The sequence below is a fragment of the Marmota monax genome, unplaced genomic scaffold (genome assembly GCF_021218885.2).
Source record: "Marmota monax isolate L192 unplaced genomic scaffold, Marmota_monax_Labrador192_F-V1.1 WCK01_AAM20220418_F8-fsc00018, whole genome shotgun sequence".
Lineage (NCBI taxonomy): Eukaryota > Metazoa > Chordata > Mammalia > Rodentia > Sciuridae > Marmota > Marmota monax.
The window spans coordinates 9,547,184-10,123,899 of record NW_026692201.1 but is presented as its reverse complement, the minus strand read 5'-3'; the positions used below and the strand labels follow the sequence as shown (position 1 = coordinate 10,123,899).

General features: G+C 37.0%; 3 protein-coding genes and 2 pseudogenes across 14 annotated transcripts; 3 read left to right on the top strand and 2 right to left on the bottom strand.

The window, feature by feature from the left end:
* Positions 1-135,710: 135,710 nt before the first annotated feature.
* On the bottom strand, positions 135,711-170,190 carry LOC124081765 (V-type proton ATPase subunit S1-like protein). 2 transcript variants are annotated; one of them, XM_046428123.2, is made up of 9 exons: positions 170,041-170,190; positions 158,855-158,907; positions 158,712-158,771; positions 152,334-152,374; positions 152,019-152,080; positions 151,089-151,321; positions 145,293-145,343; positions 142,739-142,979; positions 135,712-136,392 (listed from the first exon to the last, which is right to left on the bottom strand). In XM_046428123.2, exons 2-9 carry the CDS (start codon positions 158,905-158,907, stop codon positions 136,090-136,092), a joined length of 1,044 nt encoding a protein of 347 aa, XP_046284079.1. In that variant the 5' UTR covers positions 170,041-170,190; the 3' UTR covers positions 135,712-136,089. The 2 variants fall into 2 exon arrangements, with proteins under 2 accessions (XP_046284087.1, XP_046284079.1); XM_046428131.2 differs by lacking the exons at positions 158,712-158,771; positions 158,855-158,907; positions 170,041-170,190 and adding an exon at positions 158,223-158,615 and having other exon boundaries at positions 135,711-136,392.
* Positions 168,062-170,241, top strand: LOC124080623 (ragulator complex protein LAMTOR5-like; annotated as a pseudogene).
* Positions 170,242-170,358: 117 nt separating this feature from the next.
* On the top strand, positions 170,359-172,409 carry Rps23 (ribosomal protein S23). Its single transcript, XM_046428136.2, has 4 exons — positions 170,359-170,515; positions 170,939-171,098; positions 171,959-172,079; positions 172,217-172,409. Exons 1-4 carry the CDS (start codon positions 170,512-170,514, stop codon positions 172,361-172,363), a joined length of 432 nt encoding a protein of 143 aa, XP_046284092.1. The 5' UTR covers positions 170,359-170,511; the 3' UTR covers positions 172,364-172,409.
* A 21,193-nt stretch (positions 172,410-193,602) lies between these two features.
* Positions 193,603-484,534, bottom strand: Atg10 (autophagy related 10). Of its 11 annotated transcripts, none has more exons than XM_058574415.1 (9): positions 484,286-484,534; positions 468,174-468,293; positions 409,208-409,341; positions 400,644-400,751; positions 309,382-309,520; positions 291,578-291,675; positions 195,236-195,333; positions 194,465-194,580; positions 193,603-194,137 (listed from the first exon to the last, which is right to left on the bottom strand). In XM_058574415.1, the coding sequence occupies exons 2-8, from the start codon at positions 468,187-468,189 to the stop codon at positions 194,469-194,471; spliced, it is 705 nt and encodes a 234-aa protein (XP_058430398.1). In that variant the 5' UTR covers positions 468,190-468,293; positions 484,286-484,534; the 3' UTR covers positions 193,603-194,137; positions 194,465-194,468. The 11 variants fall into 11 exon arrangements, with proteins under 11 accessions (XP_058430398.1, XP_046283991.1, XP_046284001.1 ...); XM_046428035.2 differs by lacking the exon at positions 484,286-484,534 and adding an exon at positions 483,262-483,488; XM_046428045.2 differs by lacking the exon at positions 484,286-484,534 and adding an exon at positions 483,262-483,488 and having other exon boundaries at positions 193,603-194,116.
* On the top strand, positions 451,933-452,148 carry LOC124080539 (small ribosomal subunit protein eS27-like; annotated as a pseudogene).
* Positions 484,535-576,716: the final 92,182 nt, after the last annotated feature.

The following is a 576,716-nucleotide window of genomic DNA, read 5'->3' as shown; positions in this document are numbered from 1 at the left end:
AATCTCCATACTGCTTTCCAAATTGGCTGCACCAATTTGCAGTCCCACCAGCAATGTACAAGTGTACCCTTTTCCCCACATCCTCGCCAGCACTTGTTGTTGTTTGACTTCATAATGGCTGCCAATCTAACTGGAGTGAGATGGTATCTTAGGGTGGTTTTGATTTGCATTTCTCTGACTGCTAGAGATGGTGAGCATTTTTTCATGTACTTGTTGATTGATTGTATGTCCTCCTCTGAGAAGTGTCTGTTCAGGTCCTTGGCCCATTTGTTGATTGGGTTGTTTGTTCTCTTATTGTCTAATTTTTTGAGTTCTTTGTATACTCTGGATATTAGGGCTCTATCTGAAGTGTGAGGAGTAAAGATTTGTTCCCAGGATGTAGGCTCTCTATTTACCTCTCTTATTGTTTCTTTTGCTGAGAAAAAACTTTTTAGTTTGAGTAAGTCCCATTTGTTGATTCTAGTTATTAACTTTTGTGCTATGGGTGTCCTATTGAGGAATTTGGAGCCCGACCCCACAGTATGTAGATCGTAGCCAACTTTTTCTTCTATCAGACGGCGTGTCTCTGATTTGATATCAAGCTCCTTGATCCATTTTGAATTCACTTTTGTGCATGGCGAGAGAAAGGGATTCAGTTTCATTTTGTTGCATATGGATTTCCAGTTTTCCCAGCACCATTTGTTGAAGATGCTATCCTTCCTCCATTGCATGCTTTTAGCCCCTTTATCAAATATAAGGTAGTTGTAGTTTTGTGGATTGATTTCTGTGTCCTCTATTCTGTACCATTGGTCCACCCGCCTGTTTTGGTACCAGTACCATGCTGTTTTTGTTACTATTGCTCTGTAGTATAGTTTGAAGTCTGGTATCGCTATACCGCCTGATTCACCCTTCCTGCTTAGCATTGTTTTTGCTATTCTGGGTCTTTTGTTTTTCCATATGAATTTCATGATTGCTTTCTCTATTTCTACAAGAAATGCCGTTGGGATTTTGATTGGCATTGCATTAAACCTGTAGAGAACTTTTGGTAATATCGCCATTTTGATGATGTTAGTTCTGCCTATCCATGAACAGGGTATATTTTTCCATCTTCTAAGATCTTCTTCTATTTCTCTCTTTAGGGTTCTGTAGTTTTCATTGTATAAGTCTTTCACCTCTTTTGTTAGGTTGATTCCCAAGTATTTTATTTTTTTTGAAGATATTGTGAATGGAGTGGTTGTCCTCATTTCCATTTCAGAGGATTTGTCGCTGATATACAGGAATGCCTTTGATTTATGCGTGTTGATTTTATATCCTGCCACTTTGCTGAATTCATTTATTAGCTCTAATAGTTTCTTTGTAGACCCTTTTGGGTCTGCTAGGTATAGAATCATGTCATCTGCAAATAGTGATAATTTAAGTTCTTCTTTTCCTATTTTGATGCCTTTAATTTCTTTCGTCTGTCTAATTGCTCTGGCCAGTGTTTCAAGAACTATGTTGAACAGAAGTGGAGAGAGAGGGCATCCCTGTCTTGTTCCAGATTTTAGAGGGAATGCCTTCAATTTTTCTCCATTCAGAATGATGCTAGCCTGAGGCTTAGCATAGATTGCTTTTACAATATTGAGGTATGTTCCTGTTATCCCTAGTTTTTCTAGAGTTTTGAACATAAAGGGATGCTGTACTTTGTCAAATGCTTTTTCCGCATCTATCGAGATGATCATATGATTCTTATTTTTAAGTCTATTGATGTGGTGAATAACATTTATTGATTTCCGTATATTGAACCAGCCTTGCATCCCAGGGATGAATCCTACTTGATCATGGTGCACAATTTTTTTGATAAGTTTTTGTATCCGAGTGGCCAGAATTTTATTGAGGATTTTTGCATCTAGGTTCATTAGAGATATTGGTCTGTAGTTTTCTTTCTTTGAAGTGTCTTTGTCTGGTTTAGGTATCAGGGTGATGTTGGCCTCGTAGAATGAATTTGGAAGTTCTCCCTCTTTTTCTATTTCCCGAAGTAGCTTGAAAAGTATTGGTATTAGTTCCTCTTTAAAGGTTTTGTAAAACTCTGCTGTATACCCATCTGGTCCTGGGCTTTTCTTAGTTGGTAGTCTTTTGATGGTTTCTTCTATTTCCTCAATTGATATTGGTCTGTTTAGGTTGTCTATATCCTCCTGACTCAATCTGGGCAGATCATATGACTTAAGAAATTTATCTATGCCTTCACTATCTTCTAATTTATTGGAGTATAAGGATTCAAAATAATTTTTGATTATCTTCTGTATTTCTGAAGTGTCTGTTGTGATATTGCCTCTTTCATCCCGTATGTTAGTAATTTGAGTTCTCTCTCTTCTTCTCTTCGCTAGCATGGCTAAGGGTCTGTCGATTTTGTTTATTTTTTCAAAGAACCAACTTTTAGTTTTGTCAATTTTTTCAATTGTTTCTTTTGTTTCGATTTCATTAATTTCAGCTCTGATTTTAATTATTTCTTGCCTTCTACTTCTTTTGCTGTTGTTTTGCTCTTCTTTTTCTAGGATTTTGAGATGAAGTATGAGATCATTTATTTGTTGGTTTTTTCTTTTTTTAAGGAATGAACTCCAAGCAATGAATTTTCCTCTTAGAACTGCTTTCAATGTGTCCCATAGATTCCGATATGTTGTGTCTGTGTTTTCATTAATCTCTAAGAATTTTTTAATTTCTTCCTTGATGTCTTCTATAACCCATTGATCATTCAGTAACCTATTGTTCATTCTCCAAGTGATGTATTCTTTTCCCTTCCTTCTTTTATCGTTGATTTTCAGTTCCATTCCATTATGATCAGATAGGATGCATGGTATTATCTCTACTCCTTTATATTGTCTAAGAGTTTCCCTGTGACATAATATATGATCTATTTTTGAGAAGGATCCATGTGCTGCTGAGAAAAAAGTGTAACTGCTTGATGTTGGGTGGTATACTCTATATATGTCAATTAAGTCTAGGTTATTAATTGTGTTATTGAGTTCTATAGTTTCCTTATTCAACTTTTGTTTGGAAGATCTGTCCAGTGGTGATAGAGGTGTGTTGAAGTCTCCCATGATTATTGTATGGTGGTCTATTAGACTCTTGAACTTGAGAAGAGTTTGTTTGATGAACATAGCTGCACCATTGTTTGGGGCATATATATTTATGATTGTTATGTCTTGTTGGTGTATGGTTCCCTTGAGCAGTATGTAGTATCCCTCTTTATCCCTTTTGATTAACTTTGGCTTGAAATCTATTTTATTTGATATGAGTATGGATACTCCTGCTTGTTTCCGAAGTCCATATGAGTGATATGATTTTTCCCAACCTTTCACCTTCAGCCTATGTATGTCTTTTCCTATCAAATGCGTCTCCTGTAGGCAGCATATTGTTGGGTCTTGTTTTGTGACCCATTCTACTAGCCTGTGTCTCTTGATTGGTGAGTTTAAGCCATTAACATTTAGGGTTATTATTGAGATATGGGTTGTTCTTCCAGCCATATTTGTTTATTTATGTTACTAAACATGGTTTGTTTTCCTCTTTGATTATTTTCCCCCCTTTAGTGTCCTACCTCCCACTGTTGGTTTTCATTGTTATTTTCCATTTCCTCTTCCTGTAATGTTTTGCCAAGGATGTTTTGAAGAGATGGTTTTCTAGCTGCAAATTCTTTTAACTTTTGTTTATCGTGGAAGGTTTTAATTTCATCTTCCATCCTGAAGCTTAATTTCGCTGGAAACACAATTCTTGGTTGGAACCCATTTTCTTTCAGTGTTTGAAATATGTTATTCCAGGATCTTCTAGCTTTCAGAGTCTGTGTTGAAAGATCAGCTGTTATCCTGATTGGCTTACCCCTAAATGTGATCTGCTTACTTTCTCTTGTAGCTTTTAAAATTCTCTCCTTATTCTGTATGTTGGGCATCTTCATTATAATGTGTCTAGGTGTGGGTCTCTTATGATTTTGCACATTCGGCGTCCTGTAGGCTTCTAGGATTTGGGGTTCTGTCTCATTCTTCAAGTCTGGGAAGTTTTCTCGTATTATTTCATTGAATAGATTGCTCAATCCTTTGGTTTGAAACTCTGTCCCTTCCTGTATCCCAATGACTCTTAAATTTGGTCTCTTGATGTTATCCCATATTTCTTGGATGTTCTGCTCATGGTTTCTTAACAGTCTTGCTGAGCTGTCTATGTTCTTTTCAAGTTGAAATACTTTATCTTCATTGTCTGATGTTCTGTCTTCTAAGTGTTCTACTCTGCTGGTAGTATTCTCAATTGAGTTTTTAAGCTGGCTTATTGCTTCCTGCATTTCTAGGATTTCTGTTTGTTTGTTTTTTATAACCTCTATTTCCCTGTGTAGTTTATCTTTTGCTTCTTGGATTTGTTTATGTAATTCATTGTTGAAGTGATCTTTCATTGTCTGATTTTGCTGTCTGATGTCTTCCTTGAGACTCCAGATCATCTGAAGCATGTATATCCTGAATTCTTTATCTGACATTCCATCTGCTGCAGCTATTACCTCTTCTAATGTTGAGTTGACCTGCATTGCTTGTGGTCCTTTCTTTCCTTGTCTCTTCATACTGTTTGCGTTCCTTTCTACTTAGTGAAACTGTTGTGTTATTGAATTTTCCCCCTATATATTTATATTGGTCTTGTATAGTTGCAAAGTCTCCCTCGCAGGCGCGGGCGGCGGCTCTGTCCCACTGCGGGCCGCTAGGCTTGTTCTGTGGGTGGTCACAGTTCTGTCTACTTTGCAGGTGCAGGCAGCGGCACTGCCCCTCTGCAGGCCTCTGGGGCTGTACTGCCAGTGGGTCGCAGGTCCACCTACCTTGCAGGTGCGGGGGGGGAGGGGGGGCGGCTCTACCCTTCCTCAGGCCACTGGGCCTGTTCTGTCTCTCGGTTGCAGGTCTGGCCTGTTCTGATGGTGGTCACAGTTCCACCTACCTGGCAGGCGCGGGGGGTGGGGGGCGGCTCTGCCCCCCAGCAGGCCCCTGGGCCTGCTCTGTGCGTGGTCACAGTTCCCTCTACCTTGCCGGTGCAGGGGGAGGGGGCGGCTCTGCCTCCCAGCAGGCCGCTGCTCCTCTTCTGCCAGTGGGTCGCAGGCCCGCCTACCTTGCAGGAGTGATTGGAAGCTCTGTCCCGCCGCGGGCCACTGGGCCTTTTCTGTCGGTGGTCACCTGGCAGGGGCGGGGGGTGGGGGGTGGCTCTGCCCCTCAGCAGGCCGCTGGGCCTGCTCTGTGCGTGGTCACAGTTCCCTCTACCTTGCCGGTGCAGGGGGAGGTGGCGGATCTGCCTCTCAGCAGGCTGCTGCTCCTCTTCTGCAGGTGGGTCGCAGGCCTGCCTACCTTGCAGGAGTGATTGGAAGCTCTGTCCCACCGCGGGCCACTGGGCCTTTTCTGTCGGTGGTCACCTGGCAGGGGCGTGGGGTGGGGGGTGGCTCTGCCCCTCAGCAGGCCGCTGGGCCTGCTCTGTCCGTGGTCACAGTTCCCCTACCTGGCAGGCGCGAGGGGTGGGGGGCGGCTCTGCCCCTCAGCAGGCCGCTGGGCCTGCTCTGTGCGTGGTCACAGTTCCCTCTACCTTGCCGGTGCAGGGGGAGGGGGCGGCTCTGCCTCTCAGCAGGTCGCTGCTCCTCTTCTGCCAGTGGGTCGCAGGCCCGCCTACCTTGCAGGAGTGATTGGAAGCTCTGTCCTGCCGCGGGACACTCGGCCTTTTCTGTCGGTGGTCACCTGGCAGGGGCGGGGGATGGGGGGTGGCTCTGCCCCTCAGCAGGCCGCTGGGCCTGCTCTGTGCGTGGTCACAGTTCCCTCTACTTTGCCGGCGCAGGGGGAGGGGGCGACTCTGCCTCTCAGCAGGTCGCTGCTCCTCCTCTGCCGGTGGGTCGCAGGCCCGCCTACCTTGCAGGAGTGATTGGAAGCTCTGTCCCGCCGCGGGCCACTGGGCCTTTTCTGTCCGTGGTCACAGTTCCCCTACCTGGCAGGCGCGGGGGGTGGGGGGCGGCTCTGCCCCTCAGCAGGCCGCTGGGCCTGCTCTGTGCGTGGTCACAGTTCCCTCTACTTTGCCGGCGCAGGGGGAGGGGGCGGCTCTGCCTCTCAGCAGGTCGCTGCTCCTCCTCTGCCGGTGGGTCGCAGGCCCGCCCACCTTGTAGGAGTGATTGGAAGCTCTGTCCCACCGCGGGCCACTGGGCCTTTTCTGTCGGTGGTCACCTGGCAGGGGCGTGGGGTGGGGGGTGGCTCTGCCCCTCAGCAGGCCGCTGGGCCTGCTCTGTTCGTGGTCACAGTTCCCTCTACCTTGCCGGTGCAGGGGGAGGGGGCGGCTCTGCCTCTCAGCAGGTCGCTGCTCCTCTTCTGCAGGTGGGTCGCAGGCCCGCCTACCTTGCAGGAGTGATTGGAAGCTCTGCAAGATTTTATACTGTTTTTAAAAAATGAATTAAATACAGGAAAAAAAATTGTAAACATGTAGGTAAACTTAAATCCCTATGTAAAATAACAATAACAATAATAACTAATATGGTAACTGTGATGGTTAATTTTACATGTCAGTTTGGCACTTTCATGAAACTCAGATATTTGGTGGAACTTCACAGATATTTCCATGAATGTACTTTTTGGACAGAATTAACATTTGAATTAAGGAAATTTCCCTCTGTGGTGGTTAATCTGAATTGTCATCTTGATTGGATTAAGAGGTGCTAAAGATTAAGAGGCTTCTGGTTGTGTGAATGAGGTTATTTCTAAAAATGAGTGCCAATGGGACAACAAACTGAAGCGGCACCCACCCTAATGGGCAGCACAGTCAAATAGGTTGGAGGCCTGAATGCAACAAAACTTGGAAGAATAAGGAAACAGCAGCAGATGCAATCTTGCAATCTCGATTCTTCTTGAATGGGTTCCTGATTGCTCCTGTGATCACCTGAGGACATCAAACTCTAGCTTCTTCACTCTTCCAAAGTATAACTCTGCCCAGGGACTCTTCAGGGAATTTCTAGGCCTTGGATCCTGAACAGGGACCACCTCATTGATCCCTCTCGTTCTAAGGCTTCAGCTTATTGGACTGCATAGCTACTGGTTCCTCCAGTTCTCCTCCAGCCGGAAGACAGCCATTGTGGGACTATCCAGCTTCTGGTTGTGTATGCCAATCTAATAAATCCCCTTTTTATAATCATACCCATAGATATATCCTAATGGTTCTGTTCCTCTAGAGAACTCTGGATTAATATACCCTTCATAATTGAGTGGGACTCATTCCATCACTTTGTGTTAGCTTTGTGTGAGTATAGTAGAATATCTGAGAGATAATTATAAGGAGGAAATTTTGTTTGGGCTCATGGTTTCAGAGGTGACAGTTCATGGTTATTGAAGCCCCATTGCTTTTGGGCCAGTGGCAGGGAAGCACATGATGGCAGGAGAGAGCTGGCAGAGGAAGCTGCTCATCTCATAGTGACTGGGAAGGGAAAGAGAGGGAAAGAGGAGGCACTGCCATCCCAACATCCCCTTCAAAGATGTGCCCCTTGGTCACTAGGTGGCACCTCCTAAAGATTTCGGCACCTCCCAAGAGCACCAGGGGTTGGGAGCAAAGCCTTTAACAGATGGACCTTGGGGGACTTTTAAGATCCAAACTATAGCACACTTGAAGCCTTTAGAAAAATATGTATGTCCCCCACAGCAGAAGGAATCTGCCAGCAGACTGCCTTCAAACTCAAACTGCAGCTCTTCCCTGGGCCTGCAGGCCTACTCTACAAGTGGTAGACTTCCAGTGCCCAAAGTTGCATTTGCCAATTCTTTAAAAATGTCAGTCTCAACTTTCTTCCCCCATCATACACACACGCACACATCCTATTGTTTCTGTTTCTTTGGAGAACTCTGACTAGGACAGTAATAGAAAAAATTACACTAAAATTCCAGCCAAACATGGTTTACAATAAGGAGGGGCCTAAATGGCCAAGGATGCAGCATGTGTGAGGTGTGTAAATACCTTGAGCATCTTTAGATTTTATCATGAGGAAGCATGTTAGACTTTGTTTTTACTTTCCAGATATTTGTTTTTATGTTTCATATTTCCTTATCCTTTGAAATGCAGAAATTTGAGGTTTCATGTTTATTATTATTGAGGTCATGAAGATCATAAATCTTCAGAAGTACTTGGTCTCCCATGTTTTCACAGACAGCATTGGGGGATAATTTACTTCTAAAAAATAAATTTTATTCGATCCTCAGCACCAACCACATAAAAATAAATTTTTAAAAAATTAAATTTCAGGCTTTCGACTCTGACACCCCACCAAGGTACATTTACATTGATGTGAAATTTTCTTACCACATCTTCAAACACATATTTTGTTAGCTTTTTGTCACTTGATGAAGACTGTAATCTTGTTAATACCTCTAAACATTTCATATTTTAGCATAACCTAATACTATACTATAATCCTTTCAAAATTTTTTGCTATGGACCAAGTATTGTATCATTATGAATACAAAGATGAACAAAATAGACAGTACTTGCTTTCACAAAGTTCTGGTCTAGGAGAATGCAGAGTTTTGGTTTTAGAGATTCAGTCCACGGTGGGTATAGACTCCACAACTCTGGGCCTGAGGCGAGGTAGAACACCATGGCTGCTCAGATCATGACTGCCAGGAAGCAGACAGAACACGTTAGAGGTTGTAAGGTAGCTATTAAAAAGAATAGGACCAGAACATACAACTTCTAAATTAAAAGAGACAATCAAGAAAATACATGGGATGACAAAAAGGAACAAAACACAGGAAATGTAAGGAAAAAAGAAAAAACAAAACAAAAAAATGATAGAAATAAAAAATAAATAAATAAATAAAAATATCAGTAATGGAGTAAGTATGTACATGATAAAGGATTGATAGAGTGGATTAAAACAGGATATATTTGAAGCATAAGAACCAAGAAAGGTTGGAATTAAAAGGATGAAGAAAGATATATTGGGCAAATATATATCAAAACTGAGGTAGCTATAGTAGTAGTAAGATAAATGGAATTTAAGGTGAAAATATTGTTAAGAATAAGAATGATCAATGCATTACAAAGAAAGTAAAGGTATACCAAGAAGATTTAACATTTCTAAACTTCAAACACATTGACATAGGCTTAAACCATGCAAAGACCCACACAGAGGTCATACATAGGTTTAGCACATTCTAGCACTGAGATTCTTCTGAGAGAAAAATTAGTATGCAACAGGAAGACTGACTACAGACAGCTGTACAACCAAAGAGGTTCAATGGGAGCCACATGGCAGGGCCAGCATTGGCTAGCTCTGTGGAGAAGCAACCTTTCATTTTTATTAGAGTTTTGAGGCAGGACTTAGAACCCTATAACACAAAGTTCTTATCTTCCAGGTGTCTTGCTTTCTCCAAGGCAGTAATTTAGACACAAAGACAGATCTCACATTCCTTCATCAAGAGTCTCAAGATAGTTCCATGCTAAGCATACCTAAGTCATTAACAGAATGTGGCCTCCACCCAGGAAGACTCTGCACCAGTACTTCAACATGAAGTATATAGTAACGATTTGGGAAGTCCACATACATTATCAAAGAATCTTCTCCATTTCTTCCTTCAGTTAAGGTTACACAACCTGACTTCAGAAGTGGCTAAAAGCCTGTGCCTGGCCATATGATGTTTGTGCGGTCATACTCTAATTGCAACAAATAAGCTATAGGAAACTTGAACTTTAAACACTACAGGCCTCAGTTTCCATATTATCAAAAGAGAAATAAAAAGCTGGACATGGTAGTGCACACCTATAATCCCAGCAACTCAAAAGGCTGAGGCAGAAGCATTTCAAATTCAAAGTCAGTCTGGGCAACTTAGCAAGACCCTATTTTAAAATAAAAAGGGCTGGGATATTTTTCAGTGGTAGAGTGCCTCTAAGTTTACTCCAGTATCACAAAAAAAGTGAAATGATATGTTTAGTATAAAATAGAACTATATTTGTCACAGAACAACCATAGAGAGTTATTTATACAAAGAATGATTATGATGATGCTGAAGATAATACTGATCATAGACTGACTAATCTCAGCCTCAATAACATATCCCTTTCCAGCTACAGGTCTGAGTGCAATTCTTTAGTCCTTCACTAGTGGGAAATCAAGCCTTCTGTCTATAGTGTCCTTCTACACCTCCCAAGCTGAGTGCTTTAGATCAAGTCAGATCCTCCTGGTACTCTCATGACCTGTTTTCCATTGAGGCCTCTACCACTGACTGATGACAAAAAGATCACATTATAATCCATGAAAAAGCACTGTGCTTTGCTGCATAATGGCTTCTGCTTCTGTGTTACCCTTTTGCTAACAGCAGTACCTGAAACTCTACTGCCTCCACCACCACATTTAGGCCATCCAGAAGGAAGGAGAAAATTCTCTTCTCCTTTTCTCTTTTTCAGGAAGAACTAGAGAGAAGCAGCTATCTTTAGGTCATGCTCTTGGCTCTGGCCAATTTTCTCTGTTTCTGTCTCTTGCCTGAAGTCACAACTGCGTGGTCATCAACTCTCACTCTGATTCACAGCCTGCCATGAAGGAGACATGATCGACCCAGAAAATGGGCAGATGTTCTGCAGAGACTCTCTGAGATCTAAAGGCCTTGCCACTCCCATTTCTTACTCCAATGAGAGTCTTCCAGTAAAGGTGGAGGGAATCATTTTCTCCCTAAAAATCTCAGTGCCTAGTCTCCCTGACACCTGCTGCTGAGAGACCAAGTCTCCCCCAAGTCTGCATAGCCTCCACCTTGAATGCCCCCTGAAGAGGCTTGCAGAACAGGGAAGTAAAGGGGAAGGACAAGGACTAACTCTTCCTCAAAGAGCAAAGAACTAATAAATTTCTTGTACAGAATGGCATTCAAATGGATTGAAAAGGAACATTCATGGTATAAGGAGAATGAAAAGTCTGTCTTGCATATCCATGTCCCTTTTGGGGTTGCAATCAGCCTGTGAATTTTCAGCTCCTGGTTTCTTCCTTTTTTTTCCATCATTTTTGGTTTGTTTGGTGCTTTGTTTTGTTTTGTTTTGCTTTCAACATCTATTATTTAAGGTATTTACATGGTTGACTAGGAAGCAAATCATAACAGAAACAAAATGAACCACAGGCAATTGATTGGCCTCCTGTAAACACAACTCATTCTGGCTGCACCTTTTGAAGGCACAGAAGCCAATTCAGTCTCAATCCCTCTGTTATTTTTTATTCCCATCTTCAGCAATATATGAGAGTAAGAGAATCTGATTTTATTTCTCCTGCTTGAAATGACATAAATTTATTCAATATCCATCTATCTTTGGGAAGTGCCTACTTCTGTTTGTATATTTCTGATTTCTCTTACTTGAATATGGCCCACAAATATATTAACAAGGTCACTGTTTATTAACAGATATTTTGATGCCCTGCAATGAAAACGTCTTTCCTGAAATGCTGGCACTTCTCATATTTTAACATGTAGAAAAAGAGTGGTTTGATTATTTTGCCCCATCGTCTGCAGCTCCCCTCTGTAGGACAGTGAGGCTAAACTGACGGAAAGATGGGCAGTCAAATGTCTTGTAGAAATTTACCTCCTGAATCAGAAATCAAGGTCAACCGTTTGCAACAATTTGAAACTGAACTTCACAGTTTAAAACCCAAGGCAGCAAAGTCAAGTGAAAAGGAAACAGCAGGAGCAGCTGTCCCAAGAACTGGAGATATCAACAGAGGGGCCTCTGAGGAGCCACAGCAGAAAAGGCAAGGATTGAGGAAACAAGGAGAGCCTGCCCAGTGCTCCACGTAGTGCCTTCCCAGGACACCATAGAAATCCAAAGCTAAGTGTCCTCCCACGAAGGCATGACTCTTTGCCACCTAGAAGCAATCTGAGAAGTGGGAAGTCCAAACATTTTAAACTGTTTCTCTATTTTGTGTCCAGCCAGACACAAGTAAGTTCCAGAAGTCTGTGGTCAGTTTCTCTGGAAGAAGCTCCTCATCTCGGGTAATAGATACCAAACACCACCCCTTCAAAGTGTACCTAGGTTGTTCTCTCAGAACTTACCTAAGTTGCACAAGCAGCTGAGACAGGCAGTCAGAAGGTGCCAACATACCCAAGGAGCAGCACAGGGGTCTGCAGGTAGAAAGGTCTTCTAGGAACACCTATCCTTTCTCCTCTGCCCAATGTGGATGGGAAAATGCTCATGTCAAGCCTCATGAATCTAATGTCCAATAAATCTGAGATTTATGAGGACAATTATAACCCAAAACTTTTAATTAAAAAAAAAATAAACCAGAATATCAGTTTGAGGATAGCAAGGCAACAAATTCATCACATTTGTGTTACATGTCCTTCTCAAATACAATATCTCATTTCACATTTGCAATTCTTCTGAGGTGTAATTATTATGCATACTTGAGGCATGAGAGCCCCAGCTAGACTAAAATCACAAGATCAAAGAGTAAATGGCAGAGCTGGGGTTGTGGCTCAGCAGTAGCGCCCTTGCCTAGAATGTGTGAAGCACTAGGTTTGATCCTCAGCACTACATAAAAATGAATAAAATAAAGGTATTGTGTCCATCTACAGCTTAAAAAAATATATAAGTACATGGCAAAGCTCAAATTAGAATCCTAGGTTTTAAGCTCCTGGCTCATTATTTTTCCACTTGACCCCAGCTTCTTCAAGTAGGAAGCTGTTACATTTACTTTCAAAGTTCCTGATACATTTTATCACATTTTATTTTCACACTCATCTGTGAGATATGCAATGGATTAATGTGCTTATTTTTATAGATGAGTAATTTATATAGAGACAGATCAAGGGATTTGCCCAAACTCTTTCAACTAATTAATGGCCATAGTCCAGGCCTCCTGAAATCCCAATCCAATGTTCTCTGGGCATTATGACAACAGCCATCAAACTATGTCCCTCTAACAGGGATAGGCAATAAATTTAGGCCATGTCTAGAGCAAAGCCATCCAGAAGGATCACGATACATCTTTGGCATCAGCACACTGGACTGGGAATGATGGTGTTGAGATAGTTCCAGACACATTTTTTATTTCTAATGGTTTTTGTGCTTCAGATTAAGTTTATTTCCCTTACAACTCCCTTGCTGGAAACTGCCATCCTCTAGGCCTGGCCCGTGGGTCCTATTTCACACCTTGCATCCTCTAGCTTATAGATTCTCCAAAGCACTTGAGTTACAGTAGTAGGAAGAAGGGGCCTTGATAGTCTACTTCCTCAGTCTGAGAACAGTAAGGAATGATTAGAAAAGTGCACATTAGGCCCTGATTTACACATTTCGTATAGCTAAAACATCAACCACAAATATAAAGAGTGGTAAAAATTTCATTATTTCTCTTTGGAAAACCTCTCCAGTGACATATTTAGAATAAGCCCCTTCATGATTAAGAAAAAGAAAGTGCCTCATTGGCTTCAGGGAAGTTCAATCCCCTGAAAAGGAAACCAATCAAGAGAGCAAGCAACCAATTTCTCCAAATCTTAAGCAACTCAGGCAATCCAACTCTGGGTAGACAGGTGCAGGCTGGAAAAGGAGCCTACTCACTGGGAACTGGCTCATAAATCATTGCACTTTTCTCTCCAGCCTGAGTTACTTCCCTTTCAACAGAACACCTATCTCACCCCAGGCCAGATATAAAGTGCCCCAAGTCCTGTAGTAAGCATGAGTGTTCTAAGCACCAGAGACTTTGTTCTTGGAAAGGAAAAGCATTTCCTTCTCATTGGGCCTTTATTGAGTGTGTGGTGTGTGTGTGTGTGTGTGTGTACACACAAAAAAAGTCTAATAAAATATACATATATATGAGTCTATATTTGTATGTGTGCATGTAGATATGTATACATATGTGTGTGTATATAGTATGTATACTTATATACACACACATATTTTTTCCCTGATGAATGATATCCTACCTATTAACTAAAGCTGGACAAAGCTGGGTGCTGGAGGATGACAGAATAATATAAAAGAGATTTCAGAGAGGAGAGGAGAGTTTAGAGTAGGCACAGAAAACTAGCTTTTATTTTAAGACCTTCATGGAGCCCAAGAACAAGCCAAGCTTGTTCAGGGTTGGAAGCCACATTCACTTCACATAACAACAAATATTTCAAATTGCAGCCATGCAGAAATAGATAGATAAATAGGAATGAAAGAAGACTTGTGGACTTCTAATTCAAGGTTTTTGTTTTGTTTTGTTTCCTCTTTGAAGGATTTTTGTTTCGTTCATTCTTTGTGTTTTAGATTTTGGAGGCAGTCATTTTTTTCATGACTTTACCTTAATCATAAACTTATAAAAATCCATCATCTTTAACCCTGTGTCCATTGTGCCCCATGGTGCAGAGCCCTGATTGACAGAAGATAGAGCGAGGTAGGCCATACACACAGAAATAGGTAGGGAGCAGCAAATGTCATTTTGTGATTGTGGCCACAAAGTCTGACAATAGCCACCTTATGTCATCCATGGAGAAAGAGCTCTGAAATGGATCTAAGACTCAACTGAGTCCTCAATCTATCACAGTTAAGGAGAGCGAGAAGCTGAAGTCTTCATTGGAGAGGAAAATCAGGCCTTGAAAAAATGCTCTCCTCTCATACACTGTGCATTGCCTCCCTTTTAAAATCTCTTCCCTTTCCTTCTTTCTGTGCAGATGGAACAAGCAGAAGGGCTCGCTCTGGTCTTCTCCCACAGAGGAGAGCCCCTCACCCTGGGAAGACCTAAGACAGTCAGGAGAGGACTCCAAGTCAAGAGGTAAATGTAACCTTTTGATCTTTCGCCAGCCTGTGACTAGGAAATGAGGTTGCACTTGTTTCTTATTCCCAAATCACTATGACATAAGTTCCCATTCTCCCAATTCCTGGAATCCAGTCCTAGGTCTGCTTAATGGTTTCCAGGAATGCTCATTAATTTCCTCCCTAGCAAAAGTTCCCCGTTTCTCCACTGGAGCCTCCTCGTCATCTTGACATGCTGCTGCCTTTCTTACCACACCTGACATTATAAACTCCTCTGTGAACTCAGCTGTCTTCACAGGAACTAACGGCCAGTTGTCCATTCCCTCCAGGGAGTAGTGCTGTCCCTTTTGTTAGTCCTTCTGAAACATGAACCGGTCTCCCCAGTCCCCAGAAGTCACCAGCTAACCACTCTAATAGCCTCATTTTAACTTAATCTTTAAAGATCCTATCTGCAGTTGCTTCCACTTGATTCCTCAAACTTCCTACGCTAGGTCTGGGAGACCTGAGGATTTGAGTCTTTGAAATTCTTGTCCTTCAATGACATTGGAGATATCATAGATCTAATTTGAGCATGTGGGCTCAAAGCTTATCACAAGACAGGTCTGGGTCCTTCCATCTCCCCTTCACTAGGTGCACTAGAGTAGCATAGCACTGTGGCTGGTCATAGCTTTTGTCAACAGCTTCTGCTCACAGGCGAGTGATTCACTTTAGCCCCTGACCTTAGGCAGTGAGCCTGGCTCTGCTCCATCTGGACAAATTACAAAGGGCATTTTATTTCCAGTTACCCTCTCTAATGTCAGATTCACGGCCATATTCTTTGCCTACTACCTGAAACCCAGCAGACACATGGCTTTAGCCACTTGAAAATGTTATCTTGACTATGTATCTTCAGTTTGCTCTTGCTCTATTTATGTATCATTTTATGTGTTTGCAGCATATAGGGAGTGGTATTTTAGTTTCAGTAGGCATGCCACAAAAACCTATCACAGACTTGGCAGAAGAAATCTGTTTTCTGAAAATTCTGGAAGCTAGAAGTCCAGGATCAAGATGTCAACAGGAGTGGTTTCTTCTCAGCCCTCTTTCTTGGCTTGTAGATGGGCATCTTCTCGCTTTGTCTTTCACATGGTCTTCCCGCTACACTGTCAGTGTCTTCTAAGGATGAGGAACCACTCTAATAGCTTCATTTTAACTTAATCTTTAAAGATCCTATCTTCAGTCACGGTCCCCATTTCAGTCATGCTCTGAGGTACTAGAGGCTAGGACTTAAACATTGAATTTTACAGGGACACAGTTCAGCCTATAGCAAGGGTTTGGGGGAAGGATTAGATTGTGAAATAAGAATACTTTCTCTACCACCCTTCCTAGAAGGAGGTGTTAGACTATCTTCCAGCTCTGGAATCCTCTCAGTGAGACAGCATCCCTCTGTCGCTAGCCCAGCTACCCTCTAGTAGCAGCCACACATGTCCTTAGAGATGCACAGTTACTTGGGTGATACCAGCATAGTGCCTTGTGAGAAAAGCATAGCTGACAGTCTCCCTGCTTGTTCAGGATTCATTGCAACCTTTGACCTTGAGGGGCTACAGGGTTTGGACTGAGATGGCTACAGACACTGTGCTCACCCGACACTCAGAACCAAGCACCTTGACTGGGTGCTGCCACTACCAACATGCCATGGAATGAGACCTACTGTGATAGCTCCTGGGTCTCAGTCTTGTTGCTTTTTAAAAAAACATATTCTAAAGTGACTCGGAATCTGATCTCTGCATCTTTGAATCTAAGCTGGGGCTTCTATTTCTAAGTAATCTGTAAATATTCTGGAGCAAGCATTTCTTGTGGTAGACTGACCTTGTCTGAAGTATTCTGCCTGAGTAATAGGAATAGCATTTACATTAGCAACTACTGTTTTCATTTCTGCATGACATGAGGATGTCAGAGTTGCACAGCAGATCAGCACTTGAGATATTAATCTGGTTGTCCTTGTGCACGTCCCTCATCTTCTTTTCTTCCACAGACTCTCAGAAGACTGTATTCCTCCTCCCCAAACACACAAAAAAATAAAAATTGAAATATAAAAAAAATCAAAGAAACTGCTGACCTACATGCAAAGTGAAGCCAATCTTCCTGTCCCAGAAATTAGATAAAACTGGAGAAGGGTGGAGGTGAGACAGAGTGCTGACATGAAAGAGAGACAAGCAGACAGGAGGGGAGAGGCCTCCTGAAAGTCAAGAGGGAAGGGAGAGACTCCAAAGCAGGAAACCAAATAGAGTAGAAGCTGTCCTCCCATGAACCCCCTCACAACTCAGGGTCTGTGAACCAGCCACTGTTCAGGGGTCTGTGACACATGTATGACCCCTGAAGATAACAGGAAAGGCCTTTTATAGTGAAAAACACCTGTATAGGGATGGGGAGTGAGGGAAAAATTTCACCCCAACAGAAAGGAAAAGAATAGAATCAATTGATAGTTCTCAATAGGCGGGGTGGTATTTAAATCACCACCACCTCACACTTGGATTCCTCATGAGAAACTATTGGATTCGTCTTCAATACAAAGGCAATGCATTCCCAGTTCTATATCTTATTTTACTCCACTCACAGTTTAACAGTTTAGCCGTTACTGTTTCCTCAGAGCTGGAACAAGACCTAAGACACCTAAGACAGAGACAAAAGCCTATTACTGACATCACAACAAGCAGCATGATTGTTAATTCTTCTATATCCCAAAGCACATGGGGGTGACACTGAAGGCAGTGAGTTGTACTGTAGAAAGGAGTATTGTTAGGGGCTAAACTATCCCCTCCCAAATTCATATGCTGAAGTCCTAATAACCCCCAGTACCTCAGAATTTGATTGTATTTGGAGAGAGGGTATTTGAAAGGTGTGAAGTTGAAATGAGAACAATAGGGTGAGCACTGATCCATTTTGACTGATGTCCTTATAAGAAGAGGACATTTGGACACAGACAGGTATGAAGGAAGACTAGGTAAAGACACAGGAAGAAGATGGCCATCTACAAGCCAAGGAGGAGGCCTCAGAAGAAACCAGTCCTGCTGACATCTAGCTCTTGGACTTCTAGTCTCTAGGTCTTTTCTGGTTTTTATGCTTTTGGGTGCCTTTTGTGTCAGCGCTAACAAACTAATACCAACACCAAACTTGGGGAATCTATTCCCTTTCCAGCAGCCTGTTCTTTCTCCAAAAAGGTAGCATTACCACACCTCTGAAGGTTGGTCTCTGCAAACACAATGAAAAAAAAAAAATGACCCAGAGAGAGTATAATCAGAGCTTTCTCCTCTTGGCATATCCAGTTAAGTAGGAGTGTAGAGGCCCATAAAGGGCTGGCTCTCCTACAAGGTACTCAGCCTGTGCATCCCATCTGAGAAAACTCCAACAATAAATTGTTGAGATGAAAGATTCAATCAGACAAATTCTTCATCAGCCTGTGGAAATTCATGGTGAAATTTAAATTTCTCAATTTGAAAGGAGGGGCCCAGGCGAATAGTGGTATGCCTTCAGGCACCAACAGCCTTGGTCCAGGAGCAAAGTGGTCAGGAGACACTCTTGGCAATACCATAATTCAGTATGTGTCTCTGTCTGACAAACCATCAAAAAATAAGCAGGCTGTGACCATGCATGTCCTGGAGCTTGAGTCTTAGCGCATGAGTCAAGGCCACCTCTTGCTGCCTCCTGCACTTCCCTGGGACCAGTTCTAAGTCACCCATTGTCCTTCAACCCTCTATCCTGTGAGGTTCTGAGGCAGGGCAGAAAGTGTTAGAGACAGGCACATGCACCCTGTATGTTGAGTGATGGAACAAGGCCCAAGGTACCTGTGAGAGTTCTTTGAGGATCCACCTTTACCCCACGAAGATCCCATGCATTCCAGAGTGGCATTAAATGGCAAATAGTAAACACCATGAGAGGACCAGAGAGGGATCACAGAAGAAAGGGCAGTTTTTCTTTCTGGAAAAAAAAGGGGGGGGTTCACATTTTCATTTTGTGTGGCCTCACAAATGATGTTGATACCCTGCCTGTATGTTTCATGTGTCAGGGTGTACAATTTTGAGCATAGAAGTGATGCAGTAGCCACTGCTTTTTTCCTTCAAAAATAAAATTTGCTGGCCTGACACATTGGAATAGGGCAGCCAGGGCCACAGATGCTCCACCTTCCCCTAGATGCTCCACCTTCCCCTGGGTCATCAAATAGTTTGTCTGGTTTCTGGGTGAGCTATGTGTTTAGCTCCACAGAGAGGGGCATCAGCTTTTCACATGTCATACACACACATACCCTGTTGGGAGACAGCAAGGTTTATGTGTGTTCTAGTATGTACTTAAAGCTTATTCTTGCCATCTCTGCTTTACATTCACCCTGTATTCTAGACTGTCTACTGGCTAGATTTCATGCTCCAGCTTCAAATACAAAGAATACGTCCTAACCACTTCTGCAATTGTGTCAAGTTTAATGCCTGGGACAACAAATTTCATATTTTATATCTCCTCATTGGTTCTACCTCTCTAATTGAACTGTGACTAATACTTATGACCAATTTTTTGAGTGACTAAAGGATTATTACTTGGTTGAGGAAATAGGGCTATGTATATAAAAATAAAACAGAAATTTACATGATGTGGTGAAATAATGTATTTGCACAATCCTTTGCAGTTTTCTTGCTTTGCCTTATTTGGTAATCACCACAAATCCCATGAGGTAGATTGGAACAGCTATAAGAATTTTCATTTTGCAGATGGAAGTAAGATGTCTCAGCCAAGGTCACATAATTAGAAAGTGGCAGAGTTGGAACTGTTCTTCTAGTATCTTTCCCAGTGTACACCCACTGACCTAGAGAGCTCCCAAATATGAAATGGTAGGATAGAATATGAATCTCAACTCTGTAGTGAAACAAAAGGCATTTTAACCAGTAGAAAATGTCTCTGCTTCTCAGTTATGTAGTTATATTTTTGCTGCCTGAATGTTAAGTCTGCAGACCATGAATTATTCAGCTAATATCCATCTCGACTTCATATACCCTCACTCTAAAACACAAAGAGCTGTAAACTCTTGCTTAGCACTCAACAGTCACAATATCATAAAATGAAAAGACACCCCAAATACTGCAGTGTCTCCACGACTCAGGTTTCTTACAGGTATATTTTCATGCCCATCAACACAAGTTTTATAGGTAACAGACATGTAAGCAGTTTTCATCATTACAATTCATTTTTCTGGTACATGGAAGTGAGGCTTAGCAGTTGTTTCACAGTTGTGAAAAAAATCAGCTAAATTCCACAATAGATTATAAAAGTAAGTGAGTCTTTGCTCTTCTATTTCTACTAACCACAGGAATGAGAAATAAAACACTCTATTAAATCCTTTGAGCTATATCCATATAAAGTCATGAGTACACTAGCACTGTGAAAAATTCAGAGAAAACACAAACTTGCATCATTTGTCAACAATGGTAAAATCAGCCCAAATAAGGCTTTAGGTTATTGTAGTCTTTCGTTATAGGAGAAAGCAACAGTTAAAATCAAAAAGGAAATGATCAAAGTTCCTTCCAATGAATTCTTGCTCCTCTAAACAGGTCTTTTGAACACATAAATCACAACTGTGTTCTCTAGGACCATCAGAGAGCATGTCCTATGGAGAACCAAGCTCACAGTTTCTTGCCTCCTGTGATCCATGCATTTATGCCAAATGCTCCCAAGATTCTTGGAGACAGAAGTCACCCAGGGCACTCAGAAACCAACTGGTCTGCTCCTCTTGATTACCCTTGTTCACGCTCACACGCCTGCCTCCTTAAAGATAAGGCTAACTTCATTCTTAAGCACAGCATGCTCAGAGAAGCCCTCATTTATTGATCAGAACAAACATTTGTGGAGAGTTTATTTTACCATAGACATTGTGCTTGGCCTGGGGACACAATGATGAAAAGGACAGATGTGTCTTCTCCCATGGAGTTTGTGGTCTAGGGTAGAAAAGAGATGCTAACCACCAATTGATAACAAACATGTCATTGCCAAATGAGGTAGGCACTGGGAAGGATAGGATTATGCTGCTAGGAGACATATGACAGAGGAGCCTAGCCTCATACAGGAGGCCCAGAGAAAGCATCCTTCAGAAAGTACCATGTTTTCATATCCCAAAAGGGTGCGATGGGCTCAGTACACACAGGAGGGAACACAGGTCTGCATGCAGCATCCCAGGGATCCCTGATCCTAGCCAAACAGGTTAACCAGTGGGTTCTGGTGAAAGAGAATAGGCCTGGGCGCAGCAGGCTGAGGGCCTGAAAGAGAAGTGGGGAAGGAAGGTAAAAATGGTAAAAGAAAAGAAGTTGAAAGGGTAAGTTTCATCTATAGCAGTGTTGTACCTCAGGAAAGTCCTTCTCATAAATAAATTATGGAGGAAGGGGTATTAAACTCTGTCCTCTGTTAAGGAACAACCAAGCTCCCCAGGGTCCTAAACAACATTGCAGTGTTCTTCTTTCCTGAAGCCCAGGCACCCTTTGGCAGCCTCCTGTTCCACAGCCTGCCCTTCTCGCCTCATTGCCTTCACACCTGTCAAATCTCCCCTAACCAGGTATCAGGAGGAACAATGTCATCATCTGATTTAAGTAATGAACTCTGAGGTGCAAATGGCTAATAGATATGCTCCCCAGAAATTGTGTACTCCTCAAAGAGCCTACCAATTCTGAAGGACTCCCTAAAGAAAGGCCACATTTCTCAGCCAAAGCTAATGTGTCTGAAGAACTGGGTCGAGCAAATTTTTCTTGACCTTTGGAAAACTGAGCTCCCTTGATTTCACATTAATAAACTGGAGACTTCAGGAAACAAAGGTCAGCAGGGAGAGAGAGAAGGATCAAAAGCCAGTCCCCAGGAGTATTCCCCTGACTCTTCCTTCAGTGATGGAGTCCAGATGGAGAAGCTGCAGCTCTCTATGAAGAGTTGGAAGCTCTCTGCTGAAGACAAGCAACTCAGGACTGCTAAAAAGGAACAGGAAATGTCCCACTGCTTCTCAGGGCACATACTCCAATCTTGAAAGCTCTTCCCTGTTCTGGGATTAAGTCTACACAGAGTATATTTTTTAAAAAATGTGTGCATGTACAGATTTATTCCTGAGCTGCTAAATCTTTAGAAAATCAGTGATTTGAAAGCATTTAATCTAATAACTATCATGTGCAATTCTAAGTAAAAATCTTATTTGAAGATCCAAAAATTCCACAAGGTAGACATTATTTTTATACTGCATTTAAGAGGGGAAATTGAGGCAGAAAAAAATGTTCAGTAAATTTTCAAAAAAAATGTTTCTTGCCTAACAGTTAAAAAATATATCTGATAAATTTTACATGATTACCTATTTTGTAGAAAATCAGGGAGAATTCAAGTGATATATACTAATCCAAGTTTGTGTGTTTTTTTAAAACCACCAATGAAGTTAAGAGATGGGAATTAAAAACACACACACACACACACACTAAAGTGGTTCTGAGGATATAATTGATCTAAATGTTCTGAGCCTTTGAATCATACATGGGCTGCCATTTAACTCATTGCCAGCGTTAAGGTAGGAGAGGTCTATGTCACAGTGATGGAATCATGCTCCATTAGCCTAGGCTGCATAAGTACAACAAAGTACCAGAGACAAGGTGGTTTAAACATCCACAACTTATTTTCTCACAGCCCTGGAGGCTGGAAGTCCAAGATCAGACAAAGCACGGATAATTTCTACTGAAGGTTTCTCTCCTTAGCTTACAGATAGCTATGTTCTTCCTGTGATTTATGTAGTTTTCTGTCTGTACATGAACATACCTGTGTGAAGACGTTCTCTTATAAGACACCAGTTATTGAATTAGAATCCACCCTAATGATTTCATTTTAATTCAGTTACCCCTTTTAAACCCCTATCTTCAGATATAATCATATTCTGATTATGGGGGAAAAGATTTCAAAATGCAAATTTGGGAAAACACAGTTTACCCCGTAACAGAGGCAACAGCCCATGAATTAAGAAAAAGTTATTCATCTGAACAGGTACATACCAAAGAAACTAGGAATGCAATCTGAGTTGGAAAGGTGCTACTGAAAATGACCTGTCCCTGAAAGAAATGATCCGGATGGTGGAAGAGAATTCTCAGAATGGTCTCCCAACTTCACTAGTCTTCATATAGGAAAAATGCTTTCTGGCTACAGCTAGAATGTACTTAGGAGTATAAGTTTTGGCTAAAATTCATGCTTTCTTTTCCTAATAGCATCCTTAGATCATTATTTGATCCTCATGAGTTAGGTTGAGAGTTCAAACAGGAACATAAATAAGGCATATTTGATGTTGGAAATTAATGAGCCCAATTCTATCTCTTTAACTTTTAAAGGATATTACTTGATTATATGGACAAAGCCAGTTCTAGTGATAGCTCATGAATTGTTAATACAGTTGTCTTCAAAAAGAAATACAGCATGCTTTGTTTAACAAAGGTAAAATAGGGATTAATTCTGAGAGACAGAAATCTGTGTTGTTTTATTTGCTTTTTACATTGACTATAGTCACTTTAACTTTCAATACTCTTTTCCTTTCTTTACAAATATTTGCCAGTTTACATTATGTAATTTTTTTTACTTTTATAATTAAGAAAACTTTTAAAACTTACTGTGTATTTATAAAAATTTCTTTTATGGAAATAAAACAGTTTTTAGTTTTTGTTTTCTTAATTGGTCCAGTAATTTTTACTCCACCTAAACAGGATAAAATGAAGTTGTGGGGAGTGAATCACGTATTCTCATTACAACATCAGAGGGGTATCTAGAAGGGAATACTCTGGGTCATAAAAAAAATGTGAATTTCTTTGTTCAAATGTCCTTCTTCTTGACAATTCTAAAGATACTTGTTGAAAAGAGGAAGCTACCCAATAAACACTATAACAGCATGAGACAGGCACCAAAACCCTGGGGCCATCTCACCAAGGAAATTGAACCAATAAAAATGAACACATGCTTTGAGCAGTCACTTCACAGAAGAAAATATAAAAATGGCCAATAAGTACAAAAAATATATTTAACTGTTTTAGTCAGCTTTTCATCTCTATGACCAAAAGACCTAACAAGAACAAGTTAGAGGAGGAAAAGTTTATTTTGGCTCATTTCATGGGTTCAGTCCATGGTTGGCCAAATCCATTGCTCTAGGCCCAAGAGTAGGCAGAATATCATGGCAGAAGTGTGTGCAGAGGAAAGTAGCTCAGACAACATGACAGCCAAAAAGCAGAGAGAGAGTTCTGCTCACCAGGGACAAAATATAGACCCCAAAGGCACACCCCCAGTGACCTACTTTCTCCAGCCACACCCTTCCTCCCTACAGTTACCACCCAGAAAAGCTTATCAGTAAATTCATCCACTGATTATGTTACAGTTTAATAATCTAATAACTTCACCTCTAAATAGTCTTGAATTGTGCCCCACATGAGTATTGGGGGATACTTCATATCTTAAGTCATAACATTAATTAATCATTAATAATCAAGTCAATGCAAACAAAAAACACAATAGTTTATCAATTCCCACCCATGAACAGCTAAAATTGAAAAAGATTGCAACCCCTAATTTCAAAGAATGTACTTGAACTCTCAGATATAGGTCATATGAAATGTGTACAATTTTCACTTTGGAAAACTAGCAATTTTTTATTAAACCAAATATATACCTACATTGTGATTCTAATCCAATCCTAGATATTCACCTGGAAAAAAACTCATCCATAAAAGAATTGTATAATACTGATTGTAGCAGCTTTATTTCAAAAGTGTCAAACTGAAAGCAATTCAAATATCAAACAATAGAATAGAAAAATAAACTGATATTTTTGGACAATGTGATAGATACTACACAGAATAATAAAGAATGAGCTACAGATACACAAGACAATTTGGATGTACCTTAAAAACAGTGTACTGATCAAAAGAAGCCAAACATATAATAGTGCATCCTAGTTGATTTCATCTATATGAAGCTCAAAAATCAGCAAAGCTTGGGCTGGGGTAGTGGCTCAGTGGTAGAGTGCTGGATTGGCACACATGAGGACTGGGTTCAATCCTCAGCACAACATAAAAATAAATAAAGTAAATGTACTGTGTCCATCTACAAGTAAGTGTATATATACTTACTTGTATGTGTATGTATGTGTATATATGTATGTGTGTGTGTATATATATATATATATATAATCAAAACTAAATTACAGAGCAAGAAATGAAAATACTGGTGCCCAGAAGGACAGAAGGGTAAGTTAGACTGAAAGAGACCAAGATACTTTCTGGGGTAGTGAGTATATAATGATTTTCATGGAATGTAAGTTTTACTTCCATAAAAATATTACAAGTGGTTGTTAGACAAAGCTTTGTAGTTCCATGATTCCACATTCACCCCATTTCATAGTTTTCATCTGGGACTTATTTGCATGACTTGCCCACTGGCTGCTCACATGGATCCTGAGTGGGAATTCAGCCCTTCCAGGTAGGCCAAGTGCACCAGTGAGCCTTTCTTGTTTGTCAGGCCTTACAGCCATGGCAGACTCAAGATTATAGTCTACCATTCCCCCTTCAAGAGCCATTTGTTCCAAGTGCTCTTAACAAGAAGTAACATGGTAAAGTGGAAAGAACACAGGCCATGGAGCCACACAGACTAGAGTTTAGGTTTTATGTCAACCATTTACCAGCTTTGAGCAGGTTATTTAATATCTCTGAGCATCTGTTTCTTTGTTTGTAGAACTGATTATTGTTAGGATGAGAGATCAGATTAACAGCATAACTAGATCAAGGCCTTGAACAAAGTAGGCCCTCAATAATGTATAGCTACCATTGACCAATCAGCTCCCTGAGAGTAGAGGACTATGACTGTTTAGCACATAGGTTATGTTCAACAAACTATTCATATAAGGGAATAGCCTGAAAATTTTCTGTTTTCCTTTCATTCTTGTGAGAAAACACCAAGGGACATAATCAAGACAAAGCAAGATGGTTAAGAAACAGCAATTATTTTTGCCAATATATTGTTTTATCTCAGGATATGTCCAATCTTTTATCTGAAACCCTTGAAGTCAGTTGTATTTCTGAACTCAAAATTATATCTGATTTTGGAAATGTGAGATGGCATATATGCCATAGATAGATAGATAGATAGATAGATAGATAGCCTTCCTAGCAGATTTGGGCAGTGTCCCATATCAAACACATTAACATTTCCATAACAAAACATAAATATCCACACAAAGTGGAATAAATAAGGACAAAAATATTCTTATCAGTACAGGTCAGTTTCAATTGTCAATTGATGATTTTTTAAATAACAAAAGCACCATCATTTCATTTCAAAGCTGTTGGGATTACAGAACTGTTGTAGACCCTGTTATAGCTAACTTTAGTGTAGCATCTGTAGTGCTCCAGGCATTCTGACCTAAGCACTTCATTTATTAACCCATTTTTCTTAAAAACAACCCCTTATTATTATTTCAATTTTACAGGTAAAGAAACTGAGGCATGGATAGGATAAGTAATTTGCCTAAGGTTACACACTTAGCCCCAGAGTCTGTTCCATAATACTCTTCCACAGTGCCTCAATCTCCCCTTCTGTCAACATCTGCAATGGTGGGCTTTGAGAAAGCATCCATCCACCCACCCACCCACCAAATTAAAAATTACTAAAGAAAAATATTGCTGGCCTTTTTGTATCCTGTCTGATGTTTCTTCTACTTTGAAAACTCCAGAGCTTGTTGAAAATCAGGGACTTTAAAGATCTGCTCTCTTTAACAGACCCAAATAAGATAGTCTCATTTGCTTGAGAAAATCAGATTAAATCATGAACAAGAAACCTAGGCAGGGTAGTGGGGGCATTTAGAAGGCCATACTCAGAAAAGGTTGAGCCACTGATATAAGTTGTCAAAGAAACGCCAGAAGCCCACAGAGCAGAATAACACTCTTTCAGCAACCAACAGGTCATTAAAAAATACATTCAAATTTATGGGTAACCCAGCCACCTTATCAAAGGAAAACAATATAAAAAGCTCACAGCTCCAAGGGGGAAAGAGTAAAAGCTACTCCACAGAAAAGAGGAAAGCACGTGCATCAATCATGTCACGGGGCCCAGTGTTAATAACTCCTAAACAGCGAAGGTGAAAGAACATTTGTTCACTAAAAGGTCACTTGCCCAATTCAAGGGGGAAGGTTTGGGAGCACATGTTGGAAAGTCTGCCTCAGTGAGTGTTACATGACCCTTGGGCCCAGTTTGCCTATGAAACAAGGCTGGTGGTGGTGAGCAATTAGTCTGGCAGCTAATCAGTGTCATTGTGCTGAAACCTTTCAGGAAACCATCCCAGCATAAAGGAACGATGCCTCATGTCCAGGTCTGCTTCTCACAGAAAACACAGAGCACTGAGGAAGGAGCTTTGGGAATATGTACTTCCCTTCAGCCAGCCAGAGTTTACCAAGAGTCTATAAGGTACTTAACCTTACAATATGCATTTGGAGGCATTGGTTCAAAGAAATCCAGTTTCCTCCCCCAAAAAATAGTTTAAAATCTAATTGGGAAAATAAGAAAACATAATTACATCAGAGATGAAAAATATATACAAATGTAAGAAAGAGCTAGCAAAATGTTTTGACTTGCAATTCTCTGTTTCTCTTTTTCTGTTTATGCACAACTCAAGTTACAATCTTCATTCCAACCTCACTGAACTCTCAGAAAATAAGTGAACCTACTCAGGTCAAATATTTCCAAATGGTAATGCTTCTCAGAAACAATTTCTGTTCTTCTCACACTGCCTTTTCACAGAATTAAAAGACAATCTTATATGAGGGACAGAGCAAAGAGAAACCCAGGTCTTGCTCAACAAGTATTTACAGAATTAAATAGAAATTCTTCCCTATTCTACCTAACCTAAAGGACTTTGCCCATAATTCTGACTGTGAATGAATCACTAACCACCAGTGACTCGTGCTTATGTATTTTAGAGAGGCAATCTACTCAACACAACCTACATTCATTCCTCTGGGAAAGCTTTTGATTGCACTATCATAATTTTCTAAGTAAGCCTTTTACATTCATGAAATGATAATTTGCTACTGCTTAAGTTAACGTGCTTTTAGTATTGGCCAGCCCCTAAATATAATGTTACCCCAAGATTCTTTTGTCTCTGACATGTTTTGAGGTGGAAAGTGGAAAGGAAAGGGGACATGAAAAAAAAAAAAAAAAGCACCTGGCTAAGAAATTAAACTTGACTTGAGTGGGCTGGGGATGTAGCTCAGTGGCAGAGTACTTGCCTAGCACATGCAAAGCCTCAAATTCCACTCCCAATATTACATACATACACACACCAAAAAAAAAAGGGGGGAGGAGGTAAGAAGAAGGTGCCAGGGCAACTTTCAACATAACAGTCCAGGCTGACAGGGGTGAAGGATCTTTTATCTTACTCTGAGAAAACCCTACATCCTTCACTGTTTTAGGAGCAAAGTCAATTATGTATGAATAAATTGACACAGAACATGAGGCCATAAATTTCACCTTCGTCAAAATGTGGTAGAATACTTATTAAAGAAAAATAGAGTATTTTTTGTATTTTCATAAACTATAACCATATTCTTATCACACCTAACAATTATATGACCCAGATAAGAGCTGAAGTCAGTCAAATCTTTAAGGGGTGAGTAAAAAGGGCCCAAGACTACATCTTGTGTCTAGATTAAAAAAAAAAATCTAATTCCTCTCTGTTTTAGTCACCTTTTTTTTCTGTTGTGACTAAAAGACCCAACCAGAACAACTTTGGAAGAGGAAAAGTTTATTTGGGGCTCACAGTTTCAGATGTCTCAATCCACAGACAGCAGGCTCCATTCCTCGGATCTCAGGGTGAGGCAGAACAGTGTGGTGGAGGGAAGCAGTTCACATGATGATCAGAGAACAGAGAGAGAGAGACTCTACTCTCCAGATACAAAATATATTCCCCAAAGCCATTCTCCCAGTGAACCACTTCCTCCAGCCACACCCCACTGCCTCCATTCACCACTCAGTTAATCCCATCAGGGATCAATTCACTGACTAGGTTAGGGCTATAAGCCAATAATTCTCCTCTAAACCTTCTTGCATTGTCACACACCTGAGCTTTTGGGGAATACCATGTCTCAACCATAATACTCTCACCTTCCTGCTCACCCATTCTACAGTCCTCTTCCCTGGGTCCTCTACTTCTCGAAGTCAGTTTCCACTATATTATAATTTGACAAATTTTATGGGTAGCCTATTATATGCCTGTTGGATGATGGAGATGTTATGTGAACAAAACAGACATTGCTGCTTCCTCTGGAAGTCTAGAGCCTGATGAAGAAGATAGATGTTATTCAGGGAAGCTCACACCCTCTGGAATTCACTACAACCGGATAAAAGTAATTGCAGAGGCTCAAAATTCATCCTTCAAGAAAAGGAAAGTTATAGGGAAGTATTTTTCCACTGAAAGAAGTTATGCCATTCACCAGAGTGTTAAAGTGGTTTCTGACAAACAAATAGCAATGGGCCACATCAAAGACAGGATGCCCCGGCAACAATAGCATTAACCAAATCATTATCAATATAAGCAATATTGGAGTAAACTACTTAAAATATGGATAACCATGTATTAGAAGAGCTACTAAATTTTGGCCCTGGTAAAGGTAATGCAAAACCTTTTGAAAATGAAAGAGATCACTCATTTCTAACCAATGCATACTCTTTTAAACAGTGTACCAGCAAGTGTAGTTAACCAGCATCACTCTCTAACTTGTTTCACTCCATGGACCACAGAGATAATGCTGCACCCAGGAGTAAGCTGGCAATGCTGCAAATGAAGGCAATAGCCTGAGAGTTCTGGCTACCCAGGACCCATTGCGATGGCTTAGGGATGGGTACCAACTCCCAGATGTAGTTCATATGCTTCCCAAGATGCCCATGTTGTCTATTTCATTTCCTTTAGCATAGACAAAAAGTCTTGGAGAAGTAGCTGTTTTCCTCATTCCACAGCATTGACAAGCTGTCTCCTTGTGTTAAAATTTTCCGGTAATTCCACTGGCATCTCCACAATGGAGGCCAAACATCCTGAATTACAGAATCGCCCCTGCTATGACCTCTGGTTTAGGTCCTTTCCTCCCCACAAAGAGTTTTTCCAGCTTATCACTATGCTTTTATTTTAATTTTAGTTCCAAGCAGACTGGTTTAAGAGAAGATCATACAATGCAGCTAAGTAGGAAGCTGCTACAAAGAAATTCACCTGAATAGTCAATGAATGGATTCAAAATGACCTGGCATACTTCTCATCCCTTAATCTGCTAGTGTGGTCTTTACAAAACTTGTGGGGGGAAAAGAAGTCAAGAGTAAAAAAGAAATGGACTTTTTTATATAAGGGCGGAGACTAAATATGAAATGTAGGAGTAGAAAATGAAACTATTTTAAAGTAATGAAGACAGCAATGACTATGTTCATTAGAAGAGACTACAAACCGTTCCAATGTCATGACCATCTCAGCCATCCACTAGTATTCTGTCAGTTCCTCCAAAATATCTGCCTTCCTCCCTCTCATTTTAGGGCTATTAAATAAAAATTACTAGAGGTCATTGTTTTGGTCTATGCTCCTGGGGGTCCAGCTAGACCAAAATTTTAAAAATCAAAATGTAGTCACTTGTGCTAAAGTTCCAGGTCAGCAGCTGAACCCTAAGTTGTTCTGACCTCCCAAGTCATCAGGAGAGGGAGATAACAGCAAACTTTCCTAAACAGGCCCATGTCAATCAGCCTGTTTTAATGAAGTTCCCTCTGCTTTAATTCCTACATGCTTTTACCCTTACAAAAAGTAGTCTGAAGTAATCTCATATTGACCAACCAGTTCTTTTTCTATTGTTCTGTCTCCTACTTTACAAGAAAAATAACTTCAAATAACCAATCCAATTTTTCTTCTTTGTCCTGCTTTCCCCAGCTCTTCTCATCTATATAGGCAATCTCTTTGGTTCAGCTCATTGGAACACTTATTCTATTTTATGGAATGAAGTCTTGTCCAATTCTAAGGTTATAAAAAAAGTCAATTAAGTCTTTAAATTGTTGTAATCCTGTCCGTTGGCACAGGCTATTCACTCTGTATGGAACATTCTCCCTCCTTTTTCACTCCACCTATGATTCTCTTCTGCAGTGACTTCAAACCCCAGAAACACTCAGCAATGTTTAGAGACCTTTGACAATTGTCCCAGCTAGAGGGTGTTGCTACAGGCATCTAGTTGAGAGATCAGAGATGATGCATAACATCTGTATTGCACAGAAGAACCCCCACCACAAGACTATTATTTATAGCACCAGGGACTAAACACAAGGGCATTCTAACACTGAATTATATCTATAGCCCTTTTTATTTTTATTTTGAGACAGGGTTGCAGAGGCTGACCTCAAATCTGAAATCCTCTTGCCTCAGCCTCCCAAGTTGCTGGGCTTATAGGCATGCACCAGTACACCCAGCTAAAACTATCCAGTTCAAAAGTCAATAGTGTGGTGGCTGAGACACCCTCACATCTCTTCTCCTACCACGTGCCTTACATGGCAATTACTCCAAGCAGCCTTGCCTGACTCTTGTGAGGTAGGTCCCCATCATAACCTGGGCTTCTCCTTAGAGTATCACAAATACAATGAAAACCCTCAGTTTGTTGTTATATCTATGTTGACTGCTACAAAGGGGGCCGGCCCCATGAGGACTAGAATCATACCTTTCTTGCTCCACACCATATAGTCCATGCTTAACCCACAATCTAACATTTGTTGAATTAAGAAAAAAAAAGAGTTTAAGAATCCCCATAAGAGAGCAACCTTCAAAACAGTTGAGAAGCCACATTTTGGACCAGTCTCAATACTTACACTCAGACCTCATTTTTCATTAAAAATGATCCTCCCACGATGACTTCACTAGATTGCCTTCCAAATGCCTTTGACTGTTTTAAAGATCAAATGCCTCCTCATCAAAGAACAAAGAGTTGCCACTTAAGGACTTTCAAGAGAATGGGAGGCAGGCCTGTAAATAATAGATTAAGTGATGAGAAATATGAACTCCTAAGAAGATCATTTTCAAAGGGACAATACTTATTTGTACATACAAGTTTTAAGATACTTATTTAGAGAGACATAATACCATACTCTGTATTCATCCTAAGGAAACACACAAAGATAGGATGCCAGACAATTTTGTAAATAAAAAGAACAGGTAGAAGAAGACCACGAAATAAAGGAGTTATTTCTAATATTTAACAAGTGTCCTGAAAAGCTCACAAACCCTGGAAATCAGGTAGAGCTGACTCGAAACCCTCCCTGGCCCTTCCCCTACTAAGTGTGTCACCTGAGGCAATTTTCTTAAATTATCTCAGCATCCATTTAATAAACTAAAATGGAAATGAGAAACTCCAGCCTCTTGCAATCACAGATGATTAGTGTAGCGATACATTTAAAGTACTAGCCCAGCACCTACTTCATCCCTCAGAAGTCTCTATAAAAAAGTCTGTTGGCCATGAAAGAATTAGAATATCATTCTGGTCCCAAGAATGATGTAACCTGAGAAGGCAAACTAGAATATTCTTCTATTCATTCAGGGAATGTTTACTAAGCACCAGGCTCTGTGCTTGGGTTACAACAGTGAGCATGGGTGAGAATCTTACCACAATGGAAGTTCTCCAAAAATTTTTTGCTCACTGATGCCTATTGTGTGTCTGAGAGTACAATAGTAGGTCCAAGAAATAAATTATTTTGGACTCACAACACTGTTTTCTTGAATGAAAAAATTGGTATTAATCACATCCATATACTTAACATTAATATCAATTTGCATTCTATAATTGCAAGAAACTGAGGCCCAATCTCAGCAATTGAATAAATAGTATTTCATTACCAAAATGATGTGTTTCTCAGAGAACCAAAGGTCTAAAGAAGCAGTTTAAGAAAGGGTTGGGACTAGAGCTACCCCTGAGCCCTCCCATTTCGTCAGAGTTGCCCTGCAAGTGGATCTGCACCTGCTCTTTTGTGTTCGCTTAGTCTCTGTCCTTGCATCAACCCCCTCCACCTCCACAAGGGCACCAAAGCTCCAAAATAGTCTAACTTAGGGACCCTACCCACCCCTCAAGTGAGGAATACCAATGACAATCCCTTCAAGACCACCCAGGGTATTTCCAAAGGGTGTTGTAATCAAAAGAAAAAGAATGGAGAATGGTGAACAAAATACAACAAACTTCAATAATAATACTAGAAACCAACTTACCACAGTTTAGTACTACAGTAGCCACCTTAAGCTACCACAATCTTTCAAGGTAAAAATGTATTACTACTCTCATTTTAAAGATTAATATATTGAGCTCAGATATGTTAAATAATATACCCTGTATCACATAGCTAGAAAACAGAAAAATTGTCTGATACTTAAACTATTCTTAATCGGCCTGCCATTTGGCTTCTTGTATTAACTTTGAGTAGCAAACAAGCAAATTCTTAATATTCCAAATTCAATATTAAAAAGAAAACCCTAGGGCTGGGTTTTCTACTCTGTAGGTCAGTGGTAGAGCACTTGCCTTGCATGTGTGAGGCACTGGTTTTGATCCTCAGCACCACATAAAAATAAACAAATAAAATAAAAACATTCTGTTCATCCACAACTACAAAAAAGAAAAAAAAAGCCTAAAATATCCTGTACCATGATAAGTTCATTTGGTGTTGCCCACGGCATACGACAATCTAGTTACAGAATAGCAGGCAGCAGCAACCACAGAGCTAATAAATGAAACATAGAAAGCCAGAATAATGTTTTTCAAAAAGGGAAGGATGGTAACTCATGGACTACAAATGCTTTCTTCATCTCTCTGTAGCTTAAAACCTGTTAACCTTGGCAGTGAACAAATGACTTACTGCAAATTGGATTCCAACCACCATCCCAAGTAGGTTTTCAATCAAATGTCTGTGGATTAGTCAAGTGCAGTGAAAAACTGAGAATACACAAATATCATCTATCATCATGTTTTATCTTTAAAATAAATTCTCTGTTGCTGAATTGATAAGTGAGAAGCTGAGATTTCCTCTATCTACCTGCAGAATTTGGAACAAACTAATAAATATTTCTAACTATGTTGTACATTTCAAAATTTTAAATAATCTCGTACATAACGTCAATAGTGCTAACAAATAAGTCTATGTGTAGAACTACAGAGGCAGCTACCACTTCCCCAGTGCCAATCCATCAAGAAGATTGCCACCCACTCGTCCTGTCAGCCAGGCACAAACCTGAGTCTGGATACCTGCTGGGTGTGGCAAAGAGCACTGACACAGTCAGACTGCCTCAGAGTGAATCTCAGTTCACCACCATGTGACTTGACACCTCTGTGCCTGAGTCTATAAATAGTTGTCTCCAAGAGAATCCTTGAGAACTAAAGAGACAATACTGTAAGTTGCTTGGAACCATACCATATCAGGGTGGTTCCCTAGGAGCAGCGCCTGAAGTGGGGATGCCTGGGAATGTGATTATTTGAGGGTGTAAGAATGGAGAAGGGGAAGCCAACTAAGTGAGGCAAGGATGCCATCTCAGCTGGAGACTACCTTCAGCCTGATCCCACTGTAGGTTTTAAGCTACAGAGAGATGAAGAAAGCATTTGTTCACCTAGAGCATGAGCTTACTACAAGATGGTCTCGTCTTCAGGCAGGGGCTGGACTTATGTATTCTGGTTAGAGATTTAGGGGAGGGAAAGGACAAAATTTTTAGAGAAAAGAGGGTAACTCTGAAATTAAATCCTCATAACAAGAGAGGGGATTTGATCAGCACACCAAGAGCACCTGCTATACCTGCTTATGTGGCATAAGTGTTTGATAAATGTGGGTCCTTTATTTTACCCTCAATGTGGCCAATATTTACTAAGCCTTTGCCTGGCTGTGAAGATATAAAAATGAATAATGCATCATTTCTTCCTTGAAAGTATTCCCAGTGCAGCTGGGAAGATAAATGTGCATTGGACTAATGATGTAATGGGAAATAGGAGAGATTGTCTTTGGTACCCTCTTCTCACATCACCCTATCTTGGAACTCCTCTTCATCCAGTCCAGGACCCAGGATCTTTTCTTTGCTGATCATCAATCCCTGGCAACAATCAACAACCAGGATTGCATTTCAGAATTCTTGTTTTTTCTTCTAATACCTGGCATAGATAGATGTGTGATAATGGCCATAAGTCAATCGATAAATCAAGCTCATGTTTCTCCATCTATAGTAGTGAGACATGAAATCAATAGAGTGGATTCTAACAACCTATATTTTTGAAAACAGAATAGAACAGAACTCAGAAGAAAATATCAGAGTGCGTCACAGTTGTAAGTAAGGCTAAAGGTAGGGATGAATATGATCTGTGTATACATATATTTACATATGTATATGTGTGTGTGTGTGTGTGTGTGTGTATATATATATATATATATATATATATATATATATGCTTATATGTATTTATATATTTTTTCCTGGTTTCAGAGTAAATGCCTTTCTTAAAATGAATTACCATCAAAAAAGCTTGAGAAACACTGAACCAAACTAAACCTAATTATGTTGACATTTTTTTTTTTTTTTGAAGGGAGAACAGGTACTGAGGATTAAACCCAAGGGCCTTCACCACTGAGCCACATCCACCATTTCGAGACATGGTCTTGCTAAGTTGATTAGAGCTTGCTAAATTACTGAGACTGGGCTTTGAACTTGCAATCTCCTATCTCAGCCTCCAGAGCTGCTGGGATTACAGGTGTGCACCACAGTGCCTGGCTGCTATTGACTTTTAGCACAAGATTCCACTCAGGTAGCATGTCTTAAATGGGTCACAACATAATTACAAAATGTAAGTATGAAGTCTGAGGCAGCCAGTTCACATATATTTACAAAACAAAACGGTAAATCTTCTGGTTATTTGATTCATTCAACATCCCTTATATTAATACATCTCCTTGCCAATGAGAATTTTAAGAGTCTTACAAAGTTCAGTGTGAGAGAATAATGAATAAAAAACAGTCAGTGGGGCCATTTAGTTTATAATTTGACAAAGTCAGAAACACAAGGAGATCATTTTAGTCCAGTATGATAAATGCTGTAATAGCACACAGGTGCTCAGGTAGAATGTGAAACACCGATATAAAAAAAAGTCATGTTTTCTGGTTGGCATGATAGACACCTGTACCTTTCCTCAGGAACCTTACAGTCTTATTTGGGAAGCAAAATGTATGCAAAAAGAGTAAGGAAGGATTAAGTTTTGGGTTTTCGTTGTTTGTTTCAAGCTCCGGGAAGACAAATGAGAAGTACAAAACCAGACTATCTTGATTCAGGAAGACAAGACTAGGCCATGGATTTCTGAAGAAGGGCCAGAGAAATGCAAATCAAGGCCACCTCCCGGTGTTTCCCTGGCACATAATAGGCATTTCATAACTATTGAATGAATGAAGACATTCAAACACAGAATCTGATCATTAATGAGTGAGTTATTCTCTAACAATTCCTAGTAATAGCAAGAGTGATAGTTCACAAGGTCCTACCTTATTTTTTTAAAAAGTCTAATCTCTCTAAGACAAATAAACACAAAGCCAGTAAAGCTGTCCCAACCCTGAAAACCAATCACCTGAGGTCAGCATTGCATGGTGACATCAAGACCCAAAGAAAGACAGGGAAGAAAATAATTTGAGGTGGTTTGGAGGATAACAATGCTAAGACATTGTAGGAAAATCTAAATTTGGGCAATTTTTTACTTAGCACTATGTTTATTTTTAATCAGCTTTATTGAGATATTACTTACATAATCAAAATCTACTTATTTATTTATTTATTTTGGAGAAAAGGGGAAAGAAAGGTTTATTGCTTTGCTAGCAAAGGACAAATATAGGGGATTCCTGTCCCAGAGGCTGTGATTCTCCAAAATCTACTAACTTTAACTGTATAATCTGAGGAGTTTTGACAAGTGCATGTAGCACCATAACCATCAACACAGTTAACATACAGGACATGTTTGTCACAGCAGAAAGTTCCACATGCCCCTTTTACTTAGCAGTATGTTCTAAAGCAAGGTCTGAGTTTGATAAATTTAGCCACTCATGTTAAAACCAAGTACACAAAGACAAACTCTTACCTATAGTCATCACCAATTAATCCCTCAATAAAAGTATCAAGAAATATTATGGAAAAAAAACAAAAAAAATGATAATACTAAAAGTATCAACTAGACAAACTGCTGTTTGGAGGGAAAGTAATCTTAACATTTAACTTATATAAGTCCTACTTTCATTTATATCCATTTGATCCAAGTGCCTATGCACCTGTATTATCTTAAAACACAATGGATATCTGCAGGGAGTGGGGACAAGCCTTTTGTTACCCAAAGTAAAATCTTGAACCAGTACTAACTAGAAAGACCAAAGAAGTTAATGACCTGAACATTCTCAAAGCATGTAAAGAGTTGCTTAAAACCTGCACTTTAATTTCTTCTGTGTTCTAAATAAAAGGTTAATGTGGATGTCTATTTCATACAGAGGAGAAACGTTGCCCAGCCAAGTGGTCATGAGGATGACTGTATAAGTTTCAGACAGATGTTTTAAAATAAAGAAGAAAGAAAGAAGCCAGATGGGAGTATTAAAGGCAGGAACCAAATTAAGCCCAAGATTACCCAGGAAGATAAAAAGATGACTAGGGGAGTATCAGCCAGTACTGACCAGTCAGAGCATAGTCATCCAGCCTCAAGCAGACAGACGTAGCTCAGACTTGGCTTAAACCCAAAACAAGCAGAATACCTACATCCAGAGAGGCCAGGGGATGAACTGCATGCTAAGGAACTGAATTGTCACGTTACAATAGCGTCTACAGTTCATTCAGAGGAAGGATGGTTAATAATACTAGGGAATCTCATATTGTTGGACAGATGAACTCCAAATACTTTTGCGTGGGAATAAGAAGCAAGCCAGCAATGAAGAAAATTCAATTTAGACACACACACACACATACACACCCCAGAAATTTGATAGAAATTTGTTTTCAATCAAACTTCAAAGGAAGCAAAATATGTAAAGAAAACACAAATTCAAATTTTCACCCTGAAAAAAAAAAAAACCTAGGTCAAAGTATTTTCAGAAGGTTTTACTTCATAGATTCAAAAGTGTTAAGTCTCACTAGAAATTTTCCTGCCTGCATGAACCTTTCTCATAATGATCCTTGTCCTGGACCTTGGATGTTCAGTGTGAATCAGCCACCCCAAGCTGCCCAGCTATGAACTTGAACTAGAAAGTGGTCACAGCTTGTTTTTCCTGGGGCTAGGACCTAAGAACAAGTATTAATTTACCTAATTGACTCATCTGTTGTATACAGGGCATAAAAACATCACAAAATGCCACAAGTCTTGCCCAACACTCATGCATCTGACTTTGACCAAGACCTAATGTATTCCCCAGTGTGAACTAGGAAGGAGTAGGCTAAGAAGGGTTCCTCCAGTCCCTGTCAGCTTGCAGCATACCCATCCCCTCACAGAGTCCTGAGGAGCCAGCCCTCAGGGTCTCTTACTTTGGTTTTGACTCAAGTTAAACCTGAAAGAGTTAGGGTCAACATCTTTCTGAATATCAGTGGAAGAGGAAAAAAAAGAAGGGAGAAGAGATGGTAGTAAGAAGCTATAGCTTACTGAGTGGATTGCTTTCACTAAGACCAGTTAGATGATGCTTTACAAAAAAAAAAAAAAATAGTCTCCAGAACAATTAAAAGATCACCTTAGGGCTAGGAGTTGTGGCTCAATGGTAGAGCACTTGTCTAGCATGTGTGAGGCACTGGGTTTGAGTCTCAGCACCACATACAAATAAATAAATAAAGGTCCATCAATAACTAAGAAAAAATATTAGGGGGTGGGGGGAAGATCGCCTGGCTGAATGTTTCTTGAAACATCTGAAGATCTTTTTAAGCCAGGCACAGCAGCACATGCCTGTATTCACATGCCTATACTCTGGAGGCTGAGGCAGGGGCATCACAAGCTTGAGGCCAGCATGGGCAACTTTGTGAGACCCTGCCTCAAAATAAAAAATGACTGGGAACGTAGCTCAGTAGGGTAGAGTGACTCTGGGTTCAATCCAAAGTATTGAAAAAATGATATTAAAACATATATTCTGATTCAGTAGCTCTAGGACCAAGATTCTACATTATGACAAGCTCCCAGGTGATGGCAACATTGCCCCTCCATAGGCTACATTCAAAAAATGTAGAAAAACTCAGACTTAAGGCCCACCTCTGACCATCTGAAGTGATGGGAATCAACACTTTGGGGCAGCTCATCAGATGACTCTTACACAGACTAAAATTTGAAAAGCACATAAGTCACACTCCCTGCCTGCTCACTGCATCAGGGCAGAGGAAAAGTTTGAGAGTCAGAAAACTGAGTTAGAGCTCAGATAAGAGTTCAATGTCAAGGGAAAGCCATTTGGAGGCAGCTGGCCGCTTGAGGAAGTATTCCAACTATGGTCATTCTTAAGGGTGCTGCAGCTCCCAGATTAAAAACTTAAGAGCTTTTTTTAATGATTATTAAAGTAATAGGTGTTCTTATAAAAAAGTTAGAAAATACAGAAAAAGATAAAGAAGATATAAATTGGAATTTGGCATGTTATAGCTCCAAATAGTTTTGCTTCCTTCCTCGAGACACCAAATAAGATAAAGTCCCCCCTCCACCCATATCACCAGGCCAAAATATTTCTCCCCAGCAGCAGGGCAAAAGTCAGTAGTAGTTAGGAGAGGCAAAGAACCTTAGCTAACTCATGGTGTTCCTGAACCACCTTCCAAACTTCTGTCTGTGGAATATACCTCCCCTCGCTGTCTATGCTATTCTGATTTTAGTTAATGAATAGTGCTGGAGTTAACTAGCTAATGTAGACTCGGGTATTACTAGTGTGATTTATATGCTTTTCAAATTTACTGTCATAAAATTTATTGTCATAATTTATTGTCATCTACTACAATTTTGGCCTGCTGTTTCATCAGTCCCCAACTAGTAAATAGGCAGAATTCAGTCTCATAAATGCATCTATTTTTCTTACAACAAACTGTTCAAACCTATACCATTGAATATTTCTGGTATTTACTGTTACTGTTCACAGTGCCAAGAAACATGCTGGTTTACCATGACTTCTCCTCATTCCCATGTCACCATGCTGCAGGCCAACCCCAAGGACAGCACTTGTAACCCCGAACAGATTCTCTTTTATCATGTGGCCATTATTGTTTAAATTCCTGCCACATTTTTGTTTGCTTTATATCTGAAACACAACTTTTTTGTGCTTTTTGAATTTGGTTTAGTTTGGAGAGCAGAAGAGAGGAGGTGTTTAATTATCTTGCTTTCCCTCTGCAAATAGAAAAAATATATGTTTCTACCATGTTCAAAAAATTACTCTCAACCATGTACAAAAACCTACTCTTTCCCAGAGACACTGCTACAGTCAGCGCTAGGCTCTCCCACTCCCAAGTGCAAACATCCTGGGATCTCGGACACTGCACATCTGGCTTAGGCACCATGAATTCTTTCTTAGTTCCCCTGCCACTTGTTTTTGCTGTCACTGAGAGATGTCTTGAAAATAGGTAGGTAATGTTGAGTACTTGCATGTCTGAAAGTGTCTCTTTTCTCCTCTAACACTGAATTGATAGATTGGTTCTGGAAATTTTATATCAAAATAACTTTTCCTCAGAACTTGGAAGGCAATCACTTTGCTATTTTCTAACACCCATTCTATCTGTTGAAATGTCTAATGACAGTTGGGACTAGCCTTGCTTTTCAAGGAAAATTTTCTTAGTGAAAATTTCATAGGATCACATCTGTAACTCAGGTGCCCTATAATTTCATTGAGAACATATCTCTGCATGTGACCATCCTTTATGTCACTCCACAGCTCTCCTAAGCTTCAGCTCTGGGGAATTTTCTTCTATTATTTTTCTAATTTCTTCCCTTTTCTCTGCTTTTCATTTCTAAGATTCCTATGAATTCGATGTTGGCCTTTTCAGATTATTCATATATCTTGCCTTTCATATTTTTGTGACTTAGCTTTTACTTGATGTTTTTGAAGTTTTACTTCTTTAGTAATCATTTTTAACATACAAAAATATGTTTTCATTTTCCATATTATTTTTGCATGGGATCCTGCTTTAGTTTTATGGACGTGATATTTTCTCAAATGTAAATTTCAATACAAATAGAATATTTAAAGTTTTCTTCTGGTACCAAATTAGTAAAAAAAATATATACAATAGGGCTGGGGTTGTAGCTCAGTGATAGAGCGCTTGACTAGCCTTTATGAGGCACTAGGTTCGATTTTCAGCATCACATATAAATAAATAAAAATAAAGTTCTATCAACAAATAAAATATATATGTATAAACAAGAATATATACACACATATAATAAACATATTATACATACACATATATAGTATACATTATATCTATGTATATGTAGTGTGTATATATATATATCATATATATAGTATGTATGTATCTATATACACATATATACTGTTTAAATATACACATAAAACATACATATGTTTATATTGACTTTTTTTCTTATTACCACTTTTTTCTCTAGTGTTTCATATCTTGAATACCCATTTGTATATTCTATGGGTCTTAAAGGGGTTTCCTCTTCACTATTTTTAGGTAGACCCCTTTCCTGGGTGGAAAGACTGACCACAAATGATGTGATCATTGACAGGATTATGGAATGGAAGGATTGTAAATGCTGAATGTGTATTCTGACTGCCAGAACAAGGATAGTGGATCTATAGAAGCTTTGGTTTTCCCCAGACAGATTAAGTTCTTCAGAGAATTGCTTGTCAAACTCCTTCACATTGTGAAATATATCACAAATGATACTTTTATTGGAGCACTCTGAATGTTCCCAGCTAGAGAAAATCTACCATTGGCTCCAGGCACCCCAGGTCCTTCTGGCTTCCTAGCTGCTCCTCACATGGAGGCAGTGAAAGGTGCACCTGTCATGCTGCATAGTCTAACCTCCAGCCCGTGACATCAGTTTCCTGCACTCCTCATCTGCCAACTTCAGCCTGGATCTTCTTTTGTCCCATTTCCCATGTGCTACCTCCTCCATTCTGTCTCCCTTTCTACAATTCTCTATCTATCTTCCAGAATTTGTTAAACTTTCATCTGATTATGACCTCTGCCTCCCTTTCTCCTGGTTGTTTTTAATTTTTAGCCTACTCTCTTACTGTTGTTTTAATGAAATTAGAGACAGAAGGCAAGTCAATAAACATGCATGGTCTGTCATCTTGAAATCTGGAACCTGAATGAACTATTTTCTAGGCAAATGGGGTAACTCTTCCATTCTACTTTCTCCATATTTTATTTAATTTTAAGACAAACATTGTCTTTTAGTTAAAGATTAAAATCATGAAACTATCCTTAATTCCTCTTTAACCTTGGTTCCCATATGTACTTGGGCAAGGAATCCTATCTATTATACCGTGCAAAGGTTTTGAAATCTATTTCCTGTTTAATATTCCCATTGCCCATGTGGAAAGTGTAGGCTGATGAGAAGCTAATTAAGAACTTAGTTCTGTTTCTCATAGACCCAGCAGTAATAATATTGTGACAGCTCCCAAAATTCTTCTTGCCCAGAACTTTCTCCATTCTAATTCATCCTACTGACTAAACTTCTTCTCTATTAATCCCCCAAAGTATAATCCTAATCATTAATTGCCAGAACATAAATCCCTGAAGGTGCTTAAGAGAACTTCAGGGAAATTCTCTTAGATTGGCACCAAAATCCTTCCATTTTCAGGCCTTGGTCTATACCTTTAGCCTTACCTCTTTCCCCTCCTCCTTAAACACTTTGGGTTCTGGCCAAGCTAAACTATTTTCTAGTCCTTTAATTTGTTCTAAAATTTCCTACCCCTGTGTCCTTGGTTTTCCTATTTTAAAAGCATGTTACTCTTATGGAGAGAAAATGTCAAGTTTTCCCCCATCTTTCAAGGACCAACATAAATGCCTATTTATTTTGGAAATGCTCTTTGATCCTCTCAGCTGGAATTAATTTCCCTTTTCCCTGTTTTATCTTAATACTTGATTTGCACTTCTCTTATAACTCCTGCCATTTTCTGACCTTTTTAATAGTAATTTTATACACCTATTTTCTTCAGTATAAACTCCTTGAAAGCAGATATCATGAAATTTTTATTTCCTTATAACACTTAACACAATGCCTCTTAGAATTAGCTAATAATCAATAAATGTATTTTGAGTGGAGGTATGTAAGCCATCTGATGAGAGATTATCATTGTAATTTTCAATAACTTTTCATTGTTCAAATTTTTTACCGTAACATTCAAAGTTCTCTACTCTGTGGCCCCAAATTACCTTCCTATTCTTCCCTATAGTAATCTTAATTCATGCCAAAATATTCCACTAAAAGACTGCCAAAGTGGTTACCATATTGAGTTCACCCCCTTGACCTGATCATATTTATGATTTTCATGGTTTCAAAATGATTCTCTATAAAACCCTTGAATAAATTGTAGCTGTTCAACCTACTATGTTGTTTTCACCTGCTAATCTCCTTTGGCAATGTTTTCATCAACTACAAATTTTCTTGTTTCTTAAACTTTATTATTAAATTCCTTCCATGGATGAATTAGGTTTTCTTTTAATTGCCACAGTATTTGTAAATTGCAAGCCTTAGGAAATATTTAATTTAATGAAAAGGTTATCATTCATTCAGATTAATCAGTGGTAATATGATTGCAATATATCCAAGGTGGTTTTTTTTTTTTGAGGGGATTTGGCTAAGTTGTCCAAGCTGGCCTCACACTAATGATCCCTCCTAAGTAGCTGGGATTACAGAAATGAACCACTAATCCTAGTTTATTCAACAATATTAATTACATAATTTTAAAATATGCTTTAGTATTTTCAACTATAACATATTAGCATAAACCATATTCATGAAGAGTAATGCATAAATATATATGCTAATTGATCATCTATTTAAAATTAAGACTTTTAAATAGGTTAAATTATAAATCATCATTCTATATTACATATGTACTTTGCATAAATGACAAAATTTATTGATTTCAAATTACCAGATCCTGATGTAACTAAAGCTTGTTGTAAAATAAAGAAAAGAAAAGAATTTCTTCTATGTTCAATACATTTCTATAGATATTTGGGAGGGGATGATTTTAAAACTAGTCTGAACTCATTTTGACAGATTTTGTACAGAAAAATAAAACTTAACTGCAAAATCAAGATATATTGCTGGATACTTTCATTATACTCAAGAATATTGTCAACAAGCTACTTATTCATTTTCCAGAATTTACTTCCCTCTTACAAAGGTATTCTTACCTTGCTTTAATAATCTTTCCTTCACAACCTATTATCACATTCATTTTCTGCCCATTATAGTCAATAGATTGCTCTGGGTTTACTCTGTTTTATAGTGAGCTTTGATTCTGCCCCTGTTTAATCCAAAGCCCATTATCTTTATACTCAATCCACTTCTTTAAATAGTGGCTTCATAATGTACTGAGAAACATAATCCATGATAACATTTTTAAGTAGCTTAGCTATAGCAAGAAAATAAATTCACATGATCATTGAAGTTAAACTGTTATAAAACATGATGGTATAACATACTAACTGGGTGTTACATTAAACAGAAAGCATGGTTAAGACCTCTAGGTTGGTAGTAGAGCACTTGCCTTTCACGTGCAAGGTCTAGGTTTGATGCCCAGCACTGGGGGGGGGGGGGGGGGGGGGACAACAACAACAACAACTCTAGTTTGGAATTATCAGAAAAATTTGTCTATTAGGTGGACATAATAAAATTTGACCTCTAGTTATATAGTAATAAGCTAAAGAGGTACATGAATAGGAAAAAAATCTATGACTAACCCTAGACAGAATTAGATTCTGGTCTGCCACTAACTAACAGAATTAGATTCTGGTCTGCCACTAATAGAGTGATCTTAAACAAATCACATCACCTCTCTAAACCTTAGTTTTTTTATAAAACAGCAATCTATCAAACAGAGGTGCTGATTCTTACCTCATAAGATTATTGGAAGAACAGAAAGGGTATGTAAAGCCCTCAGCATATGTGTAACAAAGTGAACACTTGATAAATTGCTCCTTCAAGGACAGGGAAATCTGGATGGAGAATACACCAAAGTCCATGCATGTCCATGTCAAGTACTGCCCCAGCAAGACTGAGGGAACCCATGGTCCTCTGGGCTGAAGAAGCCACTACCTCTCAACTAGAATCCCCCATCCTCTCTTCTTCCTGTTCCATTCCCAATCAAGAGAGCTTCCTTCAGCAAATGACAAACCCAGAATCTAATCTACAGGGTCAGATAATGTAGTCAAATTTTTCCTTTGGAAAAAAAAATCATAAAATAAAGAAGGAAAAATACAACTCTGTTGTTGACCCAGACAGTGTTTTCAGGCAAAGAACTGATTTACAGCTGGACAACTTCCAGAAAGAAATTTTTCCACCAAAAAAGCAATGACACCATGGATTTTTTTTTAAATGAGAAAAAGTTGTGACCTGGAATTCCAAAAAGACAAATCTTCTGCCTAACATTTCTATAAACCTAATGGCTCATTTTACAGTCAGATCTGGTGTTTTGATCACTCTGTGAAGGAGAACATAAAGGGTGCAGCTTTGCCTGAGATAATGACTTCCCAGATGTAACCAATATTCTCAAGCCCTTCCCTGCCCCAGTCCCTGCAATGCAAACAGATGGCTTGTCCCACTGCCCTGGGGTGGGAAGTACAATCTACACAGGGAAAGTTACTACACTGGATCCTCACGTCCACCACAGGAGCATTTCATCACAGTACACTGAAGTCATATTATTGCAGGCTGTGAAGAAACAAGCCAAAAATGATCCCAAACATGATGACTGATAAATGGAGAAGATAGTAAAAAAAAAAAAGTACCCAATGGGCAGACAAGTTCAATTAGACAATACCCATTAGGTTGAAAGTCTCCAGCTGGAGAAGTTCAGAGGTTAAGAGCCTTCTATTTATTGAGCACTAGCTGTGTGGGAGCAAAGGGAGTGTCCCCATGAAGGGAATGGTGCACAGTTTGGCAGACATCAGGAACTCTGAGGAAGATAAGAAAGAGGGGGGGGGGGGAGGATAGAGTTCAGGGGAGAAAAGATTTGGTCTGAGGGTGACCACATACTCCAAGACTGACAGAAAGCCTGGGCGAGCCAGGGGATGAGAATGAGAATGGGACCTGGCCCAGAAACCCCAAATGAAGCCAAAGTGAGGCAAAGTCTACAGCACAAAGCCTCATACAAAAAGAACAAGGTGACGAGCAGAGCGGCCACTGACCATGGAAAGACTCTGAAAGATAGATATGGTCAGAGAGGCAGATAACTTTTATAAGAGCATTCCAGAATGAGCTGAAGAGAAAGGCCATTCAACCAAGAGGGGACATATCTGTTTATTTTCATGGGCAATTATAGGCTTAAAAGGCAATCTTGGAGATTTTTAGCTTTAAATAGATAAATAGTATACTATTTTCTAGTCAACCACCAAATATAACTTGGTATCTGGAATACAATTCAATATGTAATTCCCAGAATAAATTATATCGAGCTAGCTATGTATTTCCTGCCTTGTGAAAGGTTGTGTGTTTTCCTCTCCCCAAAGTGCATCGAAAGTTTCAGTAACTCATAGCCTCCCGCTTCTTGCCAGGCTGCCAGGTGTCAAATGACTCCTCCAGGAGTCCCCAACATAGATCTTGGAGCCCCCACACTTGGAACTACTCGTTCTGCTTTCAGGGCAAGTGCTGCTTCCCACAGACAGGCTTCTTACAAGTCTAGCTCTTGTCCTGAGATGGTGCATGGCTAGTTTTCTTAGCACCTAATGGAAACTAAACATCCCCAAAGGCAGACACAAGAGGGTAGGAATCTAAACTGCACTCTTGACACACTTGACAGGAGCAAACACAACCGAGCTCCCCATTCACAGCCTCATTTGGTTTCATGCTATTGTAGACCTCAATTCTATTTGAAGAAAACATATTAATAAAAAAAAACTTCCTACTTCAAAAACCAACAAATTACTTTGATGCTACTTCAAACTGTTTGTAGTTCTCCCACAGTTTTGCTTTGATCCCTGATATTAAAAAAAAAAAACCAATATATCAGAGTCAATACCTTGTTTGTGTTTATCATCGTTATCTTTATGAGATGGCATTAACCCTTGCCCTTTCAGATAACAGAATCAGTTGTTCTCAGATCAAACAGACTAAGAACATCTGAGACCTGGGGAGTTTGTCCCTGTGATGTTGGTATTCAGTAGCCTATCCAGCTTTACAAAACTAACCCTCCACCCCCAACCCCGGCATTCAGAAATAATTTTATTTGCTCTTATTCATCAGCAAAAGGAAAGTAGCAAACCCCAGAGCCAATGGCTATTCATCCTGCCCCATGATAACCCTGACCTTAGTAAAGCCCACATCTGTCTTGTGTTTGAGGTGGCCGGCAGCCAACTGGGGATCAGAAAACAACAATTTCCCTGGTCAGATGTAAACCTTGCCCAGCATGTTGACTTTATAAACCACCCTGCAAGCTCAGTAAATTTAATTGGTAGATAGGGTTGTCTTTCCTTGGCTCATTTCCCACTGATTAATATTACCAGCATGAATACCCATATGATCAGACATACACTAACAAGGCTCTGTCTAGACAGAGAAGGCAGAAAAGATTTTTTTTCTCTTTTTTTTTTCAGAATTAGGTATTAATGTGCTATTCATGAATGGAGCAAATGTTTACGTAGATTCATACTGGGAAAAGAAACACTGCCCTCAAATATTTCTAGGGGAAACACTTTAGGCAGGATTAGTTAGGCACAGGAGCTACCATGTTGGTTCATTCTCTGTGAACTTCAAAGTTGTAGAGCCAACAAGAGGGAGGGCACTGCAGTGTGTAAGAAATGCAAGTAGTGAGATTATAAATCAGCACTTTAGATGGTCGATTCCAGCTAGCTTTGCTTTAACCAGCGTACGACCTCAATTTATGGTGGGAAGAAGCCATGAAGATGATTAACAGAGCTGAAAATGAAACTGACCATCCCTATGATGTGCTATGAAAAATTAGAAAAGGTCCTCTTAAAAATTACTTTGAATAAGTGAGGTATACACAGTAGTTGTATCTGTTATCCAAAAATCTAAGATTCTTGTTGTTCTCTAAAGATAATTTTATAAAAAGCACCCTCCCCCAAAAAAATCTTTAAATGCTAAGATGTGAATAAAACTGGCAAACTTTCCCCACAACTACTCAACTCACTCCTCTTATCATTTTAAAATGTTGCTTATACTGACTAAATAAATTATGAACTAAATATGCTAGGGAAGACTAAAGTCATAAGGTTGGGGGCAAGTAACACCACCACCACCATCCATCACCACTATTGTGAATCCATCCCTTATCGCAAGTGATCCAGCCAAGTCATACTTAGAACATTTCCAAAACTCTCCTAAGCAATAGCAGATAATATAGAAGTATTTTAAAATATGGTTCCTGTGCTCAAGGAGCTTATAATCAGATTATCCACACTAGTTTCATTCTTCAGATTATAGCTCTAGGAAACTGATAGCATGCAGATATTTTCATATTTTTCAGTTTGACAAATTTCATCAGTTGAATGGAAAATATTAGCATTTCCCTGGTGAAGAGAGCCATTTCTGCCCTTTAAACATGAGGGGGTATCAGGGTTGCCAATCATATCATCTATTTCCTCCAGGCCACAAAGGGAGAATGTGACCCAAATTGGGTCAATCAAAGTCTTGCCCTTGAATGTTTTTGCTATAGAAATTCTCAGGTGGGAGGAATTTGTGCTTGTGGTAGCTTGTGGAAGGAAAAAGCTGAGCAAATAGAGACAGCATACTAAAAGAAGCAGAGAGGAGAGAGACAGCCTAGTACTGCAGGCTCTTGTTCCAGGCCTCTGAGGTTAACCGCACCCCTGCCCTTCCCACAGTGTGGTTATATTTGCAAAAACTCCCAACCTTGACAAGCTAGGGAGAATCAGGATTTTCTCACTTACTACCAAAACATGTACTCGGTTGTTCTTTACCTCCAGAGTACCTGACAAGAGAAGTGGTCTTAGATTTCAGCAAGAATTACATAATGGATATGACTATTATACTATATATAAATTTTGCATCATTGAATTTGCTACAAAATATGTACATGAATTCTAACCTTGATTTTCAAATTATCTCAAATGACTGCCTTGAATAAATTTACACCAAAAACAGGGCCTAGACAGGAGGAGTTGTTCTCTGACTGTTTGTTCTACAGATTCTGAATCTATTGAAATGGTCCAGAGACCAGCTACCTGCCTCAGCAGAGCAACATCCTACTGCCGCCTTCTGATGCAAAGTGCCTTTCTGGGCTGTCATCCTGCTACTTTTGCACCTTGGCATACACAAAATTAGCACACTGCTCACACACCTGGATGTGATCATTTACAAATAGGTTCTAGTGTCACCCACACGTTCTTCCACTTGTTACCAAAGCCTCAGTTGGGCCCCCTTCTCCCTCCTGTCCATCTGGCAGCCACATCAGCTGCACCTCCAGCCCTTCTTTCTTCAGTTCCTCCCAACTCAGAGAGGCCCTGGTGTCCCCAAGAGGACCACATTTTGAGAACGTTTAGACAGGAGGACTTTCTAAGAGTCCTCTCAACTCTATTACTCTGCATGAAAGTTCTCACTTTTCTTCTGCTACATGTTCTGTTTCATTTTTGGCAACTAAAGGGGCAGATTTGGGAAGTTCTCTCCTCTTCCTATCCTACAGTTACATTAGCAGGGGGAAAAAAAGGCAGTACCTGAACTTCAACCAAGAACATTGTTTTTTCAGCTGCTTTTCTTTAACCTTGGGATTCCTGAATTGAAATGGGAGGAGGGAAAATAATTAGGTATGATGCTTGAGAAATTGATTCCTAATAGTTTGTGAGGTTTAGGGTATTCGTCATTTCACCAACAATTCAAGTGTTTCTTCATGGTTTGTTCCACAAAGAAAAGGGCTCTTGGGAAGAAAATCTGTTTGAAATTATTTGACTCAAAGACTGACACTGTAAAATTGGAAAGAAAGAGGTCAAATAACCTTATAGCAAAAGGATCAGTGGATTTCCAGAGAACTGTGTGCTCCAGCATCCACATAGAGGTTTTTAGATGGCCACAGACATTGAAGAGACAAAGAAAATTTTTTTAAAAAAAGAATTTTCCTTCCAGTAGAACAGATCCAAGTTCCACCCACACCATTTTTTTTTCTTTTGTTGCTTGACCCTCAGCTGCTAACACAGCATCTAAATTACTGCAGACACAGTGGAGTTTGGAATCACCATTAATATTTATGCAGCTTGCCACCCAGGCTATGACCCACCCCACTGTTTCAGAATGATAAATTCATCTGTCTCCACTGAGGACTCAGAAGTCCTCTTATTTCTCTGGGGAATAGGCATCATTTCTGTTATACACATGATGTGATTATCATGTCTGGTTTATTGGTCTGCCTCTCTTCTGAGGTTATTTCATGGTAAAAATGTGTTCAATAAAACTGTGGAATGGTTAGGATAGTATCACTTCTCCAAAAAAAGTCTTACTTCCTTGGAAGCTGTTAATATCACTGCAATGCAAGTAGGCAGAGAGCCAAAAGAGAATCACAGGTAACCGATCTGCAAATGTGCCATGAAGCATGGGCCCCTTTAAGTGAGGCATGCGTTCAGTGGCAGCTAGAAGCAGAAACGCATTTCCTCTCAGTAGCTCTCCTTCTAACAAGGAGTGTGCTTTGTTTTTCATCAGAAAAACATATGAGTTGACAGCATTTGTTGTTTTGATCATTTTGTTTAAAAATAAACAATTTGGAATCCACCTTGGTTTTAAGAACCCAAGTCTGCAAGGAAGTTAGGCCACATGACTTCCAAGCTGTCCTTCAGATCTGAAATTCAAAACAGCATTCAGTAAAGTGATAAACCTCTGTGTGGTTTAGAAAAGTGCAGCAAGAATTCAGAAAAGGGAAGCAAACAAGTGTAGAGTTGTCTACTTTTGTCCATCAGGACACACTTACAAAAAAAAAAAAGTATCTGCTATTGATTTGAAATTCAAGTTCATCTGGATGTCCTGTATTTTTATTTACTAATGCTGGCAGTTCAATCTAGATAGAAAAACTGAAGTCATAAGAGTACTAAAAATCAAAAGGGAGCAAAGTTGTGGCAAGTTTTGCAAAGTGTAGCCTAATGTGGAAGCCACTGGTGTTTTGGTGTCTCCTTGGGGGAATGTGTCTGGGGACCATGTCTAGGTTGCGTGTTTAATTCCCTTGAAGATAGGTGTGGGAAGGAGGACATTTCTGATCCAATCATCTCAAGCAAATGTGACACATGTCACTTCTGGAGTAGAGCACGTGCTGGTATTATATGTTCCTGTACTTTCTTCCTTTGGCATGACCACAAACCACATTTCAGAGCAAGGAACCACTATAGCCAGGATCCTCTGTGAAGACATTGGGGAAAAAAGAGAGAAGAAAGGGGTTTGGAGATTTAAGAAATGGTATCTAGACTGAAGAACATCGATGTAACAGCAAATAAATAAAGAATACACAAGGGTGAGGCTCAGGCATCAGGAATTGTCAAAAGTTTCTCTGGTGACTCTAAAGTATTGTACAACTAGGGCTGAGAACATCTCTGTTGCTCTGACATGGATGAGAGTAGAATTAGAGTAAATAGGATACGAATAAGGCCCCCCAAAGCTTGTGCAATTTCCACAATTCAGAAGCCCCAAATAAAGCTTCCAGATCATCTCAACAAAGATAGAAAATATTCTTGTTAAGATTTTTTATGCAACCTAAAGAAAAAAAATCTTACCTGTCATGGAATAGCCAGATAATCAACTGTAACTGTCTCTTTTGTTTAGGATTTTAAAAAATCAACAACAACCCATTTTCTTTCAAAGAAAAAAGACTTAAAATCCCACATAAAGTGCACCACTTAATGATACAGATGTTAGTCTATCATGTTCACATGTCCATTCATTATCCATGGCACCAAGAAAAGCATTTCTAATTATATAAGTAGCTAGTTTGTTGGGTATTTACTCTAAGCAAAGCGTTTTGCTAAGTAATTTGCAATTATAACCTCACTTAGTCCTCTCAACAACCCCGTCAAATAGTTACAGTTATTATCCACATTTTGTAGAGGAGGAAACTGAGACTTACGGAGAAGCAAGACTACCAAAATATGCAATATCAAAGGAATAGATTTAGAGAAGAACCCAGGTTTCTCTGAAACCAAAACCCACTATTTTGTAACTGCTACATTAGACTGACTCACTAAAATTTCTTTCCACTCCATCATTTTAGTAAAGAATTTTAACAGAATAAAGAATCTGTTTTAATTAGAAGCAGAAGATGTTTGATGGAGAAAACAAATTTACTTATCTAGAAAGACACTGTAAAATTAGAAAGAAAGAGGTCAAATAACCTCTATTTCTTCATGGGAAATAAACATTATCTCCAAAGCATCACCATTCTTACAAAAAAGAATTTGCAGAGAAGGAGAAAGATTTTTCTCTCCATGTATCCCCCATGGTGACAACATGGCCACTTAAATTAGTTCACAATTAGCCCAAATGTAAGTTAGCTGTTGAACATGCTTGGGGTGACAGAAGTCAATTTTTAGGTAATGTTCACAAGTTCTAGAGTGCAAAGGTAAATCCAAACTGGAAAATGTATAATATTTTGACTGGGCAATGTTTGGATTTAAATAAAATTGATGAACTCTTGATTCAAGCTGGCTGGTGTTTGGGGGAAAATTGCCTAATTGCTCTGATATCAAAAGAGTACTTGATAAAATAGAACTTATATATCCAACATGCCTATAGACTCCTTGTCTAATAAATGCAAATAAATAAAGCTTGTGAAATATTAGAATGTTGCCAATAGTCTTGCTTTGCAGAACTCAGAGACAACTGAAGAGATGCATCAGTAAAGATCACATACCCTTTTCCAAGGAGCAAATAGGCACAATAGTGTACTTTCTCATAGTCCATTAAGCCTAGGGGTGAATGAGAATATTCACAAACAAATTAACAATAGTAGTAATTCACATCAAACATACATATACCAATATATGTATGACCCATAAAATTCAGGAGACCTAAGTGTCCAAAACTTAGAATAACAGTGTATTCAAAAAATAAATAAATAAATAAAATCCAAGTACCAAAAGCAATTTTAAAAGTAACTCAAATAATTTTCTTGCATTTTGGAAAACCTCATTTGCAATCTGCAATGATAAATTCAAATCTTATTTCTTGCCTCTCCCATTTCTCTAGAGTCCAGAATTTCTCCCAGGAACCAAAAATTTCTAAATTTTTCAAAACTCTCTATTGAAACACAGTCATGAATAGTACATTGTATTACTGACAGACTTTGTCCTTTCTGACCATTACTTCGTGGGAAGAATATACTTCTCCATCTCATCAGTATTGGCTTTGGCCATGTGACTTGCTTTGACTGATGCAATGAGAGCAAATACAGCATATCCCACATGCCACAACCAAGCAGGCACTTTAATGTGCTTTTACAGGTTCACTTGGTCTCTTGTGCTCACTTCTGCCTGTCTTCTGCCATAGGAAAGAGCCCTAAGTAGTCCTCAGACACACATGGGCTTGACCTGAAACCTGGACCAATGTCCTAGAGCTGACCACAAACCTGTGCGTGGGAAGTTAATGTTTGGTTCTATAAGACACTGAGACTTGGGGGTTTTTGTCACACAATACATTGCAACACAAGCTAACATACAGTGTGACTTCTCTCCTTTCCTTCTGTTTCTCCTCTCCCTTAACCCCAGCAAGCAAGAACCCTGAATCCTGACCAGGGGCATAGAAAAAGAAAATGAAAGAGGTAATACAAAATTAATCCAATTGGGAAAAGAAAAGGTATTGACAGATGATGGTAGGAAAACCCATGTCATGCTACATCAAATAAAGCAAACTCTAAGACTGAAATGTAAAACTAACATGGGCTCCAGTGAGATCTGAGGTCAGCAGGGAGAGAGAAGCAGCACATGTAAGGTCCAACTGAAGGGCTATAATCATCCCAAATAAAAGTATAAACCACTACTTGCTTGCAAAGACATGTCATTGAGGCACATATCTATAATCTCAACAACTCAGAAGGCTGAGGCAGGAGGATCACAAGTTCAAAGCCAACCTCAGTAATGAACAAGCCTAAGCAACTTAGTGAGACCCTGCCACAAAACAAAAAAAAAGGGGGGGGGGCGGTGCTGGGGATGTGGCTCAGTGGTTCAGTACCCCTGGGTTCAATCCCTAGTACAAAAGAAAGAAAGAGTTCGCCGCTGCACCTTCGGGCAGAGCCTGCTCTGGGGTCATTCTGCACCCCCCTGCCAGGGGACCCGTGCTCCGGAGGAGGGGGACGGAGAGCCGCGGCGGCAGCCGCTTGGGCCCCAGGGGCCGGGCACCGGGCTGAAGAGCTGCGGAGGCCAGGGCGGCTCTGCTACGGTCGCACACAAGCGCAGCGCCCGTGAGCGCGGCCCAGAGACGGAGGCGACGGCGGCAGGGTTTCATTCCTAGAAATCTGGACTGGAAACAGAAGCAGCAGTTTGTATAATCCCAAGAACTTGCTTATGCCAGGAAGCTGTAAGGGCAACATGAATATTACTGAGGAGATCTAACATGGTGGCAGGCGCAGAGAGATCAAGTCTCTGACATCTTCAACTGCGCGGGCATAGGGAGCCGTAAACTGTCTAAATGCTGTTTGCTCAGGATCACTAGGCAATGCTGAGCTGACGTGGATCTGGGGTGTACAGGCTGGGCCCCTCAGAGCACACACACAGAGCCTGAATCGGAGGCAATTAAGCTCCGGTTCGCCTGCTTCATGTGACTCAGCACTAACAATCCCATGGAAATAATTGGTCGGCCCTTAGGAACTTACAGAGGTAAAAGCCAACCGAGCCTTCATAGGCAGTGGCCACAGGACTGAAACAGGGATTGGGAGAGACAGTCAGGACCCACCCGTTGCATTGGTCACCCGGCAAAGGGAACGAACGGTCACCATTTGCATGGGAAACCACCATGGCAGAGAAATGGCGTCACGGGCGGAGGAGATAACTGCATTGAAACCAGCGCGACAGGTGTGTAATCCCCTAGTCATTTCTCTCCACACAGCAGGGAAACCTTAAGGGCCACTCCCAGCTCTCCTGTGAACGCAATAACCAGACCGAGGGAATCAGGAGTGGCGCGGGACTCGTGGCGCGGAACTCCCGGCTACCGCTCCCACCAGTGCTGACAACTGAGGGCTCTTGCACCAGCTACTGGGGGCGTGGCTACAGGATGGCAAGCAAATTCGCTGGGGGATCTCAGCCCCAAGCTCTACAAACTTAGGGTCTGAGGGAGGCAAACAGGGAGAGTGAGCCCAGGTGTTCATGAAAACAGGGCTCCCAGGAGCAGCAGACCTGGCGTGTAGCCAGTATTGTGGTGAGCGTCACAGGTGAGCGGGGCCTGGCTTGAGGAAACACAAGACAAGGCCCTAGACACTCAGGATTGGAGACCAGCCCAGTCTAGGAGAAAGAGCTGCTGCACAGTGAATGGTTCCCACCTACTGAGAGGAGAAGCTTGGCCCAGTGGGCACAGCTCCACCTACTGGAAGAGAAGTTAATAGAACTCTAGGACTGCATTTATTATTATTATTATTATTATTATTATCATCATTTTTTTTCTTTTTCTTTTTTTTTCTTTTTTTCCTTCTTTTTCTTGCATTTTCAATTTTTATTTGTTGATGTTCTTTTACTTTTTTTCAATGTTTCTATTTTTTTTAATTTTTTTATTTTATTATTATTTTTTTTAAATTTTAATTTTCATTTTTTTATTATCATTATTATTTTTGTTAAATTTTTTTCTCGTCTTTTCTTTCTTTCTTTATTATCTAATCTTTGTTATTTTTGTTCCTTTTGTCTTTTCATTTCTTTTCAATTTTCTTATTCCCCCTTCCTTGAATTCTACCTGCCTACTCTCACTCTCTTTAGTGACTTCTTCCCTTCCCTTCTAATATCTTCCCTCCCAAGCATCAAATAAATCTATAAGAGTAAACAGAAACTCAGCAGTCAAACAGAACAAGAAGTAACATGAGCAGCATAAAAAAGCAAGGAAGAAAAGGAGTACAAACAATGAAGGACAGCCTAAATATTCAGGAGGACCTAGAGTCAGCAGAAAAATGGTCATATAAAGAACTCAAGGAACACCTTAGACAAATGGAATGGAACCTTAAAGACGATACGAGACAGCAAATCCAAACAGTGAAAGAACACTTTGAAAATGAATTACATAGACAGATAAAAGAAGAAGTTAAGCATCTTTATCAGGAAATTGAGATTATAAAAAAAAACCAAACAATAATTCTAGAAATGAAGGAAACGATAAACCAAATTAAAAACTCAATTGAGAGTATCACCAACAGAGTGGAGCAAGTAGAAGCCAGAACATCAGATAATGAAGACAAAATTATCATCTTGAAAAGAGCCTAGCCAACTCAGAAAGGCTGGTTAAAAACCACGAGAAAAACATCCAAGAGATATGGGATAACATAAAAAAACCAAACCTACGAGTCATCGGGATAGAAGAAGGTACAGAGATTCAAACCAAGGGAATGAGTAGCCTGCTGAATGAAATAATTACAGAAAACTTTCCAGAAATTAAAAGAGGAAACGGATATACAAATTGTAGATGCATATAGGACACCGAGCACACAAAATCACAGTAGACCAACGCCAAGACACATTGTTATGAAGATATCCAATATACAGAACAAAGAGAAAATATTAAAAGCTACAAGAGAAAGGAGGCAGATTACATTCAGGGGTAAACCAATAAGGTTAACAACGGATTTTTGATCACAGACGCTGAAAGCGAGAAGATCCTGGAACAACGTATTTCAAACACTGAAAGACAATGGATGCCAACCAAGAATTCTGTATCCAGCAAAATTAAGCTTCAGGTATGACAACGAAATAAAAATCTTTCATGATAAACAAAAGCTAAAAGAATTTGCAGCCAGAAAACCAGCATTGCAAAGCATCTTGAGCAAAACACTACACGAGGAAGAAATGAAAAACAATAACCAAAACCATCAGTGGGAAGTGCCTCTATAAAGACAGAGGGCAGGGGGAAAGCTAACCATGGAGAAACAAACTAAATTAAAAAAAAAAAAAAGAAGAAGATAAATAATCAAACATGGCTGGAAGTACAAGCCATATATCAATAGTAACTCTAAATGTTAATGGCTTAAACTCTCCAATAAAGCGACATAGGCTGGTAACATGGATTAAAAAAACAAATCCAACAATATGCTGCCTCCAGGAGACACATCTGATTGGAAATGACATACACAGGCTGAAGGTGAAAGGTTGGGAAAAAATATACCACGCACACAGTCCTCGTAAGCAAGCAGGGGTGGCCATCCTCATATCGAATAAAATTGACTTCAAGACTAAATTAATCAAAAGGGATAAGGAAGGACATTATATACTGTTAAAAGGAACCATTCACCAACAAGACATAACAATTATCAATATTTATGCACCAAATAATGGTGCTGCGACGTTCATAAAACAAATTCTCCTCAAGTTCAAGAATCAAATAGACCACAACACAATAATTATGGGTGACTTCAAGACACCTCTCTCACAATTGGACAGATCCTCCAAACAAAAGCTGAATAAAGAAACTATAGAACTCAATATCACAATCAACAACCTAGACTTAACTGACATATATAGAATATATCAACCATCATCAAGTGGATATACTTTTTTCTCAGCAAAACATGGATCCTTCTCAAAAATAGACCATATATTATGCCATAGGGCAACCCTCAGTAAATATACAGGGGTGGAGATAATCCCATGCATTTTATCTGATCATAATGGAATGAAACTGGAAATCAATGATAAAAGAAGGAAGGAAAAATCCTACATCACATGGAAAATGAACAATATGTTACTGAATGACCAATGGGTTACAGAAGACATAAAGGAGGAAATCAAAAAATGCTTAGAGTTAAATGAAAATACAGACACAACATATCGGAATCTATGGGACACAATGAAAGCAGTTTTAAGAGGGAAATTCATCGCTTGGAGGTCATTCCTCAAAAAAAGGAAAAACCAACAAATAAATGAGCTCACACTTCATCTCAAAGCCCTAGAAAAGGAAGAGCAAAACAACAGCAAATGTAGCAGAAGGCAAGAAATAATTAAAATCAGAGCGGAAATCAATGAAATTGAAACAAAAGAAACTATTGAAAAAATTAACAAAACTAATAGTTGGTTCTTTGAAAAAATAAATAAGATCGACAGACCCTTAGCCATGCTAACGAAGAGAAGAAGAGAGAGAACTCAAATTACTAACATACGGGATGAAAAAGGCAATATCACAACAGACGCTACAGAAATACAGAAGACAATTAGAAATTATTTTGAAAACCTATATTCCAATAAAATAGAAGATAGTGAAGACATCGATAAATTCCTTAAGTCATATGATTTGCCCAGACTGAGTCAGGAGGATACTCACAACTTAAACAGACCAATAACAATAGATGAAATAGAAGAAGCAATCAAAAGACTTCCAACCAAGAAAAGCCCAGGACCGGATGGGTATACAGCGGAGTTTTACAAAACCTTTAAGGAAGAATTAATACCAATACTTTTCAAGTTATTTCAGGAAATAGAAAAAGAAGGAGCTCTGCCAAATTCATTCTATGAGGCCAACATCACCCTGATTCCGAAACCAGACAAAGACACCTCAAAGAAAGAAAACTACAGACCAATATCTCTGATGAACCTAGATGCAAAAATCCTCAATAAAATTATAGCGAATCGGATACAAAGGCACATCAAAAAAATTGTGCACCATGATCAAGTAGGATTCATCCCTGGGATGCAAGGATGGTTCAATATACGGAAATCAATAAATGTTATTCACCACATCAATAGACTTAAAAATAAGAACCATATGATCATCTCAATAGACGCAGAAAAAGCATTCGACAAAGTACAGCATCCCTTTATGTTCAAAACATTAGAAAAAATAGGGATAACAGGAACTTACCTCGACATTGTAAAAGCTATCTATGCTAAGCCTGAGGCTAGCATCATCCTCAATGGAGAAAAATTGAAGGCATTCCCCCTAAAATCTGGAACAAGACAGGGATGCCCTCTATCACCACTTCTATTCAATATAGTTCTCGAAACACTGGCCAGAGCAATTAGACAGACGAAAGAAATTAAAGGCATAAAAATAGGAAAGGAAGAACTTAAATTATCACTATTTGCAGATGACATGATTCTATACCTAGAAGACCCAAAAGGGTCTACAAAAAAACTACTAGAACTAATAAATGAATTCAGCAAAGTGGCAGGATATAAAATCAACACGCATAAATCAAAGGCATTTCTGTATATCAGCAACAAAACCTCTGAAACGGAAATGAGGAAAAACACTCCATTCACAATATCCTCAAAAAAATAAAATACTTGGGAATCAACCTAACAAAAGAGGTGAAAGATTTATACAATGAAAACTACAAAACCCTAAAGAGAGAGATAGAAGAAGATCTTAGAAGGTGGAAAAATGTACCCTGTTCATGGATAGGCAGAACTAACATCATCAAAATGGCGATATTACCAAAAGTTCTCTATAGGTTTAATGCAATGCCAATCAAAATCCCAATGGCATTTCTTGTAGAAATGGATAAAGCAATCATGAAATTCATATGGAAAAATAAAAGACCCAGAATAGCAAAAGCAATTCTAAGCAGGAAGTGCGAATCAGGCGGTATAGCGATACCAGACTTAAAATTATATTACAGAGCAATAGTAACAAAAATAGCATGGTACTGGTACCAAAACAGGAGGGTGGACCAATGGTACAGAATAGAGGACACAGAGACTAATCCACAAAGCTACAACTATCTTATATTTGATAAAGGAGCTAAAAGCATGCAATGGAGGGAGATAGCATCTTCAACAAATGGTGCTGGGAAAACTGGAAATCCATATGCAACAAAATGAAACTGAATCCCCTCCTCTCGCCATGCACAAAAGTTAACTCAAAATGGATCAAGGACCTAGATATCAAATCAGAGACTCTGCGTCTGATAGAAGAAAAAGTTGGCGCCGATCTACATATTGTAGGGTCGGGCTCCAAATTCCTTAATAGGACACCCATAGCACAAAAGTTGATAACAAGAATCAACAAATGGGACTTACTTAAACTGAAAAGTTTTCTCTCAGCAAAAGAAACAATAAGAGAGGTAAATAGGGAGCCTACATCATGGGAACAAATTTTTACTCCTCACACTTCAGATAGAGCCCTAATATCCAGAGTATACAAAGAACTCAAAAAATTAAACAATAAGAAAACAAATAACCCAATCAACAAATGGGCCAAAGACCTGAACAGACACTTCTCAGAGGAGGACATACAATCAATCAACAAGTACATGAAAAAATGCTCACCATCTCTAGCAGTCAGAGAAATGCAAATCAAAACCACCCTAAGATACCATCTCACTCCAGTAAGATTGGCAGCCATTATGAAGTCAAACAACAACAAGTGCTGGAGAGGATGTGGGGAAAAGGGTACTCTTGTACATTGCTGGTGGGACTGCAAACTGGTGAGGCCAATCTGGAAAGCAGTATGGAGATTCCTGGGAAAGCTGGGAATGGAACCACCATTTGACCCAGCTATTGCCCTTCTTGGACTATTCCCTGAAGACCTTAAAAGAGCGTACTACAGGGATACTGCTACATCGATGTTCATAGCAGCACAATTCACAATTGCTAGACTGTGGAACCAACCCAGATGCCCTTCAATAGATGAATGGATAAAAAAAATGTGGCATTTATACACAATGGAGTATTACGCAGCACTAAAAAATGACAAAATCATAGAATTTGCAGGGAAATGGATGGCAGTAGAGCAGATCATGCTTAGTGAAGCTAGCCAATCCCTAAAAAACAAATACCAAATGTCTTCTTTGATATAATGAGAGCAACTAAGAACAGAGCAGGGAGGAAGAGCAGGAAGAAAAGATTAACATTAAACAGATACATGAGGTGGGATGGAAAGGGAGAGAAAGGGAAATTGCATGGTAATGGAGGGAGACCCTCATTGTTATACAAAATTACATATAAGAGGTTGTGAGGGGAATGGGAAAATAAACAAGGAGAGAAATGATTTACAGTGGATGGGGTAGAGAGAGAAGATGGGAGGGGAGGGAGGGGGCATAGTAGAGGATAGTAAAGGTAGCAGAATACAACAGTTACTAATAGGGCATTATGTAAAAATGTGGATGTGTAACCGATGTGATTCTGCAATCTGTATTTGGGGTAAAATTGGGAGTTCATAACCCACTTGAATCTATTGTATGAAATATGATATGTCAAGAGCTTTATAAGGTTTTGAACAACCAATAAAAAAAGTAAATTTAAAAAAAATTAAATGCTTAATATATGAATACAAAAAGAAAGAAAGAAAGAAAGAAGGAAGGAAGGAAGGAAGGAAGGAAGGAGAGAGAGAGAAAAGGAGAGGAGAAAAAGAGGACAAGGAGGAAAAGGAGAAGCAGACATAAGAAATGACACTGGTGGAAACTATTGCTCATACCTACTTGTTTGACTCTACCTTATATTGACCTGTGATTCTGTGGCCATAGCCATGGCTTTAAACACTAAATATCAATATTATCTCTTCTATGAAAATAAATGCAAAATTTAGAGCTTACTCTTTGTTCATTAAGCCAACACGTCTGTCACACCAATTAACTTTGTATTCCATCCTACTATGTGACAGACCAACACTGGTATTAACACAGGCTTTGTTCTATGAGCAGTCCCACCCTTGACATGTACCTGATGATGGTAATATGTCCCTAATTGGAATACCAGTTGGGACATTCTTAGAAATTACCAGAAGCTGGGAGCCTCCAGACAGATATAGGATGATCAAGCTTCATGATCAAAATAGCCAACAGAAGGCCAACAGCTTCACCTGTGATCAGGTGGCCTGACCACTCAGTCAAGAAGAGTTCTGATAATAGACTATTAAACCTGAATTTTTCCCAGCTTCCTGAAGGTCAGGGTCAATATGGATGCAGGCTTAGGAAGGCTTTGCTGTCCCAAAAGGGCATAAAATCCTGAGATCCTCCTTTTTGCTACTGTTTACCATGCTAATGCCACTGAAGAACTAGCACAGTATGTATGAATAAATAAATAAATAAACAAACAAACAAATAAATAAATAAATAAATAAAACAAAACAATGTGGTATTTTTCAAGCATCATGTCTCCTTGCTGCTGTTTAAAGGATCCCTGTGTAAATGCTTTTTCTTCGTTTTTCCTTGGACCTTTCTTCTTCTAACAAATTAATATAGTAAGTCATTTTTCACCTATTTACCAATATTGGCAAACCCATTGCAAAAAGCTGATGAGGCAATTGTAAGGTATGAAGGATGAACTCTAACACCTCTGCCCTGCCTGCATGACTAAGATTTATAACTGTAAACCTGCAAATGTCTGGCTTATGTATGTAAATGTGGGGCCAATTAGTGATTCACCTGCAACTGCTAATTAAAAGGCCTGGGGTGATGAATTGCCACCAAGCAGGCAGATAGGGGCCTGACTGTCCAGAACCATCTATTCCTACACAAAGGACAACCCAAGGAGAGAATATCTGAAGATTAGCTCCCTAAAGAACCATCAGAATTTTATATCTACTAATTTGGAAGAAAAAAAATAAGTCGTGTGGGAAAATGTAATTATAATGCAGCTAGAAAATAAAAACAGGCAAAGTAAACCAAGCATCGTTGCATCATTAAAGGAGAAAATAACCCTTCTGGGTAATTTTCCCATGGAATTCAGAAGAAAAAAAATAGAATTGGAAAAAGGTTTGGAAGAAACCACATGTGATTCTTTCCCCTCCAATTACAACAAATTTCCACAGTTTTCAACTCAGCAGAATGCCTGAACCAAAGCTTGGCAAATAGTGGAGAATAAAGTTGTTAATAAAATAAAAAATCCAAGTTCAAGCCTTCCAGACAGAGCTAGGTTAAAAAGATTCTCGTGTTACTTAAACTAAGTTTTGAGATATTTATTTAATTTCTGACTTTCAGGTTCAGCTAAAATAATCTAATTAAAATTTATATTAAAAAAAAAAATCTGCTTTCACAGCCCACAAGTCTCAGACTCTAGACTCCTCAGTTCTCTCCTGTACCAAGTGCTTTAGGATCTCTCTCTTTGTCAGCCTCTTTGGCTCGGCCTGAGAAACATAAATCAAACCATGGCTGTGGCCACAGTGCTTTATGATCTACTGTCCCTCAAACCCACACCTCTTCATGATTTTCATTCTTCAACCAAAAGGACAACCATGGCCCCTACCAGTGGAACAAGAGCCAGGCCTGTGGCCACCAGACCTCTCCTTCAAGGGCTACTAAATGCAGGGTCTTGCTCAGTTAGGAGTGTTTTTCCCAGGCAGCCCCAGAATGTTTGGGGAATGCAAGGGCTCATTCGGAATGGCTTTCTGCACATGACATCCCCGAGGACCTAATGAGGTGTCACATAAAAAAATACTCCTTGATTAAGTGACCTCAGAGGGAAAACAGCAGGTGGGCAATGTCAGTATGCAACTGGCAGGAAAACCTAATAGATGCTCATTAGGTTTACCTCATCAGTAAATATCGCTGCCGTGGAGAAAACAGAAATTAATAAATAATTTTAGCCAAGGTATGTTGAAACACTGGACATTTAGCTTGCACAGCAAAACCATCCAGAATCTTCTATTTGCTCCTCTCTATTTGTAGTGCCTTTTCTTAGACTTGTACACTGTCAGTCTTACCCTCATTAAAATATTTGTACTTACGATTTTAAAAAATCACATCTTCCTAGAAGGAATGTATTAAATGTCGGCTAAGTGCCCACTACGTGCCCCATGTTTCTTGTTATATTATCCCCGTGAACCTTTACACCAACCAGGAGAGGCTGTGTCTTGCCCTAAGTCATTAAGCTGTTAAACAGTAGAGCAGCCATTCCAGCTCCAAGTGGGGCTCTTTCTATTCCAATTGCAGCTGCCAACCACTATTTGGAGACCCCCTTCTCCTACACCCAGACTTTGTCTTCTACTATGTGCTCCTTATTTTACTTTACATATGGACTGTCCATGCTATCAACCATCCCTACCATCATCTGAAGAAATCAAGCATGATAAAAGTTAGGCAAGCTCAGTCAGAATGGTAGCCATCAAGATTACAAATAATAATAAATCCTGGCAAGGATATGGGAAAAAGGAACATTTCTACGTTCTTTTTTTTTTAATTGTTGATGGACATTTTATTTATTTATATGCAGTGCTAAGAATCAAACTCAGTGCCCCATGCATATAAATCAACCATGATAAAAGTTAGGCAAATTCAGGTTTCCTGGAGATCCCCAATGCCCCCTGAGCTGTCCTGTCCAGCACTTTTCAACATGTGCCCTAGGCTTGGGCTCCCTGAAAACAGAGACCTTGGTTTATTTCCTTTGTATCTTCATCATCAATGATTGTTGACTGGATGCATGAATTAATTCTAGATCCCTTCATAATTCCCAGAACACATATTCACCTCTTCTACCTACTTACCTTACAGTTCTCCCTGCTTGAAACCCTTGATCCTGGTCCCACTATCCTTATGGTTTATTCCCTCCACATTTCAAGGACAAACTCAAGTCCTTTCTCTGCCATGGAACATTCACTAAGCCCTTCACCTGGCCTGGATTTTTCTCATCCTATCCTCTTGTAGGAACTGTCGTCTATATACCCCATTTAGGATATGTGTATACACCATTTTGCTTTATTCTTGTTAGTCTTGTGATCAGATCATTGGGTATATGTGCTAATTCTTATATTAAAACAGCAATTTTCATCTAACTAGAGCTTTGTATCTCACAAAGTACTTTTTCACAGTTATCTCCTTGGATCCTCTCAGCAATCCCCTACCATAGGTATTGGACACACCTGCTGTGGTCCCACTTCGGCCTCTTCCTGGCTTTTCAAGGCTCAGAGTCAGTGCTTTTCCTTTGCCATGCTGCTGCTCTGTCATCTGGGAATTAGCGCCAACGCACATGTTGTCACAAAGGAATCGGTACATGTATGGATTTAGTAGCAATTCACACTTTCTCTTTAACCATGTGCCTTTTGAAATTTGTGTTTCACCATTTTCCTAATATCCATTTTTGTCTTTCATTTAATCTTAATCCTCTATTTCCCTTTTATCCTGTCATGACAAATTAAGTGCATAATTAGGGGTCTCTGTTGTTCCTTATACTTGATTTTAGGTCATACTCCCTACCCAGGTAAAATTTTAGGAACACTAATGTTATTTGTTATTTAAGTTACCTAAGACTATCCTAGCTCCACTTGAGTAAAGAAAAGGTACTGATGCTTAGTCCTCCAAAAAGATAAACTAGTATAAATCAGATTAATTGAAGTTCATTCTCAGATAAATGTGTTTTCTAATTTTTGAGAGAGCATGAGTCACAAAAATTCTCAAAGGAGTTTCTCATAAAATTTTGGAAGACCTGTTGTCTATTAGCCCCTACTCAGAATCGGTGCTTAACAATGATTCAGAGCTTAAGTAGCCCACCACTTGGGTTTACTAAATACCCACTGACATCTTCATTCTGTCAGAGAACTTCATTGTTGGGATGATAGCTTCACATTTCAAAATCCTTTTGTCCCTAATCAGGTGTATTCTCTTACAAAAATGTCTGGTCTAATTACACTCTTTACAGAATTTTCTGATATGTTTATTCAGCCAGGAGTTACCATGAAAACTCCTTAGTTTGGGGGACAGGTAAGTGGCATCCTAAGAAAACAAAAATTATATAAGAATTAAGTTTCGGGACACACCTATAATCCCACTTGGGAGGTTGAGTTAGAAAGATTGCAGGTTCAAAGCCAGCCCTGGCAACTCAGTGAGCCCCTGTCTCAAAACTAAAAATCAAAAGGGCCAGAGGATGTAGCTCAGTGGTAAAGCATCCCTGGGTTCATTCACCAGTATCAACAACAACAACAATAACAATAATAATAATAATGTTTTTAAAAATGAAATCCTGAAACTATTCTGAATAATACTATATAGTGGTTACATATCATTATACATTTTCAAACCCCATGGGTTGTACAATATCAATGAAAACTGTGAACACTGGGTGAAAATGATGTGTCGATGTAGGTTCATCAGTTGTGGTAAAAGTACCACTTTGCTGAGAGATGTGGATAGGGAGGAAGGCTATGTATGTGCAGGGGCAAGCACCATATGGGAAATCTCTGTACTGTGCCCACAATTTTCCGATGAACGTAAGCTGTTCAAAAAAAAATGCCTTTGAAAAACTAAAGTCTATTTTGAAAGATGAAATCCATCTTCTTCTAACATACACACAAATGCACATGTCCATAAAAAAATTATTACATTTTTTGTTTGATAAGATGTCAGAAATACTGACACACCTTCCCTGCAAATTGTATCTACTCTGACTTCGTGATGTTTCAATGAAAATGAAATGAGGAAGAGTAGGTTCCAGTAAATAATGCAAGAAACTCAGTGAAGGAATTAAGTCTGATTTCCAATAACTGTGGTAAAACCTCAACAGAAATTCAGCCAGCTATGGTCAATTTTAAACTTCACAAATACATCCTTAAGATTTACTAGCTAGAAGAGATGAGTTGTAAGAATTGAGACTTGCACAGCCTTTTCCAATCTTCAGTCATAACCAACCCTTCAGAAAGAATGCTTTCTTTTATTTTCTACCTTTGATCCATATGGGCCCAGACTTACAATCTGTCAACAACCTATTCCATGCAACTGGCAAGTGAAAACCCTCTGTCGATAAATAGCTCACACACTTGTCCGCAGCATCAGAACAGCTTCTTTCTCAGGTTTTCCTTGTGCACAAAAGACAGGGCTTTATCTTGAGCCATGCCAATAAAATAGCTGAAGCTTATTTATTAGAAAAAAATCTAGACAGCAATCTAGATGGAGCTGTTTCTCTGCTGTTGTAGCTATTCTTCCCTTAGCGCTGGTTTTCAGAAGTTCCCAGTGGTCTAACTTTTCAAGTCATTTGTCTACTTTTGACTAAACTTGCCAGGAGGGTCTAAGGATAAGCATGCAGTGGTGAACCCAGTTTCCTCTACTCATTCATACAGAATTATTACCTCTTCAAGCACACTCTTCACTTTTAGATTGTCAAGCTCTTTCAGGTGCATTATCTTTGGAACTACAACCAGTCAGAGGGAAAGAGGGATAGCCAGAAAGCCAAAAAGGAAACTTGCTATTCTTAGAAAAAGATTAGAGGCCATCTCTTGCCCCAAGTCACTAGACCGTAAAGTGAAAAAAAAAAAGACAAAGAAAAATGCATATGGGCCATAATTCATCACTGTAAGTGCAGTAAACCTATCACAAGGAGGTCTCAGCTTGTTTTTCTTTTCCAATGACATTTCTTTGTCCATTAGAGTCAAGATTTTCATATTATTATGGTCGTGATGAGTATTTCTTAGGATGGAATACCATTTATAATTTGTTCTCAGAAATTGTCTTCATATAGTTTTCTTTTTTATATCACAGCCAAAAGAGAAAACCCAGGAGAAAAGCAGTGTTAAGAGTTTGGATCCAAAGTGACCCAAAGGTCCAGGTGTTAAAGGTTTGGCTTCAAGCATGGCCACTGGAAGGTCATAGAACGTTTAAGAGGTGGGACCCAGTGAGAGTTCTTCAGGTCCTGGAGTAATGCCCTTGAAGGACATAGTGGGACCCAGTCCCTGCATCTTCCTTTCTTCCTTTCTGGCCATGAGGCAAACAGTTTTGCTCCACAATATGTTCCCCACCATTGTTATCCAGCTCCTCCACCAAAGGCCTAAAAGTCGGGTCTGTCTAATCATGGACTGGAACTTTTAAAAACATGAGCCAAAATAAACTTTTTCTCTTTATAAGTTGAATGTCTTGGGTTATTTGTTATAGTAATGAAAAGTTGACTACCACAAAGAGTATTTGGAGAGCAGAGAAGTATTGAGCTCCTTTTACGGGTATACTGTAATTCCTCTTTTCTTTCCATCACCAGTTCTTAATTTTAGGAATTATTGGCAATACAGGTCCCATGTAACAATGCATTTCGTGTATCTTTTAATAATTCCTACTAGATCCCAATAAGTAAGGAAAGATGGTCCGTTCACTGCTGTGCCTACTCAGTCAAAAGCCTTTGTCCATGCTAGAGGTGTTTCCCCACACTGACTTTTTCCTAGATCACATTCAACCTCTTATTAACTAAGTTTTAAAAAATATCCTACTATCCCCCAGGGGAAATGTGTAGGGGTATAAGTAAAATAAGATGGACCAGAAGTTAATAATTATTGAATCTGAGTGATGAATATGTAAATATTTTGTAGATACGTGAAATTTTCCATAACAAATGTTTGCGCCTCAAAGACAGTGAAGTAGCACAGGTAAACTGATTGATTCACTTGAATGAGGCCCTAGGTTCCATCCCCAGCACTGAAAAAAAGAAAATTCATCTCCCATCATCTAAGTCAAGTGCTATGTTTTAAATGATAAATTCTAAAAAAAAAAAAAAAAAAATATCTTCCAAAAAAGTATGACAAGTATTCTGAATTCTGTTCCAGAGCAATAGAGAGGATCCCTTCCTGCAGGTAGTTCAGTTTATAGCTTTTTCTTCACCTCTCCTAGAGGGTTCTCTTATGCTTCCAAAGCATAATCTATAATTTTGACTTGAGTATTGTGAATTATTATTTCTATGCATCTCAACACTGTGCACATTTTGAAAGAGGCAAGGAATGTTCAACCCTACAGCAATGGCCCCCCAATTGACAAATCAGCTGGGGAGATCATTTGCAAGCAAGCCTTCTGTAACTCCTACATAGCACATGCAGTTGGTGCCCTGCTCAGGTCCCCTTCACTGGCCAGGACACCATCCCCAGCAACTGAGAGGGTTGGGCAGAGGTGGGCTGGCAAAAGTTTAACAATCAGCTTTCTGTGGGGGTGTAAAAGCCCAGGTCTGTGTAGCTTTTGTTGATTTTCATGCTGCAAATGCTTCCGTCATGGCCAGGGTGAGGTCATAAATGGGGAGTTGGGAAGGAATGTGCACAGTCTGCTCTTAAGAGCTATTATGAGCCAACTCCAGCACACCACTGGCTACATAAAGCTCACAACTGTTCCTTTCTCTGGGGAGTTTCCTTCTTAACTCAAGAGTGTCACATCTCGGGCTTCACCCAGGGTTAGCCTGCAGATAATGACTAACTGATATGAAGGTACAGAATTCTGGGTTGTCTCAAGTTGGGTCAACTCTGTGGTATGATTTATTCATCAGAGGTCACCTATGAATCAAGTCACTTTCCCTTAGACTACATCATTGCTCCACTCTTTCACTTTCCTATTCTGCCTCCCTCAATTATTATCAGGTTTTTCTCCCTAAAGGGTACACTCTCAACGATTGCATGTGGCTGAATGCTTGCCTCAGGCTCTGCTCGTAGAGGATCCATCCTAAGATGCATATGAAACATATCCCCAGGGTTAAGCTCTCCCAAGCATTCCAGTGCATCCCCAATAAAATATTTCTAATCCCAGGAGAGTTAAGTTTTAAATACCCAACTACAAATCCCACATCTCTGAAGTCTTGTACTTCACAAAAAAAAAATGTATACAATTTTAAACCATGTTCCATAGAATCTCTGTTAAACATAAATAATATCATCCTTTTCTCCAGAATTCTTGCGACAGTCAATGATCCAAGGTGCTGGACTGCTTTGATCCCATGGCCAGTCCAACTCTGAAGTTACCCATGTCCCAGTCTGGGAAGCCTGAGCAAAGAGTGTGTGCTGGGAAGAGTGATCCTCCCCTTGAGCCCTGGGTGTTCAGCTGCCAGCTCTACACTGCACAGTGTGGTTTGTGGACTCTTTAGAGGCTGTTTTCCTCAGCACCTCAAGCTTGTGTAGCAGATCGACTCCAAACACAGTGCCAGTGTATTCCAGTGTCTCCTTTAGTCTAATCAAGAAGGAAAAGAAGAAGGGAGGAAGGAAGGGAGGAGAAAAGAAGGAATTCAGTCACTGATAATTAGACCTCAAAGTGATCTTCAAGTATTCTTTATAATCATCATTTTGCAGATGAGAAAAAAAAAATGAGATTTGAGGTTTCTTGTTGAAGATCAAAAGCAGTTAATGCTGAAACCCAAATCCCCATCTCCAGATTCCCAGACCGGAGGTCTCTCTGCTTGCCCTGTTGCCTTCCCAGCTTTTAAGGGCAGCATTGTTATCAGTATATATAGGAGCAGAAATAGTTGAAGTCTGCAGTCACGCAGCAAAATGTCTCTGGTGATACCCCAGGGTCGGGTGGTGCTTTATACAGCAGGGCAGCCTTCAGACTCCAAGTGTTCCCAAGGGTGTGCTAGAAACCATAGCTTCATACAAAAGGAGGCCAAGCTGAACAGTTTTTTTTATACTTCCCAGCTGTGGTCCCTGGATAATAGATAGTCCAAGAATGCCCTCTGGTGACTTCCTCCTGTGTGTTCAAGCACTTGGAAGACAGGAGGAGGTGACTGTGGGAAAAGGAGAAAGAGAAGCTGAACTCCTGGAGATGGTTTGCTCTCCCCCGCAATATGGGACGTGTTCTGTCTCATGTTGTTCTGTCAGCAAACTGTGGCAGGATCCAACCAGGAAATTGAATAAAGCATAGTACATATTCACAACCCTGTTGTATTTTCCTTTTATTCTCCAACAACAGCTATAATTATTTTTAATTTCACAATTACTTCAATACCTATTCAACTCATATTATATTAATAAAAGACATACAAACAATAACAAATTGGAAGGCATAAAAAAATCTCTAACAAAATTTTAATTAGGTGTAGTCTTCTCTGGTTTTCTGCATAATACGGTCACCATTTCCCAAGAAAGTGAGCAAAAGCACACCCTTAGGTCCTTGGAATGGTTATTCTGAAGGCCATCTTTTATATTTTATTATTGTCTTCTGAAGGCCTTTTTATTTTTGGTGGCATGTATTCGAGAGGAAAAGAAGACTAACATCTGTGTGCCAAGTTACGCCCTAAAGGAGTTGAAAGGAGCATCGCATAGAAGCAAGGGGAGGGACGGAGTTGAAGGCTTTTTGGAGCTACAACCAAAGTACATTTGTCTTTTTTAATTCTTATATTGAACAGAAACATAAAATGTAGGATTTGGAAAGGAGAGCACATGTCAGCCCTGCTCACATCAGGACTAGTAACAGCAGCAGCCGTCATGTATGGTGTAAACCAGGTGCCAACGAATGTAAGCATTTCATATGGACTATTTAGTTTAAATCCTCTGAGCAACCTGAGAGAAAGGAGATATTGTTTTTTGCATTTTTTTTACTTTTTATTGGTGCATTACAATTAAACATAACAGCAGGATTCATTCTTACAGACTCATACAGTCACACGATGTAATAGTATAATTTGATGGGTTTCACTTATTTTTTGCAGTATGTAGATGACAAACCTGAGGCACAGAGACACTAAATGGATTGTCTGGGGTCTCATAGCTTCAGGTTAAGCCAGAACTCAGCATCAACATGTTCAACTCCCAAGCTCCCAGGTCTGTGTAGCTTTTAGCCATCCTGATAAATGGTGTCCACTACATTTCTAAATGGCCTTCCTATTCCTCTCTCCTTAAATTCATCCAACAGTGAGGACATCATTCTATTACCTAAGAGCTTCTATGTTTAAAGAACTCCTGTTACCCTGTGTTATGTACCCTTTGGCCCTAATCTTGTCTACTGGAGTGATGCAGAAATTTAATCCTTGTTCTACTTGACAATCCTTTAAATATCTGAAACCAGATATTAGGTCACTGGCCCCCTTTCCCAGCCTTCTTTTCTCTAAGCCAAACAGTTCTGAGGTCCTTCAACTGTTCCCTGTTTCCAGCAGTTTCACTGCCCAGGTTTACTCCAGCTCATGATATCACCTCCCCACAGCATCAGAATGCAATCTGTGGTACTGAACAACACCCTAAATATAACCTGACCATAGCAGAGCATAGCGGGACTACTGATTCCTTATTACTAAAGCCCTTTGTCCTGGGTCAGCAGCACACACCTATAATCCTAGTGACTTAGGAGGCTGAGGCAAGAAGATCACAAGTTCCAGGCCAGCCTCAGCAATTTAGCAAGGAACAGAGCAACTTAGCACGACCCTGTCTCAAAATAACAAGAAAAGGACTGGGGATGTAGCTCAGTGGTAAAGCAGCCCTGAGTTCCATCCCTAGTACAAACAAAAGCAAAAACAAAAACAAACAAACAAAATAAAATTGCTTCTAATTTAAAAGCAATGGAAGAAGACATTAATCTTTACAGCAGCTACATAATGTTGATCATTCATATAGAGCTCACATCCAACAACAACAACAAAAAAAAACTGTCTTCCTCAGCCAGAAAATAAGACCTTCCCCAGCCCACTAATGCACACTAAAGGCTTTAAGCAAAATAAAGAATTCGTGTATTTCAAACTTCATATTCTTTATTTGTTCTGATTTCCCAATTGTGCCTCTCTAGTGAAATCATCCAAATCTCAGGTTAAAATATCAAGATGTAAAAAGTTGGGGTTCACAAACAGCCGGCAGCCTCCCTCCAAGAGGCACCAGTTAGAATCTGGTGCATATCACTTTGCATATCAGTGTCCAGCTGTCCATGAGTCTTCCTAGTTTAGCTATTACCCAGTTCATATATCTTCATCTCTCCCATAAGGACGTCATAAGAGACTATCAAATGTCTTCCTGAAATCCAGACACATTTTGTCTGTGGCATTTCCCTTCCCTACTAGCCTCCCCACTCTATCAAAAAAGGAAATGAAGTTAGTCAGGCATATCTTGCTTTTAAGGAAATCCACGTTTAGTGAATCCATGTTTATATGTACCAACAGGCTCAATGGAAAGTTTATTTCTGAAAATAAAAAATTTCTGCAAAATCTAATTTCAAATATACTACATAAATGACATTATAGCTATGGTTTTTTTACTTTAAAAAAGCACTTGAGGGGCTGAGGTCCTGGCTTAGTTGGTAGAGTGTTTGCCTTGTACATGTGAGGCACTGGGTTCGATCCTCAGCACCACATTAAAAATAATTAATTAATTAATTAATTAATTAATTATAGGTATTGTGTTGTCTGTCTACAACTAAAAAAAATTTTAAAAGCCACTTGAAAAAAATTATATTTTAGGACCATCAATACCATCATAAAGCTCAGTCAGCATCTATGATGGAGAAAACATCACTTAAATACTAATTTTGAGAATATAATTAAACCTCAACTATAACTGCATCAATTTGGATTGAAAATTTTTCCGCACTGTATTTTAGCCAGAGTGATAAATGTCATTAAAACAATTTGATATCTGCATCAAGTTCTGTATTCGGTGTATTTTAAGTTCCACTTTCTAGAATTTTTAGAGTTGCCATTTTGGACAATAGAAATTGAGATGGCATTGAAAGATTCCTATATCACAGACAAGGATTCAATATGTAAGCATACCTTAAATAACAAAGACAGAAGGGGGAATGGGGACAGGAAAGATGGTGGATTGAGATGGACATCATTACCCTAGGGACACATATGCTGCACATATTGTGCTACACTACATTGTGTACAACCAGAGAAATGAAAAGTTGTGCTGCAATTGTGTACAATGAATCAAAATGCATTCTGCTGTCATATATACCTAGTTAAAATAAATTAATTAATTTTAAAAAATAAGAGCATACGTTAGAATGTTCTGAGAGTTTTATAGATAAATTTATAAAATCCTCATAATAACCCTTTGTGATAGTTATTCTTATTTACATTTTTAAACTTTTTCCCCCTGCAGTACTAGGAATTGAACCCAGGGCCTCACACAGGCTAGGCAACTGCTCTACCACTGAGCTACATCCCTACCTCCAACCACACACACTTTTTATTCTAAATTGCACAGACTACAGAATAAGATAAATGAATCAAGTGTTGTTAAGGGTCCCACATGACTAGGTTTTGTTTAACATTCTTTCATTCTGGAGTTTTAGTTCACAGATTTCATTTCAACTCCTGACCATTATGATAATCTCAGTATCTACTATTCTGATAGCCCTGGGTAAGTACCAAAAAAACCTTCACAGAGTTCAATTTAAGTTTTTTGTTTCTGAGGTATTTCAAAGTTGCTCCACATAAAGGTGATAATAACAATTCCAGCATTATCTCAAAATACTTCTAAGTACTGTTAGCTTGTCCTCTCACAAAATATTTAGACTATATTTCTACAAGTTGAATTTAGAATACTCAGCCTAAAGAATTTTATTATTACTTTAAAATTATACGAGTTACCAGACATAAACTCAAATAGAATATTCTAATGTAGTTAGATTTTGTGCAAATTTGAAATAGTGTGATATAAAAAAATTAATAAAATGCCTTCATGCTCAAAATTTGAAGTAATGCAAATCCCTCAAATTTAAGTTCCTTTTAAGGAACACATAAGTTCAAAACTGGTGGACCAAATTAATTGTAAAACTGAGTTTAGTCTATTGCCTGAATTATGCAAGTTTTGAATCATGCAGGGCCACATCCTTTTCATAAATGTTACCAGCCTCTACATGTCACTAAAGGATAAGCACCACTTTACAACCAGATGGCTGAAGTCTCAGAGGCCAAACAGGCCATGGATGGAACTGCAGAGAGAAATGCTGGGACGCACATTGGGAAGAAAAAAATTAAACTGAGGGGACCCATTATTGAACTGCATCCACTCCTCCAAATGTCACTGGTGATGGCCCAGAAACAGCAGGCTCTTGGAAGCTCAGAGAACTTGTAACCGACCTACCCTACCCAAGTCCTTAGACCTGATGCAGCCAGGGGCTCTTGGACTTCATCTGCAGGGGAAACCACAGCACTTTCAGAAGCCACATCTTTTAAGAGTAAGAGATGCTAACAGATGAACAAATGACCAAATGACAAAGTGAGCTAAGCCTGTGCCCTGGAAGCAATTGCTGGAGGAGTCCAGCTCCACACAGACAGGAAAAGGAACATTCACAGAGAGAGAACAGGAGGACAACCTTTCCCTTCCTCCACTGCATGCTCAGGGATTTTGTCCCTGGTGTTTAAGAAAGCCAGCAAGCACAGAATTAGAACCAAAGAAAAGAAGGAACTTGGGGCAAAAACTGAGGGTGACAATGAAAGCAAAGGGGCTGGAAATCCCTTACAAACTCCTATGAATCTGAACCCGAAGTTGCTTCTCTTGGGTTTCAAGCCTTCCAGTGGCTTTTCTCATAGGGAAAAACTAAAACCAATCACTTTTCATGCCTGTATCAACCTTGTAAGACACACTAAATTCTTGCTGTAATGCCTAACTGTCAGCCTCTTTCACTCATCTGGAGTGATTTTTCCAATTAAGCAGGACAGGCGTTTCACTCAAGCCCCTGATTCTAACTCAGAGGCCAGGTCCTGAAGAATGAGACTTCAGGCAGTGGCTGACACTTCTTTTGTCATAGGAGCGTCTCTAGACAAACAATATTGACTAAAAATTTGTCAGGACTTTCTATGGCCATCAGTCATTCTTGCTTTCGTGCCTTCTGTGCACACCTGTGTTTCCTCTCACTCCCATCCTTAACACAAAACAAAATTTTAAAAATTAACATCCTCAAAGTTAGAGTCAGTTTAAGTCAGGATGGAATTTGAATATTGATTTGTTGTGATGCATGTACCCTTATTAGGAAAATTTAAAGCCATAAAATCAAATACTAAATCAGAGAAATGAACACTGGGGTTTCATAAGAAGGTCTTAGAGTGTGGTTTTGTTGGGGTTCTGCTTTTTGTTTTTTCACTCTTACCAAGATCTCAGAAAATGCATGCAAATAATCCACAGGTCCCAACACTCAATGCCTTCAGTGACCAAATTTATAAATCATAAAACTCCTAGGTATTATAAGAAAATATGGGCCATGGAAAACTCTTTTCAAATATTGTGGTAGCCAAACAAAGTGCATATGAGGTCCGAATTCATGACATGGGCTACCAGTTTGCAATCCATGGACTAACACACTTGGGGACACACAAACATACACACACGTGTTATAATTCCTCTTTTTTCTTCTATGGGCGATGTAAAAATTTTCAGATAAAGTCAGATTGAAGAAAGCAGAAAAAAGAAACACAGACCCTCAGTTTACATGCAGTTTATACAGGCAGGATTTAGAGGCTCCAGATTCCTCTAAAAGAACAGGACCTCCTTCACCCTTATTCCTTGGCAATACATCAGGATTCCTACAGTAGCAAATGCCTTTGACTCTGCCTCCTTTTCAACTCTGTGAGCCCTGAAGCAATCCCAGCATTCAGAACTGCCACCCTATCTAATCCTTAAGCAACCAGGGCCACCACCATAGCAAGTTCTACAGCACACCAGAGGTGTCTTCTGACCAAAATGGCTAATGCTGGCCCCATAGCTTCCACTACTGGTATTTCTTGTTTGACTCTCCAATGAGATGAAATTGGGATTTTTCAATAAAAGTTTAAAAATCTCTTCTCTCCCCAAGGTCTTTTCCACTGACATAGATTAACAGGAATGGGACACAGATGTCCCTATCCTTCCTTTCTCCTGCACCTCTGACACTTTGGGGAAGATGTATAAGCAATCACAATGCTGTGTTTGCAAGTTTGGTTTATAATAAAAGCTAAAGTCAAAATGAGTAAATATAAAGCAGACATTTCAAAGTCCATCTAATTGCCACAGAAACTGATTTATCTTCCCCCCCTTCCCAATTTATAAAACTACTGGCTGCAAACTGATGTTGATTCAAAGCAGGGGACAGGGATGAGGAATGAGTCTCAGGATCTGGCCCTCCTATGGTGGAGGAGGGGCTGTCTGAATCACTATGAAAAAGGATCTGGTCTGAAGCCAGTGGGAGAATCATCTAGGAGACAATAAGCTAGTGTGTGTGATTGGGGAGAGAGTTAGGTGACCTACTAAAAGTCACAGGCCTGATTTTTTGAATTTATGACCATGTCTAGAAAATTTGCTTAGTACTCCTGTGCTCTGTTCTTCCAACCCTCAAAGCTCCATGGGACTCGATCTCTAACCCACCTCTATTTTAAGTATGGGCAATGGAACCCAAACCTGTGCAATATCAACATAAACAGGAAGGAAAGTTTTCTTTTAGAAAATGAAGACCCCAAACCTTTGGCCTGGGTCTCACCCATAGCCTACTAAATTGGAAATTCGTATTGTGGGAATTTTTACGAAGTTATCTAGATGAACCTAAATGATCAGCCAGATTTAGAAATCACTGTCCAGAGCAGAAAGAACAAGCCCATGGTACAAGAACCACTTCTACCTCTTTGTCCATGGCTGACACTAACAAGCAATACCAGCTCTCTATCCCACTGTACCCAGCCCAAGCTCAGACTCCTCCTCTGGGAAGCCCCCAGCAGTCGATGAGAGCTGGCTTATGAAGTGACCCTCAGTTCCATCCCTGAGTGAAAGCCGAGCAGCCCACCAACATTTTGTGTTTAGCTACACCCGTAGCCCAGCATCTAGAATAGATCGCTGTCTAATCCTTCTAGATTTCCAAAATCTTTTCCAATACTCAATCTTTTCTGAGCCTCCCAGTGGGAGGTAGGAAAGGGTGAGGTAGGAAAGGCAGGTATTCTCATCCTCATTTTACAGGTTAATAAACTGAAGGTCACAGAATTTCTTGACCTTCCCCAGGACCAAAGAGATGGCAAAGGTAAAGATAAAATATCGATCCTGATCTCCTGTTACCAGACCAGCACTCTTCCTTCCTGCAGAGCTGAGTACGGAATATTGAGGGCAAACTATCCCTGAGTGCAGCAAAGAGACTGACTGAGCCAACACTGCAGAGAAGGAGAGGTATTCTAGAGGGTGAGTAAGGTGGCCAAGGTCTCAAAGCCTTAAAACCGGAGAGCCAGCCATAACCAGGTCTGTCTGACTGGAGTCCTGTGTTCTTCCTGTTCTTCCAGATCAGTCCTGACGTGGAAAGGGCCCTTCCTTTCCTTGCCCCAACTTCCCTCACTTCCCCATCCTCCTGGCCTCCTCCTACAGAGGGTCAAGACCTTCTGTGACCTTCAGTTTCCTGACCTGTAAAATGAGGATGAGAATACCTGCCTTTTCCACCTCACTCATTTCTGGGAGGCTCAGAATAGACTGGGTATTGGGAAAGACTTTGGAAATCTAGAAGAATTAAACAGTGATCTATTCTAGATGCTGGGCTACGGGTGTAGCTAAACACAAAATGTTGGTGGCTGCTCTCTTTCCCTTCTTCCCAATGGTGTCATCCTCTCAGCCTCGCTCACCTCTCCGCAGCCTACCCCCCCCCCTTTCTGCCCCTGTAACTTCCTCCCAAATGCAGAAGGAAACCGCCCTGCTTACTCAGAGCAGCCTCAGCCAACTGACTTCAGATAAGACAAGCTCCTTGGCAGGGAGATGTGAATATAAAATTGCAAACAGCTTTTGAAGTTGCAGATCCATAATCTTCTAAGCCAAAGAAGAGGGGTTTGCCTCTTCTCCCCCTGGTCTAAATCAACACTCCAAAGATCTGAAAAGAGTCCAGCCAGGCTTCGGATGTGATCTCAACAAGCCTGCCTGCCACACACATGCATTTCCAGCCTGTCGCCCGAGCAAAACCCCCATGCGGCTTGTCACCACCTGATACAGGGGATGTGTTTCTACTGAAATCAAAGCAAAGGGGTGTGTTTTGCTGCCCTTTCATGTGCTCAACTATATTCTGACTGACCTGTGCCCTTAGCTTTTTAAGCAACTAAGCACTTTCAAGTTTAGAAGGTGGGGTGCTGAGGGTTTCTGAACACAGGAGCTGGCCTCTGCTGCTTAATAGTGGGCAAACTCAGCCAACTCACATAACCCTCTCATCTCAATTTTCCGTCTGCAAAATGGGACTCTTAACAAGTACTTTATTTCATACTTTAATACTTGCATACCTCACACTTTCATTAGTACTCCCATTATGTTTGTTGTAAGTATTAACACAGACCATCCATGTGGAGAATTTACTATAAGGCTGATGCAAAGTAAGCAATAAATATTAATCATCATTGTTCATTGTAAAATTGAAAACACAAAATTTAAGCTATATATTACATAACTTTTGGATTTTAGATGGCATCTCAGCAGGTCCTCTTAATATATTAGGGTTATAGTAAGTAGGTTTAGATGGATGGTCATGCACACAACTGCAATTTTTATGTTTCAGTATTTTTTCTGCATAGAAATTAATGATTAACAAGAATTAATAAACATCCTTTTAGAATTAAATCATCTTAAAACAGTGCTGATATTATACACAATTTTGTTAGTCTCTATGGTATTCATTTCTCTATTTCCTAATTTTCTACAAAAAAGCATGCATTATTTTATAGCTAGAAAAAATAAAACAAAATTATATACATAATAAAATTAAGCACAAGATGTCTTGTAGTGTGTAAACACAGATATCTAAAGGAAATGGTAATCAAAGTATAAATAACGGAGATTACATCATGGCTTCCCCTATTGGCACAACTAGACATTTCTTTTGGAACGTTTTTGAGAACTCGTTCTCCAAATCTAAATAGAAACGGGCCCCAGATATTGCTTAGATATTATTGGCAGTAGTTTCAGCCCAGAGAAAAGAAAAACAAAGCCTATTTTTTTTTTTTTTTTTTTTTTTTTTTGCAGTTGGAGGCCACCACCTGAGCTTGTTCCATTCCTGTAGTGAAAAGCCTCAGCCTCACAGGCCTGTTTAGGGATGACTTGCCAAGTGCACAAAGATAGGCATGCACACACACACACACACACATATGCTGACATATACCCCAAACACTGAGTTTCATTTCCATGGCTTCGTTTCTTGGGAGCACTAACAGATATTAGCAGACCCCATTTCACTTTTTCCTTGATGCTGTCTGGGAATTTCAGTCCTCTCTCCCAACTTAAATAGTGAGAAATGTCCCCAAATAGATTTTTTTTCCGACTGATAATATATTAGTTCTTGTAAGTTGAGAAAATGCTAGTGTCCTATGAGCATACAGAACAAAGTTTAAAAACCGATGTTAAAAATCCCACTTTGAAGTACTCATATATGAAAGATCAGGCGCCGTAGAGAATCTAATCTGTTCTTAGGATCTATTAGCAAGAGGAACCAGCTGGGTCATTTGGCACAGAACAAAAGCCCAGGGGACCTCAAAAGTTGGCTGTTATTTGGTAGTAAATTCAGGCCTCTCAGAGGTTGAGAGAGGTCTTAGCCAATTATATATTTGGAAATTTCTAATATATTAAAAATTGAATAGATGCCAAAATTCTGCTACTAAGAATATGGTATTTTATGTTTACATTTAGCAAATGAATGCTTTTGACCCAAGTATAATTTCAAAACCATATGCATACCTTCTTTTGGAGATAGCTCAAACTTAAAGGCCCTTCATCAATGAGAAGCCCAAGGCAAATTGGCCCTCTATTCCCACCCCACCATGAGCCTGAATAACTGATCAGAGGACAGTGTGAGAACAGTATTGCTTCCCATGCTGATCTGAACTCAATGCCATCCACCCTTGGTCCAGTTCCATCAGAGGGGTAGGATACCAAAGGCCAAAATGAAAAGCATCAAACCCAGGGCTATGAAGGCCATATGCAGACTTGAACCACTCTTTCCAAAGCAGACATGCAGATGATGTCAAAAACTCCTGTCCTGAAACAGCGTTCTTAGCTCTTGGGATATTAAGCAGCCAGTGGCCTCATTTTCTTCCTTTCTACTTTTTTCACACATAAAAGATCGGATCTAAGACCCTCAAATCCAAAGGCACTGAAGAGGGGAAATAGATTCTTGAAAATGATAATGAGTACTCTTAACACCTGTGTTTCTAAAGCCCTTTAGAGTGGGAAAAATAAGATAATGATGTAAATTTATATCAGCAGATTCCATATATATTCCATGCTATAGGCCTTATGGGTCATCCATGTGATGACTGGCCCATACCAGGTCTCCTGAAGCACAGGAGTAGAAAGACAAAAGGAAAGGTCTCTGAAATGAATAGAGACAGACAGAATGATGCAAGGGCCTTCCATGAGTGATCTCATGGCAAACCCAACATCCCTTCCTCTCTGTTCAGATAATATGACTATGTTAACTTAGCAATCGTTAATCTCAGGCTCCTACATCCTCCATAATCTGGCCTCATAATACCTGGCATATGGTGCATGTTGTAAATATTAACTGGCCTAAACTGATGCTTTTAAAATAAGTTAGACAACTTGGGAGCCCGAGGCAGGAGAATCACAAGTTCTAGGCCAGCCTGGGAAAGTTAACAAGTTCCTATCTCACAGTGAAAAATAAAAAGAAATGTAGTTTAGTGGCAAAATGTCCCTGGATTCAATCCCCAGTATTGAAAAAAGAAAAGAAGAAGGCAGTGGCAGCTGCAGCCTTCATGGGCCATTATGAGGTTCTGAGGGACATCAGACAGGGCAGCTTAGCCAATGTAACACTGGCCAACACATCCTGATGGGGACAGAGGTGGCCGTACAGAGAAAGGTGCAGCGGGACTTGTCCTCCCATCATGTCCAAGGTGGATATAATGAAGGCTGTGGAGCACCCCCTATGGTCCAGTTGTTTCAGATCATGGAAACCCCTGGAAATGTCCACATTGTGATGGAGCATGCAGGTCAGGGACAATAGATGCCTCACATCCAGGAGGCCATGGGCCTTTAGGAGGAGGAGGCCAAAGAGAGTGTTCAGGTAGATCTCGAGCTCCCATACTACTGCCACAAGGAGGGCAGGGCACACCAGGACCTGAAGGCTGAGAACATCCTGGTGGATGCTGGAGGTAGGGTCAAGGTTTGTAACTCAAGCCTGGCTTGCAGGTTCAGTGCTGGACAGAAGCTCCACACGATCTATGACACCCTGTGTACTGGGCCCTGGAGCTCTACCAGTAGCAAGAATGCAAAGGACCCATAGTGGCTTCTGGAGCCTAGTGTCCTGTACCTCATGGTCATAGGGTGCTTCCCATTTTATGGGTCCACCTTTATGCAGGTGAAAATGCAGGTCCTATAGGCAAGGTATGTCATCCACTCCCACCTGTTGACCAAGGTGCAAAGCCTCATCTCAAAATTGCTGACCATGCAGACCACGAAGAGGCCCACGGTAGACCAAATAATGGGGCTGAGCCAGGGTGAGGAACACTCACCAAGGCCTCCAACTAAACCACTTCCCAAGCACCCAGACTCCTCAATATTGATGGTCATGTTTGACCTGGGTTACAGCCTGCTTGAAATCTGGTATTGATGACAACCTGACAATTTGATGAGACCACGATGACCTATCTCATGCTCCAGCACCAGAAAACCCAAGGGTGGCTGAATGGTCCACCTGAATCCTGTGCAGCAGGAGTGAGGTCATGCCCATCCCTCTCCGTCCCTTCCAGCTTCACTCTGAGCCCAAGGAGGAGTGCTGGTGAGCTTCCCCTTTGCTCCTTCCCCCTCTTGCTCTGTAAGCAGCAGTTGCCTGAGGAGCACAGGCAGTCAGGGCAGAGAGGAAGCAGATGACCCAGCCTGCTGGCCATTCCCTTCTGTGGCCTGCTGGCCAGCACCCCCACTCCCAGCCTTTTGGCCTTTCTGCTTAGCTGGTGGCCAAGCAGCAGTGGGCAGGAGGCAGAGAGCAAGCCTTTCCAGGCTGTGTTATCAGAACAAAGCTCTGTCTCCACCAAGCAAGGCTATGGTGGGACAAGTGGCTGTACCTGTGACACCAGGGGCAAAGGGAGAGTGACAATAGGATTACACTGTCTCACATGGATATGTTGTGCATGCCAACTGAAAGACAAGCCCTGGACACCAAATCAAAGTGGCTCCAATGCAAGGAGGGCAGATACCACCCAGACTAACAGACAAGTGACTCCACCCAATGAAGGCAAGCACGCCAAACCTTCAGGAACAAAGTGGCTCACACAAAAGCACACAGCTGAGATGCCAGCAAAGCCAAGTAAGTGGGGTGGTGTGGCCTTTTATTTCACATGTGCTTTTATTGATGTCATTTTCAAAGGATAAATCATTACCATATACATTGTGGGATGCAGTGGTGTTTAGGTAAATCTATGTGCCATGGGTGATTATCTCTTGGTAATTCATGTATCTGTGTCCTCAGACAGACCACACAGGGTCTTGCTTATGTGAAACAGCTGATGGATGGAGATGTGTGACTTGCTGGCCTCCTTCTTACAGATTCCAGTCAGGAGGACACCTGAAGCCACCTGGACACCAGTGGGCTCCTCCACTCCACCTGAAAGAGACAGCAGAGACTTTCCTAGGACACCTGCCTCTGCCCTGCTTTTGTCTGTTCTTGCTCCCACATTTCTGGGATAAGATGCATCTCAATAAATTCTTAATACATTTCTGTTTCTCACAAATCTTATAACAAATTTGGTGCTCCATTGATGATCAGATATTTCATTCTTATGCATCTTCCTTGCAGTGTTGGAAGAGTGGGTAGTAATGTCACAGTGGGAATGTGCGAGAGAGGAGTGACTTCAGAGACCTGCTGGGGTCCCCCAACAGCAACACATGGCTCAAAGTATTCCAATGGGACAAGACTCTAAGCTGCCTTGGGGGGACAAACAGGCAGACCTTTTGTGTGAACTGACACTGACAGTCCACAGTTGCTATCTTCAGAAGGGAACCATTGACAGGAAGAGCCATCAGCCCATGCTCATCCTGCAGAGACATCCAGAATTACATAAGAAAGCCCTGTGAAGAGTCCATGATGGGACTCAGGGTAGTGAAGGTGCCACTCCATTGTTTGACTATATCACACAAGGAGTTCAGTCTTGCAATGGTGACACTTTGATCTCTCTAGAGCAGTGGCACAAGACTGTCCCTATAAAAGTCCTGACTCCGGGATGGGTCCTTCAGCTACCTGAGTTTCCATGGAGTGCTGAGCAGTGAGCCAGACATTTTGGGAATCCAGGGAGGATGTATGGAGGGAGCAGCCTGGAAGAATGGAGGGGCGGCTGGGAGGAGCTATTTTCCAGGGTAAGTTCCAGGTTCCCAGGTTCCAGTGTTTCCATCTTAGGCAGTGAAAGAGTGGCTTGGGAAACCATCATGGGGCTTCCTCATGGTTCCTGAGGAGCCCAAGGAATGTCTAGGAGGGCTAAGGAATGGCAGATCTTGCCTGGCTGCCCCTTCTGTCCCTCACTATTCCAAATTCAGTTGCAGAGGAGGGGTTCTGTCTTTGTTCTCAGGGGTGGGGAATCTTCTGGAGTTCCCAGCCAGAATCCAGGGCATCGACTTGAATTGCAGAGATGGTTAAAGGTGCACAGTGGGCTCTGGATTGGAGACAAACCATTCCCAGAGGAGGAAGTCCCCAGAGCCACCCCTGAGAGAGGAAACCTGCTGCAGACTACACTAGGAAGAGCAGGGGCCAGGGAGAGGAAGGAGTAGATAGCAAGGGGGCTAGAAAGATGGAAGGAAGGAAGGGAGGAGTGAGGAGAGGAGAAGGGATAGGAGGCAGCAGGGAGAGGAGGGGCAAGAGGTGGGGAGGGTGAAGGAGCTGGAGGAGGAGGAAGGGAGAATGGAAGGGGTCCAGGAGTAGAGGGGAGGAAGAGAGTACAGTGGGTATGATGGGGAGAGAAGGAGGGTAGAGAAAGGAAGTAGGGGAGAGGCAGGATGGCATAGGGTAAAGAAGGAAAGGCTGGGGTACAGGCGAGGATTGGAGGAGGGCTGGGAGAAGACAGGCTGATGTGCCAGAAGCAATGGCTGAAAACTAGCCCCTGCGGGACTTCCAGAGGGAGTGCCTGTCTCAGGAAAGTGAAAGAAGGAATGGAGAACACATTCTGCATTTGAGACTTAAAGAACTGGGGGACAGGCCTGCTGCTCACTGAGCAGGAGAGACTGGGAGAAGGCAGATGGGAGAGCAAAACCTTGAAGAGCCCTTTGGTCCTTTGTTTGGGGGCACCCAGACTCCTTCTGCTGGGTGACTTTTAATGCAGTATGAGATTTGTTGTGTAGTACACCTCTTTCCTGTACTGTTTCCTACCAGTGTTCATTGCAGGCATTTAAGAGAGGGCATTTAAGTTGCTTTCCTTTGGGGTCCATGGTGAGTAATGCTGCAATGAACATTTGGTATATACGTGTCTGTCAGCATCTCTGATCATATCCTTTTGAACATCCCAGAGGCAGAATTACTGCATAAAAGCTATGTATACTTCACATGGCTTTAATATCTGAGACAAAATGATGCTCCTGAAAAGTGGTACTGTCATATATTTCCCCAAGCAGGGTGAGGAGTGCTGGTCTCACAGTATCTGCATCACCTAGACTTTCGTACTTGGTCTGAGTCTTTGCCAGGTAGATATGCAGGAGGTGCTTTTGAATTCCACCATCAGATGCAATGCCCCTGGGGCTCACGTGGTGAGGAATAGATGAGTTCCTCTTCTTCCCATGGGTTTCTATGTGGTCATTGGATCACGGATGCATTTTCCCCTACACCTTGGGGGTAAATATAGGTGTGGAGGCCACTGAGTGTGTACTTGTGTGGACTCTTCCATACTATTCTTGGATTCATACATATGGCGCCACTGTTCTGGAACATTATTTCAGAATATATTTTAAGACTGTAAAATTTATATAGTCTGTTCCCCACCTCTCCTGCACTCATTTTGAATCTTATTCTTGTTCTTCCAGGTCTCTGACCTTTCACCTCCTGCCTGAAAACCTCAGTCAGTGTTAGGGATGAATTTCCACCAGCCATTTGCCTGCACATTGAATGAACAGCACCCTATGGCCTATGAATTTCAGCTGGTCCCAGAATGAGGAACTGCCTAATATGATTGATCTGTGGACAGACTCTCATGCAGTGTGGACTCTGGCAGGGAGTGGCTGGGAATGGGAGGGAACATTAGGGCTGAGATGTGGGCAGCCTTTGGTCTCCCAGTAACATCGTCCTTTTCTCTATTGGGGGACTGGGTTAGTCAGCCTTCTCTCACTGTGACTATGACCCTTGATAACCAATTTATAGGGAGTATAGGTTTATTTTGGCTCATGGTTTCAGAGGTTTCAGTCCATGGTGGTTGGCCCTGTCGTTTGGGGCCTGTGGTGGTACAGTCACTGTGGCAGGAAGGAGCACATTTGGAGTAAGCTATTTGACTCATGGTGGCTGGGAAACAAAAAAGAGATCAAAAGGGAGCAGGGTCCCACATCCCCTTCAGAGCCCTGCCTCCCACAATCTCTCTTCCTTCCATAGGCCCTGTCTCCCAAATGTTCCGCCTGCCAATAGCAGCACAGACTAAGGACACCTTAACCACATAGGCCTTTGGGGACATGTCAGATCCAAACTATAGCAAGCACCCACCACCTGACTTGTAGCTGGGCACATGACTGTCCAAGACGGGAGTCCCTCCCACCTCGAGGAAGTCAAAACTGAGCTTTCCCAATTTGGGGTATTCTCTCTGTTTCTAAGTCCTTCTATCAAGGAATAGAGCCCCTTCTCACTTGGGTTTTCCTTCCAAGTCCTCCAGGGGCAGGGTGTACAAATTGCTCCATCCCACTTGTGTGTATGGCAGGGCAGGAGGCATCTGCCTTCTGATTGCAGATCACAACCACCCCTCACCCATGCTCTTCTGTGATAGGGGTGGGCTCTGCACCCCAAAGCAGGTTGAGGGGAGTATGCCCCATGAGTTCACACATCAAGGACAGCAGAATGTGGTCATGGGACAGATTTTGTGTCCCTCAAAGCCTGATATATTCTCCCTGGCCCTTTCCAGGAAAAGTGTGGGACACTGACCAAGAAGTTAATGATCGTAACATTAGCAATAGCTTGCCCTATGCAGACTGCCTGTGTCTTTTCAGCCACCTTTAGGGCTTTCCTGGTTCTACTTCATTTATTCTAATTAGTTTCCCCCGATATTCAGAAGGGGACCTCAATACTCCAATTAAGAGATGAGAAAACAGAGGCTCATTTGCTTTTGGTAATTTGCCACATGGTTGAGTCAGGTTTGATCCCCAGTGCTCTGACTTCAAAGGCCACTCTGAGTACTACTGCCTGGGTTCTGGGCCCTGTGGCCCCTCCACTTTCACACTTGGGGTCCCTTAATACAGCCAAAGCTTCAGGAACCACCAGCCCAGAGATGGATAGACTGACAGACACATCGAGTTTGCCCTGGCATGTCCTGCTTGACATGTCCCTTGCCCTTGGCTACAGCTGTCCCTGCACCTGCCATTGGAACTGGCTGAGATTCTGTAACTAAACCATTCCTGGTCTCTTATCCCCATGGGCCATTCCCCCAGAGCCTGACTGTTCTCTGGTCTCAGAAATGCAGTGAAAGAGCCGTGGTCACCAGGGGCAGACACTTTGGAACCAAGAAAAGATTTTCTGGTGGGTTCTTCTAGTAAGGTTGGCATTGGCATTTATGCCCATGAGGAGATCTCAGCATGCAAAGCTAAAACCTTGGTCCCAGAGAGAAATGAAAGCTGAGCAGCGGAGGGCTGGCAGGGAAAGGGGGGTGGGAGGTATGAGAACTATTGGGAAGTGAACGTGTCATTTAAAAAAGCAAGTCAGTTCTGAAATGATTACAATTGGCCTTTAAGGCCAGAGTTAGCCAAACCTGACCCTGGGTATCCCTCAATCCCAGTAGGCAACTGGCTGGGTCTAGGGGAGGGGGGAAGCATGGCTAGTGGCTGCTGTTCCCTAGCCATGTGGCCAGACCTTGAATGTGAGAGCCTGGTCCACGGCACCCCTGCTCATTGTTCACACTGTAGCATGAGATCCTGCTGGAGGTTAGGGTGGTAAGCTAGTTCCACTGGGTTGGAGGGCTCAAAGTCATGATGAGAGAGCTTGACCCTTCTGTGTGGGTGAGTACACTCTGGAAAGAGCCCCTCTTCCTCGACTCAGGTGGTTGAGCCCCCCTCTGTTAGCACACATCCTGCCTGTGATGTTCAGGGGTGGCCCTCTGATGTCACAAAGGGCACCACTAGGTTTTCTGCTGCTAGGCATGGGCCAAAGAGGTGCTGTGATGCATGGAGAGCCCTGCAGAGTGGAAGCCAGAGCTCTGGAGTCTGTGAGGAGCCACAGCCCTGCCCTGCCCCACTGGTCAAGTGTCCTCCCTCAGGCCAGGCCCTGCCTCACTGGGGTGTGGTCCAGCACCCTAGGCAGAGTAGGCTCACACCATGGGCCCTCAGCATCCTGGCAACCTCACCTGTCTCTTCCTATTCTTGGGTTCATGGCAGATAGATGGGGAGAGAGGGGCCCTGCCACCCCACACCCTCCCCCCCACCTCCCTTCCCACCTTTTGCCTCAGTTTCTCCTACACAAACTGGAGCACAGTCACCTTCAGCCCTCCTCCCTCAGCTGGGGCCACCCTGTGAGAAGCATAGGTGATGGGCTGTGTCAGCCATCCAGGTGTGAGGTTTGATGATAGGGCTCAGTCCAGGGGGACAGAGTGACACAGGCAGGAAGGAAGCAGGGATAGGAAAAAGTAACAACAGTGAAATTAATCTGGCATAATTTTCCCATGTACATATATGAAAACAACACAGAGAATCCACCATCAGGTACATCCATAAGAATGGAATCCTAAGAGGTATCCTCCATGCTTGTATAATTATATCAAAATGAGTTCTGCTGTCATGCATGACTAAAAAGAATCAACAAATTTAAAGAAAATAAAAAAGAAAACAAGCCCACTAGCACATTTCAGGAAACTCCTTAGCAGAAGAAATGGCCACTGAGAATACTGGACCCAGGAAGACAGTGGGTTTCCAACATACCTCTTTGCTCATAAGGCAGAGTGTTTTCTCTCTCCTGTGGTAGATTCCTACTTCCAAATCTCAGCTGCTAGCCTAATTGGAAACAAGTCTTCAAAAAAATGTTGCTGAAAGATGGCCATATTGTCCTTGAAAAGTTACAGAAGTAAAGAATTACGCACTTTTAAGATTCCTTTCAATGGGGAATTTTCTGTGTTGCAGCAGTACAAATATCCAAATGTTCTAGGATATTACTGTGAAAACTTCCCAGTCCCAGTGATCACTGGTCTTCCTTGGAATACAAGGGCTGTCACTCCTGCAGCAGCTACACCAGCAGACCATGTTGCTTTTCACAAGTTCTACCCTGCAGCCCTGTGCTTGGTGCCTTTTGAAACAGCTAGGAGCTATTTAAAAATGTATCAGAGGCATCAAGGTGAGTGACTAAACAAAACCATAAATAACAGATGGTGTCTTTCAAGCAAACTGAGAAAAACAACTCTACTTTCCTAGATGTGTTTTCCCCCCTTGGTCCCAAAGCACTTTTCACTTCCCTATTCATTGCATATTTGGTAACTACCTTTGCACATCTGTGTCCTGCCCTGTTCTCAAGCATCTTTATATTCATAGAGCCTTCGGGGTAAGTGGAAATTAATAGACTCTCAATAAATATTTGATGGAAGGCTAAATGTAGGGAAAAAATATTCTACACCAGAGTGCATCATGAAATACCATCCAACATTCTTGAGACAAAAAATGAAAGATCATCAAAGCAAAAACTAGCTAATCACCCAAATATTAAGAGAGGACTCCATTGTTCTGCAGATTTCATCAATGATTCATTACAAATAATTACATGAGTATTTGAAATAATGGAATGTTGAAGTTTACACTTGTCATCACTGGCACCAACAAAAATGTTGGTCATGCCTAAAATAGCTACAGTTCATGTGACTAGGAGGAGAGTCACACAAAAGACTCCAGAGGTGATAGTGTCAATGTCCCAGGAAAGTCTGGAAGTCATCGTCTGGAACTGAAGGGCTTCAGGAAGCTGAGGGCAGCTTGTTCTCTTGACCCCCAAGTTGGGTCACACACCCACAGCACTTACTGAGTGACAGGAAGTTGGAAGAGGACCCAGGTCAGACCTCCATAGTGGAGTGAAGTGCATGACACTTGTCTTCACCTCCCCTTTTAACGCCCTCCTCCTTGTCATCCCACTACCCTGATCTGTCCTTAGAAATCACAACAGAGAGGTCCCAACAAAATAACTCATAACGGGGTATAAATAAATTTAAAAGGATTGTGTAAATTTGTCTCCCATGAACATTTGCTTTTTTCAGTAACAGCAGTGCTGTTACTCCATAAAATAGTGAAATTTCTACCATCAATATAGACAAGAACACATTTCAAAAATGATGGTCACTGTTCACTTGACATGAATAAGTAAATACATTTTTTAATCATTGGAAATTTAAAATTCAGTAGCTATATACATTTTTTAATCATTGTAAATTTAAGATCTCCTGTAACTATGTAACTATTTATGTTGGAAGAATGAACACTTCTATCTCCTGTGAGTGGTAGAGATACCAAGAGGTTATCAGGTTCTGACATTGATCAGTGGTTCTCTAGAGACCTCTAGTGGTCACTTTAGGAACTCATTTTGTCAAAAGCAGAATGGAAGGGGAGGTGAAGGATGGATGGCTGTTGGAGCAAAATGAAGACCCACAATCTGGTGATCTCCATTAAAGAGACATCAAGAACTTGCAATATAGAAATTTTGAGTCATTTGCTTCTCCTTCTACTTTTTCTCTATTCTTTCCTTTCTTTGTCTATGTTACAATTTCATTCCTTCTAAATGCTTTTGATGGCATTTGTACACACTGGGCTCTTCTTATCCATTTTCATTGCTTTGCCTGGGTGGGTTGTCCAGGCAAACCATCTTACCCTTCAAATGACCTGTATTCTCTCATGAATTCCGTGGGCGTTTATACCTTGTTTCACCTTGACATTCACTTGGTCTTTTGTTAACTCTAACTTAATGCCTTACTTGTTCTCTCAGACAAATGTAAGAACATGCTATTGATGTCTTTAATTTCCACACTTATCCTCCAAGAAAAGTATTTCTTCAGGGGAATTGAAGTGGACTGCAGAGACTATTTTAGAGATGAATTTTAGTTACTTTTTTTCAGTTAATTCCAAAGTCTAAGAAACAGAAAAAAGAGAGAGAAAGTGGGGGGAACAGAAAGAGCCTAGTTCATTCATATATATAAATATGTGTATGTGTGTGTGTGTGTGTGTGTGTGTGTGTAGTCAAAAAAGATAAAGAATGTCAAACTTTACAGAAAATTCAGAGATGATCTTTCTCAAAAACCAAAATTATTCCCATGGATTTGTACTAGAAATAGTGTGTGTCTATTTTAATATGAATCCTTATTATATATACTTTTCACTTGGTAATTTTTATTTTCCTCTCCCAAGTTTTCTTATACACCTGCTAAAATTATATATGAATATATCTCATATATATACACATAATATATTAAGATTTACACTCACCAATATATATACTAGAAGGGCATTCCTCTAAAATTATATTGCAATTTGTCCTGGCTTTGAACAAATTGTAGTCTCAGTAGTAAAAGGACATGGAGTGACACTGACCTGATCATTACATATTGTGTACATGTATTGAAATGTCATTTTGTATCCCTTAATTATGTGCAATTACTATTCATCAATTAATGATAATGATATTTCTAAAAGAAAAGAAAGAGGTGGAACACACCAGCAGGAATGGTTTGTGGCTGTAAGCACATCTTCTATGTTCTGAGCCTCTACTTTGTCTTAAAGTTCTATTCCAAAATCATGACTGGGGGTCTCTCTAATTCATTTTTTTAAAGTCCCACTACAGATGAAGCCCTTTCTTTATTCTTCTGAATGGTATGAATTTCAGATTGAAGGTCAGTCAGGCCAGAGGTAGAAGTAGCAGACAAAGAAGGACCTACCAACCTAAACTGGGCCCACATTTGGGTAGGTTCTACTCATTCATAAAAGCATAAGATTTCCCATAAGCCCTAGTAAATGAATGATTGGTCTATAACACAGAAAGATACATAGTCATAAATAACCCATCAGTGAGGTAGTTTATGGCATAAGAGATCTTGTAAATTAAAAGGGATAAAGCAAAAGGGAAAGAAGCAGGAAATCTTTCTTTTCGATTACTTCCTTATTTCAACCCAACTTAGAAAAGGCAGAGACTGCTGAACAACATTTGACAATATTTCTGTCTCATTAGAAAAGTCCAATACCAAGATCTTGAGGCAAAAGCAAGCTAGTTTCTCTGACACAAATATTCACTTTATAACAGGATGAGATTCATTATAAAAACCAAACATTTGTCAATCCCTAAAATATTTATAAAATGCCTGATATATGAAGGCAGTCACACTAAATTCGCCAAAATTTTGGTTTTATGGTCCTTTTATTTTCTAAAATAAGAAGAGTGTGCTGGTGTGTGTAAAATATTTTTAAAATAATGCTATCTGGAGATCTGGTACCCTAAGTCCTGTTCAGGAAGAAACTATCTTTCTTTTGAATAGTTTGTTGTGGTAGAAGGAAATACTCTGAAGGCATGAGGCTCATCAAGAACAAAAGCAGTATAGAGGACAGCTAATCTGTTCTGCTGGTGCTCCTCAGGACAAAATGAGAGGCCTCCAAAGTGAGAGAAAGGGGAGAAATGCAGAGCCTGATGGATGACATAATGTGAGAATGGGAATCAGGTAAATCCAAGTAGTCAGAGAAGAATCACTTTGTTGAGCTGACTTTTAAGACTAAGAAGGGGCAAAATTAAGAACTGGTATAAAAAAAAAAAAAGAACCCAGCCAAGCATGGGTACATGCCTGTGATCCCAGCAGCTTGGGAGGCTGAGACATCAGTTCAAAGCCTCAGCAATTTAGTGAGGCCCTATGCAACTTAGCAAGACCATGTCTCAAAATAAAAAAATAAAAAGGGCTGAGGATGTGACTCAGTGAGTAAATGCCCCTTAGTTCAATCCCTGGAAAAGGAAACACACACAAGAACCCAATAACTAGAAATGTTGGTCTGCATTGAATACGCCTCTAAATTCCCTCCAGCACTGTGCTCAGTCTGGTGAACAGCGCCCCCTGGAGTCTCCTTCGAGCAGCCTTCAGGGCCTTTCAGAGAGATCATTGTTTCTGACTGCCCCAGAGCCCTTCTAAGCCCTGCCAACCCAACCCATGACAATTGCTCAAGTCTCTGTACATGCATAAAAGAAATAAGTAATTTGGTAAATTAGTAAACTGGGTAAATCCAGCAAATTGGTCATTCAATTGTCAGAATGGTTTTGGGAAAATTTGACCAATTGTAGGAAAACGGAATCGTTTCCAGGTTTTGGCAAGTCTGCCCACTATTCCATTCAATTCAGTGCTTTATGTTCACTTCCTCCATTCTTCTACTTTCCTAAGCACATGCCAAAGTATGTGAAATTCAAGAACCTTCCCTCGTTCTTTTTTTTTTTTTTTTTTTTTTTTATTTCTCGGAGGACATAACATCTTTCTTTGTATGTGGTGCTGAGGATCGAACCCGGGCAGCACACATGCCAGGCAAGCGCGCTACTGCTTGAGCCACATCCCCAGCCCCCTCATTCTCGAATTAAGGGTTTAGGCTCAGATCTGGAGAAATCATCTCTGACAAAAGCTCATATCTACAGATAACCTTTAAAAAAAAGTTAAGAGAAAATGATTACCTAAGGTTACATATAAGAAGAAATATCCATAGATGAGAGAGGCTTCAATCCACCCAAGATGCTGTCAGAGTAGGGCATCTACCAGTGGTCAGAATTTATGAAACTTTGAGCTACGGTAGTGCTCAGACCTTTTTCCAGTGAAGGGATCCTCTGCCCTTCAGAGTGACCACCCTCTAAATCTGCCACTGGATGGGAAGCCACCTTGCTCCTTTGGATGATGCTCTTCCTGCATAATCCAGGGCTTTTCTCTGAAATCGATTCTGGACCTGCCAGTTTACAAGGTTGGACTGTCCAGGGCAGAGCCAGGTCTTGCCAGGAAAAATAGGGCAGAAGAAATGTTGGTAGTGCAGGAGAAATAGTGAGCAGCATCTGCTCTTCTTACCTCATTTAGTCCCCTTATAATCATCTTCATCCTTCTAGAGGGAAGAAAGGATAAAGCTGAAAAATAGTTGAAGAGAGGTTTTATCAGACTGAGTAGAAAAACTCTATCTGGGAGCATGAAAATCACACAAAACTCACAGAAAGCACATAACACCCCCTTTAGCAGCTCCTGGACATGGACCAGCCAACACTCTGCACCTTGAGAGCCAGAGGCACATCTGTATAACTTCACACTATGAGAATTCCATGCAGGGGAAGAGGGAGTGGGTAGATAGGCCTGTCCCCACCACTTCATCCACAAATCCCAAGGTCCTACCCTAGCACTAGGCAAGGAGAGGGCTCTCAGACTATCTGTCCAAGTGGGAGGCAAATGTACCCAACATCAAACCTGAAATTTTCCTACCAGGGCCATCTGAGCATGGGAACCATTCTCTTAAGGCTGGTTTTTCTTACAGAGTGGGGATTTATGAACTCTTTTCTCAAGATGAAAAAGGGATATTATCCTGAGGACACATAGCCTTCTTCCGCCCTCTAATCAGATTTGGGGAGGATGTAGATTTGTACAACAGAACAAATATGGGACTTAAAGCAAAGTCCAGAAGACTGGGTTGCATGGCTAGCTCTCTCCAGCAATCCTTGGAGAGAGACAACCTATTATTAATAATACTCCTTAATTTGCTTGGGAGTGGGGCCAGCACAGGGACTGCAGTATCATATGCTGTACATGAAGCTGTGATAGATCCCAGAGGCATCATCTGCAGCTGCATGTGCACTTCTCAGAAACCACCAAATTCAATACCCCAAACAGCCAACGTTGAATCTTCTGGGAGAGGCCAATTCAGCCTGTGGTTATTCATGTTTGACACATTGCTCTAAATTTGAGATGTCTGACATTCCTGACACTGAGCGGGTTGGGGTCAACCTGGCAGGGGTCAGTAGAAAAAGACCTACAGTCCTATGGGAAGCCAGCAAAAGCCTTCCAGAAACAGCTTGCTCCACTGTCTCCCCAGACCTCAGCTCATTCCACTTCCTGGGCTTAGATGAGAACAAGTCAAGGAAACAGAAATGGTTCATATTTCATCTTCCAGCCGCTGGGCTACAAAAGCCCTCAGTCCTGCAGCTTCCTCTTGGAGTTCACAGAGCACAGAAGCTCCCAGATGAGCATGAATTGCCACTCTGTCATCCCTGGCTAGCCTCTGGTGTGGTGTGCAGTGAGAGTTCACACTATCACCCTTGTTGCAAAGGCAGCCCCGGAACAGAGTGCTTCTGTCCTGATGGCACATGTAATTTCAAATCAAAGCCACAAAAGCTGAAAGTAACCTCTTTCCTGGGAAATAAGAATGTGAGTTTGAGAGGGAATTTGGCTCCCCACTGGAGCCTTGTTTCCTTGTCCTGGAAGAGACTTAAATGTCTCCAGACGATGAAGCCAAGGTCTTATTCCCTCTCTGGCCATGAAGCTTCACACATTCTCATTGTTCCTCTAAGGATCTCCAGGTTCCTGTTCTCCAAGCACACCTAGGAGTCATACTTCAAGCTTACCCAGGAAACGAGAGTGACTGTGGCATACTGATTTCCAGAAGTTCCTCATCACTCAGCTGGGTAACCCCTTACAAGGCCAGAAACACCACCAAAACCACAGATAGGGCTTACAGAGAGCGTGCATGTCACCCAGCTCTTCCCTGCCACCCAGCTCTTCCCTGCCCCACGAGCAGACAAATAGCATGAAGGGAAGGAGAGAGGGGAATAAAAATGGAGGAGACCCTTCTATAATCACCCTTCTCTTGGCCCAGGAATGAGGAGCTGTGCTCCTTCAACTGGAAGGTCAGTTCCTAAAATTCCAATAAATCAGTAAGTCAATCAACCCATCTTTGCTGATCACCTCTGAAGACACTGTCTGAGTTAAACCCATGAAGAAAACATAAGCACAGGGTGTGGTCTCCAAAGAGAAGGCATCTTCCAGGAACTCTCACAGTGAGACAGGATGGCACAGGGGAGGGCATTGACCCCAAAGCCAGTCTGCCCAGGTTTAAATCCAGACTCCACCACTCAGTCACTGGAAGTTGGGGCAAGTTGTTTATCACCATTTTCTCATTTGCAAAACAAAGACAGCAATATAAATTATGAGAATTAAATGAGCCAGTGTACATAAAGTGCTAACATGTCAATGTCAGCTAGAAAAAAGCAACAAAAACATAAATATAGAGCCAAAAAATTAATGACAGACATGAATCTTAGTCCACAAAGCTAGGTGGGTAAGAAGGATCATTTTTTCCATTTTCTTTAAATCAACTTATGCCCAACTCAAGCAACCAAGAAATGCAATCATTATCTCATCTGGGGCTCCCTGTCTCCAGGGGATGAGTCTTACACAGCTGTAGGTCATTATGAAGGCCTTCTGCACCAACCACTTGCCATCGCTCTGGTTTCTGCTAAGATGCTGATGTCACAGCCCTTATGATCCCTCAGAGCTAACAGCACTGTCCCCTCTTTACCTACCTTGGGGGTCAGGAAACTTTGGAAAGGCTAGAGACCCTGTGAAAGGGCCCAGACCACCTTGACACACTAGGCACCCCTCTCTGAGGTTCTTCTGCTGGCCAAGGGCCCTGCTCATCCTCATCAACTTCTATCCTCCCCTTGCCATTTGGGAGTCTCTCCTTTCTCTTCTGGCTTGTCCACAAAACTACTTCTGACAGCCCACCCCTTTCTTTCCATCCTATCCAGAACACCTCACATAGTCAGTGGACTAAAAGGTGAGAAGATTTCATTCTAAGAACCCTATTTTCCTCCCAGAAGCAAAGATTCAAAGGGCCCGCCAGCCACTCGCTTAAATGGGTAACATGCAGAAAGTACAACACAAATTAATAACCCAAGGTAAAGTTCTGATGCAATAACACATCAGGATAAAAATGTTAAATTGTGCCAGGCTGATACAGGATCACCAGGAACCAGGACTTTTAAAATATTATGTTCTATTTATCTCACCTCCTACAACCTTGGAGTAATGTAGTATCATTCATCACTTAACAGATGTGGGAGGGTCAGGGAGGGTCAAGTCCCACCTCAGAGTTGGGGAGACCTCCCAAAAAGAAATAGCTCCTGAACTGAGCTCCAGCATAGGAAGAGAAATTAACCTGGAGAAGAAGACCAAGAATACATCAGAGCCAGAAGCTAGAACTTAGGGCCAATGAATGCAGGTAATAGACCTGAGAGGCAGAGGGAGATACAAAGACAGATAGGGATTTCTGCAACCCAAAGTACCTGACAAGGGGTTACCAAAGTCAGGGACAGGCCACCAAAAGGCAGCATAATATGTGCCTTGCAGCTAGACCATTCACTCTGGATCTGACTTCAGATACAAGGGAATGAGTGTCCGGGTTCTATGGAAGGAGTATGCAAAGTCTCAGGGCAAAGAGGCAAATTTAAAGATAAGTAATTTAAAACACTGCATTTGTAATGGGTACCATCCCCTCATCGATCCCAATGTACACATCTGTAGCAACTTTAGAATTATTTTTGTTGTTGTTGTTGTTTTTAGTTATACATGACAGTATAGCATGTTTTGACATATTTATACAAACATGGAGTATATCTTATTCTATTTAGGATACCAGTCTTGTGCTTGTACATGACGTAATAATATGCTATTGTATAGATCCACCTCATTTTTTAAAATTTTTGTTTCTTCTTTTTAGATATTAATGACAGTAGAGTGTATTTTGACATACATGCATGGAGTATAACTTCCTGTTCTTGTGGTTGTAAATAATGTGTAGTTTCATGGTCACATATTCATATATGAAATGGGACAGTTATGTCCGATTAATTCTACTATCTTTCCTATTCCCATCTCTCCTCCCTTCCCTTCATTTCTCTTCGTCTAATCCAAAGATTATCTTCTTCCCTCCCTTCACCCTTATTGTATGTTAGCATTCACATACCAGAGAGAACATTTGGCCTTTGGTTTTTTGGGGATTGGCTTATTTCAGTTAGCATGATAGCCTCCAGTTCCATCCATTTACCAGAAAATGCCATAATTTCATTCTTCTTTATGGCTGAATAATATTTCATTGTGTGTATATACCACATTTTCTTTATCCATTCATCTTTTGAAGGGCTCCTAGGTTGGTTCCATAGTTTTATTCTGAATTGAGGTGCTATAAACATTGATGTGGCTGTGTCACTATAGTATGCTGATTTTAACTCCTTTAGATATATGCCTAGAAGTATAATAGGTCAAATGGTGGTTCCATTCCTAGTTTTTGAGGAATCTCCATAATTGCTTTACAAAGTGGTTGCACCAATTTGCAGTGCCACCATCAATGTCTGAGTGTACCTTTTCCCCACATCCTCGCCAACATTTATTGTTACTTGTATCTTGACAATTTCCACCCTGAATGGAGTGAGATGAAATCTCAGTGTGGTTTTAACTTGAGCTTCTCTAATTGATAGAGATGTTGAACATTTATATATATATATATATATATATATATATATATGTGTGTGTGTGTGTGTTGAACATTTGTATTTCTTTTTCTGTGAAGTACCTGTTCAGTTCCTTTGCCCATTTATTGATTGGGTTATTTGCTTTGTGGTATTAAGTTTTCTGAGTTCTTTGTATATCCTAGAGATTAATGCTCTATCTGAGGTGCAGATGGCAAAGATTTTTGCCCATTCTGTAGGATCTCTCTTCACATTCTTGATTGTTTCCTTTACTGTGAAGAATCTTTGAAGTTTGATACCATCACATTTCTTGATTCTTGATTTTTCTTCTGTGCTGTAGGAGTCCTGTTGAGGATGTTGGTTCATAGGCCAACATGATGCAGAGTTGGGCCTACATTTTCTTCTAATATGTGCAAAGTCTCTGGTATAATGCCTACATCCCTGATCCACTTTGAGTTGAGTTTTGTGCAGGATGAAAGACAGAGATTTAATTTTATTTCTTTACAAATAAATAAATAAAGAGAATAAAATTATGTTCTTTGCTGGTAAATGTATGGAACTGGAGACTATCATGCTAACTGAAATAAGCCAGTCACAAAAAAAAAAAAAAAAAAAAACAGCCAAATGTTTTCTCTGACATGTGGATGCTAACATACAATAAGGGTGGGGGAAGGAAAAATAGAAGTTCATTGGATTAGACAAAGGGGAATGAAGGGAAGGGGGTTGAATTAGGAAAGACAGTAAAATGAATTGGACATAACTTTCCTATGTTAATATATGAATGCAATAGTTTGTTTTTATTTGAGGATTCCTGGTTTTTAATTTTTTTCATAAGAACTCAATAACACACACACACACACACACACACACACCTACAACAAAAGTTTTAAGAATATTACTCTCACTATATAAAAATCATCTGTTTCTAACCCATCCTGTAATAATCTATCCCATTTTACTTTCTTTAAAACTTTGTTCATAAATTATTCATTTTATAACCTCATGTTGGGTCTTTACCCACAGTAGAAAGTTGATGTGGAGTCCTTGGAGGAATATCAACAAGGAAGTGCCCTAGTTTAATTGGTGATTCCAATGAACTGTTCTTTGGGCTATGTGGAATTTTTCTTTGAAGAGGATAAAAGGAAGGAGGCAGATCATGCAGGAGGGTCTTTTGGTTCTTGAGTGATATGCAGTGAGGGCCTGCACTGTAACAGCAGTAAAGAGAAAGTGATGGTCGTGAGTATTTAGGAATTAGATTAAATAGGATTTGATACTGAATTTGATGGGGATCTGAAAGAGTGGGTAAAGTCAGGGGTGGGTTCCAAGTTTCCATGTCAGCCCTGCCTATACCACTAACTGAAAAGAGAGGCATGCAGGTCTAGACAGGCACCTTGAGTCACCTAGGATCACCTTGAATTTGAGGTTTTTTAAGGATGTCCCTATGGAGATATTCAGAGGCATTGGTTTGTTTAATAAAGTCAGAAGCTCTAGGGAAAAATCAGAAATGTAATAAATATTTTGTAATCATCAGTTTTTGAATAGCAATTAAATTTCAGAATGGTTGTAATCCCCTAAGGAGACTTCTATAGTCCTCAGAGCATAGGAGAATGTTTTATCTTATCTTTGTGTATGTGATTATACACATATTACATTTTACATACAGAATTAATTAATTTGTGCAATATTGTACCCACTGACATAGCACACACACATAGACATATGCATGTATGCTTAAAAAAATAGCAAGATAACCCCAGACTTCATAGTGGAACTGAGAGTGGCTAGATACGAGATTGTCACTGACCCTTTAAACCAGTGCACACCTGCGCTTTGCTCTGCGTCTGTAGCTCCCCAAGGCAGGAGACACCTCTGTCAACTTATTGCTGGCACTGATCACATCCATACATCAATGTACTTTAAGGTCAAGACTTAACATATGTTTGATAAAGGGGACAAGTTTTTATAATACAAAAATGCTCAAATTATGAATAAATAATGTGGATTACTTGAAAATGTGGTCATGCTTTTGGCAAGATATGACAGAAATTAGTTCTGTATCTACATGTAATATACAGTGACAGAATAAAGAAATCTTTTACTATGAGAAAATAAATTACTGTATTCCTAACAAATGCAAGAGTCATGCTTGAAAGAGTTAGAGGAATAGTTCCCCTGCTGTGATAAAAGTGCATTTCCTTATACAAATATATGATTTCACCAAGGTGTCACATTATATAATTTTTAGAACTATCAAAATGACTGATTTTAAAATATTTCATCTTAACATTTTAAAAATATCTATGTTCACTACAGAGCAAATAATAAACTGGCTATGTTAAGAAATTATTTGAAAGCATCTCTTTCATTTTTCATTTAAAACAAGCACTCTAAAAACAGTAGATGTTTGAGACTTTGTATGTCATTTGATAGTGTTAAAAGAATAATGCAAAACCTTCTAAACTATAATCAGAATTACTTTTAGCTTCATCTTTTTAGTCCTTTATGGATGTATAGAAGGAGCCTAATCATATCTTTATTGATGAAAACATAGAGAATATCAGTTCTTAATAGTGTGTTATAGAGACTATAATATATCCTAGAGTATTTCTGCATAATTGAAGCAATTTATTCACGTATTAATCTTAACCTGGATTTCCAAAGGTCAGTAAGTTAGCATTTAAAAGACTTTACTCAGGAATTCTAACAGAGATGGCTTCTGCAAGCAGCTTTAAATACAGTAATCCCCCTTATCCATGGTTTCATATTCTGAATTTTACACATAATCAACCTTGTCCATAAATATTAAATGGAAAATTTCAGAAATAAACCATTCATAAATTATAATTGAACTGTCTCTGCAGTGTGATGAAATCCTTCCCCATTTTTCTCCATCCTGCCCAAGACATCTCTTTTGCCAGTGTATCCACTCTGTATATGCTGTCCTCCCATTCATCCCTAAATAGTCATTGTACTTGAGATATTGCAGCTGTTGATCTAATAAATCTCATGGTATCACAAGTACAATAAGATATTTTGAGAGAGAGAGACTGCACTCACATAACTTGTACTACATGTATTCTTATAATTGTTGTATTTCATTAATATTGCTATTAGTCTCTTACTATGCCTACTTTATAAACTTTATTGAGAAACCTATATGCATAGGGTTCAGTACTACTATGTTTTAGGGCATCCACTAGGAATCTTGGGAGATTTGCCTTACATATAAGAGAGGACTAGTATATTGTTTTCCAAATTTATACCAGAAGATGTAATTAGTATAAAGAATTCTAGATGAATTTTCACTGGTAAAATAAGTGATGTTCTAGGTATGTGATCAGATGAAACCTGTCTGGAGTCGTTTTCAACCTTTGTATGAAGAAAGTACAAACATTTGTAACCCTTACCTTCAGGGTGAGACCCTAAGTCTGATCCAATTTTCCACCACGCAATGGAGGACTTCATAGCCTATTCAAACTAGAAGGCTTTAAATTTTCCTTCCAAGAATTCTGTTTTATCTGCTTTGAAATAAGCTTTGACAAAGTATTTGTCAAAATACCTAAAAGAATAGAGAGCTCATGAAGTTTTCAAAAATAGATTGCCTGACTGCTTGCTAGTAAGTAAAGATTTTATAGCAAATTCTACCTAAGACTTGCTTTCTCTGATACCCAACACTTGGTGACTGCATTGTGAGAAGGAGACATCCAGTTCCCACTCACTTCTATCAAATGGAGGTTGCCAGTAATTACCAAATGAAGTTAATCATATTGACTTGTATGGGCTCTCAATACTAAGACAGAAACCAGCAAGGATACCCAAAATTAGTCTGGCTGTCTCTTTCCCAAATAATTGTAAGCCTTATCCTTCCAAAGTTAGAGTAGCCTTAGAAGAAGTGACTTGTAAAGTGAAAGGTGTAGAACATCTGAACTGGTATAACCTTTGTGTTGCAGAGGAGAGAATATCAACCCATAAAGAAAACACTATAAACTCACAGGAAGCAAGCTATGATTCCACCTACCACCTCAATAGAAGCCTGTGCCAATCAATAGAGAAGGGTAGCCTCATCCTGTCCTATGTGACCAACTTTAACTCTCCTGGAGTGATTAGAGGGAAGGTAAAAGAATTCCATTCAAAAGCATTGCCCCATCGGCTGCCATTACTTGGTGTACATTCTGATGTGGATTCATAGTTTATACAAGAAAACCTATTAGAATAAGTACAGGAAGACAAGGATGTTTGTTGAGATTCAATCGATAGGTAAAATTTTATGGTCAGGGGCCCAGCCTTTTGGAGTAACTTGACTATTTCATGTAAAAAGATACCATATTTATTCAGTAAACATTACCTGAGCACCAAGTGTATGCCAGGCATTATGCTAGGCATGGGAGACATAAAAAGGCAAGAGATGTATTCCCTACATCTCATTGTCACCAGATGAGAAAGGAAGCACACTCTCAGTAACAACTTCACAGGACTTAATTTATCTCCATTTTCTTGATGTCAGGAAGGTCCCAGCATTGTGGCTAAGCAGCAATAACTAAGGGAAGAAGTTCAAGAAAAGTACCAAAAAGAAATAAATTAGAAAGTGAAATAGTGAAAGAGGATCCTTCTAGAGGCAGCCTTTACCACATGGCCACAATGTCCTAGGACCTGAAGTTATTAGTAAGGTGACAGGCCAAGAGTTGTCAGTGCCAGTGAAAGCAAATCTCAAGCAGAACTCCACTGTATAATCTGATGTTTACTATCAAGCGCTTGTGCAATCTACTTGTACTAACAGACTGCTGTACTGTTGCAATCCATTGCCGAGGCCTGGTTCAGGGCAGATCTGTTCTTGGAAAAAAGAGAAATGTAATGCTCCTTCTCTGAGATTCATGCTCTTTAACAAATTTTCCCTAATCCTTTCCATGAGGACAGGCTTCTTCCTTTCCTTTACAATGGACCAGATGAATGCAGAATCTTCTGGTGTTTCACCACACAAAGTCTTCAGAGAAGCAAAGGTGGATGAAAGAGAACTATATCCTGTCCCTCCCACCAAGTTGGAAAACAGGCCCAGATCGGAGCCAGATGTGGAAATCATGCTGAATCGTGGTTTGCAATTCCAGAGCTCTGCTGCTGGGAGGCACTTAGATACATGAGCAGGTAAATGTGTACTTGCCAAGTAATCTTTCCCAGGAGATGGATGCAAGTTTTAGACTCAAGAAGGAAAACTGAATTTTCTGGTGCTAAGGATGAGGATTGCCCTTGGCAAAGTACTGAGAACTGCTTGGAAAAAGTCGAAAGACTTGTCCCACATTAAAAACCCAGAACAATGCTTTAATGATTTAAGTGTAAATGAATCTTTGACACATATGGATTAAATTTCCCTTACAGGATACAAGCTAAAACACTGAAGAAAAATGTTCCTGACAAGTCACATGTTCAAACAACCAAATAAATATAAACTGTGATAGATCGTCAGTGAGGTCCAATTGTGTACCGTCCCACCAGACAAGTTCATCTAAGTCCTAATGCCATGGTTGGCCATCAGAGGACCTCAGATTACATGAGAGGGAACAGAAGCTTTGGCCACTGGGGGGACTTCCCTTTGTTCTTGCTCCTACACTCCTCCAGTACTAGAATCTAGGACTGTGACTACAATGCCAAATGCAATGGATGTAATCAACTAAGACCTCAACATCTATCAAATTGGAGACACAAATTGGTTCAGATAAATATAGTAAAATATTAGATCATCTGTCCGTCTTCAGAGCCTGCAAGCAACTCACAGGCGTTGCACTTTAGTTGGAGAGGCTGAGTTCTGGGTTTGTGCACCTTCTTAAATGTGTCGATGATCAGTGAAGACGAGCTGTGGTTGAAGCCGGTCTCTGCGTGTGACAGATACTATTGCTGTGTCTGGCACAAATGCTGCACTCCCAAAGTACACACAAAGCAATGGTGACACCCAACAGTTAGTCATGCCAGAGGAAGCTGGACAGACTTCAGTGAAAGTGCAGCCATGTTTGTCTGCCACAGTTAAGTTTACTGATCTTTCTGCTCACCTTGGGAATCTGCAGGATGCCACCCAGCTCTACATCTGCTGAGAAAGGATTGGCAACATCATCTTCTAACTTGAGATTTTCTTCAAGGATTTCATATTCAGAGGCTTCACAGCTTCCTCAGCTCCTGGGACAGTGCTGACAACAGCCAAGGGGAACTGTGTCTACAAGGTCATGTTGAGGCATGCAGGCCCAACTGGCCTGAAGAAGGTTGACTGTGCTCTTAGGGAGCCAGTGGCAGGCATACCCAGATTTTCACACACCATACACAAAATGCCCAAATAATTTTTCTCCTGACACAAACAAGAATGGGAAGAGCTAATGGAACTTGAGCAAACTTGAAGAAAATACATTTTTAACATAGTTTTAACATATTGGTAACATTATAAGAGCCTTTGTCTATTTGAAATAATCAAGCAGTAAGGATCTAATAGGGTAAAAGATAATATTAAATAATTAAATAAAATTAAACAACCATAAGACTTTAATTCAGGGAGTCCTTTCATGATCACCTTGGTGAGAGAAAACTCAGCATTTGAAAACCAATCAGCCTAGGGTCAGTCTGGGACAAAATATGAGACTATCTTATTGGAAAAAAAATACCAATATACACTAAGGGCTTCCATATAAGTTTAAAATCCACGATTTTGGACAGGTAGACTGGTAGTAGAGAAAGTACTTGGCATGCAGATGGCCCTAAGTTTGATCACCAGCACCACAAAAAAAAATCCATAACTTTAGATATCATAATCCATGCCTACCATAAACATTTGTTGGAGAAGTGTCATGAAATTACTTTGGGGCAAAATTACTAACTGGTATGTTTCTATGAATCCATGGTAGACAAGATAGTCATAACATTTAAAAGTAAGGCCCTAAACTTTCTTTTAGAAAATAGCAATAAGGCTGACACATTCCAAACCTTAATGAGTGAGTAAATCTATTACTCTAAATCTAAATCTGGGCAAGGGTGTGAAATGCTTTTTATAGACTCTTGAGGACTAAGAACAGCTGCAGAATTGTCCAACTGTTATTCTTTGGATTTAACATCCATGACACTTCTCCAACAACATATGAAAGCTTTAAAAATGCAAAAAGAAAAAAAGTCAGCAGTCATTGCATATTAAATGGGCTTTGTTGTCTCATCTTTGAATTCAGTCTGATTTTCATTTCTGCAACTTCCAGAAAAAGTCATTGCAATTATTACTAATCTCCAACAGCCTACTCTAAGAATTTCTATGGTAGTTTGTGTGCACAAAAGAAGGGAAGAGGCAGGAAGAGAAGGAAGAAGGCAGGAGAGAGGAAATATTAGTTCCAAACAGGTTTGGAACGTTTGAGGAAGTTAAGATACTAGACTAGATACAGTATTTTTACCATTGGACCTGTACTCAAAAATCAGAAGATAAAAAATATAGGGGAAGGCCAAGTAAAGATGATTTATTTTAGGATGAATGATTTATTTTAGGATGCAATTGTTCTTGTGGAATGAACTGGAAGGGAGTTTTTGATGAAAGAAAGGGTGGGGACATCCCAGCTAACTAATTTTGTCTTTTTTTAAAGAAAAATTATAGTTTCCGCACTGAATTTCAAACAAATTTTAAACCACCCATACTATTTCAAAACTATTTGATTTCATATCTCATCTTTTGGTGAGTCTAATCAGCTCCACAAAAGAAGCAACAAATGACCAATTGAACACATAAACTTCAAGAGCTTGGAAATCTTAAGTGAGGAGCTCAGCTTCTTCCCAGGAAGCTCAGCTGTGGGCTCTGGATGGACCAAGAAACCTTCTGGACTGACATAAGCTTCAAGCAAGAACCAGACGTTGGAGAGAGTCAGATGACTATTGGGCTCAGATTTTACCGGAAACAGCAATTTTCCCTAGAATGGGTTACTAAATCTTTGTAAAAACACATGGAAAGATTTCTTTCTGGGCATTAACTTAAATCTCTTTTTTTTTTAATTCTTATTTTTAGATACCAAGTCCTGTGGTTGGCATGACAGAAGTGTTTCTGGAAAGGGACCATGTTGCCGATGATTTTTAATGGATGCCAAAGAAGGAAAACGCTCTAATTTGGAAGGAATAATTCAGGCCAGAGCAGAAAGCACCAGGCAGTCTAAATGTAAACCATTTATGTTAAACAAATACAGCCATGACAAAACAATAGAATTGGTGCCTCTGAAAAAGAATATTGTGATAATCTCAGAGTACAGAGAATCACATAAGAAAAGCTATTAAAATGTTGTTGTTTTTTTTAAGTACTGGAGAAAATTCGAATATTTGCTTCAAATATTGTGTTGTAGGTTGAGACCCATTTCTAGCCCTGAAGATATTTTTTCCTTGTTAAACTAAAACAGAATCATGAGAAAAAGCAACTGGGGGGACCAAGCCTTGGACATTCAAGCATGTGGGAAGAAATGGTGTGTAGAGGGGCTGGGGCTATAGCTCAGTGGTAAAGTGCTTGCCTCGAAATTGTGATGCACTGGGTTTCATCCTCAGCACCACATAAAAATAAATAAAGATATTGTATGTTCATCTACAACTAAATAAATATTTGAAAAAAGAAATGGTGTGTAGAAATGGGAATACCATGAAAGGAAGTCCAAAGACTGGGGTGTAGTTCTAGATCTACCATTTACTAACTCTGAACAATGAGTAGGTACCCATCTGAGCCTCTATTTCTCATTAATAAAAATGGGATGATAATTCCTACTGTCCCAAGGTCCTTAGCAAGTGTGATGCCTATGGCAAGGTGACAGTAAATTTAGGGACTAATAATAAGCCCTTATAAATTAAACCTATTAAGAAGAAAATGTCTTTCTGGCTTAAAGAAGAATGACAGCTTCAGCTTTTCAACAAATGTTAGTAGAACAAGTGGGAAAATTATCAAAGATAGTTACTAGCATTTAAGAAGCATAAGATATTGAAAGCGAATTTTAATTCCATTGTTGGGCACAGTCCATGAAAGTCTTTTTGGTGCCAAGGCACTTGCAGGTAAGTGGTTCAGCATCCAGACATGACCAGGGGCACTTTTTATCTAATCCAGCATCATGTGATGCTGTCTTACAGATGGTAGGAGTAGAGACTCTCTTAACCTGGACCATCCTCCTCAGTCTCATGCGGGCAAAGCTCTCAAAGAGTTCTGCTTATCTGACTCCAACAGGGTGTTGAGTTTCTTGTGTCAGAGTTCTAGAAATAAGACACTATTCTTAGCTTAGTTTACTTGTGAAATACTCAGCAGTGACTGTTAGCTATTCTAGGAATGAGGCTGATTTGGGATGGGATCAGCTTGGCGCCTGCAATAGAATGTTTGCTCTTGTGAGCAAGAGAACACGGGATTGTATCTTCAGTCTGAATGTTTTAAACCACCTTGTGGTTAAAAAGAAGTCCTTCAGCTCTTAGTATAATTCACCCCTGGTTTGAGTTTACTACCAAAAGGACAGGGGTACTTCCAGTCACCATGAACCTAACCACTGTGTTCCTTGGTTGAATTCATTATATTTTCCATTGATAAAAGAAAAAAACCTTAGATGCAAGAGTCTTTGGACACCTTCTTGTAACATACTCTATACATCTCCTTCCACAACTCACCATAATTACTGAACCAATATTGGCATCAGTACTTGGCTTACCCATGTCTTAGGAGTTTCATGCAGATAAAACCAATCAAAACACCAGAGAGAGACTTAAAAAAGTGGGGGACTGGGGAGTGGGGACTGGAGTTGTGGCTCAGTGGTAGATTGCTTGCCTCACATGTGTGAAGCATTGGGTTCGATTCTCAGCACTACCATATATAAATGAATAAAATAAAGGTCCATCAACAACTAAAAAAAAAAAAAAAGAGTGCAGCAGACATCTGAGGGCAGGATAATACACCGGCAAATTTTGCCTAGTTGAAAAGTTTATATGAGGTGGGGTCTGGATATGAAAAACAGTATCACAGACCATTTCTAGGCTTTCATATGTTCACAATTCACATCCAACTTTTTATATTCCCTCTGTTCAAGAAGACTCTACTAAAAGATTCCTTCATAAATGCATTCCAACCATTGGATCCTTTAATCTAGATGACTATAGGAGTTAATACATACAAGTACTTAGAAAAATCCCTGATACTTTATAATCTCTGTATAATTGTTTTTGTGGATGAAACATTTAAGAATTTGGTACATCCATTTTTGATAACCAATGCTTTAATTAATCAATCAATTAATTAGTTGTGGTGCTGGGGCTCAAACCCAGAGCCTCATACATGCTAGGCAAGCACTCTAACACTGAGCTACATCTCCATCCCTATTGTATTTTTTAAATTAGTTGAAATAATTTTATATGCTCCTTGGACTATTAAAACTCCCTACAATTCAGAGTTCTGGGAAGATACTGGTCATGTAATAAAATACTGCTTACTAACTGATTCATGCCAGCTACTTACTGAACACCTGTAGATTATTCAAAAAGAACTAAATATTTTAAAATTCATTGTTTGGTACCTAAGCTGTATATGAACAGGTAGTCAAAAACAGTTTGACTACCTCCACACATGCTCATTGTGTACCCTGAATGTTACTTGGAAGAGCTCAATCCTGTACCTAACATCACAGACACTTTGTAGCATCGTGGCATCAATGGTTAGAATGGCAGTCTTGATGTGCTCCGTCATATCCTCAGATCTAAAAGGGTAAGGATGTCAGAATACAAGGTTCTTAGCAAGAGAGAAAGTCACATGATATGCAACATTGAGGTGAGAGGGCCACTTCTTCTAGATAAGGCCAAGGCTTTATACTCACAGCCAACACTGAATTCACTGAGCCCTGGGAATGTTACATATTATAAAGTAAAAAGTATCCCTTGTCTTTAAAAAATTTTTCTCCAAGTATTAAATGTTATTTCTCTTTACCCTTCTCAGAATATTTATCTTACTTAATATATCTGGGTTTGTATCTCAGTGGTAGAGTGCTTACCTAGCATGTGTGAGTCACTGGATTTGATCTTCAGCACCACATAAAAAATAAATAAATAAAATAAAGGTATTGTGTCCATCTGCAACTAAAAATATATTTTTAAAACATATAAGCCTCGTATATACATTTATATATGTACATACACATTACAAATTAAGACAGTGGAATGAATCTGACATACCTTTGTACATATATGAATACACCACAGTGAATCTCACTATTGGGTACATCCACAAGACTAGGTTCCTAATTAGAATAACATGTATTCCATGCTTGTATAATTACATCAAAATGGACACTACTTTCATGCATAACTGAAAAGAACCAATGAAGTTTTTTTTTTAAAGATACATGAAGGTAGATAGTGGCCTGTGAGTTCCTTTTGCTCAGTTATTCTATTTGTTCCTTTTGAACATTTTCTCACTTTCCCCACTTGAATTGCTCACTTTTGGAAATTCTCTGTTCATTTACTTTACTTGAAAACCAGGATTCAAAACAGAAGAGTCGTTTTCCCAGTACATACAATTTGCTCTTCTGTTTTATGTCCTGTCCATCAGGAAATAAAAGCCTGTGTGCCTTCTTCCTGAGATGAACTGCACTTTCCAAACCACCCCCAGGCTTCAGACTTCATGGTGCACTTGTGCTCACTGGTGTTGGAAGGCCCTCCTGACATTGTATACCTTTGCCCTAGTTTCAGTTGCACATTATTGACCCCTTTTGGCAAAATATTTTCAAAAGTGTTCATTAAGCCTGAGCTTCATGACCTCTTTAATGCCTGGGAGATCTCTCCCCAGTTTATAGACCTATATAATCACAGCCCTTGATTCTCACAGTCTGCTTCTGCCCAGGCATACAAAATATCCCACAGTCCAGCAGATCTATAATTATCCTTATAGGTCAAATTTCATCAGACCCTAAAAAGAATGTTGCATTAGAATCTATTAAAAAAAATCTACCATTATTCCTTTTGGTTCTCTGACAAAGCTATTGTACCAAGAGTGGGTGGTCAACCCCTGCGGGTGAATTGTTTCTTTAAAGGCACAACTGTGGACACAATGGACTTTCATCCACTCCACTAGGTGCGTGCCCAAGAAATTCCAGAAAAAAACCAAAGGGCAAGTGCATGAATTCCCTTCAGAAAAGGTCCCCTTTACTTACTGGCCTCGAAGCATTTCTTTTATGCCTTATTTATTCAGTCAAGGGTCCAACAGAGACACTTTTTTAGTCAAGGGAAGAAATACAAAAATCTAAAAAAAAAAAAAAAAAGACCCAGAGTTATATTTCTGATGTTAGTTTTTATTTCTTTCCTAGGCTGGTATTGATTTTCCTCCAATAACTGAAAGCTAAGGAGAGTGAGGTTTTGCTTTTCCTTAATCTGAATGTAACCATCACCCTTCATGGTGCCCTTCACACATAGAGCTCCCTCACCCTCCAACAAAGATCAGCCCCTTTTCCATAGATGGCTGCATCTTCTTTCTCAAACAGCATCACATGTCCTCTCTCTCATGCTCTGCTCTCCAGGTTCAAGAACAGAAGACAGAAACAGGGAGAAGGGATCATTTTCATCACCAGGACTACAAATCCTGACACATCAATTAGGGGTTCACAGATCTGTGGAAATTCAGAACTCTAAAGGTAACTGGAGATGATATGCTCTATAAATGTAAGTTACCATCCTACCTGGCTCTGCATGAGGCCTGGATGCAAACTTTCTCACCAATAAGTCTTTGTACCTGCCAGAGTATCTGGCACATAGTAGGCACCCAACATCTCTTTGTTGAATAAGTGAACAAATAAATGAGTGGACAAATGAATGAATGAGATATAACTTATTCCAAAGTTTGATTTTTAAGAATGACAAATGCAATGATATTCCTCATAGAAATAGAAAAAGTAGTCATGAAATTCATCTGGAAAAATAAGAGACCCAGAATAGCTAAAGCAATTCTTAGCAAGAAGAGTGAAGCAGGTAGCATCACTATACCAGACCTTAAACTATACTACAGATCAATAGTAACAAAAACAGCATGCTATTGGCACAAAAACAGACTGGTAGACCAATGGTACAGAACAGAGGACACAGAGACTAATCCATAAAATTACAATTATCTTATATTAGACAAAGGTGCCAAAAACATGCATTGGAGAAAAGATAGCCTCTTCAACAAATAGTGCTGGGAAAATTGGAAATCCATATGCAACAAAATTAAATTAAACCCCTATTTCTCACCATGCACAAAACTCAACTCAAAATGGATCAAGGACTTAGGAATAAAACCAGAGACTCTGTGTCTAATAGAAGAAAAAGTAGGCCCCAATCTCCATCAAGTGGGATTAGGCCCCAACTCCTTAATAAGACTCTTTTAGCACAAGAATTAAAATCAAGATTCACTAAATGGGATGGACTCAAACTAAAAAGTTTCTTCTCAGCAAAAGAAACAATCTGTGAAGTGAATAGAGAGCCTACACCTTGGGAGCAATCTTTATCCTCCACACATCAGATAGAGCACTAATCTCTAGGGTATATAAAAAACAAATAACCCAATCAATAAATGGGCCAAGGACCTGAACAGACACTTCTCAGAAAATGATATACAATCAATCAACAAATATATGAAAAGATGTTCATCATCATTAGCAACTGGAGAAATTCAAATCAAAAACCACTCTAAGATTTCATCTCACTTCAGTCAGAATGGCAGCTATTATGCATACATACAACAATAAGTGTTGGTGAGGATGTGGGGGGAAATATGGTGCAGTAGTGTACACTCATACACTGCTGGTGGGACTGCAAATTGGTGCAGGCAATATGGAAAACAGTATGAAGATTTCTTGGAAAATTGGGAATGAAACCACCATTTGACCCAGCGATCTATCCCTCTCCTCGCTCTATACCCAAAGGACTTAAAAACAGTATACTACAGGGACACAGCCACATCAATGTTTATAGCAACACAATTCACAATAGTTAAAACTGTGGAACCAACTTAGATGTCCTTCAATAGATGACTGGATAAAAAAATGTGGCATATATACACAATGGAATATTAATTAGCAATAAAAGAGAATAAAATCATGGCATTTGCAGGTAAATGGATGGTGTTTGAGAAGATAATGCTAAGTGAAGTCAGACAATCCCAAAAAACCAAATGCCAAATGTTTTCCTTTATATAAGGAGGCTGATTCATAGTGGGGTAGGGAGAGGGAGCATGGAAGGAATAGATGAACTCTAGACAGGGCAGAGGGGTAGGAGGGAAAGGGAGGGGACATGGGGTTAGTAATGATGGTGGAATGTGATGGACATTATTATCCAAAGTACATGTATAAAGACACGAATTTGTGTGAGTATACTTTGTATACAACCAGAGATATGAAACACTGTGCTCTAAATGTGTAATAAGAATTGTAATGCATTCTGCTGTCATATATAAATAAAAAAGAATAAATAAAACCTAAACTATCAAAAGAAAAAAAAGAATTACAAATGTAGCATTAATAATAAATATTTCATACTTGCTTTCTGTTTTATAGCACTTATATTCCTAAATAATGTAAAACTAGCTTTAGAGTATTTTAATTAACACAGAATTGTATATATTTATGGAATACAAAGTGATACTGCAACACATGTACACAATCTGCCATGATCAGATGATGGCAATTGGTATATTCAGCATTTTACTTTTTTCTTTGTTTTGGGAACAGTCACATCTTCCCTACCAGCTCATTTGAAATACTCAATTGATTGTTGTTGGCCTAGTGTTATCCTCATGTGCTACAGAACATTAGAGTCATTCCTCCTATCCAGTTGTGCCCACCACCCATCCTTTTTCCAGGTTGGGAAGCTGCTCTTCTACTCTCAGCTTCTATGAGAGCAAATCTGTAGCTTCCACAGATGAGTGAAAGCATGACGACTTTCCCAGTGTCTCACATTCTGTTGTCAACTTTTTATGCTCCTAAGGTCCAAAAAATGCTGAGGCTGGAAAATCAGCTCTAGCAAGTAGTTACTAAATATAGTAATATTACAAATAGGTCTAATCTGTATGCGCTTGTAGACACAAACCCTGAAGTGTATTAAAATTAATAAAACATATTACATAATTTAATATATACTAAATTTTAACATACATGAATATTAATAACATTCTATAATATGCACACTGTTGTTTTAATATATGCACTATAATTTTTATTATGCTACTCAGACATTTGATAATCTCTGATTACATAATCAATATTACTTTGTCATTAAGAAGAGAATGTCAAGCTTATGTTAAAATGCTGATTAGTCAATACTTGCATATTGATCATTTGTTTAAGGTAATTAAAACAGTAAGATGGCCTATAGGGAAGATATAAATTATGAGAAATACAGTGAAATGTATATCTCTCTTTCAAATTTTCAGGTTTGGGTTCTATATTTACTAGAGAGAAAAGTAGAAAATCTCAGTGCTTATTCAGGTATTTCAAAAGAGGGAAAGATCATCTGCCTATTCCACTAGATATTTCATACAAAACTAAGAACTGTTATGTTACATATGACCTGGAAATACACTGTTCTCTACTAAAATATAGTGTCACATGTAGTGATTAATCTCTTGTTAATCACTAAGAAACCTTAGTTTAGTATTATTCGCTAGCAACTATGTTTTAGATTATTATAAAATGGAATACATTTTATCGTATTATTAATTTAAAATAAAAGAGCATATAAAATAATCATATTGACCTAGAAACACAGAGAAAATAGCATTGTTAATTCATCCAAATATTAAATATTAAACATATCTCTTTGACTCTAAATATACATCAAACTGACTAGATATAAAAATGTTTATTCTGCTCCTTGCTGTCATTGGACTTTGAGAAATCTAATGTCTGCGTCCTAGGAGGTAAGGCTCATCTTGTCCTAATCCGAATCAAATACCAGCTGGTGGAAAGCGATGAATCCTTAGTTTTCTCTGAGTGAGGCAGAAACAGATTGTGTGTGTTAATCTATCTACTTAAATTGAAAATATTTTGAAGATTTAAAAAAGAACCTTGAATTCCCTGCCCCCCCCCAAAAAAAAAAAAAAACAGATACACCTTTGGGGGAATGGCTTATAGGAAAAGCTTGGGCGTTTACATTTTCCTTACTGATTACTGTAACCAATCATGTATAGATTACATAATTATGAGCAAAACTTGTTAGTAGGATAGAGCTGGAAATAAATTTTATTTTTGGACAAGTTTTCTATCAGAGATATCAAGAAACAACTGATGCCTCATGAAAAACTTCAGACAGTACCCTCTTTGACAATCAGTTATGTGTTTTCTTTGGTTTGATTTTCTCTGGTATTCCATGATATACAGAATTTGCTTGAAGATACCTGTCACTGATCTGCTTGGCTACTCTGCATGGAAATCAGAGCTCCCTATTAGGTAATGAGTCTGGTTTTCCACAACAAATGAGGATGACACCTAGAGACCTAAGGATAGTTCTCCAAGGGCTGCAAGCATCCTGAACAGATGAACCACAGAAAAGGAAAATGTTCTCTATTTTGAAAGGCAAGCAGAAAACCAGGAGGAAAGAGAAGCCCTTGTTCTATGGTTGTAGATGTTGGTCTAAGAACATGTTCTGCCTTATGAAGAGTTTATTATGGAGAACACAATCTATTTTCTCTCAAAGGGCATCTCACAAGACCTACCCAGAAAGGCCTCAAAGAAGCTGTGAGTGTGAGGAAACAGTGCAGGAGTCTAACTCGTTTTCAATTTCAACATTCAAACAAAAGAAATGTGGCTGTTTGGGAAAACTCTTGACTACAAAGGAATCATCTGGGACTAATTATCATATTCAGCCTTGTTTAAAACCATCATTTCATTTTGTTGTTTGAGTTTCTCTAACTAGTTAATTAAGGTTTTCCCCATCCCTACCATAATCTCATATATATTATGAAATATATATACTTTCATATATGCGTATATATACATTTGGATACGTGTGTGTGTGTGTGTGTGTGTATCACCAAAGACTTTGCATAACTGTGTCAGGATTACCTCTACGAGTGGCAGAGAGTTACAGTATTCCCCAGAATTATTTTGAACTGGAAGTCATCTTCTAAGTCATGTTCAACAGATAACAGCAATCATTCCAGAACAAATTAGTAGCTTACATCATTGGAGCATCACATATGGACACCACAAATACAGTACACTCTGGTCCTCTTAAGCATGCGAGCTGTTTGCATTCAGGAAACCTGACAAATTCAAGGTGAGGCTCTGTCCATCTGGTCTATTGAAAATCCCTAAGAAGCCATGACATGAGGCCATAAAGAGCTTGTACATCATCTCCTCCTCCCAAAGGGTCAGAGACTGAACTATATGAAATGCATTTTTTCTCTTGCAGGCTTCAGTTAGATGTAGATACTCTGAGGTGGTATTCCCTTAGCTGTATTTCTCTTTCAGCTTCATTTCAAATCTTCCCTTTTGGAGAGAATAGCTTTAAAGAGGCCTCAAAATTCTCTGAAATATTTCTACTATTTATGTCAGTTACTAACTAAAAACCGAGTTTGGAAAGGAGGTATTGTGAGTTTGGGTTGATGATTATATCTTAAATCACAAGGAAAGACAAGAAGCCATACTAAAAGAATAGCAAGACTCTTAAGCTCTTTTACTACAGAGTGGTTTTCTTTCCTTACAAATAGTTGTAGTTGACATGTCAAAAAAAATCTAATGACCATGAGATTTTTGAATAAGTCTTCTGATGCTATCCTTCTTTCCTACTGGCCATTTCCCTACTTCAGAGACTGGCTGAGCTAGGCAAAGGAGAGAAAAGAACAACTTAACTACTTGTGAATTCTCTGGCAAAAAGTTTAGTGAAGGACAAGTTTCAACTTAATTTCTAAAATAAATTTTTAAAATATTATTGGTACAAACTCAGTCTGTTCCCCATTACCACAGATACCAGGAATTAACTGTAATTTTGCTTCCATTTGATTCCCCGTAGGGACAAAACCACACTTTTAATGCCAACACATGCACATTCTAACATTACAGTAAACGTTTTTCTGACGCATTTACAGATTCACAAAAGAGAGAGATAAACTGAAACATTTGGCAACGGTTTCATTACTTCACTGAAAATCAGTAATATTTCAGAAAGTGCTACAATGTAGAAATTACTAAATCCATTCTTTAAAGACCCTCAGGTTAGAACCTGAATTACGAGAAAAAGAAAGAAATGCAAATTGTTTATTATTTTCACATGTACAGTAAATTCAAAAAATTGTACTTCTTTCGAGAACCATATGGGACAGACTTTCTTTTCATCAGGAGTGGTTTTGCTTGTTGTGCCAAGAGCTAAAAAGATGTTTTTAATAACCAAAGCCAGTTTGTTATACAATCTGTCTGGATCTAGCTTGTAAGAAAGATGAGGGTCCCTTGAGTAGGAAATAGAGGGTGCTAGAGGGGTTGTCTGAGATGATAGAAAAGTTGTGCAAAAAACAGAAAGATGATGATCAAAGATGAATCCAAAGGGAATCATCTTCAACTCATGGTTGATAGGACCCATGAGCATCATTCATTGAAGAACCACAGGAAGTTAGTGGGGGTCCTTTTGTCAATGTGACCATATTCCTTTTTTGGAGTGGGGGGGCTTGGAATTGAACTCAGGGATACTCGACCACTGAGCCACATCCCCAATCCTATTTTGTATTTTATTTAGAGACAGGGTCTCACTGAGTTGCTTAGTGCGAGTTGCTTAGTGCCTCACTTTTGTTGAGGCTGGTTTAGAACTCTCCATCCTCCTCTGAGCCTTCAGAGCCGCTGGGATTATAGACCTCTACCATCACGCTCAGCATGACCATGTTCTTTAAGGGAGGGAAAGTCCAAATGAATTGGGTGCTGCAGACATTAAATGCCTAAGCTTGATACAAGTGAGAAATTCACCGAACAACTACCTCAGAGGACCTGAGAGAGCATGGCAGCTCTTTGAACACGACTTCAAATTAAGGGAAGATCAGGACACTGCCTCAGAGGCTAGGAAAAAAAAAAAATTCTGAGGAAAGAGAATGATCCTGAATGGATCACTCACACGTGTTTCACTAGAACAGTGTTTTTCTTTTTTTAAAGGTACATCAAAAACTGGTGCCATACCATGATAAAGTTTTCATGGTCCATGATGAAATGAGAAAATTAAGGAACGTATAGTGCATTTTTTCATGAAGTTAAACAAATTCATTTTAAGGGTCAGTCCTTTATTGTAAGATTATATCCTTCCTATTTTTCAAGTTAAAATATGTTTTAATATATTAGGTTGGACCACAGGAAATTGCCAATATTTAACTATTTTTGACCTACAAAAACAGCAATTTCCTTGAGTTCAACTTAACATTAAATGATGATGATTGGATATGGGAGCTTCTAATAATGGCCCTGTGTGGCAAAATAAAGAGCTGGTAACCATATGTGAGTGCCTAAACTGCTTTTGAAACTTTTTTAGTTCCTAAAATTTAGAAGAGTAACCCTATAACTATAGATTGCTACCAGAGGGCATCTAACCAGCAGCCTTCTAGATTTTGTCCACTGTAAAATAACACAAAATTAAAAAAAAAAAAAAACAGAAAAAGGAAGACAGCTCCAGATGCTAAAGATAATGTCATGGACACTGAGAGCCAGCTCTGTAAGAAAGGAAGGCTGGAATTTCTGAGTCTGGGCTCTAGGAGCAACACAAAGGCATATGAAGCAAGCACTGGGCTTCAGCCTATCAGCTCAAGAGGAAAGGAATTCGTTCATTTTCTTGCAATGGAAAGGCATAGAAGTTAATTCTCCACTAAACAGATATAAAGCTGATACACAGCCATATCATTAGACAGTAGGTAAAAATCTATGGTGACTTGACAGAAAGCTGGTCCCAGAAACTCAGATGGTTGATCCTGTCAGCAGGAGCCATTAAAAAGAGCGGGTTATACAAAAGTACATACAAGAGGAAGTGAGGGGAAAGGGAAAAATAATACAAGGGGGAAAAATGAATGACAGTAGAGGGGGTAGAGAGAGAAGAGGGGAGGGGAGGGGAGGGGAGGGGGGATAGTAGAGGATAGGAAAGGCAGCAGAACACAACAGACACTAGTATGGCAATATGTAAATCAATGGATGTGTAACTGATGTGATTCTGCAATCTGTATATGGGGTAAAAATGGGAGTTCATAACCCACTTGAATCAAAGTGTGAAATATGATATGTCAAGAACTATGTAATGTTTTGAACAACCAACAATAAAAATTTAAAAAAAAAAAAAGAGCAACCCAAATCCTGATGTCTCAGTAGGCTGAGACAGGAGGATCCCAAATTCAGGGATAGCCTCAGCAATTTAACAAAATCTTCAGTAACTTAGTGAAACCCTGTCTCAAAATAAAGATACCATCTCACTCCAGTAAGATTGGCAGCCATTATGAAGTCAAACAACAACAAGTGCTGGCGAGGATGTGGGGAAAAGGGTACACTTGTACATTGCTGGTGGGACTGCAAATTGGTGCAGCCAATTTGGAAAGCAGTATGGAGATTTCTTGGAAAGCTGGGAATGGAGCCACCATTTGACCCAGCTATTCCCCTTCTCGGTCTATTCCCTAAAGACCTAAAAAGAGCATGCTACAGGGACACCGCTACATTGATGTTCATAGCAGCACAATTCACAATAGCAAGACTGTGGAACCAACCTAGATGCCCTTCAATAGACGAATGGATAAAAAAAAAAGTGGCATTTATACACAATGGAGTATTACTCTGCATTAAAAAATGACAAAATCATAGAATTTGCAGGGAAATGGATGGCATTAGAGCAGATTATGCTAAGTGAAGCTAGCCAATCCCTAAAAAACAAATGCCAAATGTCTTCTTTGATATAAGGAGAGTAACTAAGAACAGAGTAGGGACGAAGAGCAGGAGAAGAAGATTAACATTAAACAGGGATGAGAGGTGGGAGGGAAAGGGAGAGAGAAGGGAAATTGCATGAAATGGAAGAAGACCCTCAGGGTTATACAAAAGTACATACAAGAGAAAGTGAGGGGAAAGGGAAAAATAATACAAGGGGGAAAAATGAATGACAGTAGAGGGGGTAGAGAGAGAAGAGGGGAGGGGAGGGGAGGGGAGGGGGGATAGTAGAGGATAGGAAAGGCAGCAGAACACAACAGACACTAGTATGGCAATATGTAAATCAATGGATGTGTAACTGATGTGATTCTGCAATCTGTATATGGGGTAAAAATGGGAGTTCATAACCCACTTGAATCAAAGTGTGAAATATGATATATCAAGAAATTTGTAATGTTTTGAACAACCAACAATAAAAAATTTTAAAAAAAAGAAAAAAAAATAACAACTAAAAAAAAAAATAGAAAGGGCTGGAGATGTAGCCTGGTGGTAAAGTTCCCCTGGATTCACTCCCTGGTGCCAAATAATTATCATCATCATCATCATCATCCAAGCTCTGGTTCTTATATAAGAGGCCTATTCAACACCAAGAAAACGTGTGTGTGTGTGTGTGTGTGTGTGTTGAGGATCAGACCCAGAGTCTTTTACGTGCTAAGCACACATTCTACCACCCCACAACCGCCAACCCTAAGAAGATACTTTTACTGAACTTACTAATCGTTGCTCAAGCACACTTAACAGGACTAGAGTGGACCAACTGGTTTCTCTCTGTTGGGAATTCAGACTTGTACAAAGTGAGCTATAATATAAGGTCATGCAGAGACTGAAGTTGCCATTGAAATGAGCAAGAAGAAACTATGTCTAAGAAGAAAACTAAAGGGGGAAAAATGAAGCAAACATGCAGAAATGATGAAATCATACACCAAAGAAAGAGATGGGAAGACAACAAGGCAGAGAAAGTAGTTGCCTTGATTTCAGACTGTTACTTCAGTTCCAAATCTAGTCACTTAAGAATGCTTAGCTGGGTTTTGGGATCCAACCCTTTGAGATCTATGAGATAGACAAAGTCTAATTTTCCCTTACTTTTATGAGATGTGGTGTTTGGGGATGGGGGTGTGTCTAAATCTTCTAAGCAAAAGATTCTGGTTGAGTTTTAAGTGATCCATTTAGCAGAAGAAATGGGATTACAACCAGATCTAGCTAATGGTAGTAGCAATCTGACTCTATGTTCCTTCTTTTATGTCTTTTCTCTTCCATATGGTTCACCTTCTGTTCTTCCTTTCCTTTTATGTGGCAGAGGCAATAATTCAGACATGTACCTAACTCCTAATTTGGATATGCCTCTAGCCTTGATAGCAAATGAATGAACTTTTGTTTCGTAACAAACTATTCCAAAACATACCAGTTTGTTATATTTATTTTTTAAATATTTTTATTAGTTATAGATGGACATAATACCTTTATTTATTTTTATGTGGTGCTGAGGATCCAACTCAGTGCCTCACACATGCTAGGCAAGCACTCTAGCAACAATCCCAGCCCCAAAAGATACCAGTTTAAAACAAAAACATTTATTTACCTCACAATTCTGCAGGTGGGAATTTAGACTGACCTCAACTTGGCAGTTCTTCAGGTCTCAGATAGTCAGCTATGTGGTCAGTTACTAGGTTGGTTGGGTACTAAATAGTTTCAGCTCAGAAGGTCTTTCTCTTCTCCAATAGGTCTTTCAGCCATGAGGAAGCTGTCCTTTCATAGTTGTTCACTTGGCAACTGAGCAGTTTCCAGGAAAACAAGTGGATGCTTAGGTTTAGAATTAGTCCGGCATTACTTCTGTTGTGTTGTGATGGCCAAAGCACAGCATAAGACCATCCCAGAATCAAATGTTGAGGATATACTCCACCTCTTGAGGGGAAAAACTACACAGTTAATTCACAACATATGTGGATAGAAGCAGGGAAATAATTGTGGCCATTTTGCAAATGGCTTTCTGAATCTGGCTTACTTCACTTAACGTGATGTTCTCCAGTTCCATCCATTTTCCTAAATGACATAATTTCATTCTTCTTTATGGTGGATAAAACTCCATTGTGAATATATGCAACATTTTCTTCATAAAGTCATCTGTTGACAGACACCTAGACTGGTTCCATGACTTTGCTATTGTAAATTGTCCTGCTGTAAACATGGGTAGGCATGTATCTCTTTAGTATGCTGGCCTTAATTCTTTTGGGTAAATAAAAAGGAATGGTATAGTTTGAATGGTGGGTCCATTCCTACTCTTTTAAGGAAACTCCACTCTGATTTTCATAGTAACTGTACTAATTTACATTCTCAACAACAGTGTATAAGAGTATATTTTTCCCTATATTCTTGCCAACATTTACTGTTATTTATATTTTTGATGATTGCAGTTCTGGAGTGAGACAAAAATCTCAGTGTAGTTTTGAATTGCACTTACCCAACGGCTGGAGATGTTGAAAATTTATCAATAAAATTGTTGTTCTTTTGTCCTTCTTCTTTTGAGAAGAGTTTGTTTCTTTTATTTGCCCATATATTGAATGGTATTTTAGTCAGTTTTTTGCCACTTTGACTAAATAACCTGACAAAAACTATTAGAGAGAAAAAGTTTATTTGAGGACTCATGATTTCAGAGGTCTCAATCCATAAAAGGGAAGCTCCTTTCCTCAGAGTTTGAGGTGAGGCAGAGCATCATTGTGGATGAGTGCGGTGGAGGAAAGTAGCTCACACCATGATCAGGAAGCAGAGAGACTCCACTTGCCACAAAATATATACTACAAACACATGCACCCAGTGCCCACCTCCTCCAGCCGCATCCTACCTGTCTTCAGTTACCACTCTGTTAATCCCCATCAGGGTATTAATTCACTGATTGGGTTAAGGCTCTTATAACCCAATCATTTTACCTGTGAATGTCCTTGCATTATTTCACATCTGAGCTTTTTGATGACACCTAATATCTAGACCATAACAAATGGATTGTTTGGGATTTTATGTTGTTGAGATTTTTGTTTTTTATATTTTCTAGATATGAATTTACTGTCAGAAGAGTAGCTGGAAAAGAATTTCTCCAATTCTCAGTTCTTTCTTTACAATCTTGTTTCTTTTGCTGGGCAAAAGTTTTTTAATTTGAGTCCATCCCATTATTGATTCTTGGTATTATTTCCTGAGCTTTAGGGGTTCTATTGAGGAAGTTGCTGCCTTTGCCTATATGTTGGAGTGTTTTACTTATGTTTTCTTTCATCAGTTACAAAGTTTCTGATCTTTTGCCAAGATCTTTGATTTATTTTTATTTGAATTTTGATCAGTATAAGAGATGGGGATGTAATTTAAATCTTTTACATACAGATATTCAGTTTTCCACTATTTGTTAAATTGGCTGTCATTTCTACAGCTTAAGTTTTGGACACCTTTGTAGAGAATCAGATAACTGTTGCTATTTGAGTTTATCTCTGAGTCTTCTACTCTTTTCCATTAGTCTACATGTCTATTTTTATCCCAATACCAAACTGTTTTCGTTATTATGACTCTGTAGTATGGTTTGAAGTCAGGAATCAGATGCCTCCAGCTTTACTCTTTTTGCTCAGAATTGCTTTGCATATTCTTCATATAAATTTTAGTATTGTTTTTTTCTGGTTCTGAAAATAAAAGCATTGGTATTTTGATGGAAATTGCATTGAATCTGTAGATTGTTTTTGGTAGAATAGCCATTTAAGATTTTTAATTCTGCCTACCCATAAACATGAGAGGCCTTTCCATCTTCTGGTGTCTTTTGGTATTTCTTTCTTCAGCATTCTGTAATTTTTCCTTATAGAGCTCTTTTTTTTACTTTTTTAGTTAGATTTATTCCTAAGTATTGCGTTTTATTTTATTTTTAAGCTATTATGAATGAAATATTTTTTCCTGATTTCTTTCTTAGCAGTTTCATTATTGGTGTATAGAAAAAGCTGTTTGTTTTATATGTTAATTTTATATCTTGGTCTTTGCTGAATTTGTTATCAGTGGCATTTTTAGGATCCTCTAAGCATAAGATCATATCATCTACAAATCTGACAATTTGACTTCTTCATATTTGTATACTCTTTATTTCCTTCTTTTGCCTAATTGCTCTGTCTGAAGATTTAAGAACTATGTTGTAGAGTAATGGTGAAAGTAGACATTCTTATGTTATTCTTGATTTTAGGAAAAATGCTTTTAGTTCTTTCTCATTCATTGTGATGTTGGCTTTGGGTTTGTCATACACATACTTTAAGATGCTAAAGTAAGTTCCTTTTGTCCCTAGTTTCTTCAGGATTTTTATCATGAGTGGATGTTGATCTTTGTTGAGGGTTTTTGCTGCATTCTCGAAATGATTGTTGATTTTATCATTGATTCCTTTTATATGATGCATTACATTTATTTATTCACATATGTTGAACCATCCTTGCATCCCTAGAATAAAACCAACCTAATAATGATGTACAATCTTCTTAAGATGTTATTGAATTTGATTTACTAAACTTTTATTAAGGATTTTTGCATCTATTTTCAACAAGGACATTGGTCTGTAGTTTTCTCTCCTTGAAGTATCCTTATCTGGTTTTGGTATCAGGGTTATGCTGACTTCATAGAATGAGTTTAGAAGTATTTCCTCCCTTTCTTTTTCCTGGAATAATTTGAGGAGCATTGACATTAATTCTTTAAAAATCTGGTAGAATTCAGCTGTGAAACCATCTGGTCCTAGGCTTGTCTCTGTTGAAAAGCTTTTTATTACTGCTTCAATCTCAGCATATTATTTGTCTGTTTAGGTTTTCTATATACTCCTGGTTCAATTTTGGTAGGACATATGTGTTTAGCAATATATAAATTTCTTCTAGATTTTTCAATTTATTGGAGTATAAGTTTTCAAAGTATTCCCTAATGATTTTCTGTGTTTCAGTGATGTCTGTTGTAATATCCCTAATTATATTGATTTAAGTCTTCTCTCTCTTTCATTTGAATAGTTTGGCTGAGGATTTATCAATCTTGTTAATCTTCTCAAAGAATCACTCTTTCACTTATCTTTTTTATTGTTCTTTTGGTCTCTATTTCATTAATTTCAGCTCTAATCTTTATTAGTTTTTACATTCTAATGGTTTTTAATGATTTGTTCTTCTTTTTCTAAGACCTTGAGAATTTTCACTTAGTCATTTATTTGGGATCTCTCTGATTTTTTTATGTAGATACTCATAGCTATAAGTACTATTCTTTGAAATTCCTTTACTATGCCCCAGAAATTTTGGTATGTTCTATTTCTATTCTCATTTGATCCTAAGAACTTTTAAATTTCTTCTCTGGTTTCTTCAATGTCCATCTCATCATTCAAAAATGTTAATACATCAATATTAACAATCTACATATGTATGGATAATTTCCATAGTTTTTCTTGCTGTTGATTTCTAATTTCATAGAATTACTTTTTGAAGACTCAGTTCTAGTGCCAGCACCTTTCAAGTCTGGAGCAATATTAACCAGGATGTAGCACATACTCTAAATGAACAACAAATATATGGTCTTGTTTCTCTTTAACCAGGATTCAAGAACACAAGAATTAAGGAATAGAAATGGACCAAAGCTTTTCATTAATCCCCGAAGATTCACTAACAAAGTTTTTGCTTCCCATGCCTGTAACTCTACACTCAAATGGTTTGAATTTCTTAGTTCCAAAGGGATAAATGCTTCCACCAACAAACAAAAAAGTGATTCCATTCAACTGAAGTTGAGACTACCATGTAGCCATTTTAGGATACTGATGCCCATAAGACAATAGGCAAAGAAAGGGGTTCTACTCGGTATTTCCCAGCTGGGGGTGATTTTGTCCCCTGATGACATTTGCAATTTGTACAGACATTTTTGGTCACATTTTGGGGAAGGGAGCATACTACATATTATGAATCTTGTAAATTAAAAGTCAAGATTACTGCTAAGTATTCTATGATACATAAGACAGCCCCTATCCACATGAAAATTTATCTAGATCAAAATGTCAATAGTGCAAGAATTAAGAAACTCTGGATTTTCCTAATAGTCCTGGTGATTATTTCTCACTGTCTAGGGGAAAATGGATTGCTACTACCCAATGGGGATACTAAGGAACCACAGGGCACCTCTTAGAACTCCCATGTTCTATAATTGAAGTCAATGGGAAACAACAACCACTCAGATAAGGTATTGGTTGATGACCTAGACATTTCAGGAATAAATGTTTGAGTTGTCCCCATTTGACTGGAAATTCCAAATAGTTGTGGAAGTTAATTATAAATACCAGGTAGATCAGATGTCTAGTTGTGGAAATTAGGATTTTAGTGGTTATACTCCTTCTTTATTTTTATATGAATATATTTGTATACATATATATGTACATGCTTCTTTCCTCATCCCATTCACTTACCATTTACCCTGAGATAATAAGATATATTGTTGATCTATATCTCAGGATTGAAGTTATAAAACATCAAAGGGAGAGATTGGAAACCTAAGAGAAGACTAAACATGACCAGAGACACAAAAGTGAATTAGTAACGTTTGGGGGAAAGGATTAATATATTTGAATGTACACAGCGTAACTATAATCATGTTAGGTAGAGGTATTACTTTGTTAATGTCATTTTAAACATAAGTATAGTGAGTTGTATATAAATACTGAGTTCACAGTGGGGATGCTGTGGTGGTTTCATAATGCATCAATATAGTGAGGCTCAACTATGTCTATTAGCTTTTAATTACTACAATGAAATACCTGAAATATTCCTTTATAAAGAAAAGATGCTATTTTTGGCTCACAGTTCTGGAAGTGTAGGATCAAGAGACCAGATTTGGTGATAGCCTTCTTGCTGGCAGAGTCCCAAGGCAGCCTCCAGGACATCACATGGCAAGAGACAAGGAATGTGTGTTGCATGCATGTGTATATATGTCTCCCTCTGCTTATAAAGCAGGATTCACTAATGAGGGCTCCATGCTATCAATCTTATTTAATCCTAATCACTTCCAAAAGGCCCACCTCTAAACACTTAGTGAGATTAAGTCTCTACCCTCTTAAAATCTCACAATGGAGATTAAATTTAACACATGACATTTTATGTGACACTCAAGCTATATACAAACCATAGTCCCTCTTTTCTCCAGAATTCTCACCCCTGTATATTTCTGGTTAAGGTGGACCATATTTGAGGGACATATTTGCATGAGATTTAGAAGATGGAAATGAAGTAGCAGCATTATTGGTTCTTAAACATCAAAAGGTAGAGGTAGATGTTTTCACAGTCCTATACATTACCATTTACTTGTTGGCCCACTGTGTTGGCATGGGGCAGTATCCAGGCCTGCAGCTGCTTTGCCTTTCTCTGGGTCCTCTTTTACTGTATCCAATTCCTGGATATGCCAAGTATGTGTTTAGTCCTATGACAGATGCACCACTTTCTCAATGTTGGAAGCAGTAAGAACTGACACAATTCATCATTGTGGCTCCACCTCCTCTTCATGGATTCCAGCTTGTTCTGGCCCTCCCTGCTTTATATTCATCTTCCCTTCCTAGACGCCTGCCCTGAAGACTTCATACCATCAGGCATGGCAACAACAGGCTCAGAGGATGTTTAACCAGCTTCCACAATTGAGCATAATGTCAAATCTACAGAAAATATTATACATATACATATATAAATGTATATACATATATACACACTTATATAGGTTCTTCCTATGATCCTAGAATGGCCTCAGTATTGTGTACTCCTGATTGTACATTTTTGTAAACATTGAAAAAATAAGGTTTTTTAAACACTACAAATTTTTATTAGTTTTAAAAATTATGTGTGATTTGTTTTCTTTGTTAATAATCACCCTCAAGCCTAGTTTCTATTTGTAATTTCACATTTCTTTTCTTAAAGAGGGTCTTCTAATAGTATATGATTCCCCAAAATTTGCATCTGTCTTTATAGAGTTCTGCACTTGAAATCAGTTCAGAATTGATTACCATGAAAAAATCCAACTACCTTTTTCAGCTGGAGGATTAAATAGATGTAAACGACAAGTGAGTAGAGATCAGCAAGTCCCAAATTCTGACCACAAAGCATTTAAACATGAAATGGATTTGGACAATTCAGTCTCCCTTATAGTTTGCATCAAGGAAATAGCAATGTAAGAAGCAGAGTGTACAGAAAAATCTGGCTCAGGCTTAGAATATGCACATTCTCAACAAAAGGAGAGAAAGAACTGATGGTCTAGGAACTGAAGAAAGGAGCTGAAGGCTGACTAAGGTCAGATGTTTATCAAAATCTCCACAAATATATTTTCCTAGACCCTAGACAAAAAGCAAAAAAAAAAAAAATTAAACAGGCTGATATTCTTAAATCTATTCACTGAAACAGGAACAGGAATGTGCCTTGTTTGAAGAGAAGAATCTGCTACTATGGAACAGCTATTTAAGCCAAATGCCCCACATGAATATGACAATAAACCTTTATGATTATAAATGAGTTTTTCTCAGAATGTTGTCACTGCTAGATAAAGCTGAACATTTTGGAAAACACTTTATCACTGCAATATCACTGTAACAGTTGATGTGACACTTTATAATGGATGGAAATTTAGCTCCTTAACCAAAAATTTTGTAAATAACAAAGTATTTGGTAAATAAAAAAATATTTTCTTTGTCTTTCTAAGCTTTTATTTATTTATTTTGTAGTTTTAGATGGACAGTATGCCTTTATTTTATTCATTTTTATATGGTGCTAAGGATTGAACCCAATGCCTAACATGTGCTAGACAAGCACTCTGCCACTGAGCTACAGCCCCAGCCCTGTCTTTCTAAGCTTTTACATGATAACTTTTACATTGAAAAACTAATATGCACAATTCATAACCTAAACTTACAGACTTTTAAAGCATCTTAGAGGGATAGATAAATGAAGAGTTGTTTTTAAATCTGGCTATAGTGCAGCTGAGTGACTTTTAAAAAAGAATTCTTATAAGGAATAAAGGCTTTTTTCTATAAGAACAATACTCTATTGAGCATTTGGGTTATTAAAGATGAGATTCTTAGGTTCTAACTTCCATAGGGGAGTTCTGATATATAATCAAATTGCTCCAAATACTAAAGGAGGATATGGGGGGAAAGGTTCACTCATACATTGCTGGTGGGACTGCAAATTGGCACAACCAATCTGGAAAGCAGTATGGAGATTCCTTAGAAAACTTGGAATGGAACCACCATTTGACCCAACTATCCCACTCCTTGGTTTACACCCAAAGATTTAAAATCAACATACTATAGTAATGCAGCCACATCAATGTTTACAGCAGCTCAATTCACAAAACTTAAACTGTGGAACCAACCTAGATGTTCTTCAATAGAGGAATGGATAAAGAAACTTGGATATGTACACATGGAATATTACTCAGCATTAAAACAGAATAAAATTATGACATTTGCAAGTAAATGAGTGGAGTTGGAGAATATCATGCTAAGCGAAGTAAACCAGTCCCAAAAAACCAAAGGCCAAATGTTTTCTCTGATAAGCAGATGCTGATCCATAATGAGGGAAGGGGGGCTTAGGAATAACTTTGGGCAAAGGGGAGGGAGAAGATGGGAGGGAATACAGGGGCAAGAATGATGGTGAAATGAGATGGACATCATTACCCTACGTACATGTATGACTGCACATATGGTGTGACACTACATCCTGTACAACTAGAGAAACGAAAAGTTGTGCTGCAATTATGTACAATGAATCAAAAATGCATTCTGCTGTCATATATACATAATTAGAATAAATTAATTATTTAAAACAATTTTTAAAAAGAATTGGAAGCATCTCATTGTGGGCTGAAAAACCAAACAAAACCAAAAAAAAAAAAAGTTCCTGAGAATAAAAGGATATATATAGGATTGAGAGGAAGTAAAAGGGAGGTCCCTAAGATGGTGAAATTTGGGGGTCAAAAGAGAAACATGGCATGTGACAGGAAATAAGCATTGAACATTCATGAACAGAAAATTTGGAATTATGTCTTTCCTTATGCTATACTATTCTATTATTCACCAACATTCTGTAAAAGTCTGTGATGCTCATGCCAACAGCAGGCAGCAGCTCCAAGAACTGAGAATAATGGGAGAAGGTGAAGGCACCAGAATGGTGACTATAACCAGTAAAGGCATAAAATCAAAATTAGAAAACAACAAGAATGCAGGTCACTGCCACTCGTGACATAATCCACCTGCCTCTTCATTTTCAGCGGTGTTGTGAGCAGACTTATTTCTTTTCTAAAGGAACTCAAATTATTTTGTTAGGGGAGTAAAACACAGGTTAATTCCAAAAGGCCAAAGGATTCAGGAACAGTGAATTTGGCCAGTTTGAGAGTTACATGTGTTACAAAATAGCAACTGCTATACCAATTAAATCTGACCACTTGCATTTGCCTTATTTTTCTTAATAAAAATATCAGAAGATCCAAACCACATTTTAAATTCTGTTTATTTGGAGTTAGAGGTTTTGCTCTAGTACCATTTGGTCCTTATAAAGTGTTGATGACCTCAAGAGCTAAAAAGCATCATGCAGCAAACATTGCAAGTTCTGTCATACAGACCGACATCTCAAATATAGTTGGTTGTCTCTAAGAATCACATGAGAAAGCTGGATCAATTGATTTTATTAATTATTTTTCCAACCTGTGCATAGTGAGGACTTGGAAGGCAAAATGGGAATAAAGACAGAAGGGACAGCTGTTTGATATTCTTCCCAGGAGGCAGTGTCCCCTCTGTGTGTCTCCTCTTAGTAAAGGCAAGTATTTCTTTCCTCCCCACTGCCACCCGAAGAATTGAATCTTGTGATACTAAGGTTTCTTTGAGGACCTAGTTCCACCATTTTCTCTCCTCTCTGATATCTATGTTTTTAATCTTTCCCTTTACCTTAGTTCCTTCCTGCTAGTCCAGGGGATTCCCAACCAACCACAGAGGCAATTAACTTGGAGGGGCTCCATCCATGTAGCTTGTGAAAAATGATTTTTTTTTTTATGCTGCACATCTAAGCTGGAGAATATTCAAGAGCTGCCTATAATCCCACTGCCACATTCTAACACACTCTTTTGAGTGAGAAAGCCCCAGTTTGCTAGCTGGTAATTATCTATAGCCTGAACCCTATCTCAGCTACCCATGGACCTTTATTCAACAGGTATTTAAAAGGAAGAGTGGGCTATAGAACCCTGAAGATTGGGCTAATAATGTGCAGGTATTTCCACGGTAGAGTATTATACATAGGAACATCATTCTTTATAATATTGTAGCAGGAAAGACAAAAACCAAGTAAACAAACCCTCAGAAACATAGCCTTACCCTACAATATGCTCAGCTTTCTTCTATCTTATTAAAATCTTATTAAAATGGTTGCCTTCAATCCCATCTGAAAAACTGTACAACTGCTAGATATAAAACCAACAAAACAACAAATAAAATTTAATTTGTCCAAACCTCTGCAAAGGCCCAAGTCTCAATAAGAAACAGATGGTACCCTCAAATTATGATAATTTAAGGAGGGCTTAATTTTAAAAGTACCATTTTCAGAGGCCCTAGTAAGGTATAAGATAGCCACAAAGAACAGTGTAATGAACTCGGGCTAGTAGCAATGAAGTTGTCACCAGCCCTGCACCCAAGAGAAAAGGATGTTACTAAAAGCAGGAGGCTGTCTTGAGAGATACATGTAATCAAGGTGTTCTAACTGGGAGAAAGCCAGGGGAATAATAAATAACAAACACCCTGAACTATTTCCACCCCAGTCCTCCAATGGAGTATGATGTTCATCAATGACTTCCTATTGACCAAACCTAAGAAATAAACAATTTGTAGTTCTTTTCTAGCTTGATTTCTCTCGACCATTTAACATGGTTGACTATTCCCTTCATCTTAGAAATCTTTTATTTTTCCTTTGGTTTCTGGGACACTATTCTTTCTTGGTTTGCCTTCTTCCTCTTTGATTGCTTCCACTCTAACTCCTTTGCAGGTTTGTCCATAAATGCAGTGTTCCCCAGGGGTCTATTATCAACCCATCTTTTTCTTCTGAGGTGATCTCATTTCTTTCTCCATCACCACTAGTCACCTTGTTTTCAATTTTTCCCATATGGCCATTACTACATGTCTTAATTTGGGTTTCCTGAGCCGATCCTAAGACAGGGATTTAAATGTAAGAAGTTTGTTTTGGAGGTGATGTCAGGAAATGCCACTATAGGAGTAGGAAAGTGAAACAGGGAAGAGGGGAACCAATAAAGTGAACATTCTCAAGCAAGATTTCACAAGGGATAAAAGAGCTTATTCCTGTTGGGGAACTCCAGGAAATAGTCTAGAGTTATCTCATTCAAGGGACAAAATGAACTGGAGCATCTATACAAAATTCCTCAGTTGTTGGTTGAGGATCACTCTTAGGGTACATTGATATATTAGTGATTCCAGTCTGTCATCAACACAGACAGAGCAGCCCATGAGGACAGATTGTGGCAATGAAAATGATAGGGGCCAAAAGAACATGGGTGGGACACAGACAGCATCTGCTTTGTTCTAAATCTCTATTTCTGGTACAGATACTCTGTTTTACCCTAGATCTATACATCCAACTGCCTAGATAAACTGCCTATTGGAACCTTCCCCTATCACCCTTATCTTTTTAATCCCTGATCACAAAACTGACATCACCATCCTTGCAGTGCTCAAATAAGACACCTACCTCTCCCACACGTCCCACCTGGGCAAAGGAAAGGGTTTCCCTCTGGAGGGATGGGCTGACTAAGAAACAAAAGCTAAGAAAATAGTACTACAAAATAACCACAGAGCTGGTTTTCAGAGCTGGGGCAGTGACCGGACAACCTGACCAGACTGGTGCAGCTTCTAACAAAGAAGCCAGAGCCTGGATTATTTATATCAGAACAGATCAAAAGGATTGGATAGAAATTTCTCCTCAAAAACAGGATAGAGGTGGGGACAGGTAGGCTACTCGATTCTTAACAGGTCATGCCCATCTTCCCGTGTTGTGCAGAACCTTTTGGCAGAGCTGAGTGGGAGTTCACAATGTACTGGGCCATCTCAAAACCAGCAGGGTTGCTGGTAGGAGTTCCCGAATACCAGATCTTCCCTTCAATAGCTTCAATGCTGATCTGGACCATGCACATTTCACAGTGGCTTCCCGCACCTACCAGTCATTTCTGACTTATTAATTGACTGCCAATCTCTTAAAATTCTTCTAATTCCTACCTCCCATGACACTGTCCTACTTCAGGTCTTATTCTTATTTTGCCCTAAACCATTGTAATAATCTCCTAATTGGTATTTCCGTCTCTATTCTATTCACACTATATACCATGTAATCATCTTGTGTTAAGTCTTCCAAAATCCTCACAAGGGCCTCTCCATTACCTAAATTCAATATTTTAAATCTTTATTTGAACATAATATCTGATCCCCCTCTTAATCTCCAAGTTCTCCTTCTTCACTCCTCTAAATCCCATGTGCCTTCCTACAGACATGTGTTCACAATTCTGCACACATGTTAGAGTCTTATTTTTGCAAATGTGTTTTCTTCTGCTATGTTTGTCCTTCTCCACCTTACCTACCTAGCTACTCCTACTCATGTCAAATATCACTTTCTTTGCCATGTTTTTCCATACCTTTCAGAAAGAGAAATACCGCTGAGGCTATGCTTCTGATGCACTAATAATTACATAGCAATGGTGACATATTTGGTGGGTTAATAGAAAAGGTATCTGTAATAATAGCATAACTTCTTAACCTGAAAGTAAAGAACATATCAGAAGCAATGCTAAAAGACAGATATCTGATGAGGAATAAACATATAGTTATTTATAATCATGCTCAACATTAGACATAAAAACAAAAGCCTTTCTTAAGAGGTTCTTCATTCAAGGAGACTGAGTAATCAAAAACTTAGTTCTGAGAATCTACCACAATGGCTTAAGTAAGACTTTTTATACCAGATTTAGATGATGATGATGCTGATGATGATACAGATAAGAGTGTTTCAGTAAACTATTTATCCAAATATATCATAGATCAATTTACCATTAACAAATACAATCTAATCTGATTAACACTCTTACCCTTTATCTCTTTTAGGTTACTTTGATGCTTTTTGATTTCTGCCACTCTAGGATCTCAGCACCCCTATTGAGACCAAGAATTCCATTTCAAGAATGGCATCTCCTACCTTCATCCATAACCTTCAGAGAACAGCCACTAGAACACTTTTCAAAAAAATCTGGTGCTATAATCCCAAAGCATCTCTTTGTACTAGAACAAAGGGCATTCCTCTGGGACTTCAAGAAGAAAGCTGTTATAGGAGAGAAAGCAGTTTACACATGATAAATCCATTCCTACATCCCAATTCTCTAAGTTATTAAATTTCTTTTCTTCCTTCATGTAATTCCAAGGCATTTCTGATCTCTATACTTTGCTTAGGATATGATACTACTGAGTCTAGATTTTAATCAATAAACTGTTAGAAGCACTCCCAACTGCTCAAGCCAGCTCATTTAATCCTTAATCTCTGTTAAGAGAATCCATATCAAACAATTCAGTTCATTCTAAAATTATAAACTTCTCTCCTTGAGTTTGTACCACCTGAATTCATTCCAACATATATTCTCCCAAATCTTTTGTTACATAAGTTGGTAAAACTATTTTTGCAATTCTCTTCTCCGTGATTTGACTCTGCACTTGGCTCCCTTGGATATGCTAGAATGTGACTCCAATTACCTAAATGAAAAAAGGAAAATTGGCACCCCTTGTCTAAATAAGTATCTCTGGTGAGGCTATCACAGGATCTTTGAGCAAGGCAGGAACGGCTTCATCTCACAGGAGTTGTTTCTGCTAATAAGAAAAACTGAGTATGGAGTTTGAGAATTCAATATTGTTAAAGTTGTCTAAACCTTTCCAAAGTTACCATTCCTGTTCTCAACGTTTCTTTATTGTCATCAATATTCTCATTTTCAAAAAAGAGATCTTGTATGGGTGTGAATTCCACATACAAAAGCATTTTGCAGGATCAGACCCAAGTTCAATTTTTAACATGTCAGCCCTTTGACAAAAGGTAAGGAATCCCTTTAGATCAGTCATGGACACTTGCCAGATCTTTGACCATGCCTGAAATGTGAACTTAAAATTTTGAATTATCGTTTCTTTCCATAAACCATCCATTACAGAAAGAGCTAGCCTAGGCTGCAGGGTATCACCCATAATTAGGGTGACTATATATCCCAGTTTTCCTGATTCCACCCACATCTACTATCTTGGAATTTTTAATGATGTTCCCTTTCACTTTCTTTTTTTTTTTTTTTTAATTTTTTATTGTGGGTTGTTCAAAATCCCTTTCACTTTCAAAAGTATCCTAGTTTGAACAATAAATTGTATTTACTTTTTTGGGACTATAGCTGATCAAACAGCCATTTAAATCAGCAGTTGACACTTAAAGCAACAGCAATGGGAATCTCAATTTCATTACTTAATGCCTTGGGCTGTCAGTTTACCATTCTCTTATGCTAACAGAGTTTCCACTGGTTTTAGCCAAATAGAATAATAATCAATCCTAGAGTCTCATTTTCTTGGGATTCTGTTCCCTGTAATCATCTTAGTACTAACAACTTAAATAAATCAGGATTCTTAGTTACAGACTGCAGAATCTACTCCAGATATCTAAACTGAAAGGAACTATGATCTTACAAAATTTTAAGGCAGTTTGAACCAAACCTACATTCACAGCCAATAATAATGCAGCTAAAATAAATGCTAAACATGAGACTGTTCTATTAGCAACTTCACTGTCATCATTACCCATGCTTGCTGCCTAAGGTGGGACTAGATCTATCACACAGAAGATTCCATTTCTCTGTCGATAACCCCCACCTGAGATTGTTCTCATCTGCATTCTAAGTTCTATGCAGGGCTATCTTCTTCTAGCTAAGGTATAGAATCCTAGATAGGAAAATACAACGTAATTTTACATTTATGAGCCCTTTGATACAGAAGGCATATTAGAGAGGCTTTGGTGAATTAGAGAGTGAGTCAATTTTCGGAGTCAGCCCAGAACTCAAAAGGATTAGGAGATTCATATGGAAGAAACCAGTGGTAAGAATATCAGTGGTGGCCCCAGAATTTCTACTAAGGAAGAGTTTAGAGGACACTATCTACTTGGAAGGGGAATTAGAGGACCTATCTTGAATCTGTATTTGTACAGCAAGCACATTGTCTTATTTAGCTGTGCTGCTTGTTTCAAGGGTACTCAGGAGAGTTTGTAGAGGTCTAAATCAGACAAATGAGATAAACTTTTGCACCATGACCAGATGGAAAGATAAGATATACCAAAACTATGACCCCTATGACACAAACTGGGCTATCTGCTTTTGAATAGCAAAGTTAGTGGCAAAAAGGTCCTAAGATATGTTATTCTACTACATTGACCACAGTTTCTCCTAAATAGTCCTATGAAAGAGAGAAAAAGGCTATTTATAAAAAAAAATTGGGACATAATTTCTGAAAATAAATTAAGATACAAAATATCTTAAATTCTGAACTTCCAGATTAATTGGGTTTATTATTTCTATTCTTACCACATCTAAATTGGCACAAGCAAGGAGGACCCAGGGAACAAGTGTGTTCCTTTGTCTATGTTGCATTATGCTCATCATCCACACACACATACCCATTTTCCAAACCTGAAACATCCCTTCACTTTCACGGTAGGTTTGGGGCAACCATTGTATTTATCTCTGTGGGATGTGTGGGATACTTTTTCATTGTCCAAAGTTTATCTAACTAATCAGTGGATGTTTCAAAACCAAAAATTGTGTATTTTCTTTTTTGTATTTTTTTTAATCAAGCCATTCACAAGTGAAACAACACAGAAGAGAAACCACATCTTTAAGAGCCATTGTGGACATGGTGAGAAAGAGAGAGGAGAGAGGCCCATGCTTGTTAAACATAAATCTTGCAGATCTGTTGGCTCCTCAGTTCATAACATTCAACTCCCTGGCTCCTGAGCAGTTCCTTCTCCTCTGCCAGGTCTCGAGTTTTCAACGGTGGGAAATGAGTAGGAGAGGTGATAAATTCATAGTGCCGGTCCAGATAGCGCAAGTAGATGAGCATATGCAGGGCATAGGCCAGCACCAGCAGCAGGATCAGGGACATGGCCAGGCCAATCAAAACAGCTGGAGAGAAGGAAGAGGTGCAGTCCCGGGCCTTGGCAAACTGCTGCCCTTCAGTGGTAAAGCCTTGGATCTGTCAGGAGATAAAAAAGAACCGAAGTGGCCTTTGCCTTATCTTCCAGGGTCAACTTTCCACTTGGGCTCATGGTTCTGGAACTCTAATTAGGCAGATTTAACACACTATCACCATATTTGTTGCATAATGTAATCACATTATCTGACAAATATGATTGTGCTTACGAAGACAATGAAATTTGATTTTTACTTTAGGACTGATCCAGAAACTCTGGGATATATGGCTATCATATTTAAAGGGCTTGTGAAATTTAAACCTCTGAAATAAAACCTCTTTTAATCTGATTTTTAAGAATATTCTAGGGACTGGGTTTGCAGCTCAGTGGTAGAGCACTTGGCTAGCATGTATGAGGCACTGGGTTTGATTCTCAGCACCGCATACAAATAAATGAATAAAATAAAGGTCCGTTGACATCTACAAATCATTTAAACACAGAATATTCTAGTTCATGAAATCAATTTCCATGCATGTATGAGTTTGTCAGGATAAACCCAACAACTACTATGTATAACTATAAGAACTAATAAAAAAAACGAAAAAAAAATGGGGAAAATAGGGGGAAAAAAGAATATTACATTTCATGGAAAACCACAACTGCTATGGTGTCTCTGAAATTCAAAACATGTTAAACTGTATGGGCGTAATTTTTCCAAAGATTTCAAGTCTGCCTTTGATTTGACTGACAGGAAGTAGACAAGAAGAGTCTTTCAAGAGAAGACATCATGACTCTTGATGAGGTAAAATAAAAATACACTTGTGGGGCTTATGGTATACCCAGTGCTGCCTTAACTTGTTTAATACTCACAAGAGTCTATGAGCAAGTTACTAGTTTACTAGTACTTTATGATGAGGAAACAGGAAAATCAAGTAACTTGCTCAGAGTTCCACAATGGTAAGTGTTGTAAAGGTATACTTCAACTCCAGGCAGTCTGGTTTTAGACTCAGATTCAGTTACGACTCAGTTGCTGCTGGTGTGCTCTGTCTCTTCTTCCTGTTGTCACTACCTCTCCCTCTTTTGTCAATTGTACAGTAGTCCTCTCTTATTATCCACAAGGCATATGTTCAAGATCCCCAGTGGATGCCTAAAACCACAGATCATACTAAACCCTATATAGTTGGCCCTGCATTTCCATAGATTCTGCATTTGTGGATTCAACTAGTGCAGATAAAAAATATTTCTTTAAATTGGATGTTCATTTTTGTTCTTTTTACTTTTCCCTAAATAATACAGTATAATGACTATTTGCATAGGATTTATATTGCATTAGGTATTGTAAGTAATCTACAGGTGTTTTAAAGTGTGTAGGAGGAGATTATACACAAATACCATGCCATTTTTATATAAGGGACTTGAGAGTCCGTGAATTTTGGTATCAGGCCAGGACTATGGAATTAATCCCCATAGATAATAAGCAGATATATATATCATAGATATATATATATATATATATATATATCTATGATATATATATCATAGATATATATATATATCTATGATAAAGTTTAACAAATAAATTAGGAATAGTAAGATATTAGCAATAATAGCTAATAAAAGAACAACAATAATAATACACTGTAATAAAAGTTGTTTAAAACTTATAAATTACATATTTCTGGAATTTTCCATTTAATATTTTCAGACTGTAGCTAATTATAGGTAATTAAACCACAGAAAATGAAACCCTGGACAACTTACAGACTGTACCATACAGACTTGTTGCCATTTTTTGGAAGAACTGAATACTAGTTCCTCCTTGCATCCTGTCCAGAGAATAGGGGGGAAAAAGCATTTTCATATGAGTAAATAAAGTAGTTTAATTACTTGGAACTAGGAAAGGTTCAAATTGATTACAGCCCTGCTATTTAAATACTGCTGTCAAAATGAAAGAAACAAAACTAAGGACCAACTTCTTTAAAAAAAAGAGCAATAACTGGAAAGCAGCCTGTTTGGCTGCATTATAGAGTCTAACCCTACACAACATCACCTCATTCAGTCACTTGTTTTTTAAAAGGTACATCAAAAAATTGAATGATCTATGAGTGTTTCACAAAGAATTCATTTTTTATGGGCATTTTAAATGGGCATTTTAGTATTTTCTCATGCCAAAATTATTATAGCCATTCATCATGCCAGAGTCTTTAGGGACCTTGTTCACCAATTGTCTGTATTCTAGACTGAACCCCAAATTGATTCTGAAGAAGGTTCCTGGCCTGGCTTCAGGCATCCCCTGCCCACACCTCTGATGCATAGTGGCCTTATTCTCAGAACAGTGCCTGAAGAGTGGAGTTCCTCAATGACAAAAGATGACCTCAACTGACTCTGCAACTCCAGCCAAAGGAAATGCTCTCAGGCTGACTGCCACTTAATTCTTAATGGGATTTGGTCGAGGACAGCAAGTATGGGAATGTCTGAAGTATGTGGTTCATCCATTTCCTGGACTAGACATTAAAAATGTTGTATGGAACCCAAAGGTGAGCTTTGTTTGACCCTGAGTTCTGAATCTCCTGAAAATTTCCAGTAAGTCCAAATATCTAGTGTCTGTTGAAAAGTCAGAAGATCCAGCAACCCTGGTCCTGTATTTACTTTAAAGCACACATCAGCTAAAGTTGAATTTTAAAATGTTCCTTGTGAATCTGGCTACACAGACACACCCAGTTCACCTCATTCATTTACCCACTGAGTCTTTGATGTCTGCTGCACCATTCTATACAGTCACCCTCATATTCAGGGGGCCCATGTGGGGATCGAAATATTCTGGAACTGTGGATCAAAAATATTCTGGTGGGGGCCTGGGGTTGTAGCTCAGTGGCTCAAGTAAAGCACTTGCATAGTACATGTGAGGCACTAGGTTTGATTCTTAGCACCACAAAAAAAAATTAATAAAATAAAGTTAAAAAAATACTCTGGGAAAAACAGTTGTACTGAACATGTACAGACTTTTTTCTTGTCATTACAGTCCACACAATACAGTTATTTATGTAGCATTTTATTGCATTGGGTATTATAAATATTTTAGAGATAACTGAGAGCATATATAAGGTGGTATATAAGTTATATGCAAATACTAGAAAATTTTAAATAAGGGACTTGAGCATGCATGGAATTTTGTACCTATGGTGGGGGGTGGCAGCTCCAGAATCAATCCCCTGTGGATACTGAGGGACAACCACACTTTATTCTTAGAATAGACTAGACCAGAATGTCTGCACTTATGGAAAGCAGCCTTTTATTAACATAACTCAGATACCACCACCACAGCATCTTTTCCCTGGCTTGAGCTTGCATTTAAGCTACAGGTGTTTTTACAAGGTGCTGTGTAAGGATATTGTTGAGGACATCCACATTGCACAACATTGGGGAAGATGTACTTCTCACAGGCAAATTTTCAGTAGTCACAGGGACTCAGTAGTTATGTAAAAGAATACTTATTCCTTATACTGGCTGCTCCAAAGTTTTTAAGTTAAATTACTATGCCACATCCAGCCAGTGCAGATAGATGGTCCTGAGGTTTTATGAACCAACTTCCCCAGAGGCTTCTAACTAACCTTCCTTTTTATTCCCCACACCATTTTTTTTCTATTTTGCCTTTTAACTATAAAACATAAATAACATAAAATTCCTGGGGCTGGATATAGTTCAGCAGCATACCATTTGCCTTGCATTCACAAAGCCCTGAGTTCAATCCCCTGGTCCCCTCCACAAAAAAAAAAAAAAAAAAAAAATCCTATTTTTTGGTGTTCAGTTAGTGGCACTGAGTGCATTCATATTGCTGAGTACCACCACTGTCTCCAGAGCTCTTTTCATCTTACAACACTAATTAAACACTTATTAAACACTATTCTCTGTTCTCCTTCTGTCAGCCCCCAGCAACCATTATTCTACTTCCTGTCTCTCAATTTGACCACCCAAGCCAGGCATGATGGCACATGCCTGTAATCCCAGTGACTCAGGAAGCTGAGGCAGGAGGATCATGAGTTCAAAGCCAGTCTCAGCAAAAGCAAGGTACTAAGCAACCGAGTAAGACTCTGTCTCTAAATAAAAATGCAAAATAGGGCTGGGGATATGGCTCAGTGGTCAAGTGCCCCTGAGTTCAATCCCTGGTACAAAAAAAAAAAATTGACCACCCAAGGTACCTCATATGACTGGAATTATATAATATTTGTCCTCTTGTATCTGATTTATTTCATTTAGCATAATAACTTCAAGGTTCACCCATCTATATCTATAGCATGTATCCAAATTTCCTTCCTTTTTAAGGGTGAATTTTCATTGTATATTGTACATGCTAGATTTTGTTTACCCACTTATCCATTGGTAGATATCTTTTGGCTTTTTTGACTAATGCTGCTATGAATATAGGTGCACAGTTATCTATTCAATTCCCCACTTTCCATTCTTTGTGATATATACCCAGAAGTAGAATTACTGGATCACTTGGTAACTCTATGCTTAATTTTTTGAGAAACTGCCATATTGTTTTCCATAGCATTAACACCATTTTACATTCTCATTATCAATGCACAAGGATTCCCATTTCTCCACCTCTTTGCCAATACTCCTTACGTGTGTGTGTGTGTGTGTATGTATGTGTGTGTGGTTGTTGTTGTTAAAGAAAAATCATCTAAGGTATGGAATGGAGTAGGATAGAATATTTCCTCTCCCTGTGGCCTATCCTAATTTGTGTGATGTGGTTTGCCTATATGTACATTTTTTGTAATATTTCTGTAAGTCACCTTAAGCTATTTCTGAAACAAGGCAGATGTATAAGTCAATTCCTCTGTTCTTATTAATTCATATTATATACAATTTATTTCTTGTTTTGTTTTGTACTGGGAATTGAACTCCGGGGCACTTAGCCACTGAGCCACATTCCCAGCCCTTTTTAAAAATATATTTTATTTAGAGACAGGACCTTGCTAAGTTGCTAAAGCTGGTTTTGAACTTGCAATCCTCCTGCCTCAGTCTTCTGAGCTGCTGGGATTACAGGCGTGAGCCACTGTGCCTGGATTTCTTCCTTGTTTTTATTATTACCTCCTCAGATTCCTGCACATTTTAAAGAGCAAGACAGAAATATTTATAACATATATAAACATTTCAAACATATATGTGTCATGTCTGTATGTATGTGCATATACACACACACACACACCCCACCCCACCCCACACACATATATATATGAAACATCCCTGGACCAGTCTAGAATTTGAATTCTGCCTCTACTATTTACTAACTATATCACTGAAAAAAGTATCAGATCTTTAGTCACTTCATTTGAAAAACAGGGATAATAACCACTATCCTACAGCATTGAGATATATTTTGACAATAAATTATGTAGAATAACTACAACAGTGCAACACAAGAGAAAACTCACAAGTAGCATTGTTAATCTATGTCTGACATGGTCCTGGGTGTTTCACACACATTAAGCCATGTATTCTTTCCATTCATAAAGATAGGCCAGAAATTGAGAGAGGTTAAATACCTTATCCAGGTGGCTGAGTAGTATGTTAAATCAAGTCTATCTAACTCCAGAATGCAAGCTCCTTCCCTTCCCCAGCTGCCTCTCATCACACTACACCCTCCACCCAGCCTGGAAGGGTGATGGGGGCCATATACATACATATAAATATCCACATATCCATATGGAAAAGATTGGAAAGTGCCCTTAAAGGGGACATGCAAAGCCCTGCCTGCTATTTCAGCAAGTTGGAAGAACAAGCTAAGCTCTTTTTGCAGGTAAACAAGAGAGAGGAACTTGGCAGAATGTCTGTTAGCCTTAGATGATTCTGATGGTGAAAAGAGACTTCTCACACTCCCCTGCCTTTCCCCAAACACTTCCAAGATCTTTGGGATATTTTTGACTCCCTGTTGGGGATTCCATTCCTACACTAACTGCCAAGGTTGTCACTCACACTACAATGTACTTCTTATCAGCCCTGATAGAATCACTGCTACACTCCCTGAAGGAAATAAAATAATTATCCAACAAAGCCTCTCCCCAGAAGGGCCTCGCAGTCCTGGAAGTATCAGTCACTGGGCTTCACACCACAGCTCCACAGGGGTTTAGATTGCTGGCATTCCTCACTGATAATTATTAGTGACTAGATAAACCTGAAATAAAAGCAAGTCCTGGGTAGAGACTTGGAGGCCACAGGGAGAGGAAATATTCTATCCTACTCCATTCCATACCTTAGAAGATTTTTCTTTAATTATCTTAATTATTTTAAAGGTATGAACTTCTCTCTTCTTCTTAAATATCTTTTGTTTCAGGTGTTTTCAATATTGCATTTCTTCGACACCAAAAACACAGGTATCCTGAGCACGTTTTAGTTTATTACCTGAAAATCAATGAAGGTGACTTCCCACAAGCTTGACATGTCATCTGTGTCACTGGGCAACAAGAGAGCATCATGCTGCTGCAGGCTGCTGACACGTTGGCAGTGGTAGGAATAACTTGATGGAGCATAGATGCCAGTTACATTAAAAGTTGCTTGAACTGAATTGTTGAAAATAATCTCAACTCTGTGCAAAGTAAACCAACTCTGGCTGGACAATTTGTTGTAAGTGGTAAGGAAGAATCTGAAAATGATTATACATCAGTATTACCCATTGTACTTCCACATTTACCAAAGCAGGACACAGTATATGAACGGTACAACAGTGCCCTCTTTTGTTAGGTGGCGGAGCTGACCTGGGGAGTGGCTTCACCTTAGTTTCAAACAAGTTTCCTCTAAGTAGGTGAGAAAGAAAACAACTGACAGACGAGCCAAAAGTGAACAATACAAATCTCTACAAAAGAATACAAAGCTTTTCTTTCTCAGAATCAGTGCTCGAGTATGTGTACATTATGGCAAGAAATTTGAGAAAAAAAGTGTAAGTGGACATCAACATGGAATTAAATTGTGACTTAAAAGAACAGTAATAGCTCTCTTACTGCATGTTAATCATGCTTCTGTGTTATTTATGTGTATTTTATTTAATCTTTACTATAACACTATGAGATAGTACCATTATCCTCATTTGACAAATGTGGAGTCTATGACCGAGAGGGGTAAAATAAACTTGTGCAAGATCAGACAGCATGTCTTGGAGTTGGGCTTCAAATCCTATCTCAGACCAGCCCTTTACTTTTAATCTTTCTGAAATGGAATATTCTCCAGCTATGAAAAATTTATATTGTTCATATGTCATGATCATTTGTTTTTATTTTTTAAAAAAAAAATGGGTGACTGCATAGAAAAAAAAGAAGTCTGGAAGGATAGGGATCAAAACATTAGTAGTGATTAAAAATGGTATTGGATTATTAGTTATAATTTTCTTTCATTACATAGCTGAATGTTTTCTGGCTCTTCTATTTTCCGTGGCTTTTCTTTCTTATTTAGTTTGTGGGCTTCTTCAGAAGCACAGCATGAAATAAGTTGTGAATATATTAAAAGTATCTGGGAAAATCAGTCATCAAAATATGTAAGGTGGAAGAAAGAGAAATTAAAGAGGAATGAAAGGCTACCAAAATGAGTGCACTATTAAGGAAGTTTCCACTGTGGACAAGAAGGGCTTAATGCCCAGGGGGAAGCTGGAAGCCAGGATAAAAACATGCCTCTACATGATCTCAGCCAATGGAGAGAAAGATGGGTATTCATATACTTCTTAGACTTGGGATGGGAGAGAGTGGGCTGCTTTGGCCAGAGAGAGTGGTAGTTGAAAGTTGAGCAGGTGAAGTTTAATGCTGTAAAGTAGAAAGGCCCTATAGACAGGGTATTGACAGCATATGCTAATACCTTTATCGTAAGTAATAATAAAGCTATTTTCCACTTGGAAAAATTGCTATTACAGACCAAAAATATCCCCCCACTTCTATATCAGGTAGATATAGTGTTGGTCACCTTACGGGATTCTATTTCCTTACAAAGTTTCTCTGAAAGGTGATGGCATATATTTTCTAAATTATGATCACTGAAGCACCAGTGTCCCATGATATGTTGGTAAATGCTCTGTGGAAGAAAGCTTTCCAAAGTTATGATTAGGAAACAGTAGGTTAATCAAAGTTACAAGTAAAACGGTCTTCCTTAAAAGCATGTCTTCTCGGAAGTCTGACTTTCCAAGAAGAAGGCATGGTATGTAGTAATTCTCAAGCAGGTTTAACTACAAAATCCTTTTTCTGTAGAATCACAAATATTTTCACAAAATGGAAGCATTTTACAGGACACAGCTTTGGAAAAAATACTCTAGCACATCCTACTGATTTTCAAGTAATGTTGAAGACACATCTGCTTCTCTCCACTAAAACATTCCTACTATAGGAAGAGAAGCTCTACACTTTTATAAGATGAAAATGTAATGCCTTCAATTTCTCCCCACCCTCCAGAAGCAGTTTCTAACTGGCTTGGATAAACTACTGTTGGTAGATGCATCCTTCTATACATAAATATAGAAATATGTAGGCCTTTGTTGGTTGTCTACTGGAGAATTCAGAGACTTGTTCATTGCAGATAAAGAAGTGTGCATCATTATAAGGAACTACACAGATTAACTTCAAATCAGAGCCTCAGACTTGGAAAGAGACAGAGGGAGGGAGGGAGAGAAAGAAAGAAAGAATTAGTTTAATGAAAACGACATCATATTCCAGCATTTCAGGTTCATGAATTCTTAAGTTCCTCTCTGATGAGTGGAGCATAGGTGTTTCAATAGGAACTGAAGAAAACACTCTTACAGGATCCCATCACATATAGCCATTGACTTTTCAGTGTAGTTAGCTAGCTGTGGCATTTGAAGTATCACAGTGTTTGAAGTATCACATAAAAAGACTTTGAAATCCACATACAGAATGAATAAGTTTATAGAGCTAATCTGAGGTCCTGAAATTATAATATTCCAAAGTGGTAACCTACCTACCTCATATAAAAGCTTTGTAGATTTTCAGCATCACCAAACTTCAGAGACAACCTTAAAAAAGAGATGCAACACAGATCATCAAAACACGATGACCCTTATTTCACACTATACTCAAAAATTACCTCAGAATGGATCTAGACACAAATGTAATACTTAAAACTACAAAATGTATAAAAGAAATATATAAAAGCATTTATACAATCTTAGGAATAGATGGTTTTTTGAAAATATACACAAACGAGACATAAAAGAAAAAATAATTTAGACTTAATTAAAATGAAAAATTGGGGGGCTGCAGATATAATTCCATGCCACAGTGTTTGCCTAGCATGTGTGAGGGCCTGTGTTCAATTCCTAGCACTATTTAAATAAACAAATAAATAAGAAAAACCTTTGATCTTCAAATGACATTATTAAGAAAACAAAATAGGCAAGACAGGAGAAAATAATCCCAACATATTCACACAAGGGACTTTATCCAGAATATAATAAATTCAACAACTCAATAAGAAGATAGCACCACTTAAAAACGGTCAGAAGACTTGAACAGGTACTATATAAACAAAGATACACAATTAGTCAATGAGTATATGAAAAGATGCTCTTAGCATCATTCAACATTTGGAAAATATAAAACAAAAATCACAATAGAATACCAAAGTATAACAAACAGAATGACTAAAAGTTTTTTTTAAATGGATTCAAGTTTTTAAGACCTATATTTGTTCATATTTTCCTGAAAGTAAACATGAAATTTCCTGGAGAAGAGACAGATTATTACTTATTCATGGGAATAAAAATATTGGTTCCCCTTTTAACCCAATTTTTCCCTCTAGGCCACATGATGAGAACCAAATATCATTTTTTATATATTGATATTTATAGTAGAAGTAAAGAAGACCAAAATTATGAACCTGGGTGTTTACCTAAAAAAGAGAGAGACTTTCTGAGAGAGGAGGAGAAACATCTGTTCCCTTGGTATCAATAAATGCTCTTTGGGCAAAGAAGGGGGAATATCCTAATACATGCCCTACAATCTAAGTGGAAGAATTCAAATTAGGGAGCAAATAGTTCAACATAAAGGAGACAAATGACTGCAGGCCTAATATCCACGGTACATAAATAAATGCCTCCAACAGGTAGATAAGACATGCTTCTTGGGGTTTCCAACTCCTGAAATGACTCTATGATTCTAGTTTCATAAGACTTTAACATGTAAACACATTACTCTGAAGAGGTAAATCTCTTACTAATTTCAAGTCTTATTTTTTAACCAAGGTTCCAGTTAAATTCTTTCAGTAATATAAAAATGCAGAGACATGAATATTTTTCTCTATATCTTACACTGACCATACAAAGTATTGATCAGGATGTAAAACAACTGGAACTCTCATACAACACTGGTGGAAAGGTAAAAAGGGCAATCACTTTAAAAAAACAGTTTGGCAATTTCTGAAAAAGTTAAACACTCATATCATTTAGCCTATCTATTCTCAAATGTAATGACACCTAAAAGAAATGAAAATACATGTTGCCACAAATTCTTGTACATGTATATTCATAGAAACCTTATTTGGCAAGCTATGTAAAAACTGTGGGGTGGGGACAAATTCCCATCAGGTGAATGGATAAATAAGTTGCAATGCATCTATACAGTGGAATGCTACTCAGCAATGGAAAGGAACCATTGATACAAGCAACAACATAAGATTATCCAAATCATTATGCTAAGTGAAATCAAACTGGCTAAAAAGTAGATATATATGACTATATCTATATAAAATTCTAGAAAATGCAAGCAAATCTTTAATGATAGAGGGCAAAACAATGATTTGTAGGAAGGTGGGAGTGGCTAGAGAGATGGATGGATTACAAAGAGGAACAAGGAAACTTTGGGTCCTTATGAAAGCATTTGTTATCTTGATTGTGGTGGTAGTTTTATGGGTGCACACATAGGTGGAAACTGACCATATGGCACACTTTAAATATGTGTAGTTTATTGTCTGTCATTTATATCTCAAAAAGGTTGAAAACGTAAGAATGGTTAAAAAAATAATTATACTAGAAAATGTAAGAAATTTAAATATACAAAGGATATTGCTACTATGTCATTAAAATATCTACAAGTTATAATACCTCAAAGTACACTGTAAAACAAAAAATCAAAAGCAGGTTATCTATAAAATATGCAATTGCAAACTTGAAAACTATCACCCATATACAATCTCAGTAATTCAGTCTCTCTAATCAAAAAATATAAATATCAGTGATCAGACTGAAGTTCATCTTAATCCTATTTATGGGGAAAGGTAGAGTTATTAACAAAATAAACCATATATGTAAATTGATAATATTTTCCATTTTCTGACATCATAAACTCAGAAACCTTAGATATACTCCTTTACAAACTCTTTATAAGCTTATTTATTTGGTAAAGCAAATATTCAACCGCCTCTTTCCCTGTATTTTATAGTTGACAACAAATTACTGAAAATACTTTGAAAAAAATGCATTTCTTTAATAGTATTTCATAAATCTAATTATTTATTCCAATAGAAATTTTCCTAGTTCTTCCATGGGACCAGAATGACTGGGTTCCCATTAACTGGCTCTATAATGATGCACTAAACCTCAGAGAAAAGCCATTGTCAACCCACCTAATCTCTGTCCCTGCCTCCTAATGAAGCAGCCTATTAGCCTCCAAGCTTCCTTCCCTCCAAGAGTTCTTCTCCAGCAGTCCTGGTTTCAGCAGAATCTGGTTAACAATGTTCTGCTTTGAGTAAAGAACATGAGGTCTGTTTTCACAAAGCAAATTCAGCATTCATTAAGTGCTAGGTACTGTGGCATCAAAACCAAAAGGGATTTACAACCTAAAGCAAGAGTTGGGAAAAGGATCTTTTTTTACTTTTTCAAGTGCCCTACTCTTACACATTTAAAACCGATTCTAAATTCATCAGACTATAACTGTCTAAATTCAAAATATACACAGATGCTGGGATTATGTTCTATTTACAGGGCTTTCACTATTTATAAAGACTTCCGTAGCAAATCTGTCTGCCAAATTTGCTTCTCCCTGAACATTTTGTTTCCAAGAGCTAGAACATGGTCATTTTTTTTTTTAATCCATGCTTTTGACCTTACATGGTTATGTCTTTGCTTGGGTTTATTCTCTCAGCAACTCCCATTCCTGTTCTTTCATATAAAATTTCCTCACCAGCACACAAAGGCCTCTCATTCATTTAAGCAATTCACAGAAATCAACCACATTGTCTCAGTGGCTGGTTTTTGATTGTCTCACTCACTGGGAAACTTGCCACACCCTCAGGTGAACACACTCACCTGAGGACTACCCCCAAAATTAATTTAAGCTTTCAAGTCCTCTCTACCAGGTAATTAGACACCAATTCACTCTTTTGAAGTTGAGAATACTACTCATGTGAATAACATTTGACAAGTTCTCAAAATTCTTATGAATACATCTTATTTGACTTTCATAACCCTGTAAGATAGGGCCAAGGGGAAGGAATTAAAATGTCATTAAACACTTCCTCTCCCGGTTCTGTTAAATACAAATTGTGAGTCTGCAATAAATTTTGAAACTCATTTGAACCTTGATTTCCTCAACCGGAACAGGGATGGTGACCTGTGACTTAGAGGGATATTATGAGGAATAAGAGATAATGGGCTTGTTATGGCCTCTATACAGTGCCTGACCCATGTACATGTAAGACTTCTTGGTCACAATGAGTAGATATCATCATATCCATCTATTAGGTAGGAGTTTGGGGACATCAAAATGGCAGTGGAAGGGTGTAAGAAAGATGCCAATGGAGAACAATACAGGGAGATAAGTCATGTCTCTGTTTTTGATAAATAACATTACCATGACAACTCCCACCACTGAGGATTTATCACCATAATAATTCCTGCCACAGGTTTGGTATATTAAAATGACCAATGGGGATAAATTGGGTAGTATTCTAATTAGGTTTTCTAAAGTAACCAATGGGAGAAAATTGGACAATATTCTAATCAGCTATCATAAGGTAAACAATGGGAGCAAGTGGGGTGAAGTCTTTAATCTGGTTTGTATAGGAAAGAGAACTCCTCAGAGCTCAGCGTATAAGACACTAATTTCCAGACACCAGGGCCTTGTGTTTCTCTTTCTTGCTTGACCCACTCCATTCTACATTACAGAATGATACCCTCACTTTCAACTTTGCTTTTAATAAATCTGTACTTGGCCTGTTATTTGTGTGTGTTTTACTCATTTCTTTGTTCAGGACATCAAGGACTTAAACTCAACTGGACACCCTGATGATAACACATCTGATACATGATGACCCTACAGGTCCTATTTGTAAAATCACAAAGTTCACTGGGAGAACTGGGTCTAGAAGTCAAATTTTTATTTTTTTCCATCTGTAGGCTCCTAGTGGTTACTAAGGTCCCCAAAGCCCAGTGAAAAGCTGTGGTGTTCTGATTTTCCCTACAAAAACCTTATAGTCATAATAAATGCAATTTAGGTGGGCCAGTCAACCAAGTTATCTCCAGGCAATCAGCCTCTCTCTGTGCAACTGACCACAAATAAAGAGCCCTGTAGGGAATAAATTAGAGCCTGAGGAAAAAGGGTCTGAGCTCTCAGCAGTGTTGGCATCTCTTTCATAGTCATGCTATAACAGGATAAACAGATATGGGATGATTTTGAATGTTTACACTTTCAATTCCCTAAATTTTTGTTAAGTTGGTCATTCTCAATCGCAAAATACTAATACTTATAATGTGACTTTTAAGTGTACATTAATATAATCCATTTTTATCCATCATCAAGAATTTTTAGATGAGGAATAAAAAGGTATTTTCAGCCAAACTATATAAAGTGTAAAAAGAACACACACACACACACACACACACACAAAAAAAAAAAATATATATATATATATATATATATGTCATGTTTTATACAAAGCATCCTATCCATCTGAACCAGACCAGAACACATGCAAAGAATCTTCCAAAAACATCCATTTTACCAGCAAATATTGAAAAAAAGAGGTTTATAGAACACAAGTATAACGTATCAAATTCCCTCCCCCTGGACCAAAGCAAGTAATAGCAAAATTTCTTGTTTTGATGACTGAAAAGCAGAGAAAGACATTGGAAATTGATTTGTTCTTCAAGAGGGACATCTATTTAATCAGCTTATCTCAAATCAAAACTAATTGTTCTCATCAGGTTGAAATGTCCTAAAGAGTTCTCTGAAATTTGGCCACTCAAAGGTACCCTTGCACATTTGCAAACAAACAGTGTTCCATAACTTCAGAATCCCCCCTGCAGTCAGACATTTGTCCTAGCTAAAGTGAATCTTCTCTGTTTAATCCACATATATAACTTGGCTTTGACATGTAATTTCTTCCATGGTGAGACAAAAGTAGTTTAATACCTAACATTTAGACTTAGACTAAGCCTGAAGTCCTTTTCTATTCTTTCCTTTTTCTTCAGAATGGGTTTGGAAACCCTCATTTTAAAAACCCTCGTTTTCCATAAAGTTCTTATCACAATTGTTTAAAAGGTCCACAAGGAAATTGCCAGGAAAAAATTTTAAATATATAAAGTTAATTTCTGACTTGTTCTTTCATTTATATATTAAACACTTGCTCCCTTCCTCAAAGAATGTCAGGGTCATGTTCAAAGGAGTCCCCCTTTTTTTCTGAAATGACAAAAAAAAAAAGGATTTTTATAGTTAACAGACTACAATACCCCTCAAGGATGCCTCAAGCAAATAGATCCACTTACGTGGCACTTTCCTCACTGCAGTTTGAGTTGCCAGTATCCACTACTGCCTTTTGATCAAATGTTTCATCTGTAAGGTCCAGCCAGGTCAGATTCTTAAATTTAATTGTTATTCTTTTGGCCCAGAAGAGAATGCAGGAAATTCCATCAACGGAGACATTAACAGGGTTATGATGGCTGAAGGCATTCCCATGTTCTTTTTCTAAATGTCCCTCTTGGCTCAGATTTTTAAAAGCCTAATTAACCAAATAAAATAAAATTTAAAAATAAACATGTCCATGATACAAAAGTCTTCCTAGAAGTAAAAAGGCTAATTAATATCTTATAATGATAGACATATGTCAAACATTTATTAAAATCCATAAAATGTACAACACAAAGAGTGAACCAATTACTCCAATGCAAGTACAGATAAAAGAAAAATTAATTAAGAAGGAGCAACGAGGCAAGCTCAAGGATAATCAAAGACAAACTTCTAGAAGGGAGATCAGTAGAGTACAGCAAGTGGATTAGCGGGTAAGAAGAGGGGAGGGAAAGGAAAGATACTGGGGAAGGAGACTGAGCAAATTATGTGCATGCACAAATATGACATGAATTCCACTATTATGTACAATTATAATGTACCAATAAAAAAGAAAGCACAAACCAACAAAAAATAAAAATGATATAAAAGGATAAAATGCTACTGTAATGATCCTGTCTGGAAAGCAATAAAAATAAAACTGAATATTGTAATAAAAATATAAGACAGCAAGTAAAATTAAGTATTTCAGGTTTTTCTAATTTATAAGAACACTATAATATACTCCCCTACTCAAAGTTCAAGCAAAACTATGTTAAATATTAACAGAATTATTATTTATATTTTTACTATGCCGCTGTTTTAATTATTTAAAAGACAGATTACAATCTAATTCTCGGATAGACCCATACCTTCATGATTGGTATTGTTGTGAAATTCTGGATTGGTTTCATATCTCCATTATTCTGTTGACCTGTCAAATAAAGATGTGAGTACCAAGGCTAAAGAATATCAATGTATGAATGTCATTGAATGACAATAATATGCTAAGCACTGTGAAATATATCAGACTTGAGTCTCCTTTGCCTCATACTAGTTTAAGAAATTTTTCACATGGGGAATCTAGGTACAAACAAACACCACTACTGATCAGGGAAGTCTGTAACAGAAAAAGCTGTTCTTTAACACCCTCCATCAAGGAATCACAGGGGCAATACAAGTCTTACCTTTCTTTATAACCACTTCTTTATTTGAAGATGTTTGAGAACTGAAATTGGAAAAAAAATTAAAATGCTAAGCAAGTACCTACAATTCAGTTTACATGAAGTTTTCAGAAGTATATTTAAGTTATTATATCCCAGAGCCGAGGAGCAGAACCTCAGCCTGTCAGAACTGTTCATTTTTTAATGGTGAATTTCTGATATCAAAAGTAATATATGTTCTTCAAACAAATATGTAGACAATTCAGAAAAAAATTTAAAAATCAACCTTGATCCTTATTCATTGAATATTGTACAGAGCCTTTCATATGTGAAGCAGAGGTTGAACCAACAAAAAATAATAACAAAATAATAAAGCATAATAAAATATTTTATAGGGAAATGTTATACTACATTGAATTGCTAATATATTAAAGCCAAATATGCATTTCTTTTTAAAATCTATTTCTTCATCAGATTTTTATAACTTTATTTTATTTATTTTTTTTAATGTGGTGCATCACACATGTTAGGCAAGCGCTCTATCACTGAGCCACAACCCCAGCCCCAAAATATGCAATTCTTTTAAAAAAATTTTTTAAAAATCAGTTACCAAAATGGTATTTTAAAAAATGATGAGAATATAAATGATATATATGTATATGTGTATATATATATATACATAAATATATACACACATACACTTCCAGTCTCTCTATACACACATAACAGACATACATATACCATATACATATTTACTTTTCATAAAACTTTAAAATAGATTTTTGTGAACATACTATTTTGGAGACTGCAATTTCTTAACATAAAATATATCACAAATAGTTACCCATGTTATATATTTTTCTGATACAATTTTGAATTCAATGTGATATTACATCATGAAATCATTATCATAATATCTTTAACCTCATTCCCATTCTTTTTTTTTTTTTTTTTTGGTACCAGAAATTGAACCCAAGGGCATTTAACCACTGAGTCACATCCCCAACCATTTTAATTTTTTATTTTGTAATAGGGTCTCATTAAGTTGCTGAGGCTGAGGCTGCCTTTGAACTTGTGATCCTCCTGCCTCAGCCTCCTGAGTCACTGCCAAATTCCTATTCTTTTTCTTTTTTTATAGTTGTAGATGGACAGAATGCCTTTATTTTATTTATTTTTATGTAGTGCTAAGGATCGAACCCAGTTCCTCAAACATGCTAGGAAAGCACACTGCCACTGAGCTACAGCCCCAGCCCCAACCCCAAATTCCTATTCTTAATTATTTAAGTTGTGCTATGAATTGAGGGTCCCCCAAAATTTCATGCTGATTAAATACTTGGTACCACAATGTCAGTATTATGAGGTGTCAGTGTTGGGAGGTCAGGTATAATGGGAGATCTTTATGTTATTGAGGGTATGTAGTAGTTTTTATATGAACCCTTAACAGTTCTTGAGAGAAAGGTGTTACAAAAGGAGCACGCCTGGCCCCTCCTGCTCTCTCTGGTTCCTGGCTCAAGATGTGATCCCTTGTTCCTGACACATGTTCCATCATTACCATTCACCATCCACCAGGGAGCCCTCACCAAAACTGAGTCAATACAGGGACCATGCTTCTAAACTTCTAAAATTGTGAGATAAAAAACCTCTTTTATTTTTCATTAGTAGCCTATGTCAGGTATTCCATTACAGTAATTAAAAGCTAATTCATATAAGTTGTTTCCAATTTGGGGGTAGTGTAAAAACACTGCTTTGTTATTATGGATTATTTGTTCATATCCATGTGAAGCTCTTTAAGATAAATTCCTGAAGTGAAGTCATTAAGTTATAAGCATACATACATGTTTCATCATGAAATGTTTTATAAACAAAAATATTTTTAAAACCACCCTATCTGCCTGTTCCTATCATCTAGCTTTAGTAATTATCAAGTCATAACCCATTTCTCCCCTGTGGTATTATTTTGAAGAAAATATCAGAAATTATATCATTTTGATATCTATCTCTAAAAGATAAGGACTTCAAAAATAATAATAAGATTACATCTATAAATATTGATAATTTTTTAACATTAAATATTTTCAGTGTTTAAATCTCCAAGTGGGTCATAAATGTTCTAAAGATTTTAAGTTTATTTATTGTACATTTGAAGTTTTTCATAAGTTTTACCTATAGTATATGAGAATGCAGATCAAACTCTATGCTTAACATATCACTATCATGTAACCTGAACATTTTAATTATTAAAGAATATATAGTATTTGTCATGATATGTATGCAAAAAATAATTATAGCCAAAGAGTACTAAAGCCATATCAAAGTAAAGTGTTTAGAATTAATCATATGGCATCAATTACAAATTAAATGTACAATTCTCTTTGCAATATGATATTTATTATCTAAAGGAATTTCTGAAGATGACAAATTGGGGACAATGATGTCTACTAGATGCCTTAAATAAATTCATGAATGCATGCAATTATTCACTGATTTTATTCACTCATTTTGTGGAGCTATAATTTATGTACAGTTAACTATATATAATGTATACAAATCTATAAAGTGATGTCACATACTCATGACATCACTGCTACAATAAAGATACAGAATATTTATATCACTCATAAAAATATCCCCAAACATTTCTGCATTCAAGAGATGTTCCCTCCACCCTTAGCCTTAGGAAAGTATAGACAGGCTTTCTGTCCCTTTAGATTAGTTTGCATTTTCTAGAATTTTATATTAATAGAATCATATAACATATATTCTTTAGTGTTTGGCTTTTTTCAGTCTTAACATAATGACTGTTAAATCAGTGTATATTGTTGCATATATCGAGCATTCACTCCATTTTATTGCTAAGAAATATTTTATTGTTGATATACCACATTTTATTTGTCTTTGCATATATTGATGGGCATCTAGCATATTTCTAATTTGGGACTACTTCAAATAAAGATTTAAGAACTCTCTCATTATAATATTTTGTGTGGAAAATGTTATTATTTATAGTAGGATTCTTGTTAGAGGAGTTAGCATGAATCAGTCCTCTGAGCCCATTCTAGGAGCACTAAGAAATTTAATTTCCTGAGTTAAACTCCAAATTCTATAATGAAAATTAAAATGTCACTAGATATATAAGAAAAACTAATATCCAGTCACTACTTCTTGGAGAGCTTCGAGCTTTCTAATAATATAATATTATAATATATTAATCTTATAATAATATAAAACTATATTATAATAATATAACCACACAAATAGATTTTTAAATGTTCCTTAATTTGAATTTTATTGAAAAATTATATTTCATGATGCCAGATTATATACTCAATTTTTAAATATCTTAGTGAACAAAAACAGAAAATTGTGATATGTTTTACCTAGGTAAGATAAAAATTGATCAGATCAATTGGAAATATCTAGTTAGTAAGGAGGTTAGTAAATGTTTATTGAATAAAAGTATAGAGTGAATGAATAAGCTACAATATCATTGGTAGTACTGGCTTGATACTCTGCACTGTTAATTAAATTTTTCCATGTGTTCACTAATGAAAGATTTCTGGTAGACAACACAAGCTCACTGTTGTTTCAATGTTTCTGGTCTGAACATCCAATAATAATGGATATAATAATGCTGTTAGACTTTCTAAAACAAGCTGTAATCCAGATAGGCTTTACACACCCCTCTAAGTCTGAATTAATGAGGTTTTACTGGAAACCATTATCTCAAGCCAAACAAAATACATGTACATTTTCCTATTACTATATAATCTCTGAACCACAGCAGAAACTATTTAAACCCTTTTCCAGTAAAAAGGATCTCTACAGCATTAGAAAGGTAATCAAGCATCTTAGATTTGTAGCAGTGAGTGCAATATGCCTTCATGCAGGTGAATGTGACAATGAGGCAGCTCTACTGTGTTCCTTCTGAGAACAAAAGTCAGACTCTCACCATGACTTACAGGCTCGAAGTCCTCAACCTGCCAACTGTACTTACCTCAGTTTACCTCTTCTCTTTTCTCTCTGCTCCAGCTATACTACCTTTCTTCAGGCCCCATGTTTCTTTCTTTCCTCATAAAAGCCTTAAAACATGCTGTTCTCTATCTGCAATGTTCTGCATCATCCTGTTATTTTCTACCTATTCTCCCAATCACAACTCAAATATCTGTTCCTCAGGAAAATGGTTTCTAACTTCTCACACTATTTCAGATATCATTTTATGTGCTCAGAGCTTCCCATATTTTTTCCTCACAACACATTTCCATGTTTATTAATAATTATATTTATCACTTGATTAATGAGCATCTCTTCACTAGTCTTAGTCTATGAGGGCAGGGACTTTGCCTATTTTGGTCTTCACTAAAGACCCAGAGACTAGTATAGTGCCTAGCTAATGAAAAGTACAAAGTATTTTTAAAATGTGTTACATGCAGGAACAACCAAACAAATTAATAAGCTCTGAAATCAAGGTGGAAAATACAAGATCACAGAGTTTCCTTTTGATTCCAGAATAAACCCAGCATGAGGAAGGAATGTGAAAAGTAAGAATGGTGACATGCATTCTCTCTAAGCTTAAGGAAAGCTGTATCAAGCTCATCCTTCCTAAAGACTTTTAAATCTTGAATAGTATTTTGAGTTGAAAGATATTTTTTATTTCAGATCCATGATTTGAAAGAAAATTCATGAAACAGCAATCAAGAGATATCTGAGCTTTATAATGAATTAAAATCCCATATTAGACTTGAATGAAAATTGATTTATACAATTTTTAATATCTAAAGCTTCTGCAGCTAAGATTATTTAAATCTGTTAACCTTGCCTTAAAAACAGAATAGGATTTTTATAATTCTTTTTTTTTAGTTATAGATGGACATAATGCCTTTATTTATTTATTTATTTTAATGTGGTGCTGAGGATCAAACCTAGTGTTTCATACGTGCTAGGCAAGCACTGAGCTACAACCCAGCCCGGGTTTTTATAATTCTTTTCCACTGTAATACACAGATCAGTCATTTCTGTATAAACTTGGTGATGAAACATTATTAAACTAACCACCTAAGGAAAATAAGTCATTCACTATTTAAAAGCAAACCTGAAGGAAGATACCAATTAATTCGGGAAAAAAAAGGGGTAAAAACAATTTAAGATGCCTATCCTTACAGCTTTTATCTGCTGCTGACTTAAGAATTCTTTAAGACAAGTTTTTCTAGACCACTCTGCTTGCTGGTATGCTTTGTGTTCACACTAAATTCTCTGGTGCTTTTGTTGAAACAGCACATAATGAAAAATTGGGAGACCTAACATAAATTAACTGCTATTCAGATTCCAAATATTCTTTTATTATAGATAAACTTCTATGTGCTCCCTCATACAATATGGAAAGAAACCAAAGTGACAACAAGAGGAGAAATAGAAATTGTGCTAGTTAATTAGAAATACTGTGTATCATACACAATTACCATCTCAGACCAGTTAAGATTATTTAATACCTTTTCTTTAAGGGACATGTTATATATTTCTGAGATTTTATATTTTTTCTTACTTCCCACAGAATAACAGGAGAAATTATGAAATTAACATTTACTTATAAGTATAAAAGAAACCTGAACACTGATTTAAGGAAACATTTTCTGATAGACATATACTTGCACATGTATTACAATGCTTCTTGAGTATTATGAATAAATAATCCTTGCCTCTTATAATAAAGATTATTTTTAATCTTAATTATAAACTCCAGTTTGATAATTTTAGTAGCTAGCTCTTCATTTTGAACCATTTAGTAGCTAGTTTATCAATTTTGAACCATAAACAAATATAGATATTTGACATTTAAAGAAATAACAGTACCATCTCATGTCAGACTTGCATTGAAGTTCACAAATGCATTTCATTAAAAGATGTATAAATGCTCACCTTACATTCTTCCTGGTAAATATCTGGTCCAAAGTTAGTGAAAATCCCATACATAGAAAAAGAAGTGAAAAACTAAACAAGATTTTTCTTCCCATCAAGGAATGAATCAGTTTCTTCAAACCAAGCACATCTGTTAATTCATAATGCAAACAGAGCAGAAGCAGTACTTTTCATGCTTTGTAACTGATAGCATATTCAACCAATAAAAGGACAGCTTTCCCCAGGATGTATTATGTGGGGGAAGGCAGAGGGAGGGACCTAATAATGCTTACTTCAGAGTACAGAATGAAACCAATATTTAGATTTTTAACTACTCATCTCATTGAATGATTATTAGGAAGGAATTTTTTAAGAGAAAATCTATGTCAGATAAGATCTTTTCAGAAAGTTGCATTGTTTTGATACTGTCACATAAAATCTATAAAGTATATATTTTTACATGCATCTTTCAGGTGACTAAATCAGTTTTAAAAAATCTCTGGAACTTACCTATATTTACGTATATGTTCTAGTTCAAGGTTTCCTGTTGAATTCCTACCTCTCCACCTGCTGAGAGGCATTGAAGGGAGTGTTGAAGAGCACTGGCTTTGGAGTCAGACACCAGCCAACTGCACACCCAGCTGGGGACTTACCAGTTGTCTAAAACCAGGCAAGTGGTTTTCCCTCCAAATCCTTGTTTCTTCATCTGTGGAATGGGTACAAGAATACTTAAAGAATTGTTGTGAACCTTAAATAGAATCAATCAATCCTAGATGAAAGCCTCTTCTTCAGTGCTTAGCTAAATAAAGAACACCCATTGTTACTGACTGATGTTTACTTGCACCAGACCGGCTTAAGAAGCTTTCAAAAATAGGACCCAATAGGACTCAATCTTTATCGGTTATTTTACATTTTAGAAAACTACAATTAAAATGCCACAATAAAGAAAGTCTTCCAAATAGAAGTGGCAGCAATTTTATCACCTAGTGACCTTTATCTCATTAATGATAAAGTACTGGTAGCTGAAAGGGACACTTATTTCCCCTGAGACTTTTTTCATTAGTGCATTTTAATTATATAAAATAAAGGTTTTAATTGTGGCATACTTCTACATCCAAATACCATACCTTGATCATAGCCACCTCCCTGTTACTACTCTCCCTTGCTCTTCTCTCTCCTGTTCCCCCTGATCCCCTTCCTCTTCTGCTACTTTTGGTTGTCTTTTTTCCAAATATATCGTATATGAAAGAAAGTCAACTTGTCTTTGGTTGACTTATTTTGCTTAATATTACGATTTCCAGTTCCACCCATGTTCCTGCAAATGATGTGACTTCATTCTTCTTTGTGGTTGAATAATACTCCATTATGTGTATATATTTTCTTGTTGTGGTACTTGGGTATTGAACACAGGGACACTCTACCACTGAACTACATCCCCAATACCACCCCTCCACTCTTTTTTTTTGAGACAGTTTCTCACTATGTTGCCCGGGCTGGTTTCCAACTTGCACTTCTACAGCCTCAGCCTACCAAGCTGCTGGGATTATTGGTATGCACCATGTTAATATGTTAACCTATTTTCTTTATCCATTCCTCCTCTGATGGGCACCTAGACTAGCTAATTCATAATTTACCTGTTACGAATTATGCCATGATAATTCATATGAAGGCAAGCAGGTGATAGTGGAAATGCAGGTATATTTATAATATGCTGACTTTAGTTACTTTGGGTATATATCCAGGAATTGTACAGCTGAATCATATGATAGTTCTATTTTTAGTTTTTTGAGGAACCTCCAAGTTGGTTTCCATAGTGGCTACACTAAATCATAGTCCCACCAACAGTACATAAGGATTCCTTTTCCTTCACACCGTCTCCAACATTTATTATTACTATTTATTATTTTGTATTCTTAGTGACAGTCATTCTGATAAGGGCTTTTTTGTAAATCAATTTCAGAGAGGTGATGGATTATAGGAAGGTTGGGATTTGCTCAAGAAGATTTTTGTTCCCCCTCCTCGATATCTTCTCCTCATGGACAACAGGGACCCCATCAGAAAATGAAGAGAAAAAAACCACAGTGACTGAGGAATGTAGAGGAATGCAGGAATAAGGGGGAAAGTTCCTAATAAAAATTATAAAACTGAAAAGCTGGTCTTAAAATGTGGTCTTTCCATGTCCTTTTTATTCTTACTTTCCCTCATACATCCTTTTCTTCCCTTTGTCCTCTCATCTCCCAACTTCTACTTTCCACCTATCCTTTTATCTATGATCCTTTCCTAAATCTGAGGAATTTCAAGTATTAAACCAAGGCCTGGACAGGAGAAATTTAGTCTTAGCTATCGTTGGCAGATAAACTGCAGAATGCAGTTAAATTTGAATTTCAGGAAAACACATAATTTTAATATCAGTAGTCTGCTACCAGAATTGCACGTTCTGCTGCTTGCCACCCAACTGCAAAACTCAGGAGACAGAGGCTGATGGAAGAAAATAGGTTTACTAAAAGCCAAGGAAGATAGAGGAGACCTTTTCTGCTTCAAATCTCCATCTCTGGAGGGTTCAGGGGTGCAAACAGCTTTTGTAAGAGGAAAGGGTGGAAAGGGTATACAGACAGACAAAAGGCAGGAAATATACATATGCAGATTTAGCTAGACAGTATTAGTCAGAGAATGTATTATAGTTCTAGTTTTTCAACCCTTGCTGGCACCTGCCCAGACTTTGAGGCCAGTTCTTGGGTTTCCATTCTTAGCATGAGGAAGCTCAGTTGAGAAAAAAAATATATCAGGAAATTGGGGCGATTGAGGCTTTTAATCCTACAGGGGCTCTCTTACATGTCTCATGCAATATTTGAGACATACTATATTTAAATCGTATTGTTTATCTGAAAAGTAAATTTAACTGGATGTCTTATCTGGCACTACCAGTCTTAGGAAACTCCTACTCAAACTGTAATGTACATACATATCTCATGGGTTTTATTGGAATACACATTCTGATGCAGTAAGTCTGGGTAGGGTGTGGGATTCTAAGTTTCTGATGAGCTGCATGCTGTTGATGCTGGCCTGAGAACTGCCTTTTAAGTAACAAAAATCTATAACCACACAATATATGGAATTTAAAACTTTCTGGGAGCCACATTGAAAGTAAAAATATACCTGAAATTAACTTAGTACTATTTTTATTTGACCTATCTAAAATATTACCATTTTAAACCTTCTCAATTTTAAGAGTTGTTAATGATATTTTACATTACTTTTCTTCCCCAGGTCTTAATCTGGTACATAATTTAAACTTATAACAGTCCTCATTTTGGACTAGCCCAATTTCAAATGTTGAGTGGCTAGCCACATGTGTGGCTCATGGTACTGGTTTAAACAGTGTAAATACAGAACATTTCCAGCTGCTAGAGCAGTACCTTGCCTCACTGGGTATTGCAGGTGGTACCTGCTCTTCAAATCCCTGGTAAGGAGGAGGCGAGAAGCCAAGGCCATCCAGCGTGTGATAATGGTGGCTCCACCACAGCTGAAAAACCATTGTGTTAATCTCTTAGAGGTTATCATGTAAGAATTTTTCATTAAAATATGCTTGGGTAATGTTTTCAAATACATACACATAAATTTTTAAATTTCAAATCGAGTATCATATGTTTTGATGACCCTAAAATTTTAGTGTAGCATTCTTTTTGTTGCTGAAAAATTCTCCCATTTGGTTCAGCATATTCAAAGCAGAATAATTAATAGATAGCAGGTTTCACACATGTATTTTAGAACAGAAATCACACTTAAGATGTGATTGTCTGAAAATAGTTCATCTTGTGACTTTGGAGGAGAAAGGCAGTGACAAAAAAAAATGCTAAGTGAATATCTTAAAGACTGAAAAACACTAGGGCATAAACTGCCCTAGATTGCTGAGGAATTTGCAGGGAACTGTGAAGAGTTTGAGACCTTAAGCATTTGTAAGTTAATAGTTATGGATACTGGCAGAAGACATAGGCCTCCTGGGTCAGAGACAAAGGACTTTATTAATCACCACATAGGGAGCTGCATGAGCATCAGTATGTGTGTCAGCTCTCCTTGCCCAAGTAGGCCCTGGTGGATGCCTTTATAGACAGTGAGATTCATTTCAGGAGAGAAAACAGTGCTCAAAGAACCCCAGTCTTTGATAACATTTAGCAAGACTGACTACTTGCCCTTTGCTCTGGGGGAAATCACTATTTCTGTTTTCCAAGGTTATATATAAATGGATCTATTTGCTACAGAAGGAGGCACCATTTTTACCTTTCAAGGCTATTTGTTATATCAACAAAAGATATCCAGAACAAAGAACAGCAAGTGGCTCATTCACAACATATGCAGAAAATGTAGAGGCATAAGGAAAACTTTTCCTCAATAGTCTCCATGAAAGAAAAGGAAATTGTATATTCATGCTGCCTTCTTCTCAACTAAAAAGAACTCAGGTTTGCTTCATTTTCTGATTTACCATATATTACTAAATTAACGTTCCCTGAAAATTTGAATAAATATCAAAAATTTATCTTTCCATAATTCACAGAAAAAAATTAACCTAATTTAAGAAACTAATACATACTTTAAGAAGCATCTATTAAGAGCACAGTCTCTATCCAATGTTCTCAACCAAAAACTATAATTTTTGAAAACTGCCAAATGTTTAAATCATTGATAATAATCTTTGCACAGTGACTCAAAATCCAAATCTACCTGCATGACATGGCCCCCTGTGACCTCTCTCACTCCTTTGATGCTAGGATCTCCTCCTGACCAGCATTCCAGGCACACCTACTTGCACTCTGCTTCTCAGTACCTTCAACACAAGTTTTCTTTGCACCTCAGCGACTGTGCACATGCCGTTTCCTCTGTGGGAATCACCTCACTCCTATTTCTCCCTGTATTCGCTTCACTTTCAGCATAATTTCCATCAAAATCATATATCAAAATTTGCACTTAGACATTTAATTTTTTGTTTACTTATTTATATTGTTTCCTTATCAGAAGGCTTACTCCATGCAGGCAGGGACTGTGTCTAATTGAGTAATATACATCTAGAGCTCATGTTGGTACTCAATAAAATTCACAGGATAAATGAATGAACCTATACAAATGCCACATACTTAATTCCCACTTCATGCTATATGGCTGTGACTCCCAGGGCCTGAATTTTTAGTTTTTTAATCATAACTGAAAGATCAATTACTATAAGGATCTCAACAACAATAAAACATATTTCTCGTCCAAAAGAAGCTCTCAGTCCAGTAATGTAGAGAAATGTAAACATATAATTACTGTGATAACACCTTTGGGATGTTTACCAATGAAGTTCCTTGAGGTCAGTCCCATCTCATTCCAGGCAATGAATGATTAAATAAAGGGGACAAAGAGGCAAGTAGACAAGAGACTCTGATTGTGTTTGCGATATTTGCACTGCAAAAGAGCCTTTATTGGAAGAATTTGCAAAATGATATATTTAATGTGGTGACAGAGGGAAGTAGGAAGGGAAGCTCCAAGATCAGGAGTAGCCTCAGAGACCTGGTCCCTAGAAAGGAAAAGGCTTCCACTACCCTAAAAAATGTTCTCACACAAAACCAGCAAGGTCTCTAACTCAACTGAGATAGAAACTAGAGTTTAAATTCACTGAAATCTGGGGTCTAGGGCTGTAGCTCAGCAGCAGAGCACCTGCATGGCGTGAGTGAGGCACTAGGATCTATCCCCAGCACGGCACAGAAATAAATAAAATAAAGGCATCTGTCCATTTATAACTAAAAAAAAAATCACTGAAATAAAACTCAGTTTGGAAATATATGTTATGTGATGCTACCCTGTATTTCAGGCCTTCTTTTTTATTATTATTTTTTTCCTCCAGTACTAGAGATCAAAATCCAGCATGACAGGCAAGCACTCTACCACTGAGCTACTTCTCAGCCATGAGGCCTCCATTTCTAACAAGAGCATAATGGTTTCCTTGGACATAAATTAACTGGCACGTTTTATTTCAAGGAGAACATTGTACACAACTATGTGATAAAAAGTTCAAGATGGTATTTTCTAAATGATTAACAATTAAAATTGGAATTTTAACTTAAAAGTCATCCAAGGAAATTTTAAAATTCATGTGCACATGAGCACATTCTATCACAGTATGTAAAATGACCATGTGTTTGAACTGGCTACAGATTCATTCCTTGTAGCTACCTCAGAATTAGTAATGGCTGCTAGAACCACCATGATCAAGAAGCAATTGTTTTAAATCAGTAGAAAAATTACTATTTCGTTTTGTGTAACCTTATAATCCCAGAACCCCCTACTTCCAATTTTCTTCTTTATTTCCTTCCTTTTCCTCTTGTTCTTTTTTCTTTCAAGAGAAAAAAAAAATCTTGTCTTACATAAAGTCCTTTAAATAACATAATCTTAATGATATAAAATGCCCAAATTCATGAATATTTACTGGTAGTTTTATATGCATATATCATAATAATTTAAATATTTTTAAATATTCTAGAAATAATCATGGTAAATCTTTATCTTACTGTGGCATGCAACAGCTGAAACAGTCACCTCCCCATCACCAAAGAACATCAGGACATCACTGAACTCAGCACAGATTTGGTTCATCTACTCAATTTTAAATATCTCCAAGGAAAGAGATGCTAAAATTTAACTTTCCGTTGCAGTTAGGAAAATTATCTTTCTTTTCTTATAATTCAAAGGTCCCTACTGAAATAGAAGCCTATTTTCCTTTGTTTGGTTCTCCATCAAGCTAGGGAACACCTGGAGAATAACGTCTAAAATGCATATTAAAATTATAGCTCTCTTCCAGGAATTTCACAAAGGGCATAAAAGAACAGTTTTGTCAATTATCCCTAGATCCTACCCAGAGGTTTAATTATAATAACAGGATTTTTAAATATCAGGCCTGAATATTATTAAGATTATATGGCAACACACATTTATTTCTTTAGTTCCACCTTGGAGTAGATCTGAGAAGAAATAATCACTGTATCAAACAGTGACTCGATTGACAGAATAAGAAATCCCATTCATTTTGAATAAAGAAAAAATGTGTTTAATAATTTAATCAGGTAAAATGAAGCACTCAACATTCATCACTAGTAGTTATACAGAGCATGTAATCATAGGTCTTACTCTCACTGCTTCTTTATTCTCACTTAAAGCTGTTATTTTAACTTGTCAAATCTCCATAGCAACTGCTGCCTCAATTTTTATAGCTAAAGCAGGAGGAATCATTTCTAACCATACTAAATGATCCAATATATTGTCAGCATTGTTAAAATCTTTGGCTCTTCTTCCCAAAAAAGCAGACTTCTCCCCAGTATAACATAAAGAATCAGCATCACCTTTGACCTAAATCTCACCATCAGATTTATGAAAGTCATTCTTTCTTCTTAGTTGGAGGAGAGGGTGTTTCTGTGAAATGAAATAAAAACACCCCTCTATCTCCCCTGAGTGCTACTCAACTGAGAAATAAGACCAGGGTAACAAACATAAGCTGAAATACTCCCTACACTACTATGAAAGGCCAGAATATCTGAAAAACTTAGTGGGTAGAAACAAAATGAACTGTAATTGAGCTTCCACCCTAAGAAGGCAGACATGGAAGCCTATGGAGGAACTCCAGTGAAGAAACCGGAAAGAAGTGTGCTCTGTGGGCAACCTGGATCCCAAAAAGGAAAAAGCTGAACATGTCCAGACTATTATTCCTAAATTTACCTCAGATACCGCCCCTCCTCACCTGGCATGGAATAAGTGACAGACAGAAACCAGGAGTTTCACTAACTGAACTCCTTCTGCTTGGAAAAAAAAAAATTACCATAAAAGAGGGTAAATTGTTCTTTCTGCTCCCACTCCCAAACACTGCAAGAGTTACCAAAGAGGATTCATTTGTAACAGAGCATCTCTTCCTTTCCATACAACTTTAGTCATCCAAAGATATCAGATTGCAATTTACAATAAAAATATCTTTATCTTAACAACTATAAACCCCTCATTTTCCTGGTATTTAATTTAATTTCCTGGTATTTCATTGGCGGAAAAACAGTCTTCCATCTATTTTGTGTCCCATTTACTTATTTTTCTAAACCTAAAAATCAAAAGTCTGCCTTATACTAATGTGAAAATCAACAAATGTATTCTGGTTAAATAAGCTAACTTTTTAAAATATTTTTTTTAGTTATAGTTGGACACAATACCTTTATTTTATTTATTTTTATGTGGTGCTGAGGATGGAACCCAGGGCCTCCCATGTGCTAGGTGGGCACTCTACCGCTGAGCCACAACCTCAGTCCACATAAGCTAACTTTTTAAAGTCTCAGTTTCCTCTTTATAAAGTGGGGCAATCTACCACATAGAGATTATTTTGAGGATTTAAAGAAAGTCTGCATGTGTGACACTTAGTAATCCCATGCCTATCATCAAAACAGCACTTAGTGCATATTAGAGATGGTGATGGTGGTGATGATTATGATGATGATGGCAGTGATTTTGCTTTTCTTCATGATATAACTCTAAAATATATTCTGAACCTATGGCATGTCTTCATCTCCAATGCTACCTAAAATCTCTCAACTGTACTATTAGGACAGCCCTTTTTGAATAACCTGAAGGTTATTCAATAAGGAGGTTATTGCCTCCTACAGGTGTTCTTCCACAGCAGGCACAGTAATCGTTTTTAAAATGTAGATTAGATCTTGTCACCCTCTCACTTGAAGCCTTCTAATGGCCTCTCAAACTCAGAATCAAATTCAAACCCTTATCCTGGCCTACAGGTTGGACATGAATTGGCCCTGCCTACCTCTTTAGCTTCACATTCCTCTACTTTCCTACCAATGTCTAAAGAGTTTACTATTCTTTAGCCATTGAGGCCTTCTTTCTTCCCCCATAACTCTTCAAGCTGACTCTTGTCTAATGGCTCTTTTTGAGAAATTTAAAGCCCATAATCAAAAGATAATCCCTCCTACTTTCACTTCTCAATTTAAGTAATAAGTTCTTTCTTTTTAGTACTGGAGATTGAACCCAGGGGCACTGTACCACTGAGTTATATCCCAAGTCCTTTATTATTATCATTATTTATGTATTTGTTTAATTTGAGACAGAGTCTTACTAAGTTGCTGATGCTGACCTCAAACTTTCGATCTTTCTACCTCAACTCTGATTCATTGGGATTATATTTATGTGTCACAATGATAAGTAGTAACAAATTCTTCACCAGAAAATGAAAATAAGAAATTCAAAATTTCTTTTTTAAAATATTTTTTTAGCTGTCAATGGACCTTCATTTTATTTATTTACTTATTTATTCATTTATACGTGGTGCTGAGAATTGAACCCAGTGCCTTGCACATGCTAGGCAAGCACTTTACTACTAAGCCACAATCCCAGCCCCAAAATTCAAAGTTTCAAGAAACAAAAATTAAATCCTTTTTTTCTTTTCTTTGCTATAATAATAATTATCCTTGGTTCATGACACAAAATGACCATTGGTTCATGCCTTATTTGTGGGACTTCTTTTGTATTTATAATGTAATAATTAAACCCTCTACAGAAAATAAACCATAACCCAACATTCAGCTATAATCCAGTCTCTCCACCTGATGTCACTATCATTCTGAATATATGATACAGAAGATCTCAACAGCCCTATCAACAACCTTAAGTATTTACAGAACATTCCACCAAACATTAGCAGAATATACTTTCAAGTTTATGTGGAAAATTCCCCCACAGTGACCATATGCTGGGCCACACAGTAAATGCCAAGGAAAAAGTTTTCAATCAAAAAAAAGTATGACACACCCCTGGGTCCTGTGCTAGGGTGGATATTAGATGGGATGGGGGCAACTTTGAAGCAGCATTTGGAGGATACAATGAAAAAATCAGTCCATTGTTGGAGTTGTGTGCAGATTCACAACGATTTAATCTAGGTGGTTGCCAGACCCTGTCAGATGCAAGGGTGATATATGTTGTTATCCAGCAAGCAAACCGAACCTCTGACCATACTGATATTCCTGTGGTTTGCCTAGAATCAAATAATGGAAATATTATAACCCAGACATATGGTGCCATTACGATGGCAGTGCACAAAATGGCCTCTTGGTGTCTCTCAACAGTTCTCCAGCAGACTGTAACAGGGACTCAATTCCACCTATGTTAATTACTTGATAAAACTACTTTAATTCCAAAGATTGGACCATTCATTTAATGTGAATTGGGTACTTTTTTATTTATTTTAGAGCAAGGTGCTTTTTAACCAACCTATCAGGATATTAGTAAGAAAGAATCCTATTTTGAAGTAGCAGGTCCAGGTCACTTTGCATATAAGATTTTGTTATGTTAAATAAATTTGCGTGGAACAAAGTTAAAAAGCAAAACAAACAAACAAACAAGTTATTACACCATAATAAAATTAAGCCAGAAATCAATAACATATCTAAAAAAATCCCTAATGTTTAAAAATCAACATATGTCTAAATGATCCATGGTCAAAAGGGAAATTGAGAGGAAGTCAGTAAATATTTTGAGCTGAATTAAAACTAAAACCTAACAAAACTTGTGGCATGCAGCTCAAGCAGTGTTTGAGGTTTATTTACACAGACATATATTAGATAACAGCAAAGGTATCCAACCAATAGCTATAGAGAATTCCAATAATTTTATGTTGCCTCAGCATTCATTTTGAATTTGGAGTTAGACTTGCTGATACCAGAAGCAGGGCTTATTTTTCATTTCTCTACTTCTTCCAAGTTCCCCACTGTAATCAATCTAGGATCTACCTTATACCAATACCTTCTAGGAACCCTTATAGGATAGCTACATACAATCTAACTCCTCTTACTGACCCCAACACTCTACATGGACTACATAGATCCACCACACTGACCTCCTTTCAGTCACAGAAGATCTCACAGAACTAACTCATCCAGTTCACTTTGAACCCACCAGCTGGAATTCCTCCAGACTTAGGCTGGAGTAACACCCTAGAACCCACTAAAGGGTTTAGTCACACAGGTCCTCTTCCCCTCTCTTGCTCCCCGGGACCCACTGGCTGAGTGCATCCCAGATGGATTCTCTCCTCCCCTGTTGGTCCTGTGAGGTATGCTGCCCTCTTCTTTCTGGGATCTATAAGGTATAAAATTGATTGCTTTACCCCATTTCCTGTTTTGTTGTGCTGCTTCCTGAATCTGACCTGACATATCCAAACCTAATTTCTTTTCCTGTCAGGGATTTCCTAGAGTGGCTATCTTACTAGGAATAAATTGGACACAGGTCCAACAAGAGTTAAAGTGTCTCTCAGTAACACCTACCTGTAAATGGGGCATCTGGTCACAAAGTTAGACGCTTAAGCATAGGATAAAGAAATGTCCTGTGAAAAGCACACTGTAAACATCCATGACCACATCCCCTGGATCTCCATCAGGGTGGGACTTGAGTTTTTAGTCATTCTCCTGGGGGAGACCCCACCCTCAGACCAAAGTCTTGACTTTCCTTTAGATTATTTTTAAATGTACTTAGATACCTGTTCCCTCACACCTAGAGTATTAACTTTACATGATTAGAAATCTTTACTGCCATACCCTGGTGCATAGAAAAACATTTTTTAAAAAAACTTGTTGAGTATGCCAACATAACAGATACCTCTAATATTTACTTCATTCTAAAGGGAAAATAAGAGGTTTAAAGAGTTAATTAAATGAATAGCCCAAGGACGCACAACCAATAAATGACAGCTTTCAGGTTTAAGGCCCAGTCTAACTCCAAAACTTGGATTTAATTACTATGCCACGTTGCCTCACTAAATTTTACAACTTACTATGCTGCTTTTGACTGTGATTTAAATTCAGGATTCTAATTTTCTAAGCTGTGTTCTGATGGGTTCCACTCCACCACACAAAACCACAAGACAGCAGCCGGACCCGCCTGCGACCCTGACGTGCCAAGCCCGGGCCGGTGGATTTACGGAGAGCGCCTGCGCAGCCCGCGGACGTCGCGCACGGGGTTCTGGGATGGGTAGTTCGCATTCCCCCTGTCCCTGGCATTCACCTGAAAAAGAAATAATGATGCAAATTACGTATCTGTGAATTTCATCAGAACCAAACAAGACGCAGGTTCTGGCTCAGGAAAATGATGCAAATTCGTCTTTTTCAAATGAGGCGCCGACCTCGGGACTGGCGCCGCATAGACACCGCGTGGGGTCCTTGATTGGGCGGGGCTTGCTCGCGGTGGTTTGTGGCTCCTTCCTGTGTCGCTTCTCTCTTTCGCTCGGGCCCGTGGCATCGACAAGATGGGTGAGCTTTGCGTGGCTAGGCTAAAGGGCCCGCAAGCGGGATCTGGGGTCTGGGAGCGGGCAGGCGCAGGGGGATAGAGCTAGGAATAGGGTTCCAGTGGGGAGGCCTAACGGGGAGGCAGGGAAACGAGTTTTGCGCAGGCACATGGTCCGGCGCGGAAGAAGCCCATGCGGGCGAAGCGCCGCCGAGCTCGCGTTATCCAGGGTAGCTGACGCTACTCCCTGAGCATTACCGCGAGGCCTCACTTTTTGGAAAAATGCACCCACTGTTGCTCCTTTGTTCTCTCCTTAGTTGGTTCGTGAGAACGTTGAGGTCAAATGGACCCTGGGACTAAGATACATGCTGCGAGGGTTAAGGGGCTAAGGTGTACAAAATGACGTGGTCGTAGTTTTGCGGAGGAATTACAATGATTTTTATTTTTAGGCAAGTGTCGCGGTCTTCGTACTGCCAGGAAGCTCCGTAGTCACCGACGGGACCAAAAGTGGCATGATAAACAATACAAGAAGGCCCATTTGGGCACAGCCCTGAAGGCCAACCCTTTTGGAGGTGCTTCCCATGCAAAGGGAATTGTGCTGGAAAAAGTGTACGTGTAGTCTGTTGCTCCTTTTAAGTCTTGTACTCTGCGCCCTAGAAGGAAGTACGTTAGTTGAATTGTCTTAAAAAGCTGCAGTAAGATTCTAGGTTTTGACGTAGCCACGTTGGGGCATTTAGGGGGAATTTTGAAGTTGGTAACATAATGCTTGGGTGTTAAATACAAAAGATTTTAATTCCAGCGTTGGTCTGGGAGGAGTTAGGATACAAATGGGGGACATAAATTAACACTTTTGTGGAAACTTTTACAAGGAAATGATACCCATTAAGTGGGCAATCATTGTAATCAAATAGTTCTTATACTTGAGAAAACGAAGGTAAATAGAAGTGACTTGTCTGAGGAAATACAGCAAAGATTGAGCCATGTGGATTTGCCGGTATTTGGTTTTAACTTTTGAATTGTTGATTTTTTTTTTATATTGTCACATTTAGTGATAGTTATAATTTGAAGCGAGACTTTCTAGCTCTAATTCTTTAATTATCTTTACAACTGTGAAGGGACTACAGCTTTTCCTTTTATGCTGTGAAAAGATTGAGAAAAAACTTGTTTGGAATTACAGGATTTGAGGGATTTAGACTGGATTGGAAAGATGAAACAATCTGATTAGTTCTGTATTTACTGTATGTGTAACTTTTCAAAAAGCCAGTTCATTCAGTGGGGCATGATAGCAAGCTCCTGTAATCTTGTGAGGCAGGAGTGTTACAAACTGGAGGCTAGTCTTGGCAACTTAGGGAGACCCTATCCCAAAAATCAAAGGCTTGGGGATGTGACTCAGTTGAAGAGCACCCCTGGGTCCAGTCTCCAGTACTGCCAAAGCGGGAGAAAGTTAACTATCATACTATTTATTTTAGAGGGGTTGAAGCCAAACAGCCAAATTCTGCCATCAGGAAGTGTGTCAGGGTCCAGCTGATCAAGAATGGCAAGAAAATCACTGCTTTTGTACCCAATGATGGTTGCCTGAACTTTATTGAGGTTTGTGTTTCAAATAAGTTTAATTGTTTTTGGTTTCTGTTTTGGAGATGGGCTCCCCCATTTTTTATCTAATGAATGAGAATTTTCTTTTGTGATTGTCATTGACATCAGAAGTAAACTTATTCATTTATTTTCAGGAAAATGATGAAGTTCTAGTTGCTGGATTTGGTCGAAAAGGTCATGCTGTTGGTGACATTCCTGGAGTCCGCTTCAAGGTTGTTAAAGTAGCCAATGTCTCCCTTTTGGCCCTATACAAAGGCAAGAAGGAAAGACCAAGATCATAAATTTTGCTGATGAAAACAATAGTAATAAATTTTCATATTCCAGAAATGTTTTGTATTTTATTTTCTCCCTCTTACTACCACAAGTTACATTGTGTGCTTTACCAGTTTTAGGAAATGGAAGAATGATTATTTGAGCATTTGTTAGTGGGATTAGTAACCTAGAACAGTTTCCCTTTCTCCATGGATTAAAGGAAATTACTTAAGCCTATAATAAATGTACAGTTTTTACTCTAGAGTACTTTTTAAACTGATTGAATTTCTAGATTCTATTTTAGCGGTTCTCAGGGTTCATTGAGCAGGGATCCATGGGTATTCTAAGTTGCTTCCTGTTCTGTTGCGTATCTATGTTATTCTGTGTAAGTGGGAATGATTTAGTTGATGGAAGTACCTGCCAGGCAAATTGAGGCATAGAGGGAAAGGTTATCAAAGAACAAGCAAGACTCATAAGCCACATAATTGGTCTTTTGGGTGTCCTTTCCATAACTGTTGAAGGTGAGTGTTGAGTACATGGAACTTCTGTCAAAATTTTTGTTTTTGAAATTTCCTTAAAGGGCATGGCTGTTAGCCTTCTAGATTACATTAGTGATCTAAAAGACTCCTGTTGACTGCATTAATAAATGTGGTTGGTTAATTTGTTTGATCATTGCTTAAGCCTTGGGTTATGTTTAGGATCTTTGGATAAATTTGATCTCTCATGGTAACAAGATCAGGCAGCTTATGGAGGCATAGGAAATCCTGTATGTTTCTGTCTATCCTCCCAGCATGGATTCCCCAACTCATTGTTATCTTCCATTTTTGACCTTGCTGACAACAGGGTGCCTCAGCATATTTGTGCTTGTCCTGATCAAAAATTCTGTATTTGCACAAGGACAAAAAATCTAGCTGTCTTGGTTTCTTCCCCCAGAGTGATTCTTGACCCATGGTAAAGTGGCAGTATTGGCTAAAGGATTACCAATGGCTGAACTTTGTGTGACTTTTTCCACATAGGTCTTTCAAACCCAAAAGCTTCTGAAACTGCCCTTTAATTCTGCTTCTGCTGCCCCAGTAGCCCCTCCACCACCTGGTGACAAGGCACTTCTTCAACAGGAAGCCTGGGCCTAGGGTGAGAGGAATGAGGTACTTAACAGGGACAAAAATTTTAAGCAAAAGCCAAGCAGCTTTCTTCATATAGGAAAACATTCTAAAATTTATATGGAAAAGAAACTAAGGTTGTTAAAATGAAAGTGAAACAATCACAGACCTGATTTTAAAGTTTTATTTATAGCTCTAGTAATTAAAACTGGAAGAGGCGTGAGACCAGGTAAATGAAATAGAAAGTCCAAAATAGGTATACAAAAGTATGTTTATTTAATTGATTTTGTTTTTAAACAAAACCAATGAAGGAAGGATAGTCTTTTCAATAAATGATGCAAACTTTGATTTTGGAAACAATAAAACTCAACCTACACTTCATACATAGAAAAAGTAACTCAAAATGGATCACATATCTGAATGTAAATCACGAAACTTTAAATCAGAACTTTAAATTAGAATATCTTCTAATCACATTCAATAGTAATAAGAACTTTCGTCAATTCAAAATGAAACAATCCCATTACAAAAGATCTCTTCTCAAAAGAGATAAACATGGAAAGATAAGCTTATCCAGAAAACGAAAATTAAAACCCCAATGAAATATATACATGATAGGTGTATATCACTATACACCTATCAAAAGGGCTAAAATTAAAAATACAGAACCAAGTATTAGAATGTGGGGTAACTGGATCTCATTTTTGAAGGAAATAAAAAGTAATACAGTCACTTCAGAAAAGTTGGGCAGTTTCACATGAAGTTGAGCATATTTACCATGAACCAGTCATTGGCCATTGTACTCCTGAGTAGTTATCACACAAGTTAAAATATATGCACATACAGTATCCTGTGCACAAATGTTTATGGCAGCTTTATTTGTGATAGCCAAGAAGTGGGAACAACTTCAATATCCTTCAGTTAGCAGTTAAACTGGTATACCATAAGTTAAATACTATTTAGCCATAAAAAGGAACAAACTTGTTACAAAACAATAAAAGCATGGGGGATGTGGCTCAGTGGTTGAAGCCCTTGGGTTCAATCCTCCGTACCCAAAACCAAAAAGGGTGCGTGTGGGGAGACAGGGTCAGGCAAGGGAGTTTATATGGAGTTTACAGAAATCAATGCTTGTGATGAAATTTCATAGTACTACACACCAAAATAAATAAAAGTATTTAAAAATTGATGAACTGTAAGTAAAGTCTACTTAGTAGTGTTGTATTGATATCAATTTTCTGATTGTGAATATTTTCTGGTTATGAAAGATGTTATCATTTGGGAAAGCTGAGTGGCACAATTTTTGCAACGTTTATTGTGTGTGTGTTATATAATTTGTTCCTATACATATAAGTTGTGAACATGTAGTTAATCTGTATTAGTTCTGTTTGCCCAGCAAAGTTCAAATAAATAAGAAATTGTTAGAGCAGAAAGAACTCGGAGATCACTTAGTCCTAAGGTTCTCAGATCCAGGGAACATAGAATTCCGTAAGCCATTTGTGTTAGATTACAAATATCAATTTTCTGGGAAAACAATCTATCTTGAAGGTGCTCTAAGGAGAATCTGTCTTCTGACAACCTCAGGTAATTCTTAGGTAGCAATCCCCTGATTTTCCCCACTTGTAGGAACCATTGATCTTATCCAGCCACCTCATCTTACAAATTAGAAGCCCAAAGAAGGTAGCTCTTAAGATTTTAAAATTAATCACCCAAATAATCAGGATAGCTGAGATCAGAACAATAGTTTGTTCTCTAATTGAAATTGTTCCAGTCAGAATGTCATCCTATTGCAAAACAATAAACACTGCCTTAACAGTAGCTACTTAATAGTAGTCAACTCAGGCATATAAGCTTCTGTTTTGTGTCTTGTGAAGGGAAGAATGGTGTTATAATGTGATTAGTAATTTTTTATAGGTGTGTTTATATGGAAGTATTGAAATGCTTCAGTTAGTGATGTTCTGGAAAAAAATTGAAATGCCATTACACAATGTTTCAGATATATGTGGCTTTTTTCTTTTATTTTTTGACACAGCTGAGAGACATTTCTAATTTGACATATATACGAGTATGAATGTGTATATTAAATTCCTGTATTTCATTCTTGAAAAAATGTTTAGTTGCAGGATTTGATCACACTGGTCATGTTGTATATAATATTTCTGAATATGTTTGAAGGTTGCCGAAGTAGGTAACGTTTCTTTATTGGCTTTGTACAAAGTCAAGAAAAGAAACCAAGATCATAAATTACCATATTACCATAATATTTTAACTAACAACTATGTATATAATCTGTATTTAAACCTATAAAATTTGTTTGAATACATCCTTCAACTATTAATTTACATAATTCTGAAAATGTAGTTGGGAAGATTATCTTCCAGGTTTTGCTAAACGTTTCTGGTTTCTAGCACAATCCCTTTTCTTACTTGGTAAAGTGATGCTTTGTGAGTTTATGAGCAAGAAAAGTGGATTTTTAAGCTTATTAATTGCCATGGTAATGTCACCACAGGAACTCTAGAACAAAGCATGTAAACTTTTGACAGTTAAATGTTTGTAATCATAAACTGGTTGTCTGATAGGAGAAAATAATTTTTTTAGAGTGGATACATTTGGAGGAAACAACAGATAACCAGTATTTCCAAACATGCACACATAGTCACCACCTCATTCAGAAAGTCTCTTAAGCCTTTAATATGTAATGTGTATCTTTAAAAACACATATCCCTCATTCAGCCAGGCATGAGCACCATCTCAAATCCCTTCCTCCAATGCATTCTGCTTCCCAGACAAGGCGATGCCAAAGAGAACCAAACCCTTGGGATCATCTAGTGGAGTACCAGCACTGTGGACAGGTGCTTTACTACTTAATCTATTTGTGGCAATAAGATATGGACATGATTCTGTTTTCTAATCTATTCCCAGTGAAGGAGGAATTGCCGTTATTTAAAGCTACCTTTCCAAAACTCACTGTGGTTAATTATAAACATCATGGGGGGATATATGATATTTGGCTGAGTTAAAAGTGTAGGATAGAGGCAGCATGCCCAAATTTTCAAAACTCATATGCTAATTAATATATTATGGTGCTGCTTTACCTCTTTTAGCAGCCAGCTAATGTTTAAGTCTGTAAAATAGTGAACAGGGTAAGCCATGTTTTAAAGCTTTATTTCAGTCACAACTGAGGATAGTTAGAACTGTCACTTGTTGAAACACGTTTTGTCCATTAACACTTGCTTTGGAAACAGACATGAAACAGATTGTTTCATCATCTTTTTTTCTCCAACAGCTTTATGAATTCATTTATAATAAAGATTTTTTTCCTAAATAGTTTGACAGCTTTGGGTTGTTCTGTGTGTGTGTGTATGCGCGTGCACGCCCATGAGACACATGCATGCACACACAAGAATGACTACTTTCCCTTTCCTCAGGTTCCTAACAGGTTATAAATATCTTTAGGTTCTTACATCCAGTATCTAATAATTGATTTTGTTCTTTCTGCATTTTATACATTATGTTTATAATAGGTGCATCTCCCCCTATCACTAAACCCTCTTCCTCTTGCCCATGGTGTATATGCGTGTGTCTCTGTGTGTTAAATACTGAAAGAAAGCTATTGTGAATTGGAACTCATTTGGCTAGGATTCTTGATCTAGGCTTGGTTCCATAGATGGATTTTCAAGGATCTAGGGACCTTCTGAAACTGTATGCAGAATTTTTCTGATTACTTGGTGTTATGTATAAACACACAACATTTTTTTTTTTCCAGAGGGGATCCTACCCAAGAAATCAGCTTATGTTTTGAATCTGTACAACAGTGAGCAGATTTATAATTTTCCATTTTAATCACAGCTGAAAACAATCAAGGGAAGTTATCTATGGTTTGACATTGTTTAAGAAATATCCCCAATATGGTGAGATTCTGTGGATTGTCTTAGCCTGATTTTCACTGCTATGACAAAATACCTGAGGTTGGGTAATTTATAAAGAAATGTGGTTTATTTAGCACACAATTCTGGAGATTTGAGAGCATGATACTGGCATCTGCTCACCTCTGGCAAGGGCCTCGTGCTGGATAGCAAAACAATGGTAGGAGTGAATGCAAAAGAGAGATTTAGGGAGTTGCAAGGCTCACTTATAGCAACCCATTCTGCAGGAACTAAAGCAGTCTCAAGAGTCCTGAACCACTCCCCATGAGATAGCATTAATCCATTCATAAAGGCAGAGGCCCCATTGATAAGTAACAGAAGTGAGCAGTGGGAACATAAGGTTAAGGGGCTAATAGACTGGGCCTATTTGCTGACCCCCACAGACTTTCTTTTAAAAAGCAATCTACCTGTGGCCCTGTCATGTCCTAAGTCAATAGGATGTGCCACATTTTCAGCAAACAACATGTTATCTGCAGGAGAAATGAAGGCCCAAAGATTTCTCCCTGCCAATAAGAACACAAGTTACCCTGAAGTGGGGTACTTTTATGACCTTTATACTGATCAAAGGTTCCAGGACTCAAAAACAGGATTCAAGGGATTTAGCTCCCTAGTTGATAGAGCCTTCCCTACTACATTAAAAGAGAATGAGACTTTGAAGTTTTCGCCATTTCAGAGGAGATTGGACTTCTAAATTCAGCTAGTTTCAAACCCCTTAACAAGTATCTTCCCTCCCACACCATGAAAAATGCACTATTCCTTATGGAGATAATCTGGGCCACCCTGGCCTACACTGTATACTTCCCTCTCTTATCTCATCTCCCCAAATAAACTCATGCTTGTTGTTCTGTGTGACATGCTTGAATCCTTCCTGCAAGTTTGTAAAGAACCTATAGTCTTCAGAATCCCACGAATGCCTTGAGGCCCTCTACCTGCTTTTGGAACTACAGTTCTGGGAGTGGTTGAGTCCCCACTACACACAATACCTATGACATAATTACTTCCCACTAGGCTTCGTGGCTTAAAGTTTCCACCACCTCAATACTACCACACTGGGAACCAACTATCCAGCACAAGAACCTCTGGGGGACAAACCATATCGAACCACAGCAATGATACAGTCCACAGAGTCTGCAAATGCACATTTCCATCCTGCTTTGTACTAATTATGGTCATCTTAAAGTTGCCCGAAGACACTGGTAAATGTAGCATCAGAAAGGGTATAAAGTTCACCCTCAGGAATAAAAGCAGAGGACAAAAACCCAAAGTTGCTTTCAACATCCAAAAATGGAATAAAAAATTGATGAACAGAGCAAATCAAATGTTCAGTCTGGACCTATGACATAATGACATAATGCCTGCCATGACCTGCACAGCAACAGCAAAAGATCACAAGGAGTGTCAATGGAAGATTAAGAAAAACAGAGACATTTTAAGTAAAACTGGGACCAGGTAAAACAAGGACAGTGACCCATAACTAGCTCCACATGTTTATTATATAGGGTCTCATGATCAGGAAGTTTAACTACAGAAGCTCTGCAAATTGTTCAAGGCTTGTGAGTTATCAAGAGGTTTCTCTGTGCACTATAAAGTTACAGTGTTAGCAACATCCTGTGGCTGTCCTACTGCACCCAGGAAGCCTGTTGTACTGGAATATCTGAAAACTTGGTGTCAGAGCCAAGTGTCAAAGCTGTTCACATATCCTTGCGTTTTGGCAAGGAATATTTCCCAGGCTTGTCTTTTGCCAACAGCCAAGGATCAGCTGGTGACTGGCTCATAGGCTTCCACAAATGCCTATGATTTGCTTTAAAGTATTTGAGGAAATAAAGCAATAAGAAAAGGGTTAAATGAACAAATGTGACAAAATCTTGTCATTGACTCCCAATTATAGGAATGTAAGGGTTCATTGTACTATTTTTTTCTATTTTTATGAGTGTTTGAAATATTTCATAATAATTTTGGAAAATTGCATACAAATTCTAATTAAGTGCCACAACACCCTGGTGATACTAGAACCAGTTACATGAACCATCAGGTCTGATTTGAGCAAAATGGAGATGTGGGGACATTCAAGTGACACCAAAAAAACAGAAAACTGAACCTAGCACGCTGAGAAATACAACATGTTGGAAAGAAACAATCAAGAATCCACGCAAATTTTAGCAAGATGAGAAAAATGTTCATTTAGTAATAAAAGCAAAGAAAAAAATTTTCCAAGATTTAGGGAAATGGTAAAAGACTGTTAGGAAAATAAACTGGCATAGCCTTACTGATAAACGATATAGCAACATGATTCCATATCCTTGGATTTGTTAATTTCCTTAGTAACCATGTAACTTAAACAAAAATGGAAGTACTTGGTTCTGCACACAATTTTCAGTGAGTTACATTCTCATAGCCCTGGGGGAAGGGGTTCTGTCTGTCCCCATGATCACCATATCCCTAGAATGCCTTTGACCATGCAGAAAGTGTTAAGCGAACAGTGAGAATTAAGAACAAACAAATGTCAAATAGGAGAGTTATTTTGTACATTCTGATATTGAAGAAATCCTTGTCATTTTAAATTAGATTTTCAAACAACATTGGATGATGTGGTAAATGTTCCAGATATTATGTTAAATGGGAAAAAATCAGGATATAAAACCATACATAGAATGATCTTAATTTAATATTTAAACTAACACAAAAAATACATTAAAATCTTAACTGCAGTTATCCTTTTTTTTTTTTCCTTTCTTTTCTTTGCACTGGGGCTTGAACCCAGGGGTACTTTGTCACCAGGCTACACTCCCAGCCCTTTTTGTTTTACATTTTGAAATAGGGTCTTGCTAAGTTGCTTAGGTCCTCATTAAGTTGCTGAGGCTGGCCTAGAATTGCAATTCCCCTGTCTTTGACTCCAGAGTTGCTGGGATTAAGACTTGCACCTTCGTATCCAGCCTTAAATTGTCTTTGATCACTTCCAATCCAACTTCCCACTCTCTACTCTCAGAGGTAATCACTGTTACAAGTTTGGAGGGCTTTCTTCAGACCACTTTATATATTTTTTACACAAATATGGTATATATGCATGTAGAAAACATGCAGTATTAGTACATTTTGTGTATAAATAATTTCAAGTTGCACACATAGTATCTTAGTGAGTTTTGTGCTGCTGTAACAGAATACCACATAGTGGGTAATTTATCATGAACAGAAATTTAGAGGTTTATGGTTCTGGAAGCTGGAAGTCCAATGTCAAGAGATCATCATATGGTGAGGGCCTTCTTGTTGCATCAAAACATGATGGAAAGCATCACATGGGAGAGAGCAAGTGAGCAAAAGCAGGCCAAACTCATCTTTTTATAAAAAAGCCCTCTCCCAAGATGACAGCACTAATCCACTCCTGAGGGCAGAGCTCTCTCGAGACTACTCATCTCTTAAAGGTCTCACTTCTTAAGGCTGGAGATTAAGCTTCCACTGTATATATATTTGTGGGGAGACACATTCAAACCACAGCATGTAGTTGATATCTAATTTTATTTTTTTGTTTTAATTCACCTGCCCATTTTGATGCATGGAAATTGGAATTTATTACCCTTTAACTGATATGAAGTATATTTAATTTAGCCATCTTCCCCATGGGTAAGCAGAAAAGGCCTGGTTATTCTTTACCTGAACCTATTGGAGGAGGAGGTTGTATAGACTACATCTCACTCCACTTCTGGTGTTGGAAGAAAGAAATCATCTCAGAGGATAGGGCAGGTGGCACTTCCCAAAATAAGGAAGCAAGTTCAGTTCCTGATATCTAAAGAAAGGGGACTGTGGAGCCAGTCTATGCCTGAGCAAACTACCAGTTTAGATCTAAAAAATAAAAAGGGTCTTCCCTTTCTCTACATATTTCAAGGACCAGAACATGGTACTCCACACCTTTGAGTGTCAAGTTCCAACTTCAAAATGTCTAATATTTCTTTTTTTCCTCTGTCATCATTCTGTGATAGGAACTATCCACTTTGGCATGGCCTGACCTTTTTCCAGTTTCTTTGCCTTATAATCCACCCAATATACCAGTTCCAAATGAGTTCTCTAATAACAGCTCCTCCTAGTCTCCTTTATAGTTAAAACCCTTCAAGAAGGCCGTATTGGATCCTACTCATGGTTCCCTTCTCAGTCTGCCATTAACCCCAACTTAAATATTCTTGGCCTTCTAGTCTCTAACCAGATTCCTTTCATTCCTTTAAGTCCCACATCCCTAGGATTCTTCCCCTGGGCTCAGTGATCACCTACATATTCAAACATTCGACAAGGATTTATTGAGCACAATTAAGTACCAGGAATCATGAAAATGCCTGTACACCTTTAAATAATTATGCACCAAAAACTGTAGACTTACTGAATTATGATCTGTTAACTTATCTGCCTCATAAATATTGAGTTCTAGATATTTAAAATGTTTCTAAGTAATCCAAGAAAGCACCACAAAGTTATGTTTTATTTATCATCATGTGTAATTATTTGAATGGAAAAATATATGTGAGTTATTAGTTCATTTTTAATAATTTAGAAACTGGAACTTAGTGATCTCTAAAATCCCTTTCAACAATAAACATCTAGAATACAAGATACTTGCAACAGACCACTAGATGTCGCCACTGACAACACAAATGTTAAAGCAAAGGCTTGCCATCATGGTTGCTTTCAGTAGCTTTAAAGAACACTACCAAAGGTAAAAAGAATGTAAAAATACTTTTATACACAATCTCTACAAAAGCATTGAGGAGTACCTTAGAGATCTCTATGCCTATGAAAGTAGCCCAGTGCCAGGAGCACAAGAATAGTTAAACACTTCTAGCTCCTTCTAGAAAAACCCTTAGTAATTTGCTGGTCAGCAGTTTAAAGAGGGAGTCATGGAATCTTAGAATTGGAAAGTAGCTTATTTATCCATTAATTTTAGATCTTGGGGCTGGGGATGTGGCTCAAGCAGTAGCACGCTCACCTGGCATGCCTGCGGCCCTGGTTCAATCCTCAGCACCACATACAAACAAAGATGTTATGTCTGCCGAGAACTAAAAAAGAATAAATAAATATTAAAAAAAAAATTAGATACTTTGTAATGCCAGATTTGTGGGACCCCAATAGACCTCCAGGAGCCGAATCCGATGCAATCACACAAGAGTCTTTATTGCAAGCTCAAGCCTGGACTCACAACCGTTTCCGACACAGTGGTCCCAGGGATTGAGTCCTGGTCCTTTGTTCAGTGAGATTTTATAGGTTTTGGGGGGATACTCTATGTGTCACAACATCAGACAGCAAATCATTCTATACCGTGGGAAAATCAAACAACAACTCTTAACATTGATTAGCACATTTACTGGCAGGAACAAGTTGGGTAGGGGTGATTGGTTAGTACTAGAGGGGGATTCCTTTGAATTGATTAGTTTAAGCCACGAGGGGTGTACGTGCTAAACTACATGATTTCCCAACATGTTATCAACCACCATAAACTACTGGGGGTCATCTGGCATCCCAGGTATTTTCCCTGTCTCATGCTGATTGGTGGTTGCTAAGGGGTTGCTATGGGTCCTCACCTAGCCTAACTGAGTTAGGGACACCTGGCGCTGCAGATCTCTCCTGTTATTTGCAGACAAACAACTCAGCAGGGTAGGGTATGTGCCTAGAAAGGCTCTGTGGGTTTTTCCAAGGACAAAGGTCACTCCCCTTCCTTAGGACAGGACTTGAGGTAGAAGCTTCTGTTATTTATTTATTTTCAAAAATTGGAGTCACATCAGTTTCTCACTTTCTTACTTGGAGCTAGAAGTTCAGACAATATCACAATCCAGCACTCCCCCCTGACACACTCACATGCATGCACATCCACAGAGATGCAGATAGATTTCATGTGTGGTATCAGACTATGTGTGCACACATGCACATACAGTTAAGCTTCATAATGACATTTTGGTCCACAACAGATCAATATATGACAGTATGTACCATAATGTACCATATAGCATAGAGGTATAGGGGGCTACACCATCTAGGTTCGTGTTTCTTTTTTTTTAATATTTGTTTTTTAATTGTGAGTGGATATAATATCTTTGTTTTATTTTTATGTGGTGCTGAGGTTTGAACCCAATGCCTGCCTCATGTGTGCTAGGTGAGCACTCTACCACTGAGCCACAACCCCAGCCCCTAGGTTTGTATTTCTCAGAACATAGTCCCATCAAGTTATGAATGACTGTGGTTGAAATCAAGTTTCAAAAAAAAAAAAAAACAAAAAAACAAAATACTCTTTGTGCAATAAACTTTGATATTTTCTTTTTTATGTATTCTTCATTAGAAAAATACTGGTCATAAACTAACAAACTGAGTTTCCCTATCTAATATGCCTCCTTACATTTAATACATAAGAAAACAGAGGCTCAGGTGAAGTGACTTCAGGTAACAGAGTGAGCCAGGACTCAAGGATTTCAGGACACATACTGGTTTTCTTTTGAAAGGAACTGGATAAAAACTGAAAAGTGTCCTTGCCATACACCCAACCCGTCCTGTGCTTCTTTGTCTTCTAAGTCATGTGGCCAGTATAGTGTTGCAAAACAAACTGACGAATCTATGTATGATTAGTTCATTACATGCAGCAGTATTTTTAAAATACAGGTTTTTCTAAAATAAAAATGTTATACTTTAACTTGTCTATTCAAATTCCCTAAATGGCTCTTTGTGGTCTTTAGGCCATGTACAAATTCTCAGAGTGGCAGGAAGGCCTTCCCAGAGCTGACCCCAGAACTGCCAGCCAGCTTCATTCTTCATTCCCCATGTTTACCTTTGAGGGTTTTCCTCTACTCTCAACCTTGCTGCCTCCTAAGTGCTTCAAGAGTCCACTCATCCTTTTTCTGCAAAGCATTCCTTGGCACAGTTGCACAGTTTCCCACATGCTGGGAGCCATTAGCCAAGTAGGTATGACAATTTCCTTGCCAGCGTACCCCATGTTGCTGACATGTTGCAGTGACATTGAATGTACGTGACCTTGCTCAAGGACCAAGGCAGATTAGGGTGTTCCCGGTTTTAAGATAATCGTGTTTAGGGCGTTCCCAGTTTAGGTTCCAGGTTTAAGGTTTAAGATTATTCCTGCTGGGAATAGGGCGTATCCTGCTGCCTGAGTTCCCCTTGAGTTCTCACGGGATTCAGTATATTTTGGAGATAGAAGCCCAGTGGAGGTGGATTTGGGCAGAGAACGTGGATTTGGGAAGAGAATGTGGATTTCCCGAGAACATGATTGTAGACGGCTGGTGTGAGTTCGGGAATAAAGAGTTGCTGTTTGAATCTACAAGCTGTGTGGTGGCTCGTGATTGTGTGCCCAGCCAGACTGCGGCATTTGTGCCCAGCCAGACTGCGGCATTTGGTGGCCCGTACGGGGGACTTCTGAAGCTTAGAGGTAAGTGAAATTTCTCACCCCTGAAGAAGAGCGAAAGAATGGGTGACCAATTCAAAAAACAATGTGTTCTTATTTTGACTTATTTTGTTTTTATTTCAAGTTGCCTGTTCCTAGAACTTTCTCAGGCAAACTGGGGAAAATGGTTGACTCAAGGTTTGAAGTTGTTCGCCTCCGAGCAAGAGAAATTGTTAGAGGAAGGAGGCACCCCAGTGAGACCAAGAACAATTAGGGCATATGTTGATACAATACAAAAATGTAGCCCATGGCTTTTTAAAGACAAATTATTAAGTATATCAATGGGACCATCATGGTATCCTGTAGAAGAATTTTTCCTCAACAAGAAAGAGATGGCTAGTTCTGTTTACTACATTTGTCTAAGATCTTGGTTTTTACAGACATCTGATTAATTTACAAAGCTAAAGTGTTAAAATATCAACCACTAAATATGAAATCAAGTACTCTTTACTTATTAAGTTCCATAAGGTAATATATTTAAACATTATGTGTGTTTTCATAAATTGGTAAATGGAAAAATGTTTAATATTGCTTTGGTCTGTGTCTTTGCTAAAACAAGGTTACTAAGTGTTAAGATTCTATCATGTGTAATTTATATACAAAGAGTAGAAAAATTTTCAGTTAGGTTTCAATTATAGTGTTATAGTATCATAAAAAACATGAAAGTCTTTCATCTTATTAAAGTGGAGTAATTTGTCTAAATCAGAAATTTTATAAGAGTTGTTTCAAAATGTGAATTTATAAAAAGGGTTAATGGTTAAAAAAGAGATAGAAAAAGATTCAAGATGTGGAAATATATTTTAATATAAAAGGTTAAAGGAAAAAGAAATGTTTCTAGATGAGATAATCTCTATGTGGTAAAGTAAAAGTTGTAAAATGCCATTTAAAAAGATTTTGAGGAAACTAGACTTACTTTAAAAGCTTGAGAAAGGAAGAAAGAAGAAAAAGGTATTTGTACATGGCAGATTGAGACAAAGCTTCTCAATGGAGTTAAAAAAAAAAGCCTTTGGTTGAAGGGCAGCCATGTAAACTAACATTAAAGCGATTTAAACAAAATCTAAGCCTCGTTTAAAAGAGTGAAGCTATAGGTAGTGAAAAAGTACATTTAAAAGTACAGTATAGATGATAATTGGAAGGCTTTAAAAGGTTAAATTGAAGGTGGTTGAGATACCTTCATGGCGGAAAAAATAAAAAAGAGATAAAAAGATTCAAAATGTGGAAATATATTTTAATATGGAAGGTTATAAGAAAAGAAATGTTTCTAGATGAGATAATCTGTGTGTGGTAAAGTAAAAAGTTGTAAAATGTCTACGTAAGTTACAAAAGGCTTTAAAAGGTTAAATTGAAGGTGGTTAAAATGCCTCATGATGGAGGAAAGAAGCTTAGTTAATCTTAAAGGCATTGCTTAAAAAAATGAGAAGATAATAGGATTCAAGTAAGGTATTTCAGGTAGAAAATGCAAAAAGCTAAGACAACTATTAGATTAAAACATACTTATTAAAGCAAAAAGAGGGAATTGGAAGCGGGTATATACCACCCCAAGATAAACTTAAAATAACCCTTTTTACTCTAAACTTTTTAAATTTGGATTCATCAGGACTTAGTGCTGCGGAAAGGCATATGTATCCAAAAAATGTACATAAGCCTAAAGTACTTTGGAAAGATATTCTAACAGGACAATGGAAAGGTCCTGACCCAGTGATTGTCTGGAGTCGGGGGTCTGTTTGTGTTTTTCCACAGGGAGAACAGCAGCCCATTTGGATTCCAGAGAGATTAACTAAAACAGTTTCTACAGATCGAAAAGAAGATGATTTGACTCAAATCCATAACAGCTGATATCCAGAACTCCAGCTTGGCCATTCTTACATCTGCGACAGTGATTAACCAGGATGCTTTTTTCAATAGCTATTTTATTATTGCATTTTTCCACATCATAAGGTTCTAGTTTTATTTTTTGAGCTCATACAAACCTAGGTTAATGTTTTTCTGATCAGTTTTATTTTTTGACTGTGGAGTTTTTAAACATTGCAATGGAGATTTCACCCAGGTAAAGCTACAAGGCCTTTACTATTTTCTTATGTGTTGTACGTTTGTGTACACTCTTGTGTTTTGTGTTGTATGTCTGTATGTGCGTATGTCCATATTTCTTATATGAGGAGCGCTCATGAGAAAATGGATCCGAATTATTATTATTTTTTTTATTCACGTGATTTAAATGGTTTAATTTAAATTATGTAAACAGCTGTTAAGGATTGTTTTTAAAGGTGGTTAACAGATCTGTTTGTTTACTAATTTAAATTAGGTAAAAAGCTGTTAAGGATTGTTTTTAAAGTAGGTTAACAGATCTGTTTGTTTACTTTCACCTTTCCTTTTCATTATATTTAATAATTCTTTTCAGGATAATGTCTTTTTAGCATCATTGCCAGAATTCCTATCTCCATCCCAGTGCCGGTGAAGAACTCAACAAGTAATGCTCAATCAAAGAGTCAACTTACTTTGGGAGGAAACGGATTTGGGGAGGAAATGAACATATTGATAGATTCCTCCGCTTTGAACTGCTTGCAGAACTTGCCTGGACTATGTAACTATCCTTTGGTGCAGCGAATTGTGGTAATGCTGGCATATCTTTGCTGATGGTGTCACCAGTGATGCAATTTTTCCCAAGGAGCCGTCAATTGGCTTGGTGTCGTGGCATTTCTGTATCCTCCTCCCTTCTGCTAGTGATGGTCTAAAATTTGGGGGCCAATGGCTTATGCTGGACTGGTAGTCAGTGACGGGTATGATCCAATTGCAGTGGTATCAACCTAAGACAGGAGGCTGACGCCTAAAGGTCAGTTTTCCGATGAAGGGTAAGAACCATATGTTGAATTGGACAACCTACCAGGCACGGTCCATAAGCCACATTAACCTCACTCCCCCACTGGCACCAAGGCCAAATTTGGGGGCCAACAGAGGTGAGGCAAAGAACCTCACCCCCCCACTGGTGCATAGACCTATCCACAAGTATGGCTGTATGCTGGACCGGTAGTCAGTGATGGGTATGATTCAATTGCAGTGGTATCAACCTAAGACAGGAGGAGGCTGACGCCTAAAGGTCAGTTTTTCCCATGACGGGTAAGAACCATATGTTGAATTGGACAACCTACCAGGCACGGTCCTTAAGCCACATTGCTTGTTGTTTAATTAATCAGAAGGGGGGAGATGCTGGGAGCCATTAGCCAAGTAGGTATGACAATTTCCTTGCCAGCGTACCCCATGTTGCTGACATGTTGCAGTGACATTGAATGTACGTGACCTTGCTCAAGGACCAAGGCAGATTAGGGTGTTCCCGGTTTTAAGATAATCGTGTTTAGGGCATTCCCAGTTTAGGTTCCAGGTTTAAGGTTTAAGATTATTCCTGCTGGGAATAGGGCGTATCCTGCTGCCTGAGTTCCCCTTGAGTTCTCACGGGATTCAGTATATTTTGGAGATAGAAGCCCAGTGGAGGTGGATTTGGGCAGAGAACGTGGATTTGGGAAGAGAACGTGGATTTCCCGAGAACATGATTGTAGACGGCTGGTGTGAGTTCGGGAATAAAGAGTTGCTGTTTGAATCTACAAGCTGTGTGGTGGCTCGTGATTGTGTGCCCAGCCAGACTGCGGCATTTGTGCCCAGCCAGACTGCGGCACCCACACCTGGGTCATAGCAGGCACCCTATCCTTGAATCTCTTTCTTGTCATCTCCCCCACTGGACTGGGCTTTTTTTTTTTTTTGAGTTGTAGATGGACACACCACCTTTATTATATCTATTTATTTATTTTTATGTGGTGCTGAGGATCAAACCTAGTGCCTCCCATGTGCTAGGCAACTGCTCTACCATTAAGCCACAACCCCAGGCCCTAGACTGTGCACGAGCCAGGGTTATGTCCCTCAGCTGCTATCCCTGGAACCCCACTTAGGGCTTAGCATATAACAGGAGCTTGATAAATATCCCTAAGAGATTTTATATGATTCAGATGCAATACTTTGATCAAACTTTATTCCTAAATTTAAAACTTCACAGGATCAGCTCTCTGATTAACATAAGGACTGGTTTTGAACAATGCAGAACTCCATTTCCAGGGGTATGAATAAAAACAAACCTATCATGAGAGAAATGTATATTAAAAAAAAACAGTTTTGGTCTTTTTTTCTCTTAATTTTAGTCAGCTTTTTGTTGGGAGGAGGGGGTAATTTTGTTTTTTTAACTGCCTAGTACTCACTGATCCACACGGTCTGTGCTCCTTCTGCTGGTCAAAGTGCTCTCCAACTCCTTCCCAGGACCTACCTTTCTGAATCCACTCAGAGAGGCCATTCTTCTGCACATGCGCAGAGCACACCAAAAACAGTGGTTGTCTTAAATTGCCTACTATCCACCACAAGCCAGAGGGAGATCAGAGAAAAGGAGAAATGAGTAACAGCTTCTAATGACGAAGTGCTGTGAGCAATGAAGAGAACTATCAGTTGAGGCTGCTGTGGTGTCCAAGATGGCTTTGTGTGTTATGCTCGAATTCGGGACCCCCAAAAGACCACCAGAGACCCAAGATCGATGTAAGCAGCAAAGAGGTGTTTATTGCAAGCTACCTCGGTCCTCCGCACACACAGCAACTGGTGACGCTCAGAGGCCCCGAGCCCAGGGTTTGCAGCAGTTTTATACATTCTTTGGAGAAGGCAGGGACCCCCACATACGTCATAGCATCTCTTAGCAAATCATCACACACCGCGGGAAAATCAAATAACAACTCTAAAACATGATTAGCACATTCACTGGTGGGAACAAGTTGGGTAAAGGTGATTGGTTACTACAAGAGGGGATTTCGTTTGAACTGATTGGTTTAGGCCATGAGGGGTGTTTGTGCTGAACTACATGGTTTCCCAACATGTTATCAACTACCATAAACTACTGGGAGGGTCATCTGGCATCCCAGGTATTTCCCTGTCTCATGCTGATTGGTGGCTGCTAGGGGGTTGCTATGGATCCCCACCTAGCCTGAGTCAGTCAGGGACACCTGGCATAGCAGATCTCTCCTGTTATTTGTAGATAAACAACTCAGCAGGGTGGGAATGTGCCTAGGAGTGCTCTGTGGGTCTTTCCAAGGACAAAGGTCATGTCCCTTCCTTGGACAGGCTTTGCTCTGAGGTAGAGGCTGGTTTTTCATGTGGAAAAGGTGAACACATGGACCAGGCTGGGAACCCATGGAGAGATGTGGAGAAGAAAGCATTTCTGGTCAGGAACCAGGAGGAGCAAGGATGTTATCCTTTATCAATGCTTATTCCCTGTAGCATTGTGTTGAGTATGAAACACATTCAGATTTATGTATTATTTGATTTTCTCTATGCCCTTGTCAGGTAAGCAAGATAGACATGTGGTCTTTATTTTAGAGAAATAGTAAAAAACAACAACAACAACAAAGGAGATGAAGGAAATTGGCTCAAGTCACTCAGTTAGCAGCTAAGCAGACTGGGTCTAGTTCTCAGAACTTCTGCAGACCCAACAGTTCAAGTAGGCCTCAAAGGACAAGTAAGTGATTTTCCCCGATGTACAAATGAGGAAACTGAGGACTCAAAACAAAAAGCAAATTTTCCAAAGCTACACAAAATCAGCCTTATTCTCCACTGAAGGTGCTTTGCGTTATATTAGCTGGAGAGGAAATGGAGAGAAAAAATTCTTTTATCACCGAGAAAGAATTTTGTCTCTTTGAGGAAACAAAAGATTTCCTAATTAATTAATTTATTTTTAATTAGGCATATATGATAACAGAATGCATTTTGATTTATTGACACAATTGCAGCACAACTTTGAATTTCTCTGGTTGTACACAATGTAGGGACACAGCATATGTGCAGCATATGTGTACCTAGGGTAATGATGACCATCTCATTCCACCATCTTTCCTGCCCCCAAGCACCCTTCATACTCTCCCTCCCTTTTGCCCAAAGTTCCTCCATTTTCCCATGCCTTCCCACTTCTAATGTTTAATTATTGATGGGGTAACAATCTGTTAGTACAGCTGCATTTTAAAAAAGGTAAATTTTTATCAATCAAGAAATTAAAAAAAAAATTTCTGAAAATGAAGTTGCCTAAGGAGATGGATCTATCTGGGGAAGGAAGTCTCCAAAATCTATATGCAGTCTTCAGAATTTGTATTGCCTCTGATGAAGTTTCAGGTCTTCATCAATCAGAGAATAAAAAGGTTTTGTTTTGTTTTTAATTTAAAACAAAACTACCTTGGCCCAAAGGATAACTAGTACATAATTTGGCATATATATATATATATATATATATATATATATATATATATTTTTTTTTTTTTTTTTTTTTTACACCAGAAATGGCATGGCTTGGGAAATGACTTGCTGAGAAATCTGTGTTTACATTAGGGAAAGTGAGGAAAAAAAAATCCCTTGCAGAGTTGAAAAGATGTTAAATGGTAAATACTAAAATGCCCAGCAAGCATATAAACAGGCTCCTATTCTAGCATGAATATGTGCAGCTCAGCATTTTAAAATTTACTTTTAGCTTTTCTAAAAGTTTGAATTAACCCCTTCTCTCCTCTGCTCTCCTTCTGAGAGTTCAGCCCTTAACCTGTAGATGTGGATTAGGGGTTCTGTCATGGTCTTTCTTGAATCACCAGCAGACAATCCCTTCACTCTAACAGTGATTCCCTATTTCATAAAGCCATCTCTGACCCATACGAGTAGGCTACTACCTTAGTCCACTTTATGTTGCTATAACAAAATACTTGAAACTGGGTAATTTATAAGGAAAGAAATTCATTTGGCTCATGGTTCTGGAGGCTGGGAAGTCCAAGGTCAGGCTGCTGTATCTAGAAAAGGCTTTGTGGCGCTTCAACTCATGACAGAAAGTAGAAGATAAATCAGCATGTGCAGAAGAGCAGAGGGGACAAAGGTGGCTGACCTGCTTTATAGCAACCCACTCCTATGAGAATAATCCAGTTCTGCAAAAAATCCATCAGTCCTTCTTGATAACATAGCCACTATTGAAAGGTCTCACCATTTCTAAACACCATTATATTGGGAGTCAAATTTCAACATGAATTTTAGAGGGGACAAACCATATTTAAACTATAGCAGCCACATGGTGAATAAATGCCCCCTAAATTTTCTTATTATTCATGTAAGACAACCCATGACTTATAGTTTTTGACTTTATGATGGTGTGAAAGGGACACACATTTAGTAGAAACCATACTTTAAATTTTGAATCATGATATTTTCCTTGGCTACTGATTTGCATTCCAATATTCTCTCATTGATGCTCAGCATCAGCACTGAGCTGCATTTTCCTGTCAAACTTGAGATTATTGGATAAACAACCAATATTCTACAGGATACTATGTTGCCAGGGTTGGAGGGACATTGTGTTTTGTGTTTTAGCATCTAATCATCTCTACATGATACCTAGCCGTGTGTGTTTGTGAGATATTCAACACTTTTTTTATACAACAGACTTTGTGTTAAGCTATCATGTTCAGCAAATTAGGTGAACTTTAGACCTATGGTATTTTCAACTTATTACGAGTTTATCAGGATGTACCCTCATGGTAAGTTGAGGAGCATCTGTGATGCCCAGATGAACATTTGAAAGCAAGTTCACCTTGCATAAAATTGTAAGGCAAAATAATACCTATCAATGCCACAATAAAAGTACATTTTAAAAAAGTAGGAGAGGTTATCCAGGTTTCCATCAGAATCACCCAGAGAGACTGTTTTAGAAGGTGGCCCTAGCATTTGTAACTGTAAAACATCCTCAGATAATTCTAAAGTACATCATTTGTTGAAAGAAACTAATCTAGATTGTCTCAAGGGCCAACCAAATTTTTCTCCTAATTTCAGTGCCTAATAAATTAAAATGAAAAAACAAACAAATAAAAAATCCCCAACAAAAGAAGCAATTAAAACAGACAATGGGGGTTGCGCTTGCCTAGCATGTGTGAGGCAGTGGGTTTGATCCTCAGCACCACATATAAATAAGCAAAATAAAGATCCATTGACAACTAAAAAATGTTTAAAAAATAAACAAACAAACAATGATGTACCATTGTGAGTGTGCGTGTGCATATGTGTGTGTATTTGTGTGTGTGTGTTGCTGGGGATGGAACCCAGGGTCTCACACATGCTAGGCAAGTGCTTTACCACTGAGACCCATCCCCAACCCCAAGGTTTATCTTAATATCTTACTGTTAAAACTTATTTATAAACTGAGTGAATAACAATTAATTATAAGAAAGGTGAACACTCGATGAATATTTGTATAATACTTTCCAATATTTTCTCATACATTAATAATCTTACGTGGTTCTCACAGAAACCTCCGAGTTAGCTTATTTTCTTAAAAAGATGAAGAAAATAAGTCTCAGGGATATGGAGATTTGCACAAAAAACTCCCTACTGCAGTAGAGCAATTATGGATTTGAGAATTGGAGGGACAAAATGAATATTGTTTTATTACTATAGGTAAAAAATTTAATGTTTAAATATTTTCTATAGTCTTAAAAAACTTCTAATCTATACCATGCTTTGCTTGTTAAAGCACATTACTTCACTTATAATAAACTATTGTGGCTGGGTACAGTGGCGCACGCCTGTAATCCCAGTGGCTCAGGAGGCTGAGGCAGGAGGATCATGAGTTCAAAGCCAGCCTCAGCAATAGTGAGGTGCTAAGCAATTCAGTGAGACCCTGTCTCTAAATAAAATACAAAATAGGGCTGGGGATGTGGTTCACTGGTCGAGTGCACCTGAGTTCAATTCCTGCTGCCCCAAATATTGTGCTTTTTCTTTAATCTGTTTCTTTCTCTCTCTCTCTCTCTCTCTCTCTCTCTCTGAATAAATTAGAAATAATTAATTTTTCCTGAACTTGATTATGGGAGAATAATTTAGTAAAGGTTATTATGTTTATAAAATTAGTTTTCAGGAACATATATATCCTGTACTTTAATTTTCATCACATTATATTAAAATGAATGCATAAATATATTTCTCCATCAATCTCCATATCAGAAAAAGGAATGTGAAGTGCTTATCCCAGAAAAAAATGACTTGTCAGTGCCTCAATGATGTCAGGATTTATAGTATTACTGAACTAGATTGATTTTTTGTTATTTACAGTGATTTGTATCTTTGACATGTTTTTTTCTAAAAATTCAGTATATCAAATATGAGTTGCCACAGACATTTTTTTCCTGGGGGAAAAAAAAATTCCATGTCAAATCTTGGCAATGTGGAATATTGCACAGTTTTGATCTCATTAAAACCAGGGCTGGTCAGGTAAACTCTTGATGCTCTTCATGCCACAATCTGTAAAATCAATAGAAGAATCTGAAAACAAGAACAAAACAAAAACCAAGAGAATAAAAACAAAACAACAACAACAAAACACACTGTTGACTGAGCAATAAATGATTATTTCAAGAATATCAGTGCTATTATAAAATTGTCTACACTTGTAGCTGGTTGAGTGCTACTTCAAGAAAGTAAAATGCTTCCTAAACAACTGGGTAGGGTATTGTTGGAGAACTAAAGAACAAGTGTTCAGCCATTAAAGATGAAAACAAACTTTCCAGATAGCAGGGATGTATCTAAGTGCAAGAGAAGCACCAGAATCTTTCTAACAGCAAAACATGAAATCTAGACTTTTCTTTTTACCTTGTCAAAGGGCATTTGACTCATCCTGAGAAGTTGCTATGGCATAACTGAAAGGAAGATTGAGCCCAACAACCGGCCCTACGATGCTCAGCCATGATGTAATATAGTTGATGTTCCTAGGAAACAAGAGAAATATGGAAAATATTAATATTTTCATTGTCATTTTTGGATGAATGGTGGAAAAGCAGTTAGTCACTGACAAGAACAAAAATGAGGCTTTCTTTAAGGAGGAGTGCCTACCTGGAATTCCAGCATTTCTGAATGCCAGCCCCATTATTTGACAAGAATTAGAAGTCCATAGAGGATGTGAGAATCCCTCACTAAGGAAGTTGAAGGACAAGATAAGCAAGGGGGTTCCTGACTCCCCTTGATGACTCAAAATTTATACCTGAAATTCACAGCATTTATTAAGGCAACAAACTTCAGTGATTAGGAGCATGGTTTTGAGGTAAAAATGTTTTGGATTCAAATTCCAGTTCCACCACTTAACTAGCTTTATGACCCTGGCAGAGTCTTTAAATTCCTTTGTGTTTTAGTTTCTTTCTCTATAAACTGAGTAATATAATGGCACTTAGTTCATAGGGATGTTATAAAAGTCCAATGTGTTAATATCTCTAAAGCTCTTAGAACAGCACCTAGCATATAGTAAAAATCAATGTTTTAGTCATTATTATCATATTTCTGTTTTAGCCTAGCTTTTGGAGTTACAGGAAAAGATTTACACTTTTAAAATAAGAGTAGGGGCCAATGTATCTTAAGGGTATTTCTTACCTATTGATTTTCTGAGAATTCTTTAATACAGGAGCCATGAATTCATTAGTCTTGCAGGGATGAAGTACAAAAAAGGGTTGCCCAAGTATTGGATGTTCCTGTAAGAACCAGAGTTGGTCCAGAATTGTCACTGAGGGTTACTTTGAAAAAGTTACGGTATACCTTATATATAAACAGAGATACGATAAATTGTGGTACAAAGGTGTATTAATAATTGTAGTGCAAAAAAAATAAGAGAGCTCATGTATAATGGCATAATTTGGCATGAACATACTTTATGTACAGAGTTATGAAAAATTGTGCTGTGAATGGATAATTATGAATGTAATTCATTCCACTATTGTCATGTATGTAAGAAACAAAAAAAATGAAAAAGTTACAGTAGATAATCTGGTTTACTTCTTCAAAATGAAGGGTTGTCTTGAATTCCAAGTTACTGAATTAGCATACAGGTTGATTTCCTATTTTGAAATATAATTTATAATCCAAATGTGAGAGGTTGGTGAGAATGAAAATTCATTGATAAAGGAGTATTGTCAAGAATAGTGAGGCGCATGGATTTACAAACTATAGATGATTTTTTTCAGTTTCCTCTGTTTGTTGGCTAATCTATCTTTTTGGACTGCAATTCTCTTTTAGTTTGTCTTCAGGGATGTCCAGGAAGCCCAGTATCTTGACTATGCATTTCACTCATCTCTGTCAATGGTAAAGGAATCAAAATCATCCCCTACTCTCAATTTCTCTTTTCTGTTTATTTCCTTGGTTTCTCCCAAGCTTACAGGCTGTTCCTATATGGTAAAATCTCATATGATATAACTCCATTTCCTTTATAAAAGAATAATTGGATATAAGGTATAGGTTAGACTGCTGCTGGTTTTGAGATGGCCATCGTTTAGTAAGCAATAGGAAGCCCTAGAAGGCTTCTATATTGTAAGTAAACTTATACAAAGATTATCAACACACAAAAAATTTATTGATGATAAGTTCATCAATTTTACATTGTGGATTAAAAAGTGTGGCACACACCACAAATTCAAATAGCTATGGTGTCCAGCCAGATGACCCAAAGGGGGAATGACAGTTAAATACACCAACAGCAAAAAGGACTACCACCAACAGTTTGGACCAGCTGGAGAGAGCTGCCATCTAAGGCCATGCTTGCTACTCTGCTCCAGCTGATAGTGCCATGTGGGAAATTGAGCCCAGCATGCCAGACCTCATTTGTCAAGGAATTGTAATGCAAAAAAAAAAAAAAAATAGTGTTACCTTAGATTAGGTAGAGGGAACTGAAAGGAGGGGAAGGCAGGGGATATGGGGATAAGAAAGATAGAAGAATGAAACAAGACATTATTACTTTATGTATATATGTGACTATATGACCAGTATGATTCTATATGTATACTCAGAAAAATGAGAAATTATATCCCATCTATGTATGCTATATCAAAGTATATAAGTGCACTCTACTGTCATGTATAAGTAATTAAAACAAATAAAAAATTTTAAAAAATATGCCAGAAGATCAAAAGTTCATGTAAAGCCTCCTATATTTAAATATTGGTACATTTTTAAAAACATAGGTGAGCCAAATACAACAGCTGTATTTGAACTAGAGGCTGCCCAGCTGCTTCTCTTGACTTCTCTTAGCCAACTCGCTGAGAGCTAAACTCAGATCTGCTCATGGGAAGAATCATGTGGTTGTTCCTGCTGCCTCCACCCTCAGCCCCAAGCATTCACATCTGCATGCATGGGCCTACACTCACTCGCAAGAACTGGGACAGCCAGTTGCATTTGTATTGGTGACATTGGGAGTGGAGATTTGGGGGTTTGTGTGGAGGGAAGAGTTGTCCATTAATAATAGACTGTTGTATGATTCTGTGTGCCCGGCCTGGCATTTTTTTCTCCCCAAATACCACCTCTAAACATCTCTGCCCAGTAGCTTGATTTTTCCAGCTAAGGGTCAGCCTCCTCCATCCAGCTCTTTCTATCTCACATTCCCAGCCCTAACTGGACTCTGGGGTCACAGTTCAGATGTTAGTTATGCCTATGGCAAGTCTCCCGTCCAGTTTTATTCTGGTTTCTCTTATCTGCCTTAAATTAATATCTATTTTATATATTATATATAATATAAATTATATATATTATAAAATTCATCTTTTATCTGTTTGCCAAGAACAGTTCTGAATATAGTTATAGAGATAAGCAAAGTCTCTGATCTCATGGAACTGATTCCAGTATAGGAGACAGCCAACAAACACGGATAAATACACAAGATAATCCAGATAGTAAGTGCTATGGGAGAACCTAAGAGGGTAATAAAATTCTGGAGGGATCAAGGTGATATTAGATTTGGTGAAAAGGAAAGCCTTACTGAAGATATGTGCAATGGTAATATTATAATGGTAAATATTTATATCCCTCAACCCAGATTCAGGTGATGAAATCCTAACTCCCAAGGAGTTAGTATTAGAAGGTGGGGTCTTGGTTAGGTTTTGATGGGAAGAATGTTCTCAAAAATGGACCCATTTCACTCCCTTCTTGTTGTGAAAGTACCCAGCAAGAAGACAACCATCTATGATCTTACACTCCCTAGCCTATAGAACTGTGAAAAAATAAATGTTGTTTAAACCACCCATTTTCTTATGTTTTTGTTGTAGCAGCCTGAACAGACTAAGACAAGGTAATATTTTTACAGAAATCAGAATGACAAGAAAAAGCCAACTGTGCAGAGATCTGGGGACACAGTGTTGAGGCCAGAAGACCCTAAAAGAAAGTGAGCATAATAAATGTGCAAAGGAAGCCAGGTGTGGTGGCACACACCTGTAATCCCAGCAACTCAGGAGGCTGAGGCAGGAGAATCACGTGTTCAAAGCCAGTCTCAGCAAAAGGTGAGGTACTAAGCAACTGAGTGAGACCCTGTCTCTAAATAAAAATACAAAATAGGGCTGGGAATGTGGCTCAGTGGTTGAGTGCCCCTGAGTTCAATCTCCAGTACCAAAAATTAAAAATAAATAAATAAATAAATAAATAAATAAGCAAAGGAAATACAAAAGAACTTTAGAGTTATTCTGGGCCAAAATAAATACTGTTTAGAGGGTTGAGATCTGAAAAAATAAATGTAGTCTAAATTCATTTTGGATAACTCATACAGTTTTTAGTGGAAGTAATAGCAACCCATATAGCAACTCAATCATACTGATATGAAGACATATTACATTCTTGATAAAGTAAAGCCTAGATCTCAATGATTGCCTTGGACAGAAACACTTATAATGGGGAGAGCCATGTTAATTATATAGCCTCCACTCTGTCCACTCTCTCTCACTCCCCTTGGAGATTAGCATGGCCACTTTCATATTGATCTCATAGGGAAACTCCACCAACATTGACCATTCTTATCTGGCTTCCCACAGCTGAGGCACAACAGACTGTTCAAGTAAGATTTTACTAAAAACTTGGGAATACTGAACATGGTAATATTGTGTTCTTAAAGATCCCGACTGGCTCTCAGGCTCCTTTGAGTCATGTGAAACACTGGCTAGGTCTTCCCTTCCTGGCCTATATATGATGGAAACACAACTCCCACCTAAGAGGGTCTTCAAGAATCATCACCCCTCACAATTGAGTTTCCTTAGGAACTTAGTGACTCTTATAAGGAATGGGTTCATGTACAGTCAAGACCTTGCTTGCCTCTTGTTTACGGGTGTAGGGCCTACCTTTTGAAGACCTCAAAAAAATAACACATGCCCAAGAGGCACACAGACATTCACAGTTCAGAAGGCCATTTTCTCAGAACAGACTTAGGATCAGATCACACTGTATCTCTGCTCACTTGATGCTGCTTAGTGAAGACCTGAACTTTACTTCTATAACTTATCATTTGCCCATTCCATATAACAAGTAGGTAACAGTATGCCTGAGCTCTGCCTGTAGTTAAGACTCTTTGGGGCCAAGTCCTATTCCACCACTTAGTAACTGTGAGTTTAAGGGAAAATTTGTTAAGCATTTTATGTTTCTTTTTTCTTATCTGATAAATGAGGCTACCACAATATCTGCCTCACAGATTGTGACCCTTCACTGAGATCAAGTATGATGAATAGTGCCTAACAGAGAGCAAAAACCTAACTGGCTATTCTTATCCAACTCCTTCATATCCAACAGACAAAAATGAAAGCCATTCAGAAGGTGGTCTTATGGTAAAATCAGACCTTAAAAACCTTATAGTACATCTATCCTTAACTTCATTGAGACCTCATGTCTATGTAATTAAATAGAATATATTAAAATAACTGTCTTTAATAATTGGAAGTTTAAACTTCAGTTGGATTTTAAAATAAAAATATATCATTTTGGTAAAATGCTTTTGGTTAAACAAGATCAAGCTATGAAATGTTGATCAGCTTAAAGTAGGAATTGTTTTATATATATATATATATATATATATATATATATACACACACACACACACACACACACACACACATAATTTCTCTCTCTCTTTTTTTTTACATTAGAATGCATTTTGACATACTATATATAAATGAAGCACAATTTCTCATTCCTCTGGCTGTACATGGTGCAGAGTCATACTGGTGATGAATCATACATGTTTATAGAGTAATAATGTCTGTCTCATCTACTGTCCTACCCATCCAAACCCTACCTTCACTGCCCTCTACACAAACCAAAGTTCCTTCATTCTTCCCTATCTCCCCTCCCTCACTGTGGATCAGCATCCACTTATCAGAGAAAACATTTGGCTTTTGGTGTTTTGGGATTGGTTTATTTTACTTTGCATGATATTCTCAAGTTCCATCCATTTACCTGCAAATTCCATTTTTCTTTAAGGATAAGTAATATTCCATTGTGGATATGTACCACATTTTATTTATCCATTCATCTATTGAAGGGCATCTTGGATAGTTCCATAGTTTAGCTATTGTGAATTGAGCTCAATAAACATTGATGTGGCTTTGTCACTGTAGTATGCCGACTTTAAGTTCTTTGGGTATAAACCCAGGAGTGTAATAGCTGGGTCAAATGGTGGTTCCATTCCAAGTTTTCTGAGGTATCTCCATACTGCTTTCCATAGTGGCTGCACCAATTTGCAGTCCCACCAGCAATGTATGAGTGTGCCTTTTCCCCCCACATCCTCGTCAATACTTATTATAGCTTGTATTCTTGATAATTGCCATTCTGACTGGAGTGAGATGAAATCTTAGTTTTGATTTGCATTTCTCTAATTGCTAGAGATGATGAACATTTTTCCACATGTTTGTTGATCAATTGTATTTCTTCTTCTGTGACATATCTGTTCAGTTCCTTAGCCCATTTATTGATTGGGTTATTTGGGTTTTTTGGTGTTAAGTTTTTTGAGTTCTTTATATATCCTGGACATTAGTGCTCTATCTGAGGTGTGTGGTAAAGATTTTTTTCCCATTCTGTAGGCTCTCTCTTCACGTTATTGATTGTTTCCTTTGTTGAGAAGAAACTTTTTTGTTTGAATCTATCCCATTTATTGATTCTTCATTTCGCTTCCTGCACTTTAGGAGTCTTGTTAAAGAAGTCAGGTCCTAAGCCAAAATGATGAAGATATGGGCCTACTTTTTCTTCTGTTAGGCACAGGGTCTCTGTTCTAGTGCCTACATCTTTGATACACCTTGAGCTGATTTTTTGCTGGGTGAGAGATAGAGGTTTAATTTCATTTTGCTACATATGAATTTCCAGTTTCCCCAGCACCATTTCTTGAATAGGCTATCTTTTCTCCAGTGTATTTTTGGTGTCTTTGTCTAGTATGAGATAGCTGTATTTATGTGGGTTTGTCTCTGTGTCTTCTATTTTGTACCATTGGTCAACATGTGTATTTTGGTGACAATACCATGCAGTCTTTGTTACTATGGCTCTGCAGTATAGTTTAATGTCTGGTATTATGATGCCTCCTGTTTCACTCTTCTTGCTAAGTATTGCTTTGGCTATTCTGGGTCTCTTATTTTTTCAAATGCATTTCATGATTGCTTTTCCTAGTTCTATGGAGAATGTCATTGGGATTTTAACAGGAATTGTATTAAATCTGTATAACACTTTTGGTAGTATGGCTATTTTGAGAATATTAATTCTTCCTATCCAAGAGCATGGGAGATCTTTCCATCTTCTGAGATCATCTTCAATTTCTTTCTTTACCACATACATAAGCTTTTAAGAAAAAAAAATTATAAAGAAATAATAACAGGAGAGAACTATCTGCTGGGGCAGAGTGAAGAGTTCAGCACATCCTCTCCACAAAAATAAAGAAAAAACTGAATGAAATTGTCAAAAACAAACACTTTCCAGATTTTGGAAATCAACCAGGGGCAAATAAAAATTTTGAAAAGTGTTTGCAGAACTTCAAGTTAGAATCAGAGGGAATCTTCAGCTTTCTTAGCTAGAAATACTATTTTCATATCTTCCCACCTGGCTTGATTCACAGGGAAGTCTGACCAGGGTAGGGCTGGCTCTAAGTACCAGTAGCTGTGCTGCCTTGACATCTAATAGACAGTGAAAACTACTTGTTAGCAACATTGTCAATAAAAATCACAAAATAGGTGCTAAATGAAAAGGAGAAACCACAGCTCTACCCAAAGAGGTTGCAGTCCCAGTAAAGGTAGGCAACAGACAAGCCAGATATTTAATGGAAAGCTCCTGGAATTGAGATAGTTGCAGAAGGGCAAGACAAATTCTGTAGACATCCCTGGCTGATGGGAACTATACACATGTACAAGAAAGACACAGGAAGATCTGATGGGAAGTAAAAGCTAAGGCCAATTTGAATGCTTCCTGAATTTGGAATGTATTCCTAACCTATACACATCCATCAGCAAAAGAGGGAGGCCTTATGGACTTGAGGTATTTGAGCACAATCTTTCTCCAGTCATTGTCTAACCAGCAAGCTATATAGATATAGTTGGACGAGACAGAGGAAGGAAGGTTAAAAATCAAAGAATTAAAAAATTAGCAGAGACAGCAGTAGCCATAGTTACAGGAGAGACGAATTCTGCAGATAAAGCCCAGGAAAGTTACTGAAAGAAACAAAACAGCAGCAACAATAAAAGAAAGACAATCTTTGATGAAAACTATTAGAATCCAGAATTGCTGGAATATATTATTTAAAATATCTAATTTTCAAAGAAAGATTTTTTAAAATGCAAAGATACCAACTGTAATACATTCAAAGGGGGAAAAAAAGAAGTCATAAAAAAAAAACCCAGACAATCTGACTGAGCTAGGCTCAGGGGTGCACAACTATAATCCAAGCAACTTGGAAGGCTGAGGCAGGAGGATTTCAAGGTCACCCAGCCCCATAAACATAGGGAGACCCTGTCTCAAAATAAAATGTGTAAGGGATATAGCTCCATGATAAAATGCCCCTGGGCTCAATCTCCAGTACCAAAACAAAACAAATAAATTACAACAATAACAAAAAAAAAAAAAAAAAACCCTGACTCTGAGTGAGTCCAGATGTTAGATTTAGAAAGAGTCCAAAGCAGCTATTACAAATATGTTTAAAGTATTAAAACTATGCATACAGAATTAAAAGAGGAAAATTATGACAATGACTCTACAAAGAGATTAATGTCAATAAAGATATATAAACTACAGAAAGAACTAAATGGCAAGTTTGCAATTGAAAAGTACAATACCAGAAATTTTTAAAAAATCACTATGTCCACGTGCAGTGGCACATACCTGTAATCCCAGAGGCTAGGAAGGGTGAGTCAGGAGGATCACAGGTTCAAAGCCAGCCTCAGCAACTTAGTAAGGCCCTGAGCAACTTAGTAAGACTCTGTCTCAAAATAAAAAATAAAGGCTGTGTGTGTGTGTGTGTGTGTGTGGTGGGATGTAACTCAGTGGTTAAGTGCCCCTGGATTCAATCCCTGGTATTAAAAATAAATCACTAGGTAGGCTCAACAGTAGATATAAGAGAGCAGGATAAAGAAGAGTGGCCTTAAGATTTATTAATAGAAAGTATTCAATCTGAAGAATAAAGAGGAAAACGTGCAGAAAAATATGCCTCAGAGACCTGTGGAACACCAATCTTATTAGCATACATGTAATAGGAATCTGAGAAAAAAAGAGAAATGTGTTAATAAAATATTCAAAAAAATACTGGCCTAAAACTTCCAAACTTTGATAAAAACACTAATCTGTGGATCCCAAAAGCTCAATACACTCTAAGTAGAAACAGATATTCACACCTAGACTCATCATATTCAAATTGCTAATGGCCAAAGACAAAGTCTTTGTGTGTGTGTGTGTGTGTGTGTGTGTATCTTATTTAATTTTGACTTTAAATAAGCAAATTTGGAATTTCAAAAAACACTGTGGACTCAACACATACATATGCAATTCACCAAAACTATAATTTTTGTATTTTCCTTACTTTCAGAAAAAAAAGCTAAATAGAGACTAGATACAAATATATAATATTAATTTGAGTGTACAGAGGTATTTATTTAAATAATTTCTCTTTTATTTTTATTACATTTTTTGAGTTTTTTATTTATATATGACAGCAGAATGCATTAAAATTCTTATTACACATATAGAGCACAATTTTTCATATCTCTGGTTGTATATAAAGTATATTCACACCAATTTGTGTCTTCATACCTATACTTTGGATAATAATGATCAGCATATTCCACCATCATTAATAACCCCATGCCCCCTCCCTTCCCCTCCAACCCTCTGCCCTATCCAGATTTCATCTATTTCTCCCATGCTCCCTCTCCCTATCCCACTATGAATCAGCCTCCTTATATCAGAGAAAACATTCAGCATTTGTTATTTGGGATTGGCTAATTTCACTTAGCATTATATTCTCCAACTCCATCCATTTACCTGCAAAAGCCATGATTTTATTCTCTTTTACTGATGAGTAATATTCCATTGTGTATATATGCCACATTTTTTATCCATTAATCTACTGAAGGGCATCTAGGTTGGTTCCACAGTTTAGCTGTTGTGAATTGTGCTGCTATAAACATTGATGTGGCTGTGTCCCTATAGTGTGCTGCTTTTAAGTCCTTGGGGTATAGACGGAGAAGAGGGATAGTTGGGTCAAATGGTGGTTCTATTCCCAGATTTCCAAGAAATCTCCATACTGCTTTACATTTTGTCTGCACCAATTTGCAGTCCCATCAGCAGTGAATGAATGTACCTTTTCCACCACATCCTCTCCAACACTTATTGTTGTATGTATGCATAATAGCTGCCATTCTAATTGGAGTGAGATGAAATCTTAGAGTAGTCTTGATTGCATTTCTCTAATTGATAGTGATGATGAACATTTTTCCATGTAATTGTTGATTGATTGTATATCATCTTCTGAGAAGTGTCTGTTCAGGTCCTTGGTGCATTTATTGATTGGGTTATTTGTTTTTTTGTTTTTTTTTTTTTTGGTGTTTAGCTTTTTGAGTTCTTTATATATCCTAGAGATTAGTGCTTTATCTGATGTGTGAAGGGTAAAGATTTGCTCCCAAGATGTAGGCTCTCTATTCACCTCACAGATTATTTCTTTTGCTGAGAAGAAACTTTTTAATTTGAGTCCATCCCATTTATTGATTCTTGATTTTAATTTTTGTGCCAAAGGAGTCTTATTAAGGAAGTTGGGGCCTAATCCCACATGATGGACATTAGGGCCTACTTTTTCTTCTATTAGATGCAGGGTCTCTGGTTTTATTCCTAAGTCCTTGATTCATTTTGAGTTAAGTCTTGTGCATGGTGAGATTTAGGAGTTTAATTTCATTTTGTTGCATATGAATTTCCAGTTTTCCCAACAACATTTGTTGAAGAGGCTATCTTTTCTCCAATGCATGTTTTTGGCACCTTTGTATAATATAATTGTAATTTTGTGGGTTAGTCTCTGTGTCCTCTGTTCTGTACCATTGGTCCACCGGTCTGTTTTGGTGCCAATACTATGCTGTTTTTGTTACTATTTCTCTGTAGTATAGTTTAAGGTCTGGTATAGTGTTGCCACCTGCTTCACTCTTCCTGCTAAGAATTGTGTTAGTTATTCTGGATCTCTTATTTTTCCAGATGAATTTCATGATTGCTTTTTCTATTTCTATGAATGTCATTGGAATTTTGATCAGAATTGCATTAAATCTCTATAGTGCTTTTGGAAATATAGTCATTTTGATAATATTATTTCTGTCTTTCCAAGAGCAAGGAAGATCATTCCATCCTCTAAGGTCTTCTTTGATTTCTTTCTTTAGGGTTCTGTAATTTTCTTTTATTTTATTTACTTATTTTTATTTATATTTGACAGTTGAATGCATTACAATTATTACACATATAGAGCTCAATTTTTTCATATCTCTGGTTGTATACACAGTATATTCACACCAACTCGTGTCTTCACAACTGTACTTTGGATAATAATGATCATCACATTCCACCATCATTAATAGCCTCATGCCCCTTCCCTTTCCCTCTAACTCCTCTGTAATTTTCATTATATAGATTCTTCACCTCTTTCATTAAGTTGATTCCCAAGTATTTTATTTTATTTTATTTTAGGCTATTGAAAATGGGGTAGTTTTCCTCATTTCCCTTTCTGAGGATTTGTCACTGATATACAAAAATGCCATTGATTTTTGGGTGTTGATTTTATATCTTGCTACTTTGCTGAATTCATTTACTAGCTCTAGAAGTTTTCTGATGGAAGTTTTTGGATCTTCTAGGTATAGAATCATTGTCAGCAAATAGTGAGAGTTTGAGTTATTCTTTTCCTATCCATATCCCTTTAGTTTCTTTCATCTGTCTAATTGCTCTGGCTAGTGTTTCAAGAACTATGCTAAATAGAGGTGGTGAAAGAGGGCATTCCTCTCTTGTTTCAATTTTTAGAGGGAATGCCTTCAATTTTTCTCCATTTAGAATGATGTTGGCCTGGGGCTTAGCATAGATAGCTTTATGATGTTGAGATATGTTCCTGTTATCCCTAGTTTTTCTAGTGTTTTGAACATAAAAGGGTGCTGTATTTTGTCAAATACTTTTTCTGCATCTATTGAGATGATCATATGATTCTTATCTTTAAGTCTATTGATGTGATGAATTACATTTATTGATTTCCTTATGTTGAAACAACCTTGCATCCCTGGGATGAATCCCACTTGATTGTGGTGCACAACTTTTTGATATGTTTTTTTATTTGATTTGCCAGAATTTTACTGAGAGTTTTTGTATCTATGTTCATTAGAGATATTGGTCTGAAGTTTTATTTTTTTGATGTGTCTTTGCCTGATTTTGGAATCAGAGTGATATTTGCCTCATAAAATGAGTTTGGAAGTGCTGCCTCTTTTTCTATTTCCTGAAATAAATTGAAGAGCATTGGTATTAGTTCTTCTTTAAAGGTCTTATAGAACTCGGCTGTGTATCCATCCGGTCCAGGGCTTTTCTTGGTTGGTAGACTTTTGATGGTGTCTGCTATTTCATCACTTGAAATTGATCTGTTTAAATTGTGTATATCATCCAGATTCAATTTGGGAAAATTATATGACTCTAGAAATTTGTCAATGCCTTCAATATTTTCTATTTTATTGGAGTACGTTTTCAAAATAATTTCTAATTATCTTCTGTATTTATGTAGTGTCTGTTGTGATATTTCATTTTTCATCATTTATGTCAGTGATTTTAGTTTTCTCTCTCCTTCTCAACAAAATCTTAAAAGAAACATAAGATAAAGTACTCCTCACATGAAAAGGAATAACACAACAGTGGCTGATTTCACATCAGTCCAGAAGGCAGCAGAGCAATATATTTGAGGTGCCAGAATAAAACTTCAAACTATAGCTGAGAATTCTATATCCAGAAAAACTATCCTTCAAAAATGAAGTTAATATGAATATATACCAGGAAAATAAACTTACTTGCTGGTAGATCTGCCTTATGAAATTTACCAATGGAAGCCAGTAAATATCAGAAGATAACTAAAATCCACAAGAAAAGAATGAAAGCCTTATAAATGGTGAATAAGAATTGTTTTCTTCCCATAGTTTCTTTTAAAGACACATGATTATACAAGCAAAAATTGTAACTATATGTGTTTATAATGTACATGAACATGATATGTACAACAGAAAGAGTACTAAGGAAAGTTGCTATATGTTAGCAGAATCAAGTCCACATTAAGTTGTGCTTTCATTGCTAGAATGCTTGATAAACAAAACATGAACAATCAATCAAGAATGTTGATTTTGAGAACATTTGAATCAAAAAAACTTCTACTTCTTGTGAAATAAAACCTTTAAGTATGCTGTTAATCATGACAACTGTTATAGCAATGTGTCAAAAGCATCCATCATTAATTACATGTTTAAATCATACATGGTTCAGTATCCAAAACTTCTAAATGTATTTGTTTCTCTTAGATGTCACAAATTAACCAAATCATTAATTAATTTTTTAATACAGAGAATTAAATGTTTTTTTGAGATGGAGTTTTACTATGTTGCCAAACTGGTCTACAATTTCTGGGATCAAGTGATCCTCTAATGACAGCCTCCTGGATAGCTGAGACTACAGGCATGTACCACCACACTCAGTTCAAGAATTCATTTTTCAAACACTCAAAATAAATTCTTGTCTCTAAATACAGGTATATCCTTTATCCAAATGCTTGAGACCAGAAGTCTTTCAGATTTTGGAGTTTTTGGATTTGGCAGTATTTTCACAGAGTTTGTCAGGTGAACATCCCTTAATCCAAAAATCCTAAATCTAAAATTCTCCAAAATCCCAAACTTTTTATTTAAAAATTTATATATATATTTTTAGTTGTTTATAGACCTTAATTTTTATTCATTTATTTATATGCAGTGCTGAGAATCAAACCCAGTGCCTCACATATGCCAGGCAAGCACTTTACCACTGAGCCACAACCCAGCCCCAAAATCCAGAACTTTTGAATTTTGGAGAATCCTCATTCCATATTTTTGGATTAGGAATCCTCAACCTGAATACAGGGTTTCTGAATATACATCCTTGAGTTATGAAGAACATAATATAATAATGCCCATATTATGTAGAAAAACATCAAGTTTCCTCAGATATCATATATTCTCTCTTTCACTCACTTAGCAAACATTGAATCTTCTTGTCTGATAATTTTAAATTGACTTAAGCCCAACTCAAGGCGATGCTGTGGAAGTCACAGAATTCACAGTTAGCATAATGACCTGAGCCAATACTTAATTTTCAGTCTCATTCAATCAGCTGATCCTAAAAGCTCAGCTATTTATATTCAGATCAACTAGAGTAGAGAATCTGCAAATAATTTGAGGAATGTGATCAAGTGTAGATAATCAATCTGGATAATATTCTCCCAAAGCCATTTTTTCTGCAATGGAGATTTTTTAAAGACTTTTGCTATCAGGAAAAATAACTCATATTCAGACAGCCAGAATCAGAGATGAAAACAGTCTTTACTGGGTTTAGAAATTATGTGGTGGAGTTAAAGAAAAATCTAAACTTCTACACCTGATTTAACATACCCTTTTCAGAAATAGAAGAACATCAAACTGTCAGGATCTTTTTAGTGACATTTCTTAGATCAATTCAGGAGGTAAATTCATGTGAAAGTGCTACCATCTGCTGTCAGTACTAATGAACTGAGCAAATCTATGCTGAGAAAAATGTCCATGTGGAAATACACACAGCCAATGAACTGTGTTAGGCTTACAACTCAATAAACATTTCTAGTGGAACAAAGTTCTGCTAAATGGTTTTCCGTGAAAATAGAAATGATGGGTCAGATTTCTATCTCCGTAACTCCAGAGGAGTTATATAGGCACATTCCCTTATGAAATTTAATTTAGCAATGGTTAAATGTCTCATAAAATAAGTCTGACATGAATACTGTGAATTGGTTTTAGAACTATTAGATGTGACTATCACAAGGAAATGATAATACTGCACCTTCATCTTACATGTAATAAATATGATGAGTTACTTGGTTCATTTATTAATTTTCTTAGTTCTCCAGGAGGGCACAAATATAATTTCACACAATAAGTTTTCACCCAGTTTCATATTCTAGTCTGATCAAATTTGGCTCCACTCTGGGCACATGCCTTAGAAATGGAGAGACATGATTCCTTCATGTTGCCCCCCTTGAAATGGGGAAGGAAAATGATAGAGCATCTTACAGGATCAGGCAAGGTCCCAAGTGCTTTATAGGGCTGCCTACCATAGCAGCTCTTAGAGGAAGACTTTATTATCACACCATGGAGATTGTGCTTGAGGTCATGCATGTAAGTGGGAGGGAAATCTCCTCCATCTCTCCAAGGTCTGCATCTTACACTGTACTCCTCCCATCTCTGACCAGGGTTGATGTCTGGAATAGTCCCTGGCTTCCACTGTCTTTAGGAGAGCTCTTCAAAAATCTAATTAGCTACCTTAAAATAATGTGCTTTCATAAAGTTCTAAGAACAATACATATAGAGAGTTTAGACAATACAGAGAAGAGCAAAGAATAAAAGCAGGATAATTGAAAACTGCCCAACTCAGATTTAATCAAACTTTTGTGAATTTCCTTTCAAAGTGGTGAAAAACCAGTGTACAGTTTATAATTTCTGTTATTCTTATGCACTGAATAGATGTTTATTAAATGCCTATTATGTGCCAGTCCCTGCCTTATGTGTCTTTTGTTGAACCTCTCTAGGTATCTTTGTCTTCTGTTTTACTAATTTCTACGTTTTATTATTTGCCTCCAAATATTTTGTTTGGATTTTGTTCCTAATATTTAATGTTCCACAAGTGCATAAAAGAATGCGCATAAAGAATATATACTCTTCAGCTGGCTACAGTGTTCAACATGCTTCATTACATCAAAGTAGTTATCTGTGTTGTTCATATCTGTACCTTTGTCTGCTTGATCTATCAATTGATAAGAAAAGTTTAAATCTCTCCTATGACAGTTGATTTGCTCATCTCTGCTTATAGTTTGTTACTTTTTGTTTTATGTATCTTGAAGCTGTTATTTAAATGCATAGAAGTGTGTCTTCCTAGAGAATTGAAACTATAATATGAAGTGGTCATCTTTATCTCTCATTATGCTTTCCACAGAAAAAAGGATTTTTTTTTTAATTTTTTATTGTTGGCTGTTCAAAACATTACATAGTTCTTGATATATCATATTTCACAATTTGATTCAAGTGGGTTATGAGCTCCCATTTTTACCCCATATACAGATTGCAGAATCACATCAGTTACACATCCATTGATTTACATATTGCCATACTAGTGTCTGTTGTATTCTGCTGCCTTTCCTATCCTCTACTATCCCCACTTCCCTCCCCTCCCCTCCCCTCCCCTCCCCTCCCCTCTTCTCTCTCTGCTCCCTCTACTGACATTCGTTTGTCCCCCTTATATTATTTTTCCCCTTCCCCTCACTTCCTCTTGTATGTACTTTTGTATAACTCTGAGGGTCTCCTTCCATTTCCATGCATTTTCCCTTCTCTCTCCCTTTCCCTCCCACCTCTCATCCCTGTTTAATGTTAATCTTCTTCTCATGCTCTTCGACCCTACTCTGTTCTTAGTTACTCTCCTTATATCAAAGAAGACATTTGGCATTTGTTTTTTAGGGATTGGCTAGCTTCACTTAGCATAATCTGCTCTAATGCCATCCATTTCCCTGTAAATTCTATGATTTTGTCATTTTTTAATGCAGAGTAATACTCCATTGTGTATAAATGCCACATTTTTTTTATCCATTCATCCATTGAAGGGCATCTAGGTTGGTTCCACAGTCTAGCTATTGTGAATTGTGCTGCTATGAACATCGATGTAGCAGTGTCCCTGTAGCATGCTCTTTTTAGGTCTTTAGGGAATAGACCGAGAAGGGGAATAGCTGGGTCAAATGGTGGCTCCATTCCCAGCTTTCCAAGAAATCTCCATACTGCTTTCCAAATTGGCTGCACCAATTTGCAGTCCCACCAGCAATGTACAAGTGTACCCTTTTCCCCACATCCTCTCCAGCACTTGTTGTTGTTTGACTTCATAATGGCTGCCAATCTAACTGGAGTGAGATGGTATCTTAGGGTGGTTTTGATTTGCATTTCTCTGACTGCTAGAGATGGTGAGCATTTTTTCATGTACTTGTTGATTGATTGTATGTCCTCCTCTGAGAAGTGTCTGTTCAGGTCCTTGGCCCATTTGTTGATTGGGTTGTTTGTTCTCTTATTGTCTAATTTTTTGAGTTCTTTGTATACTCTGGATATTAGGGCTCTATCTGAAGTGTGAGGAGTAAAGATTTGTTCCCAGTATGTAGGCTCTCTATTTACCTCTCTTATTGTATCTTTTGCTGAGAAAAAACTTTTTAGTTTGAGTAAGTCCCATTTGTTGATTCTAGTTATTAACTTTTGTGCTATGGGTGTCCTATTGAGGAATTTGGAGCCCGACCCCACAGTATGTAGATCGTAGCCAACTTTTTCTTCTATCAGACGGTGTGTCTCTGATTTGATATCAAGCTCCTTGATCCATTTTGAATTAACTTTTGTGCATGGCGAGAGAAAGGGATTCAGTTTCATTTTGTTGCATATGGATTTCCAGTTTTCCCAGCACCATTTGTTGAAGATGCTATCCTTCCTCCATTGCATGCTTTTAGCCCCTTTATCAAATATAAGGTAGTTGTAGTTTTGTGGATTGGTTTCTGTGTCCTCTATTCTGTACCATTGGTCCACCTGCCTGTTTTGGTACCAGTACCATGCTGTTTTTGTTACTATTGCTCTGTAGTATAGTTTGAAGTCTGGTATCGCTATACCGCCTGATTCACACTTCCTGCTTAGCATTGTTTTTGCTATTCTGGGTCTTTTGTTTTTCCATATGAATTTCATGATTGCTTTCTCTATTTCTACAAGAAATGCCGTTGGGATTTTGATTGGCATTGCATTAAACCTATAGAGAACTTTTGGTAATATCGCCATTTTGATGATGTTAGTTCTGCCTATCCATGAACAGGGTATATTTTTCCATCTTCTAAGATCTTCTTCTATTTCTCTCTTTAGGGTTCTGTAGTTTTCATTGTATAAGTCTTTCACCTCTTTTGTTAGGTTGATTCCCAAGTATTTTATTTTTTTTGAAGATATTGTGAATGGAGTGGTTGTCCTCATTTCCATTTCAGAGGATTTGTCGCTGATATACAGGAATGCCTTTGATTTATGCGTGTTGATTTTATATCCTGCCACTTTGCTGAATTCATTTGTTAGCTCTAATAGTTTCTTTGTAGACCCTTTTGGGTCTGCTAGGTATAGAATCATGTCATCTGCAAATAGTGATAATTTAAGTTCTTCTTTTCCTACTTTGATGCCTTTAATTTCTTTCGTCTGTCTAATTGCTCTGGCCAGTGTTTCGAGAACTATGTTGAACAGAAGTGGTGAGAGAGGGCATCCCTGTCTTGTTCCAGATTTTAGAGGGAATGCCTTCAATTTTTCTCCATTCAGAATGATGCTAGCCTGAGGCTTAGCATAGATTGCTTTTACAATATTGAGGAATGTTCCTGTTATCCCTAGTTTTTCTAGAGTTTTGAACATAAAGGGATGCTGTACTTTGTCGAATGCTTTTTCCGCATCTATCGAGATGATCATATGATTCTTATTTTTAAGTCTATTGATGTGGTGAATAACATTTATTGATTTCCGTATATTGAACCAGCCTTGCATCCCAGGGATGAATCCTACTTGATCATGGTGCACAATTTTTTTGATAAGTTTTTGTATCCGAGTGGCCAGAATTTTATTGAGGATTTTTGCATCTAGGTTCATTAGAGATATTGGTCTGTAGTTTTCTTTCTTTGAAGTGTCTTTGTCTGGTTTAGGTATCAGGGTGATGTTGGCCTCATAGAATGAATTTGGAAGTTCTCCCTCTTTTTCTATTTCCCGAAGTAGCTTGAAAAGTATTGGTATTAGTTCCTCTTTAAAGGTTTTGTAAAACTCTGCTGTATACCCATCCGGTCCTGGGCTTTTCTTAGTTGGTAGTCTTTTGATGGTTTCTTCTATTTCCTCAATTGATATTGGTCTGTTTAGGTTGTCTATATCCTCCTGACTCAATCTGGGCAGATCATATGACTTAAGAAATTTATCTATGCCTTCACTATCTTCTAATTTATTGGAGTATAAGGATTCAAAATAATTTTTGATTATCTTCTGTATTTCTGAAGTGTCTGTTGTGATATTGCCTCTTTCATCCCGTATGTTAGTAATTTGAGTTCTCTCTCTTCTTCTCTTCGCTAGCATGGCTAAGGGTCTGTCGATTTTGTTTATTTTTTCAAAGAACCAACTTTTAGTTTTGTCAATTTTTTCAATTGTTTCTTTTGTTTCGATTTCATTAATTTCAGCTCTGATTTTAATTATTTCTTGCCTTCTACTTCTTTTGCTGTTGTTTTGCTCTTCTTTTTCTAGGATTTTGAGATGAAGTATGAGATCATTTATTTGTTGGTTTTTTCTTTTTTTAAGGAATGAACTCCAAGCAATGAATTTTCCTCTTAGAACTGCTTTCAATGTGTCCCATAGATTCCGATATGTTGTGTCTGTGTTTTCATTAATCTCTAAGAATTTTTTAATTTCTTCCTTGATGTCTTCTATAACCCATTGATCATTCAGTAACCTATTGTTCATTCTCCAAGTGATGTATTCTTTTCCCTTCCTTCCTTTATCATTGATTTTCAGTTCCATTCCATTATGATCAGATAGGATGCATGGTATTATCTCTACTCCTTTATATTGTCTAAGAGTTTCCCTGTGACATAATATATGATCTATTTTTGAGAAGGATCCATGTGCTGCTGAGAAAAAAGTGTAACTGCTTGATGTTGGGTGGTATATTCTATATATGTCAATTAAGTCTAGGTTATTAATTGTGTTATTGAGTTCTATAGTTTCCTTATTCAACTTTTGTTTGGAAGATCTGTCCAGTGGTGATAGAGGTGTGTTGAAGTCTCCCATGATTATTGTATGGTGGTCTATTAGACTCTTGAACTTGAGAAGAGTTTGTTTGATGAACATAGCTGCACCATTGTTTGGGGCATATATATTTATGATTGTTATGTCTTGTTGGTGTATGGTTCCCTTAAGCAGTATGTAGTGTCCCTCTTTATCCCTTTTGATTAACTTTGGCTTGAAATCTATTTTATTTGATATGAGTATGGATACTCCTGCTTGTTTCTGAAGTCCATATGAGTGATATGATTTTTCCCAACCTTTCACCTTCAGCCTATGTATGTCTTTTCCTATCAAATGCGTCTCCTGTAGGCAGCATATTGTTGGGTCTTGTTTTGTGATCCATTCTACTAGCCTGTGTCTCTTGATTGGTGAGTTTAAGCCATTAACATTTAGGGTTATTATTGAGATATGGGTTGTTCTTCCAGCCATATTTGTTTATTTATGTTACTAAACATGGTTTGTTTTCCTCTTTGATTATTTTCCCCCCTTTAGTGTCCTACCTACCACTGTTGGTTTTCATTGTTATTTTCCATTTCCTCTTCCTGTAATGTTTTGCCAAGGATGTTTTGAAGAGATGGTTTTCTAGCTGCAAATTCTTTTAACTTTTGTTTATCGTGGAAGGTTTTAATTTCATCTTCCATCCTGAAGCTTAATTTCGCTGGAAACACAATTCTTGGTTGGAACCCATTTTCTTTCAGTGTTTGAAATATGTTATTCCAGGATCTTCTAGCTTTCAGAGTCTGTGTTGAAAGATCAGCTGTTATCCTGATTGGCTTACCCCTAAATGTGATCTGCTTCCTTTCTCTTGTAGCTTTTAAAATTCTCTCCTTATTCTGTATGTTGGGCATCTTCATTATAATGTGTCTAGGTGTGGGTCTCTTATGATTTTGCACATTCGGCGTCCTGTACGCTTCTAGGATTTGGGGTTCTGTCTCATTCTTCAAGTCTGGGAAGTTTTCTCGTATTATTTCATTGAATAGATTGCTCATTCCTTTGGTTTGAAACTCTGTCCCTTCCTGTATCCCAATGACTCTTAAATTTGGTCTCTTGATGTTATCCCATATTTCTTGGATGTTCTGCTCATGGTTTCTTAACAGTCTTGCTGAGCTGTCTATGTTCTTTTCAAGATGAAATACTTTATCTTCATTGTCTGATGTTCTGTCTTCTAAGTGTTCTACTCTGCTGGTAGTATTCTCAATTGAGTTTTTAAGTTGGCTTATTGCTACCTGCATTTCTAGGATTTCTGTTTGTTTGTTTTTTATAACCTCTATTTCCCTGTATAGTTGATCTTTTGCTTCTTGGATTTGTTTATGTAATTCATTGTTGAAGTGATCTTTCATTGTCTGATTTTGCTGTCTGATGTCTTCCTTGAGACTCCAGATCATCTGAAGCATGTATATCCTGAATTCTTTATCTGACATTCCATCTGCTGCAGCTATTACCTCTTCTAACGTTGAGTTGACCTGCAATGCTTGTGGTCCTTTCTTTCCTTGTCTCTTCATACTGTTCGCGTTCCTTTCTACTTGGTGAAACTGTTGTGCTATTGAATTTTCCCCCTATATATTTATATTGGTCTTGTATAGTTGCAAAGTCTCCCTCGCAGGCGCGGGCGGCGGCTCTGTCCCTCTGCGGGCCGCTAGGCTTGTTCTGTCGGTGGTCACAGTTCTGTCTACTCTGCAGGCGCAGGCAGCGGCACTGCCCCTCTGCAGGCCTCTGGGGCTGTACTGCCAATGGGTCGCAGGTGCGCCTACCTTGCAGGCGTGGGGGGGGGGCGGCTCTACCCTTCCTCAGGCCACTGGGCCTGTTCTGTCTCTTGGTTGCAGGTCTGGCCTGCTCTGATGGTGGTCACAGTTCCGTCTACCTTGCAGGCGCTGGGGGGAGGGGGCGGCTCTGCCTCTCAGCAGGTCGCTGCTCCTCTTCTGCCGGTGGGTTGCAGGCCCGCCTACCTTGCAGGAGTGATTGGAAGCTCTGTCCCGCCGCGGGCCACTGGGCCTTTTCTGTCGGTGGTCACAGTTCCCCTACCTGGCAGACGCGGGGGGTGTGGGGCGGCTCTGCCCCTCAGCAGGCCGCTGGGCCTGCTCCGTGCATGGTCACAGTTCCCTCTACTTTGCCGGCACAGGGGGAGGGGGCGGCTCAGCCTCTCAGCAGGCCGCTGCTCCTCTTCTGCCGGTGGGTCACAGGCCCGCCTACCTTGCAGGAGTGATTGGAAGCTCTGTCCCGCCGCGGGCCACTGGGCCTTTTCTGTCGGTGGTCACCGTTCCACCTACCTGGGAGGCGCGGGGTGTGGGGGGCGGCTCTGCCCCTCAGCAGGCCACTGGGCCTGCTCTGTGCGTGGTCACAGTTCCCTCTACCTTGCCGGCGCAGGGGGAGGGGGCGGCTCTGCCTCTCAGCAGGTCGCTGCTCCTCTTCTGCCGGTGGGTCGCAGGCCCGCCTACCTTGCAGGAGTGATTGGAAGCTGTCCCGCCGCGGGCCCCTGGGCCTTTTCTGTCCGTGGTCACAGTTCCACCTACCTGGCAGGCGCGGGGGGTGGGGGGCGGCTCTGCCCCTCAGCGGGCCGCTGGGCCTGCTCTGTGCATGGTCACAGTTCCCTCTACTTTGCGGGCGCAGGGGGAGGGGGCGGCTCAGCCTCTCAGCAGGACGCTGCTCCTCTTCTGCCGGTGGGTCGCAGGCCCGCCTACCTTGCAGGAGTGATTGGAAGCTCTGTCCCACCGCGGGCCACTGGGCCTTTTCTGTCGGTGGTCACCTGGCAGGCGCAGGGGGTGGGGGGTGGCTCTGCCCCTCAGCAGGCCTCTGGGCCTGCTCTGTGCATGGTCACAGTTCCCTCTACCTTGCCGGTGCAGGGGGAGGGGGCGGCTCTGCCTCTCAGCAGGTCGCTGCTCCTCTTCTGCCGGTGGGTCGCAGGCCTGCCTACCTTGCAGGAGTGATTGGAAGCTCTGTCCCGCCGCGGGCCACTGGGCCTTTTCTGTCGGTGGTCACAGTTCCCCTACCTGGCAGACGCGGGGGGTGTGGGGCGGCTCTGCCCCTCAGCAGGCCGCTGGGCCTGCTCCGTGCATGGTCACAGTTCCCTCTACTTTGCTGGCACAGGGGGAGGGGGCGGCTCAGCCTCTCAGCAGGACGCTGCTCCTATTCTGCCTGTGGGTCGCAGGCCCGCCTACCTTGCAGGAGTGATTGGAAGCTCTGTCCCACCGCGGGCCACTGGGCCTTTTCTGTCAGTGGTCACCTGGCAGGCGCGGGGGGTGGGGGGTGGCTCTGCCCGTCAGCAGGCCGCTGGTCCTGCTCTGTGGGTGATCACAGTTCCCTCTACCTTGCCGGTGCAGGGGGAGGGGGCGGCTCTGCCTCTCAGCAGGTCGCTGCTCCTCTTCTGCCGGTGGGTCCCAGGCCCGCCTACCTTGCAGGAGTGATTGGAAGCTCTGTCCCACCGCGGGCCACTGGGCCTTTTCTGTCGGTGGTCCCCTGGCAGGCGCCAGAAAAAAGGATTTTAAACTAACATTAATATAGCCACAACAAATTTCTACTTACATTATGCATTTAACATCATCTGACTTTCAATCTTTCTATATCTTTATGTTTAATGTAGAAAGAAAATATATGGATTTTTAAAAATCACTATTACAACTGTCTCTTTTGTGGGGGGATTTGTTATAATATATCCATGCATGTACAAATCAAAACAGTACAATTTGATCATTTTCATTCCCCAGTACCTCTCTTTCCCTCCCCTCTGACTCCCTTCTTCTATTCTACTGGTCTCCCTTCCAGTTTTTAAAAATTTCTTCTAATTAGTTATACATGACAGTAGAATGCATTTTGACATATTATACACAGTTGGAGCACAAATTCTCATTCCTCTGGCTGTACATGGTGCAGAGTCACACAGGTTGTGTAATTATACATGTATATAGAGTAATAATGCTTGTCTCTTCTACTGTCCTTTCCATCCCCACAACCTAACCCTACCCTCACTCCCCTCTACACAAACCAAAGTTCCTTCATTCTTCCTTATTCCCCCTTCCCCACTTGGATCAGCATCCACTTATCAGAGAAAATATTTAGCTTTTAGTGTTTGGGGATTGGCTTATTTCACTTTGCATGATATTCTCTAGTTCCATCCATTTTCCTGCAAATTCCATAACTTCATTTTTCTTTAAGGATAAGTAATATTCCATTGTGAATATGTACCACATTTTCTTTATCCATTCATCTGTTGAAGGGCATCTAGGTTAGTTCCATAGTTTAATATCTTCTGTATTTCAATAGTGTCTGTTGTGATATTTCCTTTTTCATCATGAATTTTAGTAATTTGAGTTTTCTCTCTCATTCTCTTTGTTAGCATGGTTAAGAGTTTATTGATTTTATTTATTTTTTCCAAATAATCAACTCTTCATTTTGTCATTTTTTTTCAATTGTTTCAATTTTGTTGATTTCAGTTCTGATTTTAATTATTTCCTGTCTTCTACTACTTGTGTTGTTGAGTTGTTCTTCTTTTTCTTAGGCTTTGAGATGTAATGTTAGGTCATTTATTTGTTGACTTTTTATTCTTTTTTAAATTTTTTTTTAGTTGTCAATGGACCTTTGTTTTATTTATATGCAGTGCTGAGAGTCAAACCTAGGGCTTCACACATGCTAGGCAAGCACTCCACCATGGAGCCACAACCCCAACCCTGACTTTTTATTCTTTTAATGAATGAGCTCAATGCAATGAACTTTCCTCTTAGCACTGCCTTCATAGTGTTCCAGAGATTTTGGTATGTTGTATCTGTGTTCTCATTTACCTCTAAGATTTTTTTTTATCTCTTCCCTGATGTCTTCTGCTATCCATTGTTCATTCAATAGCATATTATTTAGTCTCCAGGTGTTGGAATAGTTTCTACTTTTTATTTTATGATTGATTTCTAATTTTATTCCATTATGACCTGATAGAATGTAGGGTAGTATCTCTATTTTTTTTGTATTTGCTGAGAGTTGCTTAGTGGAATAGTATATGGTCTATTTTAGAGAAGGATCCATGTGCTTCTAAGAACTCAATGATGGATAAAATATTCTAGATATGTCCATTAAGTCTAAGTCATTGATTGTATTATTTAGCTCTATAGTTTCTTTGTTTAGTTTTTGTTTGGAAGATCTATCCAGTGGTGAGAAGGATGTATTAATGTCACCCAGAATCATTGTGTTGTGGTCTATTTGATTCTTAAAATTGGGAAGGGTTTGTTTGATGTATGTAGATGCTCCATTGTTTGGAGCATAAATATTTACAATTGTTTAATCTTGTTGATTTATGATTCCCTTAAGCAGTATGAAATGTCCTTCTTTATCCCTTTTGACTGACTTTGGTTTGAAGTCCACTTTGTTAAGAGGATGAAAACTCCTGCTTCTTTATGCAGTCCATGTGAGTGATGTATTTTTTCCCAACCTTTCACCTTCAGTCTGTGGATGTCATTTCCTAGGAGGTGAGTCTCTTGAAGCATATTCTTAGGTCTTTAAAAAAAAATCCAATCTGTCAGTCTATGTCTCGATTAATGAGTTTATGCCATTAACATTCTGGGCTATTACTGAGATGTGCTTTGTATTTCTGGTCATTTTATTTTATTTTTGGTTTTTAGCTTGATTTAGTTTCTCCTTTGATTGATCTTTCCTTTAGTGTAGCTCCTCCCTTAGCACTTGCCTAGCATGTTTGAAGCCCTGGGTTCAATTCTCAGCACTGCATATAAATAAATAAAACAAAGGTCCATTGACAACTAAAAAAATTTTTTTTAAAAATAAGAAAAAGTCAACAAATAAATGACCTAATATTATGTCTCAAAGCCTAAGAAAAAGAACAACTCAACAACAAAAGTAGTAGACGACAGGAAATAATTAAAATCAGAGCTGAAATCAATAAAATAGAAACAAAAGAAACAACTGAAAAAGATGATAAAATGAAGAGTTGATTCTTTGAAAAAATAAATAAAATCAATAAACTCTTAACCATGCTAACAAAGAGAAGGAGAGAGAAAACTCAAATTACTGGTTTTTATTTATTTATTTTTTCATTTCCTCCTTTTGGAATACTTTGCTGAGAATGTTCTGTAGTGCAGGCTTTCTAGTTGTGAATTCTTTTAATTTTTGTTTATCATGGAAGGTTTTTATTTCATCTTCAAATGTGAAGCTTAATTTTGCTGGATATAAAATTTTCAGTTGGCATCCATTTTCTCTTAGAGTTTGATATACATTATTCCATGACCTTCCTGATGTTGAGGGTGTGGGTTGAGAAATTAGCTAAAATCTGAATTGATTTCCCCCTATATGTAATTTGATTTTTTTTCCTTACAGCCTTTAAAATTCTATTCTTATACTGTATGTTAGTCATTCTCATTATTATGTGACTTGGTGTGGGTCTGCTGTAATTTTTTACAATTGGAGTCCTTTAAACCTCTTATAGCTAATTTTCCATTTCATTCTTTAGATTTGGGAAGTTTTCTGATATTATGTCTTTTAAAAATTATGCATTCCTTTGGTTTTTATCTCCATACCTTTGTCTATTCTGATAAATCTTAAATTTGGTCTTTTCATGTAATTCCATATTTATTGGAAGTTCTGTTCATGGTTTTTTAAAATCTCTGTATGGTTAACTTTATTTTCAAGAGTATACATTTTGTCTTCATTGCTTGAGTTTCTGTCTTCTAAGTGGTCTAGTCTGTTAGTGATACTTTCCACTGAAATTTTAACTTGGTTTATTATTTCCTTCAATTTGAGGTTTTCCGATTGATTCCTTTTAATAATCTCTGCCTCTTTATTAAAGTGATCTTTCAATTGCTATATTTTCTCTTCAATACCATCCTTTATTTCAAAGATCAGCCTAACTACATATCTTCTAATCTCCTTCTCTGACATTTCTACTGTGTAGTCTATGGATTCTAGTGTTGAAACATCTTGGTTTGTTTGAGGTGCTTTGTTCCCTCGTTTTTTCATGTTGTTTGTGTGTCTTCCCCTCTAGCAGTATGGAACTGAGGCAGTACAATTTTTACCCTGTAGTCTTATAGGGTCCCTGAAGGCTTTCAATACCTCATCTTTATGGGAGAGACCAATATTAACAGCACCCAATGCAAAGAATATACACCTTTAAACCAAATAGCTCCTATTAAGGTGTCTACAGTTTTGTCACAATAAACAAATGATTTGTTCAATTATTGTCTACAATATAAACAGTAAGTTTGATGAAAGGGTTCACCATTTCTAATGATGGACAATGAGGGAACAGAAGTAGTGTAAGATGTGATGTTTATGAGGGAGAAGAGAGAAAATAGAGGGAAACATTTATAGTAAGAGTGAGGGAGGACTTAATAGACGTTGGCTGTTAGTATGAGAGAAGTGAGAAAGAGAATCCAGGGAGACAGATAAGTGAGAGAAAAAATACATACAGATTTTTTTAAAAAGTAAAAAAATATAAGGATAGAGAACAAAAATGTAATTTATCATTCAGACATCCCATTACTTAATAAATTGATGCATTAAAAATATTTGGATTCAAAGATGTAGAGACGTGAGAGAGAGGGCAAAAGAAAAAAAACAAAAAGGAAAGTCTCAATGGAAAATTGAATGATAGCTTCTGTTGGCTTTCAAAAATTTTCTCAGCTTGCCTTCTTTGCAGATAGGTGGGGTTTTCTGAAGTTTGATGATAGCTCCAGCCTGGTGTGTGCCAGACTGGTTGGTGGGTGAGCCAATAGCAAGATGCTCTCACACCGTCTTCCAGTTTTCCCACCCATGGTAGCTGGTCTCTTTTCCCCTTGCACTTCAGGACTCAGTGACCTAGAGAGTGCCTGGTTTTCTCCAGTTTCTCCAACCTGAACTCCCCCCATGGAACTGCCCCCAATCTCTGGCTTTCCACAGGCTTGCTAGACTCAGACTGGCCCATACTAGTCCAGCTGCAATCTTATGGATCTGTGCTTCAGATCCCCCAAGTTCTGCCTTTCTGCAGTCCCAAGATCTCAATGCTATTTCAACTTTCAAGAAGACCACCAGGGATGCACTCACACAAAGAAGAGACCCTGCAAAGAGGCAGTGAGATGGCAGCCACTAGCATACCCAGCAGAAAGACCTCAGGTACAACCAGACCTGCAGGTACCCTGACAATATATTTCCAGGACCTGGCTGGTGTTCCTAGACTGAGGCGGCCATACCCCCAAGATGGTGGCAGTGGTATCAGCAAACCTGCAGGCCCTGGCTGGTGTCCCATGATGGCAGCAGCTGTGTGTAACCAAACCTGCTGGTACTGTGACAATGGATTTCCAGGCAGCAGAGTGCAGGAGGCAATGAGTGATTTGCTAGGGGTCTGTAGGTTAACAGGGAGGTGTGTGTAGGGGCGATCCACAGGTGGACATTGGGTGGCAGGTGATGGGCAGGCAAATGGCAGAAGATAGGCAACAGTCAGCTAGCAATCTGTGCTCAAAAGGTGGGCCATATGCTGGGGGCGGGGATCTAAGCAGATGAATGGGGGGTAAAGAGCAGAGTATCAGCAACAGCTGCCTTGCAGAAAATAGTATTTCCTCTGCTTGAATCCCGAGTCATGGAACAACAAGGTATGCAGCCTCCCTCCAGTCCACCATCTTGGACCCTTCTACAATCTGTCTCTTAAATGGAGGTTTATTCACTTATAGGCCTTGTAATTACTGATATAATTAGATTTCTTCCATTTTATTGTGAACTTTTTATTCATTCTATTTTAATGTTTCTACTTTTGCTTATTATTTTCTTCCTTCATTGCTTTTTATTTGGATCTACTTTGAAAGTAAACTTTTTTCTCATTGCTTTTTCTGAGCTTGAAAATCATATTTATTTCTAAACTTCTAGTAGTTACCCCCAAATTTTTAATTAACTAATTTACTTAATAAAATCTATAATTATTCAATATCTTTACCTTTTCCCAAACAATTCAAGTATCTTAGGATGATTAATTCTTTTTTTTTTTTTTTGGTGCTAGGATTGAACCCAGGGCCTAGGGCATGCAAGGCAAGCACCCTACCAACTGAGCTATTTCCCCAGCCCTTAGGATGATTAATTCTGATTATCCCCTTCCTGATTTATATACTATTGCTGTCCAGTATTCTAGTTTTATCTTTTTTTTGGTGGTGGTAGTAGAGTTTGAACACAGGGCCTTGCACATGCTAGGCAAGTGCTCTACCACTGAGCTAAATCCCCAGCCCTTTTAATTTTATTTTGAGATAAAGTCTCATTCAGTTGTCAAGGCTGGCCTCAAATTTGTGATCCTCTTGCTTCAGTCTTCTGAGTAACTGAGATTGTGGTATACATCACAACACCCAGCTTATCTTTTTGGTTTTAACCCCATTATTAGTATTGATAACTCAACGTTTGTTAAAATTTACTCACATTTTTACTAGTCTTTTTGCTTATTATTTTCCTTGTATCTTTGTATTCATTCTGGGATTATTTTCTTTATTGTTGAAATATGTCCTTCAGAATACTCCTAGTGAAGATCTGTAACTAATAAATAGTCCCACCCTATGAATGCTTTATCTTGTACTCATTTCTCAAAGGTAGATTTCTGTAGGTAAAAGAATAAATCTAGTTTACAATTATAGTCTTTTAGCACTGGATTATATCATTCCATTTTCTTCCAGCTTCCATTAGAAGTGAATTATCAGCTTAATTGTCATTTTTTTAAATGATCTTCTTTTTTCTAATGTTTTACAATACTGTGTCTGGATGTGGATGTCTTTTCATTTATCCTTTTTTATTTACTTATTTTTTGTGGAACTGGGGATTGAACCTAGGGTTGCTCTACTATTGAGGGATACCCTAGCCCTTCTTAATATTTTTGGAGATAGTGTCTTGTTAAGCTGCCCAGGTGCCTCCAACTTGATATCTTCATGCCACAGCCTCCTGAGTCACTGGGATTCGAGTTTCCTGAATGTAAATATCAATATCATTTCAACACTTCTGGGAAATTCTGTTATGAGCTCTTTGAACATTGCCTTTTTTGCATTCTCTCTACTATCTCTTTCCTATTAAATATGTCAACCTTATTCTGTCCTTTATATGTCTTAACCTGTTAGCATATTTACTACTTATTTATTTATTTATTTTCTGCAATGTGTGCATTTCTTCAAATTCACCTTCTGGTATATTAATGCTCCCTTTATATTCAACTTATTAATCTAGGATTCCTATTTACTTTCCTTCACTAATCTAATGTTCTATTTGATTAATTCTTAAATTTGCCCATTATTATAATGATATGTCATTTCAATGTCATACTTTCAGTGTTTTCATCCATTTAAAAATATGCTCAATAAATTTACATTTTGTGCAGAATAATTTCAGTATCTGAATGTGGGGATTCTGGTACTACAATTTGTTTCAGCTGGCCCTCACTATTAAAGACTCACTATAAATTCTATACTCTTTAGTTGTGAGTTTATACTAAGAAAAAAAAAATATATATATATAGTAATTCTCTGGGTCCCAGAATTAAAAGTACGTTTCTCCAAATTTTTATGCATTTCCTTCTTATGCTTCTGCCTGATGCTTATGAGGGATTCCAACACTTTACCATCATAAGTATAAACCTGTGTTTAGGAATTTTCTGGGGAGACTTTTTTCCCCTCTTTTTATCTGTTGTATGCATGGTAAGGTAGAGAGGGTCAAATGGAAGAGAGAAAGAAAAAATTAAATACATAGAAAATGATGGGTAAAGAGTTTATTTTATGTTAGGTGGGAAAAGGCCTCTTTGCAGAGGTCACATTTGAGGTGAGACCTGCCCAAGTGAGGAGTAAGCCATGTAATTCTTTGGAAAAAGAGTACTTCCACTTTGGGAATACCAAGAACAAAGACCTTAAAGCCTTAGTGTGGGAGGGTACTTGGAATGTCCAAAGGACAGCAAGAAGACTGGTGCGGTTGGTCAGAAGAAATGAAGGGATGGTGACAGAAGATGAGAGAAAGAGCTAAGAGGAGGATCATACAGAGTCTTGTAATACAGGGAAAAGACATAGGATTTTTAGTGTGACTGGAAAATGTTGAATTCTAAACAAAGAAGTGAAACACTGTGATTTACATTTTAAAATGTTACTTTTGATAGAGAAGGACATAGGGAAGCAGGAAAGAACAGTTAGGAGGCTAGGAGAGTAGCACAGACAAGACATGTTGATGGATGCACAAGGTAACAGAGTACAGATGGAATACAATGGTCAGGTATGGATTTGTTTTGAAGGTAAAGCCAAAATTTGCTAAAGGATTTGCTATGCTGTATGAAAAAAGAAGGAAAGAGCTAAAGATGAAATGCCTGTTCATATTTTCTTAACTATTTGTCTATTGAAATTTTTTAGATTTCTTATTAATTTATATTAGCTCTTTAGTATCTTTTGAAAATACTGATTCTTTTCATTCATTTTGCCATCACTGTGAACCATGCACTGGGTTATATGTTAATTCTATCATAATGAATAAATGGATAACCACTGCTGTCATGGAAGTTGTCAGTATATTAAAATATTTTTCATCCAGATTATTATTTATCTTTAAATTTTGTTTATGATATATTGGAAAAATGGAATGCAATATTAGATAATTAAATCTATGATTTACATATAATTTATAATTAAATTACTTACTGTTCCCCAAACACACCAGTCTTTCTTACCAATAGGCCTTTGGAAATGCTGTTCTCTTGGCCTGGAACTGCCTTTCTTCCTCCTTCACTAACTAATGCCTGCTTCTCTCTTACAGATCTCAGCTTTCCTTAGCCCCAGCTCTGAATCAGATGTCTTCCCACTGCAACTCATGCTTAAGCCTACTGCTAATTCTACACTCTTCCATATAGGTATGTTCATAGGCATGTTCTCTATTATTCTGCAATTCCTTGAAGGTAGAGGAAGAATTCTAATTGTTATTTTAATTTCAGCACTCATAACTGTGACTTTCATCTAGTTCGATAAATATTTGTGAATAAATATATATACAAAGACAGCCAATTATGCCAAAGTAAATTATTACTGGTACATGTAGCCTGTTCCGCAAGGGGAAACATTTGTGTAGAATGTTTCTACTACAGGGATAGGAGAGAACAGAACCATTCTGTCTCCCTGGCACAAAACCAGAGACAGCACCTCCTATACAATTATAAAATTCCAGTAGCCATTTTCTCAAACAGTTTTTACAGCATATCTATGAGCAAAAAAGAGGGCTTGAAGGCAATGTTAGGAAGAAGGCTACATATGTAATTTACTTTAAAAACTTCATGTAAATTATGTAACATATTCTAAAATCTGTTTCCATTACTATCTTAATTCACCACCAAAAATAACAAAATACCAAAATGCATATTTTCATTCTGTGAGTTAGTCTACTCCTTGCTATGCTACTGTACCCTCTTAAGGTATGCTACCCAGACTTAGCATATTCAGATATTTCAAAATATAAACTCCTGCCTGCCTACTTTATCACACCTTTAATAATCCATGTTTTTTACTTCAGTGTTCAATAGATATTACATAAATACTTATTGTGGGTAAGAATCCGTGTTAGACATTCAGCTATTCAATAAATGTGTATGGATTATATTTTATGTGCCAGGCACTGTTGTAGTCACTGGAGCTATCAGCATGCTGAAGACACAGGCAAACTCTATTCTCATATAATTTACAGTTTATTTTTAGGTATGGGTTGAGCATCCCTAATCAAAAAATCTGAAATGCAAAATGTATTGTACAGGGGCTGGGATTGTGGCTCAGTAGTAGAGCGCTCGCCTAGGATGGGCGGGACCCGGGTTCGATTCTCAGCACTACATAAAAAAAATAAAGGCATTGTGTTGTGTCCATCTACAAAAAAGATTCATATTCTCTCTTTCTCTCTCTCAAAAAATGTAATGTACACCAATATGATGCTAAAAGTTTCAGATTTGGGGGGTTTTTGATATCTGGAATTTTGGATTAGGGATGCTTGACAGGTAAAAATCTACACAAAATATTCCAAAATCTGAAAAACTCCAAAATCTGAGACATTTCTGGTCTCAAGAATTTCTAATAAGAGTATTCAACTTGTATTAGAAAGGGTTGAAGTAGCATTCATTCCATTATTTCAGCTTCTAGGGTTTTATACTCCAATTGCAATCCTGGTACTAAAAGTCCTAGATTGCACCAGTAGAGGAAAGAACTCCAAAGTGAAATAAGTTTGTCATTACTCACTCTCCTTCCCTCCCTTAGGATTTCTAAAGAGAATAGAAAAGGAGATCCATGAAGAATAGCATTTCACCTGGTTGATGTGGAAACTGAGGAACATGACTTGTGCCTGGGAACAAGAAAATCTGGTAAGAAAGATGCCTTTTGTGGGAAGGATTCCCCCAAGGCCCTCAAATGGAGGGAAGGCATAGAAAGGATTTATGCTTCCAGAGATGACTGTAGGAACCACAGTTGTAGTAGCAAAGAATGAGATTCCGAGATGCCTAGTGGACAGAATAGCTCACCAGTAAACTAAAGAAGTATGATGCAGATGGCTCAGGCCTGAGGTCCGTGGACCCCTGTCTTGTTCCCTGGAATGATGAATACTTTGGTGAGATCTTAAATGACAGGAACTACTATTTTCACCCTGCAGATTGAAGGCGTGTTATGTGGTTTCAATTGTGTGGTTTCTGTAATGCTGTCTGGGTGCTCTATAGTTGGAAACATCAGACTATACAGTAGGGTAAATATTTTCATAAGTGAAGAGGAAACTTGAGTCAAATGAAATAGGATATCTCCTCCCTCTTCCCCATGCTACATAACAGTATCTGCAATTCAAGGATTACAGAAGTCTCATAATACACAAGAGATTATGATCCTGGTCACTCAAAAAGTACACATCCAGGAGAATGAGAATTCAAAGAAAGAAGAGGTTTCTGACTGAATGGGCAGGAAGAAGCAGCAAAGAATTCATGAAGGCTTGGCATTTAACCTGGTCTAGACATTAAAGAATAGACAGGATTTGACAGAAGATTGTGGTAGAAGAATTTGAGCCCAAAAGAGTCTACTCCAAGTTTAATGGGGAAGGAGTTAAGTGAGAAGCATACCAACTATCTTTTACATAAGATTGAAAAGCTCAGTAAATTTGGAAAAGAAAAAGTGTCTATTTTTGTTTGTTTTGTTTCACTTATGATATTATTAAATGATTGAGGTAATCTCTGATCTCAGAATTCCTTGGAAGTAACTAACACCTATATATGCAGCAATCTTATTTTTATAGGTTTTTTTTTTGGGGGGGGGGGAGGAGGGGAGAAAAAGGAGGAAAGAAGAAATACCTTAGTCCAGATTTATACCCCTTAAAGTTGAACGAGGATATTGACAGAGAGACAGACTATTTCAGAAGGAAAAAAAAAAAAAAGGTGAGACTGAAATTAATGTCTTGCCCAAATATCTAGAAAGGTCAGCAGGGTTCTCCTCATTTTGGGGATGGGCAGAGGGAGGGAGCCAAGTGACCCATGATTTGCTCCAGCTACACCTATAGACATTTTGCAGCCAGAAAAAGTCTCATGGTGTTTGGGTAGATAGTTCCACAAAAACACCATAAGGGGCTGGGGTTGTAGCTCAGTGGTAGAGCGCTTGCCTAGCATAGGTGAGGCACTGAGTTCAATCCTCAGCACCACATTAAAAATAAATAAATAAAATGAGGGTTAAATTCTTAAAAATAAACAAACAAACAAAAACCCATGAAACAGTTTTTCAAATTTATGTGCCACTCAGAAACTACCATGCTTTCTGACATTTTTACTTAAAATTACAGACATTATAGAAATAATTCTCAGATACCACCTCCTCTATTAATATAGATCCTGAAAGAGCCCAGAAAGTAATTATTCCACTCCTGCATAAATCTACAAAGGGTTCCCTCACTGGGCTTCTGACAGTCCCAACTCCAACTCCTGGGTTACAGAATAGTGTTTGAATATATTTACACAGTCTATACGGGTTGTTACTTTAAGCAACCTGATTAATATGCCAGAACTCTGAGTTCCCAGACTTATTCAGTTATCAAATTGTTGTATATAATTTAATCTTTCTGTATTTTGATATGCAAAATGGAAATAGCACTGCTGGTACTTCACAGGGTGAAAAGGAGATAACCACCAAGACCATTATAAAGCTTGCTGGGGGGGAAAGGAGCTTATGTAAATGTCTATTAATTAAACAGTCACGGCTGCACAACTGGGTCAGGCATGATGATAAGACTGAACCACCACCCCAGCTATCAGCATCAAGAAGAAGAAATGAACATTTAATCCTAATAGCACTTGTTGAATTTTATAAAGATTATTAAATTGTAATATTCCATAACATAACACTGAGTAGCATCTTTCAGATCATCTTCAAAGAATTCTTTGACAGAACATAAACTTATTAGAAACAACAGCCAAAGACAAAAACAAAAAAGCAAGCCAATTACTAATGAAGAACTTGTAAAAAGCTAATCAAAGCTCTCATCCAGAGAAAATGAGAAAATCTGAGCTCAGAATGATTTTGTATATTGATGAGATTTTTATATAGTGTCACAGAGAGGAAAATAAAACAGATTTAAATGAAGACAAAAAGGACTCTAAGTCTCTGTTTAAAAGCCTTGTTATGTTCCATATCAATGTTTTTATTAAAATGTTCTGTTATGGTGGAAACATTCAGTTTTTAAAAATACCTCACGAAGGATGTTATGAGTGGAAGACATTCCCGGTTTCTCCATTTCTCTACTGGAACCTCCGAGTGAGAATGCCCAGACAGAAGAACCTTTATTCAGCCCTCACATGAGAGTGGAGAGCAAGGATGTCACTGTTTTTCTATGTCAAAGAAAAAAAAATTCTTTTGGCAGTGTGGGGAGAAAATAGGGATTTTTAAAGAATCTATTCTGAAGATGTTATCAGAAAAATCCCAAGGAGAATGTCAGATTAAAGATGACGAGACAGAGAAGAAAACAGCCTAAGTCAAGTCTCAGGAGACATGGGGAATAAAAACATGTGGTTTCAGGACCATCAGATATTTGTTGCTTACTGAATTGTGCAGATTCCTGGCACCCACTCCAAATCCACAATCAACTCCTGGGGTGATGTGTTTGCTAGATTGAGATCCACTTGCTTCCCTGGGGGAAAAAGTCAGCTTTTTTCATCATAAAGAGAGGGAAGGAAAGAAGCTGGTGCCAGTGCTGTGCTAAGTTCAGAATGGAAACAAGGGTACAGGGTTTTTGACTCCTCAGTAAAAAAGGAGGCATGCCTCTTCCCCTGGAAATCTATGCAGATTATTTAATTCACTGTGTGTGATACATAATTCAGGTGTTTCCAGAAAAGTGGAGAACTGTAGAACACGTTTAATGCAACAATACACAGCACATAATGGGCTACTATTGAAAGATGCTGCACTTTTCTCCAGCAATATTTTCTTGTTGAAAAGGAATAGGGGGAAGCATTAGGTAGCAGGACACCCAAAGTGTGGGTGGTAAGTTTATCAGGGGGGTGGGTCTGAGAAAGACTGTGGACACAGTCATCCTTTAAAGGGAATAATACAAGCAACTGAATATATTTAACATTGATGAGGATTCTCAAGTCTAATAATAATAGGAGTTTGATATGTAACTATTGTAAAGATGAGGTTTAAATATGCCAACTTTCCCAAGTCATCTAACTGAAGTTTGATTTCAAAGTTTCTTCTTTACTTTCTACTTTTTTTCAGAGCTAGCTTGCCCTATCTCATGTACATAAATGTCTCCCAGTTTCTATAGTGTCTCTCACTTTTCCCCTCCCAAAGGTAGTCTGGAATATGGGATGGACACATGGGCAATGGAGTAAGCTATATCCATGAAGTTCAAGGTTCAAATATAGGGCAGCGTTTCTAACAGATGAGTTTAGTGATGGCCCTGCAGACCAGATACTCTAAGCCCCACCTCTATAGAGCAGGCCTGACCTCTGCTTAGTGCTGAGAGCATGGAAAAGATGGCAAGAAAAGGGTCTCAGAATATACCCCCCAAAATATGCCACTTTAGCATAAGGATTATTTGAGCAAAAGACAATTAAGGAACAGCAAATGCAGGAATAACTCTTTATTTTCTCCCACCTGCGTAACAGCAGGACATAAATTATGTGTTGTGAAGTTGTTTCCCTTTCTCTTTCCCATATCAGGAAAAGAACAACCATTATCAATGGAGGCAGAAAGGTTGACACCAAGGTAGGTTTGCATAAACAAACCTTATTAAAATAACCTTTATCTTCCATTGTTTCCCCATTATATTTACCCTACAATTTATTAACCCTAGAAATGGAAGCCCTTTTTCTTTGTCTTGTCACTTTTCCATAAATTTATCATCCTGTGTTAAAATGGTGGGCATATATACATACATATATGTATACACACACATACACACATGTGCACATACATACACGTAATCCCCTATGTCTAACTGCCTCCTTGGGTCTTCACTTCTTTTCTATAAAGGCCATTCTGCACGTAAAAACTAAAATAGTAACATCAAGTAAAATTTGTATAAAATTTTAAAATATTCTCCTGTTCATTTTTCTTTTGTCTGTAATTTGCTGTCCCTGGATAGTAAACATAAGAGGGCAGAGGAAGGATTTTTACTCCTCCTCTACAAAAGCAAGTAAGTTGGGGACAAAGGTTCCTCTACCATCTCTGGAGCTGTTCTATGTAACTATATCTACTCCAGGAATTCAGACACAGCTCTACTTGATACAGTTCAGAAGGCCCACAAAGGATAGTCCCAGGGACTAGATATGCCATCATGTGAATCTCTGCTCAAATTCTAATGTAAAGCAATGGTGGTTGAGAATGATGTAACAGAGAGTCAACAAGAACCCAAAGGCATATTTAAAACTCAAATGACATAGCTTTATGACCAAAGAAGGAGCTATCCCAGGGATAATTATAGAGACTAAATTTTTTTTTCAGTTTAAATTAAGGATGATAGGTTGTATGTTCATCTATGCATACATAGCCAGTGTAACCCCACATCATGTACAACCTCAAGAATGGAAAGTTATATTCCATGTATGTATAATATGTCAAAAATACTACACTGTCATATAAAACTAAAAAGAACAAATTAAAAAATTTAAAAAGGATGATAGGCTGCTGTTTCTAGGTTGCTAAAGGAAAAACATTATATCAAAGGGGACATTAGTCATTAGCTCATGATCAAGTACCTCGCTGGTGGTATTAAAAATGGGTGTAGGCTCAGTCAGGTATCTGTGGGTGTCTAATTTAATAAGAAAAAAATATTGCCTAGTTAGATTTTGATCAAGTGACTGATGAACTAGAAAGTGAATATATAAAATGAAAAACATATCTGGAAAATATTACCAAAGCAACTGGTATGTTTCCTAATAAGTCTTATATAAAGATAGCAGTACCATTTATTTCTGTAATTTTTACTACTTCCTAAGCCAAATTTTAAACTGGATAACTTTCCAGAAAGAAAGAGCTACGAGAGTCTATACCCTTAGAAAGGGAGTGGACTGGGTCTATACAGAACGCAGAACAGAGGCTGCATGACTGTTAACAGTCAGTGGGAGAGAGGGAAGATGAGGAAACCCTGAAGCTGGAAAGGAAGGCAGCGTCTAAAAGCTTCACCGCTAGGGAAGGAAATGGCCTCCTGCACTTGTTTTAAATATAATGGGAGGTTTTTAAAGTTGTGAATGATATGATCTGTTTTTTACTTTAAAAAAATATCACCCTGGCTGCTAGTGAAGAATAGATTGATTACAGGAGGAACAGAAATAAAACCAATGTGAAAGCTCTTGTGTCAAGAAAAAGGGTAGCTTGATTAGGGTAGTGACAGTAAAGGTGGAGTCAAATAAATGGATCTGAAATATATTTTGAACCAAAAATAACAGGTGTTATTAGATTGGGATTAAGAAAAGGATAAAACCCAAAACTATCCATTAATATGTATTATCCGATTTAATTTTCACAATGCTATAAGTATTGTTCTTGCCATTTTGTAGAAATTTGCTCAGAGGAGGGGTTTATAAAAAGTCATGGAACTCAAACATGATAGAGTCAAGACTCACGTCCAGACTTCAGAACAGAACTTAGTCTTTCCAGTGCCAAGCTTGCTTGGACTAAATACAGAGCTTAAGCATGAAACAACTCACAAGGTAGTATATTTATCCTATTTTTTACCTTAAACAATTTGGAGCCTATACTTTTCAAGCATTAATTCTTTACTTTTTTCCTCCTATTACATTACAGAATGGTGAAAACGGGGCTGATTAAGTCTGAGATACATACAAAAACATTGACACCATTTTGAGCTAGGTATGTTGGGGAATATAGTGGTGAATAAGCAATCAGAAAATTCAAGGATTTTTAAGAACAAATTCACAAAACATACTAATTTATAGATGACCAGATATTAATGTCTGGGAGCTATCACACAGACCATATTTTATGAGCAACATAAAAAAAATAGTGGTCTATTAGTATCATTTCTTTTTAGAATGGAGCTAAATAGAATTTTAAAGCAACAGAAAATCATACTGATGAATCTTTGAGATCACCTTAAAAATACTACAATGGTTCTCTTTAGATACATATAATCAGTGTAAATTTCTAATAAAAGCACTCCAGTTTACAGCTATAGCTCCTAACAGTTATGCTTTCCTTCCAGCTTCTTACCTAACTTTGATAATAAGAAGATTTCTTTTATTCCCTAGAGCAGATTTCCTGGTGATTTTGTTAAGCTAAAATTGGTTTTACTCTTTAGAAGCTCTCTCAATAGAGGCCTCATGAAGAAAATTCCTAGTGATGTGACAAATATATTGCAAATCTATGGTTTCTTTCCTAATAATGAAAAATGTTAGGTAAAGAGCTACCTTATACCTAACTACTGTGAAACATTTTTCCCATTTACTAGAATACTAATAATTTGAAATGGGGTAACAAAAAACAATGGTACTAACAGGTTACAGTATAAAAAAATCATACTTCTCTACATAGAGTTTTTCAGATAATAATGATATTCTGATATTTTGCGAGTAAGTATTAGAGAAAGGAATAAATCATTACGTATGGGCAAGAACGGCAGTTTCTTATTTCAAGCAACTTAATAATATCAAGATAAAAATATATATAACCTAATTCTGTTTCCTGATCATATGATTTTCTTACATTTCTCCAAAATGACTTTGCTGAAATTTTAAGAACTGATTTTTTTAAAAACAGTTTAATCTAGTTCAGTATTTTCTAGGACACCCCCACCCCTAGAAAGAGTCTAAGACCCCAGAAGAAAACTACTACCACAGAACACACAGCCTCTTCATATGAACTCATGAAATGAATCTTGATTTAAAGGTTGAGCTCTCAGCTCACCATTATGTTCTCCCCAGTGGTCCTTAACACCAGCAATGTTCAATAAAGCTTCACACTCAGTGATCCCTTAGTTCTTTTTTCTTTCCTCATAGGCTGATTTCTTCTCAAGGTTTATTGACATCTATCAATCTACCTACCCACCTATAATGGCTATGCACATACATAATAAATATATAATTTCATGGTTCAATTTTTCCTCCTGTTTTTTTTTAACATTTGCATTATCCTATAATTTCCTCTTTGACAACATAATATTATATCTGGTTAATATAATGCATTTTAACATTAGTCCACTTAGATATTTAGATCATTTTCTAGTTTTATACTATCATAAATTATGTGTATATATTATTATGTATATATATTCTTCCTTAAAAATTATTTCCTTATAATAAAATTTCAGAAATGAGTACAAACAGTGGGAATATTTCACTATAAAAAGATTAAATTCAATTATATTGCTGCCAATATAAACTTCATTCCTAGTCCTTCACTGTTTCAAATAGAGCTGTCTTAATATTAAAACAAAAATATCTCACAAAAATATCACATAGATGTTATTATAAAAACTCTAGGTCACTAACTCAGGCATTATGCCACTTTTGATTTGGCCATTGGAATCAACTCTAGGGAATTACTAACTTGATGCAGAAGAACATAAGGAGAAGAGTTAGTATTCGGGTTAGAGTTGCATGACTGTTTTGAATGCTTGTGAAAATATTGTGTCCAGATTGGCCAAAGCAAGGGTCAATAACTTTTCAAAACTAGTGTGTGCCCAGGCTCAATCCCCAAGAGCAGGTCTGCGTCATCTGATATGAGTCTCCAACAAGCTGGTGGTTGGGTCTCAAAATACCATGAAAATAAACCATAGCAAATCACATTAATTAAAGCTTATGCTTGCCTCAGATCCTGTGTGAGTTGGTGTAAATATGGCTACAGTATTAATATATCACCCCTCTGAAAAGCTCTATGTTCCTTGGCAAGGGTCTGAAAAATAATATTAAGTCTAAGAGTCATCACACAAAATTGTATATTCATTATAGTTACAACCATGGATACGCTGACACAGAATCTGCATAGTAACAAAGTGGCATCCAAACTTTCAACATAAAACATGGCATGAAATAAAAATTAAGACAAAATTATGCATGTGAAACATAAATAAAATCATCAGCAGCAAATACACAGCATGTACCTTCTCTTCTACACATAGTTGTTTAAATAGAAAATAGCCCATTTCTAGCATGTTCTTCATAAAAGGCCTATTTATCCTTTCTTGTACTTGCTGGTTACTGCTCTAGTAGTCATGAAATCATACTGTCGTGTAGCACCATCCAAGCAGTTCAACCTCTCTATTTCTGTTTTAACACAGGGATCCACTCATAGAGGGCCTCTTGCATAAACAAAGCAAAGGATGAATCCAGTATCATCTTCCAAGGCAAGGGCTTCCTCCAAGGCATTACTAATCAGCTTGAGAGTGCATATGTTTTTAATGCACTGAAATACAGTGAAACACTGGAGATATTTCAGTCAAATTTGTCTATGCAGAATCAAACCAACTTTCTGCCAGGGGAAACTCAAACATCTACAGTTTATTTAGTTTCTCAACTTGATAAAGAAAGTATCATTCTTAAATATAGCTGATACTTAGAAAAACAAATTACAAAGTAATTTTTTACATTAATTTTTATTTATATCCTTACTTCTATAGACCAGGATTTATTTATCTCAGTGTATTTGAACATTTTTGGCATACACATAGACAGATAGATATAGATAGATATATACCTATTTATCTATCTATACACACACACACACACACACACACACACACACCAGGCACATAAATTGACCTTTAAAGTTTTTCATAAAATCATTGGAAATGATGTAATTTCCAGTGCACCATACATATTGACAATTTTAAATACAACTATTACCTCACTCTCTTAAATGCATTCAAGTCAAATAAATACCTACTATCATTCATTTGAAAAATATATGAACAACTGAGTATTTTATATTTTTCTCCTTGAATCATATTTCTATTCTGCTTCTCATAGAACGTTATCCTAATGTATATTTTATGCTTAAAAGCTTTTCATTGATCATCTTGTAACCAAATATATATATATAAAGGATTTTTTGTTTTAATATCTCCTGTGACCATTTTGTTCTAAGTGTTAACTTAGATGTCTGAATAATTATAATTGTCATTATAATTATTGCTAGTATTTAGTTGATCAAAACAACATAAATATATTATAAAATTTGATAAACAAATAATCATATAAGGTAAATTATGAGTTAATAGCTTCATATAGTACTTTTGGTAGTACTTTTCATATAGTACATGGTATTTTCATATATGCATAAAACTGATCCTCATATTCTTAATATTATTATACCCGTTTTTTAGATGCAGAAACTAAGGTAACAAAAGTTTAAATGACTCATCAAGGTTATATAGCTAGTAAGTTGCTGAGCCTGGATCTACACACAAACTCTCTGGCTCCACAGCCCAGGCCTTTGATCATTACTCTCTACCTTCTGACTCATAAACATGGGTTAGGGCCAGGGGATTCCTTAACTAAGGGGGCTGTCAAATTGTTCCCTTTTTCAGTGCCTGGGCTAAGTAATCTATGATGGCAAGAGATGGATGCAAGATGTGACTTTCTTTTGCACACTGGGAGAAAGGCAAAAAGAGGAAGTGAAAAGGAAAATCTCAACCACAAGTGCCTTCTCAGGTAGATGGGTTTTACAAGCAAGTGTATATGGAAATAGAAAATTTAGAAATTAATTCCTTTAAAACTTTCATGCCAACGTATCTTTTGTGAAGTCTTCAAGAACACCCAACGGAACATATATAGTTCTCTAGTTTGAATGCCATTGATTTACTCAATCTCTGATATGATAAAAAATAGAAAAGGTTTTGTGAAATATTTCTAATGCTTTAGAAACAAAATTTAATTAAAATTTAAATTATTTTAACCCTTGATTTTATTTTAAGATGGCAGTTAATTTCAATAATTTGGAAGGACACAAATGCTAAAATGTAACAGGATGATAATAAGCATAACTATAATCTACATGGTAGGTTTATAATGATTAGATGTAATGCATGAAAAGATAGCAGGTCAGTAATAGAGCCATGCATAAAATGCTCCTTTCAAAATCTTTATTTGCATTTCTATTACTGAAATCATTTTCTAATAATGAAGTTGCCATGAGAGAAGCTCCATTACTAAGGAATCACTGTTACAGAAACAGCATTATTAAAGCATTGCTATGTACAGGAACTTTTATTAGGATGAAACAAGTTCTATATCATTGTAATAAAGCTTCCATTATAATCCTAATTGCATAAAGCTGTGTTTGAGTATAGCAATGGTAAAGCTGTAGGACTTTTAATAAAGTATCAAAATAATGCTTTGGTAATAAGATTGTTTAGAATACTAATACTTCAGGGAAGACTGAACTGATTAATGGATGATGTTTATTTCACTGATTATACATGGTCTACCAAGAATTAAAATTAAAAGAAAAAAAAATAATAAAAGAGCCCTCATACACCTAGTGCATGCAGTATAGAAACGTATGTGTTGAAGTATATACACCAGCTCTCTTTAATATAACAAATAAATATCTCCAATTCACTTACTTGTGCAAGACTGCAAGCTGCTAATATGGACATTTATAACTGCAATAATTAAAAGGCATAATATTCAGAATTATGGAAATGTGGCAATCAAAACATTGTAACCATTACACATATCCACAAGTATACACAGACACATCTTGGGAACTGCCTGCTAGAAAAACCAGTAAATAAATGCTGCATTTGGATGAATCACACACACACACACACACACACATACACACAGAATATGGATTGCTTTTAAAGGGATTAATTCTTCCATCAAAGGATGGGAGTTTAAATACTATATGGACAACTCTGAGATACTACTGCACGCTAGATATAAACATTGTGAGAATCCTTCTGAGTTACAGCTAGAAATAAGTGTGGGACTTAGTTCACATTAGAAAATTTTAGCATATTTGTTCAAATGTTTGTTTTTGCATTTTCTCTAATGGAGTCAAGTGTTCCACTATTTCCTCTGGAAACATAATAATGTTCACCACCAGAGACCGCCAGAGAGCCATCCATCACCCGGTGGGAAGAGAGACACTCCTTAATATACCTGCTGTTGTGAAAACTGGAAAGGAAGGCACCAGACTGTCTGTAAAGGGCTTTGGCATAAGCTAAGGTAGCACAAGCCACAGCCAGGGACTCGACTACACCATATTCTCTGTGGGATAATGGGGCCAAGACCACGTTGGTTTAGAGACCATTTATGGCATGCCTAAGAAGGAACTGCTGAATAACTTGGAATCTGCTTGAAAACCAAGTGCTTTTGCCTTTTAAGACTGCATCTCCTTTCCACAGTGCTCTCTTGACTTCTGCCTTCCAGATGTGATGATATGCAAACAGCTGAGTGGAGTTAACTTAAAACCCTGGAGGTTCCTTTTCCCTGCTGACTCACATATCAAGGGCAAATGTGAGCATTCCTCTAATGTTACAATCCCCAAGTCTTTGCATTTCCTGAGGGGACCTTATAAGATTTTTTTTTTTTTACTACACAGTCAATTGAAATATTATTTTTCAATATTCTAATATTTTCTTTCATTAAATATGATCAAACCAAATTAATTTACATTGACATAGTGAAGGACTCTAACCATTTCTGGAATACCTACAAAGCTTGACATCTCTTCACTTGGGAGTTTGTGACACTAAGAAAGTACAAGGGCTTAATTACCTTATTGGTTGACTAAATACCTGCCATGGGAGCATCCAAAATATGTAAGTAAATTTAAGCTTCTATGAATACAACTAGTAAATTGAAATCAGATAATTTTTAAATAAGCCAGTTGAATGTTTGCATTCATTTAAGTTTGCAGTGAACAACACATAACTGCCCTTAATCTTAATACATGGGGGCAGGTACTCCAATCTGTCTAATCATGCCTTCCAAGGAAGGCCCAGCTTCTCACTGCACTGGGTCTGGGACAAGAATACAGGTTATACATGAAAGCCTTATACCAGAGTTGTAGAGGCAATCTGTGTATGGGGTGAAGGTGGGAGTTCATAACCCACTTGAATCAAAGTGTGGAATATGATATGTCAAGAAATTTGTAATGTTTTGAACAACCCACAATAAAAAATTAAAAAAAAATAAATAAAAAAAATAAGTAAATAAATAAATAGTCACTGGTGGATTTCTTTGGTAACTGCTTCTATCTTCACTGCCCCCACTCCCCCAACTCTCCACAAGCTTTTATCCAGATGCTCCTCTTCTTTTCCTCCTCCAAGACAACAGACCAGCGCACAAGGCTTTCATAAGCATCTTTTCCCCCTGCCTCCCACCTGGGTTCCTCTGCTCCAGTATCTACATCCTTAGGGTCCTCACATAGAGACCTGTTTATAGCTCCAATCACCAATTTCAAGTCACTCCCTTGTTCAAAATTGTCCCTAAGTACTTCTTTTTTATTAGGTAAAATTAGAGGGGCGCATGGAAACCTTTCAATAGCCAGTGAAGGCTGTGCACCTAAGAATAATGCCTAATTCACATGGACTCTGCCAGTGTTTCAAGGGCTTCACATATACCTTAAGCCTGGGAATTTGTGACCCCTAGCTAAAAGAAAAAAAAAAATCCCAATCTGTATAATGAAGTTTAAACAGTATGGCCCTTTATCTGGTTTCCCTGCCAGCTGGCACAAACTTCTAGCCTTGTCATATATCAGAGTGCCCCGCAATCAGAAAAAAGAGTAAAGGCTTCATTGAACACCTACTCCATGCCAAAGCATTTTAAACCTTAAATACATAGTAGCAAACACAATAACAAAGGTTCTTATATTGCTCATATTCTACCAACCCATAGTCATCCTGGCTTTTGTAACAGCCTGACCTACTGTTGCATACCCTCAAGGGTATGCAGTTCTCAGTTACAGAAACCTGGCTCTATATGCATTTTATACTCTTGTTATTTGGGTTTGCTCTCTATTCCCAGAATACCCAGTGTTTCCTCTTTTTTGTGCTGGTATCCCTATCTCCAAAAATATATGAAGCCTTTCTCTCCTTCTCTTCCTCCTCCTTCTCCTTCTCCTCCTCCTTCTTCTTTTCATCCATTTCAAGCATCTTTCTAGAAGCATTTCAGCTTACAGTAAACAAACACTGTTCTTATAATCTCTATCAATGGCTTGACACTTTATCCCACTCTGCCTGAGGCACCTATATAAGACTATACGAGTTGTCTTATTATTGATTATTTCTTCTGTGTAATCTGGGCATAATCACCCACCTTTGAAGAAAGGAGACCGTGCTATAGATTTATTTCCTGAACAATGCTACCTCTCACAGTGCCTTTTATACACAATACCACTAAATCTCTATTTGTGTTAGTTATTGCTGATTGATTGCAAGAGATGATGCCATCAAGATGATGAAACTTATCTCTAACATTCAGGGGTGATCCACAGAAATTTCAGCGAATCTTTCTCTGCTTAGGGATTGATAATATGACCAAAATGATGCACAACTTGGTGAACCAACCTAACCACTGTTATTCATCATTCTGACTATGAGCCACAAGTGTGCAGACATTGGCATGCAGACAATATGTAATAAGATTGTTTATATTCCAAATAATAATTTGCTTTTCCCATCTATATACAGTAGAGATTGAATGCATTCTTATCTGACCTAACCCTCAAGCTAATACCTGAATTTTAATCTTTGAAGGCAACAAAGGGCATCTTAAAACAAACAAACAAATAAAAACCAGATAGCAAATGATAATGGTATATGAATGCTGCCTTGTTTGGTGCTATTAGTCATGGTAAATGCATTTGCTATCTCTCGTCTGCATCTATAACTCTCACCATTATTTCTTTGCACAGTAAACAAATGTTGCTTATAAACTTCACCACACAGCCTGTCTTTGCAGGATTTTCTAACCTATTAACTTGCTTAACAGAATTAAGTGCCTGGTTAAAACCAAGTATATGGCATACAAATTGTAAAACTATTCTTGGGATTCTATCAGGGATGGTGTGGCTAAATTTCTTAAGCATGATACTTGTTTTCCTTGAAACCTAAAGAACAATATGCCTGGATTGTTATCCTGGCAAGTATGGGTTCACTCATGCCTGTGCAACTGCACAGTTGATGTGCCTTTGAAATCCTAAAGAATGTCTTCTACCTTCCAGAGCCTGGGGCAATCTCCATGTGGATAACTATCTACCTCAGTGGCAGATTTTCATAAACCTATAAACACTACCAGATGGTCCACCAAATGATGATTGTTTGAAGGCAAAAAAAAAAAAAAAAAAACCCACTATGGATTTATCTCTATATAAAGATAATATTGTTTGTTATTTGAGCTTAAGTCCTATACTAGCCTCATAGTAGTGTTACTTTTAAATCTGACAAAAGACTTAATGGAGGTTATAATCAACTTTAGCTAAAATCATTATTAATAACAATAATAACTAATATTTACTGTGTGGCTATTTACTGTGTGGTATTCTAAAACATTTGTTATATTTACTCCATGGAACAACTTCATGAAGTATGTGTTCCTAGTAACACCATTTTGTGGATAAGGAAACTGAGGCACAGAAAGGCTCAGTTCCTTGTTCTAGGTTTCACAACTCATTTGGAAAACCCAGAATTGGATCTGGTCAGTTTGTCTGTAAATCAAATGTTCTTAACCATTATGTTATACTACTTCTCATTTCATTTCATTCCTTTTTAATTTTTTTTTGTTTTTATTTGTTCTTATTAGGTATACATAACAGTAGAAGGTATTTTGACATATTATACATACATGGAGTATAACTTCCCACTAGTTTCATTCCTATTGAGAAGTTGAGGTATCATTAACTATATTCTGTCTTGCCAGGTCAAAAGAAAAATGGTGTCAGACATTTATTATTACTTCAAATCTATAGTATTCATTGGATTGGTTACAGATAGTTGTCCAGTACTAATAACTCTTGAGTTTTCCTCTATATATACATAGAATCTTCACCTTCACAATGCAACATGCTTCATGCCATTGTTCTGTATTATGGACTGTGATGACCAACAGTTTGTCTCCATCTAGATGGCAGCTAATCCTAGCGCAAAATCACCAAGCATGCTGTTGTTCTTTCTATAGCACTGGGAAGAGGATACTAGCCAAACCATCAGGCATTTTCTCTGACAGCTTCTGTTTCTCTAACATAGGAAGAAATGCACTAATCAATATCACATTTCGGCCTATTTCAATCATGACCCTTACTGCATCCTCTGATACAAGCTTACCTATTAACATAGTCACTAAAAGACTGGCAGAATGTTGATTTGGCTAATATTCTAATTGGAGTATAAAGTCAGGGTTTCAGACTTGAAATTAATGCTGAGTTTGCTAATGATATACTCAAGAATAATGGACTTCTATATCTCCTCTGTATTTCTCCATCACATAACAGCCCACCTCATTCATTTGGCACTTAGAATTTGCTTACAGCTATAATCATTTTTATTTATTTTGAACATGTATTTTTTATATCTACATGTTATGTTATCAGCATCAGGTCCTTGAACCATTTCTACATTGTGGATTCTGGATCCTGTCAAATGGCCTGATGCTACTTGGGTTGTTGGAATTCCTGGCTGTTGAAAAAGAATTAGGTGAACAGACAGTGGCAAACTAAGATTCATTACCAGAGTTGCCCTATCCTGTGATTATTTGACATCTGGGTGTCTCCTAAATTATCAGTCTCCTTGACACCTGATCTGTAAGTGAAGGCTAAAAATGTGTCTACATAGTTTTTTATTCAAGAACTCTTATCAGCAGTTCACATCAATGATTTATCAGCCCTTACTTATGTAGAAGTGGCATGATGGTTATGCATGTTATAGTATATAATATAATATATATATTTACATATATATGTATGACTCCTACTATAGAGAAGGTTGCACTTCAGTGGGAAAGAGATATCCTTGAGAAGTTTCCAACAGAAAAATGTAAAGGCGTCACAAGGGCCCAGAAGAGAGCCATGTTGGCTTGGCAGGAAAACTAGACCAGGTGAAAAGAGTGAACCAGACGGAGATTCCCACAGAAGCAAAGCCATGGAGTTGTAAAACAGCGCAGTGTATATAGGGCCATGAGAGAGATGGAGAAAATGAGGAGGAAACTGAGCATGTTGGGGAGGGCTGGATCATGCATCTCCTCAACCTGTACCCCCCAGTATCCTTACAAGATTTTATACATTTTCTCTCTTACTAGTCCCCTTTAATATTATTTTCCCCTTAAAACCATTCCTTCTTCTCTATCCCTGTTATTACTGTCCTGCTGCCATAGTCTTCTAATAAAAACAAAATAAGGGTGGGGGACATATGTTTTAAAAAGAAGCTACATACTGCATGTTGATAAAAGAACAAGTCTTCCATGATGTGGCTGCTGCCTACCTGTCCTGCTCTATGTCTGCCCCTTTCCTGTGGTCCCAGGCACCAGCATGAGGACTGAGTTTGTTCCCTGGTTATGCTGTTAGGGCCCTGTGCACACTGCTCACTCCCTCTTATTCTCTTATCATCAAACTCCTATTCAGCTGTAGGATTACTCCATTTAAGAGACTTTTGCTTATCTCCCAGGCAGAAAAACTGCACTGGTTCCTGGCTCCTTACATATCACCTTTATGGTGATTCCTATACTACTATTTGGCCACCGCTTGTTTGCAGAGCTATCTCTGTGTCAGACTATAAGTACTTTGAGGGCAAGGACTATTATGTGGACCATGTTTATCCACAACACTAACCATAGTAACTTGCTCATACTAGATGCTCATTTAATGTTTGTGACTGAGAAAGAAAAAAAAAATCAATCATTTCTACCTCCTCTTCTGATTCTAGTAAGCCCAGGAGTAATAACATGTGTAGAGCAAACAGTATATGTAAAATTGGCTTTTCTAAAAGTAATGTTCTCATGGGAGGCAACCCTCTGACTGTGGCAAGGTAGACAACAAATAATGGGCCTGAAGGTGTTGCCAGTCAGTGACTGAATAGTCCTCATAATGGAACTGCAGTGAGACTGCTAGTCTGACTCCCCAGCAACATAAGCCTCAGGAAAACTAGCTTGTGAATCTCTTCACTATTTGCGAAGCCACAAGGAATAAGAGAGGGTTATTTAGGTTATAATACCATTACATGCCAAGACTGTGTCTCTTAGGATCTAGTAAACAGTCAGTGCCTATTAAATGTTTACTATTAATATAGCTTTTCACCCAAAGAGAAGGGAATCAGTGAAACCACCATTCTAGTATGCTAATTAATTCTCTGTGTGAAAAGAAGTGCTAATCTCCATTTTAAAGCATCAATCATGGAAAATAAACTGAAATGTGACCAGATTTTAAAATGCTACTTGTTCTAAAATCAGATGTAAATGAAAGCTTCCAGGATTCTGTAAGAGGAGATTATACAGTGCTAGGAAGCTCCATTTAAACTCAATCTTCTAGGAAACTTTAAAATACTTTTTCCAGTTTGAAACTGTTCCCTAATATCACTCTTCATATGCTTTCCTTGTGTAAGAAGCTTTACTCTATAAAAATTTCTCCCAATTTCTGAGTGAAATATTGCAGAATTTCCCAGAAGCTTTAGCGACGGTTCCTTAGCAACTGTTGATATGTCTTAAAACAACCTGAAACAATCTTCTCTGAGACATGTAGTCTCTCCCTCTCTCTGCTAACAGAATTCCACAATATGGCACAAAAGATTCGTGAAGCTAAAAATAGCGTCTGACACACATTTTTAAAGTTGACAGAGTCTTAATGATTTAAGTCTTCCATATCACAGCTTTGGTTAGGTGCACCTCAACAACAGTATATCAAAGGGCTCTGTGCAGAGAGATTTTAGAATCTTTTTCTTTTTTAATCACACCATTAACACTCCTGACATTTCAGAAATAATGTTTATCGATTTTGGTGTTAGCACTCCCATAAATTAAGTGATGTAATGGACGGAATTATTGTGGTACTATAAAGAATGTGTCATTCAGATTGTTAACTACATATGAGGAAAAAACAGAGACTCTGGATTCATGTAAAAATAGCCCTATGATCTGTCTAGTAAATAGGAGATGAAGGAAACTGATATAGTCCGGTCCTGATGGGTCTACCTCCACCATTCCCTCCTGGCTATTGTACCCCAAACAACTGGTTTTGAACCTGTTCAGTAAAAGCAGACTACATAGCAATGATCTCTTCAAGAAACAAACAAAAACTCTGAAGATGAAAATAAGATCTATAAATTCAAGGTTATTTGCCCCAAAGAAATTAAGAGAGATAAATAGAAATAGAGAAATAGGAATAGAGAAAAAAAAGTATTTAGAACCTATAGCAAGAAAAAACCATATGGTTCAGGAAGCAAAAATAACCCCTAAAAACTTGTGGAGCTATAAACTTTCACAAGGGACTTGCCTTTATCACTAGCAGAAGTGGGTCAGAGTCTAACTAAAATCACTATGATAACAATGGTGATAACAAAAGTTGAAAAAATTCCCAAGTGTGTGTGTGTGTGTGTGTGTGTGTGTTTGGAAAGAGAGGTTTTCTGTTATAACCTTTCTTATGGGGTTATTCTGAAGATTAAATGAGATAATGAATGGATTTTTTTCCCTGCATAAAATACTGCCAATAAACATGTCCTGTATGTGCACATGTATATGAGCATATGTATATGTATGAATATATTAATATAGGCGTGTGTCCCACAGTATATAACATAAGATATATATGACTAAGAATAAATTCTGGCACACACACACATATGTAGGAGATAAGACATGTGGGGTAAGAATTGTATTTACACCTCACAGGGTTACTAATAATAAATGTAATACTTCTACGTAATAAAAACAATAAATGAACTAATGTACATAAATAGTACTGTGTCTGTGTCATAAAAAGTGCTTAACAAATGTTAGCTGTGATCACACCACTATCATTTCTCCCATTTTATACAGAAGGACATTGAGTTTCCAAAGAAGTTAGGTCATTTATCCAAGGTCACAGCTAGTAAGGGGCTAGGCAGAGATTGATGTCTGTTTTAATTGCAAAGCTCATCCTGATATTCCCAATTTTACACAGGTCTAAGGATTCTTATGGTATGGTTAAATTTCTGCTTCTATGAAATAGGTTTTGAATAAAAAGATAAATTCAAGTTGTTGCTACCATCTTCGTTCTTAGAGTTGTAACTCAAATAAATCTAATAAAAACTCCTAATAGCATGAATTTTATTGACTAGACACATTACAATAATCTATTACTAGGCTAACACATTTCCTGGTTCTAGGGCAAGTATCTAGAAGTGGCTCTTGTTGGAATGTCGCCAGTCTGTCATTGATCTCCAGTTGTAAACACACCCAAATAGCAGTCTTGAAGTAACATAAGCTGCTGAGGTGACTAACTTGATTATGTTATTTTGAAATGATAATACTACTGTGGATATAATGAATGATTTTATCATATCAGAACATCAAAATACATTCATTAAAGAAACCATCAAATAAGTCTGGATATAAATTAATAATACATATCTGTACCCTGGTTTGGATATGAAGAAGAAAAGTTTTTGAAAATAAAAGGGCAGAAGATTTATTTTTAGTCCAGGTTACACTTACTTGATAGTCTCAAGACAGTGTGGCTGAGGTTCAGAGTAAAATTCACTAATTTGAATCTGTTTGTTGTCCTTCCTTTTTACTCTCAAAAGACAGGGTAATGAGCAGTGGAGACATATCTAGGATCTATATAATATTTCTGCAGTTTCTATTTTCTAAATCATCAAGCTGTTCTTTAGTTTTATAGTGCAGTTTTTCAATTGTTGAAGCTCTTTCTGTAGAAAGGCAATTTGATTTCTATCCTTGGCTCTTCGATTTTACATTCTATCATCACTAAACATTGATTAAGCCTGCTGCACTACACTCCCTTGTATTTGGGTCTTTCAGTTCTCAGAAGGCCATTATTTATTACAATGTAACAATATGGAATTATTTTTAAAATAAGGTCAATGCAGGTACTGTATCAGTGTTAGTCCTTGTTTTTTGTTTCAGAATAAAATTAAAATTTCTTATCAAATATGATATTTAATTCAAATGATATTTTTAAAGATTATAAAAGTTAATGTTCTTTTTCTTAAAATATCATCATAAAAAAACTCAAGATCTGATAGGTAACTTTCTAAAATGGCTCAACAATCCTCTTCTCCTTGTATTCACTCTCTCATATAATTCTGACTCTCTGTGAGTGGAGCGGATGTAGTGATGTGGCTAATGTGTGGGAATCATTCCCGTGATTAGGTTACAAAATGCTGTAATGATGACAGGCGCAGTGGTGCACGTGGCGCACACCTGTAATCCCAGTGAGTGGCTCAGGAGGCTGAGACAGGAGGATCGAAAGTTGAAAGCCAACCTCAGCAACAGTGAGGCACTAAACAACTCAGTGAGACCTTGTCTCTAAATAAAATACAAAATAGAGCTGGGGATGTGGCTCAGTGATTGAGTGTTCCTGAGTTCAATCTCTGATACTCTCCCGACCCCCACTACCACAAAATGGTGTGATGTCTGCCTTACTAGCATTCTCTCTCCTGCTAGCATTCTCTCTGGCTCTCTTACTTCCTGGCTCTGATGGAGCAGCTACCATGTTATGAGATATATGGAGAAGCCCTCATGGTGAGAAACCAAGAGAAGCTTCAATACTGAGTCCCACAACAATCATGTGAGTGAACTAGAAAGTGGATCCTTCCCAGTCAAGCCCAGAGATGGGACTCAGTAAGAGACCCAGAACCAGAGGACACAGCTAAGTCATGACTGATTGTCTGACCCTCAGACGCTGCCAGATAATAAGTGTTTCAAGTCATTAAATTTCAGGTAATTTATTACATAGCCACAGATAAAAAATAAAAGCTCTAAAATACATTTAATCATCCATGATATTTAGTAAGTATTTAACAAGAGTTTTTATGCATAAGGAACATGGCTGAGTACTGGGAATACAGTGAAGAATGGTCCTTGTCTTCTGGCTCCATGAGAAGACTATCCTGTGTGCTTTTTCCTGGCTGCCAGTTGGCACTTATTTCTCCCAGAGGAAACTTGATGAGAGTTAGCTGCCATCTGACAAGAGAGCCCCTGCACTTTGAGAGATTCACGCTCCTACTGAAGGCCTTTGGCAAGCTGTAGCTTGGTCTGAACAGTAATTCCCTGTCTCAAGGGGTCCATGGTCCTCTTCTAAGGCATAAGAAGATCCCTGGCATATTAAGTGGTGATGCATTACTGAAGGTAAGGATGAGACTTGAATAAATTTTTCTTATATTAAAAAAACTCATCCCATTAGCCTAATCATAATAGTAATTATAACTAGAAACCAATTACAACTGTTGCAACAACAATGCAATTGTAAATCTTTTGTAAATTAGTAGTCTTCATATGCTTCTAATTATTTCCATCAAGCTTACAAAATATCATACATTCAGATCATTATAATGCCAATTTTTCCAGTTCTAGTTTTACCTATGATAAAAGTTAACTATGTTCATATTGCTTTCAGATTTTGTGGCATATTATTTTAGTGGTAAATTTAGATTCTTAAATATTAGATGTATTTTTTGGAATATCTTGTCATTCACATTTAAATACTTGTGGATTATAATTAGTAAAGATCAGGGGAAAATGGGAGTCAGACAGATTTTAGCAATGCTCAAGAAGCATCGTCCAGGGCAGAGAATTCCTAGAGTCTCATCTCTTGGCATGCACTGGATTTAATGGAGAGCATAAAAGACATGGACACTTCTCTCAGGATCTAGTACATTAGATGGCAAAGTGACTTGTCTAATTGACAAGAATGCTCATGGAGTTTCCCACACAAGGCTAAATGTTATCTAACTCTTATTGCTTTGTTTCTAGGATCACTAGACAATATTATTGTAAGAGCCCTGATCTCTATTAATTATCTCTCTTCTGTTGAAACATTCTTCCAGAGTTATTCAAACCAGAACTGCTCTCTGTATATATGATTTGAGCCTTAAATATTGACCTTTAAGGTTACTTCCAAACAAATCCCATTTACTTGGGCTTGACTTCACCAGTTTACAAGGTTCTGCCTCACTGTCACTTCTATATGACTATCTAAATTACTCACTGCCTAAACTACCACCACTTATTATAAAGTGGCTTCCAATAATCTTCCTCAGTGCTGATCAGATGATAAAAGCTTTTCCATTCCTTTAGCAGTTACAATTCATAATTCTAAATACCTGAAAGAGCTGGGGATATAGCTCAGTGGTAGAGTGCTTGCTTTCATGCACAAGGCCCTGTGTTCAATTCCCAGTACCAAAAAGAAAAAAGAAAAGTGGCACCCTCAACTAATACATTGACATTCTAGAGTTTCATGTCAGGAAGATCTCTAATGGGACTGAGAGACGTGGTGGGAAACAATTAAGGCAGGGAGAGATGACAAACGAGGATCCTGCTGCAAAATATAACTAGCTTCCAGTCTAAGAGGAAGGTTTATCAAAAATCAGAGAATGAAGAGTAAGGTCAGTATCTGTGAGTTAAGCTAAGTTAAAAATGGAATGAAGTCAAGGAATAAGCAGATTTAAAAATGTGCAGGACTTAGTAAAATCAAAGATGTTCCTAGTTTTTTTGGCCTGAGAAGCTAGGAGGACAGTGACATTACTACTAAAATGAAAAAGTGTTGATGAGAGTGGGAGTAGATTTGGAGAGGAGGAAAATCAATACCATTTGAGCTACCTTAAGTTTAAGGTACCATCATATTATCACATAGGCCACTTAGATAAACTAGCCTGCAGTTCAGACGAGTTTCTGAGCTGAAGGTTTAGCTTCAGAGTCACTGGCATATAAAAGGTATTTAAAGACAAGGAACTAGATAGAACCACTTAGGGAGAATATGTACACATAGAAGGGTCCAGGATCAAAGTGAAAGCCCTGCAGGTACTCTAAGTATATTTGTAAATCTGATACAGGATGAACTTGAGAAGTGGAACTGTGAGGTCAAGGGGTATATGCATTTAATAATTTTGCTAGATAGTGTCAAATTGACCTCCACTGAGGTTGTACCTGTTTACTTCTAAGCACAGTAATAAACTGCCCTCTCCTTTAAACTCTTCCCAATAATATGTGCCTCAAACATTAATATGGTAGGTGAAAAAGGGAGTTTCATAGGAGTTTTAATTTGTATTGTTCTTTTTTAATTTTTAACTTTATTTATTAATTTATTTATAGCTGAGGATCAAACCCACTGCCTCACACATGCTAGGTAAGCACTCTGCTACTTAGCCACAACCTCAGCCCTGCATATTATTCTTTTTATGAATAAACTTGAGTATATTTTAAATATTTGTTTAAAATATTTTTTATTTGTTCTTTTTAGATATACATGATAGTAGACTGTATTCTGACATGTTATACATACATGGAGTATAATTTATTCTAATTAAGATCCCATTCTTGCTGTTGTACATGATGTAGAGTTTCACTGGTCCTGTATTCATATAAGAACATAGAAAAATTATGTCTATTCATTCTATTGTCTTTCCTATTCCCATCCCACCTCGCTTCCCTTCATTCCCCTTTGTATAATCCAATGAACTTCTATTCTTCCTTCCCCCACCCTTATTAGTGTTAGCATCCACATATCAAGAGAGAACATTCAGCTTTTGGGTTTATGGAATTGGCTTATTTCACTTAGGATGATAGTCTCTAGTTCCATCCATTTACCAGCATCCAAATGCCATAATTTCATTCTTCTTTATGGCTGAGTAATATTATATATATATATATATATATATATATATCCATGTGTGTGTGTGTATATATATATATATATATATATATATATATATACACACACACACATGGATATATATATAATATGGATATATATATATATATATATATCAATATATATATCACATTTTCTTAATCCATTCATTTGTGAAGGGCATCTAGGTTGGTTCCATAGCTTAGCTATTGTGAATTGAGCTGCTATAAACATTAATATGATTGTATCTATATGTGAGCTGCCTGTTCATAATCTTTGAAGGGAAATTTCCTCAAAATAGGTGATAATAACGATGCTGTACATCAAAGGGAAGAATCCTGGGTCAGGGAGATAAACTGAGGCAACAGAGAAAGAGTCACATCCTTGAGAAGGAAGAGGGTTTAATATTCAGAGTACAAAGGAAGGGGTTGATGTTGAAAAGAGGCAGGTCCTTCCTCTTTTTCCTTAGTAATAGGAGCAAAGACAGAGGATATGAGTTCAAATGTCAGTAGGCTCTAGAACTTGTGTTGAGAAGATATAATCTTCTGATTATATCTACTCAGGGAAATCTATCTCTCTCTCTCTCTCTCTCTCTCTCTCTCTATATATATATATATATATATATATATATATATATATATATATATATGAGGAACTTGGAGTATGAGAGGAAAATATGTGAAATAGTATTCTTGGAGAGTGAGTGGGGAAGTGAGTTTACTAGAGGAGCAGAATAGAATGACTTGGCAACTTTGCCTGTCTTTTGAGATATGTGATCATGAATTTGAAGTAATCCTCTACAAAGTGGTTGTGTGATTTTCCTCCAGAGATGCTCAATTGCTTTGATATGAGTACAATGTGGGTGAGATACAAGATATTAAGATGTTTGAAAGGGAGTGATAATTGGCCTGGAGCATGGAATCTACACGAGGAATGGAGAGACTTGAGAAAGTTAGGAGTTTGAAATGGTAATGGTGAGAAACAGGGGGTTAATGAACTGAAAGACCCAGTGAAGCTGGATCCACTACATGGGAACAGGAGTATGTGAATGAGGGCAATCAGGAGGGGACGAGGCAGATTAGCCAGGGCCTCAAAGAAGCTGCTGATGTTACTCAAGGATAAAGGAGTCATGCTTCTGAAATGGCAGCTGGAGATTTGTAAGTTAGAGAAGACTGTAGGGGAAGCAGGTTCCTCTTGAGAGAGCCAGGGTTCAACTGAAGATAATAGCTGAAACAAATATTCAGAGAATGTAGAAAACTCTACACACACTGCCCCCAAAGAGAATAAATTCTACGGAGTAGAGTAAAAATTGTGCCAGGGAACGGAGAAATGGAAAACAGGGTCAGGAAAGGGAAAGGACAGATAAGTGTGCAAGGACCCAGAAGCATAAGGCTAGATAAATGCAGTCACTTAAATCATTACCAGAGAACAATCCAGAACCTGTAGATTACATATAAGAAATAATAAAATTATAATATAGTATAAGATAGGAAGAAACGAGAGTTTTCATAAAAGTATACTATATGTGATCCACAGAATAGTAAATTTTTAGCAGATAATATTGCAACTTGTTCCCCTTGGATGTAGATTTTCAATTCCATTGTGCACTATAAGAAGAAGTTGATTCAGTGTTTTACAACTGGGAGCTATTGTGATGAAATTAAAATCCAGAAGTTTTCTTTATGATGATAAACCTGCATATCTCTACAGGAGAAATTGTAAGTTCTAATTAAACTTCTAAATTAACCTAAATGGAAGCCCGGATCATTTAATAGAATCCTTGAATTTCAAGTTATATGAAAATTACATGTCACCTAGTTCTACTAAGAAAGAGAGAAGTAGGAAGGAAGGAAAGATTATTCCTCTCTTCTTCCAAATTTTCCAACTTCTTAAATCTCTCCTCAGCATATTTATATTCTTGACTCTTACCCTTACTAAAACCTGACAACCCTAAAGACTCTATTTCCCTTGCAGTTGTCTGTAGAAACAGTGCCTGGAGGTGGGGCAGATCTTATCACTTCCTACTGCCAATTTCAAAGTATCCCTTTTGACCTCATTCAAGAAACCCAACCATACAAGTTTATAATCCCAGAGACTAGGGGAGCTGAGGCAGGAGGATCAAAAGTTTGAGGCTAGCCTGAGCAATTTAGCAAGACTTTGTCTCAAAATTTAAAAATTGGGGGAAAAGGCTGGGTATAGCCCTTTTTTATAGCTCCTTGGTAGATAGCCTCTGGGTTCAGAAACATCCCCAGTATTCAAAAAATAAAAACAACACAGTTTCAAATTATCATGGTTCCTACTAAGAACTAGGAAAGCTTGGGGAAAAATTAACATCTGTTTGAAGGTATAAAAGAGTTGTAAAAACACTGCAATAATTGTAGATCAGAGGATCAGGAGACGAGAAGCTCAGAGAAGTGAAGCTGGCATTTGGATGATTACTGATTCTGAAAATTCAGAGTTGATCAAGGAGGGGAAGCCCTGCCTGGTAAGCACATTAGGAGTTTGGGTGGGGATTGGAAGGGCTTTAAAAGTAAGGATACTAGAAATAGATCAGTCCTTATAGGGACTGAAGTCAGATTTAAAATATCTCAATCTTGGTGGAATTAATGTGATTAAAAATTGCTAGTTCTCCTAAATTAGGTGCCTGACTGAAGCACATATAATCCTTTTCTGGAAAAAAATATTTCATAGGGCCTTAAATTATTCCTATAAATTTTTATATGCACAATATCTGGTGCTAAATAAAAAGACTTGACCAACACCCAATCGAAAAAACAGACAATATAAATAAGCCCACATACTTACAGATAAAGGAGTTATAAGACATGAACTTCAAACTTCTATTAATATGCTCAAGAAAAGCTTGAGAATTTTGGTAGACAGCAGAATTTTAAAATAAACCAAATGAAAAGTTTAGACTCAAAAACACTTATCTCAAATTTAGAACTCAATGAAAAGCTTTTAGAGAGGATTAACAATGATAAAACTAGAAGGTTCCTCAGAAGGAAAAAAAAAAAAGGCCAGAATGAAGTACAGAGAAACAAAAATGCAGATGGGAGAAAAGAGCATAACAGACATGAGATGTGATGAAGAAGTCTAAATAACTGTAATTTGACTCACAAAAAGAAAGACTGGGTCAGAAGTAATATACGTAAAAAGAAATGGTCAAGAACTTTTAAAAAAACCAATGAAAATCATTAAGCCACACAGTCAAGTAAATCCATAAGTCTCAAAGAGGATACATGCAGAGATTATTAGATAGATAGATAGATAGATAGATAGATAGAGATATATAAGTTCCTGTTGTTTATATGCCACTTAGTCTGGTATTTCTCTTATAGCAGCCTGAAAAAACTAAGAGATAGATATAGATATAGATATAGATATAGATATAGATACAGATACAGATATAGATACACACACATGTATGTGTATATAGAGAGATCTATATATATGATATATGATATATATCTTAGTTATTCAGGCTACTGTAAGAGAAATACCAGACTAAGTGGCTTATAAACAACAGAAACTTATTTCTGACAGTTCTAGGTGCTGGGAGGTCTCAGTAAGGCCAAAGCACCTGAAGATTTAATGTATGGTGAAGGCCCAGTTCCTGGTTCATAGATGGTACCTTTTCGTTGTTCTCATGTGGAGGAAGGGACAAGTCAGGTCTCTATGATCCCTCTATAAGATCAATAATCCTTTATATACCATTTGGTCAGCCTCATAATATAATCACCTCCTAAAAATATCCCACCTTCAAATACTATCATATTGGGGATTCATAAGTTTCAACATAAGGATTTAGTGGGGAAGAGGAACAGGAAAATTCCATCTATAGCCATCTATGATAATGGAGAAACACTGAGAAGTTGATTTTAAAGGCAGCCAAATTTAAAAGAAAGATCATCTTCAAAAAATCATTATTGGACTAATAGCTGGACAGTACTACATGTATCAAAGAAATCAATTTTTTTTATTAAAAACCTTCCCATGAAGCAAACTCCAGACCCAGATGTCTTCACTGATTAATTCCCCCAAATATTTAAAGAATTAACATCAACAAAACATAACTCCTCCAGAAAAAGAAAGAAAATTCCTTCCTAACTTATTTTATGGAAGCAACATATGCTTCATATCTAAAAGTGACAAAGATATTATAAAAGAATATTAAAGGCCAATTTCTCTTATGAATATGGATGAAAATGTCCTAAGAAAAATATTAGCAAATGAAATCTAATAATATATTAAATCAGCTTTGCATTCATGGAGAAAACTTGCAATACTTGGTTATACTGTATTATAACAGAGTTGAAATTTTCCCCAGGACTGCAAGACCAATTTAACATTTGAAAAGTCAGTGTATCTTACTACATTAAAGGAGTAGAAAAGAACAAATCGTTTGGTCATCTTAAATGATGCTGAGAAAGCATTTTTTTTTTAAAAAAAAAAAAAAAACAACATCACAAAAACACTGAGTAAATAAACTAAGAACAGGAGAAAATTTTCTCAAATAGATAAATATCTACAAGAAAGCCTAGTACAAACCTTATGCTTAGATTATTGAGAGATTTATCTTTGAAATTTAGAATGAAGCAAGAATGCCCATATCATCACCTCCATTCAGTAATATATTGTTGGAGCTGGGCATGGTAGCACACACTTGTAATCCCAGCAGCTAGGGAAGCTGAGGCAGGAGGATCTCAAGTTCAAAGCCAGCCTCAGCAACTTAGCAAGGCTGAAGATGTGGCTCAGTGGCTAAGTGACCCTGGGTTCAATCTTCAGTACCAAAATAGTAGTAGTAGTAGTAGTAGTAGTAGTAGTAGTAGTAGTAGTAGTAATACACTGTTGACCCTAGACAAAACAAGAGGCTAAGAAAATGCAACAAAACATATACAAAAAGATATAGTATTATGTAGAATACTATAAAATAAGAGAAAATTTTTAAAAATAAATTAGTGGAGGGATATATCATATTCATGATTGGAAGAATCAATATTATAAAAATTTGTACTCTCCTCAAATTCATTTTGTGATTTCATTTAATATCAAAGCTCCAGCATGATATTGTAGAAATTGTCAATCTGCTTAAAAACATTTAAATGAAAATTAGAAGCCAAGGATAGGTAGGAAAAAGAACAAAGTTAGGAAACTTTCTCTACTGGATATCAAAACCCATAGTAGTAAAAATAGTGTGGTATTGATAGAACATAGGCAATTGAATGGAACAACGTTCAGGAACTAACACAAGCAGAGGTAGAAACTTAATGTATTACTAAGGTATTAGAGCAGTATGGGAAGAACAATATTTTTAATAAATAGTGCTGTGTCATTTGAATATCCATATGAAAAAATAAAATATTACCCATATCTCATACCATAAACAAAAACCAGTACCCAGTGGCTCAAATAAATAATTTGTGTAGTGAAATAATAAAGTATATAGATAAAAACAATTCAGTAACACATTAACAGTCACATGTGGTGATCTTAATTTATTACAATTAAATAATATTTAAAATCCAGTTCTTCAATCATACTAGCCACATTTCCAGGACTCAACAGTTATATGTGGACTGGTGACCACTGAATCAGACAGTGCAGATATAAATATTTCCATCTTTGCAGAATTGGACAGCACTTAGTATAGATTATCTTCCTGACCTTGGAGTAAACGATTATCTCAAACACCTTAAAAAGCACAAACCATAGAGAAAAAAAAATTCATAAATTTGACTACATTAAAACTAAAGACTTCTGCTTATCAAAAGAAATCATTAAGGAAATCAGAAGTCAGGCTACCTACAGTAGAAGCTATTTGCTAGACATAGATCCACCAAAGAACTCATACCTACAATATATGAAAAATTCCTACAAATAATTAAGGAAAAGATAGGAGACCAAATAGAAAAACTAACAGTAGATATGAACAGGTACTCCATAAAAGATTTTTATCAACTTCATTCATCAATACTGAATACAAATTTAAAATACAATATTGCCATCCTACTTGAATGGTTAAATTTAAACAGACTAACAGTATCAAAAAGTGGTCAGAATATAAAGCAGATGAAATTCCTACAATGCTGATGGGAGTATATATTAATACAACAGTTTTGAATAACTGTTTTGTATCAGTTGGTAAAATTGAATATATACATACCTCATGACCCAGAAATTATATTTTTGTTATATGCCCAACAGAAATTTATACATACATGCATTAAAACACATAATCATAGAATGATCGTAGCTAAAACTTGGGATAAGAGAACTCAGATATCCATTAACAGTAGAAAGATAAATTGTGGTGTAGTCAGAAAGTGAAATACTGTACTATATATACAGCAACAAAATTAATGAACTCTTATTATATGCAACAACAGATGATTCTCAAAGATATAATATTGTATTTTAGTAAGGAAAATTAAAGAAATATAATATATAGTTTATGATTCCACCCATATAAAGTTCAAAGGGCAGGTAAAATCAATACAGTAAAAAAGTTTAGATGTCAGGACAATAGTAATACCTAAAGAAGGGTGAGAAAGTAATTGGGAGTGGGTATCATTTTAGAAATGTTCTATTTCTTGTCCAGGTAGCAGCTGTGTATGTATAATCACCATGTGATAATTGACAATCTGTATGCTTCTCATCTGTGTTTTTTTCTGAATGTATGTTATACTTCAATAGAAAATACTTTGCAAAAATCAGCTTCTTTGTTTGATGAAGGGGTTAGAGACATGTTGGTCAAAGGGCACAAAATTACAGTTAGGAGGAATAATTTCAAGAGACCCATTGTTCACTGTGGTGACTAATGATTGTATTCTTGAAAAGTGAGAGGAGACATTAAATGTTCTTACCACAAAATGATTACTATGAGGTAATGTATATATTAATTAGCTAATAAATAATAAATATATATATATACACACACATTTAAAACATCATGTTGTATACAATAAATAGATACAATCTTATCTGTCGATTTAAATAAATAAATTTGAAGGATCCTGCTCCTTTGATGTATATGCCCTCTGGCTATAATGCCTTCTAATCCCGCCTCAAGGCTGTTTAATATTTTTTCCTCTTTCCATTTGATTCACACTTTCTTCCAGCTCAAGTTCCACTATCATCCTAGGTGACTTTACATGTATGTGAATGATGGGACTCCAGGAGCCACACTCAGAAATTAACTTATCAACATGAGAGTCACTCGCCCTCTAAAGCCACTCTCAGACTAAATTATCCTATCTTTTCAGATCTCTTAGTTATCCTCAAGATTTGACCTCATGGGAACCTCTAGGCCACATTTTCTATGAACTCACACCTATTAAACTTAGATTCTAGACTGTCACTTCAATCACCTTCTTTCCAATATTCTTAACTTTCTTGTCTACTATCTCCCCCATTTTAACACCTAGTAAAATCCCAATTCTGGCTCACTCCATCTGTTTTGCACTTACATGTAGGTTGCTGAGCAACACTTGAGAGAATCACAAAACTTGGCGTGTCTTAAATGGACCCTCCATGTTGTATTTCTCTTATCTACTCTTCTATCTCTATATGAAAGGAAATCAGATCTTCTCCTTTTGCTTTTTATTTTATCTATCTATCTATCTATCTATTGCAGAAATGGGGATTAAATCCAGGTGCTGTCTACCACTGAGTTACATCCCCAGCCTTTTAATTTTTTTTTTTTTTAAGCCAGGATCTTGCTAAGTTGCAAAGGATGGCCCTGAACTTGAGATCCTTCTGCCTCAGCCTCCCAAGTTGCTGGGACCATGACCCCAGCATGCTAGGCTTCCAACAGTTTTTTAAAATATGTTCAAGTTTTTTTCCAATTTAAAAACAAACTAATACGGATCCTGGGGCCTAAACATGGACATGCACCTGAGGAACTTCCAGATGCTACGGCCTCAGATCTGAGGGCCCAAAGATGGACGTGCACCTGAGGAACTTCAGGATCTGGGGGCCTAAACATGGATGTGGACCTGAGGAACTTCCGGATCCAGGGGCCTAAACATGGATGCCTGAGGCATTTCGGATCCTGGGGCCTAAACATGGATGCCTGAGGCACTTCCGGATCCTAGAGCCTAAACATGGATGCCTGAGGAACTTCCGGATCCGGGGGTCTAAACATGGATGTGCACCTGAGGAACCTCCGGATCCATGGGACTAAACATGGACACCTGAGGAACTTCCGGATCCTAGAGCCTAAACATAGACGTGCACCTGAGGTACTTCTGGATGCTAAGGCCTAAACATGGATATGCACCAGAAGAACTTCCAGATCCGGGCGCCTAAACATGGACGTGCACCTTTGGAACTTCGGGATGGGGGCCTAAACATGGACACTTGAAGCACTTCCGGATCCGAGGGCCTAAACATGGACGTGTCCCTGGAACTTCTGGGTCCCTGTGCCTATAAAGGGCAGGGCGTGACTCTCAGAAGGGACGTGGCCCATGCATTGGGCCTGTTGGGGGGAGACTGAGCTGTTGCACCCTGAACTTGAATGTAACAGTGGCCTCACTTCCTGGCCTTCCCCTGGGTGTCATTTCCTCCCCTTCCAGGAGGTGCTGGAGAGGAAGTGAGACCAGGCGCGCAGGGGCCAGGCCCTGAGGAGGGACATGGTCTTTCTCCTTGCTTAGCCAGGCACTGGGCATGGCTAGGGACAGGGATGTCTTGTGACACTAGCTGCCTCCTGCATACCTGCCCCAGGACCTCAGGGACCACAAGCGGGGACAGTCTTTGACATGATTCTCCCCTGGCCGCTGACCCTCAGCCCTGGGGTCTGCCCAGGGAGAGCTCTGTCTCCCAGAGGGTCAGGGGGCCCCTGTGACCTACTGCTCCTTACCCACCGTCATCCTGGGCAAGCACAGGTCAGGACACTGTACGCTACTGAGAGTAACATCTCCTGGATGGGCGGCTGGGGACTTTGCCTCTGTCCCCAGGACTTGGACACCGGATGATACCCCCCAGAGACAGAAAATAACCCCACATTGCCCAAGACTTATTTTTAAGCTTTGGATTCTGAAATTTTCCTGCTGCCACTTTCTTTGTGAAGCCAGTTTTTCAACAGAGACAATATTCCAGGGGGGGAAAAAACAACATGGAGTCAATCAAACCAAGCTGACACATCTGCTCCTTCAAGAGAAATCTGGATTGGAGGGAGAACAGCCATTTTCAACTGGCAAAATAGTGAAGTTCCCTTGTCCTTATTTTGTGTAAGCAAAATAAATAATCTGATGTTAACTCATCAAAATATTTTTGATGAGTGCTTGGCTCATAGGAAAACTGATTGTTTTTTTTTTTTTTTTTTTTTTTTTTAATTTTTTATTGTGGGTTGTTCAAAACATTACAAATTTCTTGACATATCATATTCCACACTTTGATTCAAGTGGGTTATGAACTCCCACCTTCACCCCATACACAGATTGCAGATTCACATCAGTTACACATCCATTGATTTACAAATTGCCATACTAGTGTCTGTTGTGCTCCGCTGCCTTTCCCATCCTCCACCCTCCCCCCTCCCCACCTCTCCCCTCCCCTCCCCTCCATTCTGTTTTATGGAATGAAGTGTTACCTGATTTTAAAATTTAAAATGAAGCCAATTAGGATTGTTAAATTACACTGTCATAATTCTGTTCTTTGATAGCAGAAATAAATAAACCTTTTTTTTAAAAAAACTAATAAATTACAGTGAAAAATGTAATAAGATCCTCCTTCCCCTCTGTTTCCCTCTCCAAGAACCATCCTATATTTTCTCAATTCATAAAAAATATTATTTTGTGTCTACTTCCTCATTTCCCTGTTCAGCCACCAATAATAACATTCTGCTTACTCACCACAACTACACAGATGACCTTGTTGTTGATCAACATAATGGGCACATTTCAGTTTTTTCTTATTTGACTTTTCTTTTTAATTGTTTTTTAATAGTAGATGGACAGCATGTGTTTATTTAATTAATTTATTTTTTTATGTGGTGCTGAGGATTGAACCGAGTACCTCACACATGCTAGGCAAGTGCTCTGCCACTGAGCTACAGCCCCAGACCTTATCTGACTTTTCTGAAGCCAATTCCTCCCTAGGCTCTAGGGCTCCAGAATCTCCTGAGTTTTATCCTACAGTGCTGGCCACCCTTCTTATTATCTTTCATAGACAATCATCTTCTGCTCTTCTTTTAAATGATAGCATGCTTCAGAATTATCTTTTTAGGATATTTTTTCTTTCCCTATTACATATTCCTGGGAGAACACCTCTGTTCCCAAAACTTCAATTATCATTTATTTTTTATAATGTCCATCTCCACATTTCTATACCTGCACTGCCTCACAAGGTTCAGAGACATGCCACTGGGACATCTCGTATGTTCTCTAAGCTTAGGATCCTCATTCCAACTCTCATCTGTAAATGTAAACTCTCATCATCCATCAACCAATTTCCCCAACATTCTTGATTTCACCTCCTAATTGTCACATTTTTAAAAGTACGGAGTATCATTCTTGGTTTTCACATGTTTCTACCCCCATCTAGTCCATCATCATGTTTTGCTTGGGTTATTCTCTCTCCTAACTGGTCTCCTTGCCCCAGTCCTACTCCCTTCTAATCTTTTCTGCACTATAGCCAGACTAAGCTGCTTAACATTTATTTACTTATTTATTACTAAATCATAAGATTTAAGAGAACAGAAACCATGTCTATTTTGCTAACCTAGTAATTACTATACAATTACTATAATGTTTGGTACACAGTACCTCTCAAGAAGTATTTATCAAAGAGATAAATAAATTGTCATTCATGACCTTGTCTAATTTGGAAGTAATATAGAAATATCCCTAAAGACTTCATAGGGGTGCCATGTCTTTCTGTTCATCAGGATACCCCACAGTTTACAAATCTAGCCTATATTTATTGAATAAATGAGTGAGAGTAAAAAAAATCTGAGATATGAAAGTGATATACAACATATTATACAAATGAAACATACAAAGAAAAAAGTGGTACTACCTCTCATGTACAGTGGGGAATTAATTTTCCAATTTACAATCATCACCTCTATCTTATCAGTGTTCTTCCTATCTCTTCCCTGCTTCATTTTTTCTATGGCTCTTTTCATTTTCTATCATACCATACCATTTACTTATTTATTTTGTTTATTGTTGCCTCCCCCACTACAATATAAGCTTGATAATAGCAGTAATTTTGGTCTATTCTGTTATTAAACCTATTATGGGTCCTCAATGAATATTATTTTTTAAAATCTTTTTTACATATCATTGTTTTATTCTTGTCTATGTTGTCACCCTACTGAGCTCAATGAATATTATTAAATTAAATTGAAGGCACCTAGGACTTTGCTAAATATGCTAACATTCATCTTATTTACTCTTTAAAATAACACACTAGTTAGATCCTTTTATCTCTATTTTAGAGATTTAAAAAGGAGCTCTTAAAAGTTACATCATCTCTTTAGGATGTAGTCGAAATGTTACAGAAGGAAAGAAAAAATTAGAAGTACAAATAAGATGTAGGAAAAAAATTGAAATATATCAGTCATCATAATAAAGGTAAACAGATTACGCTCCCTGGTTTAAAGACAAAATTACAGAATGGAATTTTTAAGTACAGCAATTGGACACACACATACATACTCACACATAAACAGAGAGAGCGAGCACACAAGACTTCTGGTGCCAGCTACGTTATGGCAAGCCCACCAAAGCCCCTCTCTATCTCCCATCAATTAAAACAAAACAAGCAACCACCCTAGGCTTGATGATAACAGATATCATCAATAACCAACCTTCCCAAGGAAATTGATAATTTCTAATTCCACATTTCCCTCTTTAGGGGTGATAAATTCTCTGGTGTTTCTGTTATCTCCTGACTTTGTCCCACTGTGGAACTGTGCAGGGAATGTAGACACCAAAAGCATGGGAGAAATCCCACTTACGACCAGACAAGCAGAGGAAAGGGTCCCTGTGGGTTGAAGTGGGTGGGGAAAAAACTCATATATTTTCCTTTCCACCCCTCCTCTAGTAATTATTATAGTGTCTGGTACACTCTTCCTCAGAGCCTTGCTTCAAGAGTAATCTCAGCCAAGGACCTGCACTGAAATGGCAGCCTAAAACCTCGAGAAAAACTCACAAAACAAAACAAACAAACAAACAAACAAAAACTGTTTCTGGCCAGAGGAAATGGAAAACACAACAGTGTGGTCAGAAGACTATTGAGAATACCTGTTCTTTGTTCTTTCTTGTCTCTTGCTTCTCTATCTCTAGTGTAGTTCCAGTGACAAGAAATTATAAGCAGAGCAGGAAGCTAAAACTCTAAAAGAAGTCCTGGTCTTTCTTTTTTAAGTTTTTTTCTTTCTTTTTAAAGTTTTTTTCTTTCTCTTTCCTCCTCCTCCTCCTCCTTTTTTGGTAGTTATGTATGGACAGCATGTCTTATTTATTGTTACGTAGTGCTGAGGATCAAACTCAGTGCCTCACAAATGCTGAGCTACAGCCCCAACCCTCCTTCTTTTTCTTTGGAACCAGGTATTGAACTCAGGAGCACTTAACCACTGAGCTACATCCTCAGCCCTTTTCTGTATTTCATTTAGAGATAGGATCTTACTGAGTTACTTATGACCTTGCTAAATTGCTGAGGCTTTCTTGGAACTCACAATCCTCCTGTCTCAGCTTCCTGAATTGCTGAGATTACAGGCATGTACCACCACACCAAGTCAAGTCATGTTCTTTCTAGTCCAGGAAAAGGAACTTTTGGGATCCACAGTGTGGGATAAACCTTACAGAGGAGACAGCTGAGGTCATAGAGCCCCTAATTCTATATACAAACAGATACAAATCCTGAACTTACCTCCAAGCTATGCATATGCAAGATAGACTCAGATCAGCCTATTACTTAAGTCTCAGGACAACCCCCAACCAACACATGAGTTATACAAAGCACCTTAGCAAATGCTTTGAAAATTAAACTGACTTTGGAAACACCACTTGCAGAACTTGCATTCAACCTAACTGTGTTGGCTGCCTGTTAAAATAGACAATCAAGCAAGATCAACATTCTTTTTAGGATTTTAATAGAACCAAAAGTCTCCTCTTGGTGTATTACTTGAAAAACAGGAACCAAGAAATCTGACTACTTCTCAAAGGAAAAGATAATCAGATGTCCACCTCAGAATATTCTCAAACTGTAATCATTAAACAAAGACATTAAAACAGCTATTATAACGATGCTGCATGAGGTGAAGCTAAGTACTTTTAAATTGAATTAAAAAATAAAAATTTCCATGAATAAATAAAACTAGAAAAAAAGAACCACATAAATATATCTAAAATTTAAAAAACTCACTAGATGGTCTCAATAGCAGAAGGAAGATACCAAAGGAAGCAGCCAGAAACCTAAATACAAATCAATAGAAGTTATGCAACACAAAGAAGAGAAAGAAACATTGAAAAAACAAAATAAATAGAACCTTTGAGAATACATAAAAAGATCCAGGTCTATTTATGTCTCTAGAAAAAGATCAAGAGAAACAATACAAACTATATAGTTCAGTATCTCTCTTGAAAATAAATGCAAAATACCTCAACCAAACATTAGCAAGTCAGTGAAAACAATATACTAATAGGATAATGTATCATGAAAAATTTGAATTTTCCCCAGAACAAAAGCTTTGTCCAATATTAAAAAACTAATAAATGTAATTTAAATATTGATGAACTAAAGAAGAAGGCTCATACACCATTTCAATAGGTGCATCAAAAGCTTCTAACAAAGTTCCATTTCCATTCATGATATTTTAAAAATTCTAGTAAACTAGGAAAGTAGGAAATTTCCTTAAAGGGCATCTAGAAGAGGGCATCTATAATTAACATTGTATTCAATTTAAAAAAAGAATGAATGCTTTTCTTTATAAGATCAAGGAAGATTAGGTAAAAGAAAAATCTCTCTCTATGCCTATTTTCTTATAGATATCTCTTTTTTGATCTATCTCCATTGATATCTCTCCATATCCACAGAGATATATCCATAGAGAGGTATAGAGATATAGAGATTATATATAATTGTATGGATAATTATGTAGATACAGATATATGTATGGATAGAGAAAAAAAGAAAATAGAGAAGCAGATTTATTTAAAGGAAATGGCTCACATGATCGTAGAGCAAGTTCAAAATCTGAAAGATAGGCCAACAAGCTGGAGACCCAAGGAAGAGTTGCATTTAGAGTCCATAGACAGTCAGACTGCTGGCAGAATTCCTTCTCTGGCGGAAGGTCAGTGTTTTTCTATTACAGCCTTCAACTGATAGCATGAGGCCCACCTAAGGATAAAGTTAATGTCATCTAAAAAATAACCTTCACAGAAACTATTAGAATAATGCTTGACAAAATATCTGGGTACTGAAGCCTAGCCAACGTGGTATATAAAATTAACTATCACAATTCTCATTGTTGCTGCTCAACATTACTCTGGGAGTCCTAGTCATTGATAAGAAAAAAGAATATAGGTTGCAAAGAATGAAATAAAATTGTCTTTTTTCATAGAAAACTTAATTGTCAAGAGATAAAACCCTCCCAAATGTTCAACAAGTCTACTAGAACTAATAAATGAGTTTATCAGGATCTTAGGACACATAGACAATCCACCAAAATTAATTGTATTTCTACATACTAGCAATGAATCACTTGAATAAGATAGTCTAAAAAGTATAACTATAAGAGCTGCAAAGAAATGGAAATAGTTAAGTAAAAATTTAAGAAAACATATATAGGATCTGCATGCTTAAAGCTATAAAACACAGATGAAAGAAAGCAAAAAAAATACACAAAAATAAAGAGTTATATTTCATCATACATTGAAAGTCTGAGATGTCAGTTCTTTCCCAAAGTGACCTATAGATCCAAGACAATCGCAATTAAAATCCCAGCAGGATTTCCACTGCCATCCACATTGCTGTAAATGGCAGTCTTTTTTTTTTTTTCTTCTCCTATTTTTTTTTCTGTAAATGACTGGGGAGTATTACATTGTGTATATGTACCACATTTTCTTTATCCATCCATCAATTGATGGAAACTCAGGTTGTTTCCATTTCTTGCCTATTATAAACCATGCTGCAATAAACATGGAAGTGCAGATGTGTCTTCAACATACTGATTTCATTTTCTTTGAACATACACCCAGTAGTAGGATAGCTGGATTATTTTGTAGTTCTGTTTTAATTTTTTGAGGAACCTCCTTACTGTTTTCCATAATGGCTGTACTAATTACATTCCCAACAAGAGTGTGTGAGGGTGCCCTTTCCTTCACATCCTTGCCAGCAGTTGTTATTTTTATCCTTTTTGATAATAGCTATTCTTTCTGGAGATCATTATGTTAAGTGAAACAAGTCAGGCACCACGTGATCTCACTCATAAGTGGAATTTAAAATAGCCGCTCTAAGTTGAAGGTAGAATGGTGGTTTCCGAAGAGAGTAAGGGGAAGGAAGGAATGGGGGAAAGCTGATCAACAATGTTTTAGTCAGCTTTTTCACTGCTATGACTGAAAGACCCAACCAGCACAATGGTAGAGGAGGAAAAGTTTATTTGGGGAGTCACAGTTTCAGAGTTCTTAGTCCATAGACAGTAGGCTCCTCACCTTGGGGCTCAAGGTGAGGCAGAACATCACAGTGGAAGAGTATAGCAGAGGGAAGCAGCTTACATGACGATCAGAAAGCAGAGAGAGAGAGCGAGATCTCCACTTGCCAGATACAAATATATACCCCAAAGCCCCACCTCTTCCAGCCACACCCCACAGCTGTTACCAAAAAGAATAAAAATAACAACTGCTATATGGATTGAGAACTCTGAAACTGAGAGCCCTCAAATAAACTTTCCAAAACATGTGCTGTACATTTTAAAAAGCTACAAAAAAGAATTTTGAAAGTTTTTATCATAAAGATATGATAAATGTTTGAGGAAATTAATACATTTAATGCAATTTAAACAATATAAAATGTATAAATGTATCAAAACATTATGTGGGCTGGGCATGGTGACTCACACCTGTAATCCCCAGGCTGGAGAGGCTGAGGCAGAAAGATTGCAAGTTCAAAGCCAGCCTCAACAAAACTGAGGAGCTAAGCAACTCAGTGAGACCCTGTCTCTAAATAAAATACAAAATAGGGCTGGGGATGTGGCTCAGTGGTTGAGTGCCTGAGTTCAATCCCCATTACTCTCCCCCAAAATTATGTGGTACTCTATTAATATGCATAATTTGAATGTTTTTATGTATCAGTTAAAAATAAATGTAAGTTTTAAAATATTCCAACAGCCAAAGTACATGTATGAAGACACAAACTGGTGTGAATATACTTTGTATACAATCAGAGATATGAAAAATTGTGCTCTATATGTGTAATAAGAATTGTAATACATTCCACTGTCACATAAATTAAAAAATTACAAAATTTAAAAAAAATCCCAACAAGATTTTTGGTGGCTATTGACAAGCTAATTCCAAAATTCAAATAGAAAGGCAAAGAACTAATAAAGAAATAGGTTATACAATTTCTTTTAATTTTTTTTGTTTTTTAGTTGTAGATGGACAGCATGCCTTTATTTTATTTATTTATTTTTTCATGTGGTGCTAAGGATCGAACCCAATGCCTCACACATGCTAGGCAAGTGCTCTGCCACTGAGCTACAGCCCCAGCCCAGCTGATACAACTTTTAAAAATAATATCAAAGTTAGAAAACTTGTACTCTGATATCAAGATTTAGTATATAAAGCTAAAATAAGTAAGACAGTGTGGTACTGGTGAAAGAAAAAGTAAAAGCAGATCAATGAAACAGAACAGAGTCCAAAATAAGCCCACTCAAATGTGGTCAATTGATTTTCAGCAAAGGTGCAAAGGCAACTCAATCAAGAAGGAATAGTCTTTTCAATAAATGGTGTTGGGCCAACTGGACATCCATATGCAAAACCAGAAAACAAAGTAAACCTGACATATACTTTGCAACTTACACAAAAATTAACTCAAAATGGATCATAGATAACTTTAAAAAATAAAACCATATAAAATATCTAGAAAAAAGTCTTTGTGGCCTTGGGTTAAGCAAAGATTTCTTAGATCTGATACCAAAAGTACAGTACATAAAATTTTGTTTTTTTAAATTATTATCTCTGAGAAAAATACTCTTAAGAGAATAAACAGAAGTTACTGGGAGAAAGCATATAAATATCACATATTTGGCAAAGGACTTGTACCTAGAATATTTGAAGAATTGTCAAACTCAACAATAAGAACATTTAAAAATCCAACTAAAAAGTGGGCAAATAGCTGAAAAGACATTAAAACAAAGAAGATATATGAATGAAAAATAAGCGTATGAAAAATTACTTAATATTACTAGACATTAAGTTAATACAAAATAAAATTACACAATGATGCTATTATATGCCTATTGGTATGCCTAAAATAAATAACTTTAACTAGCAATACCAAGTGCTGGTGAGGATATAGCATACCTAGAACTCTCTGAAATTGCTTGTGGGAGTATAAAAATAGTTCAGATACTTTGGAAAACAGTCTGCTGTTTTCTTAAAAATATTTATGATATGGACCAGTAATCTCATTATTAAGTATTTACCCAAGAGAAGTAAAAACATATGTTAACAAAAAACCCTGTTAACAAATGTTTATAGTAGTTTCATTCTTAATCATCAAAGCCTGTAGTCAGCCAAAAGTTCCTTTAGCTGATAAATACTCTACATCCATATAATGGAATATTATTCAGCAATAAAAGTACTACACTATCAATGTTCACAGTAACATAATGAATCTCAAATGCATTGCCCTCAGTGAAAGAAGCCAGACTCAGGAGGTTATATACCATATAAATCCATGTATGATATACTAGAAAAGTAAAACATAAAGACATAAAATGGGGTTTGGGATGAGAGACAAGGTTGATACAAGAGCTGCACACAGGAATCTGGGTGGAAAGGTGATAAAATGTTCTGTATCTTTATTTTGGTAGGAGCTATGCATTTTTCAAAACAAAGAATTGTACATCAAAGAGGTAAATTTAATGTGTGTAAATTAAAAATAATGTTCTGTTTACCAGGAAAAATGAATCAGAGAAAGATTAATAGTTGAAGGACAGCAGAGTGTGGGACTGAGGCTGAGGCAAGAGGATCACAAGTTCCAGGCCAGCCTCAGCAATTTAGTGAAGCCCCACGCAACTCAGCAAGACTCTCTTCTCAAAATACAAAATAAAACGAGCTGAGAATGTAGCTTAGTTATAATGTACCCTGAGTTCAATCCCTAGTACCAAAAACTAAAAAATAAATGGTAGAGAGAGATGTATAAGACAAATAACAATGCAAAGCAAGCTTGTCTAGCTATATTAATATCAGGCAAAATAATTTTTAGGTGGTATGCCCCAAGACATAGCTCTTGAGGGGAGATCTAACCTTTAATATCACCTCTTTTTATGCTTCTTTCAACACATCTTTTTTCTGTTGTTGTGATTGTTATTTTTAGTTATACATGACAGTAGAATATATGTTGGCAGATTATACATACATAGAATATAATTTATTCTATTTAGGATCCCACTCTACATGTGGTTGTACATGATGTGGAGTTACCCTGGTCGTGTATGCAAATTCAAGACTAGGAAAGTTATGACCAATTAATTCTATTGTCTTTCCTATTCCCTTCCTCCTTCCCTTCCCTTAGTTTCCCTTTGTCTAATCCAATTAATTTCTATTATTGTCCTCCTCAACCTCCCTTGTTTTGGGTTAGCATCCGAAAATCAGAGAGGACATTTGGCATTTGGTTTTGGGGACTGGCTTATTTCACTTAGCATGATATTCTCCAGTTCCATCCATTTACTGGCAAATGCCATAATTTCATTCTTCTCTATGGCTGAGTAATATTCCATTGTGTATATATACCACATTTTCTTTACCATTCATCTGTTGAAGGACACTATGTTGTTTCAATAGCCTGACTATTGTGAGTTCTTTCAACACATCTTAATGATTTCCATTTTAGTTAACAAGATTTGGAAAACTTATTTCTAAAATATTTGAGACAATCCCTCACAAGAGCATGAATTCCACCAGGAAATAAACATACTTTTCATATTTGGAGAAGTATCAACTGAAAGTTCATAAATATTCATCCAGGAAAATGTTTACTAAATTAAAATCATTGATAGTATTTTGTATAACTTGGCGATTCATGACCTTTTATTCTTTTAATAGTAATAGAAACAAAATAGTAATAAAAATTACCATTATTTTCCCCCCAAATTTCAAAATTTTATTTGTCTTTTTTCTAAAAAGGAATAAATATTAGCATTTAGAATTGAAGAATTCCTGTGGCTAGGATAAATGACCAAAGGAATCTGGCTGCTTTTAACTGAAACATTAGCAGGAAAATGGGAAAATTAGCTCCATAAGGTATTAGTGTGTGAAATGAATGTGTAGCTGCATATGGAAATTTTTATTGCCGATTATGTCTCTTACAGGAAGCTAAAGGTAAATGATCATATTAAATATTATGTAATATTTCCACTGATAAAATTAGGATGTTTGGTCTTCCAATAAGTTAATGTGACAAGGCAAGCAAAAGAGCAATTTAGTAAAGTTTCAAGCAAGTCCCCAAATCCCAAGAAACAGTTCTAATATAGTTCCCATCTGGAACTTCTTCAATTAAAATACAACAGTTTCTTGTTATCAAACTGTGGCAAAATGAGAATAATAATCTGTTAGACCATAGGGTCAGGTTATGGAATCTTTGTTTTGGAGGAGTAGGCTTCAAGTCAAGGTCCAAACTACAGAAACTACAGAAAACATGTAGGAAACACACATCTTTATCCTGACATCCTATTTTGTTTATTAAATGAAAATCTGGTTTCTTTCATTCACTTTCTACTTTACTTGAAACTAAACTATTTTGAAACTTTTGAAACTTGAAACTTTTCTATACCACTCTATATGTGGTCTAATATTAGTAAGCATGTCTGAGAAGTAAATTTACAGAGAAAAATAGAAACGGGTAAGTAAATTAAAGGCAAAATCTCAATGAAAAACCCCTAAGTTAACTTTTGAAAGGCCTAGCCCCTTGATATTTCCCACTTTCCCTCAGATTTTTCACTCTGAAGACTTGACTTCTCTTTTCTATGGATAGAGCATGTAATACCTTGAATTAACCAGGACCTGAGGAAAAAATTTAGAGATCAAGAAAAGAATCTTAGTTCTTGCTAAGTTCTAGCCTTTGGCAGAGTTCTCAGGGCATTGGAGCTCAGCTTGAGATAAGTCACCAGAATCACTAAAGATGACAAAATAAAAAGAAGTTTGTATGGTGTATGAATCAGGAGAGAGAGAGAGAGAGAGAGAGAGAGAGAGAGAGAGAGAGAGAGAGAGAGAAGGAAGGAAGAAATCAAGCGGGGCATAGAGGCAAGCTGTAATCAAAGTGGGATGCAATTAATCAAAGGAGAAGTTGACTGGACAGAAAATTTCTAAAAGAATAAAGGGAAAGAATTTAATTAGGATTATGACACATCCAAACACCAGAGAATAGGGCTAGGGATATAGCTCATTTGGTAGAGTGTTTGCCATATGCACAAGGCCATGGGTTCAATCCCCAGCACCACCAAAAAAAAAAAAAAAAGTTATCAGCCAAATACCAAAGGATGGACATAGGGGGCTGGGGATGTGGCTCAAGCCGTAGCGCGCTGGCCTGGGTTCGATCCTCTCCTCAGCATCACATACAAACAAAGATGTTGTGTCCTCCGAAAACTAAAAAATAAATATTAAAAATTCTAAAAACTCTCTCTCTCTCTCTCTCTCTCTCTCCTCTCTCTTAAAAAAAAAAAAAAAAAAAAAAAAGGATGGACATAGGCACAGGCCATGTGCCCAGGGCAAAAATAAGCTTAGTAGAAAGAAGCAGAGAATTATGATCCTTGAACAATTTATTTTTCATGTAACATGCTCCTACCTGTATTTTCTGGACAATTACAAAATAAGACATGCCACAATTACATTATTGTGTATATAGAAAATCCTAAGAAATCTATTAAAAATATTATTAGAGCTAATAAATGAGTTCATAACAGTTGTAGAATACAATATCAATTCACAAAAATCAGCTGTATTTCTATACCTTGTCCGTGAACAATCTGAACATGAAACTAGAAAAACAATTCCATTCACAATAGCATCAAAAAGAATGAGATATATAGTAGTAAATTGAAAGAAATGTGAGCTTGTAACCTGAAATATTATAAAATATTATTGAAAGAAATTAAAAGAACTAAATAAATTGAAGGATATTCCATGTTCATGAGTTGGAAGATTTAATGGTGTTAAGATAGCAATACTCCCCAAACTGATCTATCCATGCACTATAACTCACATCTAAATTCCAACTACTTTTCTGGCAGAAATTGAGAAGCTGATATTATGATTCATATAGAAATACAAGGTACCCAAACTAGCAAAAAATAATTTTCAAAAAGAGAAAAATCAGAGGATTCATACTTCTCACTTTCAACAAATGACTATGGTTATCAAGTCTGATTGCTACAAAGCCTCAGTAATATGGTGCTCACAATAAGAACAAACTTATAAATCAGTAGAATAGATTTGAGAGCCCAGAAATAAATATATACATTTCCAGTCAAGTGACTTTTACAAGGCTGCCAATATAATTACATAAGAAAAAGAATTGGTTAACAATAATGGTTCTCCTGGGTATCCCATGCAAAAGAATGAATTTGTATCCCTTCCTCACATCACATATAAAAATTAGTCAAAATAGATTAAAAGTCTAAATTCAGAAGCTAATACCACAAAACTTTTAAGAGACCACACAGTTTAATTTTCATGTCCTTAGTTACCTGACAATTTTGTAAATATGACACCTCAAGCATGAGAAACCAGAGGGAAAAAAAATAGATAAATTAGACTTCTTAAACATCATAAACTTTTGTGAACCACAGGACACTATCAAGAAAGTGAAAGGAAAATTCATGGGAGAAAATTTGCAAATATGTCTGATAAGGTTATAATATCCAGAACATAAATTAAAAAACTCTTACCATTCAACAATAAAAAGATAAAAAAAGGCCATTTTAAACTGTGCAAAGGAGTGAATACACATTTCTCCAAAGAAGATATACAAGTAGCCGATAAGCACATGAAAAGATAAAACAACATTATTAGACATTAGGCAAATGTAATTTGCTAGCTACAACTTCATACCCAACAGGACAGCTCTAATAAAAATGATAGACAAGGAACTGGGGTTGTGGCTTAGTGATAGAGTGCTTGCCTAGCAAGGGTGAGGTACTGGGTTTAATCCCCAGCACCGCATAAAAATAAATAAATAAAAGGTATTGTATCAATCTACAATTTAAAAAATATTAAAAAAAATAGACAATAGCAAATGTCAGTAAGTTTGGGAAGAAAGTAGAACCCTCATAGTCTCTATTAAAAAACAAAAAAAAAGTTTTGTCAGTAACTCCAAATTGAACATAAAATTACCATATGACCCAGAAACTCTACTGCTAAGTATCTATACAAGAAAATTGAAAAACATCTATTCATGCAAAAACTCAAATGTTCATAGTAACATTATCCACAATAGCTAAAAAGTAGAAATAACTAAAATATTCATCAACTGATAGATGGGTAAAAAGAAATGTGGTGTATCTATATGGAATGTTATTCAGGTATATTTTAAGGTCACATGTTGTTTGAGTGCATTTATATAAAATCTCCAGAATAGCCAAATCTATAGAGAAACAAATGGGGAATTACTACTCACAGGGCTTCTTTTAGGAAAAATGAAAATGTCCTAGAAATATATAGTGGTGAAAGATGCACATATAGTGGTGAATATAGTAAAAACGACTGAATTGTACACTTCCAAATGGTGGAGTTTATGGTATGTGAATTATACCTCAACCAAAAATATCAAGATGTGCCATTGGTTTTCCCAGCGGAATTTCTTTTCCCAGAATGTGCTATATGAGATTAAATCATTCATGCAATGTGGTTAAAATATTTAGATTTAAGCCATTTATTATACAAAAATAAACCAGAACTCAAACAAAATTACATTTGACTCTTATCTCCATCACTTATCAACTTGGGGGCAGGTTATATACTTATCTTCTTTTAGCCTCAGTTTCTTCTTATGTAAAATAAGAATATTATCTACTTTCAGGGTCATTATGAAGACTGATGAATCTATCTAAATGCCCTTAGCAGAGAGTTTGTGATATGCTAGGTAGTCAGGAAATGGCAACTATACATTATTAGTAGACTCTCAAATTGAATGGCCAGTGTATGGAATTCAGGTCTTAGTACTAAATTAATCAATCTAGTAGCTTTATCTCTACCAAAGATCCTGATTTCTCCTATCTATGAATTACTAAGATGCTGACTGAAAACAACCAAATACCTGATAACATCATCTTTGTCTTGCAGTATGATTTTCTCTTAGATCTCCTTTTGGCTAACTTCACTCCCTTAAGATTTATAAACCACCACCCAGAAAGTCACAGCTATCCCCACAGTTGGATTTAGAAAACCTTCCATCTCAATCATAATTGGTGATTATGCTAAACAAACATCAGGTATCTGTGGTCTCTGTCCAATTTTGGATGAAAAGAATTTGGATTTTTAGAATTTGCCAAGTTTGGGGACAGAGTGCTGTTTGCAGGCCAGAACAAGAGAGGAGAAATATATTTCAAGTAATACAGGGAACCAAGACCAAAGCCAGTGTTGGCAGGAGAGAGCTAAGGGTTGTACATTAAGAAGACCACTCCTGAGGTCACAGGACCAGAGAGGTCAACAGTAGAGTTACAAAGCAAAATACTTAAAGCCTGGCAGGGATGAGACAGGAGTGAAAGCAGACTGAACAAGCAGGGAAGAAGGGGTGCCCTGGGTGACTTCCCTGGGTATGTGTGCAGGCTGGCCATCTTTATCTAAGGTACAAGTACGCTGTGCTAGCTTAAAGATCCAAAAGCATGGGTGTCACTAGAGGCACGTGTAGGAACATCCTTAGTTTCCAAAGTTCACTGGCTACATTTTCTGATTTTAAAGGAACTCCAGATCATACCTTAAGAGCCAAAAATCTGTCTCTTACAAAGTCCCAGGACAAAAAGCTAAATTCAAACATCCTGACCACCTTCCTTCTAGGCTCTACTTTTAGCTATTAGAAGCCTTGGTTTGAAAGAATAAACTCTGTAATATCCAATATCCAATATCCAAGTCTGTGGAATCTAGGAACTATTTTTATTCAATCACTCAACAAAATAACTTTAGCAGATGGTAGGCCTGGCCACACTGATCTCTGTTAAGACCAAAAGTATATTTTCCTGAGCAACCTGTTAGAAACAACATGAGTTTATATAGTCCTGATTTAGCACTCTCAAATATAGACCTGACATGTCTCAATACCAAAATTCCTCTTATCCAAGTTCAAATCAATATTAGCTGCCAGGCTTTAACTTGACAGTCTTTTAAATTATATCTAGAGGATGTGTCCTCTATCTCAGCCACTTATAAACATTTTAAAGGAGCAAAATATGTTTTGCAAATAAAACCTTACATGTAACTGTTACCAAGGAAAAGCCTCACTCTGCTGGCTTCATCACAGCAGCCAATCAGTGGAGAGGCAAGAAGGGAATAGGAAAATGATAAACGAGTTGACTGGAAGACAGCAGGAATTCTCCCCCTAAAGAAACATCTTGCCAGGAATCTGATTTAGGAACCATTTATATGGGAAATGGGTGATGCCAGACTGGTGAGCACCTTCTCACAGGTGAAGACCTATGACCAAATGACACACATCTGATCCTATTCATCTATTCAGAGATGCTGCAAATCTCAAGCACAAATACTGTCATTTCCTTGGGTTATTCTTGTCACTGATTAGTTTGCCCACATGCAGTTCCTGACATATTACACAATGGATGTGTTAGAGGGGGTAGTTCCCCCAGGCACTCTAGTTGATGACCAAACTCAAGGTCATGGGAAAAAAAAAACACAACCTGATTATTATAGAAGACAAGGGCTAAGTTAGGTTAAACAGGGAGCAGGCACAAGATCTGGTCTTCAGAACCATAAAATGGAAGAAAATAAAGGTATTCTGATTGATACAAAGTGCAGGGCTCTGAACACCCATCTATTTGACCTATTTTTTTTTTTTTTTTGGTACTGGGGATTAAACTCAGGGACGTTTAACCACTAAGCCATATCCCCAGCCCTTTTAAAATTTTTATTTAGAGACAGGGTCTCAATGAGTTGCTTAGGACCTCCCCAAGTTGCTGAGGCTGGCTTTGAACTTGCAATCCTTCTGCCTCAGCCTCCCCAGCTGCTGAGATTACAGGTATGTGCCACCACACTCAGCTACATGGCCTCTTTCAAATGTGCCCCCTCTTCTCCCACATGCCCTAATATACACTCTAAAGAAAAGCTCTGAGATAGATTCATTAAGATTTGGGCCTTTACCAAACCTAGAATGAAATTCAAATTACCCAACTCAAGAACTTCACAACATACAAGTATATGAAATAATAATGATTCATTAAAGCTTCATCAGTAGGAAAAATACTTAATCTGAGATTACTTCCCTATGGTCCACACCTGTAGGATAGACATTGATGGGGAAAACATTTGGCCAAACTCTTATAAAGTTACAACTCAATGCTCCTAAATTAAAGTCCAAGGGGAAACATCATTCAAATACTCAGGCTACCAGAACTGTTGATCATTTAGCCTTTCCTGGTGGTGATAAAGGCACTAATATTAGACATTTATGTAAAATGGAATAAATGTTTAAAATGTAATAATTGCATTATTTCTACCAATGAATGACCTTTGGAGAATTAAAAGTCATCATTTTTCAGGACTCACTCAAACTTATTTTCTCCCTTAACACTTGACTGCAATTAATTTGCATGAAAAGGGGAAGTAGAAGTGAGGGAGGAAAGCTTCAAAAACATTTAATGGAGTATCCTAAGCAGCCTTTGAAGATCAAAGTGTTGACTGTTCTGACCTCTGGTGGAAGTCCTACACTAGATGTACAGGTCTAAATTTGAAAAACTTGAATTTCCCTGTAAGTATGAGAGGAACAAGCCACTTCAATCTTGGTTAGTAAAGACCATTTGGATAAGGGTGGTGGTGGAGATAAAAGTCCTGGCAGAAAAAGAGCATGTTGATAGGAGAAACTACTTAGACATGTATTCAGTTCAACTCCTTTCACCAGCAGGTGGTTTTTAAAAAATAGACTACAATATTTATATTACTCAGTTCTAGATGTAAGATATATTAAGATATATCTGCATCTCAATGGGAAGCTGCAGGTTTAGCCACAGGCCCTATAACAATTCTAGAGTGTAGAATGCAATTGCTAATGGCAAGGTTGAGGGAGAAGCTCCTTGGACACAGACTCTCACTAAGGCCCAGAGGGGCTATTTCTTCTGTCTATTCCAGCTTGGGACATTCTTCCTGATATTTGCTGACACCATTCCATAATAAGCAGCATGTTCAATCATCATTTAAAGTTGAAACCTTTACCTGAAAGAAAATTGAATTCTGAATTCTCTTTTGTATAAGAAACTCTTAATACTTAATTTAGTAAATGTACTAAGCACTCAAACTTTAGCCTCCTCAATAAATTGTCATCTGGTCCTTTGAATGTACACTGTAGGAAACTTGAATTGCAACAATCCTATTGACCACTGCAATGCTTTCTTTGAAACAAAATAGAAATTATGTCTACTGTTTTTCATTCACATTTATGAATTAATGATAATGATACTTGATATTCATATCAACAATTATGTGCCAAGCGAATGCTAAGCATTTAATAGGCATTACCTCACATAGTTCTCACAATAATCTTATGGGTATAATAATATAATATAATATAATATAATATAATAATATTCCTCATTTGGAATATTAGGAGTTTTGCACATGAGGAAGGTAAAAGGTCAAATAACTTGTGCTTAGTAGAAGAATCTTGGCAGACCCAAGATGGCTACAGTTAGGCTTCCTCACCAAGACTTCTGGCCAGCTGTGTTTTCATATGTAGTCAAGCTTATAAACATGCTGATTCAGCACATGTACTCAAAGATCATAAATATTCATAAAATCTACTTATGAGCATGTGCTCCCTATGTAACCTGTTGACACTGAGCATTCTTTGTCTGTTCTGCACATAAAAATGGCCAATGGAAATAGTCAGGGGGCTGCTGCTGCCTCCAAATAAAGCATGTCTACTATCCCAATGGCATCTTGCATCTTTTTTTATGTGCCAGGACCCTGAATCTGTTTTCCAGGGTCTGAGTCCCTGCAAGACATACCTGAAATAGAATCCAAGTGTTCTGAGTTCAGATCCAAACTCCCAAACTGCTTTAGAAACTCTCCTTGGGTCAAGCTATATAATATAGTATCAATCAAAGCTCATTCATTTGCAAAACAAAAACTACTATTTAGTCAAAGCCCTTATTTGGAGACTTGAAAAATAAATTCTAGATGACTTTCCAGGAACAATTCCCAAAGCAACACTGAAGAACTAAAAACCATGGGAGCTATTGTTTCTTCTCAGGTGAGGAAGCTGCCATTCTAGAATCACACCCCACTTCCACAATGAGGAATCTGACACTGCTGTAATTCACAGCACTAGTGACTAGATACTGGAGTGTCTGCAGAGGTCACAAAGACAACCTCTGTGTTACCAGAGCTGCTGACAAAGTAAAACCTCTGCACACTTCTGCCTTCCAAATTCTGAACAAGTACATCTAATAGTCTGGATCTAAATAAAATGCAGACCTCTACCTGAAAGGAGGGTATGACCTGTGGTTTAGTTTTCCAGTATCGGCAGTACAGAAAGGGCATAAGAAAAGAAGGCTGGAAAGGAGATTGAGTTCTAATCAACTGTAGCCTTTATGGGTTCCAAGGATGTGGATGTCCTAGTTCGAAGGACTCCTGATTAAGTTTGCAAAATTTCGTGTGTCTAGGAAAAGATTTCAGAGTTTTCATTAGAGTTCATAACCCAAAACTGAATCAGCTCCAATATAATCTAATATGATATGATATGATATCATCTTGAGAGCAAGATTAGCATTGTGAGAGGAGGTAAAACAAAGGTTAAAAAAAAAAAAAAGCAGTGGTTAAGGACATGAGCTCCCACATATAGCTATCTGAGTTCCAATTCTGGTTTTGTTACTCAGATGCTTGACCTTTAGTGTGTTATTTATCCCTTTTTATCTCAGTTTCCCCTCCTCTAAAATGTGGAGAACAGTATAAGGATGTTCAAAGACCTAGTGATATATTATGTATGAAGTACTTAGAAGAATGCCTGGCACTTGGGGACTTCTCCCTAAGTGTTAGCTATTGTTACTGGAATAACCTTTAGACAAGATAAATTCTACTTGTAAGAGGTTATAAAATAGAGTTGTATTTGAGCGCTATGCTTTTACATTTATTTCCAAACAATTTCATAGAGCTTTTAGAAGAAACAAGTATTGATTCCCTGTGATAGCCAAGCACCCATCTTATGGTGATAACTTTGTTCTCTTTAGTGGCCAATTAATGCCAGGAGGAACAGCTGAAATACAACTAGCCAAAACCAAACTTATTATGTACGGAAGATGTACTTCAGGACCCAAATGAATATTTTTAAAGTATTCAAAATGCTAACTCTTTAATTGTTTGAAGGGAGTACATTCATAGTTGCTTCATCCTGGCAGGTACACTCAGATACAATTTTACTTAATCAAATATTCACACCAGTCTTATTATCCAGGGGAGGTGGATGACTAACTCCAGCTTACAAAAATCTTGCAATGCAACAGCATATTCTTCATGCTTAAGGAAGAGCTTAAAGGCTTTAATGAGGTTCTGCTCAATCATTTGCACAACTCTCATGAAACAAAGAAAAGCCCCAATCCTGCCAGTAGGTAGTCTATGGGCTGCCTCTGAACAACAGAAACAATGCTCAGTCTTGGCAAGAATGAAAATCAGACCCTTTAATTCTGATTATACGTAGACTTCCTCGGTATCTAAAAATGTTATGTGCAATCCACTGCAAGAAAAAAACCTACATTTTAGCTATTCATAAGTAACTTCAGTGTTAAATTGTTTGATTTGTGACTCTAGTCAAAATTCTGGCTGGCATCAGGTTGTTAACACATTAAGAAGAATGATTATGACCACTGTCAGTGAGCAATTAGGGAAATGAGTGCTTCAATATGCTACTGGGAGGAGGAATTAGGATATTTTTTCTGAGACGGACATGGGAATATACAACAAAAATTTTTAAAAGTAAATATTCATTTAAGAATTTATCACAAAAAGATAATTTGACAATTGCAAAAATTATATGTAGAAGGATGTCCACTTAGGAACCATTTCTGATACAAATAATTGAGTGAAACTCAGTGTTCACAACATAAAATTGGTTAAAGCAATTATGTCATGGTCTTACAATAAAATTCTATGCAATCATTAAAAAGTATTTAAATACTGGGAAAAAAGATGTCTGTAATGTAAATTAAAAACACCAAGTGCAGATTATGATTCATTTGTGTGTATATTTATACGTAATATATGAATATTATATATGTGTGTAAAATACACACATGCATAAATTCTGGAAAGCTGTGTCTAAAAAGTTAACAATGGTAAATTAAAAAAAATTTATTTTGTTACTTTTAGTTATATATGACACTAGAATGTATTTTGATATATCATACATACATGGAGTATATCTTCTCATTTTTGTGGTTGTACATGATGTGGCATTGCACTGGTCTTGTATTCATGTACGAACATAGGAAAGTTATGTCCAGTTTATTCTACTGTGGAAGTATGAGTAATTTTATTTTCTTCTTCATGGTATTTTGAATTTCATTAAGAATATTCCATATATATTACTTTTTTGATCAGGAAAAAATAATAATGGTTGTTAAAAAAAACGTTTACCCTAGACTTTTGAGGATAGTTCAAGATATGTACTGATATTCATGCTTTCAGACTCATGTAGTATGCCTAAGCTCTTTCTTTTTCTCTTGTATCAACAGAATAGGCAAATTCAAATGCCTTCTGAAAACAGGGAAATTAATTAAGTAAAATAGAATATGATGCAATACGAAGGGGAGGTGACCATGATTAACTGTAGAGCATGTACCCAGTCTAAAGGTATTCAAATTCAGAAATATTTCAAAACACTAAAATACACCTGTAGGTTGACTTTGAACAATAGTCTGGCACTTTTCCATTTAAAGGTATACACCCAGAGCACATTACTGTAGCTCTTTCCTACAACTGCAACTGAACATCACCCTTCCCATCTATGGTTTAAGTGGTATCTATAAATGAGGCCATTTTTAATATTTATAAAGTGATCTACCTAGAATTTCATACAATAAATTCAATACCTGACTTTTAGTTTCATTAGACTTGTTTGCTTCCTTATGTAACAGAATAAAGCAATGCAATCAATTGGCTTTCCCTTTTTATTTGTTTTGTGAAGCTCAGAAACTTCCCTTAGCCTAGGTTTTCTGTTAAAACTGTCTTTTCCTCTCCATTGCTTAGTTTTTATTCACTTTCTCTAATGGTTTGTAGTGTATTTATGCATTATTAGAGAGCGGTGAGGGAGAGAACAACTTGAAATATTTTTAAAATTTAGATTGGCAGAAAGAAGTAGCCCTGAATTGGTACACTGAAAAAAATAATATCAGCATATAGCAAAGTTATTGCAATGACTTGTATAAATAAATACATGATATGCTTTGGTATTATCATTATTTATTGTCCAATGTTTTGATGATGATAATGTAGACAGAAAATGTAGTAAGAGGAATTTAGTAGGTGATGTGGAAAAGAGTCAGGGAAATGGTGAAAAAAGAAGCTCAAGGGGGTAGGAAGTAGGATTTCAAAAAATGTTCAATAAATGCATGATAGAATACATGTGTACAGCAAAAAATTCTATTCAAAATAAGATAAAACAGACAGGATCTTTCTTAGGAAGCATATCCTCCTTACGGGGTATTCAAAACATACCCAGGTACATGTATCAGCAGAGCCTGTATTCCTTTTCCCTCCAGGTCCTGAGCCTGCCTTCCCACACCCCCAGCCTTCCCTGCCTGCCTCAAGCTCATGCTTTACTGCCTAGCCACCATTAACCTCTTTCTCAAAATCTGGAAATTAGAATATAAATATTCCTCAAACTTGAAGTTTGGGAACTAGTATGTTTATTAAAAATTAAAAATTGATGGTAGGTAATTATAAAAATGAAATGTGCTAAGATGAGTAATATTAAAATTAATTATTAAATATTTTAAATGGTATTTTATTTTTATATTTATAAGCTGGTTCTTTTTTAGGAATAGAAACTCTAAGGATCAATGAAATGCTATTAAATTATTTCAATAAGGCCTTTGTACAAATTCAAAGCATATGCTGGGTCAAAAGTGTAACTTTGATGGTAAAAAGCTAAGTCATATTCTGCTCAACCAGATACACATACAACAAAGAATATAAACCAGTCTCTTGTTTTTACTGTCTACTCTCATTAAAATGGAATAAAGCAACATATCTTAGAAATTATTTTAATAAGACAAGAGTCAATGAAACATCTCCGTTTTAATTTAGATTAATTTGAATACTTAATTAGTAGTTAGTGTTCAGAACCTTCAGAAAGTAAAAGTTAGTTAAGAAAATAATGTTACACCAATGCCTAAATAGTGCTAGTATGTAGTTAAGACTTTTCATAAACATTTTAGGATATAGAGCATTTTCCCCAGTACTGAGGACTGGACCTCAGGGACACTCTACCACTGAACTACACCTCCAGCCCTTTTATTTTGAGATAGGTTCTTGCTACCTTGCCAGACTGGCCTTCAACTCACCATCCCCCTGCTTCTCAGCCTCCTAAGTAGCTTGGGATTATAGGCGTGTGTCACCATTCCTGGCTCATATAGTTCTTAATGTAAGGAAAGTCTAAGGCACAAACAAAATTCATAACAATGTGTTTTTTCCCCAAACAAGAAAAGTATAATGGAGTGTGAACAACAGTGGACATTTGTGAAATGATAAAAGAATGAATGTGGAAGTGAAGTACTCTGATGATGTATGATAACTCAATAAATATTAAAAGTCACAATGCACATATAGAGTGACACTAAAATAATTTCTAGTAGAGACAGAAAAAATAATACTGTCATTATTACTCAAAGATACCAAAGTAAGTGAGAATACAATAATGGGAGCATATTTCACCTAAGATAAGAAAGTATGGAGAATGACTAAGAACTGTGGAAACATTGGGAGGTTTCCACACAAAAAATCCTGCAAGATGGATACGTTATTGTGGTGCCAGAAACTTGCCTACTAAAGTGATTTTGAATGTCCAGGCTAATAGCTAGAAACTCAGATTCAACAAATTTATCACAAATTCCAAAGAAAACAATCCCAGGATGTCTGCAGTCCCATTTAAATAAAACTTCACCATGAAAGAAGGCAGTAATGGAGCTGGCAGTGATTCTGAAGAAGCAGCAGCAATCCATAAAGACTTCTTAATTTCTTGTCATTTAAGAATTAAACCACTTCCAGTTCACACAGATCCTACCAGGTGCACTAAATTGATGTCATTATGAGCCATCAGGAAATACCCACCGAGACCTACACCAACACTGAGAAGTTTTGTTAAACAGCTCTGTGTTTTAATTGATTTGTATTATTTAAAATAGGAGCAGTTAAAAGTCAGTTATCGGATGTTGTGTAAAAGAGATGCCTAAAGACTCCAGGGAGACTGAGTTCAGAAGAAAGCCAATCACTGGAACTTCACTCGAGCACTTAAGATTATTACTAGAGGAAGCACAATTAAATCATCAGTTTATCAGGCATCATTATAAATCACCAGGCAACATATCAAGCTTCATTATTTAAGAATGCTTAACCGGTGACTTCCTGCATCACTAAGAGTCAAAAGCAATCTATTTACCAAAAGGTACCTAAAGAGCTTGGTGTTGTGTGTGTGTGTGTGTGTGTTGTGTTTTGTTAGATACTTTTTTACCCTAAGAAATTTGTCATGGAAAGAAAGTGAAACTCAACTGAAATTATCATACTTTTGCATGTGTTGGGCATGCAAAAGTCTTCAAAATGAAGTAAGTGGTATTCGAGAAATGCAAAATGTAACTTCCTACAAATATTTAACTTGGTTCCCGAATACTACTTGAATGGTGAGACCAAATGAGGAAAGTAATCAGTGAGTTTCTTTTCAATTTTATCCACCCAGCCCCATTCATTTACTTGTACTCACCTACCCCCAAAATGTGGAATTACAAAACAAAGTATCTCAAAATTTAAAGCATGCCATTCAGGTGTTAGAAAGAACACATTAATAAGGAAATAAAACATAGATTGAATTTTATACACAACTTTCCCCTCTTAGGGCTGGAAAGCAAAGCAGGGGGGTTGGAAAGAAGGCAATTTTGAAAAGGTTATTCTCTAAGAGGGATGAGTGTGTATGTATGTGTACATATATCCATGAGTAAGCATACATGTGTGTATAGAATGATGCAACACTAGAATCTTTTCTGGTTTGAGAATTAGAGAATAGAGAGGATATGGGTCTGGTTCATGAGTTTCAGAGTTGGCAAGTCACATAGTATACGTAGTCAGCTTATGCATAGTAGAAATGGCAGCAAGACTTGTTTGGGCATGAGAGAACTAAAATCCTGTGATGAAGCAGAAAAGGGTGGGATGTAGCAGGGTAGACTTATTCATTAGAGTAGGCACAGTGCCTAATGTTTACCACACCTTTAGAAATCCATGTGAATGTTTTAATTGCTTTTAAAAATAAAAGAAACTTGCATAAAATATTTTAGTAACATGAACATAATCATCTTTATAGTTATAAATATAATTTTCATATTTTTGTGGAGAAGGGAGGTTGCTATGATATGGGTATGATTTGAGTGTGTCCCCCAAAAGTTCATATGCTGGAAGCTTGGTCCCCAGTATGGCGGTGTTTAAGTATGACCTTTCAGAGGGGTCACCTAGTGGAAGGTGATTAGGTCATTGGGGGTGATGTCCTCAGGAGGGATTAATGTAGTTCTCAAGGGACTCCAGTTAGTTCCCTTGGGAGTAAACTAGAAATAACAAAGCTGCTCCTTGAATTCTTCTGGTTTCCTATCTGGCCATGTGATCTATTATGCATATGAACATTACCTTTCCTGTGATGCAACCAGAGGGCCCCTTACCACAGGCTGAAGAGATGAAACTGCTCAATCTTGGACTTTCAGACTCCAAAACTGTAACTCAAATAAGCCTCTTTAAAAAATAAAAAAATAAATAAAGTACCCAGGTGCAGATATATTATTCTAGCAACACAAAATAGACAAACACAGGGTGCATGAAGGCAAACATGCCCAAGGTCCAAAAAAGTCAGGATAAGGTTCTGGAAAATACAAAACTTTGATGAAAGAGTGAAGGTAAGATAGGAGAAGAAAGAGAAGCAGCATAGAGCTGAAAGAGAGAACTTGAGGTAGACGCATTTGGCTAAGGATCAAGGGTTTAATATCAATTCCAGAATAAAAGGCAAGGATGGGTCACATCCTAAATTTGTCCTAGTTTAATCATAAATGGTTGAAAAGAATCACTGAAGTCTTTACCTGGAAATAATAGTAATTCTGATTATGAAAATTATATCATATGTTGATTGTTTATTATGTCCTAAATAATGTTCAAAATGTTTTACATCTACTGATTCATTCATTTTTCCTACAACGCTGCAGATGCCACCATATCTCTAATGGAAAAATGAACTAAAACACAGGAATTCTTCATTCTTCATAATTTACCACAGGTCATGCAGCCTAAGTGCTGATCCTCAGAGTCAAGTCCATCTGTCTGTCTCCAGTACTCACAGAAAGGCTCTACCAGTTCCCAAAGCCATCAAAGATACACATGTTATCAACATGACCTAAGAGCCAACTTAAAGAAATGGTCAATTATCAAATGAAGCAAACTGAACATAATACAGATAGTCACTATAATGATCTGAAATGCGTAAAACATTCATATCTATGAGTTCATAAAGATTAATTTTTTAAAAATTCTCAGTCACCTCTGGAGGTGGCTAGAGAACCAATTCATTATCTGGAAAGCTAGAGCATAAAGGGAAAGAATCAAGCATTCATATTTTCTTTCTTATACAAAACATACCTCAGATAACAAAGCTGATGGGAGAAATTTTGCCATTACAGAAGTGGTCCAACTAATAAATAATGAATGAGAACATTAAAACATCATTGGTTTACAATGAATAACCTTTGAATGAATTAATAAATATAGACAATAATCATCAGTGACTGCTAATATGGCCAAAATAAACAGTAATAACTAAAGATTATGTGCTTCCTTTTGGGAGTAGCCAGAAACACCTATGAAGGATTCTTCTCATGACAACAACAAAGAACAAAAATGTAATGCACTCCACTATTGTCATATATGTAAGAAACTTTTAAAAAAACACCTAAGTTTTATTCAGTTTTAAGATTTGACTACCAGTTTCTAGTACATGTAAGGAGGAACATACTAAGCATCACACAGACATAATTGGAAAACAAAATCTAGTCTGCAAAACACAACAGGACAAGCACACTTCAACAAAGAATTATCAGGAAGAAAGAGAGGGAGAAATAAGAATTTATATAGATTTGAAAAGTCACAAGAGATATTAACCATTTAAATGTGTAGACCTTGTTTGGATCTTTATTCAAACAAACTGTAAAAAATATATACACTAGGGAAATTTAAACACGTAATTACTTAGTTAATGATATTAAGAAATTATCTGCAATTTTAATTTTAATTGTGATGATAGAATTGCACTTGCATTTTTAAGACTTCTTACCATTTTATAAATTAAACTTTTCTGAGATAACTGAAGATTCATATTCAATTGAAAAAAAAATTATACAAAGAGATCCCTTATAACTTTTACCCAGTTTCCCTCAATAATAACAAATTGTATAACTATAGTATCTTACAACAATCAAGATACTGACATTGATTCCATGAATATACAGAATATTTCCATCACCATAGGTTCCACATTTTATCTTTTAAAGCTACAATCACATCCCCTCTCTAGCACCTGGCAACCCCTAATCTGTTCTCTAGTCTATGATTTTATCATTTTGAAAATATAGAAAAGGAATGATACACTATGCAACCTTTTAGGATTACTTTTTTTGCACTCAGCATCATTTTCTGGAGATTCATCCAGGTTGTTAAGTGTATCAATAGATAGTTCCTTTCAAGTGCTTAGTAGAATTCCATGACAAGGGTGTGCTACAGTCTGTTTAAACATCCATTCACTGAAAGACACCTGGGTTGTTTCCATTTGGGGCTATTGTAAATTGAACTGTTATAAGCATTCATGTAAAGCCCTTATCTTACTTAAATATTTATGAATGAACTAAAATTTGATGTCTAGAATTTTCTTTTAAACAAAAATTCCAGACTTGGTAAGACATGAATGTAGTTCAGTGGTAGAGTGGGCTCAGCATGTTTGAGGATCTGGACTCAACCCCCAGCAGCAAAGTCAATAAATAAATAAGACCATCATGAGATTCTTATCTTCTTATCTCTACTTTTGTATGTTTGAGTTTTTCCAAAATAAAGTTTTTAAAAAGAAGAAGAAATTACTTATTTTCAGTAATGGTTACTGTAACAGTCACTCTCTAAAGAAAAATCCAATCTAGGCATCTGTTAGCTTTCTTGTGAAAGTTCTTTATTGGACTACAGGGCTGAGATAATAGGTAGTCCGTAAGGTTGGACAAAGGCAGGTGAGTAATCATCATAATCAAATGTATGAGATTCATGAGTGGCTTGTCTTCAAAAGAGAGGGTTCACGTCTGACATGAGCAGGCCTATATCATCAAGACCAATGCTGAGAAAACAGAAGTGTGATTACTAAAGATGAAGAGCAACAAACCATATGAGCACAGTCAGACCTGAAAATGAAGTAAAATGCATTTTGTATTATGCAAAGGCTGCTTTTGTTTTTAAGCCACTCTAGAGGACAGGATATCGTTATCATGTTCAGTCTGCAAGTTAATGATTCTTTAGCATATTTCTGCAAAACGATGGCTACTATTCGATGCCACCAATATTCTATCAGCTTATTTCCCCCTATGGCTGCATTATACCCTCCATTTCAGTCCCACTGAGGACACCTTGTTTTTCTCCACATGAGGTCTTACACAAATGAAGTCCCACTATTCCAAAGAACTCAGGCAAATAAAAAGACATAATACCATCCCAATAACCAACTGAGATTAAAAACCAAGACCTTCAAAGGAAATATATATGACAACTTTCAAATGCCAAATACTGCAATAGCTACCAATGAGTTTCCCTTGATTGGTCTTTAAAGCATGGACATGTATTATGTTGAGCAACTCTAGAGCTTAAATAAAGTTTTTTTTTTTTTTAATTACAAGTGGCATACATATCCACAGATCAAACTCCAATGAGACAAATTATAAATGATCATCTAAATTTTAGAGTTGTCACTTTGTTATATTGAATAATCATCCTATTAAGTGAGCTCCAGCCTTGATAGAAATAGTAATGTCTGGGGAATTATATTGGCCAAATTGTATTGTTATCTTATGTGCATATATGAATACCTAACAACAAATTTCACCATCATGTTCAACTGTAATGCACTAATTAAAATGTGAGGAAAAAGAAATAGTAATGCTAACTTACATACATCTCTTCAAACAAAAATGAAGGTATTTCTTTTTTACTAGTACTATAAATAGGAAAAAAAATTATCCAGCCAGGTGCAGTAGCCTATAATCCAAGTAGCTCCGGAGGCTGGAGCAGGAGGATTGCGAGTTCAAAGCCAGCCTCAGCAACTTAACCAGGTACTTAGCAACTCAGCAAAGACCCTGTCTCTAAATAAAATATTAAAAAGGGCTGGGGATGTGGCTCAGTGGTTCAGTATCCCTGTGTTCAATCCTTAGTACCAAAAAAAGGAAAAAAAAATCCACTCAAATGTTTATAAACTAAAATACATTAGTCAATTCTATTATTTTATTTGGTTAGTTTAACATCTCAGGGATTCTATCAATGTAGAGAATTCTACTAGCAATATCAGATGAGGAAACTAAGGAAATAGAGTTGAATTCAAAATCTTTGATTTTGAACAGAGGCATGTGGAATTAAAACGCAAAACTACATAGACCACCAGGAATTGCACTGTAGACTGGCATTGAGGAGATTAATAATAGGGCTACTAGTGAGAGGAAAACAGGAAAGGAATTGGGCTGGGGAGCACACTGACTGGGAAGGAGCTGAGAAAAAGGCTAAAGTTAATTTACATGTGTATATTGGATACTCTCTTCCTCTATATTTTTGTCATCTTTCTTTACTCTTAACAACTAAATATTTCCTGGGTCCTATGGATTCTGACTCTACAGTATAGATTTTTGGATAGTGTGTAGTCACTGACAAAACAGGAAGTTGAAACTCTAAGCATTCACCTTGACATACTTACTTCAAGGTTAATGTAAAGTAGTTTGCATAAAGTAAGATGTCCTTGCCAAAAATCTTTAGGGCTGCTTTGCTTATATATCACATTATCATTCTTCATAGCAACCACATATGCCTGGTCTACAGAACTTGGATTTCAGAGGGAGTCATTTTTGTGAGCTTCAGTAGTTTCAGAGAGAGAAGAACTTACGAGAGAATGGTAGGAAATAGAGCATAGAGGGAAAGCATTAAACCTGAAAGAATTCCAAGAACAAACTGCAAAATGGGTACAGAGAAATGAATAGCCATGTTTGGCAGAAGCTGTGTAGAGTGGACAAACAGAAGAAAAACGTACAGGGCAGGTGAGAACCTGCGAGTGACAGTCACTAAAGCCCAGGCAAGGCATTTACACTACATCCCATAGAACCCTGGGGAGCTGCTGCAGGCTTGAGCATGAGTGAGACAAGAGCAAGAGTAGTTAAGAAGTGACAAATGGTAAGAACTAGACAGGAAAGGCACAGAAAACCAGAGGCCGGAGGCTTTACTAATCATTCCAGGTGAGGTCAGAGGGTGATAGTGGGAGGGAAAGGAAAAAATTTAACCTAAGGGGCAGTGTGAAACATACTTAAAGCTAGTTTTGTCCTCAATTAAAACCTAGAGAATGGCCACTTGCAGTCATTGCTAAAGAACTGCTTATGAGATGCTAAGAATTCTTAACATTGATTGGGAGGTAAACTGCCATTATTATGATCAAATACATAAGAGGGCATGAAATTCTAATGGCTCATAAAATCACTTTTAAAGGAAGCTTTCATTAAGCTTAACAGAGACTTAGAAAAAAATAGATGTTTGATTTAAGTAAAAATAATTTTTAAGAAGACCATGATTGGTTGCAAGGTGATGAGTATTTTTAAATTTCTAAAATAATTACTGCTGATTTTAGCAAGGCCGTAATAATGACTTAAATGATTGACAGATCTATTTTGTCTACTTTTGCAAATATATTTATATATCTCTTTTTGCAGATCTATTTTTCTACTTTTGAAAATCACTATTGCCAACCTATTATTAATCAAAAGTTCACTATTTTGCAAATGCACCTATGAGTAAAACTGTGAAACACAGACAACACAATTTAAAGCACCCACTTCTCAGTGTATGTGCCAACTTACTTTCTATTTTAATTTATGGGATACATTGTTGTTGAGCACCTACTATATGATGAGTATTTTGCTGATGTTAGATGTACAATGAAAAGTAAAATAGAAAAACAAACATAGCCTGAACATAAATGAGCTCACAAAGTAATGGAAAAGGCAGATATTGAATACTTTTTAAAAAATCATCCAAATATGTAATTCAAAACTGTGATAAGAGCATGAAGGAAAATTATAGGGTGTTATAAAATCTTATAATAGGGAGTCAAAACCAAGTCTGAGTCTGAGAAGGTGTTTTTAAGGAAACTGTCTTTGAACTGAAATCTGGATATGGAAGAGTAAAATAGGGAAAGGAGTAGGTAAGAGAGCAAGATGAAAAGATGAGCATAGGGAAATAATTACATACAATAAAATGAAAATATTCTCTAACCTGTTGAGTAATAGTGTCCCATGGTCCCTGTAGCAGCCTCGTCTGATAGCACTCGTGGACTCCTTCCCATATGTCCTTCAGGGCTAACGGTCTCCCATCTGTGAAGGTGAATGGCAAGACTGTTAGTGATTCATGTGACACAGTGGTGCTTGGTGCTGATCTAAAAGTACTAGAAGTGTACCAACACTTTTAAAAAATATATTTACTAGGTTATACCTTACTTGCATATCAAAAACATCCTGTATGAATTATTATTTTCTTCCTGAGAAACATTTTAACATTCAAACTTTTCTCCTTTGTATCAGCCTAGCAGTTAAATTTTCTGCCCACTCTTGCCTCCAGGAATTTTATGAAATAAACAAAAGCCAAATGTGTTTTAGAGAGAAATGATAGATAGGAAGCATAGGCAATGGACCAGGTATACAGGCTCCCATATTCACAAGGGCTCACTAAGAAATATGTCAAACCTTGATACTTCCTCTGTTCCTTAAAACAAAGACACAGTACTCATGTCTCTTTAATTTCACTCTCCTGTTGATTATGTGCAATGTCCATGTCACTCAGCTGGATATCATGGAGAACAGGGAGAAAGAAAACATATAATTTCTCCTAGTAAGGAGCCTACCATCTACCAGGGAAACTATAACAAACTATGAATAATTTAAAATACTAGGGAGAGAGAGATAGCTGTCAGAGGAAAAATTCAGTTCTCTGAGAGTCCAGAGAGGGAGACATTAGCACCCAGTGGCTGCACTAGGTGGAGATAGGGACTGTTGAGGATGGAGTGACATGAGAAGGGGTTGGCATGAAGAGATTGGTAAAAAGCATCAGTGAACAATAATCCTCCTTTTAATTCTTTAGGCAGTTTTACTTAACCATCCATATTCAGTAACAACCCAAATAATATATTTTGTGAAGATCACTATGGCACTTATATTATATGAAAGATGAGAAAAGAGGAGGAATAGATACTGTTATGGTTTAGATATTTGGTGTTTCCCAAAAGCTCATGTGTGAGACAATGCAAGAAGGTCTAGAGGAGGTTGAGAGCCTTAATCCAATCAGCGAATTAATACCCTGATAGGGATTAACTGAGTGGAAACTGAAGACAGGTAGGGTGTGGCTGGTGATTGGGTTAATGGGAGAATGTCTTGGGTATGTATTTTGTATCTGGTGAGTGGGGTGTCTATCTCTGCTGCCTGATCATCATGTGAGCTGCTTCCCTCAGCCACACTCTTCTGCTATGATGTTCAGCCTCACCTTGAGCCCCAAGGAATGGAACAGCTGCCTATGGACGGAGACCTCTGAAACCATGAACCCCCAAATGAACTTTTCCTCCTCTAAAATTATTCTTGTCAGGTCTCTTAGTCACAGCAGTGAAAATGCTGACTACAATACATACTTAAGTTCAAAAAGGCAGAAAGAGGGAGTTATGTAGGGACTTTCAAAACACATACTCCTGGAAAGAAGGAATCTAAATGCTAGAACTTAGTACTTCTTGGCCCTTCAGAGCTATCAAGTCCTCAAGGCTTGTGGAAGTGTGCATTATTACTTAAAGAGGATACCTTATATACTGAATTATTAGAAGTGCTTGGTCATCAAGTGCAACAAAACTCAGTGAAATAATCTACCCTAAATCTTCAAAAAACTAAAAAGCATCATGGTATTCAGATTTACAAAGTATAAGTAAAAAGGAAGGGTGTTGGAGAAATTTGCTACATTTGGAGTTCAGGCTGTTTAAACACTCATGTTTGTAATTACTCTCTGTGAGACTGTAAGTTATTTTGTTTTTAACTTTACCTGTAAAATGAAGATAATAATTCTTTTCAAATTTTATTCTCATGAGGCTTACATTAGTGAATATACCAAGGACTATGTTGGATGTACAATGAGAATTCAAAAATATTAGGTAACTCCTTCTAGCCCCAACTCCACTGTGCCAGCAATTCTCAAAGCGAAAAGATTAATTTCTGGACTGTTATTTCTTAGAATGTTCCAAAGTTTCTACACTATGCACATTGTCTTTGATATAGTAATATACTAATAGCATAAGTAGGGCATTTCTCATGTTTGACCTGAAAAGTTGAACTTTTCCTCAACCTTTATTTTCAATAAATAGCAATAGAATATTTTGATACATTTTCAATAAGTATCTTCATCTTGGCATTTATCTGGCGGCAGGAGACCATTATCTTGTGATAAATAGTTTTATTCCATTGACATTTCCATGTCTGTAAAATGAACGAGATTTATTCATCCAATTAACATTTGAATGTCATGTTTAGCTACAAGTTAAAAACAAGCTGCCTTCAGTATCTGTGTTATATTGTTTTCTGAACACATTTACAGAGTAGGGCCAAACTCTGCTCTTAAGATAAGCAGTGCACATCTTCAAAATATGCACACATGTGCAAGCTTTTGTGTGGTGTGTGTGTGTGTGTGTGTGTGTGATGTGTGTTGATGTTGAAAATACAATCTGAGATACTTCAGAGTCAAACAGCAAACTAAATAATCAAATTACAAAAAGATGACATGATTTTAAAATAATTTTTACAATGTCAAAGAGGAACTCAAGTAGTGGGATAATAAAAGGTCAGAGCTGGTATAACTACTAATTTTATAAACAAGGCAACCAAGGTCTTGGGAAACACAAATCTGTAGAATTAAGCAGTCAGTTCATGACTGAGCCAAAGTCAGCATCCGGGTTTCAGGACTCACAACCTAGTGCTCTTCCCGCTATTCCATGCTGCCTCCAAGGGCAGAGATACTGCATACTCTTTATAAATACTGAAAAGTAACAAATAAAAGAATGCCTTTCTTAATGTTTTTTCCTCTAAGAAAAAGCCTTGTAGACCTAGAGAAGAATGTTTGGTTTAATATCTGGTAATCAGTAATGATTTTAATTTTATTCCTTAAAATATTTCAGCCAATATTTGAAGTACATGGTTTGGAAGTACCACTGTCAAAACCCTGCATACTCTGATGGAAACATTCATACAAAATGCAGTAATAAGTGCAGAAACCCAGAACAAATGTTATGGAATTTTTACCAGATTTGATACTAGAATTGAGAGTATGTACCATAAATTTCCAGACAACACCAAATCTAGAGGGTAAGAAAATGAATTCCTTAGAATACAGGAATTAACCGCTCTAGTCAACCTAGAGTAACAGTCACAAAAATTAAAAATAAATTTAAAACGTAAAAACTGAATGTTTTACTTACATCACAAAAAAATACATATTATTAAAATGATTTAGAATTTCTATGGTTTTAACTTTTCTGGTTTTTTAAAAGCCAATACCACATTAATAATTATTTAGACTCTTTCTATATCATTTGATAAAAACAGAATGACTAATATAAATGTATTTCTCCTGTCCTTGATTTTAACTTAATTTCAAAAGTTATGGTATGGAGGCTGGGGATAGCCCTGAGTCGTACAGTATGTGTGTAGCATGCACAAGACCCTGAAATTAATCCCCATCATTCCCAAAAATTGTATTAAAAATGTTTTTATTAATGAAAAAAATCACCACAACCCTCCCTCCCTTGCCACATATACACACACTGACACCTGATCATGCCTTTTCTCTGTTCTGCACACAATGCTACTAAATCAGAAAACTGTGAGTTACTCTACATTCCTCTTTCTCAATCTCATGTCTCATAATGAAAAATAGGGTCTATTACTACTTATAAATTTCTCTGGATCTGTGCTCTCCATTCCATTCCCACTGCACCAGAATTCTAGTTCAAGACTCCAACAATTGCCTTTGTCATCTCCTACAGTCTCCAGAGCTTGGTTCCTGCCCTTGTTGGTTTCAAACATAAATATTATAAATATCCTGCTCTGGTAAACACCATTCCTTAGTTTTACCTTTCTAATGGTATAAACTCCAAGCAACACCATGGCCCCTGTTGCTGTCTCTGCCGTTCTTCACTATGAATCAGTCCTTATGCAAAGTGGAGATTCCATCCCACCTCTCACTCACACAAACCAGTCAATCCTTCACCCTGTTGCTTTTCTCACTGCAAGTATCACTCTCTGAAATCATCTTACTTGTTTATATCTTTTCCTGCCTTTCCCAAGTAGCATGCAAGTTCTATGAAGTCAGATCTTGATTATTCTAGTTCCTGCATATATCCACCACCTGAATCAGGGTTTGGCACAGAATAAGTGGTCAATAAAGATTGACTAAATTGATTAAATCAGTGGTGTTGGTGCAGGTTTATATACATCTTCATATTCAGTATTGTAACATAAACATTTCCCACACTGGATAAAAGTAATAATTATGATTTTACAGGTTATGTGATATTGTACTATAACTATACACTGCAATTTACTTAAGTATTCCTCTGATGTTGGTTACTTGAGTTATTACCAGTTTTGAAATGGTACCTGGCACAAAGGAGTCATGAACTAAGCCAAAGCAATTTTTCTTCTTTTCAATTATTTTCTTTTGATAAATTCAGTAGAAGGGAATTACTAAGTCAAAGTGAAAAATAACTTTTAATTCAAGATAGAAGAACTAGTATCTTGCCACATCAAGATTCTCCCTCATGTAATGAGATAAGGAGTTAATTTTAGAAACAGATATTTATATAATTTGGCACCTAATATATGCCAAGCATTTATTCTAAGCCTTTGTGATACATCAGGAAGCAAAACAATGTTTTTTTGTGCATTCTTGTGGTGGGCAGAGGGGGGTAATGGTGTGATGATAAACAATGAATATAAGTGAGTGAATTGCAAAGCATGTTAAAAAGTGTGGTGTGGACTATGGTAAAAAAGAAAAAAGAGAGTAGACCAAGGAGTGCTGGCCAGGGGTGGGTTTGTGATTTTAGATCACCTGTGAGCAAACACTGGGAGGCATTAGCTCTGAAGATCCCTGAATAAAAGAGGGAAGAGGGAAGAGAGGAGAGTGAACCAGTAGCAAGGCTACCACAGGATAGACTCAGGGAATCCCTTTCAGGGCATTAAAGACATCTTTTTTTTTTTTTTTTTTTTTTTTTTAAGAAAAGACTATATGTAATTCACATATGTACAATTCACCAATTTAGAATGCACAGCTCAATGGTAAGTCTCAGAGTTATGTAACTATCACCTCAATCAAATTTAGAACATTTTATCACCTGAAAAGAGAGACCCCAAATTCATTAGCAGTCATCCTCATAATGCTTCCACCTGTCCAGTTCTAGGAAACCACTAATTTACTTTCTGTTGGAGTAGAATTGATGGGTCCTAAGGCAACTCTGTATTTAGCCTTTTGAGGAATTACCAGACTATTTCACAAAATGGTTTCACTGTTTAACATCTCATCAACAGTACATGAAGGTTATAGTTTTGCTACATTCTTTCCAATATTTGGTATTGTTTTGTCTCTTCATTTTGGTCATCCTAGTAGGTGTGAAATGGTAGCTCACTGTGATTTTTGATTTGCATTTTCCCTTATCATATGTGACACTCAGCATACTTTCATGTCACTATATTCTTTGGATATATGTCTATCCATATCTTTTGCCCTGTTTTTAAACAGGGTTATTTGTCTTGCTATTAAGGCATAAGAGCTTTTTATGTATTCTACATACAAGTCCCTTATCAGATATATTTACTCTTAAATTATCCATTTCTGTGGGATGTCATTTCACTTTGTTGGTGTCCTTTGAGGCACAAAAGATTTAATTTTGATGAAATCCAACTTATCTATTTTTTATCTTTGTTTGCTTGTGCATTTGATGTCATTTCTAATACATATCTGGATCTATTACAAGATTATGAAGATTTACTCCTATATTTTCTTTTAAAAGGATGTTGGCTTTTGAAACAAGAAGACATTGCAGGGTTTTCAGCAGAACCATGGCATCCCCTGACTTAAATTTGATAAGGGTCACATTCTGTATCTCCTTCAAACATTTGAACTAAATGAAACAAAAATGCTCATTCACCTTTCTTTGACACATCATTGTATGATATTATTTTGTTGTTCTTTATGCATTATTTGGGAGTCTCTTCCACCTACACTGTAGACTTCATGTGGGCAGGAAACTTGACTGTTTGGTTCCCTGCTCCATTCCCAGCATCTAGACCAGTGTGTGCAATGCTGGAACTATAAGATAGTACAAAATGAGAAGAAGGACTTGTACCACATCAAGTCACAGCCATGAACGAGCCCAGGTTATGAGTCAGGAGTACCCAGTGGAAACTAGCTTGCAGAGAGGAGTGCGCTATATATAGCAAGAAAAGCAGCCACAAGTGGCCAGGAAAGCATCTGCCTCAGTAGAGTCCCTGGCTGAACTCCCATAGAAGCATGGCCAAGCTTGATTTGGGGGGTAACTTTGCTTCACAATAAACCCCATTTTCATGTTAACCCAATTTTCAGAAACAACTAGAAAAAAGTTGCAAACACAATTGAGTATAAGCTATAAAGGCTATTCTGACTGGGACAATTCTGACAGTTATGACTTCCTTGACTAGACTCTCCAGATTGTGGTAACCAGTTTCCTAAATTCAACCCTCTTAGGAAAAATGAGGAAGGTCAATAAGCAATTATAATCCCCTTATCAAAATACGTGATCCTTGTATTTGAAACTGAGTGGTTGTTGATTGAGTATATTATGTCTTCTATAACTTGAATAGTTCTCAAGGGCTGCTGCAAAGTCTCTTCAGTGCCTCCTGAGACTCTTCTGTTTGGCACCCCTGCCAGAGCATGGTAGGCCTGGTGGGGCTGTAAGGAACAGAATTTAAATGCTTAAAACAAACATATCAGGACTTAAATATTTATAAGACCACTGTTCTTTGAAATAGTCACCTAGGGAGGTTAACTGACTATTCAACAAATTCAACAAATATTTATTCCAACAATGCTGTAATGTTGTCAGTGGAACTGCTCCTTTGGAAGTGTCTTCAGAGCCAGGCATGGAACTAATTACTTTGTAGTCACAAAATAGGTTTGAATAATAATTTTTAAAAGTATACACATTAGGGCTGGGGTTGTGACTCAGTGGAGGAGTGCTTGCCTAGCATGGGTGAGGCACTGGGTTTGATCATCAGTACCACATAAAAAATAAAATAAAGATATTGTATCCATCTACAACTAATTTTTTTGAAATATACCCATTATATTCCCTATATTTTGCTCCAACTGATTTTTCTGTCTCAAAACAAATTCCCCTTTAACGGATAACTATCTGCTGACTTTTAGTCATAAGGATTAGAAGTTTCAAAATCTGTAATTTCCAAAATGTGTTGAGTTGTAGCCCTGTGATTTGGGAAAAGTCTGTAATTTGCTTTTCCCCTGCTTTATGAACCTCTTGTTTCCAATGACCATTTACACTATAAAAGGTCTGGGTAAATACAGCTTTTTCCCTTTGACAATAATGACTTAAAGGAGTATAATGTGGGTTCTCTTTCCTCAGCCTTCATCACTGGTTTTCTTAGTCATAATTCACACCTTCATGATCAAAGGTAGACAAAAGTTAGTACTAAGATTATTTTTACATAATCAGAAATATTTTCAAGACCCTTACATGTACTACTGACACCTCAAATGTATTCAAATACAATTGTAACTCTAATTATTTCAAGAACAAAATGTAACCTTCAGAAATCCCATTGAAACCACTTTGCCAAACATGCCATGAACCACATCACAGAAAAACAAGCTTAAATGGGACAGAAACTTGAAGTATTTTATATATACCTATTTACTGACAAAAATTGAAGAACAAAAAATTAAAATATGGCTATAAATAAATACTTGGTTAAGTGCATAAAACACATTATTATGTACCTACATGTTCAAAGTATCTCCATCAGAAGCCATAATCCATCTTAAGAAGGTCTATTTTTTTCTGTCTGGCCTCAGTCAGAGAAGACATAAATATACTCAATCAACAACCACTCAGTTTCAAATACAAGATACTCAGTAGTACTAATTTTAACATGTTTAGTTAATGAGAAATCTCATTAATCATAACATCAAGGCCAAGAAGCTCAGTAAAATCCCTCAAATACTTGAACAATTAAAGTATAAAACAAAATAATTTCAGTGGAAATCCACAAAATGAGCATAGTAAATTGAAGTCATTTATTTAAAAAGTGTTTGTTGAATGCCTACTTTATGCTGGTTACCTGGAATGATAATACATATTTAAGCTAAAGTAATGCTCTGTCAGCAACCTAAAATGTCAATGACAAAGAGGAAGAGACATTGAGCAAAAATTGGAATAGAATAATTAAAAAGTACAATCTTTAGCAACTGCCAGTAGTATTTAATTTAACATTTTCATATAAAATCTCTCAATTGAATAATAACCTACATGTCAAGTAATCTATATATTACTCAAAATGTGCAGCTTCCTAAATTAAATTTCTCAGGGCTATTAGTTTTCATGAATCCAATAATGGCATGAGATATTTCACTAACACTACCTAACTCTAGTGCAAGCACACTGAAGTTACCTTCATCCTTCTTGTGCATGGTTTCACTAAAAATTCTTAACTACCAAAATGAAGTTTAGAATGAATATAAATTATTCATAGTAAGTTTAAGAATAATGTTCTGGATGTGGTCACCGGAAATAAAAAGGAAAGAGTATATTTTTCATAATGAAATATGCCTTTGTTCAACAGATTGTCTTCAACAGAGCCTTGAAGGATATAAAAATTCATGTCATACTCCACAATGAGGCAGAGAGGATGCTTCACCAAAGGAGAAAATTCATTTTTGCTTCAGTGAGAAAATTATATTGTGATATGAAATGAGTATAATTGTTCATGTACATTCATATCAGCTACTATGCTGGCTAATTCTGTAATTTTATTTATCTCTACAAATATTTTAATACTTTGTATCTTTATTCATTTTAGGAAATCTAAGCCAAAATTCCATAAGTATAGATTATGGCAACTTCTTTTTACTTATATACAACATCAATTACTTAATTTAACTTAGATGTTTCTTAAATATCACTTAATTATTTGAATGAGTGTCATGCAGAAAAAAGTTTGAATCCCAACTCCATAGTTTTCTATAATAAATCATTGAACCTCTCTGAGCACTCAGTTTTTGTGTTAGTGCATGAGGACAAAAACAGTTCTGACCTTCAATGTTATTGTAAGGATCAAGACACAAAATGCAGCTGGCAGGACTAAAAGCTGGCAGTGCCAAGCCCACTTCATAATATTAGTGACAATCCTAGAATTCTGTGAGATAGGTATTATTGTTGTCTCAAATATTTTTTCACTTGATGGGAGACAGTAAACAGAAAATTTCAATTCCTTATGCAAGGTCATACAAATAGTAAGCAGCAGAGCTAGAAATCAAAACCAAGTCTTCCTAGCTCCAGATCCTGTATTTTCCACCACTATTCTTATGTATCTATACACAGGAACACTTTGTAAACTGTAAAGTGATGCACACATAGTGCTTTTTTGTTGCCACTAATAATGGTCTCCATCAATCTGGCTAACCTAGGAGTATCTAGAATGTTGCCTTCCTCGTTTTCTCCCTAGACCTGTACTACTTTCCCCACATCATTGCATGAACAAATCCCATGTCCAGCCAAGGCTTTTCTAGTTTTTTTGTTTTGTTGTTTGTTTGTTATTGTTGTTTGGTAGCAGGGATTGAACCCAGGGGAACTTGACCACTGAGCCACATCCCCACCCCCCTTTTAAAAATATATTTTTAAAATTTAGAGACAGGGTCTCACTGAATTAGGGCCTCACTAAGTTGCTGAGGCTGGCTTTAAACTCATGATCCTCCTGCCTCAGCCTCCTGAACCACTGGGATTACAGGAGTGCTCCCTGGTGCCCGGTTTATCAAGGCCTTTCTTGATCACTCCAGCTCAAGATCATCTCAAAACTCTGAGTCTTGGTGTCACTTTTTAACCTCTCTTATGGTCCCTAACATATTCTACTTCTTAAAGTGAATTTCAGTCCTGTCTTACTTCCCTAAGTAGACAGTCAGCTCTTGGAGGGCATCAATCATCTCTGAGAGCCTTTATTCATCTTTGCATTTAAGAAACATCTTCATACCTTGTGCATAAATATTTTCAAATATATGGAGAGATGAAAGTACACGATTTCTAGAGCAAATGGCACAATTCTTGCTAGGAATAAAGACTGAATAATCATGATTTTAAAATTCATTGATTCAATGTTTTGCGTTAACAAAAAAACCCCCTCATACTTAATGTAAATTCATAGCATTAAGCAGCTGCAGATAAGATAGTGGATATCTGATTCTCAGTATCCAAACATAATTCCAAACTGAGAGAGGAATTACAAAATAAGTGTAAATCAGAGTTCCATTTCCCACCACTAAAGCCAAAGGGAGTTAGAGATTCTCTCATTCTACCTTTCTATCTTCACTTGACTCTATGATCTATCTCTAAGTCCTTTTCTGTTTTTCATGATCAAGTTTAATTATTTGCAACCAAGTATACTTAGCTAATACAGCTTAAATAGATGGTTTAAAAGTCTTGCTTGGTAACTATTTTCAAAATTATCAACTCAAATGTTTAATATATTTGTCTAGTAATTTTGAGTAGAAAAATAAATGTAAGATGGTTTCTAATTACATAAGAAATTTTTACGTTTCATTTTTTCTGAGGCACATTCAACAGCTCATAAAGAAGCAATTATAAGTCATCTTAAACTGTCTATACACTGCGTTAAGAAATTCATAATAATGAAAATAATGTGATAATCTCTCATTTAAATTAAATTAAATACTTAACCTAGTAGAGATACATATAAGACCTTCTTCAGGAATTGCTGAATTGGAAAATGTCCTAAGGAAAACAACACTGAGTCCATACAATACCTGAGACATCAACCATGAGATGCCATTATTGATCAGGGGCTCTGAGGACTAAAAGATCCAATAGATATCTGCAACATTAGGTCTGCTGGTTCTAAAACAGAGGATACTCATTTTCAATCATGTCCAAAGTGTTCTGAGGTTTTTATCTCAATCTCTCAGTTTAGTACCTCAGTTCTCAGCAGTTTGGACTCTTGACTTCCCTCAAACCTTGGCACCCCAGAACTTATTACTGGACCTATTACTCCTATACCAGCACTCAGACTATTTCACACCTAACTTGGTTGATCCCTTTCCATGGAAAATGCAACCTCTACCTTTTCAACATGGTACCTAATGTAGGGACTTTAACTCTGCTTTAATAACTTAAAGCAAGGGGAAAAGCAATAAGCTAGTAAGAAGTTGGGCTGTGTTTTTTTTTTTCCAGCTTATTTTAAAAAACAGTTAAATTTTGTGCTGTGTACACAGTAGGCACTCATACACATTTCAATGGATGTTTCAAACAGAGTTCATTTTGCCAAGAGTAAAAGCAAAGAGATGTTTCTCCTATATGGAAGCACAATCACCTATCTAGGAAAGCTGAAATACAGTCTCTTACAGGCAAGAAAATAAGTTTACTTACCTTTTATTTCCTTTTTCAGGCATCTGAGTCTATTTAAAATTTGTTCCTTTTTGTATACATGGTGGGTTTTTTATTATTTTTAATTTTTTTTAGTTGTATATGGACACAATACCTTTATTTTGTTTATTTATTTTTATGTGTTGCTGAGGATCCAACCTAGTACCCCACACGTGCAAGGCAAGTGCTCTACTGCTGAGCCACAACCCCAGTCCCTACATGGTGTTTTGTACTAACATGAGTTAGAATAAACCTTTAGATAATTCTGTCTCCACAGTTTTTAATACTTCTTTTGCACTTTAGTACATTATTAAACCAAGGCTTGATTTTTTTAATGTGATTCTATTCCTATCATGTTCTAACTCAGTATCCTACTCTACTCTAATTCCCCTAATGTTTCCAACATGTACAAGGTTCAACAAATTATTCTCATTAAATTTTGTTTATTATTTGGACTTTTCAGTTTGAATTTATTTATATTAGTTAAATAACTTTTCATTATTTTTCGTAATAACTTTCACTGTTTGTTCTTCAAATCTCATTTAAATCCCCAGAATCTCTTTTTAATCCACCAAAATTCATATTCTAGCTCATTATTATGAATTTGGCTAGATTTATTAACTGTTTACATAAATATAAATGTAAATATTGGAACTAACTTTCTTTCTTTCTTTTTTCTTTTTTTTTTTTTTTTTTTTTTTTTTGTGGTATTGAAGCTCAAACCCAGAGCTTCACATATGGGAGGCAAACACTTCACCACTGAGCTGTACCCCTAGCCCAATTTATGAACTTTCTTAAAGATGCTTTAAAATCAAATGAGATTCTAAATTAAATTTCTATCAAATTATTTTCCACTCTTTGTAATTAATAAACTGAACCGAAGTCCTTACCTCTCCAATCCACATTTTTTCTAATTTAATAACCTGCCTTAATTCCTTCTATATTGTGAAATTTTCCCCTGAAAATATGAAATAGGTTCTTTATAGTTAATTTTCTTTAAGAGGGGTTATTATTTTAAAATTTAAGAATGCTGGTGCTGGTTGTAGTAGCACACACCTGTAATTCCAGAGACTCGGGAGGCTAAAACAGGAGAACTGCAAGTTCCAGGTCTGCTTCAGCAACTTAGCAAGATTATAAGTAACATAGTGATATCCCATCTCAAAAATGAAAAAAAACACAAAGGTCTGTGGATGTATTTCAGTGGTTAAGCACCTGTGGGTTAAATCCTCAGTACATAAAAAAAAATTAATAATGCTAATGACAATAAGAAAGCACAAGTTCCTTTTCCTTAAATTTTATTCATTTATTCCTATCTTAATTGTAATTTCTAGGAAATTTCCACATCTAATCCAATTCATTTCAGCTCATTATTTTTCACATTTTTTTCAGATCCTCCAACCCTTCAATATAATTTGACCTCTACACATGTTTTCAACCATTTCTTCTACAATTCATCTTAAGGGAACTCCTAATCCAAACAGATCTCTCACTGTTCCCAAAACATGTCATGGTCTCTCCAGGTCCAACAATTCAGCAATCACCCTGCTCCCCTTCTATAATGCTTCTACAATGGTTAGCAAAGCTAACCAGCCCTTTAATGTTGTTGGACAGAGCAACTGATGCTTTATTTTTATTCTTCAAATTCTCCCAACCCCCACCTTTCTTCCTATCATTCTCTATACATTTCATGTTCCAAAGCATGAACAACTCTTTTCCTCCTACTTGATGACTTCTACACCACTTAAATTCCAAACTTTCCTTATTCTCTTTCCCCTGTCCTTTAAACTGGTTTGGTTCATACTGCCTTTAAGAAGGAATTATTCTGTGGCTATTTCTTTCACCCTATTTCTCCGTGAGCACCCTAAAACAAGCAAACAGATCTTTCACATGAAGTACCAGGTAACATTTTTTAGTTCTATACTCTGACTTTCTGGGCCTACAGTAAACAGACATTCAGTTGCTGAATGTAAGAAGTGTTTCCTTCTCTATTCACAAGCAGCCTTTCTGACTAATTAAAGAATGTGTCAAAACAGCTCCCCAGAAGAACCCATATGTCAGCCAAAGAATTAAATATTTTGAAAATGAGAAGATCTACTTGGTCCATTTCTCAATAGAGATTGAGAACAAAGGAAAAGAGACAGGGAAGAAATAAAACAGAACTGAAATGGAAATAAATTTAGAATTCTCTCATTATAATATAAAGGAAAAATATTTAAGCCCAGGAGTCTTGTTAAACCATTATGTATATGCCTAAGATTTTTTTTACTACCCTTCTACTGTTTTTTTTTTTTTAAGTTGTAGATGGACACAATACCTTTATTTTATTTTTATGCGGTGCTGAGGATTGAACCCAGTGCCTCATACTTGCTAGGCAAGTGCTCTACCACTGAGCTACAGCCCTAGCTCCTGCCATAAACTTTTGATAGAATCTAAGCCCTAAAGGCAAAATGGGATTTAAAAGGCCAAGGAATGATAAGAATGATGGGGAGTGGATAGGAGGCTTTGGCATAGTACTAATAATTCCTTAATACATTGTGTTTCAAAAAGACCTGAGTGCTACCGTATATACCTGTTATCCCAGCAACTCAGGAGGCTAAGGCAGAAGGAATGCACTTTTGAGGCCAGCCTCAGAAACTTAACAAAGCCCTAAGCAACTTAGTGAGACCTTGTCTCAAAATAACAAATATAAAGGACTGGGGATATAGCTCAGTGGTAGAGCACCTCTGGGTTCAATCCTCAGTCCTAAAACAAAAAACAGAAGAGCACTTACTTATCACTCATTGCTGAATGGAAAAATAAGTTAACTGTGTTCCACCATTTCTTCCAAAACTACAATGACAAAAATTGTTAGAGAACACAACACTGGTAAGGGCTTCTATCTTCCCTTAAATGTATGCTATTGCCTTGGGAACTGAGCTCCTATGGGCCCAAGTAGCAGAAATGAGAGGCATGTAGAAGAATGACATTTGAACTTGGCTGTATGTCTTCAAGGATCAAATGAAAACATGTGTTTATAGAAGCAGAATGGTTAGAATAAATAAGTAATTTAATTAAAAAAAAAGAAGTAGCAGAATGGCTTCTCAGCTGGTTTGGATGTTCACTTTTGAGACCTTAAGATGTTCCATTTTTCTTAGTCCACTATTGGTATAGTATTTGAGAAGTATCAAACTAAACAGTAAAGATATATAGAAGGTTTGGGTCCTGGGTCTCCCGGAACAATAGCATTCCTTCCTCCTTAGAACCCATAATAGCAGCTGAAGAAGGCACCATCACAACATTTTAGTTTTTGGCTATATTCAGAAATGTTTAGAAATTCTTCATTATTGGTTCATTCAATAAATATTTGTTGATGCCATGCCATATTTGATATTGCAGGTATCAAAATGGTTAAGTGCTTATAAAGTGTTATCTAAGTATTTAACACACAGCTAGTCATAAACACAGCTTCTAATTTTGTTGGTACCCGGTATCAATTTCCTTCATTACTCTTTTTCCTTAAATCTCACCTTCTAGCTCACCATATAGGGTTCAAATAAATAAATAAATGAATAGTTCAGTTATAGTGCAACTTGCCATATGGTAAAATATACAGTATGAGATGATATGCCAAGACATGGGAGGCACAAGAGCAGGTGGCCTGTTAGCTGAGTCTTGGGCACTAACTGGCCTGGTAGATACTGGATCATATATAGGAATAAGAAGAACTCACAGTTCAATAAATTTACATTTCAAGAAGTAGAATAAAGATTTCTTCTGAAATCTAAGCCAGTTAATAAAAGAAAGGGTAGGGCTGGGGATACAGCTCAGTTGGTAGAGTGCTTGTCTTTTATGCACAGAGCCCTGGGTTCAATCCCCAGCACCATAAAAAAAAAATTAAATAAATAAATTAATTAAAAAAATAAAAAAATAAAAGAAAGGGTAATGCAAATTTAAATGGAAACTACTTACTACTTGGTTTGCTTCTCCTATTAAAAGAAAAGATAAATTAATTTTTACTAACAATCAAAGGCAAACAAAATTCTAAGTATCAAAAACAAGGCTAAGTGAACTATTTTTGAAGCAACAACAACAACGACAAAAAAGACCCCTGGGCGAGAAATTTTACAATCATCCCTTTTCTAGGTCGGAACTCTCTTAGAATGAGACAAAGAAAAATCTGGACCTGGAATAAGAGGAAGATATTAGGAATCCATTCACTACACTGTCAGAGATTTGTTTAACAAACAAATGAGAAGCAAGGGTAATCAGATATCAAAGGAAGAGGAAATGGACTGGGGAGAATAAATGAAAAATTACAACTCCAGAGCAAAGGGTTATACCTTTTTAGGATGCCCATGAGTTTAAATTAGGAGGAAAAGAAAAAAGCAATTATTAGGATTTGATAAAGAAAAGAACCGTATTCATGTTTGTCTACATTACGCCTTGTAAAAATTAAATTTGATATTTTAATGTATCTAAGCAAGTAAGTACTGAATGCCTTCTGGACTGAAATAAAATTTAAAATTCTTACTACCCATTCTGTTCAACACAGAATTAGAGGTGGGAGAAATGTATCCACACAAAATATATGGCTTGTTTTGGTTTTCTCTTATTAAGCATAGATGAAGGGCATCTTAAAAGTATATGAACAAAATCCAAGATTACTAGTTGTGCATGCTTGTATGTTTTTAAGGAACAGAAAATCATAATGAAGAAAAGATTTGAGGAAATATACTAATGTCATTAAAATATAATTGGACTTACAGGAACAATTACTGTGCTGTACTGTAAGGGGAGCTGTTGGCACATAAGAGCAAAGCACACATATGAGCTCATCCACCAGCCTCAGCAAGACCCACTTCCAGCTAGAAGCAGTCATGTTTCAACACCTCCGATTCCCTAATGCTGACAAGCTAAACAACTTGTTTTGTCTCTGGGAGCTCTTCTCTGGTGATTAACTGCTTATGGTGAATACTAATTATGTGAAAGTACAGTATTGAAGAAGTAGTGCCCTATTTCCTCTACCTGCAGCCTCAACTTGTCTTTAAATCTAGAAGGTACAAGGCAGAGCCACTGCAAACCAGATCCAAGAAAGACATTCCCCTCCACTCCCACCCAAGTAATAAATATAACTCCTGATTTTGGTAAAGCACAGTTAACTGACAAGAAATCTCCATTTAACCCCTGGGCTCCAAACCCAATATAATGACAATAAAGTCAGTGTTTTAAAAGCTGGTAACAATCATACAGATAAATTTGCAGCAAGAGTTTGTGAATTAGTAAACTATCAGTGTCCTCAATTTCCTATGTCCCATGTTGAAAATTTACCCCAAATTGTCAGTTCTTAGGAAGTGCACCTCAGATTAAAATCTTCTCACCAGGGAGTCTATAAGAATTTGTTCTTGTGTTTTAAATCCTAAGTGCTTGTTAAACCGCCAGCACTGCAAAATTAGAGACCATTAAACAATATAAGGCAGCAAGTGATTAAATCTACCAAATACACATTCAAAGCAGCTTAAGCTACTTTTTAATTAAAAATAAAATATCATTGGCTAAATGCAGATGTCTTAGCTACCCAGAAAAAGTTAGAAGGCTGTTCAAAATGCAAAGTGCTTCTGATAAGTCCATACATAAAAGGAGTCATAGGGTAGTGGGTGGGCTGGACAGGGAGCTTTGTGTGGTCCCTAAACCACATGGCAGGATGTCCCAATGCTGACCTGGTTCAGGCAGTGGACATTGAGAAGGAGTCTCAGCTGCACTGCAGGGTAAGGACTCCATGTGGCTGCTGATTAAGTAAGCTTTATTAGCAAAGGCCCCCAAGGAGATAGGGTGTTCCACCTTCTTGGCAGGGGAACAAGTTGAATAACAGCATCACAGGAAGCTAAGGCATTGGAGATGTATAGATGGCCAAAGGAAATGTTCATTCTATTTTTAAATACAGCTTAAGCTAATTGATAAACATTTCTCAAAATAATCACTAGCTTTTGGGGAAGGAGGCATAGGGGCTTTTGAGTTAATGGGATCACTTGAGATTAAAAGAAAATCTTACTGTAAAGTTAGAAGTAAATAAACCTTGTAGCTTTAAGTTGTTCCTACTTGTTTAAAGTAAAGAAAAAGGGCCAGGGGGCTTAGTCAACTTCAGGCAGAAGGCCAAGATTCTGAAGATCAGACTTAAGGCTGGGATGATATCATTCACTCTGAAGTCTTGATTCTCTTTCTGAAGCATGAGAAAATTTACTGGTAAAACCTTACCTCACCCACAGTTTTCTTATTTTTAACTCTATTTTTTTCCCTCTCAAGAATGATTTTCCAAATATGCATTCTGCCTTATATGTAAATGTTATGAATTTACTTTTAGCTTCAGAAATGGTCTTACCTAAGAAGCTTGCCCTAAAGTAAAGTACAGGCACTTGGTAGCTACTAGAATATAAGACATGATATTCATATTTAATCACTTCAGATGCTGCTGCAGTCTCCGTCACTTCAGAATCATCCAAGGGTACCTCTAAAACCTCCTGAAAAAAAGCAAAAAGAAAACAAAACGTGTTGGTCAGGAAAAATAAAAAAACAGTACTTACATGGAAAGGGTAAGATGAAATCTCCTTCTTGCAAAATAACAGTTAAATAAATATAGGACTATGAGGTAAGGAAAAGGGAGTTACCCATATTAATGTTTAACATTTGAGTCCTGGATAAATAGTAAAACCAGAAAACATTAGCAGTAAGTAATTCCAGATTGTTTTGGGTAGACACAGCAGCTCTGGGTAAAGAAACAGGAAGGGGAAAAAAGATCTTTTGCAACAGCAACTCTAAAAATCTTTACTGTACAATTTTAGCAACAAGATGAGGGCTATACAAGCTACCTTCTTCCCTACCTGTGAAAGTTAAAAACATCCTAACAATTGAATGAGAGGCTGTGAAATGTCCCTAAAGATTCTATTGTACTTGCCAAAAGATGATTCATTGTGTGCTGAACAATTCCCAGTTCCATTTTGAATAAGTTATTTTGCAAGAGGTTGAGTTTGAAATCCTGATATGATTCTGTTTTCTTCATTATTGTGCTATCTTTGGTATAGTTCCACAACAAATCTTGATTTATAATAGAGTAGATGGCAAACATTAATGTCAAGTTAAGCAGGGTTTTATAAGTGGGATAGTCATTTCACTTCTCACCTAATTATTCTTATTGGTTGCTTTTTTTTTTTTTTTTAATGCATGCTGGTTTCTTGTGAATGTATCTTGAGCCAGGCCAGCTGGTGCCAATAGTTCCAGGTTCTCTGAAGCCTGAGGCAGAGGGATCAATTGAGCCCAGGAGTTTTAGACCAGCCTGGGCAACATAACCAGACTCCATCTCAAAACAACAACAACAACAACAACAAAAGGATCTTAAGGTTTAGAAGAAATTAATTGGACTCTTTGAATTAGAGTCTGATTCCATGCACAGACACTTATTTATATGGGCTAAAGAATTTCCTTTGAAATTACTTTAGTTGAAAGAATGAAACAGGTGAGTTTGGCTTGTTTCTGCTTCTCATTAAAGCAATAACAGCAACAATGAACAATAGGAAAGATTTCAAACATTATCAATATAAAATAAGGCTGCCTGTAGAGATAAGTAGAACCAGGACTGCTTTCCAGATCTGTGTCTCCTTTACTAATTCCCTGCTCAGAGTCAGTTCATTGAGGAGATATTACTATGGATAAATCACAACAGGAGATATTTACAAAATATTTTTCACTAAATCCCAGTAAACACTATCAATTAAATACAATAATTTAAATAACCAGAGCTATATCACTAAAATAAACATTCCAGACACAGAAAATTAATAGTGTCAAGAAAGAAGCTTTTGTTTGTTGTTTGTTTTTAATTTTCATTAGGCATGAGTATCTAGATCTTTACAACAATTCTTTTAATCCAGATTCTTTTTGTTCAATAACTGGGTTATTTAGCACTTATAACTTCTTTTCTTTTTCTTTTTTTATTGATTTTTTAAAAAAAATGACATTGGAATGCATTACAATTCTTATTACACATATACAGCACAATTTTTCATATAAAATTATATCTTGGTGTTTTGTTTTGCATCTTGAATGTCCCCTAAAAGCTGTGTATGGAAGGCTTGATTACGAGCCTATATGTAGCTCTGTTGTGAGATGGCAGAAACCTTAGGTGATGGGATCTAGTGGAAGAAAGTTATGTCAATGTAGAAATGCCTCTTAATGGGATATTAGGACCCCAGCCTGTCCCTTCCCACAACCACCACCCCATTCCCCAATCACTATGTCTTGAGCATTTTCCTCTGCCACATACTCCTTGACATGATATTCTGCCTTGCCACAAGCCCAAAGTCAAGGAAACGTGGTCTGAAACTATAAGCCAGAATAAATCTTTCCTTCTTATAAGTTGATTTTCTCAGACATTTTGTCACAGCAATGGAAAGCTCACTAATACACATAGTAATAATAATAATAATAATAATTTCAAACACTGCACTGCACAAATATAAAAAATAAAAAGTGAAATTCTCTTCATCCTAGCACTTCTCTACCTCAAATTTGTAACCATTTCTAATAATCTAGTGTACATTTTTTTAGACATTTTTAGTTTGGGGCACACAAACATATATGCACACATACACACCTCCTCCACCCTGCACTCTCCAGTCAAACCATACTATATGGACATTCTGCTACCTGCTGTCATGTCAGTGCTGTAGACTGATTCCTTTACTATATTCCATTGTATGACTGTGTCATGATTATTCTTGTTTATTTCACATTTCCATATTGTTAGATATTTTATGTTGACTATACAATTTTCTCCTATTACAAATAAGGCTGCAATGAATATCCTAGATCATACACCCTTATATACCTCTATTTTTCTATGGCACGCGCTCCTACAGGCAAGATCATTGTATCAGAGTATGTGCATTTTAAATTTCAAGACATACTGCCAATCTGCCCTTAGAAAATGACTGTGTTAATTTATACTATTAAAAAATATGTCTGAGAATGTCCTTTTTCCCTATGCAATTAATACTGAATAGTAATATAGCACAATGAATTCCACTATTATGTATCATTATAATGCACTAATAAAAATTTTTAAATATCAAAAAGACAAAAAATAATACTGAATATTATGTTTTCAATTTTTGTCTACTTAATGAGTTTTAAAATGTCAAGCTTTTGTTTTAATTTCTAATTTTTGATTATCAGTGAAGGTGAACATCTAGTTCTACATTTATTGGTTATTTGTATCTTCCATGATTTGCTTATTCTTATCCACTGCCTACTTTTTTTTATAGTTAGTTTGCTTACGTTTTTCTTGTTTAATTATATAATCACTTCATTATCAAAAATAAGTTATTATTGAACATAAGTACATATGACTGCACCAGTTTTCTTCCAACTTAGTTTATTATAATTTTATCATAAAGTTTTTAAAATGTTTATGTAGTCAAATCTATGTATTTTCTATTTACACCTTCTGAGTTACATGCCTTCAATAGAAAGCAGGCTGCTATGTCCCATCTTACTCTTAATAATTATAAAAATGTTAAATTCCTTTATTATATACAAGTTAAATTAACATTGACATTATTAATCCATCTGAATTTTGTTCTTTGTATATAGTACAAAGTAGATTTTTCCCAGATGCTTTCCCATAGTCTATCTTCTCCCCACGATTTTAAATGTTACCATTATCATAGTTTAGGGGTGTATCTATGGTTTATTCTCTTTTCAATCAGAATGGCTTAATTTTTTTAAAAAATGTTACCATCAAATATTTATGAAGATGCTATATCATACATATACTGTTGCATGGAACATAATACAGCATAACCTCTCTGGAAAATCATAGTTAGTTTTTTGAAACTCTAAACATAATTACCATGACAACCCACTACTTGCACTCTTGGGCATTTTTCCCAGAAAACTGAAAAACCTGTACTTAACTGTTCGTATTTTTTTTTTCAGAAGAGCCAAAAACTTGAAACAGTTCAGATATCCATCAACAGGTCAATGGTTAAACAAACTATGGAACATCCATATCATACTATTTAGCAATAAAAAGGAGCAAACCATTGACACACACACACACACACACATACACACAAACCTGCATAAATCTCCAGGGAATTATGATAAGCAATAAAAATCAATCCCAAAAGGTTAAATATAATTTGGATCCACTTATAAAACATTTTTGAACTGAGAAATTTATTCTAAACAAAGAACAGAGAGTAGATTGGTGTTGAGGGGGTAGAGTAAGGTGTGTCTGGTTACAAAGGGCAAAATGAGAAATACTTGTGATGGAACTGAATACACTTGTGGTAAAATTATATAGATAGAAGTACATACACAAGTACAAGGAAAACTGTGGAGACCCAAGTAAGAGCATGTCTACCATATAAATGGACGTGTTATTACACCACAGTCTTATAAGAAGTTATCACTGGGGAAAACTGGGCAAAAGGTACATGGGATCTTTTTGATTACTTCTTATTACTACATGCAAATCCATAGCACTTTTACAAGAATTGATTTATAAAATCAAATGCAAAGAAATATGCAATTTGAGGCTTGTTAAAAACTTAATAAATTTCTAAGACCTCAATGTGCTAAGAATATGGACAGTATAAGGATCATGTTAATAAAGGAACTCCAATGTCTGAGAGAATATAAGGAACAATAAATGTTGGCAAGGATGTCAGGGGAAAGGTACACTCATACACTGTTGGTGGGACTGCAAACTGGTGCAAGTAATTAGAAAAGCAGTATGGTGATTCTTCAGAAAACTTGGAATGGAACCACCATTTGACCCAGATATCCCACTCCTTGGTTTATACCCAAAGGACTTAAAATCAGCATTCTACAGTGACTCAGTCACCTCAATATTTATAGCAGCTCAATTCACAATAGCCAAACTATGGAACCAACCTAGATGCCCTTCAATGGATAAAGAAAATGTGGTATATATATATACACATGGGAATATTACTCAGCCTTAAATAAGAATGAAATTATGGCATTTGCTTATAAATGGATGGAACTGGAAAATATCATGCTAAGAGAAATAAGCCAATCACCAAAAAACAAAGGCCGAATATTTTCTCTGATATGCAGATGCTAATTCACAATTAGGATAGGTGGTGGCTAGGGAAAAATACAGGTAATTTGCATTAGGCAGAAGAGTGTGAAGGCAATGGAGTATTACTCTGCATTAAAAAATGACAAAATCATAGAATTTACAGGGAAATGGACGGCATTAGAGCAGATTATGCTAAGTGAAGCTAGCCAATCCCTAAAAAACAAATGCCAAATGTCTTCTTTGATATAAGGAGAGTAACTAAGAACAGAGTAGGGTCGAAGAGCATGAGAAGAAGATTAACATTAAACAGGGATGAGAGGTGGGAGGGAAAGGGAGAGAGAAGGGAAAATGCATGGAAATGGAAGGAGACCCTCAGAGTTATACAAAAGTACATACAAAAGGAAGTGAGGGGAAGGGGAAAAATAATATAAGGAGGACAAACGAATGTCAGTAGAGGGAGCAGAGAGAGAAGAGGGGAGGGGAGGGGAGGGGAGGGGGGATAGTAGAGGATAGGAAAGGCAGCAGAACACAACAGACACTAGTATGGCAATATGTAAATCAATGGATGTGTAACTGATGTGATTCTGCAATCTGTATATGGGGTAAAAATGGGAGCTCATAACCCACTTGAATCAAAGTGTGAAATATGATATATCAAGAACTATGTAATGTTTTGAACAGCCAACAATAAAAAATTAAAAAAAAATAAATAAAATGACAAACACTTCTTAAAATATTAAAAAAAAAAAAAAGAAGAGTGTGAAGGGAGGGGAGGGGGGATTGGGAGTAGGGAGGATAGTAGAGTGAATCAGATATTATTACCCTGTTTACATATATGTTTACATGACCGGTGAGATTCTACATCATGTACAACCAGAAGAATGAGAAGTTACACTTCATTTATGTATGACATATCAAAATGCATTCTACTGTCACATATAACTAAGTAGAACAAATAAAAAAAATACTGGAGAGTATTAAGTAGATGGAAGTGGTTAAAGAGGAATGATTGTTGAGGTTGCTCCATGGGTCCTTGGGTCCTTGTAGTATTCTATCAATTTTTATAAATACTTAAATTCTCTAAAATTAAAAAAAAAGGTAAAAATATTCTGACATCATGTTACAGTGTATAGAATCAGATAAATTTAATAATAAAAGGAATTTGAACCTGAATCTTTCCATCTAGCCCAACACTCTTTTTGGGGGGTGAGGATGCTGGAAAGGGACAGTTTACCACTGAGTTAGACCTCCAGTCCTTTTTACTTTTTATTTTGAGACAGGTTCTAAGTTGCTTAGGGCTTCACTAGCTGCTTAGGCCGGCCTTGAACTTGTGATCCTCCTGCCTCAGCCTCCAGAGTCTCTAGGATTATGGGCCTGCTAGGATTACACCACAATTGGCAAGCCCAACACTCTTATCTTGGAGATACAAAGAAGTCCCAGAAAAGTTGCTGGTTTAACCAGTGCCACCTAGGTGGTCATAAACACCAGAAGGCCTAAAACTCAAGTCTACTAACACCAAAACAATTGCTGTTTGTACTGTACTATGCCACTTCTTAACTATAGCTATCTTAATTTGTACTGATATTTCAAACCATAATATCAATATTAATATTAATTTTAGTTTGCTAATATTTTATTATTTTTCTTTTATTATGTGATTTTTAAAAGTAAAGTATATTTAATATTAAGAATTATTGAAAAAGATGTCACAATATGTTCAATTTCTTCAAAATGTTGCTGTTTAATTAAATGAGAGGATACCTGTGTTTAGAAAATTACATTCATTCAGGAGCTAAAAGATTAAGTGGTTCACATTAATTATAGAAACCTTGATTTTATTGAATTCAATTAACAATAAGTTGACAGTGATCTCTCATTTAGAAAATCTGATATGAATTAAGCTTTACAAGTAAATCCCATTAAATAGGGATCATGCTGAAGACACTTCATAGATATTTTATTAAAAGCAAACCCAAATAGTGTGTATTGGGTTTTGGAAAAGAGATCCGTATCTATATTTATCCTACAGGGAAAAATAATTGAAAGAAGAAAATCTTTTTTTTTTCCACTAATAATCTCTATTACTATTACTGAGCAAACATAAGTAACGAGCTTTATTCATAATATCCCTTGAGGAAAAGAGAGTCAATTTGTTTATTTTTCACCAGCCAGGTCTTTAGTTCAAACCTACTATTAGTCGGGTAGAATCACAGTCAAGATGACAATGAGATTTCTTGGGGCAGCACTTGTTCTGGGCCAGTGTTTAGCTATATCTGAGTGGACATACAAACCTCCTAACCACAGTGGAATTGGTACTGTATAATAAATGCTTCACTTGCTGATTTCCTATGCCAACATCCATTTAATATTTTCAAAAGTGATAAAGATTGATGAAGTCTTTTGAAAAACCCACTAAAAAATCAATTTTTAAGAAAACAAAAGAATTTTGTTATAATATTAAGTGAATTATAAAAATAATTTGTGGGACTTAAGTAACTAGCAGCTTTATATTCTATGGCTCATTATTTTTCCATAGGGTGGTCTTTTTTTCCTTCTTAACTCCTAGAGTGACTTTTTTCTGTGGCTTTTGAGTAAGTGACGGTCACAAGAACTTTTGCAAGCCATGCTATTCTCTTAGCAACTGTATGTTCTACCTAATACATAAAGAAAGAGCTCCACACAAGGCAGGCATAGGTCTGACAGCATATAGGGCAACACTGAAAGACAGTGGTCACAAGATGACCCCCACAATAGCATTTTAGTGAGGCTCCCCCCTTTACCAGTAATATCATCACCATTGCTGCTGATTTTTAAAAAAGGAAAAAGTGAAGTGCCATTCTTTGCTTTGCTCTGTCTGCTACATCAGAAGGGAGTGAATTAGCATCAGCATGGCCTATGTAGATTCCCACTGAGAGGAAGAATCTGTCTCCTGTGCAGGATTAAATCCTCCTCTGCAGACTGGCATGCTCAAGGGCAAGGCAGGAGGGAGGGGACACAGAAACCTACCAGAGCACATCTGTCAGTTCTCTGGATGTTTGCAGCTGGCTCCATTGTGCTTCTTAGGCCCTGTTTCCTTTAAGACCACACAGGAGTCAGCAAGGCAGCTAATGCCTGGAGCTGGGCAGCTAGCAAACAGGCTGAGTGGAGGGTGCTTCCATGGAGAAGGCTGTCAGATTCAGTGCAGGAGAACACAGATTGTCTGGCATGTGAAAATAGTAATAATGCTTAACAGCACCTAGTGTATGTTAAGGATATATATCATTGTTTTCCTAGAAAATAGCAGAATGACTGAGAAGTACTTTTTAAAAGGTAGGGTCTCCTCATCTACTTTTAGATGAGGAGACCCTACCTTTCAACGTGAAAGAATTAGCAAGATGAGGGATTTGAAAATCAGAAATTCCTCATGTCAATCATGAATGACTAAAGGAAGAGGAAAAGATTTTTAGGTACTCTGAGCTTCACAAATCCAATAAATGTTTTCTCTTCATAATTACCCTGAAGAGAAAACAAAAGTTATAAGAGCTTTTAGTTTTTCTAAAGCTATGGATTGTGTTATGTCCTTTGTTCCTTGCTCTAGGAAAAAAACCAAGGTCACCCAGCAACTAAGAAACTTGGCCAAAACACAAATCTAACTCTCAGTTTCAAAGTTTAGGGATCTTTCACTCTGCCCAAACCATCAGATTTTAAAGTGATGTGTTCCTGGGCTCCACCCCTAAAATTCTGTTTCAGTAGTTGTGGAGTGGAACATTAGAACCCACCTACTAACAATGTTCTGATGATGCTAAAGTGAATGGCCAATGGACCATTCCAAGTAGCCTTGTCTCACTTACATATGGAGGTGTCTACTCTGTCTCTTTGCCCTTGCACTCTATAGGAGTACAGAGGGATTCTGCAGCTATGAAATTCTAAAGTCAGGGAAGCCCTGTCACCAAGAAGCCAAATTATGCCACAAGCCAGTTTTCCTTCACTAGCCATTCAGGAGCATTGTTATCTGATTTGCTCCCCTCTTAGAGGGAACACAATGCATACCACCAACTTAGGTCTTCCACCATCACCTACCTCACAGTTCACTGCTCCTTTCCTTTATTTGCTCCTCTCCAAAAACACTCCCTCATTTTGTCCTTTTCCTTCTAATTGATTAATTTATTCTTGCTGAAGTATTAATGGCCATTAATGGCTTAGTAGGTTATTCCCTTATCAATTACTATATTCAACAGCAGATATTTGACTAATAACCCTAATCAACAGAAATCATTAATAGTGAAATTTAGGGTGCCAAAGTGGAATAAATTTTGTACAATGCATGTAACCACCAATATGTGAGACTTGACTTATAAGGTATTCTATGTTTTAACTCCAGAGCTAAAAAATTCTTCTTGGTTACCTTGCTACAGGGTAAATCAGTTTCCACCAGATTTATCCTTGCAGAAAATTAAGAACCAAGAGTCATCATTATTTTACATAATATCCTCTCAAAAATACGAAGAAATATATTATCTTCTGATTTCTCTTTTTCATATTAAACAATCCTAGTTCTTCTAATTTTTTTTTTTTTAAATAGCCCCGGTTCCACAGATCTGCAGACTTTTTTTAAAGGGCCAGACATTAAATATTTTAGACTGTGGGCCATAAGGTCTCTGAAACTACAGTATGAAAGAAGCCAGTGGCAACAGGTAAACAATAGACACAGCTGTATGCCAATGACATTCTACGTAGAAAAATAGGCTACAACCCATAGATATTAGTTTACCTATCCCTGTAACTTCATCTGAAGCTCTATTTAATTTCATTTTATTGCATTTTTATAAGCTGGAAGCAGAACCTTATTAAAGGACCTGTCTCCACTTGGTGAACTTTTTCCACTTTTGCATTTTTTCTCATCTCAGGATGTTACATTAAATTTCCTGAGGGGATACGAAATTCTAAGCCCTAGTAAAGATGATGATAATTAAATCAAATGGGCTGCAGTTTGTTTGAAGCCATTTTGTAAAGGAAGATAGTACTATCCTAAATTAGACAAGTGAGATTTTTAAATGTCTAGATGTATAAACTGCAAAGTTTATCTGAATAAACTTCTATATTCAAATCCAGAAATGAGTAAATTTCATTGCCAAAGAGTAAAAATGATAAAAATGTTTGTCTTGATAAACAGATCAACAGGCAAGGTTTGTAGTCATTTTGTAGGGCTGTGACTCCTAAAGCAGGTACATAAGAAATATCATGGAATAGGCATAGTGGTCCAGGCCTATAACCGCAGTGACTTGAGAGAATAGCAAGTTTAAGGTTAACCTAAAAACTTAGCAAGACCCTGCCTCAAAATTAAAAATAAAAATAAAATAGAAAGGGCATGGATATAGCTCAGTGGTAGAGTATCTGGGTTCCATCCCCATTAACCAACCGCCCACCCCGACCCCAGCTCCTGCCAAGAAGAAACAAACAAATATACATCATAGGTAGGACTCTCCAAAGAACTCTTCTAAAGAACCTTTGGGGAAAAGCATTTGTTCCTTCCCTATCCTCAAAACTGTTTCTGAATTATGTGGATGTGAAGAGGGGTTTATTTGTTCACTTGCTTTTTACCTAGGGAATCCTTTAGATTTCCACAAGTACCTACCAAGTGCCAGACACTGTGCTTGTGCTAGAACAAAGATGTGGTTTTTGCTTTTAAATAATACAATCTCAGCAGACATGGGAGCAAGAGTAAGTCTCCATCTTTCTATTGGGGTAAAAGTGACATTCAAAATCTCAGATAAGGGCTGGGGTTGTAGCTCAGTGGTAGAATGCTCACCTAGCACATGCAACATGTGCGAGGCCCTGGGTTCGATCCTCAGCACCACATAAAAATAAGTAAATAAAATAAAGGCATTGTGTCCAACTACACCTAAAAAATAAATATTTTTTAAAAATCTCAGATAAAAATCTAGATTTTAAAGAAGTACAGCATAGACAGAAGTGAAATGGCATGGGATTTGGAGTTGGACTTGGGTTGAATTCTTGACTCTGTCACTTATGGAATGGGAGGATCGTTTAAACTCTCTGCTCCTCAGCTTCTTCACTTGTTTCTACACCTTCTCCTCATATTTCCCTTGTTTGATGTATATTAAACAAGATGATATGTAGAAATACCTGTTACATAGTAGGAAGAGTGATTTGTTTATTCATTCATCTGACAAATATTATAAGGTACCTTCTGTTTTCTAGATCAAGGGTCCCCATATATTTTCTTAAAGGGCCAAAAAATATTTGAATTTTATATACTCTGTGTCTTTGTCAAAACCACTCAACTTTGCCACTATAGCATAAAAGCAACCTAGATGATATGTGAATTTGTGAATGTGGCTTTGTTCCAACAAAATGCTGTTTATAAACACTAAAATTTAAGTTTCATATAATTTTAATGTGTCATGAAATATTCTACTTTTGATTCTTCTTTAACCATATAAAGTATGAAATCTATTCTTAGCTTGTAGGTAGTATAAAAATAGGCAGCAGGCCATCATCATTGGCCAATCCCTGTTCTAGAGACTGTCCTAGGATCTGGGAAAAGAGGGAGAACAATAGCAATATCATACCCAAATCTGAGGAAACACATTAAACAAATAATCATACAGATAAATATAAAACATAAAATTATAATTATGAGCTGGGGCTGGGGCTCAGTGGTAAAGTGCTTGCCTGGCGTGTGCGAGGCCCTGAGCTCAATCCCCAATATCACGAAAAAGAAAAAAAAATCACAGTTATAACAAATTCTATTTGAGAAATATGTGTGTGTGTGTGTGTATATAATTTTACCTCACCTATAAATTTTATTTGTGAGATTTTAATCTTTTTTTTCTTCCAGTTCTTTCAAGTATACTAGTTTTATGGACAACTGACCAGTAGAATATCTTAATCACCCTGCCCCAAGGATTATTTTTAGTTCAATGATCATACCACCTACTCAGATTTTTAGGAACTGTTTTTGTCCAAGTTCATTAGGTTGCCCAATTCTGATCACATAGACTTTTTCCCACCTGTCACCTGCAGTCACTTAAGCTTCTACCTAACAAACTTACTGCAGCAGCCCACTAAAAGTCTCTGCCTGTACTTTCTTCTGCTCATTGCATTTCTTTTTGCCACCAGCAAGCTTTTTTCTAAGTTTTACACATACACATATACATATGTGTACATATGTGCATTTGCTTGCATGTGTGCAGTCTTCACATGTACACATTTATCCAACTAATGTAATACTGAACATCTACCATGTGAAAGGCATGGTGCTGGCTCTAGATATTGTTGGCAAACAAAACAGTTATGGTTTTTGCTCTCAAAGAGCTTACAGCTAGAGCAAATCACTGTATGACCAATTATTTAATTGGAGTGTTGCAAGTGCTAAAAGAATGTAAGATGCATCTGGGGGGCCTTATCTGGTTGGAGCCATGGAAAAGCTTTTCTTACACAGCACACATATATCGTTTGGAATGTGAGTGAGCTTCTGTCTGTCTTATTCACTCATAAATCCCAAGCATCTTGAGCAGGTCCTGGCAAACAGTAGGCATTCTCAATATTTGTTGAATGACATAAATAAATGGAATTAATATAAACAGTGGTCATTTTGATTCTACATAGGTCTCTAAATGGTTTTGATTGTGATTCTAGGATTCCAAATATTAATTACTCATCCCTAACATGTATATATACCTCTTGAATAATTATGAACTCATATTTATGTCATATACTGTGAATATTATAAAATTTATTAACAGGGAAAATTTTTAAATATAATACAAAAGATCATGAAAAAATATTTTCAAAATAATTAATTAGGTGATGCTGTAGGTATTGATAGAAGTAGTACTCCCACCCAACTCTTTGTTCTCAGTAACAAACAACCTTGTTTAGCTCCTCATCCTCATCCCCCCACTGACCTTGCCCATTTTGCTCTCAGATTTCTGGGCCAGTAGTTGTGGTGGAAGAAAGTTGCAGAAATGGTGATTTGAAGGTGGCCATTGAAAAGTTAGCACCTCAAAATAGTCACACATATATGTAACCTATAATTGAGCACATAGATACTTGGTTTTCCTCAGGTACCTGGCTCCAGAACAAGGACTGCTGAGCAGCATGCCAGACCTGATCATGATCCTAAATGGTCAGAGACTTGGAAACCAAATGGCTGGATCTGATGTGCCCAATAGTTCTGCCTCTTGCTCCAGCACTGGGAGCAGCAGCTTTAACTCTGAGTCTGAAGAGTCAGAGGTGATTTTTTTTTTCCTGAATAAAATCCCCAGTCTAAATTGTACATAGACAAAGATGTCTGGGTTCCAAATGTGTAAATCCAACAACAAATAAAAGGTTATAGAGACAGAAAGTTATTTTAGTTCTTAAGGTTCAGGTAATATTTTGCCAATAATATTTAAATGAGAACAACTTGATCAAATATACAATTTTTTGTTTCGTTTTGTTCGAAATCCTGATTATGATATGGCATTTCTTAGGTCTGAATTCAGTTCTTTTCCCATTTTTTGATAAGTGATTTTAATGATTACAATGAATAAAAAAATCCAATAACTCACATGGAAGAAATATATCACTGGTTGTATTTAGCAAATCATAATTTATATTTCAATCCCCTTCTCCATTTGGAAAAGCTTGGTCTTCATGTTCTGGCTGCTTTTCAAAGGGTGCTACTAGTCAACAATCACTTCATACTATCATTAGACACAACATACACAGACATTGACAGTCATCATTAATAATAGCTAACATAGTTCCACATTTAAAATGATGTCCTTAATTTCAAATTTGGAAAGCCAAATTTTGAAAGATTTGATTATACTGTTTTTATATTCCATCATGTTTTTGCTCATTGGGATATTTTGTAGAAATCTTTAAAAACCTATAGTTTGATTAATCCATGAAACATGAAGGTATGGGACACTTTTAAATTCATTCTATGAAGTTAGTATTATACTCATATCAAAACCAAATAAGGACACAACCAGAAAAGAAAGCTACAGATCAACATCCCTAATGGACTTAAATGCAAAAATTCTTAATAAAATAGTAACTAATCATATTCCACAGTATATTAAGAAGATTGCACATAAAATTGGTTTTATTCCAGAGTTGCAAGGATGGTTTAACATACACAAATCAATAAATGTAATTCATCACATAAATAGAATAAAGTACAAAAATCACATAGTCATTTCAATAGATGCAGAGAAAGCATTCGACAAAATTCAGCACACATTCATAATAAAAAATACTGAGGAAACTAGGGATAGTAGGAACCTACCTTGACATCATAAAGGCTATATACAACAAACCCAAAGTCAATAGCACAGTGAATGGGGGAAAACTGAAAGCATTTCCTTTAAAATATGGAACAACACAAAACCATCCACTATTCCTATTCAATACAGTAGTAGAAATTCAAGGCAGGAAAATTTGGCAAGAGAAGAAAATAAAAGAGATAAAAAATACAAAAGGAAGAAGTCAAATGATTACTGTTTGCAGTTGATATGATCCTATATTAGAAGATCCACAAAACTCCACCAGAAAACTTCTAGAGCCAGTAAACAAATTCAGCCAAGTAGCAGATTACACAATCAACATACAAAATCAATAGCTTTCCCATATGCCAATAATAAATCTGCTGAGAAAGAAATCAGGGAAAGTATCCCACTCACAATGACCTAAAAAAATAAAATATCTAGGAAAAAAAATATAATTGAGGAGGAGAAAGACCTATACAATTAAAACTACAGAACACTGAAGAAAAAAACCAAAGAATACACAACAGATGAAAAGACCCCCCATGTCCATGGATAAGCTGAATATCATTAAAATGACCATATTACCAAAAGCAACAGATTCAATGCAATCCCCATCAAAATACCAATGATATTCATACAATTAGAAAAAAACAGTCCTAAAACTCATGAGAAAGAAAGAAGACCCAGAATAGTCAAAGCAATTCGAAGTCAAAAAACTAATGCTGGAGGCATTTCAATACTTGACTTCAAATTATATGACATTTATGGTAACAAAAACTGTGGTACTGGCACAAAAACAAGCACATGGATCAAGGCAATGGGATAGAAGACATAGAAACAAACCAAGACAAACACATTCATGTTATCCTTGACAGAAGTGCCAAAAACATACACTGGAGAAAAGTCAGCCTTTTAAACAAATGGTTTTGGGGAAACTGGCTATCCATATGTAGAAGAATGAGACTAGATCCTTATCTCTCATTCTGCACAAAAAGCAACTCAAAATGTATGACCTAGAAATTAGATCAGAAACTATGCAACTCCTGGAAGAAAATGTAAGGTGAATACGACAACATATATAGGCACAGGCAAGAACTTCCTCAATCAGATTCCTAAAACTCAGGAAATAATGCCAAAAACAAATAAATGGGATGGCATCAAATCAAAAAGCTTCTTGGTGTTTATTCTAAATAATTAAAGATAGCGATTCATGCATACTCATGTTTATAGCAGCACAATTCACAATAGCCAAACTATGGAACCAGCTTAGGTATCTGTCAATGGATAAATGGATAAAGAAAATGTGGTATATTTATAGAATGGAGTTTTATTCAGCCATAAAGAAAAATGAAACTATGTCATTTGCAGGAAAATGGATGGAAATAAGTGAAATAAGCCAAACGCAGAAAGTCAAGGATCATATGTTTTCTCTCACAAGTGGAGGCTATAGAGGAAAAAGAATGGGTATGTTTGAGTCAGCTTTGCATTGCTGTGACCTAAACACTCAACAAGAACAACTTAGAGGAGAAAAATTTTATTTTGGCTCACCGTTTCAGAGCTTCAGTCTATGGTCAATGGACTCCATAGCTCTGGTCCCAAGGTGAGACAGAACATCATGATGAAAGGATGTGGCCCAGGAAAGTAGTTCAGGACATGGCAACAAGGGAAGGAGAGAGAGCACTCTGCTCATCAGGGACAAAATATAAATCCCAAACACATGTGTTCAGTGACTAACTTCCTCTAGCTACACCCTACCTGTCTATGGTTACCACCCAGTAATCAGTAAATTAATCCACTGCTATGGATTACCTGATCAGTGGATTAATACATTGATAAGATTATATTTCTCATAATCTAACCATTTACCTCTGAACCTTCTTGCATTTTATCATACATGAGCTTTTGTGGGACATCTTATATCTAAACCATACAGGGGATCTCATGAAAATTACAGGGAGATCAGTAGGGCAGAGGAAAATAACCAGGGAGGAAAAAGAGTGATAGAAAAGGGGAAACACTGAGGAATGATATTGGCCAAATTACATTGTTATATGATGTTCACGTATGAATATGTAACTATGAATCCCTACATTATCCCAATGTATAATTATAATGTACCAATAAAAATATGGAAAAAAATAATAAAATAAAACCCCCAGTCTAACAAGTTGGAGTTGCATGAACTGAAACTGGATGAGACCATCAGAGTAAATCCAGGGCATAGATAAACTGCAATGAACAGCAAATACTGAATGGATTGAGGGCATCCTTGTTAGCTTTTTCCTAACTTCTGGATCCTGGTTTCTTTTTAGATGCCTTGAGTAACATATATGACACTTGATCTTCTGACAAATAAATAGAGTGCAGATATCAAACATAAATCCATATTTAAATATTAGTAAAGCTTAATTTTTTTAAAAAAATCAAAGTAAATATAAATACCATTTCTTTTTTGTTAATTTTTTTTTATTATTAGTTGTTCAAAACATTACAAAGCTCTTGACATATCATATTTCATACATTTGATTCAAGCAGATTATGAACTCCCATTTTTACCCCGTATACATATTGCAGATTCACATCGGTTACACATCCACTTTTTTACATACTGCCATACTAGTGTCTTTGTAATAAATACCGTTTCTTATGTTATTTTGCACATCTGAACATGCTATTTTGCAAACCCTCTGGGATTGTGGATTCACCTTAAAGACTATACTGGTGGCCCAGACCATTGTTAAAGTTATGAAAAAGGCAAAATTGATCTTTTGCCTCCTCTGCATCTTGCTTTTTAAAATCTGGTTCTCCTCTTATAGCACAAAGCTCTTAAATTCAGCCTTCAGTCCTCAAATCTAATCTTCACAAGAAAGGGGCCTGATAAATTCACCAATATTAAATGTCACAAATAGGACAGAGTGATCCTACCAATAGCCTGCATCTTAAGAGAAGTTCCTTGAACAGAGAAAACCTAATGAATCACCAACAAAGTTTCTTTAACAAGTGAGTGCAGTTTGTGGGGTAGGTGGGTATTGTCAGTGATTTTCCTGACACCCTTTGGAACATGCCCTGAGGGTTACTTCCTCCTGTACTGGGGAGAGATCAATCATACCAATGACTGTGCAAAGAGTAATGTAAGTATCACCAGTACCTCCTGATCACTCTGAGGTGGCAGAATACACTCCTAGAAGGAACTGTGTTTGAATTCCAAATGCTGGACCCCATGTCTCCTTCCCTGTTACCAAACCGGGCATTCTACCACATTTTCTGTTTGCAATGCTAATGAAAAATCAACATTCAACAGAAGAAGAAAATTTAAAAAGTTTAAGCTGATAATACTGAATTAATGTATTTTCCTGGTTACTTATAATGGCAAAGAATTATCTGCATAGTAAGAAAAATGCTAATTTTATTAAAGTGCTATTAGATGAGGCTTTTAGACTAACTTCCAGCACCCTAAAAAATTATACGAGTGACTTGATTTGTCAGTTCTAACCTCTTTGGAATCATTTGCCTGCATAGTTGCCACACTTGGAGAGAAAAAAACAAATCCAGAACTGACTTGTTTCCTAAATGAATTGGGAAGTTGTCATTAAGAAGCATCTGCTACTTTATTGCACTCATGTAAAAGCATTCTTGTGCCTCTATAACAGACTATTGAGCAGATGTTTTAGAGCACTATACCCACAGCAATACGTGTATCATAAAAAAGATAAGGACTTACAACATAATTAATGATTTCAGATCCTCCATAAATGAATTTCACTTTTTTAATGGATTAAAAGTTGTGTCAAGAACTTCAACTTCTAACTTAAGCAATTTACCTTCAAGAAAGTGAAGACAAAATTGTATACAGCTTTAAATAACAAAGGGTCAGACTTAGTCTTAAAACAAACATGAGAAAATCTAAGAGTACAGACAAAATCACTCTACCTCCTTCCCACACATCAGCCAGAGAATTTGCCATTCTCTGGCAAATCAATTTCCTTGTGTTTTAAAGGCCCTCAAGTCAGAAGAATATGACTTTTCTCTGAGAATAGGGCATTAAAATAATTTGTCAGCCAAAATTTCTTAAAATGTAGCTGAGATTTTTAAGCTGACAGTGGGCTCATAGCATGGGAGACAAGAACAGGACCCTGGGCAGCAGCAGAAGCAGCAGGAAGCAAGAAGTATATGTAAACTTGCACAGTGGCGGTTATAAACTAGTAACATGTTCCTGTTACTTTAATAAAGTGTAATACCTTTAACAGAAGAAATTTTAAAACACAAAAAAGTGGTTAACAACCCCATGAAAATTTTCAGAAAGACTGTTCTTTAATCCAAGAACCAGATCCTATGGGGGTCCATGTCTTAAGTACTTAACACGGGCTACTCCCAGCAGCAGACATTGAGACCAATAATCTGAAAGTGATTCAGGAGCACCAGTGTGGGAGTAGGGAAGGGAGACAAGAAGTCAAGACAGTGTATACATGTTATATGTTCATGTGAGTAACAGGGACTCATTACCACTGGGACCCTCTGAGACCACAAAACATACTCAGAATTTCCCACCAGAGAGGGTAGGAAGTTGGGAACGTATATTCATTAATCCCACCTGTCACTGGTTAAGAACTACTTTTGTGGTATCAACTCCTGGAATCACTAGGCTATTTCACTCCGGAGCAGGGCATGTCCTTGCTATCAGGCAGAGTCCCAGGCATGTGCCATTGACAATGATGTACATGGGAAAAGGGGCCATCATGGGATATGGGCAGGGGTAGAGAACATGGCCACTGATCTGGGTAACTAATCCTCTATCTACCACTATGAAATTCAAAGTGCTCTGCTTTGAAAAACAAACAAACAAAGTTTTTCCCCTATAAGTTTGGTTTAAACCTCATTTGAAAGCAAATTCTTACCTGAGGCCTTTTATAGAGTTTATTGATTCCAATTTTTATGAATATCGTCTAAAGAAATATTAATATATTTGAGATTAAGGTGCTGCCCAGGCACCACCAGGAATGCAACCTATGACTTACTTTTATAAAATTATTTCACTTTTCTAAAATCTCCCAAATTCTAAGTTGTTAGATTGATTCCCAAGTATTGTATTTTATTTTTTTTAAGGCTAATGTGAATGGGATAGTTTTCCTAATTTCTGTTTCAGATGATTCATCATTGGTGTATAGGGATGCAATTGATTTATGGGTGCTAATTTTATATCCTGCTACTTTCCTGAATTCATTTATGAGTTCTAGAAATTTTCTGGTGGAGTTTTTTGGGTCTTCTAAATATAGAATCGTGTCCTCAAAAAATAGGGATAATTTGAACTCTTCTTTTCCTATTCTTATCCCTTTAATATCTTTCTTTTGCATAATTGCTCTGGGTAGAGTTTCAAGGACTATGTTGAATAGAAGTGGTGAAAGAGGGCATCCTTATCTTGTTCCAGTTTTTAGAGGAAATGCTTTCAATTTTTCCACATTTAGAATGTTGGCAGCATTGGGTTTAACATAAACAGCTTTTACAATGTTGAGGTATTTCCTACAAGACCTAGTTTTTTCTAGTGTTTTGAAAATGAATGGATGCTAAATTTTGTCAAACGTTTTTTCTACATCTATTGAGATAATCATGTGGTTCTTGTCTTTAAGTCTATTGATGTGATGAATTACATTTATTGCTTTCTGTATGTTGAACCTACCTTGCATCCCTAGAATGAACACCACTTGATCATGGTGCACTACTCTTATCATATGTTTTTGTATGTGATTTGTCAGTATTTTATTAAGAATTTTTGCATCTATATTCATCAGGTATATTTGTCTGAAGTTTTCTTTCCTTGATATGTCTTTGTCTGGTTTTGGTAACAGGGTGATACTAGATTTATAGAATGAGCTTGGAAGGGTTCCCTCTTTTTCTATTTCATGGAATAATTTGAGGAGAATTGGTGTTAGTTCTTCTTTGAAGGTCTGGGAGAACTTGGCTAAGAATCTATCTGGTCCTGGGCTTTTCTTTGTTGATAGGCTTTTGATGGTACCTTCAATTTCATTGCTTGAAATTGACTTGTTTAAATTTTCTATGTCCTTCTGATTCAATTTGGAATCAATGGAATGTTTCTAGAAATTTGTCAGATTTTTCTATTTTATTGGAGTATAAATTTTCAAAATAGTTTCTGATTATCATCTATATTTCAGTAGTGTCTGTGGTGATATTCCTTTTTGCATCATGAATTTTAGTGATTTGAGTTTTTTCCTCTCTTATCATTAGAGTTTATGAATTTTATTTATTTTTTAAAGAACCAACTTTTTGTTTCATTGATTTTTAAATTTTTTTCTTTCAATTTTATTAATTTTGGCTTTGATTTTAATTATTTCCTATCTTCTACTGTTTTTGGTGTTGATTTGTTCTTTTACTAAGACTCTGAGATATAATATTAAGTTATTTGGTGACTTTGTATTCTTTAAATAAATGAGCTCAATGCAATGAACTTTCCTCTTAGAACCACCTTCATGGTGTCCCAGAGATTTTGTTATTTGCTATTCTCATTTACTTCTAAGTACTTTTTTATTTCATCCCTGATTTTGTCAGCTGTACATTGGTCATTCAAATAGCATATTATTTAGTCTTCAGTTGTTAGAGTAGCTTCTATTTTTTATTTTATCATTGATTTCTGATTTTATTCCATTATGATCTGATATAATGCAAGGTATTATTTCTTTTTTTTTTTTTTTTTTGATATTTGCTAAGAATTGCTTTGTGGCTTAAGATGTGGTCTATTTTAAAGAAGGATCTGTGTGCTCCTGAGAAGAAAGTGTATCCAGTCATTGATGAATAAGTTATTCTATATATGTCTGTTAAGTCTAAATTATTATGCAGTAGGTTTCTTTATTTGCATTGCTCTGACAACCATCTCTGTATTGAGTCTCATTCATCCCTGTGTCTCTGATTTCTGTGATGACAGTTTCACTCACTCCCAAGATCCCAATGACCACGTCTTTACAGATGTTCAGACTCATTCTCTTGGCTATACCACAAATATGTAGATGCCTCATGTTTTACAACTACCACCAATGTATTCACCATGCTGCCATAACAGTAATCTTCCTGACATATGATGACACAATTATATAGTTCAAAATTTTGAAGCACAGTATCTGAGAGGCTATTTGCTAGCAAGAGCCATGCCCATTAACCCCCCATTAGCATCCCCTTGCCCCCACTCCACACAGACCTGTAGTTCTCTTGCCTTCTCATGATTCCTGTGCCTTTATATATTTGGAACATCCTAATCAGGAAGAGCCCACTTCAACTCCACCTAGAAAATGCCTACTTATCTTCCCTGTCCACTCTAATTCCACCTCTACAATGAAACCTTGAAGACATTTTTTGGCAAACTTACATACTGCTTTCCTGCACACTTATTGTAGTAGTGCACACTTTTCTGAAAGCAATTATTTTATTGAATTTTCATTGTTTGAGAGTAACTCTGTCTACTGATGCTGGCTTGAGAAAATAAATTATGTGTGTTAGTCTTTGTGACTCCACATCTGGAATACCGGTGCTCCAACAGATACCTGCTGACTGAGTACATGAAGTCATTCAGGAGCTTGTTTTAACATTCATTTTTCTCACTGCATCATCCATTTCTTCTCCTTCTTCTTTTTGTAAGGATTGAATCCAAGGCAAGGACTCTACCACTGAACTTACATCCACAACCATTTTTCAATTTTAATTTTTATTTTGAAACAGGGTCTCACTAAGTTGATGAGGCTGGCCTCAAACTTGCAGTTCTACTGCCCGAGCCTCTCAAGTCACTGGGGTTACTGACATGTGCCACAGCACTCAGTTCATCTGTTTCTTTCTTTTTTATTGATGCTTATGACTCTACACAATAATGGGATTCATTGTGACATATTTGTACATGCACATAACATATTTCATCATCCACTTCTAAGCTTTTTTATTGTACAGTATGCATAGTAACAACTCATTTACTAGGTAGAAGGAAATAATTTTGTAAGTTAAGGTATTAAAACTAAGATAACATTTTAGAAAATTTAAGGTTATAAAAATAGTCTGAAGTGACAGGGAAAGAAGGTAAAATCAGTGTTATATATAAGTTATGAAGATAACATGAGGTTGTCCTCTGAATAACTGAGGTTTCTTAGTCTGTTTTTTTTAAGGGAATATTTTTTTAGGAATGAAAGTTTTATGTATGTGTGTAAGTGCATCTATTGGCTTGAATTTGGATTATTAAAATATTTAAGAATGATCTTTAAGACAAAAGAGGAGTCTACCCTGAGCAAAGGCAAAAGAAAAAAATTCCTGAATGCTATGCATAAATTTTATACACTCATTACTATTCCCCCCCCCCCCCCCGTCTAAAGTAAGCTATATTTGTTGGCATCTCTGGGCATTTTGCCCAGTTTAGCTTAATTTTTTTTCATCTGTTCAGTCTTTTCTGGGTATATTGTGACTGATACTTTAAAATTATAGTTTAGCATTTCCTATTTATTTTTATGCCCCCTCCAAACTAGGATTATGACTGAGACTAAAAGAGGGTGTTAGGCAGGAAACACATTTTCTGCATAGTCCACAGATATTTTAAGTAAAGGACACATCAAAGTTGAACCCAAAAAAAGCAATCTCCTTAATTAGTTTAATTAGTAATGATTGTGATCAAATCAAGTGTATCAGTTCAAGAAACTCTTTAACACGTCATAGGTTTCAATAACAAAAAAATTAAAGTAACAGGTTATTAATTCCTATATTCTATTCTAATTTTAATTTTTATTATATGGTATCAAATTAAATACCCAAAATTAAATAGTAAAACTGTTATTGATACTACTTTCTACAAACATGCCAAAAGTATTTTTTAACTATTGAATATACTAAAGAGAATGCACAGAATATAGAAGAAATAAAACAATAAGTAGATAAGATATATATATATATATATATATATATATATATATATATATGTTGTAGGTGGACACAATACTTTTATTTTATTTTATTTAACGTGGTGCATTTTATTTTATTTAATGTGGTGCTGAGGATTGAACCCAGAGCCTCACGCCTGCTAAGCAAGAACTCTAACACTGAGCCAGAACCCCAGCCCCAGATAACCTATTTTTAACTCAACCATTTCCTTTTGTTTTAATCATGGTTTAGGGTTGAACTTGGCTCTTTAGGCTCCATCTCCAGCTTCTAATAAAAATTGTGATCTTCTTAGTGACTCCTATGGGCAGGAACACAGGACTGAAGCTGTCTGTGACCACCTCAGGAGTCTCCATATCTCTCCAGTTACAATTTCTGTTACAGAAAGCTGAGGAATTGACTATAAAAGAACTGGTGACATGACCTCTTAAAGAAAAAAAAAAAAAACACTTGGATGATATAACCATTCCTCCTGGGGTCATTATAGGATTACTGAATCCGATTTTGTTGATTGTCATTCTATCGTTTCACTCATTTAACAAATATTTTGAATATTTCACAAAGATAAACAGAGTTCATAAGATTTTTCAAATAAATGCAGGGTAGTAAATATGAATATTCCTGTCAGAAATATTAGAACCTTTTAAACTTAGATGGTAAAACACTTCTCCTCCCCACCCCAATTCACTTGTCCTCTAAACCACCTTACTGTCTCCTGTCCTAAATCTTGGCTGAGCTACAATCACACCTTTAAGGCCAAGTGCTTAGTCTTCTGCTCAGTCAAAGGAAACTGAAATGTTGCCTGGAAAAAAAAAAAGAGTATAATATCAAGAAAGGCAGTGAGATCTGTTAGAAAAAGTGGCTGAGGCTAATAAAAACAAAACAAACAGAAAACAGAAATATAAAGGGTTTTTTTTTAATCTCCTCTTGTATTCATCACCAAAATCAATTTCCATCAAGAAATAGGGGAAAAAAGTTATTAGATCATTTCCCTTTCATCAAGTGACTACTATCCTACTCCAGGTTAAGACTTGCCTGCATCAAAAACCCAAACATTCTTTCCAGAGGTTTTTCCAGACTGACTAGTCTTACTACATATTCAGTACATTTACTTTGTGATTTTCTTTTCTTTTTTTCCCCCCCACGTGTATTGCAAAGGCTCTGAAACTTTGTTTTGGGCTAAGGGGACCTGGGAAGACTATAGCATTGTTGAAAGCTTTCTTGGTACCTGGATGAAAACATCAGTAGTTCTAACCTGAACACCAATGGATCAGGGAAGTTTCTACTCCATCAAACATCTGCTGAGTAATTGAAGGCTAGAATTTTTGTGTGTAATTTTAATGAATCAGAAATTTTTGAAACATTAGGTAATTTCTAAATTTTGTCAATATTCAGTCTTCCAACCTAAATATACTGATTACTTAAAGGGAAAAAAAAGACATTGATAGGATTTATTTCAAAATAGATCCTGTCATACTTATAAATCTTATAAATGAATAGCAGCCTGTCCAATTCGTAAATTCAGAGCTATAAAACAATAATGGACAGAGAAAGAGAGAGAGAGAGAAAGAGACATAGACAGAGACAAAGACAGATATGAAATGAGTAGTGCTCTCTGCAGCTAAATAATTCTTCAAGTATTTCTACTTCCAAAGAGAGTTTTGTTTTGGTTTGGGTTTTTTGTTTGTTTGTTTGATTGTCTGTTTGTTCTGTCTTTTAGTTCTTTCTGGCTACTTGAATGTTAAGGAAACTATTCTATTGCTAAAATAATTTGCTTTTCAACGTAAATAAATAAATAAATAAATAAATAAATCAGAAGGATAAAACTAAGACTATGATCTTTGTTATTGTTTTTAAAAATTTGTGGTAACTTTAAAGGCCTTACGAATCAAAGAATTACAGCTTCCCCATTTTATCACACATACTAGTATTTGCACAAATGTTATAATACCTTTATGCATTAGCGATCATTCATAATGGCAAGAAAATCATTTGTCTTTTAATTGCTTTAAAAATGTTATCGTAATTGAAAAGCAAAATTTATTCAGTTTAAAGGGGCAATGGACCATGAAAATTTGAAGAGAAACTAGTTTAGGACATATACCTTATCTAAAAGTAGAAACTTCTAATCTTTGGTCTTCCCCTCTTCTAATTCATGTCAGGTGGCAATCTTAAGACTTTAAATTGAACTATACTTGAAAGGAAATATACCTTGGAACTATACTTATATAGAAAGTAATCTATGGATTTCATAAATTGGAAGTTAATAGAAAATCTCTACAAGTTAAAGTAATTTGACCATCAATTAAAAAGTTCAAACATAAATTCTCTGACAAAATACTAGAGTAGAATATTCTAGGAATCCCCGGCCTTCTAGAACTCTCTAGGGATTCACACGTTTTCAATAATCTATCCTAATACATATCCTTCCTTGAATTCTCTCCTTTTTCTTTGATGACAATACTAGCCCCTGATTTTTCTCCTAAAATCATGGACATCCTTCTCAGATGCTTATAATTACCTCTTCTTTCTCTACTTACTTAAATACTTATATTCCTCAGAATTCTGACTTTAGTCATTATCATTCCTCACTTCTCTTAATCTCAAACATTTCTATGGCTTCAATATCCTCTTATATTTCAAATCTGAATCTTCAAATAAGTTCACTCTTCTGAACTTTATCTCCAACTGGATGTCCCATAGCATCACAATTCAATATGTCCAAAATATAATTTATCTTTTCACTAAACCTGATGATCCTCATGTATTCAATGTCTTAGTTAAAATTATTTAAATTCATCTAGAACATTGTCTGGTAGTTAATCAAAAATTAATGAATGAATGAAACTAGTCAGTTGTCCAACAGACAGACATTGGGCCAGGGCATAGAGATATAAGCAAGAAAAACGAAGTCCTTGCCATCATGAAGTTCAGTCTAATGGAAAAGATATTCAATAAATGAATGATTACAAGTGTAATTTTATATTAATTACAAGTATAATTACAAAGGAAATAGAACCTGTCCAGTCACCCAAACCAGAAAAGTTGAAAATAACTTCAATATTTTTCTTTTCCTCACTCTCAGTTTTCAATTAGCTCCCAAATCTTATTGGTTCCATTTCTGAAATTTGTTGGATTTATTTCTTCTTCCCTATCATTACTATCTTGCCCAATTCACAGCTTCATTCTTTTTTTTTTTTTTTTTTCCTTTAACTGGTCTCTCTGACTGCAATTCTCTTTATGGTCCAGTCATGACATTGTTATCTTTCCATAGTTTAGATATGACAGTGTCACAGTTCTGAAAAACATTTACAGGTCCCATTGGGCATGAAGACTAAGCCCCAAACCCATGGTTCTCATGGTTGGCACAGTCTAACTTGTCTTTTCAAACTTAATATTCCTCTTAATTCCAGGCACCTTGGTTTTTAGCCTTAGCACACCTGCAATTCTCCTACAACTTTCTTTCAAATTCCTGGTCCCAGAAAAATAAAATTGACTGGAAGATACTGGAGTCCTGATTATAGTGTTTCCAGAAGTCTGGCCAGATCATGTGAGTGAAGTTCCTCTTTTTTAAAGATGCAATAAGTAAGGGACAGAATAGTTACTAGAAGTAGGGTACCCTGAGAATTTCAATAGATAGCTCAAAGTTGGTCAATCATCTAAAATGAACCAGAGTGTACAAATTGAAATGCTTTCTGCATTTAAGTAGAACATTTTTTTTTTTTTTTTTAGAAATGAACGCGCTATCAACCAGGACTCAAAGAATAAAACCACACAGGAAAAAAAAGATCAAAGTTTTCAGAAGAAAACAATATCCAAAGCAGACACTGGAGAAATGAAATAAGAAGTAACTTCAAAGTTAAGAACAGATGGCTTGTGTGGATTTTTTTTTAATCTGGTTCTCTTTGGGCGTTGTTGTGCATGCCTATAGTCTCTGCAACTCCAGAGGTTGAGACAGGAGGATATAAGTTCGAGGCTAGCCTCAGCAACTTAGCAAGGCCCTAAGCAACATAGCAAGACTTTGTCTCAAAATGAAAAGGGGCTGGGGATGTGGCTCAGTGGATTGGCCCCTGGGTTCAATCCTTAGTACCAAAGCGGGGGAAAAAAAAACTTGCTAATTTTAATATGATAGGAAATCTAATCAACTCCAATTTCTTGTTCAAGATTCTTCCCAGTGAAAACTATCCATACCCAACCTCCATTTGTCTCCCAGTGGGAGAAATTCTTGTTTAAAAATAGCCCTGACACTAAAAAGTAACTGTAAATACAATTCATAAATCTCATTTCTAATTTATTTAAAAATTTTTTTTGCAGTGTTGGGGATTGAACCCAGAACTTTGCATGTGCTAACCACTCTACTGCTAAGCTATATCTCCAGCTTGTATTATTTAAATAAAAGTTATTCTTCTCTATTTTAACCAATAATCAATTTAATCAAATAGTTTCATTAGTTGAATAATCATAACTATTCATTATCTTGGAATAATTATCTCAGATAATCTATTCATTATCTCAGTATCTTTTTGAAAGCACACAAACCCAAATGTTTATAATTCTTATGGCAAACAACTCAATGCCAACTGCCTTTTGGAAATGTAATATGAATTTGATAACTCTTTGAAATAAATGGTTTGAATTAGATAAACTTGATGTTCCCTTCCAGACAAAATTCTATATTATTACTATTACTTTAGATTAAATAGAGATAATCAGGCATAGTAGAAGATGCATTTCATAATGAGAAACGTCAATCTGGATATATGTCAGTTCAGTTTAATTGCTTTTGAAATATGTAGCCATCTCCCAGTAAGAAATTAGTAGCCAACATCCTTAACTCACTATACAAACTTCTCTTAACCTTCTTACCATCTTGTACCCCTGCAGATATTTTGAGAATTTGTCCTGGTTTCTTCCACTTCTCTTGAATCTGCTACTGTTACTTTTCTTCTGGTTTCCTTTCCAAGCTACTGTTGTGTTCAAATCTGGATCCAGGAGCATCCCAACTGATCCAATTTGTCATAGACACTACCCTCTGCTGATCTATGTGGCTAGCTCTGTTACCAAATCTGGCCTAAACATATAGGAGGGAAATGTTCAAGATGACTTGTTAAAAGTCATGAAGCAGGGTGATATAATCATATGTCTAAAATATGATACAGTGTGATGTCATAGAAAATCAACAGACTTAAGAGCTGAATGACAGATTTGAGTCCTAATAGCCATTTAATAGCTAAATGAACTTGGACAAAAGGCTGATCTATGCAACTAACAAGGATCTTTCTCAACTCAATACTGTTTATCATGAAAACTTTCCATCACAAATAAAAACATAAACCCAGTGTAATGAATTCCATATGTCCATTAGCCATCTTATACTGTGAACATTGGTCAATCCTGCCTCATCCATTCCCCTGCCAATACTTTCTTCCAACAGCATCATATTTCAATCTGAAAATGTCCCTGGTAAATTTTAATAATATAAACCTACTGCTATTATCACACCTAAAAAAATAAATAAGAAGAAGAAACAGCAATTTCATAAAAGTACCTAACACCCAATCCACATTCAAATTTCAAAAACTGTGTCAACAATGTCTTTTAAACTTTACATAGTTTCTTTGAAATAGGATCCAAATATATCAATTTTATTATATTTTTTACCAGATTAAAAAGGCAGAAAATTAATTCTGTTGTTTACTACATCAGTCAAGCCTCTAAAACTAATCTTTTTGAGATAATATGTACTAGCTATACATGACTATTTAAATTGAAATATTTAAAAGACTAGGAATAGAACCACCATATGACCCAGCTATCCCACTCCTCAGTATTTACTCAAAAGAACTAAAATCAGCACACTACAATGATACAGCTACATCAGTGTTCATAGCAGCGCAGTTCACAATAGCCAAGTTATGAATCCAGACCTGTCAACAGATGAATAGATAAAGAAAATATGGTATATATACACAATGGAGTTTTACTCAGCTCTAAAGAAGAATGAAATTATGGCATCTGCTGGTAAAGGATAGAACTGGATAACATCATGCTAAGTGAAATAAGCCAGACTCAGAAAGCCAAGGGTTAAATGTTTTCTCTCATATGTGGAAGCTAGACCAAAATAAGGCAGGTGGGGAGGTGGGTAAAGCCCATGAAAATAGAAAGAGGATCAGTGGAGCAGAGAAAGGGGATTGAGAGGGAGGGAGGACAGACAGGAAAAGGAAGGTACTGCAGAACATAGGGAGGAAGGAGGAGAGGGAAACAGGAAGTACTGGAGACTAAAGTGGAGCAAATTATATCCCATGTTTATATGATTGTGTCAAAATGAATCCCAATATTATGGATAACTATAGTGCAATAATAAAAACATTAAAAATTAAATAACATTACAATTTCAGTTTCTCGGTTACACAGGTCACATTTCAAGTGTTCACTGGCCACATGTGACTAGATGCTACATATGAAACTGCCAACATACAGACACTTTTCCCACCAGCAAATAAAAAGTCATATAATAAACATGTAAAAATAGAAAATTCTGTTGATGAATGATCTTCTATATCTTAGAGACTTAACACCTAGTCAGACTGCATCTGACTTCATAAAACTTAGAAGTCTCACAATAAACATGCAAAATCACTGGGGAGTCTCTAGTCATCCAAAACTAGCTAGACCATTCCTAGTCCTTAGATCCCTCAAGAAGCTGACAGTCCACAACCTACAAATGAGTTATGCTTCCATTGTTCATTTAAACTTATTTTGATTTTGAAATAATTTTATCAGGTTCTTAGGATACCTACTCTTAAAACCAAGTTAACTCAAAATATAAAGCTGAGATTCTATACAATAAAAAGTAGGAAAAAATATCCATTTTTGCTCTTCACATTTCATTTCTCTTGCCCCTTTCTCTACTTCTACTACAGTGGAGAATACATAGCAAAAAGGAAAACAGAAAGTTGAAAGATTCTTCGTATGTCCCATGAGGTAAAATAGCTGATTATACATATGGGATATCTGTGAGTCATTCTAAATACAAATCACACAGCCCAACAAAGGAAATTCCTCATAACGTATTTAAGCTAAGCAATATGAAGAATTTGCCTGATTATTCACTCCTACATCACACTCTCAAAAGAAAAAAACAAATTAGTTATATAAGGTTGATATAGGTCTTTTAAATCTTAACAAAGAAAGAAAGAATAGACTAAAAGATTATTATTTGACTATAATTATTTTAAAAACTACATATGCCCAAAACACTATAAACAAAATTAAAATATAAAAAAAATACTAGGGAAGAAGATGGCGGCGAGGGGAGTGCATTGCCCCCGTGTGCGGCGTCACTGTGTGGGAGTATGACGAGTCAGGACTGCTAAAGGCTATCTTGTTAGGAATTTCCAGCAATAGTGGGGTGCTCCGGAACCTGGAGGAAGGATTTCCATCGCACGAGGATCGGCTACGGGGACTCAAACGCGAGAGATTTGTTGCACGGAGGGTAACACTGCTTATTCAGCAAATCGCCCAGCAGCTAGAGTCTGCAGCGCACGCTGGGAAACGAGGAGACAGCGGCGCAGGGATACAGCGCTGCAGTTTCTGCCAGCCGTGCAAGCGCTGTACTCAGTGCTGAATTCTGGGTTTGAGACGGGGGGAGGAAGCGGTCCATCTCGGTTCTCCACACCTGTCAGACCACAGAGGAGGCCAGCGGCCACCATATTGGAGAGCTGACGTCACCATCCCTGTATTCGACTGACCGCAGCTCATTCAGCCATAGAACAGGTAATTTCAGGCTGCCATTCGCCTGTGGCGTGCAGACAGATTACTCAGGCTCAGTGCCTGAGTGCTTCTTGGAGCCTGCTCTTATCAGAGCATACACCGAGCACGGAGCGGCCGAGTTCCGGCTCCCGGAGCTGCCCTGGCCCAGGGCTAAGGAGCCCGCGGAAACTGCTTCTCGGTCCGGGTCCTGCTGAGGACCGGTCAGGAATCACCCGTTGCTTTGGTTACCCAGCAAAGGGAACGAAATGCTGCCATTCGCATAGGATACCAACATGGCAGAGATCTGATGTCATCAGAAAGCGGCGGAGGAGAGAACTTCATCAATACCAGTGGCGACAGAAACAGTTGGTCTCCTGGTAGGGAGGGTGAGGCACAGACACCCGAGTCTCTCAATTTGTCGTCGAGCCAGAGGGGAGGAACCGGGCCGCCGCCCGCGCCCGGAGCAGGCCCAGCGGCTCGCCGGCGTGGTGGTCGCGGGACCCCAATTGGAGAGGGGGCGGAGCGGAGCCACCACCCGCTCCCGCAAGGTGGGCAGACCCGCTACCCAGTGGTACACGGGCGTGGTAGGAGGGGCAGGGCAGGGCCGCCGCCCGTGCCTGCAAGGTAAGCAGACCTGCAACAGACTGGCGGGTCAGGCCCAGTGGCCTGCCAGCGTGGTACACACGTCACCCCAACTGGAGGAGGGACAGAGCAGAGCCTTCGCCCGCACCTGGATCAGGCCCCGCCGGTGTGGTGGTCACGTGACCCCAATTGGAATGGGGGCGGAGCGGAACCGCCACCCGTGCCCACAGGGTGAGCAGACCTGCGACCAACCTGCAGATCAGGCCCAGCAGTCCGCAGGCGTGGTAGGAGGGGCAGGGCAGAACCGCCGCCCGCGCCTGCAAGGTAGGCAGACCTGCAACAGACCGGCGGATCAGGCCCAGGAGCCTGCCGGCGTGGTACACATGTCACCCCAACTGGAGTAGGGGCAGAGCAGAGTCGCCGCCCGTGCCAGGAACAGGCCCAGCGACCTGCCGGCGTGGTAGTCATGACAACCCAATTGGAGTAGGGGCAGAGCAGAGCCGCCACCCGTGCCCGAAAGGTGGGCAGACCTGCGACCGACCAGCGGGACGGGCCCAGTGGCCTGCCGGTGCGACAGACACGTCACCCCATTTGGAGTAGGGGCAGAGCAGAGCCGCCGCCCGTGCCCGCAAGGTAGGCAGACCTGCGACCGACCGGTGGAATAGACCCAGCGGCCGGCAGGGGTGGTAGGCACGTCACCCCAATTGGAGTAGGAACAGAACAGAGCCTTCGCCCGCGCCCGGAACAGGCTCAGCGGTCCGCAGGTGTGGTAGACAAGTCACACCAATTGGAGGGGGGGCAGAGCAGAGCCGCCGTCCGCGCCTGCAGGGTAGGCAGACCTGCAACCGACCGGCGGATCAGGCCCGGTGGCCTGCCGGCGTGGTACACTCGTCACCCCAATTGGAGTAGGGGCAGAACAGAGCCACCGCCCGCGCCCGGAACAGGCCCAGTGACCTGCCGGCGTGGTAGTCACGACACTCCAATTGGAGTAAGGAGAGAGCAGAGCCGCCGCCCGCGCATGCAAGGTAGGCAGACCGCTGCCCGAACCTGCAAGGGAGACTTTTCAACTATACAAGAGCAATATAAATATATAGGGGAAAAAAACATTTCAAAAACACAACGGTTTCACCAAGCAGAAAGAAACGCAAGCAGTATGAAAAGACAAGGAAAGAAAGGACCACAAGCAATGCAGGTCAACGCAACTTTAGAAGAGGTAACAGCTGCAGCAGATGGAATGTCAGATAAAGAATTCAGGATATACATGCTTCAGATGATCTGGAGTATCAAGGAAGACATTAGACAGCAAAATCAGACAATGAAAGATCACTTCAACAAGGAATTACACAAACAAATCCAGGAAGCAAAGGATCAACTATACAGGGAGATAGAGGTTATAAAAAACAAACAAACAGAAATCCTAGAAATGCAGGAAGCAATAAACCAACTTAAAAACTCAATGGAGAATACTACCAGCAGAGTAGAACACTTAGAAGATAGAACATCAGACAATGAAGACAAAGTATTTCAACTGGAAAAGAACATAGACAGCTCAGCAAGACTGTTAAGAAACCATGAGCAGAACATCCAAGAAATATGGGATAACATTAAGAGACCAAACTTAAGAGTCATTGGGATACAGGAAGGTACAGAACTCCAAACCAAAGGAATGAGCAATCTATTCAATGAAATAATACGAGAAAACTTCCCAGACTTGAAGAATGAGACAGAATCCCAAATCCTAGAAGCCTACAGGACGCCGAATGTGCAAAATCATAAGAGATCCACACCTAGACACATTATAATGAAGATGCCCAACATACAGAATAAGGAGAGAATTTTAAAAGCTACAAGAGAAAGGAAGCAGATTACATTTGGGGTAAGCCAATCAGGATAACAGCTGATCTTTCAACACAGACTCTGAAAGCTAGAAGATCCTGGAATAACATATTTCAAACACTGAAAGAAAATGGGTTCCAACCAAGAATTGTGTATCCAGCGAAATTCAGCTTCAGGATGGAAGATGAAATTAAAACCTTCCACGATAAACAAAAGTTTAAAGAATTCGCAGCTAGAAAACCATCTCTTCAAAATATCCTCGGCAAAACATTACAGGAAGAGGAAATGGAAAATAACAATGAAAACCAACAGTGGGAGGTAGGACAGTAAAGGGGGCGAAAATAATCAAAGAGGAAAACAAACCATGTTTAGTAACAGAAATAAACAAATATGGCTAGAAGAACAACCCATATCTCAATAATAACCCTAAATGTTAATGGCTTAAACTCACCAATTAAGAGACACAGGCTAGTAGAATGGATCACAAAACAAGACCCAACAATATGCTGCCTACAGGAGACGCATTTGATAGGAAAAGACATACATAGGCTGAAGGTGAAAGGTTGGGAAAAATCATATCACTCATATGGACTTCGGAAACAAGCAGGAGTGTCCATACTCATATCAAATAAAATAGATTTCAAGCCAAAGTTAATCAAAAGGGATAAAGAGGAACACTACATACTGCTTAAGGGAACCATACACCAACAAGACATAACAATCATAAATATATATGCCCCAAACGATGGTGCAGCTATGTTCATCAAACAAATTCTTCTCATGTTCAAGAGTCTAATAGACCACCATACAATAATCATGGGAGACTTCAACACATCTCTCTCGCCACTGGACAGATCTTCCAAACAAAAGTTGAATAAGGAAACTATAGAACTCAATAACACAATTAATAACCTAGACTTAATTGACATATATAGAATATACCACCCAACATCAAGCAGTTACACTTTTTTCTCAGCAGCACATGGATCCTTATCAAAAATAGATCATATATTATGTCACAGGGAAACTCTTAGACAATGTAAAGGAGTAGAGATAATACCATGCATCTTATCTGATCATAATGGAATGAAACTGAAAATCAACGATAAAAGAAGGAAGGAAAAAGCATACATCACTTGGAGAATGAACAATAGGTTACTGAATGATCAATGGGTTATAGAAGACGTCAAGGAGGAAATTAAAAAATTCTTAGAGATAAATGAAAACACAGACACAACATATCGGAATCTATGGGACACATTGACAGCAGTTCTAAGAGGAAAATTCATTGCTTGGAGTTCATTCCTTAAAAAAAGAAAAAAACCAACAAATAAATGATCTCATACTTCATCTCAAAATCCTACAAAAGAAGAGCAAAACAACAGCAAAAGAAGTAGAAGGCAAGAAATAATTAAAATCAGAGCTGAAATTAATGAAATCGAAACAAAAGAAACAATTGGAAAAATTGACAAAACTAACAGTTGGTTCTTTGAAAAAATAAACAAAATCGACAGACCCTTAGCCATGCTAGCGAAGAGAAGAAGAGAGAGAACTCAAATTACTAGCATACGGGATGAAAAAGGCAATATCACAACAGACACTTCAGAAATACAGAAGATAATCAAAAATTATTTTGAATCCTTATACTCCAATAAATTAGAAGATAGTGAAGGCATAGATAAATTTCTTAAGTCATATGATAGGCCCAGATTGAGTCAGGAGGATATAGAAAACCTAAACAGAACAATATCAATTGAGGAAATAGAAGAAACCATCAAAAGACTACCAACTAAGAAAAGCCCAGGACCGGATGGGTATACAGCAGAGTTTTACAAAACCTTTAAAGAGGAACTAATACCAATACTTTTCAAGCTACTTCAGGAAATAGAAAAAGAGGGAGAACCTCCAAATTCATTCTACGAGGCCAACATCACCCTGATACCTAAACCAGACAAAGACACTTCAAAGAAAGAAAACTACAGACCAATATCGCTAATGAACCTAGATGTAAAAATCCTCAATAAAATTCTGGCGACTCGGATACAAAAACATATCAAAAAAATTGTGCACCATGATCAAGTAGGATTCATCCCTGGGATGGAAGGCTGGTTCAATATACGGAAATCAATAAATGTTATTCACCACATCAATAGACTTAAAAATAAGAACCATATGATCATCTCGATAGATGCGGAAAAAGCATTCGACAAAGTACAGCATCCCTTTATGTTCAAAACTCTAGAAAAACTAGGGATAACAGGAACATACCTCAATATTGTAAAAGCAATCTATGCTAAGCCTCAGGCTAGCATCATTCTGAATGGAGAAAAATTGAAGGCATTCCCTCTAAAATCTGGAACAAGACAGGGATGCCCTCTCTCACCACTTCTGCTCAACATAGTTCTCGAAACACTGGCCAGAGCAATTAGACAGACGAAAGAAATTAAAGGCATCAAAATAGGAAAAGAAGAACTTAAATTATCACTATTTGCAGATGACATGATTCTATACCTAGCAGACCCAAAAGGGTCTACAAAGAAACTATTAGAGCTAATAAATGAATTCAGCAAAGTGGCAGGATATAAAATCAACACGCATAAATCAAAGGCATTCCTGTATATCAGCGACAAATCCTCTGAAACGGAAATGAGGACAACCACTCCATTCACAATATCTTCAAAAAAAAATAAAATACTTGGGAATCAACCTAACAAAAGAGGTGAAAGACTTACACAATGAAAATTACAGAACCCTAAAGAGAGAAATAGAAGAAGATCTTAGAAGATGGAAAAATATACCCTGTTCATGGATAGGCAGAACTAACATCATCAAAATGGCGATATTACCAAAAGTTCTCTATAGGTTTAATGCAATGCCAATCAAAATCCCAACGGCATTTCTTGTAGAAATAGAGAAAGCAATCATGAAATTCATATGGAAAAATAAAAGACCCAGAATAGCAAAAACAATGCTAAGCAGGAAGTGTGAATCAGGCGATATAGCGATACCAGACTTCAAACTATACTACAGAGCAATAGTAACAAAAACAGCATGGTACTGGTACCAAAACAGGCGGGTGGACCAATGGTACAGAATAGAGGACACAGAAACCAATCCACAAAACTACAACTATCTTATATTTGATAAAGGGGCTAAAAGCATGCAATGGAGGAAGGATAGCATCTTCAACAAATGGTGCTGGGAAAACTGGAAATCCATATGCAACAAAATGAAACTGAATCCCTTTCTCTCACCATGCACAAAAGTGAATTCAAAATGGATCAAGGAGCTTGATATCAAATCAGAGACACGTCGTCTGATAGAAGAAAAAGTTGGCTACGATCTACAGTCGGTGGGGTCGGGCTCCAAATTCCTCAATAGGACACCCATAGCACAAAAGTTAATAATAGAATCAACAAATGGGACTTACTCAAACTAAAAGTTTTTCTCAGCAAAAGAAACAATAAGAGAGGTAAATAGGGAGCCTACATCCTGGGAACAAATCTTTACTCCTCACACTTCAGATAGAGCCCTAATATCCAGAGTATACAAAGAACTCAAAAAATTAGACAATAAGAGAACAAACAACCCAATCAACAAATGGGCCAAGGACCTGAACAGACACTTCTCAGAGGAGGACATACAGTCAATCAACAAGTACATGAAAAAATGCTCAACATCTCTAGCTGTCAGAGAAATGCAAATCAAAACCACCCTAAGATACCATCTCACTCCAGTAAGATTGGCAGCCATTATGAAGTCAAACAACAACAAGTGCTGGCGAGGATGTGGGGAAAAGGGTACACTTGTACATTGCTGGTGGGACTGCAAATTGGTGCAGCCAATTTGGAAAGCAGTATGGAGATTTCTTGGAAAGCTGGGAATGGAGCCACCATTTGACCCAGCTATTCCCCTTCTTGGTCTATTCCCTAAAGACCTAAAAAGAGCATGCTACAGGGACACTGCTACATCGATGTTCATAGCAGCACAATTCACAATAGCAAGACTGTGGAACCAACCTAGATGCCCTTCAATAGACGAATGGATAAAAAAAATGTGGCATTTATACACAATGGAGTATTACTCTGCATTAAAAAATGACAAAATCATAGAATTTGCAGGGAAATGGATGGCATTAGAGCAGATTATGCTAAGTGAAGCTAGCCAATCCCTAAAAAACAAATGCCAAATGTCTTTGATATAAGGAGAGTAACTAAGAACAGAGTAGGGACGAAGAGCAGGAGAAGAAGATTAACATTAAACAGAGATGAGAGGTGGGAGGGAAAGGGAGAGAGAAGGGGAAATTGCATGGAAATGGAAGGAGACCCTCAGGGTTATACAAAAGTACATACAAGAGGAAGTGAGGGGAAAGGGAAAAATAATACAAGGGGGAGAAATGAATGACAGTAGAGGGGGTAGAGAGAGAAGAGGGGAGGGGAGGGGAAGGGAGGGGGGATAGTAGAGGATAGGAAAGGCAGCAGAACACAACAGACACTAGTATGGCAATTTGTAAATCAATGGATGTGTAACTGATGTAATTCTGCAATCTGTATATGGGGTAAAAATGGGAGTTCATAACCCACTTGAATCAAAGTGTGAAATATGATATATCAAGAAATTTGTAATGTTTTGAACAACCAACAATAAAAAAATTAAAAAAAATAAAAATAAAAATAAAAAAAATACTAGGCAAATATTCATAATATATGAAATGGTGCTAGCATCTTTAATAAATAATCTCATAAAACAGCAAGAGGCCTCTTAAAGAAAAAAATAGACAAAGAACAAAGATAAGCAATTTGTAAAAAAAGAAATACAAATGAAATATAAATAAACAGGAAAAAATTTTGGCTTCATTGATAATCCAGGAAATGCAAGTCAAAACAAAGGGATAATTCTTTCCTATCAAACAAGCAAAAAGAAAAAAAAACTTCAACTGGTAATTCCTAGCTCATTTTTAGAGTGAGATTTGCTAGAGGAAGCAGTTCTATTTGCCACCTCTAAGGTAGAACTGGCATTTCTGAGAATGAACACAAGACACTTGAAATAAGCCTTCACTTCACTGCAAATGTGAACTGCATCACATAAATATAAAATATCATTCTCAATAGCTATGGTGGAGTATTTTATTGTGGGGAAAGGCATGAAAAACTGAAAAGTTTGACTTTTTACGTGATACTGCTTTATCTCTATTATATTTCACATTAAGCCATTTTAAAGCCTTTTTAGTCTGCTAGCCTGCATCTTCTCTGCATTGCTTCTTAGCATTGACTCATTAAGTATTCCTCATCTGATTCAAGGCAAAATATGCTTCTGATCAAATATGCACTCACATGCTCTTTGGCAAGCTACAAACCAAATTAGAAAAATCATAAATCTGGTACTAAATGTTCTGGAGGAATGGTATATGCTATACCTTCCTTATCAGAAAAGCACACATATGGATTGCAATATGTCAACAAACTGCGTCTGTGACTTTTCTCACTCCTAATTTTAAAAATCATAGAAAGATCAATAAAATAAGCTATATTAGTATATTTGGATTAATAACCAAGAAACCTATCTCCCTACTTCTCAAATGGAAATTATTCAAAAATACTTTGAAAGACACTAAAAATGTACTTGAAATGTACATTTTAATAACTATATCTGCATAAAATTTTAAAATAAATATGTCTGATATCCCAAGGCTGGTAACAATTTTAATATCACTAACCACTTGTACAATATGCTTCTCCAAAGTTTGCTGTTAACTAGACTATAAAATCATTCTGTCACTTTGAATATGTACCTTAATTTTTAAAAAAATCTTCAGTTTTCCTATTTAAATCAACACACGAAAAAGGTCAATTATCACTAACTTTTAACCATATATGCAAAGTGCACCTTCATGCCAGTTTTGTCATTTAGAGTACAATAATTTTTAAAGGGTCTTAATAAATACAGGATTAGTACCAAATAACTGACATATGGATTAAACAAAATTCTTTCCAATAATAGGAATCAGGGTCTAAAATTGCAATTCTGTATATGATCATTTAGTAAAGTAAACAAAAATAGAACTTCGCAAAATGAGGTTTAGGCATGCAATTACCCTTATAAAAACATAAATCTTTCTATTTAAATAATGAAGAACATTAATCAAAATTCAAAATATAAGGCCAAATAATGTACACCATAAATTACTAAAAATACCTTTTTAAAAATCCACTGTTTTCATTAAAGTATCTATATAATAGATTCTAAACACCCTAAAATATTTTATAAAATAATGGCTAACAAATATTAACTTTAAAAAATTCAGTATAACTGCTATTTCATAAATATTTATTTCAGGGCCACCACATGCAAAATTTTGGGCTATGCACCATAAAAAACAAAGATGCATAATACAAACAGAAAGATGTATAAGTCATCTTTCTTGGACTTAGAGAATATAATCTAATAGCAAGGATAAAACATACACATTCCAAAACCATGGAATTTCAAAACTTTAAGGGATGTTCAAATTTATTTAATCTGGTATTTGTGTCAACCCATGAGGAATCCTATATTCAAAACAGAAAAATTTCTTTCTGATTTCACAAAAATTTACTTTTAAGCCTGTTATGAGTGAGTAAATTTCTCTTTTGAATTTTTCCACTTGTGAAATGCCTCTCTATACCCTTTATACCCACCTTTCTTTTGCAGTGTTGGCTTTACTACAGATAAAACACATATGTCCACAAATATCTATCATCTATCATATGTGGTAAATATTTTAATTGTTGCAATTTGTCCTTTCGTATTCATATTTTGTCGTTTTTTGATTTTTTTCTGTTTGATGCAGAAAAAAACTTACGGATTAATCCTTCATAGTCTCTATCTTGAGACCTTTTGTAGAATGTTTTTGTCCAAACTACCATATGTAACTGTAGGACTTCATTTTAAAATTTTAATGATTCAGTCCATCTAGGATTTTATTCTGGGAACATGGTAAAATAAAGATTTAATGTAATTCATCTTCGACATGCTTGTAACATCAAAGTTGAATAGATAACCAAAACATACAAATAAAGAAAATGAAAAAAAAGGAGAAGGAAAAAAAAGAAGCCATACACAAAACTGAGAACAACTGGACCAGTCTTTTCCAGGAACCAACATCGAAAGAGTTCTAACAGAAAGAAGCCATGGCTCAAGAACACACTGCAAGACCAATATGTCTACTTAGGAAAAACAAAACATTCTCAACATGAAACTGACTCCTGAGAGACCTGAAGAATTCTACTCAATTATGGACAATAAACAATTAAAATATGAATCAAAATTATAATTCTGAGATGGAAAATCAAGTAAAAAATCATGGTGATTCAGGACTTAATTACAAAACCTAATGTAAATGGTATAAAGCTTTATAAAGTTAAAAAAAAACTATTGTAACAAACAAAAGTAGGAAAGGGGCAGGAAGGTAGAATATTAAGTGAGCATCTTTCAACAATGCTCATGGTCTAAACAGAATCATGTTTTAAAACCGTAATTCTTACCTTGTTATTTTATCAAAATCTCCTTTCTTAACTTTAGACAAATAGATCTTCCAAAATATTTCTTGCAGTGAAGAAGCACTTAGTTTGAAGTTCTATAATTCTTTTTAAGTACCTGTAGCTTCTTTTCCTTTTATAAATTTAAAATATTTTTATTTAAAATGATGATAGTATGATCAGCATATCAATACAAAGGAAAGATAGAAAGTATAGAGAGAGGAATTAGGGATGGAAATTGTATTTCTAAATTATGGTATTTAGTCAAGGTGTGCCATTTTAATTTCTTCCTTGTATTTGAACTTTTGGTGACTTTATATCATTACACAAAATATTAGTGACTTTTTGCTGTCACAAAAAGTCAAATAAAAATTAGTAATAAAAATAAAGATAAATAATCAAGGTTTCAGGTCATTAGCCATCTTTCAAAAACAATAAAAGTGAGTTTGATAAGCAAGCAACTCACCTGTGTATAATTTATAGATTATAGTTCAAAGATCTAGTTGATAGTTTTCAGGTGAAGATCTGGGTCCTCTGGGATCTCTTATTTCTCATAAGCAGAACTGTGAGGTTTCAAGTCTGCTTTGTATTTTAGTGTACAACAAAGTTCTGTGCATATTTAGGAAGCCTGAATTCCCAAGTAAACAAATCCAATGACCTCGCCTCAGTTCTTTCCTAAGTTTTCCCCTGCAAGAGTTGACTCTGCTAAGTTGCCCTCAGTTACACTCTGGGCAGAGGTTTCAGGCTTTGCATGTAGCAGGAATGCAAATATCTATGGATTGATGAATGGGGCATTCTCCTGACCAGTCTCATCTGTCAATGTCTGTGCACACTCGCTCTGACTCTTCTCCTTTTCCTTAGCCTCCTATATGTAGGCATCCCCCAAAGTTTGGTTCTTACTTCACTGTTCTTCTTAGACTATACACTTTCTCTGAATTATCTTATCCACTCCCAAGCCTGGCTCTGGCTTCTCTTCTGAGCTCCAAACCTAAAATCTGAAGTATGTGCTAGACATTTCTACAAGAATGTCCTCCAGCATTTCAAACTGACATGCCAAAATTGAATCATATTCTATCTCTCTGCCTGTCCCCAATCCAACTCCCTGACCTGCTTCTCTTCTTAGATCTTCCATGGGGACAACAGCAACACCATTCTGTTTCCTGGTCACATGGACTAAAAACCTGGGAATTGTCTTCAACTCTTTCCTCTGCCTTGGATCCACATATTTCTGTAGCTCCATAATGTCTCTCATGTACATTCCATCCTTCCTACCCACACTGACATCAGTTAATGCAAAAGCAGCAAATATGATGAAAAAATAAGTTTGAACTCAAAAAACACAATTTGAGTACCAGTGTTGCTTTGAATTTGCTTTGAGATCTTATACACTATTCCCCAACATTTTTAGTATAAATCTTTAAAATCATAAAATAACTCAAAATGATATATACACACATATATATGAGGTGTACACATATATATATACATAAATATATACCAGATGCATAATACTTATATAAATACATAGGAATAATATTTACAGTATACTGTGTATTGCATATATGTACATATGAGTGCCTGGGTTTCTACATACATTCACACATATATATGTATGCATGCATACATATATACATGTATATATATATGTGTGTATTTATATTCATATATATAAATATAAATATCACACACATATATATGCATGCATACATATATATGCATATATGTAGTATCCATATATATGCATATATATATGTATGCATGCATATATATATGCATATATGTGTGTGTGTGGTATTTATATATATGAACAAATGAAATACATTATTACTATCCAGGATATTACAATGTCTGGCTTCTTCTAGTATAAAACTGACCGAACTTTTTCTTTTCCCTCAGAGTAACAGGAATGCATTTATTAGAAAGGATAAGGTGAGAAAAAAAGACTCTATCAAGGGAGAAGAGTGGGTCTTCTGAGAGAGAAGGATGGTGCACCCTTTGGCCCTCCAGTAAAACATCTTATCTTTAATCTCAGTTCTCCAGGCAATATTTCACCTTGAAACATGATTATTTTATTAATACATCATCTATATCCCCCTAATGGTTTGTAATTTGCTCTCCTTTGCCAACAGAATAAAATCAAAAGTCCTAAAAAAATGTGGGGAAAAAATCAAAAGTCCTTAGCATGAATTTCAAGGTGCTTCATTATTTAACTTCACTTTAGCTTTTTGATCTCACCTCCAAGTATATCCCCTACTACTACTCAACTTCTATCTAGCCTTAGCCCTCTAATTGCCTTTCCCCCCAATATACCCTTCATTTGTACTATTCTTTCCAGTCCAGAATTTCCATTTTGGGAAACCTCTCCTTCAAGGTCCAATTCAAAAGTCACCTTCTCTCTAATGCCCCCACTGATTCTTGATCAAGAAATGGCCCATATTCTATCTTTATTTTCATTCTGTCTTGTAAATGACCTTTACATTTCTTTCTCTCTAAATTATAAGCTCTTGAAGGACAAGGACTGTGGGGTACTCACCTTTGACTCTACATCATCTATCAATTCTTATATACATTAAGCACTTAATGAATGTTTGTGGAATTAAAGTACAAAAATGGGGCCCCTTTCAAGTCTTTTAGTTTCAAAGAAGCATTTTAAAGTTAACGTATACAGTGAAAATGTAATATCAATAAACGATTAATTATAGACATTTTTTAATGCAAGTGAAGGAAAAAATTTAAAAATACATTATTAAGCTTTAAGCAAAACAAAAATATTGTTTGGTGCTCCCTCTACTGGCTTTGCAGCAGCAATTTACATATGTTGAACAAGAATAGCACAAAGAAATCAACAGATTGAGCTTATCTGCTCCCTTTACCTCTTGCAAATAACCAGAATAGAAATGTTCCATTGATCTCATTTAAAAATAATCCCATCTGTAAAACCAATTTGACTTTGAAAATTTTTTGTAAAGAGACAAAATTTATCTTATAATTTTAATAATAATTCCTGTCAGAATCCCTGTTTACATAATTGTTTTCTAACTAAACCACCTACTTTATAAACAATTTTAAATTTTAGCTGAAATTCTTAGGATGAGATCTTTTTTGCTTTCTAATTAATCTCTATATATTTAAAAACTGATTAGGAACATAAGAGGTTAAATTCTTCTTGTGTTTCTAAACAGAGTTATTCTCAGTACCCTGAAGGCATTTAATTCCAAAACAGGAAGCCACAGAGAGGAACACTTGGTTACACTAATGTTATGCAGATCTTTTGGAACATATTTTCCTAAACACTTGCTGAAAGAACCTTTTCTATACTGCATGCCATCACATGAAATTGGAGAGGGATCCCATGGATACCACAGTGCACTTATTGCTCAAATTGCCCTTTGTTCCTTCTCTATTTTCCTCCACGTTTATTACTTTGACATGGCGCTCTGCTTGCTCCTGGGAAGAGGGCTAGGAAAATCAGGTTAGGGTCAGGAAATATTTACTCACACTATAGTCAAGTTGTTTTGCATATAATGTGTACTAGTGCTATGATACGTCTAAGAGAGTCAATTTTTTAAAAAAGGATGACATAGTTAAGATCAGTGTTCTTTTAACAAATTCTTGTTTTATATACTTCTAACTCTACTAAAAATCTCTCTAAAGCATGTTAAATGAGATCTTACCCTTGCAGTTGAAACAAACAAAAGAGAAAACCATAGGCAAGAGGAAACGGTAGTGGATTCATGTAGTTCAGAGGTGTGGCGGCTGAAGCTACCTCTGTTACTAGGCAAATCACATAACACCATTGGCTGTTTCCCAACCTCTGAAATAGGGGTTCAGATTCTAGTGATTAGCAAGCTGCTATTATTTCATGACTGAACAAGAAAACTACATAGTCCACTTTAAGGTACTAAGATATAAGGTAATCTAAAAACACCAGGGTGAGTATGTTTTTCATATGCCATTTGATTTCATATACCATTTCAATGCCATTTTTAAAAATAGCTCCTTTTCCTAGTTTCTGTCTTAGTTTATATTCAGTTATGTTTTGAAGAAAGTAAATGATCACTGAGCAATTATCCTTCTGTGCTGGAAATTAAGGTTTCATGCACATTCTTGATTATCCATAAAGACAAAGTGCAGTAGTATTAAAAGCACTAGTCAAGTCAGAAGAAGCCAAATAGGAAAATAGTCAGTATACCGGGATCTGCTTATAATGACTGTCAAAAAAAAATTATAAAAATATTTATTCCATTCTTAATTTTTAGGCACAAAAATTTTGTTGAAATCAAATATGAGAAAGTCAAAATAGTATTTTAATCCATCCTGCATAGCTTGGAAATTATTTTTCCTTAAGAAATCTCCATATAAATAAGAGCAAGGATTTAGCCATTACAATGGCTGCCATTGTTATGTCAGTATTCTTGACTGTTACTCTCTGCAACTGATGAGATCAAAGCCTGGTTGGGAAGTGGGCTCCTCTCTGTTAGGTGGGTGCCACAGGACAATGACAGCCAGACACGGAGGAGTGGGCAAAAGAGGGTCAGAGTACTGAAGAATATTCCCAGACTTAACTCTGACTGTCATCCAGTACATGGCAACCTCTCAAATGCTGAGCTGCTATCTTTTGAGCAGAGCTGTCAAATCATTAGATTTGTTTTTGGAACTTCAGCTCACAAATATGTCCTTTACTGTTCAGAGGGCATCCTCACTGAAATGTACAATTACATATACGACTATAGGAAAGAAATTCTTCCATCCCAGAAGATTTAATAGCAATTCTTCATTATACAATGATTCATTTCACTTTAAATTATCCAATGCTCTATTCCAAATGATACAACAAGGTTTCAGAGCTGTAAATTAGCTGGCAGTTGGACAGTATATAAAAAGACATTTTGAAATGTGGAAGAAAAATATTCTGAAAATGTGATTTGTTTTCATTTAACTTAATATAAACCCAATGGGGAACCAACACAGGAAACTTATAATGTGGTTTGTTGTAAATGGAAATAGTAGTATCCAATAAAAGTTTTCCTTTGCATTCTTATGGTTATCCATTTATCCTATTAGATAATACCAATTATACCAAACCACTGACCAAACTCTCTAGAGAAGATGTCAAAGAAAACCATTCACCAGACTCCAGCTGTGTTGATGTCATTAGGTGTAAGTGTGTGGTGACATCGAACACTGACATTATTAGTTGTGCATGATAAAAATTCAGTTCTTTCTAGACTTATGCAGCAAAAACTAATCACAAAATCAACTCAATTAGGTCATATTTATTTCAGGACACAACACTAATAAGTATTAGACATTTTGAAACAAAATACATTTATAAATATATAACTTTAGTTTCAGATGTTTTTCTCCTAGAAGGTCTATAATCACAGTAGATCTTCTTTATGATGATTCAATGTAATCTCATGTAACTTTAAAAATACAGGTTAAATTATTTATCCCCTTTACATCAGCAGGTCTCTAATGGTACTATTTCTTAGACCCTTGCTGAAAAGTTCATTTAATAAAATAATGGTGTTTAAGAAAAAAAAAAAAAAAACATTAGTTTTAAATTGTTGTAAGTCTGTTTTCTCTATTGCCTTCAGTTAATTCCAATATGACAGCCAATACCAGTACAGAGACTGGTTGGTTAACATTACTACTTACTGTTATAGTAAAATTGGCAGTATTGGAAAATCAGATGTTAAATCAGTTATTTGAATAACATAAATAATTTCCTATATTAACTTTTTATGTTGATATTTTGCAATTATTCAAAGTTTGATCCAAAACTGACAAAATATTTATAAATTGATTGTTAATTTTGAAAAGAGAAGATGGGAAAACTTAAATATAGAGTTGACCTTCTTTACCCTGTGGACAGACAGAAGGCTCTTTGAAAACTATTAGGCAAGCTAGAGTGTAAATTACCATTACCTTAGAAAACAGTTTGGCAAAATCTACTAAAGATAGAGATACACAAACACAGGCACAATGATACATACACAATGATCCATCAATTCCACTCCCAGGCATAATGGAATAGAAATATGTACAGATGTTGACCAAAAGAGACTTACAAGCATGTCCACAGCAGCACTCTTTGTAAGAGACAAAAATATTGAAAGAACATAAAATGTATATCATTTTGTAAAATATATAAACAAAATGTGGCTTATTCCCATAATGAAACTATACAGCAAGCAGAATAGACAAATAATTACATGCAACTTGGATGAGTTTTACTAACAAAAGAAGATAGATTTTTAAAAAAGAATTTGTAGTCTATGACTTATTTATATAAGAAAAATAGGCAAAATGAATCTAAGTGTTAGAAGTCAGCTAGTGGTCCACTGGAGAGCAGGCAGTGACTGAAAGTGCAGAGGGGTGCTGGATTCTGTTAGTGGTGTTTCTTGATCTGGATATTGGATACATGAGTATGATCACTTTGTGAAGACTCAGGGAGCTTTAAAGAGAAGAGTCATAGACAAAGCAATGGGAAAGCCATTGAAACTCCCGCTAGGCATACATATACAAGCTACAATTTAGTATAAATTTTTTTAAAGAAAGGTAAATCTTGGGGGTTGGGTGGAGGACAAGTGGGAAGCAAGATGAGGAACGGAAACTGATAAATGGACCTAATAATGAGCCACAGATATGTGGTAGAAAAAAGAAGAGCTAGAGGGACAGGCACATTTATGTAAGACTGAATGACAATACCAGGGAGCAGCTAAACATGAAGTCCATGGAATAAGAGTGGGCACTATAGGCTCAATTGGGTCCTTGCTATATTACTATTTCATTTTAGAATACAAAGGGAATCAGCAATTGTTAATCTCTATGTGTTAGATATTATGCTAAAAGCTATGAAAATCATTTTACTAGACCTGGAATACAGAAAGAGTTCAAAACACATTTATGGAATTTAACTTAATTATCACTCTTCTTATATGAGAGCTATTATTATCCTTATGTATAGATAAACAATCTGAGACCTAGATTATCTATTTGCACAGAGCTGTAGAAATAGAAAGTGGCAGAAGTTTGATCACTTTTTCCCTCCTTGGGGAAGAGCTAGGAAGAAAGAAAAAAAGAGATGAAGAAAATTAATCCCTCCTTTTTAACTTAATCTCTCTTCCCTTTAGAAAGTATGGTTCAATTCATTTGAACACAGTATACAATATATTAGCTGAAGATTTCATCTAAAGGTCAAGTTAGGATATTTTAAACCAAAAAGTATTCAAATTGGATAAAAACAAAGGACTAGAAGAGGAAGACTAACCAGCTAGGATCCTACAGTTGCTTCCACACAGCACAGTTGAGCTGGACATGGTCTGATGTGTCCCACATGGGTAGGAAACATGGTCTCCCCAAGGCCTCCTCCCAAACCCTGTCCTGTTATGCCTTGCACCATTAGAAACTTTAGATTGAAGCAAAATGTTGTCTTGAATTGTTTTCTGTGAACAACTAAAACAAATATATGTAAGCAATCATATCTATGTCTTGAAAATATATATGGGCCAAGTTATCAGGTTATGTATGGCTTGTATTTTTATGTTTTGGAAAATTCATTTAAGTCTTTAAAAGAGCTCAATTTAACAGTGTTTGGCATTGCATTCTTACTGATATTTGGTTTACCTATTTGAAATCTTGGGGAAAAAAGTTTTTATATGACATTTTTCTGATTTGGGGAGTAATAGATTTCTTCTTTCTGTTTCTAATGGAGTAAGCACCTAATAACTATTGTGCTTAACTACTTAATATGATTTGTGTTAACACAAATGAGCAGAGGCCTAGAAAGTACAGTGTTTTCAGTGTTTAAAGTGTTTTTAGTTTTAAAGTGTTATCAGTCTACTTCCTTCAGATGTCTGCTGTAGGAAAATAGTGTTGTCTAAAACTACAAAAAATATTATTCTCATGTGTTTCTTACTTGTAGAACTATGAATACAAATCCAAAATGCATTCCATACCAACATATTAATAATATCTTTTGGAAAAAAACTGGGCATGGTGGTGCATGCTGCAAATCTTAGCTACTCTACTTGGGAGACTGAGGCAGTAGGACTGAAAGTTCGATGCCAGACTGCGCAACTTGATTCTGTCTTAAAGTAAAATAAAACGGGCTGGGGGATAGCTCAGTGGTTAAGTGCTTGCCTAGCATGTGTGAGGCCCAGGGTTCAAACCTAGAATGGCAAAAAAAAATTTTTTTAAAACAAACTCACATAATTTGAAGATTACAGGAAAATAAAAACCACCACCACACTCAGAAAAAAATATCTGTCTTACAGCTATTATTGAGTAAAGTTTGGATCAACTGATCAAATATCCCCTATAGCAAATTATTGAATAATGAAAAGTGATTAGGCACAGAACTTTATGTAGTAGAAAAAATTACTAAGTGTGTGAAGTCAGTATATGTCCATGAAATCCTATTTCAGCAATGTCTTCTATTTAAAAATATACTTAATATAAGATGAAAACAAGACTTGCATACAAAGTGTTTGCTTTACAGAACACTTGTCATTATTGATTGTAATAAATAGAAATCTTATTTTATTGGAATTTTCTGTAGGAAAAGTTAATCAAACTAAAACTCACCATGGCTTGTACACAGGTATATTGAAATAGTCTTCGCACAAAGTATTGGAAGGGATCTTGAAAGTCAGTTATTCCCCTAAAACTTTCCAAATACAAAATATTCCAGTTGATTTTTAATATTCAGCATCAGTGGGCTGGGGTTGTGGCTCAGTGGTAGCGAACTTGCTTTGAATGTGTGGGACACTGGGTCTGATCCTCAGCACCAGATAAAAAATAAAATAAAATAAAGGTATTGCATCCATCTACAACTGAAAATAAATAAATAAAAATAAAGATAAAGTATTCGGCAACAGTGACATCAGTACCTCTAAAAAAAGCCCAGTCAATTTGGAGCCAATTAAGCTATTAGGAAATTCATCTCTAAACATACTTAGTAAAACAGACCTCTTTTTAACTTTGACCAAGTAGTTCTACTCTGCCTTCAGAGTTGGATGGAAAAATGGATAGAACTTGAGAACATTATGTTAAGTGAAATAAGTCAAACTCAGAGAGAAGGGTTATATGTTTTCTTTCATTATGTGGAGGTTAGAGAGGAAAAGAAAAAGAAATGTATGATCAGGGGGATTTCAAGAAAATGAAAGGGAGATCAATGAAGTAGAGGAGGGGTTTAGGGAAGAAAGAGGGAAGGAAAAGGAAATATTGAGGCATGATATGATATGATAATTATATTGTGTGCATATACAAATATGTAATAATGAATCCCACCATTGTGCACAACTATAATGGACCAAAAAAAAAACGTATGGGAAAAAAGGACATCAGAGTTGGGATCTTCAATGATTTCATGGGTCTGCTTTGTCAACTCCAGATTAGCAGTTTCCAGAATTTTTTTTAACATGAGAACAACTCATATTCTTGTTACCCTTGACTTAATTAGGATCATAATTCCTAATTTACATACTGATAAGTTTCATTATTCAAAGAACAATATCACCACATTTTAGCCAGGTGTGGTGGTGCACACCTATAATCCCAGCAGCTCGGGAGGCTGAGGCAGGAGGCTCAGGAGGCAAAGCCAGTCTCAACAACTTAGCAACTCAGCAAGACCCTGTTCTAATAAAATATTTTTTTAAAGGGCTGGGGATGTGGCTCAGCAGTTAAGCACCCCTGGGTTCAATCACCAATACCAAAGAAAAAAATAAAAAAAGAATAACATCCTACCTACTCTGAACACAGCATTTTCACCATAAATCATCCTCCTTATATACCTTTAAGCTTTCCAGAATAGTATTTGAATAGAATTCAATGCAATTCATCCGATGTGATCTGGCCAGTTCAGAGAATAGAGGAGTTATTAATTTTCTCCCTCCTCCCCCATGGATTAGCTTCCTCCCGTCCGTCCTCCCTATGCATTAGCTTCCTAGGCTGCCCTCAAGACTGTAGTTATAGGCAGCCAAAAATAACCAGCTTTTATTTTATTTACTCTAAGTGCTATTAAACCATAATTTCCCTGCATATATATATTCATCCCCCCCTTTTTCCTCTTTAACATAAGTATAGAACTTAATATTTCCCCCTATTATATTTTTTGTTATAGTCTATTTATTACCTCTTACAATGGAAATTAACTTTGAATTCCAATTATGATGTCAATCTACTTAAACATCTTTCCTTCTTTATATCTTCACTCATTTGGATAGCAAGTGTTCTGTGTCCCCCACTCAGACCTTGTTAAGGACAATGATGTGATCAAAGCAAAAGAAGGAGCCCTTTAGTGATCCACCCCAAACCTCTTTCTCATTAAGCAGTGAGCACAAGATCAATGCTCTGGGGATGCTGGTTCAATCGGTTTTGAGTTCCCAAAACTCTGTTCCTTCTTTCAAGAATTCATGTCCAAAGACAGACAGGGGAGGCCCAGGATTTGGAGCTCAAGAATCCCTCTCCATCCCCAACTACTACCACCTGGAAAGAGATGAACAGTATGAGGTAACATTCTGTAGAGGTGCATAAATATGTAGAGAAAGGGTGGAGGTGGTAGGTAGTCAAAGCAATAGCATTCATACATATAACAAATATTTAGAAAAAAAGAAATCACTGTTGCTTTAAAAAGAAAAAAAAACTATTAGAACATTGAGTGCAGGGTGAGTACTGAACTAATAATGATTGATTGACAAAGCAGTGTAAATTCCATAACCACTCCATTTGCATAGATATTGATGGCAGTGAGCTTCAGAAAACTGATTTTGATGCTTTTCACATTTGAAGTAATGTATATTACCTTAGCCCTTCAAAAAAAAAAAACAACAAGATTGCAAATGTTAAAGCCTTTAAATATACACATATGAAACCATTTATGGTTAATGATAATTTATTAAGTGTAAATACTGTGCTAAATTAATATATGCAGAATAAAACTGGCTTGTCCTGATGGGATTACCTTGTTTACAATTATTGTTATTGACTTTTAAAAAGTTACATAACTATTTTCTGACCAAAAGGCACAATCTAACATACACAATACAAAACATTAATTAGAAAATTAATTTAATTGTCACCTACATCTTAACTAAAATTATTAAATACTGAAATAATAATTGCTTTACAGTTATTAAATTATAAATGTTGGTCAGGTTTTTATATAATCTATGTATTTTTTAATTTATCAGGATACCATGAAATAGAGGACAAACTGAATCCATTCTCCTCTTTTTGGAGCTAAAGTTTTGGGATTTTTTTTCCAATTAAGTAATATATTCAGGTTTGGTTGGAAATGTTTAGATTTTCTAGTTTAAAGATTATTTCCCAATGAATAATCTGAGAAAACAAATCTTGGTGAGGTTGGTGTTTGAACCACTCTGATAACTCTTCCCTCTCCCCCACTGGTTTTTGGTTGGGGAAGTTCAAATTTGTAAAGTTTTGCTAGTTGGGTCCTTAGTCAAATCTAAATTAAATTCAAGGTATAATATTGTTTTATGGCTCCTACAAGGTTCACTTTTCTATTTCACTGTCAAGAAGTCTATATGCTGTGGATAAGCAGGGCAAAGACTCAAGGCCTTTGGTCAGGCTGACTTGTCTAGGGTCCATTTACACAAGAACTATCCATTCAGTGCTTGTGATCTCATCTTGTTCTTGCAGATGATTTCAACTGTTTCTATGCATCTTCATTCTGAATGACCTAAAAAAAATTTTTATTGGTTCCATTAACTAACATCGGTATCTTTAGATCAAAACAAGTATGAAGTCTAGTAACAACAACCCCTTCATTTGCAGTGGTAGCTAAAACTAACATTAGCAAATAATTAAAAAGTTGAATCCAGTTAAAAAACTAGTTCCTGATTACCATATAACCTATCACTTTAGATATTAAAATACTAAAGTTGAGAGACTTAGATGTTTCATTCCTGTATCCCAGAACTGATTAATTAATCTAAATTAAAAGACTCTAAGGCCTTTAACTGACTTCAGCTTTTGAGAACCTGAGCTGAAAGTGTTCTGTCTGGCCATTGTTGAATGAGACAAGCAGAATCCATACTCAATGTCACAGCGGAAAACAGCAGTTTCCATGTGCTATCTTTATTGTTTGTTTTTTGTTGTTGCTTTTGTTGTTGTCGTTGTCAAACCATTTTAAAGATACTCATTATTTTCTCTCTAGTTCTTCAGTTCCATACTCCAATTCCTTCCTAGGATCACACAACAATAAACTGTTTCTTTCTGACACATTTGCTTTTAGGGTATTGTAAATGACACGTCAGTTTTACAAGATTGCTTTGGTTTTGTGAACAATATGAACAATAGCTTTTTAAATACTGTAAGAGTAGAAATGTGACCATTATTTTGCATTCTACAAATACATTATCTTCAATTATTAAAACTGAGCTAATATAATAGAAAATGACTTCACTTATTCAAAAATGAACTGAAGAAAATGATTCATGTTTCTAGTTTGGCTTTAGATTTCAAACATGGCTTTCCTTTTGTTGATGTTGAGATATTTGTAGCTATCGTGAGTTTTCCTGAGACTCCTTGGAGCAAATACCGTGCTGTAATTTAAGATGGTCTTAGACATTTTGCTAAACCTTTTCACATAATTGTGAAAGGGACTTTCTAAATAGTTTCTCTCAGTATGCATGGGGGGTTGGTTCCAGAACCCATACACACACACACACACACACACACACACACCTATGCACACACACCACGGGCATCATGGACACCAAAATAACAAGGATGATCAAGTTTTTTAAATGCTGCTGTATTTGCATATAACCTATGCACATCCTCCTGCAATACAGTACTTTGATATTTAATTATTTAACCATTATAACTCTGTGACCTTTGATCTTTATTAAAGAATGTTTGGGTATGGCAAAAGAGTGTGATTTAAAATTTTAATACTAATATTTGTACGGATAAAGGCTATTAATATTCATAATGACAATAATAATACTTTATATTTACACAGCATTCTTCAAAAAAGAATTTTTCCCCCAACCAAAAATTTAAGATTGACTAAAAATTCTGTTTTACAAAACACATAACAAAAGATACTTTAGGGCTGAGGGTATAACTAAGTGGCAAACACTTTTCTGGCATGTATGAGGCCTCTGTTTTGATCCCCAGCACTTTAACCTAACAGAACAAGAACAAAACTCCCCAATATTTTAAATATGACTGGCAATAATTTTGCAGGAGATATGTTTTTTTTTAATTTAAAAATAGAATACAGCATTGGGGGGTGTGGCACAGAAGTACAGTACTTGCCTAGCTCACACAAGGCCCAAGGTTCAATTCTCAACATCACAAAAAATAAAAGTAAAAATAGAATACATTAAATGACTTCAAAAAGCACATACAAAGCACTAATTAAATGGAGATAATTTACCTTAACCTTTAGGTAACTCAGAAGACATTTTTGTAGATAAATCATAGGTATGATAGGTATACCTGTATATTTCTCTATAAATAGTTGAAGAAAAGTAAATATAATAGTGTATATATACACATATATGTATATATACATATACTTCATATATATTTATATGAAGGACAGTAATTAAAATAAGATATTATATTTGATCAGATGATTTTACAAAAAACAACAAACAACTAGGGCAGTGGAGAAATGGCAGAGTAGAGTAGGAAACTATATGCAGTTACTAATGAAGTAAAGGGCATGAGTCTACATAGTGTATTTGTAGATACTTTTACCTTAACATGAAATACTAAATTACTAGACCAGCTCATATTTCTCACCAGGATGCTCACAACAATAAACAATCTTTGACCATTCTGAATAGATAGGCCCATTACAAGCTCTCAAGACTTCAACAGCAAAGTTGCCCTAGCTTGCTCACAGTCTATGGACCCCTCATTTCAATGCCTCAGAGCCTGGCACAAGTTCTCATCAAAGAAATACAATAATAAAAGGTAAAGCCAAAGTGCTACGGGGCAGCAAAAGAAATTGCAATGCAGTCAGACTGAAAAAGATTGCAAGGTACTGAAACAGCAATATTCCAACAGAGAGAGGGTTCCATTTTGAGCTAACTTTGGATTTAAGTCATTCTGCAGAAAATATATATCTATGAGACTTATGAGAGCTAACTTTTAAACTGTTCTACTAATAGCAAAAATGGCTTAAATTGACATCTGCAGAAATTTTAAACCCAAATCATCTGACAAAATAGATAAATCTTAGAAATAGATGTGTGAGAGCACCTGCTTTTCTCACAGCGGTGCATAAAAATATTCCAAACCCAGACAGACTGTAGCACTGATGCTTTGAGCCTTTATTTGACTATAAAACGATATCCATGTGAAAACTGATGTGCCAGTGTTTTCATTTGAAAGATTGGTAATGTCTTTGATAATGAATACTAGTTTCTATTCTATAATATTAGTGACGATAGATTATTTAATGCAAAGGAAGGAAGCTGATAGACTCCCCATCTCTGTGAATTCTCCAGAACTGGGTCATCATAGGGTGTAAAAGTGTAAAGAAAAGCTTTCATTTGAATAGTTCAAGATCATTAACGTCTATTAATTTTCTTACTAATCACACCCTGAATTAAGAAAAACACAGTTCCTCTCATTGTAATCAGAGCCAGCTCATCCCTATGAGTGAAGGAGAGGTCAGAAATTGAGAGAAGTCTGAGAAGTCCGCATGAGAAAGGGTACAAGCCATTTCCTGACATCTGCAGCAGTAATGTAAGCACCAACAACCCCCTACCTAAAGCCAGCCCCAGTCAGAAGGGTCATCAGCAGGAGCCACAGTGGGCTGAAACACTGAGGGAAGAGAGGCCAGAAAACTAGCAGCTGCAAGTAGATTCACTACTCCCAGTTAAAATAAAATGAAATAAATGCTCTGTGATTCTCTTAATTGAAGATCAGATTTTAGGGAAAAAATAGACTTAATTGAAATTAAAGATGGTAACTTTCATACAGAGATAATTAGTATTTAAAACTATACCCTGATAATAATAAACTCATCCAATGATCCAACTAGATATTATGTCTGGTAAAAACTATTACTATTAAAGTCAAAGACATTAAGTAATCTTCCCAATATCACTCTATCTATAATAAAAAGAACTAGGGCTTACACTTAGGTCTAACTTTTTCTACCACCCAGATGTCCCGATAAATCACAGGTTGCATCTGTATTTTTCAACCTTGTTCTTATAAACATTGTAAGATTTCTCTGTGAAGGTTTCTTTCCTGTTAACTTCCTTTTCAAAATATACTAAGAGCTTTCTTCTGTCCTTTTCTCTATTTCTTCCTTACTTCCTTTGCTTACTGTAAAAGCTGTACATCACATTATTTTGAAAGATTAAATTACATAAGAACAGAAACTAGAAAATTAAAGTCACTGTGCTACCTTCCAGAAGAATATAATATATGTATATGCATATATGTGTATTTGTATTTTGCCCACTTCCCATCTATTAATTTTCTTACTAATCACACTTTGAGTTAAGAAAAACATAGTTCCTCTTGTTGTAATCAGAGCCAGCTTATCCCTATGAGTGAAGGGGAGGTTAGAAATTTAGAGAAGTCTGAGAAGTCCCCATGAGAGAGGGTACAAGTGATAAACACTAGTTTATAACTCACCACTTCACTTAATACTTTGAAGATATCTTTTCACATTAATACATCTACCACATTGGTTTTTATATTTGTTCTTATTGTTATATGTGACAGTAGAATGTATTTTGACATATTATACATATATGGAGTATAACTTCTCATTCTTCTAATTGTACATGATGTAGAGTTACATTGGTCATGTAATCATATATGTATATAGGATAGTAATTTCTGATTCTTTCTACTGTCTTTCCTATTCCCATTTGCCCTTCCTTCTTTTTATTCCCCTCTGTCTAATCCAAAGTCTATTTGTCCCTACCCTGTTATTGTGAGTTAGCATCTGCATATCAAAGAAAACATTTGGTCTTTGGTTTTGGGGGATTGGCTTTTTTTACTTAGCATGATATTCGCCAGTTCCATCCATTTACCAGCAAATGTCATAATTTTATTCTTCTTTATGGCTGAGTAATATTTCATTGTGTATATATGAAGAAATGTTCAACTTCTCTAGATTAGTGGTATCCTCAATGTACAGACATACATGTATTTAAGAGTTGAGGAAATAATTGCAAAAAATTACAAAGATAATTATAATATTTTAAAATAATAAATATTTGTACATACAATTATATACTATTTGACTAATAATGACATTAAATTATTTCCATGTTTTATCAATAATTCTATAATAATTATTTTTACACACCTGTGATATCATTTGCTTAGAATAAATTTCTAAATTTGGAAATCATAAATCAAATAATATAGTTAAAATTTTATGGGGCTGGGATTCTGGCTCAGCAGTAGAGTGCTCACCTAGCATGTGCTGGGCCCTGGGTTCAATCCTCAGCACCACATAAAAATAAATGAATGGAATAAAGGTATTGTGTCCAACTACAACTAAAAAAAATAATACATAGGACCAGACTGCCTTCCAGAAAGACTATAGCAATTTATATTCTCACCAAAATATATTACTACTTCCTTTTTTCACCCACACATTTTCTTTCTTGACAAAATGTAAATTTTCAAAATTTCTTGGCCATCTAAGTTAGTATATTTTTTATTATCATTGGGGCAAAAAATCATTTCATTTGTTTATTGGTCATTTTCATGTCTTCTTTTGCCAACTGACAATTAACAAACAAAAATACTTTTTCTCTAATGGGATTATTCATCTTTTTCTTATTTATTAATAAGACTTGCTTTACACATTTCAGTTTTTAATCCTTAGATACAATAATTGAAAATATTTCCCAGTTTGCCATTTGTCTTTCATCTTTGTTTACAGTATCTTCTATAGTATTGTTTATTTTTAATATGGTAAAATACAAATACCACGTGCCATCTGAAGTTATTAGGCTTCTGAAGACTTCTAGCTAAGACAAAGTAACAGGGATGAGATTTATCTTATCACCCAAAACAACTAAAAACCTGGAAAAAATAGAGAATAATTTTTCAAGAAATTGAACATGAAGCAACAAAGGACAATGATTCTTGAGACATGGGAAACAAAGTAAGCCCTAAGATCATCCATACTGTTGTCTAGAGAGGGAGTTTTCAGGCCACAGTGTAGGAAAGCATACCTGAGGACACTCCATAAGGCTTCTTGAGAGGAAATGGAACTGAGAATCCAGGGAGATCAAGATAGTTAAGGTTTAACTGGGGGTGCAGAGAGGGGAGAAGCAGGGTGCCTGGATATGACAAATGCACACTGTATGCAAGAATGGCAATATAACACTGAACCAAATTAATTTTTTCAATTAATGCATGTTAATTAAAAATTAATTAATTAACAATAATTTTTTAAAACCATTAAGTGGGTGAAGAAATGGAGAGGACAGAGCTATATGGATAAAGAAGTCCATCAAATCTACAGTTAAGTACAGGTTAACTCATGTATATGAAGAAAGAAATCGGGTCAAGAAAGAATCGTTCTAACAATTAGAGGACCTCAGTACCGCCAAAAAAATATAAAAAGAATTAGAGGAAACAATAGCTGACACTTACACACAGCTGAGACTAGTTTGGTTTCCCATCAGTTATAATTTAAGGAGCATTGGGTAAAATCCTCAGAGGACTTTGCTTTGGTAATGAGGAAGAATTAATCCTAGACTAAATATTGTTTTAATACCTCTTAATGCTTAATAGAAAAGCTTGAAAACACCAAATTATTTCCAATTAACCTAACTGTATCCCAGATTAAACTTCACAAATGTTTATAAGAATACAAAATTATCTAGCATTCAATAAGGTAAAATACACCAGTATCTGGCATCTCATCAAAATTACCATGCATGCAAAGCAGAAAAATATAAAACCATAATGAAGAGAAAATCAATCAATTGGCATGAATCCAGAAACGCATAAACAAATGGACATGGTTGTTGCTATGATTTGGATGAGTGTCCCCCAAAGGCCCACATGTCAAAGACTTGCTTGCCAATCTATGGCAATTTAAGGTGGCAGAACCTTTAAGAGGTGAAGTCTAATGAGAAAAAGTTAAGTCAGTGGAGAAGTGCTCTGGAAGGAGATATTGGGACCTCACTTTGCTTCCTGGTTTCCATGAGGTAAGCAGCTTTCTTGGCTATGTGCTCCCCAACATACCTTTATGCATCTTACCTTTATTTGCTCCCCTAAAGGTAATGGAAGGGATCACTTACTGAAGCCTCTGAAACTGTAAGCCAAAATAAAGCTTTCCTTCTTATGAATTGAATACCTCAGGTATTTTGTCACAGTGACAGAAAGCTGACTAACACAGATGTGTTCCAATAAAACTTTACTCACAAAATAAAGGTTTGAATGAGTGTCTGTCATTTCGTTGCTGAGCTAAAGGAATGTTAAGAATATGTTAAGAAGAGATATTGAAGATTTACAAAAAATATTGAAGGCTTACAAAAAAAAGACCCAAATGAAAATTCTATAGATGAAAACTCTGTAAAATAATTAAAGAAAAATTAGACATTACAGAAGAAAAGCTTGATAAACTTGAAGACATGATAATAAAAGGCAACACAAACTATTAAAAATGAAATATAAGAGAAAAATCCTAAAGAAATGAACAGAATATCAGTGAGCTGTAGGACAATTTCAAGCAGTCTCATATACCTGTAGCTGAAGTCCTCAAAGACAAGTAATAATGAAGGTAAATATTTTTAATACTATAAACCCACAAATGTAAGAAGTTCAATGAATCCCAAGAACAAGAAACATGAAGAAAACTACACCAAGGCACATCATAGTCAAATTGCTTAAGATCAGTGATAAAGCTATTACATTTCTGGGTTAGGATGGTGCAAATATTGTTGATAAATTCAGCAATAGTGATATTAACATAAAATCCAAATCTATTCAGATCACAGGTTTCAGATAATATGTAGCAGAAGTTCAGATAATAACAGACGTAACTAAAAATTTATACAAATCTACATAGTTCTTCTAAACACAGAGTGTTTAGATAGGAAGAGATACTGAAGGAGATTTTTATGATAATGGTTTCCAATGAATTATGCCTCACAACATCTGCATCCCTTCACTATGTAATATTACCACACAAGAGGTAGGATCTATTTATTTGCTTCCTTATATTTGGCTAAATTTGGACCTTGTAACTTATTTAGACCAATGAATATTTTTAAATGAGTATAAATTCTGGAACTGAGGCCTCAGAAGCCTCCTAACTCTGTCTTAAGTCTCTCAGAACCCAGCCACATGTAAATAAGCATGGACTAGACAACTAATGATAAAACACCACTGAAAAGGAGAAGTCACAGCATCTTAGGTCCCTCAGCTCTGGCTAAGCCACCAGATAAAAGCATCCTCAGAAGTGAGTTCTGATGAAACCCTCAGAACTGCTTAACCAATCTATAAACACTTCAGAAATAATAAGTCACAGTTGTTTTAAACAATTAAGTCTGGGGATGGTTTTTTATATACCAATATACCAGAAACACTTTTTTTTGGTTGTCACTGTCATGTTTTATAGAGCTCTTGTCACTTCATATTATAAAATAATAAACCTATATTTTCCTCTACTGTATATATTTTGTATATACACTAAATATTTTGTAATATTTAGCAATTCCATCTGTTCTCCCATATTATATGATGTAGTATCCAATCTAATTTTTCCAAATTATTGTCCTATTAACATTTAACAAATAACTAGTCTTTCTGTTATTTATTTGAATAATACTTTTATCATATACTAAATTTTTAAAAAATTTGTTTAGTTATACATGGACACAATATCTTTATTTTGTTTATTTACTTATTTTTTATGTGGTGCTGAGGATCAAACCCAGTGCCTCATAGATGTTAGGCAAGCGCTCTACCGCTGAGCCACATCCCTAGCCCCTCATATACTAAATTTTGAGGACATTGTAACAGGATAAGTCCAAAAGAAAAATATTCAAATCCACCTTTATATACAGAAGCTATTAAACCAAATTAGTAACATTTCTATTAAAACTCCACATTTTCATTTTAAGTATGCCTATGTACCCTTTATTATAAATATTCCTCTTTTACATTTCAAGAAGAAAATCAGAAACACATGTTTTCTAACATTTTGACATGGAACTAGTCTTATTATTCAGAAATCTTTTTAGTATTGTATTCACTGCTATATGATTTTACTGGTACTAATTAACCCTGGTCTTGTAATGTGGTTTCTACAGCTCCCTGACTATTATTAAACAAATGACCTTAAGTCAGCACTTATCCAACTGAAAATGCTTCTTAAGAAGCCTTCACTGAAATCCACAAATAGGAGATAAAATTCAAGTCATTTTTCCCCTTTGAAAAAATATGTGGAAAAATAGATCTTATTACATTCTAGGTATGACTTTGTCAACATGCAAGTCTTCTGGGAGTTTCTCTAAAACAAAACCCATAAGAAGACATTTTATGGAAACTATTATAATAGCAAGATTAAATCCTATATCCCTACCAAAAAAGCAGACCAAGTGTCTGATATTTCTGTTAAAAAAGAAATCCAATTTCTAATTTCCAAATAACATACACTCAAATAACTACTATTGATTTCTCAGTTTCTCACATATGCATCATGGAATACATAGAATTGGTGGAGAAATAAAGCTTAAAATGGAAAAAATAGCAGAGGGGAGATGAGTCCTAGATGGGGTCCCTAGAAAGTACAGTCTGCCTATACATTGTACCCTATCCCAAATATCTCATACATTGCTAGTATTGGTCCACTGATTTGGTCATGTTGCTTGAAATCACATTAGAGATTCATTTAAGTCAATGAGCTTTCTCTTTCTAAAATATATAACTATTTCTAAAATAGTTAGCAGCTCATCAGATATCATCACACTTATGTGAATTTGTTCTTTCATTGGGTATTTCTACTAGACTGTTGAATTCATCTGTATTGAAGGAGTGGGATTTTTCTACTTATATTTAAAATACCCTCATTCTCCCAATTATTTGCTTTGAAATACCAAACCTTTGGGGTTTTGTCTATTTGTGGTACTGGGGATTGAACCCTTGTATATGGTAGGCAAGTTCTCTGATGCTTGAGCTACACAGCAAGCCCTTCAAATAATTTTTAATTAAACTTTTAATCTTGAAATAATCATAGACACCCATGTAAGATACACATATGTTGTAAGAAATAATACATAGAAATCTAGTATATTCTTCACCCAGTTTCTCTAATGGTAATATCTTGCAAAACTATAGTGTGAAATTATAAGGATGTTGATATTGATATACTCAAGATTCAGAGCATTTCAACCACCACAAGGATCCCTTGGGTTACCCTAGTCACACTTCCCTCCTATCTTCACCATCTCCTTTACCCTAGCAACCACTAATCTATTCTCCATTGTTTTATCATTTTAAGAATGTTGCATAAATGAAATCATTCACTGTATAACCTTTGAATATTGACTTTATTCAGTCAGCATGGTACCCTAGTGATTCACTTAGGGTGTTGTATGTATCAATATTTCATTTCGTTTTATAGCTGAAAAGTATTCCATGGGATAGATGTGCCACACTGTTTAATCACCTATTAAAGAACATCTGGATTGTTTCTACTTTCTGGCTATTACAAATAAAAGTGCTATAAAAAGTAGTGTACAGGTTTTTGTTTGAACCTAAGATTTCATTTCTCTGGGATAAATGCCCAGGAATATAACTGTTTTTTTATATAGTAATTGCATGTTTAGGTTTTTAAGAAACTCCTAAACTGTTTTTCAGAATGACTACACACAATTTTACATTTCCAAAAGCAAAATATGAGTGTCTCAGTTTCTCTTCATCCTTGCCAGCATTTAGTGTTTAATCTGGTTTTGCTGTTGTTATTGTTTTGATTTGGTTTGGTGTGATTTGGGAGTGGTATTCTTTTTTTTTTTTGGGGGGGGGGTTGTTGTTTTTGTTTTTGTTTTGTTTTGTTTGGGGGGGGTTGGTGGGGGGCAGGGGAAGCCATTTCAACATTTATACAGGGATATTGTGATTTTAATTTGCATTTCTCTAAAGCATAATAACATTAAATATCTTTTCATGTGCTTGTCATCTGTATATTCATTTCAGTGACTCTTCCTGACTTTTGCTCATGTTCTATTGGACTGTTGTTTTCATTTTTTTAAGTTTTGAAACTACTTTATATATTCTCAATATTAATCCTTTGTTGGATATGTGGTTTTAAAATATATTCACCCACTCTGTGGCCTTTTCTTTTCATTGTCTTAATAGGATTTTTCTGCAAAGCAAATGTTTTTGGACTTGAGGATGTTAAATTTATACATTTCTTTTATTGAGTACAGTGTTATCTTAAAATATCCTAAGGTTCTCTCTTATTTTATTCCTAAAAGTTTTATAACTTTATATTTTATCTTTTAAGTCCATGATATTTTTTAAATTAATTCAGGGTTTATTTCCTTCCTGCCTGCCTGCCTGCCTTCCTTTCTTTTCATCTATGGATATCTAATTGCTCTAGCACCAATTATTAAAACATATTAAAGCAGCTCATGACTCTCTTGTCTACTATTGAATTTTCTTACACTTTTGTCAAAAATCAGTTGAGAAGACTAGCCAAAGCAATCCTTATTGAGAAAAGTAAAGCTTGAGGCATCACAATATCAGACCTTAAATTATATTACAGAGATACACTAATTAAAACACCATGGTGTTGATACAAAAACAGACATGAAGATCAATGAAACACAATAGAAGACATAATGACAACCCACATAAAAACAGTTATCTCATATTGGACACAGGAGCCATAAATGTACATTGGAGCATAGATCGTGTCTTCAACAAATGGTGCTCGGAAAACTGGAAATCCATATGCAGCAGAATGAAATTGAACCCCCATCTCTCACCCTGCACAAAACGCAACTCAAAGTAGATCAAACACCTAGGCATTAGACAAGAAACACTACACTTACTAGAAGAAAATGCAGGCCCAACACTATATCATGTCAGCTTAGGAACGGAATTCCTCAACAAGACTCCAAAGCACAAAAAGTAAAAGCAAGGGGCTGGCGCTGAGGCTTAGTGGTACAGCGTTCATTTGGCAGGCATGAGTCACTGGGTTTGATCCTCAGGACCACATAAAAATAAAAGGCATTGTGTCCACCTACAACTAAAAAATAAATATTTTTTTAAAAAGAAGTAAAAGCAAGAATCAATAAATGAAATGGTATCAAAATAAAAAGCTTCTCCACAGCAAAGGAAACAATCAAAAGCATGAAGAAAGAGCCTACAGAATGGGAGAAAATCTTTACCACATGCCCCTCAGATAGAGCACTAATCTCCAGGATATACAAAGAACTCAAAAAAACTTAATACCAAAAAACCAAATAACCCAATCAATAAATAGGCAAAGAAACTGAACAGACACTTTACAAAAGAAGAAATATGAATGGTCAACAAATATATGAAAAAATGCTCAACATCTCTAGCAATCAGAGAAACACACATTAAAACCACACTGAGATTCCATCTCACTCTAGTCGGAAGGGCAACAATCAAGAATACAACTGACAATAAATGTTGGTGATGAGATGGAGAAAAAGGTACTCTTATACGTTGCTGGCGGGACTAGAAATTGGTGCAACCAGTATGGAAAGTAGTGCAGAGATTTCACAGAAAATAGAATTTGACCCAGTTATCCTACTCCTTAGTATATACCCAAAAGTCTTAAAATCAGCATACTATATTGACACAGCCACATCAATGTTTAGAGCATCTCAGTTCATAATAGCAAAATTATTGAACCAACCTAGATGCCCTTCAATAGATGAATTGATAAAGAAAATGTGGAATATATACACAATGGAATATTACTCATTCATAAAAAAAGAATGGCTCTATGACTTTGCCAGAAAATAGATGGATCTGAAGACTATTAGGCTAAGTGTTCTCTCTGACATGTGGATGCTAACACACAATAAGGGCAGAGAGGGCAAAAGAGCAGTTCAGTAGACTAGACAAAGGGGAATGAAGGGAAGGGAGTGGGGACAGGAATAGGAAAGACAGTGGAATGAATCTGATTTAAATTTCCTATATACATATATAAATACACCACAGTGAATCCCACATCATGTACATGCACAAGACTGGGATTCTAATTAGAATAAGATGTACTCCATGTTTGTATAAATATGTCAAAATGTATTTTTAAAAAACAGCAAAAAAAAAAAAAAATCAGTTGGACAACTGGATGCACCAGTATGTACCTGTAGTCCCAGCTACTCAGGAGGCTATGTTGGAGGATTACTTGAACCTTGAGGATGAGGTAAGATTACTTGAGCCCAGGAGTTGTAGAGTCAGAGGCCATCCTGGGTGATACACCAAGGCCCTGTCTCAAAATAAAAATCAGTTGGACCCATTCATGTGGGTCTATTTATGAATGCTCTATATCTATTCCATTGTCCTATGTATCTATCTTTCCACTAACACCATACAATCTTGATAACTGTGGACACATATTAATGTGAAAATGGTTATTACTACTCTAGTTCCTTTGTCTTTTCACATAAATTTTGTCTCTCTATATAATAAATCTTATTGGGATTTTAATGAGAATTATGTTAAATCTACATATTAATTTATAAAGAATTAATTTCATTGTTACAGTAAATCTTCAATCCATGAACATAGCATGTATTTCCATTTATTGAGATCATCTTTGATTTTTTTATCAGCATTTTGTAGTTTTCAGCACACAAATTTTGGTCATGTTTTGTTAGATTTATATGTACACATATTTTCAGTTTCTTTGGGGCAACTATAAGTGGTATTTTAAAAAAATATTTATTTTTTAGTTGGACACAATACCTTTATTTCACTTAACTTATTTTTATGTGGTGCTGAGGATCGAACCCAGGTCTCGCATATGCAAAGTGATCGCTCTACCGCTGAGCCACAACCCCAGCCCAATAAGTGGTATTTTTAAAGTCATTACCCACACGTTTAAACAAGTATACAGAAATGCAATTGAGGGCTAGGGATGTGGCTCAAGTGGTAGTGCGCTCGCCTGGCATGCGTGCACCCCAGGTTCGATCCTCAGCACCACATACAAACAAAGATGTTGTGTCCGCTGAAAACTAAAAAAAATATATATTAAAAAAATTCTCTCTCTCTCTCTCTCTCTCTCTCTCTCTCTTAAAAAAAAGAAATGCAATTGATTTTTGTTTATCTTATATCCTATGATCTTGCTAAAACATTAGTATGTTTGTAGATTTTCTACACACAAAAAAATCATGTCTTATCATCTACAACTAGGAACAGTTTCATTTTTTCTTTCCCATCTGAATGTCTTTAATGTCCTTTTCTTGCCTTATTACATTGACTAAAACTTCTATCACTATTTGAATAAAAATTATGAAAGTACACATCATTGACTTGATCCCAAATTTAGGGGAAAAGATTTCAATCTTTCACTTCTAGGAATCACGTTAGCAGGCTGTGTGGATATTTCAGTAGTACAGCATGTATTTAGCATATACAGGGTCCTAAATTCAATCCCCAGCAGAGGAGGAGGAAGAAGAGGAAATAAAAGAGAAGGAGAATGAGGAGGAGGAAAAGAAGAAAGAGAAAGTTTTCTTTATCAATATGAGGAATTTTCCCTCTATTTCAGTTTTTCTGAGTTCATATCATGAATGGGTATTGAATTCTGTCAAATACTCTGCATTTATTAATATAATTATGTGATTTTTTTCTTTTAGCCTGTTAATATGGTGGGCTACATTGATTAATGTTTCAAATAGTGAACTATCCCTGCATCCCTAGATAAAACACTTTGGTCTTGGTGCAAAATTCCATATATATATATATATATATATATATATATATATATATATATATATAAAATTTAATATAATATTAATTTAATTTAATATTAATTTAATTTAATATATATCACTGAATTCTATTTGTTAATATTTGATCCAGATTTTTGCAACTATCTTCATAAGGGATATATGTCTAGTTTTCTTCTGTGTATTACTTTTGATTTTAGAATCAGTGTAATACTAGTTTCATAAAGTGAATTGGGAAATGTTGTCCTTTCTTTTAGTTTCTGAAAGACATTATTTAGAATTGGTTCTCATTCTTCTGTATATGTTTAGTATAATTTTCACTTTTAAATTATTTTTTCTTGCACTTTACCTCTTTCTTTTACTATCTAGGTAACCTAGGCTTTTCACTGGGCTTCCTTTGGGAAAAAGAGACAATAAAACTACAGCACACAAACATTTTAAGGGTTAAAGGAACAGTACTTAGAACAGCACTTGCATAGTGTGGCAGGTGTTGTTATGATTATATTTATTCCCTATATCCAGTCAGTCACTGTATAAGTCAGTTTTTCACCACTGTGACAAAATATCTGAGAAAACAACTTAATGGCAAAAGACTTATTTGGGTTCATGGTTTCAGAAGTTTCAGTCCATTGTCACTTGTCCCCATTGCTGTGGGCTTGTGCTGAGGCAGAACAACATGAAGGGGATGATGTCGTGGAGCAAGGTTACTCACCTCATAGCAGCAGGAAGTAGAGAGAGAAAGAGCTTGGTGACAAGATATAGTCCCCAAAGGTAAACCCCACAGGACCTTTCCCTTCAACTAGGTCTTACCTGCTACAGTTTCCACAACCTCCCAACAGTGCATTTAAATTACGAATCCACCATTGAATTAATCCACCGTTGATATCAGAGACCTCATGATCCAAACACTTCCCAAAAGTCCCATCTCTGAACATTGTTGTACTGGGGACCAAGACTTCAACACATGAAACTTTAGGGGACTTTCCAGAACCAAACTATAACATTCACCAAGCTTTTCATTTTTCCCCCTTTAATTTTCATCCCCAGGACTGTGACTAGAATAAAGTAAGGGAGTCACCTAGGGAATAAAATGTAAGGAGGCACTCACTCCAAGTAACTATGTTTCTCTTGCCTCACCCTAATAATCCCAGTCCTGCCCTTTCCCATCACTTCTCTCTTCCCTGAAACAACTGGAATTCAGCTCTTTACTCAGAGATGTCTGGACCACTCATTCTCTCAAAATGTAACCCGACCTTCAATCTCTATCTTAGTTTCAATTCTATTATGAAGTTTTCCTAAATAATTTCAGACTATGTTTCTCTCTTCCCTGTTTGAAAATTTTTGTCACTGCTATAGATTACTATTTGACTCTTGATGTATAAATCATGTCTCAAAATTAATATTTTTGAGTGCTGAGTCAATAGGCAAGTCAATTCCCTGAATCTTTCCCCTAGTGACTGTGTAATACCTTGTTCCCATTAGATTTTCAATGTGAACTCAAATGAAAGCATGAAGGCAATTATTTTAAGAAGTCTTTAAAAGTTTCTTCTTGCACTTAACACCAAAAAATCAAATAACCCAATTAACAAATGGGCAAATCAATTAAACAGACACTTCCCAAAAGAAGAAATCTAAAAGGCCAACAAATATATGAAAAAAATGTTCAACATTACTAGCAATTAGGGGATGGAAAGCACACTCAGACTTCACCTCATATCAGTCAGAATGGCAGTCATTAAAATACAAATAATAATAAATTCTGGAGAGGTTGTGGAGAAAAAGGAACAGTTTTACACTATTGGTGGGATTGTAAATTAGTACAAACCACTGTGGAAATCAATATGGAGGGTCCTCAAAAGATTAGGCATGGAACCACCATATGATTCAGCTGTACCACTCCTTGGTATTTGTCCTAAAGAATTTAAAGAATTATAAAGTCATCATACTGCAGTGATACATGCATACCTGTGCATATCCATGAATAATTCACAATAGCCAAACTATGGAAACAGTGTAAGTGTCCAGTAAAGTTATAAAAAAATGTGGTATATATACATAATGAAGTTTTATTCAGCCATTTTAAAAAGAAAATAAATTACATCATTTGCAGGAAAATTGATGGAACTAGAGACCCTTATGTTAAGCAGAATAATCCAAACTCAGAAGGTCAAGAGGCATATGTTTTCTTCCATATGTGGAAGCTAGAGAGAGAAAAGGAAAACTAAGTGGTAGGGGCAGATCTCAAAGGGAGATTACTAAAGGGACTAAGGAGCAGGAGGAAGGGAGGAAGAGGGAAGTACTGGGGAGTGATATTGGTCAAATTATATCATATACATGTGCAAATATGTGACAATAAGTTTCATTATTATGTACAATAGTAATGCACCAATAAAAATTTGGAAAAAAGTTTATTTTTTGCAACTAAACTCTGAATAATATACAGATGAAAGTTCTTCCTCTCCTCCTTTTCTCCTTTCTTTCCTCCCCCATAAACCATGCTCCCTGGTATATATGTACTTGTATGGTTTCTTGCTGTTGACTCTGGGAGGACACTGAGACTCATTTTGACCAACAGAATGTGGTAAAAATGATACTGCATGATAAACAAGACTAGGTCATAAGAATCCCTTTTTCTACCACATGGAGTCTCTTGAAATCCAAGCTCAAGAAGATGAAAGCCACTAAATAAGAAGTCCACATACCCTCAAATGGCCATGCTGGAAAAAGTCTAAGATAGCTATGTGAAGAGGCTATACATTGAGGGAGAGAGACATGCTCTACTAGCCCCAACCATTCCAGTCATTCAAATTGAGATGTCAAACACCTAAATAAAAAAGCCATCTTGGATATCCAGCCCAACTGAGCTTTACAATGGTCTCTAGACCCAAATTATTGTTTAAAGTCACTAAGTTTTGTTTTGTTTTAGGCAGTAATAGATCATCAAAACACATACTTCAAACATAATCATTCAGACACATACAAAATAGGACTACAATAAACATATGCTTTTTATTCCAGACATATTCTTAAAACTATTACTATTTTGTCTATTGTTACTGATTTTATGGTTTTTATTTTGTTAATTTTATTGTCATTCTATTCAAGTATTTCATATTATAAATTATAATTTTATTATTTATAATAGTAACCAGAAAACATTTTTTCTTTGTAGAATTCACTCAACTGCTTATTCAAATATGTGATTTTTAAAACATTTTTTTAAGTAAGGATGATGTCTTGATTATTTTTCTTCATGCTAAATATAGCCCAGAGTAGTTTTTCAATGAAGATTGAGAATTGATGAATAGACACCTCTCAAAAGATGATATACAATCAATCAACAAATATATGAAAAAATATTACAACATCTCTAGCAATTAGAGAAATGCAAATTAAAACTACTCTAGGATTTCATCTCACTCTAGTCAGAATGGCAGCTATTATGCACACAAACAACAATAAATGTTGGCGAGGATGTGGGGGGAAAAGATACACTCATACACTGCTGGTGGGACTGCAAATTGGTGTAGCCAATATGGAAAGTAATATGCAGATTCCTTGGAAAGCTGGGAATGGAACCACCATTTGACCCAGCTATCCCACTCCTCAGTATATACCCAAAGGACTTAAAAACGGCATACTACAGGGACACAGCCACATCAACGTTTATAGCAGCACAATTCACAATACCTAAAATGTGGAACTAATCTAGATGCCCTTCAGTAAATGAATAGATAAAGAAAATGTGGTATATGTGTGTGTGTGTATATATGTATACACACAAAAAAATGGAATATTATTTAGCAATAAAAGAGAATAAAATCATGGCATTTGCAGGTAAATGGATGGGGTTGGAGAATACAATGCTAAGTGAAATTAGTCAACCCCAAAAAACCAAATGCCAAGTGTTTTCTCTGATATAAGGAGGCTGATTCATAGTGGAGTTGGGAGGGGGAGCATGGTAGGATTAGAAAAACTCTAGATAGGGCAAAGGGGTGGGAGAAAAGGGGAGGGGCATGGGGTAAAAAAGATGGTGGAATGAGATGGATATCATTACCCCAAATATGTATGAAGACATGAAGGGTGTGAATATACTTTATATACAACCAGAGATATGAAAAGTTGTGCTGTATATGTGTAATATGAATTGTAATGCATTCTGTTGTCAGGTATAACAAATTAGAATTAAAAAATAAATTTAAAAAAAGCTTGAGAAGTGAATTGGTAAATGGTGGGAAATGATATTTTGGTGAAAAATTCAATCAAACAACTTAAAGAATATACCACTGACACAGTTTTTTTTTAATACAGGTTTTATTTGACATCAATTGTCACTTAAGCTTTTATTCTAAATTAATATTATCCATTCTAATCCATTGTATCTGAAAAATGAACATTGTAACTAAACAATAATCAATTCACAAATAAAAATTTGATATTTTAAATGCATTTTGGGGGCCTAATAAGGAATAATTAGAAATGAATAAAATAGTCCTTTAATACAGATTTAGAAAAAACATTTCTAAAAGGCTTGTTCAAACTTTTACCAAGTTTTTGTAAATAACCATACTTTTTACTAGCTTAAGAAAGTAATTATTTCTTAAAAATTTTGTGGGTACTTACTGCAATTCTATATTTTATATGTACCATTAATAATTTTTAATTGTTGCTATAATTGTTTATCTACCTTCTTTAAAAACCAAGTGTCAAAGGGAACTTTGTGATTATCTTGAAAAATTATATCTTTATTTACTAAAACTATAGTTTTCCAATATTTCCTGATTTGCTTCCTATATCACAAAGTAAGTAAATTTCTACCCATTTTAGTTAGTTTGGTTTAAAAAAATAAAATATTGGGGGCTGGGGCTGTAGCTCAGTAGCAGAGCCCTTGCCTAGCATATGTGAGTCACTGGTTCAATCCTCAGCAACACATAAAAAATAAATTAATAACCAAAGATATTGTGTGTCCCTCTACAACTAAAAGACTATTTTTAAAAAATGAAATATTACTAACAGTTTTATAAATTAATGAGAATTTATTTTAGTCTGAATGCATTCATAGTATACTTTTAAAACAGAAAAATATTGAAGTCCATCAGCTAGAATAAATTAAGCATGTTCAAAGACTTAAGAGGGTCTTCAAAATGAAGTTGCCCATGAGAGATAATGTTAATCAATTAATTGAAGAAAAAACACTTTGGCATGGCTAAGAATCTATTTACTGAGATATTCTGAGTTTAACAAATGAGGAGAAAGAGAAAGGAAGAAGGGAAGGAAGGAAGGAAGGAAGGAAGGAAGGAAGGAAAGAAGGAAGAAAAGAAGGAAGGAAGGAAAGAAGGAAGAAAGGAGGAAAGAAGGAGGGAAGGAAGGAAGGAAAGAAGGAAGGGAGGGAGGGAGGGAGAGAGGAAGGGAGGGTGTTTTTCTAGTGATCCTGAAATATACTTCTTGTGTCTTATTTACCTTCTTCAGAACTTCTCACAAGTCACTTCACTGAATTTCAGAATCAATGTATTGTTATTGTGATCAAGAAGCCTAGAAAAAAGCCACTCTGATTTTATCCTTTTATCTTTGTAGAACAGAAGTTTAGGGATCAGGACTTGAAGCCTATCAAGAAAACTGAATGATTGGCTTAGTCCAGATATAACCATTGAGCATTAAACCAAACTGTGAATAGAGAGAGAGAGACCAGGATTTTGAATTTAATTATAAGAATTATTTAGAAACACGTGGTGATTCACATGGGACAATATGCAAGTAACAGCAAAAAAAAGTGGGCCAAGAGAGGAGCAACATTCAGTGTCACATTAGCAGGGGTGTATCAGAACTGTCAAGTGTGGATCCCCAAGAAAGAAGGCTAGGCACTGGAGTTTGGATTCACTTGCTGGCGAGGCTCCTTGGTGGAAAGGAGACCCTAAATGATCTCTGTGATCCACCAGGTTACAACTGATAAGAGTTCTATCTAACTATAATGCCTGTGTCAATCCTAAAAACCTAGCCCCAAGTGTCACATATAGCTCTTAAATATTTTTTAGAGCTAAAATGTTGAAAAGATTTCCCCTGATTTTCCATACAGCAGTGTCAGAGGAGACAAGTAAACGTTTGTGCCTTCAAATAATAACTTCTTATGTAGGAAATCACCAAGTAACTCCAAAGAGTAAAAAAATAATCATTTTATCTTCTAAGATTTCTGGTGTCTATTTCTTTGGATGTAAAATTATATACTAAGAGCCTCTGCTGCATATCAAAGTGAAAAACTAAAAGGAGGGGAACATCAATTTAAGAAAGTACAGTAGATAGTGGCTAGAGAGGAATATACACCCTTTGTATATAAATAATATAATCTCAGTATTAAAAAACTTTTGACCAACCGAGTCATTTGAAGATTATGATGGAAGGAAAATGAGTAGATTACATTTAAGTTAGAGAATCAGTATTTTTCTATTGTTAAGAACCATGATCCCAATGAACTAAGACCTTACTCTCTAATAATAATTGATCAAAGTAGAGTGATTTCATCATATACTCGTACTGCAGTCAGTGAAAGATCAGAACCTATAATGACCTACCAACAAAATACTCCAGACAAGAGAAAAATCTATGAAGTATAAAGAGTATATACCCCACACTATAAAGCAAAGAAAATCTTACAGCTTTTTCTAAAGCATCAATCAAATCAGAATGAAGTGCCACAGAGAGGATTTTGCTTTATGAAATGCTGGTTTCCTTCAAGGTCATTCATGATGGTGATGCAAAGATCTCTGCACTACTGTGCTTTCAGACTCAGCACTGGAGAACTGCCTGGGGTCCTTACTTAATGAGTTTACTAGCTGTGCTTCATCTTAATAAAAGCTGTTGAATTCTGGAAAAAAAAAAGTTAAAGCTCAGTCAAGTGCAGTGTCTTTCACAGCTACAAAATATATATAAATAAATAAACACTTATTGCAAAGTAATAGATATCAATTAAAATAAATGTGACATACAAAAAGCCACTAGATATTATTATTACAAATGTAATTTTCTTTCATTTATTCATAATTCTACTCAAAATCTATATGAAATGTTACAATTTTAACACTGGATCTTTTATTTGTTGTTCTCCTTTCTCTCTGCAGACAACTTTCATCTACTATACCTCAATTCCTTGAAAGATGATCCAAGCTACAAAGTTCTGAACCAAAGGATTGTGAGGCAAGATTAGAATTAGGCTATCTGAAAACAGGAACTTACAATATCATTTTTAAAAAACCATCAGAATGGATTTGTACCTCAGGATTAAAAAGTTACAAAAACTACTGAATACTCTTCATATATTTAATATATTGTTCTATTACTAAACAAGTGATAGAGTCCAACTTAATCAATTCTTCTGTGAATGTTTTTCACATTTTATTTGGCTTTCCAGTATAAGATTCATCATTGTTGACCATTCATATAGTTACTAAGCTCTCTGGTTATAAGTAGGCAATTTCATGATAAATTAGCTTCTCTGAGACTACTACCACAATCAGAGGTCCTTAAAAGGATGCCCCACAATGTGTCTTTTCTGAGATCCTCTTGGTAAGCTGACAGGAACTGTGTACCCATGAAAACCAAAAGCAAATTCAAAAGAGGCTATATGAAATGTTGCACTCCATTTGTGTACAATAAATTGAAATGCATTCTGTTATCATGTATAACTAAGTAGAACAAAATTTTTTAATCCTTTTTAAAAAATCAAGAGGCTATAAAAGAGGACTTCAGTACCTTCCTATGACACTCCAGGATTTGAAATGAGCCAAGAAAGTCTGGTTCTCTCTTAAGATATGTGTCCATAAGATAATCCCAATTACATTGTCAGGAAAAAAATTACAATTTAAGAGTGCCAGCTAAGCACATTAGTGCATGCCTGTAATTTTAACTACTTGGTAGGCTAAGGCAGGACAACTACAAGTCTCAGGACAGCCTCTACAATTTAGCAATACCCTGCCTCCACATAAAAAAAATTAAAAGTGCTGAATATATAGCTCAATAGTAGAGCACCCCTAGGTTCCATCCCCAAGCACTAAAAATAAGAAACAAAATAAAACTGGTATAAAAATACTAATAATCAGTATATATAATACTAATACTCAGTATACATAATACTAATTAATTATAAAGAGTATAAATTAATACTAATAATGAAGAAAACCTAGAAAATCTAAAACAGATTAGAAAATGCTAGCAAAAATACGTTCACTTTCTAAACTCTACTGAGAAGTATGTCACTACTTCCTAGAAGACTTTTATGCCTTATGGTATCCTTCAGCACAGTACCTGATGCTCAATAGGTACTTAAAAATATCTGTTGATTGAAGCAGTAAGAGGAAGCAATGAAATTGAGCAAAATACAGGCACTAATTTCCTGAAGTTAATGGAGTATCATTCAGCATGTAGAAATAATACTTTATAAATTACCTAAGTATAATCAAAGAGCAGAACATATATAGAAAGTCAATATGCAAAAATATTTTTCCTTTGAAAAAAATATTTCAATGAAAAATTGGAGTAATTTATTTACCCCAAATACTTTCATTGCTACTAGGTGATAAACTATATACAAAAATAAAGAGATACTTAAAACTAAACATTCTTTCTTAAAACAATTATATATTAACAAATCTAAATTTGCTAAGTATAATACACAATATAGTACATAACTTTCAAAATATAAACAACTAAATACAAGCAAAATAGCTACTCTTAATAAGCTCAACCATATTGAAAACATTTAACTCTATGAATTAACATGGATGTTGGATGCCTGTTCAAAATATGTTTTAATTTCTCTTGCCTATATATATTCAGACACTGAAAAAACCCTGGTCTAACCTCTCGATGTCCTCCCAGCAAGCTCTTTATATCTTGCCCTCATGGTATTTTCTAACTGTCTGCCTTAAACAAAAGAGTCCTTACTGGCATTGGCTTGTTGCTAGTCAGTATTTAGCTCTCTCTTTCCTTAGCAAAGACAGAGCAACCATCTGCTGCACACAGCTTTTCATTCCTATGATAGCTTTCTGCTCTTTCCTCTTCCAACTCAGAAACAGAAAGCAAGAGATAAAACAAAGCATCTTAGGTCCACAAGAAGCTGCAAAACACCCAGGAGAGTTTCCTCCCAATCAGGAAAATGCTTCCTTAGCAACCTAGTACCTAAGGCCAATTAACCTGCCTTCTCTATCAATATTCAATTTACATTGAAGCCCTTTATGGTTAAGCCCTTCAGTTTTACAATGAGCATTCTGGCAAAAAAAGAAAAAAATAATTCTGTCTTAAAGGAACCAGGCCCTTTCTCCTGAATGTCTTTTACGTTGCAATTTGAAGTTAATAAAAAGTGTTAGGTGATTTCCTAACATAATGTAAAGGACTAGAAACGTAGAAATGGTATAGAAATCAAGTGTAATCAACCAACATATACCTAAAGTGAGACTGAAACATTTCAAAGAAACCAGAGATTGAACACTGTGGAGAATAAGAGATATGGAAAAGATGCTTTGCAGCTGTCATTACTTCATACTTGCCTTGGCTGATTTATGTCCCTTCCGTACAACCAACAAAGCTCAGGTTAGCACTAAATAATCACAATCTCAGTAGAATCCCAGAGAAAAGATGAATAGAAGAGAAGAAAAAAGACATTAACAAAACCAAGGAATAGCTTTTTAGGCAAGAAAGTCCAAAATTAAAACTAGTGAGGAATTCACATTTCAAAGTCATAGATTATTTCAGAAGTAGTAAGAACTGTACATATTTAAAGAAAAGAAGGTGATTTTATAAAAATAAACAAACATACGATACAATGAAGTTTCCCCCTTCCCAAACTTTCAAGCTGTGAGATTAGTGAGGGGACTTAGATTATTCTAAATCTCACAACTATATTATTGTGATGTATTCCAGTTAAGATAAAGAAAATTTGGCAGAAATATTATACAACAGGTAATTAGAGTTGTCTTTTGGCAATCATTTTCCAGGTCTTGATGAAACAAGGTCCTTTATGCAATAGCTTTAAAGTTTCTTTAAATTCTACATAGAATGTAATATGGAACTTCAAATGTATATTGTAACTTTAATAGGCACTATAAATAATCCTTCAGCAGTTTTGGTAGCAGAATTCCACATGCAGCACTCCTATATCTCAAAACAATCCTTGTCAGTAGCAGTTAGGATAGAGGATTTCAAAACCAGTTTTGTTTCCTAGTTTTATCACTTAACATTTGCAGGACTTGCCATTGTACAAAGATCTATTCTGCCACAGAAAAGCTGACTTAAGGTTGCGCTAATAAAAATGATCAATTATTAACCCTTGGTTCCCATTTTGTCAGTTGAGCCTTATAAGCATCCTATGAGGCAAAGATTGTTAACTACATCTTTCTGCAGTTGAGGTGTCTGAGGTTGTGAGAGTTATGAGAAGAAACTAAACTTGATGAATCACCTACCGCAACATGTATTTTACTTTCACAGCATTGACCAGATATTTTCTTTCATGATATCATTTAATGCACACAACCACACACATTCCCCTCACACATAGCCCCCCCTCATCCCCACCTCCTGACTCCTATGACTATTTGAGACCCTGTTCTACAGATGAGAGATTTGAGGCTCAAAGTGGTTCAGTAACATGTTCAAAGTCACACAGTTAAAATAAGGAAAAGTCGAGATTTAAAACCAAATTTTCCCAACACCAAAGCTCTTGCTCTTTCAACCATGCCACACCACCTGCTACACAAAGCCCCTGGCAGCCCCATTATGCCACTCTCTGAATCCCTTCCACGGACATTAGCAATCACTGTAGGTCTAAGGTTATATTTTTCAAACGTGAGTCATGAGCCATTAATAGATTCTAAAATCAATTGGCTGGACACAACCAGCATTTTTTAAAAAATAAAATAAAGCAGTACAGATTAATAGAGTAGATCAGAAAGAATAAGAATTGTTTCACAAACCTTGGTTTCAGGTATGCATGTGTGCAGGGTACTGGGTCCTGACGTAAAATATATTTCTTACTATGGGTTTATATTAAAAATTTTTGGAAGCCACTGGTATCAGAGAATGCTCTCACACAAACCCAGGTCATGAAGAAACTTATCAAGGGGTGAAGACAGGAAACACAAGACAGGAAGCCCCTTCTCAGACAAGGCAGAAAAAGGATTACCTAGAATCAGCATAGGAGGAGGTTGCTGATTGTATAATTACATACCTCCTCCACAACAGCTCCAGTCCATCAAGCAGATAGTATGATTTATTTTTTACAGCACTAATTATGTAATTATCCATAACATTAAATCAGTTCCACCTGATTCAGACTATCACAGGTTTCCTGAAACATTCATTTGTTTATTATTTTTGAAAAGAACATTAAACTACCAATCATCTTATATGTAAAAGTTCTGGTGTGGAAACCAGATAAACTTTTCTTGAAAAATATCTATGTCAAATAGACACTTTTTGGGTTAAGTGGCAATTATAATTTCATTTTAATATACCTTGGAGCTTATTATACAAACAACAGATTGAGACAAACACATTCTCACTTTTTCCTTCATTATTTCACAAAATGCCTATTGGGGAGCAATAATGCCAAACCAGATATTTTCACTAAAAACTTTTTGACACTCACTCCTTCCAAGTCTTTGGTCACTTCCTGGCAGTTAAATCTCAGCTTTCCTTAATGGATTCTGACTTGGTTCTTCCTTCTGATGCTCAGTGATCCCTACTAATTTGAATAGGAATCCCAGGTTCAAGAACACACCAGAAACTTGGCTAATGCCCTAGCTCAACCAACCTGTGGAAAAGGGATTCAGACAAACCCTGCTATGAACTCTAATTACTTCTCAGACCAATCTAAAGTCATAATTCAATGTCCTTCATGTCCCACCCATAATGAATTTCTTCAATTCAGAGCCCCTCTTGCTTCCCACCACTACCTTCTATACTCAACACCTCCTATACGCATTCCCAAGTACTCAAGACATAATATATCGTGCAAAAGGTACTAAACTCCTTCTGGCACCAAAGTTAATTCCAACACTCTATGTCTCCAAAAGAGTATGAGGTGGAGAAACATTTTTAGAAGCTGATATCCACCTTTGGAATGCCCAGGACAAGTTGCAGGTACTGAGAGTCACTGGATAAACTAGAATTAGTTATGGGTTCATAGGCAGACAAAGGGACAGATGGAATCCATCCTCAGCCCCCAAGTTTTTTGTTGCCAGATTCCAACCATGTTTTTTTTTTTTTTAAAGTCCGTCTGATTTATCAGGATGCCAGCTGTCAAACTGGAAAGCTATAGGCCTTTATTTGTGGTAATTGCTCAAGATCCTCTAAGACTAGATCTGTATTCATGACTCCCAACTTAGATTTTTATTTTCAGTCCTATATTTGCCCCTCTGGCTTCATCTTGATTTGCATTGGTTGACCTTCAACACTCCCCAAAGACTGACTTAGGGGAGATATTGAAACTATTGCCATAAAATAAGAGTTAAAATGACCTGTTAGAAATAGAAATAAAAAGAATTCATCATTTAAAATGTCTTACAAACCAAAAAAAAAAAAAAAAAGAAGAGATACTTTCAATAAGAGAGGGCTTGTTAAATATGGTCAACTGTTGCAATGTGGCTAAGGAGGATAAATACTAGATGTGGTAAGCCCAAGGAAACTAGTATCTTAGAAGGAAGCAATTTCCATAGCTTGATTTTAACAGAAGTCAAAAGAGTTCTACCATTATGTACAACTATAACACACCAATAAAATATGTGTAATAAAGAAAAAGAGTTGAACTTGAAATGAGTGATAAAAAATGAAAATACTATAGATTATTTATCCATAATATCCTTCATTACCATAATAATGGTAGTGAATAAAGAGAAAGAAGATTATAAAAGAGGATGAGGCAGTGTTAATATAGGTATGGCATAAGGGTAGGGCAAAGGGTTGTTGTGGACATTGTTGAAATAGTCCTGGCAAGAATAAGTAAGAAGGCAAGAGAAATAAAATGGGGATTGATGTTATTGAGGACCTCAAGGCAGAAAGCGTGTACAAAAAATGTTCAGAGGGTGAAAGGCATAAATGCAGTTGAAAATAAGAAGATTGTGAACAAAGAGGAGGATTTCAGAATTTGAGATTACATTTTTCCCCTTCATTTTACATATAACGTACTTAAAGGAATGCTGAGAGTAAATTATTCCATAAATAATTTCTGGAAAGATTACTTTCATTTTACTACTTTTTTTTTTTTCATCAAAATAAGCTGGGATCAAGCAACTAGAGCAGATTTAGTCTGCCACACTGCTGTACTCTCTGACCTACTGGCCAAAAAAAAGGCATTCCTGGGCATCATTCAGATGTTCTTCAGGTAACATTGCCAGTTTGTCAGCCTTCCTTCTTTTTTCAATTCTAAACTGTAGCTGAGACAAACATATAATTTCTATTTTAAGGCTCCTTTGAGGTCAGCTAGAACTAAATGTAGCTTATCTCAATGCTTATCACAAATACCTAGCACTAACAGTTTTTTAAGAACAAACAATATCTCTAAAGAAAAAATAATTTGCAAGAACCACATGGAAGAACATTTATTAAAGTTCTCATATCCCATTTATGTAATCAAAAACAATACTCTATAGAATATTTTTAAATTAACCTTTTCAATTTAACTAAGGAAGAAAAAGAATTTCAAACATAATTAAAAGTAATTTTTTAAACTCAAATATTTTAGATTTAATTTACTCTTTTAAGAGATCAAATCTCATTGTAATATATTCATTCTAAGGATTTATCTCCACATATGCAGTTTCCACTATTTCAAAAAAAGCAAAGGAGAATGGAGTCCTAAGAAGTAGCTTCACTTTCATTTATTTTAGATTTTATAATAAAATCAAAATATACTATTCAGAAATTCTCAATAAATAAAAATTCACAAAATTGAAACCCACAATAAATCCCCTAAATATCCTTTTAAAACATGTATTATGGGAAGCATTGCAAATTCATTAAAGAAATGGGAGAAATATATAATTGGGGCAATTAAAATAATTACTATTCTTTCCTAAAAACAACTGGTTCCTATTTAGACTTTACAACTGGACTTAAGTGTCCCATATTAAAAGCACGTCAGATTTGTGTGTTTGACTGTAGGTGCTGAGGACTATCCCCAGGACCCAGCATAAACTAAGCACATTCTTTACCACTGAGCCACTCACCTAGCCTCTTGTCAGATGTTAGCACAGAAATATTTGCTTAATATTCTGTTAAGCATATATCTGCTGCTAAAAAATGATTTTACTTTTGATTTTAAAAATCTCAAAGTGAGAAATACACATAATAGAAACTTTCTGATATACCTCACTGCTGAGTGAAAATACAATGGCGATGGCAGGTGTTTTTACAAAGGCTTTTCTACTACTAAATAAAAAGAGAATGAGTTAGCTATCTGGATTTATGCTATTGGGTTTTCTCAAAATATAGATTCTCCCTTAGCTTTTCCAAGGTGAAAAGAACACAGGGAATTTCAAAGGTTAAAGTAACCTTCAGAAACCATTTAGAGTATAGGGTCTCACTGAATCTAATATACTCTCTGGTTTTTGCAAAGTAACATTACTGAGATACCAAGTACCTAGAGAAGAAAGAATACAGTAGAACGTGGAGTCTCTCTATAGACTTCTTAGCTTCACAGCAGAACATTAAACTGCATTAAGACCCTTAAATCACAGATTTCATTACATAATTCAATAGTTTCAGAGCCACATCTTTCTGAAGAGTTATCAGAATAGTGCATAAACAATTCTAGCATATAATAATTTAAGAAATACAGTCTATATAGTAAATATTACATCTAATACAACAATGTCCATTTTACAAGAATTCAAAATCCTAATTAGACGTGACTGGTTTTCAGAATATTTTATAGTGTCACCTCCAAACACTACACCACTGTAAGGCACATATTTATACTTTAAATTAAGTAAAATTAGAATTTACCTTGCCTTTTGTGTTTTATAACACCTTAAGAAAAACAATAGTAGGATTGGGGTCTGATGAATTAATAGTTATTTCCTTTAAAAATCCGTTTATCTATCAGCATTCAATTCATCATATCAATCAATAAATACCTAGTGACTACAACACATGCTTCCATTTGCATCTACATGTATTAAACATAACAGACTTTCTGATATTTTAACATGGCTTTAATAATTTCATTTCCAAGTATGAGAGGAAATCATTCTTATTACTAATCATTTACATTTATCACCACGTCTATACTTAAGTCTAAAAATAGCATTTGTTTTACAGAGAAATTATTAACACTTACTAAGAAATGTGACTTGTCATTTGTTCTATTATAAAAAAAATATTCTTACATATGAGTCTATTTTAGACATACAAAATAGAACTCATCCTAGAAGCCACTTAATAAAATCCTGAGGGCAAATGAGCATATCTGAAGCCCTGGTTACCTCAGAAGATCATCATTCTCTGAATATGTTCTTTGGCAATTGAGATCATCTAGTGTTACTGATTCTCAGTTTTATGCTTCAGGGAATTTATGATAGGTTGTTTTTTGTCAAGGGCCTCCCTCTCTATAATATTTTACCTGCCCTGGTCGAAGAAAAGTCTCAGTGAACTACGAAGCCCTAGGACAAAATCTTTTTTTTTTTCCAGTAGCATACTATTGCTATTTTTATGACTCTATCATTTTCACAGTTTTAAAAAATGTAATCTGAAGGTGCAACCTCAGGCTCTAAAGTAATGAGGATAGTAAATGAATAAATAAAATAAGCCCAGTACCCATCTCTAGTACCTCTACAAAAGGAAAAAATGAAACTTTAGTAATCAAACTTCAGAAAGAAGAATCCAAACTCTATTAATTTAAATATTATTGACCAGCTTAAAGTAAATGCATATGGGTATCTGAACTGTACTTAGACAAAGGACAAAATCTGAGCCCCCTCTATTTTATGAATATGATTCAAAATTTAATTAATGAGGAGTTAGATTAAAACAAGAAAATGCAAAGCAATGTCACCTAGAAAAACCTATGGAAAAGACTTTCAGATATCTGGCTTTTCTAAATGTACATTAATAATTCTCACTCCTAATTATTATTAATATCCACATTCCACATTAATCTCATTGTATTTTTTATTGAATGGGTTGATGCTAAACATGATAGAATATTTATGCCTTGTTTCTCTTCCCTAGTAACTTAATTTAGAATCCTACAAAATATTTTCAAAGTTTAGCAGTTATCAGCTGAATTCTATCAGACTTTTAAAGAGGAAATAATGCCAATGCTCCTCACACTATTTCATTAAATAGAAAGGTACAGAACATTTCCAAATTCATTCTATGAAGCCAGCATCACCCTCATACCAAAACCAAATAAGGACACATCAGGGAAAGAAAACTACAGACAATACCCCTGATGAACTTAGATGCAAAACTTAAAACAATAGTAGCAAATTGTATTCAAAAACATATTAAAAAGATCGTACATCAAGTTGGTTTTATTCCAGGGTTTCAAAGGATAGTTAAACATATACAAATCAATAAATGTAATTCACTATAGAAATAGAATTAAGGACAAAAATCACATAATCATCTTAATAGATGCAGAGAAAGCATTTGACAAAATTCAGCATGTTTATGATTTAAAAAAAAGAAACTAGGGGTAGAAGAAGCTATATCAAAATTATAAAGGCTATATACAACAAACCAAGACAATAACACAGTGAATGGGGGAAAATTGAAAGCATATCCTCCAAAATCTGGAACAAGACAAGGATGTCCATTATTGCTACTATAGTTCAGTGTAGTACTAGAACTAGAAATTCTAGCCAAAGCAATTACTAAAGAGAAGGAAATATAAGGGATAAAAATAGGAAAGAAAGAAGTTAAATTATCACTGTTTGCAGATGATATCTTGTACTTAGAAGACCCCAAAAAGATCCAGCGAAGACTCTAGCATATATAAACAAATTCAGCAAAGTAGCAGGTTACAAAATCAACTTTCAAAAATCACTCGCTTTCCCACATGCCAATAATGAATCTGCTGAGAAAGATATCAGGAAAACTATCCCACTCAGAATTGCCTCAAAAAAAAAAAAAAAAAAAAAAAAAAAGAAAAAAAATCTAATCAAAGAAGAGAAAGACTCTATAAGAAAAACTATAGAAAACTGAAGAAAGAAATTGAAGAAGATAGAAAGACCTCCCTATGTTTGTGAATAGGCAAACTTAATACTGTTAAAATGGTCATTCTATTTAAAGCAATACACAGATTCAATGCAATCCCCATCAAAATGCCAATGACATTCTTCACAGAACTAGAAATAAAACAGTCCTAAAACTCATATGGAAGAATAAAAGAACCAGAATACCCAAAGAAATTATAGGTCCAAAAAAGTAATGCTGGAGGCATCATAATTCTTGGCTTCAAATTGTACTACAGAGCTATAATAACAAAAACTGCATAGTACTGACATAAAAAGAGACACATGGAACAATGGAACAGAATAGAAGACATAGAGATGAACCCACACAGATTTACTCATATTATCCTTTACAAAGTTGCCAAAAACATACAATGGAGAAAAGAGAGCCCTTTTAACAAATGATGCTGGAAAAACTGGCTATCCATATGTAGAATGAGACTAGCTCCTCATCACTATGCACAAGTCAACTCAAAATGAATCCAAGACCTAGAAATTAGATCAGAAACTATGCAACTCCTCTTTAGCAGTTAGGGAAATGCAAACACTGAGATTTCATCTCACTTCAGCTGGAATGGCAGTCATTCACAATACAAAGAATAAGAAATGCTGGAGAGGATGTGGAGAAAAAGGATCACTTTCACATTATTGGTGGGATTATAAATTAGTAAAACCACTATGAAAACCAGTATGAAAGTTCCTCAAAAGACTAGGCATGGAACCACCATATGACCAAGCTATAGCACTCCTCAGTATTCATCCTAAAGTTAGTCAGTATACAATAGTGATACATATGTACCCATGTTATATAGCAGCACAATTCATAATAGTCAAACTATGGAATCAGCCTAGGTATCCATCAATACATGAATAAATAAAGCAAATGTAGTATATATACACAATGGAGTTTTATTCAGACATAAAGAAGAATGAAATTATGTCATTTGCAGGAGGATTGATGGAACTTGAAGACATTATGTTCAGCAAAATAAGTCAAACTCAGAAAGTGAAAAGTCATGTTTTCTCTCATATGTGAAAGTTAATGAGGAAAAAGAAAGATGATGGTGGGTATCTTATGAAAAATCAAAGGAAGATCAATTTAGGAAAGGGGAAATACTGGGGGATGATGTTGCCAAATTATACTGTTATATCATGTGCTCATATAAATATGTAACAATAAAGCCCACCATTATGTATAATTGTAATCACCAATAAAAATATGTAAAAAGTATAACAATTATTTTGCAACAACACATACACATGAATTTTAAAAATTAATGGATAATTTTCATCAAAAATTATCTAAATAGAATATAGAGAATGTGTTCCCACCCACACTCTCCAACTTTTTCATTTATATAAATAAGGCTTCAATAAGGACTTTTCATAATAAGCTCATATTCAATAAAGCAGAACAGTCACTAATCATTTTCCACTACTGTTAAATTATTATATCCAAGAAAATCTTCAGTTCAGTCAAAAATTTCATAAATTGATAAAGTGAACTTTTAGCACCAACATTAATTTACAGAAATAAATACCATGTAAAATAAGATTTCCACAGGACAAATGTTGATTATGTTGACTTCTGTGGAAAATATTCATTTGTATTTAGAGGATCGTAAATCAATGCAATGGATTTCTTTTGGTCAATCGTAAAGAAAAAAATCTTGCTCAAAAACTGCCGGTCTTGATTGTTATTTTATAAATTCAGAAATGCCACAACCAAAATGTATTAACTTCTCTCCCTCCACCATTCCCCTCTTCCCTTTCATGGTGCTGAGGGTCAAATCCAGAGCTGTGCACTTGCTAAGCAGGTGATCTACCACTGAGTTACCTTCCCAGCACACAAACTACTCTCAATCAATGTCCTATCTCTAAAAAGAATAATAAATAAATAAATATCTTATCTGATATGACTAACCTACCAGAACTCCTATTTTCCAAAGCCAGTACTAAAAGACATCCCCCAATATATTTAGAAGATTTCCAATGATCTTCTCATTTTTAACTATCATTTTAAATTATATTTTAAAAATTCAAAGAAGGTAGAGATTATAATTTTCACAAATAACTTCACTTTCCATTATATTTGCTTTGATTTTTTAAATATTTGATTCTCTACATAACTTTGTAGATAATATTGCAGGTATAAAAATCATGAATCCAGCTATCTTTTTACCATCAAGAATGCTGATTCCAGATAGACCAGGGAAGTAGTGTGGTTTCTTACATGAAAGAAGGCCAAAAATTTTCAAATTAATGACTGTTAATAGAAGCATTCCTTTTGAACATCTTCAAATAGGAAATGTGATGAATACATATGGAACTAATTAGTGGTTATTCAATTCTAAAGAGAATTTAAGGTCCCCTAACTCAATCTTCTATTCATTTTTCTGTACAATGTAGGAATCCTTTCTGAAATATTTGAAACTGGAAATCATAAACTGATGGCCTGAGGACCATTTGCAGCTCATAGATACAGTCTATTTGGATGATATAGGAGTTTCTTTTTAACTCTCTTACATACACACAGCTCCAGATCTCTGCCTTCTCTTGAAAATGCAACTGCAGCTGCATGTCTGATGCCCTTTGAAGGAGGCATGCCCCATGCTCCCTCCACTTCTCTATCACTTCCAACTGGCCCACTTCAGTCTCTCATCAGCCCATTCTTCTTTAAGCATCTGGGCATTTAAGTTGTAACCACTGTTCCAGAGAGAGGGTTATCCACCCTGTGACTGAACATCTCCACTAGGAGGGAAGAAGCTCACAGCTTTCTAAGTTGACCAATTTCACTGCAGGCAACACCAAGAGAGATTTGTCTAGAATAATTTTCGGACACTGGAACTAATCCTCAAGCAAAGTTAATCTATACTCTTTCACAGGACAACCGTCCAGATATCTGAAGACAACTAACCTTGCTAGGTTTTCCATTTTAATTTAACAACTACAAAGACCCCAAATACATCTCTTACTAAAATTTTTTCAATATTGTACTTAGGAAAAACATCTTAACTTCTGTGTCTCAGTTTCCTTATAAGTAAAATAAAAATAATAAAGGCATGCATATCTTAAGATGAAATTAAATAATTCATGCAAATCACATAGAACAGTATCAGGAGTTAGTGCTCAATAAAGTTAGACTGATGCCTTTACTATTATTATATTATCATTATTATTATTATTACCAACTATGTTTTCATCAACATAACCAACATTATTCACAAATTAATCAGATTAATATCTATTGCCACACAGTTTTGTGAATTAATATAGAACTAATATAAGAAATTGGTACAGCATAGGGAATCAATAAATGGTCATTACCATTACAAGTATTATTTTGTGGGAATTAAATGTTAGTACACTAAGGCATTAATATTGACACAAATGTTTGTTACAAGAGAATATGATAAAGTGATTGATAAAAATATGGATGTACTAACTCCCATAGAAACTCTCCCCTCAAGGTTGAAAATAACTTATTCATATAATTACATTCTTTTGGTATGGTTGTTCAACTACCTACAGATACAGTTAGCTATTAACTTAGAAAAAATATATAGAAAAATAATTTTAGCTGTTTGATCATTATATTTTTAGGATTAAGAGAACTCTATTTCCTAATGCCACAGTCTGTCTTCACTATGAATTTATCAATCTTCAGTACAGAGTTGAGGCATCTTTTGATAAGTGGTGGTTGAAAATGAAAACTAATGGTTTTTACACAGTTGTTTAAAATGTCATGAAGTTCATGAATGCCAGTAATTTTTCATGACTGACAGTTGTTATTATATAAATACACTTATAGAAAGTTTGATAATTTTCACAAATTAGGATAATATATCCTTTGAGTTCTTCTATTCTGAGTACAATCAATGCTCTTCATAAAACCTGCTTAAATATTGAATTTTTAAAATATCAACAGCCCATTGCATTTCTAAGACAGTAGATTCCTCATATAATTACATTCCACCTAAACATGTATCTAAATTATCATATTTTCTATTAATTCCACAAATAGGAGTACCATCTATTAAGATAAAAAATTAGGGGAGGGGAGGGGAGGGCAGATAGTAGAGGATAGGAAAGGCAGCAGAATACAACAGACACTAGTATGGCAATATGTAAATCAATGGGTGTGTAACTGATGTGATTCTGCAATCTGTATACGGGGTAAAAATGGGAGTTCATAACCCACTTGAATCAAAGTGTGAAATATGATATATCAAGAACTATGTAATGTTTTGAACAACCAACAATAAAAATTTTAAAAAAAAGATAAAAAATTAATTCCAAGACATTAAAAATGAAAAACTTAAAAATTTCTCTTATCATATTACCTAATAAATAAAAATATGATTAAATCTATAATGAAAAAAAAGGGAAAGACTACAACTCTGTTCAGTATTGATATAGGAAAGTAAGACATTATATATGCAGTTCAAATGAAATTCATTAGATGTCCTAATTAATCTACCACTATTTTTACCAAGATTCATTTTTAATTATCTCTGCAACACTATAAGATACAACTGGTTGTAAATGAAGAAAACTTATCTTCCAACTAGGAGGTTATTCCCAGCCTCTAGAAGGCAAGACCAGAACATGATACAGAACGAAGTATTACAGTCTCTGCTTCTTGTCTCCATTCACATCCTCATCATAACGGCATAACTATGAGATACTTTATTATTATTAATGATAGCACTTTATGCTTATTATTTCCAAACAAGAAAAAGTAAGTAGGTGAAGAGAAAAAAAGGTTTACCCATGGTTACACTGCTAGTATTTGACGGAGAGAACTCCAAAAAACAACTTCCAACTCCAAGTCTAGGACTCTTTCTTCTAACTGTGCTGTTATAATCCAAGTTAGGCAGTCAAAATTTACTGAGTTACCAAACAATTACAAATAAATAGTGGAGTTTACTGGAAGCAAAGAGCTCTTGCTGGAATGGAATCATCTGATTCCATTCCTATGACAACTCTAACAAACATAAATGACAAAAAACTTACTACAAACCTTTTTTTAAACATTTTTAATTTTTTGTGTAAATTACTTGAAAAATAATTATATTATTCTAATAAAAATAAAACTTTTAGAATTAAATCAGTTCCAAGTAACTCAATCACTCTGCTTATATCAGCATATTTTGATCTTATAAGTGAGCTGATTCTGAACAGGACCAAATCAGAAGGTATAGTCAGATAGAAGATATTTATTTTTGAGTTCTTTGAGTTCAGCATGCTATAGCACAACATGCCTTCCAATGTTTTTAGCAGCTCAATTCACAATAGAAAGTTATGGAACTACCCATCAATAGATGAATGAATAAAATATAAAATATATATTTTTGTCATTTGCTGGAATGGAATGGATAGAACTGGAAAACATCATGCTAAGTGAAATAAGTCAGTAAGTCAATGGTCAAATGTTTTCTATCACATGTAGAAGCTGAGAGAAAAAGAAATTTAAAAGGGGGATCTCATGAAAATAGAGTGGAGATGAGTAGAGTAGGGGTAGGTTATTAAGGGGGAAAGAGGAAGAGAGGGAAAGGGGAAGAACTGGAGAATAAAACTGACTAAATTATGCATATGATTGTATAAATATACCACAATGAATCCCACTTTTATGTACAATTATAATGCACTAAGGAAAAATATGTAAATAAATAGAAAGAACACCAGAAGTGTAGAAGAAAGGAGGAGGAGGAGGAATAAAAGGAGAAAGTGCTGGGGAATGAATTAGAGGAAAATTATGTTATGTGCATATATGAATAAGTGACAATGAACCCAACTACTGGAAAACCCAAATGTCGGAAAAATTTATACTTTATGAGACTAAATTCCTAGAATTTGAATAGATCATTCATAGCATGTGCACAACTTTAAACTTTGTAAAGTTAAAACATCAACCAGAAAGTGTCAGTTTCCTCACACTGTCAACACCACTTTTTAGTGCTTTTAAAATCTCTGCCAACTAGTTAGACAAAAACTGGTAATTCATCTTTTAAATCATCATTTCTATGTTAACTTTTAACATTTTAAGTGAATACATAATGAATTGAAAAGTTTCCTAACATGCTTGGCTTCAGATTTGATGCTGGTTATTTGAACCATGAAGCAGTACTCAAGATTCAAGCATTCACCCTGGGGGCACGTAGCTTACTATCAAGCACAATATCTTCTAGAATACCTTGCAAATCAAATTATACAGGACAAAGATACTTCCAGGCCAGCATCAGACACAGGCAGAAAGGATTAATGCCTGATTGCCAAATGGAACTGATTTAACAGATCCTGAGAAAGACCGCTTTATACCACCCTCCCCCCTGCCAAACCCCCCTCTTCCATTTTACTAGGATACTCAGAATTCAAGTATTAGAGATTTCTTCCCTTGTGCTCAAACAAATGGGATCCCACCAATTCTTTCAAAATTCAAGTGCTTGACTTAGTATGAGCTTCACATAATTATGGTGAATTCATAGAATGGAATGCCATGGAGCCATTAAAAAGAACTATGGAATTCTGCATTTACTGACAGAAATACATCCATGATATCCTTATTATAGCAAAAAACAACATGTATGATATGTGTGGAACAATATTTACTAAAATATTAATAGTTGCTATTTATCAAAGGGTACATGATAGATTTTCATGTATGTCCATATGTGTGTGTGTGCATATACACGGAAGTATGTGTGTGTTTGTTACTGAGGACTGAATCCAGGGACACTCTACCACCAAGATATCCCCAGTCCTTTTTTTTTTTTTTTTTGAGACAAGGTCTCACTAAGTTGCCAAGGCTGTCCTTGAAATTGCAATCTTCCAGCCTCAGCCTCCGTCACTGGGATTATAGGTGTGCTCCATTGTGCCCAGAATGGCAGATTCTTTTTACCCTTTCCATATATTGATATATTTCTCTATTGTTTATTATTTATAATGGATATATACAATTTCTATTACTAATAAGAAATATAATAAGGATACTGCATTTTGATAAAAAGAAACTGAAAATATCCCAGAAAACCACCAAGCTATTAGAAGCTTAATAAAATCCAGTTTAGTAAGTTTCTAAAGTCAAAGTTAAAATTTACCAAAAAATGAGATCTAGATCCTGTATACTTTCAAGTGGCTAAGGAAAAGAGCAAAAGGTAAACCAGGCCAAGAGTTCTCTGGTCGAGTATTAAGCCTCCTAGGAATAAGTGTGTATAATAATGAGGGAATTTCACTAAAGCAAAATCAGTAGGCAACAGAATATACCTGTGGTCTTTAAATAGAAGAGAAACCTGAAGTGTGAAGGCTCACTACAATCAAATAGACTCAGTGGATCTTAACTTTACCTTAAATCCTGTTTTTAATATTATACAAGAAAATACCTCCTTATAAATAGTGCTCACTCCTCCCCCTACAACAGACCTAGAACCCAATGGCAATTAACTTTTTTAAAAAACATATACATACATAAAACAGATTCAAATTTTTAAATTTATACTTCTCAAGACTGAAAAGGAGAACATGATGCACTGAACTACTCACCGCCACAGGAGGACATGTCTGTACACCAGCATATGTTCCTGGATGTGACACCATAGTCCCACTTTTTATTTGAAAATGCGTTTTGCACATGTAACCATCAGAACAGTCCTGTGCTCCATCACCATAGAATACAAAAGAAAAATTCAATTAATTTAAGAATTCATCACTCAAAGAGCTACAACTTCTCATAAGTTCAAAGCCAAGTAAAGAAAAGTATGTATATTGAATAAGACGAGATGAAACGAGTAAAAAAATCAGTCCAATATACCCTGCAGAGAGTAGATACTCAATAAATAAAAGTTTTATTCCCTTACCTTCTTCATGTATTAATGTACTCCCTTTTCCTGACTTAAACTGCTCCTCACTCCATCTCTCCCCATCCCACACACACACACTAGTAGCACTGAGGTCAGACAGCAAAACTTTAGCTTAGGAAATGTTAAAAAGCATTTAAACTTACAGAAATATCTTGTCACATAGTTAATATTATGTCCACAGCTTTTATAAAGAGAAATTTTCAGATGATTTGCAAAAGATCTGAAAGCTAGAAGAGACCTTGTATACCCATCTCTTCTTCAAGGCAAGATCTCTTTTAACTGTCCCAGGGAGGTAGGTAATTATGCAGCATCTGCCTGAGTGCTTCAGGGAACCTGCACTTTTTACTCCCTGACATATGACAGTTGCCTCCATTTCAGTACACTGTACAGGGAGAAAGGGTTATCTCATACTATATTGACTGTTTCCCTCTAAGTTACTAGTTCTAGTTCTGCCCTCTGGAATCTAAACCCTTTTCTACAGAACTTTTCTTCAAAGACTTAAAGACAATTGCCACCATTTTCATATATGCTTTGCAAGATGATTTCTGAGCCCCTCACAAGTTATATTTCTCTGCTGCTTTTCTTATGCTTGCTATTATATAGACTAATGGTTGATGTTTGTCTAAATGTAGCCTGTTTCATTGTTTAAGGCAAAACTTGCTTGAATTCAATAAAGTCATGTATAAGAATATAATACTTCCCCATGCACAAACATACTCACATGACAAGAAATATTAATTCTGCACAAAATTGTCACACCAACATTCATGTTTTAACAGGATTAAAATAATAAGTTAAATAAGAAGTGGCTACTTAATCCTTTTATAAGAAGGAGGAAATTTGGATACAGAGACACAAACACACAGAATTCCTAGAAAGTCCAAGGAAAATTGAGATTGGAGTGGTGTACCTACAATCCAAGGAATGCTGAGGATTTCTGGCAACCACCAGAAGCTAGGAAGAGGCAAGGGAGGAGTCTTCTCTAGAGCCTTCAGAGGCAGCATGATCCTTCCAGACCTCTAGCCTTCAGACTTATCAGAGAATATATTTCTGTTATTTTAATTCAGTCAGTATGTGGTATTTTTTATGGCATCCCTAGTAAAATAATATGGTCACCATATTTTTTAAGAGATTTGATGACACCTTAATAAACCCTCCCAGCAGATTGGCCTGACAACCTGCTAGCACTCACTTAGGGACCCTGCTGCTTGCGATCAGCACAAGTTCTGATTGACTGAATCCAACTCAAATTAGTTGATGCCTCTGTCACAAGTTATTAAATATCTTAACTATCACTCCTGTCTATGAGATATACTATCAGATATCCAATACTATCACTTTCAATTTTCTTATTAAGGTTACGCATTTCGTAGGTTCAAATTACTACTTTATGCTGCAGTTTCTATAGTATCCACCCTCAAAGCAAACCCTCTGATGGCCCTCTACCACTGAAACCTTTATATTTAGACAATGCAAATTTAATATTTAATATTTAATGGATTAAGTGGATAAAGATATATGTAGTGACTGTTTTTTTAGATAAATTCCATCTAAGGCTAATACATAGTGACTCTTTATCTTTTTAATTTTTTAGTTGTAAATGAACACAATAACTTTATTTTTTATTATTTTTTAAATTGTAGTTGGGCACAATAACTTTATTTTATTTATTTATTTATTGTTATGTGGTGCTGAGTATCAAACCCAGTGCCTCACATGCCAGGCAAGTGCTCTACCACTGAGCAACAACCCCAGGCCTATAGTGACTTTTATCATTGCTACTACTGTTTTACATCAAACATCTATTCCCCCTTCTTTTGGAAACCATTTTCCTCTAAGAACTTATTCTCTTCTCCATTGTTAGTGTAGACATGACCCCCAGCTCCAGGATGAATATAGGACTCTGATCTGGCCAATCAAGGCCTTAGCCTTTTTGACCACAGAGATGCAGGAGAGCAACTGATTTGAGCCAATATGGTATAATCCAGATTTGATTTGGGAATGTAGGGGGCGGGGGGAGGTCTATTTTCTTATCCAATGGATTTCAACAAGAACTTTTTTTGGTACCAGCGCTTGAACCCCAGGGGCACTTAACCACTGAGCCACATCCCTAGCCCGTGTGTGTGTGTGTGTGTGTGTGTATTTTTTTACATCCCTAGCCTGTGTGTGTGTCACACACGGGCTAGGGATGTAAAATATATATATATTTTATATATATTTATAAAATATATATAGAGAGACAGGGTCTTGCTAAGTTGCTTAGGGCCTCACTGATTTGCTAAGGCTAACTTTGAACTTGCAATCCTCCTGCCTCAGCCTCCTGAGCCACTGGAATTACAGGTGTGCACCACTGTGCCCAGCAATAAAAAATGTTAAAACCTTAGCAGCCATCATGTAATTAAATGGAAACTGAAAAAAAGTCAGTGTGGATGAATTCAAGGCCATGAGATGTGGAGAGACCAGATTCTAATTACACTATTCATACCACCATGCCCAAAGCTAGTTCTACCTTCAAATTTTCCCATTATAAGTTCCTTCCTTGCTTCACCCAATGAGTTCAGTTTTCTGTCATTTGAAAAAAAATAATCTTGTTTTTAAATGACATATTGTGTTTACAGTAGTTTAAAGATAGAAAAATTCTCCTCTATTGTATTGTCACCCTCATTATGATAGATAATCAATAGTTGATTATATGAAAGGTTTATCAACTACAATAAAACTAACAGTATGTGTTTGTGGCAATCTGCAATTTCCAAATGATCTAGGAATAGAGGAAGAAACAAAAACTCTTAGGTATTCAGAGAACAGTTAGAGCTAAACCATGTGTACTAAATATAATTATGAAATGAGACTAACTATTCTATTTTGTGTTATCTGCACACTGGTCATACAACCTCTTCTTAAGTGAATATGCAATTTAGTAAAACTAATTACAATGCAAAACACTTTTCCTTTGATCCAATCCAAGAGGGGAGACAAAAAATTCCTCTGTACCTGTTATAAAATCTAAAAACATTATCTTGTCTCTTTTCCAATGAGGTAAGATAAAGAGATATGTGATTTTCAATATTACTTATACTAATTTCCATTTTAGGTGATTTTTAAATCTATTGATTATTATCTATAGGGAGCACACAGGATTTTTGACTCAGTCTGTATTTATTTGGTAATGAAGATTTTTTAGCACCAATCTCTTAACAGGAATAGCCTTGAAAAATCAAACATAGAAAAAGGAGAGTGATAGAATACCTAGCATGCTAAAGGCCCTAAGTTCAAGCCCAGTACTGAAAAACAAAGAAGGAAAACATTATTAGAAAAAGGAGAGTTTTAGCATTTTTATTTCCCTTCAAATACTAATTTCCATATAAGAAGGTCTTTTTCCCATATTATTTTCATTTAAAGTAGAATAGTGGGTTTTGATCTTCACTGCCATAGGATGTTTTTGTAGAGACAACAACCAAATGTAAAAGCATGAGAACCATCACCCTAAGTCCACTCTTTGGTCCATCTAACCCAGTAAACAATGTTTAACTAAAATCTCCCCATCATACTAAAGTTTCCCCTGTCAGAATCAACAATCCTCTCTAGTTTATGTATTTACCATGGTTTACAATTTAACATTTGGCTCTTCTTTAATTTTTTAACATTTGTTAGTTTTATTTCCCCCACTAGATCATAAACTCAGGGCATAGGTCCCAGGACCTAAGGGAATCCAGGATCTTAACTGCAGAATTCAGACTGCCATAACACATAAAAACCTGATCCAAACAGAGCCTAAAAACATCCTGGATCAGCATGGGAGGATGTAAGAACAAAGGGAACCTCACAGTTTACCCAGTTCAACCCTCTCCTTTTACAGATAAGAGGGTGAAGGATTGAAGCACTTCTAAGAAACTTGTTTTTCAGCTAATTAGGGGCAGAGCTGGAAGTGGAAAGCAGGTCACTTGACCCAAGCATTCTTTCTAGTACACTAAGCAAATTCTGCCAGAGAGCAGGACCTTGGCAGGAGCATGCTTATTGACGCTGGACTGGGGTAGGTCAGTGCTTTTTGCTTCGACTAACAAGCTCAAGCCACTCAAGTGTGGTCTAGTGACCAGCAACCTCAACATCACCTGAGAGCTTATTAAACATGCAGAACCTCCAGCCCCACCCCAGACCTCCTGAACCTGTATTTAACAGGATCCCCCAGGTGGTTCCTGTGCACATTTGGAAGCACTGAGGCAGTTTATACTGAAATTCCTGACTGAAAGAGATTGCACATTGATTGCATTAGCGGTGGTTCTCAACCCTAGCTACTACACATTAGAATAGAACCTGGGGAGTTTTCAAAACGCTGTTGCTGGGGTCTCACCTCAAACCAATTAAGTGAAAATCTCCCCAGCAGATTCTATTGCAGTAGCTGAGAACCACTGTGCTAAATTCACTGGAGCTTGCCTTTTCCATTCAGAGAAGAACAGAGTCAATGAAGTAATCTCCAGCTGCCTTGGGAGAAAAGGCAACAACTCAAGATCTTCATGAACACCATCGCTCAGTTGGAGCTCTCCAAATGCTAAAAATCACCTCTGCTCATACTCACTGTGGAGCTTAGACTGTGCCAAAAGTGCCTTATAAGTGGTCTTTCCCCCAACACACATTTTTTATTGTTGCAGTATAGTTGTAAATACTTCTGGGATTTGTTGTTACATATTCACAAATGCACCCAATACACAATATACCAACACAATTTAGCCAGTATCACTCCCCAGCACTTCCCCTGTCCCTCCCCATTAAGTGGTCTTTACTACTACCTCAAACTCCATTTTCTGGCAACTTATCAAGCCTTGACCTACTCCTCTGCAACTACCATTAATCTTATAACTTAAAATTGTTCCATGTCCAACTACACTTCAGCTATCAGTATTCCTTACTGCCCATCTGCCAAAAATCAGTTTGCTTTACTCTGTCACTTGTAGAAGAGAAATTAATAGGAAATGTCCAGGTGCTATAACCATTAATAAAAAACATAATATTTCTTCATAGCCAAAATTCTTTCACTTATCTAAATAGAATGCCCTTCATCTTATTGCAAAATAAGGAGTAAAGATTTAAATGAGAAATATCACAAATGAACTAGATGAAAATCCTGGAGGATATATATATATATATATATATATACACACACACACACACACACACACACACATACACATACATACATACACACATATACATATGTAATAAACCTTTATAAATATGATAAAAACCCTGAAGAAAAAAGATCAATAAATTCTACAGTGAAAATAAAAATTCTTAACACCCATAAAACCAAAAGACAAATATCAAAATGTGAAAACAAAAGTTTTTACTTATATCATAGAAAGGAACTAATTTTCTCAAGATATATATAACTTTAAGATCCTCAAAATATAAATAGTTTCAAAAACTCAAAAAGAAAATGACTAACAATCCAATAGGAAAATGAGCAAAGGATGCACATATAGTTCACTAAAAAGTAAAAACATATGAATAAAATATGTTCAATAGTACCTACAAGAAAATGCAAATTCAAAACTATTGGTAACATTTTTGCTTATCTGATTGGCGAATATCAAAAAGTATAAAATTCTCTGTGTAGAGAAATATGTGAATAAAAGAGGTGCCCTCACACATTTCCAGGGGGCAGGGGAGTTTAAACTAGGATAACATCCCTAAAGAACATGTTGGCAATAACTATTAAAATTTAAAATGTACATACCTTGGATTCAGAATTGTTACTTCCAGGAATTTATCTTACAGAGCCATTTATACACATAGAAAATAAAATCCATGCAATAATATGTATGATGGTATTATTTTAATGGCATGAGAGTGGAAACAACCTAAATGTTCAACAACAATAATTGTTTACATAAATTATATCTAAATAATATACTGTTATGCAGCCACAAAAAATGAGTTTCATGTACAAATATGTATCATCAAATCCTACCATTACATACAACTATGATGTACTAATAAAAATGTGAAAAAAAGAAAAAAATGAATAAGTTCTGTAAGTATTGCATTGAATATGCTACCACTTATTTAAATATAAGTATATATGTTGTGTATGTCCTGCATGTATCTGAAAAGATACCCAAGACCCTTCTGTCAATGATAACTTCTGAGGATTTGGGTGGGAAGATTAAAAAGATTTCCTAATTTTTTTAAAGTGCAAACAATTTTGTGCTCATAAATAAAAAACACTTCTTTTTAAACAAATAATGTATTGCCCTTTGCACATATGTCTCCAGGGTATTACATTGCTGCAGTAGATCCCAATCTTAAATTTTTAGGGACAAATATCCTGTAGGCCTTATAGAACCCCAGAGAGACAAGCAAGTTTTATAGTGTAGTGCTGACTGCATTTTGGATGGAGATCTAAGGATTTCCTAACAGAACATGTTTGGGTCTGCTTTCTTCCAAGCTGTCATAGGGCTTGCCACCCAGTGAGAGTTATGTTATGCCTGCTAGAATCCAGCTACCCAAATAATTATGGGGCTGCTCTTGCTGAATTTTAATAGGCTTTCAAAGATCTTCTATACAAAAATGCTGTTATCTTAAAAAAAAAAAGTGGTTATCTAAAACTTTCAGCTTTACTTCTGAATAAAGCATTGAGTTAGGATTTAAACTGAAGTTAACTGTCCAGAATGACCAGCCAGAAAGGGCTTGCAAGGCCATCAGGGAGAAAGACAACTGAAGGTTCTAGGTCACAGGAGGCACTGATCAAAGAAGGCCTTGGAATTCAGTGGAGCTCTAAGAAACAGGTTAAACCTAGCACAGATTTAAAGTGATAGTTCTTTCCTGTTGTAAGAGATCAAACCAATATTACCAAGTAGCTGCCCAAAGGTGATTAACATTATGAGAAAGAAAGAAAAAGAGAAAGTGGGTGGGGGAGAGAAGGGGAGAGGAGAGGAAGGGAAAGGGAATGGAAAGAAAAAGAAAAAGAAAAAGTAAAAACTGCTGCTTAAAAGCAAAGCTTATGCTCGATAGGTCAGACATTAAATAATATCTCAGAGCCAGGCATGATGGCATACAACCGTAATCTCATCTATTCAGGAGGCTAAGGCAGAAGGATTTCAAGTTTGAGGTTAGTCTGGGCAGCTTAGCAAGACCCTGTCTCAAATTTAAAAAAGGGCTGGAGATGTAGCTCAAAGATAGAATGCTCCTATATGGGGAGAGGAGACTGATATCTGTACATTTTTTAAAGCCAAAGTTAAATAATGGAAAAATAATTATTATGATTTAGAGGATCCTTCAAATCACAATTCTGAATATATTAATATGTCTTATCCTCCACACCCACCCCAATACCCACCCAATCCCAACAGTACTGGTTTCATTTTCTGATAGTGTCACATCTTCCAAATGGATGTGTGGGTCCATTCATGGTTGACTGATGTCTCTGCTAAAATACACATAGGCAAGTTAATACAGAGTGATCAGATCCAGTCGAAGTAGTTCATGGGTGTTATGGTTTGAATTTGAAATGTCCCCCAAAGGCCATGAGCTAAAGGCTTGGTTGCCAGTGTGTAGTGCTACTGGGAGGTGGTGGAAATTTTAACAGGTGGGGCCTAGTTGGAGAAAGTAGGTCACTGTGGAGGCATGCTGTAATAGAGTATTTCAGAACTGTGGCTGCTTTCTCTGTCTCTCTTTTTGCTTCCCAGCTGCTAAGATGTGAGTAGCTTTGCTCTACCATGCCTTCTCCACCAAGATATTTGGCCTTGCCTCAGATCCAAAGGGACTGTAAGTCAAAATAAATCTTTTCTTTCTTTAAGTTGATTTTCCAGGCATTTTGTCACAGTTATAGGAAGCTGACTAACAATGGAAGTAAAAAACAGTGACACATAACTGTAACCCCAGCTACTCTAGAGGCTTAGACAAGAGAACCATAAGTTCAAGGCCAGCCTCAGAAATTTAGTGAGACCCTAATTCAAAGTTAAAAATTAAAGAGCTAGGTCAGTAGTAAGATATCCCTAGGTTCAATCCCCAGTACCAAAACACACACACACACACAATAGGTAACTGCTGACTTCTGGTTCACTTAGATGAAACCTCAAAAGCAAATAAACTCAAGAATCCAAATACCCAAAAGTGAAAGAAAAGGAGGATATAGCATAATGCATGTTTGAAAAGATCTTTTCTATCTCCAACTTTCCCCTGGCCCTAGTCCTGTAGTATTTTGAGGTTTATTAAACATACCATAGTCATTAAATAATCCACCAATACCTCAGAACTTTCCAGGGTGCAGTGTTGAAGATACACCTCAGATAATAAGTTCCATCTGAAGAAGTCGGGCATGTCCTGTGATCTTGTGTATGTGTTCAGTTTACTAAAGACAGATATTCCCCTTGCTTCACCAGCTGTGTAAAATAACCCATAATTATTGCTTTTATTTGTGTAATCTAACTTTTTGAATCCCTATTGAACCCATTTGTTCACTAACTGGGAATTAAACCACACTACCCCCCCCCACACACACACACACACAAATCATGATAATTGAACCTTGATAGAAGTTCTCTGCCTCTGCCCAGTTTAAAAGAGTTATCAGCATGGTCATGGTATGAAACTAACAGAATTTGTAGAATTTTGACATGAAGTAGTCTCTGTCCAGTGTGACAAAATATGATCCTGTTTCTATCCCAATTTGTAATGCTGCCATGAATCATATTTACATAAGCTGACTCATTACATGTTTGTCTTAGGTTTAAATTTCTAATAAACCTATAAATAAAGCACTAGGACTAAATTAGAGTCACTGAGCAGAATCAAATATTATAAATCCTGACAATATAAAAATAACAATATAGGGCTGAGGCTGGGGCTCAGTGGTAGAGCATTCGTCTCGCATACGTGGGGCCCTGGATTTGATCTTCAGCACCACATAAATAAAATAAAGATATTGTGTCCACCTACAATTAAAATAAAATATTTAATAATAATAATATAATCAAAAAGCTGGGAAAAAGAAAAAGAAGGAAGTGGGGGTAGCATAAGTACACTAACTACCTCAATATCACAAAAGCAATCAGTTATTATCCATAGATGGGAAATCAAAAAGAAGTATATTACTTAAAGTTATAGGTGTAACTATGAACATAAGGAATTATTTATCAATAGGTGTTCCATTAATCAAAACAATTCATACGATGTATTATTATGCAGCTATTAGAAATAATGAGATAATTGTGTATATACTCACAAAGAAAGAGGTCAATGATGTAATGTTAGGTGGAAAAAGTAGGTTGCACACTATATGACCTAGCTATCCCACTCCTCAGTATTTATCCAAAAGAACTAAAACCAGGGACTGGGGTTGTGGCTCAGTGGCACAGCACTTGCCTAGCATGCGTGAGGTACTTGGTTCGATCCCCGGCACCACATAAAAATAAACAAATAAAATAAAGGTATTGTATCCATGTATAACTAAAAAAAATTTTTAAAAAAAAGAACTAAAATCAATATTCTGGAGTGATACAGCACATCAACGTTTAAAGCAGCACAATTCACAATAGCCAAGTTTTGGAACCAGCCCAGGTGCCTTTCAAGAGATGACTAGATTAAGAAAATGTTGTATATACACACAATGGAGTTTTACTCAGTCCTAAAGAAGAATGAAATTATAGCATTTTCTGATAAATGGATGGAAGTGGATAACATCATGCTAAGTGAAATAATATCAGACTCAGAAAATCAAGGGTCTAATGGTTTTCTCATATGTAGAGCAAAGTTAGAAGAAACAAGGGGGAGGGATCAGATATCATTAGGATAAAGGAAACATCAGTGGAGTAGAGGAAAAAGGAGACTGAGGGGCAAGAAAGGGTTACAGGAAAGGGAAGGAAGTGCAGAATGAATTTGATAATAATACACATGTGCATGTATAAATATACCACAGTGAATTCCACTTTTAAAAAAATCTTTTTGTAGTAGTAAATAGACAACATGCCTCTATTTTGTTTGTTTATTCTTATGCAGTGCTAAGGACTGAACCCAGTGCCCCACAAAATGCAATGAAAGTGCTCTGCCACTGAGATATAGCCTCAACTTGAATTCTACTTTTATGTATATATATGTATGTGATCATTGTTCTATAACTTTTCTTTTTTCAATAATTTTAAAATTGGTGCTATATATTTTTTTAATTATTGAAAAAAGAAAAAGTAGGTTATAGAGCAATGATCACATTTATGTAAATGTATATATAAATTTATATATGTATATTTGCATATAATTAGGTCAGCAGGAGGAGGGAGAAGGAAAAATCTTGACATTTATTTTATACATCTAAATACTGTTAGAATTTTTATAGTGATTGTGTATTGTTTTTTTCTTGTAATAATTAAATAAAATAAAGTAAAATAAAGACTCAACCCAGAAAAGAAAAAGTAATAGTGCACTAGGGATACTGAGATCCAGGTCAAGAGTAAGAAAAATTCATTAAAACTTCCATTCCACTCTGTGATCAATATGATTCTAAGAACCACGAAACATTCTGGCAAACAAAGCTAATTTTGTTTTTATTTTCTTTCCTTTGTGGAACTAACCCTCTAGGTGCTAAACCAAAATGAGGCCAATACTTCTTCCTTAGGTTAGTACCTAATTATAGCATACCTTCACTTTGTTTTTCAAGTAGACATTGTTTGATGCCACTTAGGATTTTCAATTTTCAATTCCACTCAATAAAGCCATGCTGAGAACCCTAGCACTGTGCTCATTTGTATAAGAAGTTAGTTTTCTTACAATATTCCTGGCACCCTTTTCCTGGCAGGACTCTCAGACCTGCAGGCAGAGTCTCCCTTCCTTTCACCTCCAGCTACTTCCTGACTTCCTTGATGAGCAGTAGAACATAGCCTTCTCCAGTTCCCAGATGCAGGTCAGAGCACAGCAAGGTCAGTGGCTCCAGGGGAAAAGTAGCAGAAGAAAATGAGCCCCCTGTCAGGGCAGAAAAGGTCACTGAAGGCAATTTGGTGACCTTATTAGAGGGGGAAGTATACATGCATGTGTGTTTACATATATTGTACTCTCATAGCCTGCTTATCTTACACAAGTTTTTAAACAATGATTACAGTTTAAATAATGCTAAATCCTTTCCCCTTCTTGGAGTCAAAGCACTAAAAGTAAGTTTAATATATAATGAGGTCTCATTTTCCTTATTAACACTTTCACCAGATAGTTCTACAATGTTAGATTTCACTATTAAGCAGTTTCTTTTTTTCTTTTATTTTTTAATAATATTTTGTTTTCAGGTTTTCCAACTTGCCCATTTTGAGTTTTCAATTTTCAGTTCATAGATGTGGGACCTCCATGTGTGCCCTCATACTTTTTATTATATTAAACAATTTGGTTTGGGCTCCCAGAGCATTCTTGCTTATTTGTGCCAGAGGAATGGCCAACAGATGTTATAACTGATTGGAGGGGATGTGGGGAGCCTGCTGTAGAAAACCAATTCTTTTCTCTTTTTGTTCCTTCTTACAATTTAAGTTTGTAGAAACTTTACCATATTTCTTCTGTTTACTCTCATTGAAATGTTTTCAAAGATTTAGTTTTGCTTTTCCAATACCAGATTTTTTTTTAAAAAAGTAAAAAAACATGCAGATGACTCAAGTTTTGGCCTTCCCCATCCTCTGGATTTTAGAGTTATTCCAAATTGTATTTCTTTCACAAACAAATTATTGCTTTTTAAAGCACAGGCTGTGATGAGAGAATTGACAAATTAATATAATTTTATAATTCATTAAATTGAAACAAATTTGATAATACTAATGGTAGAAAAATAATCAGGATAGCAAATTGTCATTTTGATTTCAAAATGCTATCCTTGCAAAGCAGTACAAATAATTTTTAAACCTTCCCTTTTAATAAAATGAAAGGTACCTGAGCTTAAACAGTTTAACTCCTAAGAAAAGGGTTAGAAGAAAGACAGAGGAGGTAAGAAAGGGCTCTCTGGGATGGGCACCATAAAAGCTAGAAGTCCAATACCTATGTATTGGCAAGCACGTGCTCTCTCTTTAGGCCCTCTAGCTTTTATGGTGCCCATCCCAGAGAGCCCTTTCTTACCTCCTCTGTCCTTCTTCATTTACCCTTACTAGATTCTTGTTGTGGAAAACCTACAGACACATCACTCTAATCTCACCCTGTGTTTACATGGCCTTTTCCCTTGTATGTCTGTGTCTCTATGCCCAAATTTCCCTCCTCTTATGAAGACACCAGTCATAGAAAATTTAGGACCAGTCCTAATCCACTGTGACCTCATCTTAACTCAATCCCATCTACAAAAGTCCCATTTCCTAGCAATACTTAAAAAAGTGTTATACAGATCTAATGCAATTCCTATTAAAATTCAAATGACATTCTTCATAGAAATAGAAAAAGCAATCATAAAATGCATTTGGAAAAATAAGAGATCCAAAATAGCCAAAGCAATCTTTAGCAAGAAGAGTGAAGCAGGAGGCATCATAACACCAGACCTTAAATTATACTACAGGGCCATAGTAACAAAAATGGCATGGTATTGGCACCAAAATAGACATATAGACCAATGGTATAGAATAGAAGACCCAGAGACAAACCCATATAAGTATGATTACCTCATACTAGACAAAGGCACCAAAAATACATTGGAGAAAAGATAGCCTATTCAAGAAATGGTGCTGGGAAAACTGGAAGTCCATATGTAGCAAAATAAAGTTAAATCTCTATCACTCAGCCTGTATAAAATTCAACTCAAAGTGGATCAAAGACTTAGGCACTAGAACAGAGACCCTTCACCTAATAAAAAAAGTAGCCACACATCTTTATCATGTTGGCTTAGGACATGACTTCCTTAACAAGACTCCTAAACTGCAAGAAGTAAAAATCAAGAATCAATAAATGGGACAAATTCAAACTAAAAAGCTTCTTCTCAGCAAAGGAAACAATCAATAATGTGAAAAGAGAGCCTACAGAATGGGAGAAAATCTTTACTACACACACATCAGATACAGCACTAATCTCCAGGACATATAAAGAACTCAAAACACTTAACACCAAAAACAAAACAAAACAAATAAACAAACAAACAAAAAAAAAATCAATAAATGGGCTAAGGAACTAAACAGACACTTCACAGAAGAAGAAATACAATCAATCAACAAATATATGAAAAAATGTTTAACATCTCTAGCAATTAGAGAAATGCAAATAAAAACTACTCTAACAGTAGTTTCTCACTCCTGTCAGAATGGCAATTATCAAGACTAGAAGCAATAATAAGTGTTGGCGAGGATGTGTGAGGAAAGGTACACACAAACATTGCTGGTGGGACTGCAAATTGGTTCAACCACTATAGAAAGCAGTATGGAGATTTCTCAGAAAACATGGAATGGAACCACCATTTGACCCAGTTATCCCTCTCCTCAGCATGTACCCAAAGGACTTAAAATCAGCATACTACAGTGACATAGCCATATCAATATTCATAGCGGCTCAATTCACAATAGCAAAGCTATGGAACCAAACTAGGTGCCTTTCAACAGATGAATGGATAAAGAAAATGTGATACATATACACAGTGGAACATCACTCAGCCTTAAAGAAGAATGAAATTATGGAATTTGCAGGTAAATGGATACAGCTGGAGAATATCATGCTAAGCAAAATAAGCCAAACCCAAAAAACTAAAGGCCAAATATTTTCTCTGATAAGTGTACGCTAATCCATAATGGCAGGGGGAGGGAAGAATAAAGGAATTTTGGATTGTGCAGAGGACAGTGAGGGGAAGAGAGAGGGTATAGGGATGGGAAGGACAGTGGAATGAATTTGACTATACTACTAGTGTGACTCTGCATTATGTTCAGCCCGAGGAAGGAGAAGCTGTGCTCCATTTATGTATGTGTTAAAATATATTCTACTGTCATGTATAACTAATTAGAACAAATTAAAAACTAAAATACTTTTTAAAGAGCCCCATTTCCAAATAAGGTCACATGCACAAGGTTCCAGGAATTTGGAGGACACTATTTAACCTGGTACAGGAGGAGACTCAGGAAGAAAGAGGAGAAAGGCAATCTCACAGTTCCTGCACCTAACCTAAACAGCTTACGGAGGAAAAGAGCCCACGTCAGATAGTCCATGACCAGAGCTTCAGAAGCTGCTGCAGCCTGAAGACTCAGGCCAGAGTCTCAGGGCCATTGCTGGAAACCAAAATAGCTTTGATCATGATGGGGCAGAGGGTACTGACAGCTTTTTAGAGAAAGCCACACAGTAGCATAAGTACTGCTTTTGAACATGGAGCTTGAATAATGTGAGATTAAAGACTTTACTGAGGTCATTCTGTTTGCCAGAAAGAGCACTCAATATTCACTGCTTGGATCAATACCAGACACGTGGCAAACTCAAATGGTCAGCAGAGAGGAGGGACAAGAAGGGCAGAAGAAAAGGAAGGAGAGAAGAAGGATATAATCCACTCAGCCTTTTTTTATTAATGCAACAAAAGTTTCTTGACATATTTCCCAGAATGAATTACAATCTCTGCCCTCCCAGTCATTTTCATTCCAAGCCCGTGCATGTTGAAAGCTCTTACACAAAATTTCCTTTGCTTCTGCATTATCTGTCAGAACTCCTGCTTCCCATAGGGTGGCATTAATATATCTCAGAAGAAGAGAAAATCTGTTGCATGTGAAAGTGGGGCCAAACTCCATTCAGCAGCAGCAGCAGAAGCACACCTCCTCCCCTGACCCCATGCTATAATCCTCATCAAGTCCTTCTCTAGTACTTGGTATCCCTCATCTTCATGAATCAATCATGTTCTCTTATTACTGTGCTCCTAATTTTAGGGTTGTAAACAGACCAACTGAACTGATGATTATATACCTAATATGTCTTAGCATAAAATTTATATTTATTAAACTTAAATTTCATATAAAAGGGAGGGATGATTTGGTACCCTACAAAAATTTTTGTATTCTAAGTACTTCTTTGGCCAACTAGTCATGATCAAATAACAGAGACTAGATTTACTCCCTACCTTAAACAACTAGAAAACCAAAAAAAAAAAAAAAAAAGATATGAAATAGGCATTTTCAGAACTGGACACAGCCAGTGCAGGACAGTGAGCTTTGAAGAAGGGAAATAAACAGGTGAACACAACAAGTATCCCAGCTCAATTCCTACACAAAATTTCTATACACAGTAGTGGAAGGGAAATTCAAATAGAGTTCTCAGTATCATTAAGTTGAAAAGATACAGTTCTGAGTCTGGAAAACAGTGAACAGAATTTATGGGACACAGCACAAGACAGGCATCAGCACCTTGATTCTTTGAGTAGAGACGTACATACATATGTAAAAAGAAGCTACTGAGTCCTGGGGAAAAAACAGTAAAATTCACTAAGAAGAATAATCCTCAGAATTCACACAGGGCCAAGAATAGTTCATATTCCCATCAGACAAAATAGAAAGATGTCCTAACATGCATAGCAATAAGCAGCATCCTCAGAAAGGAAATGCTTTAAGAGGTGGTCCAATTAGACCTATTATAAAGGCTGCTCGGACCTGCCCTAACATATTTTAAAAGTAGTCCTTCAAACATCCAAACTGATTCAGAGGGACGGGTAATGAACCAGGAAAGAGGAGAAAATACTCAAGAGGCACACAATTTTAGTTAAGACTGGAGGAATCAATTCTTGCATTCTATTGAATAGCATGGTGACTGTAGTTAATACAACATACTATATATTTCAAAATAGCTAAAAGAAAGGATTTAAAATGTTCTCACCCCCCAAAAATGATAAAGACTTGAGGTGATAGATACGCAAATTATGCTGATTTAATCACTGCATAATGTGTATATATGCTGAAATATCATACTGTACACTATAAATATAATTATTATTTATCAGTTTAAAATAAAAAATATTTTAAAGGAATAAATAAACAATTTAAAAAGAAATTGATTCCAAGGATGTTAATTGTGTTTCAACAAAAGGAAAAAAAACAACAAGTACAATGTCTGACATCAGCAAAAAATTAAGAGGATGCAAAAAAAAGAAAAAAAAAACAGAAAAATGTGATTCAAACAAGAGGAAAACTCAGTCAAATAGAAAGAGACCTAGAAATATGCAGGTTAGAAAATGAGAGACAAGGAAATGGAAATAGCTATCATGAATATATTCTATGTTCCAGAAAGTAGAAGAAAATATTAGAATCATGAACAGAGAAATGAAAGATATAAAAACAACCTAGGTCAAATTCCTAGAGATAAAAACTGTAATATCTGCACTGAAAAAATACAAATAACAGATAGAAGTAATAGCAATTAGAACCTACAGAATAAAAACTTAGTGAACATTGTTCAACATCTCTAGTAATTAGAGAAATGTAAATCAAAACTAATATTTCATATCATGCCAATCAGAATAGCAGTTATCAAGAATACAGACAATAATAAATATTGGCAAGGATGTGGGGGGAAAGACACACTCATTCATTGCTAGTGCGACTGCAAATTGGTGCAAACAATGTAGAAAGCAGTATGAAGATTCCTTAGAAAACTTGGAATGGAAACACCATTTGACCCAGTATCCCACTCCTCAGTCTATACCCAAAGGACTTAAAATCAGCATACTATAGTAACATAGCCACATCAATGTTCATAGCAGCTCAATTCACAACAGCTAAACTGTGGAAGCAACCTAGATACCCTCAATAGATGAATGGATAAAGAAATTGTGGTATATACACACAATGGAATATTACTCAGCATTAAAAGAGAATACAGTTATGGCATTTTCAGGTAAATGGATGGAATTGGAGAATATTATGCTAAGTGAAGTAAAAATCAAAGCCAAATGTTCTCTCCGATAAGTGGATGATGATCCATAATAGGGGTGCATGAGGAAAACGGAGGAACTTTGATAGGGCAAAGGGGAGGAATGGGTGGGGAGGGGACATAGGGGCAGGAAAGATGGTGGAATGAGATGGACATCATTACCGTAGGTACATATATGACTACACATATAGTGCAATGCTATATCGTGTACAACCAGAGAAATAAAAAGTTGTGCTGCAATTGTGTATAAGGAATCAAAATGCATTATGCTGTCATACATACCTAATTAAAATTAATTAATTAATTAATTAATAAAAAACTTAAGTTCACTATGAATGTCTGAAGACAGCAATAGAAACTATCTGAAATGAAATATGCAGAGAAAAAATACTGAATAAATAAATAGAGCATAGTGAACTGTGGAATATTAAATGACCTAAAAACCTTATAAGTAGAGTCCTAAGTATCATCTTGTGTTTTATCCAATTTCAAGGATTTTTGGAGCTAATTAATCTAAGAACAATTCAAATTTATTTCCATATTTCTAACGTATTTCATTTACTATATGATTAGTCAAATTTTTGTATTTTTCCTTTTTTATTTGTTAATTATGTGCATCTTATGCATTTATTACTCAGTTATTCTCTTACATTTGAAATACTACCAAATGTTTGTTACCAATTTTGAGGTACCTCTGTTTTGACAATAAGAGGTAAATATGTGACAAATATCTCAAAATCATAGTTCCTTTGTATTACATCTAAACTCATTCATATATCCAAAATTAGTTACTGAATGTTTATTATGTTCTGTGTACTACTGAAGCCACAGGAAAACAAACACAATTTCTGCCCTGGCAAGAGTATTTTGTTATGGGGAATAGAAAATAAGCACATAAACAGTAAAATATATAATCTTAAGACATTAACAACTTACAGTGAAAACAACAAAACACCTATGCCTTCATAGAACATGAGCTAAATTAAAGCAGACACATTATAAAGAAAAGTTTATATAATATTATGTCAAAGTGATAAGGTCACTGAAGATTAAAATAAAATAGATATTGGAAAGGCATAAAAAGAAATCTTTTCAGGCAAATAGTCATAGAAAATCTCTCAGAAATGTTAAAATTTGAGTAAAATAGATATCTAAATAAAGTAAACATATAAACCATGCAGTGATTTAAAGAAAAGGAATTCCAAACAGAGGAAACAACTAGTACAAAATCCTGCCGCTGGAATGAATTTGGTACATGTGAGAGAGAGTAAAAAGGTTGAGTCAGATCATACATGCGTTTATTAGCCATGACAAGATGTTTATATTATTATCCATTTTATTCCATGTGCTTATGGTGAAATTATTCTAAAATAGAATAGTGGCTCACAAAATTCTGCCTTTTCTTCTCTCACTCTTTTTTTAGACAGTATTCAACTATGTTGCCTAGGCTGGCCTCAATTTGTAATCCTTCTGCCTCAACCTCCTGAGTTACTGGGATTACAAGTGTGTGCCACTGTACCCAGATCATTATAGTTTGATTATAAATATTTTAAGATATTTATTTTCTCTTGAGGAGACTCAGGCTAAGATACTTCATATCCTGAATAAATTCCTGTTTTGGTTTAGGTTAGCCAGAGAACATTGCTTAAGCAAGCAAAAAGTAATTTACTACATAAACACTAAAAATAAATAAATGAAAATTGTATTTAAGAATTAAAGATAAGAATAGCAAAGCAATATTAAGTGAGATAGTATCAAATTGAAATAAGAAGCATGTAAGTGCATAACGCATCATGGAGCAAGTAAGATTTACAATAAAAACACAAAGATGGTTCAACATAAGAAATCTATCTGTGTGATCTCTATAAATAATAAATTATTAGGGAAATCCATATCATTATCTGGTAGTTACTAGAAAAACACAACAGAACTCCATACTCCCATTGCTTTGCTTTTAAAAAATCTCTTAAAACTACAAATAGATTTCTCTTAAGTTGATAAAGAAAAACTAATAAAAAATTACAACAAATATACTTAATGATTAAGTATGAACATTTCAATTAAAGCAAAGCACTGACATGACTGAAATTTTAGATATACTAGAATACAATTAAGCCTTATAAGAAAAGAGATCCAAATAGTTTAAGATAAAATTACAGATGATTTATTTACATAATCTAAGAGAATGTTCTAAAAAGTCAATAGAGTAAATAATAGAGTAATTAATAATTAATATAATTCTCAGCAGTTTCAGAGATTGACCAAGAAAAATGTTAACATATATAAATCAGTAACTTTTACAATTATAGCAATAACCAGTTAAAATTATGAGTAATATATATCCTACCCAATATGAACAAAAATTGCCAAATATTCAGGAAAATGTCTATCATTATATCAAGAGAACACTACAGCTGGGCACAAGAGTACACACTTATAATCCCATATATTCAGAAGGCTGAGGCATGAGAATTTTACAAGTTTAATGCCAGCCTGGAGGCAAAATAAAATAAAAAGGGCTGGGGATGTAGCTCAGTAATGAAATACTTGCCTGGGTTTAATCCTAATATGCGGAAGAGGCAGAAGGAGAAAACTCCATAATTTTATGGACATGAAAAAGTTCTAAGCTTTTTATGAAACATATAAAATGATTGTCAAATTCATTTAGCTAGGAATGTAGCTCAGTGTAGCATGTAGAATGTAGCATGTGGAAGACCTTGGGTTCAATTCCCAGAACGATAAAATGAAAAAAATATACATAAGATTTACCTGAAAAAGAAAATGTATAAGACTTTTTTAAAAAACAGAACAATGACGTCAAAATCAACTAAATAGCTCTGGTAACAACAAAAATGTATCTTATTATGACAGATAAGAAAAGCAAATCAAGGAATAGAAAAGAAGTCGAACAGAACACCAAATATGTCAGAATTTAATATATGATAAAGAAACAATTTTGGATAAGAGATGTAAGAATGGATGAGTCAAATAATCAATATGAAGTTATTCTTCTCACTAGTAATAAGCTACATTACCACATCACACAATCTTGGAAAATAAAATCCACATGGATTAAAGCCCTAAATATAAAAAATAAAGTAATAAACATCTGGAGGAAAATACAAGAGAATGTTTTCATAGTTTAGAAGTTGGGGAAAAATAAAAATAAATAATAAATAAATAAATAAATAATAAAAGAAGTTGGGAAGGATTTCCTGAGCAAAACACCCAACTCAGAGTCATAAAGCAAAAGATTGGAAGATTCATTAAAAATTAGAAACTTCTACATGACAACTGGTACTGCTAACATAGTTAAGAGAAAAGTGATGGACTGGGAAAAATATTTGGAATACACACAGGAAATGAAAGGTTATAATCATAATATGTTACTCTTACATATCAATATAAAAATATAAATGACCCACAGTTAAACAAATAAAGGACATAAACAAGATGTTTCTAAAAAAACTACCAATTAACAATAAGTGTATGAATATATTCTCAGCAGTAATGAGAAAAATGTAGCAAAATAATCTCATTTGTCTTTGAGAATAAAAACAACAGTGATATCCAATTTTATACAGTATATGAGAAAAGGGGCATATTTCTAATACTTTTTCTTTTTTGTTGTTTTTATTTTGTTTTGTTTTTGTCCTGGGATTGAACGTAGGAAATGCTTTACCACCAGTCCTTTTTAAAAATAAATTTATTTATTTATTTATTTAGAGACAAATTCTTGCTAAATTGCTGAGGGTCTCAATGAGTTGCTGAGGCTGGCCTCAAATGTATGATCTTCTTGAGTCACATGGATCACAGGTATGCACCAACATGCCCAGCTTCCTATACTTTTTGATAGAAATGTAAATTGGTACAGTCTGTCTGGAATGAAATATCCATTTTCTAATTTATTCATTAATCCGTGTAATGAACTATACTAAGCTCTAAGACTATAACAATGAACAAAATAGAAGTTCTTGCCTTCACATGTACAGCAGGTGATTTTAAGCATAATAAAAATAAATAAATCCAGTTACTGAGATTTACTAATGGGTTTAACAGGGGCTATAGGAGAAAGGAGTCAAGGATAACTCCAGGTTCTTATTTCTGAACAACTGGAAGCTAATATTTACTAAGATATGCATAATGTGGAAGAAGCAGTTAGAGCATGGGGAAGGAAGTAAAAATGAGTTAAATTAGCAATGTCTAGTAGACATTCAAATGTAATGGCAATTAGGCTAATGGATATAAAAGCCTGAAGTCCAGGGACAAGACAGCAAGACAGGCACTAAAACTATAAATTATATATATATATATATATAAAACTTTAATAAATATACTAGTAATATGTGTAATCTAAAGCCAAAGAACTGGGTAAGCTCTCCTGCAGAGTATTTAATTAGAGAATTAGAAAAGAGAAGACAAAAGATTAAGCCATGGGACATTTCAATATTTAACAGCTGGGAGATAAGGAGGAACCAGAAGAAGAAGTCAAGAAGGAGCAGTCACTGAGGTGGGAGGAAATAGAGAGGGAGTATACCAGAAGCCAGGCAAAGATTGTTTAGGAAGGTAGTGATAATTGTGCTAATTTTGCATTACTTATTAAAATATAAAGTGAGAATATTCTCTCATTCAGCAATTCCACTTTGATCTATTCTTCATAAATATATAGGTATGCATAAAATTGTATTACTTGTATATTTATTAAAGTTTCATTTACAATAATAAATTAAATGCCTGTCAATAGGGAAGTGTTCAAATAATGGCACATCTAAATAAGGGAATAAAACATGACAACTTTTAAAAGCTAGCAGAGGAAAGTTGCTGATATAGAATTACTTCTAAAATATTAAATAAACTACTTGAAGAATAATTACATAGACTCATTGATACCAAATATATAGAAAAACATACATGCATATGTTACCCCAGAGCAGATAGGATAATGAGGTGAGAGAAAGCACAAGCTCTAAAGCAGATTTCTGGCATATAAATTTGGCATGCCACTTGGACAAGTTTCTTAAGTTCTCTTGGACTTCCTTTCCCCTTCCCTCAAAGGAAGATTTGAAGGATTACATGGATTAATATACCAAAGAAAAGGTGTGAGCAGTGTCAGGCATATACCAATACACTCAATAAGTGTTAGTCATTAGTAATGTCTTAATACTGTATATTATCATCTATAATAACACATAGAACTACACAGGAAGAGCTTTGAAGTTCACTCCTCAAATTGTTAACAGTAGTTATCTCTAAAAAGTTTGGGTTTGGGAGTTGGCAAGCAGGCTGAAAGGACTTAAAAATATCTTACCATATATGGGGGTGGGGCTATAGCTCAGTGGCAGAATACATGCATGAGACCCTGGGTTCAACCCCACAAACAAAACAAAACAAAACATTTTTTTACAGTGGTGAGGATAAAACCCAGGACTTCATGCTCGTTAGTCAAATGCCTTCCCACTGAACTACATCTCCAATCCTTACATATACTTCTAAGTTACTTGAATTTTTAATAATATGCTAACACAAACTTTTTACAAAGATATATATGGTTTCTGTGTGAAAATCTTAGCCATTGTTTTAAATTGAAACATGAAAAAGAATAGTAAAATTTGTGGATCTCAATAGCTATTCCTGAGAATTTTTATTCAATGACCTATGGTTCAACAGATGCCAAAAAAATTAACCAAGGAATTGAGATAATGTGAAACAGGCAATATAACTTTTTCTTGCCACTTCCAAGAAAAACAGATATGTCAATAAAAATCAAAGAGCCTAAACAAAATGAAATAAAAAGAATGAAACTGAGCAATGGTTTTTAGACTCCAACCATTGATGCAACTCAAAGACCCTGTGTATTACACCTGAGAGAGGCAGGACCTTACAAATTTCCAGTGACATAATAACATGTCAATTATACCTTATATTAACTAATAGTCACTCACTGGTCCTATTCCAGATCTAAAGCAACATGGAATTAAGTCTCTCTCTTTATGAAGACAGACTTTTGGCTACATTCTCTGGCCCCACAGCCTTGTCTGAGCAGGCCCAGCCCTGCCCAGTATGGGAAGAGAGGGCATTATAACTAGCTGGCTACTACAGTTGCTCCAAACTTAAGCCAAAGTTCAGCTAAGATTCTTTCCACACAGGGATGCCAACAGGTAGAATAAGACAATGTGCACGTACAACTACATGACTTCTGACAAACTAAATTCTGCTGGAGAAACACTGGTAGGTATTTGTAGGAAATAAATGCTAGAGTATGTGTTATGCAGGCTCCATTTAGTCCTTTTATACATAACTCAAAGTCCTTCTCTTACACCTCTTTCTTTGTTTTTAGAACAAACCTTTCACCAGCTCCTCCCAGACCTTCCCAAGGTAGAGCTCACTACTCCATGTATGGCTCTGCCTCTAATTACTATTTACTGCATTTGCATGTTTTTTTTTTTTCTCATTACAATGTCATTAGCATGCGAGGGAGCCCTGTTGTCAAGGCAACCAGGAGTGGTAAATGCACAGCACAGCCTTTAATGAAAACTTAACCCTGGTTCGTTTAATTCCCACTGTGTTTTTTGGCTCACTTCACTTTTGTGGTCAAGAGAATGGAAATATCCTACAGTTACCTCTTATTTGGTGTTGCACCGAGGTGTTCATAATCAATGTATGTTCCCCTGAGTACACTAATAACATACTATATTTTTTATAACTAACCTTGATAACTTTTCCTCCAAAACAATAAATTCTTCTAATCTATATTGCTAACTCAACACAGTCCTTTGAGTATCTAAAATAGTCTCTTTCTCAGTTTAAATATTGTCAGTTTCTTCAAATTTGATAAGATTTACACAGTGCTTACTCACATATTTATCCATTTCCGAAACATTTTAAATAATTTGGCTCAGATCAAACTCACTACTTCTAAAGCATCCTGCTAATCTGGTAACCTATTCAAATAAAGTAAAGAAGAAAGGAAGGGAAGGAAGAGGAGGGTAGGTGGGGAAGAAAGAAAAGGAAAGGAAGAAAGACAGAAGGAAAAAGAGGTAAGTAGAATGTGATCTTTTTAGTCAACCCACAAAGCCATGTTTATCAAAACTGGGTATAATAATAATAATGGTTTTTCAGGTTATCCAATTATGATTTAATAGTTTAAAAGTCATAACAGGCAAAAATGAGATGATACTTGGCATGAATAAACATAAAATCCTAAAGTTAGGCTAAAGAATCCAACTAAACCAATGCAGGAACCCCTTCTTAACACTAAGCACCATTTTAAGAAAAAGAACTAAATGCCTTCAAGTTCACTAACAGCCCAAGTGTGCTAGGCTGTCATATAGGGAATTTTTAGAACTCAGTTTGTAATTGTTGTATTTGTAAGATAAAGTAAAGAGTAAGGACAACAGTAATACAGAGGTATTTTAAAGGAAACAAATCTTGTATGAACCAGCAACTAATGGCCAACAATGAAAAAAAATTTATATATATTAATTTCTGGTATCACTGTCTTTTGCAATAGAAGGAAGGCCAGAATCCATGGGGCCAGTTGGAAATACAGCAAAATGAGAAGTTAGAAACCAAGAGGAAATGAGCTCTTATTTCTGATATGGCCAATTTGGGGAGATGAACAAATTAGAATGCTATTGTCCAATAAAATCATATTTGATAATGGAAATGTTATTTGGGCTGTCCAAAACTAGATAATTTCCAATGAAGTGAAGCTAGTACAATTAGGAACCAATATTTTCATTTTACTGTATTTTACTTTATTTAAATTTCAATTTGAATAGTCATATGTGGCTAGTGACTACCATATTCTAAAGCACAGATACATACATCATGGGCTGCTGCAGAGTAAATATTCTAATAACATTTTGAAGTCAAACTATATTCCTCATCTTTTCCACAGATAAGGAAGTAAGATGATACCCACATCCAAGTCATAGTCTCTGAGGAAGCCTTACAATGCAGCATATAGATGTAGGCCACATCTTCTATAGAAGAAGTGAAGGCCAAGAATAGTCTATCTTAAGACTAGAGATGAGAGCTGACAAAGAGAGTGGAGGTTAATAATGTAACTATAAACCCGAAAAGCAATGGAGCAGTTGATCAAGTCCACCAACTCCAAGGCCAAACTACCTGAGTTCATATTCCACTTCTGCCACAAATAAATAAAACAGGAATAATAATGGCTACTATTAACAACCATTATTAATATAAACTGAGTTAATACATGAAAAACACTTAGAATAGAACTTGATAGAAGGTAATCATTAATGAGTGGGGTTTTTTTAAAAAAATAGGTTTCAAGAGTTAACTTATTTCGACCAATCCCCACGACTGAGTTAGAAAGGATTGGGATAAACTATATCTGCTCTATTATTCAGAAGCCATTAGAACGCTATTTGGCTTAGTGCCACTCAATCTGGCTCATAGTCCTCCTCCTCTTCCCATCCCCACTACTACTGATCCTAACCATGACATCACTAAGACATAAGACACATCAGACCCTGACCCATCACACATGCCTAGTTTGCAAGTTTATTTCCTGAAACTTTTCCCTCTCTCTATCCTGGCTCTTTATTCCATTCCTGAAATTTGTCAGCTGCAGAATTTAGGAGCTATACAGTTAACATTATTGCCTCTGCATTCTAGATTGTCATATGATTCAGCCCAGTGTTTCCTAAACTTTTTCACCGCATGACATACATAAAAATTCATATTTGAACAATATAATATAATCAGGTAAACTAGAAGGGATCTTGTAGTATTTATATGAAACTTGGTGAAAAAAATCTTAATTATCTTTTCCTTATATTGTATAATTACTATAGTCAACCCCCATTCCTATACCAGACCCAGGCAATGACTAATCTACTTTCTGTTTTTATAGAGATGAATACTTATTATTTTTCTCCAAATGATGTAAACAACTTTCTCATCATTAATCAGAATTTGGATAATTCAAATCTGAATTGTATGTCAAACATGCCATCATTTAGTAAATCAAATAAATATTCCTTTACTTTCTTTGACAAAAGTAATGTGAAAATTTCTTACATAAATTATGAATACAACTGAAATCGTCCATTTCAAACCAATGATGCAGGTTTTCTTAAGTATACAAGATACTGCTTTACTTAATATTTTTTACTGTTCAAACTGTGACACAAACTAAATGCCATGAGTGAATCATTTTTAACCTCAAATTTCTAAGACCAAATTTTGCCTTTAATCCATCACTGTATCAGTTGACATAAAATATCATGAGGTCCTGATATTTTCTTATTACCTTCATTCATTCAGCTAATTAAACAGTTTTTTCAAGCCCATATCTGTCTTTTAACAAAGTTTCAAAGTAAAATTGACCAAAAGAGCTCCAATTCTCCTTCATGTTCATGAACTTTGGAAAAAACTTCCTTGGATATCCACTGTACTTTAGTACAAAACAGTAGAAGTTGTATTCCCATTTTTTCACATACAGCTGCAAACCTATGTGAGCAAAGCAGCTTTAGCTGTCTTAGATTCTCATTAGATACATGAGACTGTGGAACTCACAAGCAAACTACTGTACAACAGATTTTCTGTGAAAAACATTATTATATGAATCTCCCTCCATGTTTTCACAATGAGTCTTGTTGTGATGTCATTATGCCTTCCTGTCACTGCAGTCACCCCATCAGTATACAAATTCAAGCAGGTTTCAATCAATGCCTTATTTATTTCAAAGTATGAGTTTACCACCTTCAATATTTTATCCCCAGTAATTTGTGTTCTTTACAGAGAGTTGATATTCTTCCCAGCATTTCTCTTTAGGAATTCTAACTTGTGCTATAATTTAGCAGTTACTAAGGTGTGTAGATTCATCTATCTAAAATAAAAACTGCTCTACCTAATAGCAATCTGGATTAATATTGTCTTTATGTCATTACACAAATCATCAATACATTTGCTAGTATTATTTTAGAATGCCACCTTCTCCATTTCTTTTGCTTTATTGACTTCAAACAATTTCCATATAATAGAAAAGTAAAATGAGGGTTTCCATCCTTGTTTGAAAGCAGTTTGGCTTTAGCTTTTAAAGCTATGAGCTCGTATGTAATTGGTTTATTGCACTTAATCTATCTTGGCTGGAACCAATTAAAAACAGAAAAAAAAAGCTTTGGTTTTTTGTGTTGCTTTTGCAGAAAGTTAAAATGTTCAGATTCTTTCCCTGATATGTTTTTATGGTGAGGTGCAAGTGAAGTTTGCTTGGCACCTTGTCCTCTATTACCTTTCCCTGCCAGTAAGTCATCTATGCAGAGAGAAAAAGAAACACTTAGCACACACACCCAAATTTGAGATGACTGTCATTTCATTTCCTAATTAATGACTTTAACTTTTTAGACAATTGTGTTCATCTTATGATCTGATTGCTCACTGCTTACTTGCTTTTTTGGGGGGAGGGGGGAGTACTAGGGTTTGAACCCCAAGGGTGTTTTACCCCTGAGCTATATCTTAGTGCTTAAGTTGCTTAGGCCTCACTAAATTACTAAGATTGGACTCAAACTTGTGATCATCCCCTCTCAGACACCTGAGTTGCTAGGACTACAAGTGTGTGCCACTGCACCTGGAAATCTGATTGCTTTCTAGTATTAATTAAAAGTTATCTAATAATTTTTAAAAGTAACAGGCTGGGGTTGTAGCTCAATGGTAGAGTGCTTGCCTAGCATGTGTGAGGCACTGGGTTTGATTCTCAGCACCACATATAAATAAGTAAAATAAAGTCCATTGACAACAAAAAAGTATTTTTAAACAAGTAAGTACAATATCTGTAAAAATTAAATCTTTTTGAAATATAAATAACTAATGGGGCCTATAAGCTTCTACAGCTTCATAAAATCTATTTACAGGGATATGGAAACTTTTGCCTTCACAACCAGAGATATGAAAAATTGTGCTCTATATGTACAATAAGAATTGTAATGCATTTCGCTGTCATATATAAATAAAAAAAGTTTTTAAAAAGAATTTCATTAAAATTCAAACAATTGATCATTAGTTTCTGTTTACTTCACAAATTAATACTTTGAATATTCACAAAGTATTTATAATCAGCTGTGTCCCTGGTTTCCATATCTGTGGATTCAACCAACCTTGGAGTGAAAATATTTGTAAAGAAAACAATTGTCTTACTGAACTGACATGTACAAGGAAGGTTTTTGTTTGTTTGTTTGTTTGTTTTCCCCTTTCTGGCCACTATTTCCTAAACAATACAGTATAACATTCACAGAGCACTTTTATTGTCTTAGGTATTATAAATAATCTAGATATGCTTAAAAGTATACAGGAGGATGTACATGGATTATATGCAAATAGTATGCCATGTCATATATAAAAGACTTAACCATCCATAAATTTGGGTATTCATGGGGGTCCTAGAACCAATCCTCCACAGATACTAAGGAATGATGGCACCATAATTCCCCCTTATCTGCAGTTTCACTTTCTACAGTTTCAGTTACCCACAGTCAAATCACAGTCCAAAAACAGTAAAAATGGAAAATTTCAAAAGAAACATAATCAGCCGGGCATGGTGGCACACACCTAGAGCATGGGAGGCTGAGGCAGGAGGATTGCAAGTTCAAAGCCAGCCTCAGAAATCTAGTGTGGCCCTAAGCAATTTAGCAAGACCGTGTCTCAAAATAAAAAGGCATAAGAAGGGCTGGGGATGTGGCTCAGTGGTTAAGTGCCCCTACTTTCAATCCCTGGTACTAAAAAATAAAAAAGAAACATAATAAATTTTAATTGCATGCTATTCTGAGCAATGTGATACAAACCTTGCTTTATCCTGCCCAAGATGTGAATCATCCCATTATTCAGTATAGCCATGCTGTATGTGCTGCCTACCTGTTAGCTACTACTAACAGTGCACCTGATTATCAGTGCACCTGTTCAAAACTCTTCTGGAAAAATAACACTATATCATTTGCCTCACTTCATCTCATCACATAGGCATGACATAATCTCACATAATCACAAGAAGGATGAATAAAATACAATATTTTAAAAGAGAAAGAGGCTACCTTCACATACCTTTACTACAGTACATTGTTATAATTATTTTGTTTGATGACTATTATTAATTTCTTTTTTTTTTAAAGAGAATTTTTTAATATTTACTTTTTAGTTTTCAGCGGACACAACATCTTTGTTTGTATGTGGTGCTGAGGATCGAACCCAGGCCGCACGCATGCCAGGCGAGCGCACTACCGCTTGAGCCACATCCCCAGCCCCTATTATTAATTTCTTACTGTGCCTAAATTATAAATTAAACTTTATCATAGATACATATTTATAGGGAAAAATTATAGATGGTCCTTAGCGTATGATGGCTTGCTTGACTTAACCATTTTTCCAACTTTGTGATGATGAGAAAGACAGTCACATTCAATAGAAATTACACTTCAAGTTTTAATTTTTTACCTTTTTAAGAGCTAGAAATATATGGTGTGATACTCTCTTGAAATGCTAGAAAGTAGCAGTGAACCGTAGCTCCCAGTAAGTCACAGATCCTAAGTGTACTCTACAGTGCACTGTGTGCTAAGCTGTTTGGTAGGTTAGATGTATTAAATGCATTTTCAACTTAAAATGTTTTCAATTTATGGTGAGTTTATTGGGCATAACCCTATCATAAGTCAAAGAACATCCACATACAGTCATGCGTTGCATAATAATGTTTTGTTCAACAATATGCAGCATATACAACAGAGGCCCCATAAGATTATATTAAAGCTAAAAAATTCCATCATCTAGTGTTTTTAATATACCTTTTCTATGTTTAGATAATTTTAGATACACAAATACTTACTATTATGTTGTAGTTGCTGACAGTATTGGTACAGTAGAGGTTTATAGCCTAGAAGCAGTAAGATATCCCATATAACCTAGGTGTGCAGTAGGCTAGACCATTCAGGTTTATGTAAATATAAGTTTACTTAACAAACACTTGCAAAATAATAAAATCATCTAATGATGCATTTTTTTGGAATGTATTCCTGACAATAAATGGATGCCCAAAAAATAAGGATAGTATTGAAACTCATACATAGTCAGAGGTCACTTAATGTCACTCATGGTCTCGGAATATATCACTCATGAATAAGGGAGGACTAACAAATAAGGCATAATTCATGTGCAATTAAAAATATTTTGATGTTTATATTCTGAAGTTAGAAGGTCTTTTTATAAATCAATATAATTAATTTTATTTATTACTTAATTTTTAGAAATAAATATTTTTAATTTTGAAAAACAAATATAATTTATTACAATTTTTTTTGTACTGGAAATTGAATTCAAGGGCACTTTATGACTAAACTATATTCCCAGTTCTTTTTTGTTTTGTTTTTTTGTTGTTGTTGTTTCGGAAGGGTTTTTGTTTGTTTGTTTGTGTTTTGGTGGGGGTGTACTGGGGATTGAACTCAGGGGCATCCAACCACTGAGCCATATCCCCAGCCCTATTTTGTATTTTATTTAGAGATAGGGTCTCACTGAGTTACTTAGTGCCTCACTTTTGCTGAGGCTGGCAATCCTTCTGTCTCAGCCTCCCCAGCTGCTGGGATTATAGGCACCCACCACTGCGCCTGGCTGTTTTTGTTTTGAGACAATGTCTTGCTAAATTGCATAGGGCCTAAGTTACTGAGACTGGCCTTGAACTTGCAATCTTCTTGCCTCAACCTTCAAAGTCACTGGAATTATAGGCCTGTACCACTTGCCTGTCTCCTCATTATGAAATTCTATCAAGAGTATTACATCAAGTTTGTTAAATCCCCAGTACCAAAAAAAAAAAAAAAAAAAGAATGTGGTTTTGACTGTTAAAAAACCTAAGTAAATAAAGTTTAATAAAGTTAAGTATACCAAGAAGTAACAAAATCAGCTGGGTGTGGTGGTACACACCTATAATCCCAGCAGCCTGGGAGGCTGAAGCAGGAGGATCTCGAGTTTAAAGTCAGCCTTGGCAACTTAGTGAGACCCTAAGCAACTCAGCAAGACCCTGTCTCTAAATAAAATACAAAAAAGTGCTGGGGATGAGGCTCCATATAGTTAAGTACCCTGGGTTAAATCCCCAGTACCAAAAAAGAAATAACAAGTAACTTGGCAACATTTAGTATCAGAAAATGGTAATAAAAGTGCTGGATGCAGTGGCACACACGTATAATCCTAGCAAGAGAAGCTGAGGCAGCAGGAAGAATTCAAGTTTGAGGCCAGCCTCAACAACTTAGAGAGGCCCTCAGCAACTTAGCAAGGCTGGGTCTCAAAATAAAATATAAAAAGGGATGGGGGGGGCTGGGGATGTGGCTCAAGCGGTAGCGCGCTTGCCTGGCATGCGTGTGGCCCGGGTTCAATCCTCAGCACCACATACAGACAAGATGTTGTGTCCGCCAAAAACTAAAAAATAAATACTAAAATTCTCTCTCTCTCTCTAAAAAAAAAAAGGGGGATGGGGATGTAGCTCAGTGGTAGGGCACCCCTGGGTTCCGTTCCCAGTACAGAAAGAAAGAAAGAGACAGAGAGAAGGAAAGAGTGAAGGAAATGGTAATAAAAGTAATAAAAAAATTATAAATACATCATTTCAGCAAAATTATTAAATTATATCAATAGAAAACAAAATTGAAATAAAATACAAGCATTTTATATACATTAAAAAGTGAAATTTTAAAAGATGGAAGCAACCCAAATGAATTTACATGTTCATCTGCTGATGAACATATAAATAAAATGTGGGCAGGGCACAGTGGCACACGCCTGTAATCCCAGTGGTTTGAGAGGCTGAGACAGGAGGATTGCTAGTTCAAAGCCAGCCTCAGCAAAAGCAAGGTGCTAAGCAACTCGGTGAGACCCTGTCTCTAAATAAAATACAAAATAGGCTTGGGAATGTGGCTCAGTGGTCAAGTGCCCGAGTTCAATCCCCAGTATAAATAAATAAACAAACAAACAAATAAATAAATAAATGTGGGATATGTATATACATATATAGAATGGAATATTATTCAACCTAGAAGTGGAAGAAAATTCTGACACATTACAATACAGATGAACCTTGAGGTTTATTAATTAATAAAATAATAATAAAATAATTTAATACTAAATAAAACAAACCAGTCTAAAGGACAAATGATTCTACTTATGTTTAGTACCAAAGGTAGTGAAATTCATTCAAATAGAAAGTGTAATGGTGGCTTCCAGAAAGTAGGGAGGGGAATGGGGAATAGCTGTTGGGTGCAGAGTTCAATGGGGAGGATGAGAAAGTTCTGGAGAAGGACGGTGACGATGGTTACACAATGATGTGAATGTGTTAATGCCAATGAACTGTATACTAAAAAAATGGTTAATATGGTAAATTTTATCATTTTTATCATATTTTTAAAAAATTTTTAAATGGTTAAAATGTTAAGTTTTAAGTTGTATATATTTTTCATATTTTAATAAGAAATAATTACTGATAACAAGTTTATCACAAGTATATAATTAGACAGACTGGGATGACTCAAATTCCAAGGTCAAGGGTAGATAATATGTGATCTACTGTGGTTTCTGTGGCTACTACAGAAACTTCCTGGCTCCAATTGCTAAACTAAAGTTTTTAGTTCAAAATAATCAGAGAATTTTGAGAGTTCACATAGGGAGTTCTTCAAATTGTATTCAAATATCATTTCAACTACTGTAAATTTCTGAATGGTTGTAGAAAACACTATTAATGAATTACAACCATTAGTATTTTGAGCCCACCTATAACCTGTCACACAGCAATATAATAAGGTATACTGATCAGAAAACTCTAATCCCCAGTTTTCAGTTTTGTCACTGATAAGTCTCTCATCTCTGTCAGACTCTGTATGCCCTTAGACAATCCTCAGGTAAATCTCATTCTAGTTCAACCAGGGCTTTGGACTTCTGCTTCTTATGCTGTACCCAAGGACATTTCCCTTCCATCATACCCCACCCTCATAGGCAGAACCCACAGAGTCACCACAAAAAGCTAATGCATCATAAGCAGACTTAATAGAAGCAATGTCTGGAACAAGGTGAATTATATGACCTTCTAACTCTGTGCCTCTATTTCTATGACTTACGAACATTTTTATGACCCAAGGTTATATTACACATTAATCTCAGTTTTATATTCTGATTGCTTGTGCAGGTGTCAGCAATGAATAAAATACATACCAAAGAGGCACGCCTTGTGATTTTTAGTAGCACTAAGATATATCCTAGGTGAAGCTGAGGAGTAAATGAAACTTGTCATTGATGCTCTCCCATTTCTATTTCCACTTTGTTGTCAAGACCTACACAATGTCCTTTGATGTCCCGAAGTCCCAATATCCCCTTCTAAAGGACCACAAAGTAGGTAATTCAGTTTTCTCTGTTCTTCCCTTTCCTCCACTTGAAAAGCTGCCCCAATTTTTAAAGTCTCATTTTGGCAACAGCCCACCTCCATTGAGGTACAAATCCTACCCAGCCTTCATAATACTTGTATGAAAATGTCAACACCAAAACCCACTCAGTGGTCACTGGAGTATATGGACTTGCCCTTCAGAGAAACACAGAATCTCTCTCTTCAGATTCTACTACCAAACTTTATCTTATTAAACATTCAGTGTCATCAAGCTGTTTTCTTAGGAAACTGGAATTATAAATGATGGTCTTTTCTCTTTGCTCATAGTTTAAAACCTAACGTCATATTACAGGGCAAGAGGACATAAATCAACATTTGAAAATCTTATCCTCCACCAAAATGCTTTTCAAACCATCTGTGGTGAAAGATCAAGATTTTTATTTCCAATCTGTTGTAGACATACTTTTGTGAAAAACACTAAAAATGAATTACTAGGAAAAAATGAAATAAAAATCTAAAATGTACAAACTGCAAGCCCTAATCCATTTATTAGACTTGATAGACATAAAATTACTCCAACAAATTGCTTAAAAGTTTCTATCCACTCACTGTCAGTTTCTGTACTTATCTCTTGCACTGATACCAACTGAGGACCACCTTTTGAGTAATATTGCCCTAAAATATAATCTCATCCTAGCCCAAATATTCACCTTGCCTTGTCACCAAACAATCCTCTATAGAAAGAAGCTAGAATGGTACATGTTCTGCTTGTGAAAACACCACGTGGAATTCATAGACATATACCTTCTATAGACTCCTAATTGTAGAAGCTGATCCTTTTTCACAAACTACTCACCTATCTAACACACTTTGAAATTTAGTAACAGGGTTGGTGTCTCATACATGCCTTTCACTTTGAAACACCTCTCTCTCTCTCTCTCTCTCTCTCTCTCTCTCTCTCTCTCTCTCTCTTCTTTATGTTAGTTAAAGCCCCTATTATGGTTCTTGGTTATTTACATAATAAAGATCCATTTAAATGCACATGCTCCATACCCCTGTGAAGCCAGCAGGAGGTGAACATGAAGATCTGAGACAAAACTTCTCTGTATGTGTGCAAAGCATGTCTCCATTGTGCAATCACTCTACAAATAAGAAATAAACACTGGGTTTATAAAACTTGGAAGAAAAGGTTTATAGCTTTGACTGTTTTCCATTACTGGAAAATTTACACAGTGAAAAGTAGTAAAAACCAGTGCAAAAGAATAAACAGCGGGTGCACTTCAAGGGCTTGTTTCTTTCAAGAATCAGGAGCAAAATTGGGTTTTATTAGCTGTTTCATTAAGTTTTACTTTGAAGAAAAACAAACAGTGAAAGCATATGTGCAACATCTGATGAAAAGGTTTTTATTCTAAACAGTCTCTGTACAAAACTCATTAATGTAACATTAAATGTGAAGACTTGTCTAGCAATTTAAGGATAATTTTACTCATTTTAGTTTATTTATAATTTTGACACAGTTTATTTAACATATTTTAATCTTTAAATCACTATGTGTACTAAACTAATATATTAAATCTGTCTTTTCAATGACATTTTGCAATAAATATCTATGGCATCTGTTAAAGGCAATTAGTATATGAAGTTTATGTCAAAATTAATACCTAAAGTAGGATAATACAGCTGGAAATTGGTAACTTGGAAAACTTGTGAAAACAGATCGATTCTTTTTAGTCAATTTTATTAATAAATGCTTTTCTAATACTACAAGTATACTTTTAAAAAAACTATATATGCTCCTTCAATCCAGCATCTGAAATCTAAGTATCTAATATAATACTTAACAAGATTAAATAAAAATAATTTTCCTTAGGGAAATTGAATCATACTGAATATTCATCATCATATTCTCACTGCAAAATTTGCCCAACTGCTGTTTTTCCATTTCAAGACTAGATGTTGATATGAAGCAACTGCATTTTGATTATAAATATAAATATATTTCTTTACATATATTTGTATATATATATTTCTTCTTACACTTATATTGTATGAAATTTCATATATATATATATGTACATATATATGTGTATATATACAGATATATTTCATATATTTATACATATATATTTCATATATATTTATATATATATATATATACACATATATTTCAGTTCCATTGTTTCTGTTGGTTGCACAATAGCTCTATGGAGCAGATTAAAATCAGTCAATGATTATTGACTCAGTCAATGAATACTGGAATATCAAATTAAAAGTTAGGAGTTAAACTGATAGTCTTCAGAAGCATACATGCCTTTTTCTAATCTTGACCCTGACTTGAACATAAAGATTATGAAATTTTGAACAAGTCATTTAATTTCTCTAAGCCTACATGCCTCATCTAAAGTAGAAATAAGAAAGGCACTCATGAAGATACTGTGAAGGTTAAATCAAATGAAACATCATGTGCAAACAACAGCATAGTGTTTTAAAAATGGATTTTGTCCTTTAAAAATTATTACTCATTTTAACCAAAGTAATACATCACATACTTTAAAAATTAATATACACACAAATGTACCTACATAACAAAAGTCACCAACCCCTTTCTCATCTTTCCACATACTATGGTCAGCCTCTCCAGAAGCAATCACTTGCCATTTTCCTTGTTATTTCTCTTGGAATTCAATTCCAAATGCCATGAATTTTGTGTCTACAGCTTTCTCTAGATATAACAATTTTAGGTATTACCTCTTAAATATTAAGTAGATTATATATATTCATATTTAGCATGACCTCCTAAATTTAAAAATGAAGATGCTTCAAAAATCAACTTGTTAAACTCATATATTGAGAAAGAATATAAAAATATGCCCTTCAATAGATGAATGGATAAAAAAAATGTGGCATTTATACACCATGGAGTATTACGCAGCACTAAAAAATGACAAAATCATAGAATTTGCAGGGAAATGGATGGCACTAGAGCAGATTATGCTTAGTGAAGCTAGCCAATCCCTAAAAAACAAATACCAAATGTCTTCTTTGATATAAGGAGAGCAACTAAGAACAGAGCAGGGAGGAAGAGCAGGAAGAAAAGATTAACATTAAACAGATACATGAGGTGGGATGGAAAGGGAGAGAAAAGGGAAATTGCATGGTAATGGAGGGAGACCCTCATTGTTATACAAAATTACATATAAGAGGTTGTGAGGGGAATGGGAAAATAAACAAGGAGAGATATGAATTACAGTGGATGGGGTAGAGAGAGAAGATGGGAGGGGAGGGAGGGGGGATGGTAGAGGATAGGAAAGGTAGCAGAATACAACAGTTACTAATAGGGCATTATGTAAAAATGTGGATGTGTAACCGATGTGATTCTGCAATCTGTATTTGGGGTAAAATTGGGAGTTCATAACCAACTTGAATCTAATGTATGAAATATGATATGTGAAGAGCTTTATAATGTTTTGAACAACCAATAAAAAAAAATTAAAAAATAAAAAAAAAAAAAAAAAAAAAAAAAAAAAAAATAAATAAAAATAAAAAAATAAATTATTTCTGTCTTAGAAACCTATATAGTCCAAATCAATTGCAACCTATATACTAAAGGGTCTCTACTCCTCAGAATACAAACACAAAATGGTTTTATCTTTTCTAATAACTGTCCTTAACTTTCATGTAGGGAATGTCCTTTCCCACCTGGTAAGTGTGGCACATTGAGTTAGTGATCCTAATTTTCATGCCTCCCTATGAAGCAAGGGACTCCACGCCTTTTGGCATTGCCTTCCCATTACTAACTTAGAGACTGGCCTCTGTGAAAAGCTCAAGTAAAGGTCTAAGAGAGTTCCTCCCTTTGAACCCTTGCCACCACAATGACAGCAGGCTCAGGATAGCAGGCCAGAAGGTAAAACCAAGCAGAACCATGCCAAATGAGGCTATCCCAGACCAGCCACCCCATGCCAACCCTCAGTTCACTGCAAATACATAAACAATCCCAGCAGATATCAACTGAGTCTGCTACAGATCAGCAAAACTATCCAACCAATGTGTACACTTCTGCCAGGTGCTATGGCACATACCTATAATCTCAGCAACTCAGAAGGCTGAGGCAGAAGGTCTGCAAATTTGATGCAGCATAGGCAACATTACAAGGCCCTGTCTCAAGGGGAAAAAAAGGGGGGGATGGGGATGTAGCTCAATGGTAATGTGCCCCTAGGTTCAATCCCCAGCACCCAAAAGATGGGGGCAGGAGGTAGGCTTCTAAGAAATAATAAATAGTTGTTGTTTCAAGTCACTGGGTTTGTAATAGTTTATTGATCAGCAAAAACCTAACTAATATATATTGGGAATCTTTAAACAACATGGTCCCATTCATAACTTTTTAGATGTTTCCAGTTATTAGAACTCTATCCTTCAGATATTAAGACCCAATTATATTATTATTTTTAATACTTAAAAGACTTCAGTCTCAAATTCAAAATACTTTTCTCTCTATGGTTTAACCCACATACTTAGCAGCTTGGAATGGAGAAATGCAACATGGTCTTATTCAGAAAAATTGCTTACCCTTCACTAATTCTGGGAGCCCATGACTTGAGAATTAGAAGGAGGGAGGGTCTTCTCTGGCCTTAGCAGGATAAAATCATAGTCCTCTTTGTTTGCCATTGCTTCTCTGGCTGACACTAACTGGGTATCCAAATCCTTTCATGGGGCAAACACATAACTGCTAGCTTCCTCAGGGTGATTGTGGGGTTCTTCCAAGGCTCCTGCAAGGAGAACTACCCTGGTACATTTTACATTATTCAGGCAGTCAGCATTCTCCCTCTACCACTGCTGAAGTCCCTTTATCTGGCTACCAGCATTCTTGAGCAAGACATAGGAAAACACAGGTCAAGCCTAGCTCCTCTATGAAGCAGCCAGTAAAACAGATTAAACAGTATGCTTTCCCCTCACCTTTAGCCCCACCATTGCTCTCAACTCTACCTCTGCTCAGGCAGAAAAGAGCAAATCAATAAATCCATAGCTAAGCAAATATCCAAGGAAGCAGTGAAATGGCTACTCATACTCCATACCTGCAGGCACCCCATACTCTTCACAAGTGGTTATTTGAAGAATAAAAGTAGGCTTTAGAAGGGAGGAAATAGTTAGTCATTAAGAACCGTGAATCCCCCTCTGGTGAGACCTATGCTCCTATTGGGATGGGATGGGGGATTACAGTTCTACAGGAATGGTTCCTAGGGGCAGTTTCTGCAAGCAAGTTTCTGGCCCTAGTGGCTTGTAGATTATTCATAGAAACCCAAATATAGAAAATTAGTTACTTAGAGACTTTTGTCTTCAGCTTAGGGTTTCAGCTGTAATTCTGGAACAAGATAAAAAGGCCCCACTCAACACACTGTTACATGGTTATTTTTAAATCTAAAGTATGCACTAAATTCTACTATACTGAATATCATTATAGAAAAATTCCATTTCTACAGAAATGCCAGTTTTATTAAAAAGACTGCCCTGAAGAGGTTATTTGAATGATACTTATTAAATTTTTATGTAAATGCTAAGATGTTTTCATGGATCCTAATTCATCAATTAAAGAATATAAAGGAACACTGGCATTTTTTAATTTTTCAAAAACTTTCAAACAAAATAAAATCTTTGTCTAATAAAATTCTAGAGAAAATTTGTGAATTTAAAATTTTTCTGGACAATCAGATATCCAATCATTCACTTAGCAAATATTTATTTACACACTTTCTTTATGACCATGATATTCTACTTGCTTTGGGCATAATAACAAACAAAAAAAGATCCCTTTCCTAACAGACTAAGCAGGGTAAAAGAAAACACTAAAGGATGACTATAATAGATAAGTAAAAAATACACAGAACATGTTATAAGGTGAATAGTAGTAATAGAAAAAGCAAAGTACAGCTGGGCATGGTGGCTCAAGCCTGTAATCCCAGTGAAGTAAAGTATCTCAAGTTCAAAGCCAACCTTAGCAACTTAAAGAGGCCCTAAGCAAATCAGCAACACCCTATCTCAAGATAAAGAATAGAAAGGGCTGGGAATGTGGCTCAATAGTTAAGCACTCTAGGTTCAAGCCACAGTACAAAGAAAGAAAGAGAGAGAGAAGAGTGGAACAAGAGGAATCAGTGGTGTCCAGGAGTGAATGAGGCTGCCAGGTAAAAGCCAGGTGGTTTGAAACATTGAATAAGGTGGTCAGTAAGGTTTCATTAAGAATACATTATGTGAGCAATGACATGAAAGACCTAAGGGAGATAGCCACATGTAGAATAAGAACAATCTAGATGGAAGACCAGTCAACTCAGTGACCCCAAGGCAAGAACGTTTGTCTGACATGTGACAAATAGCAAGGAAGGTTATTGTGTCTAGATGGTTATGAAATAGGAAGTGAAGTCAGGAGAGTAAAAAGGGTGGGGAAGAGAGTTGATTGAACAGTGTGTAGAGCTGTAACACTTTGGCTTTTACTTTGAGTTAAGAAGTAACACAATATGACTTGTATTTTTAAGGGGCCAAGCTATAAGAAGGCAGGAGTGAAAGCAAGATCATTACAAAAGTGATCCTAGTGAACACTGGTGGTAGCTTATACCAGGATGGTAGCAGAAAAGATAAATGGTCTAATTCTGGATATTAGGAGGGGAAGATAAAACAAGATTTCCCAATGCTTTGGGAAATAAAGTTAAGGATAATTTCAATAGCTTGAGCAACTGGGTGAGTGGAGTTGTAACAAACTCAGAGACTAGTTTGGATGATGGTAGGTGAGAAATTGGGGGAAGTGTGGAAATAAAGGCTTTATTTTGGACATGTTGACTTTGGGATCTAAGTAGAGACATCAAAGCAGAAATGTCAAGTGGGGACAAAGAGAAATTTCCCCTCTGCCCTTTGAAGGTTCACTGAAATGAACTGTCAATGTACTGGCAGATTAATGAGAGAAAAAAAGACATAATAAATTGATTAAAGTGCATGAAAGGAAAATCACAGCATGGAACTCAAACACAACGTATTAGACTCCCTTGAGGTCCAGATGGCTGAGGCTTAAATAACCTCTGGAGAAGAAGAGAGACTGGATAGGAAAGGGCTTGGAGTATCCTGGAGATTTGTAAGAAGCTACAGGAGAGATAAGGAGAAGAATGCAAAGCATGGCTTGTCTTATTAAGTATATAAAGTGTCCCAGGTAGTCGCTCAGAGCTGCCTGGTCATGTATTAGAGTGTCCTGGGAATGTAGAATTTGAGTCTCTTCTTTCTTCAGGTTAATCTTTCCTGGTTAATGAAGTGCCATCTCAAATGTACTCCTTCTGGGAAGGAAGCTTCAGAGGAAGCCCCTCCCTGTGCTTTGAAGAGTAATGATTAGTATACTCAGTAGATGGGTGGCAGAGAGAGGCACATTGCTCCTTTAGTTCAAAGTCATCATTCTTTGGAATTCAGGGTATCATTTTGTAAGCCCCAATGAAAGTAAGAAGTTGGCCTCATGAATCTGAAATTTAGAAGAGAAATCTGGGCAGTGGGTATACATTTGAGATTAATTGGTATTTAGATAGCATTTAAATGATGAGATCACTGGGGTCATGAGAATAAGACACAGAACTGAGCCAGGCCCTAATATTATGAAGTTGTGGGAAAAAGATATGGCAAAGGAGACTGAAAAGGTATTAAGCATAAAATAGGAGGTAAACCAAGACAATGCAGACATCAAATGAAGGAAATATATCAAGAAGGAAAGAATGGTAAATTCTGTCAAGCACTGCTAAAAGATCAACAAATTTACCAATTTAGAAGCCTATAGGTCATGATGACATTACATAGTAATATTAACCTGAAAGGTCATTCCACTAAAAAAGAATTTTACTACTTAATAAATTCTAAAATAAATAGGTTTTTAAGTGCCACTAAATAACCCACTCATTTCAAACAATATATTATAAAATGGAATGTATTTACAGAAATTTTTAAAAAATTGACTGAACTCCTTGCAGTTTATAATATTTTGATTCAATTAAACACATATATGCTAAGCACCAAGGATGTATAAAAGAGAATAGTCCTTACTCTCTAGGAGATCTCAGACTACATTAGCAATTAGGCAGGCATATAGACAATCACGGTACCAGACTATAAGTAAATTCCATGAAAAAACAAGGGAGGAATACCTAAGCCAAATTTGAAAGGTCACAGTTGCCTACTGAAGTAGATGATGCTTAAATTTAATCTCAAGGAAATACATAGTGATTCTAGGCAAAACACTAAACCTTGCAAATCACAAAATGAAGTGATATGAAAGATATTCAAATGAACAAGTTTTTAGGAAAAGTACAAATAACAACCATTGTGTAGTCTCAAGAAGCAGAACTTCAAATTCAGGACTTCAAATCCTTTTCTCTATCAAATAACTATAAAGTTAGATAAAATTGTTAAAAATGATCATTTTAGAGATCTGGAAATCAACCAAAGGCAAATAACATATTAAAAAGTATTTCTGTGGGCTGGGTAGTGGTAAAGTGATTGCCTCACATGTGAGGCACTGGGTTCAATCCTCGGCACCACATGCAAATAAATAAAGATATTGTGTGTCTCTCTACAACTACAAAAAAAAAAAAAGAAGAAGAAAAAAAAAGAAGTACTTCTTTGAGAATCACAGCCTCTGGACTTTTGCTAGCACTGCTAATCCATGCAGACCTATGACTACAGTTACCATACACTATTGTTTCTAAATGGTATTTTTAAGTTAAACTTAGTTAAATGTAAAGCTTAGGGAGAGCACTTTGCCAAGCTGGTGTTCTCCAAACTAAAATTATTCATAGCAATAGTTTTAGATTTATATAGAAATAACAAATTTGTTGGTATTTATTCATGTCATTTGATGTTTTATAGCTGGATAAAGTAACCTGTTGTCAATAAGTTACGTATATGATTTTGTGTTACTCTTCACACTGGAATTGGAATTTAAATGTATTTTTGGAGAGTAACAGGAGAGCCTGATCTGTTTAAAGGTGACATTGTAAACATGGAAACATTTTGCCACTTTTTCCACAAAAAGAAAGTTAAAAACTCTCCTAGTCTTTGTTTGATTCATGTTTCAGATGTAATGTATTGTGTTATTTGTCAAAAGCCCCACCTTACCTGAGATAAGGCTCTGCCTCTCACCTTACTTCATGTTGGAATGGCTCCAAAATAGGCTAGAGTTTAGTTCACTTAAAATTGTGCTCAAAAGATCAATTGTTGTTGTAAAGATTACTGTGATCTCTAAATAAACAGGGGATATAATACATAACTAAGTAAAGGTTTAAGATTATAAAAATTACTTTTCTTGGTTCATACCTATTATACAAATTGAATATGCTTTTGCTCTGTTAATTTCATTTTGTGTTTTCCTTGTAAACTTTATAACAGTTTTCTGTTAGTGTTTTACAGAGGTACTGTTTATGATAAAACAGCCTGAGTTAATTTGAGACAATAAGCCATCATCTATAGGACAGAGAGTATATAATGCTGGCTTCCAGGACTAATACTAACCCCAATTAAATGAAAGGGGTAACTGCAGAACTATATATTTTTTTGAGGGGTGGTACCAGGGATTGACTTCAGGGTACTCAACCACTGAACCACATCTCCAGCCCTATTTTGTATTTTATTTACAGACAGGGTATTACTGAAATGCTTAGCAACTTGCTATTGCTGAGGATGGCTTTGAACTTGTGATCCTCCTGCCTCAGCCTCTTGAGCTGCTGAGATTACAGGCATGTGCCAACACACCCGGCATTGTAGAACTATATATAGTGAAGTTATTACCTGTTACTTCCACTTTAAGACTGGTGAAAATGGCCTGATGAATATTTAAAACCAAAAACTTGGAGACCAAAGTCAAGGAAGTAAAAGGGCCAGGGAAAAAGCAGCCAAAGTTTTGTCCATTGCCCTCTAAGCTCAGCCAGGACACAGAGAATGATGGGATCCCTCTCTGGGCCATGCAACTCTGGAAAGTCACCTGATCTGCCTATCAGGGAGCTCAAGAGGACTGTAGAGAACAGGAAGCCAGCCAGTGCACATTCTACAAAGAGGAGGGTCATCAAAGATGGAAATATCCCTGATGCTTCCAAGAGAAGCCACATATGATCAACAAGACTCTAACCCATCCTGTCAGATGACACCACTGGTAAAGGAAAGCTAAAGGAGCCAAGAGGCTTTGCACACACCCCTAAGTGATCTCTAAGGAATCTCAACTGACTTTTAAGAGTAGACAGTAACAGGTCAGTTTTGACTAACTTGGTCTCAAACACCTGGAAGGAGAGTATAGCCTAAACACAATCCTACATGGACATTTACAAGGAAAAAACAATGTTTTTTTTTTTTTTAATGTAACTTAAAGATGTACATTTGTCAGCCCTACCAAAAGAAATAAAGCTGGAGGCTATAAAGGAAGAGTTCTTCTGAGGGAATGTCTAATAATGATGATCACAAAGGACTCTAGAGTTGCAAGTTTGTTCTGAGTTAATTTGAGCCTGCTCTCATAGACCTACAAATCTTCCTATCCTCCTACATTGATAAACTTGATCTGTTTTTCACTGATATGATTGAGTTACTGCCTTCATGATTTTCAGAGACTGACTAAAATACTAATTGCTTTTGTGCTAATTATTTACAAAAAAGCAATGCTTTGCTGTCTCATTTTTTGTTGTCTTAGCATGATCTCTGCACTATGAACACCTTGTCCAGTCACCTGCCATCTGCCACTGTGTGCCTCTGGATTGCTCTGATGCTGAATACCCTTAATTGTCCAAGCCCAACCTGATAGAGAACAAGGTCTTTGGGTTACTTCCCCCAACTTTGCCCTCTTTCAGCAGGAAGCAATTTGGTGATGTCATCACCCATTTTTTGATAGAAATGGAATATAGAAATTGACAGTGGGGAAATGTGACAATGGCCAACTTTATGCTTTGAATATATCCCTTGCTGGGCTAGGGTTGTGGCTCAGTGGTAGAGCACTTGCCTTATACACATGAGGCACTGGGTTCAATCCTCAGCACCACATAAAATAAATAAACTAGTAAAACAAAGGTAATGTGTTCATGTTCAATTAAAACAAATTTAAACATAGCCCTTGCTACTCTGCCACTGAAACTTATTTTTAAAATGGACATGTTTCTTTCTCTTCCTCTCTCCCTGCTACTTCCAAATCTCTTCCCCTCCTTAATCTCAGGGGAAAAAGGATTACCTCTCTTCCCCATTTTAGGCAGCTATATCTGTCCTTTAGTACACATCCACCATAGGAATGAAGTAATCCGTACTTTGGGGATAGTACCAGATCTCAGAAGTGACGATCTGCTAAATTAATAAGTAAATTACAACACATGGAATGTGGCCTTTGAATCATCTCCTTAAAAATTCCCAGTTCCTGCCAATGGTCAGAATCACAGCCTCTGGGACAGGAGTCCCCTGTGTTTCTCCTTTGCTAGCAAAGCAATAAACCTCCTTTTTCCTTTTTCTAAGAAAAAAAGGAAGAGGAAGAGGAGGAGAACAAGAGGAAGAAGTACTTACTTATGAAAAACTTTTGGAATTAAAGCAAGAACAATGTTAGTTTGTGGCATTCCTCTTTGGAGCCTCTCCCATCTCTCCCAGGTGATCAGTGCAATGGTTCTTCCAAGACCTCAGACTTTGTTTTGTTTTTTTATTAGATCTTTATGGTTAAAACTTAGTACTTGGGTTCATCCCAACACACTTAGACATTCATGGAAATCGATTTCAGTTTATGATCACCTCTTTTCTCTTTCCCTTTCCATCCTGCCCACCCCCCAAGTTCTCCTTCCTTTAACTAGACTTCCTTTCACTTGTCTATTAATTGTATATGATTGGCTCTTTATGTAATCTTATCATTCTCTCCCTCTTTCCTTTATTTTACTCTAGCTTCTGCATGAGAGAATACATTCAATCTTTGAGTTACTGAGTTTGGCTAATGATATTCTCCATTTCCATCTATTTACTGCCAAATGCCATAATTTCATTATTTTAATAGCTGAGAAGGACTCCATTGTATATATATAAACCACAATTTCTTAATCCATGCATCTATTGATGATCATCTGGGTTATTCCATAATTTAGCTGTTGTGAATTATGCTGCCATAAACATTGATGTGGGTATGTCGCTGTATTAAACTGATTTTAGATCTTTTAGAAAAACACCTAGGAGTGGGATAGTTGGGTGATAAGGTGGTTTCATTTCTAGTTCTGAGGAATCTCTAAACCACTTTCCAGAGTGGTTGTAGTAGTCTGCAGTCCCATCAACAATGTGTTGCCGAAAGCTCGGTCCTTGTCTCCGATGCCAATCCAATATCGAGGACACGGTTTTCAGAAAAATTAAAATGACAGTTTATCGCTTTACTAGAAAAGAAGAAACAGAGGACTTCAGTCCCAAAGGCTGAGATTCATCATCAGAAACAGGGGGATTTTACAGAGGTGATTCAGAGAAAATGAGATTAGGGAGGAGAGATCAGAAAGGAGAAGATCAGGGAAAAGAAGATGAGGGAGAAGGGAAAAGAAGATCAGGAAGGATAAGATCAGAAAGATCAGGGAGGGATAAGGTTGGGAAAAAGAAAAAAAAAACATGTATGTTTCAAAGTGACAGGGATATAGTCAAAGCATCAAGTGAACCCCTGTTACAAATGTACAAGTGTTCCTTTCACCCCAAGACCTGGCCAGCATTTATTGTTGTTTGTATTCTTGATAACTGCCATTCTGAATGGAGTAAGATGAAATCTTAATGTAGTTTGATTTGCATTTCTCTGACTACTAGAGATTTTGAACATTTTTTCATATATCTATTGGCCTCTGTGTGTTTCTTCTATTGAGAAGTTTCTGTTTAGTTCTTTTGCCCATTTATTGATTGGGTTATTTGGGTTATTGTTGTTGTTGTTATTTTTCTTTCGGTATTAAGTTTTAGTTCTTTGTATATTCTAGATATTAATCCCCTATTGGAGAAGTAACTGGTCAAGATTTTCTCCCATTTTGTAGGCTCTATCTTCACACTCTTAATTGTTTCCTCAGCTGTGCAGAAGCTTTTTAGTTTAATGTCATCTCACTTATTTGATTCTTGGTTTTATTTCTTATGCTTTGGAGGCCTTGTTAAGGAAGTCTGTGCCAGCACCTATATGATAGAGTATTGATCCTGTTTTCTTCTAGAAGTTGTAAGGTTTCTGGTCTAATTCCTAAGTCTTCGATCCATTTCAATCTGGGTTTTGTGCAGGTTGAAAGAGAGGGGTCTAACTTAATTTTTCCACATATAGCTATCCAGTTTTACCAAAATCATTTGTTAAAAAAGACTGCCTTTTCTCCAAGATATCTTTTTAGCAACTTTGTCAAATATAAGATGGCTATAAGTTTGTTGGGGTTGTTTCTGTGTCTTCTATTCTATTCCACTGGTTTTCATGTCTATTTTGGTTCCAATATTATGCTGTTTTTGTTACTACAGCTCAGTAGTATACTTTCAGATCAGGTATTATGATGCCTCCTGCTTCACTATTCTTGCTTAGTATTGCTTTGGCTATTCTGGAAGACCACAGACTTTGAAACTAGAAGCTTTACTACCATATGTGCTCAGTTTATCTGTAACTGAAGGTGAAAATATGCCATCCAGCAGCAACTCCAGAAGAGTAGCAACATCAGTATCAAGTCTCAATTAGCCATCCCAGTTAAGACAAGCAATCAATCAGCAACATAAACAGAAAAGTAACAGGGAGATCCTGCAAATGAGAGATGCACCAAGGTACTGCATGAACTCTGCTCACAATCCTGGCTGGCTGCCTTCCATGCATAGGGGAAATCAAGGGTGCTAAGCTGTCCATACATCCTAGTTGGTGGAGAGGCTGAGCACAGGCACAGGAATATGGGAGAAATTAGAAGACAGGGCAGACTTTTAAATTGCTCGAGCTTTGCATGTGTTCTTCAACCTACCAAAAGATCCTTTGAGAATGGTGAAAGACTTATTGGCTCAGATTATAAGGGCACAACCTCTGATCAATCATTGACATAGCAACTAAGTTATGCACAAACATAAAACTGAGAGAAATAAATCAGACTCAAAAAAGTACATCTTTTTAAGGCAAGAGCATTGTATGATCAGGTGTGGAAGCTCACATCTGCAATTCCAACTTGGGAGGCTGAGACAGGAGGAGCATTAAATTCAAGGGCAGACTCAACAAAATTTAGCAAAAACCTGAGCAGTTTAGTGATGTCTCAAAATAAAACATTAAAAGGGTTTGGGGATGTAGCTCAGTGGTAAAATGCTCCTAGGATCAATCCCTTGTAGTATATATGTGTGTGTGACATACACACACACACACACACACAGAGAGAGAGAGAGAGAGAGAGAGAGAGAGAGAGAGAGAGAGATCTGCTGAATGGCATATTTTCACCTTCAGTTACAGATAAACTGAGCACATATGGTAGTAAACCTTTTAGTTTCAAAGTCTGTGGTCTTCCAGAATAGCCAAAGCAATACTAAGCAAGAATAGTGAAGCAGGAGGCATCACAATACCTGATCTGAAAGTATATTACAGAGCTGTAGTAACAAAAACAGCATGATATTGGTACCAAAATAGAAATATGTATGTATTTATGTATGTATGTACACACACACACACACACACACACAAACACTAAGTAGCCTCCTGAATTATATCCTGAAATAATGGGGAATCATTAAAGGACTTTAACCAGAGACTAATGAGTTGGAATTGCATTTTATAAGATCACTTTGGCAAGGTGGAAGGCAAGTTGACAGAGGGCAAGATCAGAGACAAAGAGAGGAATTCTATTAGCCTGAATAAAGATGGTGGTGATGGGCAAGAAGGGCAGAGGATGCAGAGGTAAGCCAATTGGATTTTCAAAGGTAGAATAAACTGATGTAATTACCCATTCAGTTTAGGTATTGAGGAATCAGAGGAATGTTTAAAAGCCTTTAGGTTTATGACCTAAGCCAAAAGGATGGTGAAGCCATATACTAAAACAAAAAATTCAGATACAGCAACTAATATGGAGGGTGAAAAATAATGAGCTTAGTTTTGAGTTTGAGATATAATTCATGAGATTATTTACATAATTAAACTTCAAGTAAAATTTACACTTTAGCTGGGCACAGTGGTGCACACTGTAATCCTAGTGGCTTGGGAGGCTGAGGCACGAGGATCCCAAGTTCAAAGCCAGCCTCAGCAACTTGGTAAGGCACTAAACAACTCAGTGAGACCCTGTCTTTAAATAAAATACAAAATAGGGCTGGGAATGTGGCTCAGTGGTGGAGTGCCCTAAATTCAATCTCCTGTACCGAGCCCACCTCCCAAATTTGCTTTTTAGAGAAATACATCACATAAAGAAATATGGACAATAGTGGTTTGAAGACCTGGGTTCTTGTTCTAGTTTTACTTCAAATTTGAACACATCAAATTTTATCTTGAGGCTAAGTTTATTCATTTATTTTACTTATCTCTATGCAAAATGAAGAAAATAAGACTGTCCTGTGTACTTACAGAACATTGTGAGCATAAAAGGGATGCTGCAAAACAAGATTAAATGCAATTTCTGCTGCAGTGTACAATCTGTTCTGCAAGTATAAATAATACAATATGACCAAAATGAAGCCATAAGTGTTGGAAAAGAAACATTATTTTCATTGTCAGATGACACATAAGTCACTGGAGAATTATTTTTAAAACTATTAAAATCAGTAAGAAATCAGTATCTTTCCTACATATTATCAATAACCGGTTAGAATTTAAAATTGGGAAAATCCTAGTCTCTCTCTGAATAACAATAGATCTAAAGCTATCCTATTCTTACCCAGATCAAATTAAATAAATTTATAAAGCCTATATTAAGAAAATTTTAAACTCCATAGAAGACTTTAAAAAGTAAATATCATATTCCTAAAAGGGAATATGATGCTATAGATATGCAATTTTACTCCAAATTTGTAAATTGAAAGAGACACCCATTAAAATCTCAACTGGGAAGCCAGGCAGGGTGGTGCATGCCTGTAATTTCAGAACTCTGGAGGCTGAGGCAGAATAATTGCAAGTTCAAGGCCAGGCTCAGCAATTTAGCAAGGCCCTAAGCAATTTGCACTCAGTGAGTCTCAGTCTCAAAATAAAAAGGGCTGGGGATATAGCTCAATGATAAAGCTCCCCAAGTTCAATCCCCAGTACCAAAAAAACAAACAAAAACTCAACCAGGAAATATTTATCTAATTAAGAGTATAGGTATCTAGGGGGCTGGGGTTGTGGCTCAGCGGTACAGCGCTCGCCTACAGCGCTCACCTAGCATGAAGGAGGCCCTGGGTTCCATCCTCAGCACCACATAAAAAAAGTAAGTAAATAAAATAAAGGTATTGTGTCCAACTACAACAAAAAAATTTTTTAAAAAGACGAGTATAGGTATCTAATATGAAAGCCTACATATAAGGAAGTTAACAAAAACAACCACAATTATAGTAGAGTAATAAGACAATTGGTGATTTTCCTATTCATTTTTACAAATATACATGATTAGAATTTTGTCTGTACTTGGAAACATTCTCTCAGATCTTGGTAATAAGAAATACAAGAGGGGCTGGGGATGTGGTCAAGCGGTAGCACGCTCGCCTGGCATGCGTGCGGCCCGGGTTCGATCCTCAGCACCACATACAAACAAAGATGTTGTGTCCGCCGAAAACTAAAAAATAAATATTAAAATTCTCTCGAAAAATAAAAAAAATTTAAAAAAAAGAAATACAAGAAAATTTTTTCAGGGGTTGGGTTGTGGCTCAGTGGTAGAGCACTTCCCAAGCATGTGTGAGGCACTAGGTTCGACCTCAGCACGACATAAAAATAAATAAGTAAAATAAAGGTATTTTGTCCATCTGCAACTAAAAAAAATTTTTTTTAAAGAAAGTTTTTTCTAAATTCAAACATGAAAGTAATTCAAAATAGATCAGACAAGCAAATCACTTTAAAGATAGAAAATGGCTCCCTAGTACATAAGATTTAACTGAAACCCAATGGCACCAGGAAAAAGACTGAGCAGTCATTTATACTTAAAAAAAAAAAAAAAAAAAAGAAAGAAAGAAATGAACTCAGCAATAGCAGTGTCCACTGAACTGTTCAAAAAGGGAATCTTAACCCTGCACAATTTCAGGTGGTGCACACCTGAATTTCAGCAACATGGGAGACTGAGACAGGAGAATCCCAAGTCCAAAGTCAGCCTGGACAACTTAGTAAAACCCTGTCTCAAAAAAATAAAATAAAAATAAAAGAGGCTGAGTGGTACAGCATCCCTGGGTTCAATCCCCAGTACTACACATGGATGGACAAAAATAATTATTTTATTCATGTAACTATGCATGAAAAATTATACTCATTTGTGTTCCCGTGATTGTGATTTGGTCACCTAAAAACATAAAATAACCATCATATTGAAAGAAACATTATAGTTCATCTTACAGAAGCTGGACGTGGTGGCACATGCCTGTAATCCCCGCAGCCTGGGAGGTTGATATAGAAGGATTGCAAGTTCAAAGCCAGCCTCAGCAATTTAGCAAGGCCCTAAGCAACTTAGTGAGATCCTGACTCAAAATTTTTTTAAAAAGATTTAAAGGGTTGGGGATGTGACTCAATGTTTAAGCACCCCTGGGTTCAATTTCTGGTACAAAACAAACAAACAAAAACAGTGTTCAACTTTCTGGCAGTGACACCTTTCTGGCACTGACACTCCCCACAAGAACATGATTTGGGAAAATAATCCCTTTCACCTCTCCAGAAGAGAAGAGGAGGAAGCAGAAGAAGAAGCACTTGGTACAGAGCCGCAATTCCTATTTCACGGATGTGAAAAGCCCAGGATGCTATAAAATCACCACAGTTTTTAGTTCTGCACAAAAGTAGATTTCTGTGTTGGCTGTCCTCTGCCAGCCTACAGGTGGAAAAGCAAGGTTTACAGAAGAATGTTCCTTCAGGAGGAAGTAGCACAAAATGCAATCTGAATCAAGATGAATGAGAAACCATACCAATAAACACGTTTTGGATAAAAATTTTTTTAAAAAATTAAAAACAATATTCAAAAGTATTTAACACACAAGTGTTACAATCCTTTCTTCTTGAAATGATTGCTTAAGATTTGCATATGCTTAAGAGACAAATCATAGCTCTTAATAAATAATGAATGAAAAAAATCTATTATAACTAACTAGGATTCAATGTTTATTACAAAAATGTAACTCGCAGCTCCAAGTGCATTTTCCTCCTAATCTCCAAAAATGAGCTTAAAAAAAATCTACTTTAGTCTCATCAAGAAATTATATGAATGCAGTATATTTAGTCTTTATCTAGTGATGTTTAGAGCCACAAATGATATTTCATTAACTCACAGTAGATATTTAAATAAATACAGCATTACCCAATAGCAATAACATGTTCATAATCCCCATGAAAAGGATTATTAGTTAGAGTATATATAAATCTACAAGTAAATTAAAAGAAGAATAAAAGTAAGGCCAGGTGTGGTGGCACATGCCTGTAATATTAGCAACTCAAGAGGCTGAGGTGGGAGGATTGCAAATTCAAGGCCAGCTGGGCAATTTAGCAATCACCCTTCTCAAAAAACAAACAAAAGGTCTGGGATACAGCTCAGGAGTACAATGCCTCTGAATTCAATCTCTAGTGGAAGGAAGAGGAGGAAGAGCAGGGCTTTTGGAGAAGGAGGAAAGAAAAAAAGTTAAGCAAAAGTAAGTATTGCAAAAAAAACACATGCATTTGTTACATAAAGCAACATTGTTCCTAAGGAACCTGTGGGAAATGTTTATTTCTTTCAGTGAACCTTGAAAGTGTCACTAAATCTCAAAAAAGAATGTAAGCATACTATGTACACAGAAACTAAATTTTTAAATGGGTGTAACAGGGATTCACTTGATGCTTTGACTATATCCCTTGTCACTTTGAAATGTACGTTTTTTCCTTTTCCTAACCTTCTCCTCCCTGACCTTCTCCTTCCTCATCTTCTCCCTTTTTCACTAACCTTCTCCTCCCTCATCTTCTCCTTCCTAATCTCATTTTCTCTGAATCACCTCTTTTAAAACCCCCTGCTCCCCATGATGGGCAGAGTCGCAGGCTCTGGACAGGAGTCCCCTGTGTTTCTCCTTTGCTAGCAAAGCAATAAAACATTTTTCTTTTTCTCAAGACCATGTCTTCACTGTTGGTTGGTGTCATGGATGAGGACCCAGCTTTTGGTTACATGGGTACTTAATAGTTCACCCTTCAAATAAAAATAATTATTTCTAACAGCTTACTGTAAAACAGTATAACAGTGTATAAATAACACAAAGTGAATGAATTGCCTGGTATGGGTGTGGGCCTGTGGTCTCGGCTATGTGCAAGGCTGAGGCAGGAGGATCACTGAAACCATAAATTTGACAACTGCCTGAGCAACATAGTAAGATTCCATTTCAAAAAAAAAAATATCAAATAGTAATAATAATAGTAATAAATAAAAAGTAAATGGGTAGGGCAAGTAAAGTAACTATTTAATACATGAATTCAATTGTTCACTCTCTAATTTGATTTTGTTTCTGATAGATATGCCCACTTGGATTTACATATGCCAGCAAAGTAAGACCTAATGAAAAACTAATCTTGTCAGATACAGGAAATATATTTCTAGTGTTTATTACTAATGTTATGCTGCAGGCTGGGCATTGTGGAGCACACCTGTAATCCCAGCAGCCTGGGAAACTGAGGCAAGAGTATCGCAAGTTCAAAGCCAGCCTCAGCCATTTAACAAGGCCCTAAGCAACTTAGTGAGACTCTGTCTCAAAATTAAAAATAAAAAGGACTGGGGACGTGTTTTAGTTATAAGATGCCTCTGTGTTCAATTCTCAATATCCACCCCTCAAATTTTTTTTTACTCTACATAGCTGGGCAGGTAGCACAAATTTATGATCCCAGCAACTAAGGAGGCTGAGGCAGAAGGATCTCAAGTTTGAGGCCAACCTCAGAAACGTAACTAGACCCTGTTTAAAAAAAAAAAAAATAGGGATGATGTAGCCCAGTGGTAAGGTACCTCTGAATTTAATGCCCAGAATAAAAAAAAAAATAAATAAAAAATTAAAAAAATATATATATAAAATATATATATATTTTTTTACTCTATATGAATTAGGGGAAAAGACTCTTCAATTACTGGTTCCTAAACTGTAGTAGAGGTAATCAAAACTCATGTATTGCTATGTATATTTCAAAATATAAACAAGTATAACTTGTCTTCGTAACTGAAGAGACAAGGAATTAATGGAGTAAAGAGGCTCTTTAATTATTAAGAATATCATACAAGCCAGGTGTGCTGGCTCATGCCTGTAATCCCAGTGGCTCAGGAGGCTGAGGCAAGAGGATCAAGAGTTCAAAGCCAGTCTCACCAGGTCCAACCCTTGGCACACACACAAAAGAACCATACAAAAGCCAGGCATGATTGTGCACACTTGTAATCACAGCAACTCAGGAGGCTGAAACAGGAAGATCACAAGTTCAAGGCCAACCCCAGCAATTTATCAAGGACCTAAGCAACTTAACAAGACCCATCTCAAAATTTAAAAATAGTAGGCTGGGGCTGTAGCTTAGTGGCAGAGCGCTTGCCTAGCACATGTGAGACATTGGGTTTGATCCTCAGCACTACATAAAAATAAACAAATAAAATAAAGGCATGCTGACCATCTACAACTACAAAAAATAAAATAAAACAAATAAAAATAAAAAATTCAAAAATAATATGGACTGGAAATATGGCTCAATTATTAAGTGTCCCTGAATCCCAGGTAACAACAACAACAACAACAAAAGAATGAGAGAGAAAAATGATCCAGTAAAAAAAGTAAGATATTTTTGTTTTCAGAGTCCAAATGTTCTCTTTCTGTTTCTGCTATACCAAAGTGAGACAATGATGTTGAAAACCTATGAGAAATTATTTTATCAATAATCTTTGAAAGGCAGAATCACAGAACTGAGCTCCCAAATTAAAAAATAAATACAAAACACAAGAAAAATTCTAGAAGGCAAAGCCATTTAGCAAGACCCTGTCTCAAAATAAAAATTAAATACAGACTGGGGATGTGGCTCAGTGGTTAAGCACCCCTGGGTTAAATCCCCAGTACCAAAGAGAAAATAAACTAAAGTAGAAAACTATCTGAAATTCTTGGCACCTCTCTCCAGAAAATGTTTGGGACTTTTTCATAATATGTTAGTCAGGTCTAACATCTTTGTGGCACTGGGGACTAACCCAGGGAGTGTTCTACCACTAAGCTACAGATTCAGCCCTTTTTAAATTATCATGATTATTATTTTTATTTTTTTGAGACAGGGTCTTACTAACTTGCCCAGGATGGCCTTGAACTTGTAATCCTCTGCCTCAGCTTCCCAAATAGCTGGGATTACAGGCGTGCGCTACCACACCAACTAAAAATCTTAACAACTTTGAATGAAGATGCTAATAGACATATTTTATGATTCACCTTAATAAGCATCCATTAGCCACATGATTTAGGGTGACCCTAAAGAAAATATTAATGATTTATATATTTTCTCCTAACATTTTTCCTAATACATAAAAGTACCAAGTCTACAGACTGCAAAAGCTAAAGTAAGAGTGAATCTTGAACATTACTAAGAAAAAGAAAAAAGACTATTTAAGGGTAAAACTGATTATCTTATTATCCAAAATAAGTGGGAAAAGGCTTTAATCAAAGTGTGTTAACTTATTTTTTACTTCAAAACAATTTATAAAATCAGAGAGAAAAGAGGCTGGAGTTATAGCTCAGCAGTAGAGATCTTGCCTCATATGTGTGAGTCACTAGGTTCAATTCCCAGCACCACATACAAACAAGCAAATAAATTAAAGGTCCATCAATAACTAAAAAAATTTTTTTTAAATATCAGAGAGAAAGGAACTCAGAATTGTATTGGGGTCCATAGCCTCTGAATCTGAAGCACTCCTTTTGTTCCACTACCCTTTTCCCCTTTCACTACAGTCCTCTCTAAACCCTGCTTCAGGATCTAATTTCTTCCTTCAAGCTTGTTGTTCACCTTTCAGAAAATCATAAACATTTATGATCACTTGGTGATATCCCCCCTCCCACTTTGGTAGCAATGATAAAAATTTCTTTATTTTTCAAAATAGCTTTTCCTTCATTTCTGGGAATTTGGAAAAAGAGTAAAAGGAAATGAGTTTTAGAGTGGTAGTAGAGTTGGAAAGTTAGCAGAAAGCCACAATATAGACTCTTGAACACTCTGTTATGGAGTTTCTACATTTTGTGATAGAATAAATAGAACTCAGACTGAACACAAAGGGAAAAAAATCATGTAGAAAATGGGACTCCATCAAAGATATTTTGAAAGGTTAACCATGGCTACAATTTGTCCAGTGAATTGGAGAAGAGTTGGTAGGCTATTGAATGGTACAAATGAGGATGTATAGAGTCTTGAACTAGGGTAGAGACATCCTGGAGGCCCTGTCACTAATTCACACCAACAGAATGCAATAAAGTAGGGCTGGGTAAGAAACCACTCACACTATGCAAACACCTAATGCCAGAAGTCATAAACTGACTACCCACAGCTCATATAACATGCCTTACTGAGATGTCTGATTTGATCTTCACTAGGTTCGAAAAATATTTTCTAAATTAGCTGCCAACATTTAAAAATTCAGAGATTTCTCCTCCCAAATCTGAATTTTTACTGTTCTTGAAATATATATATATATATATATATATATATATATATATATATATATATATATATATATATATATATATATATATATAGTTTTTTTTTTCTCTGAACTTGAAGAACTCCCTTTTGCTCCAAGATTTGGTAACATTTTGGACCCACATTCCAACATGGCAATGCACAGAGCACAGGCAGTCTGGGTAGCCACAGACCTTAGCCCTGGGTCTCCATATTGTTTTGTCCCTGGCAGCTTGGCTCATTAACATTACCACCTTGGTCTCCACAAACATTGAGTTTGCATTCCTAGCCCTAGGGCTATAGAGATTTCATCTGAAAAGTTTTGTTTAGTTTTGATACTATCCATGAGCTCACCCCCATGTGAAAGAGAATTATCTTTAATTAGAGGTGTAACTCTCACTCCAAAGGGCAGAGAATTTTCCTCATGCAGCAGTCAGTGTTAACAAATAAGAAACTAGACTTAGCCATAGCAATACTAAAGCAATAATAAATAATAAAAAATAATAATAATAAAATAAAAATAAGCCATAGACCAATAATAAAGACAAATTCTGAAAACTGGTTCTCCAGGCATTGGTTTAGAATTTCAGTTCAGAAACTTTTGACAGATATAATTTCCCTCATGAACATTCTCTCCAGCCCCCACCCCACCTCACCCACACACAGAAGTGTAGCTCCATACGTCACCTTCACCTTCACCTTCACCATTCTGTTAGATCACTGAAATGGTAACAAATTTTTATCATCCTGACTCCAGCTTTAAAAAAGAAAAAACAAAAGAAAACCTGGTGATGCCCAGGTGCAGTTATTCATGCCTATAATTCCAATGACTAAGGCAGGAAGATCACAAGTTCAAGGCCAGCCTCAGTAATTTAGTGAAACCCTGTCTCAAATTTTAAAAATTCAAAAAAAAAAAAAGGCTGGGATTGTAGCTCAGTGGTGGAGTGCATGCCTAGCATGTGCGAGGCACTGGGTTCAATCCTCATCACCGGGTTCAATCCTCAGCACTGCATAAAAGCAAATAAATTTTAAAAAGGTATTGTGTCCTTCTACAACTAAAAAAATTTTAAAAAGAAAGAAAGAACGGAAGGAAGGAAGGAAGGAAGCAAGGAAGCAGAGAGGGTGGGGATGTGGGTAAAGGTAGAGTGCTCCTGAATTCAATCTTCAGTACTACCCATCCCCAAAAGAAAACTGGTGAAAAGGGAAAGTTCCCAAGGTATAGTCACATAAATTATTACAGATCAAAAGGAATCAGAAACCTATACTTGATTTGGGGATGTAACTTACTGGTAGAGATTGTGCTTAGCATGGATGAGAACCTGGATTCAATCCCTAACCAAAAATAAAAAATAAAAAGAAATCATTTGATGGAATAAACCACCAACCTTCTATTTAATCATCATATATCAGAAGCATTAATATCAAAATCAAACTCAAGACAAAGAGATCTGTTATCACTATTAATAACTTTCTAGTGGATATATAAAAGAATTAAGAAAAATATAATAAACAAAGCAACAACAACAAAGAAAGACCTTTGATTTGCAAAAGATCTCATCCTACCTATAAGAATTGAGAGAAATGACTGAAAAACTACTAAAACTAGTAGGAAAATTCACTAAGGTGACTGGATACAAAATTAATACCAAAAAAAAGTATTCATTCTTTTATATATCAGCAATAATCACAGAAGGAAAATGAATGAAAAGTCAAGGGCTTGGGCTATAGCTCAGTGACAGAGCACTTGCCTAGCATGCAAGAGGCCTTTGGTTTGATTCCCAGCATTACAAATAAAACAAAAAAGATAAGTGAAAATTCAAACACAGTAATAAACAAAACTATTAAATACCTGGAATGAAATTACTAAAAGGAATGAACAAACAGGACACAATAGCACATGCCTGTAATCCCAGCAACTCAAGAGGCTGAGGCAGAAGGACTGCAAGTTCAAGGTCAGCCCCAACAACTTAGTAAGACCCTCTCCCAAATTAAAAAAAAAAAAAAGGAGAGGGAGCCTGGGAATGTAGTTTAGTGGTAAAATACCCCTGAGTTCAACCTCTAGTACCAAAAAAGAATAATAAAGTAAAAACTAGGTCACATTATACTGGACAGGGAGATTCCTTAAGGGTTTAAGGCCTGTCCAATCACTAACAGAGAGTGGGGCTAGAACCTACTGTAAGAGACTGACCTCTGAATGATCAATGAACAACTCTGTCAAAGCTTAGTATAGGCATATAAACCAAAAGGATATCATGGCTTTTCCCCCCAGTGACACTCTGAACCTGATAAATTCCTGCATCTCCTTGGATCAGTTCCATATCATGAGAACCTGTTCAAAACTGTTCTCAAGTTTCTCTGAGTACACAGATGAAACAGAACTAACCCACAGAGAACCAGGACTCATCACTTTTCCAGAGTCAGATAAATGTCAAGAAGAGAAAACTTTTCTAAGAAACAGATTTCTGGCAGCAGGGCATGGTGGAACATGCCTATAATCCCAGTGACTCAGGAGGCTGAAGCAGGAGGATCACAAAACCAAAGCCAGTCTCAGCAATTTACAGACCATGTCTCAAAAAAATAAAATAAGGGGCCAAGGTTGTGGCTCAGTGATAGAGTGCTTCCCCAGCACCACATTAAAAAAAAATTAAATACACAAATTAAATAAAATAAATAAGGGCTGGGTATGTGACTCAATGGTTAAGCAACCCTGAGTGTAATCCAAACAAACAAAAAAGAAGAAACTAAAGTTTTTGGCAGGGGCTAGGGATATAGCTCAGTGGTAGAAGGCTTGCCTCACATTTCTGAGCACTGGGTTTAATCCCCACCACTGCAAGGGAAGAAAAAAAAAATTTACAGAAAAATTGACTCGTTGTATATGTGGAAATAAACACTTCAATGTTATATCTAAATAGAATTTTAAAAACTGTTCTGGAATGTGTTTACATTATTAAGATATCCCCAATTACTAGAGTCCCTAATATTTCAGAATTTGTGCCTATTTGACTACAGTTTGGTTTCAGGATTATTTTTTCACTCTCTGCACAATTGTTTTCTATGACAATTTATAATGTAAACAAAAAATGTAAAGCATGAAAGAAGAATCAGTCAGATAAGTATTCTTATCCATTAAATTAAAGCACCTGAGGACTTTTCTAGATAATACTTCATTCACCCAATAATAATGAGTAAATATAGTTGAAATAATAAAATAGACATCTGTTTTAAAACATCCTTCAATCAAAGCCTTTTATTAAATCAACCCACCTGTTACACCTTAATTTTAATTACCAAGGTTTGGTTTTTTGTTTGTTTTGTTTTGAGAGAGAGAGAGAGAGAGAGAGAGAGAGAGAGAGAGAATTTTTTTAATATTTATTTTTTAGTTTTTTGGCAGACACAACATCTTTGTTTGTATGTGGTGCTGAGGATGGAACCCGGGCCACACGCATGCCAGGCGAGCGTGCTACCGCTTGAGACACATCCCCAGCCCAGGTTTGTTGTTTTTGTTGTTGTTGTTGTTTGTTGTTCTTGTATGTGTTTTACTAAAGATTGAACTCAAGCAACAAGCTCAGCCAGCCCTCTCCCCACACACTTTTATTTATTTATTTATTTATTTTTAGACACTGTATCACTAAGTTGTCCAGGCTGGCCATGAACTTACTTTTTTTTTTTTTTGGTACTAGGAATTGAACACAGGTATGCTTTACCATTTAGCTGTATCCCCAGTCCTTTTTAATTTTTTATTTTAAGATAGGATCTTGCTAAGTGGCTTGGGGACTTGCAAAATTACTGAGGCTGGCCTTGAACTTGCAGTCCTCTTGCTTCAACCACCAGAGTAACTGAGCTTTCAGAACATATACCATCCTGCCCTGCTACCTTGAATTTGCAATCCTTTTGATTGAGCCTGGGAGTAGCTTGAATTAAAGGCCAGCACCACAAGGCCTGGCCAATTACTAAGGTTTCATAAGCAAAAATAAGTAACCCTAAACTGAGGACCCAACATGGCGGCGGGCGGGGAGGCAGCACTTTCAGTACCTCCTCATTAACGGGATCAGAGAGACGCATTAATACGCTTAGATTCTACCTGCTGAGAATCTTCTAGCAAAATTCCGCTGTAAGGATACCTGCCAGGAATTAGTAAGTTTATTGGAGGTGACAGTTTGCCCCAGATGAGTGAATCTCTGCCACGCGGTGCAGAGGTCCAGTCCCGCCGGCCACTGCCGAACGGCCGCCGCCCGCCCGGCTCTGCGACAGGCTCCTGCCCACCCAGCTCAGCGAACGGCCCCGCCCGCCTGGCGCAGTGAATGCCCCCGCTGAGTGGCTCAGAGAATGGCCTCCGAGGCGCGGCCCAGCAGGCACCCTGAAGGGACTCTAACCAAGCCTTTATGAAATAGCAAACCAGGAACTAAAACAAGAGAGTGGGTCAGATCAGAGACAAGCCAGTCCCACCCCTCCCTTCGGACACTCCAGCAAGGAGCCTGGGGCCTGCCATAGCAGAGAGGTGACGTCACCAGAGTTCGGCCAACAAGATTCCTTCCCAGCGGAATCCACTTTAGCAGGTGTGTGACTCCCACCCCCACCAGATACAAACAACCGGGAAACTTCAAAAATCTCTCCGTGGACGTGACTGTAAGGGCCAAGGGACTCCCGACCCCCAACTCCCCCTACCGCCAGTGGCGTGGGTGTGACTGTAGGGGCGGAGGGAAGCAGAGAAGACTCCCCACCCCCAACTCCCCCAACCGACAACGAAGAGGGCGTGACGGTAGGGGCGGAGGGAAACAGAGGGCACTCCTGACCCCCAACTCCTCCTACCGCCAGCAGAGTGGTCGTGACTATAGGGGCCGAGGGAAGCAGAGGGGATTCTCGATCCCCAACTCCCCTTACCACCAGTGGCGACACCCAAGGTCTTAGAAGCCAGTTTCTGAGGGCGTGCCCACCAAAGGGGTCCGGAAAAATTAAACTGTTATTTAAAAATTAATTAATTTAATTTAAAATTAAACTCCTAGATCACAGCTCCACAGCACTGGGGCTTAGATGAATGACAGAGAGAGTGCTCAGTCGTTCGGGAAATAGGGCACGTGGTGGGGCTGAAAGTGTAACCAGATCCTTGGGGAACCACCTCCAGTGAGCAGGACCTGGCTGGCTGGCAGGAGGAAGCGGGGGAGGGGCCGGAGAAGTGAAACGGCTCTGGACTAACAGGATTGAGAGACTCCCAGAAGCCGCCTTACAGGGATTGCTGTCGACACATAGAGGGCAGAAGCTCAGCTCGGAGGGCACAGCTCCACCTACTGGAAGAGAAGAAAATGGATCTCTAAGACCTAATTTTATTTCTTATTTTATTTTATTTTTACTCTCCCCTTTTCCTTCTTTCTTTCTTTCCCTTTTCAAGTTTTATTGTTCTTTCCATTCTCCTCTATTCTGTCTATCTCCCTCTCCTTCTTTCTTTTTAAGAACACCTTCCTTCCCCTACCCCCCAACTTTCATCCCAAGCATTACGTCTTCCATTACGTGTAATTGTCTAAATGCAAATAGGTGAATGTTTCGAGGCTGTCTGTAGGGCTCCTAAATACCTAGCTACTACCAACACCCTGATCCAATCGACTGTTAGTATCCACCTTCAGTAGAGCAATCTTCTAAAGAAGCCAAGACATACTAACCCTTATACCTTCATAGCACCTAACCTAAACATAAAGTCCTAAGAACAAACAACAAATCACTATATGTATACAGAATCCAGAAGCCTTTTATAAATTGAATGAATCAGCTTTAAAGTACAATAAAGCCCAACATCTCTAGGCATAGTCTCCCACCACAAAGGAGACACAACAGAGATATACAAAGCCAAAACACAGCAGTCAAACAGAGCTCGAAAGTAACGTGAACAACATGAAAAAACAAGGGAAAAAAGGATTACAAACAATGCAGGACAACTTAAATCTACAGGAGGACCTAGAGGCATCAGAAAAATGGACAGAGAAAGAACTCAAGGCATACCTAACTCAGATGGAACGGAATATTAGAGAAGACATGAGACAGCAAGTCCAAGCATTGAAAGTATATTTTGAAAACGAAATAAATAAACAAATCCAAATGGCAAAGAACGAGCTCTACCAGGAGATAGAGATTTAAAAAAAAAAAATCAAACAGTAATCCTAGAAATGCAGGAAACCATAAACCAAATTAAAAACTCAAACGAGAATATCACAAATAGACTAGATCAAGTAGAAGTCAGAACATCAGATAATGAAAACAAAGTTTATCAACTTGAAAAGAATATAGTCAACACAGAAAGGATGCTTAAAATTCACGAGCAATCTATCCAAGAGATATGGGATGTCATAAAAAAAACAAACTTGAGAGTCACTGGGATAGAGGAAGGTATAGATGTCCAAACCAAAGGAATGGACAACCTATTAAATGAAATAATCCTAGAAAACTTGCCAGATATGAGAGATGGAATGGATTGCCAAATCCTGGAAGCTTACAGGAGGACCCCAAACATTCAAAACTGTAATAGACCAACTCCAAGAAACATAATTATGAAGATATCCAACATACAGAACAAGGAGAGAATATTAAAAGCTACGAGAGAAAGGAGGCAGATTACATTCAGGGGTAATGGCTGATTTTTCATCACAGACTTGGAAAGCGAGAAGATCCTGGAACAACGTATTTCAAACGCTAAAAAATAATGGATTCCAACCAAGAATACTGTATCCAGCAAAATTAAACTTCAGATTCCACAATGAAATTAAAATATTTCATGATAAACAAAAGCTAAAAGAATTTGCAGCCAGAAAACCAGCACTGCAAAGCATTTTGAGCAAAATACTACAAGAAGAGGAATTGAAAAATAGCACCCAAAACTAACAGTGGGAGGTATCTCAGTAAAGGGGGAGAAAAATAACCAAAGAGGAAAAACTAGCCAAACTAAAATAAATAAATAAATAAACATGACTGGAAGTACAAATCATATTTCAATTGTAACCTTAAATGTTAATGGCTTAAATTCACCAATCAAGAGACATAGGCTAGTAACCTGGATTAAAAAAATAAATCCAACAATATGCTGCCTTCAGGAGACTCATATGATAGGAAAAGACATACACAGGCTGAAGGTGAAAGGTTGGGAAAAATCATACCACTCATATGGCCCTCGGAAGCAAGCAGGAATGGCCATACTCATATCGAATAAAATCAACTTCAAACCTAAGTTAATCAAAAGGGATAAAGAAGGACACTATATACTGTTAAAAAGAACCATCCACCAACAAGACATAACAATTATCAATTTGTATGCACCAAACAATGGTGCAGCAACGTTCATAAAACAAACTCTCTTCAAGTTCAAGAGTCAAATAGACCACAACACAATAATTATGGGTGACTTCAACACACCGCTCTCGCCATTAGACAGATCCTCCAGACAAAAGCTGAATAAAGAAACTATAGAACTCAATAACACAATCAATAACCTAGACTAAACCGACATATATAGAATATATCAACCATCATCAAGTGGATACATGTTCTTCTCAGCAGCACATGGATCTTACTCAAAGATAGATCATATATTATGCCATAGGGCAATTCTTAGTAAATATAAAGGTGTGGAGATAATACCATGCACCATATATGACCATAATGGAATGAAACTGGAAATCAATGATAAAAGAAGGAAGGAAAAATCCTGCATCACCTGGAAAATAAACAATATGTTACTGAATGATCAATGGGTTATAGAAGACATAAAGGAGGAAATCAAAAAATTCTTAGAGATAAGCGACAATACAGACACAACATACCGGAATCTATGGGACACAATGAAAGCAGTTTTAAGAGGGAAATTCATTTCCTGGAGTTCATTCCTCAAAAAAAGAAAAAAACCAACAAATAAATGAACTCACTCTACATCTCAAAACCCTAGAAAAGGAAGAGCAAAACAACAGCAAATGTAGCAGAAGACAAGAAATAATTAAAATCAGAGCAGAAATCAACGAAATTGAAACAAAAAAAACCATTGAAAAAATTGATAAAACTAAAAGTTGGTTCTTTGAAAAAATAAATAAAATCGACAGACCCTTAGCCATGCTAACGAAGAGAAGAAGAGAGAGAACTCAAATTACTAACATACGGGATGAAAAAGGCAATATCACAACAGACACTACAGAAATACAGAAGATAATTAGAAAGTATTTTGAAGCCCTATATTCCAATAAAATAGAAAATAGTGAAGATATCGATAAATTTCTTAAGTCATATGATCTGCCCAGATTGAGTCAGGAAGACACACACAATTTAAACAGACCAATAACAAAGGAAGAAATAGAAGAAGCCATCAAAAGACTACCAACCAAGAAAAGCCCTGGACCAGATGGGTATACAGTGGAGTTTTATAAAACCTTCAAAGAAGAATTAATACCAATACTTTTCAAGCTATTTCAAGAAATAGAAAAAGAAGGAGCTCTTCCAAATTCATTCTATGAGGCCAATATCACCCTGATCCCGAAACCAGACAAAGACACTTCAAAGAAAGAAAACTACAGACCAATATCTCTAATGAACTCAGATGCAAAAATTCTCAATAAAATCCTGGCGAATCGAATACAAAAGCATATCAAAAAAAATTGTGCACCATGATCAAGTAGGATTCATCCCTGGGATGCAAGGCTGGTTCAATATACGGAAATCAATAAATGTTATTCACCACATCAATAGACTTAAAGATAAGAACCATATGATCATCTCGATAGATGCAGAAAAAGCGTTCAACAAAGTACAGCATCCTTTATGTTCAAAACACTAGAAAAACTAGGGATAACAGGAACTTACCTCAACATTGTAAAAGCTATATATGCTAAGCCTCAGGCTAGCATCATTCTAAATGGAGAAAAACTGAAGGCATTCCCTCTAAAATCTGGAACAAGACAGGGATGCCCTCTCTCACCACTTTTGTTCAACGTAGTTCTCGAAACACTGGCCAGAGAAATTAGACAGACAAAAGAAATTAAAGGCATAAAAATAGGAAAAGAAGAACTTAAATTATCACTATTTGCAGATGATATGATAATATATCTAACAGACCCAAAAGGGTCTACAAAGAAACTGCTAGAGTTAATAAATGAATTCAGCAAAGTGGCAGGATATAAAATCAACACGCATAAATCAAAGGCATTCCTGTATATTAGCAACAAAACTTCTGAAATGGAAATGAGGAAAACCACTCCATTCACAATATCCTCAAAAAAAAATAAAATACTTGGGAATCAACCTAACAAAAGAGGTGAAAGATTTATACAATGAAAACTACAGAACCCTAAAGACAGAGATAGAAGAAGATCTTAGAAGATGGAAAAATGTACCCTGTTCATGGATAGGCAGAACTAACATCATCAAAATGGCGATATTACCCAAAGTTCTCTACAGGTTTAATGCAATGCCAATCAAAATCCCAATGGCATTTCTTGTAGAAATAGATAAAGCAATCATGAAATTCATATGGAAAAACAAAAGACCCAGAATAGCAAAAACAATGCTAAGCAAGACGTGTGAATCTGGTGGTATAGTGATACCAGATTTCAAACTGTACTACAGAGCAATAGTAATAAAAACAGCATGGTACTGGTACCAAAACAGGCGGGTGGACCAATGGTACAGAATAGAGGACACAGAGACCAATCCACAAAATTACAACTTTGTTATATTTGATAAAGGGGCTAAAAGCATGCAATGGAGGAAGGATAGCATCTTCAACAAATGGTGCTGGGAAAACTGGAAATCCATATGCAACAAAATGAAGCTGAACCCCTTTCTCTCGCCATGCACAAAAGTTAACTCAAAATGGATCAAAGAGCTTGATATCAAATCAGAGACTCTGCGCCTGATAGAAGAAAAAGTTGGCTCCGATCTACATATTGTGGGGTCGGGCTCCAAATTCCTTAATAGGACGCCCATAGCCCAAGAGTTAATGACAAGAATATACAAATGGGACTTACTTAAACTAAAAAGTTTTTTCTCAGCAAGAGAAACAATAAGAGAAGTAAATAGGGAGCCAACATCCTGGGAACAAATCTTTACTCCTCACACTTCAGATAGAGCCCTAATATCCAGAATATACAAAGAACTCAAAAAATTAAACAATAAGATAACAAATAACCCAATCAACAAATGGGCCAAGGACCTGAACAGATACTTCTCAGAGGAGGACATACAATCAATCAATAAGTACATGAAAAAATGCTCACCATCTCTAGCAATCAGAGAAATGCAAATCAAAACCACCCTAAGATACCATCTCACTCCAGTAAGATTGGCAGCCATTATGAAGTCAAACAACAATAAGTGCTGGCGAGGATGTGGGGAAAAGGGTACACTTGTACATTGCTGGTGGGACTGCAAATTGGTGTGGCCAATATGGAAAGCAGTATGGAGATTCCTGGGAAAGCTGGGAATGGAACCACCATTTGACCCAGCTATCGCCCTTCTCGGACTATTCCCTGAGGACCTTAAAAGAGCGTACTATAGGGATACTGCCACATCAATGATCATAGCAGCACAATTCACAATAGCTAGACTGTGGAACCAACCTAGATGCCCTTCAATAGATGAATGGATTAAAAAAATGTGGCATTTATACACAATGGAGTATTACACAGCACTAAAAAATGACAAAATCATGGAATTTGCAGGGAAATGGATGGCATTAGAGCAGATTATGCTATGTGAAGCTAGCCAATCCTTAAAAAACAAATGCCAAATGTCTTCTTTGATATAAGGAGAGCAACTAAGAACAGAACAGGGAGGAAGAGCATGAGGAAAAGATCAACATTAAACAGAGATGAGTGGTGGGAGGGAAAGGGAGAGAGAAGGGAAATTGTATGGAAATGGAAGGAGACCCTCATTGTTACACAAAATTACATATAAGAGTTTGTGAGGGGAAAGGGGAAAAAAAAAACAAGGGAGATAATTGAATAACAGGAGATGGGGTAGAGAGGGAAGATGGGAGGGGAGGGGAGGGGGGACAGTAGGGAATAGGAAAGGTAGCAGAATACAACAGTCACTAATATGGCATTATGTAAAAATGTGGATGTGTAACCAATGTGATTCTGCAATTTGTATTTGGGGTAAAAATGGGAGTTCATAACCCACTTGAATCAAATGTATGAAAGATGATATGTCATGAGCTTTGTAATGTTTTGAACAACAAATTAAAAAAAAAAAAGTATCCCTAAACTGAAATAGGAAATAAAATTTTCTATTCTTACCTTTGATGATCTCCATTCCCAACCATCACCTATCTGTTGTGAATGTTTAATGAATTCTGAACAATGATGCTGGAATGTTTTTTCTCCAAAAAATTCATCTTCTTCCATTTTAAATGATAGCTGCAATATAAAAACTCAGTATTGGCAACAGCTTGAGAACAAATACTGAAAGAAATTCTGTTAATTGGTTTATTTCTTTAAACAAAGTTTGAGCTATACAATAATACAGAAAATAACCTCATGGCCATTCCAAAAAATGGTCTGTTTCCATCTTTCACACCCTGTTCTCATTTCCTTTATCAGTCAACAAGAAAACTCAAAACCTAGATTTGTAACAAATATGTATATAGAGAGGTTTTTTTTCCCTCTGTTTGATTTTTGGTTTGTTTAGTTTGGTTTTTGGTGTTTTGTTTTTGTTTTTGATTTTTTTGTTTGAGTTCTAGGATCGAGTTCAGGGCCTCATGCATGCTAAAAATGTATGCTACCACTGAACTACACTCTCAGCCCCTCATCTATGTTTTTAATAATGACAAGGGTGATGTTGAATATAGCATAAGTCCTCACTATTATATTTTACTAGAACCTATACTTAGTAAAAAGTTTATTTTGACCCAATGTGGTGAACATCCCTATAATCCCAGCCATGGGAGGGGGCAGGGTGCTGACACAGAAGGTTCACAAGTTCCAGGCCAGCCTGTGCAACTTAGGGAGATCCTATCTAAAATTAAAAAATTAAAAGGCTGGGATGTAGCTCAGTGGTTGAGTGCCTGTAAGTTCAATCACCAATACTGGGGGAAAAAAAACTATTTGGACCCAGGGTCAATAATCTGTCTATAATAGCTGATTTCCAAATCAGTGTTCTGATTATTCAGATTTGGTAGGTACAGCCTATATAAGAATATATTCATTCGTCCAACAAATACACATTGAGTATATATTAAATAGTAGGCATTGTGCTTATATAATGGCTAAATATTTTTTTAAATGAAAAAATATATATATTCCTTGAACAAAGGGAGATAAGTAAGAAAAACAATTATAGTAGAAACTTTCACTCTCTTCCTCCCCACCCTGCTCTCTTTTGGTACTGAGGATTGAACCCAGAGGCACTATATCACTGAGCTATATCCCCCAGCTCTTTTTATTTTTTATTTTGAGACAGGGTCTTGTTGTGTTGCTTAGGACCTAAGTTGCTGAGGCTGGCTTAGAACTTGTGCTCCTCCTTCCTCAGCCTTCTGAGTTGCTGAGATGACAGACATGTGTCACCATGCCCAGCTACAATAGAAACTCTCTTAACTAATCTCCATTCAACAACATACTAGATTAACTGTCACAATGTCCAGTCTCTTTCTGTAACACTAACTAATGTCTGCAGTATGCCAAACATGAAGCATCCCTGCTCCCATCATGATAGGGGTTTGGGCACAGAAGGATGGACTTCAACAATACACTAGACATCTTGCCCCTTTCAAGTGAAGAAAAGGCATTTGATATCTATAAAATTCAGAGAAGTCTTTAAAAGGAGACTGAAAATTAAGGAAGAAGTCACAAGACATTTTGATGCAGGGGCAGGTAACATGCTGTAGAGAGTAAGAGTTCAGAGAAAGGGGAACATCCAAGAAAACTAGTGTAGATTTGGAATTGCTGGTGAGGAAAATGGAAGGTCAACATTAAGTTGCTGAGGCTGGCCTGGAACGTGTGATCCTGTTGCCTCATTCTCCCAAGTCACTGAGATTTTAGGTGTGCACCACTGCATGTGGCAAGAGGACAGCATGAAGGATGAGCAGATGGAAGTGAAGATTCAACATGGGTTGAGACCATGTATTTATAGTGCCACACTCTGAATTGCTGAGATTGTCTTCAGAGTGTTCAGCCTCCCCCTCTCCAAGTATGGGAATCAGCACAGAGAAGGTACATTATTAATAATATAAAGTTGGAGGCTGGGGATATAGTTGTATACTAAAGCACTTGCCTACTATGTGGGAAGCCCTGATTCAATCCACAGCACCACTAAAAAAAAAAGTTGTGTTTTTGCTGGGTTGATTCAATAGAAGGACAAGAGTGTAGGTGGTGAAAGGAAATGCTTGTGAGAATAGCTCAAAAATCTAGATTAGGTAGGAAAGAGGTTGAAGGGACTGAGAAAACATAGAAGAATTGGAGATGCCAAAAAGGTCTGGGCATAGGGACGCATACCTGTAATCCCAGTGACTCAAGAAGATCTCAAGTTTGAGGCAAACCTCAAAGCAATTCAGCAAGACGCTCAACAACATAGTGAGAACCTATCTTGTAATCAAAAAATAAATAATTAAAAGAGCTGGGGATTTAGCTCAGTGGTAGAGGACACCTGGGTTCAAAAAAAAAGGATATAGAAAAATTAAAGAACTTAAAATTAAAAGTAAAAGGAGAGAAATGGAAAAATGGGAAGACTATATAGATATTAGAATCTGATGGTCTCAGCTGTGAGTACCATGGGAGTGAGTACATATTGTAGTTTGGAGATGAACATGATGAGAGATCTGGAATTTTAAAGAAACATGAGGCTTGGATCCTTCTCAAGGTGACACTAAAGGTTATACCACTAAACAGAGATAGCAGGTAAGAAGAAAAACTGACCTTGCCATAACTTGTAGAACTGAATTACATGAGCCTCAAAGGAGTAGGGCCTTTTACATGAGGTTGAAGGAAGTAGTCACCAAACATTGGTATCAGGAAATTGGGGGCTATCAGCAATCTTCACATCCAGAGTCATGTGAGATGGAGAAAACAGTAGCTTCCACTTAAAGGGCTTCAGAGTTTTTTTTGAAAGCCCACTTTCTTTTAAAGCTTGGGATGAAGCTCAGTGGTAGAACACTTGCCTGGCCCTGGATTCAATTACTAGCATTACAAAACACACTTAATACAATCTAGTTTGTAGAGGCACTAATAAAGATATTACTATTATTTGAGATTTATATATGAAAACCAATCCACATTGTATGAACCATCCCCCAAGCTGGAGATACACAAGGCATAGTGTGGTATGGGAACCATTAGCTAAATGTTTCTCTTTTGACCACAGAATTCAGTTTCCTAGAAACACTTTTTAACATACACCACAGAATATGTAGTAGGTGGGCTGAGTTAAGATAAATTTCTTTACTATGAATATGTGCTTCTGGGAGAGTGGGAGAACAGGCTGGGAAGAGAAAGCACCAACGCAGGAGGGTAATACAGAAGACACAATTGCAGGGACTCCCACTGAGGCATTCATCAAAATTCCTAAATGTAAGTGAAATCTCCAGGTTACACACAGAATTCTGGTTTTAAAGTTGTCAAAATTCAATGCAGACAAAAGTTGAGAAAGTGACATCACAAAAATACTTTAAAAAAAAAAAAAAGCAGTTAACCAAACAAAAGTGGGGAGATGATGGGAACAGAATGTGTGAAAGACTGCATAAAGAGAAAGTTTTTTTAATTGAGGAACTCTTGTTTGAAATTTAGAGGTGGAGAGAGGGTATTGGGAAAACTTGTGTTGATAAATACCAGGGTCCCTAGCCTGAGGGCTCATAGGAGTTTTGAAAGTGGAAGTACACTAATCAGATTTGCATTCTGACTTCCAGTGATTCTGCAGTCTTGCCTGAAGGAATGAAACAGGTGAAAGTCTTTTATGGTAATCCAAGAGACAATGTGATGCTAAATAAAGCCAAAGATTAGTGGTAGAGCAGAAGAGGAGGGAAGAATTCAGAAAACACTGGTACCAGGAAAAAAAAAAAATATATATATATATATATATATATATATATATATATATATATATATATATATCCTCTATCTTCACTTGTTTTTGGTACTGGGGAATTGAACCCAGAGGCACTTTACCACTGACCACATCCCCAGCCCTTTTTATTTTGAGTCAGGGTTTCACTAAGTTGTTTAGAGCCTTGCTTAGTTACTAACACTGGCCTAGAACTTGTGATCCTCCTGATTCAGCTTCTGGAGTTGCTGGGATTATAGGATGCATCACCCAGGCATGGCTTCAATTGTCCTTAATTGACTTAAAAATCAATAATTTGGGGAGATCACACAGCTGGGCAATATATTATTACTCCATCACTAGTTTTGGTGTAGATTACGCCCAACCATTGACTAGGTTTTTCTTTGGGGACCTGAAGTCAGTGCTGAAAACACTAACTCTTCATTTAGGCCTACAGATATCTGATGGGGGACTGGAAAGGAATGAAAAGGCTTGGCATCCCTGTCTTCATATTGGGTCTGTCTCCTTTGTTGCCTTAATCTTTGGGTCAGATTCTACTCAGCTCTGCATGTAGACATGTTAATCATCTGAGAAATGTTTGTCCTAAACAGTAGTACAGGGCTATCTTGACCTAGACTTGTGTAGTCTCCCTCCCCCACGCCACTCTTCCTCGAAGGCACCTACCAGTCACCATAACTGGAAACACCAGACTATAAAAGGAATGACAAAAGGTGGCACTCAAGTTCCTGGAAGATTGCCATCGATTCCCAGAAAAGACATGAATATTCCTCCCCTTTATTAGCTTATCCCTCTCCCTCATTATTCCTATCCAGTATCTGTAGCCTTTCCGCCCACTGAAATTGAGAAGCTGATTTGTAAGCAAAGCTCCCTCTTCTCCATTCTTCAGCCACTGAATAAATCCTTTCTCCCTAACACTCCTCTCTGACATTGTTTTCTCAGTGAGATGAGACTCTAAACCTGGGTTTCATAACTTTTTTTTTTCTTTTTGGTACCAGGGATTTTACCCTGGGGTTCCTTACCACTCAACTTTATCCCCAGTCTTTTTTATTTTTTAATTTTTTTTATTTTGAGACAAGTTACCAAGAGTGGCCTCAAACTTACTATTCTCCTGCCTCAGGTTTCCAAGTCTCTACGATTACAGGTGTGTACCACTGTGCCTGGCATCAGTATCATTTTGATAATATACTCATTACTGCTGACAAGCTTTGGTATGTGAGGGAGAAGGAAGAGAAAAGATTAAAAAATGGTTCCAAGTTTCCTGCTGTATGTGGTGGTGTACTGACTACAACAGAAATCCCTAGAGGAAGAACAAGTTTTAGAGAGGTAGGATTCGTTTAGCCAAAAATGAATTGGAGTTTGAAATGTCTGTGGGATGTGCAAGTAAAGGAGTCTAGCAGGCATTTTGAGATAAGCCTTGAACTCAGAAGAAAAGAAAAATCTAGGCTGGAAATAGTGACTCTATATCAGCATCACATAGATGGCAAAAGAACCTATTCCATCCCTCAGAGCTAGGATGCAGAGCTAAATTGGAAACTGGGTGTGGTGGTGCAAGCCTGTAATCCCAGTGACTTGGAAGGCTGAAGCAGGAGGATCACAAGTTTAAAACCAGCATGGGCAACATAGTGAGACCATGTCACAAAAAAACAAAAAAGGGCTGGGAGTGTAGTTCAGTACCCCAATACTGAAAATAAAATAGAAGACTGACATGGAAAGTCAGAATAGTTCATCCAACTGTATGATGATTATCCTGAGATCTATTAACAGGTACTAAATCAAAGAAAATTTGACTTTTGTATTTTATTTATTTATTTATTTGGTACCTGGATTGAACCCAGAGGCATTTAACCACTGAGCCAGGTCCCTAGCCCTTTTTATTTTCTATACTGAGACAGGATCTCACTAAGTTTCTTAGGGCCTCACTAAATTCTGAGGCTAATCTCAAACTTTCTATCCTCCTGCCAGAGCCTCCCAAGTCACTAGGATTATAGACATGCACCACCATGCCTGACTGTAAGCAAGCACTTTTTTATTTTTTATTTTTTTTAGTTGTTGATGAACCTTTATTTAATGAACTTATCAATATGCAGTACTGAGAATCGAACCCAGTGCCTCAAACATGCCAGGCAAGTGCTCTACCACTGAGCCATAACCCCAGCCCCCTAAGCAAGCTCTTAATAACAAAAGAGAACAAGTAAACACACTTACTTCTTAAGCCCTCCAGTTACTTAGGATTTACTGAAATATTGAAAATGTTAGTTGAAACATAAAATTTCACTCAATAGCCACAGTTTATCTAATTAACAGCACTGTGCTACAAGCAAGATGACTCAATATCAAAACACTAATTAATATTTAGTTGAAGACTTTTTAAATCATCTACAGACTAGGCTTTGCTGAAGGATGTTATATACAGTAATACAAACATTGCTTGATTACAAAATCAGAAACTATAATATATATTAAAAAGATATCTATCTCAACTTGAATCACCATAATATACAATAATGAATACCATTGAATAATTGTTTCTTTGATTAAGAATATTTCAAGTCATTAAAGATGAAAATATAATTCAATCAACACTTTCATACATACTTTTCAAGTTGTTTTACTCTTTGATCCTCTATCAAACTCACTGACTATTTAAAGCAGAAATTATAATCTTAGAGCTTCCTATTATGAGATAGCTAAAAATTGAGCAAAAAATAGGAATAACTATAACTGCAGTTTATTAAGCAAGAATAATCCTTACTTAGCAAATGAAAAACCCAAGACATGTGAAGTGCCCTGTGTTTCCAGATTTAAGCAATCTTAAACTAAATTCAGAACAGTTAACAACAGAACACATGTGAACTGCCGGTAAAAAGACAAATTTCAATACTGATCTCATCTTAAACAATAAACCTCTCATTTCTAATTTTAAGTAAGACTTAGAAAATGATTCAGAGCTCCTGTCATAAAGTATAAATTGTTAATACATCTATTTTGCTTGATTCTTACTCTAAATGAAAAGATTTGGTTTTGGGGGTTTGTTTTCAAAATATTTTTTCAACTGCTTCAATAGATTTTAAAGATTGGGGAGAAATGACTTTTCCCTACTAGATAAGACTAGTCTTTCCAAACTATAGGTTAACCCTCAGACAAGACAATATGAAGAAACTTACTCTGGTGCTATCCAAAAATGTCTTTTCAGAAAAGCAGACCCAGTGAATTCTAACTTTATTTATAATCATTGTTCAAATTATTCTTTTCAATTAAAAACTTTTTTTCACTACCACACTCTCCATATATAGTTTGTGATATTTTTTTATATTAGGAATTGAACCCCCATGGGACACTTATCCACTAAGATACATCCCCAACATACCAAGCCCCATTTTATTTTGGGGCAGGGTCTTGCTAAATTGCTTAGGTTGATCTTAAACTTGGTATCCTCCTGCCTCAGCCTTCCATGTGCCACCATGCCTGGCTTATATGTGATTTTTAATCTAATGGAAGGGGGTTGTTTTATTTTTGTAGCATTGGGGATTAAGACCAGGGCCACTTTACCACTGAGCTACATATCCAGTCTTTTATTATTGTTTTCTTTATTTTTAATTTTGAGACAGGATCTGAGGCTGATGTAGAATATCCAATCCTCCTGCCTTAGCCTCCAGAGTTTGTTAGAATTACAGGCATGAACCACCACACTGGCTAATTTTTTTGCTTTTTTGTTGTTGTTGTTGTTGTTGTTTTGTGTTGTTGTTTTTGTCAAAAAAAATCTATCTTTTCTCAGCTTTTTTTTTTTTTTTTTTTTTGGTGGCACCAGGCACTGAATCCTGGGCTTCATACACTTACTTAAGTAAGCACTATACCACTGAGCCATATTCCCAATCCAAGACATTTCTTTTGATGAATCTATAAATCAGTGTGTATCAGAATCAAAACTGAGACCAAATCACTGTAATAAATATAACTAAATTTCTCAGAATTTAAGATCATTTACAAAACTGTGAATATCACAGAACATGCTATGTATTTTAAATATTTAAGATCATTTTTGACTAATAAAGTTAGGCAACTTCCTCTACTTGTCCTTCCTAACAAGAATTTTACTTTACTATAAATATAGGAAAGGATTATTTTGATCAATTCATTACCTTAATGACAATTTGGCTTGAATTCACTTAGATTGGTTAACCACTTACCTAGCAAGTTCCTTGTGCAGAAGTCTTCCAGTTTTAGAGAGCAAGGAGACTCCCAGGGTACAATTTAAATGTGGAATCCTAGGCCCTAGTCAAAAAGATTACCTGATTCTGCATGCCCCAAAATATGCATTTTTAATCAGTATCAGAGAAAACCTGAGGGATACTCATGCTAGAAAACTGAGACCAAGCCACATCTATAATCCCAGCAATCTGGGAGGCTGAAGCAGGAGAATCACAAGTTCAAAGCCAGCTTCAGCAATTTACCAATGCCCTAAGCAACAAAGTGAGGCCCTGTCTTAAAATTTTAAAAAATAAAATGAAAAATATGGGATTTAGCTTGGTAGTAAAGTGCCTCTGGGTTCAATGGAAACAGAGAAAGACCAAATCAATGAACCATTTTGATAGAGTTAATGAAAAACCTGAATTTTAAGGTATTTGGAAGCCTGGGTGGGGCATGGAAGGCATAGACCTGGGCAATCCAATAAAGAGCTCAGGGAAGCATCCAAAAAGGGGCATTCTATTCAGTTTTGTTTTTGGGTTTTTTTGATCATAAGGATAAAACTCAGGGAGTGGAGGGTTTAACACCAAACTACATCCCCATTTTTATTTTTTATTTTGAGACAGGGTCTCAGTTTCTCAGGGCCTCCCTAAATTATGAAGGCTGGCCTCAAACTTGCAATCTTCCTGCCTCATCCTCCAAGTCACTGAGATTATAGGTATGCACCACCACACCCAGCACACCCAGTCCAGTCAGTCTTGACAGCAGGGTTCAGTTCTCTCTCTCTTCCATAACATATATCCCAAATCAAAGTTAAACAGGAGGCAATATTGTACCTGGACTGGAAGTGAAGAATCTCTATTGGTTGCTGATGTTTGCTCTGACTTACATAGCAGGACATCCCATTAGGAAGAAGATAAGAAGACATTTCACTTCACCATTCTGTATTCCCTTCAGAGAAGTACTTTGAGCTGCACTTTCTCTATTGGTTTCCAACACCCATTGGTGATCCTCTTTGTGTGTGTGTGTGTGTGTGTGTGATATATATATATATAGTAGTATTTGGACACAATATCTTTATTTTTATGTGATGCTGAGGATCGAACTCAATGCCTCACACGTGCAAAGTGGGCGCTCTACCACGGAGCTACAGCCCCAGCCCCAGTAATCCTCCTTTAAAGCAGTTCTCTCTCAATAATGTAACATGCATGGCTATAAATAAAAAGTAAAGCCATGTGGTAAACTGAATGCTGTGATACCAAGTCAGTAGTAAGCAAAGTACAATGGCACATGCCCATTACCCCAACCACTCAGGAGGCTGAGGCAAGGAGGATCACAAGTGCGAGGCCAGTCTGGGCAAATTAGCAAGACCCAGTCTCTACATTAAAAGTAAAAAGGACTGAAAATTAGGAAACCAGCCCAGGTGTCCATCAATAATGGATAAAGGAAAAAAATGTGGTTTTCAGAAAAAATAAAAAGACAATTTATTGCTTTGCTAGCAAAGGAGAAACACAGAGTACTCCTGTCCCAAAGGCTGTGATTCTGCCCATCAGCAGGAACAGGGGCTTTTATAGAAGTGATTCAGAGAAAATGAGATTTGGGAGACGAGAGCAGGAAGGAGAAATTCAGGGAAAAGAAGATGAGGGAGGAGAAGGTTAGGGAAAAGAAGATCAAGGAGGAGAAGATCAGGGAGAAGGAGATTGGGAAAAAGAAAAAAAAGGTAAGTTTCGAAGCCATAAGGGATATGGTCAAAGCATCAAGTAAACTCCTGTTACAATTGATTTAGCAAGGCCCTAAGCAACTTAGTGACACCCTGTCTCAAAATGTTTTTAAAAGGGCTGGGGATGTGACTCAGTGGTTAAGTGCTCCAGATGCAATCCCCAGTACCAAATAAATAAATAAATTATCAATTGGAAAGGAAAGTTTCTTCTGAGTACAGGAAAAAAAAAAATCTACCCTTTATAAATGTGGTCATAGACATCCTCCTGCTCTCCAACCTAACATCTAGAGGAAGAATCTAAATGTAGTAAGGGAGCTGAAGGGGCACTTGCTCACTCTGACCATCAACCCCTCTCCAGAGGAGTCCCTTGTCAAGGTGAGTGAACCAAAACTATCAATATCAACATGGAATCAAGAGGAAGCACTTACGTATGAAAACAGGGACACTTTCATAAAGTATAAGAGAAAAGGCTTGTTTCTGTAATGGGCTTAAACTGAGTATCAGGGGAAATTTTAGGAATTATCTATAAAAGAACCTAACCCTGTGACCCATATCTATAATCCCAGCTACTCAAGAAGGTAAGGCAGGAGGATAGAAAGTTCAAGGCAAGTTGGGGCAATTTAGGGAGACCCAGCCTCTAAATAAAATTAAAGGACTGGAGATGTAGCTCAGTGGTAGAGCACTCTGGGTTCACTTCCCAGTACTGGGGGTGGAGGGAGCCTTGAAAAAAGAATTATCTAAAATAGAAAACAAGGAAACAGATAAAGCAGCTGAGGATATAGCTCTGTGTTAGAGTGCCTCTGGGTTAAATCCCCATTACCTCAGAAAGAAAGACAGGAGGGAAGAAGGGAGGGAAAGAAAGAGAGAATGAAAGAGGAGTCACAGTTTACTATTACCTTTTAGCGCTCAGGGAGCTGGTATAATAAACATCCTACAAAGTGTAGGGCAGTCCCACACAATGAAGAACTGTCCATAAAAATGCCACTACAACAGGGCACAGTGGCTCACACCTATAATCCCACCAATTTGAGAGGCTGAGGAAAAAGGATTACAAATTCAAGGCCAGTCTCAGCAATTTAGTGGCAAACTCAATAATTTAGCCAGAATCTGTCTCAAAATTTTAAAATTTAAAAATGGACTGAGGATATAGCTCAGTGGTAAAGTGTCCCTGCATCCAATTCCCAGTCCAAACAAACCAACCAACCAAAAACAAAAACAAAAAAACACTTTTGGTCCTTTGATAAACACTGGAAAGTTGGTTATGGCTTAACAAGTACAAGTTTGGAGAACTTAACTCTAGGGCTTCTCAAGAGTATCCTTTAACATTTTTTTTTAAATTACAAATTGCATTTCACTCAGCAAATATTTACTTCCAAGCATAAGAAGATAAACTGAGGCACATTAAAATTTTAAAGAATTTATTTGGGTAGACAGCAGTTCATAAATTAGGCAGCTCCAGAATGCAAGTAGTTTGGGGCTCCATCAAACAAACACAGGGAAAGGTTTTTATGAAGTAAATACAGAGCAAGGCAATATTTGACTGGCTAAAATGGAACAGTAGCCTTATTTATTTTATTCCAGTTGAAAGCCTTTAGAAGTTAGTTGGTGGTTTAAGTTTATGTTTTCATTTTACTCAAATATGACAATTTACAGAGTTCAATGAGGTTTGTATAAGTGGAAATTCATAGTACTAGAGCCTTCTCAGACAATGGATTCACAATGATTTTCACACAGAAAATGCTTTTTGTAGAGCAAGTAGCATTTCCTTCTTTAATTTCACAACCATGAAAATCATATTGGCTGTGGCCTACCTTTAAAAACTATACCAAAAAAAAAAAAAGTTAGCTTTTCACAAAAAATATTTCAATGTCATTTATCCTAATCTCACCTTTCTATTCCAAACTTCATATTTTCATGACCCTGTTATCTTTCTTTTCTTCCTGTGGTACTAGGAATTGAACCCTGAGGTGCTCTACCATTGAGGTACATCTCCAGGCCCACTTTTTAAAAAGTTTTCATTTCGAGACAGAGTTTCTATAAATTGCCAAGGCTGGCCATGAACTTGTGATCTTCCTACCCCAGCCTCTAGAGTAGCTGGGGTTACATGCAAGCACCATGGCATACAGTTTATTCTGCATGCTATTACATATGTTTATAAGCTACCTCAAATACTTTTGGAATAAAATAGGATATAAACTTAAAACTATAATCAACAGAGAAAAATGGATAATAGGAATAGTCAGGATAATAGTAGCACAGTCAGCTTAGGAGGCTGAGTCAAGAGAATTTCAAGTTCAAGTTCAGCCCAGGCAATCTAGCGAGACCCTGTCTGGAAAAAAATAAAACAAGGTAAAGATGTAGCTTAGCAGTAAAGAGCCCATGGATTCATTCTCTAGTACTGCAAAAACTAGTACATGCTTTTTACCTTCAACAGTTTGTAATCAAATTTTTTTAAAAAAGCTTCAAGCTGAAGAACATTAGAGAATAAGACAGTAAAAAGTGATGACAAATTATATAATCATCATATAAAGACTGTGTATGGATTAAAACAATAATTTAAAATAGCATATATTAAGCCTTTATCAAGAACTGTGGTAACTCCAATCCTCATAGCACTTAGGTAAATTGTTATGTTTTGCTCTGTTTGAGGGGAAAGGGGGGTATCAGAAATTGAAACCAGGAGCACTCACCCCTGAGCCACATCCCCAGTTCTTTTTTAATTTGTTTGTTTGTTTGTTTTTGACAGGGTTTTGCTAAATTCCTGATGAACTTGATAAGTTGCTGAGGCTGGCCTCAAACTTTCAATTCTCCTGCCTCCTTAGCCACAGGTATTGCAGGCATGTGCCACTGCACCTGGCCTAATATTTTTGTTTTCTTATTTGTACTACTGGGGTCAAACCCAGGACCTCTTATATGTCTGGGAAGCACTTTAACAGTGAGCCACACTCCCAGCCCCAAGATAATAGCTATTAAGGGTGGCCTAGGGTAGTATGTACCCAGAATCATGCCCTAGAAGACTTAGATTTCAGCTAATCCCTGACTTATAAGAGGCAATCAAAGGAAAGCAGTAAGGTAGAAATAGGAGTGGGGGTGGCAGTGAACATAGGAACAGGTTAAAATGACATTAAGTAAGCAAGTAAAGAGACTAACTAGAGAGAAGATTGAGGATTACAGGAAAATCTGGGAGGCAGGGAACAAGCAGTTTATAAATGGCCTTAAAACTCAAAAGAGATTCCATTTAAAACAGTGAACAATAAGAAACCATTGTAGGTTATTGAGCTCAGAAAGGATATTAAAAAGGTTTTCTTGGAAAGATATTACATGACAGTGATATAAAATAATCCTAACTTCAAAGCTAAATTCATATTAGTAATTACTCTTCTTGGATCCTATAACTAATGCAATCAGACACTTCAAGGCCTGGGATGCCAGGAACATTAGAGAAGCCTCTGCTGCTGCCTATTTCTAGCAACTTCTCTGCAAGCAGGATACCTTCAGGTAGTTTATTTTCCATTCCCCTACTTTCCAGTTGTTTTATACCCAGCCTGCTTGACCCTAATACATTTGTTTTCAACAGATGATCTCTATATCTCTTCTTATATGGTTCCTGATTATATTTATGATTCAAATACAACCTCTAAGGTCCTAAACATATCTGGAGGCTTCAAAGATATTGATAATAAAAGCAACCCTAATCCAAAGCAATCTACTTATATAAGTTTCATCCTACTTGTTTTTCCTAAAATGGTGCTTTCTCAGAAACTTACTAAGCATTAGGAACTGCTATCAAGATACAATTTCACAAAACATTATGCCTAGATACGTGAGGTGGTCCATGCCTGTAATCCTAGCAAACCAGGAGACTGAGGCAGGAAGATCTCAAGTTGCACAGCCTGGGCAGTTTAGTGAGACACTGTCTCAAAATAAAAATAAAAAATAAAAAATAAAACATCTGGGGGTGTAGCTCAGTGGTAGAGCACCCTTGGGTTAAATCCGAGCCCCCCCCCCCCGCCCAATACACACACACACACACACAATGGTGTGTGTGTCCTCCCGAGCCTAATTCAATTGTCCCATCATGCAGCAAGATCTGTTAAGATTATGGTAAATAAAACAGAAGATGGTAGTTGGGAAATAATCTTGTAACATTTCCATATCCAAATGAATCCAGTTCAGAACTATTTCTACTAGTTTCCTCAATTAAAATACAAATTAACAATTTTAAACTGTGTACTTTGCAGACTTTAAATTTCTCAGTACTCAAGTTTCAATTTGGAAGCAAGGAGGGAGTGATTCTTCTACCTAGAACTCCATGATAGATTTGAGTAGTGCATAGGGCCTATGTTCTCCAGCCCTGAATAGCATAAATTTAAACCTTTGCCACTAAAAACTGGAGGCTGTTGTCAAACTATAATAGTTATAAACATGACTCAGACCAAGTGTGTCTTTAGCAAAGATATGCTGAACTGATAATGAAGGAGCAAGCTAAATGGTAAATTGAAGAAAACGATGGAGCCTGTGGTCCCAATTACTCCGGATCACTTGAGTCCAGGAATTGGGGTAACATAGCAAGACCTGGGCTCAAAAAAAAAACCAAACAAAACAAAAAAAGCTTAAGATTGCTATCCTAAAAAACCACAACCTTTCAGGAGTTATATTCTCCCAGTCAGAAATAATTTGTATCTCAATTAGTCAACAAGATGTAATTATAGAAGTCTAAACCCCGAAACCTTAACCAATGCAATGTTATGTGGCCCTTATGAACAAAGCTCCCTTTTGGTTTTGAAAGGACATGTAGCCATCCTTCGACTTTATTTTCAAAATTTTCATAGTGAGTGAGTGTGTGTGTGTGTGTGTGTGTGCATATACTTTTTTAAACCACAACTAAAAATGTTTCTACAAGTCGGTTAACTATTCCTCATCACCTTATCCCACCTTTTGTTTTTATAAATTCTAGGAAGGGTGGTGCTAGCTATAAATATCAGAGTATTCCTCCTGCACTTAATGAATCTGAAACCCCTTCAAGTGGGACTCTCCAGTAACTTAATATCCTTTGTTTCAACGTTACACGCACAAAGACTGGCTATCTGTAAGACTTTTAAGACTGTTGACTACCCAAGGGTGAGGCCGCGGAGTGCCCCCCCCCCCGCCACCCCGGAGTGCTGAAGACACTGATTGCAAGACTGGGGCCCAAGGGGTGCTGGGTCGCGCGCCCTGGTCACTCGCCCAAGCAGCAGCTCCAGCGCGGCAGCCCGCGCGGGCCCGTGGTTCTGGGGCGAGGGCCCCGCTTCCCCGGCCTTTTGTTCCGGACTCGGCTGCTTCCCGCCCACCCACTCCCGCCCTTCCTCTCGGTCCTAGGAGTGGGGTGAGGATGGTGCGGGAAGCAGAGCTGGGAGAAGGATGGCGGCGTTGGCTGTGGGAATACTCACCCCGCTCCGCTCGGCCCCTGACCCCGCAGCCCAGCCAGGCGGGCGGGGCGACGGGGCTGGGGGAGGGGAGGCGGGGACCGGCACCTAGCGCCCCGTGAGGACACCGCCGCGCGTGCGGCCCCAGGGAGGAGGGACATAGGAGGTGGGCCCAAAGGGGCCGTGAGGGCGGCGGCGACCCAGCGAAACCCCACTCGGCGAGGGAGGCCCACCAGAAGGGCGCGTCCCCTCCCGCGGCAGCCACCACCAACAACAAGCGAGTCCGAGCATGCGTACTGGGTTTTCCCGCGCGCCTAGGGAAGCGCCCCGCGCAGGCCCGTGACGTCGTCGGCCGCGCGCTCAGGGCCGACCAGGTCGGGGCTTGGACGCGGTGTGCTGGGGCTAGACCCCTTTGCTGCGGGCGTAGACTGGAACCAAGGCCCCGCCCCTCACTTCGTTCGCGTGCCCCCTCGCTCCCCAGCCAGGCTAACCTGAGTTTGACTGAGCCCTTGGTGGAGGACAAAGGCGGCTCGTGGCGGAGGAGGAGCTGAGGGCAGGGGGAAACTTGGGGGAAGGGGTACTAGCGGTTTCAAGGACTGCACGCTGTCCTCCAAGACATTTTCTAATATCGGGAATATAAAAGAATGATCAATGAAGAACAAGAGTAGAGCAACAGCAAGAATGTAGTGCCACTAGCATTCCCCTGAGAGGCTAGGAAGCCATGCCAGCGAACATTGCAAAAAGTAACCAGGAGCACCACCATTAAACGCATACACGTGTCCACCACTTGCTTAAGAATGGGGGAGAAGTTAGGAATTCGAGTATCCACAGTAGTACCATCTGTGGCACATATCTCAGGGGGAAAAAAAGAGTGTGTGTGCGTACACGTTGGAGGAAAATAGTAGGAATAGGGAAAAGACTACAGAATGACTAGGAATTATAGGGGTGAGATAATAAACATCTCAGGGAAAACACATCTGCTCCTGTAAAACAATAGAATTGTAAAACAAAGGTGTAAACGCAGGTAAAGAAGTAATGAAAAACCTACCTTCAAACTTTCAGGGAATGGAGCCTGTGAGGTGGGGAAGGCCTGTAAACCCAGCTATTTGGGAGGCTCAGACAGGAGGATGTCTAGTTCAAGGCCAGCCTGGGCAACTTAGACTGTGTCTCAGAATTAAAAGGCGCTGGAGTTGTAGCTCAGTGGTGATCCTCCTGACTTCAACCCTCAGCACCAGGGTGAGGGGTGGGGAGTGGGGTAATTTCAGGGCATGGTTTTGATCCGGTAGACAGTCATATAAGAGATCCCCATTGGAGTAAACTAGGTAATAAGTACCCAGTACTGTTAATCCATAACCATTTCAAAATAAAAGCTTGTTTTTTAAAAGAACCGTACTGATCAGTGGTAACCAGGAAGAAATTAACTGAAAATTGGCTTAAGGGAATTTGAAGGGATGATGGATCGGTTCTATATCTTGTTTCTACTGAGAATTAAATCACTGCTTTCTTGGTCAAACCCCACAAAAAGTATGATTTTTGTATGTAAGATTTTAAAATTAATCTTTTAAAAAATATTGCTAGCAGAAAATAAACTTCAACTAACATTTTAGCAACTACAAAATGATTGGTAAGTGCTAGTTTAAATTATACATTTGATCTTTTTAAGTACAAGACAGTGAATTTTTTGTTTATTTTGCAGTAGGATTCAACCCAGGGGTGTATGTTTATTTTGAGACAGGGTCTCACTAAATTGCCCAGGCTGGCCTTGAACTGCCATTCTCTAGACTCAACTTCCAGAGTTGTCCAGATTACAAGCACGCCAGTTTACAGGAGTATGTAAAAATAATAATTCATAATATCCTCTAGATAGTGTGATCCTACACTGGGATACAAGTTTAAAATTACATGGTCAGTGTCTTATTTTTCTCAGTCTCATCAGTCCCTCTCATTTATACTTTCTGTTCATATCTCATAGGCTACACAGAGATATAAAAAAGGTAGGAGGGGCTGGGGCTGTAGCTCAGTGATAAAGTGCTTGCCTTGCATATGTAAGGCACTGGGTTTGATTCTCAGCACCACATAAAAATAAATAAAGATACTGTGTATTAATCTACAAATATATATATATATATATATATGTAGATTATATGTATATATATATTATATGTATATATATAGATTATATGTGTGTGTGTATATATATATATATATATATATATATATATATATATGTAGGAAATGTAGCCATTTGCTCAGGTAAACCTTGACAGGGGGAGATTGTTTTATTTCTAAAAGAAAGGAGAATGGATACTGAGGGGGAAAATGCTATCTGGACTGCTGCTTGTAGTAGCAGATCTCTTCTACCACCTTCCAGGAGATCCTCAGGGAAATGTAAATTACATAAGAGTTACAGGAGGTAATCTGTTTGGATGGCAGAGATAAGAAACTTGCCTTCAAACTGTGTATGCATAATACTTACCCAAATATATGAGAGAAAAAAAGCAATAGTTGGCAAACCTATGGAGACAGTAAAAAGATCAGTGGTTACCAGCCAGAGTTTGCCAGGAAGGAAGCAAAGAGGGGAGAGATGAACATGTGGAACATAGGACATTTATTAGGGCAGTGAAACTACAATGTGTGATAATGTAATGGTAAATATATGACATTTTGCATCTATCAAAATCCATAGAACTGTCCAACACAAAGAATGAACCTTAATATAAATTATGCACTTTTGTTAATAATATTGTGTCAATATTGGCTCATCAATTCTAACAAAATGTACCAATATATTAATAAAAGGGAAAACTATGAGTGCAGTAGACAGGAATTCTCAATGCAATCTGCTGAATTTTCTTTAAGCCAATTTTTTCCTAAAACAAAAAAAAATTAAAACTCTATTAATTTAAGAAAATGATACTGCCAAAAAGAAAATATATACATATATCCACATCAAAGAAAGAAAGAATTGGAGAATTAAAAACAACCACAGAAAGATGATTCAGTCTTTCTATCACACTACTTCTACCCATGAACTTTACTACACATGAAGTATAAATATATTTGGGGAGTTTGCATTATTTTTATATTTTCATAATTTTTCTGCAGGGGCACTTAACCATTAAGCTATATCCCTAGTACCTTTGTTTTATTTTTGAGACAGGATCTTAACCATTAAGCTATATCCCTAGTACCTTTTTTTTATTTTTGAGACAGGATCTTGCTCAGTTGCTTAGGGCCTCACTAAATTGCCCAGGATGTCCTCAAAACTGCAACCCTCCTGCCTCAGCCTCTTGGGTTGCTAGGATTATAAGTGTCCACAACTGCACTGGCTAAATTGGGGGCATTTTATTTTACATAAATTATACCCCAAATTTTATTAAAATATAACTGGGTATGGTGGCACATGCCTATAATCCCAGCAACTCAGGAGGCTGAGGCAGGAGGGCCACCGATTCGAGGCCAATCTGGGCAATTTAGGGAGGCCATAAGCAATTTAGCAAGACCTGTCTCAAAAATTTAAAAAACCAAAAATAGGGCTAAGAATATATGTAGCACAGTGGTAATGTGCCCCATGAATACCAGAAAAAGAACAATGCCACCAAATCAAGTCTACAGTTTAATGAATTTTGGCTTGGGGAATGGTGTATGAGGTATACCTCTAAGCTACCTCCCTAGCCCTTTTTATTTTGAAACAGGGTCTCACTGAGTTGCTAGGGCCTTGCTAAAATTGTTGAGGCTGGCTTTGAATTTGCAGTCTTCCTGCCTTAGTCTCCTGAGTTGCTGGGATTACAGGCATGAGCTACTGTGACCTTCAATTTTGTGAATTTTAATGAAGATATCCACCTTTGTGCTATGATCTGATTGTTGTTGTTGTGCTGTGGTTGTTTTTTGTTTGTTAGTTTGTTTGTTTTTGTTTTTGATACTAGGGATTCAATCCAGGTGCTTAATCACTGAACTACCTCCTCAGCCCTTTTCATTTTGTGTTTTGAGACTGGATCTTGCCAAATTGCTTAGGGTTTCACTAAATTGCTGAGGCTTGCTTCAAATTTACAATCCTCCTGCCTCATCCTCCTAAATTGCTGGGATTACAGGTGTGCACCACCATGACTGATTGGTCTACATGTTTTTATTTCTCAAACATTCATATGCCAATTTCTTAACTCCCAAGGTGATGGTATGAGGAGGTGGAGCTTTTCAATGAACTCAGAACCAGATCCTTATAAGACATGAAATCTACTGGTAACCTGATCTTGAACTTTCCAACTTCCAGATCTGTGAGAAAAGGTTTTGTGTTATTTATAAGACACCCAGTTTATGGTGTTTTGTTATAGTAACACAAATGGACTGAGACATTATATAACCATATCCCAACCAAAATATAGAATATTCGCATCATCCAAAAGTGCTACCTCAAACTCTTTGCAGTTAATCCCTCCCCACACCTACAGACCCTTAACAACCACCCATTTACTTATAGTAGTCATTCTAGATTTGTTTTGCCAATACTAGAAAATGGTATCATGCAATATGTGTATGTCAGAATAATGTTCTTGAGATTAATTTGTGTTGTTGCATTTATTGCTGATTAATTCCTTTTATAACTGAGTAGTATTCCATTGCACAAATATACCACAATTTTCTTAAACATTCATCTGGGAAGGGTATTTAGGTTGCTTCCAGCTTTGGGCTATTATGAAGAAAGCTGTTATTAATAGTTATATACAAGTATTTTTGTGTACACATATTTTGATTTTTCTTGAGTAAACACCTAAGGGTAGATATACATTCTGTGATCAATATAGAAATAAAAGTTGTATTTTACTCTTCTATATTGATCACATTCCTTAGCTTGGAGCTTGTCTTATTTGATGATTCTAATTTAGAGATATTTTTGTTGCTGAATTTAGCTATCTTTATGAAACTGAACATGTTTAATAGTTACTGTCCCCCACACACAAGGGATTAAACCCAGGGGCTCTCTACCACTAAACTACATCCCCTGCCTATTTGTTTATTTATTTATAATGGAGATTGAACCCAGAGGTGCTCTACCACTGAGTCATATCCCCAGCCCTTTTTATTTTTTTCTCTAGAGACAGGGTCTTGCTAAGTTGCCTAGGGTTTCACTAAATTGCTGAGGCTGGGTTGGAACTTGTGATCCTCCTGTCTCAGGCTCCCAAATGGCTGGGATTGCAGGCATGTACCACTACACCCAGATTATAATTTGATTTTTAGTAGTAGGCATATGTTATGGTTTAGATGTGGTATCCCCTAAAAGCTCATGTGAAAGACAATGCAAGAAGGTTCAGAGGAGAAGTGATTAGATTGAGTCTTAACCCAATCAATGAATTAATCCCCTGATAGGGATTAAGTGAATGGTAACTGAAGTGGTAGGGCGGGGCTGGAGGAAGTGGTTCATTGGGGATGGGGCTTTGGGGTATATATTTTGTATCTGGGAGAGTGGAGTCTCTCTCTGTTGTCTGATCACCATATGAGCCACTTCCCTCTGCCACACTCTTGATGTTCTGCCTCACCTGGAGCCCAAAGAATGGAGGTGGCCTTCTATAGACTAAGAACTCTGAAACTGTAAGCCCTTAAATAAACTTTTCCTCCTTTACAGTGTTTCTGGTCTGGTCCTTTAGTCATAGCAGTGAGAAAAAGCTGACTAAAACAGCATATGTAATACAGTATGTAAAATTGAGAACTGAGATATGACACTTAAGGATTCAAATATGAATATTGAAATAGCAAAAGAGGGCAGTAAGGTTTTTTAAAAATTTTTTATTTGTTCTTTTTAACAGTAGAATGGATCTTGATATATCAAACATGCATGGAGCATAACTTCCCATTTTTGCCATTGTACATGATGTGGAGCAATTTATTCTATTCTCTTATATTCCCGTCCCCAACCCTTTTCTTCATTCCCCTGCCCTTTCCTCCTTCCCCTTTGTCTAATCCAGTGAACTTCTACAGTAAGTTTTTAATGACAGTCTATTATTTTATAATTATCTTTGTTTCCTTAAAAATACTTTAGAAATTTTCTGAAGTCTACCTAAGAATTAGTTGTAAAGACTTTGTTGTTAACCAGGTGTGGGGGCACACACCTGTAATTCAGCAGTTGGAGACACTGAGGCAGGAGGATTACAAGTTTCAGGCTAGCCTCAGCAACTCAGCAAGACTCTGTCTCAAAATAAAAAAAAAAAAAAATGAAAAGGACATGGGATATAGCTCAGTGGTAATGTCCCCCTGATTCAATCCCCAGTAACATTAAAAATAATAATAATATGATTTTGTTGGTAGCAAAGGATAAATGTAATGTAGAATTGCAGCAGCAATGAGCTACAACTAAGAGTGCATAGTAATGGGATTCTAGCTCTACTTGTGTTTTGAGAATCTTTCTTGAAAGTCTAGTTTGTACTATGAAGGGCATGGTACATTTCAGGAAATTATGCAATTTGAACAATTTACATAAGGATTGGAATATTTTACTTAATGAATTTTGATATTTGCTTTGTCTATGTTTTCTAACTTCCTTGTTTGAACATTTTAGCATTTGAGGACATTTTTGTTTTAGATTTATCAGGGAAATTTAATGTTCTGAAAGGACTTGTATCAATGGTCTGGTGTTACTGAGGGTGTCTAGTTTTTTTCCCACTGAAATTGATTTGGAGCACACTAAGTGCTTTTATTTTTGGGACCCTAGAAAAATCATGCATGTCTATAGAATTCTCTTGGTCATCAAATTCCAGCCTTATTTATTGTCCTTGGGCTATTTTGCAGTTCTTTGTAAATTGTAATTTGTGGATACATAAATTCTATCCTGTCCTGTAGTGAGTTTAATTGACTTCCCCACCCATTCAGAGGAAAAGCCAGTTCTGTCCCATTTTTCTTGGCTCCGTCACATCAAATGTGTAAGATGACTTCTTTAACCTGTGTGTGTGGTGCTGGGGATTGAACCCAGGGCCTTGTGCATGCAAGGCAAGCACTCCATCAACTGAGCTATATCCCTAGCCCAGGGATATATTCTTTTTTTTTTTTTTTAGAGAGAATTTTAATATTTATTTATTTATTTTTTTTTTAGTTTTCGGTGGACACAACATCTTTGTTTGTATGTGGTGTTGAGGATCGAACCCGGGCTGCAGGCATGCCAGAGGAGCGCGCTACCACTTGAGCCACATCCCCAGCCCAGGGATATATTCTTAACGTGTACTTTCAGACCCAAGCTTCACTGAAGGGTCCGATACCGCTCAAGCAGTCCACATCTTTGGAGGCATAAGAAGTGAATCAATCTTGATCAAGACATTTTTGAATGGAAAATGAAGAAAGACAGTGAAAAGCCCAAGAGGAACTAAATGAGAAAGCAAGAATGCATACCAACTTTAAGCAATGTGGAAAAGAACCAACAGGATATTTGCTACATCCTGTATCTAGAATCCATTGATTTGGAGGACAATGGGTGGAAAACAGAGAATTTACAAGTTAAGAAGAAGGAGGAAGAGGAGGAGGAGGAGGAGAAGAAGAAAATAATAATAATAAAGAACAATGAAGTAGCATAAATTCTTCAGAAGTATTGGTTCAAGAACCCTAGGTTTCTGGGATCCTAGGTTAGACTCCCTGCTACAGTCTAGCAAGACGTCATGCCTGCAAGACTTTGCACTCAGTATCCGAGGAAGAAAATATGATGGGGTTAATGAGACAAGATCAATACACAGGCCCTAGGGTTCCTTGTTACTTTTGTAAGGACACAAATGCCCTTATTCAATAATGATCTGCTTTATTGAATGTTGTATGACTATATTTCCTGATCAGAAATTAATTCTGATTGTAGGATTTTATTACATATTGATATTGGTATGCTAAAATGATGTTTTGAATTAAGACAAGTTCATTCTGCAACCCCAGCAATTCTTGTGCAGATTTAATTCAGGAAGATTTTCTAGATTCAAAACAAATCAAAACTTGCTGCTGAGGCAATGACTTCCTTTAGGCTACCTCTCAAAATAAATAACGATAATATGCACTTGCCAGTCCCTCCATGTGTGTTATCTATGAGAGCACCAACTTAGAGTCAATAGGTCATAGGCAAACTTTATTCTTGTCACTTACTTGGGAGTGTGTATTTTGAGTAGTCACTTACCTTCTCTGAATCTCAAGATATATATATTTCTATAAAATAGATTTGGTAATAATCTCAACTGTCTGGGGCTATAGAGACCAAAAAAATATACATTTTCCAGTTTATTATTTTCCCATACAGGCAGTAGAATAGTATTATTTAATATAATAATTGTGTTTTATAATATGGAAAGATGATTAGATACAAATAAGAGTGTCAAAGAATGTCCTTACTTATGATTCTATAGAAAAGTGGTAAAGGTTATAACCAAAAATTAACAATAGTTAGCTGTAGCTAAGGAAATTATAAATTACTTTTTTCTTCATATTTTTGGTACCTGAGTTAAGAAAAAATAACCTATTGTCATGTGTTACTTAAAAAATGTTACTGATTGCCCATCAATAGATGAATGAATAAAGAAACTGTGGTATATATACACAATGGAATATTACTCAGCATTAAAAGAGAATAAAATTATGGCATTTGCTGGTAAATGGACAGATTTGGAGAATATTCTGCTAAGAGAGGTAGCTAATCTCAAAAAACTAAAGGCTGACTGTTTTCTCTGAATAGTGGATGCTGATCTATGATGGTGGGGAAGGGCATGGGAAGAATGGAGGAACTTTGGATTGGGCAAAGGAAGGGTGGGGAGGGTTTATGAGGGTAGAAAAGATGATGGAATCAGATAGAGTTCATTACCCTAGATACACGTATGATTGCACGAACGGTGCATCTCTACACTGTGTACACCCAGAGAATTGAAATGTTGCACTCCATTTGTGTACAATGAATTGAAATGCATTCTGCTGACATGTACGACTAAGTAGAACAAATAAAAATAAATAAAAAATGTTATCTGAAATACAAAAATTAAAAAATGATTATATGATTTTACCTGGGAACAATTTTTTGGAGTTTCTTTTTCTATTTTCACTTTTAAAATTTTATTTTTAATTGACACATAATTGTACATGTTTATGGGACATAAGGTGTACTTTGATACATGTGTACATTGTGTAATGATCAAAGTAGTAGTTAACATTTCCATCACCTCAAATTTCTTTGTGGTAAGAGCATTCAAAAATCCTCTCTTCTAGCTGTTTTCAAATATACAACATATTCTTTTTAAAAAATTTTTATTTGTTCTAAGTAGTTATACATCACAGTAGAATGCACTTTGATACATTACAAATAGATGGAATATAATTTCTAATTCTTGTGGTTGTTCATGACATAGAGAATATAGTTATATATGTACATAGAGTAATAATATCTGACTCATTCTACTATCCTTCCTACTCCCATACCCCCTTCTTTCCCTCCACTCCCCTCTACCTAATCTAAAGAAACTCTATTCTCCCCCACCCCCTATTGTGAATTAGCATGCACATATCAGAGAAAACATTCAGCCTTTGGTTTGGGGGATTGGATTATTTTGCTTAGCATGATATTCTCTAGTTTCATCCATTTTCAAGCAAATGCCATCATTTCATTCTTCTTTAAGGCTGAGTAATATTCCATCAGAAATATATATAAATATATACATATATATATCTCACATTTTCTTTATCCATTCATCTGTTGAAGGGTACCTAGTTTGGTTCCATAGTTTAGTTATTGTGAGTTGAGCTACTATGAACATTGATGTGGCTGCATCACTGTAATATGCTGATTTTAAGTCCTTTGGTATAAACCAAGGAGTGGGATAGCTGGGTCAAATGGCGATTCCATTCCAAGTTTTCTGAGAAATCTCCATACCGATTTCCATAATGGTTGCACCAATTTGCATGACCCAATCAATAGATGGGCTAAGGAGCTGAACAGACATATCTCTCTCTCTCTCTCTCTCTCACACACACACACACACACACACACACAGAAATATAATTGATCAACAAATATATGAAAAAAATGTTCAACATCTTTAGCAATTAGAGAAATGCAAATCAAAACTACTTTAAGATTTCATTTCACCCCAGTCAGGATGGCAATTATCAAGAATACAAGCAACAATAAATGTTGGCAAGGATGTGGGGGGAAAATGTACACTCATACATTGCTGGTGGGAACAATTTTTTTAATAACCTTACTGAATATATATTTGACACACACAAAAAAGAATTATTATGTGAGTATAAACTGTAGCCTCCTTTTCTGTAAAGGGAGCAACGATTGATGGAAAGAGATCAACTTCTAAGAAAAAAAGCCAAAATGTGATGGCCAGCAAAAGATGGAGATAGGACGTCCCAAATGTGCAGTACCTTACCTTTTGCAACCCAGAGTTAGCCAAGGAGAATGTCCCTGCTTGGTTCTGCCTTCATCAGATGAAGGAGCTGATAGTATAAATATGTAGAAATAGAAGGGTGGAGAGAGACATCCTCTATATATACACATAAGGCAGGTGTTATGCTATAGATATTAGGTATCCCCCCAAAGCTCGTGTCTGAGATAATGTAAGAAGGTTCAGAGGTGAAATGACTGGGTTAGGAGAGCCTTAACCTAATCAGTGCATTAATCTGCTGACAGGGATTAACTGGGTGGTAACTACATGCAGTAGACTGTGGCTGGAGAAGATGGGTCATTAGGGGTGAGCCTCTGGGCTAGATAGTTTTTCCCTGGTAAATTGAGCTTGATCCTCTGCTTTCTGGTATCATTTTCTGAGTTACTTTCTTCTGCCACATCTTTCCGCCATGATGTACTACCTCATTTCCAGAGAAATGGACCTCTGAAGCCATGAGCCCTAAATAAACTTTTTCTCCTCCAAAATAGTTTTTGTGAGGTCTTTTGGTCAGAGCAGAGAAAAAAAAAAAAACTGACTAAAACAGCAGGCATGTTATAGGACATGAATAAGGACAGGAGAAAAAGAGGATACCATGAAAGTTGTCTAGTTCCATTACAATTACATGCTGTTAGAGTGCCCAAAGTGAGGTTGCCCACAGTTAAGTAGTGTTGCTACATTTTTTATGTAATGTTTGTTCTCTACTGTGAGGCGTTTAATTATTTATGGTGTTTGGTGTATGTGATAAAGAGGAGGTAAAGTGTATTGTCATATAAACTTGTATCTGGTGTTGGCTTGATACACATAATACACCCTGCTTCTCATGGTCAGTCAGGCTGGTCAGTGAGGAAATACTGAGATTTCACTTGACTGATTGGTCAAGATGTCCTCATGAAAATAATCTGTAGGGTGATGTAACAGCCAATGGATGAAGTATGGCATTGAAAGGCCAAATAAAGATTTGCAGTGCCTTCCAAGATGCAAATGAATTCCACTAGTGTCAATAAAGCTATTCAGCCTGAGGTTCTGGCTTGTGAGATGCTTGGACTAGAGATTCCACCATTCTGAAGCTGCCTTGGCTCCAGCCAGGCAACCAGCTGCATAGTGTTAGAGGACATCTGCCTGTAATAAGGACATCAGTCAAGATATGAAACATTCCTCATGTGAGCTATACCCTTGTCACATCACTGTATCCTTTTGATAAATGCCTTTCTTAAGTAGACTGTAGAATTTCTTCAGCTTTCACAAATATATTTTAAATAATCTGTATTGGAATATCCAAAAGAAAATATTGAGTAGGCAGTTTGATGTATAAGTCCAGAGATCATGAAAGATGTCAAGCTAAAAAAAAAATTATATATATATATATATATATATATATATATATATACATATATCTTATCTCCTAGGCTTACTTAACTTATATTAACTATATTATACATGCTTGGCAAAAAACAAAAACATATTTTTCTTATAACATGGCCCCCAAATCCAAGCCAACAACTTCATCTGGCATTCAACTAAAGAAAAAAACCGTCTGTTCCAATAGCAGAAGAAAACTGGCTATGCAGGCTTTCTTGATTGATAGTATATATGTTCAAAATGGTATACAGTACTTTACAGAAAATTTGAAGGGTTTTCAAGGATAATTTTAACTCTGTTCTATTTTTGCCTTTCACACTGACTTTTTTTTTTTTTTCTGTATTGGGGATTGAATCCAGTGGGGGCTATACCAATAAGCTACATTCCCAGTCCTTTTTATTTTATATTTTGAGACAGGATTTCACAAAGTTGCTTAGGGCTTCACTAAGTTGCTGAGGCTGGCATCAAATTTGTGATTCTCTTGCCTCAGCCTTCTGATTTGCTGGGATTATATGTTTGCACTATAAACAAAAAACTATAAACAAAAGTTTATAGTTCTTTTCAAAAATTAGTAAAAAACAGTCGGGCATGGTGGCATTTGCCTGTAACCACAGCTGCTCAGGAGAGCTCAGGAGGATGGCAAGTTCAAGGTCAGCCTGGGCAACTTAGACTCTATTTCAAAATAAAATTTAAAAAGGCTGGGAATGTAGCTCAGTGGTAGAGTACATGCCTAGCATATGTAAGGCCCTGGGTTCAATCCTTAGGACTGTATATAAATAAACAAGTAAGTGAAAATAACAAAAACACAATGTGGTGGTAAGGAAGTAGAGATTTCAGGGTTGCCTATAAAGAGAAGGAGAAGATAGGGTGGCAGGTAGAGAGAAATCAGAGGTAGAGGATGGCACTTTGGTATGTCACATTTTAACTGTGTGTGATTTGATCCGGTTTATAGGCCAACCACGAAAACCAAAAGGAAAGAAGAGATAATGGAGACAGTATAACCCCTGAAGAGACAAGTTGAGCTGCAGGTACTAATTTGCATTAACTGGAAGAAGGGCAAAGGAGAAAGACATACTGACAGGAGTGGAAACAGATGCCTTTGTATTGGGGAGGGAAGAAGTGCCAGCAAGGAGTGGTTGAGACAAGTTCATTTCTGACAGCTTTCATTTCTTCTGTGAAACAGACAGTAAACGCTTGTTTCCAAAAGTAAGGAGGGGTCAAATAATAATTAAAATTTTATAAAAGTCTTTAAAGGAAGCAAGAAACTACAGGATTTGAGAATTTTGATAATACTGTAGTCCTATTTTTGCAGAGGTATTAATTCATATATATTTTACTATATATTTATAAATATTTTTATCATATATATTTATTCATATGTTCTTATCATATATTTTTTTTCCAGTAACACTCATCCTAGTTGAAGGAAAGAGTATAAAAGGCAGATGAATGGAGGCAAGAACTGCATGCTTGCAGGGGTACTGAAGAGAATTGAAAAGGAAGGTAAGTTGAGGTTGCACACAGGAGAGTAATAGAAGTGAAATCCAGTACTCCTGTAATCTCAGAAATTTGGGAGGCTGAGGTAGAAGGATTGCAAGTTTGAGGCCAGCCTCAGAAACTTAGCAAGTCCCTGAACAACGTTAGCAAGGCCCTGTCTCAAAATTTTAAAAAATAAAATAAAAAGGGTTAGGGATATAGCTCAGTGGTAAAGCACCACTGGGTTCAATTTCCAGTACCAAAAATTTAAAAAAGAAGTGAGATCCATGGGGTGTGAACTGGATGACAAAGAAATGATGCTAAGAGGGAACCGACATACTTCAAAGAGAACTCAAGGGACTGCAGTTGATCATGATGTCAACCAGAGAGTAGGCTTGTAAACTTAGGAGTAGGAGAGCTAGCAGAATAAGGAGGATGTATGTGTTTGGAGAGGAAGAGATTGATATAAAAAACTTAGTTCCCTGGGCACAAAGCCCAAAAGGTCAATTCAAGTTTGAGTAGCAGATGTAGAGTGGGTGTGAGGCCCTAAGTATTGAACAGACACAGAAATATGAAACTAAAGTAGTTAATGGGACATTCATAAAGGCCTGGAAATTTCAGCCAGAGGTGGCATTGTAAGATAGTGTGGAAGACTAAGAAAGAGGTGGTGATGAGGGGGATAGAAGTGGTACACATGGGTTGGTTTAAAAAAAAAATGCAATAAAGAAAACCTTTCCCTGCTGGGCAAATAAAATGGTCTGGAATTTGCACATTGGAGCAAGGAGAATGCTGGTAATACCTCTATGCTGTGAGGAAGGAAGTCAAGCTAAAATAAAGTGGAAACCTCAAGGAGATCTGTGTTTCAAATTGGTGCAGCTATATCATATTGCCTTTCTCTGTGGAAAATGTTAAGCTGATTAATATTTATCCATTTTTTTTTCACAAACACATCAAGAACCTGATGTGCCAGACACTGTGCTAGACGCTAGAAATTGGGCAATGAACAAGACAAGCACTGTTCTTGATTGAATGGAGTTAAGACTCTTTAGCCAGCAAAACCCAGTCAATAAGCAGAAGTGGCAGTGGGGCGGGGGAAGTTATGTTTTTTCAGTAGTGGGGATTGAACCTCAGGGCACTCTACCAGTGAGTTATATTCCTAGTCCTTTTTAAAATGTTTTACTTTGAGACAGGATTTTGCTAAGTTGCTTAGGGCCTCACTAAATTGCTGAAGCTGACCTTAAACTTGTGATCCTCCTGCCTAAGCCTCTGAAGTCTCTGGGATTACAGGTATGTGCCACCAGGACCAGCTCCCTGAAAATATCTTTGAGATGAACATGTTATAAGCTGTGCAGAACTGGTTGTTGGAAAAATGTTCAAGGCTAAGCCAATTAAAGCTTTCTCAAGAATAAAGATATGCATACAATCTGGCAGGCATTGATATTGATAATGTTGATCAGTCTTCCCAAGTCTGTTAAAAAATCACTGATAGACAATCCCTGATGGGATTAATATAAGTGGTAGGGTGTGGCTGAAGAAGGTGGGAACTAGGGTGTGGCTATGGGGTATATATTTTGTATCTGGAGAGTGGAGTCTCTGCTTGAGGATCATCATGATGGAAGCTGCCTCCCTCTGTCACCCTCTCCTGCCATGATGCTCAGCCTCACTTTGAACCCTGAGGAATGGAGCTGGCCTTGTATGGACTGAGATCTCTGAAACCATAAGCCCTCAAATAAACATATTTTTCCTCCTCTACAAAAAAAAAAAAAAATCACTGATAGAGCTGTTTACTAAAGAGCAAATACCAGTTTATTGTATCTTTAGGGATTATTTACATTACTACAAGGCACAGTAACTATTGATATGGAAATAAGTTAAGAACGCTTCAATAACAAAACAACCAGGAGAACTGTATAATGTTATTCTAAAACATAATACCTAAGATCCACATGAAAGTTAAATTTAAACATTATATGCATGCAAGATGGAAAATTTCCTAGATCCTTTTAGAAATACTTATAGATTGCTATTCTAAGTACCAAATGATAAGAGCAGTGAAAAGAACTATAGATAAATATAGGTAGATAATATGTGACAACCACATGTAAATTACATGTAAGATACTCATTTCTTTGACACTTCAAAAGCTTTACCCAATAATGGGATTTTCAATTGCAATCAGAAAATTGAAGAAAGAAACATTCAACTATTTAGATTCACTCTGAAAAATCTTTCTTACCACAACATATTGACAAATACAATTACTCTATTAATAAATTTCTATAAAAACCAAAAGTATCAGAATGATAAAATTTAAATTAATGGTATCAAGTTATCAAGATAAAATTTTCATAAATGAATGGTATAATCAGGTATAAAAGTGAAAATAAATAATTCATCAAAACCTTTTAAAATAGATAATATTTATTTATTTATTTATTTATTTTGAGACAGGATCCCACTGACCTCACCATCCTGAATTCATCATTCTCCTGCCTCAGCCTCCAGAGTATCTGGGAGTACATCTCCAGCCCTTAAAATTGATTCCAGTGTACTATAAAAGAGGGAGGAGAATAAAAAAGAAGAAGAGAAATACCACCCTCTAAAAAAGAAGAAGAAAAGGAAAAAGAAAGAAAATGAAGCAACAAACTGTTCACAATATACCATTTTCCCAGAGTACAAGAATGTTCAAGCCTCAAATCCTGAAGCCAACAGTCCCTTTTAGCCTTCTTAGCACATCCCGGCAACCTGAGGCTTGAATATAAGCTTTTATGGCCTTGTAAAGCCTCTGGGAGGCTTGCCACCTTGAGTCTCTCTGTGGATAAGGCTCAGTGAACAAATACCAGGCTGAAACACAAGCTGACCTTCCCTTAGGAGGAGAGATTTGACTTAGAATAGGTTTAGGGATTTCAATCCTGTGTTTGCTTCTCCAGCCTTCACCTGATCCTACCAGAGGCCCCCTACCTTCTAATGCTTTGCAGAAGAAGCATTTGAAGCCTTATAGAATATATACACTCCATAAAATGTTAATATTTCATAAAATTTCTTTTGTCTTACATAAACAAAATCAGAGATATGGTCCCACAGAAAACATATTTGAATAAGGTGCAAAAAATTATAGCCACAGTCATTGAACAACTGCTCACTTAATAAACTACCAAGTGCAAATCATTTTGAACAAAAGCAGCATAACTATGTTCTTGGTCACAGGAATAGAAACTAGCTAATTTTCTTATTTTTTTTTTTTTTTTTTTTTTTTTGGAACTGGGAATTGAACCTAGGGTGTTTATCTCTGAGAAACATCCCCAATTTATTTTATTTTTTATTTTAAGACAGGGTCTCACTAAGTTGCTGGGGGAGGGGTCCTGCTAAATTGTTAAGGATGGCCTTGAACTTGTGATCCTCCTGCCTCAGCTTCCCTAGTAGTTTGTATTACAGGCCTGTGCTACTGCACCCATCCATATTTTGGAATTTTTAAAGCCTCTCTGATAAGACCCTATCCATTCCAGGTTTCCCTAGTCTTCAGTTGATTGAAGTTATGTAACTAATGGGGTCATCCTGCCTGTATAAGGTTGCAGGCAGCCCCTGAACCTGGTTAAATAAGGAGATACCCCAAAGAATCTTCTAGTTCATACCCCTCCCTACCTCCATCATATGTTCTTATTTTCTTATTCCAATAGACCCACTTTTGTGTCTTCTGAAAGCTTTACTCATCTTCTAAACCACAAATAGAGTTTGGAAAACAGAAGCCAATTTTATATAAATGGTCATTAAGTAATTGTGAGGATCTTCATGCCCATTTTAACCCTTGACTCATCCATGGGAAAAATGCCATCATATATGGCTACTGGTTCAGACCAGACTGCAGAATCATAAGTTAACCTTACAAATTTTTTTCTCCCAGATGGAGTCATATATGAAAATAGGCTTTTGGTCTTCTATAAGTAAACTCCTTGCCTCTACAGATGGGAAATAGCATAAGACCAAGAAACCCTGTGGTATTAGCACATTTACAATTTTTTTCCCCTATAATGTGTGTTCCTTTGTCAGTAGCAAATAAGAAACTATGACAATAGTTAGGCATGGTGGCACACTTCTATAATCCCAGAAGCTCAGGAAGCTGAGGCAGGAGGATGGCAAGTTTAAAGCCAGCTTCAGCATCTTAGAGCTGAGGATGTAGCTCAGTGGTTAAGCACTTTTGGGTTCAATTCCTAGTACCTAAATAAATAAATAAAAGGGAGCTGTGACAATTTTTAACTCATTCAATAAATCCACAATGATGATGCTAACAGAGGCATGGTGAGCAAGAAAGGCAAATTCAGGATAAGTGTTCATTTTATCGAGGAAGTCAGTGATTCCTCCATAATAAAGGTCTAATGTAGTTATCTTGCTACCAGGTGGCTTGCAGGCCCCTGCTCCTATTACCACCATGATAGTAATGGTGCCATATCAGGGGGTTCAGATTGGTAGCTATTGCTGACAAAATAGGACATTCATTATGACCATAATTAGATCAGCCTTGATGAGAGAAATTCTATTGTTGAGCCAAATACGTACATCTATCCCTGCCACAAAGAGACCATATAGTTAGTGTTAAGGTGATTTGAGAGGGAGGTTATCTGTTATTCTTAAAATAGTTATCTTGTCCATCTTCTACAATAGGAATTTCTTGAGGACCACTCACATGGGATACAAAAATTAACATAATCCAGAAACCTTCCTCAAACCTTGTTTCTAATCACAAACATCCCTGCCTAAACAGGGTAACATGAATCAGTGGAGATCTTTATCTCAATTCATTAGTGCATATAGGTAGGCTGAAGGCGGGTCAGCAGTGCCATTGAGGTATCACCATAGGAATTTAAGTGGCCTATTCAAGAATTTTACTCTGCTTTCATCACTGAATTCTGGAGAGCTGTTTGGCATTTTTTGGCTTGGCATATCAGATAAACCTTGTCTGCAATATGCAAGTAAAGTCACCCAGTTTCCTTATGATCTGGCTTCCTGCTTCCATGAGGGGAATTAGTAAGCTAAAAAATCTTTTGTTAAAATTTTTTTATTTTTGTACTCTGAACCAAACTCAGAGACACTTTACCACTGAGTCACATCCTTAGCCCTTTTAATTTTTTTTATTTTGAGACAGGATATCATTAAGTTTAGGTCCTTGCTAATTTGTTGAATCTGGCCTCAAACTTGCAATCTTCCTATCTCAGTCTCCCAAGTTACTGGAATTACTGGTGTGGTGATACCATACCTGGCTCTAAGAAGCCATTTTTCAAAGGCGTACAACAATATCAAATTGCTAACGAGCGAGCACATGGCTTTACTTCAAATCCTAGGTATTTCTGTTGTGATTCCTATTGACAGTTTCCTACAATTTCTTTTTATAGTTTCTCTATCTGCCATAAACACCAGTTTATCTAGAGAGACCTTGTTCTGAGCTTCACCAAATTTGGCAACTTTTTAGGGTATGATAAATAGTTTTTAAACCATTAGGACAATCATACTAAAATGTACTATAAATTAATTATCTCCCAAATCTTAAGAGACTCACCAAGTACTGTGCCTCTTTTTCATGGTGATAGAATGCATAGGATAAAGCAACTTTTCTTTTACTTTAAAATGATGTGGCATGTGGTATTTTCCAGGATGGCCCCAATAAGATATCCCATCTTACATACTCTTTTAATATGTGATGTTGAAGCCAGGCACAGTGGCACACACCTGTAATCCCAGTGACTTAGGAAGCTGATCAGGGTGGATCACAAGTTTGAACTGTGCAAGACTCTGTCTCAAAATTTCAAAAAAAATTTTTTTAAAGACTGGGAATATAGCTCCATGGCAAAGAACCCTTGGGTATAATCCCCAGTACCAAAATAATAATAATAATAATAATAATAATAATAATAATAATAAATTAAATTAAATGTGATAGTTCTTCTACTATTGAAAGATAGGGTCAATGTTCCTTTTTATCCTTGCGTTTGAATCTGAATGACCTATTGGGAAAGTGAAACTATGTGACTTCCAAGGCCAGGCTAGGCTATAGAAGGCAGTGTAGTTTTCACCTGGTCCTTAGAATCTTGATGCATGCTTGATAAAACCCAGGCCACATGGAGAGATTAGTTCTAAATATTCTGGCCAGAAACTGAAGTCTAAATCTCTAAAATTACTGATAGAGAACATAGGAGAAAATCTTTACAACCTCGAGCTATGGATTAATTAATTAATTAATTTATTTATTTATTCCGGTACTGGGGATTGAACCCAGGGGTGCTTTACCACTGAGCTACATTCACAGCCTTTCTTTTTCCTTTCTTTCTTTCTTTCTTTTCTTTTCTTTTTTTTTTTTTTTTTTTTTTGTTGATACAGGGTCTCTCACTAAGTTGTTGGGTTGGCCTCAAACTTGCAAAGCTCCTGAATAGACACTTCTCAGAAGAAATACAATCAATCAACAATTATATGAAAAAATGTTGAACATCTCTAGTAAGCAGAGAAATGCAAATCAAAACTACTGTAAGATTTCATCTCATGCCAGTCAGAATGGCAGTTATCAAGACTACAGACAACAATAAATGTTAGTGAGGATGTGGGAGAAAAGGCACACTCATACATTGCTGGTGGGACTGCAAATTGATACAACCAATCTGGGAAGCAGTATGGAGATTACTTAGAAAATTTGGAATGGAACCACCATTTGACCCAGCTATCTTACTCCTTGGTCTATACCCTAAAGATTTTTTAAAAAGCATACTACATTAATGCAACCATTTCAATGTTTATAGCAGCACAATTTACAACTGCTAAACTGTGGAAGCGACCTAGATGCCCTCCAACAGATGAATGGATAAAGAAACTGTGGTACATATTCATAATGGAATATTACTCAGCGTTAAAAGAGAATAAAATTATGGCATTTGAAGGTAAATGATTGGAGTTGGATAATATTATGCTAAGCGAAATAAGCCAATCTCAAAAAAATAGGAGCCAAACTGTTTTCTCTGATAAGTGAATGCTAATCCATATTGGTGGGTGGGGTGTGTGTGTGCATGGGATAAGAGGAAGAACTTTGGATGGGACAGAGGGGAGGGGAGAGGGGGCAAAGGGGTAGGAAAGATGGTGGAATGAGATGGACATCATTACCCTAGGTACGTGTATGATTGTATGAATGGTATGACTTTACTTCATGCATAACCAGAGAAGTGAAAAATTCTGCTCCATTTGTACACAATGAATCTAAGAGCTTTCTACTGTCATGTATAACTGATTAGAACTAAAAAAAAAAAAAAAAAAAAAAAAAAAAACTTGCAAAGCTCCTTCCTTAGCCCCAGAGTTGCTGGGATTACAGGAATTCAACACTGTGCTCAGCTAGTCAACGATTTCTTAAATATAATACTAAATATGATCTGTTCCTAAATAATTTTTTAAAAATTATAATCCACCAAAATGAAGCCACCTTCTTTGCCAAGAACACTGCTAAGAAAATGAAAAAGCAAGACACACACAGACTTGAAAAAATATTTATAAAATACACGTATGCAAAAGACTTACATACAGAATAAATAAATAACACACTTAAAAATAAGACATATGGCCCAATTTTTTAAATGGGCACTTCACCAAAAAGATGGACAAATGACTAATAAGTATCTAAGTGTATGAAAAAATTCTCAGCATCCATGTATATTTAAAATATATAAATACATATATGTTTATAATAGATTCATATATGTGTGCATGTACTATATATATGCATAATACATATATATATATACACATACATACATACATACATATATTATGAATATTCAGTTGTTCCAGCACTATTTATTGGAAAGATTATCCAGTTACCCATTTAATTGTTTTGGCAAAGTGATCACATATGCATAGGTCTATTTTTGAACTCTCTGTTCTTTTCCACTGATATATTTGTCTATTCTTACACAAATACCAAATTGCAGTGGTTGTTGTTGCTTAATAATAGGTTTTAAATCAGGTAGGTTAAGTATTTTAACTTTTCCTTCCTTACTCAAAATTGTTTTGTCTATTCTAGATCCTTTGAATTTTGATCCATATTTTAGAAACAGCCTGTTAATTTTTACTAAAAATAGCCTGCCAGAAATTTAACTGGAAGAGCATCAAATATGTAAATCAATTTGGAGAGGATTTTGACATCTTAAAAGTATTGAATTTTTTGGGCTGCAGATGTAGCTTAGTGGTAGAGCACTTGCCTAACATTGGAAAGGCCTAGAGTTCAATCTCCAGAACTATGAAAATCAATCAATCAATCAGGTATACATCTATATTTTTTAAAGTACTCCTTTAATTTTATCTACATATCCAGTTTTTAGTGAACAGAAACAAGTCATACACATTTTTTGTTGTATTTGTAGCAACTATCCACTTTTTCTTTTTTAATTTTGACACCAGGTCTTCCTAAATTGGCCACAGTGTCTTTGAACTTGTGATCTTCCTGCTTACCAAGTTACTGGGATCAGAGGTTTATGCCACTGTACCAGCTATTCAATTATCTTTAAAAAAATTTTTTTTAGTTGTAGGTGGACACAATATCTTTATTTTTATTTGGTGCTGAGGATTGAACCTAGGGCCTCACGCGTGTGAGGGAAGCGCTCTACCACTGAGCTACAACCCTAGCCCTCAATTATTTTAATGATTTTTAAAAAATCATCACACAACTCTTAGATGTACTATTCTCCCATTCCCAATATATTTTTTAAAGTTCTATAGATGGATAATTTCTATTGACATAAGCATCAATGATTCTTTTCTCTTCCTTTGTCAGCTGATAAACCCATCTAAGGAAACTTTATATCTGATATTAGGTTTCTATCTCTATGTTGAAAATCCCTACTGTGATATAATCATGCCACTCGATCCTCATAATTATTTTAAATATTTCTAATATCTAGGTCATCATTAGATTTTCTTCTGTTTACTGTTCTGTCTTCTGAAGATGTGTTTGTTTGTTTTTTTTTTCTTGCTTTGTGTGGTGCGCGCCTCATAATTTTTGTTTGAATGTGGGAAAAGAACATTACGAATTGAAGTAAAGGATCTCTATGTTTCAAACTGGGCAAGTCTTTGTTTCTGTCAGGTCACTAGTCCGGATGTATCTAGTCAGAAATTGGGCTGAGTTTGGGTTTCTTTTTTGGTCTATTTGGCTTCTTTGCATAGTGGTAGACTGCTGCTACCTTGTCCTCCCTGAGATCCAGAGTGCCACAGGGGTTCCTCAGGGAATCAAATCTGTCCCACTGTTGAGTTTCAGCTGGCCCTACTCTCCTGCACTACAGAGGCTCTCTCTCTCTCTCTCTCTCTCTCTCTCTCTCTCTCTCTCTCTCTCTCTCTCCCACCCCCCATCCCTCCCTCCCTCCTTCCCTCCCTCTTCTTTTGATGCTGGGCTTGAACCCAGTGGCTCATGCATGCTAAGCATGTACTCTATCACTAAGCTATATCACCCAAGCCAAGAACCTTTTTCTTAAAGGATCAGCTACTAAATACCTCAGGCTTGAATGTCATACAGTCTCCATTCATCTCAACCATTCAACTCTTAGGTCATTGCATGAACATAGCCACCTACAATAAGTAACCACATAGTAAGGTTGTATTCCAATAACATTTTATTTTATAAACACAGGAAAACTAACCAGAGCTGGCCAGTGGACTACAATTTACCAGTTCCTAGTCTGAAGCATGGAGGATTTTCTTGCCCCCTACCCCTACCCCATGGCAGCCAACCTCTATTTCATATTGTTTAGAGGTTTGGGCATGAAGAAGTGTCCTATTCCTTTTCCAATGACAACAGACCTTTGCTTTCTATCAGTGAAGAATCCTGGATATGATCAGCTTTCCTCGCAGCAGCTATGGCTTTTGCTTCAAAGAAGAGTCAGGTACAGGCCTATTTCATTTCTGTTGCCCACCAGCAGCTGATTGCCACTTAATTAATTAATTTTGGTAACAAGGATTTTTGTTTTATTTTGTTTTGTTTTTGTTGTTGGGTGTTTTTTGTTTTGTTTTGTTTTTTGTGGTACGGGGTATTGAACCCAGGGCACTTCACCACTGAGCTATATCCTCAGCCCTTTTTATTTTTTATTTTGAGACAGAGTCTTGCTAAGTTGCTGAGGCTGGCCTCAAACTAGTGATCCTCCTGCCTCAACCTCCCATGTTCCTGGGATTAGAGGTGTGCACCACCGTGCCCTACCTGATCACCACTTTATACTTAAGCTGAGGCCAGTGAGCAGGCCATTCCCCTGCACACTAAGCATTGGCAGGCTCAATACCTAAATAGTTTTTTAAAAAAATATTGAGGGCTGGGGATGTGGCTCAAGCGGTAGTGTGTTCGCCTGGTATACGCTCGGCGCTGGGTTTGATCCTCAGCACCACATACAAATAAAATAAAGATGTTGTATCCGCCGAAAAAACTAAACAATAAATATTAAAAATTCTCTCTTTCTCTCTTTAAAAAATATTGAAATAGAAAATACAAGGTTATATCATCCATAGTAAGGGCCTGAATAATGATTATTTTGGAAATACAAGGGTGTGTGTGTATGTATGTGTGTGTATAATTAACCATGTTGTAAAATTTATTTCTTGCTATAACTGTCAGGTAAGAAGCTGTGAGAATAGCATTAACTTTCTTTCCCTTTCTCATTTGTTGGCCAACCCTCTCTTACCCTTCACATCTAAGAAGTCATTCTAGATTAGGTGCCAAGTCAGGTACTCCAGTAGCATCTTATACTTTTCTTATTTTAGACTTTACCATGAAGACAGCTTAGGTTAGCTTTTCTGTTGTCACAGGACAGACTTGTACAGAATGGGAGAGAAATGGAGTGACCCCAACCAGGTCAATAAATCACTAAGGGAGGTGGTAATGCTATGCACATAACATTCTCATCATTCTCTCCCCTGACCCTTAGAAATTATTTTATGTTCTTCGATGATCATGATTTTGAATCAATATTAAGGTACATGTTCTATATAAGCATCGATATTAGGGAGAGGGGGTTATAATGAGCTCATATTCCTAGAGATCAATTTTTAGAAGGATTTTTTTAAGGTGATAAAACATGTAACAAAGATCCACAATGCAGAGGTAAGACAAAAATCAAGCAATGAAAGACTATAAAAGGGTACTGATGTTAGCTTTGTGTCAGAATTACAAAGACAAATAAGTGTCCCTGCCCTCCAAGAGCTGAGAGTATATTGGAGTGATAGACATTTAAGACCATTGGAATGCAGTGTGAACAGTGCTGTCATAGAAATATACAGAGTTTGATGGATGCATGTGGAAAAGACCCTAATCTCAAATGTAGGGACAGGGTGGTGGGGTGGAAGGGAAGACTCACTGGAGGATGTGAGGACATGACAACTTGAGCTGCCTTCTGAAGGATAAGTAGGAGTTAGCTTCTATCTTGCAAGCATATTTTATAATCAAGAGCAATAAATCACTCAGACAGCAGTTATGTTGCATTTTTATTAAGAACAGTTCCATTATCACCCTTTATTTCACCTATCATAATACTTATCATGGTGTATTGTAATTACCTGTGCTCTTGTCTATCTCCCCACCAACCTCTAAGCTCTGTGATGACAGGACTGTGTCAGTCTCAGCCATAGTTGTATTTTCAGCATCTAGCACAGGGCTTGGCACAGGGTGATAAATAAATGTTTGCTAAAGGAAAGAACAATATTAAAACAGTTACATGTAGATACTAGAAACTACTACTAGAGAAGTAATCTCAACAGAATACTGTTAAACTTTTTTTTCTTGTATTGGGATTTCAACTGATGAGGGGTGCTTAACCACTGAGCCACATTCCCAGCCTTTTTTAGTTTTTATATTGAGTCACGGTCTCACTAAGTTGCTTGGGGCCTTGCTTAGTTGCTGAGACTGGCCTTGAACTTGTAAACCTCCTGCCTCAGCCTCCCAAGTCACTGGGGAGAATACTTGTTTATTTTTGTTGTTGTTTTATATTTTTAGTTGTAGATGGACACTTTATTCATTTATGTGTGGTGTTGAGGATCGAACCCCAGTGCGTCACACGTGCTAGGCAAGTACTCTACCATTGCGCTACAACCCCAGTCCTGGGGAAAATACTGTTAAACTTTAGAGGGAGCTTGTATGTATCTTACTTTAAGTCAATGCTTATGATAGCAAAGTCATAAAACTCTTTGATCTGCTGTAAAAGATCCAGAGACCCAACTACTGCTTACTACAAGGAAATGCTGTTCTTATCTTTTTTTGCATAAAAAGAAGGGTTAATGTTTAAACTCTTCATTTTCCCATTAAATTTAATGACAAGAACTCCTTTTGCTAAAAAGAAAAAAAAATGCAGATGTTTAAAGGGAAGTATTACACGCTGTAACCTAATAGGAAGAAGATGTTGAAAAGGAATCTAATATCCCTGTTTTCACTGGAGAGGCAATAAATATCAGCTTGAGGGGTAATAAGGGCAATAAATATCAGCATGGGGACTTAGTATGGCCACAAGAAAACATTCCACTATATAAAGGACATTGGTATTTGTAATAAATTAAATCCTACATAGATGATACTAATGGTTCTAAAATATTAGGGAGCATCAGAATGACCTAAAGGGATTGTTATAACAAGATTTTGAGGCTCTACCCTTCAGTGTTTCTGAGGGGAGGTCAAGATTGTGTCTCTAACAAGTTCCCAAGTATGCTGAGGTTGGCTTTTGGTGGGACTGTTCCCCGAGAACAACCAGACCACAACAAATCCTTGCCTTTCTATTATGAATCCATTGCAATAAACATCCATTTTTATTGCATTCCCTAAATAATGGATGAGAAGATGAATAGTCAGAAATATTACAGTGTGATGAAATGGTATAATCAGGACTTGGGATGACCTTTTCTGGCAGTAAGACAGTTGAAGTAACCTGAAAACTCTACTTTGATGGTATAAGAAATACTAGAAAAATATTCCTTAAATCCATATTTAAAAGGCAGTATGTTTTTAATTATGAGTCACAGAATTTGGAGTCACAGTGAGGGTCTGTATTTGAATACCTAGTCTGCCACTTAATAGCTGCATGATTTTGTACAATTTTCCAATCTGTGACTCAGTTTCCACACCCATACAGGTAGGTAATATTGTACTCTCTACTTTTTTGTGTGTGGTGATGGGAATTGAACTCAGGGCCTTGTGTTTGCTAGGCAAGTACTCTACCACTGAGCTATTACCCAGAAAGTTGGGTAATATTATTTATCATATAGAGAATTATATGAGGATTACTATAAAATGCTTAGAACAATATCAGCATATAGTCTATATAAGAATTGATTGTTATTGTTGTTATCACTGTACAGTAGACACATCCTATTCCCAGGTTCTGCATCTATGGATTCAGTCAACCTCAGATTATATATGCTGCAATTGTTGCATCTATAATGAACATCTACAGACTCTTCTTGTCATTATTCCATAAACAATGCAGAATATCAACTGTTTACAAAGGAGTTATGTTAATCTAGCTATTACAAGTGATCTAGAGATAATTTAAATCACACCTGAGGATGAATAAGGATCATATGCAAATACTATGCCATTTTAATAAAGGACTTGAACAAGCATGGATTTTGGCAATCATGTGTACACGTGTATATATGTATGTAGGAGTATTCTGAAACCAATTCTCCATGGATACTGAGATATGACTGTACTGTTATCTGTCAAGAAAAATGGGAAATATGCAAGTGTCCCAAACACAAATAGAAGAGAAAACCAGACCACAAACTCTGGCTTACTGGTCTCAGTAATCTAAAGACTTGGGTTTTTATGCCTATGCAGAGAGATCTGCCTAAACTATAACCTTCATAAGAGTGAACAAAGTTCTCGCATACCAGATAAGAAAGATTGCTTTGCATAGAGCTCTAGTTAGAAAAGGACTCCCTCAAAAATACATAACTACAGATTTTTGACATCCATGACTATGGAGTTCAAATTTATACTAGCACCTGCTCCTGGAATCCTTCAAATTGAGAAATTAACCTAACAATTAATCCTGGGCTATTGATATTCCTTGGGCACATCAAAGAATAAAATGCAAAATCTTTCTAAAGAGATACCTCTAAACAAGACTGTTGAGGATTCTATAAATCAAACCTCCTCTTGTAAAATGTACTTATAAATAAAAAATATTACAAAACATACATGAACACAATCCACTGTAAGAGTAAACAGATATAATAAATAGTAATATTTAGCCCCAAGAATTTTATATAATAGAACAAGTGTGATAGGAAAGACAATTTAATGAATTGGACATAATCTTTTCTAGATAAAGATCAAACAATTTTTATTAGATCATATAAAATATGATCATGAAAGATATTTAAAAATCTACATTCTATTTTAAAATCAAGAAATAAGAAAAAGAAGAAAATTATTAACTAAAGAAATAGAACTTGGGCTGGGGTTGTGGCTCAGCACACTTGCCTGGCATGTGTGAGGCACTGGGTTAAATTATCAGCACCACATATAAATAAATAAAGTAAACAACTAAAAAATTTTTTAAAAAAGAAATAGAATTAAAAAGAGAGAAATACAAAAAAATAAGAAAAATAGAATCTAAAAAATGCACTCATTGATATTTTTAATAATCATAGCCAAAGAGAAAATTAGTGAACTAGAAGACAGATCTGAAACAATTATAGAATATGCAGCAACTACAGACATAGAAAATAAATGTAGTAACGAGTAGGGTGACCAACCTTCCTGCTTTACCTGGGACTTTTCTGGTTTTAGTACTAAAAGCCCCAAATCCTGTGAAACCCCTCATTCCTGGGAAATATGAATGATTGGTCCCCTTATTAAAAGATATGATTAAAACATAGCTGGGTACAGTGATGCATACGTGTAATCCCAGTGGCTCAGGACACTGAGGCAGGAAGATCATCAGTTCAAAGCCAGCTTCAGCAACTTAGCAAGGCCCTATGCAACTTAGCAAGCCCTGTCTCAAAATAAAATATAAAAGAGGGCTGGGGATATGGTTATGCCCCCTGGATTAAATCCTTAGTATTTAATAATAATAATAATAATAATAATAATAATAATAATAATAGAAGAAGAAGAAGAAATGATTACAACAACAGGATAAAATGAGAAGGTCCAACCAGGAATTCCAGTAAGAAACAGTGTTAAAGGCGGGGTTGTGGCTCAGTGGTAGAGCGTTTGCCTAGCATGCACGAGGTACTGGGTTTGATCCCTAGCACCACATAAAAAATCTAAATAAATGAAAAAAAAAGAGTCTTAAAAATTCAGAAAGCAGAATCAGGAAAACTATCCCATTCACAATATCCTCAAAAAAAGAAAAATACTTGGGAATGGAACCAACACCATTTGACACAGTTATCCCCTTCCTTGGTATATACCCCAAGACTTAAAATCAGCATACTACAGGGACACAGCCACATCAATGTTTATAGCAGCTCAATTCACAATAGCTAAGCTATTGAACTAACAATTTAGGTGCCCTTCAACAGATGAATCTATAAAGAAAATGTGATACACACACACACACACACAAAGGAATATTACTCAGTCATAAGACAGAATGATTCTATGATATTTGCTAGTAAATGTATGAAACTGGAGACTGTCATGCTAAGTGAAATAAGCCAATCCCCTCCCCCCAAAAACAACAAAGGCCAAATGCTCTCTCTGATACACAGATACTAACACACAATAAAGTGGAGAAGAATAAGAGTTCATTAGATTAGACAAAGGGAAATGAAGGGAAGGGAGGGGAAATGAGAATAGGAAAGTCAGTTTAATGAATTGGACATAACTTATCTATATTTATATATGAATATACCACCAGTGACACTTCACATCATGTACAACTGCAAGAATGGGATCCTAATTAGAATAAGTTATACTCCATTATGTATACTATGTCAAAATATACTCTACTGTCATGTGGATTTAAAAATAACAAATTTAAAAAGAAGAATTGGAGGAGGAAATATTTGAAGAGATAACGATTGAATTTTCTAGAATTGGTGAATATGAGTTAAAGAATAACAGAACAAGAACCTTAAGACTCAGGAATCATAGATACCAAGAAAGATAAATAAAAAGAAATACACCCAGAGACATCATAGTGAGATTGCAACATCAAAGACAAAGGGAAAGTGTTCAGAGTTCCCATAGAGAGAAAACAGATTACCTACAAAGAAACAAAATGCAGACTGGCTAAAGATAATACAAATATTATACAAAGGCAACATAAAAATAATTTTAAAGATCTGAGAGAAATAACTTGCAGTAGATTCTATACCCAGTTAAAAAGTATTTGCAAGTTAAGGCAAAATCGGGGCTGGAGATGTGGCTCAAGCGGTAGCGCGCTCGCCTGGCATGCGTGCGACCCAGGTTCGATCCTCAGCACCACATACAAACAAAGATGTTGTGTTTTAGCCGAAAAGTAAGAAACGAATATTAAAAAATTCTCTCTCTCTCTCTCTCTCTCAAAAAAAAAAAAAGTTAAGGCAAAATCTCCACTCCTACTCCATGAAAGGCTACTCTCACACTCATTTCTATAAGTGAGGTAGCATTCGGTAGTCCAGTGATACCCCAGACCAAGCTTGCTGATTCACCAGCTGCTGAGAGACAGGAGCCCTATGGATCTGCTGACCACCTTTGCTGGCCTTCACTCTGAGTCTCTTTGTGCAACATCAGGAAATTGAGAATAGACAAATTGAAAAGAGAGTTTAAACCACAATGGTAAGAAGTTACCACAGATTACTCTGAAGGATCTGCCAATAAAAGAAAGTTAGAGCTTCATGATTAAATGCAATGTGGGAGAAGAGAGAAGAATTGAATGAAGGAAAAGGAGCCAGAATTGAGGCCTTTCCAGATATCAACCAGATACTAGAAAAGTTACAGTGGGAGAATGAGAGAGAGAAAGGAAGAAAAAAAAAAAACTCTGCTAGAAAAAAAAGAACCATTTAAGGAAAACTGACTCTCACAGACCTTGGCATGGGGTAGGGAAGAAAAAAAAATTAGCTGGTGAATTCATAAGTGCAAACCTGCCTACACATGGGTTGGTATTCACATTAATTTGCATGGTTTAGGAAAGTTCTTGCCAAATGTTTCTGGCTCAATAATGCCCCAGGACATCTGCAGAGCAAAGCAAATCCTCTTTAGAAAAGTGAACTTTCAATTCAGGCTTTACCATACTCAGTTCTACCACAAAAAAAATGAGAGAGAGAGAGAGAGAGAGAGAGAGAGAGAGAGAGAGAGAGAGAGAGAGAGAGAAATTAATAGCTCTTCTGATGAGTGTTATAGAACTTTGTATTTCAAGCAGCTCAATATGTCATTAGTGCTAAGACTGAATTCTTTAAATTTAGTAGCCTACTTGTTTGTGTACACAAGCCTCAAATGTCTTGCTCCATATTTTAGAAAGGCATTATATGATGTTCAATGCACTACTTCAGTTGTGACAATTGAATTTCTGACATTCTAAAAGTTTGTCATTTGGTCTACAGTTAGAATTTAACAAAATTACAAAACTCTCTGGATCTTTAATGACATACTTACCAAGCTATGTATATTCTAACCTTCTAGAAGCTTATTTTACTCAAAATAACAACTTTTTTTTTAAAGTGTTTCCTCAACCACTATTAGCCTCTAATAAAAGTTGTCATGTTTGCTGGGGTTTACTAAAAATATATATTCTCTAATACTAGCACAGTATGAATTATGTGGTGGATTACTTAAAGTCTCCATGATTAGAAAAAGAGAAGGGAGGAGGAATTAAGGTTTAGATGGAAGTAGAGATTGGTGTTCTGAAGATTAAGCATTAGCTTAAATTCTAAAATGTTTTAGAACCGTAAACCAAATGTCCGCAGGCCTTCCCTACGTGGTTTGAGGGTGCTATCGACTTTCAGACCAACATATCCTGTCAATATCTCCCTCCACATCAGGTCCTTCTGGGCCATTCAGGGGTTATTTCAAGTACATGCAAGATGCCATGGCACACAGGTATAATCTCGGCAATTCAAGAGGCTGAGGCAGGAGGAGCTCAAGTTCAAGTCCAGTCTTGGGAACTTAGGCAGACCCTGCCTCAGAATAAAAAATAAAAAGGGCTGGGGATTTACCTCAGTGGTAGAGCACTCCTGGGTTCAACCCCCAGTAACAAAAGATAACAAACAAACAAACAAAAAACCCACTCATACTCTGCTACTCTCACATTAAATTTCTTTCCTATATCCGCTGAATTGGCAAACCCCAGTCCCATAGCAACTGAGGTGCTTCTATGGTTCTTCAGGAATAAAGCTGCCCTGCCCAGGTTGCAATCTCCATGACAGACCTTTAAGGTATCACAGTGACACCTCCAATCCTCCCTACTATAGAGCCACACTCTTTGGAGGCAGATATTGGGACAATGACCTGTCCCTTGGATAAATCTTGGCACCGGTGCAAGCCTGGATGACCAGATGTCATTGTGTCCTCTACATCTCATTGTTGTTTCTGTCCCTGGCCCTAGATAAAAAAGGACTCCTCTTTTCTTGACTCATCTCACTCAGTAAATTGATGCCTGTATTCCAGGTTAGGCCCAACTGGGATATTCAGCTACAAAACGTATTCTTTTTCATTCAGAAAACATCTATGGACTATCTTATTTGCAGGATGCTATGCTCAAAGCTGTAGCAGACACAGGAGAATTGGAGCTGTTATTTATGAGATTTGACATGTTTGCACCTGAAACAGATGGCCAAGGAGTCCAGTTGTAGTATCTTTCTCAAAGAATCTCATTAGCCCTGCTACATTTTGAAATTTGACATTTAAAAATATGATTTAGGACCATGGGAGGCTAAGCAAGATAAAGAAAAGGCTAAATTGTTCCCAAAGGTTATAGAATGATGGTGAGCTTTATTATTTAGAAAGATGAATAAAAATTCAAAGCAGCTTAAATCAAATACACCCTTGTCGGTGAGACGCCATCATCTCCCAGGGACAAAACTACGAACCAAGTTGTCAGATACCTTTGGAAGCTGTATTAAAGTCTTTCAATAAGTTCCTGCCTTGGGTCAGAAAATGGCTGGGACTGAGAGAATGTGCTCCTCTAATGAGTACACCTTACCACCTTTCCTGTGACAGAAGAAAACAAGTAGACACAATGTAGACAGACGAATGATTCATCTCAGAACTGACATGGGCCAGCTGATTGTCAGGAGGAACTTAAGTCATAACGCTGACACCTGACAGAGATACATGTATGTCCACAAGGGACACAAAATGAAATCTTCTATATCCTGGACTTTCCTTCCAGCTCTGAAATTATGGGATCTGTATCCAGACATGGATATTTTCAATCTAGCTAATACAGTGGCCACTGGTCACATATTTATTAAGCACTTGAATGTGTCTAGTTGGAATTGTGATGTGCTGTAAATGTAAAATATACACTATACTTCAAAGACTTATTAAAAATAAACACTGTAAAAGATCTCATCAGTATTTTTAAATGTTGATTGTGTGTTGGAATCAGAATATTTTGAGTTTTTGGGCTGGAGATGTGGCACAAGCGATAACGTGCTCACCTGGCTTGTGCGGGGCGCTGGGTTCAATCCTCAGCACCACATAAAAATAAAAAAAATAAAGATGTTGTGTCCACCAAAAACGCAAAAATAAATATTAAAAAATCCTCTCTCTTCTCTCTCTCTCTCCCTTAAAAAAAAAGAATATTTTGAGTTAAATAAAATAAATTTTAAAAATGATTTCAAGCTGGGCACGATGGCGCACATCTGTAATCCCAGAGACTCAGGAGGCTGAGGCAGGAAAATCACAAGTTCAAAATCAGCCTCAGCAATTTAGCGAGCCCCTAAGCAACTTAGTGAGACCCTGCCTCAAAATAAAAAAAAATAAAAGGGGTTAAGGATGTGGCTCGGTGGAAAAGCGACCCTGGGTTTGATCCCCAGTACAAAAAAAATTTTTTTCTTTTACCTATTTATAAATTTTTAAATGTGACAAGGAGAAAAATTAAAATTATACTAAAAATTTTTATTATAATTCTATTGAATACTACTGTTTCATATATAAACATATTTACTTTTTTTTGTAGATAACAAACCTTATAACAAGAGTCTTTTGTATCAGATAAAAGGCCCACTAATACCACTTCCAACAGAGTTATTCTAATAAGAGAATGTCTCTGTGTTCAGTGTATTTGAGGCAGATAAATTATAACTTGCAATATAGATAAAATCAACATTCTTTCATTGCACTGAAATTCAAAAGAAGCCACATCACGAAGAAACCTACAAAACAAGACCACGTACAGTTTACCGCCACTGACAACAGACCTTTCCATGGCTTCCACGGCATGAGCTGGCACAGATAGTCAATCACATAAGCACTGGAGGTGCTCCCAAAATGTCCTGTGGCCACTAAGAAAGGATATTGTTTGGCCTAATTTGAAAGAATAATTTCTGTGAAATGAATAGAACATGTTTGTGAGCTTTCAGAATCAGAAGACTGAAAAACAGGGTCAAGGGCTTTGTAAATACCCTTATTATGGACTGGATTGTGTGCCTCTCCCAACTCATATGTCGAGTCTCTAAGGCCCAGTATGACTCTATTCAGAAACAGGGGTTTTCAAGAGGTGATTAAGGTTAAAAGAGGTCATAAGGGTAGGTAGGGCTCTAATCTCATATGATTTGTGTTCTTATAATAAGAGGAAGGGATACAAACCTCTCTTTCTTACCACATAAGTTTAGAAGAAAGACCATGTAAGAGTACAGCCAGGAAGAAAGTCCTCCCCAGAAACTGAATTTGCCAGCAACTTGATCAAGGAATTCTAGCTGCCAAACTATAAGAAAACAAATGAAATAATGTCTTTATTTAAACGACCTCAATATATAGTATTTTGTTATAGCATCCCAAAGCAGACTAACAGACTAATATAATCTTTTTTCTTTTTCTTTTTCTTTCTTTTTTTTTTTTTTAGCTCGGAGCTTGCCACATAGTTCAGGCTGGTCTCCAACTCCTAGGCACAAACAATCCTCCTGCCTCAGCTTCCCAAGTAGCTGGGACTACAGAACAGATGCCACTGTACTTAGCTGATACAAGTCTTTTTTTTTTTTTTTTTTTAGTTGTCAATGGACCTTTATTTTATCTATCTATCTATCTATCTATCTATCTATCTATGTATTTATTTATTTAACTATCTATCCATTTATTTATTTATTTATATGTGATGCTGAGGATCTAACTCAGGGCCTCACACATGCCAGGCAATTGCTCTACCACTGAGCCACAACCCCAGTCCCTAGCTAATATAATTCTTATAGGAGATTCTGCATAAAGAGTTTATAAGACCACTTTAATGGGACTTTAATCATCTTCCTTCATGGTTGATATGAAACCACAAAATGGAGAATGTGTCCACATATCTTAACCATGACATAAAACTGCTCACGAAGTCAGTAACCAGTCAACATCCTGAGAAGGGCAAAATTTCCAATCTAGAATAAACATATCTTAAAAATTTCTAACTTCTATGAAGACTGCTGAGATCTGTTCATTGGATCTTTCCAAAATTCTTCTTGCTGAGAAAGTACCTCAAAAATTTCAAGAGAAGCATAAAACCGCAGCTGTAGATGTCATTCTAATGAATACCAAAGAGATTTTTATCTTGTTCTTTTTACCTTATATTCAAGCTGGTCCTTAATTTAATTCATTTTCACCTGCATATCTCATTAATAAGAGAATACACTAAATTCAGGACATTATCTATAATAAATTAATGCAATGGAGCATTTAATTTAATTCTAGACAGGTATCAAACTTCACTGGCATTAAGAATCATATGTGAAGATTGTTAAAAATACAGATTCTGGATTCCCACCCTAGGGATTTTAACTGGGGAGATGTCTAGGTTGAGATCCAGACTCTGATGATGTCAATCCCTAGACCACACTTTGAGAAGCACTATTTTAGGTTTCAAGCAAATTTAAAGAACAATTTGTTTTCAATCCAAGTGGAAACATACTTAATGTTGACGATATACTTACTATGGGTACAATTATATTATGAAATGTATGTAGTTCCCCCATTTTAACACTCAAAATTTTATCTTTAGCAATGACAATTTTAATGAAAAATTTTTCTTAGCTACATTCTCTGTTTCACACACAAAGTATGTACTATAAAGCATGTCAACACTCCATCTGAAGGGTCATTTTGTTAAAGGTATAAAGAACATTTGCATTCCACAATAAGGTTTGATCTAAAATGAACAAAGAAAGGAAAAGGGATATGTATTCATTCATCTGACAACGATGTACTGACGACATCAGTGAATATATTCATTTAGGCAACAAATATATATATAGACTATTGTACTAGTACCATGGGAGGACAAAGATTCAGAGAACAAGAGCTGTCTTCAAGAGGCTCAGAGTTTAGCACAGATAAAAGGTAAGGACACAGATGACTGACGCAGAAGAGGGGAAGTGATATGCCACAGGCGGTACAAAGGGAACCCTGGGGATTTGAGGGAAGAAATGTTTCAGCATGATCACAGCAAATGCTGAAAGGGGACAACTGGTAGACGAAGCCAGAGAGGTAGGCAAGGGCCAGATCATGAAAAGTGCTTTGTGTTAAGAGGTTGTCCCCTAAGAGCAATAGGGAGCAAATGACAGATTTCAGGAAGGAAGGGACATATCTTTCTTCCTGGAGTTATGGAACACCTGCTGCATGGCTAGTACTGGATGGAACTGCCCACCAGAATGCACCTGGGGAGCTAAACAGACTCTGCACCCTGGACCTATCCAGACCTACCCAACCAGAATCCCTAGGGCTGGTGAACAGTACTGTGTTTTGAAAAATCTCGACCTGCATTTCTCTGATCCACAGCCAAATTAGGTAGGTAACCACCAATAAAGGGTACATTTAAAATATGTCTGTATGAAAACACTAGCAATAAAATCTGTCATGTAGTGAATGATGCTTAAAGGTAACAGGACAGGAAGCAGTTCAAGAAAGGTTGGAAAGCTAAGGTGCTGCCAGCTGATTGTGGATTTTTGATTTTGTTTGTTTGTTTGTTTTGGTACCTTTGTTTACTTTATTTTGCAACAGAGTCTTCCTAAATTTCCCAGGTTCGCCTTTAACTTATGGTCCTCCTGCCTGAGCCTCTTAAGTAGCTGGGATTATAGGCTTGTACCACTGCACCCAACTTCTTTCTTTTTTCTTTTTTGATTATTTCTTGAACAAGGAAAGAACATTCTGAAAAATTTATTTTAGGAAATTGTTTTGTGTGTGATGTCTGGAATAGCCTAGGAACAAGCTATAGAAATGATCCCTGAAAGTATAGTCTTCCAGAATAGCCTAGAAGAAGAAACTGAACGTATCAGGAAGAACTGAACACAGAGATCCAAGCAGAGGATTATGGCAGATGGCTGAGATGATGACTGAAGGGACAAAGAAAAGTGGATGAAACTGAGTCACAGTGTTCTGAACTGCTATGTGGCTTATGACAAGTGTCATTAGTGAGAAAAGAGAAAACCACAAAGAGAGTGATAAAGCAGGACCGAGAGAAAGTGGATACCACTGTAATGATGGAACGCACATCCCAAAATGTAAACTTCCAGATGTTCATTTTGAACCTAGAGTACAAGGCATTTAAATGGGCACTGAAGGTTGCCGTTGTGTAGATGGAAAACTCAACAAGAAAATGAAAATATTCCAAAATGTCAAGTTTAAGCAGCAACGTTGGAAACTCAATAATGAGATTTATTACTGGTACTATTTTTAAAATAAATATGATGCCTGCAGTCTTGTTATCATTTATTTTTTTTTAGTTTACTAGAGTAAACTATTATATATACACATACTAATAGTATATATATATATATATATATATATATATATACACACTAATAGTGTGTGTGTGTGTGTATACATATGTGTGTGTACGCTCTCATATATATATGGGTGTGTATATATACACATATATTGCTTTTTTCCTGTTAAAAAACATTGAAACTTCCTCTCTATTTTCCTACCCTTTCCTTGGTCCAGGTGTCTCTCCTCATGTTCAGTCTAGGCTTTGGCCAGAAGTCAGTTATGATAAGCAGGGTGAAAAGGGAATAAGAAACCTCTTGCCAGGTTCTCCTGCCAGGGACAGATGTGTTCTCTCTCTCTCTCTCTCTCTCTCTCTCTCTCTCTCTCTCTCTCATGCATAGAGGACACTTAAGCTTTAAATGGAAAGCTTGAAAGAGAACAAGGTTGCACACACATGTGCAGGTTGTAAATCTCTGAAGTGCTGTTCACCTCCACAGATGGGTATATTTCATTTCTGGCCACTGGAATTCAAATTTCTTTCTTTCTTTCTTTTTGGAGGTACTGGGGATTGAACCCATGGGTACTTTACCACTGAGCTACATCCCCAGTCCTTTTTATTTTGAGATAAGGTCTTGCTAAATTGCAGAGGCTGGCCTTAAACTTATGATCCTCCTGCCTCAGCCTTCCTGGGTCACTGGGGTTACATCACCACGACCTGCCGAAATTAAGTTTCTTGAGGAAGGTGCTCTATGGGCTAGCAACAATGCTGAAGGAAATCCTTTTCTTCCAGTGTTTCTCAAACCATGGTTTGGGGATTAACTGCATTACAGTCCCATGGGAGGGAATTGACTAAAAAACATAGATTTCTGGATCTCACCTCAGACTACTCAGTTGGGCCTTAAAATCTGCATTTTCAACAAAGTTCTATCAGGCAATTCTCACATTCTCTTTAAGCATAAATTTTAAATTACTTGGCAGATGACATCATTTCCCTCAATAAAGCATAATGTCAAGAAGAAGTATATAAATTTTAAACCATTTTGCTATAAAACAAAATAGCGCTCTAATACCTAAATGATTTGTTTCAGAATAAAAGCGTGGGAATAAAAATGTATGTGAAGAAGTGAGACATGAAGTCACGACTTCAATGTCAGAGGTACAAAGAGCTGCCTTGGAATAATATAGGAAATGTCTTACTAGGTCACCTATTTGGTCTTCCCAACCCAGAATATCACATTTATATTTCTTTGTGACCTCAAAAGTCTACACTAGGAATATTTTTCAAAGACTCCAAACATGTTCACTGTGATTCATGGATCAATGTTTACAAACTTTTATCAAGTGTATTTATATTTTTAGTCTGCACAACCTATGAAATACAGATCTTGTTTATTACCTCATGTGTAAATTGTCATTTACCTTTCTGTGTCCTGACAGGAGTTTTGCTGAGCTTCAAGTGGCACTGTCAGGAGCTGCACCATAGGATCTGACAGACACAGTGGTATCTACCTCAGCCTTCCCATTGCTCCTTGATTTACAAACTGCTGTCTGAGCCCCTTCATGATGAAGAGCCCTAATCTTTTCGTTTTGTTCTCATAATGAAAACTTCCATAGCAGCTAGTCACTCTTATTATTTTTGCAAATATGTTTTTGATCCATGTTACCTTTAAGGTTTGGAGACCTGAAATACACACAGGTGTCTGTCTATAGACATAGACACCAAAATTTTCTCATGGTGTAAGATCTTGCATATGTTTTTTCTACTATTATTCCTTATCATGATATCACTTTTTCTTTCTTTCTTTCTTTTTCTTTTTTTTTTTTTGTTTTGGCTTTTTTAGCTATCATTTGAGATCTCAAAAACAACCTCAGATATTGAAATATCAGACACTGAAATTTGATAAAAGTGAAAAATTACAAGTGTTTTATCCAAGTAGAGGAGCCAAGCTGAATTGAATAACATTAGTCAGCTGTTTCCCCTGAACCTTCAGCAGAACCTTCCTTCTTATCTAGACTCACCCTCAGCTGCTTCGATTCCCTCCAAGTCCTCAGTTTCCCAGGAACTGTCCAAGGCAGGAAACTGTACAGTAGGGATCTGGTGAAGAGAAAGCGTATAACAAAATGTCACCTGTACCATTATCATACTGCTCCTTCCACACGCCTCAGGATTACTTCGAAGTCGAACTTGACCTCCATGAGCATTCATCCTGTGGCCTGTGAGTAGTGGTAAGACCTGTTTGGGAGGCAAGGGAGAGATGGGGGAGAATGGCCTAAGAACCATCACGAAATGCTTAAAGCTGAGCATTCTTGGATCTTGATTTACAGTGAGACTGAGTGAGGTACAAACCTAGGTGCTCTATTAGTGGTTGTTCTCTAGAGAAACAATAGTAGAAATAGGGAGAAAGGGAAAGAGGGAGGGAGGGGAGAGAGAATGCTTTATTATATTACTATGGGAATTGGTTCACATGATTATAGAGGACAAGATGTCCCAGTTTGCCATTTGCCAACTGGAGAACCAAGAAAGCCAGTGACATAATTCAGCCTGAGTCCCAAAGCTCAAGAACCAGGATCATCAATGTCTGAGAGCAGGAGATGATGTGGGTGTCTCTACTCCAACAGAGAAAGCAAATCCACCCTTCCTTTGCTTTTTGTTATATATGAGCTCTCCACAGACTTTTTGGCCACCCACATTAGTGAGGTTAAAATTTCTTTACTCAGATTATGGGTTCAAATGCTAATCTCTTCTAGAAGCATCCTCACAGACACGTTAGAAAAAATGTTTTATCTGGGTATCCATTAGCCTAGTTAAGGTAATACATAAAATTAACCATTGTAAGTGCCATTCACACTGAAGGTTGCTGTGTGCCTGGCAGTGAGGAAGGAAAACCAAGAGAGGAGCACCTGGCTAGGAACGGACTCTGGGTCAAATGTGGGGGGTAGAAGAGAAACTACTATCGAAGGATAGAGTGGAGTGATGTAGCATCATGAATCAAGCAGGCAATAATCAGTGAACTTAAATGCCACAGAAAAGTTGAGGAGGAAGGAAACTTGAAAAGTCTGTAAAGGAATGTGGTACAAGCCCGGGGCAGTGATGCAGGCTGTAATCCCAGTTCCTCAGGAGGCTTAGACAGGAGGATGGCAAGTTCAAGGCCAGCTTCAGCAACTTAGCAAGACCCTGTTTCAAAATAAAATATAAATGGTTAGGGTGAAAATACAAAAGGCGGGGGTATTCAGTGGTAGCCCCTGGGTTCAACTTCTAGTACAAAACAAAACAAAACAGTAGAGGGGTAAAATGAGGTATAAAGAGAACGCACTAGGAAGAGAAGAATGAGACCTTTTCATAGTGTGGTTACATCTTAGTCAAGGCATTGCACTTCAGTGAAAATGTTTCTCATCTGTGGCAATAACAAGTGTTATGGATAAAAGAATCATTTTCATTGACTGTTTCTGTATGCTGGGCACTGCTATAAGCACTGCCTGCATTAACTGATCTAGCCTCCCAAAAACTTCATTGCAAAATTCCAATATTATCTCCATTTTGCAGGTGAAGAAGCTGAGGCACAGAGATCTCTGAAAGACACAGCCTCAAGCAACAGAGCCAGTGGTGGTCTAGAAGGTTGCTAATGATCTTCCAGGATGTGTGATTATGTCCTTTTTTTCTTCTCTCTCTCTCTTTTTTTTTCCTCTTTATGGTGCTGAGAATCAAACCCAGGGCCTCCTGCTCATTAAGCTAGTGCTCTACCACTGAGCCTCACCCCAGTCCCCAGGATGTGTTTTGAATGGGGGAGGGGGGTGGACAATGAAACAGGATGATAGTGAAAAAAAGGAAGCTTGGCAGTAAAAAGGAGAGAAAAAGGACCTTGAGTATTAAAAACAACAGGGTCGAATAACGATTGTTTCAAGAAAGATGAGACCTGTGTATATTGCTGCTTGAGGGGAAGGAGCCAATGAAGACCAAGAGATTGAAGATGCTGAAGACTGGAGGAAATTAACTGAGCAGGATTCCAGAGGAGACAGGCGAGGCTTGAAAAGGGGAAAAAGCACCGGAGGTGGCACAGAGAAGCCAACATTTAGAGGCAGAGAGTAGAAAAGATGGGAAATTCATGGCTGAGGCCCTTCCCTTTAGGAAATAAGAATTTAAAAAGCAATAAGTTCAAAGAAGACACACAGGCCCCGTTGGAAATTTTTTTTTTCATATTTTTATTGTATTATAGAAGAAACATGTACTCACTATAGAAATTTTGGAAAAATTGCAAAAAGTAGAAAGAAACAGTATCTAAGTTCCAGGAAACAAAGAGAATATATTTCCTCCCAGGCGGTTCCCTCCACATGTTAACATTAACAATTGTAGTTATCCTTTGGCTTTCATAAAACTTACATCTAAAACGTGTTTAATATTCAACCAAGGGCTGCGGATATTGCCCAGTTGGTTGAGTGTTTGCCTAGCATGCTCAAGGCCCTAGGTTCAACCCCAGTACCCCCCCCCCAACACACACACAGAAACACACACACACGATATATATATATATATATATATATATATATATATAAAATATGTATATGTATATATATATTCAACCAAGTAGATGTGATGCAACTTACTTAACCATATTCAGCATTGGAGTTGCTTCCAATTTCTAAGTTATTTTATAAATAAAGCTGCTATGAACATCTTTGCCCATAAAATTTATTCTGTATTTTGAATCACTTTCAAAAGATAGAACCACTAAAAGTATAACTACTTGTCAATTACTGAGTATAATTATTGAACATCTTTAAGGCTTTGGACATTTGGTATATAATTTTATATTTTACCATCAATGAATAAGAATCATTTTCCTACACCCTTACCAGAACAGATCATTTTCAAACAAAAACCATTTAATTTGACAAATGAAAATCTAGTGTCTTGTCGTGTAACATTTTTTTTTCTTACTAGTGAGGCTTAAAAAGTTTTCATGAAAGCCAAGCACAGAAGTGCATACCTGTAATCCCAGCAGCTCGAGAGACTTAGGCAAGAGTTCCAGGCCAGCCTCAGCAAATTAGTGAGACATTGTCTTAAAATAAAAATATATAAAGTGCCCCAGTTTCCACTCACCCAAAAAGTTCTCATATATTTGTAATTTTTTTTTTCTATTTTGCAGAATGTTTTTGTCCTTTGAATATTTATCTTTGGGGATCAGAATGTTTTGAAATTTTACCCATTTCAGAAGTTATTTATATAATAAAGATGTTAACATGTTTCCATTTTAAATATCCTAACTACTATATTTTAATTTCATTAGCTTTGTAAAATTTACTAATGAAAATAACTTTTCCTTTTATTATAAAAATACTACATATTCTGAGTGTGGTTCTTCAATCACATGAACACCCTCATTTGCTTCCATTCATTTCCTTTTTGGCTAATGTTAGTCAGAGTTAGTATCTGTGGGTTACAACAACAAACCCTGAAAAACCCAGCATGGTTAATTAAAGAGTGCAATAAAGAGAAGCTGATACACGTTAGCAACCAGAACCATAAAATATCTAGGAATAAACTTATGAGCAAGCATGCTATACCTCCAGGAAGAAAACTATAAATCATTGATGAGCATACAGGAAAAAATTTGAATGGAAGAAGAGCATACACTTTTCCTAATGAGAAGAATCAAATGTTATAAAGATGTCAGTATTCCCCAAGGTAATTGTATAAATTCAATGCCATTTCAATGGGATAATATGGAATATGACAGGCCAGTACAGATCTAGAAGAAATAATGTGAGAGTATTCAGAAATCTTTTGAAAATTATAGCCTATAAAAAAGCAATGATGGGCACAGCATCTTGTTTGTGATTAAGGAAGATACAATAGAAGAATCTGTAGACAAACATGGGTAAATAGAGGAAAACATGCATGATAATGATGGCATTTCAGATTAGTGGGGAAAGGGATTAGTGGGAGAGGGATGGGATGTTCAATAAATTGCATTTTAGAATAGTGGTTTCATGACTTCCAAGACACCAACCTCAACAAGTTTCACTCCAACATGGCTGTCTCTCTTTTTCTTTTATTAGTGTCTACTTCAATTAAAAGCCCCAGAACTTGAATATAGGCCTCATTCTTTTCTTTTCTGGAACCCTGGCTTTAAATGCCAACCCTACCAATGAGTCCTAAATCACTCTCTCTAGTCCTCAGCTCGCTCCTAAACCCTAGCTTCAGACATCCAACTGTCAAATTGATGTTCCACCTGAGATCTCTAAAACTCAAAATTTTCAAAACAGTAATTCTCTTCTATTACTTCCCCTTTAACAAACACACACATCCCATCCTTAGATTAATAACTTCCTTAATGTTTCTTATCTTAGTAAACCATTATCTGTCAAGGTGCTCAAACTAAAATGCTGAGTCATCTGATTTCTCCCTTTCCTTCAACCTCCAACATTTGCTCTATGTCCTTGGGCTGTCCTTGAGAGAGAGAATAAATAAGTAGTTAGAAACATGAACTCTGTTACCAAACTATTGGGTTCATATCCTGGCTCTACATTTAGCAACTCTATAATCTTAGGCCAGTTTCTTCCATTCAATCAAAGTCATCTCAACTGTAAAACAAGGGTATGATACACTCTACTTCCTGGAGTGCTTTGGTTTGACTGTGGTTTGTTCCCCAAGGGTTCATGTATTGGAGGCTTGGTCTCCAGTGTGGCAATATTGAATGGTGGTAGAACCTTTCAGAGGTAGGGCCTTATGGGAAGTTGTTAGGTCAGTAAGGACATTGCCCTCAGAAGAAACTAATATAGTTCTCTTGGGGCCCTGGATAGTTCTCAGGAGATGACTGTTATAAAAGAGTAAGCCCGGCCCCTTCTTTATCTATCTCTGGTTTCCTGTCTTGCCATGTAATCTCTCTTTCATGTGCACTCTCACCACTGTGATGCCATTCATCATGAGATCCTCACTAGAGCCAAGTCACTGCTGGTGCTGTGCCCTTAAACTGCTAAAACTGTGAGCTGTGTAAACCTCTTTTCTTTACAAAGTACCCAGACTTGAATATCTTGTCATAGCAATGAAAACATAGGATAACAATGGGGATTAGTGGGTTGTTAAGAGATTAAAACAGTAATTGATGTATTTTATATGTTCAACAAATACTAGGTATTATTATTTTCTCCAAAATATGTCTCAAATCTGTTTAATTCACTCTATATTTTATGTGTATTCTCCAGTTCAACCCACAATCATTCCTTCCAACTGATCTCTCCACTTTGTCTATTGCCTCACAGCAGACAAATGGATTCTTCAAAATATAACTTTGAATCAAATGCTCTCTTGCTTAATAACTTCCATTGGCTTCTTTTATCTTGGCCTGAAAGTCTCTTCCCGAACTGGCCCCTATCCAGCTTTCTGATCTCGTCTGGTAATACTTTCCCTTTTCCTTACTTCACTCCATCCATAGTGACTTTGTCTTATTGCTTAAATGTACCAAAAGCCTCATAGTCTTTGCTTGTGCTTGCCCCTGTGTTTAGAACACTCTTTCTTAGCTCTTCACATGACTGAATCTTCATTATTGGACCATCATCATGGTCCCAACACAAACATACCCCTTAGAGGTGCTTGTCCTGATCATTGTACTGAAGAGAGATGTATTATTCTCCATCATTCTGTATTATTTTCTTTAAAACACTTCAAGCAATCTGAAATTACCTTTTTTATTTATTTATGTATTTAGTTTTTGGTCCTAGGATCAAGTGATAAGCACACACCCTGTTACTGAGCTATACCCCCAGCCTGTTTAATTTTTTGTTTTATGTCTCCTCCATGTAAATTATATTAAAACAAGGATCTTGTCTATTTTTTACAGTTTTATTAAAATGCTTTAAAACATGCCAAGTACTTAAAAGGTTTAATAATTTTCTTAAATGAATTTTAATAAATTGCTTAATTACTGAATGAATTTAGTAAAACAAGCCATTGGGTCTTTACCTTGTAGCTAGATAAAAGTAAGTTTCCAATTAACTTCTAAACATAAAAAATAAATAAATAAATAAATAAATAAATAAATAAATAAATAAATAAATAAAACAATGATCATTTTAAAGAAAAATGTGGGCAAATAGTTTTATGGTATCAGGGAAGAAATGACCTTGCTCAGCAAGAAAAAAATTACTACGAAGCCATGGGGGGAAATACTAACCTGTTTTTAACATAAAAGCTGGAAAACTTGTATAGTGAAAGATACAATAGGCAAAATTAAATGGACAAGCAGACCAAGAGAAAGCATCTAAAAGATAAAAGGCCTTAAAATACAAATGCAAAAATCCTTAAGCAAAATAATTAGCAAACCAAACCCAGCAATATAAGAAAATGATTATATACCAGGACCAAGTGGAATTTATCCCAGGAATGAAAGGTTGGTTGCACATATGAAAACCATTTAACCTAATACACCATATTAATAGAACAAAGAGCAAAAACCATATAATCAACTTAATAGACATAGAAAAAACACTTGACAAAACCCCACATCCATTCATGATTTAAAACAAAAAACAACCTTTAACAAATTTGTAATAGAAGAAAATTTCCTCAATCTGACAAAAGGCATTTTGGGGAAAAGCCACAGAAAAACATCATACTACATGGTGAATAATGAAACACTTTCCCCCTAACAGGGAACAAGGCAAGAATGTCTGCTCTCACTGCCTCCACATACATAGAACTGGAGGTCCTAACCAGTGAAGAAAGGCAAGCAAAAGAAAAAGGAGATCGAAAAGGAAAAAGCAAAACTATATCTGCAGATGGAATGATCTTATATACAGAAAATCCCAAGGAATTCACGAAAAGACCAATAAACAAGTTTAGGAAAGTTACAATATACAAGATCAATATACAAAATTGATTGTATGTTCATACAGTAGTAATGAGCAATCCAAAGATGAAGTTTCCTTATGTAATCAATTATCTACTTTCTGTCTCTATAGAGTTGCCTATTCTAGACATTTCAAATAAATGGAATAATTCTGTATGTAGTTTTTTATGGCTAACTTCTTTAATGGCATAATGTTTTCAAGGTTCTTCCATGTAGTAGCAAAAATCAGTTCTTCACTCCTTTTTATTGCCAAATAATATTCCCTTATATGGAAATACCTCATTTTGTTTACTAATCTATCAGCTGACAAATATTCAATTTATTTCCACTTTTTGACTATTATAAATAATGCTGCTGTGAACATTCATACACAAGGTTTTGTGTGATATATATTATCAATCTTTTGTGAATTTATCCCTAGAAATAGCATGTCTGTGTCATTCCGTGACTCTGTTTAACTTTAGTAACAACTGCCAGACCAGGTTCTAAAGTGGATGCACTATTTCACATCTCCATCCACAGTACATAAGGATTCCAATTTCTCCATATTCCCATTATCATTTATTATCTATGTTTTTATTACAGCCATTCTAGTGGATGTAAAGTGGTGTCTCATTATGGTTTTGACTCCATTTCCGGATGGCTAATGACGTTAAACATCTTTTTATGAGTTTACTGGTCATGTGCATATCTTCTGTTTCTGTTTTTGCTTGAATCCTGGAGTTCTCTACCACTGGGCTACCTAAGCAGCCCTTTTCATTTTTTATTTAGAGACAGGGTCTGGTTAAGTTACCCAGGCTTGCCTTACACTTGCTGTTCTCTTGTCTCAGCCTCTGGAGTCAATGGAATTTCATGGGAGCACCACTAGTGTTGGCACTTTCTCCCCCCTCCTCCTCCTCTTCCTCCTGTCCTCCTCCTCTTCCTCCTCTTCTCAATGTTTTTATTAGTACATTAAAGTTAGGCACATATCTTCTTTAGAGAAACATCCATTTAAATCTTGTTGTCCATTTTTAAAATTTTTTGTCTTTTGTTGTTGTTAGAGTTCTTTATATAGCCTTACCAGAAAGATGACTTGTTTGTGTTTTCTCCCATACTGAAGGTCATCTTTTCAGTTTCTCGTTTGTGTCCTTTGAAGCACAAAAATTTTTAATTTCTGTGGAGTCCAATGCACCTATTTTTTTCTTCAGTTGTTTGTGATTTTTGGTTACTATTGCTATGATTTGGTTATGAGGTGTCCCCCCCAAAAGTTCTTGTTCATGGTGGAATATTCAGAAGTTAAAAGAAGATTGGATTATGAGAGCTATGACCTAATCAGTCCATCCTAGTTTGAATGGACTGACTGGATGGTACCTATAGGTAGGTGGAGCGTGGCTGGAAAAGGTGGGTGACGGGGTGGAGCCTGGAAGGATCGTTCTGTCACCCCTTTTCCCACCCCTCTCCTTCCTGATTCCTACCATGAACTGAGCTGATTTTCTCCACCGGACCCTTCAACCATCATGTGCTCCCTCATCTTGAGACCAGAATAATAAGTCAGCAGTCTGTGGACTGAGACCTCTGAAACAATGAGCCCCAAATAAACTTTTCCTCCTCTGTGTTGATCTTGTTGCATATTTTGGTCACTGCAATGCAAAACACATTTGTTATGGTTTAGATATGAGGTGTTAGGATTCGTCCACTGATATGATTCCCTGGGTGGTAACTGTAGGCAGGCAGGATGTGACTGGAAGAAGAAGTTCACTGGAAATATTCTTTTGGGTATGTATTTTGTCCCTGCTGAGCACTCTCTCTCTTCTCCTCTCCCTCTCCACCACCCCCTCTCTTTCCTGGCCCTCATGTCCTGAATTGCTTTCCTCTGCCAGGTCCTTCAAATGCCATGATGTCCTGCCTCACCTTTGGCCCAGAGCTATGGAGTTGGCTAACCATGGACTGAACCTTTGAAACCAGGAACCAAAATAAACTTTTCCTCTTTTAAGTTGCTATTGTTAGGTCTTTAGGTCACAGTAATGCAAAAGCTGATGAAAGCAATCTTAGAAATACATAAACATGCCTAATCTTAGGCCATAGATTTGCTTATTTTTCTTTTCCTTCTAAAAGTTTTATAGTCTTAGTCTTAGCTCCTATATTTAGGTCTATAATCCACTTTGAATCAATTTTGGTACATGGTACAATTTTGGTAGGGTTTTGTTTGCTTGTTTGTTTTTGCATGTGGATAATCCAGTTGTCTAAGCACCTTCAGCTGAAGTAACTATTTGCTCCCCATTGAAGTGTTGGCCCCTTATTGGAAACAAACAAACAAACACACAAACAAAAAAACAAAAAATCTTTTCTTTAAAAAATCCTGTTATTTTGTTCTAATAAAAAGTGGTATGATACCAGTGAGTGTCCTTTGTCCTTCTGGCAATTTTCTGACACAGTATTGAATAATTGTCATGGATGTCATGATATGTGTAGATGGCTTTAATATAGAGAAACTACTAACCCTACAACTCATCTAACTGAAATTGTACTCATCTCAGTTTCAACCAGGATTCCCTTGTACAAACTAACAAAAAAGCATTTTTACTGGGCAAATAAATAGCAATAAAGTTTCTCTTCTGACACTCTGCGATGCTAGGAGAGCAAGGCTGGAAGTCAGCATCCATGACTCGCCTTAGCCTGACATCTGTGTTGTGTAGGGTGCAAATGGCACTGTCATTGGTAGTGACAAGGAGTCCATTTCAGCAACATTCCAAAGGGAGGCCATCTAAGTAGGACTTAAGAAACAGTTGCTAAAAACTAATTTATCCTAAAAAAAAAAGTTTAGAGAGTCTGAGTCTGAGCAAGGACCTTTATAGAGAGCTGTATTCAGAGGCTAACCTCCTGAAATGTGGTAGGGCAGAGGGTATATTTTAAAAAATGAAACAAACAAACAAAAAAATACCTAAAATGTGAGAAGGTCTCTTTGGGGACAAACCAGAAAGTATCTTACGTGTTCTCTACACTGTAGGAACTGCACATCCATCGTGGGCCTGAAAACATGTGCATGCTGGCTCAAGCTACCTTTAGCATAGAGGTCATACTCAGGCCAGTGTCTTGTAGACCAGATTAAACCATTAACAGGCAAGTCAGGCTGGAATTGTGCAAGGTGCTGTCTTACCTGGAAGGGTTAGAAGATCTCAGCATAGACAGATAAAATTTTTCTGCTAGATACTCAGGGGTTAATAAAGGAATTAGAAAAGACCAACTAGAAAAGATATGCCCCCATTTTCAAAAGACTTTCATATGAGAGATGCCAATGATGCAGAAGTCTCAAAAAAATCAAAGTACTGGTGAGAGAAAAAGTCAAGCTTAAATGTTTTCACATCTGAAGATTGCGACACCAGCTCTGGAGTATGCCAATCAAGTAAAACCTTTGTCAGTTTCCTTATCTTACGTTTTCTCCCTCACTCATATTCCAACTCTACAAGGGTTAGAAGTCACAAAGTAGCAGGTAAGAGAAGATAGAGTAAGGAGAGACTCTGCCACCTTCTCACTTCTTGCCATTTCCCATTGCAGGCCCAAAGTAGAAGACTCTAATCCCCCCCCCCCCCCCACCCCCCGCCTTTCTTTCTCCATATATATATATATATATATATATATATATATATATATATATATATATCTCATCTCTTCTCTCTCTGTGCTGGATTTAAACCCAGGACCTTGTGCATGCTAGCAAAAGTGTCCATCACTGAGCCACATCCCCAGCCCTAAGACTTTTAAATTTTAAGCCAGTATTTCAAATTTGTTTATAAAAACTTGTTTGCTTATAATAGTTTTATTATGCAAAACTAGATATTTTAATTACTTGACCTATGTTTCTTTTCAAGATTAAAGGGCACAAAGATTTTTTTTAAATCCAAGAATACATATCTATATACCGCTATAGATAAATGATAGCCTATAAACCAGTGGAAAAATTAGTTGCCCAGAGTGGGTTTGGGTCTGTGGTGTGTGTTGGTAAGTGGTGAGGGGAGTTGAGAGGAAAGTAAAGTTGTATTTGTTTGTGCTTTAACAGTGCCACTTATTCAATGTATCCATTTCTGAGCTAACAAAGTTAATAAAATACAATATGATAGGTAGCCTTATCTCTTTAAATGAGATAATGCCATTTCAAGAATCTTTGTAAGAATAACTTTGACTTAATTCAAATAATACATTGAGCTGGGCGTGGTGGCACATACCTCTAATCTGGCAAGGCAAGGGGATGGCAAGTTCAAGGTGATCCTCAGCAATTTAGCCAGGCCCTAAGCAACTTAAGGAGACCCTGTTTCAAAATAAAAGCAAAAAGTAAAAAGGGTTAAGGATGTGGCTCAGTGGTTAAGTGCCCCTGGGTTCAAATTCCCAGTAGCAAAATGATAATGATGATGATGATGATGATGATGATGATGATGATGATGATGATGATAATAATAATAATAAATTGAGTAGTTCCCTAAAGAGATAACTGGACTGCAATTTGGCCACTGATAACTATCACACAATTTAAACATGACTTCACTTTTTCTGTCTCATTATTTTTCCATCCTGCTGCCTTCTGTGCACTTTTGATGATTCTGTCACTAAAGGTTCTTTGCGCTCAGTTTCAAGGAGTCAACTATGATGTGAACTCAGCATTGGGATACGTTTTTAAAGAATTCTCCATGTGGTTTAAAGTCATCCCATATAATTCTATCCAACTGATTAAAACACAAAGAGGAACAAACAAAAAAAATCTAATCATGACATAGAAGCCACTTCATGTCAAATAATGTCCATGAATGAGCCAAATCAGCAAACTGTGAATTTGCTTAGCTTATTCGAACATCCATAAAAGGGACTTAGCAACAACAGTATTTCCATATGCCAGGTGAAACCCTCAGAGGGAATAGGCCTCAGTTTAATAATGAAAGAGAAGGGAAAGAGCTGATAATTATTCTGTCTAAACAGTGTTTTGCGGCCTAACATTGATTGTGTCTTGAAATCTCCTTTGGGAATGGAGCAGGCAGCCTTTCCTTTGCTTTCACAAACCTCATGCAAATTATTTAAACATTTTTGCAATTATTTCCCTGAAACTGAGTTTTGGCCCAATGCCTAGAAACACTGAAAAGTGACATCACACTGCACCCAGAGATGCAGGTTCCAAAAAATTCTCTGGGGATTCTCACAACTAACTGTCTTGGAGGCCAATTTCCATATCACCATGTAAACATGTGAGTCTATTGGTGCTTGTGCCTTTAGAGAGGGCCTGATAAGGACACCAGAAGTAAGCAAATGTTTAGGCAATTTAATTCTAGCTATCTTGCTATAACTTCACTGTATGAGCAGTTTTTTTTTTTAAATGTCCTTTCTAACTATCTGTGTAAAAAATGTTTCTGTTGGCACTTTCTTAAATCCTTGATGTGTCTATGACCCCCCTTCTTAATGTTAATCACAGAAAGAAACCTGTTCTTCTTTTTCTGTATCCCAGACCTTATATCTGGTTATGCATAAGGATAATTTTATAATTGATGCAGATGGCTGGCCTAAAAATGATGACCCTCTTTTGTACTATTACTTCATGCTGAGGACAAAGAGGATACAGGAAAATTACTCCTTGGCCCAGGAAGTTTATTAAAATGCTAAATGAAGGTCTGGCGGGAGCTCAAAGAACTTTAAATAACCTTATGGTGGAAAACCTCCGAAACCTCTTTTTACCATGAGCTCAAACTAGGCTGGCTGTGACAAACAGTAAGAAAATCAGTAATTTCAAGTGTGAAAAAACACATCTATTTTTAAAAGGTAGGTTTGTCCAATAGTTGCGGGCATATGTGACACATCTCCTGAGGATTGATGACGACAATTTATCGTAAGGCAGTTCTGCCAGGGTCACAGCCATTCCTCTGCAGATTCAGGCACAGACGTAGTTGGGCAGAAAGAAGTATAATTTCACTGAGGTCCTTGCGGTTTCTCTCTCCTTTGTCCATCAAGGCAAAACACACCACTAACACATTCTGTGAATAACATTGTTGCTGCTAAAATTCCACAGAATTAAAACACAAGATTTAGGAAGATGGCGGTGAGGGGAGTGCATTGCCCCCGTGTGCTGCTTCACTGTGTGGGAGTATGACAAGTCAGGACGGCTAAAGGATATCTTGTTAGGAATTTCCAGCAATAGTGGGGTGCTCCGGAACCTGGAGGTAGGATTTCCATCGCACGAGGATCGGCTACGGGGACTCAAACGCGAGAGGTTTGTTGCACGGAGGGTAACACTGCTTATTCAGCAAATCGCCCAGCGGCTAGAGTCTGCAGCGCGCGCTGGGAAACGAGGAGATAGCAACGCAGGGATACAGCGCTGCAGTTTCTGCCAGCCGTGCAAGCACCGTACTCAGGGCTGAATTCTGGGTTCGAGACGGGGGAAGGAAGCGGTCCATCTCGGTTCTCCACACCGGTCAGACCACAGAGGAGGCCAGCAGCCACCATGTTGGAAAGCTGACGTCACCATCCCTGTTTTCGACTGACCGCAGCTCATTCAGCCATAGAACAGGTAATTTCAGGCTGCCATTCGCCTGCGGCTTGCAGACAGATTGCTAGGGTTCAGTGCCTGGGTGCTTCTTAGAACCTGAACTTATCGGAGCGAACACCGAGCGCGGGGCGGGGAACCGTCCCGGAACCGCCCTGGCCCAGGGCTGCGGAGCCTGCAGAGGCTGCTTCTTGGACCCTGCTCCTATCAGAGCATACACCAAGCACTAAGCGGCCGAATTCCGGCTCCCGGAACTGAGCCCGCGGGGACTGCTTCTTGGAGCCTACTCTTATAGGAGCTTACACAGAGCACGGAGCGGCCGAGTTCTGGCTCCCAGAACTTCCCTGGCCCGGGGCTAGGAGCCCGCGGAAACTGCTTCTCGGTCCGGATCCTGCTGAGGGCCGGTCAGGACTCACCCGTTGCTCTGGTTGCCCGGCAAGGGGAACGAAATGCTGCCATTCGCATAGGATACCAACATGGCAGAGATCTGATGTCATCAGAAAGCGGCGGAGGAGAGAACTTCATCAATACCAGCGGCGACACAAACAGTTGGTCTCCTGGTAGGTGGGGTGAGGCACAGACACCCGAGTCTCCTCAATTTGTCGTCGAGCCAGAGGGGAGGAGACGGGCCACCGCCAGCGCCCGGAGCAGGCCCAGAGGCTCGCCAGCGTGGTGACCGCGTGACCCCAATTGGAGAGGGGGCGGAGCGGAGCCGCCACCAGCACCCGCAAGGTGAGCAGACCCGCGACCCAGTGGTACATGGGCGTGGTAGGAGGGGCAGGGCAGAGCCGCCGTTCGCGCTTGCAAGGTAAACAGACCTGTGACAGACTGGCGGGTCAGGCCCAGTGGCCTGCCAGTGTGGTACACACATCACCCCAACTGGAATAGGGGCAGAGCAGATCCTTCTCCCACGCCCGGATCAGGGCCTGCCAGTGTGGTGGTCACGTGACCCCAATTGGAGTGGGGGCGGAGTGGAACTGCCACCTGTGCCCGCAGGGTGAGCAGACCTGTGACCAACCTGCAGATCAGGCCCAGGGGTCCACAGGCGTGGTAGGAGGGGCAGGGCAGATCCGCCGCCCGTGCCTCCAAGGTAGGCAGACCTGCAACAGACCGGCGGATCAGGCCCAGGAGCCTGCCGGCGTGGTACACACACCACCCTAATTGGAGTAGGGGCAGAGCAGAGTCGCCGCCCATGCCAGGAACAGGCCCAGTGTCCTGCAGGCGGGGTAGTCACAACACCCCAATTGGAGTAGGGGCAGAGCAGAGCCTCCACCCGTGCCCGAAAGGTGGGCAGATCTGCGACCGACCAGCGGGACAGGCCCAGTGGCCTGCCGGTACGACAGACACGTCACCCCATTTGGAGTAGGGGCAGAGTAGAGCCGCCGCCCGCGGATGCAGGGTAGGCAAACCTGCAACCAACCAGCGGATCAGGCCCGGTGGCCTGCCGGCGTGGTACACTTGTCACCCCAATTGGAGTAGGGGCAGAACAGAGCCGCCGCCAGCGCCCAGAACAGGCCCAGTGACCTGCCGGCGTGGTAGCCACGACACCCCAATTGGAATAAGGAGAGAGCAGAGCCGCCGCCCGTGCCTGCAGGAAAGATACGCAAGCAGTATGAAAAGACAAGGAAAGAAAGGACCACAAGCAATGCAGGTCAACGCAACTTTAGAAGAGGTAACAGCTGCAGCAGATGGAATGTCAGATAAAGAATTCAGGATATACATGCTTCAGATGATCTGGAGTATCAAGGAAGACATTAAACAGCAAAATCAGACAATGAAAGATCACCTCGACAATGAATTACACAAACAAATCCAGGAAGCAAAGGATCAACTATACAGGGAGATAGAGGTTATAAAAAACAAACAAACAGAAATCCTAGAAATGCAGGAAGCAATAAACCAACTTAAAAACTCAATGGAGAATACTACCAGCAGAGTAGAACACTTAGAAGATAGAACATCAGACAATGAAGACAAAGTATTTCAACTGGAAAAGAACATAGACAGCTCAGCAAGACTGTTAAGAAACCATGAGCAGAACATCCAAGAAATATGGGATAACATTAAGAGACCAAACTTAAGAGTCATTGGGATACAGGAAGGTACAGAGCTCCAAACAAAAGGAATGAGCAGTCTATTGAATGAAATAATACGAGAAAACTTCCCAGACTTGAAGAATGAGACAGAATCCCAAATCCTAGAAGCCTACAGGACGCCGAATGTGCAAAATCATAAGAGATCCACACCTAGACACATTATAATGAAGATGCCCAACATACAGAATAAGGAGAGAATTTTAAAAGCTACAAGAGAAAGGAAGCAGATTACATTTAGGGGTAAGCCAATCAGGATAACAGCTGATCTTTCAACACAGACTCTGAAAGCTAGAAGATCCTGGAATAACATATTTCAAACACTGAAAGAAAATGGGTTCTAACCAAGAATTGTGTATCCAGCGAAATTAAGCTTCAGGATGGAAGATGAAATTAAAACCTTCCACGATAAACAAAAGTTAAAAGAATTCGCAGCTAGAAAACCATCTCTTCAAAACATCCTCGCCAAAGCATTACAGGAAGAGGAAATGGAAAATAACAATGAAAACCAACAGTGGGAGGTAGGACAGTAAAGGGGGGGAAAATAATCAAAGAGGAAAAAAAACCATGTTTAGTAACAGAAATAAACAAATATGGCTGGAAGAACAACCCATATCTCAATAATAACCCTAAATGTTAATGGCTTAAACTCACCAATTAAGAGACACAGGCTAGTAGAATGGATCACAAAACAAGACCCAACAATATGCTGCCTACAGGAGACGCATTTGATAGGAAAAGACATACATAGGCTGAAGGTGAAAGGTTGGGAAAAATCATATCACTCATATGGACTTCGGAAACAAGCAGGAGTGTCCATACTCATATCAAATAAAATAGATTTCAAGCCAAAGTTAATCAAAAGGGATAAAGAGGGACACTACATACTGCTTAAGGGAACCATACACCAACAAGACATAACAATCATAAATATTTATGCCCCAAACAATGGTGCAGCTATGTTCGTCAAACAAACTCTTCTCAAGTTCAAGAGTCTAATAGACCACCATACCATAATCATGGGAGACTTCAACACACCTCTCTCGCCACTGGACAGATCTGCCAAACAAAAGTTGAAGAAGGAAACTATAGAACTCAATAACACTATTAATAACCTAGACCTAATTGACATATATAGAGTATACCACCCAACATCAAGCAGTTACACTTTTTTCTCAGCAGCACATGGATCCTTCTCAAAAATAGATCATATATTATGTCACAGGGCAACTCTTAGACAATATAAAGGAGTAGAGATAATACCATGCATCTTATCTGATCATAATGGAATGAAACTGAAAATCAACGATAAAAGAAGGAAGGAAAAAGCATACATCACTTGGAGAATGAACAATAGGTTACTGAATGATCAATGGGTTATAGAAGACATCAAGGAGGAAATTAAAAAATTCTTAGAGATAAATGAAAACACAGACACAACATATCGGAATCTATGGGACACATTGAAAGCAGTTCTAAGAGGAAAATTCATTGCTTGGAGTTCATTCCTTAAAAAAAGAAAAAACCAACAAATAAATGATCTCATACTTCATCTCAAAATCCTTGAAAAAGAAGAGCAAAACAACAGCAAAAGAAGTAGAAGGCAAGAAATAATTAAAATCAGAGCTGAAATTAATGAAATCGAAACAAAAGAAACAATTGGAAAAATTGACAAAACTAAAAGTTGGTTCTTTGAAAAAATAAACAAAATCGACAGACCCTTAGCGATGCTAGCGAAGAGAAGAAGAGAGAGAACTCAAATTACTAGCATACGGGATGAAAAAGGCAATATCACAACAGACACTTCAGAAATACAGAAGATAATCAAAAACTATTTTGAATCCTTATACTCCAATAAATTAGAAGATAGTGAAGGCATAGATAAATTTCTTAAGTCATATGATAGGCCCAGATTGAGTCAGGAGGATATAGAAAACCTAAACAGACCAATATCAATTGAAGAAATAGAAGAAACCATAAAAAGACTACCAACTAAGAAAAGCCCAGGTCCAGATGGGTATACAGCAGAATTTTACAAAACCTTTAAAGAAGAACTAATACCAATACTTTTCAAGCTACTTCAGGAAATAGAAAAGGAGGGAGAACTTCCAAACTCATTCTATGAGGCCAACATCACCCTGATACCTAAACCAGACAAAGACACTTCAAAGAAAGAAAACTACAGACCAATATCTCTAATGAACCTACATGCAAAAATCCTCAATAAAATTCTGGCGATCGGATACAAAAACATATCAAAAAAATTGTACACCATGATCAAGTAGGATTCATCCCTGGGATGCAAGGCTGGTTCAATATACGGAAATCAATAAATGTTATTCACCACATCAATAGACTTAAAAATAAGAACCATATGATCATCTCGATAGATGCGGAAAAAGCATTCGACAAAGTACAGCATCCCTTTATGTTCAAAACTCTAGAAAAACTAGGGATAACAGGAACATACCTCAATATTGTAAAAGCAATCTATGCTAAGCCTCAGGCTAGCATCATTCTGAATGGAGAAAAACTGAAGGCATTCCCTCTAAAATCTGGAACAAGACAGGGATGCCCTCTCTCTCCACTTCTCTTCAACATAGTTCTCGAAACACTGGCCAGAGCAATTAGACAGACGAAAGAAATTAAAGGCATCAAAATAGGAAAAGAAGAACTTAAATTATCACTATTTGCAGATGATATGATTCTATACCTAGCAGACCCAAAAGGCTCTACAAAGAAACTATTAGAACTAATAAATGAATTCAGCAAAGTGGCAGGATATAAAATCAACACGCATAAATCAAAGGCATTCCTGTATATCAGCGACAAATCCTCTGAAATGGAAATGAGGACAACCACTCCATTCAAAATATCTTCAAAAAAAATAAAATACTTGGGAATCAACCTAACAAAAGAGGTGAAAGACTTATACAATGAAAACTACAGAACCCTAAAGAGAGAAATAGAAGAAGATCTTAGAAGATGGAAAAATATACCCTGTTCATGGATAGGCAGAACTAACATCATCAAAATGGCGATATTACCAAAAGTTCTCTATAGGTTTAATGCAATGCCAATCAAAATCCCAACGGCATTTCTTGTAGAAATAGAGAAAGCAATCATGAAATTCATATGGAAAAATAAAAGACCCAGAATAGCAAAAACAATGCTAAGCAAGAAGTGTGAATCAGGCGGTATAGCGATACCAGACTTCAAACTACACTACAGAGCAATAGTAACAAAACAGCATGGTACTGGTACCAAAACAGGCGGGTGGACCAATGGTACAGAATAGAGGACACAGAAACCAATCCACAAAACTACAACTATCTTATATTTGATAAAGGGGCTAAAAGCATGCAATGGAGGAAGGATGGCATCTTTAACAAATGGTGCTGGGAAAACTGGAAATCCATATGCAACAAAATGAAACTGAATCCCTTTCTCTCGCCTTGCACAAAAGTGAATTCAAAATGGATCAAGGAGCTTGATATCAAATCAGAGACGCGCCATCTGATAGAAGAAAAAGTTGGCTACGATCTACAGTCGGTGGGGTCGGGCTCCAAATTCCTCAATAGGACACCCATAGCACAAAAGTTAATAACTAGAATCAACAAATGGGACTCACCCAAACTAAAAAGTTTTTTCTCAGCAAAAGAAACAATAAGAGAGGTAAATAGGGAGCCTACACCCTGGGAACAAATCTTTACTCCTCACACTTCAGATAGAGCCCTAATATCCAGAGTATACAAAGAACTCAAAAAATTAGACAATAAGAGAACAAACAACCCAATCAACAAATGGGCCAAGGACCTGAACAGACACTTCTCAGAGGAGGACATACAGTCAATCAACAAGTACATGAAAAAAATGCTCAACATCTCTAGCTGTCAGAGAAATGCAAATCAAAACCACCCTAAGATACCATCTCACTCCAGTAAGATTGGCAGCCATTATGAAGTCAGACAACAACAAGTGCTGGCGAGGATGTGGGGAAAAGGGTACACTTGTACATTGCTGGTGGGACTGCAGATTGGTGCAGCCAATTTGGAAAGCAGTATGGAGATTTCTTGGAAAGCTGGGAATGGAGCCACCATTTGACCCAGCTATTCCCCTTCTTGGTCTATTCCCTAAAGACCTAAAAAGAGCATGCTACAGGGACACTGCTACATCGATATTCATAGCAGCACAGTTCACAATAGCAAGACTGTGGAACTAACCTAGATGCCCTTCAATAGACGAATGGATAAAAAAAATGTGGCATTTATACACAATGGAGTATTACTCTGCATTAAAAAATGACGAAATCATAGAATTTACAGGGAAATGGATGGCATTAGAGCAGATTATGCTAAGTGAAGCTAGCCAATCCCTAAAAAACAAATGCCAAATGTCTTCTTTGATATAAGGAGAGTAACTAAGAACAGAGTAGGGACTAAGAGCATGAGAAGAAGATTAACATTTAACAGGGATGAGAGGTGGGAGGGAAAGGGAGAGAGAAGGGAAATTGCATGGTAATGGAAGGAGACCCTCAGGGTTATACAGTGGAGGGGGTAGAGAGAGAGGAGGGGAGGGGGGAGGGTGGAGGATGGGAAAGGCAGCGGAGCACAACAGACACTAGTATGGCAATATGTAAATCAATGGATGTGTAACTGATGTGATTCTGCAATCTGTGTATGGGGTGAAGGTGGGAGTTCATAACCCACTTGAATCAAAGTGTGGAATATGATATGTCAAGAAATTTGTAATGTTTTGAACAACCCACAATAAAAAATTAAAAATAAAAAAAAATAAAGTAATATATATTCACTGTAATAAAAACAAAAACATAATATCCCCCTAAGTAACCTCTGTTAATAATTCAGTTTATTTTATTTTTTCCTGTACTTAAAAAATATAGATATGTGAATCTAATTATCTGTCTATATATTAAAATATTTTAGTTTTAATTGTTTTATTCTGCTTTTCTCAATTAATATGCTGAGTATCATTTCTAATCAGTATAGGTATTTTAGTTTCTTTAATGGCTACATAGAGTTTTATACCACAGATGAACTCCAACTTAACATTTATATATCAGTGTGCATCTAACTTCTTTCAATTTTTTGTTATTAAAAGAAATATTAAAGTGGATAATTTCATAAGTATATGACTGTATTGTATGTTTCTATAGAAAATAGTAAGTTTCTAGAAATATAATTAAAGGAGCCATCTAATATGTATGATTAACACAAAATTAATCTCCAAAATGTATATCAATTTCTATTTCTACAACAGTGTGGGAAATGACCTTTTTCACAGCTATGTATAAATTTTCATATTTTTCCAATAACAAGATGTTATTTTACTTTGATGTTATATAATGATATATGATGTAAATGATATTTACTTTGATAATTTTTACTTCATAAATATTTTACTTTTACAATATTTTACTTTCCAACTGATATTTTAGTCTTAATTTCTGTTTATCTAATTAAAATTAAAATCAGTTACAAGTGTAAAAAAAAAAAAACACAAAGTTACATGAAGTAGACAGACAGTTTCTACTGCAATGAATTCCCTTCCAGTGCTCTAACTCCATGTGTGGTTTTGGTTTTTAGTTGACTCGCTGGATCCCTCAACATTCAACAAGTGGCATACTCTCAAAAGTTAAGAATCTCCAGGGCAAAGGAGTTGAACTGAGGTATAGCTGAAACCCTTATTTTCAGGAAAGTCATGGAGATCAGAACACCACATAGGAACTGAGCCAGAAAAGAAGCTAACTTTTTAATGGCATCCCAGGGAGAACCAAAGAGGTGGATCTCCACAGTCTCAGAAGGAAAGTTGTCCTCAGAGCCCTCCTGTGGAGCCCTAGCGCACCCTGTATCTGTGCCCTTTCTTTCAGATCTGACTTCCAGACACATATACATGGCCTCAGCTAACAGAGCTTGTCTTCCATGGCCTTGATTTCAGCTCCAGAAGCCTTCCTGAGGATCTCTGAGCGCCACTTGAAGCTGTTGTGTTCAATCCCTTTCTGACAACCAAGCTCCCCAGGCTCAACCTTAGGAAGCACTCAAGGACATTGAATCTGAAGTCTGGGACCATGCTGCCAGCCAGCCAGCTTAAGTACCACCTTAATACATGGGCTAGCAAAATATGCTCCCACTCTTCTCACTAGTCATTTACCTACAGCCCTGCTATACTTTGTATCCTCATCTTGGCATTTCAATTATTATGAGTTATTCTAAAACTAAAATCAGTCTTGATCTGTTTTTCAACCCCAGGCTGCTCTTTAACCTCAGGTCAAAGACTGGGACTTTTTTTCATATATATATAGATAGATAGATAGATAGATAGACAATATCTTTATTTATTTGTATGTGGTGCTGAGGATCGAACCCAGTGCCTCACACGTTCAAGGCAAGTGCTTTACCACTGAGCTAAGTCCCCAGCCCAAAGACTGGGACTTTCAATGCCTGAATGTCAGCAGCTTCTGGGTTCTTCTTGGGCATTATGCCCCAAAGTGACAGCCTCCTGACTAGACACAACCAGGTCAGGTGTGGCATTCCTTCACTGTTGATGGAACTCCCTCCCAGCTTCTGCAGCACGGCCTGAGCCCCCACTGTCTACCCAGCCTTGCAGCAGGGACACTCCTGCGCCTGCCCTTTCCATGCCATTCTGCCTCACTCAGGTTAACTAGGCCATCTCCAGCAGCGCCCCAAGATATGAGGGCTTGAGTCAAGAGGCTGCCTTCTCCCTGCTGAGTGCCGACAAGCTAGAAAAAGAATCCAGATACCTCCGTAGAAGATCGATGCTGCTACCTTTGTAACTCCTATGCTTTTCCTGCCTTATTTAGGACAATTAATATAGCATGTGGTTGTTACTGATCAAACTGAGACTGTTATTACACAGTAATTGAAAATCTTAATTAAAAAAAAATAGTTCATGTTTTAGGAAAATAGACATGATTTAATGTAGGAGGGGAAAGCAGGATGCAGAGCTATATAAAGCTGCATGAGCTCATTGTGGCAAACATCATGTGGGACTTGGCTGCTCAGCATCTAAACTCCCTTCCAAGTTTGGGAGAATTTCCCACCATGTGATTCTTCGTGTGCAGTAAAGGCCTCCAAACTTTACAGAGACCAGAAATTAAGAGGCTTTCTGTCACGGCTCTCTTATAGCTGGGGCAGCCATTTGGCCTGGGGTTGAATCAGGCACTCAGACCCACTGAAACTTGGAATCGGAATCCAATGACACACAGAAGCTAGGACAGTGGAAATCCCATTCATGATAGTTTATTTTAGGTGTTGACTTAACTGGATCAAGAGATACCCAGATAGTTGGTAGAGCATTATCTCTGGGTGTGCCCATAACGGTGTTGCTGTAGGGAATTGGCACATCCACCAGTGGACTGAGTGGGTAAGACGCAACCCTCGTCATGAGCTGCGAACATCTAACTGCCTGGGGGTATGGACACTACAATAAGGCAGAGGAAATGTGAACTGGTTCTCTTTCTCCTGGAGCTGGAACACCCATCTTCTTCTGGCCTTTGCCATGAGTACCCCAGCCTTTAGACTCTGGAAACTTGCACCAGCGACCCCTTGGGTTTCCAGGCCTTTGATCTCAGAAGGAGTCCTATCATTGGCTTCTCTGGTTCTGAGGCTTCTGTACTTGAACTAAGCCACACTACTATCATCCCTAGGTCTCTAGCTTGCAATCTATTATGGAATTTCTCAGCCTACATAATTGCATGAGCCAACTCCCCTAACAAATCCCTTCTCATGTCTCGGTCTCTGTCTCTCTGTCTCTGTCTCTTCTCTCTCTCTTTATATATATTCTATTGTTTCTATCAGAATTTAATATACCATCCCATTAGTGAGAGTAGCAATGTTTCCAGGGCTAGCTGGGTTGGCAGTGGCAGAATAGAAGTTTCTGGGGAAGGTCTTTATCATGGCAGCATGAGAGCCTCACCAGAATAATTTCTTGGCACTCTCTGGCCTCTGGTTCTGGCTTATCAACTTCCCTTTGTCACTTTTACTCCTACTCATTTTCCAACACTGATTCTCCAGGTTTTTTTTTGTGAATTTCTGAGCTACTAAATATGTTTTAAATAAATTCCTCTCTATTTGAGTGACACAGCTCATTCCATTACTCGTAACCAAAAATACTGACTAATACACCAATGTTATTTAAAATGCAATAGTAAAGATTCGGTACATCAAAGATTAACAATGTCATCCTGAGGATGGGGGCATCACAGATCATTTTAATTTTCTTATGTGCATTTTCTTAAAATTTTAGTTTAAATAATATTACCTTAGTAGGAAAAAATTCTAAAATTAGAGATTACTTTGGATTTCTGATGTCCTTAATTGTTGGGAAACAATTAATTTACTTAGGTGAAATCCACTTTGTTTTTGTAAGAATAAGGTAACTGGTGACTTCAACTTTAGGCTAATCAAGCCAAAGGGATTAGGGTAAGAGAAATGCATATATATATATATATATATATATACATACACATACATACATATATATATAATAACTATATATATGCCATTACATATATACATATATATATTATAACTAGACTTTTTTAATTTTTATTTTTCACTTGTAGTTGGACACAATACCTTTATTTTATTTACTTACGGGTTTTTATGTGGTACTGAGGATCGAATTGAGGGCCTTGCACATGCTAGGTGAGCACTCTACCACTGAGCCACAACCCCAGCCCCGTTATTATATTTTTTAAATCTCTGAGACTACTAATTGTTCCTTCTCAATCCTAATACACATTTGTTTGTTTGTTTTAGAGTATGATAGTATTTTGAAAATTGATCTGAAAAAATGAGACTATGTTTAGGGAACTTTAACACAATTTAAAGAAATAAGGAATTTCTCTCAGCATTGATGTTTATAAAAGTGTGTACAGCACAGGAACACCGGGAACACCCCTCTTAAGATTCTTTACTGGCTCCTTTTTTTTTTTGAACTGGTGTGTACTAATTATACAGAATAGTGGTTACACTTTGGCATATTTTACATGAATATAACATCGTTTGATCAATTTTACACCCATTGGCTTCTTTTAACCAGACATTCCAATAGTTTTGTGAATACTAAGAATCATAATCTATGACACTAGGGTATTAAAACTATCAGTAATTCATGCAACTTGCCTGAGTGGTTATGAATAGTGGTGTGAGCAGCAAAGAGGCAAATGTATGATAGTGTATTCCTTAGCACAGAAGCCCCATTGCCCAGAAAAAAACAAAGCCCACCTTTATAATGAAGCAGTGACAGTTTGTATCTTCCTGTTAAAGCACCCACAGATTTTTGACATCCCAGCTTCACATTAGGAAACTACCTACTCTTGCGTATTAGTGAGAGACCCAGCTTACATGGGGTAACCATCTCTAGCCAGTATATTAGCACTACAAGAAAGAAGTCAAGGGAACTCTGTAGATCTGAAGCAGCTGGGTTACTGCAATCCTCAGAGTGTAGAGACCTCATTGATCAAGCCAATGGAAACTGCAAAGCATAGTGGAGTGGAAAGAAAAGGGAACTTAGTACAACAGAGTTTATGTTAGATTCCAGGTTAAACATCCATCAACTGCCTGCATAAGTTTTTTGGCCTCTGTAAGCATCAGTTCACCACCTTCAGAATGCAGATTAAAGACCCATTACATAGTGTTAAAGTAGATAATGTATGTAAAACTCCCAGCCTAGTTTCTAGTTTATAATGGATACTCACTGAGCTTATGTTCATTTTCATCCATGACTGTTTTCCTCTTTATTTTTTCGGGAAAATCTTGATCTTTTACAAAGAACAACTTGAAAGTTGTACAATAAGATAGTTAATTTCGGGCTGGGGTTCTGGCTCAGTGGTAGAGTGCTTGCCTAGCATGTGTGAGGCACTGGGTTCCATCCTCAGCACCACATAAAAATAAATAAAATAGCTGGGGTTGTGGCTCAATGGTAGAGCATTCACCTAGCATGTGTGATGCCCTGGGTTTGAGCCTCAGCATCCCATAAAGATAGATAAATAAAGGCATTTTGTCCATCTAAAACTAAAAAAAAAAAATTTAAAAATAAATTAAAGATCTCTTGACAACTAAAAATTATTTTTAAAAAAAGAGAGATAGTTAATTTCCTTAAATCCCTCAAATCTGGTAAGATCCTGTAGTTATCTTCTAATTATTTCCTGGAAAGAGATGCCTTGCTCAAACCATGAAAAATTATTGATAAAGAGAAACATTCTCATTTAGCCAAGCAAATGTTTTATGTCAATATTGCATGTGACAAATGGGTCATCATTTAACGTGTAGCAATCAGTATAAAAATTCAGGAAAAAATATATTAAAGCTCATGGGGTTGAATAGTTCAGCAGAAAGAGGATTGACATTTGTCTCCTGAGCATGCTAAGCTTCAATAGATAATCAACACTTTCTTCTGCTTGTTGAATAAGTAAAAAATCTCCATATTGAGCAAAATGCCTTCATAAATTGTTTGGGTGTGGGTGATTAGCTTGGGCATTAAGAAACATCTTCCCACATCCTTCCAAACAGCATTTTTCTTGCTACCATATAAATGGGACTCCAGTCTCTGCTTGAGAAGGTGACACAAGAATAGGAGTACAGAAAAGAAGGAAAATCAAACTGGAGAAGCTATGTAAAAAAAAAAATCAATAATTTTGCTACTGAGAAATTGCTACCATCCTTATCCTAGAAGGGGTGGAAAGGTCAGACCAAGCTAACTTGTGTGATAAATGAGTTTATAAAGTAGCCTGTGTCAGGAGACTAATTTAATTGGCTTTTTAAGTGTGATAATGCTCCACACTTACTAAAGATTTTCCTTTATTAAAATCTTAAAATTAAGCTGAGTGTAAGACACACCAATGTCTCCCTACCTTAACGACACAAACCGCATCAATGGCTGCCAGGGCACAAAAGCATTCATTATTATTATTACCAGGATTTGTCCAAAATATTTTTTTAAATGAGATTTTTTTTTTCTTTTTGGACACTTCAGACTTCTAAGTCATACAACAACAAGGAAAATATATTTTTTGTTCTACCACTTCCCCATCTCCACCAGTATATTTGTGCTACAAAATATTCACTGTTGTTATTCTCAGTTTACAAATCAAATAGACAACCTGAGATTCAAAATAAAGAGTTCTTATTGTACACATCTGTAAACAGGAAGACGTGCATTCTGGGGCTTCAAATTCAGTTTCCCTCATCTCTGCTAGTTATATGTTACTAATGCAGTTCATATTGCTGAAATGGTCACTCTCCAAAACAAAGATAAAGTATTTGGGAGACAAAGTCAGTGTAACAGAATTTCATATGAATTCCCCAATTCTTTGTAAAAATAAAAATAATGGTAGACAAACAGCTCTAAATTATACTTTATATATATATATATATAAATATATATAAAGTATATATATATATTTATATATATATATAAACGTAGAACAATGTAATTCAGACTACATTTGCCTCTTTGAATATTAAGAGAAGGGATAAAATCCAGTACAAGGTTAAGCAGTCAAGAAGCACTAGTGAAGAACTAAGCGTGCTAATGCACCAAGTGAGAGAGCCTGAGCTTACCACTCACACATCTAACTTCTGCGAGGAAGGGGAACACCAGGAAACAGGGGGAAAGATCCAGGGCCATTTAGAGCATGTTTGCTGGTGATAACCTTTAGGGATGGCAATAGATGTCATACACAATAATCATCATTTTAAAAAAAATTCCCAGGTCAAGTAAGGTTACAGAACTCTGTCTTAGACAGGGAGAAGCAGGCTTTTGTCTTCCAGTTTTGTTTCTTTAACTTCAAAAATCTTGCAAGCCTATATAGGTTTAGGTGTGCTGAAATCTTCAAAAGGGTAGCATTAACAATAGAGTTCTTCCTGTTGAAGGAAAAGCTAGGTTTATATACTAACACTGGTAGCCTGATGCACTTTCCTGAATTTTCCAGGCTTCCTATATTGAGCCTGTATTGAAATTTTCATTGGAAAAACAAAATCTTCCCCTTTGTCACTGTCACATTCAAACCTACAGTGTATCCTCGTCCTGCCCTCTCTAACTGCAAAGGCCATCCTTGAGTCAGCTGGCTTCTCAGTGGCATCTGAGACCACAAGCCCACTCCAAGGGTCTTCTTCACTTTCCCCGATTGATGCCTCTACTCTTGCCTCTCCTCCATCCATCTAATTAACTCTTTTACAGAACTAGAGGAATCCTCTTGGAGCACAAATCATATTGCCTATTTCCCTTGCTTGAAATCTCTGAAGACCTCTCATCTGACCAGAATAGACTCACACCTTGTCCAGACCTGCCCCAAGCTCACACAGGCTGCCTTTCAGCTTCCACAGCCCACCCCTCTCCCTGGCTCCACGCGCTCTAGGCACAGTGGTAGCTAACCAAGCTCATTCCACTCACAGGGCCATTGCTCATGCTGTGCCGCCTGCGAAGAATGCTCTGGTTTGTAATCCTTACCCAACTTTCTCATCTTCATCATTAAGAAGGCAATGTACAGGTCTCCTTGTAGAGTTTTTATCTGACCACACATTTAACTAAAGTAACTCCCACCATTGAATCTCTTTCATTAATGTTTATTGCAGCCCAAAACAATCATATTTGTTTCTCAACATGCTTATCATCTCTCTCTTTACTAGAATGTAATCTCTGTGATAATAAAGATTCTTAGCTGTGTCCAAAGTGCTTAGAATAAAGTATAGCACACAGTAGGTGCTTATAATAGTATATTTATGGAGTAGAAAATGATGTTGTGACTTATGGACACAATGTAAAATAATTAAATCAAGCTAATTAACATACACATAACTTCATATACTATTTTTTATAGTGAGACCACTTGACATTTACTTTCCTAGCAAATTTGAACTGTACAATGTACCATTAATTATATTCCACATGGTATACAATAGACCTAAAAAATAAAGACTAATTTCTCCTGAAACTTTGTGCCCTTTGACCATCATTTTCCTACCCTCAGCTTCTGTAACTAGCAGTCTCTGCTTCTGTGAATTCAATTGCTTTAGATTTCACATGTTAAGTGAGAGAACACTCAGTATTTGTGTTTATAGGCTTGATTTATCCATGTTGTTGCAAATGACAGAAATTTCTTTTTTTAAAGGCTGAATAGTACTCCCTTATGTATATGTACCACATTTTCTTCATTCATTCATCTCTTGAGAAGACACTTAGGTGTCTTCCATAACTTGGCTTGCAAGTGCTGTAATGAACATAAAAGTACAAGCATCTCTTCAACTAATTTCAAATCTTTTGGTAAATACCCATAAGTGGAATTGCTGGATAATGTAGTAATTCTATTTTTACTTTTTCTGAGGAACATGCATTTAGTTTTTCATAATGACTATACTAATTTCTGTTCCCATCAAGAAAGGGACATTTATTGAGTACTTCATATGACACAATGCTGACAATCTGGTCTTCCAGGTAGATTCATCAGCTATGCATCATCCGTGTTTTACAGAAAGGGAAACTAAAATTAGGAAGAGTTAAGCAACTTGTTCAAGGTCTCACAGCTAGTTCCTTCCTGTATGTAACACTGATAATAAGCTAGGGGAAAGATATCTACTTTACTAGTTTTATTTCATAATCTCCCAAACTGAAGCAATGCAAACTCCCAAACTTTTAATAACTGACACTACTACAAAGCCTTCACTTTCTCTTTCTTGTTATTACAAAATATATTGACATTTCTTTTATCAGACACTTGACTGTTCTAAATAAGTGAATTTTTCAGATAACTAAACCTTACTTGTTAAATGTCAAAATCTCATTTATTTATATCTTGTTTAGTAAGATGTTTTTAAAATGTAGTATGTATTCCTTAGTCATCTTAAACCATGCTTATTTAGTAGAATTTAAGTTTTTTTTAATAACACATGGTAAATTTTAGGAATATCAGTTATTATTCCGAACAAAAAGAATTTCCTATCCTTCATAATAGGATTGGCTACATACAGCACAGGGTGAAAATGCAGGCCTCTTGTTCAAACATTATTAAGAATTACAAGATGACAACCGTTAGGCATTACACCAGGCCACAGCCCTGTTTGACTGCACAGACTGCACACCACTCCTTTAACCCTACCTCTTACATAACAGGAATCCATAAGCATTTACTGAACAGTATCTCTAAAGGCCTAGGGAGAGCCATAGAGCTCATTTCCCTAAATAAATTCAAATATGGTGCAAATAAAAATAATAACAACATTAATTGAATAATGTATGAAGCTTTACATGCATTTTCGTATCTGATCCTCGGAAAACCCTGAGTTTCATTTATGATTTTATGGCTGCATGTAACAACTGAAGTGCCTTAACCAAACATGGGTTTTATTTCCATGTATCTGATAAGGATCTAGTATCCAGAATATACAAATATTTAAAGAACTTTTACAACTTGTATCAGTCAGAACTCTCCAGAGAAACAGAACCAAAATAGTGTGTGTATATGCACATATATATGTGAGAGATTTATTTTAAGATTTGAAGGAGTTGGTTCACACGGTAGAGGCCAGCTTGCAGGCTGAAAACAGGCAGGATTTCTATATTATAGTTGTGAGGCAGAATTCTTTTTTTCTCTGGAAAATCTTACCTTTTAATCTTTAGGCCTTCAACTGATAGGATGACCCATAAAGCATAATCAAGCTTATGATTATCAAGCATAATCTCCTTTACTTAAAGTGAATGAAAATCGCATTTACAAAATGCCCTCATAGAAACATGTATACTAGTGTTTGACCAAATAACTGGGCATCATAGACTAGCCAAGTTGACACATAGAATTCACCATCACACAATTCAACAACAAAATTCAATTTCGAGCAATTCAATTTAAAAATGGGCAAATGACTCGAACAGCCATTTCTCCAAAGGAGATCCACAAATGGCCAATAAGCACATGAAAAATGTTTGATATTGTTAGTCATTAGAGAATTGCAAATCAAAACCACAATGAAGGTGCTGGGGATAAGCTCAGTGATGGAGCACTTACCTAGCATTCTCAAGAGGCCCTGGGTTCAATCCCTAGCCAGGCCTCAGTTCCCTCTTGTTTTATATGTAGGGAAGGGAACTAAAGCATTTAGATGAACGAATAAACAAACAAACAAACAAACACACAAATAAAGTACACCTCATTATCTGCTATAAATGGACATAATAATAGCTTTTAAAAAGAGAGAGAATAATAAATGTCAGAAAGAATGCATAGAAATTGGAACCCTTATTGTATTAGTTATCTTGAGCTATCATAACACATTATTGTAGACTGGGGATTTGAACAACATATATTGGTTTCTCACAGTTCTGGAGACAAGAAATCTGAGATTGGGATGTCAGCTTGACAAGGTTCTGGTGGGGCCCTCTTCCTGGTTTTTCAGGTAGGCCTCTTCTTGCAGTGACCTCACATAATAAAGAAATTCTGATTTTTCTTACTATTTGTGTAAGTGTGCCCATCATGGACTCTCCAACCTTGTGACTTCATCTAAACCTAATTACCTCCAAAAGACCCCATCTCATTATCATCATATAAAGAGTTAGGGCTTCAACATATAGGACTTTGGAGTGACATAAACATTCAGTGCATAACACTCATACAATTCTGATGGGAATGTAAAATGGTATAGCCATTGTGGAAACACTTGGCAATTTTCCAATAAGTTATGCACAGAATTACCATGTGACTGAGAAATTCTTTTTCTAGATATATATCAAAATGAATAGGAGACAGATGTTCAAGCAAAAACTGGTACAAAAGTGTTTATAGTATCTCTGTTCACAATAACTAAAGATACATCCAAAATGTCAATTGACAAATAAATAAATAAAATGTGGTATGTCTATACAATGAAATACTTTTCAACTATAAAAAGAAATGACAAACTGATAATGCTACAACATGGGTCAACTTTGAAGACATACTAGGTGAAATAAACCAGACAGAAGGCCATATACTACATGATTCCATTTATATAAAATATCCCAAATAGGCAAATCTATTTGAATAGAAATTAAATTAGCTATTGCTTAAAACTGAGGAAAGGAGAGTTTATGGAGAGTGACCAGTAATAAGTTTGGTGTTTCTTTTTAGGGTAATAAAAATGTTCTAGAATTACACAGTGGTGATGGTTAACACAATGATGTAGTATAGTAAATATGCTAGAGCTCACTGAATTATACCTTAAAAGATTGAACTTTAGGCTATGTGATTTATATTTAATGTAACATTGTTGTAACAAAGAGTAAAGGACCCAAACATCATGCCTGACATTATGACAAGTTTGGGAATTACATAAGTCTTTTGTTGCTCAACTTTTTCATACAACAATAAGCAAGTTGATCGATATAAGATGAGCTGGGCGTGGTGGCCCATGTCTGTAATCCCAGTGATTTGGGAGGCCAAGGCAAGAGGAGCACAAGTTCAAGGCCAGACTCAGAAACTTAGTGAGGCCCTAAGCAACTTAGTCTCAAAATAAAAAGTCAAAAGGGCTGGGGATGTGGCTCAGTGGTGAAATGCTCTGGGTTTAATCTCCAGTACTAAACAAACAAACAAAAAATTACACAAGGAGGCTCGGAATTTATACAGAAGGGGCAAGAGAAAAGTGAACGGTTCTTTAATTGGAGTCCTTGTCTCTGTTTCTAAGATTTCTGTAATGCTTTCAGAACTCTCTCTTGCCCTTTCTTAAGTCTGAGAATTCACTGGCCAAAGACATCTGGTAGCGTTAAGATAATGTGTATCAGTGTCTCATATTTAATACAAAAGACTCTAACAGGTCATGTCAAAGTATTAGAAAATATCTAGAGGTATTTGTCAGAGACCTAGTATGGCAAGAGATACATTGAAGAAATCCACTCGCCTAGAGATGTTAAATGCTTCTGTAGGTAAATATCTTGCTTCTATACTTTAAAAAACACACAACCCAGGAACTTGAATGAGCTGAAGCCTAGCGATATTGATAGAGACCTAGAGCATATGAGGAAAGAAAGAGGCTCAAAGAAGTGATTTGTTCCAGGAAAAAGTTCCAAAAGGTCACTGCTTAGAATAAACATATGCTTTTATGACAAAACCAGGCTAAGAGGGAGAGGCCAGCACCATCAAGCCAACAGGCATTGTGGGAGCAGAGTTTCCTGCAGGAGGCTGGACTTCCATTGCCTTGACAGGAGAAGGCTGTTTCTGATGTGGGTAATTCTGGTTTTTGTAAATGAGAATTAAGGCAATCTGAGATTATGTAGTATAAAATAATTAAAAAGAGTCTTCATGCACAAAATGGAAAGAAATGCAAATTCTGAATTTGCTTCTGAATTTATCATGAATCTCAATTTCAAAGCTGGTATGCAATGCATTTGTAAACTGGTTTTATGCTATTGCTATAATGATGCAGTTGTAGCTAAGTAGAAATACCTGTCCTATTTTCTTTTGGGCATGATTAGGCTAGAATTAAAGGAGTTTTGAATTACACAATGTCTTTTGAAGTTCCTCCTTCATGAAACACTACTGCCCTACACCTCCAAGAAGAGACTGAGCAGAGGAATTCCTAATTCCATGATAGGTGGTTCCACAGAAGTCTTCTCATCCAATGAAATCATTACAAGGAATCAGTTGGTTAATGGAAGAACTTGTTTTGATGAGGTATACACACACATACACAATCATTGATACACATGTCAATTTTTTATTTTAAATTAAAATCACTATGTACTCTTTTGCCAAGCTTTTGTTATGAGGCCCAGGCTTGTTTTTTGGAATGTTGATAAACTGATTGAAGACCTGCTTCATCTGTCTTGCATTGACCACACACTTTATATATCCTGTACTCTAATTTCTTTAAAGGGAAGCAAAAGCTTAAGACACCTGTTGGACAAACTGAGTGCAGAATCCTTATAGATTTTTACAGTTGCCTTCCAATTTTAACCATTGCTCAGCAACTTACTTCTATTGGAACTTTTCAAAATATTCAACCAAGTTTTCATAGAAACAACTTTTTTTTTTTTCCAGTACTGAGGATTGACCTCAGGGGCACTTAACCACTGAACCACTTCCTCAGCTCGTTTTTATTTTTTAATTTGAGACAGGGTCTCACTAAGTTACATAGGGCTTTGCTAAGGTGCTGAAGCTGGCTTTGAACTTGTGATCCTCCTGCCTCAGCCTCCTGAGTCACTGGAATTACAGGTGTGCACCACCATGCACAGCTCCCAGTCCCTTTTAATTTATTATTATTATTTTTAAAAATATTTTTTAGTTGTTGACCTTTATTTATTTTATTTATTTATATGTGTTGCTAAGAATCATAGGCAAGTGCGTTACCACTGAGCCCCAGCCCTAGCCCTATTTTTTTTTTTTTTTTGGAGGGGGGCGTACTAGGGATTGAACTCAGGAGTAGGTACTGAACCATTGAGCCACATCCAATCCCAAGCCCTATTTTGTATTTTTATTTAGAGACACGGTCTAACTAAGTTGCTTAGTGCCTCGCTGTTGCTAAGATTGGCTTTGAACTTGTGATCCTCTTGTCTCAGCCTCCCTAGACACTGGGATTACAGGCGTACACCACTGCGCCAGCTTAATTTTTATTTTTGAAACAGGGTCTCTCTTAGTTGCCCAGTTGACCTTAATTTGCCATCCTTCTGCCTCAGACTCCTGAGTAGCTGGGATTACAGACGTGTGCCACACCTCTCATGTTACCAGAAAGGGCATCTCCCAATTGCTCAGAGGTTTGTCTATCTTCAGGGGAAAGTTTCTTCCTTTGCATCATTTTGATACTAAGAAACTACAAATTCCCTAGCCCACTTGCTCCTGGCAATAACCAAGGGAAGACTCTACCATTGCTCCTGAGTAAAGTCCTTCTAAACTTGTTTCCTCACATCTCTCCTAGTAGTCTAACTGGACTACATTCCTTGGGCCTCATTTGGTGTCTTTAAGGAATTTCCATAAACTTGCATTGCCCCACATACCTCTGTGACATGTTTGAACAAAACCATCTACATTCTCTATCTAGGTCTATGCAGCCACAAAGCCCCATGAATTGTATAACCCAACTAGCAGATGTCCCTTTGTCTGCATGGGTTAACTTAACACTCATTACTCTGATGGAGCTCTTCGCCCCTCCATCACTACTTCCAGGAATCTCATTACCTGAAATGCATACATCTTGATATGCGTGGTTTTATTGGTAAGTTGTAGAGAAGGGTCACAACTTGCGAGACCTGCATCTCACCAAAAATATCCATGTACGTACCTCTTCCCAAGTCACAAGTTATGACTTTATTCCCAAACCTTTTCCAGTTCTGTCTGCCTATTAGGCAGAGGGGCTTTCTTCTCCAGCTTGAAATTAAGTCCTGAGCTTCCCTCCATTCTGGTTTACCAAAACAGCTTCCCAGCAACAGCTTACTCTCTCTCTCTAGCTGGAAATTCTTTCCTAGTGGGAGATAAAATTGACAGCCTTCATTCCATTCCTATTGTACCTCTAATTCCCATTGGCTGGCTGACTCCTCTTTGCTCCCAGAATCCAATTCTTAACTGGCTCCCTCCTTTCAGAGTCTTCTATTCCCTCTTCTGACGCCACTGATCTTCTTTGTGGAATTCTGATTTTTGGCAGCTTTTGCCTCTACTTTTATAGACCGACCTTCTCTTCTATCCCAGCTGTCACATACTACTACCATAATACATTCTCTGATAAGATTTATCACCAGTTAAAAACTGTCACTCAAGCAGGAGAGCAAAGGAATGATTCCCAGGGAGTCATTTTTGGCACAGAAGAATTCACCTCCTCCAGATTACCTCTAAGTCCACGGCTACCTCTTGGGGTGGGCTGTACAGTTCTGCATTTCATCCTTGTGGTCTTGCTAAATTCTGTAATTACCTCGGATTCAATATGGAATCTTTGACTATTATATATTCTCTTAGGGAATACATTGTGATTATTCTTAAACGTTAAATGGCATAAGACTGTCCTGGAGAGTCCCTTATCTCCACTTCTTAGATCTGTGGTGAGGCCAAGCAATCTGCCCTTTTCCTCTGGTAAATCTAAATGACTCTAAGGCAGAAATAGGAGGATTGTAATCTTTCCAAAGTGAGCCATTCATACTGTGGTAATCCAAGAGACTTTAATGGTTATATGTTTGTTTGAATGTATATTAAAAACCTCTATACAGTAGCCAAAGCATGATTTCATAGATACCACTTTAGTAGGCTAAGTAAAAACAGTGAGTTAAAGAATACTTAGTAAACAATAGTGCTGGTAGAATTACATGGCAAAACTTATGAAGGTATAGTACACACTGAAGTTTGAGAAACAATACAACAAGGACCAGAATGACTTCTATGATTATTTGACATGGTTAGTTTTTAAAACTTCCATATTGTTTATTTATATATATATAACATTTACCTTTTTTTTTTTTTGTGGGCTGGGGAAGAAACCCAGGACCTTGAACATACTAAGCAAGTGCTCTACCACTGAGCCAGCTACATGCCCAGTCTTTATTATTTTTTTAATAAAAGCTACATTTTCATTATAGCAAATTTGAAAAGTTCCAAAAATAGGAAGAAGAAAATAAAAATTCTGTTAAACTATGGAGTGGTTGTTGTCATTGACATCTGTACGTGCCCTTCCAGCCACTGGCTCTTGGACTTGCTCATGCTTAATCTCTCCCGCTCAGTCTCTTCCCATGTGGGTACACTCTCTCACTCTCCTTTTTCTTTGAACTTTTACATTGGAAACATGCTCCCCATACAGATTTGAAACTGTAAATTTTTAAAACATTTTGTCATGTCATTAAGCAGTCTCCAAAACGACAATTCTTAAAAGTTAAACCTTTTGTTTAGAAAAATATAGTTAAGAGAATGTGTGCCACTCTGCATTGGGTAGATTATTTAACTGCTCTGTGCCTCCATCTTCCCATCAGTAACTGGGGCTAGTAGCACCCAATTCATGAATCGAAGAGTAAATGAGATAATGTACTTCGAACACTGTCTGGCTCAAAGTCAGTTCTCAGAATCTTTAGACATTATGATCCTACATGCTTTCCCATATTTAAAGCATTCCTTTTTTTCTTCTTTCATGTTTTATATTTTTTAGAATGTTTGTAATTCCCGGGGAACCTGATTCTAGAAGCAAGAAATTTATGTATAACAATGAAATTGCAACAACAACTTATGTGTTCACTAATTCCCATTTCTGCTTTGGCCTTTTGGTTTTTAAGTTTCTTCTAACACTTGATTTTTTTTTTGTTTTTGTACAAAATGTTTTTCCATTTTAGGGTACCAAAATCTGACTCAAAGGAATAAGACCTTTCTCTCACACCAGAAGTAGGTGGCTTCATATATAATTCTTCTTTTTTCTTTCTTTCTTTTCTTTTCTTTTTCTTTTTCTTTTTTTTTTTTTTTTTGGTAGTTGAAGATGGATATGATACCTTTATTTTATTCATTTATTTTTATGTGGTGCTGAGGATTGAACCCAGGGCCTTACACATGCTAGGCAAGTGCTCTACCACTGAGCTACAACCCCAGCCCCCACATATAATTCTTATTGCTTTGCTTTGATCCTGTAACTACAGGACACAATCAGTGTAGGTGAGGAATGTATATTTTGGTTTGGTTTGGTTACTGGGGATTGAACCCAGGGGTGCTTTGCTACTGAGCTACATTGCCAGAACTTTTTAGGTTTTATTTTGAAATAGGTTGTGTTCAATTGCTGAGATTGGCCTCAAACTTGTAATCTGCCTGCTTCAGCCTCCCAAATTTTGGGGATTACAGGTGTGTTCCACCATGCCTGGCTAGGATTATTCTTATTTATTTATTTATTTTTCAGTACTAAGGATTGAACCCAGGGTTGTTCTACCAATGAGTTACATCCCCAGTCCTTTTTCTTTCTTTCTTTCTTTTTTATGAGACAGGGTCTCACCAAGTTGCCCAGTCTGACTTCAAACTTGTGATCCTCCTGCCTTAGCCTTCTGAGTTGCTGGGACTATGTGCATGTGCGACTAATCCTGGTGAAGATTATTCTTTTAAATATGATTTGCTGTCTGCATCTTTTCTTTTTTACTACCACTGAAGGAAGTTTATGCCCTAGGTTTGGTAAAGAAGAGAATTACTAAATCTGAATCTTATCAAGCTCTAAGACAGCAACTCAGTTATTCTGTTTGAGTTGGACATGTCTTAATCAACACCAAGGCAGGAAGTCAGCTTCCACCATTCTGTCACATCTCTGTGAGCACCGTGAGCTTTCTGATCTCTGACTTTGCCTGAGTCCTGAACATAAGGACTCCCTTTCTTATATTTGGATCTTGATGACAAGATGAGTGCTTTTTCTAATGGAGACCACATGTCCACAGTGGCAACATCACATTGTACTTACACCTTGTTATTCTAATGGTGGGACACAGGGTTAACTCTCCTGTTCTTGTTCACTGCAGTCTCCAGTTGAGCAAGCTCTTTCTCCGTTTGTCTTTCTGGTCTATTTTGTCAGACAACTTCTCCTGAACTTTTAAGTACTAATTGGCCCATGGTGACATGTATCTTATGATTACCATATTCCTTTATTTTTGGTAATTCTCATGTCAGCTTTTTGACCTGTTTATTTTCCTTAATCTTTGCAACAAAGGTTGAAATATTGCAGAGGAGACCATTGTGACTAGCTTAATATTCCATGCAGCTAGAGGGATTCTGGCAAGCACCCCTGAGACCCTGTCAGAAGGCCAGATCTTCACTACATCTTCTGCCATTACCATGTTTCATTAAAATCTGCATTTAATCTATTTAAAGATGTCAGGCTTGCTTCTGCTTTATTCTGCAAGAGGGAATCCTTGATTTTGCAAGTTATTCTATGAGTAGTAGCTATGGGAGAGACTGCACATCACAAAGCAAACCTATTTCTGGATGATAGGCAGAGGACAATTTTGCAGATTCTGTGCTTGAGAGCCAACATTGCACAGATCTGTGTAATCACAACTTAGGAAGAGCAGCATTTACAGCTATATATATGCCTTTATTTCCCTTAGCTTTTATTTTTGAAAATTACAAGCCTACAGAAAAGCTCCAAGAATAGTACAATGAACACCTATATGTCTAGATTCCCCAATTGTTTTTGTTTTGTTTTGTTTTTTATCATGCTGGAGATAGAATCCAGAGCCTCATGCATGTTAGGCAAGTGTTCTGCCACTGAGCTATAACTTGTCCCTTAGATTCTCCAATTGTTAACATTTTGTCACATTTGATTTTTATTTCTCTGTTAATATATGTTTGTATGCTTATTTATGGTGTGTGTGTGTGAGTGTGTGCGCGCACACACACGTGCTTTTATAAACACACACACAAACACATACATTATTTTGCTGATGCTTTATCCCTAATGATAAGGACATTCTCTTACAAAACCATGAAGACTGGCAATCTAACATGGATATGATAACATATACTACTGTAACATACATTATTATACAGATCATATTCTATTTCCCCCAATTGTCCTTTAATTTCCTTAGCCTACCTTTTTTCTCTATTTGCAACATTGTTACACATATTTTATTGGTGGTGATGCTGTTCTGTTTTGTAGAATGTTTCTCAATTTGCAGAATGTTTTCTCACAATTAAATTCAGGTTAAACTGGGATTTGGTGAGGAGACATTGATCACATTAGATTACATTGAGTACATCAAATTAGGTGTCTCTTTATGTCAGTTTGCACCTTGTTGGTGGTGCAAAGTGTAGTCTCTGGTGAAGGTGGTATTCACCAGATTTTTCTATTATTAAAATACATTTTCCTTTGTAACAAATGGGAATTCTATGGGGTGAAATTTCATCTAATGGTTTTATCATTCATTGATAATTTTTGTGTGAGGGCAAGAACTGGGAATTAAACCTAAGGGCTCTCTACCACTGAGCTACATCCCCAGCTCCTTTTTACTTTTTTTGAGACAGTTTCTTGCTAAGTTGCCAAAGCTGGCTGCAAACATGATTTTCCTGCCTCAGCCTCCTGAGCAGCTGGAATTGTAGCCATTTGTCACCACACCTGGCTATTTCCATTAATAATATTTTAACAGAATAAGCAATCACTATGGTAGTTTCAAAATGATAATTTACTATTTCTGTTATTCTTTCTACATTTATTAGTTAGGATTTTCCTTAAAGAAGTTTTCCCTTCTCTTCTTCCCTTTAAATTACTTCCTATCTATATGAATTCATAGATAATTTTATAAATTCCATTTCTGTCATTGCTCATTCTTGTTCTTGCATTGCTCTAAATGGAGCCAGAAGAACCTCCTTTAAGTTGTTACAGTTTTGATGACAAGTCTGTACTCAAAGTCAAAACTTTGGACAATTATATTCAAAAGCATAATGAATGAAGTTCAGAGCTCATCATCAGCTCTGTGCCGAACACTCTACATGCACGGTTTCACAAATTCTTAGAAAAGCCTGTAAAGTAAGCACTAACTATATTTTATTGCAATATTTTATAATTCTGTGATGAATGTAAAAGTCCTGATACATACATATTGCAGCATAAATGGGTATTCAGTAGAGCACTCAAGAATATTAACAGAGGAGAAAGCCAGAACCAACATTTCCTTTACTTACACCTGAGAAAGAGATTTTTGCTTTTAGATGTGTGTATGTCTGTGTGTGTTTAGCCAGTCCTTTAATGATGTTAATCCTGAATCACACAGCACATTCTAAGTAGTGAAACACACACACAAACTAACTGCTTAGCTAACTATACAATAGAAGCTGCCACTTAACTAACTTGCCAGACTCACAGATGTACTCTATCCCCTTTGAGAATAAAATTTTCTGATAGACATAACAGCCTGAGCACTTGAGGGCAGTAACTCACAATATACCCAAAGATTTCTGTTCCCATTTCTGCTGTTGTTTACTAACCAAGAGTCAATTGTATTTGTTCCCAAGCCTGTCTGAGTTAATTAGTCTTATAATTGTATTGTTTTAATTAATTTAAATAAGCATATTTTTAATTAAATATTATGAAAAGTCACCAAACGAGGAGAGTTTTCAAATAGTGTAGTTGTTATTCTGAAACTAAGGGTTGCTTTGGAAATTCTCAATTAAAAAAAAATGTTACTATTACCATAGGTGTAAGCTAAAAAAGTTTAAAAGACTGAAATAAGAGTGATATAAGGCTCATCAGGGTCTAAATTCAGACTGCCTCAAAAATTTCTTCTTCACTTTATGCAAGAAAAACTCCAACTTATATATCTATACTGAAGAGGGAAGATACACCAAAATATTGTCAAATGACTATGCATGTGTTACAGTATTTGTGGTTTTTAGAACTTTTGAATTTAATAAAAATTTTTATTAGATGATCTATTGCTGTATTTGTCTTGTCAAAAAGGATTTCTACTGCAAAGTTCTAATTTGACAAAGAGTTTCAGTCATTATTAATTAAGGTTTCTGGGTCTCTGAAAAGTCTCAAGTTAAAAGAACCATTTTAGGTACTACAAAAGAAAAACAGAGAGAGAGAGAGAGAGAGAGAGAGAGAGAGAGAGAGCGAGAGAGCTGCATTGGGACTGTAGGGACCCATGTAACCATTGCTGCCAAGTTTCTGGTTTTCAAAATAGAAAAATGGTGCATGCAGACCCCTGGCAAAATGGTGCCTATATGAAGTTTATGTGTGCTGAACATTACCAAAGGACAGCAGAAAGCATTTTGGGACTTCATTGTCTACCTATACTGTATGTTATGATGTATGTATTATTTGTAGGTTAAAGTTTCTACTGAATTTCTGTGTTTCAGGAATGTCTATCACTTCTTTTGATTATCTCTGAAAATTAGCTGAGAAGGTAGTATATAATAGTAGGGTGTTACAAAGGCAAGGATTCTGTGGCCTGTCTCCTAGGTGTACATCCTTATCCCCTTCTTATTCAGGTATGAATTCCAGCTCCTCCTCCCCCTCCAAGTACTGGGGATTTCCAAGCACCCCACCACTGAGCTACACCATTCCTAGCTCTTTTTTTTTTTTCTTTTCCTGAGTAGAATCTTGCTAAATTGCTGAGGCTGGCCTCAAACTTGTGATCCTCCTGTCACCCTCCAGAATAGTTAATACTACAGTCATTCACCACCATTTCCCAGCTAAGTTTCATCTTTTATTTGGCTTCTGGCTGGGATTTCTACTTGACCAAACATCTACCACAGAGCAAAACTGCTGCTGTTCATCTAATAGACACTTAACAAATATTTCAGGATAATTCTTTTTTACTTCTAAAAAATATTCAGAAGCTCAAATGACACCTAAATAGCCTTGATATAGAGGCCACACTCAGCAACTTGACTGTCCCCTTGTGTGTGGAGTAAGGACAGGAGAAGTTACACTCAGATGACCCCTATAGTGCTCTTGTCCTCCAAGTAAATCTGTAGTTCAGAACCAGTCTCTCCCCAGGGACTGGAGATCCAGCCTCACTTTTATAGCTGGCACAGGCAACTGAGTACAAAAGCTTGGGCAATAGAGCATAAACAGAGCAATGTCATGTCACATCACGTCACATTGACTTCAGTGTAGCCCCACTTCCAGCTGAATCTGCCTGGGCTCCCCAGGCCATCATGAGAACCCAAAGACCCCTTGATTTCAGTCCACTGTCCCAACTTTAGTTCCATGACTCCCAACATATACACCACTATGCTCCACAACATGGGAGTCTCTCTTCTCAAATAAACCCCAACTCCTCCTGAACTGCCTTCCTTACCCCAAAAAAATCCAACCCCATTTTGGCCTATTCAAATCCTACCTGTCCATCAAGGTCCCAGGTCATATGTTGCTCTTCCTTGACGCCTACCTTGACTTCTCTAACCATGTCATTCTCTCACATTGGAACTCCTCAGGCACAGAGGATATTCTTACTTTTTATGCTATCATTTGTTTGTTTATTTGTTTTCACTTATCTCCTGCTGCTGGTGGGGTGGGGAGCAGGCAGGCCCTAAGGTTTACTCAATTTGCATTTCCTACAGTACCTTGCCCAGTCTGCACCTTGCGCACAGAAGGTGTTTAACCTTTAAATTGATGTTTGATAGTTGTTAGTTGAATTGTATAAATTCCTGACTTTATATCTGAGTATTGCAATGCAGAAAGGGTTGAGAAAATATTTTTAGGAGCTACAAGTACGTAGAATGAAAATATTCTACTCTAAAACCATGAAATTCTCTGAGCTGAAACATAATGCTTAGAATTTAGATAGAATATTTGACTTCCAGAGATGTTCCTTTTTGCATGCCATAAATAGATTGTTTATGCCAGTTTTTATTTATTGAACACTAGGAAAAATATTACTTCTATTTTTGACGCTTTTAAAATCCTTGTCTTTCATACTTTTTACTCATGTTAATTTAATTAGTTATTTAAGTATTAGTAGTCTTTTAAAAAAACGAATGATTTAAGACTGTGCTACTTTTCTTTTTTCCCTCTGGTATCAATCCTAAATATTGATACTTCATATAAATATAGAGAAGTGGTCCTTATATATAGGGCATTTCTATAATTTATTATTGATACAGTCTATAATGATATATCTATTTCCTCCCTGATTTCCTGCCACACAGTTGGGTGGCAGGCAGCTGAACAAGCACTAAAGAACTTTCTCTATTAACTTTAGCCTGCTGTTAAGGATGGATTGTGACATTGACAGCAATATGGATCATTCAACTTCCTCCCCTCCCCCCTTATTTTTTCTAGTGCTTTGTTCTCTTGGGGCTGAGGGGCATTTCAAGGTGGGCTTGGTGCATTAAATATGTGTGTGGTCTGACTACAGTACCAGGCTGGCATACACTAATGATCTCATTCCAGATTCCGGTTCATTTTTATCTCTCCTGTGTGCAACACAGTCAGCTAGACCATGATCTGCAGACGCTTCCCAGTTCTGCTCACCTTGCTGATTTGCGGAAGGGTTTTCACATGGTCTATCTCAGCCAGTGTGACTTTTAGATTGGGGACAATTTCCTTTAAATGTGGTCATCAAGTGCAGATGTTGAGCCCCTGAAAATGAGATGAAGGGTTTAAAACTACAAAGGAGACAACTACATTCTCGTCGGCTTCACAATAATAACTGGCCTTCACTGCTTAAATGCAAAATTGCTGGTCTTGGGCGATAGCTGAAAATAACTTAGTTACCTCTCTCTAAAACTGTGGCCTGATAATGACCTATAAAAGGGAGAGATCTGTTCTAGCCTGTCAGACTCAAATACTTTTAAACAAGTGACTCCATGTTCTGAATGATACATAAAAGGTGACCAACATTCCTTTGGCTCAGTGCCCCTTCATGTAAAGAAGGGAATGTGTCTTAAATCCCTCTCTTTTGTCATCTTGGGGTTTGCAGAGTTCTCATAACACACTGAGGGTTTTGTACTTGCAATTTCTTCTGCCTAAAATTCTCTTCCCACAGATATGCCCTCAGCTTGCTCTCTCATCTCTTTCAGGCTTTTGCTCAATTGTTCCCTTCCTTCTCAGTGGGAGATTATACTCTGTAGGGAGAAGTGGTCACCCAGTTTTTAAAGACTTTCTCTATCTTCCTTCCCTGTTTTATTTTCTCCAAAGCACTTACCACTACCTGAATGATTATATATGTGTATATTCTATAACCAGTCATGAAGCCACCTGAGGACAAGAATTTGTGACAGTCTTGTTCAATGCTATGTCTCTAACCCCTAGAAGATGCCCAGCATATACTATGTACTCAGCAAATATCTTCTAGAAAACAATTATTGAATTTAGCTTTTGCCCCCTTTCCTGATTTCCCCCAATCATCTTTTCAAAACACAAATGATATGACCATGTTACTCCCATGCATACAAACTTTCAATAACTCCCCATTAACTACAGACAAAAACTCAGATGCTTTAGCTTGGTATACAGAATCACAACCTACCTTTCTCATCTTCCCTGTGAACACTTATTCTACTTGCCTTAGAAGCTGCCCACACTGAACCACCTGATGTTGCCCAAACCTGCCCTGCTCCTCACATCTCCACCCTGTTGTACACAGTGTTCCTTATACTTATACTGCTCTTCCTGATTTTCTACTGGGCAACTCCTGGTCATCCATCAGAACCCAGCTGAAACTGGAACCCCTCTGGAAGCTTTACTCACAGATGCTAGACACAGCTAGTTTGTCTATTTTCTGGGGTGCTACTTTCATTATGGCACTGATGCCACAGGGTTACAATTATTTTTGTATTTGTTGTCTTCTACTAAAATACTAATTTTTGCTCTCCTTAGTCCCAATTATTAAATGAGATTATATATGTAAAATTTTGCATAGTAGTCAAGACACAGTTGGTGCATAATTCCCCTTTCTTTATTCCCAGCCATGACTCAAAACTAAGACTTCTCCAGTTTTGACATATAAAATATCTTCCAGCAATATTTGAACCCTAGTGAGTTTTATAGAGATTGACACTTTGCAAAATTTTCTAACAGAATAATAAGTAAACGATGGACAGATGGATACTCAGACAAATGGACCACCAGAGGCCAAAGTCCCAGGTACTTTCCTAAGATACTCCCCTTTTTTGAAATACTACTTTCATGCATAACTGCTTCATTACCATTCTTATATTTACAACTATCTCCTCATGTGCCCAATTAGATGATTTCACATGATTTGGAGAACATCAATAATTATTTGAAGACCCAAGTAATTAACTTTAGAGATCTGAATTTTATGTGTAAAAAAGGAAAGAAAAAAAGTTCATCTGAGGCCAGGCTGAAAATCTGTACAAAAAGTTAAATGCACTGTGTACAAAGCAGCAGTTTGCAATTTTTAAACTTCTAAATGTATTATTCAGTCTTCAGGGAATAAACAATGAGCAGAGAAAGTTAGAGTTGAATGCATTGGAAATTGTTTCATACTCGATTCCGAAAAAGGATTAAAAAGACTTGACATAGAATGGAGCGATTTTATCAAGGTAGAGGACACAGTGAAAGAAAGGTCATGGAATGTAGCTGAATTCACAAAGTCTGCCATAAATCACACTAGCAATCAACACCCTGAGTGCTCTAGCCCACCAGCAGCGGCCTGTGTTTGAAAGAAAGGTGTAAATCCCTCAGCCAGCACTAAGTTTTGCAATTCCATGCTGTAAAAAAAAAAAAAAAAAATTTCTTTCTAAGCTCATCCAGGGATTAGAATATGACCCTGATGAATAGCTCCATTTTATTCTAATTATTACATACATGGGAGATAAAAGCAATAGTATCATAGGGCAGGATCAAGTGACAACAGCCTTTGGGAAGTATCAGTGGATTCAACATGTGAGGTATGTATCCTGCAGACCCTGATATCCTTCAGTCTGGGAATCTCATCTATCATTACTTGATTCACCTAAGTGATTCTCCAGGAGAATCACCCTGTGACCAGAGTTCTTCCTCTTCTCCTCTACCATTCCCTTCAACCGGCTGAACCCATGCTTTTCAAGACCTCCAGGTCCTCACCTTGAAAAGACAATAAGTTGGTGACAGAGAATGCTGACTTTTCTTTAGTACTTTTCCTTCTTCTTCACAATAATATAGGTCCCAAGTTTTATCAGGGCACAGAGCTACTTAGATTAGAGGCTATACCTCCCCGGCTCCCTTGAGAAAAGGTGTAACCTTGTGACCAAATTCTGGCCAGTAGGATGGCAGCAAAAGGGATATGTTCAATTTCTTCCATGAAAGAAAAGAGTGCCATTTTGTTGACTAAAATGTGGACAAAGTAGTGAGCTGGTCTGAACCATATGGGCCAGGGCAAAGCCATCAGATAAAAGGAAATTAGGCTTCTGCTAACTTCTCACAGCAGAGATACCCCTAAGCTCAGTTAGTAACTTAGGTGAGAAATAACTTTTACTATATAATTTTGGATGTGTTGCAGCAGTCAGACGTAGAGCCTTGCTGGTATAGTCATTTCATAAAGTGACCTGCCCAATAAACGTTTTTCCGACTTTGTTTTACAGCTCCTTCCAAAACCACCACCCTTCACACTCAACTCTACATACATGGAACTCCCTGCCTCTTTCCAAGCAGGGCACTCCCTTTTATGACCCTGTCTGTACATGCTGTGCCCTCCAGCATCGATATTGCAACCTGTCAATCCTTCGTTCAACATCCAAGACTCATCTGAAACAAGAAACTGTTAATCCTTTGTTGAAGTTAGCCGTTTTACCTACGTATGCAATATATTCTCTATTAGGGTCTCCAAACCCATGCTCTGCCTTTCTCTATTCTGTTCTGCAGCCCAAGAGGCTGATATCCACAGACAAGTCAGCCCAGAGCTCTGACTTTCAGTTGGATTTGGCCAATAGAAGTCAGGAGATTGGAAGGTAAGGAAAAATAGATGTCAAGTTATTTTCTAACTTCCTCTTGGCTAGGTCACAATTCAGGGCTCAGCTTTCCTCTATGTAAATGGTTTTAGGGCTTTCCAGGGTGGGGCAGGGCACCTTGATAATTGCTAGTCTCTGGGTGCCTCAGCACACTGTGTGGTTCTTTCACTCTACCCTTTCATTTGTAAATGTTTTGATTTTTAAATTATTTTCAAATTATATTTTTGAGTTTGTCTATGTTTCCTCCTGGGACCCTGACTCAGTATGTCTTATTAGACTATCACTAGACAGTGACAACCTCAAGGTCAAGAACCAAAACAAGGATGTTTTTCTATCACAAGCCTAGTTCAGCACCTGGCTCATAATTTTTGCATGACTCTTCATAGAATAAAAAACATTTCTTAGAGAACTTTCCGATGAAGGACTGTTGACTTTTGGCATTAAGTTCAACCTACATAAATCTACTTTGTGAATGTCAGTTCTCACTTTAGTTTCGAATGAAGGTGAAGTTCTTTTCTCTTTTCTCACTTACATAGTCATAGAGAAGCTGAATTTCACTCCGAATATTCACTTGATGCATTTCTTCCAGCTTATTTAATCTGTTAATCTGATATCTTTATGTTGATATCTTACAGTTATTTATTTGAAAAAAATTTTTTTTTTCAAATTTTTGACTGAAAGTACTTAGCCAAAGACTAAGGAATGAGATTTGGAGTGTACCACCAAAGACTTTCTTCTGGCTGATATTAACCTTTGAATCAACACTTAGTTCCATTCCTTTGTGCTATTGTTTTATTCTTAATTTGGTCATTGCTAGCATATAGAAATATGACTTCCATTTTTTTTATATTAATATTTTCCCCTGCAACCTTGGTGTGTGTGTGTGTGTGTGTGTGTGTGTACACTTTAGAATTTTCTATACAGTAATCCTCCCTTACCCATGGGGGATACCTTCCAAAACCACCAATGGATGCTTGAAATTACAGATAGTCCTGAACTAAAAGGAGGCACTTTGTAGCTCTTCTTCGGCATAGTCAGATTGCTGCCATCACTAATCTTGTGTTTGGGGACCATTATTATATAAAATAAGGGTTCCTTCAACACAAGTACTGAAAAACTGCAGTAGTAGAGTTGACAATCAAGATAGCTATGAAGTGACTAACAAGCAGGTAGTGTACACAGCATGAATACATGGGACAAAGCAAAGCCTCTCGTCCTGAGTGGAATAAAGTAGGACAGCACAAGATTTCATCATTAGAGTAGAATATTTTTATTCCAAATCTATGTACCTTCTAACTCCTAAAAATATTTTCTAAACTCTGCCACATTGCACTACTCAGTTTTGGAGTTAAGAATTTATGCAATTCAACCAACAGCTATCAAACAATTATTTAAAAGTTAAACACCTTCTGTGTGCAAGGTGCTGATTGGTGAAGGTACTGTAGAAAATGTGAACCTACCAAGTAATTAGCATTGCTTCCAAAACAGAAGACTACAAAAGAGGTGGAGCAGTTTGCTTGAAAAAAAATAGCTGTTTACTTGATATTTTGTTGAAGGGGAAAGAAGTTATATGCTCCACAAGGCTTTCACAAATATCCTTCCATTCACTTGTCATCTTACAAGAGAAAGCAGAAAATGCCTAAGGTTTGACTGTCCAATAAATCACCAATGATTTCTTACATGGAATTTTAAAAACCTGATGAGATAATAAAGCTCCTGTTATGCAGGTGTAGTGTGAACCCACTTCTACTGGGTTTGTAGCTATGTGTTCTTGGGTAAAATGAAAGAAATAATACCTATCCCCTATGACTGTTGTGAGAATAAAATGAATATAATTTATATAAAAGGCCCTAGTGCACACTCAAATTTCACACCCCTCCTCCGTTTTCCAGCTCCATTTAAAAGAGTAAATGATTCTTATTTAATTTGCATTTTCATTTTTATACTAAGTAGACCACCAATGAGAAAAGATGTTTTATTTAGCTTTCAAAAAAGTCCAACTTCTTTATAACCTCCACTTCTAAATTAAGAGTAAATACTAAGAATAATGCATTCTCTAACAAGGAAAATAAGCTATAATCATGTGGTACCATTAAAAGATCACATTATCTACCGGGAGAAAGTGCTATAGAGAACATCCAGGACTTAAAATGGGTAACTTGAATTAAGTCCTGGCGCTTCATGTGGCTCACCTTTGAACTAATTTATATTTAAAGAAACATAGACCTGATGATAAAATGATAATGATAATAATAATAATAATAATCTCTTTTTTTCTCTCTCTCTCTACTGAAGTTTTAATTCAGTGGTGCTTAACCACTGAGCCACATTCCAATCCTTTTATTTATTTATTTTAGACAGGTCTCACTAACTTTGCTTAGGACCTCACTAAGTTGCAGAGGCTGACCTTGAACTCCAATTCTTGCCTCAGCCTCCAGAATCACTGGGATTACTATCATGCACCACCATACCCAGCTTAATCTCTTTTTAATCTAAATCTTCCAAAGGAAAATTAATCCTTAATTCATAGAAAAATATCTCTAGATCTATTTTCCCTTCCTCTCTAATTCTCTTGTGCTCCACAGTTATTCTAAAACCTTGTACTCACCAAATGCTCCATCAGAGCCCATGAAATGTCCTGTCCATTCACACTCTCTTTATTATGTGGACCAACCTAATTTTCCTTCTCCTTCACTCCTTTCTGTTTGTCAGGAATTCTTTCTCTCTGACCATTCTCTCAATTCTCCCAAGTTCAAAACATCCAGATCAAGTAGACAAAGCACTCACCTCAGAGCAAGGAGGGAGAGAATCTTGCACACTAATAAAACTTGTTCCTATTGTATCACTTGAGGTTCTCTTTGATCTTCTTCCACCCTTCTTGCCTATTCTTATGTCCTTACATAAAAAATTGTCTGAAGAAGTCCCTATTTTAGTCCCACTTTTTACTTTTATTTATTCATTCATTCAAAAAATGCTTATTGACTTTCAAACACTGATAATTCAAGCCCTGGGAAGAAAATTCCATAAGTCTTATAATTATAATCTAAGGTCTTCTATTTATCATATTCTTTCCTTTCTAGCTTCTTTTAAGGGGTTGCGGAGGCCTCAGTAGTTGATTACAAATAGGAATTTTCTTCCTTTGTCCTTCTCAGGAAAATTCTTCAACATGAAAAGCAGGATTTAACTATAACTAGAACAAGTCAAAAATTCCATAATCGCCTCTATTATCTACTGAAGATTTTTAAACATCTAAGGATTGTCTATTGCTTAAATTACTTTTAATTCCCCCAATTTAAGCTGTTAATCGCCTGCCTTATTTAGGTACTATGTTGGTGTGATGATTAATTTTATATGTTAACTTGACTGGGCTACAGGTAACCAGATATTTGGCCAAACATTGTATGGGTATGTTAGTGAGGGTGTTTTTGAATGAGATTAATATATGAATCAGTAGACCCAGTAAAGCAGGTTTTCCCCCTAATATAGGCGGCTCTCATTCAATAAATTGAAGACTGAATAGAACAAAAAGGTTGACTCTGCTATGAATGAGCAGGAATTCTGCCAGTCTGACTGCTAAGCTGATCTTTTATTGCCTTGGGATTTGAACTAAAAAATCAGCTTCTCTTGGGTCTCAAGTCTGCTGGCTTTTAAACTGGGATTATATAAATATAAATATATATATATGTATGTATTATATATGTATATTATATATGTAAATATTATATAAATAAAACAAATGAATATCTCCTATTACTTTTGTTTCTCTGAAGAACCCTGACAAATACAGTTGGTAACTATAAGTCTTTGTTTGTTTGGGTCCCATAGAGTTAAAAGCTAGTGTTAAAGGCAAAACAATGAATTACTTCTCTGTCCCTTGAAAAATAGCATCCAAAAGGCATATATTTATGGCTTCAGCTTGATAGAAACTAGAAAATGTTGAGACTGGATCAATGATTCTAGATTTTAGTTGCATATTGTAATCTTCTGGGATTTTTTTCCCCAAATCTCAATGATCAAAGTTTACTTCAGACATCATAATTTGGGGGAGCTCAGGTATCAGAATGTTCTGAGGCTCCCCAGGTGTTTTCAATGTACAACAAAGCTTTCTAGGATTTAAATGATCCACTGGTGTCTTGAGAAGTGATAGGATTGATTCCTAGCTGGCAACTGAAAGAAGGAAAGATGGTAGTAGAGATTAGCAAAGTAGAGAGTAACTACTTATATCTCTTGCTTTAGAATCAGATAAAGCTATCCATTATCTTTGTTCAAAGTTTTAAAAACTCCCAATTTACCATAGTGTCCATATTTAATTAAGTAAAATATATTCAATGTTTGGTGACCTTTGTATTTACTCATCTTGACATTTCCATGACCCTGGCTTCTTTCATGGATAGTATAGAGTTGAATCGTGTAATTAATGTTTTCCAAGGAGGACGAATCACCAAGCTATCCATTATCTTTAAAAATTACTACAAGGAGTGACTTAGTTCTTGGGAGAATTTTTCATTTGATGTTTAAAACACACAGAACACTTCTAAGTGAGGCAATAGGTTCCCAGGCCTGAGAGATTAGGATGGGAGGAGAGGGGAGAGAGAGAGAGGGAAGAAGGGAGGAGAAAGAGAGGTGTAGGATGGAGAGATATTGAGAAAGATGCAGTGGATAGAAGAAGAGAGAGAGGTTAGCAAAGAGATAGATGGACGGTTATAGCTCTTGAGGGGCCATTAAGGTTCAATTCCCTGGCTATATACCTCTCCCTCCATTCACTCAGCTCCTATAAATGACTTTTCTGATTTACAGGGTAGAGGAGGGGCTATTCATTTCCTGTGTATTATTCCATTACTTACTAATATGTGAAAACCAGACTGAGAGATGATATAAGCTGAATGGGAGGAGAGAGGGGAAGAAGTTGTAATTGTATGAATTTATTCTTTTGAATATATGTTTTGTTTCTTTTGCCAGTGGAATAATTTTATCTGATAGCTGTTTGACAAAAATACTATAGTGATTTATTAAGATCATAAGAAAGGAAAAAGTAATGTTTTTCATTTTAAGTGCCAAAAGAGGTAAACCTAGAACTGATCACTTTTTAAAATTTATTAGGAATCCAAAATCTGAAATTAATACACATTGTCATAGCCTTCTTAGGCTCTTCCTCAGCTAATGTTCCTTCTGAAGCAGAAGTTTCTTTTCAGAGAATATTTATGAAAATCATGAGATGGTGTGTCTCTAGCTTGATCTAGCAAGGTTGAAGAGATTATATATACATTTATTTATATAATATGCACTATATAATACATATTATGCAATATAGATTCTATATATTATTTATAATATCTGTTATATAATATATATATGTTATGTATAATATTTAATACATTACAGATAGATTAAAAGCACATTGTCATGACTTAGATCTAGCTTTAATAAAGCAGGGAGTGATGGAGTGATATAAAGACAACAATCAATGATATAGAACATGAACAGAGGGTAAATTACAACAGCCCTCATTTGAATTAGCAGAGAGGAGTTGGCTATTTCTGTTTGTATTTTCAAAGCCCAGCCCAAGGTAGGAACAAAACTCTAAAAAGGCTAAAGAGAAAAAATCAATAGGTTGACAAGAGTTATATATCTTGTAATTAATCACAGAACTTATATTTGGATGGATAAATCTTGTTGGCTAAAACATTAAAAAAACCATTTCAGAGGATCAGTACCTCACAAAAGAAAAAGCAATCACTGTGTGATAGAGGGGATAAAGGCAGTTGGCTTTGGTCAGACATGTTTTGCTATCATATATAATATTACTTTTTGCTCTATTGTTTTTTAATTAGAACCTTATAATTCAAGCTATAGCGTTTAGAATTTCTCTTCTAAAGAACAAGAACGATATTTATTTTGTTATAATATAAATATTGGGTATGGCCCACTATTTTTATACACATACAAAAAACCAAAAAAACAAACAAACAAACAACAAAAAAAAACAAGAAAACCCTCAGGACACCATTAGTCAGTTATCCTAAAGTTTTTCTCCATTTGTCTTTATCCTCATTATTAAAGCTTTGATTTTGTTTTTCACAATGTACTCCAGGAAATGAATCATGATGAACTCAAGGCCCTTAAAATACAGCCATAACCCCTTTGGCTAGATATTTATTTTCCCAGGTTTCTTTGCAATTAGTTGTGGCCATGTGACCTGGTTGGGGCCAATCCCATGTGAGAGGGAATTTCTAGGGTCTTTCGGGATAATAATTTACACTCTGAGAAGATTTCTAAGGAGATTTTCTTAGGGTGCTCCTTCTGTTCTTCTGTGCTATTGACGTCAGTGCTGCATGTTTGAAGCTGAAACATACATAATGTGATTATTGCCTGTGAGGCAACAAACATGGAAGATGGAAGATGAAGGTAACATCAAAGATGCTGACTCAGAGTCCTGACATTGTTGGGCCACTCAACAAGCTCTGGAATTGCCTTTGGCTGAACTCCTATTAAATGAACAATAAATATCCTTTTGACTCTTCTGATATTTGCAACCCAGAACATTTTAACCAATAAAATTGCTTTCCTTTCAGGACATAGGTTTTATTATTTTTCATGTCATCATAGAGATGATTCTCCTTCAGTTTTTCTGTTTGGCTTATTTATCCAATTTTTTAATGAATTTTAAACAGTTAGTAATCTCCTCATAAAGAGAAACAGATAAATTTTCATGAAATCTAGTAATTTTTTTTTTTATGGGGGCAGGTAAGGAGGGATTGAACCAAGAAATTTTAGTTAGCTTATTTCCTGCTGTGACTTACAGACCCGACCGGAACAAGTGTAGAGGAGGAAAAGTTTATTTGGGGACTCACAATTTCAGAGGTCTCAGTCCATGGACAGCAGGCTCCATTCCTTGGGGCTCGAGGTGAGGCAGAACATCATGGTAAAGAGTGTGGCAGAGGAAAGTGGCTCACATGGTGATCAGGTGGCAGAGAGAGAGGTTGCACTCACCAGATATAAAATACACATCCCAAAGACGTGCCCTCAATGCCTACCTTCTCCAGCTACACTATACTGACCCTCAGTTACTGCTCAGTTAATCCTGTCAGGGGATTAATTCACTGATTGAATTAAGGCTCTCATAATCCGATTATTTCACCTCTGAATGTTCTTGCATTATCTCATACATGAGATTTTGGGGGACACATCATATCCAAACCACAACACCAGGGGCTCTTAATCACCGAACCACATCCCCAACCCATTTTTATTTTTTAATTTTGAGATGGGGTCTTGCTAAGTTGCTGAGGCTGGCTTTGAACTTGGAGTCCTCCTGCCTCAGCCTCCTGAGCCACTGAAATTACAGATGTGCACCACTGCACCCAGCAAAATCTAGTTATTCTTACTTCAAACTGTTAACTAGTCCTACAGCAATACTAACCATGAACACTCAGGATTACAGTCATTTGCAGGTAGGGATTCTGACAAATTATTTTTCATCTAAAGGATTGGTGCTAAGAATATAGCAAAGTATTATTCCTATGCTCATGAATGAACATTGTTGTATAGTCACTCTAAAAAAAGCGATTTTTTATCGGATTTCAAATTTTACACAGTTCTTTCTTTCTTTAAATTAGTGCATTACAATTATACACAATGGT

What these genes read in the sequence shown, in the direction of transcription:
- LOC124081765 (XM_046428123.2), bottom strand. Translation starts at nt 158,907, where the DNA reads ATGAAGAAACAAGGATTTGGAGGGAAAACCACTTGCCTGGTTTTAGAC. An exon ending in TGCAGTGAGGAAAGTGCCAC is followed by an intron (nt 145,344 to 151,088) that starts GTAAGTGGATCT and finishes CTCTTTTTTAAG; the next exon opens with GTTGTCTCTGAAGTTTGGTG. An exon ending in TCACCTTCATTGATTTTCAG is followed by an intron (nt 136,393 to 142,738) that starts GTAATAAACTAA and finishes ATCTCCTGACAG; the next exon opens with ATCCAAGGCTTTACCACTGA.
- Rps23 (XM_046428136.2), top strand. An exon ending in GGAATTGTGCTGGAAAAAGT is followed by an intron (nt 171,099 to 171,958) that starts GTACGTGTAGTC and finishes TATTTATTTTAG; the next exon opens with AGGGGTTGAAGCCAAACAGC. An exon ending in GTTGCCTGAACTTTATTGAG is followed by an intron (nt 172,080 to 172,216) that starts GTTTGTGTTTCA and finishes ATTTATTTTCAG; the next exon opens with GAAAATGATGAAGTTCTAGT.
- Atg10 (XM_058574415.1), bottom strand. An exon ending in CTTTAGGGCAAGCTTCTTAG is followed by an intron (nt 291,676 to 309,381) that starts GTAAGACCATTT and finishes TCACCTTCACAG; the next exon opens with ATGGGAGACCGTTAGCCCTG. An exon ending in AATTCTCAGAAAATCAATAG is followed by an intron (nt 194,581 to 195,235) that starts GTAAGAAATACC and finishes CTTGTTTCCTAG; the next exon opens with GAACATCAACTATATTACAT.